A 576,716-nucleotide genomic window follows, 5' to 3' on the forward strand; every position below is an offset into this window, starting at 1 on the left:
TATTGTTTTCCTCTATTTCTTTGCATTGATCGCTGAGGAAGGCTTTCTTATTTCTCCTTACTATTCTTTGGAACTTTGCATTCAGATGGGTATATCTTTCCTTTTCTCCTTTGCTTTTCACTTCTCTTCTTTTCACAGCTATTTGTAAGGCCTCCTCAGACAGCCATTTTGCTTTTTTGCATTACTTTTTCTTGGGGATCATCTTGATCCCTGTCTCCTGTACAATGTCAAACCCCCATCCATAGTTCATCGGGCACTCTGTCTATCAGATCTAGTCCCTTAAAACTATTTCTCACTTCCACTGTATAATCATAAGGGATTTGATTTATGTCATACCTGAATGGTCTAGTGATTTTCCCCACTTTCTTCAATTTCAGTCTGAATTTGGCAATAAGGAGTTCATGATCTGAGCCACAGTCAGCTCTGACAAAATGTGGTCCAGTGCAGAAGGGAACAGCAAACCACTTCAGTATTCTTGCCTTGAGAACCCCATGAACAGTATGAAAAGACAAAAAGATAGGACACTGAAAGATCAACTCCCCAGGTCAGTATAAGCTCAATATGCTACTGGAGATCAATGGAGAAATAACTCCAGAAAGAATGAAGGGATGGAGCCAAAGCAAAAACAACACCCAGTTGTGGATGGGACTGGTGATAGAAGCAAGGCCTAATGCTGTGAAGAGCATATAGCGTAGGAACCTGGAATGTTAAGTCCATAAATCAAGGCAAATTGGAAGTGGTCAAACAGGAGATGGCAAGAGTGAACATCAACATTCTAGGAATCAGAGAACTAAGATAGACTGGAATGGGTGAATTTAACTCAGATGACCATTGTATCTACCTACTGTGGGCAGGAATCCCTTAGAAGAAACGGAGTAGCCATCATAGTCAACAATAGAGTCCAAAGTGCAGTACTTAGGTACAATCTCAAAAACTACAGAATGATCTCTGTACATTTCCAAGGCAAATCATCCAGTATCATGGTAATCCTAGTCTATGCCCCAACCAGTAACACTGAAGAAGCTGAAGGTGAACGGTTCTATGAAGACCTTCAAGACCTTTTAGAACTAACACCCAAAAAAGATGTCCTTTTCATTATAGGGTAATGAAATGCAAAAGTAGGAAGTCAAGAAATAGCTGGAGTAACAGGCAAATTTGACCTTGGAGTATAGAATGAAGCAGGGCAAAGGCTAATAGAGTTTTGCCATATCTGCATATCTAATCCTTAAAGCAATCTCCTAAAATTCTGCCTCTAAAGCTTCCCTCATTCTTCCAAGCAAGAACTCATCTGCCTTTCTAAAATTATCCATTTATATTTTAAAAAGTTATTTAAGCATATGACTTTTCCACCAGCTCAGACTAATTTCTTTTCAGAATAAACAAATAATTTTGTTTATTTGCTTTGCAAAGAACAAGTAGTCAATTATCAAATGACCATTTAAGTTTTTTCTGTGGCATAGACTGAAGGTTTTGTAACTGTGTGGCCTTTTATGCAGTGTCTTTGAATAAAAAGCTAAAATAAATTTCTTTCCCAATTTCAAGAAAAACAATTTTCCTCAATTCTTTTTTTTTATGTTCACAAATGATTTTATTTCAGAAAGAAATTACACATTAAAAAGAAGACATAGATAAGAGCTTACATTCATGTATGAAAGTGACTCTAAGAAAGCAAACAGTTATTAATGTTAGTATCTTTTCAAAACAGTAGGACTATCATAATGGCTAACAGGCAGTGTGATTCCATAAAGTCTGACTGTGAAAAGGGAAAACTGAATAATTTTAATTTTGAGGCATCTCTGATTATCTTAGAGATGGCTTATTCCAAGCCCTCAATAGCTTCTCTTTTGTCATAACATGAAAGTTTAGTAGAAGACCACTTTTCTCTACAACTTTCCCTCAATGCTTAGCATTTAACAGAATCCCAAGCACAACTTTAATAACTGCATCTTTAATGTCATCATAAATCCTCAGTAGTGCCTCTGGGATGAATTTTTATGAACCATCTTCTTTAATAATGTACCATGTAAAACGTTATGCTCCATAGGTTAGAATAATGCAAATATATTAGGAAGGGAATGGGGAGATGTTAAAAATAGCAGCATCATTGCTTTTACATTAAAAGAAAAAAATAGGCGGTAGCACTTTACTTAGTAAATGAAGTAATTAATGCCACTTCCTTGCCTCTCCTTCTATTATTTCCTTGGAAATTTGGGGCGAGAAATTGTCTCCAAGCTACTTCATCCTGGAACTTTCTGTGTCTTTGAAGTCTCCACCAAGATAAAATTGGGAAAACTTTTACTCACAACATGAGCCAATAACTTTAGGTGAGTCAAATGTACTAAAAGCCTAACAAGGGAGATAAAAAAAATTGACCCTTGGTTGTGAACTTTAACATCATATCACTTGAATGATGAAATGTTACACTGGTTCATCAAAATACTATTTATATATTTAATTTTCTCACACATTTTTGCATTCTACCTTTTGTTTTTCTTTAGAAAAACACTTGGTGTTTGTGCTAGAGTGTGGTGCTCATGACGCAGCATATTGAGCTCTATAGACAACAACACTATATCATGAATTCATCTATACGTAGACTACCACATAGATGGTTGTAGTGGACACATCCTCAGCATTGAACTAACTCTATTCATTGATCAAGTATTTATTAGGAGCCCCCTCTGTACTCTCACCTAGTTTTTAACTAATCATGTGTACACTATTATTTTTAATTATCTGTAACTGCAGTTTTAGGCCGTGCCTGTATGATAGATGGATGGAATGCACTACTGGTCCCAATTTTTCATGCCTTCCTGTATCCATGTCCTTTGGTAGCACCCACTGCACCGTTTCTAGGCTTGGTCAAGTAACTTGCTCTGTCTTTGGGATGGCAGCAAACTTGATGAAGCAAAGGCACATTTTTGTTTCTTCCTTTGGATCTCTGCCACTGCAATGAGAACAAGTACAGGCTCACCTTGCTGGTGGTGGGAAGTGCAGTCATCTCCCCCAGCTTACTAGCCGACAACTGATGGGTGACCAGCCAAGACTCTCCCAAAGCTGTAGAACTACCCAGCAAACCTACAAACTCATCAGAAATAGCATCGGGTTAGCCAAACATTTCATTAGGGTTTTTACCCAATCTAACATGAAAGCAAAAGTTGCTCAGTCGTGTCCGACTCTTTGAGATCACGTAGACTATAGTACACCAGGTTCCCCTGTCCATAGAATTCCTCAGGCAAGAATCCTGGAGTGGGTTGCCATGCCCTTCTCCAGGGATCTTCCCAACCCAGGGATCAAACCCCAGTCTCCCACATTGCAGGCAGACTCTTTACTGTTTGAGCTACTCAGGAATCTGCCTATTCTCACATTAATCACCCAACCTAATAAATGAGTGCTATTTTGAGTCACCAAGTTTTCCGTTGGTTTGTTGTGTGGCAATAGTTGATATGTCCAAGTCTTAAGCGTATGACGATGATAAGTATCATCCCAGGACCCCAGAGACTACACATAAAAAAAAAAAAGAAAATGAAAATAACAGTCACTGGAATCACTGGTGTGAGCTTTCTCTTCCATTGAATGATCCCAACTACTAGGTTGCCATGTTTGCTCTCTCTTGCGTGTCATTGTGTCAGGGTCCACTTTTTTTTTTTTTTTAATCTTCTAAGGGTCTGTTTGCTGATACTTTCATCTTTGTCTTTTGACATACACCTCTTCTTCTTTTACTTCCCCCTTTGTTTTTTCCTGGTGGCTCAGTAGTAAGGAATCCACCTGCCAAGCAGGAGACACATGTTTGATCCTGAGGTCAGGAAGATCCCCTGGAGAAGGAAATGGCAACCCACACCAGCATTGTTGCCTGGGAAATCCCATGGACAGAGGAGCTTGGTGGGCTACAGTCCATGAGGTCACAAAACAGTTGGATACGATTGATAGATCAAAAAAGAACAGCCTTTCTTTTCTCATTTTTTGTTGCTTGTTTTTAAACCTTTTTCTTTCCTTTGGGCTCTTTGGTAAATAAAATTATTTCATGTAACAGCCTTAGCTACTAATATTCATTAGCTGTTTTTAATTACTTTGTTTGAGTTATAGATCCTAAAGTTTCCAGAGAAATGGAAAACATTCAGGTAAATGGGGATTACTTTACTACATCACTTTGTCCAATCATGTAAAATGAAAGAAACAGGCTTTTTCATTTAGTAGTCCAGCAATGCAAGTGTATAGTATTGGAAAGCTACATGGATTTTTAAAGTAACATTTTAAAAAGAAAAATATAGAGGTATGTTGTTGTTCATTCAGTAAGTCCTGTCAGATTCTTTACAACCCCATGGACTGCAGCATGCCAGGAGTCCATGTCCTTCACTGTCTCCCAGAATTTGCTCAGATTTCACATCCATTGAGTCAGTGATACTATCTAACCATCTCATCCTTTGTCTCCCTCTTCTCCTTTTGCCCTCAATCTTTCCCAGCATCCCAGTCTTTTCCTGGGTCTTTTCCAATGATTCAAGTCTTTTATTTTAGTAGGAAATTATATTTTAATAGGAAAAATTAATGTATATTAAATGATATATTCTGAAATAAAATTAAACAAGTAAAAATACTGTATATGACTTGAAAATCTGTTTAGGTAAACATCTGCCTGCTCATCTTATGTTTCAGTGATTCCACTCCAAGAGAAATGAGTACATGTTTTCACTAAAAAATATGTTCTTCACTAAGAGTAGTAAAAACACTAGAAACAGTTCAAATACACAGTGATAGAAAGGATCAATAAAATATGGTGTATCCAATGCTCAATGGAACGTACAAAAGTGCTTACTTTTTGACTCCTTGTATATGAGAGTCAAGAAGAGATAATCCTAATCTTGAAGGTCAGTTCCTTCTATAGGAACCTTCTGGAATGATGGGAATTGTCTCTGGAATTAGTTCTTAAAGTGCACACCAAGGACCTCTTTATGGACCAGTGTGTTCCCAAGAATCTTTCAGAGTGTCTGTCAGATCATCTTGTGTCAAACCCATTTGCTGGAAACCAAACTTTCTTCATATACTTCCATGAAAACAGCAAATCACAATGGACTGATTGAAGAAAAAGATGCCAGAACCCAGATGACTTCTAGGAAACCAGATGCAAATTAGATTTGCAATGTTAAACAATGTCTCTCTTCCCACCTTGATTTAGAAAATATAGTTATTTTTATTAAAATATTATATCTTAATAATATATTAGTTATGTCTTAACATATGATGAGTTTATTATTTTTTAATTTCCTGTTTTCATTTCTAATATTGTAATATTGACATTTAATTCACATATATAAAAGTTCTTTGAATTTCTTAAAAATTTAAGAGTGTAAAGGTGTCTGAGACCAAATGGTAAAGTTGAATCTTACATTTAGCATTTAGATTTAACAATCTTTCTCATAAAATAGTGTTACAGGCAAATCAGGAACATTATCACCATTGTACAGATGGAGAAATTATTGAATCCAGAGTCACAAAGCCACACAATGGAAGATTAAGGAATAAAATACATTTATTTCCCACTTTCCAAATTCCTCTTCCTTACTGAACCACCATCCCATAACAAAGATCACCTTTTACCTGAAATCCATGATCACAATACCACCTGACATTTTACAATTACAATTAACAAAGCACTGTCACAGACATAATGTCATTTAACTGTCATGGCAACCTATTAGTGTGGGTTTTATCATCTTTTTTCTTCAAATGAGAAAATGATTGAGTGAGTCCCACAGCATAGTGCATAGCACAATAGAAAACAAATAATAGGCTTTCTCTTCTGGTGCTACTATAAATTAATTTATATATGCAACCACATGAGGTGTTATGGGAAAAATGCAAAGGATATTATCCCTGCCCTAGAAAGGTATTTTTGTTGATAATATATCAAAACTAAACTTAATAAATCCAATAAACCCAGTGCATTTGTAACATTAATTAAATTTGATTCAAATAATACCAATCAAAAAAGAGTTTAGCTGCATAAAAAACCTAAACAGGATTTTTCTTTTGAAAGTCTAGCCTATAAACCAGAAAACTACACCACAATGGCCAAATGCAGTATGCTCCCTGAAATTGGATATAAAAGCTAAGACTGCTTTTACATTTCTAAGGGATGGGGGGAAGAAATGAAAGAAGATAATTTTTGACTTGTAAAAATTACATGAAAAAATCTCTATGTCCCTGCATAAAGTGGTATTGGAAGCCAGCCATACTTGTCAATTTATGTGTGGCCGCTCTTGAGCTATATGCAACAGCAGTCTAAAACGAAACTGCATACCCCACCAAGTGTACAATAGTCACCATTGTCTCCTTGACAGAGAGAGTTTGCCAGCCCTTGATCTTGCCCTATTAGATCCGAGTAAACCAGGGAAAGGGGATGGAGGTCCCCCAGAGTGGAGGAGCAGAGGGGTAAAAACGAAGCTCTCTAGACTTTGGAGAAGAGAAGAAATAAAGGGCACTTGGAGCCCTTAAAGAACAGGCTTTCAGGAACCCAGGGTCCGTGCAGTAGCAGAACTTCAGGTAAGAGGGCTGCCCGACTGCTTCCCAAGCCTTTGTGGGAAGAAAGGAGCAGCCGCAAGAGAAGACCACCTTGGACCTGGAGCCCGGTCCCCGCTGGCCGAGGCCAGCAGCAGCGGCGGCAGTGAGCTCAGAGAGGAGCAGTGGGCGCCTCTCCTGCCCCCAGCCCTACTTGTGTCTCTGTTTGATCCAAAAGCAGGCCAAGGGCTGTCTTTTCACCTTGCTTATAGTTTCCTTTGTTGTGCAAAAGCTTTTAAGTTTCATTAGGTCCCATTTGTTTATTTTTGCTTTTATTTCTGAAATTCTGGGATGTGGGTCATAGAGGATCCTGCTGTGATTTATGTCGGAGAGTGTTTTGCCTATGTTCTCCTCTAGGAGTCTTATAGTTTCTGGTCTTACATTTAGATCTTTAATCCATTTTGAGTTTATTTTTGTGTATGGTGTTAGAAAGTGTTCTAGTTTCATTCTTTTACAGGTGGGATAACCAGCTCAGGTTGGGGACATGAGACAAGTGCTCGGGCCTGGTGCACTGGGAAGACCCAGAGGGATCGGGTGGAGAGGGAGGTGGGAGGGGGGACTGGGATGGGGAATACATGTAAATCCATGGCTAATTCATATCAATGTATAACAAAAACTACTGTAATGATGTAAAGTAATTAGCCTCCAACTAATAAAAATTTAAAAAATTAAAAAAAAAAAAAAAACAAAAAACAAAAGCAGGCCAAGGTGGCAACTAAGTGGTGCGTGCTTCAAAGAGGAGACCTGGGGCTTCCTTGGTGGTCCAGTGGTTAAGTCTGCCTTGCGATGCAGGGGACGTGGCTTCATCCCTGATCGGGAAACTGAGATCCCACATCCCACGGAGAAACTAAGCCAATGTACCACAAGCACTCAGCCTCCAGGCCCCACAGCTAGAGAGTCTGAACACCACAAGAAAAGATCCCTCATGACCCAACTAAGACCCGAGGCAGCCGATTAAAAAAAAAAAAGCAGAACCTCCAACAAGACTTGGGGTGAAGTATTCTATTTGAGATGTGATCCAGGAAACGTGATGAGAGCTTGGGGCGGGGGTGGCCAGGACAGTAAGGTTGTAATAACGACTCTGTTACTGCTGTGGGCACCTGGAGCTCCAACCAGTCAGGGACTCTGTGACGGGGAGTGCAGCGCTTCCCTCAGAACCGTCCCTGCAACGTGAAGACGAGGGCTAGTCATCCTTCAGCTTGCTGGGTGAGAGCAGTCCTTTTTTTTTTTTTTTGAGTTTTTGCTACCTTTGTTTTTATTTTTTTTAATTTATTTTAATTGGAAGCTAATTACTTTACAATATTGTAGTGGTTTTGCCATACATTGACATGAATCAGCCCCGGGTGCACATGTGTCCCCATCCTGAACCCCCTCCCACCTCCCTCCCCATCCCATCCCTCAGGGTTGTCCCAGTGCACCAGCCCCGAGCATCCTGTCTCATGCATCAAACCTGGAGAGTAGTTCCTAAGTGCAATATTTCCTCACCCTCCCAGCCTGTCCTTTGTAGGCTGAACAAATTCCAAGGGCCAGAGAAAGCCCTCAGGAAAAAGCCACAGATCCTTGAGGCAGGAAGCATGACTACCACGGTGTCCTAAAGCTGCAGGGGATCACAGGAGAATAAATGGGCACCCTTAAACCTTGGTGAGTTTGTAAGATTGGAGGAGGGCATTCGGATTAGACATGTTTTCATTTTAAGAAATGAAGAAATGGTACTTCCAGCTGCCAGAGTGTGCCACATCCCCGTGTATGTGTCTTAACTTCACTTTGAGACAAAAAGTCCTCAACCTCATGCAAAAAGCCTGAGTCTTGACCTTTGCTTAATGGATTAGTGAATCAAGAAAAAACATTAAGGTTTTGCTCCCTCTTTTGTCTTTCACTGCCTGTATTCTGGTATGGAAGTTATTGCTGAGAAATGTAAATGACAATGATAACCACGAAAGGCATGAATAACCTACAACACATTATTCTTGAATGATAAACATTGATCACCAAAACCAAAACTGGTGAAAGCTAATCAGCCCTGGATCTCATCTCGAATATTAAAATAAAAATAGGACAAAAAATATGGCAGGTATACATACAGATGCTATAATAAGCACTGTATTTTGGTAATAAGAAATCTCTACAGAGCTAGGTTGTCGGGGGCGGGGGTTGTTTTGTCTTATGATTTTAAAAGAATACAGAAGATGACAGTGTGAAAGGCTGTAATGGAATCTGGCCGGTCTTCCAGATTTCAAAGGTTTTATAATGGGAGAGACACCCCTTACGTGTGCCAGAAACAGTCTCGTCCATTAATCATCCCAGGTCCACGGCTTGGGCACGCCAGGTGCCGGGAAAGCCACGAGACCGTCTCAAGGACAACGTGCTTTTCTAAATTTACTTTTCAGTGTGAAAGCCTCAAGTTTGGGTTCACTAATATTTTGCATTTGTATGAGAAAGTGGACCCTGCACATAGTGGGGGCAAAGCAACAGAGCCCCCCTCCCCCCACAACTGAAGCAGCAAAAAGAATTCCTAGTAATCAGACTCGAAAATTCACATGCCCAGGAGTGCCTATCGATCCCCACTTAAGGCTGTTATTGGGTATATAACAGGCATTTCAAACTTAGATGCTTAGGAACGGGATGGGGTGTGGAGGAGGTGGGAGGGGGGTTCAGGATGGGGACACTTGTGCACCCATGGCTGATTCATGGCAATGTATGGCAAAACCATCGCAATATTATAAAGTAATTAACCTCCAATTAAAATAAATAAATTAATTTTAAAAAAAACAATTCATTTCTCTTTTTAAACCTGTTCTTTAACATTTCAGTTACTAAAGGTATTTCCATATCTCCAGGCTCAGGTTAAAATTCTAAGAATAATTCATGATTACTCTCTTTTCGCATCACCTTGGTCTAGTCAAAAAGTTAGCATTGGCTCTTTCTCCAAGCTGTTTCTGGAATGAGACTGGCTCAGGAATATCATCCTGGTTGTAGCCACTGCCACCTCTCATTTTGACAACTGTCACAGCCTCCTGGTTTCATTTCCATTCACTCTAGAGGCCCCAAGCCCTTTGTCCACAATTAGCAGAGTGACCCTCTTGAAATCAGATTGTGTAGCTCATCTATGTAAAATCCTCTAATTCTTCCCTCTGCCTTAAAATAAAGAACAACCGTTTTCCTCAAGACTATAAACCTTCCCTGCTACTAACCTACGGTTGCGTAACAAACCATCCCAAAACAATGCTTGAAGCAACAACTGTGTATTATTTCCCATGATTTTTAGTGAACAGCTGGGCAGTTCTTCTGCTCCATTTGGTACTGGCTGGGGTCACTTGTATGGCTACATTTGGTTGGGAAACCAACTAGGGCTGAAACGTCCAGCATGCTTTGTTCACAAGCCTAGGGCCTCAACCAGGATGCCTGCCTCGTCCTCTCCCTCTCCACATGGTCTCTCAACACTAGTGGCCAAGTTCAAACTTCTTTTCTGGCAGCTGAATCTCAGAGAACTTCAAACGAAGCTGCCAGTATTCTTAAAGCCTAAGCCAAAACACACATTATGACTTTCATTACATTCATTGATCAAAGCAAGTCAAAAGGGTATAACAGACTCAGGGGGGAAGAAGACATATCTGCCTCTTGATTGGAAGAAGAATATAAATGTTCGACAATGGGAAGAATTGTTGACAACCATCTTTAGAAATGGTCTTCCCAGTGTCCCTATAGCTCCTCAGTTCAGTTCAGTCACTCAGTCATGTCCAACTCTTTGTGACCCCATGGACTGTAGCACGCCAGGCCTCCCTGTCCATCACCAACTCCTGGAGCTTGCTCAAACTCATGTCCATCGAGTCAGTGATGCCATTCAACCATCTCATCCTCTGTCATCCCCTTCTCCTGCCTTCAATCTTTCTCAGCATCAGGGTCTTTTCAAATGAGTCATTTCTTTGCATCAGGTGGCCAAAGTATTGGAGTTTCAGCTTCAGCATCAGTCCTTCTAGTGAATATTCAGGACTGAGTTCCTTTAGGATGGACTGGTTGGATCTCCTTGCAGTCCAAGGGACTCTCAAGAGTCCTCTCCAGCACCACAGTTCAAAAGCATCAATTCTTCGGCACTCAACTTTCTTTATAGTCCAACTCTCACATCCATGCATAATACTGGAAAAACCATAGCTTTGACTAGATGGACCTTTGTTGGCAAAGTAATGTCTCTGCTTTTTAATATGCTGTCTTGGTTGGTTATAGCTTTTCTTTGAAGGAGCAAGTGTCTTTTAATTTCATGGCTGCAGTCACCATCTGCAGTGATTTTGGAGCCCCCCAAAATAAAGTGTCTCACTGTTTCCATTATTTCCCCATCTATTTGCCATGAAGTGATAGGACCGGATGCCATGAATGTTGAGTTTTAAGCCAACTTTTTCACTCTCCTCTTTCACCTTCATTAAGAGGTTCTTTAGTTCTTCTTCACTTTCTGCCATAAGGGTGGTGTCATCTGCATATCTGAGGTTATTGATATTTCTCCTGGCAATCTTGATTCCAGCTTTTGCTTCATCCAGCCCGGCATTTTGCATGATGTACTCTGCATACAAGTTAAATAAGCACGGTGACAATATACAGCCTTGACATACTCCTTTCCTGATTTGGAACCAGTCTGTTTTTCCATGTCCAGTTCTAACTGCTGATTCTTGACCTGCATACACATTTCTTAGGAAGTAGGTCAGGTGGTCTAGTATTCCCAACTCTTTAAGAACTTTCCACAGTTTATTGTGATCCACACAGTCAAAGGCTTTGGCGTAGTCAATAAAGCAGAAGTAGACATTTTTCTGGAACTCTCTTGCTTTTTCGATGATCCAGCAGACATTGTCAGTTTGATGTCTGGTTCCTCTGCCTTTTCTAAATCCAGCTTGAACATCTGGTAGTTCACAGTTCATGTGCTATTGAAGCCTCACTTGGAGAATTATGAGCATTAATTTGCTAGCATGTGAGATGAGTGCAACTGTGTGGTAGTTTGAACATTCTTTGGCATTGCCTTTCTTTGGGATTGGAATGATAACTGACTCTTTCCAGTCCTGTGGCCACTACTGAGCTTTACAAATTTGCTGGCATATTGAGTGCAGAACTTTCACAGCATCGTCTTTTAGGATTTGAAATAGCTCAATTGGAATTCCATCACCTCCACTAGCTTTGTTCGTTGTGATACTTCTTAAGGCCCACTTGACTTCACATTCCAGGTTGTGTGGCTCTAGGTGAGTGATCACACCATCGTGGTCTGGCTCTGGGTGAGTGACCACACTGTCTCTCCTACTCTACCTTTTCTCAGTACGCCCATGGCACAGTGGGCATCTTTGTAATAGAATCTGAGGCAGAGACTGCCAGCATTCTTTCTAATGATATTCTTCTGCCCATCTTCTTCAGGAATAGAACTTCAGCAGGTGCACAGCTTCCCAGAAGAAATACTGCATTTCCCAGGCTCCCTGGTAGCAAGGCAGGACCACTTCATTACATCTTGGGCAATGAAACTTCAGGGGTCTGGTGGAAGCTTTAGTGAAATTTCTTAAAAGACAACAGTTGTTTCTCCTTTGACCTTGACATTTCTTCCTGTGACTTTTCTCCTTCTTGTAAATTGGACTATGAGGAGTCACTAGAATGAAGGCTGGTAGGTATTTGGAGATGCTTGAGTCTCTGAGACCATGCAACAGCCTACCAGCCCTGGACCCGTGGCCCTTGGACCTTTGTTTGAGAGAAATACACTGGTGTTTTGTTTTTTCCTCCCCACCCCCCCAACCCCCCACCCTTCTTAGATCCTTTCTCTGACCAGATCTACCTGGAAGCCAGTGAGCAAGTATCTAGTGATGCAGGATGTGGAGGTCAGTCTCCTAGGGATGGGAAGGTGGAGAGGTGGAAGAGAGGATCTAGGGACAAACAGAAAATATGGAGGGCAGCTTGTCAGCTAGACGTAGTCCTTCGTCTCCAGTCCTCTCTGGCCGCACTGCACGGCTTGCAGGACCTTAGTGCTCCAGCCAGGAACTGAACCCACGCCCCGAGTCCTAACCACTGGACCACCAGGGAATGTTCATTTTCAGTTTTGTTCATCAGAAAAACAGGGAAACCACTCTATCTACTTTGTTGTGAGAATGGAACTGCATTACTCCTGTGTGTATGTGTGTGTGTGTATATTCACATGATGAATAAGTAGCTAGACATACTGTAGACAGATATGGTCATATTTTTCCAAACATTTTTATCTGTCATCACCTTTTTTATAGCCCACCACCTTTGTTCTCATGTTCAGCATCAGAAGTGGGCTTTATAATTAATAGGATATATATATATATATATATCTGGTGGATATATATATCCAAGATGTAATCAAGTGGTCCTGCCTTGCTACCAGGGAGCCTGGGAAATGCAGTATTTCTTCTGGGAAGCCGTGCCCCTGCTGAAGTTCTATTGCTGAAGAAGATGGGCAGAAGAATAGTATATGTATATATAACATACATATACACATATATATGTGTATGTGAGAGTATATACACACTCACACACACACACCTCCATACCTTTCTAACTATAGGACAGGGTTTTGAGGGAGAAATGGCCTTCTATCTGTCATTGCCTTTTTTATAGCCCACCACATTTGTTTCCATGTTCAGTGCCAGAAGGGGGCTTTATACTTAATAGGGTCTCAAGAAGGGCTGCTAAACAACTTGGAAGTAAGGAATTTACTCTGGTCACTATGATATTTTCTTTCTTGAAAATTAGCAGCTTCATACTCAAAATTCACAAATTCTTCAGGGCTTTTCAAGACCTTTTACCTGTTCTCTTTTGAAGCCACAGTCATTTGGAGTTTTCCACCTTTTGGAGTCAAACTGAGTCCTTACTAATGAGCATTCCTCGCAGAGGTGTCAGCAAGCACTGAGTTTTTGAGACAGGAGCATGCCCAGAATGTAAGCAGGGTGGAAGGGGGTGAGGGCTTGTAGGAGATGCAACAGTGGCCACATCACAGAGAACCATACGGGCCTGGCTTTTTCATCTGAAGGAAACAGGAAACCACCGCAGTTTTCAGGACGGAGTGATGTGTTCCTTCCCACACTGTGCCATCACTCTTGATCCCAGGTGAAGGGAGGGCCAAGGCAGAAACAAAGGACTAACTAGGAAGTGATTAAACTAGATGAGGTAAACAAAGCCAGGGAGGGAGCCGTGAAGATTCAGTGAAGTGGTCACACCATGGATCTGGTTCAAGGGGAGAGACGGCAGGCTTTTCTGATGAATAAGATGTGGGTCAAGAAGGAGGGGGAGGAGCCAGTGGGGCATCCAAAAGCTTTTGGGGTAAACCACTGAAATTGCTGCTAACTGTAAGTGCTGAGAAGAAGCAGGGTTTGGGGAAGCAGAGGCAGGGGAGGAATTAGAATTCTGGTTTAGGACATTGTATTACTCCTCAAGGTTGCCCAATGAGAAACGGAACCAACAGCAAGTATGTGTAGAGGGAGATTTATTTTAAGGAATTGGTGCATGTAATTACAGATGCTGACAAGTCTGCAGAGCAGGCTGGCAGGAGGGGGAGCCAAAGGAGAGCTGATTTTGCTGCTCAGATCTGAAGGCCATCTGGGGGGGCAGAGTCGTCCTTCCTGGGGAACCTCAGTCTTTTCTCTCAAGGGCCTCAACTGATTGGATGAGGACCACCCACATTATGAACGGTGATCTGCTTTATTCAAAGTCTGCTGATGTACATGCTGATCACATTTTAAAAATGCCTCCACAGTGACATCTAACCTGATGTTTGATCAAATATCTGGGCCAATAGCCCAGCCAAGTTGATGCATAACATTAACAATCACAGACATGTTAAGGTGGCAATATTTTTATATTATGTGGTATCTTTATGTTATAAGTGGAGATATTATTTGAGATAAACATTTGGGATAATCAACATATAGATTTGATTTAAGGAAACAAGACTGAATGATTTAACCAGCTGAGTGCAGGAAGAGAAGAGAAGGCATTTGAGGACTGGGCATTCCAACTTTTATGAGTTAGGATACTACTACTCAGACATTAAAAAAAGATAATATCTTGCCATTTATGACAACATGGATGGATCTCGAGGATACTGGACTAAATGAAATAAGTCAGACAAAGAAAGACAAACACCATATAATTTCATGCGTTAAGTGGAAAACATACAAAACACTATTGAACAAACAAACAAAACAAAGTAAATGAACCAACCAAACCAAACAAAAACAAACACACAGATATAGAGAACAGAGCAGTGGTTACCTGGAGAAGGCGATGGCACCCACTCCAGTACTCTCGCCTGGAAAATCCCATGGACGGAGGAGCCTGGTAGGCTGTAGTCCACCGGGTCTCGAAGAGTTGGACACGGCTGAGCGACTTCATTTTCACTTTTCCTTTCATGCATTGGAGAAGAACATGGCAACCCATTCCAGTGTTCTTGCCTGGAGAACCCCAGGCATGGGGGAGCCTGGTGGGCTGCCGTCTATGGGGTCGCATAGAATCGGACATGACTGAAGCGACTTAGCAGCAGCAGCAGTGGTTCCCAGTAAGGGAGAAGGGAAAGTGGGGAAAGGGGAGCAACTGTATGATGCTAGATTGAAACTAGATTTTTAGTGATGAGCAAGTGTGGGCTTCCCAGGTGACTCAGTGATAAAAAATCCACCTGCCAATGCAGGAGACGTGGGTTCAATCCCTGGCTTGAGAAGGTCCCCCAAAGAAGGAAATGGCAACCCACTCCAGTATTCTTGCCTGGGAAATTCCATGGACAGAGGATCCTGGTGGGCTACAATCCACGGGGTTGCAATGAGTCGGACACGACTTAGCAACTAAATATCAACAACAATATATAAAAATATGATGCAGAAATATAATATTGTACACATGAAAGTTATATAATGTTCTAGACCAATGTTACCTAGGTTTAAAATTAAAAAAAAAAGAATAAGGACAGATGAAGAGGAAGCAAAAAATGGAACTGGAAAGTAGCCAGTGATCCATTAGAATCACCAGGAAAGCCAGTGAACAAAGTGCTTCCAAGATGAGGAAAAGATCACTGCGTCAAATTCTGCTGATAGATCAGGTGAGACCTAAGAATTTGCTGTTGGATTTGGCAACTTGGAAATTATGAATAACCCCAAGCATGAGTTAAGTTTCAACCAGAGAAACAAAACTTGTAAGAGATATATATTAAGAGATCTATTGCAAAGAACTGGTTTATGTAATTGTAGCGCTTGGCTAGTCAAGTCCAAGTTGCAAGTCGGTTACCAGTTAGGACAAACTGGAATTCTCAGCCATGCACAGGGGATCCTGGAGAGAAGAATGAACACACCCCTTCCTGAGGTCAGGCAGAACTAGGAAATATTCGCAACAATTTCTTGCTTTTTTACTTTAGCTCCTCACTTTCCCTCTCTTTGTTCTATAAAAGAAACTAGCATCCAAACCCAGATATGATGGTTCTCTGGGATAGTGAAAGAGAAAGTGTTAGTTGATCAGTCATGTCTGACTCTTTGCCACCCCATGGGCTGTACCACACCAGGCTCCTCTGTCTACGAGATTTTCCAGGCAAGAACACTGGAGTGGGTTGCCATTCCCTTCTCCAGGGGAACTTCCCATCCCAAGGATCGAACCTGGGTCTCCCACACTGCAGGCAGACTCTTTGCCCTCTGAGCCCCCAGGGAAGCCCTGTGGCACACTACCACCATATTCTCAGTCTTGGTTTTCCAAATAAAGTTGCTATTCCTTGTCCCAACAAGTCATCTCTCAGATTTACTGGCCTTTCATGAGTGAGTTCAAGCTGGGACTTGGTAACAGTTCCAGGGCTTCGGTTTCACCTTTGTGGATGGGGATATAAACGCTGAAAGCAAGGGAATTTATCCCAGCACTTCATCCCTACGTCCCTGTTTCCTCATAGGAAGGGTAATTTGACTTGAGAAATTCTCCTGTGCAGGTATGTGACCCCGTGATCCTTTTTTTTTTTAATTGGACACTTTACAATACTTCACAATATTGCGGTAGTTTTTGCCGTCCATTGACACGAATCAGCCGTGGGTGTGCACGTGTCCCACCCCCTCCCACCCCACTCAGAGGTTGTCCCGGAGCACCATCGTTGGGTGCCCTGCGTCATGCACTGAGTTTGCACTGGTCGTCTGTCTCACGCATGGCAATATACATGTTTCAGTGCTATTCTCCCATGACCCTGTGATTCTAAATCAGCCTTTAAAACAGTTCCCTAACTTTCATTTGGCATAAACATTTGGTTCTCAGAATATTCACTTTTCAAAACTCCTTGGCCTTTGTCAAAATCACATTTAACCCCTTCTTGGCCTCGTCCTAGGACAAGGCTGAGAGAACAAATCTACTGCATTTCATCTACCCCAGACTCCTCTAAGGAAAGAGAGAGCAGCCTTGGATAAAAAAGACACTTGCTTTCCCCTGTGCTCATGTAGCTATATAAGATTTTATGTCCTATTTCATTCACATCTTAGGAATCTCTGTTCAGGAAATTAAAAGCCCCTCACTCACTCTCCCCACCCTCTAATCACCTCTACGCCTTGTGTCAGCAGAAGTCATCTCTCCAAGACTGAGCATACCACAGCACACAAGCTGAAATGCTGATCCTCTCTCTAACCAGCCAGCTTCATCCACGCCTGCAGCATCGGATCACCTGGGTACCCGGTAGAAAGGCAAATTCTCTTGCTGCCGCCCAGACCGACTGCATGGGAACGCCTGCCCCTTTGCCCAGGTGATCCTGATGCACGCTCGAGAACCCGAGTGTCGAGAATCACAGCTTCAGACCCAACAGACTTTAGCCATAGGGAAAACCCTCCAGTTCTAGTAACTTTTCATAGTCATAACCCTCAGCCCTGATGCTATTCCTTCTGTGTAGAAAACCTCCCCTCACAGTGCCTGCCGCTCATTTCCTTTACACCCTTGCTAGCCATCACCTCCCCTGGGCTGAGAGACACACAAACCCTCAGCTTGCAAAGAAAACCACACTTTAAACATGTAATACAAAAATACAAAATGCACTACTTACACTGAATACAAACTTAGATAGTTTATCTTTATTAGTTACTGACTAAATGCTAAAACATTTGTATGTTGAATATACTCAGTTTAATAAAATATATTATTAAAATTAATTTGACCTACTTCTTTTACTTTTTAAAATGTGTACCAAACTCATTAAAACAGAGAGTAAAGTGGTGTTACCAGAGGCTGGGGGATAGGAAAGTTATTTTTTAAGGGTACAGACTTATAATTGTTAGGTAAATAAATCTTGGAGAGCTAATGGAATATACAGTAAATATAGACAACAAAGAGCTTCCTTGGTGGCTCAGTGATAAAGAATCTGTCTGACAACACAGGAGACATGGGTTGGTTCCCTGGGTCCAGAAGACCCCCTGGAGAAGGAAATGGCAACCCACTTCAGTATTCTTGCCTGGGAAATCCCATGGACAGAAGAATCTGGCGGGCTACAGTCCATGGGGTCACAACAGAGTCGGACATGACTAAGTGACTAAACAACACCAACAATAGAATATAATATTGTACTATAATCATCAAATGCAAAGAAAAATCTTATCTATTCCCACCCACCCCAAAAATAATTATGTGACATGATAGAGGTAACTATCAATACAATAGTAATTACATTACAATATATAAATTATGAAGCTAACTTGCTGTAACTCTTAAATTTGTACCATGTCAAAAACATTTAAATAAAAATAAATATACAAAATAAGTAAAATGTGGCTACCAGGATATTGAAAATTACAGTTGTGATGTGCCTTATATTCCCATCAGACAGTGCTGCAGTTGAGATTTCTACAATGATCTGAAGCCGTTATTGCGACTCTCAAAGCGTGGTCCCCTTTGACCAGAAGCACCCACACGACTGGGGGCAGGTCAGATATATAATTGCTCTGCTGCTTCCCAAGCCTACCGACGCAGCACCTCTGGGCAGGGCCCTTTCTCTCAGGGTATCTGAATCCTGTGATTGTCCTGTTCAGATACAGAGCTTAGAAGCAGACTTCACTGGTGCTTCTAAAGCCAAAGGAATAGCAATAAAATTACTGGAACCAGCAAAATCAATGTCTGCATAGGGTTAGGTTTACTACGTTGTTAAGCAATTCAAAATACAGGTTTTCACGTTGAAAACGTTGAAAATAGATATGAATATTGAAGCAAAATCAAGCCACTGTGCCATAGAAGTGGACTGTTTGTGGCAGGTGGGAAAAGGAGTGAGATAAATGGGCATTCTGCCATTTTGAGTTAAAATGAAATTGAGGGACTTGGCCTTATAAGGGAGCCTCCATTGAGTATGACTCTAAACATGTGATTCTAAAACCACACTACTTCCTTTGTGGTAGACATTTTTAACTCCACTTCACAAGTGAAGAAATTGAGGCACAGTAAGATTAATTAGCTGTCTCAAGGCCACACCTGCCAAAGATAGAGTGAATCAGGACAGAGAGCCCCGGGGCCTTAAACCATTTACTGTCTTGCACAGAGCTCAGACCTACCTTAGCTAGTCTGTTAAACGGGTATTTCCATGATAGTTATTCCTGGTTGCTGTTCACATCATCTGGGGACACTTAAAACCACATTCCTGCCTGGACTCTACCACCTAGAAACTCTAAATTCACTGGTCTGTAGTGGGTGCTTTAAGAGCTCTGCAGGACACCATTTGACAGATGATGGCAACCCGGCTGGGAGACACAAGGTGGAAGGTGTTGGCTGTGGCTAAACTGAGGTTCTTTAAGTTAGGCTTCTCCACCTGAGATGTGTGTAAGGTCCCTGGACCACCCCTTTCAATGCAGCTTCTGATACAGGAGGCCTGGGTGGGGCCTGAAATACTGCAGTAGTGAGGGTGATACTGCAGAGGGGAGGAAATACTACTGGCCCGAGGACCTCACTTTAGTTCCAGGCAGTGCACTGTCTAGCCACCCTGACCTTTGTGAGGCATTCCTGACTCCCTAGAGGGTGTCTACTCCCCCAGCAGACACTGGAGGAGCAGGTGGGTATTTTGCCCAGCTGCACACCAAGGTTGGAGACTCCTTGAGACCCCAGGCTTGATCCCTTTAGGCTTTTCCAAGGTCCAGCCTAGGATGAATGCACGCAAGCAGAGTTGGAGTTCAGGAGACCTGGAGGAAGTTCAGGAGATTCTGGGAAGCTGAAAGGGAATCCACAGTGATGATCTAGAAACAGGAACCCGGGGAGGGATCCTCCTTCAGTTCAGCGGTCTTCTTGCTCCGGCTCCCCCTGGATTTCTCACCTCCTTCCCACTCCATTCTGAATTGAGGGCGAGGGACTAGAACAGGGGCCCGCAGCTTTTTGGCCTTGCTGGAGGGTCCGACCTTCCCAGAAGTGAGCACTGAAGTGCTCGTTTTCCCACCCACCTTTCCACCGAATTCCTTATGCTGCTGCCTGACTCTCAAACCCAGTGTCAGGTCTCCCTCCAAGGCTTCCAGAGAAGCGGAGCTTAGACGCCCGGAACGGAGGCTCCTCCACTCCGGCTACACTGTGGCTTTGACCTGTGCCCCCAGCCAGGGCCCTTGCCGGGTACTTGGAGGCCGAGTCCTGTTCTCTGCATTCTCCCGGACAAGGGTGCTGCCCGCGAGTTGCGGGCGACGCAGAGGCTCCCGGAGAAGGGGCGCCGCCCCGGGCTCCGACAGCCGCCAGCGCTCACCGCCCCGCGGGTCTCGGGATCAGGACCGCGGACCTGTGCGCGAGGCAGAAAACTGGAGGAGACAGAGCTTCGCGTGTGGGAAGGAGAGTATTTGAGACCTTTCTCTAAGATGTGTATCTCACACACACACACACACACACACGCAGATGGGCGCGCCTCTGCGGCCACCCCAGGTTCCGGCCCATCAAGTCGGGAAATGAGCCGATCCATCAGCGGGCTCGGAGGGCGCCGGCCCGAGGCGTGTCCCATCTGTGCATCTCCACAAAGTCACCCGGGGTTAAGCGTGCCATGGCGGTACCCGGGCTCCCAGCCTCGGGGTGACAAGGGTTGAGGCGAGGTGCTCGCAGTGGCTGCGGTGCTCTAGGCTTGAGCGGCCGAAGGCCCGTTTGCCTTGGGATGTTAACTCCAGAGGCTGTGGGCGAGGCAGCGGCTACCAGCTCTGTAAACCCTGATGTTTCGCTGAAAAGGAAAAAAAGGGGAGAGGAGAGAATTAGAAACGCAAAGAACATCTTAGGATGGGGGTTGATCTGGGCCTAGATGGCAAATGCAGGCGCCACTGAGGCTGCCGGGCCGGGACACAGTCCCGGAGACAGACCTACGGACCAGTCAGACAGAGGCCTGGGGAGCCCCAGGCGGGAGGGCTGGGGCGCCCACACGTTTGCTTTCGACTTAAAAAGTAACCATGGAGTCGCCATGGAGAAAAATTCGACTGTTAGTGTTATTTTTAGGGCACTATTCGGGATTTAGTGTTATCTGAATTTTGGATTTAATGTCATTTTTATTTTAAATGGAATCGGGGGAGGGTCCCCATGGTGTTTTTCAGGTGTGGGGGCCCCCAGCGTCCGCATCTGGGCTCGTCACCGGAGAGGAGCAGCGGGCAGGTACCCGGCTCCGCGTCTAAGGGAGCCTCGGAGGAGAGGCGGCGCCCGGTTTGTCCCTGGACTTTCTCCCCCAGTTGAGACCTAGGGTGCTGAATACCCTCCGCTCCCGCCCAGCCTCCCCCACCCCAGGCTGGAAAACAAAACCCTAAGCCTAACCTCACTGGCGGGGCCTCCAGCAGCTCCGGAACGGGTGAGGGAAGGAGGAGACGGGTGTTTCGATCCCACTTCTCCTCCAGGTCCCAAACCTCGCTTCGTGCCCAGGGATCCCAGCGAAGGACCCCGGTCCGTTAGTCACCTTCTCGGGTCCCAAGCCGCCACTCCGCCTCAGAGAAGCCGCTTTCCCCTGGGTGCCTGCTTCTTGAGCTTTTCCAGCCGCCGAGGCCTCTGCCTCCTCTCAGCAGAATCTCAAAACCCCGCGCACTCCCCAGAACGGGCCAAGGACCGACCGATGGCGCGGCGAGGATCGCCCAGCGCCCCTGGCCTCTAGGCGCAGCATCCTCCCGACTTGGCCCTGGAAGCCGGAGCTCTGGGTCGCTCGGGGGCATCGCCCTCCGGTGCGGATGCCATCCTGGAGGATTAGAAAGGGAAAAAATATAAGAGCAAAGAAGAGACGCGAAGCCTCTGAGACCCGGCCTCCTCCCCTCCTCTGTGTAGCATCCCACCCCGCCCCCGAGCCCCCGGTTTTCCACACGAGAGGCGAGCGGCCGCAGAGCGTCGAGGGGTTCGCCGCCCCCCACCCCCGCCCCCTCGGGGTCTGCCTAGGCTCCCCGGGAGGAGACACTCGAGAAGCTGGCTCGGGCGCCGGGGAACCCTCTGCCAGCACCCCCTTCCTCCCTTTCCTAGTCCAACTCCCTGGACCCCGGACACAAAAAAGCCCGGAGCTTCGCTCCTGCAGCCGAGGCCCTCATCTGCTTAAGCCCCTCACCCGCGGGGTTGATCCTTCCTCCCCGGCTTCGGAGAGCTCGTGGACCCCACCTTCGTAAGCTTTCTCCCCCGCGTCTGCACCAGGAGCTGCTGCGCGAACGTCGGTGCAGTCCCGCCCGGGCGCCCGGCGCCGGCGTCTCCCCCGGGCGGAGGTCTCGGCGGACGCGGGTGCGGGCCGCTGGGCGCCGGGCCGCGCGCGGCCGTCCGGTCGCTCGGGCAGAGTCAGCCAGGTCCGGAGTCCGCGGCCCAGCCCCGCCAAGCCCCGGAGCAACCGGGCCCGCGAGCTTCCAGGCCACCCAAAGGTAACGCCGCGGGCCGCAGGCTGAGTCTAGATCCGCGACGGCTTCTTCCCCGTTGGGATAAAAAGCTTTAGTAATGGAATTCCGCAGCGGGTTTTTGTTTTCCTTTCCAAATAAGGTCGCTCATAGCAGTGAGCCATGCAGCCCTGAAAGGATCCTGTAGGAAAGATGTGTTGGAGACAGACAGATGAAGCCATCCCTTCCAGAAAGTGTTGTTAGTGGAGGAATCTAGGCAAGCTAACATTTTGCTGCCGAGATTCCCTTGCCAGTCGCCTTCCAATACATTGAAGACTCTTTCCTCTTTCCCTTTGCTGGCTACCAGAACATCTTGCACGGTTTCAAACCAACAGCCATAGAGACATCCTAAACTTACAGCCTCAGGACACCCTGGGTACTCTGGGCTCCAGCTCTGAATCAGCAAAGCTTCCTTCCCAGTTCAGCTCTCACCTTATTCCACAAGGGCGGTTAATATAAATTTTCCTTCGTTCCAACACATCTTCAAGTGAATCTCAGATAAGGTCAAATAGAGAATTTAAGGAGTAGTTAACTGGGAATAAGAAACTCCTGTGATACATCATAAACTAGATTTTAAAGAATTGCATTATCTCAGAATTCAAACTACTGTAAGCGAGCCAAAGCTTGTCTAACCTTAAGCCTACTGGGATAGCCATCAATATTTCTTGGAGAAAAAAACTTCTGAAAGGATTTTTAACTACTCAGTTGATTCTTGTCTTTCACAGAGAAATCCCAGGCCCCTCTGCCAGGAAAGCAGAGAGGACTGATTGTACTCAGTTGCCTAAAAATGTACATTGAAGCTAGTGGTGGCTTCCTAAACAGTTTTAAAAAACAGTTAAGTAATTACTGGCTCAAAAGATAAAAATCATTTCTTTGCTCTTGAACACTGAACATTTCAGGAATAGTTACCTGGCCTCACCATCTGCTTATTCAGGGTTGTTGTTTTTTTTTTTTTTTTTAAAGAGAGACTTTTGTGGCCTTCATTCGCTCATGTGTGAAGGCATTTATTTTAAATGAACTCATAAAAGAACATTTTCTAAGAACATTCCCAATGAAAAGGCTATTATTCTGGTGCCTTGTCTTCTCCACCAGTTATCCTCATTGCAGAAATAGCTTTGTTTCTTTAAAGTAGCTGCAGGAGAGACCAATGACAGAAAGAATGAGGGAAATTTCACCAAGATCGTGCAAGCTGAGTGCATCCAAGGGTTAAATTTAATTTTCTGATTCTTTCCACATATTCTAGGCTTTGCCAATTTATGCACAAAATATTCTTATGTACACTTATTTTTCACTTCTTATTCCCAAAGGGTTGTTATCCTAGAGAGGGGCTCAAAGGTTTTCTAAGGCAGTAATTAAATTAAATGAAATAGTTGTTCAGTGATAAGTTGAACACAAAAAAGGTCTTGGTAACTAGTAGTTTTGGCTTAACAGCTGTGTGTGTCTTGTCCAGTTTAGTTAAATTACCCCTGATTCTGTTATCCATGTGTGCTTCCTTATCTGCGTGTGTGTGTGTGGTGCGAGGAGAGCATTGGTGGTGGTGGGAATCGCAGAGCCAGAATACACTTTCACACCTCACTATGGAGTAGACGGAAACATCCATAAGCCAAAGCTGCAACAAGGCTTCAGCTTTCCTCTTTGATTCTACAAATACAAGTCAATTTCTTGTGCAACCAAGTACAAAGAGATACACCTAATAATTTGAATATTTAATTTTATTTAGAATGTTTTGCACACTCCAGTCTTTTGCATATGGGTAAATTATCAAATAAAGAAGTTAAATAAGGGTTATGTATCAATGCTCTAAAGCATTGTGGATTGGGGGCCTAATTTCTTCTTTATTGCAAATGATAAACATGGAATACATCTCTGCACTGACTCTCATGCTTAACATATTTTCCTGCCATCTGCATTGCCCCTCTTTATCTTTTACCTTAGATCAATTTGTCCACTTCCTTAAGATCTGCCTTCCTCAAGAGGCCTGCTTTGGTAGAACTGACCACCCTGAGATGGCTGTCTTACTTTTTTTCCTTAAACATCTATGCACACTTCATGCTAGGCAACCATGTATCTTTGTGTTTCTTATTTTCTTGCATCAAAACTAAAAGTTCCATACATGCAGGGGTCTTTTCTTCTACATCTATGAAATAGTAGTCGCTCAATGACATGCATGAGATTCACAAAGACTGAGTCCATAAGTAAATAAGCACACCGAAGAGACTCCTCTCTAGGCCTTGGAGGATCTAGGAGAGGTTTCATAGTCGATGCACCTGGGGGATGTGTGCTGACTGCCAGCAGCACTGATGGAAGCGGGCAGCTGGCATCCACCTGAGTGTGCACGTTTATGCCAGCCTCATCTCCTCTCCCATTCAAGAAAAGAAGAGTGGACTGGATTCTGAAAATCTTTGTTACTGTCTTAAAATATGACTTAAATAGTAAGTCTTTCTTCTTTATTTCCTCTTTGCTGATTTTAAAGAACTAGAGATTTTGAGGATCATTAGAGGTAATTAATGTTGGTGAAAGTTGTAGGTATAATGATCCAACTCCTATTGCAACATAGGACTCACTACAGGTAGATGGATAAGTTAATGGCATTTGTAAAGCTATGTTTAAGATTAAACACCTAAAGGGATTTTGTTTTTTAACTTTTTATCTTGTATTGGGATGTAGCCAATTAACAATGCTGTGATAGTTTCAGGTGCACAGCAAAGGGACTCAGCCATGCATATAATAGTATCCCTTCTCCCCTAAACTCCCCTCCCACCCAGGCTGCCATATAACATTGAGCAGAGTTCCATGTGCTGTACAGTAGGTCCTTGTTGCTCATCCATTTTAAACATAGCACTGTGTACATGTTCGTTCCAAACTCCCCAACTATAAAAGAATTTTAAATGAATTATGTTTTGAAAATGATTCTTCCAAGAAAAGGGATTAAAATTGCTTCCTGTTTTCTTTTAACTCATTCAAATACTGGTGAACAAAGAGATCATTTATGTCAGGTATGGAAAGAAAACATTTTCCAAAGTGACTGCCATTTGACTTGTAAATCAGCTACAGCAACTTAAGATTAATGACCAGTGCTACTTCCCATCTAAGACTGTATTATTAAAGCAGATAATCATCAATTAATTCAGTTGCTCTTTTAACAACTTGTTACTGAAAATATCTGCAATAATGTGCACGAGAGAAAGTATTCTAACTTTTACAGATATCTCTTATACATGTATAATGGTATTTGTTTATCTTTGGGTTTCCAAAGTATCAAGTATGGTGTAAGTAGTGGTACTCAGTTAATGCCTATAATATAAATTAATTTGTCTTTTCTTTTGAATGCTTTTATAATCATTGTTCATTTGGCCTAAATAGACAACCCCTGAGCTATTATCCTAATTTTTTAGATAAGGAACACTAAAATCTCTATAAGGTGATAAAAAATAAATACTGACTCCCGAGTGACTGAAATCTCTTTCTTTCCTCATTTCAGTACTGGAAGGAGAGAGGGAAAGAGAATATATAAATGCTTCATTATGTAAGAGTCTCCTTGCTTTCTAATTTTTGCAGTACTGCAGGAAAAGGTGTTTACTGACAGTTACTAATGTGATCAATCATTAGGCATATATAACTTTTACAACTTCCACTCTCAACTGATAATAATTGACTTTGTATCAATCACAATTTTGCCTCAGTGATATATATATTCACTTATGTAAAGTTCTTGAGAAATATTTGGATGAAATATCAAAATACTGAGATAAAGATGTAAAATATAGTATAAACTTAAACATTACTTCATAATTTGAATTGCTCTTGATCTAATTATCGATATAAGAATAGGTTTGAAACAATAATCATGTAGACAATTTGTAGCAAGCATAATGTCAGAATATTATTATATGTAAAACACCAATCTGTACCTTTCAGGATTATGAGTTAGAGATCTTAGGTTTTAGCTTGTTATTTGGTCATTGAATAAAGATTTTTTAATGTAAATCAACATATTGTATACTTTGGAGTCAAAGTATTATATAAGGAAAAATGAAAATGATCCCTGTGATGTTAAATCATGTGCTTTTCTATTTTAATTTTACTGACTGTATGATACTGAAGAAGGTCATTTAATTTCTCTGAGTCTCAATTGGGGTATGTACAGTCATAATAAGGTGTATCTTCCCTTGCCTACCTTCTAAGGTTGTAGGGAGGATCAAATTTGGCAATGCACATGAAAACACTTTGTGACATGCTCCCCATTAAGACATTGCTATTTTGCTTATTATTTATATAATGAAATAGCGTTTAAGAAATACAATATTTGGACATCACTACAATTAAGACAGTGTATCTATTGCTGAAAGAGCTGATTCTGATTTATAGAGCAAAAATTTAAAATTAAGCAAGCTACTGAAAATGTAAATATAGGAATTAACTCAGTAGTATTTGTTTTTCTGTCCCACTAAAGGCTGGAGAGTAATATCTGTGTGTGTGTGTGTGTTTATGTAACTGTGATTGTCCTAAAAGAACCTAAATAACCCTCACAAACTTCGAGTTCACTTACATTCCTCTTGGCAGAGTAGCCACAATATAATGAGCAAGGATGGCTGACCCCAGCGTTCAAAAGTCTTCATACAATCAGAGAACAGAACTCACAGAAAATAAGCCGGAATAGATACACTGCACTGACAGATCTCCTTTGAGGAGGCGTTAATTTAACTTTAAACCCTGATCTCATTGAAAGCAGGGGAGAAAGGGGATGTCTCCAAAATGCAGGCGCTGTTGCCATAGCATTTTTCTTCTCTCTTCCTGCCTACTCCTCCTCCCCCAAAGCAGCAACAAATGGTGCTCTACCGTTTTCTTTCAGGAACCGGATGCATTTTCAGAAGCCAGGACTCCAGTGGTGTGATGTCTCCACCACCTAATCACTGGTAGGGATATTGAAGAAGTCCGAGGTGCTATTAAGTTTCTCAGGACAGAGTCATCTTTGCGGATGCAAGTGCAGCACAGGAAACAGACTCGGGGAAAACCTGAGCCCTCCCAAGTCTCACTGGACCTCCGCACGAGCCCCGTCACCGTCACTTCTGCAACACAGCCGAATTCTTTCAGCACTCGCAGACGCGTACGGCTCCCTCGCCGCGCGATCCTCCCCTCCGCAGCGAGCGGACTCGCACCAGCCCGCCGGGTACCGTCCGCGCCGCGGCCGCCCGCGCACGGAGCTCTCGCCCGCCTCCTGCCTCCTCTCGCGGCCCCCGCCCCCTCGCTCGCCCGGCTCCCCCCGGCCGCCACTTGGAGGGATTCCCTCTCGGGCGGCCTCTGCACCAGCACCCGCTGGCCTTATTCGCGGCCCCGGGATAATGGATCTCCGCAGAAGAGCCCTTCTCGGCGTGAATGGACTTCGAGTTCTCCTGATGCTGTTCCGTGAGTAGCGTTTTGGGGACGGTCAGAGCAGGGCGCACTCCTTGCGGAGAGCGAAAGGGGCACCGTAGGGCAGGTAGCTTAAGGTCAAAAAGTGGACCTCACGTTTTGCGGGTTGGTTCTCTTTGGGGGGGGGCGGGGGGTTGCGGAGGGCCTCCCCCTCGGTAGCAGGGAATTCCCCAGAGAGCCACACACCAGTATGGTAACCCCAGACACGGTGCTCACATGGGCCTGCTTGGTGGCTTAGAGCATTGGCGAGACACCTTTGTGAGGGGGAATACATGTAAATCCATGGCTGATTCATGTCAATGTATGGCAAAAACCACTACAATATTGTAATTAGCCTCCAACTAATAAAAATAAATGGAAAAAAAATTTTTAGCAAAAACAACAAAAAAAGCCTAAAATGAAGGAAAAAGGCCAATCGGATTACAAGTCATTAAGGCGTTAAATGTTTTCTAATTTAATTTTATTATAAATTAGCAGCAGTCGAATTTGTTGCCGCTGGGGCAGAGAAACGGCCCGCAGAACGCGTGGTGGCCGGCGAGGAACTTTGTCACCCCGAAGCCTGCGGACTGGGATGTCTCTCCACCTTGAGCCCCAGACGCGTGGGCTCGCTGAGCCCCGGACAGATAGGATTTGTTTTTTTCCGCAGATACAGTGGCTCGAATCATGGCAGAACAAGAAGTGGAAAATCTCTCAGGCCTTTCCACTAACCCTGAAAAAGATATATTTGTGGTGCGGGAAAATGGGACGACGTGTCTCATGGCAGAGTTTGCAGCCAAATTTATTGTCCCTTATGATGTGTGGGCCAGCAATTACGTGGATGTAAGGCACTTTTTCCCTCCCGGCTTGTTCCTAGGGCTCCAGGGGCGAAGGGCACCCTCCCTCAAGACCCCGTGAAGACCTGGGTCGCCCGCCTATTCCCCCCTAAGCCCTGCAGGCTGCTCCTGAATGCTGCATGGGGGTTCCGGCTTGTAACGCCTTCTGCTCGCCCCGCCTGCTTGGAAAGTAACCCCCCTCTCTCCGCTCCCCTAACGGCCGCCCGGGTCTGCACGCAGAGCATCTAACCGCATGTTCCCGGACCTGAGAGCGCGCGCGAAGGAGCGCCCAGGCGCGCCAGACCCGGAGTCTGAACCCGCCGCCCTTTACAGCCCCCACGGGGGCCCGCGCGCTGAGGGGTGCGGGGCGTCTGTGTTCCCAGCTGATCACGGAGCAAGCGGATATCTCATTGACGCGGGGAGCCGAGGTGAAGGGCCACTGCGGCCACGACGAGTCGGAGCTGCAAGTGTTCTGGGTGGACCGCGCGTACGCACTCAAAATGCTGTTCGTAAAGGTAACTGCTAGCGAGGCTGGCGGCGCCCATGCAGACTCCGGGTGCGGGTGGGTGGGGGGCGCCCCTCTGCCTCCCGGGCCCACTCTGCGCGGGCGGCTCACACGCACCTCTTCCGCTCGGCAGGAAAGTCACAACACGTCCAAGGGACCGGAGGCAACGTGGAAGCTGAGCAAAGTCCAGTTTGTCTACGACTCCTCAGAGAAGACCCACTTTAAAGACGCCGTCAGTGGTAAGTAGAGGTCAGCAGGTCTGGAGAGGGACCCTGGGGAAAAGCAGACGCTGCTGGGATCACAGGTGTGGAAGCGGAATGCCTTAGGGTTTTGGAAAGGCCCCGGGCTGGCTCTCTGGGATGGAGGAAGATAGCGCGTCTGGGTCCTCTGGCCTTCAGGCCTTGGAGACGCGCAGCAAACTCAGGGCCTGAAGGCCTTCACCATCGCCTGACCCGGGATGAGACTCCTCCTGAGGGCCTGTCTGCCCGTGGCTGCCTCAGGATGGTTTTCTCAAGATTTGTCCTTTAGAGGAACGCGGAGAAGGACAAAGGCTGTATTTTTATTTCCTTCTGCACCCCAGTTTTTTCTTCTTATGCGCTAAAATTCCAAGGGGGCAGTATGACTTTTCATTTTGGGTCAGAATTTGAGGACTTTTCAGATCTTTTGGCCCATGGCTCAGGCCTCACCACATCTTTAGTCGACTGCAGACACCCCAGAGTGGATTCTGAACTGTGTCCTAAATTTATTACGTTTTTCACGCCCATCACTCCATCAGCTCACCCAGATCCTCCAAAAATATTGTGGCAAGGAACATCCAAGCTCCAAATAATAATGTTGGCATCTTCAGGCACCGTCCAAGACCACATTTAAATTTATATATTTATTTTGTAGACTGTCTGATCTACTAATAATGAAGCCATCCATCACCTGAGCACCTGAATTAGGACAAGATTTTTATTGAACATATACAAAAATATATATGTCATCTCATCCATTTCACCCCTTATCATCCAGTAAAAAGGGAAATTTCGTCTCTTTATCAAAGTTTATATTCAAATATTTCCCACAGTTTAATTAGACTGAAAAAAGAAAAATCTTAATCCTGGGAAGGAGAAAAGAGAGGGTGGCAGGCTTCCAGAAATTAGGTGTCTGTACAGGGGTATCAGCCCAGAGCACTAGCAGCCGCTGTGCTTTGCTGAGAAAGATATTTTATTTTTTGCAGAGCAGTGTGAGATGTAGAAAACCAAGTCACTGTTCTTTGCATATTTTTGGAATCTCTGTTAGATCTTATATAGTAAAAAGGATTGGAGGTTTAGGTATCACTCTGCTTCCAAAAAGAATTTCCAGATTACTGTTTAAGGAGCCCATGCTCATGAAAGGACAGAGGCATTGACATTTGCAGAGCCTTAGGCAGACAGAGTAATAGGGCATGCCAGCGAGTGGGCTAAGAGGCAAGAGCCAGCTGTCTGGATCACCATGAAGAGGGTTCTGCTAGCCACAGGAGCCTGACCATTGCTTTGGACCCTTCCTGCAGCTGGGAAGCACACAGCCAACTCGCATCACCTCTCTGCCTTGGTCACCCCAGCCGGGAAGTCCTATGAATGTCAAGCTCAGCAGACCATCTCACTAGCCTCCAGCGACCCACAGAAGACAGTCACCATGATCCTGTCCGCGGTCCACATCCAGCCCTTTGACATCGTCTCTGACTTTGTCTTCAGTGAAGGTAGGTGGGTGGGGAGTCCGAAGGAAGGAAAGAAGCCGAGGTTGACTCAGGCTGGAGACAGAAGGTGACCTGCAGGGCGCCAGGCTGTTTCACTTGGACTGTCTCAGGGTAGCATGGCCCTGCCTCCCTCTGCGACGCATCTTAAAGACTAAAGGAAGCCACCTGAAAAAATGGCTCTTCCTGCCCTTTCTCCTTCATGTCCTTCTCCCTCTGTTCCTTTTTCCTTCCTCCCAATTTCCCTTATTTTTTCCAGTGTTTTCTTTTTCCCCTCCTTTGGCAAAAGAGGAGTCTGGATAGGAAGACAGTCAGCTGGAAAAAAGCCTACAATTTTGATGCAAGTTTCCCAAGGAAAAGGCAGCTGAAAATTCCAAGCAGTTATCTAGAGAGCCGTGGGTTGGAGAAAGGTCTTTGCTTATATGGGTTTCAGTATCTTCATGGTCTCTAGACACGTCCAGCCCTAGGTTCTACCACTGTAAATCTAAGTTTTGTGTGATCAAAAATGCGATAGGGGTGTGTGTGTGTGAGAGAGAGAGAGAGAAAGAGAGAGAGAGAGAGAGAGAGAGAGGCTCATGAAGATGTGCCTCTGTCCAGCACTCATATTTATGGGGAGGGACACCAGAGAGGCCCCAAGGAGGGAAGGGTCCCTGATCTGCTCCCTCTGAGGAGTGCAAAAAGCTGCTTCTCAGTCTGTTCCAGCCCTGAAAGGGGATCAGGCAGGACCTAGCAGAGGCATGTGGAATATCCACATTCTCTTGGTTTTCTGCATTCCAGCAGAGGTAGGGGAGCTCACATTCTGCAATTTGTCCAAACCTAGGAACAGTTTACACTGGACAAGCATAGGGAAAGCAGATTCCTCTAGTCATTTGTTTTCTCTCTCGTGTTGTCTAGAAGGGGCTTCCCAGGTCGGTCAGGGTAAAGAATCCACCTGCCAATGCAGGAGACGGTTGGGAAGATGCCCTGAAGAAGGAAATGGCAACCTCTACCAGTATTGCCTGGGAAATTCCACGGACAGAGGAGCCTGGCAGGCGATAGTCCATGGGGTCACAAAGGAGTTGGACATGACTGAGTGACTAAGCAATGACAATTGTCCAGAGGAGGTGGCTAGAGACAGTTTGAGATTCTATTTATTCTTTGTGGTTAAAAAATGAGATTTTGGTTGCTTTGTGGATGCTCACCTTTGGGCTAGGGATCCCCAGGTGAATGCCACCATTTAAATGTGTAGAATATTAGGGAATCCTGCTCTGGTCACATGTAAATCATTAAAGAATTCCCAAGGTATCCAGCTTTCATCAACTACCCCTCTCGAAGTACACAGATTATTCACACACAAGTACACACAAGTTCACTCAAAGTTCACACAAGTTTGCTCAAAGTACACACAAGATTATTCAGAAGGCCTTTGGGAATTCCTGAGTTAAACTCTCCTTAAGGGAAAGGCCTGCTTTTTTCTCGTCTTCATATTTTTCAGCACTTAATACAGTGCTTGGCACATTTCAGCTGCCCTGTGAACTTTGGCTGAACTGACCTTCCGAAGCTGTGGGCTCAGTTAATGTGTGCATGCGCTGCGCTTAGTTGCTCAGTCCTGGCCGACTCTCTGCGACCCCACGGACTGCAGCCCGCCAGGCTCCTCTGTCCATGGGGATTCCCCAGGCAAGAATACTGGAGTGGGTTGCTATGCCCTCCTCCAGGGGAGCTTTCCAGCCCAGGGATTGAACCTGCGCTAATGTCTCCTGCTTTGGCAGGCAGGTTCTTTAACACCAGTGCCACCTGGGAAGCCTCAGGCTCAACTAATAGAGAGCTACAAATGCTTCAGTGTGAAGCAAATCAGAGTTTAATAAATTTAGAACAGCAGTGCCACACTCACCTGTTATGTGGAGGTGATTCCACATTCACATTGTTATGGGCTGTTATGGGCTATTCCATCTTAATGTGTTTCCTACAAAATTGAAACTAAACGTCAAGATGTTAACACTCAAAAATACTGTTGGTTATGAAGGTATTTATAAAACGGAAATGTCTTTCTTAAACTCAAAATATTAAATATAATTAAAAGTAATTGGACTTAATTAGTGACCAGAAATTCATTTTGAAAGTATTGGATCATGGAGTCCCCAGAGTCTGTACAGTAGACGCTTTTGAGTTTATGTGTGTACTTTCAGCAGTCTCGAATTACTCTTTGTGTTTCCCTGGTCTGCTGTTTTTAGGCACTTCACTTTTTTGTACCACTGGTGCTATAATTGCTGCTTTTACTGTTTCCTTACATCTCACCCCAACCCACTATGGATTATTTCTAAATTGTTGCTTATAGTCATTTATGAATGGAGAAATCAAATCTCACGGATGTTAAATTTGTGTACAAAATAAGAGTAAATGGGTACCAAATAAGGATTGGGGCCACTTTCCTAAAAATCAGTGATTATTTTAGCATAGACTTAATGATCTCTTTGTACAAAAAGCAATTTTAGTCCAGTTCCAGGGTCTAAATGGATTGTCTTAGAGAGTTTGTAAAGACGTGTAACTTCCTAAATGCAGATATATTCAGCACAGGCAAATTGGACTTGTCTCACCAAGGCTTTTCTGGATAATAATTAGGATGTTGCCTCCTGTATGGTGCCCTGGGGCTCACGCCTTGAGGTTCCTGGGAGGAGGCAGGCCTCGTTCAGAGTCACTCATTGGACTGGTGTGCTTTTGTGTGGCCGGGCTTCTTTTGTTGCCGGCTCCTCGTGTCTGTGCCTCTCAGCACCTGCCCCCAGCATGTTTTGTAAGAGGTCATTTTACTTGTTTTAGTGGAATCTGAAAGATTGCTTTTGGAGTGCCTTTTCAGAACCCGGCACTTGGCCTCCACTTCCCAGGACAGAAAGAGGCCCTGGCTGTCTGGGCGATGCCTTGCGGGCGTGAGTGGGGGCTGCCCACGTTGGAGCGGGGTGGTGCTGTCTGGTCACGTGTCTGACACCCCCGGCAGGGCTGTGTACTCGGCTTCTGGCACGTGCACGCAGGATCCTCCGCATGAGGGCGTCAGGTGAGATAGTCTCCCAGCTGCCTGCGTCACAGATCCTGAGAAACGCGAGGCTGGACACGCGCGCCGCACTCACAGAGCCGCTCAAGTGGGGCTGACATCTTGATCACACAGACCCCTTTAGGGCCTTGAACTTGGCTGCTGTCCTCATCCCGGGTGAATCTCGCAGCCCCGCCAGCGCTGTCTGCACCCTGCGCAGCTCTGGCGATCTTTCATCCGCGGTCTGGAGGCGGGGCCCACGACGCCCCGGTGATGCTGGTCCATAGAAAACTGTAGGCACCCGGGGGTGGTGGGGGGCGGTGCTGGGGGACTGAGATTTCCAGCCGATCAAGGAAAATGATGTGACAGTGAGAGGCAGTGACGCGCAAGCTTCCTGGGGGACACGGGCACGGTTGTATGGGGACCTTCCAGAAGAAGGTCTCTGGGGGCCGGTATCCGGGGGATGGGGAGCGGGGTGGGAGGGGCCTTGTGTCTGGGTGATGTCCCCTGACAGCATGGGGAAGGGTCCTGGGGCCCAGAGCTCCGGGGGCCACAGAGCTCAGAGCTTCTCTCTCTTCGGAGGGGAACAGCTGCTGGGTGGGGTTTGTGCCCAAAGCAGGTAGGCCCTAAATGACCAGACCTTCAGGCCATTTTGTTTAGATGTTTTTTTAGATGTTTACATGTTTAGTTGTTTAGATGGTTTTTTAAATAAGTGAATGCGTCAAAATTTGAGTTTGGCACAGGTGGGCTTTTGAGTTAATTGACCTCAGCCTGCAGTGCAAACATAAACCACCAAGGGGCCAATCTGTGTAGGCTGGCTTCTTTCTGTAAAAGATACAGTTGGTGTGGTGACACTCAGTCTGCAGTTCAGGGCAGCTTGCCTGTCCCCACTGTGTGGGGTCCCTTGTCTTTCCCCAGCACGTTCCTGGTGGTGGGGCCCTTTGAGGTTCCGGAGACTTCTGTGATGGGGGTGCTGCCTCCCCGGGAGGGAACAGAGCAGAGTATTTCAGTGGCTTGAGTTAAAGGCAGCTCTCATGTGTAATGACAGAAGAAATGCAATGGAACACAAAGGTGCCTCTGTGTCCTTTGTGAAATGTTCAGGTTTAATGGGTGTTTAAGTCACCACATATACACTGCTAAGTCATGTCTGACTCTTTGCGACCCCATGGAGGTAGCCCACCAGGCTCCTCTGTCCATGGGATTTCCCAGGCAAGAATACTGGAGCGTGTTGCCATTTCTGGAGCCTTCTTAATTCTCAAGGGGAGACACAGACAGAGAGACCTGTGAAGGGGGTGCTGAGACCCCCGTTTAAGTGGAGAAACAGGCTCAGGGAGGTGAAGTGACCAGCCAGGGCTGTGCTCCGGCGGCTGCCAGCACTGTGACCGGAGCCTGTCTTTGGGTCTCAGATCCTGTACTCTTAGCATCTTCAAGTTTCTCAGCTGCTCCCGCTGAGAAACACGTGAAAGCAGGGGCCACCTTCAGAAAGGTGGTCGGGTGCCCTGAATTCCTGAGCTCTTCATTATTGTTGCTGACAGTGGGATTGGGAGATACCACTTGATCGGCACTTTACCCAGAACTCTGAGAAAAACAATCTGTATTCTACTGAAAATGAATGCACACCATCCCCAGCAGAGTGCCCCGAGGCTGGCTGCCATGCTGCAAACCAGGGAACAGTGTGCTGATGCCGATCCAGAGCATTGGATACTCCTGTGGTTTACCTGGAACCTCCCAGCCAGGAAACATACCACCTGGGTAACTCATCCTTCTCAGGGCCTCCTGAGGAAACATCCAGAGAGAGACAGTCTTGTTATTAACACTGCAGAGAGCTGTGTCCAGGGCTGGAACACAGAGACCCAGGGCAGGGCCATATCACCAGCCAGTCACAGAAAACTGCATTCTTGCTACTGTCCTGAAGCCTAGCGTTTTAGGTGGGGTTCCCCAAGCAGCAATCCTCCGTAAGGATGTAAGGGCAGGTAGCTTATTTAGGTGTTTCTAAAAGCACTGCTCGGGGAGTGGGAAAGTGAGGTGGGAAGACTAGCAGGTAGTGCAGATGTGTAAGTGAGCAGGTACCCCGGTGGGCGCTGGGGCTCACCCTGATGGAGACTCTGGGAAAGAGTGTGAGTTACCCCGCCAACGGCCGTCCGCCTCTGATGGCTCTCGGGCTGTCTAAGCTGCCCTGGAGTTAAAGCCCATGGGAATGGGTGGGAATGGTGACTGCCAAGGGCCGAAGGCCCTGTCTGCGTGTGCTGCGCCCCGTTCCAGGGTGTAGGCATCCTCCCCGTCCTGGTGGAGCTCACGGGAAGTGGGAAGGAGTTTATGAGCACTTCCCCTGCACACTCTCTGGTAGAGCAGCTCCCATCAGTTATCGCTTTTCTTTTTTTTTTTTTTTTTAAATTTTTATTAGTTGGAGGCTAATTACTTTACATCATTACAGTAGTTTTTGTTATACATTGATATGAATTAGCCCTGGATTTACATGTATTCCCCATCCCAGTCCCCCCTCCCACCTCCCTCTCCACCCGATCCCTCTGGGTCTTCCCAGTGCACCAGGCCCGAGCACTTGTCTCATGCACCCAACCTGAACTTATTTACTGTTATGCTTACATCTTGCTGAGAGTATCTGCTTATCTCCAACCAAAGATCTCCAAAGCCCACTCGTCTTAGCACTTTCTCAGTACACAAAACACATTTTGCTGAAGTTACAGGAGTCTCGAGCCAGCCCAGAGAAAATAAGAAAAGAGGAGCAAGCCCGTTCCTCTCGCTGCCCCGTCAGACGGAAGGGCATGCACAGCCGGCGTCGTTGCCTGCTTTCTGCAGCCAGAGGGCCGGGCGGCACCGGCAGAGCTGAGCAGTCGGCTTGCCCATCTCCATGCTGCCCGTTTGGAGACAATGAAGCGTTCTTACACGTTTGCTCATCTCAGGGAGTAAGGACAGCTTTAAAATGCTGTGGTCATCAGATGAAACAGAATAAATCTCACATCTGGAAGAACACCCTAAGATGCATCAGGATTGCAATGGTGGCACCAAGGTTGCGGTTGAGGGCACCTGAGGGCGCTGACGGCCGCCGGTGACACCTCCTCTGTCTGATCTGACTACTTGTAGTTCTTTCTGACGACTGCTCTGGTGGTTGCCTTTTTTCCAGTCATAGACCATCCACCCTGGGCCTCTGTTTTGTTTTCTGTAGAACCATGAGTACGGCCACGGCAGAGGCGTGAGGGAGCCCAAAACCTGTGGAGGCGGACAGAGAATCAGGGGTCTCTGGACGCCCAAAGCTGGACGCTGAGCTGGGCTAAGCCGAGGGATGCTTTTCTCCCAGGCAGGGATCGAGGAACCATCCTCTGTGCTTATATAACCTGTGGGTTATCCCATCAGTTTACTGCACAGGATCTTAACCCTGGTGTTCGTAGGGTTTGTGGATAGAGTGTGGGGCGTGGCGGGGGGGTCTGTAAATTTCAAAGGGAAACATTTGCATCTCTATTTTCACTGATTTCTAATTAATATTTAACATTTCCTTCGATTATAAATAAAGGTAACAACCCACAGTAGTATGAGTCATACCCATGACTTTGTCACTAGTAGAAATCACAGACATTTTCTGCTCACATATTGTGCAGATCTTGCAAAGTAACAATTATGCTTCTCACTGCTTTGCAATCAAAGCCAGCCTACATGTGTGCTAATAAATACATATATAACTGTCCCTTGAATTATTTTAAGATATTTTAATAGCTGATTTCAGTGTAGTCCATTTTCTGTGTAATCTTATGTTTTCATTTTGTGCTTTTATAAGCATTTTTCTGAGAAGGGAAGATGGTTTCATTACACTGATACCAAAAAAGAGGATAACTCTGCTTCAGTGGGTCATGACCAGCACTATTCTATTTATTTTTAATCGTACTCACGGCTACTGTTTACCACAATGATGTGGTAAGGATACACAGCTGGATCAGAAGGGAACCCGTGTGCACGTCTCCTTGTGGTGTCTCCTCCCAGGACTGAGCACACCGCACACGCTCTCCCCCCAGCAGGGACAGTGCGGCCACACATGTGTCCCCTTTCTACTCCGAGCAGCCTGCAGAAACTCAGTGCCCACGATCATTATGTGGGGCCAGCACTGTTTTAAATGAAAGAGAATAGAACGGAGGATAACTTATTAGAAGCACAAAGTAAAGATAACCATTGTTTTATGAAACTTTGGTTTTAGTTATGTGTGTATACATATGTTCTGGTTGTACTGTAAAATGTTGCTTTTCCTGGGGACTAAAGGCAAAGTTTGAAAACAGGCTAAAGCCTGAGAGGGGAATACATGCCTTTCTTCTATGGGTTCACAATCTCTCATCTAAAATCCTTGGGGCCAGATGTTTTTCAGAATTGGGAATATTTTGTTTTTGTCTTGTTTTTAATTGGGATATAGTTGCTTTACAATGTTGTGTTGGCTTCTGCTGTGCAAGGAAGAGGGTCAGCTCCGTGCACATATGTAGCCCTCCCCTCTCACCTTCCTGCCCTGTGCCCCGCCGGCTCCGTCACCACGGAGCCCTGAGCTCAGCGACTATGCCGCGCAGCGGCTCCCCACGGCCGTCTGTTTTACACATGGGAGTGTGTGTCTGTCAGGCCCCAGCTCCCAGATCACCCGCCCTCCCCTCGTGTCCGCGTGCCAGTTCTGTACATCTTCATCCCCATTCCAGCCCCACAGATAGGTTCATCTGTACCATGCTTCTAGATTCCATATATATATGCGTTAAAGTCTTTCTCTTTCTGACTTACATGGACTTTAGGAAGATAATACAGTGCATCATCCGTATATTATATAAGATCCAGAAGAGCCATGCAGCCCCTGTAATAAAGTATATTAATGAATCTGTTCCCTTCAATGAAACACACGGATCTTCATGCTAAAGAGAAGAATCAGAGCAGCCTGACATTAGTTCAGGCCGGCTTTTTCTGTCAAATGAATGATATACAGCACTTGTTTCTGGAGCATTGTGGGTTTTGGAATGGTGAGTCAGGGAAAGAGAACTCAGGAATTCCCCTTTATTTGACCACTTAATGATTGAGGGTGGGGGAGGATAGGGATTCAGTGTTTTTCATGATAATTTTTGACATCCCCTTATCTTCCTGTAATTACTTTTGACCTGTCCATAGGTTTTTTTTAAATGACTTTTTGTTTTTGATGTGGGCCATTTTACTGAGTCTGTTACAGTGTTGCTTCTGTTTTGTGGTTTGGGTTGTTTTGGCCATGAGGCATGTGGGGTCTTTGCTCCCTGACCAGGGAAGACAATGTCTTAACCATTGGACCACCAGCCCAGACAAGAAGTCCTAGACTTGTCCATAGTTTAATACTCTCTTTATATCCTTCTTGTTATATGTTTAGTTCGGTTATTTTTTCTAAGGCAGCAAAAAGTTTTTTAAAAAGTGAACTATTTTAACCATAATTTTTTGCCAAAATACGTCATGCTTTTCTCTTGCATCTTCCTTTAAGGATGGTATATTAGACGTTATTCCTCATAAATACACCAAAGTCCTTATCCCCTTAAGGAAAATACCTTTGGCACCATAATTCTAACACCAGTTCTGATGTGTGGGGTTGTGGGGTGTAAATCCACCGAACTCTACACTTTTAAAAGATGGTACTATAATGTACATATATCAAAATGCACAGATCTGAAATAGTAACTCAGTATGTTTTTACCTAGACTTGCAACTACACAACCTGCACCTAAATCAACACTGGAGTATTTCTTTCACGCCTGAAGTTCTCTGGTGTCCTGTTCCCCAGGACACACTGTTCCCCACTTTTCTGACTTCAGTCACCATAGACTTAGTTTTACCCATTCTTGAACTTCATATAAATAGAGTCATACAACATGTACTCCTTCGTGTCTGACAGTTTCACTCAACATCATGGTTTTGAGATTCATCCATTTTGTAGCCATAGTTCATTCCTTTGTATTGTTTACATTCCATTGTATGAATATATACCAGCATTTATTTATCCATGCCACTTTGATAGACATTTAGTTGTTTCTGCTTTTCAGCTATTATGAATAAAACTTCTATGTTCAAGTTTTTTGTGTCTGTGTGTTTCCATAGTTCTTGGGTAAATTCCTAGGAATGGAATGCTGGGGTACAAGGTAGGTGTATACTTAAGTCTATGAAAAACTGCTAAATAGTTTTACAAAGTGGTTGTATCATTTCCCACTGATGGTGGATAAGAGGTCCAATTGCTCTCTACCATTGACAGCACTTGGTATTTTCAGACTTTCTGAAAGATGTCTATTTGTCTGTAATTCTGTGTATATCAATAAAAATTTTTTAGGGTTAAATAAAAACTAAAAATGATGGTTGTTGTGTCTAATGCAAAATCTCTGAAATTTTACATAAATAACCTGGATGTTTAAAAAATTGTTTTACTTTTGGTTGGGCTGGGTCTTTGTTGCTGCACTTAGACTTTCTCTAGCTGCAGTGAGGGGGACTGCTCTTTATTGTGGCAACAGGCTTCTCATGGCGGCGGCTTCTCTCGCTGCGGAGCAGGGGCCCAAGGCGGGGGCTTCAGTGGTTGCAGTGTGCAGACTCTAGGGCGTCCAGACTTCGCTAGTTGTGGCTCACAGGCTTTAGTTGCCAGAGGGATGTGGAATCTTCCCAGAGCAGAGACTGAACCAGTGTTCCTTGCGTTGCAAGGTGGATCCTTATCCACTGTACCACCAGGGAAGTCCTGGATGGTTTATTAACCTAGGCTAGGAATCCAAGAACTTGAATGCTGTCCTATTTAATTGATAAGTTTTTATTTTACACTGTATAGAAATATTAAGGGATTAAGTCTTAGAGTTGGTTGGGAAATATTGTTTCTGAAGAAAAGATCTCCCTGAGGTTTCCTTGAGAAATCTTTTTCTCAAAGTGGGTGGGGGGTGAGTGGGGGGGAGGGAGGGTTGATGGATATAATTGTATTACAATGTTGCATTAGTTTCTGTTATACAGCAGTGTGAATCAGCTATGTGTATATACATATCTCCTCCCTTTTCTTGAGAAATTTTTTCACCTCTATCTGCCTTTTGGTTTTGTTAAGTGGACTTAATTAATCATAATTAATCATAATTCAGAATATTTTGGTAGGAGTTAATCATAATTCAGGATCTTTTGGTAGGAGCTCATTGCCTTTCTTTTTCTTTCACATTTCAGAGCATAAATGCCCAGTGGATGAGCGGGAGCAGTTGGAAGAAACCTTGCCGCTGATTTTGGGGCTCATCCTGGGCCTCGTCATTGTGGTCACGCTGGTGATTTACCACATCCACCACAAGATGACTGCCAACCAGGTCCAGATCCCGAGGGACCGGTCCCAATATAAGCACATGGGCTAGAGGTCGCTGGGCAGACAGCCCGCAGCCGATCCAGCCAGGGAAACAGCGGCACTTCCTGCCTGCACGTGGGATACACCAACATAGCTCCAGGCACACTGACTCGGGTACGCAAGGCTTGCTTGGCCTGCATCCACGCTCACACCTGGGATGGGGGGGTTCTTCTGGATTCATGGGGTGATTGACATAGCCCTTCCATGCTGAGAAGTGGGAAGGGTAGGGTCAGCCAGCTTTCATGCTTGTGGTGGCTTGGCTTTGACTGTCCAAGGAGCAACACATACAACTCAGAGGAATATCTGGCTCTGAAGTGTAAGGACTGGAACCACAGTTCTTTTGGAAAGACACCCCTTAAGGTTCAAGAGGAACATTGGATGCTTTGCTCCCTTGAACACAGATGGCTTATCCTATACTATCGTCAGCACACACAAAATACAGCCTCATGCTCCCTGCAGCAAGATCCCTGAATGTGACCCATGCTTCTGGCTGGCGTTCTGCATGTCTCGTGATTGTCTCGGGAATGTTTCACTGCTCCCTGCACCCAGCGAATTCACAGCACAAGAGCCTGTTTAATGTAACTATGCAGAGTGGTTTGGACTTTGTAGTATGTCAGGTCCGGGTATGGGGGCCTGAAGAATCAATCCATGTGAGCTTGTCTCTCAAAATGAATTAAAATACACTACTGTCTAGTGTCTGGCTGCTGTCTTGAAACAAGACGACAAAACCAAAAATGGCTTGTGTGGCATCTACAGGAGAGAGGGGGATGATGAAGACAGGCTTTTCATTCCTGCAAGAGGGAAAGCCAAGAAAGAGCAGGAAAATAACAGCAGGGATGGGGGAGTTGGCTTTTCCACGTGAAAACCATGGACTTGTTTTGGCAAATATAAGTAGTTTAAATGATGGCGCCTCTTCACTTGATCTTACCTAAAAGGCCGAGAAGTGATGATAATGGCACCTCTTGAATGGTTGGGCTACTATAGTTTCTGATGTTTCTTGATCTTGAGTCTGGCATTTCATTTTGTATTAAAAAGCTGGATTGAACATAGTAGCTTGGACTGAGTTTTGAGATAAAATGTAGCCTACTGAATTCCTTAGAGAAAGGTACATAGTTTGGATTTCATCCACCTCCTAAATAATCATTTTCCAGTTCTGAGCGAGAAGAGGGAGATCCCCTTCTCTGGTGTTAGAGTGGGGATCCCTCAAGCCCCTTAAAAACCACCCTCACACTAGAGGCAGCTCGTGCGTTTTCTCCCCAAGTCTTCACCTGTTGACAGTAGCACATCTTTAGCATTCCATCACCCCAGCAGATCTTGGTAAGTATTGATCAGCTGCTGCCCTCTGACCTGCTCGTTTCCTGCTCTCTCAGCCTCAGTCTTTCCCTGTGTGATCTCTTTTCACTGTCTGCCTGGCACCAGAGGAACTAGCCCTGATTCCTTATAAAAGCTGCATGTTGCACAAAGAAATGGAGAAGCCCCTGGTGCTGGTGGATGCCTGCCCCCCCACCCCCAGTTCACTCCACTCCCTCATCTGTGATGGGGTGGCGCCTGCCCCCCCCAGTTCACTCCACTCCCTCATCTGTGATGGGGTGGACTCCTGCCCCCCAGTTCACTCCACTCCCTCATCTGTGATGGGGTGGCACCTGCCCCCCCAGTTCACTCCACTCCCTCATCTGTGATGGGATGGACTCCTGCCCCCCCAGTTCACTCCACTCCCTCATCTGTGATGGGGTGGCGCCTGTCCCCCCCAGTTCACTCCACTCCCTCATCTGTGATGGGATGGACTCCTGCCCCCCAGTTCACTCATCTGTGATGGGGTGACGCCTGCCCCCCCAGTTGACTCCACTCCCTCATCTGTGATGGGGTGGACACCTGCCCATCCCGGTTCACTCCTTTTTCCATCATTTGTGACTAGCTCACCCTCCATGCCCCAAACATGACAAGCTCTTTTCTTTTCAGCATCTCATGTATTTTTAAGAAATTTCCTTTTTATCTGGAACCATCAAAGGATTTGGGGAAAAACAGGCACTTAAATGTATCCATGAGTGACCTTTTCTTTCTGGAACCTCTTTAGAACACTTTTTAAATCTTTTCAGAGTGGTATTTCTGAAAACTCCATATTTACATAATTTGCTTTAATCCATTTTTACAAAGGTAAAATTGTATTTTTCAAAAAAATTTTACTTTCACAAAACATAGGATTCATTACTAGCTTTGGAATTGTCATTCATTCATTCAGCTAGATGTCCATCAGCAGAGAAATGGATAAGAAAGCTGTGGTACATATCCACAATGGAATATTACTCAACCATTAAAAAGAATACATTTGAATCAGTTCTAATGAGGTGGATGAAACTGGAGCCTATTATACAGAGTGAAGTAAGCCAGAAAGAAAAACGCCAGTACAGTATACTAACACATATATACAGAATTTAGAAAGATGGTAGTGATAACCCTATATGCAAGACAGTAAAAGAGACACAGATGTATAGAACAGTCTTTTGGACTCTGTGGGAGAAGGCAAGGGTGGGATGATCTGAGAGAACAGCATTGAAACATGTATATTATCATATATGAAACAACAAATGTTTTTTGAGCACCTACTGAGTGCAGGCTCAATGCTGGGTATGCAATAGTCAACTTGACAACTGGGAGTCTCTACAGGGGAAGGTTTAACAAGAAAGCATGCATACACACAGATCATTCGAAACAGAACAAGTTACCTTAGCACTTCTCAAAGTGTTGCCACATGGTTACATCCCTATGTCTAAGCTAATTAAATCTTTCTGGAATCCAAATTTCTTAATTTTCAAAATTGAGTGATTTATTTCTACCAGTGATATGTAGTTTGTACAAAAAGCCAGGACCATTACTGTTATTATTAATTGTGGCATCTTTATCTAGCAGTCCTAAAATTAAGTCTCAAGTTCAGCCTAATTTCTTCACCTTATTTTTCTCAGCCCTTTTAAAATCTTCATTATCAGATAAGCAAAATAAAGGAGGGCCCTCCTGATGAGGGCAGGGGTGGTGGTCTCTGGGTGGACAAGGCAAGGTGCCCAGAGATATGACTCACGTCCATTGCCATTGTTCTGCGTTTTGCCAAAGCTCCTGCGGCAGGAACAAGTTAGGGTGGAGGCTTGTCTATCTGCATTGCTTCCTAGGCTCAGAAACAGGAAAGAAAACAACAACTAAACCACAGATGCTCAATTACCCCTTTAACTGTCCTTTTTCTTTTTCACTGGAGTTTTAAACACAAATGCCTCCGGGCACAAAGGGATGCTGTGTCTGGTTGCTGGTCTGTTAGCCTGTAAAAGCCAGGCCATATGAAACATATGCATGTTTCTCAGGAGAAGAGGGAGTTTAATTTCAATTCTGAGCCTGGTTCTTTGCGAGGTTCCACCCTTCTTGGGAAATAGCTCCAAGTGAATCTGCCTCAGGGGCCGGGGAGACTGTTCTCCAGCCTGAGAAATTCCTCTAAATTGTAATCCCTCTCTTCTCGCCAATTCCCCAGTCTTCCCACTAATAAAGACTTGGCAAATCCATATGGATGGGGGAGACACCAGAGCTATGAGGATGGAGAAGTGGAAGGGGCGGTGGCAGGCATGACCTGCAGCGTGTGGTGGAGGCAGCGTGCAGCGGGGTGTTTCATGGGGCAGGGTCATCCAGGGTGGCGTTGGGTACAAGTACCTCCTTGGAACAAACACCCCAGCAACCTGAGCCAGACGGACACGGCTTTCCATCTGTGTCTCAAAGTGCAACTGGCAAGCAGCCTGCAACAGAATCATCCCTGAGGGTGCTGAAAAACGGCAGTTCTAGGGCATCCAACCAGTGACTGAGAATCTCCATGCTGAGACCCTGGAATTGGTAGTTTGAGTATTTTGCTCTCTCCAAGTAATTCGGATGCAGCAGTATGAAAACTTCTGGTTAACAACAACAACAACAGAAACAGTTAGCTACCAGTATACTTGCAACACTAGCCAAATTATCTGGCTTCTCTGTGTTCATTTTCTCATCTGCAAGTGGAGCTCACTGCTCCCTGCTTGCAAAGCTGTTTGAGGGAACACAACAGGACATTTACGTCCTTAGCACAGCGCTCACACTGGAAATGCTCCCCTGGGCTTGCTAGGTGGCTCAGGGGTAAAGAATCCGCCTGCCAATGCAGGACACCCAGGGAAGTTGAGTTTGATCCCTGGATCGGGAATATCCCCTGGGAGAGGAAATGGCAACCCACTCAGTATCCTTGCCTGAAAAATCCTATGGACAGAGTAGCCTGGTGGGCTACAATCCACGGGGTTGCAAAGAGTCAGACACGACTGAGCTAGAATGACATTCTTCTAGCATCCTTCTTAACATGTGTGTACAAATTTTACCAGCTATACACATTCACAAATGACCCCAAAAGACCAATACAGGGTTTTGTTTCTTTAACCTGGCATCCAGTGTTCTATGTCAGTTTATTTTGAATTCAGAGAATGTTCCTATGCAGGGATTCTCTCCACTCCCATCCCAGAGAACTGGTCAGGAGGTTGTCAGTTTGGGGGAGATAGTCGGGGTCCATGCTCTTAGATGAGAAAGAAAATTGCACTTCCAGTTTTACTAGCCTTAAATGAAAGGTAGCATTTCCTTCAATTATGAACATAGGTACCAAATCACCATAATATAAGCATCACCTGATTATGTGTCTTCAGCAGAAATCACCATGTTACACTTATTGGAGATGCATCCAAAAATCATTTATATTTCTTGTTTGAAATGATAGTAGTTATTAGACCCATCACAAATCTTGTTATTTAATACATTATAACCATGACAACAAAAATATGTTTTGATAACTGTGCTTTAATTGATTTGCTTTGTAAGTCTATGCATTTTATTCACTTTAAAACATTTCCTGAGGAGTCCTTAGGCTTCTGACAGCCAAGAAGGTCCAGAGTGCAAAATTAGGCTAAGAAATCCAGGGCTGATGGCTACTTAAGTTGTCATTTCAAAAACAGCGCCTGTAAGTATAAACTGAGTCACTTTGCTGTATAGCAGAGATTGCCACAATGTTGCAAACCAACTATACTTCAGTAAAAATAAATACATAAATAAATAAGGTGACAGAACCTGTCAGGTTGTCTGCTGGGGAAGGAGTCACAAAGGCTCGTGTGACAAATGAAATGACAATTATTGGCACTAGTCCTGTGTTTTGTAGACCCTGACCTGGGTGTTGGGTGTGTGTGGTCTATTCAGGCATCATGATTCATGTACTGTCACCAACCAAGCAACTGGGACTTGGTTGGGCTCCATTAAGGTGACTGTACATGACCTCGCCATCCTTTCTACCTTTAATTTTTTCCACAATGCTGTCAGTGATGATGGGGCATAAATATCAAAGCATTTGCCATGTAGGTAAAACTTTCAGGATAAGGAATCTCTTTGCTTTTAAAACAGTGTATTTTGATCCAGAAATCAGGAACCCTTCAACTTTCTCCAGTCCCCTTTTTGTCCTTCATCACATCTATTTACGTAGATGTTGGCAGGGTTGCACCCACGTTCCCTTGGCCCTTCCTGGAAATGTTTGCTGATAATTTCTTTACATGCCCACAGTTTTCTGTGTCTCCCTCCCTCCTTGTTAGAGGGAACAAGCTTTCTCCATATACAGGGCAAGATGGAAATTCTGGGGGATGATGCCCGAGAAGCAGCTCTCAAGCAGCGAGGGATAGGAAATGGTGGATAAATGCTCCAGCCTCTTCGCCCCTAGAAGGATGATCTTGGAGCATCTCTTCCAGAAGGTCTCTGGCAGGATAGAGCCCCAGGCACCCACAGTGGTGAGCTATCCATTAGTTCACACCTGTTTTTCAAACCTCTGTCCCCTCTTGTTCTCACCTCCACACTCCGCCATATCGAGTGAGCTTCCTGGGGTCATCCCTCAGGAAGTAATTGTATGCGCATCTTTGTCTTGGATTCTCCTTCTGTCAGAATCCAGGCTAAGGTCATCTATTCTCTTGATTCAGAGTACACACGTTTCAAGACTTCTGTTGACAGGTTTGCTGCACAATCTGGACGAATGCTATATTGTCTCCCTTTCACAGAACTGCTCCTGCTAGTACGTTTTGTACCTGCTTCAGAGCAAATCCATCTTCTCTCTGCCTGAAATCTCATTACCGTTTCTTTGATGACCTAGTGATAGTCATTGGATTGATTTGAGCAGAGTCTGAACTCACTGAGTTGATAACTTCATGGAATGATTTTATTTTTCCAGTAATTGCTGCTGAGTGTGTTCTTCCCAGTGGATAAAGGGAACACAACAATAACTCAGCCTGATTCTATCTGTCTAAGCCATTAAAAAAGACAATCTCATGGGAATTCAAAATAACACCCCTTTCCTTTGCTCGGGCTAAGCTTGCAGTGGAGAAAGAGACAGAAGTAGCAATGCATAGGTAGTGGCGGGAAACATGGTGTGCTTTCTTATTCTTTCTTTCTTCTGAGTCTCTCCCCCAAATCAAATCTCTTGCTAACTCACGGCTCAAACTTATGGGGAGACATCAGGCGGGGAGCGTTCGGTAACACAGCTGGCTGCAATCAGCTCCCTCGGAGATGCTGTTGGAGGAAGGTGAGATGCCTGAATCTCATTTGTGTCCGCCTGAAGACAGCCTCTGCTTTTGGAGTGGTCCTGCTGTAGACGACATATGTGGTTTTAGAGTAATATTCAGCTCCTCCCCAGCGCCTGCACACCATAGGGAAGCAGCCACAGACGTCCCTGGTGGTCCAGTGGTTGAGAATCCAATTGCCAGCACAGGGACACAGGTTCAATCCCCAGGCCAGGATGATTCCACATGCCATGGGGCAACTAAGCCCGCGTGCCACAGCTATTCAGGCCATGCTCCAGAGCCTGCAAGCTGCAACTACTCCCGCATGCTGCAACTGCTGAGGCCACCACAAGAAGAAGCCTGCGTCCTGCACCTAAAGAGTAGCCCCGCTAGCCCCAACTAGAGGAAGCCCATGTGTGGCAACAAAGACAACACAGCCACAAACAAAACCGACAAATAAAAAATGGGGAAAAGGAAAAGCAGCCGTATTTTCCTTTGATCCCCGCACGGTGCATGCCTCCAATGCCCTCGCCAAGTTGGGCTCCACCCCATTTCTTAGTTAAGCGCTGGCCATGCGCCCTGCTCCCTCTCCACGCGCCCTCGGAGCCAGAGGAAATGGGTGTCTTCCATGCCCGCCAAGGGCTTCAGGGACCTGCCTGGGGAAGGTTGCTTCCATCTTTCTCTTCCCAGGCACACAATATATACTATCCAGAGGTCTCATCCTGAGTCTCAGGCTACGTATGTCCTGAGGGTTTTCACTTTCTGATTTCCAGATGAGAAATGAACTCTTTATGTATCAGCATCCCTCCCAACTTCATGGGACAAATGCTAACATTTCCCCTGTCATCAAGTGTAGGAGGGGTCCCAACACTCGCTTTCAGTCTCCCGGAGAGCGTCTCTGATCCAGAACAACCTCCTGATTATGTCTTTTGTGGGTAAAAGCATTCAGATCAGTCCAGCATCTTTGGAACAAGAGAGGTAGAGTAGGACTCTTTGGCCATGAATCTAGCTTTCCTTGAAGTTAGCCTTCCAGAATTAAATTTATTTTCTTCATAGCAGTATCTGCATTCTTATCTTACAATGTTTGTAACCTCTGGGGATAGGAATGTTTATCTGTGGTTCATGTCAATGTGATATTACATATAATTTTACAGCAGCTCATTTGCATTCCCCAAGATCATAAAGACATCATTCTTGTCACTCAAGAAACATATTCAGGAAATCACTAGAGTTTACAATGACACAGTGGAAAAAAAGGCAAACATTTATTTTTATTTGCAAGAGCAGTTTCTGCCAATAGTGCTCACAAAACATTTTAAGCTACAGTAACTTTTGGTAAACTCAATGAAGACTTTAGAAAAGACCCAGTAATAAGAAAATTACAGAAAAATCTCCATTACACTGTTGAAAATGTTTGGAATCCAAAATCCACTATTTTCTGCAATGGTTTTTAATATTTGCTCTGGTTAAAAAAAGATTTTCTTTTTGTTTCCTTTCTACTTCTACATAGTCCTGGCTAACTGAATACAATCTCTTCCATATCTGCCATTTTCTGGATTTAGATTATTTTCATTCTTACATCCTTATATTAATATTTTAACATTTTACATAAAACATTGAATGTGTTGTGTTTTATGAAAAAAACTGTAGATCCTATTTATGATGAGGCATTTCCAGTTTAGGGAAAAACTGAAAATCTAAACAGTAGAAAGTCATTTTATGCCTTTTTTTCCTTTTTAGCTATAATAAATAATTAGCAACCTATTAATTACAAACATTCTTAATTAGGCTTAGAGTAACCAGAGCATTTTCAAAATTTTAAATTCATGTTCCTTACAGTATGTGAAGTCATTAAGAAAAGCCTCTGGTTTTCCAGTTTGGTAACAAATGGCTTTCGTTTGATGCAGAATTAATAGAAACTAATGATGACTATGTAGCTTTTCCAGAGTTTTAAAGGCAAATCTATATTGGCCTACAGTTAACATGCAAATTCTTCCAACAAGCAACACAAAATGTATTGTAGTAGTCATTCATGTTTATCAACATTCAAGAAGATCTAGTCAGCAGCACAACTCTCCTATGTCAGAAACACATAACATGGTCACAACTGAATTCAGATCACACCTGGGAAAAACCCCCTTTTCCTAATGCATCCTCTAGAGTGCAGACTTCCAGTATGGTACAGAAACAGTAGGAATGAATACTGCGGTGCGAAGGTAAGCACAGACAAGAGTTTGGTATGCCAGCATACAGAGCTTTAACAACAGCGACAAACAAAACCAAACACCTTGCCCTGTTCTCTCTCTTTCCTTCTGTGAGACTAGAATTCTCAGTCTTCTAGAAACATTCAGTTCAGGGAATGAAGTCCAAACGACCCGAGCACTGCGGCGCTGAATCAAGTTGGCGAAGGGGCGGGACGTGGAGTTCAGCCCCTCCCACAGACACATCAAACCATCCTAGCACTGAAATTGCTCCTCGGAGGGGAAATTTGGCCACAAAGGGACGTCACACTCACTTAAGAGAAGGTCCTAGGGGAAACATACTGCCTGCAAAAGATGGTTTACTGCTACTAAGAGGTTTGAAGGAAAATGTGATTTTCCAAAATATTTAGTTTTCTCCCAAGGAATATTTTTGGCGGTATACCGTGGCTCAAATTTCACTGCATTATTTTTGGTTGGATAAATGAAATGTGCACCCACTCCCATCACCATCACTCTTAAGTCTTCTTCCAACACATAAGACACTTGTTAAGATAAGAAAGATATTCTACTAAAGCTGACGGTGATTGACAGTCATTCAGTACTCAAAGTTCCTAAAGAGTTGTTGGTTCTCTGATAGGGATAAAAAAGTAGGAAAGACTTTTTTCAAACTCTTCCTAGTAAACAGGTATTACTTCAACTGATACAATAGCTACGTGACATCAAAGTACTATAAATTATCAAAACTATTGTACAGAAAAATTACAAATTCATTGCAAAATACATTACACTGCTACCATTAAGAAAAAAGTGCTTTTTGTTTTCCTTTCTTTTTTTTTTTTTTTGCCAGAAAAGTATTCTTTCAATATAGAAAATCCTATGCATTACCCTGCATGTGGCTAGGATATACCATAAGAGAGTTTGTACTGAGTCCTCCTGATTTTCTGGATGAAAGGCTGAAAAATAATGACTTATTAAAGCCATGTCCCAAATGACGGTGCCAGCTGTCGGTGGAGAGATGCCTGTTTCAGACACAAGAGGATGCGCTGGTCTGCCGAGCCCATCAGTCAGCTGGTCTGGGTCCCCAGCTTCCCTTGCGTTCTCCTGAGCAGGTCTCGCAGCCTCGTCTCACTTTCACCCCTGTGACCTTGCGCTCAGTGATGCCGGTACTGCCTCATGAGAGGAACGATGCAGGACGGCGGCCCCGCCAGCTTCAGGAACGGGTGTCTGAGGAGCTCCTGCGCTGTGGCCCTCTGAGAAGGCTCCCGCACCAGCATCAGGTCTAGGAATGCCCGCAGCACTGAGGAGACCTGCGGGGACACAAGACGACCTCCTGAGGACTAACGCCGAGACCCGACCCGGCCCCTAACGGGGCCTCGAGCAAACGCCCAGCAAAGACTTCCTCCGACAACGCCAAAGTCCAGAAAGGCAGCTTGAAGAGAAAGAGGTTACGGGAGCAAAAGCAGGCATTGCCTTTCTTAACACATGCTGTTTTCCTTGTCTTTTTCAAACCTGAAATAATAGGAGTAAGTGAAGGTACAACAAAGATATGTTCTAAATAAGAGACAATAACAGCTTTATGATGCACCCACTATGTTCAGATGCTGGTCACACACATTTGATGAACACTGTTATAAACATGGAGTGAGTTTTATTTTTTTATTTTTCTAACCACGCAACCGTCTAAGCTTTGTGCAATTCCTTTTTTTAAAAAAAGAAGATTTTTTTTTGATGTGGACCACTTTTCAAGTCTTTATTGAATTGGTTACAATATTGCTTCTGCTTTATGCTTTTTTATTTTTCTGGCCTCACGGCATGGAGGATCTTAGCTCCCAGATCAGGGATCAAACCCACAACCCCGGCATTGGGAGGGAAGTCTTAACCACTGGACTGGCAGGGAAGTTCCCGAATTCCTTTCTTGAAGAGAAACAAATTTCCCTAAGGAATCTGACAACAGAGAGCATCTGTCCTTTAGTTTCTTGTAATTTACTTTTTTGCAGTATAGCTTATGTACATTCAAGTACACAAAAAGCATATGTTTTACAGCAGTTCTTTAAAACACACACACACACGCACATATGTATACACCTATATGTTCCATACTCCTACCCAGGTTCCCTGGGTCGAGAAGATCCCCTGGAGGAGGGCATGGCAACCCACTCCAGTATTCTTGCCTGGGAAATCCCATGGACAGAGGAGCCTGGTGGGCTACAGTCCGTGGGGTCGCAAAGAGTCAGACACGACCGAGCACAGCCCATTATTTAAACTGTCCAGTGTCGTAAAATGTTCAGGCTCTTGTTCAATCCAAGCAGCTTCCCCGCTTTGTTGCAGGTCCAGCCAGCCTACATGAGTGATTCTCCGGAGCTCTTGCCTAAGGTGTAGGGATGAGGGAAAAGGAGATGCCACTACAAACAATTCTCTCCCTCTCAGTATCTGGGGGGCAGTGGGATGGTCGGCACTTTCAGTGCTCATCTGTGGAAACAGCTCTCTCAGCAAGCCCTGCCCCACTGGCGGCCACACAGAGGTGGTTCTTCGACTTAGCATCTTCTGAGCTTGGCTCTGCTTGATGATGCCTGGAAACCAGAAAAGACCCTCACTGGTTCCCTCACCATGTTGCTCATTGCCCTGTACTATTGAGCCCCTGTCCACCCTCTGACATGCCTCATCCTTCACCTTGCTCACTTTGCTCTGGCTGAGGGTCTTCAAACTGCTCCTCCCTATACCTGGGATGTTTTTTATCCCAGATCTTTGCATGACTTGCTCCTTTTTGCCAATCAGGCTCCAGTCCCTTGAAAGGACTTCCTTCAACCCTCAGCCAAAACTAACTCCCAACTCCTTTTCTGCCCCCCTCAGTCACATCACAGTGTTTTATTCATTTCCTGGCATGTACTACTCTCTAAAATTATTTTGAGCATCGATTTGTGTTATCTGCTTCCCCAGCTAGAACGAAACTCCTCTGAGAATCAGGAAATGTGGGGCTTTGAGCTGGGATGTCCCGGTCATTAGAACACTCCCCAGCGTGTCTTAAATTCTCAGTGCGGAAGTGCTAAGAGACGCCCACCCATAGGAGAGGAGTTCATGTACCCAGTTTCACAGAGGAGCTTCAGAGAGTGAGGGGCAGACTCACTGACCCAAGGGACTGAACGAGATGGGCAGAGACCTGAACTCAGTAACTAACTCCGTAGCAGACAGCTGGTGAGAAGCTACCACCGCAGAGAGACTGCAGCCTGCTGCCCGGCGACGGCCGAAGGGTGAGTGGGGGTGGCAAGGAGAAGCAAGGGGAAGTGGGCACGTGTACACTTAGAGCTGGTGCGTGATGCTGGACAGCAGAAGCTAACAGAGCACTTCAAAGTGACTGAAAAGCAAATTAAAAAGCAAAACAAGGTCCATGCCCAGAAACCAGGATCTACTCCCAGATGGGATGTGCCAGGCTTTACCACTCCAGACAGAGGGAAAAATCAGAGAGCGACGTGGAGTTTCAGCAACGGATGCTGCTTCTCACCTTGTGCAGGTCCTTCACTCTTGGAGGTAAACTGTCCCGGATCCGCCGCATGGCCTGGAGGGGGGGCTCGTTGAAGTAGGGGGGCTCGCCATCAATCATCTCGATCACCATGATTCCAAGGGACCAGATGTCCACCTGTTAGGCACAGTGATTATCTCAGGCAAAGAGAACTTTCTGAAAGGCTGAGTATGGCCAGGGAACCCAGTAGATTCATACTCATTCATAAATTTATATGGTATTTGTAACTTCTCAAAATCTACAATTCAGATTTATAGGCTGAACAGTTGAGTGACCAAGTGTTTGCTACTGGTCTTCGCCTGCTTTTTAAAGGCAACTTCAGTGAAGATTCTGACTATAAGGTACATGTCTTACCACTCTTAAATTCAGAACCTTAAAAAAAAATCCTGTTAACTTAGGTGGTTCACAGTCTATCAGGTCAGATGAGAAAACCATTCAAAGTTTTATGTTACAAACAGAGAAGAAAATTACATTTAAACCATAAAAAAATAAGAAAAGTTTTTGGCATATTCATAACAAACTCCAAAGAGCTACACTGCACAACACAATATATCCTGATTCTTTTATTAAGTTGATTTTTTAAGTTCTTTGCTGCCGTATTTAGGTTTTTCCCTTTGTGTTTTATCGCTCTGAAGCAGTGTACACAAAACTGTATTCTATAAAACCATTGTCAGGGACTGGAGGAAAGGAAAGAGAGAGATGACAAGCAATCCTTCCCGCTTAAAGAATGGGAAGTCAGGGCAATGAGGTGCCAGAGCTGCTATAAATTCCCAGGCCCTGGCAGCTCCCTCGTCCCTCATTACACCTCTTATCAGTTAGCTGCATTCCTGCCCTTGCCCAGAAGTGACCTCCCCTGAGAGCTGATGCTCTGGGGACCACGGTGAGATAAGCAAGAGGCATACTTATCTGAGGGCGGCGCAGCAGCGAAGGAGGGTCAGCCGCCAGTCCGGCCGCTGTCCTCCGCTCACCGGTCCACGCCCCCTCCCCCGGCTGCCCGCCCAGGACCGCCCCCTGCAGCACAGTGTGTGGACACGCCGTGCGCCCAGGCGAACATGCTGCTTGCCTCCCTGTATGCGCGTCTCAGAGCTTTAGTTACACTGTTCCCGCCCCCGAAGGCGCTCCTCCACTTCTGCCCCTCGTTTTATGCATCCACACCTTGTCCCTTAATAGGTTAGGAGCAGGTGTGGGAGCAACTTAAGTGTCCATCAGCAGATGAATGGATAAAAAAAGACGTGGTATATATACAATGGAGTATTAGCCATTAAAAGGAATGAAATGCTACCATCTGCAATGGCACAGATGGACTTGGAAGGTATTATAAGTGAAGAAGGTCAGACAAAGACAAATATTGTATGGCATCACTTATGCGTGAAATCTAAAAAATGCAACAAACCAGTGAATAAAACAAAAAAGAACCAGACTAATAGAGAACAAACTTGTAGTTATAAGTGGGCAGAGGGAAGGAGGGAAGGGCAATAAGGGGACAGGAGAATTTAAAAAACAGAAGGTCACTATGGGATTATATGGAATCATATGTGTGAAATGCTTTGAAAATTATAAATTATAGAATTTAGAGAATTGTGTAATAAAAAAGACAATTTTTTTTAATTTAAAAAAGTCAGTAACAACAAAAATAGATTGAGAGGTTATTTCCTTTCCAGAAGAAACAGAAATTGTGCTATGTTTTAAAATATATTGCAATATTCATATATGAATTTTTCCTATGGGAAAACATTATTTCTCACCCGAATATTCACCCCGATCTGTGGAGCTTTCTCTGACCCTGCATCCTGTGAACACACCTGCTCAGCTGTGGGTCTCCCGCCACTTTCCGGTTTGCGCTGGCCCTGGGGTCAGATGAGGGCTGGAGTGCCTTTCCCACTGCCCATGTGGGACCTACACACTGCCAGTCAATGCTGTCGTGACACCCCAAGGGTGGACAGACTCTCTTCTGCCACAACTTGCTCTGTGGAAAGCCTGGTGAATGGCGATCGCAAGTGGAGTTAAGTCATCAAGCTGGCTTTCTGGGGTCACTAACGAGCTCAGAACCCTTGCGTCTCAGCCAGGCCCTGCCGACTCCCCAGCCACCACATTGCCTCCTTACCTCTGTCCCATACGGCAGCCTGGAAATCACCTCGGGTGCCATCCAGTAGGGGGTACCAACCAGAGATTTCCTCTTCGGCACCTCTTTGGAAACTTGGGCACAGAAACCAAAGTCAGACAGCTTGATCTGAAAAGGAAAGGAATGCAACAAACTAACCATTTAAAAACACTGGCTTCAACATTTGGGGCAAGATGGAGGGACCTAGAGATTTTCATATAATGAAGTCAGAAAGAGAGAGACAAATATCATATGGTCTCACTTATCCATGGAACCCAGAACAAATGATACATGTGAGCTTATCTCTGAAAAAGAAACAGACTCAGATATAGAGAACAGAGTTGTTGCCAGGCAGGGGGATGGGCAGATGGGGGTTTGGGATCAGCAGAGGCAAAGGGCGTGTGTAAGATGGACAAGCAGCAAGGTCCTGTGGTGGAGCACAGGGGCCTGAACTCAGCATCGTGACAATCCACAATGGAAGAGAATGTGAAAAGGAATACACACACACACACATATACACACATGCAATTGAACCACTTTGCCGAATAACAGAAATTAAGGCAACATTGTAAATCAACTATACTTCAATAAAATAAATCTTAAAAATATACTGGCTCCAAAATGTGGAAATACAACAAAAGTTCAGCTTCAAAGCAAAATCCTCTCATCATCCACAGGCCTTGGATGTATCAGCGGAGGGGCTCTCAGACCCTTTCGTTGGAAAAGCACAACCCATTTTAATGAAAAAAAGCTCTCATGGCTCCACCAGGACTGACTTTCAAATGTTTAACTCCTGCTGCTGATATCTTTTTATAAGATCATGAAATAATATAATATACCCAAAACAAGAAACTCATCAAAATTCAAGGCCAGTACTTCCATTTAATGTAAGAGATGATGCTTTAGTGCAAATAAACTGCTAGTCACAAAGCGAGTTTTGTACAAACTGCTACAGTTAGGTTTTTTCCCACTGAACACGTTTGGATTTCTAAGAACCCTGAGATGATTCCAATAACCACCCTCATTTCTATGTTTGAATTATTGCAAGACCCCACTGGTAAAGGATGCTGGAACACCACTGTAGGCACAGGCTGCCCTTTTCTTTTGGCTTTCCTCCTCTCTCAGGATAACTCAAGTTGCCAAGGGAATTATGAGCATAAAAACTTGGTGTTAACAATTAGTTACTAGGAGTTCAAGGTGTTCAACTTAATTACCCATTGTGCATGCATATATGTTGTTTATTTTAGAGGTCATCCAAAAGGAAAACCCTGAGATTTCTTGCCCAGAGCTTTTAAGAATACTCTTAAGAATGCATTGCATCGTTAGGAACCCCGCCAGGTTATATATATTCCAGGTGACCAGGATTCAGTTTATTTTTGGGAGGCTTGATTCCTGCTCATGATGACCTGATCTGATTGGAGAGGATTGTCACTTAGGATTATTGGTGATAATGGGATGCATTAAAAAAATGCTTCAGGCATTGTTTGGCAATGGTCATTTGAAGTGAAAATTGCCATAAATCAAAGGTATGGTCTCTAAGGCACAGATTCTCCCTTGATTCTCTTATATCTCTGAACTGTTTTCAGATCTCTGAACTGTTTTCAGCCTTTTTTTTCTGGCTGTCTCTGCTGCCCACACCGTAATACTGGGACTTCCTGGAGTTCAGGTCCCAGTGCTCACCTCTTCTCTTTTTATGTGCTCTTGCTAGATACTTTTTTCCTCTCCCAGGCTTAATGAAGATTTCTCTCCTTCATTCTAAACCTACACATCCATCCAGTATATGTCTCTACATGGAGTTAATTCTTGTGAAGGGTGTAAGGTCCACGTCTAGATTTATTTTTTGAGCATGTGGATATCCAGTTGTTCCAGCACCATTTGTTGAAAAGACAGTCTTTGCTCCATTGTGTTGTCTTCAGTCATGTCTGACTCTTTGTGACCCTATGGACTGTGGCCCTGCCAGGCTTCTCTGTCCATGGGATTCTTCAGGAAAGAATACTGGAGTGGGTTGCCACGCCCTTCCCCAGGGGATCTTCCCGACTCAGCGATCACACCCACATCTCAGGCACCACCTGCATTGCCACTAGTGTCGCCCAGGAAGCCCTGTGCCGCTTCACTCCCTTCTCAGAGGTCAGTTGACTCTGCTTATGTGGGTCTGCTCCTGGGCTGTCTATCCTGTTTTATTGGTCTGATGATGGACAGGGAAGCCTGATGTGCCACAGCCCATGGGGTTGCAAAGAGTTGAACATGACTGAGGAACTGAGCTAAACTGATAAATTTTAGAATCAATATGTCAATACTTACAAAACAACTTGCTGAGATTTTGACTGAAGATTATATTGAATTTATGGGTCAGGTTGGAAAGAACATCTTGACAGTACTGAGTCCTTCCTCTCCTGCAACCTTATTATGATCACTTATTGTTCTAGTTTTTCTTGTTGATGCTTTCAGATTTTCTACATACATGATCATGTCATCTATGATCAAAGAGAGTTTTAATTTCTTCTTTCTCAATCTGTGTACCTTTTATTCCTTTTCTTATTTTATTGCATCAGCTAGTGCTTCCAGTATGCTGTTGAAAAAGAATAGTGAAAGGGGACATCTTTGCCTTTTTCCTAAACTTAGTGGGAAAGCATATTCAATACTTAAGCATACCTCAAGGCCCTGATCACGTCTCACTTTCTCTAGAATTTTTCTTAGGAGCCCTTATTGATTTACCTGATCTCCAAATTTGTAAGGATTTAGCAATCATTTAACTTTGAACTGTTTTCCAATGCTGATTTTGTCACTCCAGCTAGGAATGACCTTGCTCGGGGGCAATAGAGCTGTCTTTTAATTGTGAAGCCATACTGTGTTAAGATCTGGGAAAGCAGTAGGTACTCAAAAAATGCATGCTATTAGGTTGACTTTATTTGACATTGACATATATATGGGTTTTTATATACAGAATATGGCTTCCCCAATGGCTGAGTGGGTAAAGAATCTGCCTGCAATGCAGGAGAGAGACACAGGAGACATGGGTTTGATCCCTGGGCTGAGAAGATCCCCTGGAGGAGGAAATGGCAACCAACTTCAGTATTCTTGTCTGAAAATTCCTATGGACAGCAGAGCCTGGAGGGCTACAAAGAGTCGGACACGATTGTGCATATACAATATACACACATACATGAGACAGGAGATCACACAGCAGAGATAACACTGCTTTTCCTTCTAAAATCATCACTGACTTACCAAAGACAACTGCTTCTAGAATCAAAGTTGTAACACAGATGAAATGGAGGTAATGTTTTGGAAATTATTAGTGTTTTTTTTTTTTTCCTTTTTCCATTTCCTTATTCATGATCTTCTCACCAATCAGGCCAAGACTTGTGGGGTGTGGTTTGGGGGTGGGACTCCATCAAATTGGATTGCTCCAGACAGAATGTTAGAGAAAGTTGGTTTAACAGAGAGATGATTTTTCTCCATCGCTTTGGCATATCAAGAATCATACCCAGATGCTTCAGATCATATAATTTCCATGTGGTATAAAGAAGAGTGCCCTTGGAATTCCCTCACAGTCCAGTGGTTAGGACTTGGCACTTTCATCACTCCAGGGTTCAACCCCTCCTCAATGAACTAAGATCCTGCAAGCCACATGGTGTGGCAAAGGCAAACAGAGTGGCCTGTGGCCATGGTAGCTGGCCCATAACTCTTGATGCTTGTAAACGGCATCTACAGTTCTGAGAAGTGAAAGCCCTTTTAGCCCATCACTTTTAGCCTAGGATTATTTGCAGAAGAGGACAAAGAACAGTGACTTATATCAGGCCCCAATTATTTGTTATACATCACTTTTAACTACTCCAAGCTTTAAAAATATCTGAGTAGCATACATCGCCACTCAAACAAGGGAGAGAAGGCATGTGCATCTATGTTCAGAGGTAATATTAAACATATTCAATAACCAGATTCATCTAGACCATTCAGAATCTAAACATTAAGCTGAGCACATTTCTGCAGTTATCTTGAGGGCATTACCATCTTTAATGAGGCAAAAGGAGTCCTGGTACAGGGTTGAGCTCAAGGGGATAATACTCCAGTGAATGGAAACAATGGCTATTAACCAACAAGCATGAGAAAATTGCAACATTTTAACAATGGGTATAGATAAGGGGCTTCCCTGGTATCTCAGCTGGTAAAGAATCCACCTGCAATGCAGGAGACCCTGGTTTGATTCCTGGGTCAGGAAGATCCCCTGGAGAAGGGATAGGTTACTCACTCCAGTATTTTTGGGCTTCCCTTGTGGCTCAGATGGTAAAGAATTTACCTGCAGTGTGGGAGACCTGGGTTCAATCCCTGGGTTGGGAAGATCCCCTGGAGGAGGGCATGGCAACCCATTCCAGTGTTCTTGCCTGGAGAATCCCCACGGACAGAGGAACCTGGTGGGCTACAGGCCATGGAGTCACAAAGAGTCGGAAACAACTGAGCACCTGAGCATGCGTGCATAGATACAGTGGTGAAACTCCATGCACACCAGCCTCGGTGCACCCAACATGGCCTCGATAGAGAGATGGCATGGCAGAGTGAGCGGAAATGAACTTGAGGCAATGCTATTGGCTTCCATCATGGCCTTTGTGTGGTGTGCAGGGGTCCAGAAGCTTCTCTCCTGCAGATCTTAGTGAAGGAACGGGGAAGTGCCCAGCACAAGCCTATGTTGACAGGAGAGCCAGTCCCAAGGATAACTTTCAAGACTTGAGGGAAGAGGGACTTCCCTGGTGATCCAGTGGCTAAGACCACACGCTCTCAATGGAGGGCGCCTGGATTCCACCCCCGGTCAGGGGATGGGACCATACCATCAGGGACCCTACACACCACCACTGAAAATCATCCCATGTGCTACAACTTAAAAGGATACCTCAGGCTGCTGTGAAGACAGAAGATCCCGATTGCTACAACTAAGACCCAGACAAACAAACACACATTAAAAGAAGACTTGAGGAAAGAGGCTGGAGTAAAATATTGCAGGGGAGGCTTCCTGGAAAGTCCAGCAGCTGAGGGGACCAGTTAATGCTCACTGGTCACTGGCCCAGATAGCAGAAGAAGCTGTTAGGATAAGGGAGGGACCATCAAGACACAAGAAGATGGATTGGGCCTCCTTCACCCCAAGGTCCCATAACCCCCATTAGTCTCCATTCTGAGGAGGATGGGGTGGGAGATGGAAAGAAGGAATGCTGCTACTGCTGCTAAGTCACTTCAGTCGTGTCCAACTCTATGTGACCCCATAGACGGCAGCCCACCAGGTTCCACTGTCCCTGGGATTCTCCAGGCAAGAACAATGGAGTGGGTTGCCATTTCCTTCTCCAATGCATGAAAGGAAAAGTGAAAGTGAAGTTGCTCAGTCATGTCCGACTCTTCGCGACCCCATGGACTGCAGCCCACTGGGCTCCTCTGTCCATGGGATTTTCCAGGCAAGAGTACTGAAGTGGGGTGCCATTGCCTTCTCCAGAAAGGAGTAGGTGGTAGCCAGATCTGAAAGACAGGTTTTGAAGGAATCAGTTTAATCTTACTGTGGTTGAACTTGATAGACAATGTTTAAATTGTATAAGCAGACTAAATTTAATAGACTGAATTAAAATAGAGTTTAAAAATTTTCTAGCCACTGGGGCTTTATGAAGAAGTCATGATTAACTTTAAGAAAGAGAGAAGCTATATAATTGTGTGTGTATGTGTGTGTGTCTGTGTCTGTGTGTGTGTATGTGTATCATATTTCCAAAGCTCAAGCATGAGTAAACTTGCAACTCTATTACACAGATAGGAGAGCAGGGACAATTTTGCCAATATATTTTGTTTGCCTGTAAATTTAAGAAACCTGAATGATTAAGGAGGTGAACGTTTCAACATTTTGGTATTGGCAGTTTTAATTTCAGTATCTCTAGTGTGGTTTTCTTTTCACAGACATTAAAAGAAGATACCAAACCTGAGAGACTAATAATTATCTCCCTGACAAAATGTAAGATCAGAAATTGAAACTCAACACTGGGAAGCCAGTTCTGTTCTTCTGTTGTAGGAGTATAAATGCTTTTGCATGATTTTTTTTTTTTTACTCATCCAAGTACATAAAAGAGACAATTTTCTGAAAGGACATAATTGCACACAACATTCATCCAAATAAATCTGCAAGTAGATGATGAAAATTCAAGTAATGAGTATAATAAAGGACTGTAGGCAGTTCTTAAAAGCAAATCACAGAGACTCTAGGCTGAGCCTTAGTTTAGACAGGATTGCACATCATAGGTACTTAGGAAACCACATTTGTCTCATGAGGAGAACTGAAGTGAGCACGTTGCCCGCCCCTGAACAGGAGATGTAGCTGGTTCCACAGGGGCCAGACAAGGAACTGGAGCTTAGAACTCAGACAAAGCTTCTACTTAAACCTGAGCTCTTATCAATATCAAGTGCATTCCGGCTAGGAGTCAGAAAGTGTTAGTTGCTTAGTCATATCTGACTCTTTGGGACCCCATGGACTCTAACCTGCGAGGTTCTTCTGTCCATGGGATTCTCCAGGCAAGAATACTGGAGTAGGTAGCCATTCCCTTCTCCAGGGGATCTTCCTGACCCAGGGATCAAACCCGGGTCTCCTATAATGCAGGCAGATTCTTTATTGTCTGAGACATCAGTCAGAGCCCCACAAAAACTTGCAAGAGGGGGAGAAAAGAGACTCTACTCACAAGATAAGTTTAAAACAGAATGTAAAACCCTTGTTTTGTGAATTGTATGAGCTCTAAAGAACTGCTGCATCTGCTCCAGGTTTTTGCTGAGGCAGAAAGATGAATGCTTTTGTGCCTTTCTTCCTAGGTGCTTCCTACAAGGCAATGGTACTCATATCAGCTGGAGATTTCTCAGAGGTGCACCCAGGCTGACTGAATCAGAATATCTGAGACAAGGGCCCAGGAATTTTTTTGCCAAAGTGTCCAGGGGTTTTAATGGTTACTGAAGTCTGAGAACCTCTGTTTTTAAAAGAGCAATGACCCACGCACAAAGGAACTGAGAGAAGTAACAGAAGGGGCCAGACTGATGATGGCCAGCTGAAGGCCCGCTTTCTCAGCAGCCAAAGCCTAGAGGACAGGGAAGGCATTGCAGCAGCGGAGCTGCAAAGGCCTGGAAGCCCCAGGCAGCCCTTCTGCCTTCCAATGGAGCTCAGAGCGTGGTAGTAACTTGCCCAAACTGTGCAACAGTATTAGAGAAAACTCAACCCTGGGGTCTCCTGACTTTTCATGCTGTACGCCCTGCATTAGAAAGCGGGAGCATTTGGGTCTATCTCAGAGACTATTGGAAAGGAATGAATGTAAGCAAGCTATTTAACATGCCTGAGTCTCTATTTAAGAAGAGCTTTTGGGAGATCATATTCAGGTCTTCTTCTAATGGTAAAATTCTAGCAATTTGAGGATCCAGGAAAATAATACCAAAGAATTAAGTGAGCTGGTGGAGACACTGGAAAATGAGGAGCATACACCCTTGGTGAGGAGACACTGACCTCCAGCTGACGGTCAGGGGCCCCGCAGAGAGGACTTGTGGAACATTCACAGGGTCTGGTTGCCAGTCCAGCCCCCTGAACTTATCCTTTAGCCCTCACTTCAAATCCTACAGAATAAAGGGAACAAACATATTTGCTATTTCTGGCATTATGTTAGCTTGGGCCGCTCCTCCCCCAGAAGCAAATGCTAAGATAAGGATTCACTGTAAGTCATGTATTGGGGAGACCCAGGAATCACTAGCACTGAAATGGAGAAGTAGAACAGGGAAGGAAAGGTAGATATTCAAGGACTAATCAGCAAGCAAGCAAGTTCCACCTTGGGAACAAGAGCTCAGTCCTGCTGGGGATGTCTGAGAGACTGCATATAGTCTGTCCTCAGTACTATTCCATCCAGGGCAAGACAGCTAAGGTATTTATACATCGATTCCCATCACTTTCTCAGGGCTGCCTCTGGGGGGTGTGGAGGTTAATTTCTTTGGAATTTCTAGCCTGCTTTGTATTAGAAGAGCAGACTACAGTGTCCAGAGAAAGTCTCCAAGCAAAGAGATGCGAGTGGTTGCATTTGAAGGTGGAGTTAGTGAGGGCCGACATGGCATCATGTGAGTGGTGCACCAGCAACATTTGTACCATGATGCTATTCACCCCCATCATACCACCTCCATGCCTGCTGTGTGTGAAGTCAGGACAGTGTTTCTAAGTGAGAGAGGAATCTGAAATTTCCTGTGAAATTTCCTAATTCTTAAAGCATGGCAGCCAATTTATATTAAAAAGACTACAAATATCACTTGTAAATGTTTCTTTTTAATAGATGCATTCATTGGGCTTAGGAAGATGTGGGTTTGATTTCCATTTCAGCTAATGAATTTGATAAAAGTTAGTCACTTACTGTCTAGTGGCCCTAAGTATCATCTCTTAAATGCAAATCCCAGGCCAAGGAAAAATCATGGATGAATTTATTCAACTTTTAACTGCAAGGGTTGGGGGCGGGGATTGCCTTCATTTTGGGCATCTACCTTGTACCTGGTTTACCTCTTATGGCTTTATACTAATTACTTTATGTGATTCTTACAACCACTCTATAATATGTTATTTATTTTCCTTTTCAAACCTCAAACATCACTCCTTAAACACCCCTAGATATAATTTCTATCATGGACAAATAGTGAACAATTTATTTTCAGTTGATAACAAATAATTTCCTTGTAGTCTCTGAGGAGGCCAGAAAGGATTTATCCTCTTAAATGTGAACAATTCACTGTTTCTCACTTTCTTTATTGGCGGATAACTGCCTTATAATATTGTGCTGGATTCCGCTGTGCCTCGATATGAATCAGCCACAGGATACGCACGGCCCCTCCCTTCTGCATCTCCCACCCATCTCCGTCCCACCCATCCCTCTGTGTTGTCTCAGAGCACTGGGTTGGGCTCCCTGTGTCACACGGCAAATTCCCACTTGCTTCTGTTTTCTATATGGTCATGTATATGTCTCCATGCTCCCCTCTCAATTTGTCCCACATTTTGAAATATATGTATAGGTTCATAGGAGGTTGCAAAGAAAGGTGCACCCAGCTCTCCCTATATATTAGCATCTTATACACTATGGCAAAATATCAACACCAAGAAATTGATGGACAGTCCATAGAGCTTGCTCAGATTTCATTAGTTATATATGAACTCATGTGTGTATGTTGTGTGTGTGTCTGTGTGTCTGTGTGTGTACTCTGCAATTTTATCACACTGTAGTCTTGCATAACTACTAACACATTGATAACCAATGGTAACATCACTATAAAATGATGATGCTACCCCTTTATAGCACACACTCCTCATCTGTAACTCTGGCAACCACTAATTTGCTGTACGTCTCTATATTTACAAACGTTATATACATGTTATATAAAAGTTATATTCACAAATGTTACATAAATGGAATTATGCATCCTTGAGTTTCACTTTGTTTCACTCAGTATGGGCTTCCTCTTCCAGGACTGCACTCAGTCCTGAGGGCCACAGGCCCCGCCCCCTAGCGTGTCACCACCCCCCTGCAGAGGGGCCTTATCTGACAGCCTCTGCAGACTCTCTGCTGTCCACCCTCCTTACTCGGCTTAAATCCACGACTCATAGAAAACTTAGAATGTATCACCTTGCCTGTCTGGTGGTGATTTTATTTGTATGCTTATGTATCTGTTTATGATCACACCCTGATATCAGGGCTTCCCTGATAGCTCGGTTGGAAAAGAATCTGCCTGCAATGCAAGAGACTCTGGTTCAATTCCTGGGTTGGGCAAATCCCCTGGACAAGGGATAGGCTACCCACTCCGGTCTTCTTGGGCTTCCCTGGTGTCTCAGCTGGTAAAGAATCCGCCTGCAGTGCAGAAGACCTGGGTTCAATCCCTGGGTTGGGAAGATCCCCTGGAGAAGGGAAAGGCTATCCACTCCAGTATTCTGGCCTGGAGAATTCCATGGACTCTATAGTCCATGGGGTCACAGAGAGTCGGACACGACTGAGTGACTTTCAGTTTATGATCACACCCCTACACTTAGAATAAACTGAATGAAATTAGTGATTTTGCTTTACTCATTCTTAGGACCTTGCACAGAGTTGGATATATAAAATACACATATATACATGGAAATATGGAAAATGGGATTATGGGTGATATTTATTTTATCCTTTATACTTTTCTGAATTTGCTGGATTTTCTGCAATAAAATCAACAATTTTTTTTTTTTTTTAAATGAAGAAAAGCCGAAGTGCTTGGGAAGCTTTTGGCTACCCTCTGATCATTCCTGGGCAAATTCTGATGTGACATGAATGTTTTCCATGTGAGTGAGGATGCTGGGTGGTGCATTAAAAGACAGGTGCATTAAAGGGACACTGGCTCCATTCATCCAGGGGCTGTTACATCTGGGGGGAGTTCAGGGAGATTGTTGTTTAGTTGCTAAGTCGTGTCCAAGTCTTTTTGTGACTCCGTGGAAAGGGCCTAAACAGCAAAACTTCAAAACTCTCCTAACTAAGTCTTCCTGAGAACATCAACTCATTCCTTCCATGGCTGTTCTATGTTGTTTTGTACCCTGGTGCGGCTGATGAGTCTCAAGTGAATTCTCTGGGTAGGTTGCAGTGATGGGAAATGCAGAAATCTGAGCCTAGAGATACAGCAGTGTGGTGGACATCTTCCATTCATCCTTCCAGATCTAGGTCCTCCCTCCTCTGAGTCCTGGGAGTTCAACTTGTGTTGACCCACTGATGGCTTCCAGCTGGACTCAGTCAATGCAGGGCTCCCGTGGGAGCCTGGAAGGAAGGAGCAGAGTGAGGCTGGGTTATTTTTGACCCAGCTCTCAACCTGCAGCTTCACTGTGGGTCTGGCTTCCAGTGAAGCTCAGAGCTCCTGCCAGCCAGCCCTCTCTGTGACAATCTCTACTTCCAGATTCCAGTCATGAGTTCTGCACCTTACCTCTTCAGGCATGGGGTAGCAAGATCAGTGTTCCAGCCTAGAGAACTTCCCTGGTCCTCATGACACTTCCTCTTGACTGATCTACATCCGCCAATACCTTTATTAAACTCTCCCAAAGGGCTTCCCAGGTGGCTCACTAGTAAAGAACCCACCTGCCAGTGCAGGAGACATAAGAGACACAGGTTCGAATTCTGGGTCAGGGAGATCCCCTGGAGGAGGGCACAGCTACCCACTCCAGTTTTCTTGCCTGCAGAATCTCATGGACGGAGGAGCCTGGCAGGCTATAGTCCATAGTGTCGCCAAGAGTCAAACATGACTGAAGTGACTTAGCACACCCCCCCCAAAGTACTGGAATTTGTCATCTGCAGGGACTCTTAGTGATACCGCAGACATGAATAGGGTGGACACAGTCCTAGAAAAGTCATTTTTTCCCCACCAACAAAAATAAGCATGTGACAGGAAAATAAAAGACCTTTCCATATTACTTCCCATGCTTATTGTTAAAGTGGAAAATTATCCTTCAAATTCAGTTCACAGATACTTCTAACAGGATGACACAGAGGATGGTGATTTCCTTTCTATAAGCCTTCTGGGAAGTGTCATAGGTGACTTATGGAAAATCAGAATTATGAGAAAGTGCTCTTGGGAAGATAATACCTGTGACAGATGAAGTGACAAAGTAAACTGGGGAGGGGCCAGACATGAAAACCTTACCCGGCCATCGCTTGTCAGCAGGATGGAGTCACTCTTTATGTCCCTGTGGATCACTCCTTGGTTGTGAAGGTAGGAGAGAGCTCTCAGAACTGACAGACAGACAGTGGCTATCTGCTCTTCATTCATTCTAGAAAGGAAATCACATTGAAGGAGCTAGGTCAGGTTTAAGACCATCTTTGAAATGATCAAGAGAGGTAGCTCCCTTGGGTTCCAGTGAACCAGTCCATGCTCCCCAGGCCATGTCTGGAAAACTCACAGGGAAGGAAAAGGAAGTCTTTGGGACCCGACTCCCAGAACCTAAGGCTTAACCCTAATGATGATAGGGGCCATGTATAAACTGAAGGAGAGACCCCAGGGGCTGGTCTTTGGGTCATTAGAGCAAGCGCACTTCCCTGGACTCCTCCAGGTAACTCTCCAGGTTCTGACAAACCACCAGGGCCCTGCAGAGCGGGACACTGAATGGACCCGTAGTTCCAGGAACGGCTCCGAGGTGACCGTGAGGAAGTCCTTTAACTTCCTCGGGTCTCTGTTTCCTCATCTTGGACGTGGGCGTGACCATGTTCTCTTCCTGGGCTTCCCTGGTGGCTCAGCTGGTGGAGGATCCGCCTGCGATGTGGGAGACCTGGGTTCGATCCCTGGGTTGGGAAGAGCCCCTGGAGAAGGGCATGGAAACCCACTCCAGTGTTCTGGCCTGGAGAACTCCACGGACAGAGCAGCCTGGTGACTGCAGTCCACAGGGCTGCAGAGTCCTACATGCCCGAGTGGCCGAGCACACATATGCACACACACACACACACACACACACACACACCATCTACCTGTATCTACATCCATACAGGGCTGCTGAGACCTCAGGCTATACTAACAGGAATCTTCCAGCTGAAATGCTGGTGATAAATGTTCAGTGTCTTCCCCAGCATCATTTTGTTTTCAGGTGGTCTACCACTGACTCTGAGCTGTAGGGGGTCATGACTGAAACACTGCCTCATTATAGTGGAGAAACAGCAGTATCTTGGTTCCCTCACAAGGGTTCCCCAATGCTTTCTTGCCATCTTGCTTCCCCTCTGTTACTGCTCATCTGGATCCACTTATGATTTGGATGCCATTTCAGTGACATCTGTTACAACTCCTTCATGATAATCCTTTCAATTTTTTGGCATTTTATCTACCAGCAAAGCAAACTTAAAGTTTCCTAAATGTACATGATTTTTGTTTTACATATGTGTTCCTTTGAACCTTGCTTTTCCAAGCATGGTCCATGAACTAATAGCATTAGCATTGCCTGGCGGCTCCTTAGAATGCAAAGTATCACTCTCCTCCCTACTGAATCAGGATCTGCATTTTAATAAGATGCATGGGTAATTTGTACGCATATTAAAATTTGAGAAGCACTGCCTTAGCACATACTCTTTCATTTGCTTTCAATGCCCTTTTCTTCCCACTTGCCTTCTTAGTAAACTCCTATGCATCTCTCAAAACCCATCTTGGACATTGCTGTATATCAAAAATATTTCTTGACTCTAATAAAGGTATTCAGGTATTCTTCTATGCTACTCATGTACATCTTTCTAATTTTGCACAGGTGTTATAATTTATTTATTTTGTACCACCAGCATTTAGGAAAGAGTCTGGCACATAAAAAGTGATTAATATACACTTGATGAAATGACTACAACTGGCATTATCAGAGAAGCAAGTAGCTGAGGCAACAGGGGCAATTAACCGTTGTTACTTGCAAGGCGATTTGAAACAGAATTGAAGAATCTCTCTCTCTCTCTTTTATGTAGCTTATTCTTGTTAAAACTACATAAAACTTTGCTGTTTCACCTGCCCCTGCCTTCCCAGATACCCTTGGTAGTATCAACATATAGCAATGGCATAGCAACTCAGGAGAGTGAAACTAAGTTTTAGATATCTTCATAGGGATGGGAAATTCTACTATTTGTCACTTAAACTCAGTTCTCAGCAGCTTGCTGATTTAAAATCAATGAGTATCAGTGAACTCCTAGAGGGCAGGGAGAATGTGAATTAAATGAATGAACTATACATACATGATATTGTAACAGGCATCTGGGAATACAGAAGAAAGGGCAGTCATTCCTCTGCCTTCAAAGTGCTTACAACTTATGAAGAGTTCATTGAGGTAGTTACTGAAGTCTTAACGTGGGGAAGAATAATAAGCATCTTGAATTTTTTGTCTGGATAATAAGAACCTTACCTGGTATGAGTAACGATGTCTGTCAAGGCACCGCCTTCTAGGAATTCCATGACCACCCAGAGCTCATCACTGACAAGGTAGCTATTGTACATGTCAACCACGTTGTCATGGTGATAATCCCGCATTATCACAACCTGGGCAAAATGGAAAGACACCACTTGACTTGGGAAGGTGAAATTAAGCATTTTGTTTTCTTGTGACCACATCTGGGCTGTGGGTTTCATGATGGAGAAGTAATGATGGGGAGGGAGAGAGAGATTCAGAAGTCTATTACAGACGCAGGGCCAGCACTGAGAGTCACTGGTAGGAATAGAGATCACATTAGCGAAGTCAGAGAAAACAGTAGGTCAGTGAGACTTGGCAAGAATCAAGAATAAAGACAGGCAGAACCACAGAAGGGTCTCCATTCACAAGAGTGAGGTTAGTTGACTATTTTGGGGGATGTGATCAGATTTCTCATGGGTTGCTCTTAAAACCCACTGTGCATACTCTGCTGTTGGTTAACTTGGCAAAAGGGTCACCAACGCAAAGTAATTGAGTCTCATAAGTGAATGAAATGAACAGTCATTAGGGTTTGAGCCACAGGAGACCAATTTAACTTCTTGGGAGGTCTGTGTTGAGTCTAAAAGAGTTTGGGCTGAATACAAAGGATAAGTCTTGAAGGTAAAAACATTATGATTTAAGCATAAAAAGGTCAGCTTGTGTCTGCTTGCTAGAGAGAGCATCCAGGAGTTGCTGTCCTGTGGCTGCTTGTGGTGACACGTTCAGAATCAGTATTGAATAATAAATTATACAGTTATTACTTAAGTTCACCTGTCCTGTCTGTTCTGGCATTCCAGAATTTGGGAGCTGTGGGTCAGAAAGAAGCTGAACCCCACTTACCTGGTGCTCTCTGTGAGGTGTGGAGGGTGGAAAAGGAATGAACACCTATGGGAGGTAGAATGCATTGAGGTTCTGGTGGCTTCACATGAACCCCCACAGAAGAAGGTTCAAAATCACAGTTGAGTGCATGGTCACAGCTGCATGAACCTGCTGTCTGACCGGGGTTAGTCACGTAAACTGAGTCCAGGTGTCCTTGCTGCTAAAATGGAGATAACATCTTTCTGTCACCTGACCAATGCTTAGCACAGAGGGTGACCCACAGGAGGAACTTCATAAAGAAGCAGCCACAGAGGCACAGAAAAAGGGATGCTGTTTTCGTATTTACCTTTTCAGCATCCTCTAATGTCATAAAACGTACATGCACTGTTTCTAAAATGGGAAAGAAATGTTGTGGAGGACAGAAAGATTGACCCAAACACCCCGTCTACCTCATTGAAAAGCAGCTCTCGCCTCTGTTGCTTCCGGAGGTCCATTTTCTTCACTGCGACTTGTTTTCCAGTGTGTTTCTCCGTGGCGATGCACACAATGCCGGTCGACCCCTCCCCAATTTTGATAAAGTTGTCCAAGTATTCCCTGGGGTCTCCTGGGCTGACCACCAGCTGCAAGGCAGCCCGGAACTGTTCGTGGGACACCCTGGAGGGTTGCTGGTCTGAGGAGGAGCCCCAGCTGGGTGGGGGGTAGGTGCTAGATGAGATGCTGAGAGAGCTCAGGTAAGAAGCTGTGGAGATGTACTGTGAGCTGGCCTGCAGGGATGGGTGGTGGTACAGGGTGGCTTTGTGGTACCCGGATGGGTACTGGTGGCTGCTTGAGGAATAGCCTGCTTTGCTCTGACTCTGAGGTAGTTTGCTAGGACCCCTGGGGTAGGTGTCGGACCCTGACAGCGGTGGGCTGAGGACCATCTGTGCTCGATCATAGTCCACCTGGAAAGACAGACACAGATGGAGAAACTTACAGGCTCTACCTGAACGTCACAATCAGCACACCGCTGGACCAAATGATGAGCACCACTTCTCACAGCCTGCTTGGGGGAAGGCTTACCTCGCGAAGTCCTGGATGTCTGCTCCCACCCTTATCTGCCCTCCAACTTCCCCATCCAGCCTCTTTCTTCCTCCTTCCCTATTAAAATCCCCAGAAGCAGACTCTGAGACCTGCATTAGGATGCAAGTAGTAGGAGGTGATCCCTGGACTTATGAAGTGGGACAGGAATGGGGAAAAAGTCAATAAAGGGTGAATCATAAAGCATGGTGGTTAGTTTTAGGTGTCAACTTGGCTACACATGGAGCCCCGTTGCTTGCTCAAACACCAGTCTAGATATCACTGTGGAGGCAATTTTCAGATGTGATTAACATTTAAATCAGTAGACTTTGAGTAGAACAGATTACCCTCCAAAATGTGGGTGGGCCATATCGAATCAGTTGAAGGTTTTAAGAGAAAAGATTGAGTTTACCCAAAGAGGAAGGATTTTTGCACCTACACTGTCCTTGGGCTCAAATCTCTATCAATTCTTGCTGGAATTTCTAGCCCCCACAATTGCATCAGTCAGTTCCTTAAAATCTCTCCCTCTCTCTGCATGCATGCGTGCACACACATGCATACACTGTTGGTTCTGTTTCTCTGGTGAACTCTAACATACACAGCAAGATACCATTGATGTAACTGGAACCTAATTCCACTAGCCAAGTCTGAACCCTGGAAGACTATGTAGGACACGCACTTTAAAACTGTCCCATCTCAGAGCAGAGAGTTAAGGTATTCAGGTACCAAATCTGCTTACCATCAGCTCCTTGGGATATGAATTAACCGGCACTTTTGGTTTTCCGTGTCTTGAACTGAGCAGGCTCTGACAGTCAGGGGAAGGTCTAAGACCAGGATTTTTTAGCCTTGGTACCCATGATGTTCTGGGCCAGATAATTCTTTGATGTGGATGGCTGTCCTGCATATTGAAGGATATTTAGCAGCTTCCCTGGATTCTACCCACTAGATGCTGTAGCAGCTTCTCCTCCCATTTATGGCCAACAAAATTTTCGTAAGATGTTGTCAAATGTTCCCAGGATATGGACAAAATAACCCTTGATTAAGGACTACTATTTTAGACAAAGGAAAGCAGTGCTGGGAGATAGAAACAGTCAGTGGTGAAGGGATATGTCTGAGGCACTAACAGTACAAATGTATTGAGAGAAAACATATTTTCAGGGCTGTGTGTGTGTGAAAGAGAAATCTACTCAGCTTTCAGAAGGATTACAGCCAAGAACATTCTACTCTAATTGTGAAGAGTGGAGTGGATGGGGAGGACAGATAGGGCAGGGGTGGGGGAAGCCAGTGAGGGGTTTCTAAGACAGTAGAGGTAGGCTTCAGCAATCACACTCTGGAAAAGACCAAGAAGGAGCTCTGGCCACCCCTGGAATGACTGAGGTCAAGGATGGTGAATATGCCACAGTACACTACCCTCACCTCCTTGCCCAAAGTAGGAAGTGTTAGTAGATCAATGCACTCCTTTGTGCAAGATCCTGATAATAACAGTGTTGGGTAAATAGAAGGTGCTTCAAAAAGATTTGTTGATGGGATCTCAGCCTCTTTCTTAACACAGCATCCCAGGAAGTCTCTACTGCTCTACAAGGATGTACATGGAATGACATCTTCATGCTCAACCTCATCTACCCCGAGGATCTAGATTTGCTCTAAATGATGGTTATTGGCTACCTGTGGCTATCTAATTAAAATCAATAGAAACCAAAGTTAAAAATTTCATTCTTCATTCACATTAGTCATATGTTAGGTATTTAATGAGTTGACATATCAAACAGCACAGATAAGAGAATATTTCCACCATTGCAGAATATTCTACAGGGTTGCATTGCTCTATACGAATTCACTGGTCCTGTGTGGTCCATTCATTCATTCATTTAGTGCTGTGCTTAATCGCTCAGTCATGTCCAACTCTTTGTGACCCCAAGGACTGTAGCCCGTCAAGCTCCTCTGTCCACTGGATTCTCCACACAAGAATACTGGAGTGGGTTGCCATGCCCTCCTCCAGGGGATCTTCCCAACCCAGGGATTGAACCCAGGTCTCTCACACTGCAGGTAAATTCTTTACCATCTGAGCCACCAGGAAAGCCCCATTTATTTAGCACAAAAATTAATATTTGAGCAACTATTAGCTGCTAGGCACCATCTCAGGTTCGGTGGGAAGGTCCAGCAATAATCGCAATGGATGGTATTTCTGTCTTCCTGGAGTTTACTAGAGAAGAAGATGGAAGATAGACAAGAAAACCAATAACTATGCAGTATATGGTCTAGTAGCAATGGGTGATATGAAAAATAAAGCCCTGGAAGGGGGTTGAGAGTAACAAGATGCCGTCTTCGATGGGCTGGCCAAGGAAGGCTTTCTGAGAGGTGCCGCAGGAGCAGAAGCCTGGCTGAAGTGAGGGAGCGAGCCCTGGACTGTGGGGGAGGGGGGCAGCCCAGGCAGGGGCACAGCATGCGCAGAGCTCTGAACACACACAGGCTTGAGGAGCAGGCGCCCGGGGAAGGCGGGCGCAGAAGCAGCGCGCAGGCAGATGGTGCGGACCCCCTGCAAGGACGCCGGAGATGGCTACTCACGGGGGCATGGTGGGGTCCTGACTCTCTCGCCGCTGAAGGAGCAGCTCTGGTGGCAGGGATGCCCGTGAGCTTACTGCAGTCAGTGTGGGCACAGACTAGGGTGGGCTCTCTACATGGCATGAGGAACGTGGGATCCAGGGTCAAGTCTAAAGACAGAGCTGACAGGATTTGCTGACGGATGGGATTAGAATAGGAAGCAGGAGAATCAGAGGTAGTTCCCAGGATTTTGGCTTGAGGAACAAGCCACTTAGTAATACAAGGAGCACAAGGGAAGAAGCAGGATTGTGGGCGGTGAATCAGCGTCCAAGACGGCTCCCAGGGATCCCTGCTTCCCTAAAATCAGGAATGTGCAGTCTTCTCCTCCGCGGTATCTGGTGGATTTGTGTGGGGAAAAGAATATGGTGGCAGTGATAGCAAGTGCCCTCTGAGGTCAGTGTGGACATCATGTCTTCTCCACATTCTCTCCTGTTGCTCTGACTTTCTCTGGTTGCCATCTTGTGGGGACACTCAAAAGCCTAAGGCGAGGTCTTCCTGCCAAGAGCCAGCTGGAAACAGAAGCCTTCCGCCAACAGCCGAGTGTGTCATCTCGGAAGTGATCCCCTGCCCCAGTCAAGCCTTCAGATGGCGGTAGCCCGGGATTCCTTATTACACACGAATAGGTAACTAACACATGGGGCAAACCCAGAGTCCCATCACGGCTGTGTGATGTGTGAGACGGCCATTAATCATCCGCACAGAGATGTCGCTCAGGTGACTTAGGCATGCCTCCAGTGCAGGGCAGAGTGAGGCTGACGACATGACTCTGAGGGCTGTCAATGTTTAGCTGGCATTTAAAGCCATGGCATAGAATGTGTAAGAGGACGTTCAAGGACGCCAGCATGTGGAGTCCAGAAAGAGAAGGAGGAAGCGGCGCAGGAGCTGCGGAGGCGGGGCCAAATGGTCAGGAAAGGCACAGGGGCCTAGGGTGTCCTGAGGCCCGGAAGGACGGTGATTCAGGAAGGAAGGAGTGGCGGGCCGTCGCATGCCACGGAGGCGTGAAGCAGGGCGCAGCGCGGCGCCCGCTGCACCTGGCCACATCAGCGGACACAGGCGCGCTCAGAGGCACCGGCCCGCACACCGCGTGAGCCGGGCCGCCTCCCCGAGTCAGGGAACGCGGTCTGCACACGGGGGGCCCCTGAGGGGTGCCGCCGCGGTCCTACTCTCGGTTATGCACGGCCCTCTGGCTCCAGGCCACACTGCCTGCCTCCTGCCCTGCTGCACTCGGGAGCCTCGCACCAGCGGGGGCTGGGTGCTGTGCAGTCTGAGCCCTGGCCTGCTTGCAGGGCGGAGAGAAAGTGTTTAAGGATGTATTGAAAGCTGAGTTTTGATTCTGGTAACTTGAGTCAAAACACTTAAGTAAAATCAGGATCATCATATCTCTCTCCAAAGGTTTTTATGACGTTTAAGGTAAGCCTAAGGGCCCCCTAGAGCAACCTACTGTTTAAGAAAAGGCTCTGGGTGCAAAGCCTTTTTTTGCCATTTACAAGTTGTGTGACATTGGGCAAGTTATTTAGACTCCTGTGCTTCAGTTTCTCATCTTAAAGATGGGAGTAATAATAATAATACCTACAGAATAATAATGGTACCTGCCTAATAATAATAATACCTACATCCTTTTGTCACTGCAAATGCTAAGGAGTTGAATACAAATTAAAGAATTTGAATGGAGATTATTCCATATAATCTATTAATTCATTCTAGGTAGTGTTATTATATAAAGTGCTTAGCAAAATAGAGGGAATGTAAAAGAAAATAATAAATAGTAACTACAATGATAATAAAACTAGTGAGTATTTATTGAATACTTACAATGTACTTGTATATATACTCCTATCTCACACATCTTCTAAAACAAAGTGGCTTATTATAATATAGCAAACATCATTGAAATCCTATATTTGAGATCAAGTTGGATTTTGTCTAAGGCCCTGGATTTGTGCCATACACAAAACAAAACTGGTATGTGCTAGGGTTAGGGGATGACAAATGTCACTGTAAATTAAATAATGAAATTCTTCCTGCAAATTAAGCTCAGATTAGCAAAGCCCAGGCTAGTTACAAGGCCATCATGTGAGGGGAAGCTGAATCTATGACTTTCACTCTTGAAAGTGTGTCCTGGGAGTGATCACATGCCATTATCTCCTGCTGTCTTTATGACAGTATTTCCTCCTGTACTTTGAAACAGGATTCGTTCTCTGCAAGCAGGTATAACTGATCTCTGAAGAAATGTTGGAAGTGAAAGGTGTCTCTGGTGGGAATCACACTCCTCCACTGTGCTTCCTTATCAGACTCCTTGTCACAACTGTCACGTGACATCAAGAAAACACCACGTGAATCTGAGCTTACATTTAGTTTTGTGGATGGTGTTATGAGAATGCTCTAATTTCATTCTTTACCATGTAGCTGTCCAGTTTTCCCAGCACCACTTATGAAAGAGACTATCTTTTCTCCATTGTATCTTCTTACCTCTTTTGTCTTGCAAATCAACCATACTCCAATATAGAATAAAAATTAAATTTTTAAAAACTAAATAATTAAATACCAAAAAAGAAAAGAAAAGGATGCTTGTCTGCACAGATGGTAGGATTTCCAGTTAGATAGAATGCAGAATTCTTCACACATGTGCTAAAGGTCTTTGAAATTAGGTCTTAGAGATAAAACCATGCCACTGTCTTTCATGGCTGCTAGAAGCAGGTGCAGACTCTTAAAAAAGCAATGGTACAAATGCCATCACAAGAGACAGGTTTTGGTACCAGGCTCAAGGGATATGGGTCAAAGGACAATGGACATTTGGCTACTGGGAGAGAATGCGTGGTCCTCCCTCCATGCTCTGTCCACTCAAAGAGAGGATGGTGGACAAACAGCTGGCTATGTAAAGGAGAAATTCATAAGCAACCTGTTCTATTGACTGTTGCTGAACCATGGTCCCCAGTTGATCTTCATGACCTAAGGGTTCCAGATGGTGACTGTCGCTGGCTCAAACACTGTGGCTAGCCTCATGATTTTTCACTCTAACAGACAAGCAGAAGGTAGTTAATCCCACTGTATGGTTGATAAAACTAAAGCTCTGGGAGGCGAAACTGTCCCCAAGCAATCCAAGTTCAAATGCCCCAAACCGTAATCTACCATCTGATTCTTTGGTTCAGGCCAGGTCACCCCCAGGGGGACAGTGTCCATGTCCCAGCTGATGGGCACACCGGCACCACGGCCTGATTTACTGCCTGCCCTGGCAATGCTTATATTAGTTGTCACCTCTACAAACCAAGGCTTAATGTCCTCTTTTTCATAAAAGTAGGAATGTTTTACTGGGAGCCAAAGTTGGGTCCCTTCCTTTAACCAACTGCTTTGTTAGAAGCCTGTCCTGCAGGAGTAACACACTGATGTTAATTATGATACCTGACATTTGCCGAGTGCTTTCTACGTGCCAGGGGCCATTTTAAGCATTTTTATATATGTGCCTGCATTTAAATCCCAAGTAACACAATGAAATAAAGTCCTGAAACTGTTCCATTTTACAGATAAGGAAGCTGAGACACCATGGGTTTAAGTAGGTCATGGAAAAGTCTCATAGCTCCTAAGGAGTCGAGCTGGGATTCAAATCCAGACAGTATCACCTTAGAATTTGTGATAGCTTCCCAGAGGTATCCTTTAACAATAAAAAGATAGCTAAGGTCAGGACTGAGGTGGACACAGTATAGAGTGATAGCTACAGAGCTGAACCTGGGTCGGTGCTTCACTAGGGGCCCAGATGTCTAAGACGCCTGGGGCAGAATGCAAGAATTCAGCCAGAAAATGATGGATGATAATACCTGGGGGAGGGGGGTGGAAGAAAAATTAACTGTGTGTATTTTAATAGTCTTGGCTTATATAAATCAGCTCAAAATATATTAAAAAGGGATAATCAATAGTCGCAGCAAAATGAGTTGATCATTACAGGAAAATGAGCACATTGCTTTCATTTTTCTGTGGTCATAGCCACAGAAAATTTTGTGTTCAGGTACAAGGCTCAAACTTTCTTCTAGGTGTTTGTCTAAGCTCTCTTCTATAACAAGGTCTCCTGGCCTTTTACATGGCTCTTAAACTGTTACAATGATTTAATTGTCCTACTCTAGATAGTCTTTCCTATAATACCTTATAATCATAAATGGGTAAGACAAAAATGATGAATTTGTCCATATGTGCTGTTTTGTACATACATACACATTTGTGCCTATAAGAAAGACTTTCAAAGGAGTAAAGCTTGAACTGGCAACCTTTTCTAAAACTGACTTAGAAATATATTCTAGGGAAAGAAGGAGTACATTTGGAGTCCATGAGAGCAGGCCTACAGTATCTTGAGATGAATGTAAGATTTTATCATTTAGTAAAACCACAATGGAGTGAAATTAGACTAGGGAAAGGTATAGATATTTAAAAAGAGAATCCAATGTGCTGCTCACCACCCTTGTCTCAAAATATCTATGCATCTAGTGTGTGCTCTAAGACCTTACTGCAGTAAGCCCTTATTTCAAGGGCACAGGGGTGGGAAGGCAGAAGAGAAAGCAGTGAGGAGCCACCAGAAAGCTTGCCCCTGCTTCTCTGAAGAAAACACTCCTGTGACTTTGTGGAGGAGTAGCTTCATACAAATAAGACCATGGTCTACATACACTGAAGGTGGGTTTCCATACGGCAAGGTGTAGCAATAATAGAGAAGACCAGATTGATTTGTAAATTATCACCTAGGCTGATGTCACCAGACTGACCAACTGCTTAGCTGAGGTCACAGGACGACTAACTGTCACTAAAAATCAGATACATTCTGAAAAGGAACCGTCTCCACAGGAATCTTTAAAAATACTGAAAACAAGTATAGAAAATGTCTCAGTTTCCTTCCTTTTTAAAATGGTTAATAACATATTCGTTTTTTAGTTTTCTGATGACTTTCAGAATTCCATATAAATTAAATCTTGCTTTTTCATGTCTTTATTCAAACCCCGTCAAGAATTAAGAAAGGCCACACGCAAAAAAGCAGTATTATATGGGAATAAATAATTCTCAGTTAACAACTCAGCCAGACTGCCCTTGCACAATGAGCGCAACATCTTCAAGGATAGGGGCAGACACAGGCTTGTGATGTATCAAAATTATAAATAATTATAGCAATGAATTCATTTAATCAATCAATTTCACCAGTGGTGTGCCGGGGTGGACAGGACATAAAACTCCACACAGCTATCAACTGCTCTGATTACAGCTGGCTGTCAGCCAGAATTCCTCTGATCCATGTTAGTTAAATGCACATTAATCTGAATTTGGCAGTGTAATCAAGGACCTAACTGAACTGTGAAATTGAATTCTGCAGTGGAACATCATTTGACCATTTTATGCCAAGGCTGGGGAAAAAAGGCTCAGTGGGAGGAGGAAGAGAGAAAGAAAAGAAAGAAAAAACTCCTGCGGCAGCATCTATTTGTCATCGTGGCCTTCCACGCTGGTGACAGGCAGGCTGCGGCTGGATTGTGCTGGATGGGGGGGTGTGTGTGTGTGTGCATGGTATAAGTCTGCACCCACATAATGGGGACTGCAGAAGCTTCCATGAAGGATGGAGTCTCTCTCTTCACGCCCTGCAGTTATAGGGAATGCAGAGACAGCCATTTCCAGTGCCTGAGTGTGATGCTTTAATACACCTTTTCAAAGTACAACAAAGCAAAGAGACTGCTCATGCCTGGAATGAAAAAAGCCGGACTGTGTGCTGCTTCTTCTTCATAAATCAAATGCAGGATAAGAGTGAATCATAGGGCTCCAAGTAAGGAAAGGACATCTTACACTGTCCTTACTTGACTCAAAGGGAAATGTAGCAAGACCAGGCTTGGCCTGGGAAAAGGAAAACATTGGCTCGTCAGGACCTGGGAGAGAATCTGGAGCTGATTTTCTCTGCAGGGACATTTTAGAGATGGATAAGTAGGGGAAGGGGGTTCACTGAATCCTGTGGTCCGCATCCCTTGGTTATGCTATGCAACCCCAGGTCTTCCTGCTGTGGGGCGGAGGTGCTGCTAACGGGGGCTGCTGGGCTCCTGTGTCTCCATCCTTGACTTTCCAGCCTCCGCTTCTCCCACCACGGGGGCTGCTGACACCAGTGCTCTTATTACAGGATGGTGGGGAGTTTTTCCACCTCCAGTGGCATTTTAATAAACAGTAGCTACTGTTCCCACAGCTTGAGGCAGAACCCTGACACATGCTGAGCCACAGTCACTTTCCTCTGAACTACTTATGCTCATTTACAAAGCGGAGTGGCCCTGTTTCAGAGCCTATGACCCTGGCTGGATGATACAGACATACAGCACATACTTTGAGCTGGCATTCAATTTTGGTGAGCTGGCACACACATCACAGCAGGGAGCAGGGGTCATGAGCTGAACCCCCTAGGACCTCAGGGATCAAGGTGTCTCCTTAAGATCCTTGTTCAGGGAACTTGGGGAGTAGGTGAAGTTCTGGACTGTCAGACACTTTCTGGGTTTCCAAACTGCATGTAGCAGAAAGCTGTTCACCATATTTAACTTTTTTTCCAGGAAAATCTCCCATCTGTGATGCTGGATACCCATCTAGGCATGGAGGAACTTACACATTATGACACGAAGTTTGAAGAGTCATGCATTTCCCTGCTTGCCTTTCGCATGCATCCACAAAATGGATGGTAAATACACACCGAGAGTCTGACAAGTGGCTCATGACCTGTACAAAGAGGCAAACCTTGAGTTACATGAAGAAGTGAATCAATCTCTGATCAGCAGGCTGTTCCCCCACCTCGGAGTCAGTATATCCAATTAACCCCCCACAGTTGCTGCTGCAAACTCTGCAGATGCATCCTGTATTCAAGAGAAGATTACCCTGCCTGGGCTCTGTCGCCAGCTGCAGGCATGTTGTGGGGTGGGGGTGGGGGTGGACCTCTGGGGATTAGTTTGCTACTGAAGAACATGGTTCAAAAATGTCAGGGCCTCTGAGAGCACTGGGACAGACAATACCAGGTTAGATATTTCATTTTTAATTTGGTAATGGGAAAACCCACTTATAATGACCAAAATACAATTTACTTTGAACCATAATAACATTCACGGGGAGATGAGTTCATTCATATGCAAAAGACGCCTCAAGTCTCCATCAGAAGGGACAGATGTCAGAGCTATTGCTCTGACTCACCTCTTTGTATGTTTTATGAGCCTTAATGAACAGCCTACAGGAACCCATGTGTAAAGGAAAAAGGTCTGCAGGCAGCACTCTCTGTTATTCTATTAGGCGATTAAGCAGTTCTTTCTTTCTCCCTCTCCCTCCCAGCCATTCCCCTTCTCAGATTGTTGGTGCAGCCTATCAGATTTCACCAGCCTAGTCATTTCATCACCCATAGGGCCCCTAAAGTGTCTCTGAAAAGTATTCTGCTGGGACCCTTAGGAGATCAGGAGCTGCAGTTTTGTTCCTGGAGCCTTGGTTGAATCCGGGTATGCCCAGTACTGGAAAGAATGGTGAGTCATTAAACTTGATTCAGTAAGGCTGAGCACACTGGTTCAACTGCTCTTTCCTTCCAGGGAAAGCAAAGTGATAGCTGACCAATGAACACTGGTGACTCCAGAAGGAGGGTCTGGGGAACCATGCCGCTGTTTTCCTTGCGTCCACTATCTTCACTCAGAACTCCTTACCTCACTGTCTACCTGGAATGACATGGGCCCGGCATGGCTCACTTTGCTGCTGTATGCAGTGGAGATGGAGTGGGTAAGGTGGAAGGGCTGGTTGGCAAGGAGTCATCACAACTATCCATCTACAGTGATGATGGTTCTTGCTTTCATGCTGCTAAATTTTTGGTTCTCTCTTAGCATCTGGCTTTCATAGGAGGTCTGAGCATTTCATTTCCATTCTGGAGACCAGAGAAAGAATTGGGATGGCAGGATTGGGGTCCTCAGGCCAGCTCAGTCATGACCTAGAGCTTTGCATGACCTTGAGGAAGTCACACAACTACTCTGGCCTTCTGTGACCCAGATCTCTAAAGTGAGGACACTTGTAATTATGAGACTGCACAGAGCGACTGTGAGGGCAGAGTCAGATAGAACTTGTTACCATATTTTGAAAATGTGTGAAAGTTTATATTGATAGGATGCTCCTATGACTGGCACAAGAGATATGGTGACATGTTTTCCAACCAGAAACATTCCTGAGTATAAGGTCTGATACTGAGGATGTGCCAAGTGCTAACTCCTTTACATTTATCAACCTTTCTCCAGTCACAGGACAAGCTGGAAGCAGGTACTGAGATGCCCTATTTGCAGATGAAGGGACTGAGGCACAGACAAGATCACATAGCTGGAGAGTGCTCGAATCTTGGGGATCTGACTCTAGAACGTGTGCTCGTCGATGTCTTCTGTAATGGGTGAGAAAATCTGAACTCTCTTCTACAAAATCCAATAAGACCATCACTCAAGGTTGAGGGAGTGCATATGAGAGACTCAGGGATCCCTACTCTTAATGCTTTACCTATAGATCACAGTCTGGTGACGCTAAGGAACCTGTCGAAGGATTCCAGCCTACCAAGAACAGACAGAATAAAGGGCGCTCCCGTGCACCAAATCCGTCTGTGAGTCAGCATCCATTCCTTGTCAGCAAGGTGAGGGCTGCCTGTGATGTGAGCATCTGGGCCTTGAGGGCTTATGTCCATTCCCCAAAGCCTTATGTACCTCATTTTTTTTTTTTCTGTAGAAACAGGAACATCCTGGAATAGATAGACTTTGGAGTCAAATGGACTTAACTTTGGATCTTGACTCAGCTGTTTGTCTCACATCCTTGGACATCTAGAAATATTAAGTCTCTTTGAGTCTCAGCTCCTTCACTGTAAAAAGGGAAATGATCTTGAATTCTTCAGGATTTGTCATGAGGACAAAATCAGGTCATGTTTGCAAAAGGCTTAGCATAGCACCTGGAACACAGTTAACCCAGGCATCACATCACAGCAGTCATCCATCTAGAAGCTATGCACACAGACTGATGTATGCAGAGGACACTTATTAATAATTAGGCTACTGTAAGTATCAACTTATTTAACCTCACTCAACATCATAAGGCATCTTTATGCCTATTTCATAGATAAAGAAGTAAAGGCACAGTTTAGCCTTTACTAAAGTGGTGACATCAAGACTCAAGCCAGGGAGTGTATCTTCCTGACCTACAGCCATGACTGCCGGAAAGCATTTGAGAAGCAACAGTGAGGGGAAAAGAGTTCCCAGCTGGAGCTGTGTCTAGAGCAGCTCCTATGTGACACTGGGCTGTTTCTAGAGATATTTTGGTTGTTATAAGTGAGGGAGGGGTGCTATTGGCCTGTAGTGAGCAGACGACAAGGATGCTGCTAAATATGCTACAGTGCATGGAGGCACCCCCCACAACAGTTACCAGACCCCAAATGTCGACAGTGTCCAGGCTGAGAAATCCTGCTACAGAGTAGAACAGGATGACACAGCCCAACCCCCCACTGCTGCAGGCGTTGGAGGAGATTGTAAGAAGCCAAGTTAAGGCTTGGCACCCACAGAAGCTATTCCTGTGCCACTGGGGATGTGGTCAGTGTCTAGTGAGGGGCTGAGCCCAGAAATCTGGGTCCCAGCTCTCCTATGAGCAGGCTGACCAGGCTATTTACTGAGTCTCTCAAAGCCCTGATGGGCTCATCTGTTCAAATGGGGCAAGAATTTACAGGACATGATGCTCAACAAGGCAACACATGGATCCAACACCCAGACAGTGTCTAGTGAACTGGCAGAGTGAGGATGATACTAGGGGCTTCTCAGCAGCTGGAGCCAGGGCAAGGGGTGGATGTCCCAGGCCAGCAGCAGACACCTGAGCCAGCAGATGCCTGGTCCCTGGAGAGTGTCGGAATAAGTACAGTCAAATGCGTGGCAGGACCTCCAGCCAGCTTCTCTCCCTCTAACGCAGGCTTGTAGGCAGGGCAGTGTGGAAAACAGTCTCTTCCACACTTTGGTAGTTCTGTAAGTCCTGTATGGATTTGGTTTGACCTTATCTTCCTCTTAAGGATTCATCTGCTTAGCCCCAGCAGGAAAACCATTTAGAAGTAGAGAGATGGATGCCAGTATCTACATATTCATAACAACCTTAATTCCTGTCACTCTAATGGGAAAATTAGGTAGGTAGATAACATTGCAGGATTTTTTTTTTCTTTAACTATAGGTTAACATGCGTAATTTTTGTTTTGTTTTTTTTTAAATTTAAGCCAAAGTGTAAAACTGGTCTCTTTCTTTCTCACACACACACACAAACACACACACATATACACACACACCCTCCTCATTTTTGCTGTATCTGGAAACCAAGTTTTATGCTTTCTCTCATTATTGTGAACATTACCTCCCAGTTTCTAGAATTTTCCATGAGGCAAAGTCAAATTATCCGAGTCATGATCACCATGTCTTCTCTCCACAGAAAATCCAAATGTGATAAGTAGATTTTCAAGAGTTTAGCTCTAAGGTCACAAGCACCTAACTATTTTTAGAAAGATGTTTTATATATATATATATATATATATATATATATATATATAAATATAAATATATATTTATATATATATTTTCCATTTATTTTTATTAGTTGGAGGGTAATTACTTTATAATATTGTAGTGGGTTTTGTCATACATTGACATGAATCAGCCATGGATTTACATGTGTTCCCCATCCCGATCCCCCCTCCCACCTCCCTCTCCACCCGTGCACCAGGTCTCATGCATCCAGCCTGGGCTGGTGATCTGTTTCACGCCAGATAATGTACATGTTTCAATGCTCTTCTCTTGAAACATCCCACCCTCGCCTTCTCCCAGAGTCTAAAAGTCTGTTCTGTACATCTGTGTCTCTTTTTCTGTTTTGCATATAGGGTTATCGTTACCATCTTTCTAAATTCCATATATATGTGTTAATATACTGTATTGGTCTTTATAGAAAGATGTTATATTTTTAAGCAAACATTTTAATTACTAACAGGCCTCCCACAAGACCTGCTCATGAATTTCTCACAGGTCTCCTATGAAACATGGAACAGCAGCTTGGAGTTCTGATTATAAGAGATGAAAATGACTTGGTAGGAGTGTTATATGCTTTTTTTCTGAGCCATAATAGTCTCTGCATTGTTTCTGGGTTTGAGAAAACCAGATGTCAGGGCAGCTCTGCTCTGCCTTATGTTTAGGAGTCTGCAAGAAGAGGGCACGGTGAGGATGGGGCAGCTGATGCCCTCCCTGCCTCCTTCTCCCTCCCCGCCTCCTTCTCCCTCCCCGCCTCCTTCTCCCTCCCCGCCTCCTTCTCCCTCCCTGCCTCCTTCTCCCTCCTCACCTCCTCCTCCCTCCCTGCCTCCTCCTCCCTCCCTGCCTCCTTCTCCCTCCCTGCCTTCTTCTCCCTCCCTGCCTCCTTCTCCCTCCCTGCCTTGATCCTTCGCTCCATCCTCTCTCTATTCCCCCAGTTAACCTAACGTTCTGGTGGCCACCAGGACCTCTTGTGGGCTTTACTGGCCAAGCAGTTGAACCCCTAAAATTACATATGCCAATATAATGGGAAGAATGTTGAGTTGGGAGAAACTCCAGGCATGGACTCTTGCTCTTGTTTTGCCACCAGCTGTGAAACCTTAAGTATGCCATGTGACTTTCTGGACCACAGTTTCCCCTTCTGTGAAATGAGTAGGCAGGGGATGTTGGTGGTTATATTAAATCTCAAATGCCTCGAGGGATTAGGCTAGTGGGAAAAATGAGTGAAGTGTGCTAGGCAGAGCCTGTCTTTTCTAATGGGGCAAGCCTTTGCCTCCAGACAGTTCTGTTTCTAATGCTGTGTAGAAACGTGGGCCCAGGGACAACAAATTGGTTCCACTTTTCACAAGAGAAACCTGAGACTCAAAAGCTGAGAATTCCAAGTGAAATATCTTGATTTTTCAGATGTTGAAAATGACTGCTAGATGACTAAACATGTTAATGGGCCAAATACAGCTCCATGACTGAAAGGTTAAAGTCTCGGAACACAGTTTTCTCAATGACAATGACCTAAAACAACTCTCAACACAAGCATTCAAATATACTGCACAGACAAAATCATATTCAACCATGTATTGCCAAAACAATTCTGAGGAAAAAGAATACAACTGGAGGTATCATATTTCCTCATTGCAAACTATATTACAAAGTTATAGTAATCAAAACAGGATGGTTTTTGGCATAAAACATACTTAGATCAGTGGAACAGAATACGCAGCCCAGAAATAAACCCCACAAATGTAGTCAATTATTGAAAAAGGAGCCAAGGACGTCCAATGGGGAAAGGGTAGTCTCCTCAATAAATAGTGTTGGGAAAACTGGACAGCTGTGTGTAAAAGAATGAAACTGGACTCCTATTTTAAACTAATCATACACAAAATTCAGCTCAAATGGATTAAAGACTTGAAACAATAAAGTTTCTAGAAGAAAGCTCTTTGAGATTGTTCTTTGCAATGACTTTTCTAGATGACACTAAAAGTAAAGGCAACAAAAGCAAAAATAAACAAGTAGGACTCAATTAGACTAAAAAATTTCTGCTGAGCAAAGAAGGGCTTCCCTGATAGCTCAGTTGGTAAAGAATCTGCCTGCAATGCAGGAGACCCCAGTTTGATGCCTGGGTTGGGAGAAGGGAAAGGCTACACACTCCAGTATTCTGGCCTGGAGAATTCCATGGAAAGCTGGAATTCTCTGTTCCATTGGTTTAAGATAGGGATCCAGTTTCTTTGTATTCTGTATTCTGTTATTCTGTACCATTGGTTTAAGATAGGAGTCCAGTTTCATTCTTTTACACACAGCTGTCCAGTTTTCCCAACGCTATTTATTGAGGAGACTACCCTTTCCCCATTGTACATCCTTGGCTCCTCTTTCAGTAATTGGCTATATGTGTGTGGGGTTTATCTCTGGGTTGCATATTCTGTTCCACTGGTCTAAGTGTCTTTTATGCCAAAACCATCCTGTTTTGATTACTATAACTTTGTGATGTAGTTTGCAATGAGGAAATGTGATACCTTCACTTGTACAGTAAAAAAACCACCAAAAGAATGAAAAAGTAACCTACAGAACAGGAGAAAATATTTTCAAATCACATATTTGATAAGGAGTTAATATCAAGTATACTTGGAACTCATAGCAAGAAATTCAATAGCAAAAATACCATATTACCATATACCATAATTTTAAAATGGGCAAAGGACTTGAATAGACAGTCTTCTGAAGAAACATGCAAATGGCCAACAGTTATATAAAAAGGTGCTCAACATCACTAATCATCAGGAGAATGCAAATTAAAAGCACAATACGATACTACCTCAACCTGTTAGGATAGCTATTCTTAAAGAGGTGTGTATGCTAAGTCGTTTCAGTCGTGTCCAACTCTTTGTGACCCTATGGACTGTAGCCCCCCAGGCTCCTCTGTCCAAGGGAGTCTCCAGGCAAGAATACTGGAGCGGGTTGCCATTTCCTTCTCCAGGGGATCTTCCCGACCCAGGGATCAAACCTGCCTCTCTTTATGTCACCTGCATTGGCAGGAGAGTTCTTTGCCATTAGCACCACCGACGAGGATGTGGAGAAAGAAGGACTCTTGTGTACTGTTGGTGGACATGTGCACTGGGACAGTCACAATGGAAAACAGTAAGGAAGTGTACAAAAAATTAAAAGTAGAACTACTACGTGATACAGCAATCCTACCTCCAGGTATATATCCAAAGGAAACAAAATCATTATCTGGAAAAGATATCTGTACTCCCATGCCCATTGCCACATTATTAGCATAGACAACAATCTATGTGTCCATCGACAAATGAATGGATCAAGAAAATATGATTCAAAGATATGTATATAAAAAGGAATATTCTTCAGCCTTACAGGAGAAGGCAATCTTGAACCTTGACATCTGCAATAACATGGAAGAAACTGAAGGGCATTATGCTAAGTGGAATAAGCCATACAGAGAATGGCAACCACTGCAAATGTTATCATTTATATGTGGGATTTTAGAAAACAAAGGAAGAAGTCAAACTCATGGAAACAGAGAACAGAAAAGTAGTTGCCAGGGTCTAGAAGGTGGAGAAAAGGAAGTTGGTTAAAGGATACAAACGTTCAGCTCTAAGGTCTGAGGATGGATTGTATCACATGGTGATTCTAGTTGATCATACTATATTGTAGAATTGAAATCTGCTAAAAGAGTAGAAACTAAATTTCTCATACATAAGCAAAAGGTAAATATGTGAGGTGATGAATGTCTTAACTCAGCGAGGGAAATCCCTTCACAGTGTATATGTAAATCAGATCATCATCTTGTACACTTCAAGTATCTTAAAATTTTGTCAATTATAAACTTGGTAAAGCTGAAAGAAATCACATTATGTATTCCTAAAGTAAGCACTGATATTCACAAACTAGAGAATGTAACTGGATTCAGCTACAGAATGTGTTTATTTGCTTAGTTCATTATACAACTGTGATGCTCTACAACCTTGGGCTGGGTGATGTGCACAGGAAACTACATAAATGACCTCATGCATCAAGACACATGCATATGGCTTCCCAGAGCTTTTGCCCTTTGGTTAGTTAGACAGACCTCTTTCCAACCATTGCCCTGGGGAGAACATTGCAAAAGGCAGTCATGATACCTTCATCATGGGAGTTCAAATAAATAACAGTGAGATGGAAAGCATTCTCAATATTTAAATTTTAGTTGACAGTATATATTTCAGGTCTTTATTTCTTTAGGATGTATTTTTAAATATATTGGGAACTAAAGTATTAGTTATTTTGCTTTTTCTAAAGTATGGCTTAAGTCACTCTCAACATGTCCCTAACAGACTTCAACATCTTGGATTATGTTTATGAGAAATAATAAACAAAGAAAAATACTGGGCATTGATAATCAATCAGACGATGCAGGCAGCCCTGCCCTCCAAGATTCACTGTACAGCTCACCACGCTGTTGAAGAGACAGTGTTGGGTTCCAAACGTCCATGATCATGCTTCTAGAAGCCAAGTCTCCCTCACCTGGCCTGAGACCTCTGTAATCTAGAGCTTACAGCCAAATGGCCCATCTTCACTTAGTTGTAGCAGGGAGGTAGCAAAAACATTTCTAAGTTAACTATGGGAAAATAAACTGCTGGCACACTTTCCAAGGTATTTTGCAAAGCCAGTAACTCCTCCAACAGTGGTTCCCAAACTTTGGGATATCATGGCCCAGCCACATTTCAAAGCAAATTTGCAACAGTTAACATTAAGAAAAAAATATTAAAACAGAAATTACAATAATGAAAACAAAATAAAAAGCACACCAAGGAAGGCCAAGCAACCAGATTCCATCTATCATCCTGAAGTTGCACACACACAAACAACGTGTCAACACTAAACTAGTAGAAAGAACATACTCTCAAGATACTGATAATCCCTTGAATTGAATACAATTTTTAATAATTTTAATAAAGTTTTAACTTTATTAAAAACTTACCACATTACCCTGACGTTTTTCCCCTTGTTGGCAGTTCTGGGTAACCTTTACCAGAGTGGAGGAACTACTGTATTATTCCCTCTAACAGTCTATAACTCTATACTCCTTAACACAAGACATAGGGCCGTACAAGCACATGACATTTATCACTCATATATCAAAATATCTTTTGAAAAAAATTTTCTTTTGCCCTTTAACCCAGAAAGCCTGTAGGAACTCCCCAGAGGATTTGATTTTAATGAACAAATGTGCCTTGTCCTAAATTCTCTGCCCTGGGGGGGTGGATGGAAACCAGATGGAGTTTCGATACCGCTTCTCACTTACAGACTAACCAGCGCTCTGGAATCCAGCTAAGAGGGTGGCGGGAGCACACCTTGTTAGGGCCTGCATGCTGTGGAGGGAGGCCGTGAACGTTACCTTTGGAACGCACACTGCAGGCTCAGACAGGCGCGGGTACGTGTAGGAGCTGTAGGAATGTCCTTGGGGGGTTTTAAATGCACTTTCTCCGAAGGGCATCATGGGCTCCTGGAGCCCGGAGCCTGACCGGGACCTCTGCCGCATGGCAGGCTGAGGGCTCGTCTGACACAGGTACGATGACTTTGGCCGCCTGTCATAGTCATCCAGGCTGGGTCCCCATTCACCTTCGCTGTATGCCAGGCTCTCCTTTGAGCACCCACTGGTCCCTGCAGTTCTAGAAGGTGTGAACTGGAACGGATAATCCAGAGGGGAGCTGCCCGAGGCTCTCTGGAAGCCCCACTTGAGGTCACTGTACTCGCTGGGTTTGCTCAGTGAGTCCAAGTGTGCATGATAGTCTGCAGGAAATCTGGCTCTGTCGGACTGCAAAGGCTTCATCTCAGGATAATAGGCCTCCCCATGTTGCATCTTCAATACGTGCCCATTTTGCCTGGCAGGGTGGCTGCCTTTATAAAACGGGTCCAGATCATCTCCATAGAGACTCTTTTCTCTGTACTTGTCAGACGCATAGTCTGCAGTGCTGTCAGATTCGCTGGAATACTGCGAGAAGGTGAGAAAGCCATTTTCTTCCCGATGGCCCGGACCCCGGCTGGAGGCTCCCTGGTCCGGGGTGGGTGGGCTTTCCTTCCTCAGGGAGTTGGAGCGGGTCACGGAGATGTTGTCAAAATCCTCCAGCAGGCCGTTGATGGAGGTCTCCTTGCAGGGCTTGTTTCCTCTAACGATTGTCTGGGAATAACAAAGGGGACACTGTTTAAAGAAAACAATTCACACTTTCAAACTGATGGAAGAATCCTATCCTGAGTCCATCCAGTTTAAACCACAGAGGAAAATAGGCCCCAGGAACACTTCATTAAAAAAGATAAAGGAAAAAAGGCTGTTGGTTGTTTGCTTTCTTGACTGGTGAAATAAATATTAAACAATAGTCTCAAATTGCAAATTCTTCCTTACCTGTCTCAATAGAGATATCAAATATCAAAAAAAAACATTTAGAAGGCTATATATAGGGTATCACTGTTTTATGTGCCAGTTCATTGCTTCTTCACTAAACCCTAGCTATCTAGCAATAAGCTGATGATTATAATTTTAAGTTCATAACTCTATGCTTATACAAGGTATACTTACTAGCTTTTTACATTCATTATCCAGATTACTTCCAAAATTAAAACCATTGTTACTTAAACAGTAACATACTCAGAAAGAGGTGCACTTTTTTTTACCTTTTTATGAAAGACACATAATAATTGAAGCTATCAGATTTCATAGAAGAGCAAATTTTCTAAGCTGTAAATAGGGAGTGGCACGAAGATTACTCGTATGATTTAATTTGTGATCAAATGTGATATAACTGTAATGGTATCTTGACCGTTGGTGTATCATCAGTATCATCACTGCCAAACTTTGGATGGCTTGGTAATGATGTGGTTGTACCTGAACCTTAGTGACAAAGTGCCAAGCCCAAATGTTCCCTTTAATGAACCTAAATAATACCAGAATGAATGCCAGGAGCAGAAACAAATCAGAAACTACTTACAAAACTCGCCAGCTGCACCTTGACAATGACAAGGTTTGCAGTAAAATATGACGGGGGTGGATAAAAGAACAAAGAACAAAGTGTGACTTCAGACTTCCAGGAATGCAAGAGAAAATAGCTTGTGGAGGAAGTAGCAAGGAATTCAAAGCCATCTCAGTTAGTACAAGAGATTTCAAATTGGAAGAAAAAGTCAAAGTCATCCTAGACCTTGTTTTATAGATCAGTGCTTCTGCAACCACCACAGTGAAAGACAAGTCTTTTTTTCCCCCCTCAGTCAGTCCTGGACTAAAGACTTGGTCTTCACCTGTTCTTTTAAATAAATGTTTAAGTCTGGAATACTTTCAGATTAACAGAGAAGCTACAGAGGTCTCATATATGTCTCGCCTAGTCCCAATGTTTTTTATTAATCACATTTTTTAACTTTATTTTTTTTTCCATTTATTTTTATTAGTTGGAGGCTAATTACTTTACATCATTACAGTAGTTTTTGTCATACATTGAAATGAATTAGCCATGGATTTACATGTATTCCCCATCCCGGTCCCCCCTCCCACCTCCCTCTCCACCCGATCCCTCTGGGTCTTCCCAGTGCACCAGGCCCGAGCACTTGTCTCATGCACCCAACCATGTTGGAGTATAGGTGATCAACAATGTTGTGATGGTTTCAGGTGCATAGCCAATTGCCCCAGCCATCCATACAGATGTATCCATTCTCACTGAAACTTCAGGGAAGTTGCTAGTGCCATTGTTAACATCTTGCATTACTATTAACATAAACTGGTTTACCACAGTTTATGAAGATATCATTAGATTTTTTTTCTTAGTGTTTCAGAGTCCTATCCAGTCTACTCACTACCTTTATTCGTCCTGTCTCCTTAGACATGCGGTAATTCTCAGACTTTCCTCGATGACCCTGACAATTTTAATGAGTGCTGGTCAGTTATTGTGCAGAATGTCCCTCAACTGGGCGTATATGGTATTTTTCTCATGTTTAAACTGGGGTTATTGGTTTACGGAAGGAAGATCACAGAGTAATATACCAATTTCATTACATCATATCCAGGATACACACCATCAGCATGGCTGTCGCTGATGACATTGACCTTGATCAGCTGGCCGTGGTAATAGTTGCCAGGTGTTCACGCTGTCAAGTTTTGCTTTCCTCCTTCTCCCACCCTCCACCCCCCCCCCCCCCCCCCCCGCCACTACACTCTTTGGAAGAAAGTCACTAAGTGCAGCCCATACTCAAGGGGTGTCCACTCAAGATCTACCTTCCTGACAGGGTGTATCTACATAAAATACTTGGAATTCTTTTGCATAGGACACTTGCCCACTTTCCCTATTTATTTATTTTCATTTTTATATCATTTATTTGAATCAGTAGGGATAGAATCATGAATATTTACTTGTTTTATACTTTGATAGGAAGTGAAGAGGAACTGAAGAGTTTTTTGACTAGGGTGAAAGAGGAGAGTATAAAAGCTGGCTTAAAACTCAACATTCAAAAAACTAAGATATAGCATCTGGTTCCATCACTTCATGGCAAATAGATGGGGGAAAGGTGGAAACAGTGACAGATTTTATTTTCTTGGGCTCCAAAATCACTGCGGATAGTGACTGCAGCCATGAAATTAAAAGATGCTTGCTCCTTGGAAGGAAAGCTATGACAAACCTAGACAGAGTATTAAAAAGCAGAGACATCATTTTGCCAACAAAGGTCTGTATAGAGTCAGAGCTATGGTTTTTTCAGTAGTCACAAACCAGATGTGAGAGCTGGACCATAAGAAAGGCTGAGTGCCAAAGAATTGATGCTTTTGAACTGTGGTGCTGCAGATGATTCTTGAGAGTCCCTTGGACCTCAAGAGATCAAACCAGTCAATCCTAAAGGAAATTAACCTTGAATACTCATGGGAAAGGCTGTTGTTGAAGATGAAGCTCCAATACTTTTGCCACCTGATGCAAAGAGGCAACACATTGAATAAGACCCTGGTGCTGGGAAAGACTGAAGGCAAAAGGAGAAGGGGGCAGCAGAGGATGAGATGGTTAGATAGTATCATTGACTCAATGGACATGAATTTGAGCAAACTCTGAGATAGTGAAGGACAGAGAAGCCTGGCATGCTGCAGTCCATGGGGTCTTAAAGAGTTGGACACAACTTAGCAACTGAACAATACTTTGGGTTATAATTTAATATAGGCATACTTCATTTTTATTGTGCTTCACTTCATTGTGCTTTGCATATTTCTTTTTGTTTTTTGTTTTTTTTACAAATTGAAGGTTTGTGGCAATCTCCTCAAGCAAGTCTACTGGCACCATTTTTCAAACAACATTTTCTCATTTCTTGCCTTTGTGTTACATTCTGGTAATTCTCGAAATATTTCAAACTATCTACCAGCAATCAAGATTATAATTCACTGATGGCTCAGATGATCGTTAGCATTTTTCACCAATAAAGTATTTTAAAATTAAAATACTTTTAGGCATAATTGTTTTTAGATTTAATGCTATTGTACACTTAATAGACTACAGTATAGCATAAACATCATTTTTATATGCACCGGGAGATCAACAAATGTGTAGGTCTTGATTAACTGCAGTATTTGCTTTATCATCGTGGTCTGGAGTTGAACTTGGAATATCTCTGAAGGTTACCTGTACTTTGTTGCTTTGTTGTTTCATTTCAGCTTTGGTTATTAAGAGTTCTTTGAGACTGGCTGCTGTGTCCCTATGACAAGGCCCAATTGTTTTATTTTTTGATCATTTGCTTACTTTCTGGCACTCTGATAGTGCCAGAAAGTACCTTAAATAACCTAAGCTTGCCTTGTATTTTCTCTGTCCCTGCCCTAAAATCGGCTGTTTCCCCAAGGTGCCCTGGCTCCTGCTATTGGACAGTGTTAGAAGCCAGTGCCTGGCCACTGGTGTGCACACTGCTACCGGCTGTCACTGCCTCCAAGCCCCTTCAGTGAATAGAGCCATGAAACAGTCACATGTAAAGTGACCCATGCACACACACATATCTATAATTCTACCCATTCATCTCCATCTACAGTAAACTTAACACTAATTCAGATGGATGTCTCTAATTCTAATCTAGTACCATGTGGTTCATTCTAGCTTTCCCCCTTACTAGTTACTTCCCTGAGGCCTCTGGAAATGTAGAGGGTGATGGAGGATGTGAGGGATTAAAAAGCAGTTTTAAAACGCACTGATACTGTCATTAAACAGACTGCCTTTGGGTGGACACAAATGTGCAAATAGAAAATGAATTTAGAATGTTTAAATACAACTCATCTGTGAAAGTAAGTTAAAAGGTGAGGGTTATAGAGTAAAGGAAAGATCAGAGAAATCCAACTAAAAATCTTGGAAAGTTTTCAGGAAGAGGAGAATTTATAAGCTAGATCTAGGAGAGAACAACATGTGTAAATTCTCACTTACTGAGTGACTGAGGTACAGAGATGATCAGGAAGTGTTACAATGCCGCCATATTTAAGGCCATCAGGATACAGTATAATCACAGAAGAAATGTCCCCTGCTCAAATTTGCATCACAATCACTTGCCTTTGGAATTTATATCCAGAAAACATGTTGGTTCATTTTCAGCAAATTAATAAATGACTATATTGAGGGCTGGACTTGGAAATTCCCTACCAGGACACAGATATTTAGAAGAAGAAGAAGAAGAAGAAGAAGAAAAGCCTTCTCTGTATGATGTGACTCCTTAGGATCAGAACATTATTGAACTCTTTCTTTGAAATTGCTGGGTCCTCAAATCTCCCTATTTCTCCACCAATACCCTTACAAGTTCACTAATGATTTGAATGGGCAGACTTGAAACTAACTCCAGTTCTGGAGAATACTGAAAGAAAAGAATGTAGTTGACAAAAAGAGCATCTATCTTCTCCATCCATCCAGCCATTCATCCACCTATCCACTCATCCTTCCACCTATCTGGAGAGTGATATCTGTAGATAGATATAATAGATATCTGTAATATCTATATCTATACTATCTGTAAAGATTTTTTTTAAATGACTAAGCAATAACATAATTTGGGATAGATTTTTCTCTCATTAATTGATCTATAAATATTTTACATTTGAAAAAGTAAAACCCAAACAATCAAAAACAACTATTCCACAGTTTTTTTTTTATTGCCTGGTATGTGTGGATTAGATTTCTGTGGGGATTAGAGGGTCACTGTTTCAGCATATAAATTAATCTATGACCTTAGAATTGGGAAGCTCACTGTTTCTGTGCATTTGTCATTGAATAGCCACAGTATGTTCAGTTTACATGGAAAATTATCATCTAAATCCAATAAACAGAATTCTATGCATTTGTTAATATGGAAGAAGAAATATTAATATTGCTATGAGCTGAATGCTATTTAAAAGAAAAAAATAAATACTATTCACTGAGTAAGAAATAGTTTTTTAAAAACCAAGTAGCATGTATTTATTATCTCTGTTTTGAATCTCAGGCTCACAGGACTTCTCAGCCTTGTGATATTGGGCAAATTACTTTACCTTATAACCTTTTAAGTCACAGTCTCTTAATTCGTAAAATGGAAAGAATAAATCCTTGCCTCATAGGGTTAATGTGATGATTTAATGAAATAACATGTGTGGAGCAGTTGGCATGATTCCTGGCATACAGTAAGTACTAGTAAAGGTAGTCACATCACTATTTTATGGGTAGAATTTACTTTTAAGCTAGGTTGATAGTAATTTAGGAAAAAAAGAAGCTGCAAACAACATAAAGAAGAAATAAATCTCAGCTTTGTATACCTGGATAAAAAGGATAATTGATGTAGCAGACTAAAAAACTATTAATTATGAATGTCTTGAATTTAAACAGTTGAACCTCAAATTAATACCAATTGTTATATATGCACTAAATGGCTACTTCCTTTCAAGTCAAGATTAGCACTTGTAGCTTTTTAAAAAATGTAATGGCTAGTTGCAAAAATTAATAAAACGAGATTTTCAATATTTAACTGGGAGCTTAAGGGTGGTTTGTATTTCAGACCAGTGTTTCTCAAACTTGAAGGTGCACTCGAATCACCAAAACCCGCATTAAAGCAAGATGATGACTTAGTAGGTCTGAGGAGGGGTCTGAGACTCTGGATCTCAAACGCGCTTCCAGGGGAGGCCGCTGCTAGCCTGTAGTTCACACTGTGAACTGGTAGTAGGGAAGAGCAAATCTGACTCCTAGCTGGTCTGTTACTTTAAGCCTCTGTGCTCTCTTGCCTGTGCTTAGTCATGCTGGCTCAGCACCTTCTGGAAAAGAATGTTGCCTGTAGCCAGAAATATACAGGATAACCCATTCTGGAGGCTCCGACCTTTAAAAGTATAACACTCTTCTATTTATATAGAGATAAAAAGTTGCAGAACAGAGACTAACATTTGTCTTACTGGAGGCTTATAGGAATATCATGACCTGACCTACCTGGACAGCTGGAAGAACAAAGGATTCTGATACCAAGAAGTTTGCAACAATCAACCACACCCCCTCCCCTTTCAATATAAAAGAAGCCTGAATTCTAATTGGGTAAAATGTTGCTTTGGGACACTATTTCATCATCTTCTCTGCTTGCTGGTTTTCTGAATAAAGTTATTATTCCTCTTCCAAACAACTGGTCTCCTAATTTATTGGCCTGTTGTGTGGTAAGCAGAACTTAGTTTGGACTTGGTGACATACCCATGGTGTTATGTATTTTCCAGATTCTCCTAGAATCAGGGTTACTTTTATAAAAGTAAAAATTATGCTTTTTAGTATAATAGCATTCAGCAATATATATATATATATACACTATTAAATATATAATGAATATTTTATTATTATATATAGCATGGTGTTAAATATATCATATATATTAATACATAAGTAACGGTAACTATGTACATTATTGTGTACATTTTTTGATGTTATGGTTGGTTATTGCTATAGTTGCTCAATATTTTTGCCTTTCCTATGAAGTGAAATATTTATGTTTAACTGAAATGAAGACTTTAATAGATCTTAGCATTTTAGAACATATTCAATAGCATCATTATCTTACCGTAAAGTTCCAAGCCTTGGAGTTATTAAAAGCTGAGTACCACAGAAATGAAGGTGTGGCTGCAAACATTTGGAAATAAGAAAATTTCATCTACAGTGAAAACAAACAAAACTCCAAAAACTGAAAGCATAGTCTACCTGAGGCATTTTCTTGGATCTCCTTTATAGCATTTGAAAATGTTTACTGATGGTATACACAAATCCCTCTTAATTTTCTTTCCTTCAGTGAAAACTATTAAATCAGTGTTAACAAGAAGGGGCTAACAAAATATCAACATTAAAAATAAATTGCTGACTCGTCCTCCAATTTTTTTTTTTAAAAGAAGGGTATAATAACCTTATTTAATCAGAAAAAACCATTTAACCCGAGGCAATCTGCGTTTCCATGACACAGGTTTCACCTTAAAGGACTCCTAAATGGCAAAGGGATGATAATGAAATCCAAACATGCAGAATTTTACAACACAGTTTAACCAGGCTTCAAATGGTAAGAACTACTCTTTATTACTTTCAGCATCTGATGTTTATGAAAGCAAGATTGTGCAGTTTTGCAGAGATCAATAATACAATAACTGCAAGAGTACCAGTAAATCTCACACTGCAGAACAGTCAGGCATTAAAAATCAATGCAACCCAATCTACTTGAGTTTGACGGCATGGTTTTCATTGTCTCTCCTCTGTGCCTGGACCAGCTCGCCGTCAGCTCTGGCTCCCAGTGACAGGGGCCATATTTCATGGTCCTCTTTTCTGAGGCTGCTGGCCAGTGATAAGCTATAATGGATCTGTCCCTAAGAACAGCTGTCTCCCCTTCATCCTGGGAAGAGATGAAAAAGTGCCTCTGCTCTCACAAACTGTATTAACCCTGACAATAATAAAGTGTGTAATTAACAGCTTTGCCCTAATAAGACCTCACATTTCTTTTTCAAAACAATGACTTCTATCCTCCTCAAGAGTGTGTTTCATTGTGTCTTTCTGGTAAACACTTCTCAGGAGGTCAATAAGCCAGACAGTCCCCTGAGTCAAGAAAAAGCTGGGACCTCTTAGAAAATAACTGACTTTCAAACAATCCATTTAAACTCGTACCCTCTTTGCAGAGAACCAACTCCCTTGTTTTCACTAAGGAATATGGCTAGAAACAGCTGGGTACATAATCACAACAAACAAACAGATCTGATATACTTTCATCCTTATAGGGAGAAATGTTGGCTGTTTTTTTAACATCAAAAGAACTCACATCTTCTAACTTCTTTCAGTTTTCTGCACACACTTTTTTTTGGTAACCACAGAGAGTGATGCTAATTAGGTGAGTTAGTTGAGAATCACATAGTCCTGCAAAATATGAGAATTAGGGCAGGGTATTTCAGAGCAGAGGAGGTGATGAGGGTTTCTAACCATTAAAGACATTTTAAATAAATTATGCAATAGTCTTAATCATGAAAAAGCCAAATAAACAAATTCCTTTACTAAAAATATTATGTTCAACGGAGAATATTAAAAAAGTATTAACAGAATGCATCTAAGGTAGGTTCTGTGAATTTTGTAGAGATCAAGATTTTATCATTAGAGTAATTGGATTTTCTCTGCCTTTGAAAGCCCAAAAAAATCTGACACATTTAGTCATCAGTTCATACAAGGATAACCCCCAATGGTGACCTCCTATTTATTGCTAACTTGGTAAAGCAAATGTATAGCTTATAGCCCTAGTTCTTGCTGCTTGCAACATGCAAGGCAGCCAGGCTGAAGTAAACTGAAGTCAGTTTGTCCAGAGTTAATAGTTAGAAGGGTTTTATGTTTGTATTTAAGTCAGTTTGAGACTATGAGTACCATAGTTGAGAACTTAACTGCTATTTGCTAGCCATTTTTTGGTTCTAGTGTCTAGGTAGCAGTTTAGTTTATGGAAGTATCTCTGCCCATTAATTTATTCATTGAATGAAACCAAAAATCATTTCCAGGTGCAGGGAGCACTTGGAGATGAATGAGACAATATTCCACAATATTTCTTGAGCAAGAGATGTGAGAATTGAGTATTATTTTCTTTAAGCTCTCCATGTGCTATATTCTCGTCTTAGCCTGGTTTCCTGAAACGCAGAGCTGAGACAATGACCGGCATGTGAGCCCTTTATTTTGGGAAGTGAGGTCAAGGGTAGATAGCGTGGTGAGTAAACAGGGAAAGGGGTGAGACATGCTTTCACACTGGTTGTCTGTGGACAGTGAGGGCTCAATTCTCAGCAGTAAAAAACCACCAGGTTCGAAAGCAGAGGTAAGTGGTTCAACCGAGGTGGCAGTAGTACGCCTTAGCAATGGCCAGAGGAAGAAGGGTTGGCCTAAAAGCTGTGAGATGGGACATAAGAGGTGTTCAGTACCCGTTTTTAAGAAAAGTATTTCACAATAAAAATTTAAGCACTTCCCTGGTGGTCCAGTGGTTAAGACTCCACGTTGCCACTGAAGGGCACACAGGTTTGATCCCTGGTAGGTGAATTAAGATTTTGCATGCCATGTGGCACAGTCAAAAAAGAAAATTAAAAAAATTTGAAAATAAAAGTTTGAAAATAAATTTCAAATGAAGTAAGGCAGAGTCCCCTTCCCACAAACCAATGAGCTTGGATATTGGTATTCTTGATTAATGTGGTATTAACAGATCTGCTAGGTAACCACCAAAAATATGTGCTCCCTTTCTGCAGGGTAACCTTACTGTTGCAAGGCTGTCCTCAGCCAGGGGCCACATTTCCCTGCACCCTTCGAACCTAAATGGACCATCAGACCAACCGTCACCCAAGGAACATGAGCAGGTTTTGATGTGTGTCCCTCCAAGCCATATTTACAAACAAATATTTTTTCTTCTCTTTATTTTCCTGTCTGTCAGGTGGACAGAGAAGATCTAACAGGATACTCTCAGAAGTTGCCAGGAGATGCCAGAGCCACATGATGGAACCTAAAATGCCCAGTGACCACGTGCATTGTCAGGCTCTGTACAGAAAGTTGCATACTGTATCAGTTCAGTTCAGTTCAGTTGCTCAGTTGTGTCTGACTCTTTGTGACCCCATGGACTGCAGCACACCAGGCTTCCCTGTCCATCTTCAACTCCTGGAGCCTACTTAAATTCATGTCCATCGAGTTGGTGATGCCATCCAACCATCTCATCCTCTGTTGTGCCCTTTTCCTACCTCCTTCAATCTTTCCCAGCATCAGGGTCTTTTCCAATGAGTCAGTTCTTAACATCAGGTGGCCAAAGTGTTGGAGTTTCAGCTTCAGCATCAGTCCTTCCAATGAATATCCAGGACTGATTCCCCTTAGGAAGGACTGGTTAGATCTCCTTGCAGTACAAGGAACTCTCAAGAGTCTTCTCCAACACCACAGCTCAAAAGCATCAATTCTTCAGCGCTCAGATTTCTTTATAGTCCAACTCTCACATGCATACATGACTACGGGAAAAACCATAGCTTTGACTATACGGACATTTGTTGGTAAAGTAATGTCTCTATTTTTAATATGCTGTCTAGGTTGGTCATAGCTTTTCTTCCAAAGAGCAAGCGTCTTTTCATTTCATGGCTGCAGTTACCATCTGCAGTGATTTTGGAGCCCAAGAAAATAAACTCTGTCACTGTTTCCACTGTTTCCCCATCTATTTGCCATGAAGTGATGGGACCCAATGCCATGACATTAGTTTCCTGAATGTTGAGTTTTAAACCAACTTTTTCACCCTCCTCTTTCACTTTCATCAAGAGCTTGCAAAACTGTTAACTTGCTGACTCTAATTCAGCAGTTCTTACATAGGGCACAAAATCCTGACTTTCAAACAAGCTCTTCAGTAAGTCTGATGGTCTGAAAGACAATTTTAAGTTGCAAAGTCCTAAAGAACAGATCAAGTTCCTTAGATGACTGAGCTGAGGTTTGTATATTCTAAGAAAAATGAGATCACCACTATGTCCTAGAGAGAGCGTGGGAGATGAGTTCAGCAACCCGGGTTCTAATCCAAATTCTGTCATGGGGCAATTATGAAGCCTTTGTCAAGCTACTTTACTTTGCTGGGTCTACCGCTCCCTTTGTGCTGAGATTTGCCTGGCTTCCTTCCAGATCAAAAATTCTGTTACTTTGAAGACTCTCTCCACATTCCAGCTGCTCTCAAGAGTTACAGCTAATACAAAGCACCAAGTTTGCAAAGGAATTGTCTTGATTGAAAAATAATCTGACAGATGCTTAATGCCTGGGAGAGAAAATTATGTGTGCTAACGGTAGAGTGTGTATACTTTCCTATACTATTAAATTCCTAGAACAGGCACTGACCCTCTATTTTAAACAACTCCTAGGTTAGATATGTGAGCCCCAAATCATTTGGTGTCCTGACATGTTCTGTACCAACAATGTCAGATTGTGGTAGGTTGGTGCAAAATGATACTAATTCTCCTCTCCTGGCTGTATCCAGGTCCTTTTCAATGTGACTCTGCAGTTCCTCTCATCAGAAGATGGCATCTGTTTCTCAGCCTGTTTGGCTGCATGACTTGCTCTGGCCAAAAGGGTGCAGACAAAGTGATGTTATGCCTATCCAAGCCTACATGTCTAGAGGCTGTGCAGCTTTGGACCCTGTCCACTTAACAAGCCTGAGATAGCCTGGGGAATGAGACTTATGGAGCAAAGATGCGGGATCGCAGCTGAGGACATCCCAGGCCAGCCACCCTACAGCCCGCTCGACTGTATGAGCAGACCCAGATGAGGCCAGAAGCCCTGCCAGCTGAGCAGAGCTCAGACTGCCAACTTGCAGAACTGAGAGGAACAGCAAGTGCTTGCGTTCTCAGCTCTTAAAAAAACTCATAAAATATAAAATTTACCATTGTAACCATGTGCATAATTCAGTGGTATTAGCAAATTCACATTGTTATGCAACCATCACCAGTATGCATTTCCAGAATTTTTTCATCATCCCAAACAGAAACTGTGCCCATTAAAAAATAACTCCCTGTCTGCCTCCCCCCCGTCTCTGGTAACTTCGAATCTACTTTCTGTCTCCAGAAATTCACCTATTCTTTGTCTCTCATATAAGTGGAATCATACAATATTTGTCTTTTTGTGTCTGGCTTATTTCACTTAGCATAATGAGTTCAAGGCTCATGTTGTAGCATGTGCCAGAATTTCATTTTTTAAAGCTGAATAATATCCTATTATATGTATATACCATTTTGCTTATCCATCCACCTATTGATGGATCACCTTTTGGCTTTCAAATAATGCTATTATGAACATCAGTGAACAAATATCTGAGTTCCTACTTTGAATATCTTTGATGGTATATAAAAATAAAAATCTTTAGTCTTTCCATTCTGTTGTATTCGTCTATTTCTTTGCACTGATCACTGAGGAAGGCTTTCTTATCTCTCCTTTCTGTTCCTTGGAACTTTGCATTCAACTGGGTATATCTTTCCTTTTCTCCTTTGCCATTAGCTTCTCTTCTTTTCTCAGCTATTTGTAAGGCCTCATGAGACAGCCATTTTGCCTTTTTGCAAAAGAAAATTTTTAAGAAAATTAGAGATACCAAGGGAACAGTTCATGGAAAAATGAGCACAATAAAGGACAGAAATGGTATGGAGCTAAAAAAAAAAGCAGAAGATATTAAGAAGAGGTGGCAAGAATACACAGAAGAACTATACAAAAAAGATCTTCATGACCCAGATAACCATGATGGTGTAATCACTCACCTAGAGCCAGATGTCATGGAATGCAAAGTCAAATGGGTCTTAGGAAGCATCACTAAGAACAAAGCTAGTGGAGGTGATGGAATTCCAGTTGAACTATTTCAAATCCTAAAAGATGATGCTGTGAAAGTGCTGCACTCAATATGCCAGCAAATCTGGAAAACTCAGCATTGGCCACAGTACTAGAAAAGGTCAGTTTTCATTCCAATCCCAAAGAAATGCAATGGCAAAGAATGTTCAAGGTACCGCACAATTGCACTCATCTCACATGCTAGCAAAGTAATGCTCAAAATTCTCCAAGTCAGGCTTAAACAGTACGTGAACTATGAACTTCCAGATGTTAAAGCTAGATTAGAAAAGGCAGAGGAACCAGATGTTAAATTGCCAACATCTGCTGGATCATTGAAAAATCAAGAGTTCCAGAAAGACATCTACTTTTGCTTTATTGACTACACCAAAGCCTTTGACTGTGTGGACCACAACAAACTGTGGAAAATCCTTAAAAAGATGGGAATGCCAGAGCTCCTAACCTGCCTCCTGAGAAATCTGCATGCAGGACAGGAAGCAACAGTTAGAACCAGACATGGAACAACAGACTGGCTCCAAATCGGGAAAGGAGTATGTCAAGGATGTATATTGTCACCTTGCTTATTTAACTTATATGCAGAGTACATTATGTGAAATGCTGGGCTGGATGAAGCACAAGCTGGAATCAAGATTGCCAGGAGAAATATCAATAACCTCAGATATGCAGATGACACCACCCTTATGGCAGAAAGTGAAGAAGAACTAAAGAGCCTCTTGATAAAAGTGAAAGAGAAGGGTGAAAAAGCTGGCTTAAAACTCAACATTCAAAAAACTAAGATCATTGCCTCCAGTCCCATCACTTCCTGGCAAATAGATGGGGAAACAATGGAAACAGTCACAGACTTTATTTTTTTGGTCTCCAGAATCACTACAGATGGTGACTGCAGTCATGAAATTAAAAGACACTTGCTCCTTAGAAGGAAAGCTATGACCAACCTATACAGCATATTAAAAATAGAGACATTACTTTGGCAACAAAGGTCTGTCTAGTCAAAGCTATGGTTTTTCCAGTAGTCATGTATGGATGTGAGAGTTGGACTACAAAAAAGCTGAGCACCAAAGAATTGATGCTTTTGAACTGTGGTGTTGGAGAAGACTCTTGAGAGTCCCTTGGAATGCAAGGAGATCCAAGCAATCCATCCTAAAGGAGATCAGTCCTGGGTGTTCATTGGAAGGACTGATGCTGAAGCTGAAACTCCAATACTTTGGCCACCTGATGTGAAGAACCAACTCATTGGAGAAGAGCCTGATGCTGGGAAAGACTGAAGGCAGTAGAAGAAGGGGATGACAGAGGATGAGATGGTTGGATGGCATCACCGACAAGATGGATATGAATTTGAGTAGGCTCTGGGAGTTGGTGATGGACAGGGAAGCCTGGTGTGCTGCAGTCCATGGGGTTGCAAGGAGTCAGACATGACTGAGTGACTGAACTGAACTGAACATTAACAATTGCTGTTTCACAGTACTGTAAAGCAATTATCCTTCAATTAAAAATAAAAAGAATTGCTGTTTCACATGGTAAGTCTAGTTTTAACTTTTGAGTAAGCACCAAACTCTTTTCCAGAGCAGCTACATTATTTTACATTCTCATTAGCAATGTATGAGGGTTCCAATTTCTCCACATCCTGGCAAATTTTTGTATTATTTATTTAAAAAATTTTATAATAGTCATCCTAAAGAATATGAAGGGGTATCTCATTGAGATTTTTTAATTTTTTTTTTACACGGACAGATTTTGAAGTCTTTATTGAAAAATATGGTTCTTTTTTTTTTTTTTTTTTAATGTTTTGGCCTTTTGCCTAGGTGGCATGTGGAAGTTAGTTCCCTGACCACGGATTGAACTTGCACCCCGTACATTGGAAGTCAAAGTCTTAACCACTGGACTGCCAGGGAAGTCCCTCATTGTGGTTTTGATTTGCATTTTCCCCAGTGATGACTAGTGATGTTGAACAGGTTTTTGTGAACTCAGCCATTTGTATATCTTCTTTGGAGAATGTCTATTCAAGTCCTTTTGCCCATTTTTTCCCATTCTTTTTTAAAAATTAATTTTATTGGAGTATAGTTGTTTTGCAGTATTGTGTTAGTTTCTGTAAAGTGAAGTGAATCAGCTAGATGTATGTACACATGCATATGTATAATATATGTGTGTATATGTATGTATACATCCCCTTTTGGGGATTTTCTTCCCATTGAGGTCACTATGGAGCACTAGGTAGAGTTTCCTGAAATATACAGTAGATGCTCATTATTTATCTATTTTATACACAGTATCAGTAGTGCGTATATGTCAATCCCAGTCTCCCAATTCGCCCAGTCTCCCTTTCCCATGGTGTCCGTAAGTTTGCTCTCTCTGTGTTTCTACTTCTGTTTTGCAAATAACATTTTCTACATTCAACATATATATGTTAATATATGACATTTGTTTTTTTCTTTCTGACTTGTTTTGCTCTGTATGACAGGATAAAGAAGATGTGGTACATATAAAAAGGAACAAAACGGAGTCATTTGTAGAGACATGGATGGACCTTTGCCCATCTTTATGTTGTTTTGTTGTTGTTTATTTGGAGTTCTTTGTATATTCCAGATATTATTTCCTTAGACAAATGCTTTTCAAATATGTTATCACATTTCTGGCTTGTGTTTTCACTCTATTGGTAGTGTCTTTTGACATACAAGATTTTTATAAATCCAGCTTTTTTTGTTTGTTTGTTTTTGGTACATCTGTTTTTTGTGTTATATCCAAGAAGTCACTGACAAATACAAAGTCATAAAGCTTTTCTGTTATATTTTCTTCTAAGTGTATTATAGTTTTAGCTCTTATGTCTATATCTTTCATTCATTTTGAATTAATTTCTATATATGGTATAAGGTAAACCTCTAAATTCCTTCTTTTGCATGTGGATATCCAGTTTTCTCAGTACCATTTGCTAAAAAATTGTTATCTCCCCATTCAAAGATCTTGACACCCTTATTAAAAATCACTTAACCAAAAATGTGCGGGTTTGTTTCTGGGTTCTATATTCTATTCCATTGGTTTAGATGTCTATGCTGATGCCAGCTCTATACTTTAGCTTTCATTATTGCAATTTTTATTGCTTTGTAAGTTTTGAAATAACTAAGTGTAAATTCCCCAATTTTGTTCAGTTATTTGGAGTGCCTTAAGATTCCATATGAGTTTCAGGATAGGTTTTTCAATTTTTGCAAAAAACACTAGTGAGATTTAGATAGGGACTGCATTGATCTATAGATCACTTTGTGTAGTATGGTCACCTTAACAATACTGAGTCTTCCAGTCCATTAACACAGGATATCTTTCCATTTATTTATGTCTTCTGTAATTTCTTTCAGGAACATGTTGTAGTTTTAGCATGTTTTAAGCTCTTTGGTTTTGGAGTGCTTTGTTACACAATATTATTTGTGATAATAGATGACTACTAAGAAGGCTCCCAGCAAGGGATTAATCTTCCTCATTTGTTAAACAAGTTGTTAGGGAAACTGCTTATCCCCTGTCCTGGTGTTTCCATGATGGGTCTTCCACTGGAACAATACTTTCCTTCTCTTGCTTTTGCTAAGCTCTTGTCTGCATGTGGCAGGGAGCATGGCTTATCTGATTGAGGGTAAAGGAGAAGGGTTAGGGAACATGCATGGCTCGAGGGCCCTTCTCTTTATTGTTCTGTACAATCTTCTGTCTGCATGGCATGGATATTCTTCTGCTTCCATGTGTTAAGAACCCAGAATGTCTTGTCTACAGGTCAGCAGTCCCAATCTGATCAGTGTATGAGGCCTCATTAGTAAATGGGGCTTCACAATCATAAAGCTGATATCTGGATCTCAATCTATCTTTCCCACAGTCGAAATGAAGAGGAAAAGTTAAAATTTTACATAACCTCCTTCTCCTTCTGCCTCTGTAACTCAGCTTGCCCCTTGCAAAGTCTAGATCACGTAGGTCACGTAGTCTCAGAAGTGGGGACTTACAATACTAGGAACTGGAGATTATCTCACTCACCCTTGTCCTGCTCTTTGCAATTGCCCAGCCTCTGCAAACCTGCTTAATCATGCCTGTCCATGTAAAGGTCAGACATCCCCCTCCCCATCTTGACCACTGTTCATGCACACGTGAAACCCCTTAGTTTAAACCAGCCTATTAGCAGCTAGTGTTGCCCACTACAGTCTGTCTATGAAAACTCTGTAACCCCTTTGTTCGGGCTCAGAGTTTGGAGTGTTAACTCCTCTGGGCCCGCCCGTGTAATAAACTTGAGCTCTCCAGCTCTTCCAGTGTGGTGCTTGGTTTCCCGAGTACTGGTTTCTGCAACAGAAACATAAGGGAGAGTCTGCAAAGAAGCTCACATTTCCCTAGCCTCATGCGCAACTGTAATATTTGAATCAGTTCTGGAAATGAGAAGAGGTCAGGCAGGAGAATTCAAGAATTGAAGGAGCGACATGCTGCTGTTGGGATGGTGGAGAAGAGATCAGGAGAGAAAAGCAGTTTAAAGGGAAAGGGCAGATTCCACAACGATCAAGGTCCCTTCATTAATCACTCACTACATGCTATCTTCCACCTACTGCTTCTGTCTTCTCAGCAGCGCTAGGTAGCAAGCACTTGCCTTAAAAATGACAGAAGAGAAATTATCAAGGTTTTGTGCTTGTTAATGGTGGTAATAGATGAAATACTGTTTCAATTCTTCACCCGCCTCCTTGTAATGATTATAAAGTCAACCCTTTGTATATGACTTTTCAGTGTCTATCAGTACAGTATGTGGAAGACATATCCCCAATCCACTGACTTTGAGCTTGGTCATGGGGTTTGCTTTGGCCATCGGAATGTTGCTGAATGCATGCAAGCAGAGGCTTTAACGTGTCTGCTTGACTAATACAGCGGTCAGGTCAGGATTAAATTCCAGGAATGTCTGAATTCAAAGGCTTTGCTCCACAACCCCTTAGTACGAGATCTAGGGAATCTTGCTGCCCTTGGCTAGCCCCATTGTATTCAGGTGGAGCAGAGCCCCAGGTGCCTGGGATGAGCCTGGTACAGACCTCACCTGCCATCTGTATGGATAGAGCTTTATGGATAAAGCTTCAGGTTGACTTGTCAATTAGCTCCTCAGAACCTAAACATTTCTTTTGCAGTTCATTCTAATCGTTTTGCACTGGAGGACTTTTCCATGATAGATTGGTAGCTAGTAAAAAGCTTGGTTTACATCCAACATTTGACAGAGCTGAGATTTCAGAGCAGCTTCAAATCGGTCAAACATGACCACAACATCTGAGCAAAATGCAGAAAAGACCCTCTTTATCAACCAAAGTTTGCTTTCCTTTTGGGGAATAATTTCAACTTAATCCAAGAAATTTCTCATCTTGCCTGAATTGATATGAATTAGAGCTTTTCCAGGCCAAAAAATGGGGGCAGGGGAGAGCTTCCCTGCTAGCTCAGCTAGTGAAGAATTCATCTGCAATGCAGGATACCCGAGTTTGATTCCTGGGTCAGGAAGATCCCCTGGAGAAGGGATAGGCTACCCACTCCAGTATTCTTGGGATTCCCTGGTGGCTTAGCTGATAAAGAATCCACCTGCAATGCGGGAGATGTGGGTTAGATCTCTGGGTTGGGAAGAGCCCCTGGAGAAGGGAACAGCTACCCACTCCAGTATTCTGGCCTGGAGAATTCCATGGACTGTATAGTCCAAGGGGTCACAAAGAGTCAGACGCGACTGAGCGACTTTACTTTCACTTTCACTTTACAAGCTAAAATTAGCATTTACTTAATCTAGTCTTTAACCAGAAAAGAAAACAACAAAACAAAAAAAAAGCAAGCAAGGAAATGAACAAAAGAAAAATAACATGTATGCACTTTATTTCCTATTCCTCTAAGTCACAGATGGTTGAGACAGAGGTGTCTTTGATGGGAAAGCCAAGTTGATTTATTTTACCCTATTTGGTCTTGACATCCAGGAAGCTGGATGGGACCACTTTCAACACAGAAGCATCACAAAGCATAGAAGGCTGGCAGGTATAGTGACCAGGAGAAAAAAATCAGCCACTTCTAGATATTAACACAAAAGTAGCCAAAACCCTGGACAGCTAGCTACCTGGCCAATGACATAATGGCTTTCTGGGTAGATGGAACCCGTAGGGAAGGACCCTCTGTGGCTTCTCGTAGGAGGTGCCTGTGGGTGGGGAGGCCGGGACAGGTGAGCAGCAGCTGGCTTTACCTGCTGGGGAGGAAGTAGCCGTCCATTTTCTTGAGCTGCATTTGCTCCTTCTCCTCTGTTTTTCCTCCCGTTTCTGTGATCCCTTCTTATGCCACCTCATTGCCCAAAGGCTTCAAGTCCTACCCTACTCTAATCAGAGAATCAGCACCTCACAGCTCCTGAGGGTTTGGTCTGCAGTGCACACAGGGCTTCTTCCCAGAGGGAGAGTCGGGCCTGCTTTCCACACCGTTCTCTGTGACTGGCCAGCGTTCCTCCTGCATGTGGTCAGCCCACACCCTCTGGACCCAGACGCCGTGACCATCCCAAGACACTGTCTCCAAGCAGCTTCTGGATTCAGGTTGTTTGTCTAGACTTTCTAGTGCTTTTGACACGTTACACACGGTTTAAGGGTCCCTCTCTGAAGGAAAGCTGCACGGCTCAAAATAGCCTGGAGTTAAAGCTCCCCTCCAGGTCCTCCCCACCATTCTACACAGAATAGAGAACTTTCTCCCCAGAAGAAAGGAATGGACATTAAGATTGATTACGTTCAGCTCCCAGCCGATCCCAGTCTCCGGCCGGTCTCAGGAGTTCCTGGCCCCAGTTGTTGACAGCTAACGAATCAGAAATAATCATGAGGAAGAACAGACCCCCTCAGAGTGCTGTGTCCCCGCACACACATGTTTTCTATGCACACCTGCTCTCGTCTCGACTTGGTGCAGCAGCCCAGTGACCTGACTGCCGCCCCTTGTCCCTCCTTAAAGGTGACCCGCTCCTGTGAAGCGCCGGTCTCGTCTTCTTTATTCTTCTTCCCCATCCTGGCCTTCTCTAACTCCCTTACCTTTCACTCTCCTTCTCTCCACCCTCTCTGTTTCCTTCTGTATTTAATCTTCATAACAACTCTATGATGGCCATACTATTATCCTCCCTATTTTACAGATGTGGAACTGAAGCTTGACCCAGTAAGTAGGAAAACTGTGCATCTGAACCCAGCCATCCAGCCAGCACACCCACATGGTTAAGATTTTTTTTTCCTTTTTAAAAAAATTTTATTTATTTTAATTGGAGGCTAATTACTTTACAATATTGTAGTGGTTTTCAACACACATTGACATGAATCAATCATGTGTTCCCCATCCTGAACCCCCCTCCCACCTCCCTGCCCATCCCATCCCTCTGGGTCATTCCAGTGCACCAGCCCTGAGCACCCTGTCTCATGCATCCAACCTGGACTGGTGATCTATTTCACATATGATAATTTACATGTTTCAATGCCATTCTCTCAGATCATCCCACCCTTGCCTTCCCCCACAGAGTCCAAAAGTCTGTTCTGTACATCTGTGTCTCTTGCTGTCTCACATATAGGGTCATCATTACCATCTTTCTAAATTCCATATATATGCATTAATATACTGTATTATTCTTTTTCTTTCTGATTTACTTCACTCTGTATAATAGGCTCCAGTTTCTTCCATCTCATTAGAACTGATTCAAATGTATTCTTTTTAATGGCTGAGTAATATTCCATTGTGTATATGTACCACGGCTTTCTTATCCATTTGTCTGCTGATGGACATCTAGGTTGCTTCCATGTCCTGGCTATTATAAACAGTGCTGCAATGAACATTGGGGTACACGTGTCTCTTTCAATTCTGGTTTCCTTGCTGTGTATGCCCAGCAGTGGGACTGCTGGGTCATATGGCAGTTTAATTTCCAGTTTTTTAAGGAATCTCCACACTGTTCTCCATAGTGGCTGTACTAGTTTGCATTCCCACCAACAGTGTAAGAGGATTCCTTTATCTTCACATCCTCTCCAGCATTTATTGCTTGTAGACTTTTTGATAGCAGCCATTCTGACCAGCATTAAATGATACCTCATTGTGGTTTTGATTTGCATTTCTCTGATAATGAGTGATGTTGAGCAAGATTTTTTTTTTTTTTTTAAAGATTATCTCCGGGGAGTTGTGTTAAGAGTTTTACCTACATTTTCAAATTTAATCCCCTCAACAACCCTGCAAGATTGGCAGTTATTATCACCCTTTGGCATGGGGAAAGGCATGTATGGAGATTAGCTGACTCAGTCAGGGTCATGGCCAGTTTCAGTGGAGGAGGCAAGGGTTGAAATTAGGTTGCTTTAGATGCAAAGCTTTTGTTTGCAAACAGTTTTAAATCCCTATTCAAAATAGTTTCTTCTAAACTTGGGAAGTTGTGCCCCTTTGTCACCCACACACCAACACCAGCCTTTCTCCTCTCTCCTTGGACACTCTCTGGACAGAAGAGAAAGATGCCTGATTGTCTTGACACAATTTTCTTCCCTCAGAGGTGCCACTGAATGCTGAAACCAGGCATCACGTGGGAGGGAGGGAATAATCCAGGGCTCATACAGCCAGCCATGTGCTGTTATCAGGGATTCTACTCTATTCTGAGGCATTTGATACCCCGTTAGGGAACTGCATTAGAATTGGTGCCCTAATCTGGGTTCTCCTGAAAACGGACCCTGACAGAGGATTTAGTGCAGGTTCTTCATATGGGAGGAGATTCCAGGAAGCCGTGAAGAGACTGAGGAAACTGCAAAGGAAATGAGAGAAATCCAGAGCAGGAGCATGAGTGAGCTGGTTGCCAGCGTGGGCAACCAGGCCCAGTGCTGCAGGGGCCCTTCTAAGGATGCAAGCAGAAGGCACGTCAGAATTATCCCCCAAGTGAAAGGACTGTGGTCAGGGTGTGTCTCTCGGCGCCAGTCTCTTCCTAATGTTCCGGATGTTCTGCAGGTTTTTGTGGAACCCCAATTCTGGGCAGTGGCCTGGGAGGGACAGTAATGACAACTGAATAAGATGGCTCAGATATGAGTGAATCTCATAATGATGAGTGAAAGATGTAAGGCAGATCATCAAGTCTACAAAAACAAATGCTGGAGAAGGCATGGAGAAAAGGAACCCTCCTACACTGTAGGTGGAAATGTAAACTGGTGCAGCCACTATAGAGAAGAGTGTGGAGGTTCCTTAAAAAGTTAAAAACAGAGCTATCATATGATCCAGAAAATCCATTCCTGGGCATGTATCAGGAAAAGAAGAAAACTTTTATAAAAAATTAATTAATTTATTTTAATTGGAGGATAATTTCTTTGCAATATTGTGGTGGTTGTTGCCATACAATGACATGAAGCGCACATGTGTCTCCCCATCCTGAAACCCCACCCATCTCCTTTCCCACCCCATCCCTCTGGGTTGTCCCAGTGTACTGGCTTTGAGTACCCTGCTTCATTCACCAAACTTCCACTGGTGATCTATTTCACATATGGAAATATACATGTTTCAATGCTATTCTATCAAATCATCCCACCCTCCCCTTCTCACACAGAGTCCAAAAGTCTGTTCTTTACATCTGTGTCTCTTTTGCTGCCTTGCATACATGATAGTCACTACTGTCTTTCTAAATTCCATATCTATACATTAATATACTGCATGGGTGTTTCTCTTTCTGACTTATTTCACTCTGTATAATGGGCTCCAGTTTCATCCACCTCATTAGAACTGATTCAATTGAGTTCTTTTTCAAAGCTGAGTAATATTCCATGGTGTATATGTACCACAGCTTCCTCATCCATTCATCTGTTGATGGGCATCTACGTTGCTTCCATGTCTTAGCTATTGTAAACAGTGCTGCAATGAGCATTGGGGTACACGTGTTTCTTCAACTCTAATTTCCTCAGAAAGTACGCCCAGCAGTGGGATTGCTGGGTCATATGGCAGTTCTATTTCCAGTTTTTTTAAGGAATATCCAAACTGTTCTCCATAGCGGTTGTACCAGTTTGCATTCCCACCAGCAGTGTAAGAGGGTTCCCTTTTCTCCACACCCTCTCCAGCATTTATTGTTTACAGATTTTTTGATGGCGACCATTCTGACCGGCATGAGACAATACCTCATTGTGGTTTTGATTTGCATTTCTCTGATAATGAGTGATGTTGAGTATCTTTTCATATGTTTGTTAGCCATCTGTATGTCTTCTTTGGATAAATGTCTGTTTGGTGCTTTGGCCCACTTTTTGATTGGGTTGTTCCTTTTTTCTGGAATTGAGCTGCATGAGCCGCTTGTATGTTTTGGAGATTAATTCTTTGTCAGTTGCTTCTTTGCTATTATTTTCTACCATTCTGAAGGCTGTCTTTTCACCTTGCTTACAGCAAAAGCTTTGCTCCCATTTGTTTATTTTTGTTTTTATTCCCAATATTCTGGGAGGTGGGTTATAGAGGATCCTGCTGTGATTTATGTCAGAGAATGTTATGCCTAGGTTTTCCTCTAAGAGTTTTATAGTTTCTGGTCTTACATTTAGATCTTTAATCCATTTTTTTAAATTTTTATTATTTTTTTTCTTATTTTTTTCCCATTTATTTTTATTAGTTGGAGGCTAATTACTTTACATCATTACAGTAGTTTTTGTCATACATTGAAATGAATTAGCCATGGATTTACATGTATTCCCCATCCCAGTCCCCCCTCCCACCTCCCTCTCCACCCGATCTCTCTGGGTCTTCCCAGTGCACCAGGCCCGAGCACTTGTCTCATGCATCCAACCTGGGCTGGTGATCTGTTTCACCCTAGATAATATACATGTTTCAATGCTGTTCTCTTGAAACATCCCACCCTCGCCTTCTCCCAGAGTCCACAAGTCTGTTCTATACATCTGAGTCTCTTTTTCTGTTTTGCATATAGGGTTATCATTATCATCTTTCTAAAGTCCATATATATGTGTTAGTATACTGTAATGGTCTTTATCTTTCTGGCTTACTTCACTCTGTATAACGGGCTCCAGTTTCATCCATGGTCACCTTATCTTCGACAAAGGAGGCAAGGATATACAATGGAAAAAAGACAACTTCTTTAACAAGTGGTGCTGGGAAAACTGGTCAACCACCTGTAAAAGAATGAAACTAGAACACTTTAATCCATTTTGAGTTTATTTTTGTGTATGGTGTTAGAAAGTGTTTGAGTTTCAACCTTTTACAAGTGGTTGACCAGTTTTTCCATCACTTGTTAAAGAGATTGTCTTTTCTTCATTGTATATTCTTGCCTCCTTTGTCAAAAATAAGGTGTCCAATTTCTCCAAAGAAGACATACAGATGGCTAACAAACATATGAAAAGATGCTCAACATCACTCATCATCAGAGAAATGCAAATCAAAACCACAATGAGGTACCATGACACGCCAGTCAGGATGGCTGCTATCCAAAAGTCTACAAGCAATAAATGCTGGAGAGGGTGTGGAGAAAAGGGACCCCTCTTACACTGCTGGTGGGAATGCAAACTAGTACAGCCGCTATGGAGAACAGTGTGGAGATTTCTTAAAAAACTGGAAATAGAACTGCCATATGACCCAGCAATACCACTTCTGGGCATACACACTGAGGAAACCAGATCTGAAAGAGACACGTGCACCCCATTGCTCATCGCAGCACTGTTTATCATAGGCAGGACATGGAAGCAACCTAGATGCCCATCAGCAGATGAATGGATGAGGAAGCTGTGGTACATATACACCATGGAATATTACTCAGCAATTAAAAAGAATTCATTTGAATCAGTTCTAATGAGATGGATGAAACTGGAGCCCATTACACAGAGTGAAGTAAGCCAGAAAGATAAAGAACATTACAGCATACTAACACATATATATGGGATTTAGAAAGATGGTAATGATAACCCTATATGCAAAACAGACAAAGTGACACAGATGTACAGACAGACTTTTGGACTCTGTGGGAGAAGGCGAGGGTGGGATGTTTCAAGAGAACAGCATCAAAACATGTATATTATCTACCGTGAAACAGATCACCAGCCCAGGTTGGATGCATGAGACAAATGTTCAGGCCTGGTACACTGGGAAGACCCAGAGGGATCGGGTAGAGAGGGAGGTGGGAGGGGGGATCAGGATGGGGAATACATGTAAATCCATGGCTGATTCATGTCAACATATGACAAAACTCACTACAATATTGTAAAGTAATTAGCCTCCAACTAATAAAAATAAATGAATAAAAAAATAAGGTGTCCATAGGTGCTTGGATTTATCTCTGGGCTTTCTGTTTTGTTCCATTGATCTATATTGCTGTCTTTGTGCCAGTACCATACTGTCTTGATGACTGTAGCTTTGTAGTATAGTCTGAAGTCAGGAAGATTGATTCCTCCAGTTCCATTCTTCTTTCTCAAGATTGCCTTGGCTATTCGAGGGTTTTTTTGTGTGTGTGTTTCCATACAAACTGTGAAATTATTTGTTCTAGTTCTCTGAAAAATAACTTTGTTAGATTGATAGGGATTGTGTTGAATCTATAGATTACTTTGCATAGTATACTCATTATCATTATATTGATTCTTCCAACCCACGAACCTGCTATATTTCTCCATCTACTTGTGTCATCTTTGACTTCTTTCATCAGTGCTTTTTAGTTTTTTATATATAGGTCTTTTGCTTCTTTAGGTAAATTTATTCCTAAGTATTTTATTCTTTTCATTGCAATGGTGAATGGGATTGTTTCCTCAATTTCTCTTTCTTTTTTCATTGTTAGTGTATAGGAATGCAAGGGATTTCTGTGTATTAATTTCACATCTTGCAACTTTAATACATTCATTGATTAGCTCTGGTAATTTTCTGGTGGTATCTTTAGGGTTTTCTATGTAGAGATCACGTCATCTAAAAACAGTGAGTGTGTTACTTCTTCTTTTCCAATCTGGATTCCTTTTATTTCCTTTTCTTCTCCGATTGCTATGGCTAGGACTTCCAAAACTATGTTGAATAGTAATGGTGAGAGTGGGTACCCTTGTCTTGTTCCTAATTTCAGAGGAAATGCTTTCAATTTTTTGCCTTGGAGATAATGTTTGCTGTGGATTTGTTGCATATGGCTTTTATTATGTTTAGGTATGTTTCTTCTATGCCTGCTTTCCAGAGAGTTTTTTTTTTTTATCATACATGGATATTAAATTTTTTCAGAGGCTTTCTATACACCTACTGAGATAATCATATGGCTTTCATCTTTCAATTTGTTAATGTATCACATTGATTGATTTGTGAATATTGAAGAACCCTTGCATACCTGGAATAAAGCCTGCTTGGTCATGATGTATGATCTTTTTAATAAGCTGTTGGATTCTGTTTGGTAGTATTTTGTTGAGGATTTTTGCATCTATGTTCATCAGTAATATTGGCCTGTAGTTTTCTTTCTTTGTGGCATAAAATATGAAAACTTTAATTCAAAAAGATACATACACCACAATGTTCATAGCAGCACTATTTATAATAGCCAAGACATAGAAATAACATAAATATCCACTGACAGATGAATGGATACATAAGATGTGGTATATATGTATATTTATATATAAAATGGAATACAACTCAGTCATAAACAAGAATAAAGTAATGCCCTTTATAGCAACATGGATGGATCTAGAGGTTATCATACTAAAGTGAAGTAAGTCAGACAGAGAAAAACAAATATCACATGCTATCAATTATATGTGGCATCTAAAAAATGATACAAAGGAATTTATTTACAAAACAGAAATAGACTCACAGATATAGAAAACAAATTTATGGTTACCAAGGGGTAAGGCCAAGGGAGGGATAAATTGAAATTTTAGGATTAACAGATATATAATTGTGTGTTAGTCGCTCAGTTGTGTCTGAACCTTTGTGACCCCATGGACTGTAGCCTGCCAGGTTCCTCTGTCCATGGAATTCTCCAGGCTGGAACACTGCAGTGGGCTGCATTCCTTTCTCCAGGGGACCTTCCCAGCCCAGGAACTGAACGTGGGTCTCCAGCATGACAGGCAGATTTTTTACCAATTGAGCCACCAGGAAAGCCCCAACAGATTCATACTACTATATATAAACTAAACAAGGATCTACTGTATAGCACAAAGAACCATATTGAAAGTCTTATAATAACCTTCAACAAAAAAGAATTAGAAAGAGAATATATATATATATACACATATATATGTACATATACATATACACATGCATATATAAAACTGAATCACTTTGCTATACATCTGAAACACTGCAGGTCAACTACACTTCAGTTAAAAAAAGTCCCCCCCTGCCAAAGCTAGACACACGATAGCAGATCCTGTATAATTCGATCATAGTCAAATCCTCAAACTGGCAAACTCTATGATGGACAGTGGTTACCTCTGGGTGTGAGTGGGTATGGAAGTGGGCCCAGAGGGGCATCTGCTGGGGCGGGGGCAGGTGTTACAATCAGCTGACTCTAGCTGGCCCATTGTTAGATGTGTTGGGCTGTTCATTTATAATTTGTACACTTTTCTCTGTAAATGTTAAACATCTAGGCTTTTTGAAAAGTGGAAGTGGGGCCATGAAGGCTTGGCTTTTAAACATGTCTAGGGCTTGTGTCCCACCAAATGAGAAACACAGAGACACGCAGAGTTAATTTCCCTCTGTGTGCATTGAAGGAAGTTCTAAAACAACTTCAGAAAGCCAGGGTTTTTAGAAAAGTAACTAACATTTACAGCCAGAAAACCTTTTACCGATGGCTGTTTTAAAATGAAGGATCACATCTCATCTTCTTGTACTACCTCCCCCTCCAATACTTACTATGAATCACAAAGGGGAAAAGAGTAACCTTACAGCGGAAGAAGGCTGGCACACACCATCTTCACTGAGTGAGCCCCAGCAGCAAGGGGACACCTGGAAACTGACCAGATACAAGAGGCAGGCCCCGCACCATTTCTCTGACAGCACTGCAAAGGTGATTCACCTGAACCCCATTACAAGGAAGCGACAGACAGAACCAAACCAAGGAACATTCATGAAGTGAGTGGCCTAGGTCAAGAAGTGCCACTGCCAAGAAAGACAAAGTAAGGCTGAGGGCCTAGTCCAGACTCGATGAGACCAAAGAGACATGACAAGTAAACGCAACATGTGATTTGGTTTCATTCTTTCTCTCGCTCTGTCTCTCTTTTGGCAGTGGGGTGGGGTGGCGTGGGTGACAGTGGTGGTGGGGTTGTACCATGTGGCTTGTGGGATCCTAGTTTTCTGACCAGGGATTGAAACCTGGCCTTGGCAGTGAAAGTGCTGAGTCCTAAACCCTGAACCGCCAGGGGATTCCCCATCCCACAACAAGGAGTTAGTTTTCAGCTGGATCTTTTTGCAGTAACAGCTGTTACTGGGACCCTGGAGAACCATACTGGGGCCTAAGGATGAAATGGCTGTAAAGTCTCACCATTAATGTCCTGTGTAGGTGGTGGCATGTGGCTATTCTGAAGATGTTCTTTTTTAGTAGGAAAAATACACTATGGGATTTGGAGGTGATGGAGCATTGGGTTGACAACTTACTCTCAGGAGATTCAGGACAAAGAGTTCTTTATTCTTTACATGGTGCTTATGACCTTTGCATAAATTTGAGACTATTTGAAATTAAAGTGAAGAGTGAAGCAGTGTCCACAAATGCTTTAACCAAGACTTCTGATCTCAGAGGGCAGCCACACAATTTGAGAACACGAGGTGCAAGGGTTTCTTCCTGGAGTGGACTTAAGCTGATCGGTGAGTTTCAGTTATTCTGGTGCTGGACAAGGTGTTCAGACACCCTTAATCCCGTTCTTTGATTTTTAAGCTTATCTTCTAAGCCAGAGGGACATATTTGAAATATCCAGTATCTTCTCTTCAAAATGTGACAAGATTTTTTTTTTTTAAGGAGAAGTGCCTGTATAATGTACACATATTTTCAAATTAAAACAAAATCAATACAAAGACTCTAAAATGAATTAATTTATTGGAAGCTGCTGGAACACTATAATCATTCAAATTTTTTTTTCCATTTATTTTTATTAGTTGGAGGCTAATACTTTACAACATTGCAGTGGTTTTTGGCATACATTGAAATGAATTATCCATGGATTTACATGTATTCCCCATCCCAGTCCCCCCTCCCACCTCCCTCTCCACCCGATCCCTCTGGGTCTTCCCAGTGCACCAGGCCCGAGCACTTGTCTCATGCACCTAACCTGGGCTGGTGATCTGTTTCACCCTAGATAATATACATGTTTCGATGCTATTCTCTTGAAACATCTCGCCCTCGCCTTCTCCCAGAGTCCACAAGTCTGTTCTATACATCTGAGTCTCTTTTTCTGTTTTTCATATAGGGTTATCCTTATCATCTTTCTAAATTCCATATATATGTGTTAGTATACTGTAATGGTCTTTATCTTTCTGGCTTACTTCACTCTGTATAATGGGCTCCAATTTCATCCATCTCATTAGAACTGATTCAAATGAATTCTTTTTAATGGCTGAGTAATATTCCTTGGTGCATATGTACCACAGCTTCCTCATCCATTCTTCTGCTGATGGGCATCTAGGTTGCTTCCATGTCCTGGCTATTATAAAGAGTGCTGCGATGAACATTGGGGTGCACGTGTCTCTTTCAGATCTGGTTTCCTCGGTGTGTATGCCCAGAAGTGGGATTGCTGGGTCATATGGCAGTTCTATTTCCAGCTTTTTAAGAAATCTCCACACTGTTTTCCATAGTGGCTGTACTAATTTGCATTCCCACCAACAGTGTAAGAGGGTTCCCTTTTCTCCACACCCTCTCCAGCATTTATTGCTTGTAGACTTTTGGATAGCAGCCATCCTGGCTGGCGTATAATGGTACCTCATTGTGGTTTTGATTTGCATTTCTCTGATAATGAGTGATGTTGAGCATCTTTTCATGTGTTTTTTTTGCCATCTGTATGTCTTCCTTGGAGAAATGTCTGTTTAGTTCTTTGACCCATTTTTTGATTGGGTCATTTATTTTTCTGGAGGTGAGCTGGAGGAGTTGCTGAAGAATCAATATTGTCAAAATGGCTATACTACCCAAAGCAATCTATAGATTCAATGCAATCCCTATCAAACTACCAATGGTATTTTCCACAGAACTAGAACAAATAATTTCACAATTTGTATGGAAATACAAAAAACCTCAAATAGCCAAAGTAACCTTGAGAAAGAAGAATGGAACTGGAGGAATCAACCTGCCTGACTTCAGACTATACTACAAAGCCACAGTCATCAAGACAGTATGGTACTGGCACAAAGACAGAAATATAGATCAATGGAACAGAATAGAAAGCCCAGAGATAAATCCACGAACCTATGGTCACCTTATCTTCGACAAAGGAGGCAAGGATATACAATGGAAAAAAGATAACCTCTTTAACAAGTGGTGCTGGGAAAACTGGTCAACCACCTGTAAAAGAATGAAACTAGAACACTTTCTAACACCATACACAAAAATAAACTCAAAATGGATTAAAGATCTAAATGTAAGACCAGAAACTGTAAAACTCCTAGAGGAGAACATAGGCAAAACACTCTCCGACATAAATCACAGCAGGATCCTCTATGACCCACATCCCAGAATTTTAGAAACAAAAGCAAAAATAAACAAATGGGAGCTAATGAAACTTAAAAGCTTTTGCACAACAAAGGAAACTATAAGCAAGGTGAAAAGACAGCCCTCAGATTGGGAGAAAATAATAGCAAACGAAGCAACAGACAAAGGATTAATCATTCAAATTAAATCTGCTTTGCTGGATGAGTCCACTTCTACCGTGCCCTACTATCAGTGGTAGATTGGCCTTGACACCACTAATAAATTAAACTGTCCAGCTGCTGCTCCGTCATCTGATGCCACTGGTCACAGCAACGAGACTGAAAGAGGAGAGAGGCAAATCTCTCTCAAGTACTGGAAGCTATTCAGTGTGATGAAGAAAAGCGCAAAGCATCTCCCGAATGAACAAACTACTGATGCCTCTTCACCAAGTAATACTCCTCATCTGGAAGCTAGGAATTCAACCACCTTCCCAGGGCCAGAGAAGGGCTTCCTTTTACAGCCAGACACCAGGATTTGTGTAACGGGGAATCGGTGGCCCTGTGATGCTGGTGTGTGTGTGTATACACCTGTGTGTGAATATTTATGCAGAGCATCCTCCAGGCCATCTCCTTAGCAATAAAGAGGGACTTTCTTTTGCTTTCGCAGGCCCAGGCTGTGTGGCTCTCACCTACCAACTGGTTAGTTGGTCTTCAGATAGCATCTAAGCTGTGAGCATGAATCACCAGGTCACCTGCCCTTGGAGTCCATGTGTGTTGCCCTAAGCAACCGAGCTAGAACCACCACCTTCTAGATGGATGAGGACCAGACACATCAGTTTTATCCTGCACAGAAGCCCACACAGCCCAGCTGAGGGCAGACACCAACAGCGGCTGAGCAGGCACAGATACAAACCCTTCCCTTCCCTCTGCAAGGCTGGCATTCACAGTGAGGGGTCACACGGGGCACACGAGCCCACGGCTCTCAACTCCGAGGCCAAGCCTCCGCCCCTGGCAGTCAAGGCCACTAGAGGCAGAGACATGGCGGCTTGTGTGCATCTGGTCACTAGGCATGTTTTACTGGGAGATTTTACACTAGCAGAGCAAGAACACACTAAAAATGACTTCTAGTGGGGGCTTCCTTGGTGTTTAGTAGCTGAGAAGCCGCACTCCCCATCCTGGAGGTCTGGATTCGATCCCTGACCAGAGAACCAGATCCTGCATGCTGCACCTGAAGATCCCACATGCCACAGCAAAGACCCAGGGTCCTGGGGGCTGCAACCAAGATCCAGCACAGGCAAAAAAACAAAACAAAACACCAATGATTTTTTAATGACTAATATTGGTAAATTTTCTATTTTAAGGATTTGTAAACTGTGACCCTATATTATCTGTTGGGTCTTTAATACAGATAATATATCCTCCTATGTAAAACTCAAATGTATCCTTAAAAATGGTCCCAAATGGAGTAGAAAAAAAACAGACTGGACAGATGGAGAGCAACACGTTTAAATTTAGTCCACAGAAGGTTTGTAACCAGCCCATGATAGTGAAAGGAGTAAAATGCCGGATGGTAATTTTCCTTGGAGGTAGCCAAGTATATGGGTGGGTTTTGGTTTTTGTTTTATTTTCTTTTAAAAGTACACTCAGCTATTTTTTTTTCAGGACACACATTGAATTTCAGACTCAAGTATGCCCCCTGGTGTTGGAGATAGTAAAAGCAACTGCAGCTACTTCAGTTCTGTTCAGTTCCATTCAGTGGTGTCTGACTCTTTGTGACCCCCATGGGCTGCAGCAGCTACTTGAGGCGCTTAAAAGGCATAATACCTTATATATACATATATATATATAATACCTTATATATATATATAATACCTTATATATATAATATATATAATACCTTATATATAATATATATAATACCTTATATATATAATATATATAATACCTTATATATATAATATATATAATACCTTATATATATAAAATATATATAATACCTTATATATATTTTATATATATATATATATAATACCTTATATATATATGCATAAATAAGTATAATAAAGGATAAGGGTGAAATCACTCTGCTATACAAAAACTGTACTATGTAAGCTGGGCTATCAAAGTCCACAATGGTTTTTACATTGAACATATTCAAAAGCAGACTAGCTACTAAGGAGGATGTCAAAGAATGGAAGAATTTGCCTGTGTCCTCTAGATAGTCAGACTATCACTAAACATCTCCTGATTTGCTGCTCCAGGTGGAGTTTGAATGTGGCTTTGAACATAGGGCTGGTACTATCATCACTCTCTGCTTTCCTTTCCGACTTTCTAAAACAAAATTGCTGGGCACGGGGCCACATTCCCTGACTGGGAGAGGCAGCTTTCACAGTGTGTTTATCACGTCCTTATCCATAATCATATATTTAATAGAGTTGACTGAATCAGATATAGGAGACGTACCTAACATTTGAAATACAAATAGGCAAATATAAGGTGTGGGCATATTTACAAGATCCTCAGCTATTTCCTCTTTCTTCTTGTAATTTCTCTTCTAAGCCTGTTTCCCTGGCCCTCTGACCAGTTTCTCCTGGAATCATGCCCTTTAGAAATCCTTTACACATGAATCTTTGCCTTAAGGAATCCATCCTGAGACAGCTCTGTTCTCCTCTTAAAAAGAATTTTTAAAAATTGAGGTGCTCTAAATTCTTTAGACAGGTATGAACAATGTTATCCTGCTGCATTATGGGAACCCAAGACGCCTGGTCCATTATGGAAAAACGGCACAGTGGTATGTGTCAATCAGACTCTGAGGCAGAACGGCTAGTGAACATCCGGACCCGCAGTGTTCTCCGAGGTGCCACCTCCGGGCCCTCCGGCTCCCTGCCTGCAGGCTGCCGGTCCTCCTGAGCGCCTCGCCGGGACACTCATCGTCAGCCCGCCTTCTCTGCCCGAGAGCGCATCCCCCAGACTGGCTCCCTCGCCCTTTCCCTTCTCCACTGAAACGCCGCCCGCTCTTCCCACACCGCCTGTCTATTCCCCTGCACTTCCTTCCCCCTTTACTTTTCCTCTTGGCACCATTACCACCCGATAGTTATTAGCTTTTCCTTATCCCTCCCTCGTTACAGGATAAGCTCCACAAGACCAGGAACTTCATTACACATGTCACTGGATCCCTATCATCTAGAACACGGATTAGCACAATTTTTCTGCAAACGCCCACAAGGTAAGTGTTTTCAGCTCCGTGGGCGGGTCTTTGTGGCCACTCAACTCTGCGGCTGTAGCCTCGAGCAGCCAGAGACGACACGGAAATGAATGCGTGTGGCTATGTTCTAATAAAGCTCTACTTGTAAGAACCAGACTTCTGGTTTCTAGTCCAGCATGTAAGAAGCTTAGAAGTTGCCCGTCCTAGCAACATGTAACGTGCTAAACAAACTGAAGAAATCCAACAGCTCTTCTTAGCTCTGTCAGAGAAGTGAGGTCACAGGCAAACTTCTGCCCCCTAAATTGGAGAAACAGGTGAATACAGAGAATCACAGCTTATCAGAACAGAAACCTCCATGGGAGCTAGTGCCGCAGTAGGAAGTCTTGGACTGTAACTGACAAACTGCGGGAGGTTCTGAGTCATTACTTACTCACTTTTGTGAGTTTTACCTATTCAACCAGGTTCTCGTAGCAAATGTTGGGGAAAAATCCACTCCTGATGCCCACAGGGGACAAGAAAAGGAACCATTCTGAAAAATGTCAGAGCACTCTGTTTTTCTTAACAAGGTCTGCCCTCAAGGGAAACTATGTTACCAGAGTTAAAGTACTTAAAAAAATTTTTTAAGAGCCTAATATTTAAGGATGAAATTATACCAATTTCCTACAATCTTTTCCAGAGTATAGTGGAAGAGGAGATTCTTCCTAACTCATTCTCTGAGACTGGCATTTGTCTCATACCAAAATCAGACAAAGATACCACAGGTCAACATCCCTCATGAACAGAGATGCAAAAGTCCTCAATATAATATCAATGAGCTGAATCCAGCAAGGTATAAAAAGAATTATACACCATGAACACAGATTTATCCCAGGTCTACAAGGTGGGTTAAACATTCAGAAATAAATTAATGTCATCCATAGGGCTTCCCAGGTGGCACTAGTGGTAAAGAACTCACCTGCCAATGCTGGAGACATAAGAGACGCAGGTTTAATCCCTGGGTCAGGAAGATTCCCCGGAGGAGGGCATGGCAACCCACTCCAGTATTCTTGCCTGGAGAATCCCCTGGACAGAGGAGCCTGGCGGGCTGCAGTCCATGCATGCTTAGTTTCTCAGCCATGTCTGACTCTTTGTGACCCCATGGACTGCCAGCCAGGCTCCTCTGTCTTTGGGGATTCTTCAGGTAAGAATACTGGAGTGGGTTGCCATGCCCTTCTCCAGGTGATCTTCCTGACCCAGGGATTGAATACAGGTCTCATGCACTGCAGGTGGATTCTTTACCAGCTGAGCTACCAGGCTATGGTCCAAGGGGTCGCAAAGAGTCAGACGCAACTGAAGTGCCTTAGCATACAAGCATGCATCACATCAACAGAAGAGAAAAACCACACGATCATATCAATAGATGCAGAAAAAGCATTTGACAAAATCTAATACTTATTCACAATCAAAAATTTTCAGCAAACTAGGATTAGGGAAAACTTCCTTAACTTGACAAGGACATCTATAGGAAACCTAGAGTCAACCTCATAACTTAGTTGTGAGAAACCAGAAGCTTTACTGCTTAGATCAGAAACAATGAAAGGATGTTCCTCCTTTCCACTCCTTTAAGCACAGTACTGTAAGTCTCAGATAATACAGTAAGATAAGAAAAGGAAATAAAAGTTATCCTGATGTGGGAGGAGGGAATTACACCGTTTTCTTGCAGATGACATGACTGTCTATGCAGAAAATCTGAGAGAACTGACAATCTCCTGGAGCTAAGAAGCAATTATAGCCAGGTTATAGGATAAAAAATTAATATAAAATGTCAACCACTTTCCTTTATACCAGTAATGAACAAGTGGAATTTGATATTAAAAACATAATGCTATTTACATTTGTACCCCTTAAAATGAAATACTTAGGATGGATAGGAAGGCTCAATATTGTAAAGATGTCAGTTCTTCTTAACTTGATCTATAAACTCAGTGCAATCCCAATTAAAACTCCATCACATTAGTTTGTAGATATTGACAAACTGATCCTAAAAATTATATGAGAAGCAAAGACCTCAAACAGCCAACCTAATAATGAAGGAGAAGAACCAAGTTAGAAGGCTGACACTATCTGACTTTGCACTGTGCTGTGCTTATTTGCTCAGTTGTGTCTGACTCTTTGCAACACCATGGACTGTAACCTGCCAGGCTCCTTTGTCCATGGGGATTCTCCAGGCAAGAATACTGGAGTGGGTTGCCATGCCCTCCTCCAGGGGATCTTCCCAACTCAGGGCTCGGACCCAGGTCTCCTGCATTGCAAGTAGATTCTTTATGGTCTGAGACACCAGGGAAACCCATCTGACTTTAAGACTTATTATAAAGCTACTATATTAATAATAAGTATAATATAATAAGTATAACAACAATAATAATAAGTATAACATACTTATTATAAAGCTAATATTATTATAAATCAACTCAGTTTGGTATTGGTGAAAGGAGAGAGAAATAGACCAATGGAAGTGAATAGAGTATATAAAAATAGACTTGCATAAATATAGTCATCTGATCTTTGCCTGTTAGAATGGCCAGACTTCAAAATACTGGCAATACCAAATGCTGAAGAGGATGTGGAACAATAGGAACTCTCATTCATTGCTGGTAGGAAGGCGAAGTAATAACAGCCACTTCAATGTATGACAAAAACCACTGCAATGTTGTAAAGTAATTAGTCTTCAACTAATAAAAATAAATGGAAAAAAAATAAAAATAAATAAATAAATAAATAAATAAAGAGAGAGAGAAAGGAGAACAGCAAAAAAAAAAAAAATAATAACAGCCACTTTGCAAGACAGTTTAGTGATTTCTTTAAAACTGAACATATTCCTATTATGTGATCCAGCAATTGTGCTCCTTGGTATTTATGTGAATGAGCTAGTATAACACCAAGAGTGAACCTTCACATAAATTACAGATTTCAGGTGGTAACAATGTGTCAATGCAGGTTCATTCACTGTAACAGATGTACACATTGATATGAGATACTGACAAGGGGAGATGCATACCTGAGGCAATGGGTTAGATGAGAAATCTCCCTCTTTTCTGTTCAGTTGTGCTGTGAGCCTAAAATTGCTCTAAAAAACAGAGTCTGTTAACAACAACAAACAAACCCTCTGAAACAAATGGCAGGTTATATTTGGCCAGTAGATGTAGTTTATTGACTCCTGACTTAGGTTTGTTTTTGAAGAAATAAATGAAACAATCCCAAAACCACGTAATGAATGATCCTCAAACAACTGTTGCTTTGTTCATCATCATGAGGGTCAGGACTCTGGAAGGGTGTTGCTGGGCAGGTGCCTATGAGGTCAGATACTGGCTGGTGCTGCAGGCCTGGGACTGGGCGCCCAGGATGCTCACTCACATGGCAGCTGGGGGCGACTCCGGGCTTGGAGCTCTGATGGGCTCTCTGAGCACCCACACTGTCTCTCCAACATGGTGGTCTCTCACACTTTGCCTGGCTCCTCCCAGAGACAGCATTCTGAGAGAACCAGGTGGGAGCTGCAGGGCCTGTCCTCATCCACCTTGAGAGTCCCAGGGTGGCACTTCCCCCGAATTCTCCTGGGCAGCAGGGAGTAAGAACCCCGCCTGAGTTGAGGGGAGGGAAGGTAGACACAACCTCTGCAGGGAAAGTATCAAAGAACAATGCCATGCTGAAACTACACGCAAGTACATTTTCACCTGGAGCAGGGCTGGGTCGGTGGAGAAAGGAACAGATATTCAAGGCAGACTGTGAGGAAGGTACTGGGTCAGGTGCTTCAGGCACCTTAGCTTGCGACTCTCAAAGCAGGAATCAAAGCCCCCATATAACAGCCAGGAACTGGAGGCAGAGGGTGATGAAGGAGCTGCCCATAACAGTGGCCATCAGTGGTTCTGATGCCAAAGCCACGGCTTCCTGGTGCCCACCCTTCTGGACTAGTTGATGCCCCTGGGAATGCAGCAAAGAGCAGCAGCATGTTGAGAAGTGAATCGGAATTCTCTGGCTAAAACCTCTGTGCTCTCCGGTGCTTCTTAAACTTTATTGTGTGTGTGTATCACCTGGGCATCTTGTTGAAATACAGATTCTGGTTCAGCAGGTCTGAGATAAGCCTGAGATTCTGCATCTAACAAGCTCCCAGGGGACCCGAGGCTGTTTGTCTGTGGTCTCACTCTGGGAAGTAGGGCTTTATGGTACAAAAAGGATTCACTGCCCAGACAAGGCCTGTGACCCAAGAAAAGTAAGTCTTCTCTGATGAGCCTGATAAACTTAGCTTTCTGTGGGCAGTTAGAAACTAAGGATAGAAGTCCAGGGTGGGTGGTAGGTGGTGGTGGAAAGCTGCTGGATTCCTTGGCAGTCTGCTGCTCACCACCAATAGGAATGAGGAGGAGTGAGAAATTACATTTTTCTCTGCAGAAATCTTTCGTTCCTCTACTCTGGTCTTCCAATTGCATGTGCTTGTTCAGTTGCTAAGTTGTGTCCGACTCTTTGTGACCCCATGAACTGCAGCCTGCCAGCTCCTGGGATTTTCTAGGCAAGAATACTGGAATGGGTTGCTATTTCCTACTCCAGAGGATCTTCCTGACCCAGGGATCGAAGCTGCATCTCTTGAGTCTCCTGCATTAGCAGGTGGATAGTTTACCACTGCACCACCTGGGAAGGCCCCCAGAATTGTGTGCAGAAATACAGATATTTGCAAAATGTTGGACCTGTGTCCAACACACACACACGCAACTGTGTATGATTCAGATACAACAAGGTTGAGAGGCATAACAGTTCAGAAAAAAAGCCTAACATAAATCAATGGGGTAGCTGACCAACTATTTCGAGTGAGTTCCAAGATAACACTGACTTATCTTATGACAGCATTGACTTCACTAATTAAATGCAATTTTTTTTTTTTGCATTTTTAACTGGAAACACTGACAAGTTAATGCTTCAGTATATCCGTACTAGATGTAGCAACATGAAATTCCAGGGGCCTCCACTGCTTCATCCCTCAGCTTAACGCTCAGCGTGAGGCTGTACAAATTGTTTGGTACCACTAGATGGTGCCATAGCATCTTTCTTTATAAAACCAGAATTGAAATCTGGGATCAACAGAAAAAATCTGTTAGTTTGGGGTTCTCAAAGAAACTGAATTGAACTCTGGAGACTGGGCCTTGGAAATTAGTATTTTAAGTAACTCTTCTCAGATGATTTTTCTACACTGTTAGTTGGCGTGCTGGCATGAGGTGGCATTAAAGACAGCAAATGATTAAACTCTTTGCTGAAAAATAAGGAAACTGCCGCAGTTCATGGGGTTGCAAGGAGTCAGTCACGACTTGGTGACTGAACGACACGGAGAAGGAACTGAGGCTCTTTGTTCAATTTGCAGGGACCAGACTAGGAGCCAGGAATCCAGCTTGTTTCAATGAGTCCAGGTTGTTTCAATGGTTTTTCTACCAAATCATGGAAAACAAAAAGTGAAAATTTTAAAGAAGTTTTATGGTCAAAGCATCAAAAAGACTGTTAGACCTCTAAACTGGGTCCTGAAATTGAAGACGCACCATGGAAGAAAAGGTCAAGGCTATCGAAAGAAATTATGCAAGTAACCTTCAATTGAGCTTCGTATTAATAATGTAACGGAAAAATAAGCTTTTTGTAAGGATACAAAAGACGGGTGGGCTTGTAATGTGACCCCAGTCCCAGCAGATGGCAGCGTACTCTTAGGAATGCACAGAGCTTGGGCCCATCAAGAGAGAAGCTATGCCTAATGCAGTAAATACAGGTTCAACAGATGAGCTAAATGCCTAACGTGTAAAGTTTAAAGTTACTTCTTGTATATGGGTAAAAAAACATCATGAGTTTCCCAAATGTTATTAGCCTACTACATTATAATCTGATTGAAGAAACAGCTCTACCCCAAGCGGCTGCAGTATTTTCTATAAGAGCCCCTGATCAGGTGTTATTGCTGGGGCATATGTTAATACATATGACAAACTATTATGGGCTGGGGAGGATGAATTCAATCGTTAAATATTTATCGAGCACCTGCCTGGTGACAGGCCCAGTTCTATAAGGAGAATGTTACAAGTAAATTAAAGAAAGTTCAGATGAATGAATATTTCATGACATAGCATATGTTTCAGGACTAAGGTTTCAAAAAGAGGTAAGCAGCTAAACACTATTCTTAATTATTGTTTTACTGTGGGTGGACCAGAGAGGAGAAGGAAAAAAAAGTTGGGAAAAAGAAAGCATGGCTGTACACAACCTTATGAAATTTAGATGTATCCCAGGAATTGTAAGGATATAATTGAAAAGCAATTCCATTCTTTGCTGACTTCTCCTTAAATCGCGGTCATACTTAGACCTCCCGCCCTTCCCTTTCCGCCCTCCCCGCTCTCCCGGTCCCGGGCGTCCTCAGCCTCCGAGACACCAGGTCCCCGCACATCTCTCCTCCGGTCCTCCTGGTTTCACCGCTGCCTCGTCTGCATGCAGGTCCCATCTGTGTGTGTCGTGGGGCCAGCACTTGCGAAGGCAGCTCCGTCCACCGACAGAGAACTGCACCACAGAGGCCTCTCTGCCTGCTCTCCTTAGCTCCTCCCGCATTTCCTTCCTGGGGATTTTAGAGGATCCCAAGTTCTCTTCTTGTGGGGCAGATGCTCGGCAACTGAAGAAAGCCTCCCTGGAGTCTTTGACTGAACATCACCAGTGCTCTCATAAAGTAAAAGTGCTAGTCACTCAGTCATGTCTGACTCTTTGTGACCCCATGGACTGTCGCCCACCAGGCTCCTCTGCCCAGGGGACTCTCCACGCAAGAATCCTGGAGTGGGTTGCCATGTCCTTCTCCAGGGGAATCTTCCTGACCTAGGGATCAATCTCGGGTCTCCTGCATTGCAGACAGATTCTTTACCAAGCAGCTGTCAAACAGCCTCCGTCCTAGACTCTCCATCATCTTGGCCACCTTTGTTCGGATGCACTTGCTAAACTCTGTCCAAGGTGAACTGGAGTGAAACCGACGACGCCTTCAGAGTGAACCTACCAGGGCAGGGTTTGTCCTCACACCGAGGTGGGCGCGGAGAGCACAGACGCGGGAAGGACACACTGGTGCTGGCAGCCCTCCACAGCGCCACCTCTGGACACATCTGCAATTATCGCCCCCTCTGTAAATGTTCCTGGAGGGGCTCACGCCTAAGTTACCCACTGCTGTGTCCCCAGCAAGGCGCACGCAGCTTGGCACGTGGCAGGCATTTGTTGAAACAAAATAACCTGGAATGGAAGAGTGGAGACTTGCGTTCAGGTCTCTCTGGAAGGAAAGAGTGGAGGTGCATGGAGGAGGACTCAGGAAGCATGATGACCCCAACGCTGCTCCCTTCCCCTCCACGTTCAGTTCTAGCCTGTCTACTTCTCTCTAGCAGATGGCTTCTGAGAGTCGTGGGCAGCTGGCCAAGCAACGCTGGGTATTGAGGATGTCTCAGTAGAGAAACTGGTGAGCTGGCTAGTGAGGCAAATCCTTATTGGATGGATAAGGGGGAAGGAGAGGAAGAGGTGGAAGTTTTCTACATGTCCTATGAGAGCACAGTATAGGGAGCAAATACAGCATCTTTGAGAGGACACAGTATATCTTATTGGGGGAATTAGTTGGGATTTGGTTTACACAGTATAGTAAGGAAGGAGGTATCTGATTCCAAGAGCAGAGAAAGGGGAGAATTCTTTTATGGGACTTCAAAAAGCAGTGATGTCAATTAGCCAGAAAATAAGTGAAAGAAAAAACAAGTACATTAAATAAAACACCAATATGGCAGAAATAAAATCAAGCATGTGAGTCATGATGAAAAGTGAAAAAAAGTGAAAGTGTTATTGTTCAGTCATGTCTGACTCTTTGTGACCCCATGGACTATAGCCCACCAAGCTCCTCTGTCCGTGGGATTCTCCAGACAAAAATACCAGAGTGGGCCACCATGCCCTCCTCCAGGGGATCTTCCCAACCCAGGGATCAAACCCATGTCTCTTATGTCTCCTGAATTGGCAGGTGGGTTCTTTACCACTAGGGCCACCAAGGAAGCCCTTACATAAGCTTGTGACCCAGCAATCCCACTCCAGAGTTTGTCCTGTGTGTGTTAGTCACCCAGCCGTGTCCCACTCTTTGTGACCCCATGCACTGTAGCTGTCCAGGCTCCTCTGTCTATGGGATTCTCCAGGCAAGAATACTGGAGTGGGTTGCCACTTCCTTCCCCAATGTCCTGTAGTCAAGAAAAAGGTTAACTCAACTCTGCATCTGAAGTCTAGCATCAGAGAATAAAATGTTACAAGAAAGTATGTTAAAAGTCACAATCCTAGAGAGACACTTAAGTATACCTCTCTTGCGATTTGGCAGAAATAGAGAATTTTTGCTGTAAAAAGAAGTAAGGCATAGGAGAACTATATCAGGAAATTAAACTTTGGTCCAGTTCTATAAAATTTTTAACTTTAGCTAGTTATCCATATCACAGCCATGAATGCACATTTCACATCTCAGCAAGTACCATGCAATGCCCAGCTCGACGAGAAATGAAATGTTGAAAACCTAATAAAGGCATCAATGTAGTGAATAAACCAGAAATCAAGAGAATGTGAACACTCAGAAGGTGCTTACAGGAAGGTTTTTCATACAGTGCCCAGGACTGGGTGGAAATTTTATACAGATAAAGCAAACTGAGTTTCTTCCAACTTATTTGTTTCTTTGATAATTGAAGTCTCTGCTTCTCCACACATCTCTGCCTTGTAATACGCTGTCAATGCAGCTATACCCTCAGCAATTACCATTGTCTTAAACCCAGTTTTCAAGTTCCAGCCCTACCACATGATGATTGTGTGGCTGGTGTGGACTGCTTTGTGCTCTGAGCCCAGATTTCCCATCTGTAAACCAAGATTGACACTCCTGCCCTCACTTAAGAAGGCTCAGATGAGGTCATGGTCTTTTCAAATGTGTTAGTACAGTGAACTCCAGCCCTGATCCCCAGAAGGAGTTCATATCCCACAGAGAAAATCATGCTGAGAATCTGTTAGCAACAGATCTGGAAGCAAGGAACACATGTACCCAATATCCACACTGGTTTGTAGACACTGAACTTTCTAACTGGGCTTAAAATAGTTGTGGGCCTTTTCTATCTATGTGGGGCCTTTCATGAACATTTAAAAAAGTATTACTGGGATTTCCCTGGTGGTCCAGTGGCTAAGACTCCTTGCTCCCAGTGCAGGGGTCTAGTTTGAGCCCTGGTCAGGGAACTGGATCCCACAGGCCGCAACTAAGGCCTGGTGCAGGCAAGTAAATAAAAGTTAAAAAAAAAAAAAAAAAACACAGTCAAAGAATTATTACTACTGTCCTCACCCTTACCCCCCTCCACCAACCACCCCTACAATTATTATCTCAAACATCACCACCTTTTTGCTTTTCTTTCTTCTTTGACTTGACCCACATAATAACTTTAAAAGGCAGAAAGATGTAGTTAGGAGCTTAGGGAATGTTAACCCAGCATAGGGCGGGGATCTATCAACCTGACAATGCGGAGTTCAGACTCCCAACCTGAACTATTGCCTATAAAACTATGCTGAGGAGAGAGGCAGAAAGCTGAGTAGCTCATTAATGTCTTTCTTGCTGACACAAGCTCACCAATGGGGTAGGAGACATTGTGAGCCCAGGTTTTTGCTGTGAAGCTACCAAAAATCAGTTCTTGGAATTTGACCTTTTTTTTTTTTTTAACTTGCCTGCACTATTTTCTGTGTTCTAGGCTAACTTCTCTCCAGTTGTTGCTAACTTACAAAGTCTTGCCAGCTCCTTAGCTTTATTTTTAGTCATCAACTTGGAAACGTGTAGCATGGCTGGGGGTTACAAAATCGCTTCCTGTTTTAGGCTCATTGCTCCTAAAACCAAATCACTGACAAAACCATGGAGATCATAGGATGTGAAGACGGAAAATCATACCATTCAAGACTGCAGGGGCTACCAGTTAATTAGGCTCTGAAACTGCAAGGTGAGGATGTAAACAGGCCAAATAACTCTAGGTATTAACTGTGCACTCAGAAATTTCACTTGTACATTACAGAACTTCCTACCCTTTGAAGATAATGAACTTACCAGTAAGAAAAATAAACTAGCAATCAACATAAATTTCCAACAACAGGAAGATTTTCAAATCTTGCAGTATCTGTCCTAATGTGGCCACTGAAAATAATACTGCAGAAAACGTAACAATGTGTCAGGTTCATGGTTCCCAAACTGTATATCCAAGGTTCTCAGAGACTGTGTGAACTCTCACTAGTGTAGTAAGATATTTTAAAATTTTGAAGGCAACAGCAATGTCTAACATTTTTAAAAAAGATAGTTAACAAGACTTTTCATTATAGTAGTTTTTATTTGTGCATGGTAGTAATAACAAATATATTTTTCACCATTCATCCGAATACTGTATATATGATATGATGCCTTGTAACACTTGATTGGGCTACATGCCTGTTGAAGACATCTGGCAGTGGTCACAACAAAAACAGCAGACTCTGTGTGACCTTAACGTGGAAGAGGAGCTGAGGGCGAGAGACTGAGGGCTGCAGCCTGCTTCCAAGGCTGAAGAAGACGCAGTGCCCAGCAGACCTGCACGTGTGCATCAATGCTTCTTTAGGAATGGCAGAAGGGCTTCCCGGGTGGTCCACTGGTTAAGAATCTGCCTCCAATGAAGGGGACACAGGTTTGATTCCTGGTCTGGGAAGATTCCTGTGCTCTAGAGTCCATGCTCCACAACAAGAGAAGCCCCCACAGTGAGAGACTCATGCCCCACAATTAGAGAGGAGCCCCCACTCACCACAACTAGAGAAAGCCTGCACACTGCAGTGAAGACCAAGCGCAGCCAATAAATTAAGAATGACATAAAGTATGCTGATTTTGTGTACTACTTGTTTTTATCCACATTGCAGGTGGATTCTTTACAGTCTGAGCTGCCAGGGAAGCCCACTATGTGTTAGGACATAAATACTTAAGCTGTTTGGATTGAACTATGTATTTAATAAATAAATGATTAATGATTGCTTTTTGCCTAAGGGGCACTGTGACGAAATTACTGAGACACTAGAGTCACTGGTGCTGTGAACCAAGAAGGTTTGGGAACTGCTGTATTAGTTTAAAAAAGTAAAATAAAGCTGCATAATCACTGCACTCAGTAAAGGGCAGAAATTGTATGGACTTAGCAGAAGCAGAAGATATTAAGAAGAGGTGGCAAGAATACACAGAAGAACTGTACAAAAAAGATTTTCATTACCCAGATAATCACGATGGTATGATCACTCACCTAGAACCAGACATCCTGGAATGTGAAGTCCAGTGGGCCTTAGGAAGCATCACCATGAACAAAGCTAGTAGAGGTGATAGAATTCCAGTTGAGCTATTTCAAATCCTGAAAGATGATGCTGTGAAAGTGTTGCACTCAATATGTCAGCAAATTTGGAAAACTCAGCAGTGGCCACAGGACTGGAAAATGTGTTTTCATTCCAATCCCAAAGAAAGGCAATGCCAAAGAATGCTCAAACTACCACACAGTTGCACTCATTTCACACGCTAGTAAAGTAATGCTCAAAATTCTCCAAGCCAGGCTTCAGCAATACGTGAACCATGAACTTCCAGATGTTCAAGCTGGTTTTAGAAAAGGCACAGGAACCAGAGATCAAACTGTCAACATCTGCTGAATCATCAAAAAAGCAAGAGAGTTCCAGAAAAACATCTCTTTCTGCTTTATTGACTATGCCAAAGCCTTTGTCTGGATCACAATAAACTGTGGAGAATTGTGAAAGAGATGGGAATACCAGATCACCTGATCTACCTCTTGAGAAACCTGTATGCAGGTCAGGAAGAAACAGTTACAACTGGACATGGAACAACAGACTGGTTCCAAAAAGGAAAAGGAGTACGTCAAGGCTGTATATTGTCACCCTGCTTATATAACTTACATGCAGAGTACATCATGAAAAAGGCTGAACTGGAAGAAGCACAAGCTGGAATCAAGATTGCCAGGAGAAATATCAATAGCCTCAGATATACAGATGACACCACCCTTATGGCCGAAAGTGAAGAAGAACTAAAGAGCCTCTTGAGAAAAGTGAAAGAGGAGAGTGAAAAAGTTGGCTTAAAACTCAACATTCAGAAAACTAAGATCATGGCATCCAGTCCCATCACTTCATGGTAAATAGATGGGGAAACAGTGGCTGACTTTATTTTTCTGGGCTCCAAAATCACTGCAGATGGTGATTGCAGCCATGAAATTAAGACACTTACTCCTGGGAAGGAAAGTTATGACCAATCTAGACAGCACATTAAGAAGCAGAGACATTACTTTGTCAACAAAGGTCCGTCTAGTCAAGGCTATGGTTTTTTTCAGTGGTCATGTATGGATGTGAGAGTTGGACTATAACAAAAGCTGAGCACAGAAGAATGGATGCTTTTGAACTGTGCTGTTGGAGAAGACTCTTTAGAGTCTCTTGGACTGCAAGGAGATCCAACCAGACCATCCTAAAGGAGATCAGTCCTGGGTGTTCATTGGAGGGCCTGATGTTGAAGATGAAACTCCAATCTTTTGGCCACCTGATGCAAAGAACTGACTCACTGAAAAGACCATGATGCTGGGAATGATTGGAGGCAGAAGGAGAAGGGGACGACAGAGGATGAGAAGGTTGGATGGCATCACTGACTCAATGGACATGGGTTTGGGTGGACTCCAGGAGTTGGTGATGGACAGAGAGGCCTGGCGTGCTGCAGTCCATGGGGTCGCAAAGAGTCGGACACGACTGAGCGACTAAACTGAACTGAAACACTGCAATCAATCTCGCTTTTCCATGCACATGTGTGTGTTTTAAGATGATGGAAGAAAATTCATCAGAATTCAGCAGTGGAGACATGGTAGGATTTCCTCTCTGTAGTTTGCTTTATTTACTAATCTACTTGTGATGAGTACGGATTAACTCTAACATGCTAAAAACAATGAAAGGTTATTAAAAATTACTTTGCAGGGATCACATTTGCTGTTTTGAATAAAGTAACACCATGGTTTCATTTTTGGAGAAGATTTTATTCCACTCTGTTAACTTCTCCAGCTTCCTGCTCCATACATACAGGATCTGGTTTTAGGACACTGAAGTTTGGAGAAACCTGGTTTTATGTGTCTCTCTTCTTTTGTGCTGATTAAAAGAAAACCCACCCATTTCCCACCTCTGCAGCCCGCAGGAAGTGACTGTAGCTTGCAGTCACCAGCAGATGGGGCCTCTCAGCCTAAAGGTTGACAATCTAGGAAAGATGCTTCAACTGATGGGGAGGCGGGGCTGGCTGACTTTACAGATGCCCTGTGGGGACCGTATCTTCTCCGGCTCCTGCTTCATGTGGAGGGGCCTGCAGCCTCTACAGCTCTTAGATGGAAGATATCGTTAGGAGCCCACCCCAAGGAAATTCACAGGTGAGAGCCCCCCTTGAGTGACAGAGAACTGGGGTGTTTTGCTGTTAAAACTGACCAACTCCTGAAAACTCACAGTTTATAAAGCTCCTGTGTTATCTATACAGTTGAGACATACACATGTCAGTTCAGTTCAGTTGCTCAGTGGTGTCCGACTCTTTGTGACCCCATGAACCGCAGCATGCCAGGCCTCCCTGTCCATCACCAACTCCCGGAGTTTACTCAAACGCATGTCCATCGAGTCGGTGATGCCATCCAGCCATCTCATCCTCTGTCGTCCCCTTCTCCTCCTGCCCTCAGTCTTTCCCAGCATCAGGGTCTTTTCAAATGAGTCAGCTCTTCGCATCAGGTGACCAAAGTATTGGAGTTTCAGCTTCAGCATCAGTCCTTCCAATGAACACCCAGGACTGATCTCCTTTAGGATGGACTGGTTGGATCTCCTTGCAGTCCAAGGGACTCTCAAGAGTCTTCTCCAACACCACAGTTCAAAACCATCACTTCTTCTGTGCTCAGCTTTCTTTATAGTCCAACTCTCACATCCATACATGACCACTGGAAAAAGCACAGCCTTGACTAGATAGACCTTTGTTGACAAAGTAATGTCTCTGCTTTTTAATATGCTGCTTAGGTTGGTCATAACTTTCCTTCCAAGGAGTAAGTGTCTTTTAATTTCATGGCTGCAATCACCATCTGCAGTGATTTTCGAACCCAGAAAAATAAAGTCAGCCACTGTTTCCCCATGTATTTGCCATGAAGTGATGAGACCAGATGCCATGATCTTAGTTTTCTGAATGTTGAGTTTTAAGCCAATTTTTCACTCTCTTTCACTTTCAACACATATAGCCCTTGATTTTTTGATTGTGAGAGAAATCAAACTCAAACTTATTTTCCTTCTACAAACTTTGGTTACTGAAGGGGAAAAGTGGGAGGAGAGGGATAGATTAGGAGTTTGAGATTAGTATTTACACACTACTATGTACAAAATAAGCAATAAGAACCTACTGTACAGCACAGGAAACTCTCCTCAATATTCTGTAGTAATCTATACAGGAAAATAATCTGAAAAAGAATGGATACATGTATATGAAAAACTGAATAACTTTGCTGTACACCCAAAGCTAACAGTACCTTTTACATCAACTATATTCCAATATAAAATAAAAATAAAATAAAAAAAAAGAAAACAATATACAATTTTTTATCCTAAAAAGGCAACTGTCATTATACTTTGTACTTGAGATCATTGAGTTTGCTTTATTTTTAAATTTATTGATCACTAATACTTTATTTTATATAAATTTATTTATTTTAATTGGAGGCTAATTACTTTACAATATTGTAGTGGTCTTGTCATACGTTGACATGAATCTGACACGGGTGTACATGTGTTCCCCATTCTGAACCCCCCTCCCACCTCCCTCCCCATCCCATCCCTCTGGGTCATTCCAGTGCACCAGCCCTGAGCACCCTGTCTCATGCATTGAACCTGGACTGGTGATTCATTTTACATATGATAATATACATGCTTCAATGCCATTTTCCCAAATCATCCCACCCTTGCGCTCTCCACAGAGTCCAAAAGACTGTTCAATACATCTGTGTCTCTTTTGCTGTCTTGCATACAGGGTTATCATTACCATCTTTCTAAATTCCATATATATGCATTATATACTGTATTGGTATTTCTCTTTCTGGCTTACTTCACTCTGTATAATAGGCTCCAGTTTCATCCACCTCATTAGAACTGATTGAAATGCATTCTTTTTAATAGCTGAGTAATATTCCATTGTGTATATGTACCACAGCTTTCTTATCCATTCGTCTGCTGATGGACATCTAGGTTGCTTCCATGTCCTGGCTATTATAAACAGTGCTGCAATGAACATTGGGGTACACGTGTCTTTTTCAATTCTGGTTTCCTCGATGTGTATGCCCAGCAGTGGGATTGCTGGGTCATATGGCAGTTCTATGTCCAGTTTTTTTAAGGAATCTCCACACTGTTCTTCATAGTGGCTGCACTAGTTTGCATTCCCACTAACAGTGTAAGAGGGTTCCCTTTTCTCCACACCCTCTCTGGCATTTATTGCTTGTAGACTTTTGGATAGCAGCCATTCTGACTGGCATGAAATGGTACCTCATTGTGCTTTTGATTTGCATTTCTCTGATAATGAGTGATGATGAGCATCTTTTCATGTGTCTGTTAGCCATCTGTATGTCTTCTTTGGAGAAATGTCTGTTTGGTGCTTTGGCCCACTTTTTGATTGGGTTGTTCCTTTTTTCTGGAATTGAGCTGCCTGAGCCACTTGTATATTTTGGAGATTAATTCGTTGTCAGTTGCTTCGTTTGCTATTATTTTCTCCCATTCTGAAGGCTGTCTTTTCACCTTGCTTATAGTTTCCTTTGTTGTGCAAAAGCTTTTAAGTTTCACTAGGTCCCATTTGTTTATTTTTGCTTTTATTTCCAATATTCTGGGAGGTGGGTCATAGAGGATCCTGTTGTGATTTATGTCGGAGAGTGTTTTACCTATGTTTTCCTCTAGGGGTTTTATAGTTTCTGGTCTTACATTTAGATCTTTAATCCATTTTGAGTTTATTTTTGTGTATGGTGTTAGAAAGTGTTCTAGTTTCATTCTTTTACAAGTGGTTGACCAGTTTTCCCAGCACCACTTGTTAAAGAGATTGTCTTTTCTCCATTGTATATTCTTGCCTCCTTTGTCAATGATAAGGTGTCCATAGGTGCATGGATTTATCTCTGGGCTTTCTATTTTGTTCCATTGATCTATATTTCTGTCTTTGTGCCAGTACCATGCTGTCTTGATGACTGTGGCTTTGTAGTAGGGCCTGAAATCAGGCAGGCTTATTCCTCTAGTTTCATTCTTCTTTCTCAAGATTGCTTTGGCTATTTGAGATTTTTTGTATTTCCATAAAATTGTGAAATTATTTGTTCTAGTTCTCTGAAAAATACCGTTGGTATCTTGATAGGGATTGTATTGAATCTATAGAATGCTTTGGGTAGTATACTCATTTTCACTCTATTGATTCTTCCAATCCATGTACATGGTATATTTCTCCATCTATTTGTGTCCTCTTTGATTTCTTTCATCAGTGTTTTATAGTTTTCTCTATATAGGTCTTTTGTTTTTTAGGTAGATATACTCCTAAGCATCTTATTCTTTTCATTGCAATGGTGAATGGAATTCTTTCCTTAATCTCTCTGTTTTCTCATTGTTAGTGTATAGGAATGCAAGGGATTTTTGTATGTTAATTTTATATCCTGCAACTTTACTATATTCATTGATTAGCTATAGTAATTTTCGGGTAGAGTCTTTAGGGTTTTCTGTATATAGGGTCATGTCATCTGCAAACATTGAGAGTTTTACTTTTTCTTTTCCAATCTGGATTCCTTTTATTTCTTTTTCTGCTCTGATTGCTGTGGCCAAAACTTCCAAATCTATGTTGAATAGTAGTGGTGAGAGTGGGCACGCTTGTCTTGTTCCTGACTTTAGGGGAAATGCTTTCAATTTTTCACCATTGAGGATAATGTTTGCTGTGGGTTTCTCATATATAGCTTTTATTCTGTTGAAGTATGTTCCTTCTATTCCTGCTTTCTGGAGGGTTCTTGTCATAAGTGGATATTGAATTTTGTCCAAGGCTTTCTCTGCATATATTGAGATAATCATATGTGTTTTATCTTTCAATTTGTTAACGTGTTTCACATTGATTGATTTGTGGATATTGAAGAATCCTTGCGTCCCTGGGATAAAGCCCACTTGGTCATGATGTATGATCTTTTTAATATGTTGTTGGATTCTGTTTGCTAGAATTTTGTTGACGATTTTTGCATCTATGTTCACCAGTGATATTGGAATGTAGTTTTCTTTTTTTGTGGCATCTTTGTCTGGTTTTTGAATTAGGGTGATGTATTTGGAAGTTTACCTTCCTCTGGAATTTTCTGGAAGAATTTGAGTAGGATAGGTGTTAGCTCTTCTCTAAATTTTTGGTAGAATTCAGCTGTGAAGCCGTCTGGTCCTGGGCTTTTGTTTGCTGGGAGATTTCTGATTATAGTTTTATTTCCATGCTTGAGATGGGTCTGTTATGATGTTCTATTTCTTCCTGGTTCAGTTTTGGGAAGTTGTACTTTTCTAAGAATTTGTCCATTTCTTCCAAGCTGTCCATTTTGTTGGCATATAGTTGCTGATAGTAGTCTCTTATGATCCTTTGTATTTCTATGTTGTCTGTTGTGATCTCTCCATTTTCATTTCTAATTTTGTTAATTTGGTTCTTCTCCCTTTGTTTCTTAATGAGTCTTGCTAATGGTTTGTCAATTTTATTTACCTTCTCAAAGAACCATCTTTTGGCTCTGTTGATTTTTGCTATGGTCTCTTTTGTTTCTTTTGCATTTATTTCTGCCCTAATTTTTAAGAATTCTTTCCTTCTACTAACCCCGGGGTTCTTCATTTCTTCCTTCTCTAGTTGCTTTAGGTGTAGAGTTAGGTTATTTATTTGACTTTTTTCTTGTTTCTTGAGGTAGGCCTGTAATGCTATGAACCTTCCCCTTAGCACTGCTTTTACAGTGTCCCATAGGTTTTGGGTTGTTGTGTTTTCATTTTCATTCATTTCTATGCATATTTTGATTTCTTTTTTGATTTCTTCTGTGATTTGTTGGTTATTCATCAGCGTGTTGTTCAGCCTCCATATGTTGGAATTTTTAATAGTTTTTCTCTTTTTTTTGAATTTACCAAGGCTAGATTTATGGCCCAGGATGTGATCTATCCTGGAGAAGTTTCCATGTGCACTTGAGAAAAAGGTGAAATTCATTGTTTTGGGGTGAAATGTCCTATAGATATCAATTAGGTCTAACTGGTCTATTGTATCATTTAAAGTTTGTGTTTCCTTGTTAATTTTCTGCTTAGTTGATCTATCCATGGTGTGAGTGGGGTATTAAAGTCTCCCACTATTATTGTGTTATTGTAATTTCCCCTTTCATACTTGTTAGCATTTGCCTTACCTATTGCGGTGCTCCTATGTTGGTGCATATATATTTATAATTGTTATATCTTTTTCTTGGATTGATCCTTTGCTCATTATGTAGCATCCTTCTTTGTCTCTTTTCACAGCCTTTATTTTAAAGGCTATTTTATCTGATATAAGTATTGCTATCCTGCTTTCTTTTGGTTTCTATTTGCATGGAATATCTTTTTCCAGACCTTCACTTTCAGTCTGTATGTGTCCCTTGTTTTGAGGTTGGTCTATTATAGACAACATATATAGGGGTCTTGTTTCTGTATCCATTCAGCCAGTCTTTGTCTTTTGGTTGGGGCATTCAACCCATTTACATTTAAGGTAATAACTGATAAGTATGATACTGTTGCCATTTACTTTGTTGTTTTGGGCTCGAGTTTATACACCCTTTCTGTGTTTCCTGTCTAGAGAAGATCCTTTAGCATTTGTTGAAGAGCTGGTTTGGTGGCGCTGAATTCTCTCAGCTTTTGCTTGTCTGTAAAGCTTTTGATTTCTCCTTCATATTTGAATGAGATCCTTGCTGGGTAGAGTAATCTGGCCTGTAGGTTTTTCTCTTTCATCACTTTAAGTATGACCTGCCATTCCCTTCTGGCCTGAAGAGTTTCTATTAAAAGATCAGCTGTTATCCTTATGGGAATCCCCTTGTGTGTTATTTGTTGTTTTTCCCTTGCTGCTTTTAATATCTGTTCTTTGTGTTTGATCTTTGTTAATTTGACTAATATGTATCTTGGGGTGTTCCTCCTTGGGTTTATCCTGTTTGGGACTCTCTGGGTTTCTTGGACTTGGGTGACTATTTCCTTCCCCATTTTAGGGACGTTTTCAACTATTATCTCCTCGAGTATTTTCTTATGGTCTTTCTTTTTGTCTTCTTATTCTGGGACTCCTATGATTTGAATGTTGGGGTGTTTAACATTGTCCCAGAGGTCTCTGAGGTTGTTCTTATTTCTTTTAGTTCTTTTTTCTTTTTTCCTCTCTGTTTCATTTATTTCTACCATTCTATCTTCTACCTCACTTACCCTATCTTCTGCCTCTGTTATTCTACTGTTGGTTCCCTCCAGAGTGCTTTTTTTTTCCTTTATTTTTATTAGTTGGAGGCTAATTACTTTACAATATTGTAGTGGTTTTTGTCATATATTTACATGAATCAGCCATGGATTTACATGTGTTCCCCATCCTGAACCCCCCCTCCCACCTCTGTCCCCATCCCATCCCTCTAGGTCATCCCAGTGCATCCAACCTCGACTGGTGATCTGTTTCACCCTGATAACATACATGTTTTGATACTGTTCTCTCAGATCATCCCACCCTCACCTTCTCCCATAGAGTCCATAAGTCTGTTCTATACATCTGTGTCTCTTTTTCTGTCTTGCATATAGGGTTATCATTACCATCTTTTTAAATTCCATATATATGCATTAGTATACTGTATTGGTGTTTATCTTTCTGACTTACTTCACTCTGTATAATGGGCTCCAGTTTTACCCACCTCCAGAGTGTTTTTGATCTCATTTATTGCATTATTCATTATATATTGACTCTTTTTTATTTCTTCTAGGTTCTTGTTAAACATTTCTTGCATCTTCTCAATCCTTGTCTCCAGGCTATTTGTCTGTAACTCCATGTTGTTTTCAAGGTTTTGGATCATTTTCACTATCATTATTCTGAATTCTTTATCAGGTAGCTTCCCTATCTCCTTCTCTTTTGTTTGGTTTGGTGGGCATTTATCCTGTTCCTTTGCCTGCTGGGTATTTCTCTGTATTTTCATTATGTTTATATTGCTGTGTTTGGGGTGGCCTTTCCATATTCTGGCAGTTTGTGGTTCCTCTTTATTGTGGAGGATTCCTCACTGTGGGTGGGGTTGGACGGGTGGCTTGTCAAGGTTTGCTGGTTAGGGAAGCTTGCATCAGTGTTCTGGTGGGTGGAGCTGGATTTCTTCTCTCTGGAGTGCAATGAAGTGTACAGTAATGAGCTTTGAGATGTCAGTGGGTTTGGTGTGACTTTGGGCAGCCTGTATATTGAAGCTCAGGGCTATGTTCCTGTGTTGCTGGAGAATTTCTGTGGTTTGTCTTGCTCTGGAACTTGTTGGCCCTTGGGTGGTGCTTGGTTTCAGTGTAGGTGTGGAAGCTTTTGATGAGCTCTTATCGATTAATATTCCCTGGAGTCAGGAGTTCTCTGGTCTCCTCGGGTTTTGGACTTAAGCCTCCTGCCTCTGGTTTTCAGTCTTATTCTTACAGTAGCCTCAAGACTTCTCCATCTCCTTTCAAAGACAATGGGCTGCCTTTCTGGGTGCCTGATGTCCTCTGCAAGCATTCAGAAGTTTTTTTGTGTAATTTGCTCAGCGTTCAAATGTTCTTTCGATGAATTTGTGGGGGAGAAAGTGGTCTCCCCATTCTATTCCTCCACCATCTTAGGACTGCCTACCTGATAACTAATATTTTAAATATATTCAACTCTTCAGCCCTCACACTAATATTTTAAATGCATTCAACCCTTCAGTGTTATGAGGTGGCAGTGTTATATCTACTTTTAACTGAGGTACACAGAGGGCAAGTAACTTGCACAAGGTCAAGCATCTAGAATGGGCAGAACCAAGATCTGGGGTTTATTCTGGAAAGTCTGGCTCCAGAGGGCTCCTCAGCAAGACAATCTCACCGACTGTTTGTAAATTTATGTTTTTGTCTAAGGTGCACCCTTTCATTGTTGTTGTTGTTCAGTTGCTAAGTTGTGTCTGACTCTTTGCAATCCTATGTAGCTGCCAGGCTCTTCTGTCCATGGGATTTCTTAGGCAATAGTGGAGTGGGTTTCCTTTTTCAGGGCATCTTCCCAACCCAGGGGTCAAATCCGTGTCTCCTGCATTGGCAGGAGGATTCTGTACCACTGAGTCACCTGGGAAGCCCATCTCTTCATTTGATGCTGTTGTTGTTCAGTCACTAAGTCATGTCTGACTCTTTGTGACCCCATGGACTTCCAGCATGACTAAAAGATTATACTCTTTCAAAATCCCCAAGTCACACCTTCCTTGCATTTTCTAGGAAGTCATTCCATTCTCAAAGTTTTCATAACGAAGTGTTTACATAATCTATTGTGTTATATATTCCATTAAAAGTTAGATACTCTATTGTAACATTTCTTTTATTTGTATTTATAAATCTATCTCTGACTAGAGTGTGTGCCTGTAGAGATGGGGACCATACATCATCTTTCTCTAGTGTTTCACTGCCAAGAACACAGTAGGTCCACAAAAAACATTTGCTGAGGATGTGAAAGCTGATGTCAGTGCTGACACAGCTTCCGCCTGTGTCGCGCCTTTACAAGGTCCACCTTGGAGGCCCCCTGCAGCCACTGACTGTCCATGCTGAGGGCTGCTCGAGTCTCTACCTGAAGGTGTCTTCTGGCTGCTGGGGAAGGCTTGGTGACACATGGAAGGCTAGATTTTGCCAGGAATTGACTCTTATGAGCCGCTTGCAACCAGGGAATGATGGATTTTGTGGACAGATGGCCCAGCTTCCCTGCACCATGGAGGCACACTTGTAGCTGTGTCCTATGAAGTCACTTCCCTGGCAGGCAGCCCCAGCAGATCTGAACCCCAGCTGCCCACAAGCAACTGGTGTGTTCACTAACACGCCTTCTCTTGGCTTCTCTCTTGTGTTATTGGAAGCTGGAAAGTTTATGATAATTTACTACATAGCAATAGAAGATGAGTACAGATTCTGGCGCCTGGAAGTGGGGTGCTGCTGTAACAAATGCCTAAAACCTGAGTATTTGCTGGGGCTGCCATAATAAAGTACCATAGCCTGGTGGATTAACCAAAAGACATTTATTTCCCACAGTTCTGGAAGCTGGAAGTCTGAGACCCAGGCATCTGTAGGGTTGCTTCTCCTCAGGCTGCTGACCTTGGCTTGCAAACAGACTTTCCTGTGTGCATCTGTGGATCTCTTCCCTCTCTGTGTAAGGACACTAGTCCTCTCGGATTAGGATGCATCCTGACAGCCTCATTTAATCTTAACTACCTCCCTTAAAGATCCTATTACCAAATAAAATCACACTGGGGGTAGGGACTTCAGCATGTGGCTTTTGGAGGGGATTCAACCCATGACAACACAGGGATTTTGCAACCAGTAGTGGATGGAGGCTGGAGGGATGTTGAGGAATATGGTAGAAAATAATCTAACTTCCCATGAATTCTTACTAGAATCTGGACTTGGAAATGTGGACGGTGAGGGCATAGAAACAAATGAGGAACAATTCAGTTCAGTCCCTCAGTTGTGTCCAAATCTTTGCAGCCCCATGGACTGTTGCATGCCAGACTTCCCTGTCTATCACCAACTCCCAGAGCTTGCTCAAACTCAAGTGCGAGTCAGTGATGCCATCCAACCATCTCATCCTCTGCGTCCCCTTTTCCTCCTGCCTTCAACCTTTCCTAGCATCATAGTCTTTTCAAAATGAGTCAGTTTTTTGCATCAGGTGGCCAAAGTATTGGAGCTTCAGCTTCAGCAGCAGTCCTTCCAATGAAAATTCAGGACTGATTTCCTTTAGGACGGACTAGTTGGATCTCCTTGCAGTCCAAGGGACTCTAGAGAATCTTCTTCAACACCACAGTTCAAAAGCATCAATTCTTTGGTGCTCAGCTTTCTTTATGTTCCAGCTCTCACATCCATGCATGACTACTGGAAAAACCATTGCTTTGACTGAACATACATTTGTTGGCAAAGTAATGTCTCTTCTTTTAAATATGCTGTCTAATATTCCATGGTGTATATGTATTACTCAGCCATTAAAAAGAATTCATTTGAATCAGTTCTAATGAGATGGATGAAACTGGAGCCCATTATACAGAGTGGAATAAGCCAGAAAGGTAAAGACCATTACAGTATACTAACACATATATATGGAATTTAGAAAGATGGTAACAAAACCCTATATGCAAAACAGAAAAAGAGACTCAGATGTACAGAACAGACTTTTGGACTCTGTGGGAGAAGGCGAGGGTGGGATGTTTCAAGAGAACAGCATCGAAACATGTATATTATCTATGATGAAGCAGATCACCAGCCCAGGCTGGATGCATGAGACAAGTGCTCAGACCTGGTGCACTGGGAAGACTCAGAGGGATCGGGTGGAGAGGGAGGTGGGAGGGGGGACTGGGATGGGGAATACATGTAAATCCATGGCTAATTCATTTCAGTGTATGCCAAAAACCACTGCAATGTTGTAAAGTAATTAGCCTCCAACTAATAAAAATAAATGAAAAAAAATATGCTGTCTAGGTTGGTCATAGCTTTTCTTCCAAGAAGTAAGTGTCTTTTAATTTCATGGCTGCAATCACCATCTGCAGTGATTTTGGAGTCCAAGAAAATAAAGTCTGTCACTGTTTCCATTGTTTCCCTGTCTATTTGCAATGAAGTGATGGGACAGGATGCTATGATCTTTGTTTTTTGAATGTTGAGTTTTAAACCAACTTTTTCACTCTCTTCTTTCACTTTCATCAAGAGGCTCTTTTAGTTCTTCTTCACTTTCTGCCATAAGGGTGGTGTCATCTGCATACCTGAGGTTATTGATATTTCTCCTGGCAATCTTGATTCCAGCTTGTGCTTCATCCAGCTCAGCGTTTCTCATGATGTACTCTGCACATAAATTAAATAAGCAGGGTGACAATATATAGCCTTGACATACTCCTTTCCTGATTTGGAAATCAGGAAATCAGTCCGTTGTTCCATGTCCTGGTTCTAACTGTTGTTTATTGAGCTGCATACAGATTTCTCAGGAGGCAGGTCAGGTGGTCTGGTATTCCCATCTCTTGAAGAATTTTCCACAATTTGTTGTGGCCACACAGTCAAAGGCTTTGGTGTAGTCAGTAAAACAGAAGTTGATGTTTCTCTGGAACTCTCTTGCGTTTTCAATGATCCAACAGATGTTGGCAATTTGATCTCTGGTTCCTTTCTGCCTTTTCTAAGTCCAGCTTGAACATCTGGAAGTTCATGGTTCACATACTGTTGAAGCCTGGCTTGGAGAATTTTGAGCATTACTTTGCTAGTGTGTGAGTTGAACGCAATTGTGCAGTAGTTTGAATATTCTTGGGCTTTGCCTTTCTTTGGGATTAGAGTGAAAATTGAACTTTTCCAGTCCTGTAGCCACTGCTAAGTTTCCAAATTTGCTGGCATATTGAGTGTGCCACTTTAACAGCATCATCTTTTAGGATTTGAAATAGCTCAGCTGGAATTCCATCACCTCCATAGGAACATGTTATTGGAAATTGGAGGAAGGGGATTCTTTCTGTGTACTGGTGGAAAGTTTGTAAAAATTGTCTTTGGAGTTACGTGGAAAGCAGAAACTATGTGATAAATTTCATGACATATCTACAGAGATTTTTCAAGGAAAGTGTGGTAAGTGCTGCCTGGTTTCTTCTTTCCGCTTATGGTAAAATGCAAGAGGAGAGAGATGCATTGAAGGAAGAACTTTTTTTTTTTAATGGGAAAAAGAATTTCATGACTTAAAAGATTCTGAGCCTCTCCAGATGGCAAAGGTGAGAAAAGTTGTACCACCAACACTTAGTTAAAAATCAGAAAGAGACAGTCACACAAAAGGCCTTCTGAGAAAGTTAAGGGTGTGCCCACAGATCTTCTCGGTCAAACTACAGAATCTCTAGAAAACGTAAAGGCATTGCCCCTCAGTCATCTCAGGGGAGGCTGAGGTATGGGACAGTTTATTGTAACAGTATCTGTGGATATAGCTTTATACATGTGCCTAATGGAGGGAACTGCAGTGACAGCCACACAAGGCCTACGAAGTTTTTCAAAAATTACCTTAATAGAAACACTGCTGGGACTTCCCTGGTGGTCCAGTGATTAAGACTTTGTCTTCCAATGCAGGAGGCAGGGGTTCTATTCCTGGTCTAGGAGCTAAGATCTTGCATGCCTCATGGCCAAAAACCCAAATATAAGACAGAAGCATATTGTAACAAATTCAATCAAGACTATAAAAATGGTCCACATTAAAACACACACACACACACACACACACACACACACACGCACAAAACCCTGGCAGTTTGAACTGCAAGGGACTAAGATATTACGACAGGAGGCTGTCAGAGAAACCTGAATAATCATAACATAACCATTACTTCATGATTGTGTTACGATAAATATATGTGACTCTAAGCAGGTAGCTTGCACTCTCCTGCTGGCGTTGAAGAAGCAAACTGCCAGAGCAGTTTCTCTGAAAGTAGACTTTCAGAGGTCCCAGTAGGAAACAGGCTGATAAAAGTCTCAACTGCAAACACGGGCTACTCTTCATGGGAAAAGAGGGCAGAGTCAAGACTCTGAGAGAGTGGGACCTGAGCCACGGAGGATTATTCCCAAGCTTGAAACCTAATCAAGGAACTCCCACCATCTACCAGGCTGGATTTCTCAGCAGTATTGGACGAGGGACTCCTTTTAACCTTCAGATTCTCCTATTTTGAACGCAAATGTCTATGGCGATTATCCTATGCCCAGTCCACAAGCAAGTGTTGGGAGGGCTGGGGGCACACAGTTTGTCTCTGTAGGTTCACCCCTGTACAGATGGAATGGAACTGTGCCCTTGCAGCTGTGCCTAGTAGATAGGCCCCCAAGAGCTTTACCTACACCTGACCCCCATTTAACTTGAGACGATGCTCTAACAGGATGAGATGGGAGCCCTGGGCTGGAGTAAACACTTTCTGTAGTGGGAGGGACAGTGAGGATCAGCGTGGACAGGCCCTATAGTGGCTCATCAGTGCCTCTGGCCTCCTGGTACTCTTGTCTCTGTGTGGTCCCCTCGCTGTGAGCCTTGGCAGGACCGGTGCCTTGCTTCTAACCAACATAACTTGACAGAGGTGATAGGATGCCGTGTTCACACTTCTGTGTTATGTTATATAGCAAAGGTCATGGGATGTCACCTGTCCCATGGTTATGTTACATGATTTGGCAATCATGATAGGGCATTACTTCATGGCTGAAAGTGAAAGTCAAAGTCACTCTGTCGTGTCTGACTCTTTGCAACCCCATGGTCTATATAGTCCGTGGAATTCTCCAGGCCAGAATACTGAAGTGAGTAGCCTTTCCCTTCTCTAGGGGGTCTTCCCAACCCAGGGGTTGAACCCTTGTCTCCCACATTGCAGGCAGATCCTTTATTAACTGAGCCACAAGGGAAGCCCGAGAATACTGGAGTGGGTAGGCTTTCTCTTCTCCAGCGGATCTTCCTGACCCAGGATTGAACCGGGGTCTCCTGCATTGCAGGCGGATTCTTTACCAGCTGAGTTATCAGGGTCATGTTTATGTAATGCCAAATACAAAAACCCCAAGCACGGAGCTCTCACTCTCTTGCTGGCTATGACGAAGCAAACTGCCACAAGCTCTACAGATTCTGCCCACAACCTAAATGAGCCCGGATGTGGATTCTTTCCCAGTCAAGCTTCCGGATAACCATGAAACCCAATTGATCTCCAACTGTAGTCCTATGAGAGATTGAGCACAGAACACAGATTCCACATTCACAGAAATTGTGAGATAATAAATGTGTGTTCTTCTGAGCCACAGCGTGTGTGGTAACTTATTATTCAGCAACAGAAAACTAATACGAAGATTCTCAACAGGAAATGAATTGTGTGAGTGCCACAAACTCAAACTAGTGCCATCCTGGGTATTGCCTCTGCATCACAATTTTCACCTTAAAGGTAATAATGTGAAAGTGAAAGGCACTCAGTTGTGTCCAGCTCTTTGCAACCCCATGGAATCCATGGAATTCTCTAGGCCAGAATACTGGAGTGGGTAGCCTTTCCCTTCTCCAGGGGGTCCTCCCAACTCAGGAATTGAACCCAGGTGTCCCATATTGCAGGTGGATCCTTTACCAGCTGAACCAGAAGGGAAGACCAAGAATACTGGAGTGAGTAGCCTATCCTATTTCTAGCAGATCTTCTCGACTCAGGAATCGAACTGGAGTCTCCTGCATTGCAGGCAGATTCTTTGCCAACTGAGCTATCAGGGAAGCCCTATAGGTAACAATAGTAGCATCCAATCAGGTGGATGGTGATGTGCAGCTTGGAAATGATCAAACTGATCAACTTCTCTATTCCTATTTAGAGTCAACAATATAATGCTCATATTTAAAATTACATGACAAAATGATAAAGATGATAGGATTTGACAGTGCCCCCCCAAGAAACCTACAGCTGCCATCTTTGTGCCCCAATTCCTGTGAGACACTAAATAAAAGATAAAATTAAATCTTTCAAGTTCTGAGTATGTGTGGGAGTCACATGCTTTTCCCTTTGGATTTAGAAGGACTATTTTCAGTTAGGTTACCCCTGCCAGGAGAGAAGAGTTGGGGCAAACAAGGCATCTCTGAAAACAGCATCTCTGTATTTAGAGTTTTCCAGTTATCAAAGCCCACCCATTCTCCCTTGGTGAGTTCAACTGCCAGGAGTTCAGAGCAGGCCACTCCAGGGGAAGCCACACAAGTCTGGAGGCATGCCTGTGGTCTGAGTGCTCACTGTTTGACCTCAGATGTGATCAGCTCAGGGGGCAGGGAGGCCACGTGGACAGAGGGGGGCAGCAGCCTTTGAAAGCTTACTCACTTGCTCCTTGGTGCTTGATTCTGTCACCATGTGGGATCTGTCCATCTCCTCCTTGGAGTGACAGCTAGGGACAGGGTCGCTGCAGGAATGCTGGGACAGGGATTTTCTCGGAAATAGACCCAACTATCAAGTGGCCGTAAATTACTTCCCAGTACAAATGATGACTGACAATTGCTTTAAAACGGTACATCCTATTTATGTTTACCTTCAGGGTGACTACAGATACCAAACTCTTGAGAGGGAGCATCTGAGAGCATTTGTTCACGAGGCCTTAGTGGTCCAATTTTCACTGGAAGCCTAGGCTCTTCCGTGTTCTAGGACCATGGAACGCGAACGTCCAGCTGTTCTCTATTTGTTCCCTGCGCTGCAGTTGTGAGATCCAGTCATTTGTGATGTAGAAACGCCACGTGGGTGCTCGATGTTGGCCAGTTGGGAGCTCAGAGGTTTTTGTTTAATGTCCAGCTCTCCTCAGAATAAAAGAAGGGGTGAGTACCTGCAGGGCTCACTCTCCTGGGATAACTCCTTCTGCCCTGAAAACATCTGTTTTTACTTTTTTTGAGTAACATCTAAGCCATAGGCACTGAGGCTGCTCCAACTGTGAAAGGAAATGTCAAGGTAGCTCAGGTGAAGCACTGCTCTGAAGGAGGAAAGATGGTGACGATAAGCAGTGGGGGTCAGTTTTTACTTTTTTTGCTTTCAGAGCTGGCTGTGTGGGTGTTGGGAAGTGGAGGTGGGGTGGAAGTGGTGGGTGTGAGGCATGCCAAATACTAATGTCATTTACACAACAGAAAACACTTTTCAGAAGCTTCCAGATTTGGTTGGATAATAGAAACCAAGATGGACAATAAACCTGACTTTGGCCTTAGCCTTACCCACTCCTCTGGGACTGAGCTCACTTGCCCCAATCGCCTGAATTTAGGTAAGGGAGAGAATGGGGCAGGTGTAACATTTTCTTTTCACAGTTTCTGGTGCTGGAAAGGTGGAGAAGGCACAGTGAAGTTGGAAGGAGGTTCCAGAAAGTAATGGGCACCAAGAGAGCTGTGAGATGCCAAATCTGTTGTCCTCACTGGTATTAAAAGTGCAGAAATACTAAAACTTTAGCGAAGGTTAATCACCTGTTCTACCAGTGAAAGCCTGGGTTCTAATCAACCTAATAGACATGCTGTGGGTGTGTGTGTGTGTTTTTTTAAATTGGATTTGTAATTTTTTGTGACTTGTTTTCCTTTTTAAATTCATTTATGTATTTCCTTATCCCTTGGCTGTGTTGAGTCGTGGGTGTAGCATGCGGGATCTTTGCTGCGTCATGCAGAATCTTTTGTTGCAGTTCACGGACTAGCTGTGGTGCGTGGCATCCAGCATGTGTGGGCTTTGGTAGCTGTGGGAGATGGGAGCTTAGTTGCTCCCCAACACATAGGAGCTTAATTCCCTGACCAGGGATCGAACCCGCACCCCCGCACTGTAAGGCAGATTCTTAACCACTCGACCCCTAGGAAAGCCCCTGCTGTAGGTGTTTTTAAGTGATGTTTTTGATGAGAAGTTTTAGCATATAGGCAATCTGACCCCAAAGTTTCATTTATAATTAACTTTTTCTTTAAAAAAAAATTAATGATCACTACAAGCACAGAGTCAGAAGGACTTCCTGAATCTTAACTATTCATATCCATTTAATTAACATGTCCTGAAAATCTGCAGGATTGCATATCAAACCAATATTGCCGGCACAGTATAAAATTGAATCTGACCTTTATATGAATCAATTTATTTTGCAATAGAACAATTTCTTGATCTGAGACCTGTGTCCTTCATGGACAGGGATTTAACCAATGGCCTGACTGTGGCTCACAAAGCCCGCCACCATCCAGTGTCTGAACGGACCTCCCCTCCCCTTCGCTGCCCACTCTTTTCCAGGTCCCCTGACCCCGGGCTACTTCCCCATGCCTGGTCCTGCCCCCAGGGTCTTTGCACATGTTCTTCCTCCCTCCTGAGAATTTCTCCCCCTCCGAGGTCTTCTTCCTGGCTCCCTCATCACCTTCTTGGAAGGCTCTCCTCAAGAGCTCTGAATGGCTTCACCCTCAGATACTCTATATTATGAAGACACTTTCTTTTCTTCATCATATTTATTGCTACATAGCTGTGTTGTCTGTTTATTTGGATGATCATTGTCTGTCTTCCTGTGAGAATCACAGCTCCTCAGGACAGGGACCTAGCACTTATGGACATCCCCCTCACCTAGAGTGAGGCTCCAGCAAACATCTGTTAAATGAATGAGTGAAATTAACATAAAATTTTCTGAATCCTGGGTTTTAATGATACAGATATTGTAAAGCAATTAGCTTCCAACTAATAAAAATAAATGAAAAAAAAAATGATACAGATCTCAGAACTGACTCTGAGGTAACAAACAAGTTTTGACAACCCTGGATAAATAGGAGGACATAAACTCTGAGGCAAATTCTTTATCACCAGAGATGGTATTTTTCAGGTTTGGTAGGACTTTGTAAGCCTAAGAAGGTTTAAAAATAAGTACTGCAGCATGATCCAAAAAATTATAAAATATCTATTGAAATAATGAAGAAAGGAAGAAAAATGAAACTATTAATATTTTTGTAATAACCAAACTATTAATATTTTAGTAAGAGGTTAAGTGTTGGTGAAACAACATATTTTATAGCCATTATGACAATTATGATATTTGATGTGTCTTCACTGTTTTTCTTTGCATACATTTACTTTCCTGTGTTAATGTGTGAACCAGCGAGGAAAACTTAAAATATTTCACCTGTGATGTTCTTGAAATATTTGGGAGCATGTGACTATTTAATACTTAAATGCATAGTTTGATTAATGTTACTAATTTAATAGTAGGTACTGGTATTTTTCTAAAATATTACTTAATAGATCCATAATTTTATCACATTGTTAAACTAACTACAAATAGTAGAAGGTATTCTCCATATACCAAAGCTCCTTAGACAGTTGGGATCTGGCCATTGAAGCGTTGCAAGGGAAATACCAGCACCCTCATTTTATAGACAAGGAAACTCCTGTCTAAAGCAGCAGGTGACTTGTCTAAAGCCACCCAGTTTGTAATTGGCTGACCTTGGACTTACACACCACATGCTCACTCCTTGGATCTCCTCTTCCTATCTCTAAATGCTTTTTAAAATGGCCATTTATTCTTTTTATTTTTTTTTATTGGAGTATAGTTGACTTACAATGTTGTGATATAAAGGTTTTTTAATATTATTCTCTGTGTGCATTAGCATTTTAAAGTGATTTCTAGGCTATTAAAAAGGGTGATCATTAAGTTCAAGCTTCAGTCCACCTAAAAGAGTGGTTCTTAAAGCGTGTCCTCCACCCATCAGTGGCATCAGCAGCATCTGAGTGCTTGCTAGACAGGCAAACCATGGAGGCCACCCTAAACGAGTGAATCAGAATCTCTAGGGTGGGGCCAGGAATCTTGGATTTAATAAGATCCTCAGGAGATTCAGCTGAAAGTCCATTTGAGAACCACTAGGCAAGAAAAACATGACCATTCAACTGACCCTTTATACGAAAGTGTTAGTCACTCAGTTATGTCTGACTCTTAGCGATCCCATGGACTGTAGCCCACCTGGCTCCTCTGCCCATGGAATTCTCCAGGCAAGAATAATGGAGTGGGTTGCCATTTCCTTCTCCAGGGGATCTTCCTGACCTACAGATTGAACCCAGATCTCCTGAACTGCAGGCAGATTCTTTACCATCTGAGCCAGCAGCAAGGCAGATTCCTAACCACAGATCACGAAGGCCCTTTATATAAAAGAATCTAATTCAGCAGGAATTTTGGTAATGTTGTTTATGACATTCTTGTGGACAAAATGATGTCACATACAAAAGGAGTTTCTCAAAGTTATTTCCCAAAAGTTTTATGTTTTAAAGGGTGCTCCCCATCCCCTCTCACATTGCTTACATGCCTTTGGCTTGGGTACCTGAAGTTTAACTTTTGACACAATTCTAAGCTAACCCTTGGCTCTGGGTTTCTGAGATTTTGGAAATGTTGGCCGGTGTAAACTTGCACTGTTACATTATGTGGACAAATTGCTTTTCAATGACCTAAATCAAGGTTCTCAAAGCATGTCCCCAGACCAGTAGCATCAGTGTCACCTGGAATCTTTTCAGAATTGCAAATTCTCAGGCTCCATCACAGCCCTGCTCAATCAGAAACTCTGGGGATAGGCCTGGCAATCTGTGTTTTATCAAGCCATCCAGGTGATTCTGTTGGACTATAGCTTGAGAAACACTGACCTGAAAGAATTGACATAGAAGAGTATGTCCCAGTGATTTTGACATGTGATTTAAATAAGGTTTAGACTGAAGCAGCTGACACAACCAATCAAAGAACAGCGTGTTGGTTGCAATGGTGAATTTACATTCAAAACCAGCCAGCCTGAAGTTTACAATTCTGAAGAAACAGTACTTTGCCACCACCTAAGGAACTGTATACCTCTTCCACTACTGTTTTTATATCACAATCTCTTCTCTCATTTTCCTTTGTCTGTTTTAAAAGGCAATTTGACTCCAAATTAGAACTTCCAGTTCTACTTAAAAAATAAATAAATAAAACATTTTGACAAAATGGGCTTTAAACCTGCACAACTCTACCTATTCATTCCTTTCTATCAATTCATTCATGGCTTCTTATTCCAAAGAATATTCTGACTTCTGCAATATATTCTGCATAGTTTTTAACTAGCCCTTCTCAGGTCATTTGCAAGATTTCCCCAGAGCAGTCTTGTTTAAAGAGTGAGTTCATCCATACTTCGTGGCGTACTCTGGCCCCTTGAACCTATTATTTTCCTAATTCAAGGAGCTGGTACAGTCAGTGGATTCACTATGATACAAAAGTGCTGACAGCACCAACTGTATTCATAGGGTCTGGAGAAGGAGCAGCTCCATCTTAAAGGGTTTGGTGAGAGTATGAAGGATGGACTTCTTGGGTGTCTTTCAGTTAGAAAGCATTTAATTAACTTTGTTCTTTCTGGGGAAAATTCAACCTAGACTTCCAGATGTTCAAGTTGGTTTTAGAAAAGGTAGAGGAACCAGAGTCAAATTGCCAACATCTGCTGGATCATCGAAAAAGCAAGAGCGTTCCAGAGAAACATCTATCTGCTTTATTGACTACGACAAAGGCTTCGACTGTATAGATCACAATAAACTGTGGAAAATTCTGAAAGAGCTGGGAATACCAGAACACCTGACCTGCCTCTTGAGAAACCTGTATGCAGGTCAGGAAGCAATGGTTAGAACTGGACTTGGAACAACAGACTGGTTCCAAATAGGAAAAGGAGTATGTCAAAGCTGTATATTGTCACCCTGCTTATTTAACTTATATGCAGAGTACATCATGAGAAATGCTGGACTGGATGAAGTACAAGCTGGAATCAAGATTGCTGGGAGAAATCAATAACCTCAGAAATGCAGATGATACCACCCTTATGGCAGAAAGTGAAGAAGAACTAAAGAGCCTCTTGATGAAAGTGAAAGAGGAGAGTGAAAAAGTTGGCTTAAAACTCAACATTCAGAAAACTAAGATCATGGCATCCGGTCCCATCACTTCATGGCAAATAGATGGGGAAAGAGTGGAAACAGTGGCTGACTTTATTTTTGGGGGCTCCAAAATCACTGCAGATTGCAGCCATGAAATTAAAAGACGCTTACTCCTTGGAAGAAAAGTTGTGATCAACCTAGACAGCATATTAAAAAGCAGTGACAAAGTCCTTCTAGTCAAAGCTACGGCTTTTTCAGTAATCATGTATGGGTGTGAGAGTTGGACTATAAATAAAGCTGAGTATCAAAGAACTGATGCTTTTGAACTGTGGTGTTGGAGAAGACTCTTGAGAGTCCCTTGAACTGCAAGGAGATCCAACCAGTCTATCTTAAAGGAGATCAGTCCTGGGTGTTCACTGGAAGGACTGATGTTGAAGCTGAAACTCCAATACTTTGGCCACCTGATGAGAAGAGGTGACTCATTTGAAAAGACCCTGATGCTGGGAAAGCTTGAAGGCAGGAGGAGAAGGGGACGACAGAGGATGAGATGGTTGGATGGCATCACCTACTCAATGGACATGAATTTGAGTAAATTCTGGGAGTTGGTGATGGACAAGGAGGCCTGGCATGCTGCATTTCATGGGGTCACAAAGAGTTGGACATGACTGAGTGACTGAACTGAAGTGAAGTGACTCTTCATTCCTTATCTGTATTTTTTTTTTTCCCCACAGGCATTACTGTGCCTGAAATGTGCAGAAATCCAGGACTGGATTCACACTGGAGATGCATTTTCTAGTCATTTGTCTTTTAGCATTTAAAAGCCTATAACAAATATTCCCCCATACAGACTGGATTCTCACACATTTGGCATCAAATTTGGGAAGCCCATTATGTGAGTAAGAGAAACATGGGGCTGTTAGGCAACTTTGCTCCACTTCTTAGTGGGGCTGATAAATTCTGTCCAAGAAGAAAGGTAGCAGCTCACCCAGGAGATGGAAGAAATAAGGTAGAAGATCCTCTTAAGTCCTACAGCCACTGGGCATGATGGGTTATCACTGGTATGGGAGCTTCCTACCTTACTGCCAGCCAGGACCTGCTAAGACTAGCACAAGTGAAGAACAATGGTGCAGTAGATGTCACTCTAACCTCATCCCGTAATAAGCACACTCCACACTCCCTAACAAGAGAGCACATCCTGGCCTTTAACTAAGATGATACACTAAAACAGCTCCCTTCTAGAACATTCCTCATCAAATGGCAATTTCTTAAAGTTAAGAAAATAGCCCTTGTTTCATTTGGACATTCTCCTTTGCCATGATGATCAATAGCAGATAACTTTTTGGAGCACACTGCATCTTCCTTTTCTGGGTTTTATAAAAACTCAGAATATTGCAAAAAATAATGAAACTATAAAGCAAATTCTTTCCAATCTTGATTTCTTTTTAGATAAGTCCCAGCCTATTATTTAGTCATTAGTGAGGCATTTATCTTTTATTCCAGAGAAAATCATCTTCAATAGAAGGATCAGTTCAGTTCAGTTCAGTTGCTCAGTCATGTCCGACCCTTTGTGATCCCATGGACGGCAGCACGCCTGGCCTCCCTGTCTAGGATACTGCCTAATATTAACAAGTAGAGTTGGTTAACTGGTCAGCTTCTATTAAATGTTGATCAATACCTGTTTAAGATGAGAGGTTCCATTTTGTCCCTAAAGATTTATCTTATTGAATATCCACCTCTTTTTTACATTTCACCTGGCCTGAAAAGTTTCAAAATCTTATCAGAACATAAAATTTACAAGATGCAAGATTAAAACACTCTGTGTCAATCTTTGGGCAGGACAGACCCAGATATTCAGTACGAGAATAAATTGGCTCATAAGACCATGAATAAATGACAAAATCACAATTCCAAGTTACTCAGTGCAAGTGATCTCTTACAAGCATTTCTTGTAGTTTATCAGCTAGGTTCCTTCTTTAAATCCTTTAAAAATACACCCACTGCTGTTTTACATATCATTTAAACCCAGTGTATTCAATATGCATGTTAATATAGAATAAGGTATTTACCTAGCTCAGATGCCTACTGATATAAGAAGTAAGGACAGAATTTGACCTATTGGATAACATGACAATAAGCTTCAATGATTAATTCCCACAGGAAGCCTTTGGGCAATATGATGGCCCAGGGAATTCTTATCATCCTGAGGTACAGAAGTAAACTGCAAAGTCCGGGTTTTTGGTAGTCTCTTGACCTATCTGAAATGTTTTGAGTCTGATTTCCACTTTAATGCAATGATCCTGATGAACAGTCCGTTTAAAAATCTACTAGCTATTTGTTTAAGGTAAGTTATATCTTATTCCAGGAATCACATAATTCATTTTTATTTGAAATCTCTCTCTGTTAGACTATGAAGACTATATATGTATAATTTATAGGTATGTATACACTAATAAATATATTTTATTATATACAAAATATATATGCATATGCATGTATGTGAGTATACATACATAAAAATCATTTAGTATAGATAAAACCTGTTTTTACTAAATTTTATATAAAAGTTTAGACATTCTGAGGAAAAATGCATAACAACACAAGGCTGCCTAGTATACTATCTACTCAGAGGTTACTGACAATATCTACCAGAGTAGGTGGATGATGTTTTTTAGTTAAAAGAATGAACACCATTAAAAGTAGAAATAAAAATTTCCTATTTTGTGTTTGCATTGTATGAATCTGAGAAAAAAAGATTCACATCTGAAAGCTGAGGTTGCTTTTCATGTGCTGCAATTTATAAGTGGTAAATGTTATAATCACTGAAGAATAATTGTGGATAATATGTGGATATTTAAAAACAAATACATGATTTAGGCATTTGAGAGCTCACCCTGCGTCAAATGAGATCACGCTTTTCAAGCCAACTTAAAGAGCAAGTCCTGGTCATACCTTCATGGGCGCCAGCTGGATGGGCGTGATGCAGGAAGGGTCCACCATGGGCTTTGGCCTGTTGGCGGTGTCTGCTAGCAGGCTGTGCCACTGCTGTGGGAGGCCAGTAAATTTCTGTTCCTGTGGATCAAACCCAGTGTGAACCCTGTGTTCAAAGTTGGATGGGCCGGATATTTCAATCTTTTTCTTTTTTTTTCCAAACATGATGCAAAATCCTGAGAAATGAAAACAGAAAAGGGAGCGGTTTATTATCTTGCCAGCCAGAAGACCACAGGAAAATTAGTAATTCACTCATCATTCTGTCTTTTCAGCTTTTCCACTATTAGCTGCAGATGATGCAGATTGTACTTTCAGAGTTTGTATGAGGCAACTTCATTTAAAAATTTTGCTTTTTCCTTATACTTGCCATGTGGAGTAGGGTTTCCCAACTCCCTGAGTTTGGTCATGTGACTCACTTTAACTAATGGACTGTGGAGGAAGAAAAAGCCCTTCAGTTCAGGGTGGAGATGTTTTAAGATTTTTTTGATGTGGATGGTTTTTACTCTCTTTACTGGATTTGTTACAATACTGCTTCTGTGTTATGTTCTGCTTTGTTTTCTTGCCTCTAAGGCGTGTGGGATCAAACCTGCACCCCCTGCAGCAGAAGGCAAATCTCATCCACTGGACCACCAGGGACGTCCCCAGGGTGAGGTTTTTGAAGGTATTGTGTTTCCACTTCCCTCTTACACTTCTGTCACTTGGCATGCACATCTCTCTAGTGGACGACAGTCCCTCAGCCAAGATTCTGGAAGGAGAGATGCACAAGGCAGACACAAATCTGACCCCCAGGCTGGAGTCAGACCAACAGCTGACTTGTGAGTATGAAATGTTTGTCATGGAGCCATTAAGACCTCATATTTGGTGTTACCAAAGCAAAAGCTGACTAGCACACAGAGAGAAGCATCTCAAGGTCTGATGTGCACTTAACATCTAAAACAAGTGTATGGAAAAATATGTGTAAACACGAAGAATGGGGTTAATTATATTTGCCACATAAAATTTTATTAGGATTAAACAAGTAAACACTTGTAAGACAAATGTCTGAAAAGCACCTGGCACAAAGTGAGTGCTAAGTGCTCGTATGGAACACACCTCTGGATGAATATACCAGAGATTGACTGGTATTACCTGCAGAGAAGGGAGCCGGGGGGACGCAGGGAACAATATCGATTTTATACGGTATATTTAGAATTTTATGCAATGTATTTTACTTGTTTGAAACAATGCAGTTTACATATTTAAAACCTCCTATGGCTTCCCTGGTGGCTCAGCGATAAAGAACCTGCCTGCCAATACAGGAGGCACAGGTTCAATCCCTGGGTTGGGAAGATCCGTGAAGAAAGAAATGGCAACCCACTCCAGTATCTCGCCTGGGAATTCCATGGGCGGCAGAGCCTGGTGGGCTACAGGCCATGGGTTTCCAAAAGAGTTGGACACGACTTTGTGACTAAACAACAACAAATGACAAAGATACACATAGAAAATATGTAAAATAGTCAGTTTACGCTTTACGTTTATTGAAAACACGTAAGGTACTCTGGACTTGAATGCCACTTAGTGTTCACTGTGATCACAGGTGACTGCTTTTCCCTCTCTGAAGTTATTGTGAACAGACAATCACAATCATTTGGGGAATCCCAACGACCTTGTTGCACCTATTACAAAACATGGTGCTTTGGCTTCAGTGTTTCTCTGTGGGAGAAACTTTCTCCCAGCCCTCGGACTTGAGTAGGTGGGTTATACATACACTCCTACAGTCATGTACATATTTTTCACCACACTTATTCATTGCTGTCAGTCGTGTACAATGGCATGCCTAGGATCTGTCTTCCCTTCTAGAATATAAGATCCGTAAGAGCAGGGATGCTGTCCACTTGTTCATTACTGTTAGCCAATGTCTGGCACATGGTAGGGGTCAAGAAATATTTGCTGAGAGACAAACATCACCCAGAACAGAACATTTAGTGAAGAACACCTAAGATCACAGCTCCACAGATGTTAACATCGTCCTTTTCACTCTCCCTCCCTCCCTTCCCTTCATCCTCCTTTGGAACTTCTTCTTTTTTTGCTTTTCTTTTAACTGTTATCCCTGCTCAGTCAGCAGGGGTTTCCTACTCCCTTCTAGTTTTCTAATGCTTCTATTCCTTCACCACCTGGTGAGAACCTGCTTTCTGGTTGGCTTTCTCTTTGCTGTAACCTCACATGTTGGAGAATCCCAGAGACGGGGGAGCCTGGTGGGCTGCCATCGATGGGGTCACACAGAGTCGGACACGACTGACGTGACTCAGCCGCAGCAGCAGCACCTGTTGGAAGGGACAAAGGAGCTGGCACTGGCCTTTTCTAATAAGGGCACTAATACCATTCATGAGGTTCCGACCGCAAGGGACAATCACCTCCCAAAGGCCCCACTTCCTACTGCCATCACACTGGGGCTCTGGCGGTGGCTCAGCAGTAAAGAATTTACCTGCAAACGCAGGAGATGCAGGTTCAATCCCTGAGATGGGAAGATCCCCTGGAGAAGGAAATGGCAACCCAGTCCAGTATTCCTGCCTGCAAAATCCCATGGACAGAGGAGCCTGGCTACAGTCCATAGAGTCACAAAAGATTTAGATACAATTTAGTGACTAAACAACGCTTGGATTAGAATGTCAACACACAGATTTCGGAGAGACACATTCAGACCACAGCACAGCATATGTAGCCTTGACAGGGACCAGAGTCTTCATAGCATTAACTCCCCAGACTTTATCAAAACCCTTTTTCACATCCATCCTGGTGCTTACTTCAAACTCATTTAGCAAACTCACATAAGCTGACAATGAAAAGCTAATGAAAGATAAAAAGGGCTCAAAAATACCTTGACATGTTGTCTCTCTTACAAAACATAATGACATGTTTTTAAAACTCTTTAAGTACCTTACTATAATTAGGTTAATAAATACAGGTCAGTTGATTTCCAACATTTGAGCACACCTCAGAGAGAGCATGAAGAAGGAAAGGCTGCAGCAGCAGTGGACTGTCGCAGGAATGGCCCTGGTGTCTCCTGCCTGCCAGTGTCCAGCCCTCGGGTGGGTCTCTCCAGCTCTGACTCTGGACCAGGATATGTAATCCACATAAGGACAACAGAAATTATGACCCAAGCCTGGAACGTGCTTGCCCCCTGGGGCTTGGCTCCATGCTGCTCTTGGAACCAGCCAGCATGAGGACGAGGCCAGCCCGTCGAGTTAGGGGGTGACAGGTCATGTAACCCAGTCACTCATCAGCCCAGGCAACGAGTCCTGGAAACTGCTGTCTTGCTGACCGGCAGCTATCCACTTTTGCACCCAGTCAAAACAAGCAGGAAGAAAAAAAACGACAAACAGCTGAGACAGACCTACGGTATCAACCTACAGAATCAGAAAGTAAATAAAATGGCTGTTGCTTTAAGCCATTACATTTTGGAGCAGATCATTGCACAGAAAATGCTAACTGATTATGATCCCATCCCCTGCCTCTTCAGATGCCCATCACTCTTCTCTATTTTAGTTGCTTCACAGTCTCAAGCAACAGTGCCCCATCTGGGTAACCATATTAGCTGTTATATTGTGTCCACTCAGTGGAGTCTTAATTGTGATGCTATCCTCTGGCTTGTCAAGGACCTAGGTTTTCAGTGGCCAAGAAATTATGCCAAATAAGTAAGTGACTCTATATACCATCTCTCAGTATTATTTTATAAAAATAAAAATATATTTGAAATATAATTTGGTTATGCATTGGCTGAATCCACTTGACATTTTAATAAACTTTATGATCACTTTTAGAAACCAGGTGACAATTGTTGTAGAAAAATCATTTGAGGATTTGCATGTATTCATACTTGAACAAGCACTGAGAATGTTAGATCAAACATTTTTAGAACCAGAATAGAAATGTCTTACTATTTCCTTCCCGACTGTGAATTTCTCACTGGTTGCTATGGCATTCAAGTGAGAATATAAAAAAAAGAAAATATTAATGAACTAATACTATTCTTGTAAAATAAGACAGAGGAAACCCACAGCTGAATTAATTTGCCTACATTTCATCATGTGATACTATACAACTGTAATTTAAATGGTAGTAAATATAGCTCTAGGAGTCTAGTAAGTTTGAATTAAAGAAGAAACAACTTAAAAAGAAAGTGAAGCTGTAAATCCTAAAGTCATGTTCCTGTGAAGCTCACACATGACTAAAAGCAGAGAGGGAACATCCAAAGTGTATTGTGACATTCCATGAGTGATGTCCATTCCCCTGATAGCACTGAGGAAACTCACATTCAGGCCAAAGATAGTATGGACCCTCCTCAAATCCACACCTGCTTGGTCAGGACTTCTTCTCTCGGACGAGCACCTGCTTAGTCTGGAAAAGTGCTAACTGTCCAGTGTGTCTGAGCTCACTTAAAACTCAAGACAATCCTCTGGTGGGGGGTCCTCAAGACCACCCCTAGGTTTCATGTATTGGAAGAACTCACAGGACTCAGCACGGAGTGATACTCATGGTGAGGATCTATTGCAGAGAAAGCATACAATGCAGAACCAGCAGAAGAGAAAGGTGCATGGGCGAAGTCTGCAGGCACGAGCCCCCAGTGGTCTCTCCCAGCAGACTGAGGCTGGATGTGACAATTTCTTTAGCGCTGAATTATGACAACACAGGAAATTCTGTCCACACAGGGAAGCTTGGAAAAGACTCAGTGCCTGAGGATTTTACCCGGTACCTGTCACATGGGCACCTCTGCCTGGTCCCTGCCAAAATTCCAAACTCCAGAAGGAAACATGGGTTCAGCAGAGACTAAAATAGTCTGGATAAACAGTTTAGTCACAGTGAGCCATTATTATCAGGGAACAGTGAGAACCCTCCTAAAACCCAAGTTTCCAGATGCCAGTAAAGGGCCAATCCTGCAATTAGGTTACTCAAAGATAGTCTCAGGCCTGCTGTGTGAACTCCTTCTGCACAAGGGGTGTTATCATCATACCTCTATTTTACAGAAGAAAAAAACAGGAGCTAAGAGGTAAGAAACTGACAAAACTGGAGACTCAGAATCTCAAAGCACATTCTTTCGATCAGTTGGCAGATTGTATAATAAAGCTAAATTCTGTTTACCATAGCAGAAAAAATGTATTGAGGTGCCTAAAATTGACATAGTTGCACACATATATTTTTGGTGATATGGAAAAAACTAAAAAAAAATTGTTGAAACCAAAGAAATGCCATGTCATGCATGGTGCCCTTCAGGGAAGCGGAACTTGGAGTTCAGTCAGTTCAGTTCGGTTCAGTTGCTCATTCATGTCTGACTCTTTGAAACCCCATGGACTGTAGCACACCAGGCCTCCCTGTCCATCAACAACACCCAGAGTTTACTCAAACTCATGTCCATTGAGTAGGTGATGCCATCCAACCATCTCATCCTCTGTCATCCCCTTCTCCTCCCGCCTTCAAACTTTCCAAGCATCAGGGTCTTTTCAAATGAGTCAGTTCATCATATCAGGTGGCCAAAGTATTGGAGTTTCAGCTTCAGCATCAGTCCTTCCAATGAATATTCAGGGATGATTTCCTTTAGGATAGACTGGTTGGATCTCCTTGCAGTCCAAGGGACTCTCAAGAGTCTTCTCCAACACCACAGTTCAAAAGCATCAATTCTTTGGCGCTCAGCTTTTTTTATAGTTTAACTCTTACATCCATACATGACTACTGGAAAAACCATAGCTTTGACTAGATGGACCTTTGTTGGCAAAGTAATGTCTCTGCTTTTTAATATGCTGTCTAGGTTGGTCATAACTTTCCTTCCAAGGACCAAGTGTCTTTCAATTTCATGATTGCAATCACCACCTGCAGTTATTTTGGAGCCCCCCAAAATACAGTCTCTCACTGTTTCCCCATCTATTTGCCATGAAGTGATGGGAACAGATGCCATTATCTTAGTTTTCTGAATGCTGAGTTTTAAGCCAACTTTTTCACTCTCCTCTTTCACTTTTATCAAGAGGCTCTTTAGTTATTCTTCACTTTCTACCATGAGGGTGGTGTCATTTGCATATCTGAGGTTATTGATAATTCTCCCAGCAATCTTGATTCCAGCCTGTGCTTCATCCAGTTCAGCATTTCTCAGGATGCACTCTGCATGTAAGTTAAATAATCAGGGTAACAATACACAGCCTTGATATACTCCTTTCCCTATTTGGAACCAGTCTGTTGTTCATGTCCAGCTCTAACTTCCTGACCTGCATACAGATTTCTCAAGAGGCAGGTCAGGTGGTCTGGTATTCCCATCTTTTGAAGAATTTTCCAGAATTTGTTGTGATCCACACAGTCAAAGGCTTTGGCATTGTCAACAAAGCAGACATTGATGTTTTTTCTGGAACTCCCTTGCTTTTTTGATGATCCATTGGATGTGGGCAATTTGATCTCTGGTGTCTCTGCCTTTTCTAAATCCAGCTTGAACATCTGGAAGTTCATGGTTCATGTACTATTGAAGTCTGGCTTGGAGAATTGTGAGCATTACCTCGCTAGCATGTGAGATGAGTGGAATTGTGTGGTAGTTTGAGCATTCTTTGGGATTGCCTTTCTTTGGGATTGGAATGACAACTGACCTTTTCCAGTCAAGTGACCACTGCTGAGTTTTCCAAATTTGCTGGCATATTGAGTGCAGCACTTTCACAGCATCATCTTTCAGGATTTGAAATAGCTCAATTGGAATTCCGTCACCTCCACTAGCTTTGTTCATAGTGATACTTCCTAAGGCCTTCTTAACTTCATATTCCAGGATGTCTGGCTCTAGGTGAGTCATCATAGCATCGTGATTATCTGGGTCATGAAGATCATTTTTGTATAGTTCTTCTGTGTATTCTTGCCATCTCTTTTTAATATCTTCTGCTTCTGTTAGGTCCATACAATTTCTTTCCTTTATTGTACCCATCTTTGCATGAAATGTTCCCTTGGTATCTCTAATTTTCTTTGAAGAGATCTCTAGTCTTTCCTATTCTATTGTTTTCCTCTATTTCTTTGCATTGATCCCTGAGGAAGGCTTTCTTATCTCTCCTTGCTATTCTCTGGAACTCTGCATTCAAATGGGCATATCTTTCCTTTTCTCCTTTGCCTTTTGCTTCTCTTCTTTTCACAGCTATTTGTAAGGCCTCCTCAGACAGCCATTAGCTTTTTGCATTTCTTTTTCTATGAGTCAAGGGAAATTGAAAGTGGTCAAATAGGAGGTGGCAAGAGTGAACGTCAACATTTTAGGAGTCAGTGAACTGAAATGGACTAGAATGGGTGATTTTAACTCAGATGACCATTATATCTACTACTGTGGGCAAGAATCCCTAAGAAGAAATGGAGTAGCCATCACAGTCAACAAAAGAGTACAAAATGCAGTACTTGGATGCAATCTCAAACGTGACAGAATGATCTCTGTTCATTTCCAAGGCAAACCATTCGATATCACAGTAATCCAAGTCTATGCCCCAACAAATAATGGTGAAGAAGCTGAAGTTGAATGGTTCTATGAAGATCTACAAGACCTTCACAGAACTAACACCCCAAAAAGATGTCCTCTTCATTGTAGGGTACTAGAATGCAAAGGTAGGAAGTCAAGAAACACCTAGATTAACAGGTAAATTTGGCCTTGGAGTACAGAACGAAGCAGGGCAAAGGCCTACAGAGTTTTGCCAAGATAATGCACTTGTCATATCAAACACCCTCTTCCAATAACACAAGAGAAGATTCTACACATGGACCTCACTAGATGGTCAACACTGAAATCAGATTGATTATCTTCTTTGCCGCCAAAGATGGTCAAGCGCTATACAGTTAGCAAAAACAAGACCAGGAGCTGACTGTGGCTCAGATCATGAATTCCTTACTGCCAAATTCAGACTTAAATTGAAGAAAGTAGGGAATATCACTAGCCATTCAGGTATGACCTGCATCAAATCCCATACAATTATACAGTGGAAGTGAGAAATATATTCAAGGGATTAGATCTGATAGACAGAGTGCCTGAAGAACTATGGATGGAGGTTTGTGGCATTGTATAGAAGGCAGGGATCAAGACCAACCTCAAGAAAAAAGAACTTGGAGTTATCATAGGGTAAATCAAAGAACCATTGGATTTTTATACTTTTTAGTGTGATAAGGGCTTCCCTGGTGGTTCAGATAGTAAACAATCTGCCTGCAATGCAGGAGATCTGGGTTTGAGCTCTGGGTCAGGAAAATCCCCTGGAGAATGGAATGGCTGCCCACTGCAGTATTCTTGCCTGGATAATTCCATGGACAGAGGAGCCTGGCAGGCTATAGTCCATAGGGTCACAAAGAGTCAGACATGACTGAGTGACTAACACACACACTGTGTAGTATATTTCTTTCCTAAAATACTTTAAAATTAATTCAAAAGAAACACTTGCTATAATTACCATGTATTGTAATATATTGAAATAATACTTTAAAAATTCATCCTTTGGGTTAATGTTCAGAAGAAAAGTTTGATTTACATGAGGAGCAGATTAAAAAAGAGGACTACCAAGACTACACAGTGTTGGAAAGACAGTCTCTTCACAAAATGGTCCTGGGAATATTGGACAGCTACATGTAAAAAAAGTGAAATTAGATCATTCTTTAACTCCATACACAAAAATAAGCTCAAAATAGATTAAATACCTAAATGTGAGACTGAGCACTGTAAAACCCCTGGAAGAAACATAGGCAGAAGAGTCTCTGACATAAATCACAGTACCATTTTTTTGATCCATCTCCCAGAATAAGGGATATAAAACCAAAAATAAACAAATGGGACCTACTTAAAAGCTTTTGCATAAAAAATAAACAACAAAAAAAAAATGAAAAGAAGACCTACAGATTGAGAGAAAATATTTGCAAATGATGTGACTGGTGAGAGGTTAGTCTCCAAAATTTGCAAACAACATCAAAATAAATAACCCATTCAAAAAATGCACAGAAGACCTGAATAGACATTTCTCCTAAGGGGATATACAGATGGCCAATAGGCACATGAAAAGATTTTCAACATCACTAGTTATTAGAGAAACACAAATCAAAACTATAATGAGATATCACCTCACACAGGTCAGAATGGCTATCATCAAAAAAATCCACAAACAGCAGGGGTTTCTGGTTCAAGACGGCGGAGTAGAAGTACGTGTGCTCATCTCCTCCTGTTAGAGCACCAAAACTGCAACCAGCTGTTGAACAATCATTGACAGGAGGATGCTAGAACCCACCAAAAAAAGGTAACCCAAGTCCAAAGACAAAGAAGTCACAGCGAGACAGTAGGAGGGCCACTGTCACAATAAAATCAGATCTCATACCTGCCAAGTGGGTGACCCAGAAACTGGAGAACAAGAATATCAAAGAAGTTCTCCCACTGTTGTGAAGGTTTGAACCCTATGCTAGGCTTCCTAGCCTGGGGATCTGACAAACAGACTGGGAATCCCCAGGGAATCTGACCTTGAAGGCCATCAGGATTTGATTATAGGACTTCCACAGGGCTGGGGTAAATAGAGCCTCCAGTCATGGAGGGCACAAACAGAATCTTGCACATACCAAGACCCAGAAGAAAGGAGCAGCGACCCCACAGAGGACTGAACCAAAACTACCTGCTAGTGTTGGAGGGTCTGCTATGGAAGTGTAGGTTAGCAAGGGCTCACTACAGGGACAGGGCCACTGGCAGCAGAAGTCCGGGAAGGTCCCCCTTGGCATACGTCCTCTTGGAGGTTGCCTTTAACCTTACCATAGAGCCCGAAGACCCCAGGGCTGGGTCATCTCAGGCCAAACAACTACCAGGGAGAGAGTACAACCCCACCCATCAACAGATACTTGGATTAAAGATTTACTGAGCAAAGCCCTACCCACCAGAGCAAGACCCAGTTTTTCCCATTGCTAGTCCCTCTCATCAGAAGCTCATACAAACCTCTTAGCCTCCTCAAGGACAGACAGAAGAAGCAGAACAACCACAATCCCACAGCAGGTAGAACAAAACCACATTACAGAAAGTTAACCAGGATAAAAAAGCAGAAAATTATGTATCAGATGAAAGAACAAGATAGAACCCCAGGAAAACAACTAGTAAAGTGGAGATAGGCCAACCTTTCAGAAAAAGAATTCAGAATAATGATAGTGAAGACGATCCAGGATCTCGAAAAAATAATGGAGAAGATGCAAGAAAAGTTTACCAACAGCCTACAAAACTCAAGAACAAACAAACAGAGATGAATAATACACTAGAAGGAAGCAAGAGCAGGATAACTGAGGCAGAAGCACAGATAAATAGCCTGGAGGAAAGAATGAATCACTGCCACAGAACAGAATATAGAAAAAAGAATGAAAAAATGAAGACAGCCTAAGAGAACTCTGGAACAACATTAAATGCACCAACATTTGCATAATAGGGGTCCCAGAAGGAGAAGAAAGAGAGAAAGGACCTGAGAAAATATTTGAAGAGATAATAACCGGAAACTTCCCTAACATCGGAAAGGAAATAGTCAACCAAATCCAGGAAGCACAGAGAATCCCAGGCTGAATAAACCAAAGGAGGGACACTCCAATACACGTAGTAATCAAACTGACAAAAATTAAAGGCAGAAATAAAATATGAAAAGCAACAAGGGAAGAAGGACAACATACAAACTAACTCCCTTAAGATTATCAGCTGATTTCTCAACAGAAACTCTACAAACCAGAAGAGAATGGCATGATGTATTTAAAGGGATGAAAGGGAAGAAACTACAATGAAGAATACTCTACCCAGCAAGACTCTCCGTCAGATTTGATGGAGAAATCACAAGCTTTCTAGACAAGCAAAAGTAAAAGAATTCAGCACCACCAAAGCAGCTTTATAATAAATGCTAAAAGAACTTCCCTAGGCAGGAAACACAAGAGAAGGAAAAGACTTACAGAAAATAGCCCAAAACAATTAAGACAATGGTAATAGGATCATACATACAACTACCTCAAGTGTAAATGGATTAAATGCACCAACCAAAAGACACAGACCAGCTGGGCAGATGAAAACATGTGCACGTATGCACTGCCACCTACCACATTATCTGCTTGACCCCCATACATAATTATTTTGTATTGTGAGGTTAATCATGTTCCCATTATGGCTTGCAATTGTAATTATATTTTATTTTTTGTCTGGCTATTGATTGTGAAAAACTGGTAAACATCTCTTACTATTGTGATTACTATGTGATTATTATGATTACTATTGTGTTACATAATCACTCACTTAATACCATTGTATCATTATTGGTCAAAAGAAAAATATTGGAATTCTATATCACCAAAACTACCATTTAATAGAAAAACCTGTAATCACTTAAAATCCAGATGCATATTAAAATTATCTTGGAATTTTTTGAAAAATACAAATACCCAGGTATTGCTTTTTTCTCCAAAGCTCTAGATATGTTTCTAATGAATACTCATGTTTAAAAACAACTAGACTATATTATTATCTTTTGCTTTTATCTAGTTTGTTTCATTTTTTTCTATTTCATAGTCAGTGCTCCAATTTCATTTATTTTATGTTTTCCAATTTACCCATCTCTATTTTTTTCTTTATTGATGTTCTTTCTCAAACTTCTATCAAGGGTAGTAGAAAAACTTGTGTACACATAAATAATATGTATAATATACATATTTTAGAAATCTTATGAATTTTTACCTAACTAAAAAATTTATGACATTTGCTTCCTCTTGTTAGACTTAGTATTAATAGAACACTAGATTTCTAATTTAAAAAATAGATATGTAACAAGCAACAAAGGTTTACTGTATGGCACAGGGACATACAGTCAGTGTCTTATAGCAACCTGTGATGGAAAACAATCTGAAGAGTGATGTATGTGTATGTGTGTGGCTGAATCAGCTTGCTGTGAGCCTGAAACATTGTAAGTCAACTATATTTTAATAAAATATATATGTTAAGGTGGGAAAACAACTTAGACATAAAAAAAGCCTCTGCTTTAGATCAATATGAAACAGCCTTTTTATAAAATGAAATTGGAGTATGACTGATTTACAATGTTATGTAATTTTCTGGTGTATGGCAGGGTGATTCAGTTGTATATATATACATATATATATCTACATACATACACAGTTGTATACATCTACACATATACATACATATGTGTGTGTGTGTGTGTGTGTGTGTGTGTATTCTATTTTGGATTCTTTTCCACTGTAGGTTGTTGCAGGATGTTGAATATAATTCACTGTGCTATACATAGGTCCTTCTTGTTTTATACATAGTAGTGTCTGTTAATCCCAAACTCCTAATTTATCCCTCTCTGCCTTTTTCCCCTTTAGTAATCATAAATTTGTTTTCTATGTCTCTGGATTTACTTCTGTTTTATACATAAGTTCATTTGTATCATTTTTTTTTTTAGAATCCACACTTAAGTGATATTTGACATTTGTCTTTGACTTACTTCACTTAGTATGATAATCTCTGTGTGCATGCTAAGTCGCTTTAGTCATGCCTGACTCTCTGTGACCCCATGGACTGTAATCTGCCAGGCTCCTCTCTCCATAGGATTTCCCAGGCAGGAATACTGGAGTGGGTTGCCATTCCCTTCTCCAGGGGATTTTCCTGACCCAGGGACTGAACCCAGGTCTCCTGCACTGTAGGCAGATTCTTCACAGCCTCAGTCACCAAGGAAGAGAATGTCATACTGAGTGACAGAAGTCAGACAGAGAAGGAGAAATATCACCTGACATCCCCTATATGTGGACTCTAAAAGGAAATGATACAAATGAACTTACTTACAAAACAGAAAGAGACTCACAGACTTAGAAAACAAATTTATGGTTGTCATGGAGGAAGCGACAGTTAGAGACTCTGGGAAGTCATGTACACTCTGCTATATTTAAAATGGATAGCCAACAAGGACCTATTATATAGCACATGGAACTCTACTCAACGTTATGTGCCAGCCTGACTGGGAGGGGGCTTTGGGGAGAATAGATACATGTGCATATATGGCTGAGTCCCTTCACTGTTCACCTGAAACCACCACAGCATCATTCATCAGCTATGCCCCAACACAAATAAAAAACTTAAAGTTTGGGGGGGGGGGGGGGCTACCAACCATCATTTTGACATTATACCTAGAGTAGCGATTCACAAGTGAGTCCAGAAGCTGCTCTCCTTTGGAGAAATAACAACACATCAGATCACAACTTAGGCTTCCAGTGGTGCCAGGTGTTTAGATTCTCATCTTGCCTGAGAAGTGGCAGTTCCGATAGAAGGAGTATTCAGCAAGGTGTTTGAATCAGGAGATTTCTAATCTTGGGCCCTTTCACCTTTGTTTCTATTGTTCTATTAATACATTACTTGCTGAAGTTTTTGAATATTGGCAAAAGCTACCTAGTCTGTGGTAGCTGTATACACTGAAAGTGACATGTAGGTTGGGAATGAAATATCTTTTTTGATTGTTGAATTGCACATTTACAACTGGATGAACAGCTGGAGATATTTTAAGAAACCACATATGATAGATAAAACTAATGCCTCCTACTTCTAGCCTCTCTGAATGTCTCTTAGCCCACAGGTTCTTGGCTTATGAAACAAGCACGGAGTTAGCCAAGAGATCTCCTGAGAAACAGAAACAGTAGGGTCTATACAGATGTATATAAGAGGAGATAGCATAGGAATTGGCTAACGTGGCTGTGTTGGCCAAGATACCCCATGATACACCGTCTGCAAGCTGGACAACCAGGAAAACTAGCTGTGCCATTCAGTCCACGTCCACAGCCCCAAGAATCAGGGGCTGGTGGTGTAGGGCCCAGTCTGACTATGAAAACACAAGAACTAGAGGTACCCGTGTCCAAGGGCAGGAGAAGACAGAGTTTTCAGCTCAGGGAAAGAGTGAGCTCACCCTTCCTCAATCTTTTTGTTCCAATGGGCCCTCTGGAAATTCGACAATGCCTACCCACACTGGGGAGGGTCATCTGCATTATTCAGTTCACCAATTCAAATGCTAATCTCTTCCAGAAACATTCCCAGAAATAACATATACCAACTATCTGGACATTCCTTGGCCCAGCCAAGTTGACACATTAACCATCATGAGCATGTAGGGGAAAACATATAAGGACATTCTTCCTGTTTGTGTAGAAAATGAAGTAACCTTGTAGGTAGATTTCAAAACTCTATTTGATGGCAAGCATGCCCACTGGCCTAGAAAACACATGACTACTGGCCATTAACATTTTTTATTCTCCTGAATATTTTTGGTTCAAAAAGTCCATTTCAGGACTATGAATTCTATTTTAATTTTCTTGCTCAAAGTGTAATTTGTTTATATATATATGTGTGTGTGTGTGTGTGTGTGTGTGTGTGTGTGTGTGTATGTGTGTGTGTGTGTGTGTATAAAGTAATTTTATATTTTTTGAAACTTCTGCCATTCTTTATTAATAAGTAGAGTTCAATAATCTGTAAGAGCAGTGCTATACTGATGTAAAACACCTGTAGTTTCCCAAATATTGTCATGCTCATAAGGTGTTCTGAATTGAGTTAGGGCCACAGTATAAAAATTCACAAGGTATTATTTTTCTAGCATTTTCAAAATCATTGAAAAGTATTTGAGACACATGCAACAGTGTGGATAAACCTTGAAGATATTATTTGAGTAGAACAAACCAGACCCAGGAGGCCAAATATTATATGAATCCACATGTATGAGGTACCTAAAGGAGTCAAACTGATAGGAACAGAGAGTATAATGGTGTTGCCAGGGGAAAGATGGGAGAATAGGGACATACTGTTTAATGGGCACAGAATTTGGGTAAATGAAAAGGTTCTGAAGATGGATGGTGGTGATAATTGCATAATGATGTTCATGTCTTTAATGCCAGTGAACTGTACATGCAAAATGAGGTATCATCTCACACCAGTCAAAATGGCCTTCATAAAAAAAAAATCTGCAAACAATAAGTTCTGTGAGGATGTGGAAAAAAAGGAAACTTCTTGCACAGTTGGAGGGAGTGTAAATTGATATAACTATGAGGAACAGAATGGAGATTCCTGAAAAAACTAGGAATAAAGCCACCATATGACCCAGAAATCCCTCTACTGGGCATATGACCCTAGAAAACCATAATTGAAAAAGACACATGTACCCCAGTGTTCACTGAAGCACTATTTACAACAGCTAGGAATTGGAAGCAATCTGGATGTCCACGACAGATGAATGGATAAAGAAGATGTGGCACATATATATAATGGAATATTACCCAGCCATAAAAAATAATGCATTTGAATCAGTTCCAGTGAGGCAGATGAACCTAGAGCCTGTCATACAGAGTGAAGCAAGCCAGAAAGAGAAACAAATATCATATATTAATGCATATATATGGAATATAGAAAAATGGCATTGATGAGCCTGTTTGCAGGGAAGGAACGGAAACTTAGTTATAGAGAATGGACTTACGGACACAGTGGGGGAAGAATGGAGTGGGACGGGTGGAGAAAGTGGCATCAACGTGCACACTGTGTGTGTGTTAGTCGCTCAGTCGTGTCTGACTCTTTGCGACACCGTGGACTGCGGCCCACCAGGCTTCTCCGTCCGTGGGATTCTCCAGGCAAGAATGCTGGAGTGGGTTGCCATGCCCTCCTCCAGGGGAGCTTCCCAACCCAGGGATCGAACCCTGCTCTCCTGCATCGCAGGCAGGTTCTGTTTGAGCCACAGGGAAGTCCTAACATATACACTACCATCTGTAAAACAGATAGCTGGTGAAAAGTTACCGAACAGCACAGGGTGCCCAGCCTGACACTCTGATGACCTCGAGGGGCTGGACTCGGGGAGGTAAGGGAGGCTCCAGCAGGAGGTGGTGTATGTATAATTATGGCTGATTTGTGCTGTTGGACATCAGAAACCAACACAACATTGTAAAGCAATTTCCCCCAAATAAAAACTATAAAAAATAAAAATGAGGCAGAATGAAAAAAGTGGCAAATTTTATGTAATAATGGTATAGATACCCTCCAGGAACTCTGGCCTGCAAGGAAGCAGTTAGCAGAGAGGGGTCACATTGAAAATGGAGTGAAGCAGGGGTCAGAAGGCAGAGCTGAAGCTGACTTACTAGACAAGCTTTTTGTTCTTACCTCTCTCACCATCAAGATGGCATTGGTCTAAGCTTTGGCTCTGAAAACTGCCTAGACTGTGCTTTCAAGCCCTACAGCAGAACTGAGGAGTCAGTGTAATTACTGGACTATTAAGGCTTTCAGCTGGACAGACAGCTGGATGGTTACCGGATGACCACAGAATTAAATGATGGTGACTTTAATGTACATCTCAGAGGTGAGTCTTTGCTCACTGAGCTCCTCGTGAAGAGATTTGTCTTTTCTTAGCCTCAGATCTCATTTGAAGAACTTGGTAATGGATATTTAAGCACTTGTGAATACCAACCTGTGTTCAGGTAATTTAGGTTTAATGACTGGCCTGCCACTGGTAGAAGAAAGATGGCTGTCTGAGAAACGGCACTGCAGGGGGCTGGCACTGACACGCCATCGCCCTGTTGAGATTTCATTGCTCAGACACACATTTGGCACAGCTTAAGATTTAGGAACGACACAGTCACCAGACATTTAGTTAGGTTGCTTTTTGGTAAAATAGAACATGTATATAATTTGCGATTCAGAAGAAATATTAAAAACTTGGGATGGGTTTATAATATCATCTAAAATAAAGCTGTTTCCTAAGAAAAATTATCATATCATATACAAAAAGGGGTAAATGACATGCTTTCCTTTCCTTGGATTCTTTTGATGCAGAATGTCTCCTGAACATCACCCATGGAGCAGCCCACTGTTTTACCGGGTGCTTCCCATTCCAGAAAAGCTGCTTCAAAGCATGTTGTGTCAACAAAGGAATTATTTTTGTACCTGGCTTTCATTTGTACACACAGATACTCATGATCCAGATGCCCCCTCCTGCTCTGTGTACTTCTCTGACTTGCTCCCTAATCCAACAACACCTGCCTTCTCAACCTCCTTAGAAGCATCTGACTTATAATTTTTATCCTTCGAATTTGAACTCAGTCTCCATCTGTAACTCCTTGCTTTTTCTTTGTCCTTCTCTACTGGGTGAATCTTCCCAGCACCTCTTATTGATCAAGTTGTTTGGATCTCACATATCTGCTGGTTCCTTCTCATCTTAGCTTTCTGATTCTGTTCTGATTGCAGGCTGTGACTGAAGTTGGGCTTATCATATCCATTTATCCAACTCCACATTGTCTAGACCATCCACATTGCAAGACCACTCTGATCTAACTCAGTTCTCCATCCTGGCTTCAATTCATCCAACTCATTTTAACTATAATCCAACATCCAGGGCTGACAAAAGGCCTGCTATGAGGAAAACATTTAAATCCTAATCATTTTCACAGTGTCCACAGTGATAGATAGTATTAAAATAGGAGCAAGAAGAAAATTATGCTTTGTAGAATAGCATCAACAGAGTTGTTGTCATTTATTTGCTAAAGTAGACTCTTTTGTGACCCTATGGACTGTAGCCCGTCAAGCTCCTCTGTCCATGCAATTTCCCAGGTAAGAATATTGGAATGGGTTGCCATTTCCTTCTCTGGGGGATCTTCCTGACCCAGGGATTGAACCTGTGTCTCCTGCATTGCAGGTAGATTCTTTACCACTGAGCCATCTGCTGCCTCTGTGATAAAGAATCTGACTGCCAATGTAGGTTTCCGTGGTGGCTCAGACAGTAAAGAATTTGCCTGCAATGCAGGAGACCTGGGTTCGATCCCTGGACTGGGAAGATCCCCTGGAGGAGGGCATGGCAACCCACTGCAGTATTTTTGCCTAGAGAATCCCCATGGACAGAGGAGCCTGGGTCACAAAGAGTTGGACATGACTGAGTGACTAAGCACAGTATAGCCAATGTAGGAGACATGGATCCACAGATTTGATTCCTGGGTCAGGAAGATCCCCTGGAGAAGGAAATGACAACCCACTCCAGTATTCTTGCCTGGAAAATCCCATAGACAGAGGAGCCCATTGGGCTATAGTTTATGGGCTCACAAAGAGTAGGACATGACTTAGTGACTAAACAACAAACAACAATAATCAACAGAGTAGAATTCAAAACAATTACAGGAAAAATGTTTTAGGTATTACAGTCAAAGCTATTACTTCACTATGGCCTCATCCTACACCACATGTTTCTTCTTCTCTATGCCAATAACCATATATATATGACATAGCTAAGCTCTAGATTTATGCATTTAAATCTACTATTGGATTCATCCCACTCTTGACACCCAAACATAAGTGACACTCTTCCTACTTGTTCAACTTGTTCCTTTTCTAGATATATCGCAATCCTAGTATATATACAGTACCATGTTGTGTGGAATTGTTAAAGCCAATTCTGGAAATTCACTTTGACCTTCCCTTCCCTACCATCCTGCACATCCAATCACCACCAATTCCTATCCACTCTGCTCCCCAAATTCGCACTTCATCTGCACATCTCTTGCAATTCCCACTGAATTAGTTTTCTATTGCTGCTGTAATAATTACCTCAAACTTAGGTCAGTTCATCACCTTGCAATTCTGGAGGTCAAAGTCTGAAATGCGTCTCTCGAGGTGAGAACCGAGGTGCCAGCAGAACTGCGTCCTTGCCTGAGGGCTCCAGGAGGGACTCTGTCTCCTTGCCTCTTCCAGCGTCCAGAGTCTGCCTATGTTCGTCGACCTTTAGAACCGCCCTCCAGGTTGAAAGTCAGCAGCAGCACATTTTCCTCTGACTGTCCTTCCATGCACACAGCTCTGCCCAACTGCCCTCTTCTGCCTTGCTTTTCTACCTTTAAGGACACTTGGGATGACATTGGACCCACTTGAGTGATCTCCCCATTTATTTATGTGCTCCCCCCCTTACAAGCAGCCCTCCACCTTGCAGGCAGACCAGTTTTTCTAAAATGTAAATCTGATCGCACCATTCTTTCTCTTTGTATGATTTTTCATTGACTTTAAAATCAATACCAAACTCACCAGGCTCCCTGTGTCTACCCCTTGCATAACTCCCTGGCTGCACACATTCCTCTCCCCTTCATTAAACCTTACGTAGTCATCTCAGTTATCTTAAAGGCCCCATGACACTCCAACCCCAGCCTTCCTGTACCCCAGTCCCTTGCATTACCCTAAGTCTTCCTTCCTGTCCCTGGGAAGCCACTCTTGAAGATCAGAAACCCTCTTCCTTAAGTCCTCTGCAGTTCCTTACATAACTATTGTGCTTACTTCAAACTACAGAAGGAATACGTGAGTAATACACTAGTTGGTGTGGACTAGCTTGTTCAAATAATAAAGCAGTATACAGAATAAAAGCTGAAGGCGAACTGCCATACATGTTCCCATCACAAAATCCAAAACATGGACTTTTTACTGTTTGTTTCTGTTGTCCCTGTATGCAACCTGAAATTTCATGTATCAACATGACCACATTATGCACACTGTGGGGGGATTTGCTTTTTGTGTCATTTTCTTTTATGTTAAAAAAAAAAAGGAAACCTTGACTTTCTTTCCATATCAGTACACATATCAGTACTTGCTTTTTTTTTTATTTTTTTACAGGACATCATAGCATTTTATAAAATGGAATGTACTATAATTCATACATTGATTCCTTGATTGATTAATATTTAAGTGGTTTCTCTCTCTTGCTCTTGTTTTTTTCTTTTGGTTCATAAAAACAACATTCTGGTGAGAATATTGGTGTATGTATCATCCCGTACAAATGTGAGCGGTTCTGTGGCATAGCACATTGGATATAGAAACGATGGGATTTATGGGGCTTCCCTGGTGGCTGAGATGGTAAAGAATCTGCCTGCAATGCAGAAGGAAGACAAGGGTTCAATCCTTGGGTTAGGAAAATCCCCTGGAGAAGGGAATGAGTCAGTTTCCTTGCCTGGAGAATTTCATCAACAGAGGAGCTTGAAGGGGTACCAGTCTGTGGGACACAAACAGTTGGACTTGACTGAGTGACTAACACTTTTACTTTCACTTCCATGGCATATGTGTCAGTTTCCTAGGACTGCCATATCAAGTACCACAAATGGGTGGCTTAAGCAACAGGAATTAGTTTTCTCTCAATTCTGGAGGTTAGAAGTCTGAGATCAAAGTATTTATAGAGTTAGCTTCTTCTGAAGCCTCTCTCTATGGCTTGTAGTAGATCATCTTCTCCTTGTGTCTTCATGAGGTCTTCCCTCTCTACCCATCTGTTTTCTAACTTCCTCTTCTTCTAAGGACACCAGTCACATAGATTAAGGCCCACAGTCAAGATCTCATTTTAACTTAATTACCTGCTTCAGTTCAGTTCAATTCAATTGCTCAGTCGTGTCAGATTCTTTGTGACCCCATGAGCACACCAGGCTTCACTGTCCATCACCAACTCCCTGAGCTTGCTCAAACTCATGTCCATTGAATCCGTGATGCCATCTGACCATCTCATCCTTTGTTGCCCCCTTCTTCTCCTGCCTTCAGTCTTTCCCAGCATCAGGGTCTTTTCCAATGAGTCAGTTCTTTGCATCAGGTGGCCAAAGTATTGGAGTTTCAGCTTCAGCATCAGTCCTTCCAATAAACACCCAGGACTGATCTCCTTTAGGATGGACTGGTTGGATCTCCTTGCAGTCCAAGGGACTCTCAAGAGTCTTCTCCAACACCACAGTTCAAAAGTATCAATTCCAGGGCGCTCAGCTTTCTTTATAGTCCAACTCTCACACCCATACATGACTACTGGAAAAACCATAGCTGTGACTAAATGGACCTTTGTCGGCACAGCTGTCTCTGCTTTTTAATATGCTGTCTAGGTTGGTCACAGCTTTTCTTCCAAGGAGCAAGTGTCTTTCAATTTCATGGCTGCAGTCACCATCTGCAGTGAATTTGGAGTACAAGAAAATAAACTCTGCATGGTTTCCACTGTTTCCCCATCTATTTGCCATGAAGTGATGGGAACAGATGCTATGATCTTAGTTTTCTGAATGTTGAGCTTTAAGCCAACTTTTTCACTCTCCTCTTTCACTTTCATCAAGAGGCTCTTTAGTTCCTCTTTGCTTTCTACTGTAAGGGTTGTATTATCTTCATGTCTGAGGTTACTGATATTTCTCCCAACAATCTTCATTCCAGCTTGTGCTTCATCCAGCCCAGCATTTCACATGATGTACTCTTCATATAAGATAAAAGAAGCAAGGTGACAATATACAACCTTGACGTATTCCTTTCCCAATTTTGAACTAGTCTGTTGTTCCATGTCCGACTTTAACTGTTGCTTCTTGACCTGCATACAGATTTCCTAGCAGGCAGGTTAGGTGGTCTGGTATTTCCATCTCTTTCAGAATTTTCCACAGTTTGTTGTGATCCACATGGTCAAAGGCTTTGGCATAGTCAATAAAGCAGAAGTAGATTTTTTTTCTGGAGCTCTCTTGCTTTTTCTATGATCCAATGGATGTTGGCAATTTGATCTCTGGTTCCTGTATGTTTCCTAAATCCAGCTTGAACATCTGGAAGTTCTCAGTTCACATACTATTGAAGCCTCACTTGGAGAATTTTGAGCACTACTTCACTAGCATGTGAGATGAGTATAATTATTTGGTACTTTGAACACTCTTGCATTGCCTTTCTTTGGGACTGGAATGAAAACTGAGCTTTTCCAGTCCTGTGGCCACTGCCGAGTTTTCCAAATTTGATGGCATATTGATTGCAGCACTTTCACAGCATCATCTTTTAGGATTTGAAATAGCCCAACTGGAATTCCATCACCTCCACTAGCTTTTTCCTTAGTGATGCTTCCTAAGGCCCACTTGACTTCGCATTCCAGGATGTCTGGTTCTAGGTGTGTGATTGCACCATCATGGTTATCTGAGTTCTTAATATCTTTGTTGTATAGTTCTTCTGTGTATTCTTGCCACCCCTTCTTAGTATCTTTTGCTTCTGTTAGGTCCATACTGTTTCTATCCTATGTCCACATCTTTTCATGAAATATTCCCTTGATATCGCTAATTTTCTTGAAGACTTAAATTGAAGAAAGCAGAGAAAACTGCTAGACCATTCATGTAGGACCTAAATCAAATCCCTTATGTTTATACAGTGGAACTGACAAACAGGTTCAAGGGATTAGATCTGATAGACAGAGTGCCTGAAGAACCATGGATGGAGGTTCGTGACATTGTACAGGAGGCAGTGATCAAGACCATCCCCAAGAAAAAGAAATGCAAAAAGGCAAAATGATTGTCTGAGGAGGCTTTACAAATAGCTGAGGAAAGAAGAGAAGCTAAAGGCAAAGGAGAAAAGGAAAGATAAACCCATCTGAATGCAGAGTTCCAAAGAATAGCAAGGAGAGATAAGAAAGCCTTCCTCAATGACCAATACAAAGAAATAGAGAAAAACAATAGAATGGGAAAGACTAGAGATATCTTCAAGAAAATTACCTGTTTAAAGACCCCCATCTTCAAACATAATCACTCAGGTAATGGCAGTTAGAACCTCAAGAAACACATTTGGCATGACAAGTTGGGGGTGAAGGACACAGATAATTCAGTCTAAAACAGCATAGATTTTTGAATCTTCCAATAGGCTGACAAGGAGGCTTTCAGAAAGCATAACTCATTTTCTTCTCCTACTCACACTGTCAGAAAGGAAAGCTGGCCCCAGCCACCCATAAGCCTCATTAGTTGATTGCATCTTATCTGTGCCTGGCACATAGTAGTGTTAGTCACTCAGTCATGTTCAACTCTTTGCAGCCCCCTGGACATGTCTGCCATTGGCAAGCAGATTCTTAAAGAATCCTTATTGGGGCAAATTACTTAAACTCTTCATGCCACAATTTTCTCAAGATGCACCTAGTAATTAATACCTATGTCAAAGGATGGTTGTGAATAAAGAATCCACCTTCCAATGCAGGAAATGCGGGTTTGATTCCTGGATGGGTAAGATCACCTGGAGAAGGTAATGGAAACTCACTCCAGTATTCTTACCTGGAGAATTCCATGGACAGAGGAGTCTGGGATCATGGAGTGACAGAGTCAGACACAACTGAGTGATTAACATGGCACAAAGTAAGTGCTTAACAAATATTTGTTGAATGAGTGGTCACTGGGACAAAATATTTCTGTTGCTGAAGACTGTCTGTGGTCTAATCAAGTTGGTATCCCACAGGGTGAGACTGGTGGTATCTGAAGCCCTGTCTCAGGTTCTGCTTCTAAGGAATCCAACTTAAACATCCAGCTGTCACTGGCAGAATGGGATAGAAAACCCAGGTCTCTCAAACTTTCCTCATAAGTCTTTATTGCCCCTTGAAAAAGATATTTCTAAGCATTTAGTGTGTACCAAGCATTGTAGACAAAGGGCTGAAGGGAGGGGCAAGACCTTATGGAGTAGAGGTGAGAGATTTTTCCAATGGGGGAAAAAGATACAGGTATAGTGACATTTGGAGTAAGTCTTCTGGGTTCAAATCCTAGCTCTGCCATTTACTGAGGAAAATTACTTACTCTCTTTTCTCAGTTATCTCAAATTTCTCAGTTTTCTGAAAATGCACTTAATAATTAAAATCTACGTCAAAGGGTTATTGTGAATATTTAGGGAGCAAATGTCTGTCAAGGACATAAAACACTGCCTGGCACAGAATGGGCACTTAATAACTTGTTAGATATTATTATTACAAGGGAAAGAAATACAACTTGACAGAGTATAAAAATTCTATGAAATTAATGAAATAATATCATGTGATAAAAGTGTGCTATTTGATACAGAAACATATGATGAGAGAGCCCCAGAAATGGGGCTGGTCTAAACTTAAAGTACACAACATACCTTAAATTGTGAAAAATGGGTATAAAAGAATGCAGAATATTTCACGCACAGTCGTATATGTAGGGTGTGTATGTCTGTGTACATTTTACTTAGAGGTATTATAGATTTACAGGAGGTTGCAAAGATAGTCTAGAGGTTCCATGGACCCTTCCTCCAGTTTTCCCCCATACTTCACTTTATACGATTATAGTATAAAATCAAAACCAGGAATTTGACATTGATAAAGTACGTGTACTTTGTACTACATCATTCACGTGTGTAGATTCGTGTAACCACAAGCACAATCAAGACACAAAACTGTCGCATCCACACAAAGATCTCCCTCCTGTCACACCTACCCTCCTCAGCCCTGGCAACTGCTAATCTTGCTTTTTTATTTCCATAAATTTGTAACTTTGATAGTTATATTAAATGGCATCACACAGAGTATGACCATTTGAGATTGGCTTTTTTTTTTTTGTTTGCATGCAGCATAAAGCCCTTGAGATCCACCAAGTTGATTTGTGTTTCAATAGTTTGTTTCTTTCTATTGCAAAGTAATATTCCATGATATGTTGTACCATTATGATCTGTTTAACCATTTACCTATTGAGTGACAGTTTGATTGTCTCCAATTTTTGACTATTATAAATAAAGCTGGTATGAGCATTACTGTACAGGTCTAATATAGTCATGAGACTTACTAATTTTTTATATTATGTATTTAAATAATAATATTTTGAATTAAGGAAAATATATCATTTAAGTTAATTTCACTTCTTGCATTTTAAAATACAGTTGCTAGAATATTTAAAATTAAATATACCTCATTTATTTCTACTGACTATCACTGAGATAGAGTAACTTTTGAAGGAAGTAGTTTTGTGGCTACTTGTAATGTGGATATTGATGAAGAATGTTTAGAGTTCAGCCTTCATAAATGAGAAGGTATAGTTCTTAAAAACTTGAGACAGAAAAGTCCAGAAAGAAAGACTAAAGATAATGGCCCCCAAAGAGAAAAGAACTTGCCATGTTCAAGAAAATGAAATAGCCTGTATGGTGGAAGCAGTATTGATTGAAGGGGTAATGGCATGGCCCACCATCTTGTGGTAGATGATATCTACATAACTCCAGATTCTCTGCTTTCCTTTTTCATTCTACTCCATTGATACTAATGCCCAAATATCCTTGTCTACTTTCTCTGAGGGTAATAGGTAGGAAAATTTAAGACAGAAAATACTTTCAAAGTGATTCTTTAAGAGGAGCAGAAATTCCCAAATAGACATTGAATGATGTGTTAATCCTGGCAATATATCTGTTTGTTTAAAACTTAATGTAAATTACAAAATTAGTGTATCAGTTAGCTTTTGTGCATAACAAATAATCCCAATAATTAGTAACTTAAAATGACAACCACTTATTTGGCTCACAACACTGTGGGCTGGCAATCTGCGCCAAGCTCAGTTAGGTGTTACTTCTGGTCTTGTCCGCACTCGCTGCTATGGTCTGTGGTCAGCTGTGGTTGGCTACACACTGACTGGTCTAGGATGGCTTCATGGACTCTCTTCTTTCAGTAGAATAGCACAGGCTTGCTATGATGATATCAGGGTTCTAGGCGAGTGCAGAAGTGGGGCCTCTTGAGACCTAGGCTAGAAACAGGCACACCGTTGGTTCTGTTATAATCTATAAAAGGTGCAGGTCATAAGTCCAGCCCAGATTCCAGGTGCAGGAGACAGAGACCACCTCCTAAAGAGAAGAGCTGTAAAGTCACACTACAAAGGGTGTGGCTATCAGGACAGGTAGTGAATTAGGACCATGTTTATAATTTATCACAGTTAATAACAGTGGTATACTGGTACATGGTGAATGATTGGCTCTTTCAAGGAGGTTAGAAAGGAGCAAACAGCCCTCATTGTTGTGTTTACCAATTTCCGTGGTGCAAATAGTTTTCATCATGGCTGACTCCAAGCTACCATGTGACCCTGTTGAACAAAGATACACGCAGTGGCTCTCAACAGTCATGTAAGCCAGCTCCAGCATAGCACTGAGTGTGCGCTTAATTGCTCAGTCATGTCCAACCCTTTGTGACCCCATGGACTCTAGCCCACCAGGCTCCTGTTTCCATGGGGATTCTCCAAGCAAGACTACTGGAGTGGGTTGCCATGCCCTCCTCCAGGGGATCTTCTCAAGCCAGGGATTGAACCCAGGTCTCCTGCACTGCAGGCAGATTCGTTACCATCTGAGCCACCAGTGAAGTCCATAGAACTGACAGTGACCTCTAAATATGGAAACTGGCAGTGGAGTGCTCCAATTTCTGGCACTCACCAATGAGGATAGCATACTAAGACCTTTGTTCTCTCTTAAAAAGCCCACTGCAGGGAGCTGCATTCTCCAGCAATATGAACAAAGGCCTCCAAATTCCCATATTAGGTACAAAGATTTTAGAGGTCTTTGCAACAGAAACTATGAAATAAATGGCAGGTATTGTAATCATCTAATTCTCCAACTTCCCAGGTGACTGAAGATAGGATTCTGTGTGTATGGCTGGCAATCAAAACAGATCATAATTGGAAACACTGTCAAGTTCAGCAATATTAGAGACTGCTTTCTTTCCTTCAGTCTCCAAGAAGATAAGAATTGATGTATCAGAATTTCACATAGAGCAAAATAACCTTAAATAGCCTTAATTTTGCCTTATTTAGATTGGTCAGATGTGCTATACAAATACTTGCCTAATTTTGTCCCATCTCATCTGAGGTCAGATGCTAATACCACCTCCAATGAGAACATGGGCTTTTCCTAGGCAGTGGCAATGGTATCTGTCTTATTTTCAAAAATAAGTTATTAGCCTTTCTGCCAAAACTTTGAAAGACCTCATAGAGTTGGGCTTCTGTTGGAGCTTATGGAAAGAAGACTGATTCCAAATAGGAAAAAGAGTATGTCAAGGCTGTACATTGTCACCCTGCTTATTTAACTTATATGCAGAATACATCATGAGAAACGCGGGGCTGGATGAAGCACAAGCTGGAATCAAGATTCCCGGGAGAAATATCAATAACCTCAGATATGCAGATGACACCACCCTTATGGCAGAAAGTGAAGAAGAACTAAAGAGCCTCTTGATGAAAGTGAAAGAGGAGAGTGCAAAAGTTGGCTTAAAGCTCATTCAGAAAATGAAGATCATGGCATCCGGTCCTATCACGTCATGGCAAATAGATGGGGAAACAGTGGAAACTGTGGCAGACTTTATTTTTTGGGGCTCCAAAATCACTGCAGATGGTGACTGCAGCCATGATATTAAAAGATGTTTGCTCCTTGGAAGAAAATTTATGACCAACCTAGACAGCATATTAAAAAGCAGAGACATTACTTTGCCAACAAAGGTCTGTCTAGTCAAGGCTATGGTTTTTCCAGTAGTTATGTATGGATGTGAGGGTTGGACTGTAAAGAAAGCTGAGCACCAAAGAATTGATGCTTTTGAACTGTGGTGTTGGAGAAGACTCTTGAGAGTCCCTTGGACTGCAAGGAGTTCCAACCAGCCCATCCTAAATGAAATCGGTCCTGAATATTCATTGGAAGCACTGACATTGAAGCTGAAACTCCAGTACTTTGGCCACCTGATATGAAGAACTGACTCATTGGAAAAGACCCTGACGCTGGGAAAGATTGAGGGTAGGAGAAGGGGACGACAGAGGATGAGATTGTTGGATGGCATCACCGACTCAATGGACATGAGTTTGAGTAAACTCCAGGAGTTGGTGATGGACAGGGAGGCCTGGCAAGCTGCAGTCCATGGTGTCGCAAAGAGTCGGACACAACTGAGCAACTGAACTGAACTGAACTGAACTGATGGGAAGAAGTTGGCAAGCTGTCCACTTGTGAAGTCTTTGGTCATCTGTAGTTTCACAGAGTATTGGGTGCAAGAAACTCTTCCCTGTTGAAGAATATTGGTCAAAACAGTAAAAAGAGATTTTGCGGCTATGGGTAAAGAAAGGTGTCTCCCTGGTAATTAAATACCCCAAACTTACAGAACAATTTTGGACAAAGAATCACTGAGTTTGTGGGGGTAGGGGGTGGGTCTTGTTTCTTTCTTTCTTGTTTTTTTTTGCTTTAGACCATTGGATTTATCACTGACTTTTGTTATGTCTTCAAACTGTCCAAAATCCTAAATAAACAGGAGCTATAGTCCTACTGATGTGTCATCTTCAAATGGAAGTTTCCATGTGTAGAAACTCCTGCCTTGGGACACAACACTCACCATCTGGCTCTCCTCCTCATGCAGGCTCCTCCATGACAGCAAGCAGACTGAAGGGGAAGGGTCAGGATGGGTTTAGTTTATGCAGCCCAAGTCTGATCAGCCAAGGGGCCTCAGTAATATCACCACCATCAACAATAACCACCTCTGATTCCACAGTTCCCTCCCAACATTAAGGTGCCCACTCCCAGTCGAGACTGTCCAGAGCATCTCATTGAATGACTATCATCCACCCAAGGCCCTCACACCCCAGAAGACCTGAGGATGATGCTGGCAGCAGGGGGATAAAGGTATCCAGTGCACTAAAGGCTTCCAGGAACACACAAGGAATCAGAGGTACTGCAAGCAAACTGGCTATGTTCTTGTGAGATGTGGTGTGATGTGTATTCCAGGTGGACCAAATCTGTAGTTGAATAAGACTGTTTTAACTTGCTTCTCCAGTCTGTCATCCTTCATCCTCCCTCTGTCTTTTCTTCAACAAGTATTTTACTGAGAACCTACAAAATAGCTGGCACTGTTATGGGTGTTGAAGATTAATAGAGAAATAGACAAAGACCCCTGCAACCATTTGGAATTCATTCCAGTCAGCAGGGAAAAACAAAAACAAATTAGTAAGCAAATTACTTAGTGCTTTAGACTATGGTAAGACTTGACAAAAACCTAGACAGTGTATTAAACCTAAAATGTAGAGACATCACTTTGCTGACAAAGGTCTATATAGTCAAAGCTATGGTTTTTCCAGTAGTCATGTATGGGTGTGAGAATTGGACCATAAAGAAAGCTGAGCACTGAAGAATTGATGCTTTGGAGTTGTGGTGCTGGAGAAGACTCTTGAGAGTCCTTTGGACTGCAAGGAGAGCAACCCAGTCAATCCTAAAGGATATCAACCCAGAATATTAATTGGAAGGACTGATGCTGAAGCTGAAGCTCCAAAACTTTGGCCACTTGATGTGAAAAGCTGACTCATTGGAAAAGATCCTGATGCTGGGGAAGGTTGAAGGCAGGAGATGAGGGCAGCAGAGGATGAAATGGTTAGCTAGCATCACTGACTCAATGGATGTGTATTTGAGCAAACTCAGAGAGACAGTGGAGGACAGAGGGGCCTGGTATGCTACAGTCCATGAGGTTGCCAAGAGTCACACACGACTTAGTGACTGAACAACAACAACAATGACAACAAAGGCTTGAGAGTAAATAAAAATGCAGAGAAGCGGGCTAGTGAGTACTGAGTAGGGAAGAAATAGATTAAACTTCAGTTCAGGGAAGAGAAGATGTCTCTAAGAAGATGATACTTGGGCAAAGAGCTGAAGGCAGTAAGGGTGAAAACCATGAGAACATTTGGGCAAAGTGTTCTAGTCTGAGGCAAAGGCATGCGCATGTAGATATGCTTGGTGGACCCATAAAAGGTGGCTCATAAGCTGGAGAAGGGTGAATGGGGACAGACACATGAGGACAGAGAAGAGGAGGGCAGACTTCTTTTTTTTCCCCATTTATTTTTATTAGTTGGAGGCTAATACTTTACAATATTATAGTGGTTTTTGTCATACACTGACATGAATCAGCCATGGATTTACATGTATTCCCCATCCCAATCCCTCCTCCCACCTCCCTCTCCATCCGATTCCTCTGGGTCTTCCCAGTGCACCAGCCCCGATCACTTGTCTCATGCTTCCAGCCTGGGCTTGTGATCTGTTTCACCATAGATAATATACATGTTTCGATGCTGTTCTCTTGAAGCATCCCACCCTCGCCTTCTCCCACAGAGTCCAAAAGTCTGTTCTGTATATCTGTGTCTCTTTTTCCATCTTGCATATAAGGTTATTGTTACCATCTTTCTAAATTCCATATATATGCATTAGTATACTGTATTGGTCTTTATCTTTCTGGCTTACTTCACTCTGTATGATGGGCTCCAGTTTCACCCATCTCATTAGAACTGATTCAAATGAGTTCTTTTTCATGGCTGAGCAATATTCCATGGTGTGTATGTACCACAGCTTCCTTATCCATTCGTCTGCTGATGGGCATCTAGGTTGCTTCCATGAGGACAGACTTCTTGAAGTGTTGTCCCAGAACAGCAGTATCAGCATCATCTTGTTAAAATGCAAATGTGGGATCTTCACCCTTAGCCTATTGAACCAGCAACTCTTAGGGGTGGGACCTAGAAACCTGTGTGTTTTACCGAGTTCTCCACATGATTCAGATTCACACTGTAGTTTGAGAAGCCAAGATTTAGGGCATCAGCTGCTATGGTAGGACTTAAAAAAAGAGTCTGAGTGGAATAAGAGGTGATATGAATGTTTGATGACTTGATCTGAAATTATCTGATTTTGGTAAAGATGTGCTTATCTGGTTGGATGGATGCTAGGTACATTCACTTTCCTGGATCACAGAATAGAATGATAGAGAGATGGTTAAATAGAGTCTTCTTCCTTAGCATGGCCTCCTGGGGGCTCTCTTCAGCCTCTCTGGACAGTGGCTGGTTATGGAAGAAGGGATGCTCGTCTGATATCAACACACTGCAAAGGAAACCTGGATTTAGTTGCAGGTCTCTCTCATCACAACTCTTGAATTTCTGCAACACAGAAATTTTTCTGTATATGAAAGATTGAGCCTAATCTTTAAGATTGAGCCTAATTTGGGGAATCCCCTACTTGATGGGGATCCATCTGTTAACTCAGCAAATGTTGGTAAAGGTGTAAACTCAGCATTGGGTGTTACCAGCAACTATATTTCTTACTGGGATGACTTCTTGGTTATCTTTCCTAAGATAACACAGTGACATTCCATTTGACTATGGGATGCTGGAGCAGAATGGTGATGCTACAGAGAAGAGTGCCTAAAATGTCACTTCACAATACAGTGAAGTGATTCACAATATGTATAGATATCACATGCTCCCCCTCTATAATGTGGAGCTCACCCTAGGGGTGGGTGCCTAGCCTACCAGACTACATTCCCAGTGGCCTTTGTATCCAAATATTGCCATGTTACTTATCCTGGCCAACAGAATGTGTGCAGAAGTGAAGTCAGTCAGTTCCAAATGAGAGTTTTCATTTGGGTTTGATGCAGAGAAAGATGACATGCAAGAAGATGCTAACACTTTAAAGCAGAAGGAGTCTGGGTCTCTGAGCTATTGCCTGGAAGAGACCCACCTGCTGACCAGGGGCACCAGCATTTGACTTTATCCAAGAGAGAAACCAAATTCTATTGGGGAAGAGAATGAAATTCCAAGGGTAACTGTTATAACCATGAGCAATGCCACTTTTCTCTGATATCAACACTATGCTGTTAGCATATAGCTTTAACCTCATATCAAAGAGGAAAAGATTGAGTATTAGAATGAAATCACTTGCGTAAAGTCCTTTGGCTAGCTGGCAGCAGATATAGGACCCATGTCAAACTCTTTTGGCTTTTAATGTATGATTTTTACATTATATTTAATGTGCCAAAGATGACACACAAATATGAAACAGTAACAACATGATTATTTACCACTTGGCAAAATTTCAGCATTTTGAAAGATGAACTGTATTGTAATATATAATAGCAGATACAGTTTTGCTTCTTTAAATACACAGGTCTATAAAGGAAAAACATTACAACAGTAAAATCTGCAGTGGCTGGGGCAATGTTTTGTTTTTTACTAAATCTTGATTTTAGCCTAGAAATTGTATGTTCCTACAAAGCTACCCCACTATGCGGTGAACTGGTCAACACAGTAATACAAACTAGAGAAAGGAAATACTGCCAGTACAGTAATTCTTAATTTCTGCATCTTGAAATGGTGTCTAAAATGTATGGAAATTTCTAGAGAGGGTTATTTAAATAGCATTGTCATTTTCCTTTCTCTGTTATTCATAATGATAATCCTTTGAAATTCAAATCTTTGAAAAACTGTCAAAATGCATTTTCCTCTCCAGTTTATTACTGTGGTTTAATTTGGGTATGTTTGCTGGAGAACAGTGGGATTTCTAACTCTTTTAAAAGGGAAGATGATACTTCTGTTCCCACACTCTGAAACACCAGTTTTATGAAATATACAAACCTTAGGAAAGACTGCCCCTCTCATTGTACATGTAAGGCTGGGTTACACCTTGGAGGTCATATCCAGCAGGCTTGCTCTAAGCTCTCAGGTGAAGACAGGAAATTTATATTACCAATGAGAAGGGCAGTTTTATTTATTTATTTTTTTTCTTTTTTTTTTCCATTTATTTTTATTAGTTGGAGGCTAATTACTTTACATCATTGCAGTGGTTTTTGTCATACATTGAAATGAATTAGCCATGGATTTACATGTATTCCCCATCCTGGTCCCCCCTCCCACCTCCCTCTCCACCCGATCCCTCTGGGGGATCCACCAGGCCCGAGCACTTGTCTCATGCATCCAACCTGGGCTGGTGATCTCTTTCACCCTAGATAATATAAATATATTCCCTCTCAGTAGAAGAGAGAAACTTTGAATGAAAAGAGCATTTAAAACGATTGCCCTCCACATCCACTTTTTTCTGTGCAACTGACTTTTATTGCTTTAGTTGTTCAGGAATCCCAAACTGCCTTTCTCTGTCTGACTTACTTCACTTAGTATGATAATATCTAGGTACATTCATGCTGTAATTTAGTGTGAAATCTAAAAAAAAAAAGATACAAATGAACTTATTTACAGAACCATAACAGACTCAGAAAACAAACTTATGGTTAACAAAGGGGAAAAGTTGAGGAGAAAGGTTAATTAGGAATTTGGGACTAACAGATACATTACTACATACAAATTAATCAACAAGGACATACTGTATAGCACAGGGCACGCTACTCAATACTCTAACCTATAAGGGAAAAGAATCTGAAAAAGAATAGATATATGTGTATGCATAACTGAATCACTTCGCTGTATACCTGAAACTAACAGCACTGTAAATCAACTATACTCTAATTAAAATAAAAACTAAAAAAAAAGACTCTCAAACTGGAAATTACCCACATACCCGCCAGCCAAATGCATAAATAGTGGTGTATTCCTATGATGGAATAGTGATAAAACAATGAGAGAGAACTAAGTGAAAAGTGTCACGAATTCCAGAAACACAACGTTGATGAAAAAAAAGCCAGAAAGCAGATTCATCCTATTAGGTGGTGTTACAAATAGGCATTACAAATAGGTGTTACCAACAGGCAGAGAGGTTTCTTATCAATATATCAAGGTCACACCGCATAACAGAAAGAACCCCAGACCATATGCCAGAACTCGTGGCACAGAGTGAAGGCTCATCTCTGAGACTCAACTATCTCATTTTAGCAAAGCTTGGAAGAGAGAACTTGTGGATCCTAACCACATCTACAAAGTTTAATCTAAACAGAAGGACATGCAGCACTTCCCCTTTTCTTTCCAAACAGTTCAGTGGACTGACATCCTCTTTTGTCCAAGAAAAAAGTGTTCAGAAGAGATTCTTCCACTTCCAATGGATTTCTATAGTAAATCAGGCCTCTAGTAACCCCATACAGCTCTGAAATGCTATGGTTCTTTGAGGCTGTGGGAATTTGGACTTTGAAAATTAACAAGCTGTAGATTTTACATAATTGGAAAATTTCATATCAGAGTATAATCTGTCCAGAAATAAACATTTTGGTCAGACAGAGGAACTTTGTCAGATATCTGTTAAATCTCATGAAATATTTAATTTTTCAAAAGAAACAAGAGTGTATTTGCTGCTTCTGATTTTTAAATGATTTCTTTCACTTTCTTTTGTAGCTTTCATCCTGTATCCTTGGCAGTACCAAAGGCAACCATCATGCATGGATGACAGTTATTGTTTTTTTTTGAAATGGCTCATGGCTGTGAGTTGCATGCTGTGTATCATAGCCTCATAAATACAAAACTAAATGACATTTAAAATCAGAAAAGTATTCACAGAGATACAGTTCTGACCTATAAATGTCAAATTATTTTATTAAAGAAGACCTTCTCAAAAACAGGCGGGGGAGGCATATCTAGGCAATACAACTTGTGGGGTGTGAGTGACAATTCAACAGTTGTCACTGTGAATCAGTTATTCAAAAGTCATCCAAAAGTTGAGTTATTTTATAGAGTAGCAAATGTGGCATATGATGAATTGTGTACACCACACACCTACCCTGGCCGCTGCCTGAACCACCCCTAAACCCCTCCTTCCTGACCACATGAATGCCTGGCTAGAAACTATGATTCCCAGAGTCCCTTACAGGTCCCAGAAGACCATGTGACTCAATACGTGCCATGAAGATAAGTGAAAATTATGTGTGCAACTTCCACATCATCTTAAAGATGGAAAGATTTTTGCCCTGGATTTGTTCCCTATTTTGTCCTGTTGCTTGGAAGCAATGGCAGTTAGAAGGCTGGAAACCACATCTTGAAGATGGTTGAGTCTCTCAGACTGGATCCCTGAATTACGTTGTGGAGCAGAGCTTGCCTCGATGCCCTAGACTATTAAGAAGGAGAAAGAAATAAACATCTATCCTGTGGGACATCTTGTGTACTTGAGACTCTTTGTTACAGTATCTTAACTTTTACCTTAAGAAAGAAAGTAGTTAAGAAAATGTTTTTTGTTTACTTTGAAATGAGCTAAAGAAAAAGAAGGGAAGGAGGAAGACAGTTGAGCATTATTTCTTAGCTTCTTCCTGAGACAGAATCCAATAGAATTTAACCAAGATATTTCTATAAATGTGCCCCTTCAGAGGGAATAACTGGTCATATCACTGAAATCTGCCACTCACTGTACTGAAATGAGTATCATGCAATATCCTTACTATCCACAGGAGCAACTAATGGCAAACAGAAGCCCAGCAAGAGTAACAGGAATAAGAGAATGTGCTTCATTCTTCAATATGATGGGCATTATGAGAAAAACTCTTCAGGAAAAGCAAAATCAAGTCAGAAACAGTAAACTTTGACTAATGGCATTATGTTGCTTGACTGGTGTTACCCATTTTCTTATTTTTCAAGAAAATAAGAATCCTCCTTACTTCTGGTTATAATGCCTTCTTCCCCCTCATAACCTCAGAAGAAATATAAAAAGATATAAACCGCAGTAAAAACTTGTTGAGTACTTTTTGTCTGGGTTCTCCCAAAGATGTTATAGAAAAATGCGAGTGAATTTTTGGCCAATTCAATATATTTGTATCTGTGGGTATGCATAGGCTGTGTTGCTTATCTCATGGACTTACAGTACAACATGAGATATGGTTAAGTATTATCACTTGTTTATTTTTAGAGGAGGAGATGAGAGAGTGAAAGCTTCACATCTAATCAGTTATAGAATGACTCTTCAACAGCATTCTTAATCACTACATCATATCTCTCCCTGTTAGCCAGGGCAAGGAGTGTGATAGATTAAACATGGCTGCAAACTTGGGGTCCCTCTTCCCACTAAGACGTAGAGGAGAGCTTCCTGGTGGCCCAGTGTTTAGGGATCCACATTGCAATGGAGGGCATGGTTTGGATCCCTGATCCAGGAAGATCCCACACGCTGAGAGGCAGCTAACCTTGTATGCCACAACCCCTGAAGCCTGCAGCCCATGCTCCACAACAAGAGAAGCCACCAGAATGAGGATCCCACACTCCTCAGTTAGAGAGGCGCCCCACTTGCCTCAAGTAGAGAAAGGCCTGCGTGCAGCAGTGAAGACCCAGCATAGCCAGAAATAAATAAATAAATAAATAAATAAATAAATAAATCAAATCATTAAAAATATATGTAGAGCAAAACTCTCTCCCCTTAAATCTGGGCTGCTTATAAAGAACTGTGGCACAAGTTATGTGATGCCAGGAGTTCTGGGTTCAGGCCTTAAGAGCCTGGAAGCTTCCATTTCCTGTTTCCTGGAATGCTTGCCTTGGAGTACAAAGTCCAGCTACCCTGAGGCCATCACGCTGGATTGATCCTACTCCACTCAACATGGAGTTGAAGTTGTCTTGGATTCTCCAGATTAGTCCATCCGCTGACTGCACACTACTGAGGAATCATCACCAAAACTATGTGAGATAAAAGACTCACCTAGCCAAGTGTTGAATGAATTTGTGCCTCACAAAATCATGAGATATCATAAATTGCCTTCTTTTAACCACTAACTTTTGGGATAGTTTGTTATAAAGCAATAGATCACCAGAACACAGAATTTCCTAATTTAAAGCTTATGATGTACACATGTAGATTTATAGATATATTAATATATATATATGTCTGTGTATTTTCTTACATTCACACACTTAAAAGTGAATTGCTGTATCCCATTAATATATTTCAAAAATATTTCCTTCTTAATATGTTTGTGTTTTGAATCAAGTAATAGCAGCTTGTCAGTATTCATTTCAGTTCAGTTCAGTCGCTCAGTTGTGTCCAACTCTTTGAACCATATGAAGCGCAGCACGCCAGGCCTCCCTGTCCAATATCAACTCCCAGAGTTTACCCAAACTCATGTCCATTGAGCCAGTGATGCCATCCAACCATCTCATCTTCTGTCATCCCCTTCTACTCCTGCCCTCAATCTTTCCCAGCATCAGGGTCTTTTCAAATGAGTCAGCTCTTCGCATCAGGTAGCCAAAGTACTGGAGTTTCAGCTTCAGCATCAGTCCTTCCAATGAACACCCAGGACTGATCTCCTTTAGGATGGACTGGTTGGAGCTCCTTGCAGTCCAAGGGACTCTCGAGAGTCTTCTCCAACACCACAGTTCAAAAGCATCAATTATTTGGCTTTTAATTATTCAGCTTTCTTTATGTTCCAACTCTCACATCCATACATGACTACTGGAAAAACCATAGCCTTGACTAGATGGACCTTTGTTGGCAAAGTAATGTCTCTGCTTTTTAATATGCTATCTAGGTTGGTCATAACTGTCCTTCCCAGGTGAAAGGATCTTTTAATTTCATGACTGAAATCACCATCTGCAGTGATTTTGGAGCCCCCTAAAATAAAGTCAGCCACTGTTTCCATTGTTTCCCCATCTATTTGCCATGAAGTGATGGGACCAGATGCCATAATCTAATTTTCTGAGTGTTGAGCTTTAAGCCAACTTTTTTGCTCTCCTCTTTTACTTTCATCAAGAGGCTCTTTAGTTCTTCTTCACTTTCTGTCATAAAGGCGGTGTCATCTGCATATCTGAGGTTTTTGATATTTCTCCCGGGAATCTTGATTCCAGCTTGTGCTTCTTGCAGCCCAGCGTTTCTCATGATGTACTCTGCATATAAGTTAAATAAGCAGGGTGACAATATACAGCCTTGACATACTCCTTTTCCTATTTGGAACCATTCTGTTGTTCCATGTCCAGTTGTAACTGTTGCTTCCTGAACATTCAATTTTGAATATATACTTTATAAGTTTATTAAATAGATTAGTAACTAATGGTCATGGAAATTTGAGCAGAATTTTCTTGATCTTTCTTAGTTAATCATCTGAGTCATTATAACCTCCATTCAGGAAGACAGGAAAGAAATGTTTTATTTCAGAACTGTTTTTGTATGCTTTCTGTCCTCTGAAAACAGTTGCCAAGTATTGGCATATCTCTATTAGAATATATATCTCTATTTAAAATACACAGCTCTCGCATACAACTTAAAGAAATTGGACATACACTCCTAAACTCAAACTAAAAGCAAATAAAACCACCCCAAAGGGTGACAGAAATCCAAACATAAAGCAGCATAAAAAACTCTCTATGTCGCTATACATTTCAGAAGAAAATCTTGGATTCTACACTTTCATTTTTCTTCTTCGTGATTAGTTGCTGCACAGTGGATATAAGGCAGTCAATTCCTGCCTAGATTTAAATCTTCCAGGGCTGGAAGGATAACACAGTTTTGCATTCACATACAAAGATGATATCAACATACATTTAACAGAATGGCACGTTGGAAGGGTCATTCATTCTTTCTCCATGGCCCTCCTGCAGATCAGCACGGACTCTTCTAGGGGCCTGCTGAGTACACACTGGCCACAGCATATTCAAGAGAACTCATTTCCTTGAATCCACAGGATCACAAGAGACATTTTCTTAAATGGAAGTATAGTTGCTTTACAATGTTGTGCTAATTTCTGCTGCACAGAATGGAAGTATGTTTTTATATTCTTTTCCTTTATGGTTTATCACAGGATATTGAGAATACAGTATGCTTCTGTTTCTCATCTGTCTGATATATAATAATTTGCACCTCTTAACCCCATATTGGAGAAGGCAATAGCAACCCACTCCAGTACTCTTGCCTGGAGAATCCCAGGGACCCACTCCAGTACTCTTGCCTGGAGAATCTGGCAGTCCATGGGGTCATGAAGAGTCGGACACGACTGAGCAACTTCACTTTCACTTTTCACTTGCACGCATTGGAGAAGGAAATGGCAACCCACTCCAGTGTTCTTGCCTGGAGAATCCCAGGGATGGCGGAGCCTGGTGGGCTGCTGTCTATGGGGTCACATAGAGTCGGACACGACTGAAGCGACTCAGCAGCAGCAGTCCCATACTCCCACTTCATCCTGCCCCACCGCCTTCCCCTTGGCAATGACAAGTGTGCTCTCTATGTCTGTGAGTCTGTTTCACAGATAAGCTCATTTGTGTCATACTTTAGATTCCACATATCAATGATATCATATGGTATTTGTCTTTTAATAAGAGACATTTTTTAATATATCATGGAACACAAAATCTAACCTTGCCCTAATTGCAGAAGTCAGTGAAAATGTGTACAGTAAAACACATTTGACATAAATATGGTTGTAACTGTAACTGCACATATTGTGACAGGCCTTCTAAGACATACACAGCAAATATCAAATGGCTGGCCATACTCACTTTTTAGAGGTAAAAAGTGATCTGATTATTATTTAATATTTAATAAAGTGTATTTATGCTTGTTTCTCCAGAACTCAGATTACTATTACACTGGTTTGGCCAAAAAGTTCATTCAGGTTTTTCTCTAATATGTTATGGGAAAACCTGAACAAACTTTTTGGCCACCATAATATTTACATGCTCTTTTAAATTTCTTATATATTTGTCCATACACATGGCATTGTTAAATAGCTGACTAGTGTCCTTCCAGAAATATCTCAGAGAAACTTCCTTTTAATTTCCATTTTAAGTGGTTACCTTATTTTTAAGTGATTCACATGTCTTTTCTTCTACATTTCAGTGCAATCATAGTAAATGTCCTCCTTCCTCTATTCTCCCGAGACTGTTACACAGCAGAGATTGGCACAACATTATAAATCAACTATACTTCAGCTAAATCTTAATATGCTTTCCTTGTAAGGAAGCATGTAAAAAAAAAATCTTGTTTTTCTCAAAGAAAAGAAGGACCATATACATCATCATTCAAAGAACATTCAAATTGGGACATCTCTGCCATGATGTGGGACAAGAATTGGCCACTTCATGTTGGAGCAGAGAATTGGCTACACAGCTGTTTCCAATTTTGCTTTCTGGTTTACTTGATGAGGAGAAACCTGGGCAAGCATTAGTACTTATAAAAATAGCCTTCAGTTTAAAACAGATCAAGCTCTTATCATAGAACTCCTGAATCTTCCCTGAAAGTCAGACACATCATGCAGAAAGCTAGATTAGAGAGAGCTCTGTTCTTACTCTTCGAGTGTAGAATTTGTTGAAGGAAAGATAAAAAATAGAGGATCAGAGGAGAAAGAAAGACCTATATTTTCTTATAGAAGTAACACTAGCAATGATGGTTCAGTTCAGTTTAATTCAGTTGTGCAGTTGTGTCTGACTCTTTGTGACCTCGTGGACTGAATGCCAGACCTCCCTGTCCATCGCCAACTCCCAGAGTCCACGAAAACTCATGTCCATTGAGTCGGTGATGCCATCCAACGATCTCACCCTCTGTCATTCCCTTCTCCTCCCACCTTCAATCTTTCCCAGCATCAGGGACTTTTCAAATGAGTCAGTTCTTCGCATCAGGTGGCCAAAGTATTGGAGTTTCAGCTTCAGCATCAGTCCTTCCAATGAACAATCCAGGACTGATCTCCTTTAGGATGGACTGGTTGGATCTCCTTGCTGTCCAAGGGACTCTCAAGAGTCTTCTCCAAAACCACAGTTCAAAAGCATCAATTCATCAGCATTCAGCTTTCTTTATAGTCCAAATTCAGCTTGTGAAGGCAGCCTAAGAACTAAAGCATTACTTTAAAAAATGACTTCCACAGACATTTTTCATTCCAAATCATCCTTACTCAATGTCCTTGGAAATGCACCCATTTAGACACATAACATTGATCAAATGCCTGATATGTCAGTGCTTGTAGTTATTGGATTTAATACATGTGAGATACTGGCATATAACAGACACTCAGTAAATTCTAAAAAGCCAAAGTAGAAGTGAGTACCTTCTCAATCCCCCAATTAGAATAGTGAGTTCTCTTTACTTTTAAAGGTTTTTACCAACATATACAGGTAGAGGTAGACCAATACAAACTGATGGCTCTTAACCACAGTCTACATTTGATAACTCTTGAGTAGAAATAACTTCACCCTATAAAGGATGCGGCAAACACAGTCATTGCACTAGATGGGTTTGGTGTATAGAAGGCCATGAGGCCCCTTCTGGCTCTAAGAAGTAGAGATTTGAAACGTAAAACCCGCTTCTTCTTCTTTCTATCTGTTTATCTCTGTGCAAAATCATTCCCCACACAAAAGAAAGAACTACAGGGGCAAAAAAGAAATCTTAACATGGACGGACAGGCATAGAATGTTTCAAGTGTGTTTGATGTCTTATTGTATTTAAAATAACTACACACACACACACACACACACACACACATAACTACAAAATACCAGCCGTCCTTCCTGTGACAACAGATGAGAGGAATCTGGCACCTTGTCCTTAGCATGTTTCCAAGAAACAAATGCAAAATGTTTTTATTATAATATTTATTGGAAAAGAGAAAAATAACTCAAAAGAAATGAATCTCTCAAATCTCTTCCCTTAAATAAAAATAACAACCTTTTTAAAAGGCTGTTCAGCAGAACCTTTTATAATGCTTTATATGTTGAACATGTGAGCTATCAGTGAAGGAGTCATGAGCCATATGTGGCTTTTGAGCACCTGAGATGTGTTAGTGCAAGTAAGGAACTGAATTTTTTATTGTATTTAATTTGAATGAATTTTACTAAATTTCGATAGCCACATGTGGCTTGTGGCTACTACATTGGACATGTCTAAAACCTTGGACTTCACAGGTGACCTGAAGGGAGATCAGTAATACAAGTCATTCCTCTATAACTTATGTGATTGAGCTAATGACACTTTCTCTGACTCGCAAATGTCCAAATATCTGTTCTTAAAATAATCAAATTAAAAACCGCTTTCTACCTCATATTTGTCCACCAGTGTAATGTGACAGGTTTATGAGACATTTCTGCCTGTTAGACGCCCTCTGGGCAATTCGCTCTCACCCACTGTCCTTCCACGAGGGATCCTAAACCCCTGGCACCCCTGGGAGGGTCAGCGACACCAGTGCGGTTGATTTATAAGATAGCCAATTAGTATGTTAAAATCCAGGGAGTCAAGTTAAACTGGGTTAATAGTAAAGATGAATTTGGAATCAGATATACGGAAGATTCTGCTAGTTAGCATGCGGATGGACCAAAGTAATACAGTATGATTTGCTGTGCTAGAGGGGAATCCACACAGTATAATGGCCTTGTGTAACCTGGAAAGGGAAGACAAGCTCCCAGGAAGCCAGGAAGTCCAGCAACAGAAATAGGAGAACAGTACAGCTTTGCTGAAGGAAGTACATAATTGCATTTATTCCTGACTAGCAAGACTGATTCTGAAATCTATTTATTCACTATGATAATTATATTTTAAATATTCCTCAGATCCTCCTCACCTTTTTTCCTGAGCTAACCTGAACCTACAAAAGTCTCTGTTACTAAGATATGTAGATTTAATACATATATATGGAACTAAATTCTCCCTCATCATCAAAGGAAAAAAACCAAAAACACTTGATATCCCATGGATCCTAAAGCTGAATGAACCTGGGGATCCATAATAAAGGAAGAAGGTATGTGATTTATAGAGTGGATTGCTTTTCTTACAGGTCTTTGTTTGAGGTTTTCCCTTACTAGGTATTACTGCTGAGAAATCTTTGTCATTGAAATCTTTCTTGAAATATTGGAAATAAAAATAGCTTTTGGTTAGTCCCTTCATGTTTTGCATTTCCATGGAAATGGATTCTTATCAAGTCCATCTTAGGTTATATGGTCTGCAGGCAGATGCTCCATTTACTTCAAGAGGTGCAAAACAGCTGGAGCCAGTATGACAGCTAAATGATCAGAAACAAAGCTGAACACATGGACTATGAAAACCATAGAGGATCTAAAATATTTTTAAAGACCCGTTTGCCACTGGTATCTTTTTTAAATTTTTAAATTAATTAATTAATTTTAATTGGAGGCTAATTACTTTACAATATTGTAGTGGTTTTTGCCATACATTGACATGAATCAGCCGTGGGTGTACATGTGTCCCCATCCTGAACACCCCTCCCATCTCCCTCCCCATCCCATCCCTCAGGGTGCTCAGGGCTGGTGCACTGCGATGCCATTGGCATCTTTACTGACTCTGTGATTTGAATATCAGGAAGGTCACATGGAAAAGGCTAGGACTTCCTAATCTGGCAGATAGAGGGAGATAAAACTTGGCCTGATTCTTACTGCCTTAGGTTTGTCTGCAGCAGAGCCTCAAGCAGGCATTTGGATGCAGAGGACTTACTGAGGGCATGCTCTCACGGGAGCAGGGTAGGTAGGGTGAGGAGCTGAGCGAGGGTGTGGTCTCAGATGGATTTTGACCTCAGCCTGACCTCAGAGGGGGCTCTGGAATATTAGCTGCCTCATAGGCAAGGAGATCAACATTCCATCCTCTTGTGTCAATCACTGCCTGTGAGTGTAGCATCTTGGATGTTGATTCTTCCATTGGCTGAGGGCGACTCTCCAGGGAAGGGACCAGCTGTGAATATTGGCAGCCAGCACTTTCTGCAGCTTGGGGGTGGTACCCAGACTCATTAATGGGGTCTGAGAAACTGGGTGGGGCACCTACAACATCTACCAGACACCTCTTCCTAAACAGGAGCTCCAGTCCCCAGGAAAAAACAGTGTTTTTAAAAGTTGTAAGTACTGAATTGAGCAAATGGGATTCCTCAGACTAAGGATAGAGATCCTGGGAACCTTTTAAGGAGACAGAACTGAATACAGGTGACAATCAATGATATACAGTGAAGGCAGAGGTCAAACAGTCCAACTGATCACCCCTGGAAACACAGAGGACACTGTTCAGTAATTAACTAAGCATTCTCAGCCTTCATTTCTTCCCATTTTGTTTACACTGTTCAGTTCACATTTTTCTAAATCAAAATTTACCAGAGGAAAGAATGCTCTTAAAGAAGAAAAGCAAGCTATACTGCCATCCAAAATATTTCTGGAAAATAAACAAATTAGTTCAACATGTGTCTTACTGCTTATTTGGTAGTCACAAGGCTGTTGGGTAACAACTTGGTATGAGCAATGTTTAATTTCCAGTTCTGTAACACTTGCTTGCAAGATAGTAAAGCAAGACAGTGAAACAACTACTCTAAGCAATATATAAACTATTGCAATTGGATCCATCCAAATCTTTTATGTGAATATATAAAATATGACACATGATAATTTTAAAATTTCATAACTTGTTATTTTTGAAGAATCCAATAATCTATGATTATTGTCTCCCCAGAAAGGAAAATAGGAGAGTATTCAATGAACATTATTGATGCCACTTTTTTTTTTTTAACAAACAAGAAAGAAGAGCAGAGTGGCTTCCATTTTAGCTTTGCTGGAAAACATAGTGGGGAAGGAGAGGTAGAGATAGAAAAGGACTTTTTCTGAAATCTTACTTTTCATTTCAATGAAAATTATTTCAAAAACAACAAATCAATGAAAGTTTAGGACAATACTGAAAGGGTATATCAGTATAACCACAGACATATAAATACATATGTATGTATGAAATACAAACTTTCTTTGATATAAAATCATCCTGACTGTGATAATTCATTTCTCAGGGAGCAAAAAAACTACCCATCAACTCTCATAAATTTGCACAGTTTTGTATATTGAGTGAGATTCCAAATGTTTACAATAATCTACTATCTGCAGGAGATTTATTCTAGGACTCTTTGCAAACAGCAAAACCCACAGATGTTCAAGTCCTTTATGACAAAGTATTTGTATACAACCTATGCATGTCCTCCCATATATTTTATATCATCTTTAGATTACCTACAATACCAATATACTATAAATTCTATGTAAATAGTTGCTGGTATACAATGAATTCAAGTTTTGTGTTTTGGAAGTGTCTAGAATTTTTTAAAGTGTATTTTTAATCTGTGGTTGGTTGAATTTACAGATGCAGAACCCAAGGAAATGGAGAGCCAGCTGTATATATTATATAATTTTTATCATTTATTTGCTACATTTGTATTTACTTCAGGTGTTGAATTTTATGTATTAAGTGCATATCTGATATTCTAACAATAAAATAGTGGTTTTATTTTGTATAAGCACCTACTTTATTTATAAGTACTTATAAAAATAGAGACTATTTATATTTGTTTATCTAGTTACAATAAAATAGTGGGTCCAAATGTTTGGTTAGTGTCAGGGATTCTTGATACTTGACCACTGAAGAATATCTAAAGACAGAGGAAAACAGACTTTCCTAAAGGAACTGAGAGCCATGCTGTTAGGGGCACACCAGGGATTCTGTGTATGTATGTGTGTATGTGTGGGGCGGGGGGGAGGGCACCTTCTCTTTTATCTTAAAGGAAAACTCTTATCTTTCACTTTTTTTTTTTATCTTTCACTTTGTAATATGAAGCTGTGTTAATAGGAAGCTCAAGCTTGCCTCCTCACTTGAATTCTCTCCCCAGACATGTCTAAAGTTCTTTGGCATTCTAATAAGATGCATACCCTGGTTTCCGCACTCCAGGCTCAGCTCAGTGCTCCATACATGCTGGAAGGAGTAGAAAAGTGTCAGGGCTGAGAGGCTCAGGCTGTTAGAGGCCAGTGATGTCTATCTCTTATTCCGAGCTTCAGTCTGAATGTTTGGGAGGTTGGGCTGCACCCAGGTTGTGGCATGTAGCCTTAGACACCAGTGTATCCAGCCACACTTATGCTTCTGAAACATTTTGATCACTGCAATCTCACCCTTCACAGTATTCACTGGCTCCCATCTGCTTCTAGAGAAAATGTCTAAACTCTTTTGAACACTGAACACTAGCCAATTTCTTATCTGTGAGTTCTTTACCTAATCCTGAAGGGCTGGGGTTTGCACGGGCAAAATAAAAAATTTATCTTGCATTTCCCTGGTGGTGCAGTGGTTAAGAATCTGCCTGCCAACACAGGGGACATGGGTTTAAGCCCTGGCCCAGAAACTAAGATCCCACATTCTGTAAGGCAACCAAGCCCATGTGCCACAACAACTGAGCCCATGCACCCTTGAGCCTGTGCTCAGAAACAAGAGGAGCCACTGCAATGAGAAGCCCCCGCATCACAACTAGAGAAAGCCAGTATGCAGTAATGATTTCTCAGCACAGCCAAAAATAAATAAAAACATTATCTTATTAACCGTCAAGAGAAATGGACTTTTCCTTAAATGAAGCACGGAACAACAGACCATAAAAATAGTAGTCACTTGTGATGCTTTCACTCATGTAAGTCACAGATACTTTCATATTAAATATCAAAAGCTTTTTCACTGTTCTGGTAACTGCAGTTCAATAAAATTGAAGCTACTCTGAGATGGGCTTGCAGGATTCACCAGACTGCCATCCATAGCATAAATCAAGGTGAAAACCCTGTTCCAGCCTCAGTGTCTACCAACTCCCTCTACCTACGTCATGATTCTGCTATACCTAGGAGATGTCCCTCCCAAAACATCCTGTGATCTTTCATGACCTCACGTCTTGATCTCATATCTCTTTTCAGGGGATCTTCATCCCTGTTGGAAAATGTGCCCTTTACAAATTTTCTTGGAAGAAAAGCTTGATGAGGTTTTTCTTGATGTTACCAGGCAGAATTTGAATATATCTCCTTTGTGCTTTGGAAACTGGTGGTACATTCTTCATCTTCAGTCTTTAGCACATTGTATTTTGAGTCTGTTTGTCTGTACCATGACACATATGTCTCTAGAGGATAAAGACCATTTTTTTTTTTTTTTGTATCTCCCAACTTCTGGTAGAGTAATTTTCACATTGCAGACACTCAAAAAATGCTTATGAAATAAAGGAACGGTTATTTTCCTGGAAATGGCAACCCACCCCAGTATTCCTGCCTGGAGAATCCCATGGACAGAGAAGCCTGGCAGGCTACAGTCCATAGAGGTGTAAAGAGTCAGACATGACTGGAGCAACTTAGCATGCAATTGATTAAAAATATTCTCAACAGTCAGGACACAATAGCAGAGTGAAGTGGCAGGAACCACTTGCTTTCAGTGACAATTTCTAAGTATGGGAGTGGGCTCTCATTTCCAAATAGAGTTTCCTTAAAATCAAATTACTGATTGATCACAAATAAAATCCCAAATCAACACAGCATCACATCACATGATAAGCAAGACTAGAGCTCCAGGCAATATGTGATAGCAAAACCTGTTTCAGGAGTCCTGACATTCCCTCTCAAGAGCCTTGCCCTCCTTTCAGGAAAGACCCGTGTGTATCTCCCAGGTAGGCCCTGAGGGCTCTTTCGATATCCTAGCAGCTCTAGCGATACTTCCTGTAGCATGTAATCCAGGCTTGTCCTTCTAGTTCACACTTGTCTCCAGCCTGTCTTTAAAAAATCCTTCCTGTGTTCTGTTCAGGCAGCCCTGTCCTGAGAGCTGATGATGGCTTTCAAAACAAGCTTCATTCACTGATTCGACAGCTGCTACTGGGTACTCACTGCACACTTCTTAGGTGCCAGGTACCATGATCTAGGATGCAGAAATAAAAGCAGAGTCTGTACCTTCCAAGAGTTCCATATTAGGTGGCATTGGTCAGTTGTAACTTACTTGGTTAAAGCTCTGTTAGGGAGCACAGCCAGGGGCACCGTTTTAGTTTGGTTCTTGGAAGCAAACCAGCCTATGCTAAAGGAAATCAACCCTGAATATTCATTGGAAGGACTGATGCTGAAGCTGAAGTTCCAATACTTTGGCCATCTGATGGGAAGAGCCAACTCAATGGAAAAGAGTTTTCCATGATAGAAGATAGAAGGCAGGAAGAGAAGGGGATGACAGAGGACAAGATGGTTGGATGCCATCACTGACTCAATGGACATGAGTTTGAGCAAACTCCAGGCATTGGTGATGGACAGGGAGGCCTGGTGTGCTGCAGTCCATGGGGTCAGAGTCAGACAGGACTGAGCAACTGAACAGCAGCAGCTTGGAAGCAGAACCATGCACAGGAGTTTCAGTATGAGCCTTTCATTTGGGAGGTGATCTCAGGAGGTATGGGGAGAGTAAGAGCAAGTGAGACAGGAAGGAAAAGGCATCCAAAGCAGGGAAGGTTTTCAAGCCGGTCATGCCAACTGGGATTCAATCCTGATAAAGACCTCTGGGTGATGCAGAATGTACTCCAGAGTTGTCCTACCTGTGAGGCCACAATTTATTCAGCAATTCCCATTGTCCAGTGGTTAGAAACTCTACCTGGCCTGTTAACTCTGGAATTTCCAGTTTGAAATATATGTGCCTGAGTAAGTTTCTATGAGGAGTGAAAAATCTTTAGCAGGGCATTCCAGTTGCAGAAAGAAGTTGTAGGTGTATGGGAAAATGCTGAGTGTTAAGGAGCACCGACAGCATCTGCTCCAGACCAGAGGTGTGTGTGTGTGTGTGTGTGTGGGGGTGCTCCCAAGGAAGGTTTTCCAGGGGACAGAATACCTGAGAGTGCTTTGAAGGAGAAGGACTTCTGATCTAGCATGTGATCATTTTGTGTCCACTTACAACAGATATGTGCTCCTCAATTGCTAAGTGTGGTGTTTTATATGTTGATTAGTTCAAGTTTACAGCTTATTTTGTTTAAATCTATAACTTATTCTTTTTTATCAAGAGTTACTAAGATGTGTGGATTTGTCTGTTTCTGTTGTTAGTTTTACCAATTTTTGCTTATACAAAGGTGACCTTGAACAACACAGGTTTGAACTCTGTGGGTCCACTTCTATGCAGGTAATTTTGAACATTAAAATACTACAGTACTACATGGTCTGTAGTTGGGTGAATCTGCAGATGTGGAGGAACCATGACATGGACAGTCAACTGTAAGTTATATGTGAATTCATCCCCAAGTTGTTCAAGGGTCAATTGTGTGTGTGTGTGTGTGTGTGTGTGTGTGTGTGTGTGTGAGAGAGAGAGAGAGAGAGAGAGAGAGAGAGAGACAGACAGAGAGACAGAGAGAGAGAGAGACAGAGAGAGAGACAGACAGAGAGAGAGAGAGAGCGAGCAAGAGAGTGCAAGACTATTATCTGGCACACAAACATTAAGAATTGTTGTATCTTTCTGATGGAATCACCCTCTACTTTTACAAAGTATGATATGTTTTTCTCTCTAAAAATGCTTCTTGTCTTAAAATTCACTTTAGTTTCTTATACACATATCTTATCTGTTTTTTATTTTTAATTTTGCATGATCTATGTTACTTGTATTATTCCTTCAATGCTTGTATAACATTATATGTAAGGCACTTCTCTTATAAGCAGCATATGATTCTAATTTCTCTTTTATTTAATACAATCTTAAAGATTTTTAATTGAAGTATTTAGTCCTCTTACATTTAATATAACATAGCTGGGTTTAAATCAATGATCTTACTTTAAAAAAAAATTTCCTGTGGGAGAAGGCGAGGGTGGGATGTTTCAAGAGAAGAGCATCGAAACATGTATATCTAGGGTGAAACAGATCACCAGCCCAGGTTGGATGCATGAGACAAGTGCTTAGGCCTGGTGCACTGGGAAGACCCAGAGGGATTGGGTGGAGAGGGAGGTGGGAGGGGGGACCGGGATGGGGAATACATGTAAATCCATGGCTAATTCATTTCAATGTATGACAAAAACCACTGCAATGTTGTAAAGTAATTAGCCTCCAACTAATAAAAATAAATGGAAAAAAAAATTTCCACGACTAGTCCTATATTCCTTTTTCTCTGCTTTAGGGGCTTCTTTTGGATTAATCAAGTATTCATCATTCATTCTCCCACATGCCATTAGCTGATTAATTGTACATTGTTTTCTCTTCAGGAATTCTGTACAAATTAAAAAAATCCTTTGAGACATCATTATTATTTTATATAGTCAATATTCACTTATGTTTACTCTTTATCTTGTTCTTCCTTCCTTTCTGCATGTCTGTTTCTCTTTTAGGTCATTTCCACTCCACAAGGATTCTCCTTTTAGTGCAGGTCTACAGGTTAAAAAAAGTTTTTCTAGGGCTCCCACGTTGCTCAGTGGTAAAGAGCCTGCCTGTCAGTGTGGGAGACATGGGTTGGATGTCTGGTCTGTGAGGGTCCTGTGTGCCTCGAAGCAGCTGGGCCCACCCATCACAACTGCTGGCCTTGTGCTCTGAGCCTGAGAGCCGCACGCACTGCAAGGCCCCAGACCCTGGGCTCCATGATGGCAAACGCCAGCGCAGGAAGCTCGCACACCACAGCAGGACTGCACACTGCCAGGGGGAGAGGCTCTGCTCACCACAACGAGAGAAAAACGCCCACCCAGCAGCATGGACCAGCAAAGCCAAATAGAATTAATCAAAAATATTTTCTTTCAGTTTTACTATTTTGTAAACGTATTTATCTTGCCTTAATATTTGAAGGTTTCTTCACCAAAGAGCTAATCTAAGTTTCATTTCAGAACTATTATAAAGATCTCATTCTATTTATTGTTTTTCACCATTTCTGTCAAAAATTCAGTTACAAGTATTATTGAGGTTCTTTTGAAAGTAATATGTCTTTTTCTTTGACTGCTAGGATGTCCCTATATTCTTTAGTTTTAAACAGTTTTATTATAATGTGACTCCATGTAGATTTTTAAAAAAATTATCTTGCTTGGGAATCTTAAATTCCCATAAATAAATAAATCTGTGAATTTTCACCTTTTCAAACAATTTTGACTATTATTTAAGCTACTACTTCTGTATTATTTCTTCTCTCTTTCAGACTTCAATTATGTTAAACTTTCCAGGGGCTATTCTTTTCTATATGCTTCAATTGTTTTCCTCTCTGCTTCAGTCTGGATATGTTCTAGTTCACTAGTTTTATCATGGATTCAATATGCTTTATATCTATTTATTGAGTTGTTTATTGAATGGAAGGTAACAGAGGAAGGGAAAGATATAACCAAGTGAATGCAGAGTTCCAGAGAATCAGTTCAGTTCAGTCGCTCAGTCCTGTCTGACTCGTTGGGACCCCATGGACTGCAGAACACCAGGCCTCCTTGTCCATCACCAACTCCTGGAGTCTACTCAAACTCATGTCCATTGAGTTGGTGATGCCATCCAAATATCTCATCCTCTGTCACCCCCTTCTCCTCCCACCCTCAATCTTTCCTAGCACCAGGGTCTTTCAAATGGTGTCAGTTCTTCACATCAGGTGGCCAAAGTACTGGAGTTTCAGCTTCAACATCAGTTCTTCCCATGAATATTCAGGACTGATTTCCTTTACAATGGACTGGTTGGATCTCCTTGCTATCCAAGGGACTCTCAAGAATCTTCTCCAACACCACACTTCAAAAGCATCAATTCTTTGGTGCTCAGCTTTCTTTATAGTCCAACATCCATACATGACTCCTGGAAAAACCATAGACTTGACTAGATGGACCTTTGTTGGCAAAGTAATGTTTCTGCTTTTTAATATGCTATCTAGGTTGGTCATAACTTTCCTTCCAAGGAGCAAGCATCTTTTAATTTCATGGCTTCAAGGCACCATCTGCAGTGATTTTGGAGCCCAAAAAAGTAAAGTAAGCCATTGTTTCCACTGTTTCCCCATCTATTTGCCATGAAGTGATGGGACTGGATGCCGTGATCTTAGTTTTCTGAATGTTGAGCTTTAAGCCAACTTTTGCATTCTCCTCTTTCACCTACATTAAGAGGCTCTTTAGTTCTTCTTCACTTTCTTCCATAAGGGTGGTGTCATCTCCATATCTGAGGTTTTGATATTTCTCCCGGGAATCTTGATTCTAGCTTGGGCTTCACCCAGCCCAGCATTTCTCATGATGTACTCTGCATATAAGTTAAATAAGCAAGGTGACAATATACAGCCTTGACATACTCCTTTTCCTATTTGGAAACAGTCTGTTGTTCCATGTCCAGTTCTAACTGTTGCTGCTTCCTGACCTGCATACAGGTTTCTCAAGAGGCAGGTCAGGTGGTCTGGTATTCCCAGCTCTTTCAGAATTTTCCACAGTTTGTGGTGATCCACACAGTCAAAGTCTTTGGCACAGTCAATAAAGCAGAAGTAGATGTTTTTTCAGGAGCTCTCTTGCTTTTTTGATGATCCAACGAATGTTGGCAATTTGCTCTCTGGTTCCTCTGCCTTTTCTAAAACCAGCTTGAACATCTGGAAGTTCACGGTTCACAAACTGTTGAAGTCTGGCTTGGTGACTTTTGAACAACACTTTACTAGCATGTGAGATAAGTGCAATTGTGCAGTAGTTTGAGCATTCTTTGGCATTGCCTTTCTTTAGGATTGGAATGAATATTGACAGTCATTTTCCAGTCCTGTACCCACTGCTGCATTTTCCAAATTTGCTGAAGATATTAAGAAGAGGTGGCAAGAATACCCAGAAGAACTATACAAGAAAGATCTTCACGATCCAGATAATCTAGTGTGATCACTCACCTAGAACTAGACATCCTAGAATGTGAAGTCAAGTGGGCCTTAGGAAGCATCACTACCAACAAAGCTAGTGGTGGTGATGGAATTTCAGTTGAACTATTTCAAATCCAGAGAATAGCAAGGAGAAATAAGAAGGCCTTCTTAAATGAACAATGCAAAGAAACAGAAGGAGACAATAGAATGGGTAGGACTAGAGATCTTTCCAAGAACATTGGAGCCATCAAGGGAACAATTCATGCAAGGATGGGTACAATAAAGGACAGAAACAGTAAGGACCTAACAGAAGCAAAAGAGATTAAGAGGAAGTGGTAGGAGTACACAGGAGAACTATACAAAAAAAGGTCTTAATGACCCAGACAACCACGGTGGTGTAGTCACTCACCTAGAGCCAGACATCCTGGAGTGTGAAGTCAAAGTGGGCCCTAGGAAGCATCACTACAAACAGACCTAGTAGGGGTGAAGGAATTCCAGCTGAGATATTTCAAACCCTAAAAGATGATGCTGTGAAAGTGCTGCACTCAATATATCAACAAACTTGGAAAACTCAGCATGGCCACAAGACTAGAAAAGGTCAGTTTTCATTCCAATTCCAAAGAAGGGCAATGCCAAAGAGTGTTTAAACTACCATACAGTTGCACTCATTTCACATGCTAGCAAGGTTATGCTCAAAACTTTTCATGCTAGGCCTCAGCAATATGTGAACTGAGAACTTCTGGGTGTACAAGCTGGGTTTCTAAGAGTCAGTGGAATGAGAGATCAAATAGTGTACATCCATTAGATCATAAATAAATCAAGGGGACTCCAGTAAAAACATTTATTTCTGCTTTATTTACTACACTAAAGACTTTGACTATGTGGATCACAACAAACTGTGGAAAATTCTTAAAGAGAGGGGAGTACCAGACCACCTTACCAGGTCAAGAAGCAACAGTTAGACCTGGATGTGGAACAACAGACAGGTTCAAAATTGGTAAAGGAGTATGACAAATTGGTAAAGGAGTATTGTCACCCTGCTTATTTAACTTATATGTAGAGTACATCATGCAAAATGCCGGGCTGCATGAATCAACACTGGAATCAAGACTGCTGGGAGAAATATCAGCAACCTCAGATATGCAGATATCCCCCAATATTGAAGGGGACATCACAACCCACTCCAGTATTCTTGTCTGGAGAATCCCATGGACAGAGGACCTTGGTGGGCTACAAGAGTCCATAGGGTCTCAAAGGGTTGAAAATGACTGAAGCAACTTAGCACTCATGTACCACTCTAATGGCAGAAAGAGAAGAGTAACAAAAGAGCCTCTTGATGAGAGTGAAAGAGGAGAGTGAAAAAGCTGGCTTGAAACCCAACATTCAAAAAACTAAGATCATGGCATCTGGTCCCATCACTTCACTGCAAATAGGAGAAAAAGTGGAAGCAGTGACATATTTTCCTCTTTTGGGCTCCAAAATCACTGCAGATGGTGACTGCAGCCATGAAATTAAAAGATGCTTACTCATTGGAAGGAAAGCTATGACAAACCTAGACAGCAATATGCTGTCTAGCAGAGACATCATTTTGCGACAAAGGTCCATCTAGTCAAAGCTTTGGCTTTTCCACTGGTCATGTGTGGATGTGAAACCTGGCACGTAAAGAAGGCTAAGCCTGGAAGAATAGATACTTTAGAACTGTGGTTCTGGAGAAGACTCTTGAAAGTCCCTTGAACAGCAAGGAGATCAAAGCAGTCAGTGCTAAAGGAAATCAACCCTGAATACTCATTGTAAGGACTGATGCTGAAGCTCCATTACTTTGGTCACCTGATAAGAAGAGCCAACTCCTTGAAAAAGACTGAAGGTCTTTGTGGGAAAAATTGAAGGTAAAAGGAGAAGAGCTGGCAGAGGATGAGATGGTTAGAAAGCATCACCGACTCAATGGATATGAATTTCAGCAAGCTCTGGAAGATACTGGAGGACAGAGGAGACGGGTGCTACAATCCCTGAGATGGCAGAGTCCTTGAGGAGAGGACTTAGTATCTGAATAACAACAACTGAGTTGTTCATTTCTGTAATTGTATTTTCAGTTGTAAAATTTCCAGTTGAATCTTAAAACTGATTTCAGGTTTCTAAAAAATTCACCAGCTTGTTATCTATATTCTCAAACATACTAAGCACAACTATGTAAAATGCCATATAAAATAGCACTAATAAATGTGGGTATGTTTCTGTTATCTGTTTTGTTTCTGTTGCATTTTAATCATTTGATCCCACTTTCAGTATTTATGGTAACTTTTTATTAAATACTTGACAGTGCATAAGAAAAATTGTGATAGCTGAAGCCTGGCTGACATTATCTTCTTAAACTGAAGTACAGCTGTCTATTGAACATGAGGTTAGGGTTGCCAACCTCCATGTAGCCAAAAATCCATGTATAAGTTTACAGCTGGTCCTCAGTGTCCATGGTTCAGCATCTGTGGATTCAACAAACATGGACTGTGTAGAACTGTGGTATGCATGTATGTATGTATTTATTTAAATAAACAATGTATAAGGGGACCTGGACAGTTCAAACCCATAATGTTCAAGGGTCAACAATATTACTTTTTAAATGGTTGGTAGTTATAATAGAGGCGTATAAACTTAATTATGTCTGGCATCGAGGTTAATCTAAGCTAGTTTCGATGTGTACATGCATGTTTGATGGCTAGTCTATAACTAGTATACCTTTTTCTTAGGCTTGAGTTCTGCTGTTTACAGAGCCCCTTCTTCATGATTTACCCTGAACTCCTATTTGCACCTGTCAGCCTCCAAGAAACTGAGCCTGCTGAAAGCTTCTGTTGGTTTTCTAACCTCTTAAATGATGTTTTCCACTTGACTTCGTAGCTTCTCAGCCCTAAGCCACTACTGTAACTGCTCTAAGAGAGAAAAGTCAGAAGGGGAAAATGAACATAACATTGGTTGTACAAATACAATGATCTAGGCACATTTTATAATTAAATTATTTGAGCCTCGTGCATATCCTATGGCATACATAACATTATTCCTATGTTTCAGATGAAAAGTCCAAAGCACAGAGAAATGATGTAACAGGACAAGTTATACAGCTGGTAAATTATACTTAGAAATGACAGACTTAAAAATTAACAAAATTTCCATGATCAAAGAAAGTTGGTGGTGTTTAATTTTAATAATCAATACCCACATTGTATTTTGTCAGGAATACTAATGGCAGTTAGCAAGTAATTTAAAATAAATCACACAGCATCTCACATGGCTGGTTTATAGTTTATTACTTGCATTTATTTTAAGGGTACACAAGCATAATCAAGTCAGGATTTCTGGGTAGATAAATAGAATTACTCATCACTGTCAGGGTGTGATTTCAAAATTTCAAATACATTTCCTTTATCATAAGCATTTTTATCACTAAATTTTTCCTCTGGTTAGAATGCTAAAGCCATACACCTCAAATGGGACTTGGATTCAGGTACCAAGAATAGAACCCAACGTTAAACCCAGACAGGCCAGGACTTGAACTCAGCTAAAACCCACTGTCTTTTAATTGAGATCACACGTCTGGTTTCAGGGCTTAATGAAACTCAGGTTCTTTATGTCTCATCGAAGAAAGAATTCAGCCACAAAGTGATAAGTAAGAAGGAAGTCTTTTTTAGACAGAAGCACATTCCACAGACAGAGTGTGGGTAATCTCAGGAGAGTGGCCTCAAAATATAGGGTGGCTAGCTTTTATGGGTGGGGTAATTTCATAGGCTAATGTGTGGGGGAGTTATTCCAACTAGTTTGAAGAAGGGGCAGACATTTTTAGGAATTGGGCCACCACCCACTTTTATTTTACTTTTGTTAAATGGTTGGCCTCAGAACTGTCATAGAGCTAGTGGGTGTGTTACTAAGCATGCTAATATATTACAGTGAGCATATAATGAGGTTCAAGGCTTACTGTAAGTCAAATCCTCTGCCATCCTATATCTAGTTGATTCTAATTAGTTTTTGTCATGTCCTATGGCTAGACCATTCTTTTAAAGGTTGTGCCCTGCCCCCTTCCCTCCTGTTTCAATTTCACTCTCCAAATATATGCCTCTTTTTAAAAAGTTGTTCATGTATGGAAAGGGTAAAGTGCAAAAATTTCCACTTAAAACAATTAGCAAAGCTTGACAGTTTACTTTGAAATCATGTTCATAGGCAATGAAAGGCTACTAAGGCAGTCAGAACTTGACCAGAATGTTAGAGAGAAGAGAAGCACATGAGGTGAGAGTCTGGGTTTCCTTTCAAGGCATTTAGTAACTCAGGAGAACTCCATATCCAGAAACTCAAAAGCCATGTACAAGTAGTGGCCAAAAGGGAGAGATTTCGGCAGCCTAATTAGCCTGGAGAGTTAAAATGTTAATATCAGAGCTGCAAGAAGAAATGGGAAACACGCTGAGGTGAGACTAATAATCTTTGTCACATGATGTCCTCAAGGGTCTTTATATTCTTAGACAAACCTAAGGAAGGATGGCCATCCCTACCTACATCATCCCTACATGAACTGATCACATACTCCACAACTCCCCTCTCTCACTTTACCTTTATTTATTTATTTTTGAGATTTATTTATTTTTAAATTTTTATTTTATTTTTTCCATTTATTTTTATTAATTGGAGGCTAATTACTTTACAATATTTTAGCAGTTTTTGCCATACATTGACATGAATTTAAAAATGCTTTCCTGAGGTACGTGGATTTATCTCTGGGCTTTCTATTTTGTTTCATTGATCTATATTTCTATATTTGCCAGTACCATACTGTGTTGATGACTGTAGCTTTGTAGTATAGTCTGAAATCAGGCAGGTTGATTCCTCCAGTTCCATTCTTCTTTCTCAAGATTGCTTTGGCTATTTGAGTTTTTTTTTGTATTTCCATACATTGTGAAATCATTTGTTTTAGTTCTTTGAAAAATACCATTGCTAGCTTGCTACAGATTGCATTGAATCTATAGATTGCTTTTGGTAGTATACTCATTTTCACTATATTGATTCTTCTGATCCATGAACATGGTATATTTCTCCATCTATGTATGTAATCTTTGATTTCTTTCATCAGTGTTTTATAGTTTTCTATACATAGGTCTTTTGTTTCTTTAGGTAGATTTACTCCTAAGTATTTTATTTTTTTGTTGTAATGGTGAATGGAATGGTGTCCTTAATTCCTCTGTTTTCTAACTCTTAGTGTATAGGAATGCAAGGGATTTCTGTGTGTTAATTTTATATTCTGAAACTACTATATTCATTGATTAGTTCTAGTAACCTTATCTGTGACAAAGGAGGCAAGAATATACAATGAAGAAAAGACAATCTCTTTAACGAGTGGTGCTGGGAAAACTGGTCAATCACTTGTAAAAGGATGAAACTCGAACACTTTCTAACACCATACACAAAAATAAACTCAAAATGAATTAAAAATCTAAATGTAAGACCAGAAACTATAAAATTCCTATAGGAAAACATAGGCAAAACACTCTCTGACATAATCACAGCAGGATCCTCTATGACCCACCTCCCAGAGTAATGGAAATAAAAACAAACAAAAAAAAAATGAACCTAATTAAATTCTAAAGCTTTTGCACAACAAAGGAAACTACAAGCAAGGTGAAAAGACAGCCTTCAGAATGAGAGAAAATAATAGCAAACAAAGCAACTGACAAATAATTAATTTCAAAAATACACAAGCAACTCCCGTAGTTCAATCAAAACTACCCAATCAAAAAATGGGCCAAAGAACTAAACAGACATTTCTCCAAAGAAGACATACAGGTGGCTAACAAACACATGAAAAGATGCTCAACATCACTCATTATCAGAGAAATGCAAACCAAAACCACAATGAGGTACCATCTCACACTGGTCAGAATGGCCGCTATTCAAAAGTCTACAAACAAACAAATGCTGGAGAGGGTGTGGAGAAAAGGGAATCCTCTTACTCTGTTGGTGGGAATGCAAACTAGTACAGCCACTATGGAGAACAGTGTGGAGATTCCTTAAAAAACTGGAAATAGAACTGCCATATGACCCAGCAATCCCACTGCTGGGCATAAACACTGAGGAAACCAGAATTGAAAGAGACATATGTACCCCAATGTTCATCGCAGCAATGTTTACAATACCTAGGACATGGAAGCAACCTAGATGTCCATCAGCAGATGAATGGATAAGAAAGCCATGGTTCATATACACAATGGAATATTACTCAGCTATTAAGAAGAATTCATTTGAATCAGTTCTAAAGAGATGGATGAAACTGGAGCCCATTATACAGAGTGAAGTAAGCCAGAAAGATAAACACCAATACAGTATACTAACGCATATATATGGAATTTAGAAGGATGGGATGATCTGAGAGAACAGCATCAAAACATGTATATTATCAAGTGTGAAACAGATCGCCAGTCCAGGTTGGATGCATGAGACAAGTGCTCAGGGCTGGTGCACTGTGACGACCCAGAGGGATGGGATAGGGAGGGAGGTGGGAGGGGGGTTCAGGATGGGGAACACATGTAAATCCATGGCTGATTCATGTCAATGTATGGCAAAGACCACTACAATATTGTAAAGTAATTAGCCTCCAACTAATAAAAATAAATGAGAAAAAAAAAGAAAGAAACTGGAGCCTGTTATACAGAGTGAAGTAAGTCAGAAAGAAAAAGAACAATGCAGTATATTAATGCATATATATGGAATTTAGAAAGATGGTAATGATGACCCTGTATGCGAGACAGCAAAAGAGACACATATATAAAGAACAGACTTTTGGACTCTGTGGGAGAAGGCAAGGGTGGGGTGATTTGAGAGACAGCATTGAAACATGCATATTACCATATGTGAAATAGATTGCCAGTCCAGGTTTGATGCATGAGACAGGGCACTCAGGGCTGGTGCACTGGGATGACCCTGAGGGATGGGATGGGGAGGGAGGTGGGAGGGGGGTTCAGGATGGGGACACATGTACATCCATGGCTGATTCATGTCAATGTATGGCAAAAACCACTACAATATTGTAAAGTAATAAGCTTCCAATTAAAAAAAAAACTAATAAAAAAAAAAAAAAAAAACTTTCCTGAAATGCATCCAGGGGTTTAGGTATTTTGATCACTAGCTGCCTAGATTCCTTGCTTGGTGCCTGCAAGAAATGCCATACTTTCCTTCTTCACAACCTGGTATCAGTAGACTGGCTTTACAGTGCATGGGTAAGCAACCCAAGTTTGGTTCTGTAACACTACACTGTCCATTAGAAGCCTCCAGGGGAATTCTGTTCAAATATTCACATACTCTCTCAAACATATATTTCACAAAATATATCTCATGCTGCAATTAATTAAGGCTCCCGCCTCTGGTTCTGTTCTCAGAAGGAATGGAAAAATACATGTCCTACACTCTGTGAATAATTATATTTTTACAGAGAGTGAGACCTCATTAGCCATTATCTTGGGAATTAAGTTCCTATAAATGAAGTCATTCATGTTGAAGATAATTTGTATTTCTCAGAAATTTCAGAAAGCAAAGTACATATTTCTTCTAATGTAGGACCAAATGAAGATAAATAAGATTCCTTAGAAAATATTGTGAAATCTGGGGGAATTTAATTTTGCTTCTTTCCCTTTCTTCTTTTTTTCCCACTTGGATTGATCTGAGATGTCAAACTGTCCAGAAACCATTTCCCTTATTCTCTGTTAGATTACACATTCCAGCCATGCTTATGGTTAGGTATAGTCACATGGTTAAGTTTGGACACATGAAATAAGGATGATAGTTGATTTATCCCACTTCCAGGCATGGCCCTTACAATTTCTGAGTGATCGATCCCCAGTTTTTTTCCCTCATATGCCAGTTAATAATGAGCAGAGAGTGGAAGCTTAAGTCTGAAGCAGCCTGGGACCCTGACAGAGCACATGGAGGACTGCCAACAAGAACCACTCACATTAGACCGTGAAATGAATGAGATACACCTTTATTTTGCCAGGCCATCGGGAATTTGGGTTTTATTACAGAAATAAACCACTTATCATTATAAAGAGACTGGAACCAGGACCCACAGATTGTTAAGTGCCCATTTAACCCTTTAGAAATACACTGCCCAGGTTCAGATCATGGTTACTAGTTACAAAACTCTGGGAAACTCCCTGAGGATTCTGGTTCCTGAAAGAAGGCTGTTGCACAGGAACTCCGATCCTGAACTGGGAAATGAAAGAGAAATAAAATTGTGTCAAGCCACTGAGAGTTCTGAAGTGGTTTACTACACAGATTTGCCTACTCGGACTAAATCAAAGGGCACTGAAGATGGGAAAGTGATCAAGACATGGAAGGCCTCAAGAAATGGCAGCATTCAAAGCTTGGAAGTATGCACAGAGGAAGCTATCGATAATTTGCCAGTTTCCTTTATCATGAATAACTGGTGCATATTGGTTTGCTAAAGTGACACTCTGACCCTCTTTTCTCTGCTCTTTTTCCTTCTGCCAGGGATGTTCAGAATGGCCTCTATTGCTTTTCAAAAAATGCATCTCTGTTCTCCAACCCCATCTAAAAACTAATGACCAAACTGATTGAACTCATTCATGTGGGTGTTTCTTCTTTTATAATTTTTATTTATTTAATGTTTTGGCTGTGCTGGGTCTTTGTTGTTGTGTGGGCTTTTCTTTAGCTGCAGTGAGAGGGGGCTACTCTTCGTTGCAGTGTGAGGACTTCTCATTATGGTGGCTTCTTTTGCTGGAAAGATTGGGCTCTAGGTTGTGTGGGTTTTATGAATTCTGGCATGTGGGCTCTAGTGTTGTGTTTTCCAGGCTCTGGAGCACAGGCTAAATAGATGTGGTGCACAGGCTTACTTGCTCCACGGCATGCGGGATCTTCCAGAACCAGGGACTGAAACAGTGTCTTCTGCATTGCAAGGCGGATTCTTTACCACTGAGTCATCCAGTAAGCTCTGTGGGGTGCTTCTGCACTCAGGTATTAGCATTTTTAAGCCTTGTGGCATGTGGGCTCCCACCCATTTCCAGTAGAGATGGAAGTTTGTCTTATAACTAAAAGCTGCCTGAAAAGCAGAACTGATGGCAATTTGGGGAGCTTTGGGATGGGGGTGGGAAGCATGCCTGCCATGCAGATGCCCCTTACTCCCAGGACCTGCTGTCTAGGTGAGGGGCTCTACCTGTTCCTTTCCTTCTCCTAGAACTCCTGGCAGCCCCAACCTCTCAGGGCCTACAGACACTTTCCTTTCAGCCCTTCATTTAATCTCTTTCCTCCTTGGGTACAGCTTGGTCCTGATATCTCTCTTAATCCAATTTTGTCCTCTCCTTTCCATAGCACCTCCCCCAGTCTTTTGACAAAAGTTGTTTTTGAGCACACTGAATACATTTTAAAGCATTTTCTAGTTGGCCAAACTTTACATTGCTTAAACATAAAGTTTAAGCAATCTGTTTTCTCATCTGACAATTGTGTTATGGGTTGAACTGTGTGTCCCCCACCAGTATCCCTACCCTCACCAAACTCATCGGTTGAAATCTTAACCCTCAATGTGGAAATGTGTGATCTTATTTGAAAATAAGGTAATTAGAGATGACCTTATAATTAGCTATAATGGGATCATTAGAGTGGGTTTTAATCCAATATGACTTGTATCTTTGTAGAAAGGGAGGGTCTGAACACACACACACACACACACACACAAGTGCACTCCCCCCCCCCATCATGTGAAAATGAAGGTAGAGACCTAACAAGCCAAGGAGTGCTGAGGATTGCCAGCAGACCACCAGAGCAAGGAGAAAATCGTTGAATAGCTTTTTCTCTCACAGCTCTCAGAAGAAACCAACACTGCTGACATCTTGACCTTGGATACTTCCAGATTCCAGAAATTCAAGTCAGTAAATTTCTGTTTAAGCCAGCAAACTTGTGGTACTTTGTTACGGAAGCCTGAACAAACAGACTCAAAGGTAGACAGCAATGTCTATGTAATTGGGCTGTTTGGAGGATTTCAAGAGGTGATACTTATGGGATGCCAGGACTTGATAAATGTCTGCTGCTGATGCTCTTTCTGTTTCTACTTGTTTACGGAACATTTCATCTGTCAATTGCACCACCTATGTTCTGAAGGGAAGCTCCATGCTGCCTGCATTATTCCTGTCTTTGGCCTCAAAGTTTACGATAAAAAATATTTATTACATTTGAATCCATTTTCTCGATTTAGCAAAGTACTGCTACATGGAATGAACAATTTTAGTTGATCCTTCAGAATTCCTTTCTTTGAACTAAATGAGCCTTGATTATTTTCCTTAATAGGTTTTCCTTAGTGCCTTAATGTTTTTAATCATCTCTATAGTGGCTAAGAAAGACTCTTAGCTCTTTAGTAACAGAATCTGGAATCTGACGCGGTATCAGCAGGAGCTAAGGCTCCACTGTGCTAAGCAGGGACACCATGTGGGCTGCTTCTTCTGTGACTGCTTTGCCAGATCCAGGATCTCCCTGTCGCTGTGTCCACAGAGGGTGATGCATAGAGTCCATCTGGCCCAGACTTCCGTGGTGACTGGTGTCTGGATGGGTGCAGCCACTGGGGGAGGCACTGGCAGATGTCATGCTGGCAGGAGGAGACACCAGGCAGGGTATTTCTCTCCTTCTCTCTTCCTGCCTGGGCAATGTCTCTGGGGCTAGCTGCATTCCTCCATGACCACAGTGCCTGGGAAACACCTGTGCACCTTGACCCTTAGTCCCAGAGACAGGACAAGCTCCTGCTATCCCCAGTCCCTGGGGCGTTGCCACCTTTCCTCACTTCCTGACTCCTGCCCACACCTCCACAGGCCTCCCTTCCATTGATTCTATTTGTCTGAACTACCTGGGCCGGTTATCTGTACCCTGACTGATGCATTCTTGAAGTCAGGTTGCCCCTGAAAAGATCCTGAGGCAAAGACTGAGTGCAAGTTGATTTGGGAACTATACTGGTAGGAAGTAGTGGACAGATATGAGAGGGAAAGACATCTCATTAAGGGTAAGCTAGGGGCTTCCCCAGGCTTCCCAGATGGCACTGGTGGTAAAGAACCTGCCTGACAAGGCAGAAGCAAGAGAGATGAGTTCAACCCCTGGGTCAGGAAGATCCCTAGGAGGAGGGCATGGCAACCCACTCCAGTACTCTTGCCTGGAGAATGCCATGGACAGAGGAGCCTGGCGGGCTGCAGTCCATGGGATCGCAAAAGGTCAGACACAACTGAGTGAAGTAGCACATATGCAGGGGTCTCCCTGGGGGCCCAGGGATTAAGATTACACTTTCCAAGTCTTGGTTGGGGAATTAAGATCCCACATGCCTCATATTGCACGAACCTGGAATGTTAGGTCCATGAATCAAGGCAAATTGGAAGTGGTCAAACGGGAGATGGCAAGAGTGAACGTTGACACTCTATGAATCAGCGAACTAAGATGGACTGGAATGTGTGAATTTAACTCAGATGACCATTATATCTAACACTGTGAGCAGGAATCCCTTAGAAAAAATGGAGTAGCCATCATTGTCAACAAAACAGTCCCATATGCAAGTACTTGGATGCGATCTCAAAAACGACAGAATGATCTCTGTTCATTTCCAAGGCAAACAGTTCAATATCACAGTATTCCAAGTCTGTGCTCCAACCAGTAATGCTGAAGAAGCTGAAGTTGAACGGTTCTATGAAGACCTACAAGACCTTTTAGAACTAACACCCCCTAAAAGATGTCCATTTAATTATAGGGGACTGGAATGCAAAAGTAGGATGTGAAGAAATGCCTGGAGTAACAGGCAAATTTGACCTTGGAGTACAGAATGAAGCAGGCCAAAGGCTAATAGAATTTTGCCAAGAGAATGCACTGGTCATCGCAAACACCCTCTTCCAACAACACAAGAGAAGACTCTACACATGGACATCACCAGATGGCCAACACCAAAATCAGATTGATTATATTCTTTGCAACAAGCTCTATACAGTCAGCAAAAACAAGACTGGGAGTTGACTGTGGCTCAGATCATGAACTCCTTATTGCCAAATTCAGACTCAAACTGAAGAAAGTGGGGAAAACCACTAGACCATTCAGGTATGACCTAAATCAATCCCTTATGATTATACAGTAGAAATGAGAAATATATTTAATGGACTAGATCTGATAGAGTGCCTGATGAACTATGGATGGAGGTTCATGACATTGCACAGGAGACAGGGATCAAGACCATTCCTAAGAAAAATAAATGCAAAAAAGCAAAATGGCTGTCTGAGGAGGCCTTACAAATAGCTATGAAAAGAAGTGAAGCAAAAAGCAAAGGAGAAAAGGAAGGATATACCCATTTGAATGCAGAGTTCCAAGGAATAGCAAGGAGAGATAAGAAAGCCTTCCTCAGCGATCAATGCAAAGAAATAGAGGAAAACAGTAGAATGGGAAAGACTAAAAATCTCTTCAAGAAAATTAAAGATGCCAAGGGATTATTTCATGCAAAGATGGGCTCAATAAAGGACAGAAATGGTAAGGATCTAACAGAAGCAGAAGATATTAAGAAGAGGTGGCAAGAATACACAGAAGAACTGTACAAAAAAGATCTTCACAATGCATATAATCCCAATGGTGTGATGACTCACCTAGAGCCAGACATCCTGGAATGTGAAGTCAAGTGGGCCTTAGGAAGCATCACTACAAACAAAGCTAGTGGAGGTGATGGAATTCTAGTTGAGCTATTTCAAATTCTAAAAGATGATGCTGTGAAAGTGCTGCACTCAATATGCCAGCAAATTTGGAAAACTCAGCAGTGGCCACAGGGCTGGAGAAGGTCAATTTTCATTTCAATTCCAAAGAAAGGCAATGCCAAAGAATGTTCAAACTACCACACAATTGCACTCATCTCACATGCTAGTAAAGTAATGCTCAAAATTCTCCAAGCCAGGCTTCAGCAATACGTGAACAGTGAACTTCCGGATGTTCAAGCTGGTTTTAGAAAAGGCACAGGAACCAGAGATTAAATTGCCCACATCCGCTGGATCATCAAAAAAGCAAGAGAGTTCCAGAAAACCATTTATTTATGCTTTATAGACTATGCCAAAGCCATTGACTGTGTGGATCACAATAAACTGGGAAATTCTAAAAGAGGTGGGAATACCAGACCACCTGACCTGTCTCTTAAGAAACCTGTATGCAGGTCAGGGTGCAACAGTTAGAACTGGACATAGACCAACAGACTGGTTCCAAATAGGAAAAGGAGTATGTCAAGGCTGTATATTGTCACCCTGCTTATTTAACTTATATGCAGAGTACATCATGAGACATGCTGGACTGGATGGAGCACAAGCTGGAATCAAGATTGCTGGGAGAAATATCAATAACCTCAGATATACAGATGACACCACCCTTAAGGCAAAAAGTGAAGAAGAACTAAAGAGCCTCTTGATGAAAGTAAAAGAGGAGAGTGCAAAAGTTGGCTTAAAGCTCAACATTCAAAAAACTAAGATCATAGTATCTGGTCCCATCACTTCATGGGAAATAGATGGGGAAAGAGTGGAAACAGTGGCTGACTTTATTTTTTTGGGCTCCAAAATCACTGCAGATGGTGATTGCAGCCATGAAATTAAAAGACGCTTACTCCTTGGAAGGAAAGTTATGACCAAGCTAGATAGCCTATTAAAAAGCAGAGACATTACTTTGTCAACAAAGGTCCATCTAATCAAGGCTATCGTTTTTCCAGTAGTCATGTATGGATGTGAAAGTTGGACTATAGAGAAAGCTGAGTGCGAGGAACTGATGCTTTTAAACTGTGGTGTTGGAGAAGACTCTTGAGAGTCCCTTGGACTTCAAGGAGATCCAACCAGTCCATCCTAAAGGAAATCACTCGTGGGTGTTCATTGGAAGGACTGATGTTGAAGGTGAAACTCCAATACTTTGGCCATCTGATGTGAAGAGCTGACTCATTTGAAAAGACTCTGATGCTGGGAGGGATTGGGGGCAGGAGGAGAAGGGGATGACAGAGGATGAGATGGCTGGATGGCATCACCGACTTGATGGATGTGGGTTTGGGTAAACTCCAGGAGTTGGTGATGGACAGGGAAGCCTGGTGTGCTGTGGTCCATGGGGTTGCAAAGACTCGGACATGACTGAGCGACTAGAGTGAACTGATGTCTCATGGTGCTGCCAAAAAATAAACAAACACACAGAAATGTTCCTTTTTTTTTTTCAATTGTTTTAAAAAAATAAAAGGCACTTTTCAAAAAAAGGTAAGCTAGTCTGTCAGTTACAAGAGACTGTGACTGAGCCTCAATCCTGCTGGGAACCCTGGGGTGTAAAACATGTATTTCAAAATTACTTCCCCTGGGGAGGGTAGGGGCTGAGCTCAGGAGATGGAGGGCTACTCCAGGGGATGCTCTTCACTGGAGCTGCCAGCCTACCTTATCACCAGGCTGAACTGCTCTGCGTAGCAAAAAGGGCCTCTGGCCCCAGAGCTGCACGAATAGGCAGCTGGGAGAAAAGGGTAAAGCTTGGTGTTCATGGGCCGTGTCTGGAGACTGGCTCCAGCACATCACATCCCCACACCTCCCCTCTGAAGCATGCTGCCTAGAGTCTCCTTTTAGGGAAGCTTCAGTCATGTCACCCCTTCTGGCTATTATCCAATGAGAGGTTTGCCTGAAATACGCCATTTTCCACCTCACTTGTAAACTGCTTCTCCTCCTTTATCAGGGTCTCTTGGGCTTCTCTTCACTGGACTTTATTTATCTACCAGGGTCTACTCTGGATAAGAATCAGGACAGGGCTTCCCCACGTTTCATGTTTTCAAAGTCACAGGGCTAGACGTATAAATATAAGGTGATTCTTTTCAAATGCTGCAAATAGTGGATCCAAATGTGGCCAAATACTTAATTAGAGTCCCTAAGGTAGGTCACTTTTCCATTCAGTGATGCTATGTCTGCCACGAATGGGACACTGAGAATATACTGACACATATAAAAGCATCTTTGTTTTCATGAGCAGTCAGACAAATAGATAGTTGAAACATACACAGATATGACAAGTGCTTGCATGAAGAGAAGCCTAGACAGAGGGCTCTGTGTGTGTATGAGAGAGAGATTACTCATTTCAGAGCTGAAGGTGGCATCAACAATGTCTCTAGGATGGTGGGAGGTAGGGACTGGGATAAGAATGTTCCAAATATTTAAACTGACACTGGTGAGAGAGAAGTTCATGCCTTTGGGAGAGGTTCGGTTCAGTTCAGTTGCTCAGTAGTGTTCAACTTTTTGCAACTCCATGAACCGCAGCACGTTAGGCCTCCCTGTCCATCACCAACTCCCGGAGTTTACTCAAACTCATGTCCATTGAGTCGGTGATGCAATCCAGCTACCTCATCCTCTAATCCCCTTCTCCTCCTGAATTCAGTCTTTCCCAGCATCAGGGTCTTTTCAAATGAGTCAGTTCATCTCATCAGGTGGCCAAAGTACTGGAGTTTCAGCTTCAGCAGTCCTTCCAATGAATAGTCAAGACTGATGACCTTTAGGATGGACTGGTTGGACCTCCTGGCAATCCAAGGGACTCTTAAGAGTCTTCTCCAACATCTTACTTCAAAAGCATCAATTCTTTGGTGCTCAACTTTCTTTATAGTCCAATACTATAAAGAAAGTTTACCCATACATGATCACTGGAAAAACCATAGCTCTGACTAGATGCACAGGAGTCCCTTGGACTGCAAGGAGATCCAACCAGTCTGTTCTAAAGGAGATCAGTCCTGGGTGTTCATTGGAAGGACTAATGTTGAAGCTGAAACTCCAATACTTTGGCCACCTGATGTGAAGAGCTGACTCATTTGAAAAGACCCTGATGCTGAGAAAGAATGAAGGTGGGAGGTGAAGGGGACGACAGAGGATGAGGTGGTTGGATGGCATCGCCGGATCAATGGCCATGAGTTTGGGTAAGCTCCAGGAATTGGTGATGGGCAGGGAGGCCTGGCGTGCTGTGGTCCACAAAGAGTCGGACACGACTGAGTGACTGAACTGAACTGACTAGATGGACCTTTGTTGGCAAAGTAATGTTTCTGCTTTTTAATATGCTGTCTAGGTTGGTCATAACATTTCTTTCAAGGAGTAAGCGTCTTTTAATTTCATGGATGAAGGCACCGTCTAAAGTGATTTTGGAGCCCCAAAAAGTCTGTCACTGTTTCCACTGTTTCTCCATCTATTTGCCATGAAGTGATGGGACCAGAAGCCATGATCTTTTCTGAATGTTGAGTTTTAAGGCAACTTTTTCATTTTCATCTTTCAGGTTCATCAAGAGGCTCTTTAGTTCTTCTTTGCTTTCTGCCATAACGGTGGTATCATCTGCATATCTGAGGTTATTGATATTTCTCCCAGTAATCTTGATTCCAGCCTGTGCTTCATTTAGTCCAGCCTTTTTCATGATGTACTCTGCATATAAGTTAAATAAGTAGGGTGACAATATACAGCCTTTATGTACTCCTTTCCTGATTTGGAATCAGTCTGTTGTTCCACATCCAGTTCTAACTGTTGCTTCCTGACCTACCTAGAGATTTCTTGAGAGGCAGGTCAGGTGGCCTGGTATTCCCATCTCTTTCAGAATTTTCCATAGTTTATTTTTTTTTTTTTGCCCATTTATTTTTATTAGTTGGAAGCTAATTACTTTACAATATTGTAGTGGCTTTTGCCATACATTGACATGAATCAGCCATAGATTTACATGTATTCTCCATCCCGATCCCCCTTCCACCTCTCTCCCCACCCCATCCCTCTGGGTCATGAGACAAGTGCTCAGGGCTGGTGCACTGGGAAGACTCAGAGAATTTTCTACAGTTTATTGTGAACCACATAGTCAAAGGCTTTGGCATAGTCAATAAAGCAGAAGTAGATGTTTTTCTGGAACTCTCTTGCTTTTTTGATGATCCAGCGGATGTTGCAAATTTGATCTCTGGTTCCTCTGCCTTTTCTAAAACCAGCTTGAACATCTGGAATTTCACGGTTCATGAACTGTTGAAGTCTGGCTTGGTGACTTTTGAACAATATTTTACTAGCATGTGAGAGGAGTGCAATTGTGTGGTAGTTTGAACATTCTTTGGCATTGCCTTTCTTTGGGATTGGAATGAAACCTGACCTTTTCCAGTCTTGTGGCCACTGCTGAGTTTTCCAAATTTGCTGGCATCTTGAGTGCAGCACTTTCACAGCATCATCTTTTAGGATTTGCAATAGCTCAACTGGAATTCCATCACCTCTACTAACTTTGTTCATAGTCATGCTTCCTGAGGCCCACTTGACTTCACATTCCAGGATGTCTGGTTTTGTGAGTGATTATACCATTGTGATTATCTGTGTTATTTCTCCCAGAGTTATGAAGATCTTTTTTGTACAGTTCTTCTGTGTATTCTTGCCACCTCTTCTTAATATCTTCTACTTCTGTTAGGTCCACGTCATTTCTGTCCTTTATTGTGCCCACCTTTGCATGAAATGTTCCCTTGGTATCTCTAATCTTCTTGAAGAGATTTTTAGTTTTTCCCATTCTATTGTTTCCCTCTATTTCTTTGCACTCATCACTGAGAAAGGCTTTCTTATCTCTCCTTGCTATTCTTTGGAACTCTGCATTCAAATGGAAATATCTTTCCTTTTGTCCTTTGCTTTTCACTTGTTTTCTTTTCAGTTATTTGTAAGGTCTCCTCAGACAGCCATTTTGCTTTTTTGCATTTCTTTTTCTTGGGCATGGTCTTGATCACTGCCTCTTGTATAATGTCATGAACCTCCATTATAGTTATACAGGCACTCTGTCTGTCAGATCTAATCCCTTGAGTCTATTTGTCACTTCCACTGTATAATCATAAGGGATTTGATTTAGTCCTACCTGAATAATCTAGTGGTTTTCCCTACTTTCTTCAATTTAAGTCTGAATTTCGCTACAAGGAGTTCATGATCTGAGCTAAAGTCATCTCCCAGTCTCATTTTTGCTGACTGTATCAAGCTTCTCCATCTTTGGCTGCAAAGAATATAATCATTCTGATTTCAGTATTGAGCATCTGGTGATGTCCATGTGTAGAGTGTTTTCTTTTGTTGTTGGAAGAGGGTGTTTGCTGTTTACCAGTGCGTTCTCTTGGCAAAACTTGATTAGCCTTTGGCCTGCTTCATTCTGTACTCCAAGGCCAAATTTGCCTGTTACTCCAGGTATTTCTTGACTTCCTACCTTTGCATTCTAGTCCCCTACAACGAAAAGGACATCCTTTTTGCATGTTAGTTCTAGAAGGTCTTGTAGATCTTCACAGAACCATTCAATTTCAGCTTCTTCAGCATTACTGGTCAGGGCATAGACTTGGATTACTCTGATATTGAATGGTTTGCCTTGGAAATGAACAGAGATCATTCTGTCATTTTTGAGATTACATCCAAGTACTGCATTTCGGACTCTTTTGTTGACCATGATGGCTACTCTATTTTTTCTTAGGGATTCTGCCCACAGTAGTAGATATAATGGTCATCTGAGTTAAATTCACCCATGCCAGTCCATTTTAGTTCGCTGATGCCTAAAGTGTTGACATTCACTCTTGCCATGTCCTGTTTGACCACTTCTAATTGGCCTTGATTCATGGACCTAACATTCCAGGTTCCTATGCAATATTGCTTTACAGCATCAGTTTGCTTCTATCACCAGTCACATCCACAACTGGGTGTTGTTTTTGCTTTGGCTCCATCCCTTCATTCTTTCTGCAGTTATTTCTCCACTGACCTCCAGTAGCATATTGGGCACCTACAAACCTGAGGAGTTCATCTTTCAGTGTCCTATCTTTTTGCTCTTCATACTCTTTGTGGGGTTCTCAAGGCAAGAATAGAGAGGGGAGGTAGGCTGAGTCTAAAACTGCTGGGAGCAAAACCTTAGCAGAAACCAAGGGCAAGTGGTGATTTGAGACATAGAGCAGCAGTGGGCAGACTTGACTGCTTTCCTTCTTCCAAAGATGCCTTCCTCCCAGAGTCACAGGAAGAGCCAGAATAAAATGTCTTGCTTCACACAAATTCTGTTTTTCTCCCATGTGCACCTTGTATCTGAGAGATGATGAGCATTGCCCTGAACTTAAACATCTTCTTCAAAGGTAAGATGAGACTATTCTAAGGTCTTTAGGAACAAGGGGAGATGCCTGTGCCTTCACTTGGTTTGTAATGAACCCTGACTTGCACATCCCTGCTTCTGCCATCTGATCTTGTTTTTCTTTAAAGGTTTTTCATTTTTATTTTTCTGTGGACCATTTTAAAAGTCTTTATTGAATTTGTTACACAGCTTCTGTTTTATATTTCAGTTTATGTCCAGTAGGCATGTGGGACCTTAGCTTCCCTACCAGGCATCATGCCCATATCCCCTGCATTGGAAGCAAAGCCTTAACCACTGGACTGCCAAGGAAGTCCTGGCCTTTCCATTGTGTGTGCCCATGGGGCTCTGCGGGTTGGGGCCTCTACCCTGGCTGACAGCACTCTCATCTGCCCAGTGATGGCTCCTTCCTCATTCTCCTGCATAGCCAGGTACAGACAGAATTTGGGAAAGCTTGGTATATAATCCCTTTCAGCAGCTTATGCACAGGCTAGGAATGAACCATGAGTCAAGGAAGCTTGAAATATTTCAGCAAGGGAACTCTTGTACACTGCTGGTGGGAATGTAAACCAGTGCTGTCACTGTGGACAACAGTATAGAGCTTTCTCAAAAAATAAAAAAATTGAACCATCATATGACCCAGCAATTCTATTCCTAGGTATATATAAAAAACAAAAATACTATTCAAAAAGATGATAGATGCACCCCAGTGTTCAGAGGAGCATTATTTACAATAGCCAAGATATGGAAAAAAATCTAAGCCCAACAACAAATGAATGGATAAAGAAGATGTGGTATACATATATAATGAAATATTAGTCAACCATTAAAGAGGACATTTTGCCATTTGCAGCAACATGGATGGACTTGGAGAGCATTATGCTAAAGTGAGATGAGTAAGGCAGACAGCGACACATACTGTGTGATACCACTTATAGGTGGGGTCTGAAAAACACAACAGACTAGTGAAGTTAACAAAAAAGAAGCAGACCCACAGACACAGAGAACAACCCAGTGGTTACCAGTGAGGATGGGGAGGAGGGGTGGGACAGGATAGGTGTAGGGGACTAAGAGATGCTAACTGCTGGGTACACAGGAAGCTACAAGGATATATTGTACAGCATGGGGACTATAGCCAATATTCTATAACAACTATAAATAGAGTATGGCCTTTAAAATGTGTGACTCACTAGATTGTATACCTCCAATGTATATAATATTGTACATCAACTATATGTCAATTAAAAAAAAATTCAACCATGGATCTCCTTGCCTCAGTGCCTCCATCAGCACAAAACCACCCAGGGTTGTTGTTAAATTTGTGTTATCATTTGGAAACAATCTGCCTGGCAAAAATGACTGCTTTTGAATTTAAACTAGTCATTTTTCTAGCCAGTCCTACAAGACAATGTTACCCAAGTGATAAGAGGCTTGGTTGGGGATAAAGCACAGCTGCAGACATGGCCCCACCCTTGGGGTGCAGGGACAACTCAGATTCAGTTCCATCCTTGTAGATGTGAGCTTGGAATCATTGGAAAATGGTTCCCTCAGACCAAGAACTGCATTTGCATTGAAGTGATGTTTCAAACTGTTCTCAGAGAACCATGAACCTTCATTGCCTTTGTTTCTTATAATTAAGGTCTGCAGTAGAATATTTCTCTCCTCAGGTACTGCTGCATTTGTTTTCTGAGTCAGGAGGTGTCACTGCTCTGTAAACAGTCCCCCTCTGTACAAGCCGTGGGAGGTTCTGCCTGTCACATCTCAGTCCTCACACTGGGCTTCAGAAGGGAGAAAATAACGATGCAGGATACATTAGCTTCCTTTCATCCTGTGGCCAGCCTAATTATCTACTCAGCCAAATACCAATTACCTGTAATCAGAATTACAATGAAGTTCAATACCAGATGGACACTCAATTGATCCCAAACAGACTCTTAATTGTTTCTCCTCCTTTCCCCCTCTTCTGCCTTTGTGTCCATATCCCGCACTTCTAACTCACTCTTGGGTTCCCTAGCCTCCCAGCAACTTCATCAAATCAACAATCACTCCTCCTTCCAGCCTTCACACTCAAGAGTTTAATGAGTTGGAACCTAGAGACGAAACTTCCATTAAGCAAGAGACATCCAGCAAACTGGCATGGAGAAAGCTATCTCTGGCAACCTGAACTAGATAAATGGACTATTTAGATTCTAAGTCTTTATCAAAAATGACTTTTTTATCCCCTGTATCCCATAATTGTTACTGTAAGGTTGGAAGTACACTGGAATGTACAGTGAGAATACTCTCTTGGGTGTCTCTGTGGACTCACATGTAGACACATTATGTACATATTTACAGTCATGTATAACCGAACACATCTGACCTTCTAAGCCAGTTTTATAGTTACATGATTAACACACTGACCTGTGTGCAGTAGGAAATTATCGGAGACTCACAGAGGACCTTAATAGGCAGATGCCCACAGATGAAATTCTTGTTTGAATACAAGTTGCTGTACTATAGATCTTTGAGAAAGAACACCCAACTCCACCCTCAAAATACAGTCCTCTTTGTTCAGTGAGTAAACCAAAAGTGTGATATAAATAAGTGGATGCTTTCAAATAACTCACTGAGATCAGTTGATAGAAAAACTGTCGGTAGTTCTGGCCCTGGCCAGAAAACCAAAGAAATCAAGATGGCAGCCAGAATCTAGTGGAGAGCGGACTACAAAAGACGCAACATCTGAGACACCCTGTTGGGAGTTTGAGGTGGCAGCTCAATACTATGGATGACTAACTTCCAAAGAGCTGCCTTCTGATCAAACACCATGTTAGTGTGGCCTTTCATATTTTTAAAAGAAATATGTTGTCCCCAAGAGGCAGATTCTAGGACAAGGATCTGAGTGCAAATAGTTTATCTGCAAAGTTGTCTTGGGAAGCAGTGGTGAGAAGTAGGGCAATGATCCAGGGAAAGGAAGGTTGCCAATGGAAGCTGAGTTAATGAACAAGTTACTGCTGTGTCTCAATCTTGTGGGGGGTGGGGGATCTTGTAGAAGACAGCATAAAAGTGCTTCAGAGATGTCACTGACTTGGTCTGCTAGATCCCACCTGGAAGCTAGGAAGCTACAGCATTTATATATGAGCTACTAACCCTCATCAGCTCAGAGATGCTCCAAGGGGTATTGGTTCTTAACTACTTCTGTCTGCACCCCCACAGAGAGGCTGGGAACCCTGAGAAAGCTAACGGAGACAGGTAGGGCAGTAACAGCATCTGTCTGTCTTACAGCTGCCTCACAGAAATGTATGCTCAGACATTCCTGGAAGGAGATGCCCTTGGACATATTTTAAGTGGAGGGGTCCCTGAGGACCAAGAAAAAACCCAGACTTGCAGTAAACTGAGTAACATCTCTGCCAAAAGACAAATGCTCTTGGTTACTGTCAAAATTTGGAAAGGAGTACGTCAAAGCTGTATATCATCACCCTGGTTATTTAATTTATATGCAGAGTACATCATGAGAAGTGCTGGGCTGGATGAAGCACAAGCTGGAATCAAGATTGCTGGGAGAAATATCAATAAATAACCTCAGATATGCAGATGACACCACTCTAATGGTAGAAAGCAAAGAGGAACTAAAGAAACCTCTTGATGAGGGTGAAAGAGGACAGTGAAAAAGCTAGCTTAAAAAAACTCAACATTCAAAAAACTAAGATCATGGCATCTGACTCCATCACTTTATGGCAAATAGAAGGGGAAAAGGTGGAAGCAGTGAGAGATTTCTTCTTCGTGGGCTCCAGAATCACCGAGGATGGTGACTGCAGCCATGAAATCAGAAGACGATTGCTTCTTCGCAGAAAACCGATGATAGCTCTAGAGAGCATATCAAAAAGCAGAGACATTACTCTGCTGACAAAGGTCTGTACAGTCAAGGCTATGGTCTTCCTGGTGGTCACATACGGTTGCGAGAGCTGGACCATAAAGAAGGCAGAGCACCATAGATGATGCCTTTGAACTGCTGCTGGAGAAGACTACTGAAAGTCCTTTGGACTGCAAAGAGATCAAACCAGCCAATCTTAAGGGAGATCAACCCTGAATATTCACCGGAAGGACTGATGCTGAAGCGGAAACTCCAGTATTCTGTTCATCTGATGCGAACAGATGACTCATTGGAAAAGTCCCTTATGCTGGGAAAGATTGAGGGCAGGAGGAGAAGAGAGTGTCAGAGGATGAGATGGGCTAAACAACATCACTGATGCAATGAACATGAACTTGGGCAAATTCCGGGAGATGGTGAGGGATAGGGAGGCCCGGTATGCTGCGGTCCAAGGCGTCAGAAAGAGTGGACACGACTGGGTGACTGAACAACAACAACTGAGAAGACGGTGGGAAATGGTGGTGGGAGAGGGTGAGGGGGTGAGAGACAGTGGGGGCGGGGGCAGTCATTGTGAAAGAAGAAACACTTCCTAGAGCTAAAGGCATCCTCATGGCCTTAGGCAACTCTGCTGCCAAAATCACTGCCTCCATGGAAAGAAAAGGACCCGTGATCATTTTCTCAAACACCAGTCCCATCAGTAACATGCTGACTGAATGTCCCAAGTTCTGGAGGGTTTAAATAAAAAAACACATTAATTTCTTCTATCCTTTTCATGGCTCTCCTCTTATTCTGAACAAAAAAAAAAAAAAAAAAAAAAATGGGGAAGATACCATAGAATACTGGTCACTCGCAGTGACAAGAATCATCTAATTTTAATAAAGAAGATTCATAAATTATGTCACAAATCTTATTATTTACAAGGAAAAGAAAATGAAATTACAAGTTTATGACTGTAATGAACCTCATTATATCCTTCACATTCAACAAATAGTGTCAGCACCTCATTACAGAACAAAGTATTTCCTCATGAGAATACTCATATTCAGCGTGCAATTTAAGATACTTTACTTTTACAAACACTTTTATTTGGGGTCATTTGATTTGACCTTTGATTTACCAACAATGATTTGTTTTTAGAACATTTGACAGCTGATCATAAATCTCAGCTGTGCCTTACCTTGAAATGGGGCTGTGTTCCCTCCATCTAAAAGCCTAACAGGATTGCTAAGTGTACCTTATGATGCAGAACTGAGTTTAAATCCATGTGCAAAGAGATCACTGAACCTGCCCAGGTTCACACATCACTTATTCAAACTTTGCTTATCACGCATTCTCCCCTCCAAAGAATGAACATTTAGTGATTACTCATTCTAAAAGAATTCCTGAGATTTAAAAACTGTTTTCATGTAAAATAAAACAGTATCAGGACCTGTTTCATCTGTATTGCTTCTAACTTGACCTTCGTGTCAAGAAATTCTAAAGTCATATTCATTACGTGAGAGCAACAAGAAGATTAAAGATCATTGATGCATTCCCCCCTTTTAAATGACTAGTTTGTGGACGTCCCTGTTAGCGCAGATGGTAAAGAATCTGCTTGCAATGCAGGAGACTGGGATTCGATCCCTGGGTGGGGATGATTCCCTGGAAGAGGAAATGGCAACCGACTCCAGTATTCTTGCCTGGAGAATCCCATGCACAGAGGACACTGGCAAGTAGGGTCGCAAACAGTTGGACATGACTGAGTGACTAACACACACACTAAAACTTCTAAAAAGATGTTAAATTTTAATAAGTGCAAATTAGATACATAGATAAATAGCTGGTTTAAAACATCTTCCATATTACAATGCAAATGAACTCCTGGAACAGGATTCAGGCCTATTAAGTACCCATCTTTGCCACTGTATGTGTAGGGCTTTATCTGTGGAAGCTGGAAGGGTCAATCATAATTTTATTTCTATTGGCAGTTAGGCTATGTTTTATTTCATGGATAAGCTTCCATATAAAACGATTTAAATTGCGGTATTTGATACTCAGGAAATTTCGACTCAGTGATTTTTTTAAATAGCTGATTCAACTTCATTCAGTTGTTTAAGGAAAAGAAAAGGCACTGGGAAGTAATCATAATCAGTTCTTATGCATTCATGATGCCTTTTTACACAGTTGCAAAATATACCTTAACACTGTGGAAAAGTGTAATTACAGCATTTTAAAAAGTTCAGGTGGGGTCATGACAAAACTCTAAACTGAAGGTTGAGCGTTACCTTGGAAAGAGCATGAGTTTTACATGGATCTATACCATCTTAGCCAGAGAAGGCAATGGCACCCCACTCCAGTACTCTTGCCTGGAAAATCCCATGGATGGAGGAGCCTGGTGGGCTGCAGTCCATGGGGTCGCTAAGAATCGCACACGACTGAAGTGACTTAGCAGCATACCATCTTAGCAGCTGTCTTAACTGGCAGACAAGTACTGGGTTAGTTCTTTATTAAAAAATAAACAAACAAACAAAAACCCACAAAGAAACAAACAAAAGTTTCTGCTCCCTCTCTTTCAACAAAGCCATAAAAGTCCATCTCATAGGTTTATTTACTAAGAGAAGCAATACTAGTTCCTCTCTTAACAGCAAATCATGGTTCAGTATTATAACATATCTCCATCTTATTCTATGAATCATGTAATTTGAGTGAATTAACGTCTGGTCCCACGAATGACAAATAAGTTCTTTATGATGAGGGAATGTAATTGACCACTTGTGAGGGTAACTGATATTCCTTTTTCAGAAAAGCAATAAAAGCCTCTTTGTAAATCTGACATTATTCTTGAAAATCTAAGAATGGGAAAAGACCTTCACTTAAAGTGATGTTCTGAAATGGTATGGCAAAGAGAAATTGATCTGATGCTTTAATTCCACCAAGTGAAAGTCAATGAAGAAATGAGAGGCTGATTAATGATAGCATGTGTTTCTCTTTCTCTTCACCTCCATTCTCTCGCTTTCCATTTTTCCTTTAACCTTCTGTTTCTATCTTCCCTCCCTCCCCTCCCTGTCTGTGTCTCTCTCTCATGTATATCCCCCCAAGTATGCAATATTAGTAAAGCCAAAGAACAGTAATGATAGTTACTTCTAACTCAAAAAGGTATATAACACGGTAGATTAGTTGGAAATGTGTCAGTAATGTGGCATTTCAAAGTAGCCATGCATAGATATTCTATGTGACTAGACTGCAATCATACCCTTAGGTACTAAAACCAAGTTTGATGAAATGTGTTTTGAGTCATATAATTTTTAGTTCATTAATGCTTTAGAAAAATATGCATTAAGACCAGCTTCCTATTGGCAAAGAATATATCAGACATTCATAAATGTTTTTTAATAAGTTATGTTGAACAAATTATGTTTTCTAAAATAATGACTATGTAATTTATCATTTCAATCTAATGTAAACAATTGGATGACGGTCGTATAAATTTATGTCTGTCAAAAATCTTTTGAATCATGTAGTATGTAGTGTTAGTCACTCAGTTATGTCCGACTCTCCATGACCCCATGGACTGAAGCCTGCCAGGAATCCTGTCCATGGAATCCTTCAGGCAAGATTACTGGAGTGGGTTGCCATTTCCTTCTCAAATCGCATGATTTATACAGAATATGCCTACCATCAAGGTCCTATAATTTTTTAGGTTTTAGAGGACAGTTTGAATAATGTAAAATCTCTATTAGCTGCATGATATCTAAGTGAATATGGAATCTACTAAAGTTCTATAATTCAATGGTTATTAATTTTTTATTTTCACTGATATGTGTTTAGTAAGGAACTTAAGATAATTAAACTCATAAGTCCAAAATCCTTATTATGTTAAACAATTTGAAAAAGTCAATTGCAACCTATAGTTTTATTTAGTTTTAATTATTTTTGCAACATATAGTTATAAGTTGTGAGATACAGCTATTGTTTGTGTGTGTGGGTGTGTGTGAGTGTGTGTGTATTTTAAGGAACTAAGTTACATTTGGGGGCAGTCATGAAGGTTCAAATTGTTTCCTGCTTTTTGTCAAGTAAACATTTTATTGAAGTCTAATACATAGATAGAAAATCACACATATCTTAAGGGTACAGTTAATGAATTTTCACAAGGGGACCATATTCCTGAAACCACAGTAAAAATTAAAGAGAGAAAAGTTCCAGAAGCACCTCTCACACTGTGCCATAATCATCATCTTCACCAAAGATAAGCCATCATTCTGATTTCTCCCACCACAGATTGGTTTTGCTTGATCTTGAACTTCATATGCATAGAATCTCAAAACACATATTCTTTTAGGTCAAATGTATGTGATTTATCAGTTTCTGAGATTTATCCATGTTTCTAAATGACACACCCCTTCTCCTTACTGTCTCATGTTCCATTGCAATGATGATACCACAATTTATAAGTTCACTCACAGATTGATGGAAATATTGGGTGGTTTATAGTATGGGACTATCAGAAATAACACTGCCATGAATGTTCTAGTACACGCCTTTAGGTGATCACAATGCATGGTGGGTATATACATACCTAGGAGTGGAATTGTTGGGCCAAGCTATGTGTATATTTGGCTCCGGTAGATAGTTCCAGTCAGCTTTCCAAGGTGGTTACACAATTTGCACTCCAACCAGCAGCTTATGAGTTGCTTCCATCCTCATCTGCACTTTCTATTGTCAATCTTTTCATTGTAACTATTCTGGTGGGTGTGCAATGGCATTGTATTGTGGTTTTGTTTTGTATTTCCCTAGTGATGAATGAGTCTGAGCATTGTGCATACCCATTGGCCACGTGGGATATTCTTTTCTACGAACTATCTGTTCAAGTCTTTTGATATTTTCCCTTTTCTTACCCAGTTGAGTAGGAAACAGGTTATTTCCTTTTCTCTCACTCAGTTGATGAAGTTCTTTATAAATTCTGGATGAAATTCCTTTGTTGAACATATATATATATATTTTTTTTTTCTCACAGTCTATAATTGGGTTTCACTCTCTTAATAATGCTTTAAAATTTTAAGTATAGTTGCTGTACAATATTATATAAGTTACAGGTGTATGTACACAGGTGTACTTATAGTGATTCCTCTGAAAGCATTTTCTCAAAGATCAGGAATAAGACAAGGATTCCCACTTTCACCATTTTTATTCAACATAGTTTTGGAAGTCCTAGCCACATCAACCAGAGAAGGAAAAGAAATAAAAAGAATCCAAATTGGAAAGGAACAAGTAAAACTGTCACTGTTTGCAGATGACATGATACTATAGAAAGAAAATCCTAAAGATACCACAGAAAACTACTAAAGCTCATCAATGAATTCAGTAAAGTAGTAGGATACAAAATAAATATACAAAAACTGGTTGTATTTCTATACACTAACAATAAACTATCAGAAAGAAAAATTAAGGAAACAATCCCATTTACTATCACATCAAAAAGAATAAACTACCTAGGAATAAACCTACCTGAAGAGTTAAAAGGCCAGTATTTGGAAAATTATAAGACAATGATGAAAGAAAGGCAACACAAGCAATTGGAAAGACATACCATGTCTTGGGTTGGAAGAATTAATATTATTAAAATAGCCATATTATCCAAGGAAGTCCACTCTCTTAATACTCTCTTAAAAATGCTTTTGACAAACACACATAATTTTAATCAGTCCAATTTAGATATTTTTTCTTTGTATCTATAATATTCCATGTCCTGTTTTAAAAGCCTTTGTTTCCACCAAGATCATGAATATAGTCTCCTAAACTTAGGCTTATGATCCACCTGGGACTGATTTATGTGTATTGAACAAGGGGTCCAAATAGATTCAAAGAAGGGAATTTCAGTGGCCTTTACAGGGTTTGCTTCCGAAGAAGAGCAATGCTTAGTAACTTCAAGGAATAAAAACAACTCAGGAGAAACTGACCCAGTAGCTACAGTAAATGAGGCAGGTCCTGCATCTACTGAAAAAAACCTGGTGAATATTAATCTTGTTAATTGTTATTCAAAACAAAATGACTATAAAGGACATTGCTAAGACCAACATCATTTATCTATTGATACAAAAAAAAGCATAATACCTTCTTTTCCTCTTCTAGTAACTCTTTTAAGTTCTGAAAAAATTACAAATCCTAAAAAAAATTCCAAGTCTTCAGCATACACACTTAGAAAAGCTTTACAGATCAGTTTTGTCCAGGAGAAATAGAATGAAAGCTACAAGTCTTAATTTAAAATTCCTTTTAGCCACATTAAAAATTTAAAAATCAGGTCAAATTATTTTTAATAATATATTTTACTTAATATCAGAGATCTAAAATATTTTCATTTCAATGTATGTCAACAGCCACACTTCAAGAGCTCAACAGGTATAACTGCCTAGTCCTTATGATACTGGGTAACCCAGCCAGTTACAAGAATACATGAAAAGATGCTCAAAATCAATCATTACCAGAGAAATGCACATCAAAAGCAAAATGAGGTACCATCTCACGCTAGTCAGAATGGCCACCATCAAAAAGTCTACAAACAAACAAATGCTGGAGAGGGTGTGGAGAAAAGGGAACCCTCCTACACTGCTGGTGGGAATGCAAACTAGTACAGCCACTATGGAGAACAGTGTGGAGATTCCTTAAAAAACTGGAAATAGAACTGCCATATGACCCAGCAATCCTACTCCTGGGCATAAACACTGAGGAAACCAGAATTGAAAGAGACACATGTACCCCAATGTTCATCGCAGCACTGTGTATAATAGCCAGGACATGGAAGCAACCTAGATGCCCATCAGCAGACGAATGGATAAGAAAGCTGTGGTACATATACACCATGGAATATTACTCAGCCATTAAAAAGAATGCATTTGAATTAGTTCTAATGAGGTGGATGAAACTGGAGCCTGTTATACAGAGTGAAGTAAGTCAGAATGAAAAACACCAGTACAGTATACTAACACATATATATGGAATTTAGAAAGATGGTAATGATGACCCTATATGCGAGACAGCAAAAGAGACACAGATATAAAGAACAGACTTTTGGACTCAGCGGGAGAAGGTGAGGGTGGGATGATTTGAGAGAATATCATTGAAAGATGTATATTGCTATATGTGAAATAGATCGCCAGTTCAGGTTTGATGCATGAGACAGGGTGCTCAGGGCTGGTGCGCTGGGACAACCCAGAGGGATGGGATGGGGAGGGAGGTTGAGGGGGGGATGGTTCTGGATGGGGACACATGTACACCCGTGGCTGATTCATGTCAATGTATGGCAAAAACCACCACAATACTGTAAAGTAATTAGACTCCAATTAAAATTAATAAATTAAAAAAAAGAATACAATGGCCTCCTTCACATTACAGTTTATATACCTACAGACCAACCAATTTTATATGCTTATTGCAACCACATATTTATATTAGAACAAGGTGGTCCTCAACATGTAGTCTCTGAATGATCAGTGCAGGCATCACCAGAGACTATTAGAAATGCAAACTCTCAGCCCTCATCCAGACTTTCTGAGTAAGAATCTTTAAGGGTAAGCCAACCAGTCTGGCAAAGCTATGGTTTTTACAGTAGTCATGTACAGATGTGAGAGTTGGTCCATAAAGAAGGCTGAGCACCAGAGAAATGATGCCTTCAAACTATGATGCTAGAGAAGACTCTTGAGAGTCCCTTGGACAGCAAAGGAGATCAAACCAGTCAATCCTAAAGGAAATTAACCTTGAATATTCATTGGAAGTACTAATGCTGATGCTGAAGCTGAAGCTCCAATACTTTGGCCTGATGCAAAGAGTGGATTCATTGGTAAAGATCCTGATGCTGGGAAAGACTGAAGGCAAAAGGAAAAAGGGGGCAGAAGAGGATGAGATGGTTAGACAGCATCATTGGCTCACTGGACATGAGTGTGAGCAAACACCAGGAGACAGTGGAGGACAGAGGAGCCTTGTGTGCTACAGCCCTCAAAGTTGCACGCTACAGGCTGCAAAGAGTCAGACAAGACTCAGCGCCTGAACAGCAACAACAAGAACAACCGATCTGTGTTTCTCTGACTCTGATGTGTATTCCAGAACTGTGGGAGTGACAGGGTTATTTCTGTTTTATACAATGATATCAATTCTGTATTACAACATTATAAATATATTGTCTTATCTGAAGCAGAACTTCCTGGGGAGGGAGGCAACCTCAAAGTCAGGTTACCATCTCACACAGTCCAAACAAGACCTCTTATATGAGGGAGGAGCCAAGATGGCGGAGGAATAGGACGGGGAGACCACTTTCTCCCCTACAAATTCATCGAAAGAACATTTGAACACTGAGCAAATTTCACAAAACAACTTCTGATCGCTAGCAGAGGACATCAGGCGCCCAGAAAAGCAGCCCATTGTCGTCAAAGGGAGGTAAGACAAAATATAAAAGATAAAAAGGGAGTCAAAAGAGCTATGGACGGAGACCGGTCCCGGGAAGGGAGTCTTAATACAGGACGTTTCCAATCACCAGGAAACCCTCGCACTGGCGGGACTGGAGGAAGTTTTCGGCAATCTGACTGGGAGGAAAAATTAAACAAGGCCCACAGATTACGTGCCTAAAAGCAACTCCCAGCAGAAAAGTACCCCAGACGCCTGTACCCGCCAGCAACAAGCGGGGGCGGAACGCAGAGGAGCGGGCGGCATTGCTTAGGGTAAGGACCGGCCCGAAGACCCTGAGAGCAATCGGAGGGAGCTTTTTTAAACTGTGGGATAGCAAGGGTCAAAATTAACCTGCCCGAACACACTGCCGGCGGTTCGCAAAACAAAGGGACTGAGAAACTCCAGAGAAGAGCCGGCCCATCCCCGCTGGAGGTAGGAGGCAGGGGGGAGGGGAAAAGGGCAAACTCAGCCCCTGAGAAGCCACCCCCTCCCACACTGCAAACAGGCCTCCGGGTTCTAGCTAAAGACTTCCTGAGACCCGACTGGCGGTGCGCGCTGGGGCCGCGGAGGGAAAAAGCGCGCCGTACCCGGGGAGAGAGGGCGCCCAAGCCTCTGGCTGCCTGAACCGCTCACCGCGGAGGGAAAAGGCGTGCTGCACCCGGGAGAGTACGCCCAAGCCTCTGGCTGCCTGGGCCGCTCGCCGCGGAGGGATAAGGCGCGCCGCACCCGGGAGAGTACGCCCAAGCCTCTGGCTGCCTGGGCCGCTCAGGCCGGGGAAGGCACAAAACGCAGGCGCAACCGAATCCGAGCTTTTGTGGAGTACCCGAAAACTGGAACCGCACTCAACGCAGGGCCCGCTCCATATAGAGCAGCCGGGAGCCTGAGCAGTGTAGACGGGGAAAGCACAGACACCCGTGAGCGGGGCAAACCTAGTGTGGCCGGAACACGGTGAGCGCTAGCCACACGGAGCGGTGTCTGTCTGCAGCGCCCCGCCCTCCCTGTAGCAGGACTGAACTGAACTAGCGAACCTAAATAAGAGATCACCTCCGCCCGCCTGTGTCAGGGCGGAAATTAGACACCGAAGAGACGGCAAACAGAAGCCAAATAAACAAAGGGAACCGCTTCAGAAAGGACCGGTGCAACAGATTAAAATCCCTGAAGGTAACACGGACTACATCGGAAGGGGCCTACAGATATCGAGAAGTGTAAGCTGGAAAGAGGAGCTATCTGAAATTGAACTGAACCCATGCTGACTGCAACAACTCCAGAGAAATTCCTAGATATATATGTATATATATTTTTTTAATTAAAAAAATTTTTTTTCTTTCCTTTTTTTAAATTTTTCATTTTTTCTCTTAAAATTCCCTATTATTCCCCCATTACTCCTCAACTTTCATTTTCACATATTTTTACGATTTTTTTAATTAGGGAAAAAATTTTTTTTTTCTTTTTTTTCTTTTTCTTGTTTTTCTCTCTTATTTCCTTTTAAAGTCCTCTAATACTCCTCCATTATTCCTTAATTTTCATTTTCATTTCACTATAACCTTGCCAAAAAAAAAAAAGAGAGAGAAACCCTATTTTTAAGCCAAACTTAATATACATTTCTAAATTTTTTTTGTGTTTTTGTTTTTAAATATTGTATTTCAAAGAGTCTAACCTCTACACTAGATTTTTAATCTTTGTTTTTCAGTAGTATGTGATATAAATTTTGGACATTTAAGAATCCAATATTCAGTTCCCATTTCTATTCAGGAGTGTGGTGATTACTCTCCCACTTTTGACTCTCTGTTTTCTACCTCAGAACACCTCTATTTCCTCCTTTCCCCTTCTCTTCCCAATCCAACTCTGTGAATCTTTGTGGGTGTCTGGGCTACGGAGAACACTTTGGGAACAGATAACTGCGTAGATCTCTCTCTCTCCTCTTGAGTCCCCTTTTTATCCTCCGCTCACCTCTATCTCCTTCCTCCCTCTCCTATTCTTCAGGTAACTTTGTGAACCTCTCTGGTTGTCTCTCACGGTGGAGAATCTTTTCACCATTAACCTAGAAGTTTTATTATCAGTGCTGAATAGATGGAGAAGCCTTGAGACTATTGGAAGAATAAAACTGAAATCCAGAGGCAGGAGACTTAAGCCCAAATCCTCATAAAACCAGAAAACTCCTGACTACATGGAACATTAAGGAATAAGAGACCATCCAAAAGCCTCCACACCTACACCGAAACCAACCACCACCCAAGAGCCAATAAGCTCCAGTACAAGACATACCACACAAATTCTTTAGCAATGCAGGAACATAGACCTGAATGTCAACATACAGGCTGTCCGAAGTCACACCTAACACATAGACCCATTGCAAAACTCATTACTGGACACTCCATTGCTCTCCAGAGAGAAGAAATCCAATTCCACTCACCAGAACGCTGACACAAGCTTCCCTAGCCAGGAAACCTTGACAAACCAATTGTCCAACCCCACCCACTGGGTGAAACCTCCACAATAAAAAGGAACCTCAGAACACAAGAATACAGAAAGCCCACTCCAGACATAGCAATCTAAACAAGATGAAAAGGCAGAGAAATACCCAACAGCTAAAGGAACATGAAAAAAGCCCACCAAGTCAAACAAAAGAGGAGGAAATAGGGAATCTACCTGAAAAAGAATTTAGAATAATGATAATAAAAATGATCCAAAATCTTGAAAACAAAATGGAGTTACAAATAAATAGCCTGGAGACAAAGATTGAGAAGATGCAAGAAATGTTTAACAAGCACCTAGAAGAAATTTTAAAAAGTCAATTAAAAATTAATAATGAAATAAATGAGATAAAAAACACTCTGGAGGGAACTATGAGTAGAATAGCAGAGACAGAAGATAGGATAAGTGAGTTAGAAGATAAAATGGTGGAAATAAATGAAGCAGAGAGGAAAAAAGAAAAAAGAATCAAAAGAAATGAGGACAACCTCAGGGACCTCTGGGACAATGTGAAACGCCCCAACATTCGAATCATAGGAGTTCCAGAAGAAGAAGACAAAAAGAAAGGCCATGAGAAGATACTCGAGGAGATAATAGCTGAAAACTTCCCTAAAATGGGGAAGGAAATAGCCACCCAAGTCCAAGAAACCCAGAGAGTCCCAAACAGGATAAACCCAAGGTGAAACACCCCAAGACACATATTAATCAAATTAACAAAGATCAAACACAAAGAACAAATATTAAAAGCAGCAAGGGAGAAACAACAAATAACACACAAAGGGATTCCCATAAGGATAACAGCTGATCTATCAATAGAAACCCTTCAGGCCAGAAGGGAATGGCAGGACATACTTAGAGTAATGAAAGAGAATAACCTACAACCTTGATTACTCTACCCAGCAAGGATCTCATTCAGATATGAAGGAGAACTCAAAAGCTTTACAGACAAGCAAAAGCTGAGAGAATTCAGCACCACCAAACCAGCTCTTCAACAAATACTAAAGGATCTTCTCTAGACAGGAAACACAGAAAGGTGGTATAAACGTGAACCCCAAACAACAAAATAAATGGCACCGGGACCATACCTATCAATAATTACCTTAAATGTAAATGGGTTGAATGCCCCAACCAAAAGACAAAGGCTGGCTGAATGGATACAAAAGCAAGACCCCTATATATGCTGTCTACAAGAGACCCACCTCAAAGCAAGGGACACATACAGACTAAAAGTGAAGGGCTGGAAAAAACTATTCCACGCAAACGGAGACCAAAAGAAAGCAGGAGTCGCAATACTCATATCAGATAAAATAGACTTTCAAATAAAGGCTGTGAAAAGAGACAAAGATGGACACTACATAATGATCAAAGGATCAATCCAAGAAGAAGATATAACAATTATAAATATATATGCACCCAACATAGGAGCACCGCAATATGTAAGGCAAATGCTAACGAGTATGAAAGAGGAAATTAATAGTAACACAATAATAGTAGGAGACTTTAATACCCCACTCACAACTATGGATAGATTAACTAAACAGAAAATGAACAACGAAACACAAACTTTAAAGGACACAATGGACCAGATAGACCTAATTGACATCTATAGGACGTTTCACCCAAAAATAATCAACTTCACCTTTTTCTCAAGTGCACACGGAACCTTCTCCAGAATAGATCACATCCTGGGCCATAAATCTAGTCTTGGTAAATTCAAAAAGATTGAAATCATTCCAGTCATCTTTTCTGACCACAGTGCAGTAAGATTAGATCTGAATTACAGGAAAAAAATTGTTAAAAATTCAAACATATGGAGGCTAAACAACACGCTTCTGAATAACCAACAAATCATAGAAGAAATCAAAAAAGAAATCAAAATATGCATAGAAATGAATGAAAATGAAAACACAACAACCCAAAAGCTATGGGACACTGTAAAAGCAGTGCTAAGGGGAAGATTCATAGCATTACAGGCCTACCTCAAGAAACAAGAAAAAAGTCAAATAAATAACCTAACTCCACACCTAAAGCAACTAGAGGAGGAAGAAATGAAGAACCCCAGGGTTAGTAGAAGCAAAGAAATCTTAAAAATTAGGGAAGAAATAAATGCAAAAGAAACTAAAGAGACCATAGCAAAAATCAACAAAGCTAAAAGCTGGTTTTTTGAAAAAATGACCAAAATTGACAAACCATTAGCAAGACTCATAAGAAACAAAGGGAGAAGAACCAAATTAACAAAATTAGAAACGAAAATAGAGAGATCACAACAGACAACACTGAAATACAAAGGATCATAAGAGACTACTACCAGCAGCTCTATGCCAATAAAATGGACAACTTGGAAGAAATGGACAAGTTCTTAGAGAAGTATAACTTTCCACAACTGAACCAGGAGGAAATAGAAGATCTTAATAAACCCATCACAAGCAAGGAAATCGAAACTGTAATCAGAAATCTTCCAGCAAACAAAAGCCCAGGACCAGATGGCTTCACAGCTGAATTCTACCAAAAATTTAGAGAAGAGCTAACACCTATCTTACACAAACTCTTCCAGAAAATTGCAGAAGAAGGTAAACTTCCAAACTCATTCTATGAGGCCTCCATCACCCTAATTCCAAAACCAGACAAAGATGCCACAAAAAAAGAAAACTACAGGCCAATATCACTGATGAACATAGATGCAAAAATCCTTAACAAAATTCTCGCAAACAGAATCCAACAACATATTAATAAAATCATACACCATGACCAAGTGGGCTTTATCCCAGGAATGCAAGGATTCTTTAATATCCGCAAGTCAATCAATGTAATACACCACATTAACAAATTGAAAGATAAAAACCATATGATTATCTCAATAGATGCAGAAAAAGCCTTTGACAAAATTCAACATCCATTTATGATGAAAACTCTCCAGAAAGCAGGAATAGAAGGAACATACCTCAACACAATAAAAGCTGTATATGACAAACCCACAGCAAGCATCACCCTCAATGGTGAAAAATTGAAAGCATTTCCCCTGAAATCAGGAACAAGACAAGGGTGCCCACTCTCACCACTACTATTCAACATAGTTTTGGAAGTTTTGGCCACAGCAATCAGGGCAGAAAAAGAAGGAAAAAGAATCCAGATTGGAAAAGAAGTGAAACTCTGTTTGCAGATGACATGATCCTCTACATAGAAAACCCTAAAGACTCTACCAGAAAATTACTAGAGCTAATCAACGAATATAGTAAAGTTGCAGGATATAAAATTAACACACAGAAATCTCTTGCATTCCTATACACTAACAATGAGAAAACAGAAAGTGAAATTAAGGAAACTATATCATTCACCATTGCAACAAAAAGAATAAAATACTTAGGAGTATATTTACCTAAAGAAACAAAAGACCTATACATAGAAAACTATAAAACACTGATGAAAGAAATCAAAGAGGACACAAACAGATGGAGAAATTTTGTTCATGGATTGGAAGAATCAATATTGTCAAAATGGCTATGCTACCCAAAGCAATCTATAGATTCAATGCAATCCCTATCAAACTACCAACGGTATTTTTCACAGAACTAGAACAAATAATTTCTCAATTTGAATGGAAATACAAAAAATCTCGAATAGCCAAAGTAATCTTGAGAAAGAAGAATGGAACTGGAGGAATCAACCTGCCTGACTTCAGACTATACTACAAAGCCACAGTCATCAAGACAGTATGGTACTGGCACAAAGACAGAAATATAGATCAATGGAACAGAATAGAAAGCCCAGAGATAAATCCACGAACCTATGGTCACCTTATCTTCGACAAAGGAGGCAAGGATATACAATGGAAAAAAGACAACCTCTTTAACAAGTGGTGCTGGGAAAACTGGTCAACCACCTGTAAAAGAATGAAACTAGAACACTTTCTAACACCATACACAAAAATAAACTCAAAATGGATTAAAGATCTAAATGTATGACCAGAAACTATAAAACTCCTAGAGGAGAACATAGGCAAAACACTCTCTGACATAAATTACAGCAGGATCCTCTATGACCCACATCCCAGAATATTAGAAACAAAAGCAAAAATAAACAAATGGGACCTAATGAAACTTAAAAGCTTTTGCACAACAAAGGAAACTATAAGCAAGGTGAAAAGATAGCCCTCAGATTGGGAGAAAATAATAGCAAACGAAGCAACAGACAAAGGATTAATCTCAAAAATATACAAGCAACTCCTCCAGCTCAACTCCAGAAAAATAAATGACCCAATCAAAAAATGGGCCAAAGAACTCAACAGACATTTCTCCAAGGAAGACATACAGATGGCTAACAAACACATGAAAAGATGCTCAACATCACTCATTATCAGAGAAATGCAAATCAAAACCACAATGAGGTACCATTATACGCCAGCCAGGATGGCTGCTATTCAAAAGTCTACAAGCAATAAATGCTGGAGAGGGTGTGGAGAAAAGGGAACCCTCTTACACTGTTGGTGGGAATGCAAATTAGTACAGCCACTATGGAAAACAGTGTGGAGATTTCTTAAAAAGCTGGAAATAGAACTGCCATATGACCCAGCAATCCCACTTCTGGGCATACACACCAAGGAAACCAGATCTGAAAGAGACACGTGCACCCCAATGGTCATCGCAGCACTGTTTATAATAGCCAGGACATGGAAGCAACCTAGATGCCCATCAGCAGACGAATGGATGAGGAAGCTGTGGTACATATACACCATGGAATATTACTCAGCCATTAAAAAGGATTCATTTGAATCAGTTCTAATGAGATGGATGAAACTGGAGCCCATTATACAGAGCGAAGTAAGCCAGAAAGATAAAGACCATTACAGTATACTAACACATATATATGGACTTTAGAAAGATGGTAAGGATAACCCTATATGCAAAACAGAAAAAGAGACTCAGATGTATAGAACAGACTTGTGGACTCTGGGAGAAGGCGAGGGTGGGATGTTTCAAGAGAACAGCATCGAAACATGTATATTATCTAGGGTGAAACAGATCACCAGCCCAGGTTGGGTGCATGAGACAAGTGCTCGGGCCTGGTGCACTGGGAAGACCCAGAGGGATCGGGTTGAGAGGGAGGTGGGAGGGGGGACCGGGATGGGGAATCCATGTAAATCCATGGCTAATTCATTTCAATGTATGACAAAAACCACTGCAATGATGTAAAGTAATTAGCCTCCAACTAATAAAAATAAATGGAAAAAAAAAAAAAAGACCTCTCATAACATGACCAATGGTCCATTACTCTCTGCAACTGACATGTGGGAGAAAGTTTCTTTTTTGCTGGCAAGTGATTTCCAATTGCCATAGGCATCTATTAAATTCACAGAAGTGAAGACTGGGGGCCATGCAGTAATAATCAGAGCAAAGAAACTGTATTATAGAAAAAAGTGGATAACTATATTCTCCTTATTAGCTCTGTATAAGTAAAGTGAATATATATAAAGAAATATCTGAAGAACTTTTAGTTTTTTAAAAAATGTTCATCTCTTTGGCTTGGGATATATGATCTTGAGGGGCTTCCTGGGTGGAACTGGTGGTAAAGAACCTGCCTGCCAATTCAGGAGACATAAGAAACGTGGGTTCAATCCCTGGGTCGAGAAGATCCCCTGGAGAAGGGCATGGCAACCCACTTCAATATTCTTGCCTGGAGAATCCCACAGACAGATGAGGCTGGTGGCCTATAGTCCATAGGGTCACAAAGAGCTAGACACAACTTAAGTGACTTAGCACGCCTATGATCTTGAAAGATTCAATCTTAGTAAATTAATGCCTCTTCAAAGGCAGGGAGGTTTCCCCAGGGTTCTCATTAGTGTGCTCTTAGCCCATGGCCCAGCTCCAGGTACCTAGAGGGGTCTCAGTGAGTGAATGAATGGATGGAAGCTTGATAAAAGACCCTCCATGTCTCAAATTCTGGCTTAGGATGATCAATTAGCTCAGATACTGGGGCTCTCTTATTAACACAAAATAATAATAAGCTGAATATTTTTAATGCATAAAAAAACAATAAGTTGAATCATTTTGTGTTCTTCTTTCCCAGTAGCATTCTCCTTCTTCTCTAAATACTTCTTGTCACCTAAAAGTTGGAGGAATATAATGGAAATTTTAAGGAAAGTTTTTAAAATAGATTCAAATGTAAATTTCATAATAAGGATTTTGTTGTTCACTGTTATATCCATGGCCTTTGGAAATCAGTGCTCAATAAACATTTGTTGAAAGACTAAATTTTATCCTTTTAAAACTCCATTAGCGCCGTCTCTCTCCTTTTCACACTCAGCAGGGGAAGCCCACCCATTTTTGTGCTGATCCACAGGGCTCGACTTCCCTAGAACACCTCTGCTCTAATTTCGCCACATCTGCTGAAATGCCAACTTGTCTTTTTACCCCAGTTAAAGTTTCCCCTCCTAGAAAGGCTCATCAGAAATTCAAGGTTGTCTAAGTGTCCAAACTTCTACTCTACTCAATCCTACACTGGCTAACATGATAACTGTCAATTATTCTTTTTGCCTCATTGCTTCTCATAAGCTGCCTCTTGCCACATAGATCCTAGTTTCTGGAAGGCTAGAACCATGGCACACACTTAAAAAGACTGTTTTTCAATCTTTCCCACATCTAACTCGGTGCCTTCTCCTGTACCAATTTCTCTTGCTCATGCTTAGTTGAATCCAACTCTTTTGTGACCCGTGGACTGCAGCCTGCCAGGCTCCTCTCTGCATGGGATTCTCCAGGCAAGAATACTGGAGTGGGTTGCCATTTCCTCCTCCAGGAGACATTCCTGACCCAGGGATTGAAGCCGCGTCTCCTGCACTGGCAGGTGAATTCTTTAGCACTGAGCCACCTGGGCTTCCAGGCATAGAACATATTCAACAAAACAATGACTTGATTTAAAAGGGAAGTTTGCAAACAATGTTCTTTCTGACCCAGAACAGTCCTAATTTACTCCTGCTGTCCTAGTATCCTTAAGAGCTTTCCTTTTTGCTCTCAAATCAGTCTGCATTTAGACAATGAATTATTATGTTTTCCCAACGTATGGCCGATGCTGACACAAGTAAACACTGGTCACAAAGTGCCTCCAATTCCTTCCCCATGACATGAGAATAGTTTGACCATCATGATGAATCTGACACAAGTAATCCCTTTGGTACTGTATTTTTTGGGATTTTTAAGAGATGAGAACATTCAGAGTGTGGCAAGTGGGATAGAGAGCTTGATTAATCTTCTCAGAACCCTCAAAACCTTGGTAGAAAACCTTCCTGAGAAAGAGGACAGAAAAGTACAAACCCTCAACTGTACACTCTCTTCTTTTGTATTTTTGAATCATTTTTGCACTTATGATGTTTTTGACAGTTACAACACTCTCCTTAAGTAGATCAGGGTGGTAGATTCTGGTATTCCTACTTTAGAAATTAAAAAAAAAAAAAACCACTCCATGGAGTTAATAGCATTTGGCTAGCCAGAAAGATACAGGAGCTAGAATAAAACCCAGGTCTTTTCTTCATTTTTGTTTTATTGTATTTCATTTTTTTTTAAACTGGAGTACAGTAGCTTTATGCTGCTGTGCCAGTTTCTGCTGTACAAAATGAACCAGTCATACACATAAACATATTCCCTCTTTTTTGGATTTCCTTCCCATATAGCTCTCAACAGAGTACCAAGTAGAGTTCCCTGTGGTATACAGCAGGTTCTTATTAATTATCCATTTTATACATAGTACTGTATATATGCGAAGCCCAAGCTCCCAATACATTCCAGCCCTTCTTCCCCCTTGGTATCCATATGTATGTTCCCTATATCTTTGTCTCTATTTCTGCTTTGCAAATAAGATCATCTATACCATTTCTAGATTCCACATATACAATTAATTACAATATTTTATACATTATTGTATACATATTATACATTATCACACAGTATTATATATAATAATGTATTTTATACATTATTGTGTACATTTTTATACATTGTATACATTTTATACATTGTATACATATTATATACATTAACATACAATATTTGTAAAACAATCTTTTCTATTATAAGTCTACATCTCCTTATCCTCCTACCCCAAAGATACTTTCCTTTTAAATGAAAACAAATCATCACTTTATTCAAGGGATATACACAGACATGACATCTGGTACACTTTCTAAGCCATAGGGGTAGTAATGATCACCCCTTCCACCCACCTCACATTTTATACACTTTCCTAGGTGCCTTTAATTTTCTTTCACATCAGAGAACAAATAGACTGTTTCACTTTGCTTCCCTCGGTGCTGAGAGGTTAAGAAGTGAGCTCAAGACTGCACTGCAGCCTGTAAGGGCTGTAGTCCACACAGACTGAGGGTATCTGGCTTCCAGATCAGGTACCTTTGGTTTCGCCAAATGAAAATTCCATGGAACAAGATGCCATATTTCCCATGAAGCTTACTGTAATGAGATTTAACTTACCTTTTAGCAAGTAACAATAATTATTAGAAGTTGAAGTAAGACCACTTTCCAATTTTTCCTATCTTTCTTACAGATGAACAAGTTAAGCACTGTATGGAGATGCTGAGCTGTCTGGAGCATCGTGTGTGGAAACAGCTGAAACTTCCAGTGAGACACAAGGCCCTGAGGGATGCAGGGAGGACGTCAGCTGTAGGCTGTGCTCACACGGCGTCCTTGACGGCATCCTCTGAGGTCCCACCGACCTCACACGGCGTCCTTGACGGCATCCTCTGAGGTCCCACCGACCTCACACGGCGTCCTTGACGGCATCCTCTGCCGACCTCACACGGTGTCCTTGACGGCATCCTCTGAAGTCCCACCGACCTCACACGGCGTCCTTGACGGCATCCTCTGAGGTCCCACCGACCTCACACGGCGTCCTTGACGGCATCCTCTGAGGTCCCACCGACCTCACACGGCGTCCTTGACGGCATCCTCTGAGGTCCCACCGACCTCACACGGCGTCCTTGACGGCATCCTCTGAGGTCCCACCGACCTCACACGGCGTCCTTGACGGCATCCTCTGAGGTCCCACCGACCTCACACGGCGTCCTTGACGGCATCCTCTGAAGTCCCACCGACCTCACACGGCGTCCTTGATGGCATCCTCTGAGGTCCCACCGACCTCACACGGCGTCCTTGATGGCATCCTCTGAGGTCCCACCGACCTCACACGGCGTCCTTGATGGCATCCTCTGAGGTCCCACCGACCTCAACCTCCTTCCTGCACTGCATGCCATGTAAGCAATGAGCTGCAATAGACACACACCATCGACGTGTGTCTGGAATCCACAGCCTTCTGTGGTATCAGAATCCCCTCTTGGCTAAGGATTCAGTGAGTGCTCCCTCTTTGCAGTTATTTCTTTTGTGTCTACTGCAGACCCTTTCTCCTTGGCCCATTTTCTGCCTTAAGGAACAAATGCCAAATAAAACATAGCTTACAATAGCTTCTTGTCGGGGCCTCACTTGCCAGTCCCTGGGACAGGAGAGGCAATCTGCACTGTGACTCAAGTTCTCAGTAGCAGAGAAGTAGGCTGGGGTGCATATTTCCCTCTCCCGAGTCTATTCCTCAGGCCACTTTACAGAAATACTAGGCTTGTGAGTGAAGGGAGATTACTCTCTTTTTTTTTTTTTAATGTGCAGAGGCTAGGGTACTGCAGGGTCAGAGAAAGGATCAGTGTCCCCAAGGAATGCCTGCCAAAGTGCCACTTCCAAGCTTGGCAGGTTTACAGGAAAGGCTGAATGTCTATAATTGGCTAAAGGAAGTTGTATTTCATAGGCAGAGGACCTGGAGGACTTGGAAAAACTGGACTATCATGTGACACGGGGATGCAGATGGCCTTCAGCTCTAGACACGTGTGCTTGTCAGGATAACATCACAAGTGGGATGACAGAAGAATTAGCTTTCCAGTTTCAGCCCTCTCACACCTGTGAAAATGGGAATCCTTGAAAAGCTCCTTCAAATTACTCAGAGGTTATCCCTGAGCTCCAAAACCATAGCGTTAATTCAATCACCAGCCACTGCTGCTGTTTAGTTACTGATTTACTTTTCATTGCACATAGGATGCAGAAATCTTAACTGTTAACAGCTACACAACCACCCTCTGGGTCAGAGGACAAACCATGACCAACATCCTAGAACGCTCCTGTGTGTCCCCCAAAGTTCTATCTCATGCATTGATCAGTTTTGTCTGTTCTTGCAGTCCCTGTAAATACAATTGCACATACATCCCTTGCTGCGTCTGGTTCCTTTTGTTTCACATATTGTCTGTGAGATTCATCCATGTTATTATGTGGATCAACAGTGTGGTCTTTGTATGGCTGCACAGTAATCTATTGTGTGAAGAAACCAATATACTTTTATTTCTTTTTTTAAAATTATCATTCTCTCATTGAACATTTGGCTTATTTAGAGTCAGCGTAGCTTTGCTGAGATTCTAAATTGTTTCCATGTTTCTCCTCTTTCTGCCCTTCTCATCTTAAACACAAACATTCTCACACACAGGATCTTTGCATGTGTGGTGCTCTAATTGATAGAGGATCCACTAGGCTTTTAAGTTTTACTAGGGAAAAAAAAATCCCCAAACAGAAAAACAAGTAAGCAAAAGCAAAAATAAATAAGACATAAAGTTATTTTCCTTGATACAAAGTAATCAAATTGCCATGCAGATAGGATTTACATTTTGAAAGTGATCTCAGACTACACGCTATCAATTTGAACTTGTCAGCAGGAGAAACTCGGTTTGTCAGTTGCCTACAAATGTGTTTTGTTTCCCTGAACAGTCAGGTTGTTTATGAGTAGCATATTCATTTTTGTTTTTAGTGTTCAAAAATTGGGAGGGCTCGTGTCAGAAAACTCCAGTTTTCAGACAACTCAAAAAGTTAAGGCATCTGGTAGACCTGAGCCCCATTCCCACAGGGCGACGACAGACCGGAGCCGAGTGTGAGCCGCTGGGCCCAGTCAGCGCGTGCGCGCTGTCTGCACAGGGCTCACCTCTGCCTGCTGCCCACACCGCCCGGCCTGCGCACGCACGGGCACCCTGCTCCACCGCGCAGAGTCGGTCAGATTCAGATCAGTTTGTGTCGGTCAAATTCATCCACGCTTCTCTCACTTAGAATACAAGAATTTGGCAATTCCCTGTTGATGAGAGTGTTTTAGACAACTATAAATCTGTTGCTTTTTTTTTTTAATGTGTCCAAAAATCTTTCTAAAAGTATTACATAGAAACCTGATTCCAAAAAAAGGCTAAAATAAGAGGGACAGTTCAGAATACATTAAATCTCTGTGTTAAATGCAGGCAAGAGAATGTGTAGAGAGAAGAGCCAGCTGACCTTTCTTCTTCTGCCCAGAGAAACTTCACTCAAAATGTCCACCCACAGGCCAGTCTTCTGATCAACATCTATTAGCCAGGTGGGAGGATATTTGACAATGGATGAGAAAAACAGCCCCTCTGACTCACTTGATTAAGTACTTCCTGGACCAAACCCAATTCCATCATGATCCGTGGGCTGGGAGGTTACTAACTGCATTTAGTCATTTTCATGGTGCCAGTGATGTCAGAGAAGAGACAAGGTGATTTCCGTCTAGATAATCTGAAGTGTCCTTATGCAAAAACACAGATGTCTCCTGGATACATTTAAAAAATGACAAAACGCTGCTAGGCTCACTAGGTAGTAAAGGGAATATATGAGCACCCCCACCCACTCTACAAATAAGCAACATAAACTAGAGAATCTCTACAGAGAATAAGCTAATGAAAAAGACAGGATAGCCCTGGGGAACATGGCAACACCACCACCGATCTGGAGACCAAGCCTTAGGCCCTCTGAATAGCAAAGGCAGGGCGTTTAAGCTTGTGAGAAAGAACCTAGAATGGAGCTTTGGAAGAAGGCCAAAGTTGTTACTGCCTTAGAGGAAGCAAAGTAACACTCTCCCTAGGAAAACACCATTGATTTAGGCCCTGAGGTTTCCTACATATGAACACTGATGGTGGCTTAAATGGTAAAGAATCTACCTGCAATGTGGGAGACCTGAGTTCGATCCCTGGGTTGGGAAGATCCCCTGGAGAAGGAAACGGCACTCAACCCAGTATTCTTGCCTGGAGAACGCCAATGAACAGAAGAACCTGGTGGGCTACAGTCCATGGGGTTGCCAAGAGTTGGACATGACTGAGTGACTAACACACACACAATCAACTGTTAGCACAGAATAAGAAACACCACCAAAAATAAGTTGACAAAATGACAAGCTGGCTTATTCACCCAGTAGGATTAGCAGATACATACAAAACAGTCATATGTAAAATGTAAAAACAATTAAAAATAGAATAAAGATGAGTATGAATTGACCATCAAAAATTTTTTTGTCAATCTGTGAACTGATTTAGAGGTGGAAAATTGGTAAGGGACCATGATATTCCATGGGTCATATTTTCTGGAAAATTTTCCTGATTTTCCAAATTGTGCATCACCCCAATCAGCTCTCCAGATTACGTTGTCCCAAAGATTTACAGTCTCTTACAACCACTGTCAGATCTCTGTGTTTCAAGGCACCCTGACAAGAACTTTAATTTTTCTGTCCATCATGGTAGTTGTCTACTTTGCCACTTACAATAAGTAGTGCTTACACTCTCTGTTATTCTGGGTCCCATTATATAAGTGATATTAAGAAGCTTAATATGTGCAGCTTCTCTGCACATCAATCCAGCCGATAGATGACAGCCTCCACAGAGCACCCTTCTGCAGAGAATATTTATTGTCTTTCCACAAGGAGTATCCTCTGGGCTCGCTTAGTTAGAAACATAGTCAAGTGACAGGTCCTCAGATAGTACCTAAAACTGTCTTCACATTCATTTTAACTTCCTTCTTCTGTGAGCTATCTGACCCTTTATCAAGATATGGTAAAACTGCCATATGATCCAGCAGTCTCACTCCTGGGCATGTATCTGGAGAAAATCATAACTCATAAAGACACGTGAACCCCAGTGCTCACTGCAGCACTGTTTATAAGAGCCGAGACTTGGAGACAACCTAAACGTCCATCAACATATGGATGGATGAAAGATACACAGTGCATACACCGTGGATTATTGTTCAGCCACAAAATAATGGGGAAGACCAGAGATCGCTTCAGGAAAGCTGGAGACACCAATGGAACACTTCATGCAAAGATGGGCACAATGAAGGACAGAAAAGGCAAGAATGTAACAGAAGCAGAAGATACTAAGAAGAGGTGGAAAGAATACACAGAAGAGCTATACAGGAAAGGTCTTAATGAACTGGATAACTATGATGGTGTGGTCACTCACCTAGAGCCAGATACCTTGGAGTGTAAAGTCAAGTGGGCCTTAGGAAGCATCACTACAAATAAAGCTAGTGGAGGTGATGAAATTCCAGTTGAGCTATTTCAAATCCTAAAAGATGATGCTGTTGTCAGGAAGCATTTAACAGGAGGCTTCCTGTGTGCTGTTATGGATCTGTCAGGAAACCTTTGGCCCTTATTAATTCCTGAATATTCAGGAATTAAGAGGAGAGGCATGCCTTTCCTGGGGCTGAGGAATCCAGGCATTTCCTTTGGTAGTTTCTCATTATGGTGATAAGTACTCTCTTCTCTCTTTAATAGGAATCGCCTTGTGTTTTCTAAGTCTGGAATTTTAATCTTTACCTTTGCTGAGAATAACTACAGTATATATGCCCACGCCATGCTGTTTAAAACACCTTTGCTCCATCAGAGCTTTGGTCTCCATGTCTTTCTTTCTTTCTTTTTCTCTCTCTCTATTTCTCTCTATCTATTTCTGGCTGATTCCCTGGAGCGCGGAAGCTGGCTGAGTAACCCAGGGAATATTAGCCTCTTTACGTCTTTCACTCTCTCATCGTCGACTCCAGACCACCAGGTTCCGGTCCATTAAAGGGCCAACAGCTGTTAAAGTGTTGCAGTCAATATGCCAACAAATTTGGAAAACTCAGCAGTGGCCGCAGGACTGGGAAAAGTCAGATTTCATTCCAATTCCAAATAAGGGCAATGCCAAAGAATGTTCAAACTACAGTACAACCGTGTTCATTTCACGTGCTAGCAAGGTAATGCTCAAAATCCTTCAAGCTAGGTTTCAGTACATGAACCAAGAACTTCCAGATGTACAGGCTGGATCTAGAAAAGGCAGAGAAACCAGAAATCAAATTACCAACATCTGTTGGATCATAGAGAAAGCAAGGGAATTCCAGAAAAACATCTACTTCTGTTTCATTTTCCTGGAAGAGAGAAAGGCTACCCACTCCACTATTCTGGCCTAGAGAATTCCATGGACTATAAAGTCCATGGGATTGCAAAGAGTTGGACATGATTGAATGACTTTCATTTCACTTCCCTTATGTTTCATTGACTACACTAAAGCCTTTGACTGTGTGGATCACAACAAACTGTGAAAAATTCTTAAAGAGATGGGAATACCAGACCTCCTTATCTGCCTCCTGTGAAACCTGTATGCAGGTCAAGAAGCAGTAGTTAAAACGAGACATGGAACAACAGACTGGTTCCAAATTGGGAAAGGAGTATGTCAAGGCTATATACTGTCACTCTGCAATAACTTACATAGAGGGCACACCATGTGAAATGCCAGGCTAGATGAATCACAAGCTGGAATCAAGATTGCTGGGAGAAATATCAGCAACCTCAGATATGCAGATGATACCACTCTAATGGCAGAAAGTGAAGAAGAACTAAAGAGTCTCTTGATGAAAGTGAAAGGGAGAGTGAAAAAAGCTGGCTTTAAACTCAAAATTCAAAAAACTAAAGTCATGGCATACAGTCCCATCACTTCTTGGTAAATAGATGGGGAAAAAAGCAGGAACAGTGGCAGATGTTAATTTATTTTATTTTCCTGCCCTCCAAAATTACTGTGGATGGATGAAATAAAAAATAAAATGTTGAGGGAAAAAAAAGATGAGGTCAAAGAAGCTATGGAGTTTTCTCCTCATTTACTATAGGCCATCAGAGCATACAAGTGTCAAAGAACCATCCTAGGAACCATAGGGAATAGCTTCAAGAGTCCTTTGCAAAAATACTGAATCTTGAGTTACTGAGTGCTCCTAATTCAAATAAATCCTCACTGTTTCAGCTCCATGTGGGTTCCATCCTCCCCACTATAAACTCAAAGTTTGCTTTAATGTTGGTTTCCTTGGCTTTGAGGGCATAAATTGGCTAGGCACTTCAATTTATCAATGGGTATGCCAACTCTTCCCAGGGAAAGGCTAGTATTTTTCTATTGACACTATTCTCTAGTTATCAGCTTGGAGGCAATAAGGAGTAGCAGAGAAAGATCTTAAGTTGAATGAGAATTACCATAGGAGGTTTCAGATGAGGTCCTTGTATAGCCATTGGGTAAGGAAGGTTGCTGTTCTCTGTCAAGGGAGAAGGGATTGTTCCTGTATTCCAAGATCAGTCCAGTTCAGCTCAGTCATCTCTGACTCTTTGCGACCCCATGGACTTCAACATACCAGGCTTCCCTGTCCATCACGAACTCCCAGAGCCTACTCAAACTCATGTCCATCGTGCTGGTGATGCCATCCAACCATTTCATCCTCTGTTTTCCCTTTCTCCTCCTGCATTCAATCTTTCCCAGCATCAGGGTCTTTTCCAGTGAGTCAGTTCTTTGCATCAGATGGTCAAAGTGTTGGAGTTTCAGCTTCAGCATCAGTCCTTCCAATGAATATTGAGGACTGATTTCCTTTAGGATTGACAGGTTGGATCTCCTTGCAGCCCAAGGGACTCTCAAGAGTCTCCTCCAAAAACCACAGTTCAATGCATCAATTCTATGGTGCTCAGCTTTCTTCATGGTCCAACTCTTACATCCATACATGACTACTGGAAAAATCATAGCCTTCACTAGATGAACCTTTGCTGGTAAAGTAATGTCTCTGCTTTTTAATATGCTGCCTAGTTTGGTCATAGCTTTTCTTCCAAGGAGCAAGCTCTTCTAATTTCATGGCTGCACTTACCATCTGCAGTGATTCTGGAGCCGCCCCAAAATAAAGTCTCTCACTGTTTCCATTGGTTCCCCATCTATTTGCCATAAAGTGATGGGACTGGATGTCATGACCTTAGCTTTCTGAATGTTGAGTTCTAAGCCAGCCTTTTTACTCTCCTCTTTTACTTTCATCAAGAGGCTTTTTAGTTCCTTTTTGTTTTCTGCCATAAGGGGTGGTGTCATCTGTATATCTGAGGTTATTGCTATTTCTCCCAGAAATCTTGATTCCAGCTTGTGCTTCATCTAGCCCAGCATTTCTTATAATGTACTCTGCATATAAGTTAAATAAGCAGGGTGACAACATACAGCCTTGATGTACTCCTTTTCCTATTTGGAACCAGCCTGTTGTTCCATGTCCAGTTCTAACTGTTGCTTCTTGATCTGCATACAGAATTCTCAGACTTCTTTTTTTTTTTTTATAATAACTAAAGAGCCTCTTGATGAAAGTGAAAGAGGAGACTGAAAAAGCTGGCTTAAAACTCAGCATTCAGAAAACTAAGATCATGGCATCTGGTCCCATCACTTTGTGGCAAACAGATGGGGAAACAGTGGAAACAGTGATAGACTTTATTCTGGGGGGGCTCCAAAATTATCACAGATGGTGACTGCAGCCATGAAATTAAAAGACACTTGCTCCTTGGAAGAAAAGTCATGACCAATCTAGACAGCTTATTAAAAAGCAGAGACATTGCTTTGCCAAATAAGGTCCATCTAGTCAAAGTTATGGTTCATTTCCAAGGCAAACCATTGAATATCACAGTAATCCAACTCTATACCCCAACCAGTAATGCTGAAGAAGCTGAATGGTTCTATGAAGACCTTCAAGACCCTTTAGAACTAACACCCAAAAAAGATGTCCTTTTCATTATAGGGGACTGGAAAGCAAAAGTAGGAAGTCAAGAAATACCAGGAGTAACAGGCAAATTTGACCTTGGAGTACAGAATGAAGCAGGGCAAAGGCTAATAGAGTTCTGCCAAGAGAACGCACTGGTCATAGCAAACACCCTCTTCCAACAACACAAGAAAAGACTCTACACATGGACATCACCAGATGGTCAACACTGAAATCAGATTGATTATATTCTTTGCAGCCAAAGATGGAGAAGTTCTATACAGTCAGCAAAAACAAGACTAGGAGATGACTGTGGCTCAGATCATGAACTCCTTATTGCTAAATTCACACTTAAATTGAAGAAAGTAGGGAAAACCACTAGACCATTCAGGTATGACCTAAATAAAATCTTTTATGACTATACAGTGGAGTGACAAATAGATTCAAGGGATTAGATTTGATAGACAGTGTGCCTGAAGAACTATTGATGGAGGTTTGTGACACTGTACAGGAGGCAGTGATCAAAACCATCCCCAAGAAAAAGAAATGCAAAAAGTCAAAATGGTTGTCTGAGGAGGCCTTAAAAACAGCTATGAGAAGAACAGAAGTTAAAGGCAAAGTAGAAAAGGAAAGATATACCCATTTGAATGCAGAGTGCCAAAGAATAGCAAGGAGAGATAAGAGAGCCTTCCTCAGTGATCAGTGCAAAGAAATAGAAGAAAACAATAGAATGGGAAAGACTAGAGAGCTTTTCAAGAAAATCAGAGATACCAAGGAAACATTTCATGCAAAGATGGGCTCAATAAAGGACAGAAATGGTATGGACCTAACAGAAGCAGAAGATAATAAAGAAGAGGTGACAAGAATACACAGAAGAACTATACAAAAAAGGTCTTCATGACTCAGGTAATCATGATGGTGTGATTATTCACCTAGAGCCAGACATCCTGGAATTCAAAGTCAAATGGACCTTAGGAAGCATCACTACAAACAAAGCTAGTGGAGATGATGGCATTCCAGTTGAGCTATTTCAAATCCTGAAAGATGATGCTGTGAAAGTGCTGCATTCAATATGCCAGCAAATTTGGAAATCTCAGCAGTGGCCAGGACTGGAAAAGGTCAGCTTTCATTCCAATCCCAAAGAAACACAATGCCAAAGAATGCTTAAGCTACCGCACAATTGCACTCATCTCACATGCTATCAAAGTAATGTTCAAAATTCTCCAAGTCAGGCTTCAACAGCTCATGAACAATGAATTTTCAGATGTTAAAGCTGGATTTAGAAAAACCAGAGGAACCAGAGATGAAATTGCGAACATTCTGTTGGATCATTGAAAAAGCAAGAGAGTTTCAGAAAAGCATGTACTTCTGCTTTATTGACTAGGCCAAAGCCTTTGACTGTGTGGATCACAACAAACTGTGGGAAATTCTGAAAGAGATGGGAATACAAGACCACCTGACCTGCCTCCTTGGGCCACGTTCAGTAAATCTTTAGTCCAATTTTCTGTTGATGGGCAGGGCTATTGCTTGACCTGAGGCCAAGCTATGGTGGATGCAATGATGATAATGGTGACCTCCTTCACAATGTCCCAGGCATGCAGTGTGTCTGACCCAAAGCAGGCCACCACTGGCTCATGCTCTGTCGGCGACTCCTGGACACTCATGCACATGTCTGGGTCAGTTTCTTCCAAGATGGCCTAGGGAAATTCAGGAGTCAAGGTTCTCAAGTTCATCCACTCAAATGAACTCATCCCAGATCTCAGCATCCCTATCCAGGCCCTGAATCTTACAAAGTTGTGTATTGAGTCTCAATGTTCTATATATTCAAAGTTATGGTTTTTCCAATAGATGTGAGAATTGGAACATAAGGAAGGCTAAGCACCAAAGAACTGATGCTTTTGAACTATGGTGCTGGAGAAGACTCTTGAGAGTCTCTTGGACCACGAAGAGATCAAACCAGTCAATCCTAAATGAAATCAACCCTGAATATTTACTGGAAGGACTGATACTGAAGCTGAAGCTCCAATACTTTGGGGGCCTGATGCGAAGAGTCACCTAATTGGGTAAGATCCTGATCTGGGAAAATTAAGGGCAGGAGAAGAAGAGGGCAACAGAGGATGAGATGGTTGGGTGGCATCATTGACTCGATGGACATGAGTTTGAACAACTCCGGGAGATAGTAAAGGACAGGGAAGCCTGGAGTGCCAAAGTCCATTGGGTCACAAAGAGTCAGGCACGACTGAGTAACTGAACAACATAAAAAATGTGGTCATCTTATGCTACAATCTGTATAATTATCAGTGTATGTTACAGCTATTAGATATCCCAGCACTGAACTACTTAGTCTCATCTCGATTTACTGCAGGTGGGTGCTTAAATAAATGTGATGATACTATATACCAGGATTAATTTTCACTCCAGTTACCACACCAAAAAATTTGTGGTCCCTGATGCTTTCAGACCAATTCCCAAATCGAATTCCAATTCCTAAATCCTATCCACAGTGTATCTTTCTACAACCACTTTTTTTAGCTCAGTTTCCTAGGGACAAGCACTAACAACTAATGCCTTAACTGGAACATGCAATCCCAAGGTAGGAGAAAACAAATGAAGCAAGGAAGAATAAGAAGCAAGAAAAAGTTCTATGTTGCTATCCTAGACACTGCATTATGATGAACCAGAAAGAAACGTAGCCAGGATTTCAGCAAATGCATCTGCTAAATGACATGGGAAACCTCTAAACATGCTGTTCAAGGACACATGCCAAGGAACAGGGCACCAGAGAGACTCATGGAGAGGGACTTTGCCTGCCTTGCTCCTTCTCTCTCCCAGCAGAGCAAGCTGCTCAGGGTCAGTGTTTTACAGTCAGGTACAATTTTATCCCCCAGGGTGACACAAATAGAGGTATTTTATATCTAGAGATACTATTCTTATTGTCACAACTGGGAGAAGCTACGGGCATCTCGTGAGCAGAGGCCAAGAATAACTTTAAACATACTACAATGCACAGGACAGTCTCCCACAATAAGAATTATTCAGCCCAAAACATCATTAATGCTACTGGGACAAAACCTGTTCCAGATAATGGTAAAGCAGAAAGAAAATGAAGAGTTAACCAAGGTGTGTCTAACAAGACAACCAACAGGAAAAAGACAGATGTGGAAGACATTTCACAGAAAAGAAACACAAATGGAGAACAAAACACGAAAAAACTGGGACCTTGTTAGTAAACAGGGAGCTCAGATCATGGTAAGGCACCATTTCACACTCAACTGAGTGGCAAAAATTAAGATCTTGAGAACACAGAGCATGGGGAGACTGGGTCTCTGGAGGAATTCTCATTTTCCTGTTGTCCTGGTCAGGAGTGGGAATTGCTACTGTCTCTTCGGGAAAGAGTTTAGTATCATGTTGTACAGTTGAACAAGTGCATATTTAAGGTGAACACTCATACCAGTTTTCCTGAGACTGTCCTAGTTTTAAGTCTGGAAATCCTGTATCTTAGAAAATTCTGAAGTTCCAAGTAAACTGGAATGCTTGGCCACCTGTATATCCTAGCAATCTGTTCCTATATATATAACCCTAAACAACTCTTGCACAAGGACCAGGAGATATATAAAAAATAATTATAATATCATTTTCTTAACAGCAGAAAATAGACATAATGGTAAAGTCCATCTACAAGAGAATAAATGGTGAGATGTACAGGCAATGTAATATTTTCTAGCTGTGAAAATGAACTACAGTTACCTGTAAAAATATGGATGAATCTTAGAAACAACCATTTGATAAAATGAGTAAACCTGTTGACTCTGAGTATGAGATAATTATGAAACTCAAAAGGAAGCAAAAACAGGGCTTCCCTGGTGATTCAGTGATAAAGAACTTGCCTGCCAACGCAGGAGACACAGTTGCATCCTGGTTTGGGAAGACCCCACATGTTGCCGAGGAACTAAGCCCAGGCTCCACAACCGAGCCTGCGCTCCAGAGTCCGGGGACCGGGACTGCTGAGCCCGCGGCCCACGGCTGCTGGAGCCTGCACGCCCTAGGGCCCGGGATCCACAAGAGAAGACACCGCAATGAGAAGCCATGTACTGCAGTCACAGAGGAGCCCCACTCACAGTAACCAGAGAAAAGCTCGAGCAGCAACGAAGACCCAGCACCACCAACGGTAGATGAATATTTTTTCAGAAAAATGAAACTATAATCAAAAATTTCATAAAGATATATTCATGTTTGGTCCAATTTCTTTTTAAGCAAGAACATGGTAAATGGTAGACAAATTTAAGATAGTATCTCTGGGGGTGGGGAGGGGAAAGGAGGAAATGGAATGGAAGGCTCCCTTCTCACCAAAGAAAAATTAATTAAACTAATCAATTATTATATCCCCAGAAAGTATTCACTGGATTTTGTATCTTTGCTGTCAACTTTAATGGTGTTATTTCTTTTTTGGCTATGCTATTTTCTGTTTATTTTACCTCTTTTTGTTTTTTTAAATCCTTCTTTATCTCACTTTTTAGAAATAGATTGGGAAAGAAGAATGAATGTAATACAGCCCCCGAGCCAGCGAGGGTGGGTGGGTATTTTGGCCTGGCTTGCCATTCATGGGTCTTGCCAGCATGTATTTCCAGTCAAGTTCTCATTCTGTTTCCAAGGAGCTGGGGATCCTAATGTCAGCCTGTTAAGTCTCACGCTAGAATTGGCTGCATCTGGTCACTTGGGAAGAACCACACTTAAAACACAGGCCCCAGAGAGTAGTAAAAGCTCAGGAAAACTGCAGAATAGGGCTGCTGTTTAATTTACAGTTCAGTCTCAGAGTGAAGAACCCCATGAACTGAAAATTACTATTTCACACGCACATCCCAATGGAAACACACAGGCACAGCTATCCCTATAAATATGTTCCTAGCCTGCCCCAGAAACTTGACCTTGGAGGGTCCAGAGCCTCGGAAGTTTGAGACTGGGACCATGATCCAAAAATTCTTTGTTTCTACAAAAACCCATTCAATGTGCTTAGCACACTTACAGGAGTTGTATCACAGAAAGAGAGTCTATCACGTTAGTCTGCATCATTGCATTACCTCCCTGAAACACACACTGAATATTTCTTACATTCAGGCCCACTCCAAACCTCACCTTTTTCTCCAAGTAACCATCACAGTATTTACTTCCTTCTTTCCTCCCTCCCTTCCTCTTTCTCGCTTTGAAATAAATACAAATAAACTATTATTCTGCCTGCAAGTTAACTTTTGTCTTCTTGAATTCTGGTACTTTTTTTGTGTTTCTAGTCTTTAATCTTGCTCCCTGTGGCGCACGATGCTCAGCCCTTCCCTTCCCCGCACCCCTGATGCCTTCACTTCCAAATCATCTGACAGCATCATGGGACACCTTTTTTGTGTGTCTCTGGACACATTCTACTGTCCTTGCCTTAAACATGCTTCTTTATTTTTGCTGAGGAACAACTACTCACCTTGTACAATTTTTTTTATTATTTTATTTTTATTTTTGGCTGAATGACTTGTGGGAACCCAGTTCCCCACCCAGGGATCAAATCCACACCCCCACACATTGGAAGTGTGGAGTCTTAACCACTGGACCACCAGAGAAGCCCCACCTTGTACATTTTAATCAAGATGTTTCTCTTCTTGGTAAATTGCAATCTCTCTTCCTATATATGTCTTTGAAGCTCTTCTTACCAAAATCCCTCAAGTTTGGACTATTTCCACAGCCCTCACATTTGGACTGGCCATGTGATTTGCTTTGGCCTACACAGCAGAGGTGACATCTGAGCCTCGGCCTCAAAAAACCATTCACTCTTTTAAATCTTCCCCAGCCCATGAGGGTGGGCCTGGACTAGTCTGTTGGAGAGCTCAGTTTCCCAATCAATCACCAGATATGCACCTCAGACTATCTGAAAGGCACCTGAAGCCACCTCAGACTATCAAAATCCCAGTCCACCTGTCAGCTGATTGCAGACAAACCAATAAGCCAAGCCCAGATCAGAACTCAGGTCACAGAGACTTATGAGCAATAATACATGCTTATTGTCTCAAGCTACTAAGTTATGGGCTTATTCGTTATGCAGCAATGATGGATGTTCTTTCCTGATCCGATTTAATAGCTGCAACATACGTCTAACATAGCTCCTTATATCACTACATAGCTTCTTGTGTTTCTCTTCCAGAAATGTTCAAGCTATTTGAAAACAGGGGAAATTTTTTATTTTGTACCAGCACCTGCCAATTTTTCAATAAATGAGTGTCAGAAAAATATCAATGATAACTAGTTAAGTAAGGATTATAATGATGGCCAAAGGATGATTTTGGAGGTAGACAAACCAGAATTTGAATCCTAATTCAGTTTTCTATATGTGTTACTCCACAGATTTTGGCTGACTTCAGACAACTTTATCTTTCCATGTATAAAGTGAAACTAGAATAATATATATGCTGTAGGATTGTGGTTATAAGGTATATATTCCCTTTGCCTCCAACCTGAGACAGAGCATTGTTGTTGTTCAGTCGCTCAGGTGTGTCCGACTCCTTGTGACCCCACGGACTGCAGCATACCAGGCTTCCCTGTCCTTAACTATCTCCTGGAGTTTACTCAAACTCATGTCCATCAAGTCAGTGATGCCATCCAACCATCTCATCCTCTGTCCTTCTCCTCCTGCCCTCAATCTTTCCCAGCATCAGGGTCTTATCCAATGAGTCGGTTCTTGGCATCAGGTGGCCAAAGTATTGTAGCTTCAGCTTCACCATTAGTCCTTCCAGTGAATATTCAGGGTTGATTTCCTTTAGGTTTGATCTCTTTGCTGTCCAAGGGACTCTCAAGAATCTTCAGCAGCACAGTTCAAAAGCATCAGTTTTTCAGTGCTCAGACTTTTTTTTACAGTCCAATGCTCAAAACCATACATGACTACTGGAAAAACCATAGCTTTAACTATATGGACTTTCATTAGCAAAGTGATGTCTCTTTTTAATACACTGTCTAGGTTTCTCATAGCTTTTCTTCCAAGGAGAAAGCATCTTTTAATTTCATGGCTACAGTCACCATCTGTAGTAATTTTGGAGCCCAGAAAATAAAGCCTGTCACTGTTTGCACTTTTTCCCCATCTGTGTGCCATGAAGTGATGGGACTGGATGCCATGATCTTACTTTGGCATGGACTGGGTGAGTGGTCAACAAATGAGAATAAAAGCGTAAAATGAGTGTAAAGGATTTCACTGGTGGTCCAGTGATTACGACTCTGCCTGCCAACGCAGGGGACACAGGCTTGATCTCTAGTACTGTAAGATTCCACATTACGTGGGGCAACGAAGTCCGTGCATCGCAACCGCTGAGCCCACAAGCCTCAAGCCTGTGCTGGGCAATAAGAGAAGCCACTGTAATGAGAGGCCCACAGTGAAGAGCAACTCCAGCTCACCACAACTAGAGAAAGCTTGCATGAAGGAATGAGGACCGAGCATAGCCAAGTAAATTTTTTAAATGTATGAAAAATAATAAAAAATTAAAATGTACAAAAAGCACTTAGTATAGTACACAGCTTAGAGATAATAAAAAATACAATTAATTAATATGACCTATGCTCTATTAATGTGATCATGATCATCATCGTTGCTGTCACTTCTTACAGGAGGAACTGCAGGTGCCCCATCCATAATTCCTTGGCATGGTCACCTCTGTACATGCTGACCCGATGGTAGCTTCCAATGGCAAACACCTGGGACTCTCTCACTCCCTCATGTAACACCCCTCACTCCCACCCAGAGGAGAAGCTCTCAACCAAGGCAGATGGGAGAATGTGGCTGTGTCCCCCAATTTCCCTTCCCTTGGTTAGGATAAATCCAAGGTATGTTTTATACTGTATCTAGAATTGCTGAATGAGACAGTGCACCTTGTCACAGCAGTGATAAAATACATTTCCTCTCTTTGTCCTCTTCCCTATCTCATATCCCTACTCTACTACAAAGATATAAACTAGCATCATCCCAACATATACACCAGTAGCTAAATTTAGAATCACCATCTGATTCTAGGGAAATCAACCTAAAATAATACTATTCTTAGGCTTATTTTACCCTTGTTGCTTCAGAATCTAATTACTTCTCACAGTAATTCTGACTTCCATTTAAGGCCTAGCCTTTTAATGATCTCTCCAGCTAATCAAAGAGTTGTATCCAGCCCAGTGATGACAAAACCAAGCACAGAATGTGGTGTGCCATCTTTTGTCTTCTTGGATGTTTTCATCAGAGCTCAATTCTCACTTTGAGGACAAAGTGAAATTGTAGTTGATCTTGGGTAGCTCTGTGCTCCTCTTGATGGGCATCTGAAACCCTGGTATTGACTCTTGGCCAAGACAGAGGTGAAACGTACTAGCTAGTGATTTATACTATGCTATTAAGAGTAAAAACCTACCCCAGGTACCCTGGACCAGCTTGTCTATGCTGTTCACTAAGATGTATGAATGTGAAAGTGAAAGTCACACAGTCACATCCGACCCTTTGCAACCCCACAGACTATGCAGTCCATGGCATTCTCTGTGCCAGAAAACTGGAGTGGGTAGCCTTTCCCTTCTCCAGGGGATCTTCCCAACCCAGAGATTGAACCTGGGATCAACCCAGAGATTAACCCACATTGCAGGTGGTTTCTTTACCAGCTGAGCCAAAAGAGAAGTCCAAGAATAGTGGAGTGAGTAGCTTATCCCTTCTCCAGCAGATCTTCCCAACCCAGGAATTGAACCGGGGTCTCCTGCATTGCAGGTAGATTCATTACCAACTGAGCTACCAGGGAAAGACAAAAATGTATGGATTGATGGTTTGTACTTGTTTAGCTGTTTGCAAAGCTGCTTTTGTGGAATATAAAATACCCCTCAGTAAGTTTGAGCTTTGGCTCCTCTGAGACACATGTATTTTGGTGGTTCATGATCAGAAGACAAAGTATATCCTGTATGGTGGAATGGGGGCTATACCTGGAAGTCTCAGTCCTCTGAGATGTTTTCTGAGCTTGCATTCACCTGCTGGACCCTATCCTGTGCCTTTGTGTGTGTACTCTGAGGCATCTTTACAATTATCTGACACTACATATAACTATATCTGACGTTATATAACTGCTGCACTGAGGCCCTTTTATGACAATTGAAGCCTTTTGATAGTGGTCTGGTATGGAGGAAGGGTCTATAGCAACCAAATTTAGAACCATTTCAGAAAGATATGACTCTTAGAAAGCAGGGCCCAGTATTTTGCTGAGTTTTGTTGTTCAGCTGAGTTTTTAATGAAAACCCCTCCTAACAGACTTGAGGTTGGTCCATGCTCCAACAGTGGCTGTGGGCTTCTTGAAATCTTGGACCCCCTGCCAAGGTCACTGCATCATTCTTTGTCTTCCCACCACCACCTGTGAGCTCTGCCCAATGGAAACATACTCCAATATAGAAACCCTGTCTTTGGAAAGCATCAGTTTCTCTGGTAAGCATTGGTTGAATCCACATACTGCTGTCTTTTTTTTTTTAATTGAAGTACAGTTAATTTACAACATTTCAGGTATAAAGCAAAATGATTTAGTTATACACACATACATATATAAGCATATATGAGTGTGAAAGTGTTAGTCACTCAGTTGTATCCAACTCTTTGCAACCCCATGGACTGTAGCTTGCCAGGCTCCTTTACTAAGCCACCAGGAAAGTGCATACGTACATATTTTGAAAGTGCCTATGTATATATTCTTTTTCAAATTCTTCTCCATTATAGGTTACTACAATATAGTGAATACAGTTTCCTGTGCTATATAGTAGCTCTCGCTGTTTACCTACTTTATATATAGTATTTTATCTGTTAATCTCAAGCTCCTAATTTATCCCTTTCCTTCTGTCTTCTACCTTTGCTAATCTTAAATTTGTTTCTGTCTGTGAGTTTGATTCTGTTTTGTAAAAAAGTTCACTTTTATCATATTTTGACATTCCATATATAAGTGATATCATATGATATTTCCTGTCTGACTTACTTTTTATGGATAACTAATATTCTGCTGTATGTATGGACTACACATACAGTTCTCTGTGCAGGGACCTTGCGGTTTATCCCTTCTGTTTATGATAGCTTCTACCTGCTACCCCCAACCGCCCACTCTGTCCCTCCCCAACTCGCTCCCCCTTGGCAGTCACCAGTCTGTTCTGTGTCTGTGATTCTGTTCCTGTTTCACAGATAGGTTCATTTGTCTCATATTTTAGATTCCACATGTAAGTAATATCACATGATATTTGCCTTTCTCTGTCTGACTTACTTCACTTAGTATGATCATCTCTAGGTGCATCCATGTAGTTGTAAATGGTATAATTTCATTCTCTTTTAAGGCTGAATAATATACCATTGGCTTCCCTGGTGGCTCAGAGCTTAAAGCATCTGCCTGCAATGCGGGAGAGCTGGGATCAATCCCTGGGTTGGGAAGATCCCCTGGAGAAGGAAATGGCAACCCACTCCAGTATTCTTGCCTGGAGAATCCCATGCACAGAGGAGCCTGGCAGGCTACAGTCCATGGGGTCAGAAAGAGTCGGACATGACTGAGCAACTTCACTTTCACTTTCAATATACCATTGATAATACATATATATAAATGATATAGTCCATTGATATATATATTTGATATTTATGAAATATCTATCAGTGAAATTCCACTATATATTTGTATACATACATATATATATGATATTGAATTATAAGAGCTGTTCATATATTTTGGAAACAATTCCTTATATATCCCCATCTTTTTAAAACACCAATTTTAAGTAGTATTTTCACTTTCTCTTTAACGCTCCACCTAGGAATAATACATAGGAAAGTTTTAGTCTTTAAGTTATGCTTCACTAAGCTAAGCCATTGGTCCTTTAGAAAACTCATTTCTTATCCAGAAATGTACCCTTAATATGAACTATCTCTCTGTGACTCAAGTAACACTGTTCTCAGAAGTTAGGAACCACGCAGGAACGAAGGGAGTTATTACAAAAGCATCTGGAAGGCTCAAGTCTCCAAGTGTTGCCTTGAACATGAGATTTCAGGGCAGAATTTTATGTCTTCTCACAGTGTGATATCAACCTCCTTTAAATTTCAGAAGCCACAAATATATACATCATAGACTGAAGCAGCAAAATAAATCACCATTTATGTTATGGTAACCACCATAAACCAGCAAAATGACCACCATTATATACCAATGGTTATAAATTACCACACTCAAGGGACTCTTGAGAGTCCCTTGGACAGAAAGAAGATCAAACCAGTCCATCCGAAAGGAAATCTGTCCTGAATATTCACTGGAAGGACTGATGCTGAAGCTGAAACTCCATTACTTTGGCCCCCTGATGCAAAGAACTGACTCATTAGAAATTAGAAAAGACCCTGATGCTGGGAAAAATTGAAGGCAGGGGGAGAAGGGAGCGACAGAGGATGAGATGGTTGGATGGCATCACACAATGGACATGAGTTTGAGCAAGCTCTGGGAGCTGGTGATGGACAGGGAGGCCTGACGTGCTGCAGCCCATGAGGTGGCCAAGAGTCAAACATGACTGAAAGACTGAACTGAACTGAACTGACTGTACATTAAAACACAAATAGCAGCATACCTTACATATGACAATTAGAATTATGTCTGGGAATTCATAAAGGACATTGCGGATCACCTAGTTTAAACCAGCAGAAGGACATCCAAAACGTATTTTAAATCCATCTATTCTCAGTGCCAGGTCTCGAAGCCAACTCATCATGCTCACTTGCCTAGGGGACAGTGTCCTATTTTCCACAATGACTGAGCCCCTGCCCCTACCTAAATAACAGTCTTTTACAAATATAAACTCACTTCTTTATTATTAACCCTCCAAAGGCTTTTGTCTTTGTTGGAGCAAAGTCAAGACAATTGTCCATGTCTAAAGACTGCAACTTCCTCTCTATATCATGCTTCTCCAAATACCCTCTTGAACATCTGGATTCTGGTTCATAGCACAGGTAAGATCCTATCTTCAAGCTTTTACACTGTGGGCTCTTTTCCATCACTCAGCTCAGAATTCTCTGAGTGGTCTTCTCTTTATATTAAAACAGAAGTTGCCCTTTTTTTATTCTTTACCTCATTAACCTGTTTATCATGTTCATAAACATTGTAAATGGCTGCCAGCCTCTTTTGCATTTATTGACAATCACTTCTTGGTATCTGGGGACAATTGGTTTTAGGACCCTTGTGGATACCAAAACCCACAGCTGCTCAAGTCTCTTGCATAAAATGACATAGGAAAGTCAGCCCTCCATATTCATGGGTCCCCCATCCAAGAGTTTAACAAGGATGCTGAACGTGAGGATAGGGAGGTCCAACCCCACTTACTTACCTCCTCCCACTAGAATGTCAGCTCTTTCAAAGCTGTCCCCCTGCCTTTTTTGTGTACCATCATATCCCTAAGTGCCTAGAACAATGTGCAGACATGTAGAAGTCACTCAGTAAATATATACCGAATAAAAGAGGTACCTTTTTGTTTTCTTACCACTACATGATTTAAAATTTTAAAAGGAAAAAAACGGTAACATAATTTATTCCCCTACCTTTTTTATGATGGCTGTGGATGAATCAGACTCCAGAGGAGCGTGGCTATTTCTGTTCTGCAACTTTTTGTTGGTGCTCTTCACTGCTCTTCATTTTTCTTCAGTGTTCATTTTGGTAAGAGGTGGGAACATTTTGCCATAGTGTGTTTCTGCAACAACATGGCACCAACATGAGTCAGAACCCCACCGACATTATGCTTTGTTTAAAAATAAACATAAAACCTCATTTACTTCATGCTGTCCTCCATGCTGCACATCCCCTCTTTACGGTTTGGACACTTTCCCTCAATGTGCAGCTATAGACCTGCATGTTACTACCTGGACACCCCCAGGCAAGGTCAGGCTCCCTTAGCACTGCCTGCATCGGTCACGGCACTTCCTCTAATCATTCCACTGTGAGTCCATCTCTCCCACTGATGGTGAGCCCCCTCTGGGGACAGGAACTACACCCTTGGCCCATGAATCCTTAGTCTCACTCACTCTCTAGTAGTTATACAAGTTGAATACAGCTGCTTCTCATTATTTGTAGTAGTTATGTTCTATAGAGTTGCCTGCGATACTGAATGAGTGATGCTGAACCATTGGACTGAGAAGAAATACAGGATTAGGTTTATGGTCACCTTTTCCCTCAACACTTGTACCACTCACTCAATACACAACCTTATTGAATGGTTTTATGTAAATTTCCACATAAAGGCACCTATTTGATTGCTGTTGTTGTTCAGGTGCTCAGTCATATCTGAGTCTTTGAGACCGCGTGAACTGCAGCACTCCAGACTTCCCTGTCCTTCACTATCTTCCAGAGTTTGCTCAACTGATGTTCATTGAGTTTGTGATGCCATCCAACCATCTCATCCTCTGTTGCCCTCTTCTCTCCCTGCCTTCAAACTTTCCAGCATCAAGGTCTACTTCAATAACTTGGCTCTTTGCATCAGGTGACCAAAGTATTGGAGCTGCAGACTCAGTCCTTCCAGTGAATATTTAGGATCAATTTCCTTTAGCATTGACAGGTTTGATCCCCTTTGCAGTCAAAGGGACTCTCAAGAGTCTTCTCCAGCAGCACAATTGGAAAGTAGCAATTCCTCAGCATTCAGCCTTCTTTACAGTCCAACACTCATATCCATACATCATGGCTATTGGAAAAACCATAGCCTTGACTATACAAACTTTTGTCAGCAAAGTGATGTTTCTGCTTTTTAATACACTCTCTAGGTTTGTCATAGCTTTTCTTCCAAGGGGCAAGAGTCTTGTTATTTCAAGGCTGCAGTCACTGTCTGCATTGATTTTGGAGCCCAAGAATATAAAGTCCGTCACTGTTGACATTGTTACTCCACATATTTGCCATGAAGGGATGGGACCAGATACAATGATCTTAGTTTTCTGAATGTTGAGTTTTAAGCCAGATTTTTCACTCTCCTCTTTCACTTTCATCAAGAGGCTCTTTAGTTTCTCTTTACTTTCTGCAATAAAGGGTGGTGTCATCTGCATATCTGAGGTTGTTGATGTTTCTTCTGGCAGTATTGATTCCAGCTTGTGTTTCATCCAGCCCAACATTTCACATGATGTACTCTGCATATAAGTTAAATAAGCAGGGTGACAATATTCAGCCTTGATGTACTCCTTTTCCAATTCTGAACCAGTCTGCTGTTACATATATGATTCTAACTGTTGCTTCTTGACCTGCATACAGGTTTCTCAAGAAGCAGGTAAGGTAGTCTGTTTTTCCCATTTCTTTAAGAAGTTCCCACGGTTTGTTGTGATCCACACAGTCAAAAGTTTTAGTGTAGTTAATGAAGCAGAAGTAGATGTTTTTCTGGACTCTCTTGCTTTTTCTATGATCCAATGGATATTAGCAATTTGATCTCCTGTTCCTCTCCCTTTTCTAAATCCAGCTTGTACATATGGAAATTCTTGGTTCACATACCACTGAAGTCTAGTTTGGAGAACTTTGAGCATTACTTTGCTAGCATGTAAAATGAGTGCAATTGTCTGGTAGTTTGAACATTCTTTGGCATTGCCTTTCTTTGGGATTGGAATGAAAACTGACCTTTTCCAGTCCTGTGACCACTGCTGAGCTTTCCAAATTTGCTGGCATATTGACTGCAGCATTTTTACAGCATCATCTTTTAGGATCTGAAATAGTTCAGCTGGAACTCCATCACATCCACTAGCTTTGTTTGTAACGATGCTTCCTAAAGTCCACTTGACTTTGGATTCCAGGATATCTGCCTCTAGAGTGTTCACACTATCGTGGTTATCTAGGTCATTAAGACCTTTTCTGTATAGTTCTTCTGTGTATTCTTGCCACCTCTTTTTAATATCTTCTGCTTCTGTTAGGTCCATACTATTTCTGTCCTTTATTGTGCCCATCTTTGCATGAAATGTTCCCTTTGTATCTCTAATTTTCTTGAGAGCTCTCTAGTCTCTCCCAATCTATTGCCTTCCTCTATTTCTTTGCACTGATCACTTAGGAAGGCTTTCTTATCTGTCCTTGCTATTCTTTGGAACTGTGCATTCAAATGGGTATATCTTTCCTTTTCTCCTTTGCCTTTGACTTCTCTTCTTTTCTCAGCTATTCCTCCTCAGACAACCATTTTGCCATTTCTTTTTCTTGGGGATGTTTTGATTATTGCCTCCTGTACAACGTCAGACACCTCCATCCATATTTCTTCAGGCACTCTGTCTATCAAATCTAATCCCTTGAATTTATTTGTCACTTCCATTGTATAATCATAAAGGATTTGGTTTAGGTCATACCTGAATGGCCTAGTGATTTTCTGTACTTTGTTCAGTGGAAGTCTGAATTTGGCAATAAGGAGTTCATGATCTGAGCCACAGGCAGCTCCTGGTCTTGTTTTTGCTGACTGTATAGAGCCATTCCATCTTCGGCTGTGGAGAAGATAATCTGATTTGAGTACTGACCATCTGGTGTTGTCCATGAGTAGAGTCATCTTTTGTGTTGTTGTAACAGGGTGAATGCTATGACCAGTGCATTCTCTTGGCAAAACTCTGTTAGTCTTTGCTCTGCTTCATTTTGCACTCCAAGGCCAAACTTGCCTGTTACTCCAGGTATATTTTGCCTTCCTACTTTTGCATTCCATTCCCTTATAATGAAAAGGACATCTTTTTTTTTGGTGTTAGTTCTAGAAGGTCTTGTAGGTGTAGAGATCAAGACCTTGTAGACCTACAAGACCTTATTTAATATCTGTTTATTCATTAAAATTCAACCCACAGCCAAGTGTACTATAACTCATGTCTGAACCAAGCTTATCCAAGACATGTACATACTCGATAAGGTACATCACAGCCTTCCAGCATTTAGGAACACTAGACAACACTTTAGCACTATGCTTTGGCAGATGGTTGGTTGACATTTCCAACAGCAAAATCACCAAGAAAAAGCACAGAAATACAAAAAACATAAGAAGGTGGCTTGAAAATACAAAATCCATCAATAATGAGGATTGGATGAATACATACTGGTGAATTATATGGACTGCCATTGAAATAAGCAAAAAATAAATACTACTGTTAGTATATAAAGAGACTAATAAAGATTTCATATACTTCATGAACAATTCAGGAACTGAAGGCTGTTATTCTCGCCTATCCTAACAAAAGGACAAATTCCAGATCTCACCCAATTTCAGACAAGCCCAAAGAAAACTTCTTTGAAAATAATTATAGGTTGAGAGTCTACCTTATCAGTTAGGCATAACCCAAAGTGCTCCCCAAAAGATGGCTCCATTTTTCTACTGAGATTATAAGAAATACCTGCTGTTATTTTATTATATGCATCAGTTAACTGTAGGTACACAAAGTGATATTTCCCAGACATTTTTTTTTATAACAATGCCAATACTTTGTGACATAAACAGCAAAGATTTTATACTTCCAGTATCTACTTTCTAATGCATTTGAAGGACATTTAAGACTTCCTTAAGAATACAGACTTATGCTGTATTTATGCTGCTGCAAAATTTTTCCAATTAAATTTACTTCTCAAATTTTTAAACTGGTTAACTTTAACAGTGATTTAACTGTAGTACATAGGAAGTAATTTCTTAGTAAAACCGCCATTGCAAAAGCATGCCCTATCTTTTAAACTACCATTCCTTTGATCAGTAGGATTTGCAGAAGGTGATGTTTTGTGTAGGTAACAAGAAACAGAAGGATGATTCTGAAAGCTCAGTTCCAATGTGTTCAAAATCCAATAAAATAGAGGTAGACACAGTTTCCTCTTAAAGTCTTGTGAGACTCTCTTCACATATTTCTGAGTATCAGAAGATAAGTCATCTTGTCAGGAAATGTAATTTCAGGATTGATAAAACCATATGGGGGGAGAGAGCATGATGGCAGAGGAGTAGATGGATGCAGAGTACATCTCTCTCCATAGATACATCAAGAATACACCTTCAGACACAGAAATGCTTGCAGAACACCAGCTGAGACCTGACAGGAGTACGTGACCAGTGGGAAGGAATATATAGAACCACAAAATTTGTTAGGATGAAAGAACTAGGGGGAAAAACAGGAGTGTTAATAGGCCTGGACCTTTACCTTGGGGGGTAGCGGAACTGAAGCAGGGGTCTGATCTCCACACTGGGGCAACTGTTTGAGTCAGAGGAGAAACATTTAAGGCTGAGAGTGAAACAGCTGATCTGTGGCAGCCTAAAAGGAATGAGAATCAGACAGTCCTTGCCGCAGCCAAACATACCCCGGACAGGGACACAGGTCCCCTGGAAGGTGCAGTGGCTGAGAGCTGGAGTTTGGGGAGCAATCCCAGGGTGAGGGCTGCTGTTGACTGTGCAGAGACGGATTGAGGGGATGTGAGGGAGGAGACTGTGGTGGGAAATGCCTGTGGAGGAAAGCCAGGCAGCCATGGAAGCAAGGCGATACTGCTGAGTCATGCATAGGGGGTGGAGCCATCACCATAGCCTCTCTCTCTCCCCACACGCCAGCATCAGTTAGCTGAACAATAGAGGATGGTCCGTCAAATGCCTGATGTACTCAACTACAGACTAGGACCCCACCCAGGGTTCTCCTTTAAGAGACTGATGCACCAAAATACAGAGTAGGACCCCACCCAGGGTGCCCCTTTAAGTGCGAGACATGCTGAATAACACAGAAGGACCCCAGGCAAGGGAGCCCTCTAAGTGCCAGACTGGGCAGAGCTATAGAGAAAGACTGACCAAGGAGGCCTTCTGGTCGCCAGCTACAAGAGGCTCGAAAAAAGACCCTGATAGGGCCACAACTCCAGCAACAGAGGCAGTCCGTGTCCCTGCACACTTGGAGCCGCCAGGGTCCCCACAAGTCTAGCAGCTGCACCACCTTCGTGCTCAACCCTCACTGGGGCAGAGCTGCCACAGGCAAAAAAAGTCTTGCATCTATGCCTGCAGGGTCACTTCAGTCGTGTCCAACTCTTTGCGACCCTGCGGACTGTGGCCTGCCAGGGTTCTCTGTCGAGGGGGTTCTCCAGGCAAGAATAATGGAGTGTATTGCCCAGTACTGATTGCCATGCCATTCTAGAGCATTATATCTTCTGCTTCCCTAGTCCCCAACTCCCCCGAGTACCTGCACCCCAAGCAGCTGCCACACCCCCACACCAGGCCCTCACTGGGGCAAACCCGAGTCCTCCAGGGCAGCCTCAGGAGCAAACCCCAGAGGACGACCCCCGTGCAGAGGTGGAAATAAAACCACAGTTGAAACCCAGGGGCAGTGTGGCTAAGGAAGAAGACCCAAAACCTTCCCACCAGCTGTACAAGCTGCAGATTAAATCCACATGATCAACGAGGCAGGCTCTGTGTCAAGGGAATATATAAAAGGACACTGAGAGCTCCCACAAGAGAAAACTCACTAGTTCTGACAGCTGTGGACATTGGAGGCCGGAACACAGAGGAGTAGGACCAGATTAGAATCTGAGCTGCCCCCAGAGCAGGTCCAGAGACCAGCACAGTGTCGGAGGGCATGCTAGGGAGGGGAGGTGGACTGTGGCTCCCAGCGCGGGCAAGGACTCTGACGGCAGCGACTCCAGAAGAACATTTACTATTCTTACGTTTTGACTTGTTCTGTAGATTCCTTTGGGTTTCCCCCCCTCTTCCTCCCCAACCATTGTAGTTACCTATTTTATTGGCACTATGAAATCTATCTAAGTTTTTGAGATTTTTTTTTCTCAAAGTCACATTTTTTTTTTTTTTAAATTGTTGTTATATATAGAGGTTGTCAAGCCTCTGCCTCTATGTTGGGATTCTGCAGTTCTGTGGAGTTTTCCTTCTTTTTTATCTTTCTCTTTTTAAATCTTTAATTTTAAAACCTATTTTTCTACATTTATTCCTTTGTTCGCTTGTCTTACTGTTCTTTTCCCCTTGCAGTTAATCTTGTATATAGATCTCCTTTATCTACCTCTATTTAACTTTCATATCTACTCTTTCTTTCTTTTCCTTCTCTCCTTTCCTCTCAACATATTTGTTAGTTTTGTCTTTGTTTCTTTATTCCCCACTTGGCACATTGCTTTGGTTTTGTTTTCCAGTTTGTGCTTTAGTTACCTTTGTTCTTAACTGGTAGAGACAATTTTTTATTTCCTTTGTTTTCCAGGTCAATCTATTGTACTTTATTCTTGCTGGACTGTTTTGATTTTGCTTATGGATGTATATGCATATGTGTATATTCCATTATTTTAATTATTATTTGCCTGATTTGGTAACTGCCATTTGTCTGGGGTTCATCTTTGGTTTCTCATTTTTGGGTATTTGTTTTAATCTCAATGCCATAACAAACCACTTGTAGAATCTTTGTTTCTGACCAGAGATCAAGCACTGAACGTTTGGAATGAGAGCACTGACTCCAAGATCCTAGACTACCAGAGATCTAACCCCAGGGAGTATCAAAAAGTGAGAACTCACAGAAAGGAAGCCACTTGAATACAAGACCTGTCATCACCCAACCACCAGTAGCACCCTGTGCAGGATGCTTCATCTAAAGAACAAACAAAACAAAAATACAAACCCAGTCATCAGCAGACAGGATTACCACCTCACTCAGCCTTGCCCATCAGAGGAAAATAAACAAAAACTCAGCACAAACCTCACCCTATATGAAGCTTTCACAAACCACTGGACCAACCTTAGGAGGGCAGAAACCAAAAGGAAGAAAGAATTCAAACTTGAATGCTGGGTAAAGGAGACCTCAAACACAATAAGTTAAAAAAATAATGAAAAGGCACAGAAATACTACACAAATGAAGGAACAAACTGGAACACAGAAGTCCAAATAAATGAAGAGGAAACAGGAAAACTAGCTGAAAAAGAATTCAGAATAATGATAGTAAAGATGATCAAAAGCTTTGAAAAAAAATGGAGAAAATGCAAGAATCAATTAACACAGATCTAGATGAATTAAAGAATAAACACACAAACAGCACAATCATTGAAATTAAAAATACTCTAGAAGGAATCAATAGCAGAATATCTGAAGCAGAAGAACAAATCAGTGAGCTGGAAGATAAAATGGTGGAAATAACTTTTGAAGAGCAGAATAAAGTAAAAAGAATGAAAACAACTGAGGGTAGTCTCAGAAACCTCTGGGACAATATCAAACGCACCAACACTCGAATTATAGGGGTCCCAGAAGAAGAACAGAAAAAGAAAGGGTATGAGAAAATTTTTGAAGAGATGATAGTTGAAAATTTTCCCAACATGGAAAAGGAAATAGTCAATCAAGTTCAAGAGGCACAAAGAGTCCCATATATCTCCTTGGGATAACCCAAGGAGAAACACCCCAAGACACATACTAATCAAACTAAAAAAGACTAAACACAAAGGAAGACTGTTAAAAGCAGCAAGGGAAAAGCAACAAGTTACATACAAGGGAAACTCCATACGTTTAACAGCTGATCTTTCAGCAGAAATTCTGCAGGCCAGAAGAGAATGGCAGGATATATTTAAAGTACTGAAAAGGAAAAATCTACAAAAATGATTACTGTACCCAGCAAGGATGTCATTCATAATTTGATAAAAAAATAAAAAGCTTTTCAGACAAGCAAAAGTTATGAGAATTTAGTACCACCCAACCAGCTTTACAGCAAATGTTAAAGGGACTTAATATAGTCAAGAAATACATTGGGTGGAGAAGGAGGTGGGAGGGGGGATCGGGATGGGGAATACATGTAAATCCATGGCTGATTCGTGTCAATGTATGACAAAAACCACTACAGTATTGTAAGGTAATTAGCCTCCAACTAATAAAAATAAGTGGGAAAAAAAAGAGAATAAAAAGATCTAAAAAATCAACCCCAAACAGTTAAGAAAATGGCAATAGGAACACATATGTCAATAATTACTTTAAATGTAAATGGATTTAAATGCTCCAACTGAAAGACACAGACTGGTTGAATGGATGCAACAAGACCCATAGATACTCTGTCTACAATAAATCCACTTCAGACCTAAAGACACATATAGACTGAAAGTGAGAGTGTGGAAAAATAAATTCCATGCAAATAGCAAGCAAAAGAAAGCTGGAGGAGCAATCTTCATTGGACAAAATAGACCTTAAAATAAAGAATGTTACAAGAGATAAGGAAGGACACTACATAATGATCAAGGGGTCAATCCAAGAGGAAGATATAACAATTGTAAATATCTATGCACCCAACATAGGAGACCTCAATACATAAGACAAACACTAACAGACATAAAAGGAGAAATTGACAGTAACACAATAATAGTAAAAGACTTTAACACCCCACTCATACCAATGGACTTCAGAGAAGGCAATGGCAGCCCACTACAGTACTCTTGCCTGGAAAATCCCATGGACAGAGGAGCCTGGTAGGCTGCAGTCCATGGGGTAGCGAAGAGTTGGACACGACTGAGAGACTTCACTTTCACTTTTCACTTTCATGCATTGGAGAAGGAAATGGCAATCCACTCCAGTGTTCTTGCCTGGAGAATCCCAGGGACGGGGGAGCCTGGTAGGCTGCCATCTATAGGATCTCACAGAGTCGGACACAACTGAAGCGACTTATCAGCTGCAGCATACCAATGGACAGATCATCAAAACAGAAAATTAATAAGGAAACACAAGTATTAAATGATACATTAGATGAGGTGTATCTCACTGATATTTTCAGGACATTCCATCCAAATGCAGAAGAATATACCTTCTTCTCAAGTTCACATGGAACATTCTCCAGGATAAATCACATCTTGGGTCACAAATCAAACCTCAGTAAATTTAAGAAAATTGAAGTCATATCAAGCATTGTCTCTGAATACACACTATGAGACTAGATATCAATTACAAGAAAAAAAAAACAATGGTAGGAAACATGGAGATTAAACAATACATTTCTAAATAATCAACAGGTTACTAAAGAAATCAAAAGGGAAATTAAAAAAATTCTAGAAACAAATGACAATGAAAACACAACTCAAAACCTATGGGATGCAGCAAAAACAGTTCTAAGAGAGAAGTTTAAAGCAATATAATCCTACCTCAAGAAACAAGAAAAACATCAAATAGACAACCTAACTTTACACATAAAACAACTGGAAAAAGAAGAACAACAACAACAACAAAAAAACACCTCTCAAAATTGGAACAAAAGAAATCATAAACATCAGAGAAGAAATAAGTGAAAAAGAAATGAAAGAAACAATAGTAAAGATTAATAAAACTAAAAGCTGGTTCTTCGAAGGATAAATAAAATTGACAAATCTTTCACCTGACTCATCAAGAAAAAAAGAGAGAAGAATCAAATCAACAAAATTAGAAATGAAAAAGGAGAGGTTACAACAGACAATGCAGAAATACAAAGGATTAAAAGAGACTATTATGAACAAATATATGGCAGTAAAATGGATAACCTGGAAGAAATGGACAGATTCTTAGAAAAGTTCAATCTTCCAAGACTGAACCAAAAAGAAATAAAAATTATGAACAACCCCATTACAAGCACTGAAATCGAAGCTGTGATAAAAATCTCCCAAAAAACGAAAGCCCAGGATCAAATGGCTTCACAGGAGAATTCTATCAAACATTTAGAGAAAAGCTAGTGCCTATCCTTCTAAAACTCTTCAAAAAATTGAAGAGGAAGGAACACTTCCAAACTCATTCTATGAGGCCACCATCACCCTGATACCAAAACCAGACAAAGACAACACACAAAAAGAAAACTACAGGTCAATATCACTGATGAACATGGATGCAAAAATCCTCAACAAAATTTTAGCAAACAGAATTCAGGAACACATCAAAAAGCTGTGGTCAATAAACCCACTGTGATCAAGTTGGGTTTATTCCAGAGAGGCAAGGATTCATCAATACACACGAATCAATCAATGTGATACACCACATTAACAAACTGAAAGACAAAAACCATATGATAATCTCACTGGACGCAGAAAAAGCCTTTGACAAAATTCAGTACCCATTTATGATTAAAACTTTTCAGAAAATGGGCATAGAAGGAACGTACTTCAACATAGTAAAGGCCATATATGATAAGCCTACAGCAAACATTATTCTCAATGGTGAAAAACTGAAAGAATTCCCCTTAAGACCAGGAACAAGACAAGGGTGTCCACTCTCACCACTATTATTCAACATAGTTCTGGAAGTACTAGCTACATCAATCAGAGAAGAAAAAGAAATAAAAGGAATCCAGATCGGAAAAGAAGTAAAGCTCTCACTGTTTGCAGATGACATGATATTGTACATAGAAAACCCTAAAGATAGTATCAGAAAATTACTAGAGCTAATTAGTGAATTCAGCAAAGTTGCAGGATACAAAATCAATACAGAGAAATCACTTGCATTTCTACATACTAACAATGAAAAATCAGAAAGAGGAATTAAGGAATCAATCCCTTTACCATTGCAAGAAAAAGAATTAAATATTGAGAAATAAATTTACCTAAGGAGGCAAAAGAAATGTATGCAGAAAATTATAAGACACTAATGAAAGAAATAAAAGACAACATAAACAGATGGAAATTTATTCCATGTTTCTGGGTAGGAAGAATCAGTATTGTGAAAGTAACTATACTACCAAATGCAATCTACAGATTCAATGTGATCCCTATCAAATTACCAATGGCAATTTTTCACAGAACTAGAACAAAAAGTTTCACAATTCATATGGAAACACAAAAGACCCCGTATAGCCAAAGCAGCCTTGAGAAAGAAGAATGAAGCTGGAGGAATCAACCTTCCTGACTTCAGATTATACTACAAAGCTACAGTCATCAAGACAGTATGATACTGGCACAAAAACAGAAATATAGACGAATGGAATAAGATAAAAAGCCCAGAAATAAACAGATGCACCTGTGGGTACCTTATTTTTGACAAAGGAGGCAAGAATATACAATGGGGCAGAGACAGCCTCTTCAGTAAGTGGTGCTGGGAAAACTGGACAGCTACATGTAGAAGAATGAAATTAGAACACTTCCTAACACCATACACAAAGATAAACTCAAAATGGATTAAAGACCTAAATATAAGACCAGAAACTATAAAACTCATAGAAGAAAACATAGGCAGAACACTCAATGACATAAATCCAAGCAAGATCCTCTATGACCCACCTCCTACAATAATGGAAATAAAAGAAACAAGTGGAACCTGATTAAACTTAAAAGCTTTTGCACAGCAAAGGAAACTATAAGCAAGGTTAAAAGAGAACCCTCAGCATGGGAGAAAATAACAACAAATGAAATTACTGACAAAGGATTAATTTTCAAAATATACAAGCAGCTCATACAACTCAATGCCAGAAAAACAAACAACCCAATCAAAATATGGGAAAAAGACCTAACAGACATTTCTCCAAAGAAGACATACAGATGGCTAACAAACACATGAAATGATGCTTAACACTGCTCATTATTAGAAAAATGCAAATCAAAAGTACAATGAGATATCACCTCACACCAGTCAGAATGGCCTTCATCAAAAAGTCTACAAACAGTAAATGCTGGAGAGGGTGTGGAGAAAAGGGAACCCTCTTGCACTGTTGGTGGGAATGTAAACTGATACAGCCACTATGGAAGACAGTATGGAGATTCCTTGAAAAGCTAGAAATAAAACCACCATATGACCCAGCAATCCCATTCCTTGGCATATAACCCAAGGAAATCAAAATTGAAAAAGACACATGTATCCCATTGTTCATTGCAGCACTATTTACAACAGCTAGAACATGGAAGCAACCTAGATGTCCATCAACAGATGAATGGATAAATAAATTGTGGTACGTATACACAATGGAATATTACTCAGCCATAAAAAGGAACACATTTGAGTCAGTTCCAATGAAGTGGATATACCTAGAACCTAATATACAGAGTGAAGTAAGTCAGAAAGAGAAAGATAAATATCATATTCTAACTCATATATACGGAATCTAGAAAAATATTACTGAAGAATTTATTTACTGGGCAGCAATGGAAAAACAGACAGAGAGAGTTACGGACATGGGGAGAGGGGAGGGGAGGGTGAGATGTATGCAAAGAGTAACATGGAGACTTACATCACCTTGTGTAAACTAGACAATCAACAGGAATTTGTTGTATGGCTGCTGCTGCTGCTAAGTCACTTCAGTCATGTCTGTCCCTGGGATTCTCCAGGCAAGAACACTGGAGTGGGTTGCCATTTCCTTCTCCAATGCATAAAAGTGAAAAGTGAAAGTGAAGTCGCTCAGTCGTGTCTGACTCTTCACGACCCCATGGACTGCAGCCCACAGGCTCCTCCGTCCATGGGATTTTCCAGGCAAGAGTACCGGAGTGGGGTGCCATTGCCTTCTCCGTGTTGTGTGGCTAAGGAAACTCAAACAGGGACTCTGTATCAACCTAGAGGGGTGGAATGGGGAGGAAGATGGGAGGGAGGTCCAAAAGGAAGGGGACACATGTATACCTACGGCTGATTCATGTTGAGGTTTGACAGAAAACAACAAAATTCTGTAAAGCAATTATCCTTCAATTAATAAAACAGTGGAAAAAAACACATATGGGTCTACTGCATAATAATAAAATATTTTACAAAAGTAATATGATTCAGGAAAATAAAATGAATTAAATGCATCTAACGTTATACTTTATTAGAACCAGTATATTACATTTTCCATATAATTAACCAATATTTGCCTTGGTTTATTTTGTAAAATTTACCATTATTTTTTTATTTTCTATGAAAAAAACTAAATTAAAAAAAAAACAGATGCCATTAACTTACTTTATATGTGCCTGTCTGTGCCTGTGTGCTAAGTCACTGGCCAACTCTTTGCAACCCTATGGACTGTAGCCTGCCAGGCTCCTCTGTGCATGCAATTCTCCACGCCAGAATACTGGAATGGGTAGCCTTTCCCTTCTTTAGGGGATCTTCCCAACCCAGGGATCAAACTCAGGTCTCCTGCATTGCAGGTGGATTCTTTACCAGCTGAGCCATAACAGAAGCCTAAGAATACTGGAGTGGGTAGCCTATCCCTTCTCCAGCAAATCTTTCCCGTCCCGGAATCAAACAGGGGTCTCCTGCGTTGCAGGTGGATTCTTTACCAACTGAGCTACCAGAGAAGCCCCCTCCTGCGGTGGAGGAGATGTGAGAGACTTGGGTGGATCCCTGAGTGAGGAAGATATCCTGGAGGAGGGCATGGCAACCCACTCCAGTATTCTGGCCTGGAGAATGCCATGGACTGTACAGTCCATGGGGTCACAAAGAGTCAGACACGACTGAGTCACTTTCACTTTCATTGTCTTCACCACTAGCACCCCCCTGGAAAGCTCCAACATGTTCCTAGATCATCACTAAAGCTGTCAAATTTCTTTTTCTTTACACATCCTACTAAGAAACTTTTACTCATATTCCTCTGATAAAGCCATAATGCCATTATTGACCTAAAAAAGAATGACCTGAATGCTCAGGTAACAGCTATCCCATTGTGAATCTGTTAATAATGCACACCTTAATATAAGGTACTGTTGCCAATTAAATTTCATATTTTCATTTCAGGCTTTAAGAGGAAGGGTTGGTCCTATAACTGACAGTTGTGACTCTCCCCACCTTGCACTATCTGCATGATTTGGACCAGTTCATTATTCCCCATATTTATTTATTCATTTGAAAACAGGAGCTGGACATCATTTTCTATAACCTAGAGTGGTCCTCATGATAAAGTGAAAATGATCTATATAAAGTACCTGGCTAATAGTGAATAGTAAAAAATATCAGTTCTCGTTTTTGCTCAGTACAAGACCAGCCCAAGCACTGCAGAAAATTGAATTTAGCTCTTAAAGCCAAGATATAGTGAACTATCACCTGTGGGTAATTTGAAAAAAAAAAAAGTTATAGTCCCCCCACATTTAGCATCTCTATGACCTTGATATCCGTGTGTTATAATATATAACTCAAAATCAGAGTCTGTGTTATGTAAAACAGAACAAAGATTGACAATCAGTTATATTAAAACTAAATTTTCTTGGGCTCCAAAATCACTGCTGATGGTGACTGCAGCCATGAAATTAAAACATGCTTACTCCTTGGAAGAAAAACTATGACAAATTTAGACAGCATAATAAAAAGCAGAGACATCACTTTACCAACAAAGGTCCATCTAGTCAAAGCTATGGTTTTTCCAGTAATCACGTATGGATGTGAGAGTTGGACCATAGAGAAGTCCAAGCACAGAAGAATTGATGCTTTTGAACTGTGGTGTTGGAGAAGACTCTTGAGAGTCCCTTGGACTGCAAGGAGATTCAACCAGTCCATCCTAAAGGAGATCAATCCTGGGTGTTCATTGGAGAGACTGATGCTGAAGCTGAAACTCCAATACTTTGGCCACGTGAGGTGAAGGACTGACTCATTTGAAAAGACTGATGCTGTGGAAGATTGAAGGCATGAGGAGAAGGGGATGACAGAGGATGAGATGATTGGATGGCATCACCAATTCAATGGAAATGAGTTTGAGCAAGCTCCAGGAGATGTTGATGGACAGGGAGGCCTGATGTGCTGTAGTCCATGGGGTGACAAAGGGTCAGATACAAGTGAGCGACTGAACAGCAACGACATATTAGAACAAACAGTGTGTCCCTGCACAAGTTTTTCTCTTCTCATTCAAAGATGAAAGCACTTATGCACATGCATTTTAAGGTGGTTTACACTCAAAATGAAATGGGCCCCAGAAGCTCTGCCATCTTAGAATATTTGTTGCATCATTCATCCTTTCATCCACTTTCTCTAGTAACAAGAAAAGCAAATTCACGAATGGCAGCTTTAATATGTGGTTTATGCTATTGTGTTAGAAATACAGGACTTTTTTTCCCCCCTAGAGTGTAGGCTATGACCTTGGCCTCATTAACACTACATTTTAGCCAAGGAAACTTCAGTGGGTTATGAAGTCATGAAAGCTACTATATATTACTAGGCTGAATCTTTCAACAATTCCAAGACACTGGGCAGAAAGGAGAAAGAAATGGGCTGTATAAGAAAATTAAGTCACAATTATTTTTTAACTTCTTTTTCAAAACTAGGATAGAACCTTTCCACAAGGAATTAATATGGATCATCCTTCTTGAAAATATTATCTTTACCACTGCACCATTTAAAAATAGCTTTTTCTTTATGTATACTTTATAATTTTTCATTATGCTTTTAATTGAGTACAATTGATTTGCAATGTTGTATTAACTTCAGGTATACAGCAAAGTGATTCAGTTTTCAGTAGGTCCTTATTGGTTATCTATTTTATTCGGTTAGCCAAAAAGTTCACTTGAGTTTTTCCATAACACAGAATGAGGCTTCCCAGGTAGTGCTAATGATAAGAATCCACCTGCTAATGCAGGAGACACAACAGATGTGGGTTCAATCCCTGGGTTTGGAAGATGCCCCTGGAGGAGGAAATGGCAACCCACTCCAATATTTTTGCCTGGAAAATTCCACGGATCGAGGCACCTGGCAGGCTATAGTCCATGGCATAGCAAACAGTTGGACATGACTGAGCGCGCGCGCGCGCGCACACACACACACACACACACACACACACTCACATAACATGGAAGTGAAGCAATTCTATACTTTAGAATGGAGATATTATAACTCTATACTTTCAGTTAGGTGCTGTGCTCTTTATCTAATAAGTAATCTTTAGGTGCACAAAGGGTTTCATTAACAGGCTTAAAAGCATAAAAGCCAAGCAGAAAACAAACTCTCAGAGATAGTTTAATATAAGTCTCCTCCGAGGAGTTGAAAACATCATCACATTTGTTTCCTGCTATTCATGTGCCCCTCTGTGATCTTTGTCTCCCTATAATAAAATATTTATAGCCAGAACCCAGCATCCTTTCCTCTTTCCTCACTGTTGAAATAAGGAGTGTTCTGTTTCCATGGGAGAAAATAGCAACATAATAGGAACACTAAAACTGAATACATAACTTTGGGGAGTAGTATTGTGTTGGCCAGAAAATTTGTTAGGGTTTTTCCATATCATCTTATGAAAATCCTGAGTGAACTTTCTGACCAATGCAATCAGAAACTTACTGCACTCAAGAAGGGATTTTCTTTCTTTCAAAGCAAGGTAAATGTGACATATGGGACTGAAAGCTTGCAATAATGATTAATATTCATACCCTGTTTGACTGCACTGAGCTCTCTCAAGGGAATCTTCTTGGGAACCTACAGAATTACTTCCTGTCTTTGGAGGTCCTCAAATATAGACTGAGCACTATTTTGTTTTTCTTTTCAGGTAACAACGAAACTCGATAAAAAAAAACAACAACTCACCTTTCTCTATAGGAAAATATCCTGTTTGAATAGCCTCTATTTCTGAGACACTTGCCCTAAGCCAATGTAGGAACTGAGTTTTTCAGGACTATGAACTATAGGTAATATTCACATGCTAGGGATCATTTCAAATGGAAGAGCAGCTTGGAATATACTGGCTTTCATCTTAGAGTCACTGTTCTTTGCACAGAAAAACCAAGTGAACCATTAAATTTAGTATGTTGCTTTCCTGGTCCAGTAGAAAAAGCACTTGACGTTTTTAACTGCTAGATACCCAAAGTTGTAAGCACAGTGGCACATATTTGCTTTTTGAAGTTAATTAAATCATTTTGTGTCTGGGCCTCCTTGTCTTCGATTCATGGTAATGACAGCTTGGAGACATACTCACAATTTTCAGAGGATTAAATGAGATGATGTGACACGAAACACTATGCAACATTAGATTTAGAAATGTTACTTAAATTCCGAATTATTTGCATTACACAGAAATTAACTTAAACTTAATCAAATATAGAAAACAAAGATAACAGCCCAAAACCTAGCAATAATGTCCCTGCAATATAAAGACTGTCTAGTCTCCACTTCAATGGATGTGCACCTGTCCAAGATGAGCCTGATGAAGTTATGTTTCCAAAGATGAAGACTTGATGGAGGGATGGTGGGGACAAAAGTGGGAAAAGAGAGTTGTTCTTTTAGTCGCTAAGTTGTGTCTAAGTCTTTTGCAACCCCATGTATTGTAACCCACCAGGCTCCTCTGTTCATATGATTTCCCAGGCAAGAATACTGGAGTGGGTTGCTGTGCTTTCCCTTCCAGGGGACTGTCCTGACTCTGAGATCAAATCTGTGTCTTTTCCACTGGCAGGCAGATTCTTTACCACTGAGCTACTAGGGAAGCCCAGAAAAATGGAGAGCCCCCACCCGCCCCAGTGAAAAAGCTAACTAACAGGAAGCTCATTCTTATAACCACTCTCCTCTTTAAAGCAGGAGTTCTTGACTAGGGGTTTTAACTTCAAGTCTCTGGGCTCATTTAGATAGATTCATGAGTTCTATGAATTTGAGTGGGAAAGAAATTATATCTTTATTTTCATTAGCCTTTAACAGACAATAAATATTGTAAAGACAAGTGATCAAGAAAACACAAACCTTTTTACATGATATTATAACTACTGCAGATACTTTAAAATATCATTTGCACTCATCACCACTTTGACTATAAGGCAGTTATTAGATCTGCCATTAGATCTTATACTTCAAAATCAAGAAACACATTTTACCATAGCACAAATTTATTTAATGTTTTAATAACTCAGTGTCCATAAACTTGGCTTCCTTTATAACCCTAAGCACTTTATGTTATGCATTTTAAAACATTATTTTGACACTGTGGTTACCCAAAAATTCCACTCCTAGGTATATACCCCAAAAAACTGAAAATAGGAACTCAAACAAATATTGGGCCTTCTCAGGTGGCACTAGTGGTAAAGAACCCCCCTGCCAATGCAGAAAGTATAAGAGACATAGGTTTGATCCCTGGGTTGGAAAGATCCCCTGGAGGAGGGCATGGCAACCCACTCAAGTATTCTTGCCTGGAGAATCCCATGGACAGAGGAGCCTAATGGGCTACAGTCCATAGAGATGCTAGGAGGTGGACATGACTGAAGCAACAGAGCATGCATGCAAACAAATATTTGGTACAAGGGAGTAGCAGTATTATTCACAGTAGCCAAAAAAAAAAAAAAAGAAGAAGAAGAAAGAAAGAAAAGAAAAAAACAACCCTAATGTCTACCAACCAGATGGATGAAGGTGGTATATTTATACAATGGAATATTATTCAGGCATAAAAGAGGATGAATAATGATACATGCTACAGTACGGATGAACCTCAGAAATATGCTAAATGGCTGAAGGCAGACACCAGAGGTCACATATTGCATGATTCCACTTATACAAAATATCTACAATAGGAAAACCCATAGAAAGAGAAAGCACAGTAGGGGGCCCACAGGCTTGGAGGACAGGGAAATAAATAGAACTGCATAAGACAATAAACTGTGGAAAATTCTGAAAGAGATGGGAATACCAGACCCCCTACCTGCCTCTTGAGAAACCTGTTTGCAGGTCAGGAAGAAACGGATAGAACTGGACATGGAACAACAGACTGGTTCCAAATAGGAAACGGAGTACGTCAAGACTGTATTTTGTCACCCTGCTTGTTTAACTTATATGCAGAATACATCATGAGAAATGCTGGGCTGGATGAAGCACAAGCTGAAATCAAGATTCCCGGGAGAAATATCAATAACCTCAGATATGCAGATGACACCACCCTTATGGCAGAAAGTGAAGAAGAACTAAAGAGCCTCTTGATGAAAATGAAAGAGTGAAAAAGTTGGCTCAGCATTCAGAAAATTAAGATCATGGCATCCAGTCCCATCACTTCAGGCAAATAGATGGGGAAACAGTGAATACAGTGACTGATTTTATTTTTCTGGGGCCCAAAATCACTACAGATGGTGATTACATCCATGAAATTAAAAGACGCTTACTCCTTGGAAGGAAAGTTATGAGTATCCTAGACAGTATATTAAAAAGCAGAGACATCACTTTGTCAACAAATGTCTGTCTAGTCAAGGCTATGGTTTTTCCAGTGGTCATGTATGGATGTGAGAGTTGGAGACTATAAAGAAAGCTGAGCACAGAAGAATTGATGCTTTTGAGCTGTGGTGTTGGAGAAGACTGTTGAGAGTCCCTTTGACTCCAAGGACATCCAACCAGTTCATCCTAAAGGAAATCAGTCCTGAATATTCATTGGAAGGACTGAGGCTGAAGTTCCAATACTTTGGCCACCTGATGCAAAGAGCTGACTCATTTGAAAAGACTCTGATGCTGGGAAAGATTGAAGGTGAGAGGAGAAGGGGACGACAGAGGATGAGATGGTTGGATGGCATCACCTACTCGATGGACATGAGTTTGAGTGGACTCCAGGAGTTGGTGATGGACAGGGAGGCCTGGCATGTTGCGGTTCATGGGGTCACAAACAGTTGGACACAACTGAGTGAGTGAACTGAACTGAACTGAATATTCCATTTATATATGTACCAAAATTTGTGTATCCATTTATCTGTCAATAGACACTTAGGTTGCTTCCATATCCTAGCTATTGTAAAATGTGCTGCAAAGAACACTAGGGTACATGTGTCTTTTTCAGTTACGGTTTTCCCAGGGTATATGCCCAGTAGTGGGATTGTTGGGTCATATGGCAGTTTTATTCCTAGTTTTCTAAGGAATCTCCATACAGTTCTCCATAATGACTGTATCAATTTACATTCCCACCAACAGTATAACATGGTTCTCATTTTTCCACATCCTCTCCAGCACTTATTGTTTGTAGATTTTTATATGATGGTCTTTCTGACCAGTGTGAGGTGATACCTCATGGTAGTTTTTACTTCCATTTCTCTAAACGATGATGAGAATCATTTCACATGTTTGTTGGCCATCTGTATGTCTTTTTTGGAGAAATATCTATTCAGGTGTTCCACCCAGCTTTTGATTGGGTTGTTTTTCTTCCTTGTTTTGAGCAGCATGAGCTACTTGCATATTTTGGAGATTATTTCTTTGCCAGTTGTTTCATTTGCAATTATTTTCTCTCATTTTGAGGGTTGTCTTTTAATCTTATTTATTGTTTCCTTTGTTATGCAAAAACTTTAATTAGGTCACATTTGTTTATTTTTTTCTTTAATTAATTTATTTATTTTACTTTGCAATTTTGTATTGGTTTTGCCACACATTGACTTGACTTCTGTTTTCATTTCCATTTCTCTAGTAGGTGGGTCAGAGAGGATCTTGTTATGATGTAGGGTCAAAGAGTATTCTGTTTATATTTTCCTCTAAGAGAGTTTACAGTTTCTGACCTTACATTTGAATCTTTGCTATTGCACATTTAATACAGTCTGTATAGTATAAACATAGCTTTTACATGTGCTGGGAACCCAGAAGTTTCCTGTGACTTTCTTCATTGTGACACTTTTTTACTGCAATGTCTAGAACTGAACACACAATATCCCTGAGGTATGCCTGTAATATCCAGGAGAAACACATACTATGAAGAAAAATAAAGTTGGGCAAGCATGAGAGTGAAAGGAAGCTACTGGAAAAAGAGCTCAAGAAAGACTCCTAAGAGACAGCATTTGAGGAGAAACTTGAATGAAGAAAATGAGCATTACAGACAGTAGGAGCAACAGTATCGCAGGATATGAAGATGGCATCTGCAGATGTCCTGAGGTCATGATGGTTTTTAGAGTGCTGAAGGGCCCGTGACCATAATGGAGTCCAAAGAAAAGAACGGTATAAATATAAGATAGTGCAAGCAGCTCGTGATCAGACTGTGGATGGCCTAATGGTATGGTAAAGATTTGGGGTTTTATTATAAATCTGATGGGGAAGCCCCTGGAGAGCTTCAAGTAGAAGGTGGCATTTTGATTTTCACTTTACAACTCTTCCTAGGTTTGGGGAAACATTATAGGAAAGCAGGAATATTAGTTAAGGGGCTGGTTAGGTAGCACAGGTAAAGATGACAGCAGCTTGCACTTACGCTGGCAGTGGTATGGGCAGTGAGAAGTGGTCTGACTCTAGATATACTTTCAAAGTATTGATGACAATTTGATGGGTTGGCTGCGGTGCAAGAGAAGCAGGGTGGGTAGCAGTCAAGCAGGGTGGGCAGCAGTCTACCTGGGGAACAGCTGGAGAGGAGCATATTACATGGTGCCTTTGTCCTGGCAACCCACTCCAGCACTCTAGCCTGGAAAATCTCATGGACGGAGGAGCAAGGTCCATGGGGTCGCAAAGAGTCGGACACGACTGAGCAGCTTCACTTTGTCCCTTTGGGTTGCAATAACAAAGTGTCACAAACTGGGCAGCTTATAAGCAGCAGAAATTTACTTCTCACAGTTCTGGAGGCTGGAAGTCTGAGAACGGGAGGGCAGCAGTGTAACTGGTGAAGGCTCTCCTCTAGGCTGTATCCTCATGTGGTGGAGGGGCTAGGGAGCTCAGTGGGATCTCTCCTAAGTACACTAACTCCATTCTTGAGGCTTCCAACCATATGACCTAAACACTACCTCAAGACCCCACCCACTAACACCATCATCTTTGGAGGTTATAATGTCAACACAGCCATTTTGTAGAAGATATCGACACTCAGATAATAGCAAGTATGTTGGTCAAGAAAATCAAGGGTTCAGTTTTGGACACTGGGATAAACTGATTAAAAAGAATTGTGCAAATTCCTCATTTTTCACTGTACCCACATTTTTCACCAAGTAACTTCTTAGGTCACTCCCTCTCTGATTCTAGGTTTGGTTATGTGGCGTGATTTAGAGAGGGCATGACTGTTCATAGAACGCTAAAGCGACACAGCAGTTTCCCTATATTTTCAAGTGCTTGTGCTTTTTTGATTTTTAATATCTGTCATTACCAAGAAAACAGGTCTAGCCTAGCTGAAGCAGAAGAGAGACACTGGAGACAAACAGCATGGTCCTGGTAGTAGGAAATTCATAAAGAAACTGAAGCATCAATAAAGGAATGGACCACAAAACCCAGTCTCCTCTTGGACAATTTCAAGAAGAGTTCAGCCTGGTTAACTGTGGAAAAAATTATCTCTAATTTATAGTTTAAGAAAGCTTATTGAAGCTTTTAGTGTCAGGGAATTCTATTTTTACAGATTATTAACATAATTTGAGAAACTTGTCTTAAGTATAAGATTTCAGGGCATTTCCGGATTCTTTGAATTAACAGCACATACTCAGCTACTAGTTCATCATCAATGTCTTCATGGTCTTTGCTTCTGATACTTCCCTGCAGAATAAAGAACAGAGATAAATGTACCATGAAGCCAATAAAGCTAAAGGCTCAAGGTCATTCATTTGTTCACAGACATCAAGGCCTCGGCCTGGGAAGGACCCTAGCAATATGTTCACATGGTCATATATTTTTGAAGATTATACAAAAGGAAGATCTTTTAACAGCAACTGGTTAAGAGAACTGTCTCTTTGTATTCCAACTTCCTACATTACACTTCACTATATGTTGCATGGAGTTGGGGTGGCTGTAGTTATTTGGGGGCTCCAGCTGAGGAGGTACTTGAGTTAGAGATTAATTTTGGTAGTTAACAGTGGGATATATTTATGTGTTTTGCAGTCAATTTCCGTTACAGTTCAGCTTTTGCTAGTTATTCCAACTGCAGCAATGCCATCAAGGAAATCCCCAACACCTCCACATACTGACTAACCCAGCATCACAGCATAAAGATGCAGGGCCTGAAAGCAAATTGCAATATAAGTGTGCCCTGCAGCTCTGGGTATGTGTGTAAGGGGGAATGCTGCCTTTTGTAAAGCTCCTTAAGCCTTGTCACATGGGCACCACAGCACAAGAAGTATGCAGAAATGTATTTTCAAAGATTCACAGAACTTTTGTTTCATAAGTTGATGTAGTTTGAGCATATCATTTAACAGTACATGGAAAGTTGTTTTGAAGGTATCATTAAAACAAGTGAGAAACTAAACCTCTTTGCTTTGATCATATAAGAAAGGTACTTTTTATATCTTTATTTAAGAATGGAAGACCTTAAAAATTAAATATGAAATGAACATTAAATCAATATAAATTATTCTGATGTACTTTTGTACTAAAATAATTTTCAGACCACATCCAAAGCATTCACCAGGAGGAAAATGGTGGATAGAAGTAACAGACTGGTTCTTATTTGATAATTCAATTAATAAAAAAGAGTGAATCTTACAAACACTTGGCATATTTCCATTTTTTAATTTGACACAAATAAAGATTATGAAGATAAAATTCATCATAGAACAAACAATTACAAGTCACTGGTGATGTGGTTCATCAATTTAAAGAGTATTAAGATTATTCATTGTACAAGCAAATTTCAAATGTCATGAAACCTTATGGTTCATGCATTCAAGAAATATGGTAGAGGTGTTTCAAAATTTGATAATTCTAAAAAAGTTTACATACCACTACTGATAACAAGATGAGATGCCCAAATAAGCTTTTCTAGATGTCAGTAAAAAATAAATGTCAGTCAGACATCTTAAAGAAAAAGCTGTATTATGATTCTATTTTCTCCGCAGAAGGATGTTTCAAAATAATTTTTATATTTAAAGGTAAAGAGATAATCAAAGCATTTTGTGCCAACATATACAGTGACCAAGATATTAGAGAGATGGCATGGCATTCTATTAATAAAAATATACTGCTTTTCTGATTTTGTGATGTTTGCATTGTTAGCTTATTAACTTCATAATTTGTTATGAATTATCACCTCATTCTAAATATTCACATTCCTACCTAATTTTGTATTCACAGGCACATGTCTTTAAGTCATGGATCTTTAGGTTTATGAATCTTGTATGCTGTGCCATTGGTTACTTTCCCCTGATATGACTGCTCAGAAGTTTACCTTTAAAAAATCAACTAAAATGTATACATGAAGGACAATGGCAGTTCAACCAAAGCAGAAATGTCAGGGTGAAAATGCAGCTGCCTCAGCAACCGTCTGTCTCCGTGATGGCTACACTGCAATTTCACTGCTGGTATGCACCTTCTACGGGGTGGTTTGTTTCAGTAAACTGAAGTTCCTGATAAGGGTAAGTGATTCCAAGTGAAAGCGATGTTAACCAAATGCATGACAAAATGGAGCACAAGAATTAAACTAAGCAAAGAAATATAAATAGAACTTTGATTATATGGCTGCAAGAAAGAAAGCAGGTGGCTTTTTATCAAGTATTTATAAAGTGTCAGTGCCCACAGCACAACAATCAGCTATATGCGCTATCAATAGAAACTAAAGAAATATGCCCTTGAAGGTGTTTAATTAATTCAATAGAACACAAAAAGTGTAAGTTGTGAATTCTGAATAACTGATTCAAAGATTTAACCATTTAAGAGTCTTCTTAAATTTTTTAACTATCTAGTGTAGTTACTGAAGATATATGGCCTTTGTCTTCTTTCTAGAAATTCTACCAACTCTAGGATTTGAATCCAGAGAATAACAAACCCAGGAACACTTCATTTAGCCTATAGTAACTGAGTCATACTTCAACTTTTTTGAATTAAGAAGGAAATACCGTGTTTTCTTAAGAGGCAAGAAAATTCAATTTATTAAAAAAAAATTTTTTTTAAGCTTTGGCAAATCAAGTATTGTCAGGGGTACACTCCATGGTAGACACTGCAAACTGAGATGTAAATGCAAAATCTCATTATTTAACCAAACTGATGTTTAAAATATTTGAAACAGGGGTACATAATATTATGTCTTATTACTGGTGATGTTAACCTTGATCATTAGGTTAAGGTATATCTGCCTCTTAGTGAAATATAACTATTCCCTACTCCTTTGTAATTCATAAATATCTTAGGAGTTAAACCTTGAGATTATGCAAATATCCTATCCTCCACCAGCTTTAGTTTTTGTATCTATAAGTGGATTGTGTCTGCAACAATTATCACTGTGGTATCTGCCTAAGGGTAATTTTCTCTTTCATTCTTCCACTAGAATGTAATCAATGCTATTTATTAATTAGAATTCTTTCATAAAAGAGAGTATCCCATCACCTCATTTATTTATGTAGTTATTTATATCACCAAGGAGTCAGGAATACTTATTTCATTTCACAAGTTATAATCCAAAACTTTAATTATATATCATGTTGCTCACAAAGTCCCAGTTTTGGCCCTTTGGAACTCCTCCTTGTTCATATGTCCTTTTGACATGCTCTTATTCTTTTTCTAGAAACACACACATTCCAGACAATTTTCATATTTTCCCCACCCCAGCCACAGAACCAACTACTTCTCCAAAGAGCTCAGGATCCTTTTATTGGAAAATGGCTTTTTGTTTAAAAATCAAGGATCTGAGTGCTGTGTATGCTTTTTGCTATTTGAGGACCACTGAACTTAGACATTCTCAGTGGACAGAGTCAAGAAACATATGTATGTATAGTAACCCATGCCCATACTCATATCTGTAATCACACATAATCTCAGCCTAATGTCAAGAAGCCATCAGACAATTGCGAGCCGTTCTACCAAATGACTGACTAGCATACTTCAAAGTGTCAGGTCCATGAAAGAGAAGAAAAGAATGAGTAACTGTTAGACTGGAGGGGATTGCAGAGACAACTAAATATGATTTGGGAGCTTGTGTTGAACAAAGAAAAACATTAATGAGAAAACTGATGAAATCAAATAGGGTCTGTACATTGGTTTATGGCAGGTGTTGGCACATTGCACAACCCATGGACCTAATCTTGTCTGCCACCTGTTTCTGAAATAAAGTTTGGACACACTCTCATTTTCCACATATGGTCTACGACTATTTTTGTGCTACAATGACAGAGCTACACAGTACTGGCAGACACCTCAGAGAGTTACTCTCTAGTCTTTAACAGAAAAAGCTTGCCAGCTCCTGGTTTATAGTCTTGTACCTAATTTTGTATCCACAGACACACCTCCTTAAACCATTTTTAAATCCTGTATTTGGCAACTGTATTATGGTTAAATAAAATGTTAACATTAGGGATGAATAGTGTACAGAAACTCTTTGTACTATTTCTGCAATTACTCCATAGCCCAAAACTACTTCAAAATAAAAAAACTTTAAATTGAATTAGGTGCCAACATAAAAAAAAAACTAAAGAAAATTTACATAAAATTTCTGTACTTGTGGGTTTTTTCCTTCAAGTCAGGATGCCTGATAATACTGCCCAATAATCAAAAGAAAATGAAAGTTGTGATTTATGGATAACATGTCTGATACTGCTGTTATTGACTTGACATTGACTTTGATAGCATCAGAACCCTGACTTTTTTTTGGCATGAATATTAGTGAAAACATCACATTTCCTACTCTTTATTTTAGCCATGTATAGTTAATGCTTGGTGAGAAAAGGAAAGCTCATTAAAAAGGGTCAGAAGTATAATGGGGTGGATGAAACTGGAGCCCATTATACAGAGTGAAGTAAGTCAGAAAGAAAAACACCAATACAGTATACTAATGCATATATATGGAATTTAGAAAGATGGTAACGATAACCCTATATGCAAGACAGAAAAAGAGACACAGATGTATACAACAGACTTTTGGACTCTATGGGAGAAGGTGAGGGTGGGATGATCTGAGAGAACAGCATCAAAACATGTATGTTATCAAGTGTGAAACAGATCACCAGTCCAGGTTGGATGCATGAGACAAGTGCTCAGGGCTGGTGCACTGGGATGACCCAGAGGGATGGGATGGGGAGGGAGGCGGGAGGGGGGTTCAGGATGGGGAACACATGTAAATCCATGGCTGATTCATGTTAACGTGTGGCAAAAACCACTACAATATTGTAAAGTAATTAGCCTCCAACTAATAAAAATAATTGGAAAATAAATAAATAAAAAAGAAAACAGGGAGAAAATATTTTTTTTCTTATAATACTAACTTTTTGTCTTTACATAGTTCAATGTGTGGGAAAAACCACCACAATATTGTAAAGTAATTAGCCACCAATTAAAATAAATAAATTAATTTTTTAAAAAGAGAAAAAAAAGGGTCAGAAGTCTGACGTGAGTCCTATTTATCCTTTTCTACTGCTCCTTGCCCAAACAATCAACATGACGGTTAGAGGTCCAGTGGACACTGACATCATGGCAGCTTGGGTGAATACTACTAGCCAAATCTCAATGTTGTTTACAAAAACTGGGGACTTCATTCACCAAAATATTTTTGGTAGAACATGTGTCCTTGGTGGGAGAAGGCAATGGCAACCCACTCCAGTACTCTCGCCTGGAAAATCCCATGGTTGGAGGAGCCTGGTAGGCTGCATGGGGTCGCTAAGAGTCAGACTCAACTGAGCGACTTCACTCTCACTTTTCCTTTCATGCATTGGAGAAGGAAATGGCAACCCACTCCAGTGTTCTTGCCTGGAGAATCCCAGGAATGGGGGAGCCTGCTGGGCTGCCGTCTATGCGGTCGCATAGAGTCGGACACGACTTAAGCAACTTGGCAGCAGCAGCAGTGTCCTTGGTGAAGAAGCAAGCACTAAAGTAGCACTGCCCAAGAGAAATACAATATTCAGCACAAATGTGACTCACAAATGCAATTTTAAATTTTCTATTAGCCACATTGGGCTTCCTAGGTGGCAGAGCAGTAAAGAATCTGCCTGCCAATGCAAGAGACACAAGAGACAGGTTTGATACCTGGGTGGGGAAGATCCCCTGGAGGAGGAAATGGCAACCAACTCTAATATTCTTGCCTGGGTAATCCTGTGGACAGAGGAGTCTGGTGGGCTACAGTCCACGGGGTCACAAAGAGTCAGACATGACAAAACGACTAAGAATATACACACACAATAACTGCATTAAAAAGGTAAAAGAAACAGGCAAAGTTTTAATAATGCATTTTATACCAACACAATCAAAATATTATTTCAACAGTTGCCAATGAGATATTTTCATTTATGTTTTCATAATAAACTTTGAAATCCATTGTATATTTTATACTTAAGGCACATCTCAATTGGGAGCAGCCACATTTCAAGCTTTCAACAACCACAGGTGATTAGTGGTTTCCATACTGGGCATTACATGGAAGTGAAAGTTGCTTAGTCATGTCTGACTCTTTGCGACCCCATGGACTAGACAGTCCATGGAATTCTCTCGGGCAGAATACTGGAGTGGGTAGCCTTTCCCTTCTCTAGGGGATCTTCCCAAACCCAGGGATTGAACCCAGACCTCCTGCATTGCAGGCAGATTCTTTACCAGCTGGAAGCCACAAGGGATGCCCAAGAACACTGTAGTGGGTAATCTATCCCTTCTCCAGCAAATCTTCCTGACCCAGGAATTGAACCAGGGTCTCTGGCATTGCTGGCAATTCTTTACCAACTGAACTATCAGGGAAGCTCCAAGAGTCTATAATACTCTATGACTTACTGTGATGTTTTAAAGATCTTAGGAGTGATTGTAACCAGAGAAGAAAAAGGATGAAATTATAACTATAATGGATTAATGAATTTTCCAATAAGAATCTGATAGAAACTGTATTAGCAATACAAAAGTGAAAAGCGAAAGTGAAAGCCCCTCAGTCGAGTTCAGACTCTTTGCGACCTTATGGACTACATAGTCCATGGAATTCTCCAGGCTGGAATACTGGAGTGGATAGCCTTTTTCTTCTCCAGGGGGTCTTTCCAACCCAGGGATAGAACCCAGGTCTCCTGCATTGCAGGCAGATTTTTTTTTTTTTTACCAACTGAGCTATCAGGAAAGCCCAGCAATACAAAAGTTCATACCAACTAGTTGGATTTTTTTAGTTTTTTAATATGGCAGTGTTAAAGCATATGCAGATAACACCACCTTTATGGCAGAAAGTGAAGAGGAACTAAAAAGCCTCTTGATGAAAGTGAAAGAGGAGAGTGAAAAAATTGGCTTAAAGCTCAACATTCAGAAAACTAAGATCATGGCATCTGGTCCCATCACTTCATGGGAAATAGATGGAGAAACAGTGGAAACAGTGTCAGACTTTATTTTTTTGGTCTCCAAAATCACTGCAGATGGTGACTGCAGCCATGAAATTAAAAGACGCTTACTCCTTGGAAGGAAAGTTATGACCAATCTAGATAGTATATTAAAAAGCAGAGACATTACTTTGCCAACAAAAGTCCATCTACTCAAGGCTATGGTTTTTACAGTGGTCATGTATGGATGTGAGAGTTGGACTGTGAAGAAAGCTGAGTGCTGAAGAATTGATGCTTTTGAACTGTGGTGTTGGAGAAGACTCTTGAGAGTCCCTTGGACTGCAAGGAGATCCAACCAGTCCATCCTAAAGATCAGTCCTGGGTGCTCACTGGAAGGACTGATGCTGAGGCTGAAACTTCAATCCTTTGGCCACCTCATGTGAAGAGTTGACTCATTTGAAAAGACCCTGATGCTGGGAGGGATTGCGGGCAGGAGGAGAAGGGGACGACAGGGGATGAGATGGCTGGATGGCATCACCGACTCGATGAACATGTGTTTGAGTAAACTCCGTGAGTTGGTGATGGACAGGGAGGCCGGCATGCTGCGATTCATGGGGTCGCAAAGAGTCGGACACGACTGAGTGACTGAACTGAACTGAAAGCACATACTCTGCAGTATGTGTATGCTAAGTAGCTTCAGTTGTGTCTGACTCTCTGCGACCCCATGGACTATAGCCCTCCAGGCTCCTCTGTCCATGGGATTCTCTAGGCAAGAATACTAGAGTGGGTTGCCATTTTCACCTCCAGGGGATCTTCCCAACCCAGAGACTGAACCCATGTCTCTTATGTTTCCTGCATTGGCAGGCAGGTTCTTTATCACTAGTGCTACCTGGGAAGCAATATAGAAGTATATCATTAGAAATTGGGGCTTCTCTGGTGACTCAGCTGGTTAAAAACCCGCCTTGAATGCCAGAGACACGAGAGAGGTGAGTTTGATCACTAGGTGGGGAAGCTCCTCTGGAGAAGGAAATGGCAATCCACTTCTGTATTCTAGCCTGGAAAATTCCATCTACAGAGGAGCCTGGTGTGCTACAGTCCATAGGGTCACAAAAAGTCGGACACCACTGAGCACACACACACACACACACACACACATCATTGGAAACTGTCTCACTTATAACTCAAATATTTTGTAGATAAAGGAATTATTGGGATATTAAGTTGTGCCAAATAAAACCTATTAAACTTTATTAAACATCCCAAACATATAATGAAACATTTATTTACATCCTGCAACACTGGATAATAAAACATAATATAGGAATTCTGCAGTGAATATAAATGTCAAAATTAATAGTATAATTTTTAAACAGCTTCCAAAGTAATGATTAGACTTTAGGGCAGGATTCATTTACATTAAAAATTAGCATACAAGGATTTTCTCCAGAGTCAAATGAGGTCATTAAAGAAAAATCTATAAATTAGGTCAAATAGAAGGTATAGAGATCAGGTTGCATGTTAACAAGCCATAAAACAGTTAGGCAAAAATTAAAGCTGTGAAGAAAATTAAATATTTTTTCTGAAACTATTTGAAGAAAAATATTCTTAAACAGCTATGTACTTTAACATTAATAAAACAATTTGAAGCCTTAAGGCTGTCAAATACCTGATAATTCAGTAACACCTAGAGTATGTGCTTTTTGTGGTAGACTTTCATTTGCATTCCTTGAGATTGTAAGACAAGTAATCTTCACCAAATGTAAATGGCAAAAGTTGCACATTTAAAAAAACTGATTATATATTGTTCTGGCGTTCTCTGTAGAAGAAATGGGATAAACATAAGAGTACAAAGTACAAAAGAAAAAAATAACTGAGAATCCCAGGACCCAAGATATTGTTGACATTTTGGTCTACCTCCTTCCACACTAATACTAGCATAATTACTGCTGACAGATCTTATTGATATGATAAACACAGGGGGTCTTCCTGTAGGTCAGATTCTGCCAACAGATCTGCTAAACACTCTTGGAAAATGCTTCCCTCTCCTACACAGCCAGCTTTCTGAAGGCTGCAGAGAGTTCTTTTAATCTGGAGTTGATCTGTTGGTATCTTCTCTCATGTGCTCTTTCCCCTACACCATCCCTCCTCAATCAAAATTCAACACCTGTATAATAAGACCTCTGTCTAAACACACTTTCTTTCAGTTAGCTCAAAGCTTTGTAATGCTCCTATTTAAGAATAAAAAAAAAATATTTTCTTGCATAAAGACATGGATCACCAGCTTTGCTTATTTACAACTTTAGAACAGTAGAAATATCTGGAAGAAACATCATCTTTTACCTCATACTAATAACATTGGTACTGGCTATAAATACAACCCTTTGGTTCTATTTTACTGGGCTTTACTTTGTGCCTGGAAGAATCTATTTTCTCAGAAACAGATTCAACAATAAATATTTACCAAGGTCTTAACAGGGCAGACTTTGGGTTCAGGGCAGGATAGTGAATTGTGCATGAATCAGATATGTTCCTTTAGTTTCACAAAAGTAATAGTTTAATAGGGAAGATGGTCATTAATAAACTAAGCAAATGAATACATATTTATATACTGGCATCAATGTACTAAAGGCAATAGACAACTGATGCTGAGGTGGAGAACACAAGATAGCCAATCTTAGTTATTGACCAGAAATCAGGAAGAATTGACAAGAATTCAGGAAGTTTCCCACTTTCTACATCAACACTGAGCCTCCACTCAGAAGCATGCCACTGTGGCAAAGGAGGCCAGCACAGGATTTGCACTAAGAGTTCCTACATTGCTTTTATTTTTTGTTTTGTTTTTTAATAGAAATATAGTTGGTTTACAAAGTTGTGTCAGTTTCTGGTATACAGCAAAGAATAACAGATTTTTTCAGATTCTTTTCTATTATACTTCATTACAAAATATTGAATATGATTCCCTGTGTAGTGGGACCTTATTGTTTATCTGTTTTAAATACAGCAGTTTGTATCCCAAATTCCTAATTCATCTCTCCCTCACATGCTTTTCCCTCTGGTAACCATATGTTTATATGCTATGTCTGTGAGTTTGTTTCTGTTTTGTAATAAGTTCACTGGTATTACCTACACTGGTTTTAACAAATAAATTCTGAATGATCTACTAAGGTAGTTATTTACGTGGAGATGGTTCTCTTTTTGGGCCTCCTTGGTGGTTCAGATGATGAAGAATCTGCCTGCAATGCAGGTATGGAAATCCCCCCAACAACCACCATGGAGGGGAAAAAAAAAGTGTCCTAAGGAAGCTTTTATTAGATTTCCTATTGTTATAAGGGTATGTCTCCTTCAAGGCTACTGTATGCACCCTACCTTTGAAGCTGATCTCAGATATAATAAAAGAAAAGCTAACTGCAAAGTTTATGACAAAATTCAACACCCATTTATGATAAAAAACTCTCCAGAAAATGGGCATAAAGGAACCTATCTCAACATAATAATGGTCAAATATGGCAAGCTCACAGCAAACTTTATTTTCAGTGGTGAAAAACTGAAAGATAAGGAAAAAGACAAGGATGCCCACTATCACAACTATTATTCAATATAGTTTTGGAAGTCATAGCCACAGCAATTAGGAAAGAAAAGAAATAAAAGGGATCCAGATTGGAAAAGAAGACATAAACTCTCACTGTTTGCAGATGACATGATATTATACATACAAAACCCTAATGGTGCTACCAGAAAATTACTAGAACTAGTCAATGAATTTAATAAATGCAGGATATAAAATTAACATACAGAAATCCCTTTCATTCTTATACACTAACAATGAAAAATCAGAAAGAGAAATCAAGGAAACAATTCCATTCATCATTGCAACAAAAAGAATAAAATACCAAGGGATCAACCTACCTAAGGAGACAAGAAAACATATATACAGAAAACTATGAGACACTGATGAAAGAAATCAAAGAAGACACAAACAGATGGAGAGATACTTGGAAGAATCAATATTGTGAAAATAACTATATTACCTAAGGCAATCTACACATTCAATGAAATCCCTATCAAATTGCCAACAGCATTTTTCATAGAACTAGGACAATTTCACAATTTGTATGGAAACACAAAAGACCTTGAATAGCCAAAGCAATCTTGAGAAAGAAGAATGGATCTGGAGGAATCAACCTTTCTGACCAGAGTACACTACAAAGTTACAGTCATCAAGACAGTATGGTACTGGAACAAAAACAGAAATAGAGATCAATGGAACAAGATAGAAAGCCCAGAGATAAACCTATGCACCTATGGGCACCTTATGTTTGATGAAGAAGGCAAGAACATACAATAGAGAAAAGACAGCCTTATCAGTAAATTGTGCTGGGAAAATTGGACAGCTACATGTAAAATAATGAAATTAGAACACTTCCTAACACTGTACACAAAAATAAACTCAGAGACTTTCCAGGTGGTTCAATGGCTAGGACTCCATGCTCCCAACACAGGGGGCTCTGGTTCGATCCTTGTCAGGGAAATAGATCACACATCCTGAAACTAAGAGTTTGCATGCCACAGCTTACGATTCTGCATGCCACCACTAGAAGAATCAACATGCTGCAATGAAGATTAAGGATCCAGTGTGCTGCAATTAAGATCCAGCAAGGCCAAATAAATAAATAAAAACAAATGAATATTTAAATAAATAGATACTCTCAAAATGGATTAAAGACCAGAAGCTGTAAAAATCTTAGAGGAAAATATAGGCAAAACATTCTTTGACATAAATCACAGCAATATACTTGTTGACCCACCTCCTAGAGTAATGGAAATAAAAACAAAAATAAACAAATGGGACCTGATTAAACTTAAAAGCTTTAGCACAGCAAAGGAAACTATAAATAAGATAAAAAGACAACTCTTAGAATGGGAGAAAATAATTTCAAATGAAACAACTGACAAGAGATTAATCTCTAAAATATCCAAAAGCAGCTCATGCAGCTCCGTACCAGAAAAACAAACAACCCAATTAAAAAGTGGGCAGAAGACCTAAACAGACATTTCTCCAAAGACATACAGATGGCCAACAAACACATGAAAAGATGCTCAACATCACTCACAGACATGCAAATCAATACTGCAATGAGGTGTCACCTCACACTGGTCAGAATGTCCATCATCAAAAAAATCTACAAACACTAAATGCAAGAGAGGGTGTGGAGAAATGGAACACTCTTGTACTGTTGGTGGCAATGTAAATTGATACAGCCACTATGAAGAACAAAATGGAGATTCCTTTAAAAACTAGGAATAAAACTACCATATAACCTAGCAATCCCACTACTTGGCATATACCCTGAGAAAACCACACTTTAAAAAGACACATGTAATCCAGTGTTTATTGCAGCACTATTTACAACAACTTGGACATGGAATCAACCTAGATGTCCACTGACAGATGAATGGATAAAAAACTGTGGTACATATGCACAATGGAGTATTACTCAGCTGTAAAAAGGAATGCATTTGAGTCAGTTCTAGACTGAGGTGGATAAACCTAGAGCCTGTTATGCAAAGTGAAGTAAGGCAGAAAGAAAAAAACAAATGCTGTATATTAACGCATATATATGGAACCTAGAAAAATGGTACTGATGAACTTATGTGCAGGGCAAGAATAGAGACACAGACATAAAGAACAGGCTTTGGACACAAGTGAGGGAAGGAGAGAGTGTGACAAATTGAGAGAATAACTTTGAAACATATATATTACCATATTTAAAATAGACAGCTAACAGAAGTTGCTATATAACATAGGGAACTCAGTGAGGTGCTCTGTGAAGACCCAGAATGATGGGATGGGGTGAGGGGAGGGAGGGAGGTTCAAGAAGGAGGGGACATATGTATACTTATGGCTGATTCACATTGTTGGATGGCAGAAACCAAGCCAACACAATATATTGTAAAGCAATTATTCTCTGCTTAAAAATGAATTTTAAAAAAAAGAGAAAGAAGAAAAGAAATCAATAACAAAAATCTCTGTAAAGTTCCTAAGTATTTGATGACTAAATAATATACTTCTAAAAATCCATGAGTTAAAGGAGAAATCAAAAGCAAAATTAGAAGTATTCAGAAGTAAACAAACATTTTTTATAAACCACATAAAAATTTGTGGGATGGAAAAACAATAGAACCTGTGGGACTTTTTTTTAATAGCTATATTATTAATAAAAGAACATAAGAAAAGTCTCAAAGCAATGACCTCGCCTTTTGCCTTAACAAAGCTAGGATAAAAAGAGCAATAAAAATCAAATTAGAAGAAAGTAAATAAATATCACTAAGAAGTCAATACATTAAAAATGATGGAGAAAAATGAATAAAATAAAAGTCTGGTTCTTGATACGATTGATGCAATTGATAACAGCAAGAATGATTAGGACAAAAAGATATGACACAATTTACCATTCATGATTTTTGATTTACCAATATTATAACTGATAGAGGAGGCATCACTACAAGTTTTAAAAATATAAAAATATAAAAGGACAATTAAAAATGTTGTGACAATGAACTTGTGAACTTGGATGAAATGGTAAAGTCTTTGAAAGACACGAACAACCAAAGCCCACTCAGTAAGAGCATCATATCTCTTAAAGAACTTGAGTTTGCAATTTAAAGTAATTAGCCTCCAAATATACAAATAAATGAAAAAAAAAAAACTTTTCAACAAAGAAAACTAAGTGTAGATAACTTTCCTGGTCAACTTTTTCAACTAATTAAAGAATAAACAATATCAATTCTATACAACTTGTCCAGAAAAATGGAAATAAAGGAATCCTTTCCAACTCATTGTATTAAGCAAGCATCACTATTACCAAAACCCAGTAGAGTAGACAATAATCACCATGATATAGATGTACAGATTTTAATGAAAATTCTACCAAATGAATCCAACAGTATAATATTAAAAGGGTAATACGTCATGGCCAAATAGGGTTTATTTCAGAAAAGCAAGTTTGGTTTACATTTGAAAAAAATCAATGTAATTCACTGTATTAATAAGCCAAAAATTATATTCTCAATAGATGCATAAATAGCATTATCAAACTCTGACATGTATCCCTAATGAAAAATCTCAGCAAACTTGGAATGGAAGGGAACTATCTAACTTGATGAAGTGTACTTATAAAAAATATAGCGCTAACATAATATTTAATAGTAAAGGAACTGATTGTTTCCCCCCTCCTAGAAATGAAAAACAAGACAAAGATGTCCGCTCTCACCACATCTATTCAACATCGTTCTAGAGAATCTAGTTAGAGCAAGGAGGCAAGAAGAAACAAAGATGATTAATCTCATCAGTTCTTGTTAAGTATGTGGAAGGACTGGGGTTCTCATATACTTCTAGGGGAAAGTAAAATAGTTTAAGTGTTTTGGAAAACAGTCTGGCAGTTTCTTAAAATGTTAAGCATATGCCTGCTATATGACCTAATCATTTCATAAAGTACTAACTCAAGAGAAATGAAAGCATATGCCCAACTGAGCCTTGTGCATGCCATACCCAGCTTCACTGGTAATAGAAAAACTGGGAACAACCCTAATGTCCATCAATAGGTAAATGTAAAAACCACCTGTTTTGTATGTGAACTACAGACTACTGCTTAGCAATAAAATGGGATGGGCTATTGATGTGTGCTCAACTTAGAGGAACCTAAGTAATGATGCAGACCAACAAAGTATGCATACTGCTATGACTTTATTTACATAGAGCTCTAGGTAATACGACTAATACACAGTGACAGAAATAAGATCAGAGGTTTCCTGGGGACAGAGGTAGGGGTGGAAAGAGAGGGAAATAAGAGAGAGATTTTAAAAGGTCACATGAAAAATTTTTGATGATGGAAACATTCACTGCCTTGATTGATATTGATGATTTCATAGTTATACACATATGTCAACATGTATCAAATTGTACACTTTACATATGGGCAATTTTTATATGTCTCTTACACCTCAATAAAGATTTTAGTTTTTTTTTTTTAAGTGTATTCATTTCCTCATCTGTACTAGCTACATAGGGAAGCTCAATAACCTTATAGAGTTAATGCATTGTCAAACCAGATATAAAACATCCCCCATCAAAGCAGAAAGCTCTATTAGACAGTAGTGCTCTAACTCCTATAACTGCAATTAAGAAGTGAATGATAACTTTTAAACAGCATTGAGGGATTACTCTTCCCTCTCACAAATGGTTCATGTACTTTTAACTATTACTTGCAATACGCTGTAATGTACGCAAAGTTCCTCAAATATCACGACACCATATCTCACCAAAAGATTCTTTCTGCAGTTGGATATACACAAGCTCTTTTTCGTTTGTTTGTTTTTGTCTTTTAATCACAACTTGCAAACATTTTCTAAGTACTCAATGCCTTCTCTTACCTAGAATCATACAAAGAACCAAATATTCAAGCTGGGTAAAATGGTCACCAATTTGACCTTTACTGAAATACAGTGGTAAAAGGAAACATGTACACATTTGGGGCACAATTTATGTTTGTGAAATGCAGAGTGAAGTTGTAATTGCTAAAACTTCTAACGTGTCCTTTGGCCTGTTTTATGGAAGTTGAGTTTAAAATTGCCACAAATTCAGAAACATTGAACTAAATTACTTGCCCAAGAGAGTGCTATTTTAATTTATCCTACTCTTTCACTTGACTTTTAAACAGTCTTTTCCCAAAAGTTAACTGAACCTATGTCTCAACTTGTTAGCAGTGTTTTGATTAATGACCATTGAGATTGAGACTGAATAATCAATATTTTATGAATACAGGAAAACATCATTTTCTTGTGCTTTATTTTATTGCATTTTTCAGATAAATTGCTTTTTTTTTTTTAAAACAAATCGAAGGCTTGTGGCAACGCTGTGCTGTCAGCACTATTTTTCAAAAAAGTATTATTTTCTAAAGGTATATACATTGTTATTATATACACAGTGTTATTATACACTTAACTGACTATACTTAAGCATAAATATAACTTTTATATACACAGGAAGCCATAAAATTCATGTGATCTGCTTACTGCAGTAGCTTGAAACCACACCCACAGTACTCTGAGGTACAACTGGAATCAGTAATTTTTCAAGCCTGAGTTAAGAGAACCCCAAATTGAGTGACTGGTAGAAGGGGAGGATGTTTTGTCTTCAGATTAGAAGAAAATACTCAAGAGAGAAGCAGATCTTGTCACCACAACTCCCATCCTGGAATCAGTGAAGGTAGAAATAAGAATCATTAAGGCTTGTCCATCCTTGGGCATTTATGACTGAAAACATGGGTCCAAAGTAGGTGAAGCAGTGATGGTCTTTACTGTTGTATGAAAAGGCTGTATATTGTCACTCTGCTTATTTAAGTTAAGCACAGACTACATCATGCAAAATGCTGGGCTGGATGAAGCACAAGCTGGAATCAAGATTGCCAGGAGAAATATCAATAACCTCAGATATGCAGATGACACCCTTCTGGCAGAAAGCGAAGAGGAACTAAAGAGCCTCTAGATGAAAGTGAAAGAGGAGCGTGAAAAAGCTGGCTTAAAACTCAACATTCAAAAAACAAAGATCATGGCATCCAGTCCCACCACTTCATGGCAAATAGATATGGAAAAAGTGGAAACTGACAGATTTTCTTTTTTTGGGCTCCAAAATCACTGTGGATGGTGACTGCAGCCATGAAACTAAAGGATGCTTGCTCCTTGGAGGAAAAGATATGACAAACTTAGACAGTGTATTAAAATGCAGAGACATCACTTTGTTGACAAAGGTCCATATAGTCAAAGTTATGATTTTTTCCAGTGTCATGTATAGTTGTGAGAGTCAGACCATAAAGAAGGCTGAGTGCCAAACAATTGATGCTTTTGAATTGTCGTGTTGAAGAAGACATTTGAGAGTCCCTTGGACTGCAAGGAGATCAAACCAGTTAATCCTAAAGGAGATCAACTCTAAATATTCATCAGAAGGACTGTTGCTGAAGCCAAAGCTCTAGTACTTTGGCCACCTGAAGCCAAGAGCTGACTCACTGGAAAAGACCCTTATGCTGGGAAAGAGTGAGGGCAAGAGAAGGGGGTGACAGAGGACGAGATGTTTGGATGGCATCATGGACTCGATGGACATGAGTTGGAGACAACCCCGGGAGACATTGAAGAATAGGGGGACCTGGCATGAAGCAGTCCACAGGGTTGCCAAGAGTTGGACGTGACTTAGCAACTGAACATCAACAACAACCTTTTGCTCAGTTCAGTATCTCATGCCAACCAGAAGTTCCATTTGGCAGTTGTACATGTTTCAAATTCTTAAAAATTCCAAAAAACATTTTGAAATATGGAAACTACATGGAAAAGAAATTATAACTGTTCTTTCTTTGGTAGTAAAAATGCTAGAACTACTACTGGACTTAATCTGCAAGCACCTTAATTAAGAGTTGATACTGTGGCAAGGATTAGGAGACTGTTGGAGGAGAAGGCCCCAGAACAACTGTAGGATCAGAAGGAAACCTGGGATCAAACTGAAGGCTCTAAATTCATGGGGTTTATTGGGGGGAGGGGTACATTTAAGACAAATTGAAATTCCCTGGAAATGATGTGAAAGGTATTAGTGTGGGAGTGGGGCATGAGACCTGGCTCACCCTATCTTATTTTTATTCCTAATCTTAGGCAACTGTGACTGATAAATTAGTAATACTGCCGTTATTTAGTAAATGCCTCCTCTTATCCAGACCTTTTGCCATGTGACTTCAAATTTTCTTCCTAAAGTGAGGTATATTTCTCTACACCAGGTACCTTGCTCTGTCCAACAGAATAACAGTTAACTTAACAAAGGTGAGGTGTTGAGAAACTGTCTGAGAACCCATGGGCTTTTTACTATGGCCCTCACCTTGGGAACATGCTCGAGCTAGCCTGCTGGAAGATGAAGCAAGTGGAGCAGGGCTGAGCTGCTCACTCTCCCAGCAGAGATCAGCCAACAGTGAGCCAAGATAACTGGCACTGTAGAGAGCTATAGAGCTGACCCCAGGCTGACCCAAGATCCATGAGCAGTAAACTTTTATTGCAACCTGCCCCTGAGGTTCTGTGTGTTTGCTACAAAGTACTGTGGCAGTAGGTAACTGCTAGAACCCATACTCTGAAATGCTTGAAAATGAATATTCCATGGGAATTTAAACAGATGGTCTCAGATCCCATACAGCTCAGTCTCTGCAACTGAATCAATAAGAGGTCTTGGGCTGACCCATCAAAATCTTTTCCGTTATTTAGAACATTTCTCTCACAGGCTACATTGCCAAAAAAGTACCACCAATCAGCCTCTAGTTAACCTTGTTCACACAAGATCTGCTGCTGGATAAACATCATTTTCCAAGCTTTATGCATTTCAAACCATCTGTAAAGTCAAAAGACAGGCGTGACAGTGTACGGCTATGTGAGACCCAGTGCGGCTCCAGTGCTGCTGACAGACAGAGGGAGGGACAAGGAAAGAAGGGGGAGACAGGTGAAACAGCACCCCGGAGAACTGTGCACCCACAGCTAGAACACCCTTGAGCCACCAGTCTCCCTCCACCCCACCACACGTCACTCAACTGTGCTACCCACAACATCTCTGGGAGGGTTTCCCATGCCTGTAACGGTTAACACAGGTACCCCACCCCCCTGTTTTTTTTCAAGTTTGTTTTACAGCATTTTGCTTTAAGATCTCCATCAGTACGTGTTCTCACTAGCCAAAAGAAATCCAAAGAGAATTTTCACTTCTACAGTTAAAAAAAAAAAAGGGCAAAAGGTGAAATAGGATTCAGAATCTGTTTCTTAGAGGAGCTGCTATGGAAGCAGATGTGCACCCTTGTGAGAGGGGCACTGCCCACTTCTTCTTTGGGAACTGCACCCAGCATCTCAGCATCCAGCCACCAGAGAGTTGAGCTCAGTCTATGAGCATCTGTGTTTTATCTTGATTTATTTTGTGCATCTGTCAGCAAATGTGTCCTAGGGCAGCTGTTTCTTTGACGTACATCATTTTGATTTATGGAAAGTTTCACAGGAAAGTTCTACTGTTGCATAGTGGGGGAGACATGTAAGACTTGTACTGAGGTGCTGGAGGAGTGAGCAATCTCCTCTCTGTCAACCAAGAATGGATAAAAAAAGATGTGGTACATGTACAATGGAATACTACTCAGCCATATAAAATGAAATGTTGCCATTTGCAACAACACAGATGTACTTGGAGGGTCTTCTCATGCTAAGTGAAATGTCAGACAGAAAGAAAAATACTGTATGATATCACTTACAAGTGGAATCTAGAAAATACAACAAATCAGTGAGCATAACAAAAAGAAACTGACTCACAGATACAGGGAACAAACGAGTGATTACCAACGGAGAGAGCTAAAGAAGGAGGGGCAAGATAGGGGTAGGTGATTAAGAGGTACAAACCGTCATGTATAAGATAAGCTACAAGTATGGAGATTCCTTTAAAAACTAGGAATAAAACTACCATATGACCCAGAAATCCCTGGGCTAGGTATATACCCTGAGGAAACCAAAATTGAAAAAGACACACATACCCCCAATGTTCACTGCAGCACTATTTACAATAGCTAGGACACGGAAGCAACCTAGATGTCCATCAACAGATGAATGGGCAAAGAAGTTGTGGTACATATATACAATGGAGTATTACTTAGCCATAAAAAGGAGCACATTTGAGTCAGTTCTAATGAGGTAGATGAACCTAGAGCCTATTATGCAGAGTGAAGTAAGTCAGAAAGAAAAACAAATGTCATATATTAATGCATATTTATGGAATCTAGAAAGATGATACTGGTGAACCTATTTGCAGGGCAGCAATGGAGACAAAGAAACGACTTGAGAACGCGAGCAAGGGGGAGGAAGGAGAGGGTGAGATGTATGGAGAGAGTAACATGGAAACATGTACACTACCATATGTAAAATAGAGAGCCAATGGGAATTTGCCATATGACTCAGGGAACTCAAACCAGGGCTCTGTAACAATCTGTAGGGGTGGGATGGGGAGGGGGGTTTAACAGGGAGGGGACTTATGTATACCTATGGCTGATTCATGTTGATATTTGACATAAACCAATACACTACTATAATGCAATTATCCTTCAATTAAAATAATAACAATAATAAAAGATATAAGCTACAAGAGCTGCAGCAAAGAAAGTGGGACTCAAGAGAATAGTCACACCCCAGGTCAGGTCTGAGGCCCTTCAATGGTTGCTAAGTGTGGGCTATTGGCTTTGCACAGCAAAGAATTCAAGAGAAAGCCATATTAAAGTAAAAAAGGGTATATTTATGGAGAAAACAAACTCCATAGACAGAGTGTGAGCCATCTCAGAAGGCAAGAGAGGTGCCAGGGTATGGGATGGGTAATTTACAGAGGTGGGTAATTACATAGGCTACTGAGTATGGGGAATATTCCAGTTGTTTGGGGGAAGGGGTGGGGATTTCCAGGAATTGGGCCACCACCCACTTTTTGACTTTTTGGGGTCATCCTTGGAACCATCATGGTACTTGGGGTGTCTCACAATGAGCGTATCCTGAGGCTCAAGGTCAAGTGGAAGTTGAGTCTACTATCTTGGACCAAGTTGGTTCTAATGAGTTTATGTCACGTCCTTGGGACATGTCATTCTTTAAAAGGTTGTGCCCTGCCCTCTTCCTGTCTCGTAAAGACATATTGTACAACATGATAAATATAGTCAATATTTTGAAATAATTATAATGGAGTATAACTTGTAAAAATTGTGGATTACAGACTTCCCTGGTGGTCCAGAGGTTAAGAATCTGCCAGCCGTGCTGGGGACACAGGTTGGATCCCTGGTCCAGGAAGATTACAATGCCATGGGGCAACTAAGCCCAAGCACTGCAACTACTGAGCCTGCATTCTAGAGCCTGTGTTCTGCAACAAGAAAGTCACCACGATGAGAAGCCTGTACACTGGAACTAGAGAGTAGCCCCCATTCACCATAATGGGAGAGAGTCCAAGCACAGTAACAAAGACTGATAAATAAATACAGCCAATAAATAAATACAGCTGGATCACTAGACTGTACACCTGTAACTTGTATAATATTGTACACAGCTATACTTCAATTAAAAACTTTTAAAATATCTGTAACCAAAGGGGGAAAAAAAGAATGACATGACTCTGGGCAAGTTGCCTGATTTCTTTTAGCTTCAATTTTCTCATCTACAAATTGAAGATTAATACCTGTCCAGATGACTTCAGAAGATTATTCCAAAAGAAAATGTGACAACACCTATATGATTACCTTTAAAACTCAAAGGTGCTCTACAAAATGCCAGGCTCTATCATAAGCACAGTTGCTATGGGCAAAAGTCTTTGTTGGGGAGGGGAGCTGACAAGGCAACCACTTAAGACCTGGGGTTCTCTGGAGGTCTTGCATGGCATCTTTGTTATGCCCACTTCTTAAAGCAGCACTAAGTAGGATCTCAAATATCCAACAGAGAAAAAAAAAAAAAAAAAAACAACTCCCTCTCTCTTTTCCTAAAAGCAGTGCTTACAAAAATGTCCAGGCAACACTGGAAGTAGCTACTCAGATCCTGCCCTTTTGTCCTTACAGTAAATCCTACCTTAAAAGATATAAAGCCAAGTTGGAGGCTAGCAGTGGTCTTATGATGCACAAGTCTCCTTAAGGCATAGAGCAAGGAGAGCTGAATAAAGCAATGTGCTAGCCAACCCTTACTGCCCCAAGGCATTCAGATGCCACACAGAGTTGACCTTCTTAGAAAAGATTCTAATAATGATTTCCTCCCCACATACCCACACGTTACCGTGAATCTGCTCACAGCAAGAAAACCAACAGACAGATGGCAAATATCAGGTGCCAAGTATACAGTTTCTTCCATGCAAAAGCCAAATAGTGAAAGAGAACCATCTTACTTGTATTATTATTTCTAAAACAAAGGTTAATTGTGAAACTAAAGCAGATCTGCCATAAATAAAAATAGGAGTCCCACTATTTGATCCAAGTCATTCTCTCATTCATCAGATGGAAGTAGGTTTTTGTTTTTAATCTTAGGCCATAAAGGCATCTAAATATCTCATAAATAAATTACACACACTGATGATCATTCTCTTAGTTGAGGTCCCTGAGGCATCTTTAGTATAAGCAAATAAACTATGTTCTGTTCAAATAGCAGATGCTATGCCCACAACCCTTGCTCTTATGGGGTTCTCTTGCATTTCTGCTGTTTGCTCCACACTCTTATTAGAGAAAACACAAACACACCATCAATTGTTTCAGGATTGTCTCATCAATTGCTTCGATTGTAATTTTCACATTACAATAATAATCTGGTTCTTTGATTTATTTACATATTTGGTCTCCAAATGATAAGGTCTCAAAAGTGAATACTCTCTAAACCTAAAACAGAATCCACGTGTGGGAAAGACAGAATTAACAGTGGGTCTATCACTTCTAGCTTCCTCCCTCCTTAGGACTTCCAGAGGAAGTGCTGGCCTTCACAAGACCAGAGCTTATTATAAATACTGTGATGGGATTTGCTAGCAGGATGATAACCCAAGAACTCACCTAAGATTTTAGCAGATTACTCCCGGTCTGCCATAAGTGCTTCAAACAATAACCTGGAATTTATGGACAGATGGAATACAGCCTGCTGGAGAACACATATTAGTCATGCAGGCTCTCTACCTCTGTAACTAATCTAGGATAAAAAAAACTGAGACACCTTAAATCTAAATGGCTTCACCTGAACTAACTTTTATCACACTTTCAGGTAGCATTTGTCAGCTACTCCTAGCCCAAAATGTGGAGTTATAGGAAGCGGAACCTGAGGTTCAAGGCCCTTTCAGGGAGATACAGAAATGCTGAGAATGTATTTTGGTTTTGCTCACAATCATCACTAATTATTAGCAATGCATTATGTTTGGTGAGGTCCATGATCCTTTGAGGAAAAACAATATGCTAGACACAACACCTATTCTTCAAGAATAAACAGTTTAAAGGGAAATGCTCTAATACTTGGAGTCATCAGGAGGTTAAGAAATGACCCATCAAAAAAGATATCCACTTCCTAACTCCTGGTATGTGTGAACACCACCTGACATGGCAAAGGCTTTGTAGATGTGCTTAAGTTAAGGATATTGAGAGGTAAAGATTATCCTGTTTCAGCCAGACGGGCTTTTAAATACCATCACACGTGTCCTTAGAGCAAGGCAATGGGAGATGAGACCACAGAAGAGAAGGCAATGTGGAGGGATTTGAAGATGCTGGCCTTGAAGACTAGAGTGATGCAGACACAAGTAAAGGAGTGCTGGCAGTGACCAGAAGCTGGAAAAGGCAGGGAACAAATCCTCCTCTAAAAGCTCAGGAGGGTGCATGTCCCTGCTAAGATATTAACTTCAGTCCACGGATACTGATTTTCAGACTTCTGGCCTTCAGAATGCGGGAGAACAGAATTCTGCTGCTATTAGCCCAGTTTGTGATAACTGGCTAAAGCAATCACAGCAAATTAATACTTAAGGCCCCCTGAAACAGTTCACTACCAAGAAACAAAAGCCCAAGAAAGAAATATGGATTCTTTTTTTTTTTCTACTTTATTAGGCCTGATTTTAATGTATTTCAGCTAATAGAACCATACTGAAATAGAAAAATGAATTCAAGGAATCATGGTGAAAATTCTGGGCACTATTTTCATAAATGACTATAATATATACTGATACATAATAATTATAACATTAAAATGTAATATACATATATAACACATACTATAAAATATTATTGTTCATTGTTCAGTCACTAAGTCATGTCTGACTCTTTACACCCTGCAGCACACCAGACTTCTCTATCCTTCTCTATCTCCCGGAGTTTGCTTAAACTCATGTCCATTGAATCGGTGATGACATCCAACCATTTCATCCTCCGTTGCCCTCTTCTCCACCTGCCCTCAATCTTTCCCAGCATCAGGGTCTTTTCCAATGAGTTGGCTCTTCATATCAGGCAGCCAAAGTATTTGAGCTTCAGCTTCAGTCCTTCCAATGAGTATTCAGGGTTGATTTCCTTTAGGATTGATTGACTGGTTTGATCTCTTTGCTGTCCAAGGGGCTCTCAAGGGTCTTCTTCAGCACCACAGTTTGAAAGCATTAATTCTTGGGCATCCAACCTTCTTTATGGTCCAACTCTCCTCTTACATTAAGAGCACAGAATCCATATTCTTTAGAATACTTTATGCTATTAGCTCACTCAACTGGCAAAACTGGCCTGTGCTCTTAATGTAAGAGTTAGACTATGTAAGTTTATTAAAAGCAAGAACTCTGATTACATGAGCATCTCCAGTATACAGTTCTTCATGGACATTAACCCATGCCCAATGACTGGATACAAGTAAAATATTAACAAACTAAGAATTTGGGGGAAACAAAGTCACAGGTTTTTGCTGGGTGATTAAATGGACAGACTGGTGGATTATGGATTGAACAGATGACTGGCAAACCATTCTGACTACCTCTGTGATGACAAGCAGCATCACAGAAGAACTCTTGAACACTTGTGAGGTGTGTGTGATGGAGCGGCCCTCTTGAATCATATTCCACATAAGCTCAATGTTATCTACCTGGCCTGTCTAATCTTGCCCTTGGGTTTAACCATAGGCATCTGTGTGGCCCTCAGCATTGGTTTTTGTTTTGTTTCCATGTTGCTTTCAATAACAAATTTTGCTTTCCAGGCTTCTATGATTTGGGCAAAGTGAACTCATTCTGGCCATGCTTAGGGGCCTCTTGGGGAATGGAAAATGTATTTGCCTGTGACATGAGCTGAAAAAGTTCCAACAGCAGGCAAATGGGAAGAGAAGAAACTGGACAGGCCCTTGTTTCTTCCAAATCTGGTTTTCTGAGTATGTCTCCAGTATTTGATTTGAAATGAAATCATCTCCAGTCAAAAGTAAGTAGAACATACATTAAAAAGCTAACTATAAGTAATATTAATCATCTGACATTTAGGGTTTTTCATTCTTCTTCTTCCTCCAATTTCAGAGATGAATTGAAAGCTGTTAGTACCAAGTTATTTCTTATTAAACCGTCATCACTTAGTCAAAGGATAATGGTGCACTTACCCTTTTATAGGTTATTTTTCACTCTGAATGATGCTATATCATTAAGCAATTTTCACATTTAATATATAAAATACATCTGGTCTCTCACATGCCTGTTATAAGAAGATGGACTACAACATTGGTGACTCAGTTTCTCTACAAAATGAAAAATCCTATAAGAAGGAAACAACCCTCTACAGCTGTTATATTTAACAGACAAGAGATGGTCACCTTAGTATCTAAAACGCATCTTGGCTGTTGCTGCTGCTAAGTCGCCTCAGTCGTGTCCAACTCTGTATGACCCCACAGGCGGCAGCCCACCAGGCTCCCCCGTCCCTGGGATTCTCCAGGCAAGAACACTGGAGTGGGTTGCCATTTCCTTCTCCAATGCATGAAAGTGAAAAGTGAAAGTGAAGTAGCTCAGTCGTGTCCGACTCTTAGCGACCCCATGGACTGCAACCTACCAGGCTCCTCCATCCATGGGATTTTCCATGCAAGAGTACTGGAGTGGGTTGCCATTGCCTTCTCCAGCATCTTGGCTAATTGGCTGCAAATGATCAAGCTAATTTATGAATGCAGTTATGCAATATTCTGGGTGAGATTACATATATATAATCTCAGCTAGGATACATATATTGGCTGCATCATGCAGCTTGTGAGATCTTAGTTCCTCAACTAGCAATTGAACTGAGGTCACGGCAGTGTAAGTACTGAGTCCTAACCACTGGACTTTCAGGAAATTCTTTCTGATGCTTTATATTATTTTCATGTATGAATTTTAGGTTCTGACACTGGTGATTCTCTAGCTGCAATATGCACAGGAATTTCCTCTTGAAGTGCAAGTTCTGGCTCTGTAGTTCTGGGGTGGGGCCTGTAACCTGCATTTTAACAAGCTCCAGGTAACAGCTACATTGCAGCTCCTTGGACCACATTTTATGTAGTAAGACCTTGAATGAATGAAGAACAGACAAGTGAGTCAATTTTGCTGAAATCCTCAAAACATGAAAAGAAAAATAAGGGGAAAAAAAAGAAACATGTAATGTCAATGTCAAAACCAAAAGAAGAAATTGTGAATCTAGTTCAGGAGACTATGTTGTTTTCTCACCAGCTTTTGACCCGGCTTCCCCACCCCTAGACATCAGTGATGAAAACAGCATCTGTGTCAAGCTGAAGCAAAGTTCTAAAATGACCAAGAGCAAGCTCAATGTTAAAAAGTTTCTAAAACTTTCTGATCTCCCATTTGAGACCAAGGTCTTTTCTCCTCTGATAATAACATTTCAAACATTGAGATCATTCTTACGTTTGGTGTCCCAGACACTCCTCTTTTGTCTGGTGGACCTGAGGTTACCCCTGCCCATACTTCCCACACACACCTCCGAAACCTTCCCCATGGAGGGCCACTTCCACTGGGGCAGTGCAGGTCACAGGAATGTATCTTCTTTACAACAACTAGCTCCTACCCAGGCTTCCCAGCATCCAGGAATGGCAGCAATGTCCCTTGAGCTAAGCAGAAAAGCCAACAGAGCCAAATCTATCATTTTTTATATACCTTTCAAATTGATGAATAGCTTACAACAATAAAGTGCACAAATCTTTTAAACTGAAGTAACAGATGATTTATAGCATTGTGCTAATTACTGCTGTACAGAAAAGCAATTCAGTTATATATATATGTGTACATTTAAAAATATTCTTTTCTGTTATGGTTATTATAGAATATTGAATATATTTCTCTCTGCTATACAGTGAGAGAATTATGCACTATATGCAGTCTTGATGTACTCCTTTCCCCATTTGGAGTATATTGTGTATACTGTCACCCTTCTTATTTAAATTGTATGCAGAATACATCATGCGAGATGCCAGGCTGGATGAACAACAAGATGAAATCAAGACTGCCAGGAGAAATATCGATAACCTCAGATATGCAGATGACACCACCCTTCTGGCAGAAAGAGAAGAGGAACTAAAAAGCCTCTTGATGAAGGTGAAAGAGGAGAGTGAAAAAGCTGGCTTCAAACTCAACATTCAAAAAACAAAGATCATGGCATCTGGTCCCATCACTTTATGGTAAATAGATGGGGAAACAGTGACAGACTTTATTTTCATAGGCTCCAAAATCACTGCAGATGGCGATTTCAGCCATGAAATTAAAAGATGCTTACTTCTTGGAAGAAAAGCTATAAACAACCCAGACAGCATACTAAAAAGCAGAGACATTACTTTGCTGACAAAGGCCTGTCTAGTCAAAGCTATGGTTTTTTCAGTGGTCACATATGGATGTGAGAGTTGGACCATAAAGAAGGTTGAGTGCCAAAGAATTGATGCTTTTGAACTGTGGTGTTGGAGAAGATTCTTGAGAGTCCCTTGGACTGCAAGGAGATCCAGCCAGTCCATCCTAAAGAAGATCAGTCCTTAATATTCATTAGAAGGACTGATGCTGAAGCTGAAGCTCCAATACTTTGGCCACCTGATGTGAAGAACTGATTCATTAGAAAAGACCCTGATGCTGGGAAACATTGAAGGCAGGAGGAGAAGCAGACAACAGAGGATGAGATGGTTGGACGACATCACTGACTTGGTGGACATGAGGTTTGAGCAAGCACCAGGAGTTGGCGATGGACAAGGAAGCCTGGTGTGCTGCAGTCCATGCAGTTACAAAGAGTCAGACATGACTGAGTGACTGAACTGAACTGTGCTATACAGTAGGGTTTTATTGTTTATCAGTTCTATATATAATAGCTTCTATCTGCTAACCCCAACCTCCCACTCCATCCCTCCCCAACTTCTTCCCCCTTGGCAACCACCAGTTTTATTTCTATGACTGTGGTTCTGTCTCTGTTTCATAGATAGTTTCATTTGTGTCATATTTTAAATTCCACATATAAATGATATCATATGGTATTTACCTCTCTCTTTCTGACTCACTTTACTTAGTATGAGTATCTCTAGTTGCATTCATGTTGCTGCAAATGGCAACATTTCATTCATTTTTATGGCTGAGTAATATTCCATTGTATATATACACCACAGCTTATTAATCCATTCATCTACTGATGGACATTTAGGTTGTTTTCATGTCTTGGCTGTAGTGAGCAGTGCTGCTAGGCATGCATGCATCTTTTCAATGTATAGGTTTGTCTGGATATATGATCAGGAGTGGGACTGCTGGTTATATGATAATTCTAATTTTAGTTTCCTGAGGACCCCCCATACTGTTTTCCATAGTGACTGCACCAGTTTACATTCCAACCAACAGTGTAGGAGGGTCCCCTTTTCTCCACAACCTCTCCAGCATTTGTTATTTGTAAACTTTTTAATTATGGCCACTCTGGTATGAGTTGATACCTCAATGTAGTTTTGATTTGTATTTCTGTAATAATTAGAAATGTTGAGCATCTTTGTGTGTGAAATGAACAAATATTAAGTGTACAGCTCAATGACTACTGACATACCTGTGTATCAAAGCAAGAAGCCAGATCAAGACTGAACACAGCACTATACAGCAGGACTTTATGCAACGGTGGACAGTTTCTGTGAGAAAATACACTGATGAATTTATTAGCCACAGTACCACTGAGCACTTTCAAATGGGGCTAGTACAACCAAGGAACTTAATTTTTAACTGTAGTTATTTTCATTAATTTACATTTAAGTAGCCATAGTGGTTAGTGGCTGCCATAATGGACGGCACAGGCCTAGAACATTTTCAGCACCTTCCAGGAAGTTTCCCTCATGCTTCTTCCTGCCAATATCCTCCAAACATAAGCCCTCTTCAGGCTTCCAGTATCACAGGTTAGTTCTTGCTGTCTCTAGTTTAACTGTGATCAAGAACATATTTTCAGTTTTTAGACTGTGCTTTATTTGAATCAATGATGGGAAAGTATTCAGAAATAACCCCCTGACTATGCACAAAACAGTCAATGTCAACTTTTTTATTAATTACCTTTATTATTAAATTATTTTTGTTTACTAACACTCCTCAGTACTATCTTCATAAGGGGAAAATAGTCTAAAAATATACTGAGAGTTATTAACTCTCCTGTACAAAACTAAGAAAAACTAACAGTCAACTTATCCAATATGGACAGAGCTTTAAAAATTACTATAATTCTCATTAAAAATATCCCACACCATTCACCATATGTGGTATTTGAATACATCTGTTTTTATGTTATTTTCCCACTTATAAGATTTAAAAATCTTGATGTTCATGGTTATATTGGATATTTTTGTAAATCTGACAAAATACAGAATAGTATCTTGTACGTGGCACCTGCCTAAGGTTCATGCATAGAAAGAAGAAGATGAGAGTCCTATAATAAGTACTAATTTAAATGTTTGTTTTGAAATGAAAGTTAATATGAGGTTCATATTTTGCTATTCCATACATTGATGTAATCACTTGTAATTTCCTGCCTTTTATTAATATTTATGATCCATTAAATTACTGCTTCATTCTTTCTGGAGTTATTTCTCCACTGATCTCCAGTAGCATATTGGGCACCTACCAACCTGGCGAGTTTCTCTTTCAGTATTCTATCATTTTGCCTTTTCATACTGTTCATGGGGCTCTCATGGCAAGAATACTAAAGTAGCTTGCCATTCCCTTCTCCAGTGGACCACATTCTGTCAGACCTCTCCACCATGACCCATCTGTCTTGGGTGGCCCCACAGGCATGGCTTAGTTTCATTGAGTTAGACACGACTGTGGTCCACGTGATCAGATTGGCTGGTTTCCTGTGATTATGGTTTTAGTGTGTCTGCCCTCTGATGCCCTCTTGCAACCTACTGTCTTACTTGGGTTTCTCTTACCTTGGACGTGGGGTATCTCTTCATGGCCACCCCTCCTGACCTTGAACATGGAGGTCCCAATATACTACTGGAGATCAGCAGAGAAATAACTCCAGAAAGAATGAAGGGATGAAGCCAAAACAAAAACAATACCCAGTTGCGGATGTGACTGGTGATAGAAGAAAGATCAGATGCTGTAAAGAGCAATATCGTATAGGAATCTGGAATGTTAGGTCCATGAATCAAGGCAAATTGGAAGTGGTCAAACAGGAGATGGCAAGAGTGAATGATGACATTCTAGGAATCAGCAAACTAAAATGGACTGGAATGGGTAAATTAAACTCAGATGACCATTATATCTACTACTGTGGGCAGGAATCCCTAAGAAGAAATGGAGCAGCCATTATGGTCAACAAAAGAGTCCAAAATGCAGTACTTGGATGCAATCTGAAAAATGACAGAATGATCTCTATTCATTTCCAAGGCAAACCATTCAATATCACAGTAATCCAAACTTATGCCCCTAATGCTGAAGAAGCTGAAGTTGAATGGTTCTATGAAGACCTACAAGACCTTCAGAACTAACGCCCAAAAAAGATGTCCTTTTCATTATAGGGACTGGAATGCAAAAGTAGGAAGTCATGAAACACCTGGAATAATAGGCAAATTTGGCCTTGGAGTACAGAATGAAGCAGGGCAAAGGCTAACAGAGTTTTGCCAAGAGAATGCACTGGTCATAACAAACACCCTCTTCTAACAACACAAGAGAAGACTCTACACATGGATATCAACAGATGGTGAACACTGAAATCAGATTGATTATATTCTTTGCAGCAAAAGATGGAGAAGCTCTATACAGTCAGCAAAAACAAGACCAGGAGTGGACTGTGGCTCAGATCATGAACTCCTTATTGCCAAATTCAGACTAAACTGAAGAAAGTAGGGAAAACCACTAGACCATTCAGGTATGACCTAAATCAAATCCCTTATGATTATACAGTGGAAGTGAGAAATAGATTTAAGGGACTAGATCTTATAGACAGAGTGCCTGATGAACTATGGATGGAGATTAGTGACATTGTACAGGAGACAGGGATCAGGACCATCCCCATGGAAAAGAAATGTAAAAAGGCAAAATGGTTGTCTGAGGAGGCCTTACAAATAGCTGAGAAAAGAAGATAAGTGAAAAGCAAAGGAGAAAGGGAAAGATATTCCCATTTGAATGCAGAGTTCCAAAGAATAGCAAGGAGAGATAAGAACGCCTTCCTCATAGATCAATGCAAAGTAATAGAAGAAAACAACAGAATGGGAAAGACTGGAGATCTTTTCAAGAAAATTAGAGATACTAAGGGAACATTTCATGCAAAGATGAGTTCGAAAAAGGACAGAAATGGTATGAACCTAACAGAAGCAGAAGATATTAAGAAGAAGTGGCAAGAATACATAGAACTGTACAAAAAAGATCTTCATGACTGATAATCATGATGGTGTGATCTCTCACCTAGAGCCAGACATCCTGGAATGTGAAGTCAAGTGGGCCTTAGAAACCATCACTGTGAACAAAGCTAGTGGAGGTGATGGAATTCCAGGTGAACTATTTCAAATACTGAAAGATGATGCTGTGAAAGTGCTGCACTCAATATGCCAGCAAATTTGGAAAACTCAGCCATGGCCACAGGACTGGAAAAGGTCAATTTTCATTCCAATTCCAAAGAATGCTCAAACTACTGCACAATTGCACTCATCTCACACGCTAGTAAAGTAATGCTTAAAATTCTCCAAGCCAGGCTTCAGCAATACGTGAACTGTGAACTTCCAGATGTTCAAAAGGGTTTTAGAAAAGGCAGAGGAACCAGAGATCCAATTGCCAGCATCTGCTGGATCATCAAAAATGCAAGAGAGTTCCAGAAAAGCTCTATTTCAGCTTTATTGACTATGCCAAAGCCTTTGACTGTGTGGATCACAATAAACGGGAAAATTCTGAAAGAGATGGGCATACCAGACCACCTGACCTGCCTCTTGAGAAAACTATATACAGGTCAGGAAGCAACAGTTAAAACTGGACATGGAACAACAGACTGGCTCCAAATTGGAAAAGGAGTACATCAAGGCTGTATATTGTCACCCTACTTATTTAACTTATATGCAGAGTACATCATGAGAAATGCTGGGCTGGAGGAAGCACAAGCTGGAATCAAGAATGCCGGGAGAAATATCAATAATCTCAGATATGCAGATGACACCACCCTTATGGCAGAAATTGAAGAGAAACTAAAATGCCTCTTGATGAAAGTGAAAGAGGAGAGTGAAAAAGTTGGCTTAAAGCTCAACATTCAGAAAACTAAGATCATGGTATCTGGTCCCATCACTTCACAGGAAGTAGATGGAGAAACAGTGGTAATAGTGTCAGACTTTACTTTTTTGGGCTTCAAAATCACTGCAGATGGCGATTTCAGTCATGAAAATAAAAGACGCTTACTCCTTAGAAGGAAAGTTATGACCAACCTCGACAGCATATTATAAAGCAGAGACATTACTTTGCCAACAAAGGTCCATCTAGTCAAGTCCATGGTTTTTCCAGTTGTCATTTATGGATGTGAGAGTTGGACTGTGAAGAAAGCTGAGCGCCAAAAAATTGATGCTTTTGAACTGTGGTGTTGGAGAAGACTCTTGAGAGTCCCTTGGATTTCAAGGAGATCCAACCAGTCCATCCTAAAGGAGATCAGTCCTGGGTGTTCACTGGAAGGACCGATGCTGAGGCTGAAACTCCAATCCTTTGGCTGACTAATTGGAAAAGACACTGATGCTAGGAAAGATTGAGGGCAGGAGGAGAAGGGGATATCAGAGGATGAGATGGTCAGATGGCATCACCGACTCGATGGACATAAGTTTGGGTGAACTCTGGGAGTTGGTGATGGACAGGGAAGCCTGGCGTGCTGGGATTCATGGGGTCGCAAAGAGTTGGACACGACTAGAGTGACTGAACTGAACTGAAAAATTTGGTGACATTGATTTCCCAGTTCTTTTTTTTTAATTTTAATTTTTTAATTTTTTCTAATAAAAATATTATGACTGCAATAAAAAAAATTAGAACCTCTTACTCAATGTTATGCTTCACACTATTTAAAAAGATGTGGCTTTTTTCTTAGAGTTTCCATAAATAGATTTAGTCTGTTTAACAGTTTTCTGTTGGGCCTGATCATTCTTATTGTATATTTTAGGAGGTACCTATGAGGCAAATGTTTACTGCCTCCACTCAGAAAGTAGTTCCCTCTGGATCTATGAATGGAGATCATTCTTTTGTTTTTGAGAATGCATCTAAGTACTGCATTTCAGACTCTTTTGTTGACTATGATGGCTACTCCATTTCTTCTAAGGGATTCTTGCCCACAGTAGTAGATATAGTGGTCATCTGAGTTAAGTTCAACCATTCCAGTCCATTTTAGTTCTCTGGAGTGGCAACTGCACAGCATTGGAAGGACTTTGAGGAGATACCCCACATCCAAGGGCAGAGAAGCCCCAGCAGACGGTAGGAGGGGAAAATTTGCATTTAGAATCAAACCCTATTCCCACCAGAGATGCTCAGAGGGCTCAAACAAACCTTGTGCACACCAGAACCCAGAGACCCTGCAGAGACTGAGACAGAACTGAGTTTGAGTGTCTCCTGCGGAGGTCCGGGTCAGCAGTGGACTGCCGCAGGGGCAGGGGCTCCGGGTGCAGCAGACATGGGTATGGCATAAACTCTCTAGGAGGAGGTCACCATTAACTACACCATAGAGCTGCCAGAACTTACACAGGACTGGGAAACAGACACTTGAAGGGCACAAACAGAACCTTGTGGGCACCAGGACCCAGGAGAAAGGAGCAGTGACCCCCCAAGAGACTGAACCAGACTTGGCCGTGAGTATCCAAGAGTCTCCAGCAGAGGCTTGGGTTGGTGGTGGCCTCTGCAGGGCTGGGGGCACTGAGTGTAGCGGTGCATGCATGGCCCTTTTGAAGGAGGTTGCCATTATCTTTATTACCTCCACCATAGTTTGGCCCCAGGTAAATAACAGGGAGGGAACACAGCTCTACCCATCCATAGAAAATTGGATTAAAGTTTTACTGAACATGGCCGGCCCATCACAACAAGACCCATTTCCCCCTCAGTCAGTCTCTCCCATCAGGAAAATTCCATAAGCCTCTTATCCTTCTTCATCAGAGGGCAGGTGGACTGAAAACCACAATCACAGAAAACTAACCAACCTGATCACGTGGACCACAGCCTTGTCTAGCTCACTGAAACTAAGAACCATGCTACGTAGGTCCATTCAGGATAGATGGATCATGGTGGAGAGTTCTGACAAAATGTGGTCCACTGGAGAAAGGAATGGCAAACCACTTTAGCATGCTTGCCTTGAGAACTCCAGGAACAGTATGAAAAGGCAAAAAGATAGGACACTGAAAGATGAACTCCCCAGGTTGATAGGTGCCCAACATGCTACTGGAGATCAGTGGAGAAATAACTCCAGAAAGAATGAAGAGATGGAGCCAAAGCAGAAACACCACCCAGCTGTGGATGTGACTGGTAATAGAAGCAAAGTCCAATGCTGTAAAGAGCAATATTCTATAGGAACCTCTTGTGTGGTTAATATCTTTTATTGGAATGAACTAGTTGCTTATCTGTAAGCAACAAAAAGTGACCCTGCTTTATTAAAATGTAAAAAAAAAAAAAAAATCTATTGAAATGATAATAGGCAGCATTATCAGCACTGCTGAGCAGCCTGAAGAGTTAGGGAGTAGCAAAGCAGGCTAAGATGGACTATCACTAAAATCCCACCCAAGGTGCCCAGTGAAGACATACATAGAGCTTGCAATGCCACCACCATCTGCACTAGTTCCTACTTGCCCTGTGGCCCCAACTGTCACTAGTTCTACCAATAAAATGGATTCTCTCCTGCTCCACCTCTTACATCATATAGTTTAGGGTTTATTTATCTAATGGCCCATGCCCAGGTCACATGCCTGTGACCTGGCTGCAAAGGAGTCTGGGAGACTGATTTCTCCGGCTTCTGCTGACTCACAAAGGAGGAATTCTTCTAGGTAGAAAAAAGAGGCAGCTATCTGGCAGCCCTCCCAAGTTACAGATGTACATTGCAATGCCTTTCTATTCATTTTAAGAGATGACAAACAATTGCTAATGTATAGAAACAAATCATTGCTAATATATAGAGGATCTATAAGCAAAAAGGTCCTCTAGCATCTTCAAAATGCCAAATGTCTCTTGTTCAAAATGTAATTCTTATGACTCAAAGCACCTTAGCATAACACATTTAGATGTTATCCACCCAGGGAGAAGCTTTACAATATATGACTTCTTCCTCCATTTCTCCTTCTCACAGTGTATTTCCCAAGGCCATCATCTAATTAACAACCACAAAGCTTCCTACAATACAAATGCCTATGATATGGCTGGCTTCTTCATTAGCTTGTTTCTCTCTCCTCATCTCTTTCAATTAGCAGCTGATAAAAGGAAATCAAAAGCACCTGATACCCATTTTTCATGACGGAGAGGTTTCATGTCTCTCTGAAGCATGAATAAAATTCAATTTCAGAGCGCTCTCCCCTCCATTTGGAAAATGACACTCTGAATATCACAGCCTTTATCTGGTAAAGACCCCTTTCTGAAAATGTTTACTTGTATTGTATTAAGCAAGGCACTAATACATGGCTTTTGTAAATGTCATCTCTATATGTAGGGCATCAGACGAATAAACTTCTAATTCTTTGGACCATCCCAATTCCATTTCCATAATAAAAGATCATTTGTCATGATCAATATTTATGATGTGCCACTAAGTATATGCCATGAAACTATGGAAAAAATTTTTTAAAGAAAAGCTACAAATACTCCTCAGTTTTGTTATTCAGTAAAAATTTTATGTAAGAGTTTGCTCTGTACATCAACATTCATTAAGCAACTAGTACATGCAATGATGTGAATAATCAGATACTGTCTTTGACTTTCAAGCACACATTTTGGTGGAAGAAATAGGCAATAAGCATGTAAACTGAGAAACCAAACAGTATTAAGGAAGTATACAAAGCAATAAAATGTAAGTTGATCAGCGGAGTCCTACTTGACATGGGTGGTTAAGAAAGCACCCAGGAGATGTGGTTATATGAGAAGAAGTAAATCCCATGAAAAGTTGGAAAAGGAACATACCAGGAAGAGGGTCTAGCAATTTCAAAATCTCTGAGATAGAATGTGCTTGATATGCTCCAGGGCTTCCTAAGAGGCAGGTCAGGCAGTAGCTTGTTAGAAGTCAGATCACCATGGAACATTTTGGGCCACGTAAACGAGTATAGATTTATTTTAAGACTGAGAAGAGACAAGAATTAATTTATATTTTTAAAAGATCATCATGCCCATGTGGAAAATGGGCATTAGAAATGGCCAAAAGTGGAAAGAAGGAGATAAATTAGGAAGTGGTCCACCAGGTGAGATGGTGGCTTGAATTAGTGGTGGTGAGAGAGCTGAATTTTACTATTTTAACAGCAAAACAGATAGGAATTACTCACTGATTCAACATGGGGAATCAGAATAGGCAGAGTGCAAAAATGACCCCCAGGTCTCTATCCATCCCTGCATCGAAGTCCATTATACAGTTACCTTCCAGCTCCTCCCATCAGGAGGTGGAGTCTGTTTTTCCATTCCTTGTATTTGGGCTTGGATATGTAACTTGCTTTGACCAAGTGAATGAGGTATTAGTAGATGCAACACCAGAACAGTCCTAAGTTATTGTTCAGTCACTCAGTCATGTCTGAGTCATTGTGACTCCACGGACTGCAACACGCCAGACTTCCCTGTTCTTCACTATCTCCCAGAGTTTGCTCACATTCATGTCCATTGAGTCAGTGATGCCATCCAACCATCTCATCCTCTGCCCTCCCCTTATCCTTCTGCCTCCAATTTTTCCCAGCATTGGGGTCTTTTCCAATGAGTCAGCAGCTCTTTGCATCAGGTGGCTGAAGTATTAGAGTTCAGCTTCAGCATCAGTCCTTTAAATAACTATTCAGTGGCACTGGCAGCAGTCCTGGGAGGTGAGGTGTGCTGGCCTAACTCCTCTTGGAGGAGGTTGCCCTTACCCCTGAAGTTCCAAGGCTGGGCTTCAAAGAGCTTTGTAGCTTTCACTCTCTCAGAGAAAATGGTGAAACTAGCCTTCTGATACATGGAGACAAATGGGAAAAGAATCCAGGCATCCCAGGAGACAGCATCCTAGACCAGCCAAACCCAAGCTGATCGCCACCTGCCCTCACACTCATGTGAGCCAATCAGCTGAAAACAACTAAGACCAGCCTGGATCTGCACAACCACCCGGATGACCTGCAGCTCAATCAGCTAAATAATGCTTGTTGTTTTAAATCACTAAATTTTGAGGTACAGTGTGTTGCACAGCAATAACCTACTATTACAATGGAAAAGAAAAGAATTAAGTGCAACATTTACATTATATAACTTATAAAAGTACAATACTTACTAAAGAAAGTTTATTTTCTTATTCTATGGGCAGCCCTAAAGTAATATTTATTATAATCAGAGATAGGTTGTTTTAGCCAACTATATAGTATAAGGTATCAGTGGAGGGTGGGTCTATATTAAATATGACAGACCAGAAAATATATGATAAATTCATGTTCTTTAAATTTCACCTTGGGACTTCCCTGGTGGTCCACTGGTTAAGAATCCTTCTGTTAATTCAGGGTTCATGGGTTCTATCCCTGGTCCAGGAAGATTCCACATGCTGCAGGCAACTAGGCCCATGTGCCACAACTAGAGAGCCTGCATGTGCCCACTACTGAAATCCACATGCCCCAGAGCCCACGCTCTGCAAGAGAAGCCACTGCAATGAAAAGCTTGTGCACTGCAATAAAAACTGAGTGTGGCCAATAACAGTAAACATAATAAACTGCTCTCTAATATGTAGTTTCAAGTTATTAAAAAAATTCACCTTAAATAATAATGCTGAGTAAGAATGTAAGAAGTTGCATGTTATCTAGGTTTACAGAAAAGTATTTTTTAAAACTTATATGTATCTTTTGGGTAGCAGCCATCCTGACTGGCATGTAATGGTACCTCATTGTGGTTTTGATTTGCATTTCTCTGATAATGAGTGACATTGAGCATCTTTTCATGTGTTTGTTAACCATCTGTATGTCTTCTTTGGAGAAATGTCTGTTTAGTTCTTTGGCCCATTTTTTGATTGGGTCATTTACTTTTCTGGAGTTGAGCTGGAGGAGTTGCTTGTATATTTTTGAGATTAATCCTTTGTCTGTTGCTTCGTTTGCTATTATTTTCTCCCAATCTGAGGGCTGTCTTTTCACCTTGCTTATAGTTTCCTTTGTTGTGCAAAAGCTTTTAAGTTTCATTAGGTCCCATTTGTTTATTTTTGCTTTTATTTCCATTGCTCTGGGAGGTGGGTCATAGAGGATCCTGCTGTGATTTATGTCAGAGAGTGTTTTGTCTATGTTCTCCTCTAGGAGTTTTATAGTTTCTGGTCTTACATTTAGATCTTTAATCCATTTTGAGTTTATTTTTGTGTATGGTGTTAGAAAGTGTTCTAGTTTCATTCTTTTACAAGTGGTTGACCAGTTTTCCAGCACCACTTGTTAAAGAGGTTGTCTTTTTTCCATTGTATATCCTTGCCTCCTTTGTCAAAGATAAGGTGTCCATAGGTTCGTGGATTTATCTCTGGGCTTTCTATTCTGTTCCATTGATCTATATTTCTGTCTTTGTGCCAGTACCATACTGTCTTGATAACTGTGTAGTATAGTCTGAAGTCAGGCAGATTGATTCCTCCAGTTCTTCTTTCTTAAGATTACTTTGGGGGCTCCTCCCAGTCCGCCCAGCGAACCAGCGCTGCGTGTGGTGCGCCAGCTCCTCCTCCGAAGCCCGCCAGTGGGGCTGGTCTGTTTCGTACGCCTCTGGCCCGTGCCCAGGCCCGCCATGGAAGGGAATGCCCCCGTCGCCGCAGCAGCCCAGTATCAGCCGGCCAGCCCCCCGCGGGACGCCTGTGTCTACTACAGCTGCTACTGTGAAGAAAATATTTGGAAGCTCTGTGAATACATCAAAAACCACAACCAGTATCCTTTAGAAGAGTGTTACGCTGTCTTCATATCTAATGAGAGGAAGATGATACCTATCTGGAAGCAGTAGGCAAGACCCGGAGATGGACCTGTCATCTGGGATTACCATGTTGTCTTGCTTCATGTTTCAAGCGGAGGACAGAGCTTCATTTATGACCTTGACACTGTCCTGCCATTCCCCTGCCCCTTTGACACATACGTGGAAGATGCCTTTAAGTCTGACGAGGACATCCATCCACAGTTCAGAAGGAAATTTAGAGTGATCCGTGCAGACTCGTATCTGAAGAACTTTGCTTCTGACCGATCTCACATGAAAGACTCCAGTGGGAACTGGAGAGAGCCTCCCCCGTCGTATCCCTGCATCGAGACTGGAGATTCCAAGATGAACCTGAATGATTTTATCAGCATGGATCCTGAGGTCGGATGGGGAGCCGTCTACTCGCTGTCTGAGTTTGTACATCGGTTTAGCAGCCAGAACTACTGAACTTGACCTCGGGATGTGGTGCTGCAGAGAAACACTAGAATCTGAACCATCCACCCCTTCATCTGAGACAGCAAACATTATGGTACATTTGGCTTGGAATTATGCTTTCCCCTTTTAATTCAGTTGAGTTGAAAAAAAAAAATAGAAACCATTTTTTCGATATGTCAGGTTGAAACTTGATGTAGTTGCTCAGATATTCCTACTGTTCATTTGTTAAAACCTGTGAAGACTTATGCCAGTAATTGCTTTTGTTTTGATATTGATACATGGACTTCGTGCCTCTCTTGGATGTATCATGTCTCTCTAGCTCCACGGTAAGCTCCTGGAGGGCAGGACCATGGCCCATTGCTTTGTGAACCTCTGATGCCCATAAAGTGTTTGCTTGTAACTGTGCTGCTTCTCAAGAGGGCTGCCATTGTGAGCTGAATCAGCGATAAATGTTAGTCTTTTGGGTCCATTATGTTCTTAGGAAAGTTTTCAGCCCTCTCAGGCTTAAGTGTTCTTTGGCCTATTTATATGATTTTAAATAAAATTGATGTAAATTAATTTTGTTTTAAAAAAAAAAAAGATTACTTTGGCTATTTGAGGTTTTTTGTATTTCCATACAAATTGTGAAAGTATTTGTTCTAGTTCTGTGAAAATACCGTTGGTAGCTTGATAGGGATTGCATTGAATCTATAGATTGCTTTGGGTAGTATAGCCATTTTGACAATATTGATTCTTCCAATCCATGAACACGGTATGTTTCTCCATCTGTTTGTGTCCTCTTTGATTTATTTCATCAGTGTTTTATAGTTTTCTATGTATAACTCTTTTGTCTCTTTAGGTATACTCCTAAGTATTTTATTCTTTTTGTTGCAATGGTGAATGGTATTGTTTCCTTAATTTCTCTTTCTGTTTTCTCATTGTTAGTGTTTAGGAATACAAGGGATTTCTGAGTGTTAATTTTATATCCTGCAACTTTATTATACTCATTGATTAGCTCTAGTAATTTTCTGGTAGAGTCTTTAGGGTTTTCTATGTAGAGGATCATGTCATCTGCAAACAGTGGGAGTTTCACTTCTTCTTTTCCTATCTGGATTCCTTTTATTTCTTTCTCTGCTCTGATTGCTGTGGCCAAAACTTCCAAAACTATGTTGAATAGTAGTGGTGAGAGTGGGCACCCTTGTCTTGTTCCTGATTTCAGGGAAAATGCTTTCAATTGTTCACCATTGAGGTAATGCTTGCTGTGGGTTTGTCATATATAGCTTTTATTATGTTGAGGTATGTTCCTTCTATTCCTGCTTTCTGGAGAGTTTTAATCATAAATGGACGCTGAATTTTGTCAAAGGCTTTTTCTGCATCTATTGAGATAATTATATGGCTTTTATCTTTCAATTTATTAATGTGGTGTATTACATTGATTGATTTGTGGATATTAAAGAATCCTTGCATTCCTGGGATAAAGCCCACTTGGTCACGATGTATGATTTTTTTAATATGTTGTTGGTTCGTTTGCTAGAATTTTGTTAAGGATTTTTGCATCTATGTTCATCAGTGGCCTGTAGTTTTCTTTTTTTGTGGCATCTTTGTCTAGTTTTGGAATTAGGGTGATGGTGACCTCATAGAATGAGTTTGGAAGTTTACCTTCTTCTGCAATTTTCTGGAAGAGTTTGAGTAAGATAGGTGTTAACTCTTCTCTAAATTTTTGGTAGAATTCAGCTGTGAAGCCATCTGGTCCTGGGCTACAAGCAATAAATGCTGGAGAGTGTGTGGAGAAAAGGGAACCCTCTTACACTGTTGGTGGGAACTAGTACAGCAAACTAGTACAGCTGCTATGGAGAACAGTGTGGAGATTTCTTGAAAAACTGGAAATAGAACTGCCATATGACCCAGCAATCCCACTTCTGGGCATACACACCAAGGAAACCAGATCTGAAAGAGACACGTGCACCCCAATCTTCATCACATCAGTGTTTCTAATAGCCAGGACATGTAGGCAACCTAGATGTCCAACAGCAGATGAATGGATAAGGAAGCTGTGGTACATATACACCATGGAATATTACTTAGTCATTAAAAAGAATACATTTGAATCAGTTCTAATGAGATGGATGAAACTGGAGCCCATTGTACAGAGTGAAGTAAGCCAGAAAGATAAAGACCATTACAGTATACTAACACATATATATGGAATTTAGAAAGATGGTAACAATAACCCTATATGCAAAACAGAAAAAGAGACATAGATGTATAGAACAGAATTTTGGACTCTGTGGGAGAAGGCGAGAGTGGGATGTTTCAAGAGAACAGCATTGAAACATGTATATTATCAAGGGTGAAACAGATCACCAGCCCAGGTTGGATGCATGAGACAAGGGCTCATGGCTGGTGCACTGGGAAGACCCAGAGGGATCAGGTGGAGTGGGAGGTGGGAGGGGGGATCGGGATGTGGAATACATGTAAATCCATGGCTGACTCATGTCAATGTATGGCAAAAACCACTACAATATTGTAAAGTAATTAGCCTCCAACTAATAAAAATGGAAAAATATATGTATCAATTAACAGGGTTATACACTTCTTGTTTTATCAAGTAAGGGTAATTTACATACACACATACTCATCTGCTTTTTCTAATGCTGTCATGTCATGAAAGGTGATGCTTTCATGATGTAATACTACTCAGTTTCCTAGGATCCCCCATCACGGTCCAACCTAGTATCATGCCTAGAAAACGGATATGCTCACAGTCCTGGGTCTTTTCTATCCATCAACAATTCACGGAGGATGCTACATAAAGCCACTAAGGAAAATGTCAAAGGTTAAATCTCAAGAGTCTCAGAATACTGTCTTAGCAGTCCCACCATAGAGTCAAGTAACGCAAACAGGAAAGGACTGAGGAAAAGTTAGGTACTTAGTAACTTTTCTGAAAGAAGAAAAAATGGATGTGATGAAAAAGGAGCTATGTAGTAATCTAAAGGTGTGCAGGGTGGGAGGAGGGCACTGAACTATCACCTGTAAGGGAAGTGAGCACATAACAATTTCATCATCCTATGAACACTTTTCTCTGTGGGACTCAAATTCCAGCTGAAGATGTTTCAATCACATGCTTTGCAATGCCTTCTCTAATGTCTTCATTTTTGTTTTAACAACTGCCATAGCACCAATATGTTATCTTAAGAGTCTTTTTTTTTTTTTAATACCACATTTTGTATGTGTTCAGGGAGAGTACCTGCTGCCCTGGTCCCCACCTATGTAATCTGAACCACCAGAGAAAAGGACAGAGAACATCTCTAGTCTGTAATGAAGACCTTTTGTTGTTGTTGTTCAGTTGCCCAGTCATGTCTGACTCTTTTTGACCCCATGGACAGCAGCACACCAGGCCTCCATGTCCCTCAGCATTTCGTGGAGTTTGGCCAACTCCATGTCTGTTGCATCAGTGATGCCATCAGCCATCTCATCTTCTGATGCCCTCTTCTCCTTCTGCCCTCAATCTTTCCCAGCATCAGGGACTTTTCCATTGAGTCATCTGTTCATATCAGATGACCAAAATACTGGAGACCTAACCAAGAACAAAAATCAGTGATGGGAGGGCAGTAGTTATGGAACTAGTGTTCAGGTACAGGGAAGTTTCATATGGCTAACATGATTGACTACTGTGACATTCTACTGAGTAATGAATATTGATTTTTCTTTAAACATGAGAGTTTCCCCAGCAAGTACCTCATTTTAACAATGAATTCTGAGAAGTACTGAACACGCAAAGCCTTTTCTCACTAAAACCTGAAACCCTCCTCCATGAATTACCTGTATCCTGTCTGGATCAGAGCTGATTTGAGCCAAATTGGAAATGGCCGTGCAAACTCTTATCTAGGGCTCTTCCAGTGGAATTTCATATACATGGGTTGTTGCTCAGAACTGCTTTTTTCCCTAAAGAGGTATGATACTCACATTCAGCCTGATAGTTCTACAAGAGTGATTTCTGGAATAACTCAGGTGTCACTGTATGGAATAAAGGGACAGAGCACAGAAAAGAACTGACCAAGGTCTGTTTCACACACAACACGATAGATGGTGAGTGTTATTAATAGATAAAAAAGTAGTCTTTAATGGAGTAAGAGCTAAACCCCTGACATCAAACTGAAAACTCTGAACTCTGGTCATTCCTCAGTCGAGGTGCTTACTGATTTTTGCCTCTGTTTCTGCATGTGTGAAATGAAAATAAGAATATATTCCTCATAGGATACTGTGAAATAAATAACATAAAATAAAGGTAACAAGTAACTGAACTCCCAAATAAGCAAATAGTAGTAATGAAAGAATTGAAAGTCAAATGCGATTATGACATCAAAAATAGGTAGTTTCAGTACAAGGTCAGGGTTGCAAGCCAGCTTTTCTGTGGTTTTCTTGGCTTTCCTCTCCTTACCACAAAATGGCGACCACAGCTCCAAATGTCACGTGCTTGCCTGACTTCATTCAAAGCAGGAATAAAAGGTTATGGGGTTTCCCTTTATGCTCATCTCTTTCTTTGTAAGAGAGGTACCTCAGGCCCACTGGTCATAACTGGGTCATGTGCCCATGTCTTATGTGCAAAGGATGCTGGCGAAGTCAACATCTAGCATTTTTTAGCCTCTTTAATGGTAGCAGGATTCTGCCATCAAGGAGGAAGTTTGGGGCAAAAAGGCTAGTGAGGAGGCAACAATTTCTGCCACAATATATGCAGCAACAAAAAATAGTTGTTGGCAAACAGGTATTGGCTTTAAGTAAAAAATGAAAAATATTAGGTCCTTTTGTTATAATTCTGTCAAACTCTACTCCACATGTGGTGAATTTTCATGACAGATGCTACATAGCCTCCACTTACTATCAATAAGAGTTTGGGGAAGCACCAGTGTCTCCTAATTTTGAATGGTCTTGGAGGGAATCAGTGGTTCTCTTCTGCTACTGAAGCACAGTGGACTAAACCTTTTCTCATACTTTCCTGGTACAGCCAGAGGAACCACATACCTTAGGTGGGAACAATTTACGTTTTGGTCAAGGACTCTGCATTTCGAGCACAGGCAATGGCAATTGGGATAACTAAAGAAGCGGGTGCAGCAGTAGGAACCAGCCTGCAGAGCTGACCTTTCTCCTCCTGCCGCGTGATGCTCATCAGTTCCTTGTATTACGTCAGCGTCTGTAAGAGGTGTCCCAGATCGCTCATGGGCAGGGACACCTCTCCCCAGCTGCTGTGAGTGTTGGCTGCTAACAGTTTACAGTTGCCCTGTTCCCCGAAGAACTGCACTCCACAGACAGGAACGCCACCTCTGTCTGCTCACCCCTGGTCCAGGAGATGCCTGAAGACAGTGAGTCCCTGGACCCCGATCATACTGGCTCCCAAGAGCTTCATGTGCCTGCCTCCCCCCACACCCCAGCTCTACCCAGGTGGTGCAATGGTTAAGAATCCACCTGCCAATGCAAGAGGTGCAAGAGATGCAATCTCTGGGTTGGGAAGATCCCCTGGAGGAGAAAAAGGCAACCCAATCCAGTATTCTTGCCTGGACAATTCCATGGACAGAGGAGTCTGGTGGTCTACAGTCCATGGGGTCACAGAGTTGGACACAACTGATTGACTGAGTGCACACACACACACACACACACACACACACAAACTTCACCTTGGTAGCTTGAAAGAGGTCATGGGGCAGTATTTACACTATGGAAACTGGCAAACGCTGTAAATCTGGTTCCCCACGGCCCCAGAGGTCCCCTTTACCTGGACACTGCTGCCTGGAAGGCTATGCTCCAACCAGAGGTAAAAGCAGCTCTTCTGCCCCTTTCCTTTCTGCCCATTTCTGCTCCCCTCTAACCTTAAAAGAACTGAATTACAGGAATGAGATCACTGGGCAATTTCACCTAACTTCTGACTTCTGCTCTCCAGAACGCACACCATGTCTTGCCCAACCTGTTGCTTCTTTTCCTAGATAAAAAGAACTAAGAATGAAAAATTAAGTAATTAAAGAATGATTAGTTCTCTACTCCCAATGCCCCTCTAAGGAAGCCTGCAGGCAGACCATGTGGGCAATGTCAGTAGAAAGGAAAGGTACTTTAATCAGAAAAGCTGGCAATCTGGGGAGATGATGGACTCACATCCAGAGACTAATTTATTGGCTTTTGAGTGGTGAGCAGCCACACTTGACTCTGGTAACAGAAAGAGTCCACTGCCACTGGCTGACTAGCACAGGAACACAACAGCCTGGCCCTTTGTCTGGAGGTGGAACAATTCTCTGATGGTGTTTAAGCATCGGAGCCCACTGAAATCAGCCTGCTGCTAGGCTTCACCTGAACCCGCGCTTGTTGCTTAAATCCTTCTCCTGCCCTATCCCATTTCCCTCGCCAGCTTCCAGCTTTCTCTGGATAACATTCCCTCAGTAAGTCACTGGCACACGAACCCCCCCACTCAGTCTCTGCTTCTCAGGATCCCAGCTTAAGCTCCCCTGAGTATACCCTTAGCTCCTGCTTACAAAGCCCAAGGCTAAAGACTTCTGTCAATTCTTAGTCCCACTGTCTTTCCAAGGAGTTTCTTTTTGCTTACAATAGCCAGCATAAAATTAAGCCTCTATTTTGCTTGCAACCATCAAAATATTAGGAAGTAAGACATATAGAAAGGAACATAATAGCCACCTTTGTCAACTGCTTTTAAGTTTTAGGATGCAATCTAGCCCAGAAAATTAAATCGGTGAAAATGAAACAAGATCTTAAGTATTGAATCAACTGATGCAATCTGATGTGTTAAAGATGCTTAAAAAGTAAATCTACTCTTTTCCATTACAGTTACATTAAAATTATTCCAATAGCCACATGAAATACGCAGACCCATTAGAAGAAATTATTATGTAATAAAACACTATTATCATCAGTCAGTTAAAACTGAAAGGTTTTGCAGCCTAATATAACTCTAGAAATATCCTGCATATGTAATCACTGCAGTAAGATCTTTGCAAGTGCCACTGCTTCAAGTTAACATTTTTATTTTCTTTAGTGTCCCAACCCTCAAAAGTCAATTATGCTTTGAAAACACCATGTCTTTAAATAATTAAATGCGTTCACATTTCACCCAATGAATAAAACAACCTTAATTAATAGAGAAATCATAGCCTTGTTCACACTCATAGCTCAAATAAATACCTCCTAGGGTTCAACTGAAAACATGGAAATGGGAAGTCGGACCTGCCCTGCTGACTGCTATTCTTCAAAGATCTATAAACTTTACGCCAGAAAGATGGCACAAGCAGTGACTCAGCTATGCATCTGACAGCCCGTGCAGAAGCAGGATGTTTGAACTGCTCAAAAGCTAGGCACCCAAGGATGCAAAATACTGTCATGTACGTATCCTCCTAGGCAGACTTTACACAACTTATTTTACAGTATAGGTAAATCCCTAGAGGGATTTAATCCCTGTAAACTAGTTCAAAGAATCTAAATCAAGTCTCCCTCTAATTAAAGGAACCATGAGGTAAAAAGTTCTGAAAAATGCAAAATCCTTTTTTAAGAGGATTTTAAATAACCACTACCCAACTTATTACACATGGCATCTGATTAAAGTAAGAGAAAGCCTAGCAAGCTGCCAAAAACAGTTGCTAAGAACCTGTTCTTCCCAGGAGACTATGGGTTTTGGGGGACTGTGATGTGTCAATGCAGGCTCATCAGCTGTAACCGAGGTAGCACCGTGGTGGGGATCTTGGTGACGGGGAGACTGCGTGTATGCGGGACAGCTTACGTGGGGAATCTCATACCTTCCTATTAACTGCGAACCTAAAACTGCTCTAGAAAAAATAAAGTTTTATTGTTTTAAAGAACCTGTTCTAGCATTGAAACATGTATATTATCTAGGGTGAAACAGATCACCAGCCCAGGTTGGATGCATGAGACAAGTGCTCGGGCCTGGTGCACTGGGAAGACCCAGAGGGATCGGGTGGAGAGGGAGGTGGGAGGGGGGACCGGGACGGGGAATACATGTAAATCCATGGCTAATTCATCTCAATGTATGACAAAAACTACTGTAATGATGTAAAGTAATTAGCCTCCAACTAATAAAAAATTTAAAAAATGAGACAAGTGCTCGGGCCTGGTGCACTGGGAAGACCCAGAGGGATCGGGTGGAGAGGGAGGTGGGAGGGGGGACTGGGATGGGGAATACATGTAAATCCAGGGCTAATTCATATCAATGTATAACAAAAACTACTGTAATGATGTAAAGTAATTAGCCTCCAACTAATAAAAATTAAAAAAAAAAAAAAAAAAGAACCTGTTCTTTGTTTGTCTGCCTTCAGCAGCAAAATATAAGCCAAGACTTTGTCTCTTCACTGAAGGGTCCCAGGGCCTATAACTATGCCTGGTCCAAAAAAAAAGTGTTTAATAAAGATTTTGTGCGTGGAGGGAAAAAACAAGATAAACAAGTATCTATTTTTTACTAGTAAAACCTTATACTGATCTATTAACAAAAACAGAAGAAACTAACATAACAATGTAAAGCAACTGTAATAAAAATTAAAACAACAGTAACAAAAAACCAATAGCAATGCATTTGCAAAGACATTAAAAATGCTGAAGTTTTAAAAAATCTCAATAATGAAAATCATTCTGTAGAATAAGCAGAAGGCAGTATTTCCCAGCTTTTCTATCTCGAGAAATCAGAGGAACATAATGTAATAGAGACAGTGAAGCACCAATTGGACCCAATATTGAAAGTATATGTTTGGTTCCTTTTCTTACTGGCTGGAATTGATTTGAGGCATTGCCCAGAGCAATTGACATGCTCCCAGCATGGCCAGATACAGTAGCCACCAGCCCCATGTGACTATTGAGCCCTTGCAAAGTGGCCAGTTTGAACTGAGATGAGAGATGTGCCATTAAAAGTAAAATGTACACCAAAGATTTGGGCAAATAGGATTCAATAATGTTTATACTATATACATGTTGCCATGAGAATATCTTGCATATACCTTAAAAACAGGTATTAATATATCTTAAAAGCAACAGTATTAAGATCAATTTTCATATTCAGATTAATTTACTAAGATTATCTTACCTATGTCTTTTTACTTCTTAACATGACTCCTGGAAAGTGTTAAATGACATATGTAGCTCACATGGGTGGCTCAGAATAAACTCTTTGGACATCGTAGCATTAAACAATGTCCTGATTACAGAGTGAAGCTCCTTACTGCAAACACCTATACTTTCTGCCTGGAGAGCTCCTATCAGGCTACAGGAACTCACTGATCCTTTTGTAAGACAAGGTGGTCTTATCAGATAGTTAATGACCCTGGAAGCGCCTTGAGCCAGTGGCTGGAAGTGAGCTGAATAAGTTTACCAGTTGTCTTGACTTTCACTGGGGACAGTTCAGAGGTGCATGTTATCATGTTTCATGGAGTTCCCCAGCAGAGCTGAGCACCAGTCATCCACAAGGCCAACTCCCTTGATAACATTCCTCATTGAGCTCTTTCCCTTCCCCATTTCACCTCCACTCACCCAAGTGTTTCCTGGATTTATTTTCCCAAGAAATTATGCTTGCATCAGAATCTTCTCTCAAGGTCTGCATCTGGCAGAACCGAAATGAAGATAACAGGGAAGACAAAATAAAACAGAACAAAACCTACCAGACACATTCCATACCTGTCAAGGAGTTTTATTTCAACCCTTCATAAACTTAACAACCCCTTCAAGTTAAGTACAGTAAGAGCCTTTGTGACTATCACAACCAGAGATACTGCTTTATCAAAGTCAGGATAAAAATAAAACATGAGAATATGAAAAGAAACCATATGTTCAATTGCACCAAATCTAAATGTAGGGTGTTTTTCCCTCTTGGATCTTTTATTAGATTGCACTCAACTTGGTGTTTTAGAAGATTTTCATAGCTCTATTCTTTTCTCTGATTCTACTTGGGAAATTGTGACTTTTTAAAGGAAATACTGGAATTCAGAGACCCTGAGATGGAATGGAGGGTTTTGTCGTCCTTAACATGGATCTGAATCCTTAGGCCATGTCCCTCGTAAAATGGCCTGATTTTGAGAACAGTGTAAATTAATAAAAACAAACCTTCCACATTCTCTGTCTTCCAAGAGCATCTTCATGCAGTCTGTTTTTAAGCTTTTATTTGAATTCCTTTCCTCTTCTCTCCAAATATCTTGGTAGTAATAAATAAGTCAGTTCCCCACATAAAATATACCTCCATTTTATTACCTTATAGGGCATAATGCTCTCACCACAGTCTTTTAGGCTCTAAGCCCAATGGCGACAAGAATAATCAAGCACTGAGCTCAGGTGCTAACTAGAGTAAATATGGATATTGGCTGCACTTGGTCTATAAATAACAAGATTATTTGAAGATGAGGAGTTTGCTTCCAAAGTTCTGCTGCTCTGAGAGCTTCTTCACAGTCTTACTAGGATGCAGCCTCTTTTATACTTTCATAAGAGAGCAAATGCAGGCAATAGCTTTCTGGGACAAGGAAGTGCATGCGTGCATGCATGCCTCTGGCTCTGGGGGCAGCCTTAGGTAGGGGAAAAGGGTGTTGCTGAGTCATTTATCCAACAGCCTGAGATGTGACATCCTTCCTAGCCCCATGCTTTGTGGTGAACTCATCACGCTGTTAATGGCAGCATAGAATCTAGCATTTTATAGCTTGCCAACACTGGAGTCAGCACAGCATTGAAAGGCAGAGGCTATTTTCTCATCTCCTGAAGACCACTAGATCTATCTTCTTCCCCGCATGCCAAGCCTGGGCATCTGCGATTCCCACCTTCTGTCCATGTCCGCCGAGGGCAAGGTCAGTCCCTCTCTCCTGCAGCCTCAGGGAGCGCTGGGAAGGGAGCCTTGGAGCAGGGCTGTGTTGAGGCCAGCTGGCACGAAGACAGTGACAGCCTGTGGTCCCAGCTCCGCTCCGGTGACACCACCCTCTGCCAGTTGGAAATCGGCCCCTTGGTGAGAGTATGTATATCATAAAAATCAGCTTAAATTACAATTCAGGGTCTCCTTGTCAGGAGAGTAGCTTGCTACACATTTTCCAACACACCTCTGAATTTGGGGGAACTGAAAGAAACATAGTTTATCAAAATCAAATGTTCTCTATCCACACAGAATGAAACCATGCCCTAATAAGGACAAGACATGCCCGGGGTCAGGTTCACAGGCTCCCTTCTCTATGAAATGTTTTGTCTTTTGCCTGGAGACCACATCTAAGGAAAAGAAAGGCAGCATTTTCCAACCAAGAAACAGGTCCCAGTAGTCACAGAATTTAGTCTAGGCCTGCTTTCCACAGGGGCCAAACCTTTTGTGACTCCAGTCACAATACAGTCCCTTGAGGAGCTACACACATGTCATCTTTGTTGAGTGCCTAAGAACTCTTAAGGAGAAAGCAGGCAAGCATCCATTGTAGGAAAAAAAAATCAAATGGGGAAGATTGCACTTAATACTGCATCCTACAATATAACTGGGAAATCCAGGAGGCTGGGGGTGGGAGTTACACAAGATGCTGCAGAATCTAGCTCTGCTTTTTTGTTTTACTGTCATTTCACTGCTAAACATCTGATAACACTGTGTTTCAAGGAAATTACTCTGTAGCACATTTAGGTTTGTAAGAACTGATTTCTAATCACAGCTTACAGATAAATATTCAGCCATTTGCATTTCAGGAAACAACTTCTACTCCTGGATGAACAGATTATCATGCTTATCTTTGGAGAAGCAGGCAGCTATGAGGTTGACTCTTGCCTCATACCTATAGGAAATCTAAGGTTGCTAGACTTCACAGAATTACTGGGAGAGCTTGTTAAAACACATTCCCTAGCCCTACCCCCTGGGATTCTGAATCAGTAAGTGGGGCCAATGAATTAGCATCTTGAACAACCTCCCAGGACTTCCCTCATAGCTCAGTAAGTAAAGAATCTACTTGCAATGCTGGAGACCTGGGTTCAATCCCTGGGTCAGGAAGATCCCCTGGAGAAGGAGATGACAACCCACGCCAGTATTCTTGCCTGGAGAATCCCATGGACAGAGGAGCCTGGCGGGCTATAGTCCATGGGGTCGCAAGAGTCAGACACGACTTAGTGACTCAACCACCACCACCATAACCTCCCAGGTGATGGCAATGCAACTGGAACATGGACCTCACTTTGAGAAAACCTGCTGTAACCCACTACCCTTTAAAGAAGGGTAGATGGTGATCGTGGCACAAAGTCCAGAAGGAAGTGCTCCTGGTCCCATTAAAGGGTCTTCTGTTAAGTCTCTAAGTAGTGCTGTTACAATGTTTACCCAAACACAGTTAAGAGTGACTCTCTGGAGGCAAGAAGACTAGTTGCCTGGTGATAGAATGCAGGGTCAGAGACAATGACCTTTTTGTAAAAACTAATTTTTATTGGAGTATAGTTGCTTTACAATGCTGAGTTAGTTTTCACTATTCAGCAAAATGAATCAGCCACATACATACACATCCCTTCCCATTTGGACTTCCTCCCCATTCAGCTAACAACAACAAAAAGAGACGTATTTCTATAAAAATTATTTGTTTCCATTATAGTCTTTTCTTCCCCCAAACATAAAACTTTTTATTTTGTGTTGGGGTATAGCTGATTAACAATGTTGTGATAGTTTCAGGTGAATAGCGAAGGGACTCAGCCATGGGGTCAGTCCATGGGGTCACAGAGTCAGACATAACTGAGCAACTGAACAACAATGAAATTCTCTCCCAAAGCCCCCTTCCATCCTGGCTGCCATAACACTGAACAGAGTTCCATGTGCTATGCTATAGGTCCTTGTTGGTTATCCATTTTATACATAGCACTGTGTACATGACCTTCCCAAAGTCCCTGGCAAACAAGTTCATTTTCTGAGTCTCTTTCTGTTTTGTAAGTTCATTTGAATCATTTCTTTTTTAGATTCCACATATAAGGGATGTCATATTATATTTCTCCTTCTCTGTTGACTTTCTTCACTCAGTATGACACTAAGTCCATCCATATTGCTGCAAATGGCATTATTTCATTCTTTTCAATGGCTGAGTAACACTCCTTTAGGACACCAGGAGACTCTTTTAAGTTCTACATCCAAGGTTACATTCAGATCATAATATATAATAACTATTTCATTCTCAGTTCATCTGCCTATGAACCATCTTGTTGCCATTCAGTCGCTAAGTTGTGTCCGACTCTTTGTGACCCTGTGGACTGCAGCACTCCAGGCTTCTCTCTCCTTCACCATCTCCTAGAGTTTGCTCAAACTCATGTCCACTGAGTCAGTGATGTTATCTAATGATCTCAACCTCTGCCACCCCCTTTTGCCTTCTTTTGCATTCAATCTTTCCCAGCATCAGGGTCTTTTCCAATGAGTCAGCTCTTCACATCAGGTGGCCAAAGTATTGGAGTTTCAGCTTCAGCATCAGTCCTTCCAATGAATGTTCAGGGTTGATTTCTTTTAGGAGTGATGAACCATTTAGTCAAGTAAAAACTTTTAGGTAAGTATACAGCTTTATATAATGATAAGTTGCTACCCTACTGGAAAGTGTCCCTTTGTCTTCACTTTGCCCCCAGGACTTACACTGAAGGGTATTTAAATATCTGTAATTAAACCAGTGTAGTTGCCCTTTCCATATGGTTTTATGGACTATCTGTGGCAGTCAGAGTGTGCCAGGCATATAAGGCATATTTACCACAAATAATGATTTTTTTTTTTTTTTGTATTTCAAAAAGTAGAATGCTCTTTCCAGAAAAAAAGAAAAGAAATAGAGAAAAAAGAGAAGTTTTTTTGAAAAGCTCATTCTAGACTTTTAGGGCAATGACAACATAATGAAAACATCTTAAAACATTATCATTTATTTATCCATGCTATACACAATATTGAAGGTTGAATGATTAGTTTGATTGACAAAACATTCCGGGAATAACCAAAGAAAATGGCCCTTGTTTTCAATCCTGAGCAATACTATCCCACATGGATCTGTTATTCTCCTATTCAAATTTAGACTCATACAAGGCATGCAAAGTGTCAATACTACTTCTAAAATCCATCAAACTATTCTGATGGAATGGCCAGAAAGTGTTCCAGAATTCAAGTTTCTGATGGTTTAGAGAAAATGCATATTTATCTGAGTTCAGCTTCTTTTTGAAGTTCATCATCTGTATCAACTGATCTGGCACTGATACTCTTTCCACAAAATTACAGGGCCTGTTCTAAAAAGACAGCTCATTCATTTAGCACTGCAGATTATGTTCAGTAGTTTTCCTTACTGCTGTAAGCATATGAAGCATATGAAGTATCACTGGCGTCACTGAAGAATTAGACAAAGACTTTCTCCCCAATTTTGGGTAATAACACAGGCTGTTCTAAACTAACAGAAATGATAAAGAGGGAAGTTAGCTTTACCCTTCCTGATGTCACTGCTTATCACAGGAAAGACAGGATCACCTGCCAGGCATGAAGCCATGTTAATCCAAACACATACAAGGCCTTCTCCACCTCTATGCAGCTCTGCCCCTTGCTCCAGGTATCTCACCACCAGGGCAGGGTGGTGATTACTAAGAACCCTTCTTGAACCTCAATTCCTACCTGATTACTATACAAATATAGATTAAATAGTACAGTGAAGTTGATTCCAAGAAGACTGACATTTTGCCAAAATTTTACAGAATAAATGGAGTTGTGAAACTACAGAGAAATGGGATGAATGGTATTATCCCAACTTTTAAATTCTGAAACATTTCAAAACCATAGAAAGGTTGCCAGTGTAGAAGATCCATGCCCATAAAATCTTCACATGCCTTTGAAGCTTAACATTGTTCCGCATTTGCTTTCTTTGACTCTTTCTGATTTCTTTTCTCTTTTTCCTGGCCACATAGCACGGCATGTGGATCTTAGTTCCCTGACCAGGGATTGAATTCATACCCTCAGCAGTGGAAGCACAGAATCCTAACCACTGATCCATGAGGGAATTCCTATCTCTGCCTCTTTCTGTGTGTATTCTCTATGTACACATAATTACATACACACATACTTACATGCACATACACATTTAAATATATGCACTTTTGTGCATGTATACATATAAACATATGCATATACATTTTGGAGAACATTTGAAAGTTACTTGCAGATATGACACTTCACTCACAAGTATTCAGCAGATTTTTCATAGTGCCAAAGTCAGTCTCCCACATGACCATAACATATTGACTGCATTTGAGAAACAACATTAATACAATATTATCTAATATATAGTCTATTGTCAAAGTCTCCAAATTCTCCCAATAATATCCTTTACAGCTTCATTTTCCCAGGATCCAGTCTAGTACCACAGACTACATTTAGTCATCAGGAGTTGAGATTTCTTTAATCTGGGGCAATATACTGTCTTTCGTGACATTGATATTTTAAGAGTAAAACAGACATTTTCCCAAAGAAGATATACAGACGGTTAAGAAGCATTACAAGAAGAAGCTCAACATTGCTGATTATTAGAAAAATGCAAGTTAAATCTACAAAGAGGTATCATGCTACACCAGTCAGAATGGCCATCATCAAAAAGTTTACAAACAATAAGTGCTGGAGAAGGTGTGGAGAAAAGGAAACCTTCCTACACTGTTGCTGGGAATGTAAATTGGTGCAGCCTCTATGGAAAACTGTATGGCACTTCATTAAAATATTAAAAACAGAACTACCATATAATCTAGCAATCACATTGTTGGCATATACCCAGGAAAGGCCATAATTTAAAAAGATCCATGCACCCCAATGTTCACTGAAGCACTAGTGACAATAGCCAAGAGATGGAAGCAACCTAAATGTCCATCAACAGAGGAATGGGTAAAAAAGTTGTGGTACATATATACAATGGAATATTGCTCAGCCATAAAAAACAATGAAACAATGCCCTTTGCAGTAACACAAATAGACTTAGGGATTATCATATTAAGTGAACAAAGTCAGAGAAAGACAAATATCATATGCTATCACTTATCATCTTTATTTATTTTTTGGGGCTCCAAAATCACTGCAGATGGTGACTGCAGCTATAAAATTAAAAGACTCTTGCTCTTTGGAAGAAAAAGCTATGACAAACATAGACAGCACATTAAAAAGCAGAGACGTTACTTTGCCAACAAAAGTCTGTCTAGTCAAAGCTATAGTTTGTCTGGTAGTCAGGTATGGATGTGAGAGTTGGACCATAAAGGAAGCTGAGCAATGAAGAATTGATGCTTTTGAGCTGTGGTGTTGGAGAAGACTCTTGAGAGTCCTTTAGACTGCAAGGAGATCAAACCAGTCAATCCTAAAGGAAATCAGCCTTTGAATATTCATTGGAAGGACTGATGCTAAAGCTGAAGTTCCAATACTTTGGCCACCTGATGCAAAGAAATGACTCATTGGAAAATACCTTGATGGTAGGCAAGATTGAAGGCAGGAGAAGAGGACGACAGAGGATGAGGTGGTTGGATGGCATGACCGACTTGATGGACATGAGTTTGATTAAGCTCCAGGAGCTGGTGATGGACAGGGAGGCCTGGCATGCTGCAGCCCATGGGGTCACAAAGAGTCGGACATGACTGAGTGACTGAACTGAACTGATCATTTATATGTGGAATCTAAAAAGATGATACAAATGAACTTATAACATATATGGGGAAAGAATCTGAAAAAGAATAGATATATGTATAACTGAATCACTTTGCTATACATCTAAAACTAATGTAATATTGTAAATCAACTATAACCCAATGTAAAATAAAAATTAAACTTAAAAATATTCTGTACAGTCAAGATTTCTCAAGGACAGTCTTCAGTTTAGTTTTCCCAATTCTTTTCCTCATGATTGGTGGTGGTGGCTCAGTCATCTCTGACTCTTTGAGACCCCATGGACTATAGCCCACCAGGCTCCTCTGTTCAAGGGATTCTCCAGGCAAGAATACTAGAGTGGGTTGCCATTTCCTACTCCAGGGGATCTTCGTGACCCAGGGATGGAACCTGAGTCTCTTGTGTCTCCTGCATTGGCAGATGGATTCTTTACCACTGAGCCACCTGGGAAATACTGCCTAGATATCCTTCCCTAATGCATATTCAGGGGCACTGTGGTTTCAGTCCATCTCATTATTGGCAATAACAAATTTGATCAGTTGGAAAAGGTAGTTTCTGCCAAATCTCTCCATTTGTATGGTATCTTAGACAGCATATTAAAAAGCAGAGACATTACTTTATGTCTAGTAAAGGCTATGGTTTTTCCAGTGGTCTTGTATGGATATGAGAATTGGATTATGAAGAAAGCTGAGTGCTGAGAAATTGATGCTTTTGAACTATGGTGTCGGAGAGTCCCTTGGACTGCAAGGAAATCCAACCAGTCCATCCTAAAGGAGATCAGTCCTGGGTGTTCATTGGAAGGATTGATGTTGAAGCTGAAACTCCAATACTCTGGCCACCTGATGAGAAGAGCTGACTCATTTGAAAAGACCCTGATGCTGGGAAAGATTGAAGGCGAGAGGAGAGGGAACGACAGAGGATGAGATGGTTGGATGGCATCACCGACTCAATGGACATAGGTTTGGGTGGACTCCGGGAGTTACTGATGGACAGGGAGGCCTGGTGTGCTGTGGTTCATGGGGTCGCAAAGAGTTGGACACGACTGAGCAACTGAAATGAATTGAACTGAACTGAACTCCGCTTTGTGACACTTTGAAGACTATGTGAATAGTCCCCTGCTTAACAACCTTTAACCTTGTGGCTAGCATCCACTGCTGACTCTTGCCTAAATCAATTATTTCTACGGTGTTTGCAAAATAAGCATTATATATACTGGAGATAGAGTCCAACACAAAAGCCCATTAACTCATATAGAGAAAATAGTCTTCATTGGAATTGATCCTGTTAGAGTTTGATAGTTTCCTCTTTAGTTTATGAGAAAATACAATATTGGTGGATAATTCTTTGGGTACAACCATTAGCTTTTTCTAGGATAATTCAGATATATGAAAGGATGAAAATGCACAGGCATGAATTCAAATAAACCCTTTAAAAACAACAAAGCCTGCACATGGCAACAAAGAGAAAGTCTACACACAGCAACAGAGACCCAGCACAGTCACAAATAATGCATTTTAAAAATTATAGTTTTCTTTGGCCTAGAGTAGTCATGTAATCACGGAGAAGGCAATGGCACCCCACTCCAGTACTCTTGCCTGGAGAATCCCATGGATGGAGGAGCCTGGTAGGCTACAGTCCATGGGGTGGCTAAGAGTCGGACACGACTGAGCGACTTTACTTTCACTTTTCACTTTCATGCATTGGAGAAGGAAATGGCAACCCACCCCAGTGTTCTTGCCTGGAGAATCCCAGGTTCAGGGGAGCCTGGCGGGCTCCCATCTATGGGGTTGCATAGAGTCAGACACGACTGATGCGACTTAGCAGCAGCAGCAGCAATCATGTCATCAAAATTATTTATTCTGAGGACTTCCCTGGTAGTTCAGTAGCTGAGACTCCATGCTTCCAATGTAGGGGGCCTGGGTTTGATCCCTGGTCAGGGAACTATATCCCATATGCCACAACTAAGAGTACACATACCACAGCAAAGAAAGATCAAAGATTCCACATGCTGCAGCTAAGAACTGGCCTAGCCAAATAAATAAACTTCTTTTATTTTTTTTAATTATTATGATTTTAGATGGAGACAGCCTTTGGTATTAAATGAAGAAAAAAATTGCATGTCAGCATTGCAAAGCAGAATGCAGAATGATTAACCTATGCAGTAGTTTTCAATACTGCATCAGATAACTGACTTGGTTATTTTAGTCTGTTGGAACTGCTATAACAGAACACCACATACTGGGTGGCTTACCTACAACAGAGATTTGTTGATCACAGTTCTGGAGGTTGGGAAGCCCAAGATCAAGGTGCCATTCTGGGTGACGTTCTTGTGAGAACCCTCTTCCAGTTCAGAAGCCAGTGTCTCAGTGTCCTCACATGGAGAAGAGGTTAGGGATCTCTCTTGAGGTGCTCTTATAAAGCCATCAATTCTGTTCAGGAGGGTTCCACCTTCAAGATTAAAGGCCCCATCACTTCCCAAAGGCCCCACCTCCTAATGGCATCACCTTAGGGGCTTAGGATTTCAACATGTGAAGTTTGGGGGGATACAGACATTCAGACCATAGCAAAGGTTATCCTGGTCATTCTATTTATCAAATTAGGTCCCCCAAGGACTCACCTGCCTGCTCAAATGTCACCTCTTCAATAACAAAAGAATATCTATGTACCTTTATCATGTATATATGAACATGATTTCTAATCATTCTGTAATAACATTTCCTCACTCCTGTCACCTATTTCCTTCCTATTGCCCTCCTTCATTGTCATGAACACAGCTATATTTCTGGAATTATCTCATTTGTCTCTATGTTTCTCTTCTAGGAGATGAGCTCTACATTAAAATGAAGGGTAGAGGAGCAGAGAGGCCTTCCCCACCTTGTTCAGTGTGACCTCTCTAGTGCCTAAAATTGAACCTGGCAGAGTGTGGACAATCAATACATGTTTGGGTTTTTTTTTTAATTATGTATTTAGTTATCTCTGGCTGTGCTGGGTCTTCATTACTGCACATGGGCTCTTTCTAGTTTCAGCGAGTGGGGTCTACTCTTCATTGTGGTGCACAGGTTTCTTCTCACTGCAGTACCTTCTCTTGTTGAGAAACACGGGCTCTAGGTCACGCTGGCTCAGGAACAGGGGCATGTGGGCTTACAGCTCAGGCTCCGTGGTTGTGGCACAAAGGCTCAGTCATTCTTTTTTTTTTTTATTTTTTATTAGTTGGAGGCTAATTACTTTACAATATTGTAGTGGTTTTTGTCATACATTGACATGAATCAGCCATGGATATACATGTATTCCCCATCCCAATCCCCACTCCCACCTCCCACTCCACCCGATCCCTCTGGGTCTTCCCAGTGCACCAGCCCTGAGCACTTGTCTCATGCATCCAACCTGGGCTGGTGATCTGTTTCACCCTAGATAATATACATGTTTCGATGCTGTTCTCTTGAAACATCCCACCCTCGCCTTCTCCCACAGAGTCCAAAATTCTGTTCTATACATCTGAGTCTCTTTTTCTGTTTTGCATATAGGGTTATCGTTACCATCTTTCTAAATTCCATATATATGTGTTAGTATACTGTAATGGTCTTTATCTTTCTGGCTTACTTCACTCTGTATAATGGGCTCCAGTTTCATCCATCTCATTAGAACAGATTCAAATGAATTCTTTTTAATGGCTGAGTAATATTCCATGGTGTATATGTACCACAGCTTCCTTATCCATTCGTCTGCTGATGGGCATCTAGGTTGCTTCCATGTCCTTGCTATGATAAACAGTGCTGCGATGAACATTGGGGTGCACGTGTCTCTTTCAGATCTAGTTTCCTCAGTGTGTATGCCCAGAAATGGTATTGCTGGGTCATATGGCAGTTCTATTTCCAGCTTTTTAAGGAATCTCCACACTGTTTTCCATAGCGGCTGTACTAGTTTGCATTCCCACCAACAGTGTAAGAGGGCTCCCTTTTCTTCACACCCTCTCCAGCATTTATTGCTTGTAGACTTCAGTCATTCTGCAGCATGCTGGGATCCTCCTGGACCAGGGATTGATCCTGTGGCCCTTGCATTGCAAGGCGAACTCCCAACCATTGGACCACAAGGGAAGCCCAATAGATTTTTTAATAATAAATGAATAAAGGAACACACACCACCAGGGAATTCATGAAGTCCCCTACGAACAAACGAGTTCCATTCTAAGAGAGCATTCATTAAGTAAAATCTGTTCATAAGTCCAACAAAGTTACCCTGGGTACCCAACTAACACAATCAGCTATATAGGACTGTACTGTGATAGGTTTACAATACTTTCCATACAAATAATACATTAAAAAAATAAGACATTTTTAATCTTACAGTGCCAGCTGCATCACCCTGCCTTTCTACTTGCTTCTGGACATCCCAGGATTGAAATAAAGATCCTATGCTACTGTACTCTATGCAGCCTGTATGGTAAAGTACACAAAAGCACAACCAGCTGCAGCAGACACACACATGTGACCATGTGTGCCAGACACGTGAACTGACTTATGTAATTGGACATGCAGACGTAAAGCTCACAACTCGAAGGCTCATAAAGGAGACTTTTCATGTAGGAAGCACTGTTGTTAAGCTTTCCACTGAGTACCTATTGACTCATTTGAGGCTTCCCTGTTCTCCTTCATGTGCAGCAGTCATGCCACGGTATCCCTCTTTCTGCCAGACGTGGGTACCTGGCAGGTCTGGCTGCACTGGTAGGTCCTACTTGCACCGGGATTCACGTCTGTCACCTAGCTGTAGTCTAAACATAGTCTGTGGGTTTTCAGTCTTGCTACCTCACTGTCCCCTTTTTATAAGAAGATTTTAAAAATATGATAAATGACACATCCCCAAACTGCTAACACCTTTCCAGAAATCCCTCTGTAATTTATCAACATTTTCAAAAATAACCCAATGACAAGCCACCCTGACAACACAGCAAGAAAACAGACCTACAGCTCATTAGGCCTGAACTTCTGACTAGTCAGAAGCATAGCAGGGCGAATATAGCACAATTAACTTTTCTTAGATAAGTAAAAATTTAGGCACCCAGGGCATGACTTGACCCATGGCAGAGATGAACGGGCACTGAAGCAGTACAGACTTCTAAAGGTGTGGAGATGAAGCTTTCTTTCATCATCAGGAGAGTGAATATTTTCCACAAAGTCTGCTCATGGAATAAAACATGCCATCAAAATACAAGGCAGAGGCTGTGTGACATCCCTGCCAGGCTGCATAAGCACGCAGGTGCCCCATGACAGGCGCTACCCCTCAGCCATCGGGACTAAAAATAGTTCTTTGCTGTCACTGCTACAGGGTAAAGACTTTGACATAATTTACCAGATTTGACTAGAGCTTCCCCCTGCCTTTTTTCTTTTTTTTAACTTTCAATGAGGCTCTGAACTCTTCCCCTCAAAATTGAATCTGACAATTGCAAACCAAGGAGATTTAAAAGAACAAACAGGCTCCAAGTTTTCTTCAAGCCTGGTTAGATAGACTTCATGTGCCTTGAGCTTAGCCGTGGGCCAGAGAGAGCTCATCCAAGCACTTCCTCAAAGGTGACAGAATGGGATGGCTTCATCTTTTCTCTAAATATTTGGCCATGTTTCCTCTTCTTTTCATCTATTTTAAACTCTCCAGCAGCCACTCCCCATGCGATGTGACCTCTGGTATTGAGATGAAATTAGTTCAAGAGGAAACAGCTCTTTAAAAACTAAATATGGAACAAAGAAGCCAGAAGTAACTGGTGGAGACTGGAATGATGGGACCTACAGAAACGTGTGAATCGTTATATTGAGTTTTGCTTTAAATGGGAGGGGAAATTGGGGTGACAAGCTGGAAGGACCCAAAATCAAGAGAATTCCATTTTTAAAGGGACAAAAATAAGAGCACATGGATATGATACAGAAAGGCAAATTCAGGGCAGAGGGAGGAGTTTCCAGAGCAGGCAAGACAGGATGATGCTCCATTTCAGAAGGGGCGGTGGGGGGGGGGGGGGGTGTTTCACAGTTTCCTTCTGAGCAAAAGGAATGAGGCAGAGACCATGTGGATAGATGCAAGGTCAGTAATGTGATGTGGAAGGCATGGGGATGTTCTATTCTGATGGCTTCTCTATACTTCATGAAACAAGAAGCAAGAATATCAGCTCCAAGTGGGAATGAGGAAGAAAGGAGGAGAAGGTCTGAAATAGTTATTAAGAAAACAGGAGAGCAAAAGAATTTGGGAAAACCATCCAACTCCCCAGCAGCTCAAAGGACTCATGAGTGCTTCCTGGTTTATAAAGTCAAGGAAAATCAGCCACCATGATGAGTTTTCTCCAGCCGTGTTTAACTGGACAAGTGCAGGCAACATGTGAGAAAGGGGTGAATGTAATAAGCATTAGATTTTTGCCAAGTGAATAAAAACAAAGGAGAAAGGAGAAATGTGCAAAGTATAGGCAAGAGAGAAATTATGTCAGTTAGACTCTGAGCTGGCATGGGGCAAGGAGAGAGGAAGGGGACAAGGGCTGGTCAAGAAGGTGATGGATTTCAGATCATAGTGGGACTGATGAATTGTTGAAGCTGAAGTATAACAGGGCACAAGGGTCCTCGAGAAGTTATCCTCACTGTCATACAGGGCTCCAACAGTAGGGTAAACGAAGGAGCAAGATGTCAAGGAAAGATAAACAGAAGAGATAGTCCCCATATTGTTTAAGGCTGCCATGGGAACAGACAACTCAGACTAGAGCTCTCTTAAGGGAAAGATAAAGCTGTCTAGTAAGGAAGAAATTAAAAAGGATTACCAGAGAATGGAGGAGAGCCTGTATGTATAAATGTAGACCTAGGGACAACCCTTCCTTTATGAGATTGTATATATAAGAAAACAAGGTAATCAGCAAGAAGGAAAAACAACCTTGAAACAAATTTCTGGTGGCAGCCCCAGCAGTGACCTGGAGCCTTCCTGCAGCCTTTAAGATTCATAAAACCAAAGACTCATTGTTCGATTTCTAGCCAAACCCATTTTCCAGATAAGTAGCCAAACTCAAAGAAGTGGAAGAATTTACTAAAAGCTATACAGCTACAATGCTGACATCTTGAATTACTTTTTAAAAGGGGACAATGACTGTCTTCATGTCAGTCAAACCACATGAAATGAATATTTTATAGGTCAAAAGTGGTTGAATATTGTCACTTTCATGCTGATAACCTAACACATGCTGGCATTCTTTCCAAGAATGAGTAATGAATTTTTTTTTTTTTTTAATAAAGTGGTATTCAGTTGGTTCCTTACAAAACCCTACAAATTTTATCAGGAAAATTCCACTAAGCTCTGTGGAGTTAACTGTAAATAATCTCCTAAAACTGAGGTCAAACTTAACCTCCAGTAAGAAGAAGAGGAAGAATCCAAAAGTAATGGATCAGAGCAGCCATCTGGGGCTGTGACCAAGAGATTACTGGTGACCTTCAAATCTAAATTAAGGTGACCTGAGACAAGTGTAATTGGATTATGACTATAAATATAATGCTTAAGGCTAAGGAATTACATTGTATATTAGGAAAAGGAGAATGGTCACCAAGATGTCTATAAAAGGAAACACAGAGTCAAACCCAAGGAGTGTTGTCTCCACCCATCTCCATGGAGGGATATACAATCTTGGGAATGGATGCCGTTGGTCTACAAAGCTCAATGATCCCAGCAAAGAAGCTCAAGTCATCCCCTCTGAAAGCCACAATCTCTGTGAAGCTTCCCCCTGGGACATGACCACAAAGAGAGACTGCCATGTCAAATCACACAGAGGCTAGAATTTCTGGTGGTTATATTTCTCATCAAATATTCATCAATCAGCTTTATTTTTCACACATTAGCCTCTGTACTTGGGGACTGTGGTTAATGTGCATTAGTGTTTGAGACATAATGAAGCTGGGCTTCCTTGGTGGTGCAGTGGATAAGAATCCACCTGCCAATGCCTGGAACACAAGTTCTATCCCTGGTCTGAGAAGATTCCACATGCTACAGAATGACTAAGCCTGTGTGCCACAACTACTGAAGCCTGCACACTCCAGGGCCCACGAGCCATGACTAGTGAGCCCCTGCACACAACCACGGAAGCCCACGTGGCCTAGAGCCAGCGAGTCACAGCTGCTGTGGCCGCGTGCTGCCTCTACCGAGGCCCACGTGCTAGAGCCTGTGCTCTGCAGCAAGACAGTGGCCCCTGCTCTCTGCAGCTAGAGAAAGCCATGCGTAGCAGTGAAGAGGCTGCACGGCCAAACATAAATAGATAAACATAGCCGTGTGTGGTGGTGGTGGTTTTAGTCACTAAGTCCTGTCTGACTCTTGCAACCCCACAGACTGTAGCCCACCAGGCTCCTCTGTCCATGGGATTCTCTAGGCAAGAATACTGGAGTGGAATAGCAGTGTGTACATGTCAAAAATACATATAAATAAACAGATAAATATAGCAGCATGTGCAAAAAAGAAATAAAAACAAAAATGATAAAAAATGATAATAAAAATGATTTTTTAAAAAGACATAATAAAGAAGATGCAAATCCCTGGAATCACCAGCAGACTTTCCTCACACCAGTACTGCTGCTCCTCTTGGCCCAAGCGTGGATCAAAAAGAGGTGGCTCAGCCTCTGTGCAAGGTCAGTGAGACAGGACAGGCAGGTAACACTTTCAACTGAGAGAGACTCTCAGCCATGCAAATGTTGGTGGATAAATATCCTGACTTCCTCACTCCTCAGTGGGAAAACAGACATATCCTGTACTGTCTCCCCAAGGGTCTTCCAGACACTAAATCAGAAGCTGAGAAATCAGATTCTTCACCCTTCAAAATCAAATGAGGGTTCTGGAGAATTCAACAATGTACAGAAGGCCACCCAGGAGCATCTGTTCAGTCTTTTCCCATTTGACAGGACTTCGTGAGTGCTCACTCAACCGTGCCCTACTCTTTGTGACCTCACAGACTGTAGTCTGAGCTTTTCCTAACAAGAATACTGTAAGCAGGTTACCATTTCCTCCAGGGGATCTTCTTGACCCAGGGATCAAATCTGAATATCCTGCCTCACCTGTTTTGCAGGCAGATTCTTTTAATACTGAGCCACCAGGGAAGCCCATTTGATAGGAGGTCACACTTTTTATTTACATGGTAAAGAATCCAACTGCAATGCAGGAGATGTGGGTTCGATCCCCAGCCTGGAAGATCCCCTTGAGAAGGAAACGGCAACCCATTCCAGTGTTCTTACTTGAACAATTCCATGGACAGAGGAACCTGGTGGGCTACAGTCCATGGGGTCACAAAAGAGCTGGATATGACTGAGCTACTAAACAACAAGACACTTTTATAAACTGGTTCCATAAGTGAGAAGGAGAAGCCCAAAGTCTGAGTTACATGTTGACTTGATGTGGCTACAAGTATATGAAAAAGAACATAGAATAACAAGAGCAAAGATAAAAGCAGATAGTAAGCAAGGGCAGAGAGTGGTAAACAGCCAAGTTAGCACACACTGGAAGTGACAAGAAACAGTATTCTAGCAGCTATCATATTACTCATAGACTGCAGAGTTGAGCCCTGAGCTATCTGTGGCTGAGCACTTTGCATATTTTATCCTCACAATAACACTTTTTATTATTTTATTCTTACATTAACACTCCAGGTAGTTACTATTATCAGATGTTCCACTTTGCAGATGACAAAAACAAGGCTTGATGTTAAATCCAAAGTAAACAACTGGTAAGCAGCAGAGTTAGGATGTATGCCCAGGGGTCAGTTCAAAGACCACACTCTGCAACTAATCTGTTCTATTGCTCTTTTCTCTGTGCTGGACAAAGGTAGGGAGAGTTATGTCTCAGAAGGCTGTATTTTGAGAATGGAAGTGAGCATAAGGAGGGGATGGTGGTGGTAGTGGTGGTTTAGTCTCTAAATCGTGTCTGACTCTTGTGATCCATGGACTGTAGCCCACCAGGCTCCTCTGTCCATGAGATTCTCCAGGTAAGAATATTGGAGTGGGTTGCCATTTCCTCCTCCAGGGAATCTTCCCGAACCCAAGGATGGAACCTGAGTCTTCTGCATTGGCAGGCATTCTCCTGCATTTCAGACAGAAGATTCTTTACCTCTGAGCCACAGGAGAAGTCCAAGGAGGGGATGGGAGTTCCACAAAGAAACAGGATTCAGGGTCCGATCTGCCTACTCTGGCAAATGCTGAGGCCATTCAGTACAAGGAAAGTATAGTCTGGAAGTATGCAGCCACTGGAGACTGGCCATCATTCAGCACAATAGCTCATCCTCCAGCAGGAATGCTCCCTACTAGAAGAGATTGGGATGAGGGGAAGGGGGACTAGAGGCAGTTCAACATTTCTCTTCTGAAACTAAAGCAAAAGTTGTGATTAGAGAAAACAGCAGCATACACATAACTTGAGTAGGGGAAATTGTAGACGCCACATCACACCAACTCAAAGTGAAACGACAATGTCAAATGTTAGGGAGGATATGGAGCAACTGAACATCTCCTATATTGCTGGTGGGGTTATAAAATGGTACAACCACTTTTAAGAAAGGCCTGGCCATCCCTTGTAAGATTACATGCCAGCCTTATTACCCAGAAATTATATTCCTCAGTACTTACCCACCAAAGAAACAAAAGATGTGCAAAACGGTTCATAGTTTTATTCACAATAGCCCAAAATCAGAAACAACTCAAATGTTCAACTCGATAAATGGGTAAATGAATTGTGGTATGTACATACAACGCATATAACACAAAGAGGAAAGGAAGGAATTATTGACAATATACAACAGTAGACCTCAGAGGCATAGTGATAGGCATGGCAGCACACACTTTCTAGAACAGCTACAGTAGTGATGATGGAAATCACATCAGTGGTTACTTTGGTTGGGGGAGGGGGCTGCTGAATGAAGGCTGCTGCTGAGTCACTTCAGTCTTGTCCGACTCTGTGCGACCCCATAGACGGCAGCCCACCAGGCTCCCCCGTCCCTGGGATTCTCCAGGAAATGGAGTGGGCTGCCATTTCCTTCTCCAGCACGTGGAAGTGAAAAGTGAAAGTGAAGTCGCTCAGTCGTGTCCGACTCTTAGTGACCCCATGGACTGCAGCCCACCAGGCTCCTCCGTCCATGGGATTTTCCAGGCAAGAGTACTGGGGTGGGGTGCCGTTGCCTTCTCTGCTAAATGACTAGAAAGGGGCATAAAGACTATTTTCAGGTGATACAAAAATTCTATCTTGATTAGGGTGTGGGTTTTTTATATGTGTATATATATATATATACACACACATTTGTGAAAACTCATAGAACTATAAAGTTTAGATATGTGCTTTTCCTTAATGGAAATTACACTTATTTTTTTTTTTTTTTTTTTAGGGAAAAAAAAAAGAACTACATCAGTAGACTTATTCATACGTTATCAAGTTTCAGGACAGCTGGGGAAGTTTTTGTTGCAGTCCATGAGTCAATGAATTATCATTTCCCACAGGAATAAATGTCATAACTACAGAGGAATCCTTTGTTTTTCCCTCAAGTACAACATATTATCACATTCATTTCTTTTAGACAAAATATTGGGTCTAAATTGCAGTGGGAGGCCCTACAGTAACAAATTGTTTTCCATCTGGCACATTTGTTATTTTCCCTTTCTATGCACATTAGAATTTTCTTGGGAGGATTTATTTTTTTGTTTTTGTTGTTTTATTCCATTATACCTTCAGAGAGCTTTTATCTCTATATGGTAACTACAGATTTCTATATATTAATTTTGTATCTCATCTAATATACTGAAATCACTCCTTACTTTTATTATTTTTTTATTTTTTTATTTTATTTTTTTTCCATTTATTTTTATTAGTTGGAGGCTAATTACTTTACAACATTGCAGTGGTTTTTGTCATACATTGAAATGAATTAGCCATGGATTTACATGTATTCCCCATCCTGGTCCCCCCTCCCACCTCCCTCTCCGCCCTATCCCTCTGGGTCTTCCCAGTGCACCAGGCCCGAGCACTTGTCTCATGCATCCAACCTGGGCTGGTGATCTGTTTCACCCTAGATAATATATATGTTTCAATGCTGTTCTCTTGAAACATCCCACCCTCGCCTTCTCCCAGAGTCCACAAGTCTGTTCTATACATCTGAGTCTCTTTTTCTTTTTTTGCATATAGGGTTATTGTTACCATCTTTATAAATTCCATATATATGTGTTAGTATACTGTAATGTTCTTTATCTTTCTGGCTTACTTCGCTCTGTATAATGGGCTCCAGTTTCATCCATCTCATTAGAACTGATTCAAATGAATTCTTTTTAATGGCTGAGTAATATTCCATGGTGTATATGTACCACAGCTTCCTCATCCATTCATCTGCTGATGGGCATCTAGGTTGCTTCCATGTCCTGGCTATGAGAAACAGTGCTGCGATGAACATTGGGGTGCATGTGTCTCTTTCGGATCTGGTTTCCTCAGTGTGTATGCCTAGAAGTGGTATTGCTGGGTCATATGGCAGTTCTATTTCCAGCTTTTTAAGGAATCTCCACACTGTTTTCCATAGTGGCTGTACTAATTTGCATTCCCACCAACAGTGTAAGAGGGTTCCCTTTTCTCCACACCCTCTCCAGCATTTATTGCTTGTAGACTTTTGGATAGCAGCCATCCTGACTGGCGTGTAATGGTACCTCATTGTGGTTTTGATTTGCATTTCTCTGATAATGAATGATGTTGAGCATCTTTTCATGTGTTTTTTTGCCATCCGTATGTCTTCCTTGGAGAAATGTCTGTTTAGCTCTTTGGTCCATTTTTTGATTGGGTCATTTATTTTTCTGGAATTGAGCTGCTGGAGTTGCTTGTATATTTTTGAGATTAATCCTTTGTCTGTTGCTTCATTTGCTATTATTTTCTCCCAATCTGAGGGCTGTCTTTTCACCTTGCTTATAGTTTCCTTTGTTGTGCAAAAGCTTTTAAGTTTCATTAGGTCCCATTTGTTTATTTTTGCTTTTGTTTCTAAAATTCTGGGATGTGGGTCATAGAGGATCCTGCTGTGATTTATGTCAGAGAGTGTTTTGCCTATGTTCTCCTCTAGGAGTTTTATAGTTTCTGGTCTTACATTTTGATCTTTAATCCATTTTGAGTTTATTTTTGTGTATGGTGTTAGAAAGTGTTCTAGTTTCATTCTTTTACAGGTGGTTGACCAGTTTTCCCAGCACCACTTTTTAAAGAGGTTGTCTTTTTTCCATTGTATATCCTTGCCTCCTTTGTCTCTTGGGAGGATTTAATAAGCAGATATTATGCATTTGTGTCAAAGTTCCTCCAATCTGATGTACATTGATTTTTCTTCAAAAATTAAGCAAGTAGTTCATCATAAGAAAAAGTTAAATTTTTGACATCACACAGTGAGGAAATGATCTTTGAAGGTGTTGAGAAAAGTAGAAAGAAGGGGGGAAAATCAGGTACACTAAAATTCAAATGCTCACCTTGTGACCAACACTGGAGAAAGTGCTTTTCATGTGCAATCTCATTAATCCTCAGAGCATCCCTGCCAAGCAGGTGTTATGTACGTGACATGAGGAAACAGGCTCCTAGAAATTAATGTGCCCACAGTTCAGAGCTAGTGAAAGATGGAGCCAGACTTCACTCCAGGTTTACATAACTCCATGGCCTCCATTTTTGTTGCCCTGGGACATCCATCCATTTCCTCACCCAATAGATGTTTATCAAAGTGCCTACTGCTTTAAGCATTAAGGGCCTAGCTGTGAGTAGCAACCCATCACCTGCACTGCTGGAGCTTATATTCTATTTGGAAATTGGTGGTGTTAAATTATGCCAACAGATTCTCTGAAAATCTTTTCAACAATTGGAACTTAATGTCCCTTCCCCTGGGTGTAGACTAGACTTAGTGACTGACTTGTAACAAATAGCCTAAGTGGTGTGTCACTCTTGAAACTAGGTCATAACACACTGTGGCTGCCTCTTCTGGATCATTTGCTCTGAGGGAAATCAGTGGTCCGTGGTGAGAAGGCTCAAACAGCCGTGTGAAGAGGCCCATGTGGTGCAAGCCTGAGGCCACCTGCCAACAGCCATGGGAGTGAACTTGAAAGCAGACACCCTAACCTCAGTCAAAATCTCCAGAAGAGATTGCAGCCCTGGTTAATACCCTGGCTATAACCTCATGAGACAACTTGAGCCAGAGGCATCCACAAGTTACTCCTGAATTCCTGATCCACAGAAACTACGAGTTAAATATTTACTGTTTTAAGCCAGTGATCATGGCTAACTTGTCACCTGGTAATAGAGTGTATGAAGATGTGCCAGGAAGGAAACAAAGGACTGAAAGAAATGGAAAAGTGCTGGTGTTGTTTTAGGTAAAGTGGACATGGATGGCATCTCTGAGCATTTACTATTTTACATGAGACATGAAGGTGGAGAACAGAGAAGTGTCTGTTGGATTCTGGGGCATGTAGGTAGCTGCTTCCTTGACAAGATCAGCTACTGCGAATGGTGGAAATTGAGACCGATGAGAATACCATGGGGAATAAATGGAAAGAAAGAGGTAGAAGTATTATCTGTATATGTCTTCCTAAGACCTTAACTAGAGGAACAGAAATGGAGAGTGCCACCGATGGTGGTGGCATTTTGCTGTTCTTGCTACCTTTCTGAAATGACAGATATTTTTGTTTGCACATGTGTTGAGAAAAAAAATGAAAAAGGAGGACATGCTCAAAGAGGGAAAAAAGATGCACAATCTCAGCACAAACACAGGGACCAGACAGGAATGATATTTCCTACATCATGACCAGAACTGTCTGCCTACGGTAGACAGAGTTGGAGGGTAGGTTTTTGTGAAGCTCTGTGGTTATGAAGATGAGGGAATTTATGGCAAGTTTTATTAGGGTAAAATTTCTTTTAAAACACACATCAATTTTTAATTATATAATTATCTAAAATACTGCCCAAAAGAACCCTAGATGTGTTTTTATCTTGAATAAACTGCTTTGGGGTTTTGTGTCTTAACATCTCCTATGCCTCATGCTTATAATCATGGTGAGTTATGTGCAAGTTTTCCAATGTTATATTTTCACACCTTTATATTTTCGCTTGTTACACTTAGTTTATTAACCTGACTTTTATTTTAATGTACATAACGAAGCATGGATAATCTTCTCCATGGATATTCAGTCTTTCCACTTACTGGACTGTTCACTCTCTACACTAATTAGAAATGATACCTCCACTAAATTCTCATATAATCATGAGTCTATTTCTGGACTAACAATTCTTTCTGCTGATATACTGGCCTATGCCTATATCTAGACCTTACTCTTTTTCTATTGCAAAATATCAAATACACACAAAAGGATACTGAATACAAATATACTGCAGCTTAATGAATTGTACAAATTGTCTGGAATCTGAGTTGATAGTTCACACAAATACACTAGCATTTTGGCTGGCATTACATAAAACTAGTAGATTATAATTCTTATTATCAGTTCTATGAACTTGACATTAGTGAAGGGAGGCATTTGAAAAGTCCCTAATTTATATATATTCCCATATTATATGTTTTCCTTACATGTTTATACATCCGCTTATGCATATTTTCTTTTAATTACATTTATACCTTATTTAACTTATATGCAGAGTACATCATGAGAAACACTGGGCTGGAAGAAGCACAAGCTGGAATCAAGAATACCAGGAGAAATATTAATAACCTCAGATATGCAGATGACACCATCCTTATGGCAGAAAGTGAAGAGGAACTAAAAAGCCTCTTGATGAAAGTGAAAGAGGAGAGTGAAAAGGTTGGTTTAAAGTTCAACGTTCAGAAAACTAAGATCATGGCATCTGGTCCCATCACTTCATGGCAAATAGATGGGGAAACAGTGGAAAGAGTGGCTGACTTTATTTTTTTGGGCTCCAAAACCACTGCAGTTGATGATTAAAAGATACTGACTCCTTGGAAGGAAAGTTATGACCAACCTAGATAGCATATTAAAAAGCAGAGACATTACTTTGCCAACAAAGGTCCATCTAGTCAATGCTATGGTTTTTCCAGTAGTCATGTATGGATGTGAGAGTTGGACTATAAAGAAAGCTGAGCACCGAAGAATTGATGCCTTTGAACTGTGGTGTTGGAGAAGACTCTTGAGAGTCCCTTGGACTGCAAGGAGATCCAACCAGTCCATCCTAAAGGAGATCAGTCCTGGGTATTCATTGGAAGGATGTTGAAGCTGAAGCTCCAATACTTTGGCCACGTAATGCGAAGAGCTGACTCAGTTGAAAAGACCCTGATGCTGGAAAAGATTTAGGGCAGGGGAGAAGGGGATGACAGAGGATGAGATGGTTGGATGGCATCACTGACTCAATGGACAGGAGCTTGAGTAGGCTCCAGGAGTTGGTGATAGACAGGGTGGTTTGGGGTGTTGTGATTCATGGGATCGCAAAGAGTCAGACATGACTGAGCAACTGAACTGAACTGATACCATATTTAATACTGCAGGTAAAATTAATAATTGTCTCTTAAAACCATTTCATTATTACAACTTAATATTATCTACACTTAATATTAATACACTTAATATTACCTACTAAAGGCCTCTCTTTCCAATTACCAGCACAGGGCAACTGTATCCATACATTTCTACCAAAAATAATTACTATAGTTATCATAAGCTCATTATTAACAACTCAAAGTACAATAAAATCCATGTTATGTTCAGTTCAGTTGCTCAGTTGTGTCCGACTCTTTGTGATCCCATGGACTGCAGCATGCCAGTCTTCCCTGTCCATCACCAACTCCTGGAGCTTGCTCAAAGTCATGTCTGTAGAGTCGTTGATAATATCCAACCATCTAATCTTCTGTCGTCCCCTTCTCCCCGTGCCTTCAATCTTTCCCAGCATCAGGGTCTTTTCCAATGAGTCAGTTCTTCACATCAGGTGGCCAAAGTATTGGAGCTTCAGCTTCAGCCTAAGTCCTTACAATGAATATTCAGGACTGATTTCCTTTTGGATTGACTAGTTGGATCTCCTTGCAGTACAAGGGACTCTCAAGAATCTTCTTCAACAACATTTCAAAAGCATCAGTGCTTCAGCGCTCAGCTTTCTTTATAGTCCAACTCTCACACCCATACATGACTACTGGGAAAACCATAGCTTTGACTAGATGGACCTTTGTCAGCAAACTAATGTGTCTACTATTCAATTTGATGACTAAGTTGGAAGAACTGATGTTTACACTGAAGCTCCAATACTTTGACTACCTGATGCGAAGAACTGACTCATTGGAAAAGACCCTGATGCTGGGAAAGATTGAAGGCAGGAGAAGAAGGGTACAACAAATGATGAAATGGTTGGATGGCATCACTGACTCAAATGACATGAGTTTGAGCAAGCCCAGGGAGTTAGTGATGGACAAAGAAGCCTAGTGTCCGTGGGATCGCAAAGAGTCAGACATGACTGAGTGTCTGAACTGAACTGACTGCAGCACTTCACAGCATCACCTTTTAGGATTTGAAATAGCTCAACTGGAATTCCATCACCTCCACTAGCTTTATTTGTAGTGATGCTTCGTAAGGCCCACTAAACTTTGCATTCCAGGATGTCTGGCTCTAGGTGAGTGATCACAACATCATGGTTATCTGGGCCATTAAGATCTTTTTTGTATAGTTTATCTGTGTATTCTTGCCACCTCTTCTTAATCTCTTCTGCTTCTGTTAGGTCCATACCATTTCTGTCCTTTATTGTGCCCATCTTTGCATGAAATATTCCCCTGGTGTCTCTAATTTTCTTGAAGAGATCTCTAGTGTCCCATTCTACTGTTTTCCTCTATTTCTTTGCATTGATCACTGAGGAAGGCTTTCTTATCTCTCCTTGCTATTCTTTGGAACTCTGCATTCAGATGGGCATATCTTTTCTTTTCTGCTTTGCCCTTCACTTCTCTTCTTTTCTCAGCTATTTGTAAGACCTTCTCAGGCAATCATTTTGCCTTTTTTCATTTCTTTTTCTTGGGGATGGTCTTGATAACTGCCTCCTGTGCAACATCAGGAACCTCTGTTCATTGTTCTGCAGGCTCTCTCTCAGATCTAATTCCCTTGAATCTGTTAGTCACTTTCACTGTATAATCATAAGGGATTTGATTTAGGTCATACCTGAATGGCCTAGTGCTTTTCCCTACTTTCTTCAATTTAAGTCTGGATTTTGCAATAAAGAGTTCATAATCTGAGTCACAGTCATCTCCCAGTCTTGTTTTTGCTGACTGTATAGAGCTTTTCCATCTTTGGTTGCAAAGAATATAATCAATCTGATTTTGGTAAGGACCATTTGGTAAAGTCCATTGTAGAGTTGTCTGTTGGAATAGGGTGTTTGCTATGACTAGTGCATTGTCTTGCATTTATTTTTTATGGAAAGGCGAAAGAAAAAAAAAAGAAAACAAGCCATTAAATCTGAATATGTAAGAATCTGACCCTGATATCCATTCCAATGATATATATTCTACAGTAAAATGTATGTTTCCACATATCAAACTAGACGTTAAACTCTCAACACATGTAAGAAAATTTCTCATGAGGCTACTGCTATAACCAGGCACATTTTCTGCCTGGTCTGGAGATCAAATTATAGAAATACTAACGGTGACTTTTCTGGACTGTGGGGAATAGGTAGGTCCTAGTGAGTTTCACTTTCCACTTTCATGCATTGGAGAAGGAAATGGCAACCCATTCCAGTGTTCTTGCCTGGAGAATCCCAGGGATGGAGGAGCCTGATGGGCTTCCATCTATGGGGTCGCACAGAGTCAGACACGACTGAAGCAACTTAGCAGCAGCAGCAGCAGTGAATTTCTATTATTATGGGGGTGAAATCAAATTTTAAAAAAATCTCTTCTAGAACCCTTTTCACCTCTGGTTCATTTTCCCCAAACACTAAATCAGATCAGGAAAATTATACCAGAGAGAAACAGGACACAGGGTACAATTTAGAAAGGCCAACATTTACTCAAGAAAATCACTAACCTTATCCTTCTTCAGCTGTGATATGGAAAGTAAGGCATATTCATTCTGCCGCTAACTTTACATTCAATTTGAATTGAAAATGATAATCAAAGGCAAAATGTCATCCAGATCCCGGGAGAGGCTGAGATGTCCATGCCATGTGTATGCCCAGTCGTGTCTGACTCTTTGCGACCCCGTGGACTGTAGTCTGCCAGGCCCCTCTGTCCTTGGGCTTTCCTAGAAAAGGAAACTGGAGTAGGTAGCCATTTCCTACTCCAGGGCATCTTCCCAACTTAGGGATTGAACACACGTCTCCGGCACTGGCAAGTGGATTCTTTACCACTGAACCACCTGGTAACCCCAGGTGTACATGTTTATGCCATACACCATGTCAAATAAATTAGTCATATATCATTAACACATATACATTTGTTTAAAGATGAATACTTGTATTAGCACTAATCTGCCTGTTTAAATTTAGAAAAACTAATTTCTGTATATAGGTAAAAAATACATGTACAATTATACACCTTGGTTATTTTCTTCCCAAACCCATTATATTATTTAGTTTAAACATACCCCTTTGGAGACTGCTAGGAATCCCTGGTGGCTCAGAGGTTAAAGCATCTGCCTGCAATGCAGGAGACCTGGGTTCAATCCCTGGGTCGGGAAGTTCCCCTGGAGAAGGAAATGGCAACCCACTCCAGTATTCTTACCTGGAGAAACCCATGGACGGAGGAGCCTGGTGGGCTACAGTCCATGGGGTCGCAAAGAGTCGGACACGACTGAGCGACTTCACTTTCACTCTCAATCTTAACCATACAAACATTGAATATTAGCTTTCTCTGAACAAGCCTTTCTATATGCCATAATCATCTGAATGTTAAGCAGATAGAGATTTAACATCTCTGGGTGCATTCCATCCATAAATCGTGTACTTCAAAGGTTTTAACAGCAATGTACGTTATGACGTGGTCTTTTCATACACCATCCAAACCTTAATGCATCTGTTCCTTCACTCATCTGGGTAGTATGATGATGATTTTTCCTTTATTGACACAGGTCTCAATCTTTACATCTTTTCTCATGAAACGTACCGTGCCTAACAGAGCATCCTCAGGAAGAAAGGTAAGAATTGAAAGGGATGATGTAAATTTTTATTTTAAATGGGCAGCCATCACTGATACTTACAAATACAGCTGCACAGGATTGAAAGTGAAAGTGTTAGTTGCTCAGTTGTGTCTGACTCTTAGCGACCCTGGGGACTGTAGCCCACCAGCTCCTCTGTCCATGGAATTCTCCAGGCTGGAGTGGGTTGCCGTTCCCTTTCCAGGGGATCTTGCTGACCCCGGGATTGAACCTGGTCTCCTATATTCCCGGAGGACTCTTTACCATCTGAGCCACCAGGGAAGCCTGTATAGCATTGGGCAAATGAAATCCTTTCTTTCCAGATTATTAAATCTTCATAGACTGCATTTCTAAACAGATTCTATCACTGTCTCAATTCTGGATTTCAGGAACAGAATTGGGTGAGTCTGGGAGAAAGATGCACATCATCCTTCATGAATTTATCAGTGATAGAAAGGACAACTGTCTAAAAATAAGGTGTAAAAAATGGAGAAATTTTAGAAAAGCTCATCTGGGTCAGGTCCCCAAAAGAAGGTTCTCCTAGGAGTGGGCATTAAGAGGATGCTGTCTTGTTTCAAAGATTGAAGAAGCAAGTAAGTTACAGCAAGTATCACAGATACCATATATTACATTACCTTAAATCAGGATGCTATAGTTGAGTAGTATTATTAGATAGACCTCTCTCTCGACACCAAGAATCTCATGCCCAACAGCCTCATCAACATCATTCTGATCATCTGCCGTCAGCTATCTAATAGACAATGCAAAGTCAACATGTCCCAATCTTGGCCTGATCTTCATTAGACATCCAGATTCCAGCTACCTCTCACTTCCCCCATTATGTCCTGAGCCACCCTCCCCTCTCTCCCCAAATCAATGTAAAATTCTGGAACAGGTGCCTTAGTTTCTTCCTTTCTTCCTATATAGTCTGTTCTCAGTCAACAGTTAAAATTAAGAACAAAAATGAAAAATCAAGTCACGTCAGATTTCTGCTCAGACCTGCATGGTCCCCATATATCACTCAGAGCAAGAGTCTTAAATCTTTACCATGACTTTCAGAACCTTACATGATCTACTTGCCCTAAACCCCCATTCTCTCTGAGATCATCTCCTACCATTCTCCCTCGTGCTCAGCTGCAGTTCATTCATGATGGGTTCTATAGATGTCAAATGCACTCATGCTTTTGTAATGTCTATTCCTCCTTCTGGAAAATTCTCCCTCCAGACATTGCCCTCCTGACCTCCTTCTAGTCTTTCTTAGACCCCATCTTCTCAATGACGCCCACACTTACCATCCTAATACTGCAGCTCTCCCTCCCCCATTCCTACTCTAACCCACCTAATGCCTCTCATCCTGTTCTCCTTTGAATAGCTCTGTTCACCTTCCACTTCACTAAATTTCAGACACCATCAGTTGTGAGTCATCCCATCATCCTGCTGTGACACACCAAAGTATGATATGCCATTGCTTATAAGATACATCTTGATTTCAAGGATGTTAAAATGTGAAACTATATGTACCTTAGAATCAATGACATATGGATGACAGTACTTTGAGAGCATCCTTCCTTATCTCTCAGGCAAAACTTAAATAGGATAACAGAAGGGGAACCACTGTGGAGTCTAAATTTTGATTCATATTCTCATTCATTCATTAATAAAGTCATTCCTGGGAACTCTCTATCAGGCACTGTGGATTCAGTAATAAATAGCATCTGCTCTCAAAAACAACTTTCAGTCCAGTAGGAAGCCTGACTATAAATCAGAAACTGAATTACAGTGTGCTAACTCCTATGATGACTACACAGTCTCAGAGAAGGTCCTCAGTAATCAAACGCAAAGCTAAAGAGAGTAGGCATGGTTGCAGTCAGAGATATTGATACTGAAATTCCTTGTTTGTAACTAGAAAATAAACTCGTGAGAACTTTTTAAAGAAAGAGAGAGAGTAGGTATAGCTTTCTTAGTTGTCTGCTTTTTCCTTTTTGCTGAACTGTGAAAATGGGACAAATAATAGTACTGATATAGCAGGCATCAAGCAATATACCCAACTAAAGTATCATTTTATATATGACAACCTAAATCAAGCCTAAATTTATTAACTCTGGGACTCAGTTTTTAATTTAAAATACAATTTTATAACTCTCTGTAAGAAAGAAGAGTTAGAAGCATTCTGTCAATTGAGTCTTATTTAACATGAGGCTCTCAAAGATCTTGAAGGCCAAAACAGCTCTTTCCTCTCCTTATTTAATAGACTTACTCAAGCTAAGAACTTTTCATCTATAAAAATCTTCTAACTATGCCAATTGTCATTCAAAGCATGAATCAAATCATGATGTAAAATTTTGGCAAGTATGAAGTCTATCAATCAATAGCAATTCTACAATGAAATCATAATTTAAATCCCACAAAAAGGTAAAAATAGTTAAACAGTAGATGCCAGTGTCCTCTCAATAATCTACAATGACACAACCAACTATAAGAATCTCAGACTGGACCAAAAATATAGACAACATAGGTTTTCACAGGTTTAAACTTTAATTTAAAGGGCTATTCCTGATAGTCCTGTTGTGTAGTTCTACATTACGATATGGAAGCTTATTTAATTCTTTGTATTGGGGCTGTCACTGCTGAGACTGAGGATTGCAGAGCAGTTTCCAAAATAAGAGGCAGGTGGAAAATAAATCCAGTTTGGGGTATATTTTTAAGCTATAGCTTTGATGCTCAAGGGAGAGGCTGGAAACATAGATTTGGTGACCAACCTTGTAGAGAGCACCATGAGAGTCATTAGGCTATATACAATCACAGAGGGAGAGAATACCCCATCCAAAAGAGAGTGAAGAGAACCACAAGGGGATAGTCAGGGGCGATCTGAAAAGGAAAACAGTGACGGACAATCTTGAGAGGTCAGGTGGACTGCAGATTTCAATGATTTGGTTGGATGTTTAGGCTATTTTTTCACAGTTGCTAACAACTGTCAATGGTGGGCTTAAAATGGAGTTCTGGAAGGGAGAATGAGAAAGACTTGTCCTGGGCTAGACAGAAAATGGGAAAAAACAAGAGCATTTTAAGATATTTGGAAGAAAAGAGGGCAGTAGCTGGAAGGGAAAGGCAAGTAGTGGGGAGACTTGATAGTCTTTGTGGGTTGAGGCAAGCAGGTAAGAAAGAAAAACAGTGAATACACAAGTAAAACATAGGGCATATCTGGAGCTGCCAAGACCTAGATCAGGTGGAATATATGACATCAAAGGCTGATGGTTTTCAGGAGCTTGGTGTATTAATATATGAGCAGAGAAGTCAGTAACAGATGGGCTGCATTCTCTCTGAGTGGGAGGCAGGACCATATGCAAGAAGCAAGAAGGAAGCTAAAAGACGTGTAGCCACAACCACTTGGAAGTTTCCCAGTCCTTCTTACCTAAACTCTCTTACACTTACAGTTGAATAAAGGAATAAATTGAACAAATGCATGTCAAACTGAACTAAATGCAGTTTAGCTTCAAATGAACATTTTCTTTAATTTCAGTGTCTTCACATTATGCTAGATTCATTTCTGCTTTCATGGCATCTTCTGGCTTTCAAAACACAAAAGTTACAGCTTCAATTAATTGTATTAGTCTCTAAATACCATAACACTTAGATATTTTTCTGGTCTGTATTCTACAGTCATTATGAGAAATCCTGACATTAATAAATTATTCTAGGAAAGGTTGTAAAAAATTTTCCCATAATTAAACAGACAATCCATTTTTCTACTCCAAGTTGGCAAATGAACATATAACCATATTTATATTATTTAAATTATCACTGTGCCCTAGTATACTCACATATGATTTCTATGATTACAACAATAAATGTGAACAAACAAAAAGTTTGGTGATGAATGACAGTGAGTAAAGAATTTCAATGTTACAGCTTCAAAATGGCTGTTGTAAAATGTGCTTGCTCAGCTTAATCCAGCATCTATTTTGCCAACTTCTCAAGTTTATCAAGTTCTCTTCCAGTCTCTCCATTCCCCTCTGAGTACAGCTCCTTGGAAAAGTATCAAGTCTCTGAGTAAAAAAGATGATTCTCTCCAGATATGGAAATGTTGAAAATGTTTTGTTTTATAAAGAATTGCTCCAACACTAGGATGACATAAAATTAATATCCTAACAGAGAAAAAAAAAAGTCCAGAGAGTAGCAGAGAAAAGTGTTTGAAATAGCAAAACCTTTCTGAAAATAAGTTTGAAAACATTGGCTTTCAACAAAACTTTGGTTAATACAATCATGTGTTGTTGCTTGCAAGAGTATGCCCATTATGGCAAAACACCACCAAAATAATTGTTGGAAAAAGTAGCATATCCGTAGATCATGTCAAAACTTCCAAAGGGCAGCTCGAGGGGCAGCCTACGGGTCAGAAAGAACTGTGTCCTAAAATGGACTGACCTACCCAATCTGCCTCTCAGTCACAGAGGTCCAGAGAACTTTACTCCACCCATCTGTCCATCCTCCATTCTTTGTACATAGCCCTTTATCACGATGCTGTCATGTTATGACTGAAAGATTGCTGATTTGCTCACAGGGACCATGCAGCATTCCAGCAGGATAAAGAAAAGAGAAAGCAAAATACAGAAAGATTATGGGGTATGCCCAATGAGTCTACTAGTTTAAAATTGTCTTTTCCAGGAGCCCATTCAACAAACAGATGCCCATGTCCAACAGGAAAGAAAGCTAAAAAGTTGGATCTTTCCAACTTTGATGGAAAAGAAAGGCAAGGAAGAAGTAGACTGGGAATGCTTTAGAGAGAATAGCAACCTACTCAAGTGTGCCTGCCTGGAACATCCCATGGACAGAGGAGCCTGGCAGGCTACAGTCCACAGGGTCACAAAAGGTCAGAATCAACTGAGTGACTGAGCACACACAGAGCCCAGAGTTGCTGCCCCCTGGGACACAGCAAACACTCAGTGAATGCTTACTGTCATGCAAAACCCCATCCCCTCCACATGACACACACATGCTACGTCTGTCCTAACTCTAGCCTCATCTCATTTTGTGTCTTGCTTCCGTGGTCCAATGGAGCACACACTGTCCCCTCGGTTGAGACCTTACTCCTCTTTAAGAAAAATCTTAAAATTGTAGTTTCACCCACATATAGCCCCATGCTTAGTCATGTCCAACTCTTTGCAACTCCATGGACTGTAGCTCACTGGGCTTCTCTGTCTATGGAATTCTCCAGGAAAGAATACTGGAGAGGGTTGCCATTCCCTTCTCCAGGGTATCTTCCCGACCCAGGGATCAAACATAGGTCTCCTGCATTGCAGGCAGATTCTTTACCATCTGAGCAACCAGGCAAGCCCAATACTTTAATGTTACACCTTTAACTATACTCCAAGATATGCCTATATAATTGAACTGGGGATAAGAGGACTTAGTAACCTATTTTATGAGTAATAAATGTCTGGTTAAAAATTAGATAAATTTTTTAACCTGGATTTTTAAATTACAGAATATGTTTCATTATTTTTTTGTGTCTTGTAGGATCCATATTGGCCATTTGGAAAGTGTCACAGAAAAGTGTCCTATTGGGTCCACCATACTGCCAATAAGATAACTAAAGACAGATGCTAACAATCCCAGGTGAATTTAGGCTTCAATGCACTGTGAATCTTATACAGGTTTAAATATGAGTGTATTTAAGTGTTTCCAAACTATTCATGGTACAGCTGCTAAAAATGGCAAGAAATAATTATTCTTCCATAGAATTATATATATTTAAGTCAAAAGAAAAGAGTACTGATGGACCCACAGTGTTGGCTTAACTTTATTAACAGTGAGCGAATTCACATGTATCACCATCCTTCACTCTTACCTTAAATGTGATGTAACCTCTTCTACAGATCAGAAAAATGAGACAGAGAGAAAAATTACTTGCCTTGGTTTCATAAAGGTAGTGAGTGATCTAGTCCTTCTTCCAGAACCTCTTCAAGTTTTCCCCCTCCCTCTTTCATCAGCCCCAAGAGTACCCTTGCTGCCCCAGAAACAGCAAGCATGAGCTCACTTGCGCTGGTTGTACCCTCTGCACGGAACTCTGGAAAAAAGTGGAAGTGTTAGCCACTGAATCCTGTCCTACTCTTTGCGACCCCATGGACTGTAGCCTGCCAGGTTCCTCTGTCCATGGAATTCCCCAGCAAGAATATTGGAGGGTAGCCATTCCCTTCTCCAGGGGATCTTCCGGACCCAGGGATCGAACCCACGTCTCTCACTTGGCAGGCAGATTCTTTACTGCTGAGCCACCAGGGAAGCCTTTCCCTTGGCTTACTTATTTTCAATTTTGGGGAGTTAGGAGAACTGAAGAATGAGAATGGTCCCTTGAGCAAGTGACTGAAACTCTCTAAGTCTCAGTTTCTTATTTATAAAATAGAAGAACTGATTCCTGCTGTGCATGGTTATGGAAAGCATCTGGATATATACGAAAAAGAAAGAGTGTGTTTGTGTGTGTACATTTATAGTGGTATGCTGGTAAATATTTAACTGACTCTCAAAAAAAAAAAAAGTTCCTGAAGTTTGGATGGGCAGTAACACACACGTATACAGCATTTCCCCAGTGCAAACAATAGACATGACTACCGCAAGAGCATAGGTAATAGTAAATGTAGTAAAGTGATGGGTAAGTGGTGAGTTTTGAGTGTTTATTACTTTTTCAAATAAGTTTTGTTTAATTATGTATTTACATAATTTAAGTTTTAATAATGGCTGAAAGTGAGTTGACTCTAACACACTGGTCGTGGGTGGGGGGAGGGGAGGAGTAATGCAAAAACCAAAGCCAGTGCTATTTACAGGAAAGAAAAATAAATTAAAGGAAGCACTGACTTTATCAAATGTGATCTTATATCACTGATGCCTTATGGCAGCAGCTTCCACGCTAATGCACAGATACTCTGAGCCATACTAAATGGAGAACTGCAAAGGAACTTCCACCAAGGAACCACAGAAAATGTGTCTCCAACAAAAAGGCAGGGATCTATTACTGATAAGCATTTTGTCACAATAGATACTCAGTCTCTTGACGGAAACCTTCCCCTGACAGGTTTCTGAAGAGCTTGTCAGGGCATGTTCTCAAGAGATTACAGACCCAGACAAGCTTTAAATCAAGGTCAGGGAGAAATCCCTCCATACCACTACCCAGATATCCGGATTCTAAACTGCCAATCTGCTTCAGCAGTGTTAAGGTCCCAGTGGGGGAATGTGGTCAAAGCAGGCGAGAGAAGTACTGTAGTACTTCTATAAGAGAATTAAAAGAAAGAGAATGTTCTTCTTTAAAAACTACCTGCTGGGTAGACGCAGTGCAGAGATAAACCTGGTTCCCACTCTGCAAAAAGACAAAAAAAAAAAGGAATCATAGGAAGTGCCTTGTCCTTTCCTGTTCTCTGTTCCTATCCAAGCCGCTAGTATGCTTTCCCCTTTGCTGAAATTAGATAACCAGCCTTCCATGTCTGTGGTTCTGTATCTGCGAATTCAACCAACCATGGATCAAAAATATTGATAAAAAAATTCCAGAAAGTTCCAAAAAACAAAACTTGTATTTGCTGCATGCTGGAAACTATTTACATAGCATCTACAGTGTGTTAGGTACTATAACTATCTAAAGATGATTTTAGGTAAGCAGGAGGATGTGTGCAGACTATATACAAACAGTACACTGTTATGAGACTTAAGCATCCTTAGAAGTCTTGGATCCAATAACCCATGGATACTGAAGGATGACTATATTTGGGCCAATCTATGCCTGACCCCATCCACCACTGAAAGTCCCTCTTCTAATTCCTGATATTAAAGAGGCTTCAAGATTCAGCTTAGTTGCAGCATTATGCTATCATCACAAAGCAGAGAGAAGACAGTTAAACCCAAGGGGTAAAACTTACCCTGAGCCAGGTAGCAAAGGAACACACAAAACCATGCAGGTAAAACCCAGGTCTTAGAACTTCCGACAACCAATCACAAAGCATGGATGTAGAAGGATACACAGGTGAATAAAGGCCATGCCCTTATATCTCTGTCTGCTCACCACTATGCCCGTATTAGAACGTGGCCTCTGGAACTGAACTTCCAGAATGAGACCACTGCAAAGGCCTCAAGAGCATCCCTAGTTGCGCTGCAGTAGAGTTGACAATAGGCAATTTGGACCGAATGAACCGATTATTTGTAGAAGTATGTTCCAGCTTGCCTGCAGTCAACCCTTGGGTTACTAAAGTACCTCTGATTATTTCTATAAGATGTCTTCTGCTGTCTGCTTCACAGAATACTCTATGTGACAGAATTTATGCCTATTTCACAAGTCTTAGTTCAAGCAGGTGTTATTTTTGCTTCATCTTTCTGCCAGGTTGTATTTCTTGGGGACAGATGGCTATCAAATTGCTTTTGCATTTGGAATCCACACCAGATGCCCTCATAAATCAAAGAGCGATACTAGGCTCTTCAAGGTGTGAGCACTTACACTCTAAATTTAAGTCTCACTTAACTTCCAAGTCTTCATTGCAGCAGGAAGGAAAAAGTTTCCACTAAGCCACTCCTTTGTTTTTCCTAAAACCTGGCTTATATGAAGTTTTTACTTTTGCCATCCTTAGGAGGTAGGGTTAAAGATGACTTCAAAATCACCACAAGCTAGATTCTGTACAGACTATGAAGGGTTTTTGGAAGAAAAGCAATGACAAACCTAGACAGCATATTAAAAAGCAGAGACATTACTTTGCTTGTAAAGGTGCATATAGTCAAAGCCATGGTTTTTCCAGTAGTCATGTATGGATGTGAGAGTGGACCATAAGAAGCCTGAGTGTGAAATAATTGATGTTTTCAAACCATGGTGCTGGAGAAACTCTTTAGAGTCCCTTGGACAACAAGGAAATCAAACCAGTCAATTCTAAAGGAAATCAATCCTGAATAATTGCTGGAAGGACTGATGCTGACACTCCAATACTCTGGCCACCTGATGCAAACAGCTGACTCATTGGAAAAGACCCTGAGGCTGGGACTGTTGAAGGCAGGAGGAGAAGGGAGTGAGAGTATGAGAAGGCTGGATGGCATCACCGACTCAATGGACAAGAGCTGAAGTAAACTCTGGGAGATGATGAAGGACAGGGAAGCCTGGCAAGCTATAATCCATGGGATCACAAAGAGTCAGATATGACTGAGTGACTGAACAAGTGACAGGTTCATTGCATAGTAGATGCTGCTGGCACTGTGCCTAATTCTACCTTTCCTGGGACTATATACAGAGATGTGGTGAATATTGGAAAGACGAGGATTTCTTAGGGAAAGACAAGCAACTCTCTTCTGCATTCCTTACTGAGGCTTCAGGAGAGACTGAAATAAAGCATCCCTTTTCCCTTAATTTCCAGAGACTGTTCCAAAGTCACTTCTGAGGACCTTAGGGGCTAGTGAAAGTCGCTCAGTCATGTCCAACTGTTTTCAACCCCATGGACTGTAGCCTGCCAGGCTCCTCTGTCCATGGGATACTCCAGGCAAGAATACTAGAGCGGGTAGCCGTTCCCTTCTCCAGGGGATCTTCCCAAATCAGGGATTGAACCTAGGTCTCCCACATGGCAGGCTGATTCTTTACCTTCTGAAGGGCTTACCCAGGGAAGCCCCTAGGGGCTAGCATGAACCCAAAACTGCCTCAGGAAAAATACCAGTAAGACTGAATGGCTCATTTCCACCCCCCATTAATTTGCAAAATAGATGATGATACAATTCAGGAGGGGCGTGGGGCAGGGGTCTCTCCACGCTCAGGATACAAACAAACTACCAATCATCAGTTTGAAGAAGTTAAGGAAGGAGCTGTCAGGGAATTTAGCTAAGGAGCTTCTTTCCGCAGCACAGCTCTCTACTCCAGCTTCCCAACAGCCCACCCACAACAGCTAAAGCCTCTTGCTAAGGTACAAAGAAAACTGTACCCCAGAACTTCCTCCACTGCTTCTGCTGTTGGGTTTAAAATTCCTGAAACCTTGGCTCAAGACTTTGAGGACTAAGATGATGATACAAATCACCTCATGCCATTATTAAGCTCTGGCATCTTACACAGAACCAATACGCCTGTTATCACAGAGGAAATAGTGCAAAAGGGGCCCTGGGTAAGAGAAATTTTTATTTTGAGGTGAAGCGTGGGCAGAGGAAGAAAGGGGAGAGACAAACCTATTCCGAGGCATGAACAGTGGGAGACAGAAGGTTCAGGGTGGGAGTGCATATAAAGGGAGGATGGCCACTAAAATAAGCCACTTTTGAAGACTTCTATTATTTTATAGTCTGCTCTTGGATCAAAGATGAGGAAAGGGGAAAAGAGTATGTCTGAAAATAAACCTCCTTGAATTTAGAGTTTGTCTCAGGTCCAATCAAAGCAAGGGGAAAAACTTATAGTAAATGCTTCAAGAAGAATAGGGAAACCATCTATGACTGCTGAGAAGCAGGTTCTGACTGCATGTGCCATGCTGCAGACGGGAAGTGATGAGCCAGAGGCACTAGCACGCTCCATTTCCTTTTACGCTATAACTGAGTTCCCAGTTTGCTCCAAAACCCCATCTGGTCATCTCTCTACTTGTCCTCCCCTCTGTCATCAAACTCCACAGAAGCACGGTTTTCTCTGGGGACACCTCATTCTGTATCATCTACTCTCATGATCCTTAGATACTTTTCTTCTCGTAGAGGTGATTTTGATTCCCTATTTACCAAAAGCAGTGGGACCTGGTCCTCACCTTTCCTGGCACCTCAGCATCACTGGGAGCAGATGGGGTGCATTTGGTGTCTCCCACATCTCACTTTCTCCTGTTTTTGCTCCTCCTTCAGAGACATCAATCTCAGACCCATTTTATTTGCCTTTCCCTTCCACAACAGTGGAGTTCAACATTCAGCATCACTCTCCCTACTTTTTCTCACTGCATTGTGTCTATCTTGCTGCTGTTAGCCATGACTCCTTTCAAGCTGACTTTAAAACTTTTAACTCTTGTTCCAGACCTCACCTCTAAGTCCTGGACAGATAGCCTAAATTCCCTGTTTCCATAGCTGCCTGAACCATGAGAGCAGCAACGCATTCAGGGAGTGGTCTGAGCAGGCATAAACCACCCACTGATCCTTCTAAAAAAGTATTTGAAAAAGTACAGCATCAACAAGTCTTTTGGTGCTAAACCAAAAAGACTTATAATCACTTTGCATAAACCATCTTTCTATTTAAAGTCTGTGGGCTGGTGATAAAGCAAAGGCAAATTCTTAAAAAGGCATTTGGTGGGTGAGCCATGGGCTTCATTAAAGCAATTTTCTTGGAGACCCCTCCCTCCTGACTTGTTGTCTTTGCTCAAGCTGCTGGCTCCACCTGGTCTGTCTCTGTCTGAACCACTCCCCTGCCCCGGTCTTTGGAAGGTTTTTTCCTGATCCAAGTGAAACCCTCTTTATGAAGCTTCTGAATGCACATCCCTCACAGTGAAGAAAGCCAGGAACATTCTGGAGGGATGTCCTGGAGTCTGTTCTAACTCAGGACCTCTACTGTATTACTTTCTGTTGTGGGTGTTTCCAGTGGGTCAGCTCTTCACACCAGGTGGCCAAAGTGTTGGAGCTTCAGCTTCAGCATAAGGCCTTCCAATGACTATTCAGGGTTGATTTCCATTAAGATTGACTGGATTGATCTCCATGCTGTCCAAGGAACTCTCAAGAGTCTTCTCCAGTTCACCCTTATTTATTCATCAGCCCATCTCCCTTGCTAGACTAGAAGCACCCCAGGTAACAGGAATGGGCTTGATAACCACTTTGGATTATCCCATTGTACACTGTACCTGTTATACTTGTTTATTAGACAAAGAAATAAATGAATGAATGGTTTTTGAAAAAAATATTTCTGACAGCTTTACACTGGCAGGGAAAATAAATGAGCATGCGTTGAGTATTTAAAAGATCCATCCCAAGTAACAAAGAAGTCACAGAATTCAACACACCATGTCTATAGGGGAGAAGAAGCTTGGTAATTATGGTGAACAAACAATATCTTGTGTCAAGAAGTCACAACAGTCCTATAACCGAGCCATGGACCAAGTGATTTTCAGCAGTGCTGGGGGTATGAACTATATTGCAGGAATTGTACTCGTTAGCCCATGTTCAGTGCAGGGAGTTATTTTTGTCTGAAGATGTTTCCAAGAATTGCCAGGCATTTTTTAAGTGGGATGGTAATTTATGGCAGACACATCTCTGAGCAAATCTCCAATTTAATTTTCAGGAAACGTAAGTGGAGGCAATTCTTCTGAGAATAACAGACCTCAAAGAAACAAGCCCAAAGAAATGAATTTGAATAGAAAGCTGGAGAATATATTACCATTTCAGAGATGACTGACAACTCATTTATATTTTACTACATGTTCTATTAGGAATCCCAGCAATGAAATATTTTCAGAAAGCAAGACTAGGTGAGAGATTCTAAACTCCAAGAGATATTATTAACCTCAGATCAAGTGGAAGCTGGCACCTGAAATCCTTCTAGGAATCAAGCAGGGTATGACACAATCAATCAAGTAAGTACCCTGGGAGAAAGCTAATAGGCAGGTAACTGAGCATCTACGACGCTTGCTTAGAGAAAGGGACTAAATCAAGCTTGCTCTATTGTATCACCAGAGTGCCTTGAAAATGCAGTGGGGAAGGACTTCCCTGGTGGTCCAGTGGTTAAGAATCCACTTTCCAATACAGGGGATGCAAGAGGTTTGGTTGTATGGATGTATGCAACTGGGGTGCTGAAAGTGGTGATGTTTCCGCTCAGGACAGGACCCATAGAGTGACCTTGGGAGACTGTGGTTAAAGCCAAGTGCACAAAAAGTTCACTGAAAATGAGAAATGCAAAGAACTCAAGAAAAAAACAAAAAACAAACAAACAAAAAAAAACATGGATATAGTGTGCTTCCCAATGATTTTGGAAGGTTGGTCACAAATATATTTGTGGAACTTCAGCACTTTGTCTTTCCTTAAAGCAACAGCTCCCAGATCTCCTATGGTTCTTTGTATTTCTGTGATGTCAGCTATAATCTCTAATTTTTCCATTTCTAATTTTATTGATTTGGGTACTCTCCCTTTTTATCTTGATGAGTCTCACTCCCTAGAGTTTTATCAATTTTATCTTTTCAAAGAAACAGTTTTTAGCTCCTTGAGCTATTCTATTGTTTTCCTAGTCTTTGTTCCATTTATTTCTGCTCTGATCCTTATGATTTCTTTCTTCTATTAACTTCGGGTTTGGTTGCTCTTCTTCCTCTAGTTGAACAGCTCCCAAATCCGACAGTTGTCTTTGTTTCCTCTTCCAACTTTCACTAATAAACTCTCAATAAAAGAAGAATCACAACTTCAGTATATGAGGTTCCCTGGATGGCGTTTCCTCTCCCTCCCACTCTTTCGGGTTTTCCCTTTCTTAATGCACACTTTTACCTTCTTTCCTCACAAGACTATGACATTCCTTCTGCCTCCCAGAGGCCCAATGGACATGAAACGGGAAGGAAGAGGGCAGGGCACAAATTTTAAAAGAATGACATAGCCTGAGGATGCAACTGATTAGAACCAAACAGGCCCATGAAGACTAGGCCTTGAGCCTCGGTACACGCTCACTGTAACACGCCAGCAAGCTAACGGGCATGCCCAGCAGTACCACCAGAGCTCTGAGGCCAACCGTCAGGGTCACAAAGCGTGCAGGGGCCCCAGTCCTGGGAACCTCTGCTCCTTCCCCCCAGAAGAGCTGGAATACTCCTCCCACTCTTCATCCTATGAGACGGCACAACTCATAAATGCTACCCACAGCACACTTCATGGTCACACTCGCCTTCTGTTGTGGCCCACACTCTTGTCTGTGGAGTATGGTCCCTGGGCTGCTCCTGCCTTCTGAGAGGGCCCTGTCTGTGCAGTGATTTCTCTCTAAATAAATCCACTTCTTACCCATCACTTTTTCTCTCACTGAATTCTTTCTGCGATGAGACATCAAGAACCTGGGCTTCATTAAGTCCTGAAAGCAGGTGTGTGATCTCAGTTGGAAGACCATGTGTACCAATCTGGATTTTGGCAGGATTCAAGTCCCAATCTGAGTTACATGGTTTCAGACACACTTCACTTAGAACTCAGCTTCTATCACCTCGAGAGTTTTGCCATTTTGGATTCAAAATGATTTTTGTTAGGAGAGTGTGTAATTTTCTCGCTTCTGTCTCACTGCAACAAAGATTTTAAATGGTGGACCAGTGTTACAACTGAGTTACAGTTCAGAATTTTATTCAATAAAGAAACGATGGTACACCCTGAAGGTGTGAGGGCAGGCCAACCCCAAAGGAGAGACCTCCACCAGTCTTGGCTGCCTCTTTTCATATGTTTTGTCTTCTCTCCTCTGAGCCTGCCCTGTGCAAATTAGGGTTAGCCAGGAAGGGAGCATGTTTGTTTCACCTGATGTTCTCACTCCAGTGCATGGATTTTTCCTTTGTTCCCTTTTTGCAGGCTTTTCCCTTTCTTTGCCTTTTAGCCACTGCCACTTTGGACTCCTTTTTCCTATTCTAACTACCTACAGTTTCCATAAATACCCTGAGATGTGTTACAAATATTAATTAATTAACAAGAGACCTTGAATCTCATTGGGCACTTATTTTTCAAGATGAGCATGTCACTAAAGCCATGTTAAAGGAGTTCAGTCTCTAGGCAAAGAAAAATAAGATTGAGTTTTGAGTTTCCTACAGGGAACTGTTGCATAGTTATAAAGTTGTAAGCACTACACATTTGTATAACTTCCTCTATACCAAAGGTATTTACACAAATAATGACTTTAAGTGAAAAGTATGCCCCTTGCCAAGTAAAGGGGTCTAAAACAATTAATGAGTACTTTTGCCATAGAAGTATTTAAATATCTTTTTAAATAACTTAATTACAACATTGATCATATTTACCATCAAAAGGCTGGAAATAAGAAAGCACGATGAAATCCAACCATCATCCTACCACTCTTGCTCTCTGAGGAAAACCCTAGTAATATTTACCTTTTTTTCTTTTTTCTTTTTTTAGATACTCAGTTATGGGGAACAGATGGATCCTGCTGTATATGAAGCCTCTATCAGCAGCTGGTACATGGATGATAAATATTTGTAGGCAATGAATATAGTGTACATATTATTTTGTAGTCCAACTCAAAATGTCTTTGTTTTCAAACTAAGATGTTATAAAAGGATAATTAGCAAATTATAAAAAATTTTAAATCCCATAGTTTAGAAAGGGATGAGATAAATTATTTTCACTCCATATTGCCATTCCCTGGGAGAAATCTGTAGAAATCCTAGATGTTGACATAGAGAGAAAGAGAGACTATAAATATGAAAATGCACTTAAGAAAAATTGGAACTAGTATCAGGTTTAGCAATGACTTTTACCATTTAACTATTTAGTAAATATGTTGCCCATATCAGCATATATAATTTTATTTCTCTCTTTACAAAGGCTTCATGTGGATTGTCCTATACTCAATCATTAAATTAATTGACCTTTACATTGTGGCCAGCTTTTTTGCTGCTAAAAGCAATGCTCCAAAAAAAATTATTCAGTCTCTCATCAAATAGTTTTTGAGCACCCATGTGCCATACAGTGAGCTGGATTCTGGGGATCGTGATGTTAACACCACGGGTAAGATCTCCGGCCTCACATAGTTCATGAACTAATAGAGGAGATTATAACAAGAAAACAAAAATGAACATACCCTTTCAAATTTTAATTTGTATTATGAGGGAGAAGGAGGAGCAGGAAGTGACTTACATCGAATGGGCAGGAAGATCTCCCTGCGGACATCGGTAATCACTTCCATAGGACAGGGTAAGATAGTTGTAAAGTACACAGGCTGTTGTAGAAGTCCCAGCAGGGGACTGTAGAGTGGGTAACTTAGGAAACTGTGGGGTGGGAGGCCACTGTAAATTAACAGTCACTCAAGAAAACTATAGGAATGTTCTGGGACAAAGCAGGCTTGCTTAACTATAAAGCTATAAATAAAAGAACCACGCCATTAAGTGAAAGAAGAATGTCACCATCCTTCTACTGATGTGAGTAAGTGCTATGATGATCCTAGTTTGACCTCACAGGGTCAGATACTCTACTGCCCAATATGAAGGAGGAGCTAGTGATATTAGTCTCACATCTACTTGAAGAGGGTGGTCTTTTCCCCCTCTCTAACTTTCCTTTGATTGTAAAACTGTAGTCCACTTAATCCTTGGGGCTGAGCCCCTTCACTTGCCTACTTGCATCTCTCACAAGCATCTTACATTAATAAAACTACTTCTTGCCTATCACTTTGCCTCTGAATGAATTCCTTCTATGCTGAGACACAAAGAATCTGAGCCTCAGTAAGTCCAGACACCAGGTGAGTGACTGTAATTAAAAGAACATGGGTTCAAATCCCAATCTGAGGTGCAGAGTTTCAAGCTGGCACCTAAAGCATGACAAGCAGGCAGGTTGCAAAGATTTGGGAAACATCTAAGCAGAGGCGACAGCTAAGGGAAAGGTACCAGTGAGAGCTTGTTTTTAGGAAACCGAACGACAGAGAACGTACAAAGGACATTCACCAGGCCAGGTTGAAGGGGAAGAAATGCATGGATCTTGTAGGGCACTAGATGAATACTTTAAACTTTATTCCAAATGTAGTAGGAAACTACTGAAAAGTGATAAGTAAGGGAGTGACATGATCTGATTTGCATTTTTCAAAGATCCCTCTAACCAGGAGAAACAGACTAGAGAGAGGCAAACCCAGGAGATTTGCTGTGGAGTAAAGTCAAAATTGATGCTTTTGAGCTGTGGTGTTGGAGAAGACTCTTGAGAGTCCCTTGGACTGCAAGGAGATCAAACCAGTCCATCCTAAAGGAAATCAGTCCTGAATATTCATGGGAAGGACTGATGCTGAAGCTGAAACTTCAATACTTTGGTCACCTGATGTGAAGAACTGACTCACTGGAAAAGACCCTGATGCTGGGAAAGATTGAAGGCAGGAGGAGAAGGGTATGACAGAGGATGAGGTGGTTGGATGGCATGAGTGACTCCATGGATATGAGTTTGAGCAGTCTCTGGGAGTTGGTGATGGACAGGGAAGCCTGGCGTGCTGCAGTCCATGAGGTCGCCAAGAGTCGGACACGACTGGATGACTGAACTGAACTGAAAGTCAAAATCTGGTAACAGATTGGCTATGCCAGATAAGATGGTGAATTGTCAAAGGACTTCTGCTGAACTGTGAACAACTGGGAATACCTTTCTCTGAAATAGGGAGGAAATGGAAGAATTGGGTTGGGGGAAAAAATCTAGACTTCCACTTTGAATATATCAATTTGCACTGCTATTGACAACCAGGTGGAGATGCCAATTAAGAAAGTGTGAATGTGACAGTCCGGATTTCAGCATAAAAGTCTGTACTACATATAAAATAAAAGCTTTGTCAACTTATGGATGTCTGGATACATCCAAGGAGAGATGAGTAATGTTGCTTAGCTCACATTCAGCTGCTCACCGATCAAAAGCCAATACTCAAAGAGACAAGTGCTAGCAGGCATGGAAAGGTTGCTCAACCAAAACCAACTCCAAAGATTCCACTCTACCATGAGAGTTTTAAAAGGGAGAATCATTTGGGGAGGGAGGTCAGAGTCTTCCTTATCTCCCACTGTGTGCAAACACTCTTCTGGTGTTGATATAATAGCGAGGGGCTCCAGAAATTCTGCTCAGCCTGAAGACATGCCTGGCTGGGTGAAGCTTAAACTGGAATTAAGATTGCCAGGAGAAATATCAATAACCTCAGATATGCAGATGACACCACCCTTATGGCAGAAAGTGAAAAGGAACTAAAAGCCTCTTGATGAAAGTGAAAGAGGAGAGTGGAAAAGCTGGCTTAAAACTCAACTTTCAGAAAACTAAGATCATGTCATCCGGTCCCATCACTTCATGGCAAATAGATATGGAAACAGTGTCAGACTTTATTTTCTTGGGCTCCAAACTCACTGCAAGATGATGACTACAGCCATGAAATTAAAAGACACTTGCTCCTTGGAGGAAAAGCTATGGCAAACCTAGACAGTGTATTAAAAAGCAAAGATATCATTTTGTTGGCAAAGGTTCATATAGTCAAAGCTATGGTTTTTCCAGTAGTTATGTATGGATGTGAAAGTTGAACCATGAAGAAGGCTGAGCACCAAAGAATTGATGATTTCGAACTGTGGTGCTAGAGAAGACTCTTGACAGTCCCTTGGACTGCAAGGAGTTCAAACCAGAAAATCAACCATGATTATTCACTGGAAGGACTGATGCTGAAGGTGAAGCAATTATATTATATATATTTTATATATATATATATATATAAAATTCATTTTTAGAGTCTTCTTCTCCTTTATAGTTTAATACAAGATATTAAGTATAGCTCCCTCTGCTATACAGTAGGTCCTTGTTGATATATTTTATATATAGTAGTGTGTGTATGTTAATCCCAAATTCCTAAATTATCTCCCCAAACCCATCCCCTTTGCTAGCTATAAACTTGTTTCCTATTTCTATGAGTCTATTTCGGTTTTGTAAATAAGTTCGTGATATAAAATTTTCAGATTCCACATGCTCCTCCTTTTGTTTCTGCATCCCCTCTCTTTCCTGATTAGCAAATGTTTGAATCTACCCTTTGGAACTCAGGGAAGGTCTAGGAGGCTGTTGTTGCTTAGTTGCTAAGTCATGTCCAACTCTTCTACAACCCCAAGGACTGTACCCTGCCAGGCTCCTTTGTCCATGGGATTCCCCAGGCAAGAATACCAGAGTGAGTTGCTACTTCCTTCTCCAGGGGATCTTCCCGACGCAGGGATCAAAGCTGCGATCCCATGTCTCCTGTGTCTCCTACATTACCAGGTGGATTCTTTACCACTGACCCACTTGCAAATTTCCTATCAACAAGGAACGGGGAGCAAGGAAAGGATCTGTACCCAGAAGGGCTTCCCACTGCATCCCCCACCCCTGGATCCTGCTCCGTTCCACTAAGACATCATAGGAAAAGGAGTGTGAGTGAAGAGAAGAACACAAGCTCTAGAGAAGGTTATTCCAGCACACAAGTCAGTGGGGGAGAAAACTGAAGCAAATGTTACAAGAAGAGGATTAACAACTGAGAGATCTGGAGGAGATGGGGAAATCCACATCAGGGGCATTTGAGAGGCAAAACCAGGTGGGAATGTGCTAACCAATTATTGGAAAGTAGGAGGAAGTATAACCCAGACAACTCTTTATAGAAGTTTCATTTTAAAAGTCTACAAAATAAGAAAAGTAAATGGGAACACATGTAAATCCATGGCTGATTCATGTCAATGTATGGCAGAAACCACTACAATATTGTAAAGTAATTAGCCTCCAACTAATAAAAATAAATGCAAAAAAAAAAAAAAGCTCTACTGTAAAATTAAAAAAAAAAAGAAAGAAAAGTAGAGTAACTATAGGAGTCCTAGGGTCAAAACAATTCATGTTTGTTACTATAATTATAATGACAATCCCAGTGGAGTTCTGCATATTAACAGGAATGATCCAATTAAGTGAGAGGGAATAACCAAGCAAACAAATCAATTTGGAGGTTAAGAAGAATGGGATTCAAGGTACAGTTTGTTTTTTACTCCCTTCAGGAAATAGGAAAGATGAAAGAGAAACAGGACTCAGACACCAGCTGGTTTGGAGATTTGTGATAAAATGTCAGGAATCTTCCTGGTGGTGTTTTCTCTCCTCTCAAGAAAGCATGAGACAAGTTATCAGCATCAAGTGTTTGCACTTTTGTGCCTCTGAGAAGAAGAGATAAGTTTGAAGGGGAATAGCTAGAAGTCAAATTATTTGCAGACAATGGAAAGAGAAGCTTGGTAGAATTGCCTGGCAGTGTTTTACTTGGCATACAGAGAAAATTTCAAAAGATACATGCACTCTAATGTCCACAGCAGCACTGTTTACAATGACCAAAACATGGGCGTGACCTAAGTGCACATTTACAGATGAATAAATAAAGATGTGGTGTACATAAATAATGGAATATTACTCAACCATAAAAATCAACAAAATAATGCCATTTGCAGGAACATGGATGGACCTAGAGATTATCATACTAAAAGAAGTCAAACAGACAAAATTCATGTATCACTCATATGTGGAATCTAAAAAAATGATAGAAATGAATTTACAAAATAGAAATAGACTCATAGACATAGAAAACACACTATGGCTACCAAAGGAAAAGGTGGGGGCAGGGCAGTGAAACAGGAGGGGAGAGGGTAAAGCACATCCTTTAAAAGAATGACATAGCCATGCTGCTAAGTCACTTCAGTCGTGTCCGACTCTATGAGACTCCATAGACGGCAACCCACCAGGCTCCGCCATCCCTGGGATTCTCCAGGCAAGAACACTGGAGTGGGCTGCCATTTCCTTCTCCAATGAGTGAAAGTGAAAAGTGAAAGTGAAGTCGCTCAGTCGTGTCCGACTCTTCGTGACCCCATGGACTGCAGCCTACCAGGCTCCTCCATCCATGGGATTTTCCAGGCAAGAGTACTGGAGTGGGGTGCCACTGCCTTCTCCGACGTAGCCATAGGACATGATAAAAGTTGGTTAGGATCAACTAGGTCCAAGATGGTGGAAGATTTGATTTCCAGTGAACCTTGAGCCTCACTACACACTAGCATGCTAAATAACACACCCACCAATGCCATGATAGTTCTGATAGCAAAACTGTTAGTCACTCAGTTGTGTCCAACTCTTCGTGACCCCATGGACTGTAGCCTGCCAGGCTCCTCTGTCCATGAAATTCTCCAGGCAAGAATACTGGAATGGGCAGCCATTCCCTTCTTCAGAGGATCTTCCCAACCCAGATTCAAACCTGGGTCACCAGCACTGCAGGCAGGAAAGCCACCAAGGAAGGCCAGCCTAACCATAAAAGGCCAAAAAGCGGGCAGTGGCTCAGTTCTGGAAATCCTTGCCCCTTCCCTGAAGTAGTTGGAATAATCTGGTAGTTGGAAACTACCCAACCCATAAAAACAAACCATGCCATGTTCCAGAGTTTCTCACCTTCTAAGATAGATTCTGTGGACTGTGCTTCTGTCTAAATAAATTCACTTACCTATCACTTTGTCTCTCACTGAATTCTTTCTGCGATGAGATTATGTCCGAGCTTCATTAAGTCCTGAGACCAGGTGTGTGATAACAATTAAAAGACAGTGGGTTCTGGCTCAGTTGGAGCCCCAGCCCATGAATTGAGTTCCAGTCTGAGTTGCATGGTTTCAGCATGAATAAATAGGAGTTGAGGATTAACAGATGCACTACTAGATGTAAAATGGATAAACATCAAGGACCTGTGTGTAGCACAGGTGACTATATTTAATACCTTACAATAATCTATGATGTGAAATAATCTTTAAAAGAATATATACATAACTGAATCACTTTGCTGTTCACCTGAAACTAAAGCTACACTGTAAACCAACTATACTTCAATTTTAAAATAAGTTGGGGTTCATAAATTTGTAGTGACACCAACCTGCCAGCCATGATTCTCTCAAGTAACACTCATGAAGAGCTGGGTTCATCCAGGGCAGTGTTTCTCAAAGTGTGCTGCCCAGACCAGTACCATCAACCTCACCAGATAACTTATTAAAATACAAATGATCAGGTTCCACCCTAGACAAAGGTCCGTCTAGTCAAAGCTATGGTTTTTCCAGTAGTCATGTATGGATGTGAGAGTTGGACTATAAAGAAAGCTGAGTGCCGAAGAATTGATGCTTTTGCACTGTGGTGTTGGAGAAGACTTGATAGTCCTTTGGATTGCAAGGAGATCAAACTAGTCCATCCTAAAGGAAATCAGTCCTGAATTTTCATTGGAAGGACTGATGCTGAAGCTGAAGCTCCAATACTTTGGCCACCTGATGCAAACAACTGACTCATCAGAAAAGACCCTGATGCTGGGAAAGATTGAAGGCAGGAGGAGAAGGGGACAACAGAGGGTGAGATGGTTGGATGGCATCACTGACTCAAAGGGCATGAGTTTGAGCAAATTCTGGGAGACAGTGAAGGACAGGGGGACCTGGCATGTTGCAGTCCTTGGGGTTGCAAAGAGTCAGACATGACTAACTGACTAAACAACAACAATCCTAGAATTACATATCGTATCTCACAGTGCCTGGCGTAAGGCCCATCAGTTGTCTCACTTGCCCTCCAGGTGATTCTGATACACTGGAAAGTCTGAGAACCACTAAACTAGGGAGAGCTTGTTTTGCCTTGCAAATACAAAGGAGGGAGGGGGAAAAAAAAAAGCGTATCTGCAAGAGTGATTATACTGAGGATCCAAGCAATAAAAACTGGATAAGCAGCAAAGACATACTTTATAGACACCCTTGCCCCATTTTATTTATTTTATTTTTTTTTCATTTATTTTTATTAGTTGGAGGCTAATTACTTTACAATATTATAGTGGTTTTTGTCATACATTGACATGAATCAGCCATGGATTTACATGTATTCCCCATCCCAATCACCCCTCCCACTTCCCTCTCCACCCGATTCCTCTGCGTCTTCCCAGTGCACCAGGCCTGGTCACTTGTCTCATGCATCCAGCCTGGGCTGGTGATCTGTTTCACCCTAGATAATATACATGTTTCAATGCTGTTCTTTCGAAACACCCCACCCTCGCTTTCTCCCACAGAGTCCAAAATTCTGTTGTGTACATCAGTGTCTCTTTTTCTGTTTTGCATATAGGGTTATCGTTACCATCTTTCTAAATTCCATATATATGTGTTAGTATACTGTATTGGTGTTTATCTTTATGACTTACTTCACTCTGTATAATGGGCTCCAGTTTCATCCATCTCATTAGAACTGATTCAAATGAATTCTTTTTAATGGCTGAGTAATATTCCATGGTGTATATGTACCACAGCTTCCTTATCCATTTGTCTGCTGATAGGCATCTAGGTTGCTTCCATGCCCTGGCTATTATAACAGTGCTGCAATGAACATTGGGGTGCATGTGTCTCTTTCAGATCTGGTTTCCTCAGTGTGTATGCCCAGGAGTGGGATTGCTGCCTTTGCCCCATTTTAAAAAGTATTATATACACATTGTTGTACAGCAGAAATTAACACAGCATTGTAAAGCAATTATATTTCAATAAAAAGGTATTGTTCTTGAAGGAAAAGTTTCTATGTTTTAAATTGTGATACACGTGCACAATGGCCCTCTAAAAACTTCACCTATCCATTCACAGGTCCACAGAGAGAAACCCCACAGCATCATGTGGTTGCCCCAAAACTTGCTCCATTGTTGTGCATCTGCATTTTCTTTGATAGTTGCTTTTATGTTTGTTCTATGTTGTGCCTACATATCTTTTATTGCACTTATGTTCCCTAAGATAAACTGAGAACAGTGTGGGGGTACCTCACAACAATGTAGGACAGAGGATGAGAGGAGTTTTAATTGGAACATGCAATAAATTCAGAGTATTCCATGGCTCTATCATTAATAATAAGACTGTGTCTCCTGTTCTACTGCAGTGATGTCCCCATTCAGTTCCATTCTGGGAAGATTTGCATGGGTCTTCTATTAAGTCCCAGAGAATACACTTTAAGAAAGAGATTTATAATCTAGAATACAAATGTAATGATAACGTGCCTTCCTGGGATCAAATATGAATGTTTGGGACTATCTGGGCTCAAAAGGAGACTTCTATGAAGAGAAGAGAGTCTAGGAAAGTGACTAGCATGACATTCATAAAGAAACATGTGAATAATTGACAAGTAGACAGTGTAGACTTCATCACCACAAATCTTTAAAAAATATTCAAGGGTAGAATTCCTAAGGAGACAACATCTACAAGAATACATCTTAATAAAACAGAACTTTCTTCTCCAGTGTTCTAGGATTTCAAAGCCAAAGTTGTATGGCATTAGCTAAAGGCTAGAACAAGAATCTTTACCTTCTTCTCTATCTTTGAGATTCAGGATGCTCTGAGGGTTCCAAATGCCATTTCCCTAGAGATAAACTCACTGTTTCTATTATTCACATGTCTAAAATAGCCTGGTTTCCAACCAAAGGATTTTAGTTTCTCATTTAGCATAAAGTTAAAGGTCATTTTTGTTTTTCCAACTTAGAGTGTAATATACAACTACTAAAATATATATATATATGTATATATATATATATGTTATATATATGTGTGTGTGTATATATATATATATGTATATATATATGTTATATATGTGTGTGTGTGTATATATATATATATATATATATATATATAAATTCACAACTACTTATCCTATCATTTAACATCTACTTGAACTTTGTGTCTATGGCATAACAATTTGAAAAATGTACCCAGTGACCCAGAAGCAAAAGGCATTTCAGACACTAAAGAGTGAAATAAGATATATAAAAATATAAGAATATAAGATAAATTCTGAAAATTCAGACTGGAGAGTGTGAAAAGTCTTCTAACAGTGGTACAGTTAGGTAAAGGGTGATATCTAATCATCGGGTTTCCTCTTGTAAACTTCTTTTTTCTGTAAGGTAGGGAATTAGCAGAGTAAAAGGGTAGAGGTTTCAACATTACCATCGACTCTATGTGAAGACACATCATAAGAACCTTATATATAACCTTTTTGAAGAAGGCTTTCAGGTCACGGCTGAGAATAACTTGGTGGGTCACTGTTTCCTCCGTGGTCACCTACAAGGAGGAAAAGGAGACTAGGTAGAAACGCTGACTCCCCATGTGGGACAGCACAGCATACCAGCTAATCCCTGTTCTCTCCTTGTCCATGAAAAGTCTCAGATTTTCAAACTCAGTCAAGTGTACACGCTAATGTCAATTTCAATCCAAATGATGTGAAAAAAATAATGAGCTAGTATATCCTACATGCCTCACAACAATGTCCTTTCGTGTTTTAAACAAAGGTTTTCCTATCCTGTCCTAAGTAGCAAAAACTTTAGCAAAGGTTTTTTGTTTTAATTTTAATTGGAGAATAGTTGATTTACAACGCTATGTTAGTTTCAGGCTTACAGCAAAGTTAATAAGTTATACGTACATAAATACTCCATTCTTTTTTAGATTCTTTTCTCTTCCAGGTCATTACAGAGTATTGAGTAGAGTTCCCTGTGCTATGCAGTAAGTCTTTATCAGTTATCTATTATATATATATAGTGGCGTGTACATGCCAATCCCAATCTCCCGATCTATCCCTCCTTCCTCCCCTACCTTCCACGGTAATCATGTTTGTTTTCTATATCTGTGACTCTATAAGTTTATTTGTACCATTTTTTAGATTCCACATATAGGCGATATCACGTGCTATTTATCTTTCTCTGGAAAAGATTTTAAGAGTTTCTTAATCACTTAAAAATTCTCTCTGAAACTCAGCTGCCTAAGAACAGAAGATCAATCTTTTAAAAGTGTGCAGGTATGTATATGTGCAAGAGAAACATAACCAGGTAAACTCTGTCTGCCAGCTAGAAAAAAAATAACATTTCTTCTCTTCATTCCCACGATGATTTCAGATGAATTTTAATTAAGTGTGATATGGGCAAGCTTTGTATTTCAACATTTGAGAATATTAAAATGTTATTAATTCAGACTGGTGGTAGAAAATGCCAGCATGAATTAAAGTATTTCAATTCTGAATAGCCTAAGATACGTTAATTAATGCCACCTTTAAAAGTACCACCAACAGAAGGCCACCAAAACACCACAGAGAAGGAGGGTGCGAGGTCAAGGTTTGTGCGCTGGGCTTCGCTGGGCAGCGCGATCTCAGGAAGCCGAAAGGCAACGATAGCCCGTCAGCACCGCTCTACGGCGCCAGCCACCACTAAGGGCGCTGGGCTTCTCCTGACTTTGTGGGGCCGTCCTCTGCGCAGCCATGATGCTTCTCACAGTCTGTCTGGGGGAAGAATTCAGCTGCCTCATATTTCTTATCGGTCAAAGATTAGCCCCATGGGGCATTCATTTCCCCTATTTCTTGGTGTTCATTTGTGTGCAGTAAGTGGGATCTCACAGAATCCCTTGCTTTGGACAAAAATGAGACTTGAACATAACTTGAGAGGAAGCCTGGCTGCATTTGTGAGATGGTGGTTGGCGGCCATAAGAAGCTGGTGGCGATGAGGTGACCGGAAGAGACAAGTGGGGCCAGGAGGACCTGCATACAAACAAGGCTCCACGTGCACACCATCACATGCGGGAGAAGGAGATGGCATGTGCACGTATCTGCTTTCACAGGCTTTAAGACACCTGGAAGGGAATCCCAAAAATTATTGCTGGGAGGGGGATAATTTTTTAAGGTGGAGGGAAGGAACCTTAAGAGCAGATATTTTTACATTTTGATCTTTGAACTGTATATAGGTTTGCCCTTGTGGCCCCCTGGGTTGGGAAGATCCCCTGACGGAGGGAAAGGCTACCCACTCCAGTATTCTGGCCTGGAGAATTCCATGGACTACAGTCCATGGGGTCACAAAGAGTCAGAGACGACAGAGCGACTTTCACTTTTTCCTATTCCAAAAGTCACATAATTTTGAAAAACTTAACCCTGAAAAGGAAATAGGATTCAAGCATTTATTCTAAAATCATCAAGGAAACATAAATTTTGGAAGTGGAGAAACGGAATTGGTGGGGATGCAAAAGTTAGGAGATAATATGCCAGCCTCTCAGTCGTGTCCGACTCTTTGCAACCCCATGGACTATAGCCGGCCAGGCTCCTCTGTCCATGGAATATAACTGCTTGAAATTTCACATTTTTTCAGAATAGAGACTGAAGAGATTCTGCATAAATCAAGAAACAAGTATCAAAATATCCAAAATACCACTTATAGTGGTGACTGGTGCTGAAGACTCTTGACAGTTCTTTGGACAACAAGGAGATAAAACCAGTCAATCCTAAAGGAGATCAACCCTAACTATTCATTGCAAGGACTGATGCTAAAGTTGAAGCTCCAATACTTTGGCCATCTGATGTAAAGAGGCAACTTATTGGAAAAGACCCTGATGCTGGGAAAGATTGAGGGCAGGAGAAGAAGGGGGCAGCAGAGGATGAGATGGTTGGATGGCATCATCGACTTAGTGGACATGTGTTTGAGCAAACTCTGGGAGATAGTGAAGGAAAGGGAAGCCTGGTGTGCTGCAGTCCATGGGGTCACAAAAGAGCTGGACACAATTTAGTGACTGAACAACAACAACAGAAGGGTTGGTGCTGGAAACTGGGGGATAATTTTCATTTTATCCCCTCCTGTATCATTTGATATTTTAAACATGTGTGTGCAGAGACTTCCCAGTAGTCCAATGGTTAATTCTCTGTGTTCCCAATTCAGGGGGCATGGGTTCCAGCCCTGGTCTGGTAGGGAAACTAAGATCCCACATGCGGCAGGGTGTGGCCAGAAAAAGTCATAAACGTGCACACGCAACACTCATACATTAAAAATATTACTTAGTAAAATTAAAGAAAATAGAAGCTCCAATTCGCACTTCAACCACCTGCTAAATAAAGAGCTGCTAAGATATTGTACCAAAAAGACTTCAAATCAGAAAATCACCACTAACCCTAAGTCACTGCTAGCTGAAGAGCACCAAAACCTCACGAAACATTTAGAAAATGATGAAGGACAGACAAAAAAATCAAGGGCTCCTAAGTCAGAACATTGCTGTTGTTAAAAAAGCAAACACTGCACAAGAGCTCATTTTAAAAATGTGGGTTTACTAGAAATTGGTATCCAGAATTTACAGCTGCAATTGCCTGAAACTATAAAACCCCTTTACCAGGAAATCAATGACCACTCACTACACCAAGTCCAGAGCCCAGACAGCATGAATAGTATGCAAGGGCAAAGCCTGAGCACACATTTGAGACTACTAAGTACAAGCCTCTCCAAAGTGCTTGAGAAATAACAGTTTTCCTGTGAGGGGAAAGAGACAAATGGTCCTTATGTGAAAATGGAGACATTCCACATCCAAACAATTAGTATGACTTACTAAAGGCAAACATAAAAAAAAAAAAGGAAGAGTCTAAGGAAAACATATCAACTTCAAAAACAGACCATTTCTGAAATACAGACAGATCAAGTAGACATTGAAAAAGGTGCTATTTCTAACACTTGTGATTTATCTAAACCCATTTTTCAGGCTAACATGATGCAATTATATGTGCATTAAAGTATCAACTGTGAAAGAAAAACAACCTGCCAATAGACACTTTCTGGGAAAAAGTAGAATTAAAATAAATGGGAATATTATAATCAACAGTTTTTCAGAAGCCAAGAAATCCCTTTCTCAATTAGGCATTCCTAATTGCACAAGCCTTTTCCTGTAAACCCAGAAACAAAATCCTGAAACCTTTTCAAAAACTACTCCAAAATCTGACATGGAAGGCATCACATTTCAGCTGGAGAAGTGCATTATCTCAGTTGTATTAAAGGCAAAGAATAATATGGGGGGAAAATGTTGTATATACAACTAAGCCTAACCGTGCCTCCAGAGACCCATCTGGAAGGCCTGGAGCAGAGCTGTTGGAGGAGACCTATCAGGCACCAGCCTCGAACAGTGTCTGTGCACCCAGAGGCCCATCTGGAAGGCCTGGAGCATAGCTGTTGCAGGAGACCTATCAGGCACCAGCCGCGAACAGTGTCTGTGCACCAGTAGCCACTTCACCACCTGGGAACTTGGTAAAAATGTAGAATCTCAGACCCAGTCCAGACTTACTGAGTCAGAATCTGCATTTAACAAGAGCCTTAGTGAGTCACTCGTTCATTAAAGTCTGAGAGCACAATAATGGTTTCTTAATCCTCATCCCAGTGTCACCTGGAGGTGCTTATATAAAACGCAGATTTCTAAGCACCTTCTCAGACTTACCGAATCTCTAGGATTAGTCATGCTAATGTGTTCAGAAAGCACTTCCCTAATCTTTCAAATCAGCCAGCGAGGACAGACACAGGCAGTTGGCCCTCCTTATCTGCAGATCCCACCAACGGAGGATGAAAATATTTGGGAAAAAATATTCCAGAAAGTTCTAAAAACCAAAACTTAAAGTTGTCATTCACTAGGTAGCAAAAGAGACAAAGATGTAAAGAACACACTTTTGGACTATGTGGTGTGGGAGAAGGCGAGGGTCGGGTGATAGGAGAGAATAGCACTGAAACACGTATTTACCATATGTAAAATAGATGGCCAGTGCAAGTTTGATGCATGAAGCAGGGCACTCAAAGCTGGTGCTCTGGGACAGCCCAGAGGGGTGGGGTGGGGTGGGAGGGGGGAGAGGGGTTCAGGATGGGGGACACATGTGCACCCGTGGCTGATTCAGGTCGATGATTGGCAAAAAGCACCACAATATTGTAAAGTAATTAGCCTTCAATTAAAATTAATTAATTTAAAAACTTTTTAAATTTGAAAAAACTCTACACTAGATTTTTAATCTTTGTTTTTCAGTAGTATGTGATATAAATTTTGGTCATTTAAGAATCCAATATTCAGTTCCCATTTCTATTCAGGAGTGTGGTGATTACACTCTCCCACTTTTGAATCTCTGTTTTCTACCTCAGAATACCTCTATTTCTTCCTTTCCCCTTCTCTTCCCAATCCAATTCTGTGAATCTTTGTGGGTGTCTGGGCTACGGAGAACACTTTGGGAACAGATAACTACGTAGATTTGTCTCTCTCCTCTTGAGTCCCCTTTTTCTCCTCCTGCTCACCTCCATCTCCTTCCTCCCTCTCCTATTCTTCATGTAACTCTGTGAACCTCTCTGGTTGTCTCTCACGGGGGAGAATCTTTTCACCATTAACCTAGAAGCTTTATTATCAGTGCTGTATAGTTGGAGAAGTCTTGAGACTATTGGAAGAATAAAACTGAAATCCAGAGGCAGGAGACTTAAGCCTAAATCCTGAGAAAACCAGAAAACTCCTGACTACACGGAACATTAAGGAATAAAAGACCATCCAAAAGCCTCCATACCTACACCAAAACCAACCACAACCCAAGAGCCAATAAGCTCCAGTACAAGACATACCATGCAAATTCTTTAGCAACGCAGGAACATAGACCTGAGTGTCAACATACAGGCTCTCCAAAGTCACACCTAACACAGAGACCCATCGCAAAACTCATTACTGGACACTCCATTGCACTCCAGAGAGAAGAAATCCAATTCCACGCACCAGAACGCTGACACAAGCTTCCCTAACCAGGAAACCTTGACAAACCAATTGTCCAACCCCACCCACTGGGTGAAACCTCCACAATAAAAAGGAACCACAGACCACCAGAATACAGAAAGCCCACTCCAGACACAGCAATCTAAACAAGATGAAAAGGCAGAGAAATACCCAACAGGTAAAGGAACATGAAAAAAGCCCACCAAGTCAAACAAAAGAGGAGGAAATAGGGAATCTACCTGAAAAAGAATTTAGAATAATGATAATAAAAATGATCCAAAATCTTGAAAACAAAATGGAGTTACAAATAAATAGCCTGGAGAAAAAGATTGAGAAGATGCAAGAAATGTTTAACAAGGACCTAGAAGAAATTTTTAAAAGTCAATTAAAAATTAATAATGAAATAAATGAGATCAAAAACACTCAGGAGGGAACCATGAGTAGAATAACAGAGACAGAAGATAGGATAAGTGAGTTAGAAGATAAAATGGTGGAAATAAATGAAGCAGAGAGGAGAAAAGAAAAAAGAATTAAAAGAATTGAAGACAACCTCAGGGACCTCTGGGACAATGTGAAATGCCCCAATATTCTAATCATAGGAGTCCCAGAAGAAGAAGACAAAAAGAAAGGCCATGAGAAGATACTCGAGGAGATGATAGCTGAAAACTTCCCTAAAATGGGGAAGGAAATAGCCACCCAAGTCCAAGAAACCCAGAGAGTCCCAAACAGGATAAACCCAAGGCGAAACACCCCAAGACACATATTAATCAAATTAACAAAGATCAAACACAAAGAACAAATATTAAAAGCAGCAAGGGAGAAACAATAAATAACACACAAAGGGATTCCCATAAGGATAACAGCTGATCTATCAATAGAAACCCTTCAGGCCAGAAGGGAATGGCAGGACATACTTAGAGTAATGAAAGAGAATAACCTACAACCTAGATTACTCTACCCAGCAAGGATCTCATTCAGATATGAAGGAGAACTCAAAAGCTTTACAGACAAGCAAAAGCTGAGAGAATTCAGCACCACCAAACCAGCTCTTCAACAAATACTAAAGGATCTTCTCTAGATAGGAAACACAGAAAGGTGGTATAAACGTGAACCCCAAACAACAAAATAAATGGCAACGGGACCATACCTATCAATAATTACCTTAAGTGTAACTGGGTTGAATGCCCCAACCAAAAGACAAAGGCTGGCTGAATGGATACAAAAGCAAGACCCCTATATATGCTATTTACAAGAGACCCACCTCAAAGCAAGGGACACATACAGACTAAAAGTGAAGGGCTGGAAAAAAATATTCCACGCAAACGGAGACCAAAAGAAAGCAGGAGTCGCAATACTCATATCAGATAAAATAGACTTTCAAATAAAGGCTGTGAAAAGAGACAAAGAAGGACACTACATAATGATCAAAGGATCAATCCAAGAAGAAGATATAACAATTATAAATATATATGCACCCAACATAGGAGCACCACAATATGTAAGGCAAACACTAACAAGTATGAAAGAGGAAATTAATAATAACACAATAATAGTAGGAGACTTTAATACCCCACTCACAACTATGGATAGATCAACTAAACAGAAAATGAACAAGGAAGCACAAACTTTAAAGGACACAATGGACCAGCTAGACCTAATTGACATCTATAGGACGTTTCACCCCAAAACAATCAACTTCACCTTTTTCTCAAGTGCACACGGAACCTTCTCCAGAATAGATCACATCATAGGCCATAAATCTAGTCTTGGTAAATTCAAAAAGATTGAAATCATTCCAGTCATCTTTTCTGACCACACTGCAGTAAGATTAGATCTCAATTACAGGAAAAAAATTATTAAAAATTCAAACATATGGAGGCTAAACAGCACGCTTCTGAATAACCAACAAATCATAGAAGAAATCAAAAAAGAAATCAAAATATGCATAGAAATGAATGAAAATGAAAACACAACAACCCAAAACCTATGGGACACTGTAAAAGCAGTGCTAAGGGGAAGATTCATAGCATTACAGGCCTACCTCAAGAAACAAGAAAAAAGTCAAATAAATAACCTAACTCCACACCTAAAGCAACTAGAGGAGGAAGAAATGAAGAACCCCAGGGTTAGTAGAAGGAAAGAAATCTTAAAAATTAGGACAGAAATAAATGCAAAAGAAACTAAAGAGATCATAGCAAAAATCAACAAAGCTAAAAGCTGGTTTTTTGAAAAAATAAACAAAATTGACAAACCATTAGCAAGACTCATTAAGAAACAAAGGGAGAAGAACCAAATTAACAAAATTAGAAACGAAAATGGAGAGATCACAACAGACAACACTGAAATACAAAGGATCATAAGAGACTACTACCAGCAGCTCTATGCCAATAAAATGGACAACTTGGAAGAAATGGACAAGTTCTTAGAGAAGTATAACTTTCCAAAACTGAACCAGGAAGAAATAGAAGATCTTAACAAAACCATCACAAGCAAGGAAATCGAAACTGTAATCAGAAATCTTCCAGCAAACAAAAGCCCAGGACCAGATGGCTTCACAGCTGAATTCTACCAAAAATTTACAGAAGAGCTAACACCTATCTTACTCAAACTCTTCCAGAAAATTGCAGAAGAAGGTAAACTTCCAAACTCATTCTATGAGGCCACCATCACCCTAATTCCAAAACCAGACAAAGATGCCACCAAAAAAGAGAACTACAGGCCAATATCACTGATGAACATAGATGCAAAAATCCTTAACAAAATTCTAGCAAACAGAATCCAACAACATATTAAAAAAATCATACACCATGACCAAGTGGGCTTTATCCCAGGAATGCAAGGATTCTTTAATATCCACAAATCAATCAATGTGATACACCACATTAACAAATTGAAAGATAAAAACCATATGATTATCTCAATAGATGCAGAAAAAGCCTTTGACAAAATTCAACATCCATTTATGATTAAAACTCTCCAGAAAGCAGGAATAGAAGGAATATACCTCAACATAATATAAGCTATATATGACAAACCCACAGCAAGCATCACCCTCAATGGTGAAAAATTGAAAGCATTTCCCTTGAAATCAGGAACAAGACAAGGGTGCCCACTCTCACCACTACTATTCAACATAGTTTTGGAAGTGTTGGCCACAGCAATCAGGGCAGAAAAAGAAGTAAAAGGAATCCAGATAGGAAAAGAAGAAGAGAAACTCTCTCTGTTTGCAGATGACATGATCCTCTACATAGAAAACTCTAAAGACTCTACCAGAAAATTACTAGGGCTAATCAACGAATACAGTAAAGTTGCAGGATATAAAATTAACACACAGAAATCTCTTGCATTCCTATACACTAACAATGAGAAAACAGAAAGAGAAATTAAGGAAACAATACCATTCACCATTGCAACAAAAAGAATAAAATACTTAGGAGTATATCTACCTAAAGAAACAAAAGACCTATACATAGAAAACTATAAAACACTGATGAAAGAAATCAAAGAGGACACAAACAGATGGAGAAACATACTGTGTTCATGGATTGGAAGAATCAATATTGTCAAAATGGCTATACTACCCAAAGCAATCTATAGATTCAATGCAATCCCTATCAAGCTACCAACGGTATTTTTCACAGAACTGGAACAAATAATTTCACAATTTGTGTGGAAATACAAAAAACCTCGAATAGCCAAAGTAACCTTGAGAAAGAAGAATGGAACTGGAGGAATCAACCTGCCTGACTTCAGACTATACTACAAAGCCACAGTCATCAAGACAGTATGGTACTGGCAGAAAGACAGAAATATAGATCAATGGAACAGAATAGAAAGCCCAGAGATAAACCCACGAACCTATGGTCACCTTATCTTCGACAAAGGAGGCAAGGATATACAATGGAAAAAAGACAACCTCTTTAACAAGTGGTGCTGGGAAAACTGATCAACCACCTGTAAAAGAATGAAACTAAAACACTTTCTAACACCGTACACAAAAATAAACTCAAAATGGATTAAAGATCTAAATGTAAGACCAGAAACTATCAAACTCCTAGAGGAGAACATAGGCAAAACACTCTCCGACATAAATCACAGCAGGATCCTCTATGACCCACATCCCAGAATTTTAGAAATAAAAGCAAAAATAAACAAATGGGACCTAATGAAACTTAAAAGCTTTTGCACAACAAAGGAAACTATAAGCAAGGTGAAAAGACAGCCCTCAGATTGGGAGAAAATAATAGCAAACGAAGCAACAAAGGATTAATATCAAAAATATACAAGCAACTCCTCCAGCTCAACTCCAGAAAAATAAATGACCCAATCAAAAAATGGGCCAAAGAAATAAACAGACATTTCTCCAAAGAAGACATACAGATGGCTAATAAACACATGAAGAGATGTTCAACATCACTCATTATCACAGAAATGCAAATCAAAACCACAATGAGGTACCATTATATGCCAGTCAGGATGGCTGCTATCCAAAAGTCTACAAGCAATAAATGCTGGAGAGGGTGTGGAGAAAAGGGAACCCTCTTACACTGTTGGTGGGAATGCAAATTAGTACAGCCACTATGGAAAACAGTGTGGAGATTTCTTAAAAAGCTGGAAATAGAACTGCCATATGACCCAGCAATCCCACTTCTGGGCATACACACCAAGGAAACCAGATCTGAAAGAGACACGTGCACCCCAATGTTCATCGCAGCACTGTTTATAATAGCCAGGACATGGAAGAACCTAGATGCCCATCAGCTGACAAATGGATGAGGAAGCTGTGGTACATATACACCATGGAATATTACTCAGCCATTAAAAAGAATTCATTTGAATCAGTTCTAATGAGATGGATGAAACTGGAGCCCATTATACAGAGTGAAGTAAGCCAGAAAGCTAAAGACCATTACCGTATACTAACACATATATATGGAATTTAGAAAGATGGTAACAATAACCCTATAGGCAAAACAGAAAAAGAGACTCAGATGTATAGAACAGACTTGTGGACTCTGGGAGAAGGCGAGGGTGGGATGTTTCAAGAGAACAGCATTGGAACATGTATATTATCTAGGGTGAAACAGATCACCAGCCCAGGTTGGGTGCATGAGTGCTCGGGCCTGGTGCGCTGGGAAGACCCAGAGGGATCAGGTGGAGAGGGAGGTGGGAAGGGGGACCGGGATGGGGAATACATGTAAATCCATGGCTAATTCATTTCAATGTATGACAAAAACCACTGCAATGATGTAAAGTAATTAGCCTCCAACTAATAAAAATAAATGGAAAAAAAAATAATAAAAAATGAACTGAAAAAAAAAAACTGTACAATACAGTAGTGTTAACTATATGTACTATGTCATAGATTCCTAGGACTTATCTTGCATAGATGAAACCATGTACCCTTTGACCAAAACCTCCCTGAGCCCCCACTCCCCCTAGCCCCTGGTAACTCCTTACTCTATGCTCTACCTCAAATTTGACAACTTTACATTTCTGATATAAGTGGGATCAGGTAGTATTTGCTCTTCTATGTCTGGGTTACTTTACTTAGCATAATATCTTCCAAGTTTATTTATGCTGTAACAAAAGACAGAATTTTCTCCTTTCCAAGGTGGAATAAAGCTTCTTTATCCATTCCTCTGTCGATGGATGTTTAGGTTGTTTCTATGTTTTGGCTATTGTAAATAATGCTACAGTGAGCACTGGGGAGCAGCTATCTCTTTGAGATCCTGATTTCAATTCTTGGGTATATACTCAGCAAAGTGCCAAGGCAGTTCAAGTGGGGAAAGAATAATATTTTCAACAAATGGTGTTGGGACAAGTAGATATCCACACACAAAAGAATGAACTTCACACTCACCACTTCACAGCCTATCCAAAATTTAACAGAAAAAGGACCAAAGACCTACTGTAAAACTTTAAATGGATCAAATGCCTACTATAAAACTCCTAGAAGAAAAATACAGAGTAAATCTTCATGACTTAAGATCTGACAATGGTTTCTTAGCACCGGAAACACAAGCAATCAAAGGAAAAATAGATAAATCTGATTTTATAAAAAAACTTCAAAGGACACTATCAAGAGAGTGAAAAAAATGATCCACAGAATGAAATAAAATATTTGCAAATCATATATGTGATAATGATATATTGATCTAGTATCCAGAGTATAAAAAGCACTCTTACAACTCAAAAAATATGGAGGTGGAAGAGTTCCTAAATAATCCAATTTAAAAGTGAGCAGACATTTTGCCAAAGACAATATATAAATTGCCAATAAGCATGTAAAAAGATGCTCCATATCACTAATCATCAGTGAAATGAAAATCAAAAACACAATGAGCTTCCACTGTATATGCACTAGGATGGCTAGAATTAAACAGTAGGATCATAACAAGATGTGATGAGGATATAGAGAAACTAGAACTCCATTAGGAACGTAAAACGGTGCAGCAACACTGGAAAACAGTTTGGGAATTCTTCAAAAAGTAAAACATGGAGTAACCATATGACCCAGCAATCCCAGTCCTAGATATATACCCAAGGGAATTGAAAAGATACGTCCACACAAAATCTGTACTAGTATTCACAAAAGTAGTAGTATTCATGGCCGCCAAAAAAGCGGAAAGAGCACACATGTCAACCAAATGATGAGTGGATAAACAAAATGTGGTATATCCACACAATAAATTATTTTTCAGTCATTTACTGATAATATAACATGGATGCACCATAAAAACATTATGCTAAGTGAAAAAAAAAAAAAAAACCATATACAAAGGACCACAAATTATAAACTTCATACAAACAGACAAGGCAACCCACTCCAGTGCTCTTGCCTGGAAAATCCAATGGATGGAGGAGCCTGGTAGGCTGCAGTCCATGGGCTCGCTAAGAGTTGGACATGACTGAGTGACTTCACTTTCACTTTTCACTTTCATGCACTGGAGAAGGAAATGGCAACCCACTCCAGTGTTCTTGCCTGGAGAACAGGGATGGTGAAGCCTGGTGGGCTGCAGTCTAGGGGGTTGCACAGAGTTGGACACAACTGAAGCAACTTAGCAGCCGCAGCAGCATACAAACAGAATCAACACAAAACAGGTAAATCCACGGAGATATAAAGTTGACTGATGGTTGCCTAGTGCTGAGTCTCGTGGGGTGATGGGAAAGGAGAATGAATGCTAGCAACATCTACGTGTCTTTCTGGAGTGATGAGAATGTTTTAAAACTGATTATAGTGATGATTGCATAACTTGATATTAAACTGAATAATTCAATTGCATAGAATATTGACTATATCTCAATAAAGCTTCTATTAAAATTTACATGAGTGATTACTTCTGTGGGGAAAAAAGGCAATGCAATTTGGGGACAAGTATATAGAAGGACTTCAACTATTTAGTGACACATTATTTCTTAAGCTGGGTGGTAGGTATGTGGATGCTCATTATATTGTTCTTTCTACCTTGCAAGTGATCCTAGAAGGAAGATCTGTGCCTTGACCAGGGAGAGAAACCTCATCACCATCACCTCCAAGTTCTCAACCAACATTAGAAGGATATATACCAGATATACCTATGTTGCTTACATAACAGTACAGCCTCACACCAGATCTCCCAAATCAGAGACTCTGGGAAGTTAAACTGACTATGAAAAATAGATCATTTTGCTGAGCAACCCAGTCAGAGAACAGCTGATGCTATTTTTCTGCTGAGGCAATCCAAAACTGTGTTATGTTTTCTGGCAGCCTCATAATGATGATGACTCAAGATTCAGGGTTTGGGGGATAACTGTATTTAAAGAAATAAAAAAAAGAAGAAGAAGAACATAAAATGGGTTCAAAATATCTGCTTTTAGAAAGTTAAGTGACAGCCCAGGCAACTGAAGGGCAGAAAACTTCATTTTTCCCTCCCATCAGGAATTTAATTGGATGTATAGTTGGATCTTACCTTTTGTCTAATCTAAATTGGGCTTTAATTTGGATCCAGTTCATTCCACTTGCTAGAAAAATCAGACTTGAACAGTTTTGATTTGAATGGCTTTGATTTCTCCTATTTACCAACTGCCTCTTCAGAAATAGGCTCATCCCTTCCCTCCTTTTTCTTCTGAGAATGTCATTTCTTTGAGCTTTATCACTGTCATCTTCATATTTCTGAAAACCAGTTTTTAAAAAAACTGTTCATGAAGGTCCATGGCATGATTCTGTCATTGTTTCCTGGTCCCTCCACGTTGGTAAGCAACATTCCTTCAAAGCTGTAGTTTTTCCAGTAGTCCAGTAAAGCTGTGAAAGTTGGACCATGAAGAAGGCTGAGAGCCAAAGACTTGATGATTTCAAACTGTGATGATGGAGAACTCTTGAGCGTTCCCCTGGATAGCAAGGAGATTAAACCAGTCAATCCTAAAGGGAACCAACCCTGAATATTCACCGGAAGTACTGATGCTGAAGCTGAAACTCCAACATTTTGGCCATCTGATGCAAAGAGCTGACTCATTAAAAAAGACCCTAAAGCTGGGAAAGACTGAGGGCAGGAGAAGTGGGCAACAGAGGATGAGTTGGTAAATGGCATCACCGAGTCAATGGGCATGCATTTAAGTAAACTCTGGGAGATACTGAAGGACAGGGAAGCCTGGTGTGCTGCAGTTCATGGGGCTGCAAAGAGTTGGACACAACTTAGCGACTGAACAACAATTCCTTGAAAACTCTGAGCTCTGGAACTCTTTATGATGTCATTTTATTCTTTTAAGATTCATTGTCTTTACTGGCTCAATATTTCTCACATTTAAAAAAAGTTTTTATAACCCAGGCCCCCTGCATTGGGAGCACAGGCTCTGGGAGTCCAGACTGTTACCACTGGACTACCAGAGAAGTCCCCTATATTTTTAAATTGATTCAGAGCTCATCTTCCTTATATTTTTGTCCTAGAGCATCTGTATATTTATTTATAATGCTATTTAAGCCAATTAAAATTTTTCTCGCTTTTAAATTGCAAATAGATTCATGAAATCACAAATTTAATGTGCCTCTTATAGGGTTAGTGCATAAATGCATAGTTGTTAATGATTTTGAAAAGTTTGGCTATGGAACTACCTAACATCTTCATCCATAACACACAAGGTAGGAGAAACACCTTTGGAGAACTCTCCTTGAAAGGTCACAAACTCGGAATTTTATTCTGAAGAAGCCTCCTGAGTTAGCCAACTTTAGGAAGCCCTTGACCACAGAATCCTATTTATTTCCTGATTTTCCATTCTGTAAGCATTTTTCTTCATGGATCTCTGCCTTTTCATGGCAAAGGGGTTTGCATAACTCAGTGAAGCTATGAGCCATGCCCTGCAGGGCTACCTAAGATGGACAAGTCATAGTGAAGAGTTCTCAGAAAACTCAATATTTAACAACAACAAAAAAAACTAAGATCATGACATCTGGTCCCATCACTTCATGGCAAATAGAAGGGGAAATGATGGAAGCAGTGACCAATTTCTTCTTCTTGGGCTCTAAAATCACTGTGGATGGTGACTGTAGCCACAAAATTAGAAGACAACTGCTTCTTGAAAGGAAGGCTATGACAAACCTAGACAGGGTATTAAAAAGCAAAGACATCACTTTGCTGACAAAGATCCGTATAGTCAAGATTATAGTCTTTCCAGTAGTCATACAGATGTGAAAGTTGGACCATAAAGAAGGCTGAGCACCGAAGAATTGATGCTTTCAAACTATGGTGCCAGAGAAGACTCGAGAGTTCCTTGAACCTCAAGGAGATTAAACCAGTCAGTTTAAAGGAAATCCACCCTGAATACTCACTGGAAGGACTGGTGTTGAAGCTGAGGCTCCAATACTTTGGTCACCTGAAGTGAACAGTCAACTCACTGGAAAAGACCCTGATACTGAGAAAGACTGAAGGCAGAAGAGGGTGACAGAGAATGAGATGGCTGAACGGCATCACTGATTCAGTGAACATAAACTTGGGCAAACTCTGGGAGATGGTGAGGAACAGGGAGGCCTGATGTGCTGCAGTCCATGGGGTCGCAAAAAGTCAGACATGACTTGGCAACTGAACAACAACAAGCATTTTCGTAACACTGAAGATCTAACTTATAACACTCAAATGACAGCCGCTTTCTCCCAAGATTCATGAGCATATTTCCCCAGCTACCCTTGCTGCTCAAAGTCTTTGGTCACAGATGCCCCTCACTGCTTCCTCTTCCTTTTGGACAGTGGCTCTGGGCCTTCTTTGCACCTGGAGGTCTTTCACAAATCATGATGTTTTAACACCTCAGATCAATTCAACCAGAATCGCCGGGAATGGGGTTCAGATATCAGTATTTTTTATTTACTTTTTTGAAGTATACTTGATTACAATTTTGTGTTCAAGTGTACAGCAAAATGATTCAAAAATATATATACATATATATATTCAAATATTCAATATATATATATTCAAAATATATATATACATATATTTTTTTCAGATTCTTTTCCTTTATAGGTTATTTCAAAACACTGAATGCAATTCCCTGTGCTATACAGTAGGCCCTTGTTTGTTTTCCATACAGTAGTGTGTATATGTTAATCCCAACCTCCACCTCCTAATTTATCCCCCCCCTTTCCTTTTTGATAACCATACATTTGTTTTCTATGTCTATAAGGCTATGAAGCTTCCCTGGCGACTCAACATGTAGCCAAAGTTGACAGCTACTCCTTCAGAAAGACACAAATATCAGCAAGACAAACCAAGAGTGTATCAAAGACAGCATTTACTAGATTTAATTTTCCAGATATTTGCTTTTTTGACATCTCCAGACACTACAATTTATAATTCCATCTCTTTATACCAAATTTGAAATAATATTTTGACCTGTTAAAATTATCTCCTTGCAAAATGCACTCTATCTGCTAATACCCCAATAGAAAATTAGTTTAATATGGATTAACAAAAATTTATAAAGTCAGGTTCTGCATTTCTTGACATAGATGAATCAAAGATCTACAAAGTTAAGTTACACTATAAATACACCCACATATATATACACCCACATATATATACACCCACATATATATACACATACACACACACAAATACACAGAGCTGGAGATATTCAGGGAGTAAGTCTACAAATAACTCTAGTGATTGGGAAACACTACCAAGAGCAGCTCACAGAAGAGACATCTGGTCGCCACATCAGCAGTGGAAGCAGTACAAGGGTTTACAGGGCTGCATGCCTTGCTGCATATTTTCATACATTCTGTGCTGCCTAAGCACTACTTAATGACTGTGGAATATTTAAATTGAGTAAGATGAGCACCAGACTGTTGTTAATAAAGTGCTGGCCAATGATTCCCTCCTTACAATTTTTTCTGCCCCCAAATCTGATCAAATTTGATTTCTTGAAAAGTACTTATCCAGTTTTTGATAAGACTTACCAAAGACCACCCACTAACTCTTAAAAGCTACTAAAATTCCCATACATCCTCTGTCTCCCACCTACTCTAAAAGTAATGTATTTCCAAAATTTAGAGAAAAGAGGAGAGAGAGATAGATGACAGAGGAGCTTTTCATTTGTTTCATTAATAAAGAATGGTCTAGTAAAATAGCACGCTGAAAGCTATTTGATCATCAGGTCTAACAACATGGAGAGAAGAAAAGGGGGAGGAAGCACTCTGACCAGAGGCTGGCTCCGTCCACCCCGGCGTGGGGCACATGACCCCTGTGAAGCCGAACGGCCCATGGAACCCAATGACCATAGCTGCAGTCAACCAAGCTGGTCTCTGCAACTAGAAACTCAGCCAATCCTGTAGCTACATGTCTGTCTATGTCTTTAAAGTATGCAGCCCAAAACCGAAATGCATGTATTTCTTTTAAAAACGTTATCTTTGAATACTCTTCAAAAACGTTGAGGTATCATAAGCTCACACAGCCAGTGGAGCAATACAAAGCTGGGTGGTGGGAAAAGCCACTGTGCTCCCTGAAGCTCTCCGCACACCTCCTTCACACCCTACCTCCATCGCCTGTGGAGTCAGAATGTCTTGTTTAAACACTTGCTGCATCAGTTTCCCTCTTAGTGACCTGGAACAAGGTAACTTCATATCCATCAGCACCACTGTCCTTATTTTTATAAAGGGGCAAATTTTAGCAATTACAGCACCTATCTCACATATAAGTGCGTATGCTTCATTGCTCAGTCATGTCTGACTCTTTGCGATGCTATGGACTGTAGCCTGCCAGGCTCCTCTGTCCATGGGATTCTCCAAGCAAAAAATGCTGGAGCGGGTTGACCTTTCCTACTCTAGGGAATCTTCCTGACCCAGGGATCAAACCCTCATCTCTTACAACTCCTGCATTGGTACGAGGATTCTTTACCACTGAGCCACCTAGATAGCCCAGTAAGCAGTAAACCAGGAGATAATTTATACCAAAAACTCCAAAGTACTAATCTACTAAGCAGCTTCCCTTGAGGGAGAGAAAGAAATGGAAAAAAAGGACATATTTCTTTTAAAAATCAGATTAAAATGTTCATTGTGATTTCTTGATAACAAATGTACTCAGGCCTTTGTCTCATTATCTAACTGTATTATTAATAAATAGTACTTTTATGCCTAAAACTTTAAGTAAAGTGTTAGTCACTCAGTCGTGCCCAACTCTTTGCGACCCCATAGACTGCAGCCCACCAGGCTCCTCTGTCCATGAGATTTTCCAAGCAAGGATACTGGAGTGGGTTGCCAATTCCATCTCCAGGGGATCTTCCCAACCCAAGGATCGAACCTGGGTCTCCTGCACTGCAGGCAGATTCTTTACTGACTACACTAGGAGCTAAAGTAGGAGAGTATAAATGTCATAAAGTTAATGTCTATATGCTACTTATTCTTTCCAACCCATTCTTTCAATGCAGGGATTGAACCCAGGTCTCCTGCATTGCAGGTGGATTCTGTACCAGCTGAGCCACCAGGGAAGCCCAGAAATACTGGAGTGGGTAGCCTATCCCTTCGCCAGTGGATCTTCCCAACCCAGAAATTGAATCGGGGTCTCCTGCATTGCAGGCGTATTCTTTACCAGCTGAGCCACAAGGGAAGCCCATATACTACTTATTTTCTAAAATTAACTTTCCAATCCCACCTATGAGTTGTTGGAAAATCGATACTATCGATAAGATGTTTTCAGTCATTACTTTGTACCAGACCTTGGTCTAAACCCTTTTTGTTCCTTAAAATACATATATAGTCTCACATGTAGGTACTATATATGTATTTTAAGGAATAAGAAGCTATATATACATATATATATATATATATATATATATAGTCTCACATATATATATATATATATATGTATTTTTTTTTAAAGAACAAAAAGTGCCTAGACCAAGGTCTGGCACAAAGCAACAACTCAAAATGTTAACTATTATTTCTCTTTTACATACAAAATTCCTAGAAGTAAATATATATTACTTCATTATAATATACTTCATTATAGTATACATGCCTATATATAATAATGTATTGATTAAGATGAAAGGTTCTGGGGTTGGTCAAGCCTGGTTTGGAACTGAAGCTATTTGCTAGGGGCTTTTCATTAAATCTGCTTTTCAAGAAACAATTTTAAGTGCCAACATGTGCTAAACGCTGCTCTAGTTCCTGGTGATAGAATATTAAGACAAAATACACTGTTATGAGACTAAAAGGTCAGGCTACAATCTAGGAGAAAATATTTGTAAAATATAGATGTAACAAAGGACTTTTATTTGGAACATATTTTTAAAACCTCATAATCAACAAGAAAAACAGCCCAATTTTTTAAATGAACAAAGTGTTTAGACAGATACTTCACTAAAGAAGATGTACAGATGTCAAGTAACACATTACAAACACTCAACATCATCAGCCATTAGGGAAATATGAATTAAAACCATGAGATGCCACCACTCCCACTAGATGAGATAAAATGAAAAAAAAATTGTTCAAAGTGCTGAGAAGGATATGGACAACTGGAATTCTTACACAGAAAACAGGCTGACAGTTTCTTATGGAGTTAAGTTGACCTATCATATGACCTAGCAATTCCACACTTAGATACAATACACAGGGGAAGTGAAAGCACATGCATGAAAGTTTTATATGTCAACATTTCTAGCAGCATATTTATAATGGACAAAAACTGGAATCAAGTCAAACGTCCATCAATAGATGAATGGATAAACTGTAGTATATTTATACAGTAAAATACTACTCATCAACAACAGGAAATAAACTGTTGATATATGCAACAACATGACTTTCAAAGTAACTATGCTAAGTGGAAAGAAAAGAAATATATTATTTACTATCCAATTTACATAAAATTCTAAATAATGCAACCTAATGTATAAGTGACAGAAAGCAAATTCGCAGTTGCCTGGGATGGGAAATGCAGGGAGAAGAAGGAGAGAGCAATTATAAGGAGCAAGAGCAGACTTTTGGGGGTGACTGTGTCACTATCTTGGTTGTGGTAATGGTTTTATGGGTGTATACCTCTATCAAAACTCAGTGTAAAAATATATATGGATTATTTTATAACAATTATGCTGGAAATAAAGCTAAAAGAGAAACATAAGCAAGACAAAAATGTAAAACAAGGTCTTTACCTGTATAAGACTAGATTTTAATGGGAGTGGAGTTAGAAAATGTTTAAATGAATACATACCATGTAGTTTATACCATGTAGTTTCAGAATTAAAATCAATTCCCACAGTGCTCACCAAAATATATATATTCAAGAATGTCATCACAGCATTGTTTGTAATAGCCCCAAGCTGAAAATGAGTAAATGCCCATCAACAGCAGAACAGATGAAATAAATTAGGTATATGCACAGTGAAGCAAAGTCATTCAATCATGTCTGACTCTTTGTGACCCTGTGGACTGTAGCCTGCCAGGCTCCTCCGTCCATGGGATTTTCCAGGCAAGCGTACTGGAGTGGGTTGCCATTTCCTTCTCCAGGGGATCTTCCTGACCCAGGGATCGAACCCAGGTCTCCCACATGGTAGGCAGATGCTTTACCATCTGAGCCACCAGGGAAGTCCAAATATATATATATATGTACTTTTATATGCAGAACTAATTTATTCATTCTCAGTTCTGTATAGAATGCTATATAGAACTATATAGAACACTATACAGAACTGAGAATGAATAAATTAGTTCTACATATAAAAACATAGGAGACTATCAGAAATGAAACACTGAAGGAACAAATCCAGGTCCAAATAAGGACTTCCTCTGAGATTCAAACTGCAGTCACTGGTAATAGAGATCAGGACAGCGGTTACCCTGAGCTCATGACAACTCCAAGGGAACACCAGGAGGGCTTTTGGGGGCTGATGACATTCTCCATCTTAAGATCCCTGTACTTTTTGTATATATGTTAATCTTCAATAAAATTATTTTTTCAATTTTATTGAAGTATAGTTGATTTACAATGTTAAATATGTATATATATATTACATATCTATGTATAATACCTATATACACATATATTCTTCTCCATTGTGGTTCATCACAGGATATTGAATATAGTTCCCGGCTACTACAGCAGAACCTTGTTGATTACCCATGACACATACAGTAGTTTGCAGCTGCTGATCCCCAAACTCCCGCTCTCTCCCAGCCGCTCTCTCCCTTGGCAACCACAAATCTGTTCTCTGTCTGTGACTCTGTCTCTGTTTGTAGACAGGTTCACTTGTGCTGTAGTTTAGATTCCATATATAAGTGATACCATATGGTATTTGTCTTCTCTTTCTGACATACTTCATTTAGTATGATCATCTCTAGGCCTATCCATATTACTGAAAATGACATTGTTTCATACTTAATAAAAATATTTTCAATAAAATTAATATGAGGTCACATGATACGATAGGGATTGCCTGGTTATTTGAGGCTGGACATCCTGCTCTTTGAGCAGGAAGCACTGAATTTGAAGCCCTCAGCAATGAGAATGAATAAGGTGAGGGCAGACATAACCAGACTCCAGTACTGGAATCTTCCCTGCAGGGTCACAGCTGACCCTTTGTCATCATAAAATCATAAAAATCATAAAATCATCAGCTACCTTTGTCATACAAAATTCAGCTGGCATTTTCAAACAAATATTCAGCTCTGTTGTGAAAATTAAAGAAGGCTGAGCTTCTTTTGAAAAGGAAAACAGAGAAAAATGTAAATTCAGAAAGAACACCCCCTTCAAATATATTTTTGCTCACTGTTCTTTATGCCTTTTGGTCGAAGAAAATAATCTCAGAAAAAAAACTTTATTTTCTGGAAAGAAAGGAGAACTTAAATCTTCTCTTTTCTGTAGAAGAAAGTGGAGAAATATATGTATTTTTCAAGAAGATAATCCAAAAGGAGGTAAAAGGGAGAGAAAGGGGGTAATCTGAACTGTCAATCCATCAACATGGGACCACCAGTTCACAGGGCCAAGTTTTATAGAAGACTAAGGATGTGCAAGAACCAACAATGCACACCATGTTAGGGAAAGCAAATACACATGAACAGATGCACACAAACCCTGATGTCCCTCAGGCCACTAATATTTAATCTCTGAATGGACAGATGGAATCATCATAAAACATTTATCTGATAAAATCCCATGAAAAAAGACTGGAAACATTATGGTTTCAAAGAGGCTGGAATGAGACAGAATTCCAAGTCTGCCACTTTCTCAAGATGAAGCAATAGGATAGCAAGATAAGGGCCAGATCAGAACCCAGCAGGCACCAAAGACTCCCAGGTTGGTCGAGCTTATTCAGGTGAATACCCCACAGGAGAGTTTGCTATAGAAATGCTGGCATGGTTTCCCACCACATTGCTGGCACAGTAATTGAGTCTGGCAGCCAGAACTAGTGTAGGCAGTGTGGCCAGCAAACTGCGAAGGATGATGAAGATGGCCGCACTGATGACAAATGGTACTGTGATGACGGATGGCTAGTGCAGTGGGAGGCAGACGGCCACATAGCAGTCCTAAGCCGTGACCACAAAGGCGGAGGATTCCACCAGAAGGAATGTATTTATGATGAACATCTGCAGGAAGCAGCCCATAGAGGTGATGGGCTTCATGTCGAACCAGAAGATGAGCAGGACCTGCAGGAATTATTATCTTCAAGAGCTGTGCATTCACTCCCACCCTAGGGTACATAACCCTAGGATAATCCTTAGATAACTTCAACCACTCATATCTCTAGACCACAGTCCCATAATCCTAGCTGGAACAGTGTCCTAATTTCAGATACCTTCTATGTGCATCCCAACCTCCAGAGCCTGATTTATACACTTTTCAACTATAGATCACACCCTTTTGTTTAAAAACATTTATTTATAGGCTGTCTTCTTTTGATCTCTAGAGTTCTTACCCTAACTTCAGATGGACACATCTGCTCATCTAAATGTATCACAAGGACATCAAATCCAGTAAGTCCAATACTTAGATTTGGACACCCTCCAACCTCTCCTTATACATAAGAAACATCTTCCAATTATTCCTACCTCAGTATATGACATAAATATAAATCTAGTTACATTTTTAAAGTTTTTTTTAAATGTTGACCAGTTTTAAAGGCTTTAATAAACAATAAATATTGTTACAATAAAAAAAAAAGAATGCATGAACATCCCAAACCAAACAAAATGTTAGGTGTACAATGTTGAAGTAGAACCTAAGCTGGCAAACAGGGCTGTAGTAATAACACAAACAAGTGACTGGACATCATTTCAACTAAATAATAATAGCCAAAATAACAGTAGTTACCAAAGTACTTTCCAATTGATCTCATTCAAGAGATGAACCTAATAAAACATGAAGCTAAAAGGACAACACAATAGCAAATCACAGAGAGGAAAATATATTCTGTGTTAGAAAGTCAAAAAAAGAAATCATCAGAAGTTGAGGGCTTGGATGTATACACTTCATGTTACTTCCATGCAACAGTCAATATGCTCCTACTAACCCACTTAATTTCCCTGAGAAACAGTTAGGTTGCAATTATCACTGATTTTCCTCTCATTAAGAGAGTTTTTGAATATGCAAATGACTTTCATTATAATTTCATACTAAATCAGTATATCCACAAAAATCTATTTCTTACCAAAGTCCCAAAATAGAAAAGCAGATGTACAATGGCAAAATTAGGACACCAAGATGAAAAGGGAAGATCATAAGAGGATGAGGGAAAAGAATCTATGTGGAGTGTCTTTGGAAGCTGCTATTTCTAGGAAAAATAGATATTTTCAAATATAATGAATCCAATCAATTAACTCTGCCCAAAATATGTGGCCAGGGAAAATGCACTGGGTCAGAAAACTTTGTAAGGAATATAATTACATTGGGCAATTTGACTTTTATCCACTCTAAGGAAAAAAAAAACTGTTTTCAAGATCACATCCACTGTTCCTGCTTCTGATAATGGCATCCTGATAATCATTATGGGCTTCCCTGGTGGCTCAGAGGGTAAAGTGTTATGGGTCTTCTCTCTTCCCACTCTCTATCCAGATGGTTTGGGGAAAAGTCATTCTACTCTGACTTCTGACTCCAGGGACGAGTTTGGACTCCCTCCCAAGGAGTCAATGAAAAACAAACATTCCCTCAGGAGACATGAATTAGATGAGGAATGGACACTCATCTGACCTACAAAAGTACTACTGGGATTCAAACCTGAGACCTGGAATCTAATCCTAGAGCACTGGGAATGGGTGTGGGGAAGGAGGTTATCTTGCCAACAAAATGGGAGACCCTGCCAGAGAATGAAGCCCACAAAGAAACAAACAGAGCTGAGAGACGGGGAAGAAAGGACAACGTGATAATAGTTTTGTGCTCTTGATCCAGCTGTACCTCTGGACTTTTCAGATATACAGATGAATAAATTCCTGGTTTGCGTGGTACCCTTTGGCCTGGATTTTCGAGTTGAGTCTCTTTCAAACAAGAGAATCCTATTGAAGACATTCATTCTCTACTTCCCATAGCATCTGGCTGCAAATATAACTTTAGCCTGAATCAAGAGATAAAGATCAGGAAAAGAAAAGCTTATTTTCTTTAAAAGTATTTGATAAAATTCAAACCTCACCTTGGTGCAGAAGACTTCTCTTAATTAAACTGGCCTAAACTTATGTTTTAGGACTTCCCAGGTGGAGGTAAGAACCTGCTTGCCAATACAGGAGATGTTTAAGAGACACAGGTTCAATCCCTGGGTAGGGAAGATCCCCTGGAGAAGGGCATGGCATCCCACTCCAGTATTTTTACCCAGAAAATCCCCCATGGACAGAGGAGCCTGACAGGCTACAGTCCATAGGGTCACAAGAAGTTAGACATGACTGAAGCAACTTAACATGCAAACTTCTATTTTCTGGTAGATACAAAGCAAATGCATACTTACAATTTTAATTTGCAGTTTAATCTCTTAAATGTAAGAGTTTCATTCATACAAATTGATGGAAGTACCTAAAAATGTTAGGATCTCTGAATAGACTGCCTCAGACTCTGTATTTCTACACAAACCATTTCACATCCTCTCCAGTCTCCTTAAGATTACTATCACCGTAAATGTGACCACCACAGCCTTCTTCCTCAAACTGAGTAATAACTTTCTCTCCTTCAAAGATTTTTTTTAAAGACTTCAGACAGAAACTTTGAGCTTCCCACCCACCAAGTTTCACTGAATCTATCTCATCTGCTCCTCCATTCCTGCATCAGGAGAATAAGTGTCCTGTCTATTCCTCCTTGTGCCTGTACTCTGAGTTCATCTCCAAGCATCAATTATCAGGTCTCTCAACTATACAAGTCCACCTCTAATTCACAGTTGAATACATCCTATCAACATTTAAACATGCTCATCTCATCAATTTTTATAGAAAATGCTCTCCCTCAATCCAACATCCTATTTCAGTTATACCTTCCAAAACTGTCTTCACTCCCTGTCTCCTTATATATTAATAGCTGCTCACCATCGAAGCATCCTCAAAGGAGAAATGAAGGCAATGTGCATCCCCATGGGGATCACTGTTTGGGATAAGGGACAATAACAGGTTAAATATTTAGTCAAGTCTCAACAAGTCACAACATCACTCTTCATTCATGTACAGCTGGCCCTTGAACAACATAAGTTACTTACAGGCTGGTTTTCTCAACAGCAAATACTACAGTTCTAACATGAGTTGGTTGAACCCAGGGATGCAGAACTTAGGATACAAAGGATTCATATAAAAAGGGCTGACAAAGGAATTCTCTGCTGGTCCAGTGGTTAGGACTCTGTGCTTTCACTGCCAAGAGCACGGGTTCAATCCCTGGTCGACGAACTAAGATCCCATAAGTTAAGGCAGTTTAAAAAAAAAGGCTGACTATAAATTATACATAGGTTTTTGACTGGACGGAGGGTCTCAAATCCCTGTGTTGCTCAAAGGTCAACTTTATTTAGGAAAGATTTATTGAGCAACTCTGTGTGAAGGGTGTCATGTGAGAGGCTTTATTATTAATATAAACACATAAAATCTAACTTCTTCCCTGAAGCGTCTCACAGTCCAGAGTGAGATAAAGAGGACAGAAAATACTTTCACATGGTATGCTGAGCCATCAGAGTCTGGATGAAATCAATGGCAAGGCAAGCGGAAACTCAGCAGAAGGCCAAGCAGGCTGTGGACTACAGCACTCCAGGAGGCCCTGTTCCCATGGACCAGATGGTGATGATGCTCCCTTAGCTTTATGACATGGACGTCATGCATGTAAAGGAACTGGATAGTGAACCTGGAAGTTCTGTCTGAAGTGAAGAGAAGTAAAAGTCACTCAGTCGTGTCCAACTCTTTGGAAATCCGTGGAATCTCCAGGTTGGAATACTGGAGTGGATAGCCATTCCCTTCTCCAAGGGATCATCCCAACCCAGGGATTGAACCCTGTGTCTCCTGCATTGCGGGCAGATTCTTTACCATCTGAGACACCAGGGAAGCCCAAGAATACTGGAGTGGGTAGCCTATCCCTTCTCCAGCGGATCTTCCCAACCCAGGACTCAAACAGGGGTCTCCTGCATTGCAGGCAGATTCTTTACCAGCTGAGCTACCAGGGAAGCCCATCTAGAAAGGGCAACACTTAGGTTCAAGGATTCGAGCCACCAGCGATGTTAAAGGACTCAATGCTGATGCTCCAAAGCCTATCAGGACTACTCTTCCACTGACTCTGACAGCTCTCCCCAAATTTCTCCTCTTTATTCCTTTAGGAACACCAGAAATTGTGAAAGGGTGCTCTACAGGTTAATCTGCCACAGATGGGAAAACTCCAGCAGCTATGGTGCTGTCTGATGTGAGAAAAACCTAGAAGGCTCCATGCCATACCAGTGAGGATGAGTTTTTTAAAAACCATACCTCAAATCCAAGGCTTAACAGCTATTATCTTAAGAAGACAAAGATCTGGGGTCTGTTAAGCCTGAATACCCTACTGGCAATCACTGGTAAGATTTCATCAACTTTGAATACCCTTATTGCCCCACAATTGTTTGAAGCTGATGGACACTTTTAAAATACTTTCCCGACCATCCTAAACTACCCCAACTGCTACATTCTCATCAAGGGAATCTTTCTGGGTTATTTTTTAATATTGCCCAGCTGGCTAACTGCTTGCCCAATATCCATTCCTCAGTTCTAACTGATCAAGTACATTTCAATGTGCAATTAAAATTCACCAACATTGGGATTTTCCTGGCAGTTCAGTGGTTAAGACTCCACATTCCCAATGTAGGGGGCATGGGTTTGATCCCTGGTTGGGGAAGATCTGGCATACTGCATGGCATGGCCAAAAAAGAAAAAAAAAAAAAAAAACAACCCCACCAACACTTATTGTATACCCACATATAAAAATGACCAAGACTTGTTCCTCTGCCCTTAGCATACCTGTTACAAACTCTTTTTTCTCCATGCAAAACTGTTTTTAGTCTGGGGTTTCTAGCAAGGACTAGACTCAAAATCATGTTTATTATCCATGGCAATATATACAACTTTTATTTTTTTTTTCCTCCAACTTTCTCTACTTTGATGATATCTGTTCCCTCCCTTAAAAATGACCATGGCATGAGCCACATTATTTGAGACACAAAGTTCCATTAATGCCTTGGAGGATATGGCTGACCGAATGGTCCACTACTGCCCTAAAAGAATGCAATTGCATTACATGGGTAAATGATTTACTCCTGGGGAATATATCATTCTTCCTGATGCATCACAAGGTCAATTGTAGCCTTACTCCTGTCCCATTTTTCAGCATTAGATGCATTTAACAGTTGCATGGTTAATTATCTAAGACTCCATTTCAGCATGTATATTATCTCATCCATTTGGAAATGACTTTGAGTGCACCTTACTCGGACTCAGTGCCCTATTACCCAATGTACACATGATGTCCTCATCTACAACAACAGATGGTCCAACCAGTACACTCACATTTGGCCAGCAAAGGATGGAGCCTTTGACAGCTTCTGAAAGATCTGTGAAATTTTTCAGGAACAGGCTAGTGGATAACAAGGATGGATGTATGAGCCCTTTAAGTCCACATGCCTAGGACTCCCGACAGCTGGTACCCAGACAGCCAACACTGCCATCCCAGTGGGGTGTCTAATATTCAAAACTGAACTTCTGATTTCTCCCCCAGGAACGTACTTCTCCCAGTTTTCCCTTGCTTAGCTGAAGACAATCCATTGTTGGAGTTGCTCAGGCCAAAAAAACCTTAGCATCATTCCCAACTCCTGTCTGTCTCCTAACTCAGATCAAATCCTGAGGAAACACCACCTTCAAGATATATGCAAAATTAACACGGCTACATTGAGAACACAGGTTTTGCTTCCATCACTGTAATTTTATTGCAGTGGTGACAATGAGACCTTTAACTTTTTTTTTTTTTTTTTGCAAGGCAGGAGGCCTGCGTTTGATCCCTGGGTCAGGAAGATCCCCTGGAGAAGGGAATGGCTACCCACTCCTGTATTCTTGTCTGAGAAATCTATGGACAGGGGAGGCTGGAAGTTTATAGTCCATGCGGTCACAGTCAGACACGACTGAGTGATTAAAACTTTCTTTTCAATTTCATGAGTAAAAATTGGATATAACAAGGCTTTTCAACATTAGAAAAGATGAAGTAATGAACAGCAATGTACTTGCTATATTTAACTCCTAGCATCCTAAAGTAAATTGCTTGAGGAAACTGGATCCCAAAGATTATGGGTAAGGAATTTTGAAGTGTGTCTGTATCCCATCAAAGCCCAACTAAAAGAATTATGGACTGACAGCTGTTGACTGAGCAAAACTCCTTTTTGAAAGGGCTATGGGAAGCTTGGAATGCTGTAGTTCATGGGGTTGCAGAGTTGGAAATAATTTGGCAACTGAACAACAATAATCTTATTTTGAAGATCATGATTTTGGAGGAACTAAGGTGATTGGCAGTGGACAGAATCAGAATATGTGAAATTCCTTAAAAACTTGTTGACTCAAACAGTTTTCCTAGCTTTTAGTTTTGCTGAGTTTTTGCTATAGTCTCCTTTGTTTCTCTTTCATTTATTTCTGCCCTAAACCCACAGCAAACATTATCCTCAGTGGTGAAAAATTAAAAGTATTTCCCCTAAAGTCAGGAACAAGACAATGGTGCCTACTCTCACCACTACTATTCAACACAGTTTTGGAAGTTTTAGCCACAGCAATCAGAGAAGAAAAAGGAATAAAAGGAATCCAGATTGGAAAAGAAGAAGGAAAACTCTCACTGTTTGCAGATGACATGATCCTCTACATAGAAAACCCTAAAGACACCACCAGAAAACTACTAGAGCTAATCAATGAGTATAGTAAAGTTGCAGGATATAAAATTAACACGCAGAAATCTCTTGCATTCCTATACACTAACAATGAGAAAACAGAAGAGAAACTAAGGAAACAATTCCATTCACCATGAATGAAAAGAATAAAATACTTGGGAATAAATCTACCCAAGGAAACAAAAGACCTATATATAGAAAACTATAAAACACTGATGAAAGAAATCAAAGAGGACACAAATAGATGGAGAAATATACCGTGTTCATGGAGTGGAAGAATCAATATAGTGAAAATGAGTATAATATCCAAAGCAATCTATAGATTCAGTGCAATCCCTAGCAAGCTACCAATGGTATTTTTTACAGAACTAGAACAAATAATTCCACAATTTGTAAGGAAATACAAAAATCCTCGAATTAGCCAAAGCAAACTTGAGAAAGAAGAGTGGAACTGGAGGAATCAATCTGCCTGGCTTCAGGGTATACTACAAAGCTACAGTCATCAAAACAATATGGTACTGGCACAAAGGCAGAAATATAGATCAATGGAACAAAATAGAAAGCCCAGAGATAAATCCACGCACCTATGGACAGCTTATCTTTGACACAGGAGGCAAGAATATACAATGGAGAAAAGACAATCTCTTTAACAAGTGGTGCTGGGAAAACTGGTCAATCACTTGTAAAAGAATGAAACTAGAACACTTTCTAACACCATACACAAAAATAAACTCAAAATGGATTAAAGATCTAAATGTAAGACCAGAAACTATAAAACTCCTAGAGGAAAATATAGGCAAAACACTCTGATGTAAATCACAGCAGGATCCTCTATGACCCACTTCCCAGAGCAATGGAAATAAAAGCAAAAATAAACAAATGGGACCTAACTAAACTTAAAAGTTTTTGCACAATGAAGAAAACTATAAGCAAGGTAAAAAGACAGCCTTCAGAATGGGAGAAAGTAATAGCAAACAAAGCAACTGACAAAGAATAAATCTCAAAAATACACAAGCAGCTCATGCAGCTTGATTCCAAAAAAATAACAACCCAATCAAAAAATGGGCTAAAGAACTAAACAGGCATTTCTCCAAAGAAGACATATAGATGGCTAACAAACACACGAAAAAATGCTCAACATCACTCATTGTCAGAGAAACGCAAATCAAAACCACAATGAGGTACCATCTCATGCTGGTCAAAATGGCTGCTATCAAAAAGTCTACAAACAATAAATGCTGGAGAGGGTGCAGAGAAAAGGGAACCCTCTTACACTGTTGGTGGGAATGCAAACTAGTACAGTCACTATGGAGAACAGTGTAGAGATTCCTGAAAAAAAATGGAACTAGAACTACCATGCACCCAGCAATCCCACTGCTGGGCATACACACCGAGGAAACCAGATCTGAAAGAGACACGTGCACCCCAATGTTCATCGCAGCACTATTTACAATAGCTAGGACATGGAAGCAACCTAGATGTCCATCAGCAGATGAATGGATAAGAAAGCTGTGGTACATATACACAATGGAATATTACTCAGCTAAAAGAATGCATTTGAATCAGTTCTAATGAGGTGGATGAAACTGGAGCCTATTATACAGAGTGAAGTAAGTCAGAAAGAAAAACACCAATACAGTATAATAATGCAAATATATGGAATTTAGAAAGATGGTAACAAAGACCCTATATGTGAGACAGCAACAGAGACACAGATGTAAAGAACAGACTTTTGGACTCTGTGAGAGACGGCAAGGGTGGAATGATTGAGAGAATAGCATTGAAACATGTATATTATCATATGTGAAACAGATCACTAATCCAGGTTCAATGCATGACACAGGGTGCTCAGGGCTGGTGCACTGGGATGACCCTGAGGGATGGGGGACACATGTACACTCATGGCTGATTCATGTCAATGTATGGCAAAAACCACACAATATTATAAAGTAATTAGCCTCCAATTAAAATAAATTAATTAATTTACAAAAAAATAAGTAAACCATTTTGCCTATATTACATGCAATTTAAAAAAAAATCTTTACACTTTGCGCAGAAAAAAAAAAGATAAATGAGTATCGGGTCACTCCTCACAACTGTCACTGCTACAAGCCTAGTCAAGTCATCATCATCTCTTGTTTGAAACCTATCACGTCTGCCAGACTTCATCCTCTATCCCTCTCATGAGAGGCCAAAGTGACTCATCTAAACTGTGTCAGCTCCTGAACTCTGCTCAGATTTCTCCAGTGACTGCTCTCCTCCCTGACTCCATCTCCTTCTGCTCCTGCCCTCATTCACTCTGTTCCAGCCACACTGGCCTCTCTGCACTTCCTCAACCAGCCGGGCATCCCATCCTTTGCATGGGGCTCCCTCTGCCAGTGATGCTTTTCCATATGAAACAAGGGTAGTTTACACAGGTACTTCACTTTCCACCTTCAAGTGCCACCTTCTCAATGTGGACTATCTCGACTCTCCATTTAATACTGCACCCCTTCCTGCCAGCATCTCAGCACTTCTGAGCCCTCTTAATTACTCTATTTTTTCAAAGCACAAATCCCCTTCTTACATTCTATGCACTTCCTTATGATGTTTATTGTCTACTGTCTGTCTATTCCTACTCAGGAGGAATTTTCACCTCTGTTCATTGATGTGTCCCCATCTGCTTAAGGTCCACCCAAAGTAAACACAGTGGTGCACAATAAATGCCTACTAAATGGATGAATGCTTAGCTGGGGACAGTAACTGTAATATATTTCCTATTTTTCCTCTAATCTATCAAAGGACAAAGCAGAAGCAAGCAGACACCACCCTAACAGGGAGATCCCATTAGCCTCTTCATTTTAATCCTAGCTGTTAAGTGATTAACTTAGACCGAAGGTTTTTCTGTTTTCTGGTGACACCTACAGCCATTGCATACCCTGTAGAAAATTCCCTTCGATGTGCTCTGTATTTAAAACAAAATTGAGGTCTGGGGAAAAAAAGGGAGCGGGACCACTTTCTGAAGTCTTCTCTCACTCCTCTAGCTCAAGCAAATAAAACCTCTGGGGATAGCTCTGGACTTTTCTATTTCATTTGTTTTTCATTACTTTTTTTAATATTATTACTTTTTAGTAAGGCACACGGATATCATTATTCTCTGTCACCCTAGGGGATTCCAATATTGATTTTGAGATTTTTTTAGCCATTCTATAGAATGCATATCATTTATAAGGTTCTACTTTACTTTTGTGGGCATGTCTGCATTCTGAATGTTTTAGATTTTCCATATTATAATGTCTTATGAAATATGATAACATCCTTTTGATATTCTCATTGTTGTTCAGTTGCTAAGTCATGTCTGACTCCTTGCAACCCCATAGAAAGCAGCATGCCAGGCTTCCTTGTCCTTCACTATCTCTTGAAGTTTGTTCAAGCTCATGTCCATTAAGTCAGCGATGCCATCTAACCATCTCGAGACTATATGATTTCTTTTTCCATTTTGGTTTAATTCAAATGAAACAGGATTTTTTTTTTTCACAATCATCCAAAGTTGAAAAAATATTGAAAAACTTAGTTGCTGAAGCCTACGTAACTATGCAAATATTCCCATCAAATATCCACAAATTCTATCCTTTCAAATTTCATACCATCACAGAATACTTAACTCAAGACATTTTTTCTAGGATGGAATTTTTTAAATGCATCTTTCTAAAATGTCATTCACCTTACAGTTAAATAAACTGGCTCATTTCAGGAAATGGCATGAAGAAGGAACAATACACAAGGATAAGAGAATCCCAAAACGTAGAGCAATCTTCTCTGATTCAAAGATTATAAATTCAAAAGATGTTAAGGACTAAAAAGGGTAATTATACAAGTAAAATGGCCAGATAGCACACATTAGGGAGCAGTGGGGACTGCAGCAAAGTGAATACGTCATTATCTTATCTACGGTGGAGGCAGCTGCTACTGAGCTCCTCAGCCACAGGGGATGGTTGCCATGAGGAAACATGGTCGATGTTGCCAAATTTTGTATTTGTGTTTATATGATTTGTTTTTTAAAGAATCCTCAACTCTGAATTTTTAGGAGAAATGTCATACTACGTGTGCCAATCACAACACATCTAGGGTATAAGACTAGAAACTGCTCTAAATTGGCATTGTCAAATGTTTAGTACCTAACAGAATTCACAGTGCTCTCCTTCACCTTCCAGCTTTAAAAGGACAGCTCAGCTATATTTCATGGATAGTAAAAGTCTGCCATTGCTGTTCTCTGGTTTGCAGCTCCCTGATTCCCAGTTGCTAGTGGGCTCTTGGCGGTGAGTGTTTCTATCAGCCAGTGTAGACGTATCAGTTTTATATGCCAACACAGGCACTGCAGCAGGGGTCCCTGTGAGAGTAAACACACACTGCTACCATGGAGACTATCTATATGCTGCCTTTAAAGGCCCTGTGGTTATCACCCAAGAATCTTCTACTTCTGAGAATCTTTCCTCAAAAACACGTGATCATATTTTTGACACGAGACCCTGGATCCCAAACTGGGGAAACCTTTGGTAGACCACTGACTTTCATTCATTTCCATCCCAAGCTTCCTGGTTTTTCTCACTTCATAGCACATCTGTTACTAAGGAAACAAGTACCAAAGGTTAGGGCAGAACTGAATAAAACCCCAGATTTCAGTATAAAAATCAATAAATGCTTAATCAGAAGTCACATCACCAACCAAGAATATTCATACCAGGTTTGGGACAAAAGAACAGTAGGTGTAAGTTGCATCCAGAAATCAAATAATTATTCTTAATGTTTTTCAAAAAATTGGGTCTATTTATGCTATTATTTGAAAAGAAGAGAAGCAAAAGGTAAAGGAGAAAATGAATGATATACCTATCTGAATGCAGAGTTCCACAAAACAGCAAGGAAATATAAGACAGATGTCCTAAGTGATAAGTGCAAAAAAATAGAGGAAAACAATAAAGTGGGAAAGCCTAAAGATCTCTTCAAGAAAATTAGAGATACCAAGGGAATATTTCATGCAAAGACGGGCATGACAAAGGACAGAAACTGCATGGAACTAACAGAAGCAGAAGATATTAAAAAGAGGTGGCAAGAACACACAAAAGAACCATACATAACAAAAACGATCTTAATGACCCAGACAACCATGGTGGTGTGATCACTCACCTAGAGCCAGACATGCCAGAGTGTGAAGTCAAGTGGGCCTTAGGAAGCATCACTATGAACAAAGCTAGTGGAGGTGATGGAATTCCAGCTGAGCTATTTCAAATCCTAAAAGATGATGCTGTTAGAGTGCTGCACTCAATATGCCAGCAAATTTGGAAAACTCAACAGTGGCCACAGGACTGGAAAAGGTCAGTTTTCATCCCAATCCCAAAGAAAGACAATGCTAAAGAATGTTCAAACTACCGCACAATTGCATCCATTCTACACACTAGCAAAGTAATGCTCAAAATTCTCCAAGTTAGGCTTCAACAGTACATGAACTGAGAACTTCCAGATGTTCAAGCTGGATTTAGAAAAGGCAGAGGAACCAGAGATCCAATTGCCAACATTCGCTGGATCACAGAAAAAGCAAGAGAATTCCAGAAAATATCTACTTCTGCTTCATTGACTACACTAAACCCTTTGCCTCTGTGGATCAAAACAATGGGAATACCAGATCACCTGTCCTGTCTCCTGAGAAATCTATATGCAGGTGAAGAAGTGATTTAGAACCAGACATAGAACAACGGACTGGCTCAAAATTGGGAAAGGAATGCATCAAGGCTGTATATTGTCACCCTGCTTATTTAACTAATATGCAGAGCACAGTGTATGAAATGCTGGGCTGGATGAAGCAGAAGCTGGAATCAAGCTTGCCAGGAGAAATATCAGTAACCTCAGGTATGCAGATGACACAAACCTTATGGCAGAAAGTGAAAAACTAAAGAGCCTCCTGATGAAAGTGAAAGAGAAGAGTGAAAAAGCTGGCTTAAAACTCAACATTCAAAAAATGAAGATTATGGCATCAGGTCCCATCACTTCATGGCAAACAGATGGGGAAACAATGGAAACAGTGTCAGACTTTATTTTCTTGGGCTCCAAAATCACTGCAGATGGTGACTCCAACTGTGAAATTAAAGGACACTTGCTTCTTGGAAGAAAAACTATGACCAACCTAGACAGCATATTAAAAAGCAGAGACATTATTTTGCCAACAAAAGTCCATCTTGTCAAAGCTATGGTTTTTCCAAAGTCATGTATGGATGTGAGATTAGGACCATAAAGAAAGCTGAGCACTGAAGAATTGATGCTTTTGAACTGTGATGTTGGAGAAGACTCTTGAGAGGCCCTTCGACAGCAAGGAGATGAAACCAGTCAATCCTAAAGGAAATCAGTCCTGAATATTCACTGGAAGGACTGATGCTGAAGCTGAAGCTCCAGTACTCTGGCCACCTGATGTGAAGAACTGACTCATTGGAAAAGACCCTGATGCCGGGAAAGATTGAAGGTAAGAGGCGAAGGGGACGACAGAGGATGAGATGGTTGGATGGCATCACTGACTCAGCAGACATGAGTTTAAGCAAGCTCCAGGAGTTGGTGATGGACAGGCTGGTGTCCTGCAGACTGGCGTGCTGCAGTCTGTGGGTTCACAAAGAGTTGGACATGACTAACCGATTGAACTTAACTGACTGTTGGAAAGGTAGCTTTTAACTAACAGTTTGCTTCATTATTTTAGAGTATGTATAGAATGTTTACTTTATATCCATATCCAATATTAGAATCTGCCTCTAACTAGAAACAGAGAATTAATCTTTCCTTCCATGCATCTTTCTTTTATCAAAAGTAGAAAATTATTTTAAAGTAAATGACTTGGATCACATTATTGTGAGGTTCCATTTCAGAATTTTAAATCATGGCATTACTCTTCTTCATTTGTACTCATTTTTTAGCCGAGGTAACATCCATTCATCCACAAACTCTATTAAAAATGAAGAACTTAAGTATGGATGCATAAAGCAAGGTGCTAGGGGACTCAAAGATGATGAAACCAGGTACCTTCCTTAGGAATTATCAGTGTAGTACAAGAAGGGAGTCAAGGAAGAAAGCAGCTGCAAAAACACTGTCATGAGTGCCTTGAGAGGTCTCCCAATGAAGGAGTCCTCGGGCGTAGAAAAGAAGATAAAGACCTCAAAGGCCTCGGGCCTGGACAAAGAAGATAACAGCCTCAAGGGCCCTTGCTGAACCACCTGACTTCAGGGATGACAAAACTGAACTTTAAGTCCCACCCCGATACTCTGGGCAGATTGCATCAGCCCAGGATCCCCCGCCCCTGTTCATCCGCAAACTGCCATCTCAGCTAAAGATTACCCAGAACGCCCTGCCTGACTAAACCTCCCCTTAAATACAAAGGCTTCCTGATCCTGTGCGCTCAGCCTGGTCCTTAGACCGGCTGTTGCCCCTCCTTGCCTGAATAAAGGCAGCCTGTCTCCATTGAGGTCGCCTTCCTTTCTTCACTGCCTTGTCTGAAACTCCACCTTACACCAGAACCACGTGCAAGAATGTGGAGGACGTGGACAGCTCCACAGTCCCAGGCAGACTCCACAGTGGTTCAGTGGTAAAGAATCCTCTGCCAATGCAGGGGACGCCCTGAGACTTGGGTTCGCTCCCTGGGTGGGGAAGATCCACTAGGAAGGAAACGGCAACCTACTCAAGGATTCTTGCTTGGAAAATCCTAGCCACAGCGGAGCCTGGAGGGTGATAGCCCGTGTGGCCACAAAGAGTCAGGCACAACTGAGGCAGCTGGTAGGAAATTCTCAGTAAGAAGGTGATCACCAGATGATAAGATGCTCATTTTGGGGAGGCAGTGATGGCAAAGCAGAGACGGGAAGCTTATACAAGGTCTAAGTGAGAGGTAACATGGGGAGATGCAGTGGGCCAGGGAAGGGCTGTTCAAGAAAGTTAAGCTGATGAGACTCAGGGACTCCTTAGCTGTGAGAAGGGAGAGTGCACTCTTGCCTGGAGCAGTAAGACAGGACCCAGCTTGGAGCTTCTTGTTCAGTCACTGAGTTGTGTCCGATTCTCATGCAACACTCTATAGCCCACCAGGCTCCTCTCTCCTGGGATTTCCCAGGCAAGAATACTGGAGTGGGTTAACATTTCCTACTCCAGGAGATCTTCCCAACCCAGGGATGGTACCTGAGTTTCCTGCATAGGCAGGTGGATTCTTTACCACTGAGCCACTGTTGCAGAGAAGAAGCCAGTTCTGACTGCATGTTGGAAGTGTTTCTTTGACTTGCTTTTGTTGTCACCATATAGAATGGCCTGCCTCAGAGGATCCTGCTCCGCTGCCTGACGGTTAAACTAAAGTGCCTTTGTTCAGAACCTGTCCACCTATAGATGGTAGGAAGCAAGAAATTAACACATCCACTGCCTGAGGCTTGACTTTCTAGGAGATGTTTGCAAGTTGAGTGACCTTTTTACTTTGCTTCCTTACATCCCCCCAATGTCTGATCTACAAAAGAACCTGGCATTCAGACCCTAATGAGATGGTTCATCAGAGGCACTAGACTGCCATCTTCTCAGTTATCTGGCTCCACAGTTAGTCCCTTCCTTGCTCAGCCTTTGTCTCAGATTCATTGGCCCATCATGCAGCAAGCAGAGGGAGCTTGGACTCAGTAATACCACCAGGGAAGCCCAACTTAGAAGTAGCTAATAACTTAAAAACTTTCATAACAGGCAAAACAAACTACTGTTTAATTCAAGTTATGAATAACTGTTATTTCAATATTATTGGAAAAGTTCTTTTTTGTTTTCATGTCTCAAAAAGCTAGAGGAGAATGAACAATGTACTGAACACCATACTTTCCTTTCCAGAGGAGGAAAGCTCTACATTCCATTTCTGTAAGACTTTCTTCTTTAACTCCCTCCTCCATCACTGTTTTTGTTTTTCGAAGGTAAATTATACTCACAGAGCAACTGCTCCTACTTTGGAGGAAGATGCTTCCTTTGAAACACATGAAGTACAAGTTTTCTCCACTTCACTTGCAGGAAGCACTCTTCCTAGGTCAGCAAACAGCACTGGAGCTAAATTAGGCAAGGAGGCAACTCACTTAATAGAGATTAGCTGGGAAATCCATTTGCATGACACAAAGAACATCCTTAGATGCAAAGGGATAGAGTTCCGCCTAGAAAATAGCTAAGGAGTTTTCTTAAATAGAATGCCAACCTTGACTGTGAATTGAGAAGTGATGCTAACAAAGAATGATGAGATCGCAGATCTTCTACTTGCCACTGAAGGTGTGAACAACTGAGCTTGCCCCCCATCCTCCCCCATCTGTAATTTATTAAAGAGTGATGGAACCAATAATGTTGCGAAAAGCCACCTCAATCCAGTTGGATGGGGGTGCAACAAAGGCTTAGGGATATCAACTGTGCTCTATAGGAAAGACAAAGGGGCTCTTCTCTGCCCGTTCACCTTCATCAGCAAGGACACAAGTGGCAACTTCCTTGAAGACTGAAAGAATCCCAGAGCTGACATCTGTTTTAAATTGTAAATTAAATTTGTTTTTTTTATACGCACAACCACATATTGATTCCTGGTTTTGATCATTCCCTTAATCATAATACTGAACAAAGCAAGGCAATGAAAGACATTCCTTGCCCTTTACCTGAGGATATCTGCATGAACCGAAATGCAAAATCAGAGGATTTAAGAGTCAAAGCGGGTTGATTAATCCAGTGATTCTTGAATTACTGAAGATTTAAGGATGCCAAACAAAACTTTTAATCTACTGAGTTGCTTGCTGTATGCAACAGGCTATGTGGACACTGGATCCAGATGAGGAAGGGTTTGACTCTTCTGCATGACTGTTTGCCTTGAGTAACCTACATTATAGAGTTCTCGTGATGATTAAGATTCACAGGTAAAATACTGGGATGAGGGTTTAACATATCTTCTTCAACATGTTAACTACAACCACAGGAGTGCAAGCTACTTTCCTTATAATCTACATTGCTGCTGCAGGAGTAGCAAATTGTGTGTATGTGTATATGAGTGCATAACTCAGCGTGGCCTTCCTAAAACAGTTACCTGAGCAGGTGCAATCCTGACACTGGAGAGGATGACAGCACCAACGGAGTCTCCGTGACTACATATCTAAATATTCAAATATGATATTCTTGCTGTTCAGTCACCCAGTGATGTGATACTCTTTGCGACCCCATGGATTGTAGCACGCTAGGCCTTAAATATGATAGGCCAGGCTAAAATTTGTTAAGTGGGTTCTATAAGCCTAGCCAGACAAATATGCCTTCAAAACAATGTAGAAACTCAGGCTTCAACTCAGAATCCTGGGATCCCAGACGCGGCAAGTAAGGGGTCCCAGTCTCTTGTCCCATCGCCTCGTTCCTTTTGCCCCAGGCTTCAGGTTCTGTATGTGGACTACAAACTCCATCCACACCTCTCACTAATAAACAATCCTTCCTTGGCCTGCCTGGGGCCCCAGAGCCTCCCAAGAGGGGAAGTCCGAGGTCCCAGGAATGCAAAGCAGGGTCCAGTGGGGGTCAACCTGGGCTCTGAGTGCAGGGGGCTTGGCTGCACAGGTGCCAAGAGGTGGGAGAACACAGCAGGTAAACTCTTTACTATACAGTATCCAGGGACTCCCTTTGTAATTTAAGATTTCCTGTTTTTAGTGCAATTAAAGAATAATTACCTTTTTTTTTGCATCCCATTTGCAGGTATCCTCTCCTCAGGGCAAAGGTTATAAAAAGCCATAAAAGCGACATGAACCTGAGCATTAAATTACCTGGACAGCCACAGCCATGTCCTGTGTATGATGAGAACTGCAAGGAGAATGCAGATTGATTTATGGGTGATTTTTTAGTATTACATACCAAAAGTTGCTTCCCTGGTGGCTCAGAGGGTAAAGCATCTGCCTATAATTCGGAAGACCTAGGTTGGATCCCTGGGTCAGGAAGATGCCCTGGAGGAGGAAATGGCACCCCACTCCGGTACTCTTGCCTGGAAAATCCCACGGACAGAGGAGCCTAGTAGGCTACAGTCCATGGGGTCACAAAGAGTTGGACACGACTGAGCGACTTCACTTTCACTTTCTTTCACCAAAAGTTAGGGGGCTCCCTGTTGGCTCAGCAGTAAAGAATTTGCCTGCAACGCAGGAGACACCGGAGACACAGGTTCGATCCCTGGGTTGGGAAGATCCCCTAGAGGAGGGCATGGCAATCCACTCCAGTATTCTTGCCTGGAGAATCCCATGGACTGAGCAGCCTGGCAGGCTACAATCCACAGGGTCGCAAGGAGTTGGACATAACTGAAGTGACTTAGCACACACACAAGAACCAAAAGTTATCTGAGCTCAGAACCCATCATTCATAGTGGACTAAACTCAAACATATAAACAAATAAACAAATGGATGAAAAGAACTGACTCATTTGAAAAGACTCTAATGCTGGGAAAGATTGAAGGCGGGAGGAGGAGGGGATGACAGAAGATGGTTGAATAGTATTACTGACTCAATGGACATGAGTTTGAGCAAGCTCTGGGAGTTGGTGATGGACAGGGAGGCCTGGCATGCTGTAGTCCATGGGACTGCAGAGTCAGACACGACTGAGCAACTGAACTGACTGACTAGAACTCAAACATGACTAAAAGACTTGCTCAGAGTTAAGATAATTCAAGCTAAAAAGAAGCCTAGACTCGGGCTGGTGTTCCATCTATTTTCAAACTATACCTCTTGCTTCTGCTAAACTGTTCTTTGGAGCATCTTTTCACTGGCTCTGGTCTCACTTGAGAATAGTATCTTCCCTTCAAAATACCTGTCCAGGGATTTCCCTGGTGGTCCAGTGGCTAAGACTCAGCTCCCAGTTCAGGGAGGCTGGGTTCGATTCCTGGTCAGGGAACTAGACCCCACATGCTGCAGCTAAGAGTTCCCAGGCCATAACTAAAGATCCTGCCTGCCGCAACCGAGACCCTGAGCAGCCAAATAAATAAATATTGTTCAAAAACAAAAACCTGCCCATACATGAAGATAAATCTGGAAAGCCAGCTTCTTCAGGACAGGTCCTGCTGACTCCAGGAGAAAATCCCATCTTTTATGTGGGTCACCACCATGGACACAGTACCATAAACCTTGGACTCCATGTGCATCTCCATCTCAGCAGCTGTTCCCTCTGTGGGGGAGGTGTGGAGGCCTTCAATTCATCCCTGTTGGCCTCCAAGTCCTGGGCTAATGGGCATTTTTATTCTTTCTGCTTGGTTTGGTTTGGGTCATTGACCTCTCAGCCCATCTTTTTTGGTTCTCTTATCAGAAAGAGGGCCACAGGACTGCCAGTCAAGGTGCCTTCCCCTCTGTGATGCCAAGTGAATTGTGACCTGGGGAGAGGGGCCACGCCCTAAGCACAAAAACCAGTGGTCTGGGGCCCAGCCCAGGCAAACCCCTCATGCATGGGCCTCTTTCTCTAGTCCATGATATCTAGACTCTAAAGCTGGCTAGGTTCTGGTTTGCTTGCAAGCCTGTTTTTTGGAGGTGGTGGTGGTTATTTTGAGGGGACACTCCCATTCCTAGCAAGTCTTTTAGCTATCTGAGAGCCTTCTAGTAAATTCTTTCTTTACTAGAGTTTCTTTCATCTGCATGCAAACTAAGAGTCATTGCCAATACACTTGGCAGAGCCCCTGACATAAGAATTAATCAATGAGTGTCACATACTGAGTCATTATAACCTAAATATGTATCATCATCATATTTGTAAAACAGTGAATTTTTTTTTCTAACTCATAAAACAACATTATCATTGAATGAATTTTGAAAAATTCAGGAAGGTATGAAAAATATAAGCCATACATATTTTTACTGCCCAAACACTGCCTAATTTTGTTTTTGTTCCAGTTTGCATACATCTATATGGGATATTCCTGAAATACATATCATTGTAATACAGCAGTACATTTGGTTATTTCTAGTTAAAACTGTTGTGAAGGCTGTTCCTTGTTATTACATAACTTTTGAAATGACCCCTTTTAATACATGTCATAGTCTATCATTTGGGGGACTTCATTTTATTTTGGTTTTCACATGACTAAATTTATTCTTTTAAAACCTTACTAGATTTTGTTCCTCTTGTTTTTCCCAGGTTTTTTTTTTTTTTTTTTTTTTTTTTTTGGCATGGTGGGAAAAATTAAAAGAGCTTTACTTTTGATGCAGTGATGAGAAAGTTGATGACTACTTTCTGGCTTTTATTTTCTTAACATGGTTTAAAATATTAACACTTTGCAAAGTAGGTTACCCTATGCTGTCTCCCACATTTGGGGGCACTGTTTGTAAAACAGTGAAACCCTGCCACTTGGGGGCTGCTGTGTCTTTCTTCTATGTCAAGGGGAACTTTAAAATAGCTTTAACCCACCTCCGACTTTTATATAGATTATTTTCATTGTTTTTATTATTTCAGAATATTATAACAATCCTTAAGGTAAGTTTTTGTCTGCATAGTGATGGACAGGGAGGCCTGGCATGCTGCAATTCATGGGGTCGCAAAGAGTCAGACATGACTGAGCGACTGAACTGAACTGACTGACTTATTTAGCAAACACTAACATAAGAAGCCAGAGAAACAATGTGTCAAATAATCTGAACTTTCAAAAGATTTTGACATATTTTCAAATTGTTCTCCAGGGAGGTTGTATTGTATAATTCTGCCAGTAGTAACGCAAATGTCCTTCTCTCTGCATCCTTGCCAGTACTATTTTATCTATATATACATATATACATTTTGCTGGTTTAATCCATGAAACATAGCATGTCACTTTTGTTTTAATTTTCATTTCTGATTAATAGTAAGAATATTAAATATGTATGTTAGCCTTTTCATTTCTTCCTTTTGAATTATTCAGGTATTTGGACAATTCTGTTGGCATGTTATTTTCTACTTACTGATATCTAAGAGCTCCTTGATATGATTATTACAGTAACTGTTCTGTTATGCTTGGTGTCCATGTTTTTCTTCATAATTACTTTTTGCTTTACACTGTATTTTTTGCATGCAAATGTTTAAAATATATTCAAATCTATATTTTGCTTTGTGATTCTTTCCATTAATTTTATATTAAAAAGTCATTTCCCTAAAAGTATTAAATATTTTCTTCTGGCTTTCTCATCTGGCAGATGAACTTTCCAATTTGGAATTTAGTCTCGTGAGTCATGTAAACAGAGGTTCTTAGTTGAATGTTTTCTGTATACTAAGCCAATTTGCTTGATTCTTTGGTCAAATATTCCTGTTTCAAAATGCTTTCTCCATCACAGTTCTGTTGCCAAAAACTACCTGAGTCTCTTTGCAATCTATTCTATTCCATTGAGCTAACTATTGATTTTTACACCAGTACTACTCTGTTATAATGATTGTAGTTCAATGACTGTATTTATTTTTGTTTCTGGAAGGGCAACCCACCCCAACCCCCATAGAAATTATTCTGCAAATTTTTCTTGACTATTGTCATACAGTTATTCTTCCAAGTGAATATTAGAATCATTTTGACAAGCTTTTCCAAATCGCAATACAAGAAAACTATATAATTGATCATGGAAAAATAACCATATCAAATACCTATCTTTCTAAGACTAAGGCAAGTTTTCATCTGTTTCTGATTTTATGTGTTTAAGTAAAATTGTATAGCTTTCCTACATAAGCCCTTAGATACCTTTTTCCTCCAAGTATTGGTATTTTATATACATTTCCAATTTTCCTAGATAATATGTATTTGTATAGATTCATAAACAGAATCATTTTCTACTGTATTCTTTTTGCCGGTAAGTACTAGCATTTGAGGTAATCCTTGATTTCTGAACATGTATATTATAAACCAACCACTTTACTGAACCCTCTTATTGGTTTCTTAGGTTTCAGTTGAGTCAACTGTGTATCCAACACTTTTAAATAAAATTAAGATACAATGTCTGATTTTTTCTTGCTTAGATAAAAAGTAATACTTAAGCATATGCATTAAATGATACTTTCATTTATTTTAAAAATAACCTTTTTCCAACTACTAAAATGACATAAAATTGAGGCCAAACTAGAAATGCAAAATATAACCCATGTTCCCGTATTGGACCACCTTCATTTCCCTTGGGTACTCAGTCTCGCTATTCAAAACTACCAAAAAGTCCTCTAAATGAAAGAGATTAAGTCACTTCTCACTTGGATTAAACAGGACAGACCAAACAATCCAGCTGGTGATTAAGAATTTTGACAACTGTGGAAGACAAAGAAATACACCAGGAACCTATCCTCAGGTAGACAGCAATCTGTCTTATTTTAACCCCAGAGACAATAGGTAGGATAGTTTTTAAAGTAGAACAGAGTCCAAACCTAGATATTTTCAGAAAGCAATTGCATGCACTTCTGTATATGCACTCTGAGCAGAGTCTGTTTTCCTCAGATAAACCTAAGTTTCCTATTTTGAAAGATCAGGATAATAGCATCTAATTATTAATTCATCAAGTACTTGTTGTACATCTAATCTGGATTCTGTATTATTGGGAAAGACTGGAGAGCCATCTGTAATAATAAGAGTAAGGAAGGAAGAGAACTTGAAAAGGGAAAGTGTTAGTTGCTTGGTCCTGTCCAACTCTTTGGGACCCCATGGACTGTAGCCCGCCAGACTCCTCTATCCATGGGATTTCCCAGGCAAAAATACTGGTGTGGGTTGCCATTTCCTCCTCCAGGGGGTCTTCCAAACCGAGGAATCGAACCCAGGTCTCCTGCATTCCAGGCAGATTCTTTACCAGCTGAGCCAGCAGGGAAGCCCCTGAGAACCTAGCACATAACAAATGCTCAATAAACAATATTATCATTACCTATTAGGGTTATTTACTGTTAATCTCTAGAAGGCTAAAAGTCTAGTTCACCACTATCTTCCTAGGGCCCAGCATGGAAAATGTTAATGTCCAACGGATATTTTGCTGAAATACTTGAATATTTGTTGACTGACATTTTTACAAAACTCTCAGTTGTCAAAAATTATTTTGACTTCATTCTTAACTGCTCACTGGAAATCAGTTCTTCGAAGATGCATTTGTTAAAGCCAAGAGTACTCCTCTTAAAGTCAGAATGAGTTCTAAATTGCTCTTTTTATATAGGTAGTAAAGAAAATAGTTTCTAAAATATCATATCTTTAAGTTGGCACAGAAAAATTCTATGAGGAAGAGCACTCATTCCTTCACTTATTGACCATTTATTTAGCATCTTCTACATGAAAGACACCAAACAAATGGCCATCACAGAGTTTACAGAAATTAAATGAATAGCCAAACAAATAAACAGGAAACTGCACATTTTCAGTGCCATAGAAGAAAAGTAGAAAGGTGATGAGAGATCTGGGCTCATGAGGAAAAGAGATCAAGGAGACCCACGTGAGTACAGCTTGAGCTGGCAAAGCATAGAGGACGATCAAGAAACAGATCAGTATGACAGCAGCAAGAAGAGATGCCCAGGAGGAGGCCAGCAAGAATCTCTGGAAACTGTGCCAGGTACATGATGCATCTTCTGCAGGGGACTGACATGATTCTACCTGTTCTGGATGAAGGATGGGAGAGGCCAAGCTGGGAACCAGGAGTCTTGTTAGGAAGCTCCATTAGTGGACCAAACGAAAGATAGTAACAACTTGAAGCTTGATGGAGTGAGGATGTAAACAAGAATTTATCAAGAGTTTATAGGTAGATATAGAAGGCAGAACTTGCAAAAATTGGTGATAGTTTTTGGTATGGAGGGCAAAGAGAACAGAGGCATCAGAGATGATTTCTGAGCTTCTGGCAACTCCCTGGACAGTGGTGCCATTTACCAGGATAAAAAATATTAGAAAGGTGTTAAGATTGGGGTATTTTTGTGACTGTTATTTTTGTTGTTTAATATGGTTTTCTGCTGTTTGTTTGCATTGTGTTGGTGGGGTAGCAAAAAGGGAGGGAGGCAAACATTAACAAATCCATCTGGGCTAGGGTATATCAGCTATGTTACTTATTTAAGACTGAAACCCTAGATTACTTTGGTTTCTAGACAAGTGACATTTGTATAAATGAGGTATCTCTGAACACTGTTTTTCTCTACCATGTTTGGGTATATAAAAATTCAAATATATTGGCTGGACTAAATAAGCTTTAAAGTCTTCTCAATATTCATACTATTTTATCTTTACATCCTACTGATACTAACATAATACTAATACTGTCATTAAATACAGATCATAGGGTATACATGGCTGAACAGAGTTCCCTCCAAATTCAGGCCTAACCAGAACCTAAAAACATGACCTGATTACAAAACAGAGTCTTTGCAGACATAATCAAGTTAAGTTGAGGTCAAAATGAATTAGGATGGGTCCTAAAGCCAATATGAATAGTGTCCTTATTTATAAATGGGGGAACTTCACAATGTGAAGAATAAGGCAGAAATTAGTCATGTTGTCCCAAAACAAGGAATACCTGGGTCTACCAGAAACTGGGAGAAGCCAGAAAGGATCCTCCTCTTGAGGCTTAAGAATGGCTTGGACTAAACCTTGATTTTGAACTTCTAATCTCCAGAACTGAGAAAGAATATATTTCTGCCATTTTAAGCCATCTGTTTGTTGTTCAGTCACTAAGTCCCGTTAGACTCTTCATGACTGACGGGCTCTATTTGGGAAGATTAAATGAGATCAGACATTTGAACTTATCTAGCTTAATACAGGGCATATAGTATATGTTAAATAAACATCCATTTTCCTTCCTCTGATAATTATCACCACCACTGGTTGTGGCTTATGAGTAAACCATACCTCTACCCAATTTAGGTTGTCTTAGCTCTAGGCTTGTTTTACAGCTGAGGAAAGCGAGGCTTGGGAAAGTTAAATAGCTTGCTCAAGATCACAAAGCTAAAGAGAGAAGAGTCACAGCTCAAACTCAACCATCTCACCACCAAGATGAGATCCTAGAATACTTGCCTCTCACACCTGCAACATTTTAGCAAAATGACAGAAGGGAGGCTCAAAGTGTTTTCAATGCCTGCAGTTCTCTCTCACGTTTATTAACAAGTTTAGGGATTTAGTACAATTCAACTCTACCCATTCACAGAGAAGCACAAAAATATCACCCCAGTGCTATCAGCGAACTTCATTTTCTACTGCTCCCATCAGCAGTGCTTCTGCTTTGCACATATGCATTCGAAATCAAGGCATTATCACCAGATTGGACATTTATGGTTTTAATTTAATTAAATGCATTTTTCTCAAGTTTCTCCCATTTCATTTTGATGATACTGACTCATTCTTGCCACCTAAAGAGACGATAAAAATAAATACTGTAAGCACGGAAGGAAGTGTGTCTAAACTTCATAGTCACAGATGTCCATCCTTTACAAATCAAAAAATAAAAGCACATTCTAAATTTACCTTTCCTCCTTAACTAAGGGAGTTGTAGGTCTGAATAAATCAGACATACAAATGTAAGGTGCAAAGCTGTTATTATGCGGTTTCAATTTCATAGAATTCTAGTGTAGGAGGGACTTCTAAAAAGTGATGTGGTCCATCTGGACTCAACTAAGACAGTTATTTACCTACCACCAAACCACAGAAAGGAAAAGGATGCTCTGAGAGGTTTTGAGAGTTACCCAAGACCCTATATCTATTTTTTGGTGCAAACCTTTGGAACACCCAGTTTCCTGATTTCCCCCAAAGTATATTTATCCTTCTAAAGCTGTCATTAACTATTAACGACGACACTGTCCTCTGGCTTTGTGCCAACTTTTGTTTTTCTTTATTAATTTGGCCTTTAAAAAAGAAGAAGAAGAAGACCACTATAAAAAAACATCCCAATGCTTCAAATTCCCTTAATTGACATTTAATGTGGAATTACCTTGCGTCCCAGGTTTAATGCTCCAGATACGCGCACATAGGTTCAAGAAAGGCGAACACGCTTCTCCTTCAAACTGGGCACTGATAATCTCTGGACTTTTCAAGTTTATCCTCCAGGAGGTTAACATCGCAGGCAATTTTGACAAGAGTTTGGAACCGAGATTCTCTTCCACGCTCTGTCCACACCCGTGCCCACGAACAGAAGTTCTCTCCATTACAACCCACCACGCGCGCGCGCGCGCACACACACACGCACACTCCAAGGCAAGTAACAAAGGAAAACAGCCCCATAAAAGCTCAGCTATTGCATTCTCCAATCTACACCTGTCAAGAGACAAAAACCAAACGGGAATCCTGCCCTGGCAGTATGTCCAACAGTCCTCAGAGAAGCAGGCACCGCGGCAACCCCCTGCATGCGGGGCTGTATACACAAAGAACCGGTGCTGGGTTTGCCCGCGGTCCGGGGGACCAGCGCATTCCCAGGACTGGTATCCTGGTATCTCCCCCATGCCCTCCCGCTCAGCAGAAAAGAACTACCCTTTATTTGACCCGCAGAGAGCCCAGGCTGGATGGCAGTGCATGGGCGTGGGGGGCGGGGGGCGGTTCCCGAATCCATCCCCTTCAGCCAGTCGGTCCCCAGCCTTCGGCATCTCCTAGGAGATGCACAATCGCGCGCTGTCACAGATGTCCGCTTCTCATCCTCTCCCGGCAAAGCCAGGTGCCCGGGTCCCCGCCGTGCGCATCCCCGCAAGCGCCCCTCCCCGCGCCCGTACCCACCCGGGCAGCCCCGCCGGGCGCGCCTGCCTACCTGGTGGCTTGGCTGTCAGCACGGCGGCGGAGCCTCGTCCCCCTCTCCTGCTCCGAGGCTACATCGCTCGGAGCGCCATGTTCCCGGTCTCCCCGGGCGCACGCCGGGCAACTACTACGGGCTGGGTAGGGGCAAAGGGGGCGGGGGCCGGCGGGAGGGGCGGGAGGCTGAGCCACAGCTTCCCACTCTCCACCCAGGCCTCCCCCAGCTACTGAGCATGCCCAGCTGCCCGGCTTCGCCCTGGGAGGACTTTCCAGGAGCGCGCGCAGCTGCTCCGGGTTTTCGTGGCGGCCGGAGGGAGGCTGGCAGTAGCAGCTGCGGGGGGCGGGGGTGGAGAGGTTGCGGGCGGGGGGCGGGGGGAGTGTCTCACGCCGTGGGATCTGAGCTGGAAAAAGCCCTTCTCGCTGATCTGATCCCACTTTCCCTCTGCCCTCCACGGGCAGCTCCTGCACGCCCCCTCCTCATAGGCACTGTGCAGAAATTCTGTGCAGGGCCGAAGCTGGGCTGAGCTCGTCTTAAGGGGAGAGCAAAGGGCGAGGGGGCGGGGCCGAGAGGCAGGTCCTTCCGCTAGTCTCGGTGCTACCACCTGGAACCTTGCTGCTTCAACTTCAAGGTGCCTAGCAATTAAAATGCAGATTTGGAGTCGCTTGGTCTGGACTGGGGTCTGAGATCTACAAGCTGAACAATCTCCCAGGGGATGCTGATGTCACTGGTCCTCCGACCACGAGCAGCCGAGATCTAGAGAATTCCTCTCCTGTGACCTTTGGGTGGTCCTCCTGCAAGCAGCCAGCCCAGAAAATTTCTCCCCTCGGGATGTTGTGCCCAACCCTGGAAGGAATCTCAGTACCATTGGACTCTGAGCACCCACACAAACTGGCTACTTTCTGACTTAGAATTTGAGCCTTAGGGAAAGCTGGACCTTTTCATGCTCTCTTTGCTAGTTGGGTAGCACACTCGTTGCCAGTTGAGCCTCTACTCAAGTCTGAACCACCCTGCCTTGACTGTCCCCAGCCTTTCCTGATATGGGACAAAAACTCGGTCTGGGCATCAAAATGTCAATTTATTGGGCATCTAATAGTAAGGCTGGGCTTGCCAGTTAAGAAGACTGACAGACCATGATACGAGAATAGGGTGTTTATGTACCAAAAGATGACGGGGCTTTCAGATGAGTGATGTTTGTGTTGAAGCATGCAAAGGTATCTTGTAATTCATCTTAAACCCCTGGGTTGCCCACTCCCTTCCCAACCCCTGACGGCTCCAGCACTGTCAAAACCAGTCAGTGCCTGGGGACAGAGCAGGGAAGAGAGGGTGGGACAAACTGAGAAAGAAGCAGTGAAACATGCACATCGCCATATGTAGAACAGATCGCTAGTGGGAAGGAGCTCAACCTGGCGCACTTGACAACCTAGGGGGTGGGATGGGGTGGGAGGCGGAAGGGAGGTTCAAGCAGGAGGGGCCAAGTGTGTACCTATAGCTGATTCATGCTGTTGAATGGCAGAAACCAACATAATATTGTCAAGCAATTATCCTCTACTTAAAAACGAATTTAAAAAATATTCACTGTCAAGGCTGTAGTGAGAGAGATTCACAAAAGCATTCATGATTTTTCAACCTTGGAAACGAAGATGTCACACACATCTGCCTTAGCTGCCCCAAAAATACCCTCGGGAATTAGTGATATGGTATGTGATATCAGATTAAAAATAAAGGTTTTTATCTATTGGTACCCTATTACACTTAAAAACTCTCAGTAGTTTTCTAACTAATGCTACAATATTTATCTTGTTTTCCATTAACAATATTTGCTTGTTTTCCATTTGCTCAGTACCCTCAACGTAGTAGCTTCCATATCAAAACAGGAACCTTATGGTAAATGGATGATTCCTTTTCTCCCTCAATATTCCTATATATAGCAACTTTGCTGGTGGTATAGTGGTTAAGAATCTGCCTGCCAATGAAAGGGACATGGGTTCGCTTCCTGGGATCTTCCTGGGAAGATTCCACGTGCCACAGGCAATTAAAGCCCACATGCCACAACTACTGAGCCCAAGCTCTCCAGAGCCCAGGAGCCACAACTAATGAGCCCCTCCGCTCAACTGCTGAAGCCCGTGCACTTATAGGCTGTGCTCACACAAATGGAGCCACCACGCTGAGAAGCTTGCACACCACAGTGAAGGCAGCACCTGTGCACTACAGCTAGAAAAGTCCCACCTGGGGCAGAGAAAATCCAGCGGGACCTAAAGTAAATTAATCAAATAAAAATTATTTGTATATGGCAAATAAATGGAGAAAAAAATGGAAACAGTGACAGACTTTATTCTCTTGGATTCCAAAATCACTGCAGATGGTGACTGCAGTCATGAAATTAAGATGCTTGCTCCTTGGAAGAAAAGTTATGACAAACCTAGACAGCATATTAAAAGACAGAGACATCATTTTGCTGACAGAGGCATGTATAGTCAAAGCTGTGGTTTTTCCAGTGGTCATGTATGGATTCATGTATGGATGTGAGAGCTGCACCATAAAGAATGCTGAGTGCCGGAAAATTGACGCTTTCCAACTGTGGTGCTGGAGAAGACTCTTGAGAGTCACTTGGATGGCAAGGAGAGCAAACTAGTCAATCCTAAAGAAAATAAACCCTGACTATTCATTGTAAGGACTGATGCTGAAGCTCTAGTACTTTGGCCACCTGATACAAAGGGCCAACTCATTGGAAAAGACCCTGATGCTGGGAAAGATTGAAGGCAAGGGGGGAAGGGGACAACAGAGGATGAGATGGTTGGATGGCATCACCGACGCAATGGAAATGAGTTTGAGCAAACTCTGGGAGATAGTGAAGGACAGGGAAGCCTGGCGTGCTGCAGTCCATGGGGTTGCAAAGAGTTGGACATGACTTAGCGACTGAACAACAGCCATGTATAAAGGAGAAATATGTCCTGGTATATTATACCCTGCTTTTCTGTTTAAAACAATGTGCATGTATGGTAAGTTGTTTCAGACATGTCCAAGTCTTTGCAACCCCATGGCCTGTAGCCCAGCAGTTTACTCTGTCCATGGGATTCTCCAGGCAAGAAAACTGGGATGGGTTGCCATACGCTCCTCCAGGGATCTTCCCAACCCAGGGGTCGAACCCGCAGCTCTCTGTCTCCTGTGTTGGCGGGCAGGTTCTTTACCCCTTTACCTGGGATAGGCATCTCTAAATCAGTTCCTTGATTTTCTAGGTCACACACATAACCTTAACTGCCCACCTACCACCCCCAACACCCTCCCGTCATTATTTGCATAAATATTTCCTATTCTTGACTTTCTTGTCTGGGTTCTCATACAGAAGCAAAAGTCAGAAATTACTCTTATAGAGGTGTTTAGTTTGTGATTGATTGGCATCAATTAAAATTTTGTTTTGAAATACTGAACATTAATCATTTCCTGTCCTATATAAAGCTTGTCTTTGTGTGGCTATGTCTACTGGTTAAATACTATAATTATTATTAGTTGCCTCAAATATTTTTAGGAGTTATGCAAGGTAAACTGTTATAAATGAATAATAACACTATTTCTATAAATACTGCATTGCATAAGAGTTTACATCTTATACATACAATATCATTTCCTTAGAGTCTAGCAGTCAGGATATTAATTAAGCACCAACGTCTGTGAGTGGGAGATATAGTGGGCAGCGCTGGGTAGCGGTAGAAGTCAAGCTGTGATGCTGGCCAGTGACAGTCTCGGGCCCTCATGGGAGTTCTGCAGCTAGGATTACCCTTTAGAGTTATCCTGAGTTGGTTTGAGCGGTCCAGTCCTTTATGTGTGCTCAGTCACTCAGTTGTGTCTGACTCTCTGTGACCCCATGGACTGCAGCCCACCGGGCTCCTCTGTCCATGGAATTTCCCAGGCAAGATACTGAAGTGGGTTGCCATTTCTTCTCCAGGGATCTTCCCAACCCAGAGATCAAACTTGAGACTCTTGTGTCTCCTACATTAGCAGGTGAATTCTTTACCACTAACCCCACCTGGGAAGCCCCAGTCCTTTACATACTAACATTAATTACTGTGGAGCCTGAACTTGAGACAAGGCAGTTTCCTGAAACTGAGGCAATCAATGAAGCAGACAACAGCAGGAGGCCTTCTTCTAGCACTAATTCTGTAGCTGGGGTAACAGGTCCTTCATTTAAGAGGAATCTGGGTAATACATTACCTTTTCCACTGTGCTAATTCATTTATTGAATATATAAATTTTGAATACACAATCTAGGACTGCACTGACTTCTCAGAGGAATCAAAAACTGTTTTTTAAAAAGGTAATAGACTTTCTCTATGGCTCAGTTTTAAAAGCTGGAAAACAACCTGTAATCAGCAACTGGGAGTCATTGGAGGTAGTAACTGAAAAGAAACGCCCTCCGGTTGACCCGTAACCTGGGCCATCAGAGGATCCTTACCCCTCCCTTGTATTTGAAATGCACTCCTTGCCTGCTGTTTCCACACTGGGAGCTAGTTCCAGGGACACAGGAGAGAGATTGTATTGTTGGGACCGTCTGAATGATATACATGACTCAATCCGAAACCACACCTCATAAGGGACTCGCACTCACAATTTTCCAACTGAAACTACGCAACTCTTCTCAGCTCTTACTGAAGTTCAGGTTTTTTATGTCTTGGCGGAGAAAGAATTCAGCAAGAGACAAAGAAATAGGTAAGAAGTGGATTTATTTAGAGGACACATGTATGTATTCACCAAGTCAATTTTTGGCCTTTTATGGTTGGACTGACCTGGCCCCTCTGGGTGTGTCTTTTATTAACAGATAACAATGAATCACAATGAATGTATAATGAAGCTCAAGGCCTACTGGAAGTCAATATTCTGCTGCCTTGAGCCTAACTGGTTCTAACTAGTTTATATCATGTCCCCGATGGCTATGTCATTCTTTTAAAGGTTGTGCCCTGCCCCCTCCTCTCCTGTCTCAAACCCAGATAAGGCCTCTATGTAAACTTTTAATTCCGGTGGTCTACTGCAGATTTCTGCTCACCTTGTGGTGTCCAAGATAAGCCTTTTATGTAAATTCCCTTGGTTTTGAAATCTGCCACCTATCAATCTGAACAATCTGGACTGGTCTGCCCCTTTCTTCAGCCTCTCCTCGCCCTTGGGGGTGGGAGGTCATTTTCAGATTTTACCCAGGAAGCTCCTGAGTTTGTGAACCAACAGAAGTACATTGTCTTAAGTATCTGACTCTATATACTTTTTGTATGTGAAATGATTAATTATGATCTCTAGAGCTGGCATGAACTCATTCTCTGACACTTAAGACATAATTTCATCTACTATCGAAATCTGTATTTGTAATTTTAGAGGGGAAAACAACTGTTAAATAATAACTAAGAGTGCCTACCTAGTGCTCCAGTGGTTAAGGCTCCTTGCTTCTACTGCAGGGGGTGTGTATTTGATTCCTGGCTTGGAAACTAAGATCCCATGTGCCACATGGCCAAAAAGTAAAAATTAAAATAATAATAATAATTAGAAATGTGTGTTTTCAGTATAGTAAAGCTAAATATCAGTGAATGTTTCATGAGAAATGAACCTCAACCAACTTGATTAACATCAAAAACCATGAAAAGATGTGTCTGAGGGTTAACGAAGATAGTCAGTTGGTTGAGAAGATTAAGACTGCATTCTGAAATCAAGGTTGACTGCCCCAGCTCACTCCTTCCATTATGTATTTAGCAACAGATAGCTAGAATCCTTCAAAGATGAATCACAATTATAAAGAAATCAGCATGGACTTCAGAAAGGAACCAGACATGTGCTTAGATAATGAGGTGGTGGAGTGGGAGGCAGGGGGCATGCCAGAAAGAATAGGGAACAGGAATAAATGTTTCAAGGAACATAAATAAGAAGAATATTATGTATCTGAAGAAGAGTTACTCCCAAGGAAATAGACAAAAGTTCGACAAACATTTCCCCAAAGTTCTAAAGAAAAGAAAGATAATATGATCTAACAAAAAAAATTTTTTTTTTAATGCAAAGGTTTGAAGAAGAGACATATGACCAAAATGAAAGGAAACCGGCCGAGTTCAGAAGGAAATAAAAAGGAAATTATTAAACTGTCCAAAAGATTTTAAAAAAAAGAAATAAGACTAAACACAGCTGAACTTCAGTGATAGGTGAACAGTTCTTAACTGCAAAAAGGAGTATAAAGTCAGATGTAGGAAACTTATATAGAAGTCAAGCAAAGGAGATCCAATATAACAAAGAAGAGTTGATTAGATATACCTATTCCTAACTTCATTTTCAATGACATCACATTGGTAGTTTAAAATTGATGATTGTGAGACTTAGAGGACAAACTGTGGTTGCCTGGGAGAAGGGTGAGAGAAAGGGATAGTTAGGGAGTTTGGGATGGACATGTGCATACCGCTATATTTAAAATGATAACCAGCAATGACCTACTGAAACTCTGCTGAATGTTATGGGGCAACTCCGAAGGGAGGGGATTTGGGGCAAGAATGGATACATGTATATGTATGACTGAATCCCTTCACTGTTCACCTAAAACTGTCACAACATTGTTTAATTGGCTATATTCCAATACAAAACAAAAAAATTAAAAGTAATAACACTGTAGGAGTATTCACACCACATAAATTGCAGGCATTACACATTAGAGGGTTTTGTTTATTTTCATTTACCAGGGCACCAATTTGTACAAATTTTGCTGAAAACAAAACAAACAATAACAAACACAGAATAAAGTGGAATACAAAAATTAGTAAAAATTTTGTTTGACTAATTTTTGTTTTGATTTCTGTAGTACAAGATAATTTCCTGAAATAAAAGGTATTAAATCTGCTGAACAGAAGAACACAGTCGAAATATACTCTAGTGAAGTTATAGAATTTCACAAGCAAATCATCTTTGCTCCATCCAGGCAGTAAAGGTAATTTACATACAAGAAGAGGAAAATCAAGCTGCCTTAGATTGCTTCACAGCATCATATAATGCCTGAGGGAATGTGCTCTGGGAAGAAACAGTGACCCAGGAAGGTAAGCTTTGCCTAGTCAGGCTGTTCTTCAGGCTTTCAAGGCAACAGTCATTCCCAAACATACAACATATTAGGATATATAGCAGATATGAACCTTAAACAAAGAAATTAAAAAACTAGTTTATCATGAAATGCAGCCAACAAAAAAGAAAGTGAAAGTCACCCAGTTGTGTCCGACTCTTTGCGACCTCATGGACTATACAGTTCATGGCATCCTCCAGGGCAGAATACTTGAGTGGTTAGCCTTTCCCTTCTCCAAGGGATTTTTACAACCCAGGGATCAAACCCAGGTCTCCTACATTGCAGGCTGATTCTTCACCAACTGAGCCACCAGGGAAGCCTTACCCAACAGAGGTATATTTAAAAAGCAAATCTCAAAAATAGTGAAGCCATGATCAAATGGAAGAGTGATAATCATTAGTTCAGTTCAGTCGCTCAGTCGTGTCTGACTTTGTGACCCCATGAACTGAGGCATACCGCTTTTCCCTGTCCATCACCAACTCCCAAAGCTTGTTCAAACTCATCTTCATCTAGTCAGTGATGCCATCCAACCATCCTCTGTCATCCCCTTCTCCACCCTCCTTCAATCTTTCCCAGCATCAGGGTCTTTCCCTAAGAGTCTTCACATTAGGTGGCCAAAGTATTACAGTTTCAGCTTTAGCATCAGTCCTTCCAATGAATGTTCAGGACTGATTTCCTTTAGGACTGACTGGTTGGATCTCCTTGTAGTCCGAGGGACTCTCAAGAGTCTTCTCCAACACCACAGTTCAAAAGCATCAGTTCTTCAGTCCTCAGCTTTCTTTATAGTCCAGCTCTCACATCTGTACATGACTACTGAAAAAACCATAGTTTTGACTAGACAGAACTTTGTTGGCAAAGCAGTGTCTCTGCTTTTTAATATGCTGTCCAGCTTAGTCATAGCTTTTCTTCCAAGGAGCAAGCATCTTTTAATTTCATGGCTTCAGTCACCATCTGCAGTGATTTTGGAGCCCCCCAAAATAAAGTCTTTCACTGTTTCCATTGTTTCCCCATCTATTTGCCATGCAGTGATGGGGCCAGATACCATGATCTTAATTTTCTGAATGTTGAGTTTTAAGCCAAATTTTTCACTTTCCTCTTTCATTTTCATCAAGAGCCTCTTTAGTTCTTCTTCACTTTCTACCATAAGGGTGTTGTCACCTGCATATCTGAGGTTATTGATATTTCTTCCAGCAATCTTGATTCCAGCTTGTGCTTCAGCCAGCCCAGTATTTTGCATGATGCATTCTGCATGCAGCTTAAATAAACTGGGTGACAATATACAGCCTTGATGGACTCCTTCCCATATTTGGAACTAGTCTGTTTTTCCATGTCCAGTTTGAAATGTTGCTTCTTGGCCTGCATACACATTTCTCAGAAGGCAAGTAAGGTAGTCTGGTACACCCATATCTTGAAGAATGTTCCACACGTTGTTTTGATCCACACAGTCAAAGGCTTCAACAGTCAATAAATCAGAAGTAGATGTTTTTCTAGAACTCTCTTGCTTGTTCAATGATCCAAGAGATGTTGGCAATTTGATCTCTGGTTCCTCTGCCTTTTCTAAATCCAGTTTGAACATCTGTTAAGTTCATGGTTCATGTATTGCTGAAGCCTGACTTGGAGACTTTTGAGCATTACTTTGCTAGCATGTGAGATGAGGGTAATTTTGCAGTAGTGTGAGCATTCTTTGGCACTGCCTTTCTTTGGGATTGGAATGAAAACTGACCTTTTCCAGTCCTGTGGCCACTGAGTTTTCCAAATTTACTGGCATATTGAGTGCAGCACTTTCACAGCATCATCTTTTAGAGTTTGAAATAGCTCAACTGGAATTCCAACACCTTCACATGCTTTGTTCATAGTGATGCTTCTTAAGACCCACTTGACTTTGCATTCCAGGATGTTTGGCTCTAGGTGAGTGATCAAACCATCATGGTTATCTGGGCCATGAAGATCTTTTTTGTATAGTTCTTCTGTGTATTCTTTCCACCTCTTCTTAATATCTTCTGCTTCTGTTAGGTTCATACCGTTTCTGTCCTTTATTGTGCCCGTCTTTGCATGAAATATTCCCTTAGTATCTCTAATTTTCTTGAAGAAATCTCTGTTCTTTTCCATTCCATTGTTTTCCTCTATTTCTTTGTGTTGGTCACTGAGGAAGGATTTCTTATCTCCCCTTGCTATTCTTTGGAGTTCTTTATTCAAGTGAGTATATCTTTCCTTTTCTCCTTTGCCTTTCACTTCCTTTCTTTTCTCAGCTATTTGTAAGGCCTCCTCAGACAAACTTTTTGCACTTCTTTTTCTTGGGGATGGTGTTGATCACTGCCTCCTGTACAGTGTCACAAACCTCTGTCCATAGTTCATCAGGCACTGTGTCTATCAGATCTAATCCCTTAAATCTATTTGTCACTTCCACTGTATAATCATAAGGGATTTGATTTAGGTCATACCTGAATGGTCTAGTGGTTTTCCCTACTTTCTTCAGTTTACATCTGAATTTGGCAATAAGGAGTTCATGATCTGAGCCACAGTCATCTCCTGGTCTTGTTTTTGCTGACTGTATAGAGCTTCTCCATCTTCAGCTGCAAAGAATATAATCAGTCTGATCTTCAGTGTTGACCATCTGGTGATGTCCATGTGTACAGTCTTATGTTGATGGAAGAGGTTGTTTCCTATGACCAGTGCATTCTCTTTGCAAAATTCTGTTAGCCTTTGCCCCGCTTCATTTTGTATTCCACGGCCAAATTTGCATGTTACTCCAGGTGTCTCTTGATTTCTTACTTTTGCGTTCCAGTCCCCTGTGATGAAAAGGACATCTTTTTTGGGTGCTGGTTTCATATCAAGATGGCGGAGTAGAGGGACACGTGTTCATCTTCTCCTGTGAGAACACCAAAACTACAACTGCTGCTGAACTGCCATCATCAGGAGAATGTTGGATCCCACCAAAAAAAAAGATACCCCACGTCCAAGGGCAAAGAAGAAGCCCGAGCAAGATGACAGAAATGGTGAAATCACATTTAGAACCAAACCCCAGACTTCCCAGACACACTCGGAGGCCTCAAACAAAACCTGTGTGCACCAGAAGACCCCACAGAGACTGAGCCAGACCTGCCTCAGTGTTTGAGTGTCTCCTGTTGAGGTACAGGTCAGCAGTGCCCTGACACAGGGGCTCTGGGTGCAGCAGTCCTGGGTGTGGCATAAGCCCTCTTGGAGGAGGTCACCATTAACCCCACCAGAGAGCTGCTGAGCAGAAGACCCATAAGCTGCAGAACAGTTATACCAAATAAATCCTCACACTGTTAAGAAAGTTCTAGGACCCACAACAGATTTCCCAACCTGGGGATCTGGCAAAGGGACTGAGAGCCCCCAGTGAATTTGACTTTGGAGGCCAGTGGGATCTGATTACAGAACTTCCACAGGCCTGGGGAAACAGACTCTTGGAGGGCACAAACAAAACCTTGTGTGCACCAGGACCCAGGAGAAAGGAGCAGTGACCCCACAAGAGGCTGACCCCGACTTTCTGTGACTGTCCAGGATTCTCCGGTGGAGGCATGGGTCAGCAGTGGCCTGCTGCAGGGTCGGGGGCACCGAGTGCAGCAGTGTGTGCATGGGACCTTTAGAAGGAGGTCACCCTTATCTTCATTATCTCCACCATAGTTTGGTCTCAGATAGAACAACAGGGAGGGAACAGAGCCCCACCCATCAACAAAAAATTGGATTAAAGATGTACTGAGCATGGCCAGCCCATCAGAATAGGACCCAGTTACCCCCTCAGTCAGTTTCTCCCATCAGAAAGCTTCCATAAGCCTCTTAACCTTATCCTTCAGAGGATAGACAGAATGCAAACCACAGTCACAGAAAACTAGTCAAACTGATCACATAGACCACAGCCTCGTCTAACTCAATGAAACTATGAGCCATGACATTTAGGGCCACCCAAGATGGATGGGTCGTGGTGGAGAGTTCTGCCAAAATGTGGCCCACTGGAGAAGGGAATGGCAAAGCACTTCAGTATTCTTGCCTTGAGAACCCCATGAACATATGAAAAGGCAAAAAGATAGAACACTGAAAGATGAACTCCCCTGGTCCATAGGTGCCCAATATGGTACTAGAGAATAGTGGAGAAATAGCTCCAGAAAGAATGAAGAGACAGAGCTAAAGCAGAAATAATGCCAGTTGTGGATGTGACTGGTGGTGGAAGTAAAGTCTAATGTTGTAAAGAGCAGTATTGCATAGGAACCTGGAATGTTAAATCCATGAATCAAGGTAAACTGGAAGTGGTAAAACAGGAGATGGCAAGGGTGAACATTGACATTTTAGGAATCAGCAAATTAAAATGGACTGGAATGGGTGAATTTAACTCCGATAACCATTATATCTACTACTGTGGGCAAGAATCCCTTACAAGAAATGGAGTAGCCATCACAGTCAACAAGAGTCCCAATGCAGTACTTGGATGCAGTCTCAAAAATGACAGACTGACCTCTGTTTGTTTCCAAGGCAAACCATTCAATATCACAGTAATCCAACTCTATGCCCTGACCAGTAATGCTGAAGAAGCTGAAGTTAAACGGTTCTATGAAGACCTACAAGACCATCTAGAACTAATACTTCCCCCCGAAAAGGATGATAATCATATCTATTTTAAAATAAATCTAAGACTGAAAATTATGTGTCTTCATTTTCCTCAGCAAGAAGTCAATGGGTACTATTAATGTTGAAGCAGATATATGTGCTTCATGTATACCTGGTATAGGAGATGTGCATATATATCATATACCAAAGACACCCTCTAATTTTATCATGACTTTTCAGTCTGTTTTTCTTATCTTTAGGGAAACAGTTTACAAGCTTATCTCTTGCCAAAAAAAACAAAACAAAACAAAACCAAAAACCCACTTTCTGAAGTTCAGATAATAATACAGGAACACTTCAGTTTCTTTTCCTTTTTTAAAAAATTCAATATTAATAAGATTAAATATAATTTAATTTTAAAGTAACATAGGTGGTACCATCCATATATAAGAAAATTTCAGTTTGTCTTATTATAACCTTATATTTTTATCACTCTCTATGAATAGATTTGTGGAATATTATATACCAAGGGATATTTCTGATGGAAAGATTTTCATTGTTTATATACTTTCTTATTTATGTATTTTCAGAAATTTGTAAGTTTTAATAATGAATGCATACACTTTTAAAATGTCATTATTCTCAAAAAAACTCAAGGTATATTTATTTTTGTGACTTTAAAATGCTGTTGAATGTAAAAATGGAATGAGACAGATAATTAAAATTCATGTTAAGATTTGACAGAAAACAGCAAAGTTCTGTAAAGCAATTATCCTTCAATAAAAAATAAATTAATTTAAAAAATCAGTCTAGATTAAAATATTTTATTTAGACAAAAATAAAGATAAAACACAAATCACCAATATCAGGAAAGAATTAAGGTATACAGCTACAGACTCTGCAGCCATAAAAAGAAAAATAAACAAAAGTTTTGAACAACTTCGTGCTTATAAATTCACCAATTTACAAGAAATAGACAACTCTTCAAAACCACACCAAAAAATCTCAACCAAGGCAAAATATATACTCAAAATAGTTCTTAAGAATTAATATTTTATTAATATAATCATTAACAAAAATTGAATTCATACTTCAAAATATCTCTAAAATGGAATCTCTAGGCCCAGATGGTTTCATTGGAGAAAGCCCTACCAAACATGATGAATTAACACCTCTTTACACAATCTCCTCTAGAAAATACAATAGAAGAGAGCACACCCCAGCTTATTTTATAAGGCCAGTATTGAAAAAAAAATAGTGAAAATTTCAGCTGCTCAGTGGTGTCTAATTCTTTGTGATCCCATGTACTATAGCCCAACAGGGCCCTCTGTCCATGGAATTCTCCAGGCAAGAATACTGGAGTGGGTAGCCATTCCCTTCTCCTGGGAAGGCCAGTATTACCCTGATACTAAAGCTAAAGAAACAGAGTAGGGGGAAAAAAACAAACAAAAAGAAAAAACTATAGGCAAATATGTCTTATGAACTCAGCCAAGAAATCCTCAAAAAAAAATTTACCAAGCCAAATCTTACAATGTATAAAAATGATTATACATGATGATCAAGTGAAATTTACCCAAGGAATGTAGGGCTGGTTTAACATTAAAAAATAATTAGTCCACTACACTAACATCCTTAAAAATAAAAACAATGTTAGGGGAAGCACACTGATTGAAACCGCCCACCCTGGCCAGACTCTCTAGTAACTATTCACATGAGTTGTTTACGACAGGAGGTCCTGGGAGGGAATATGGAGCTAATAAGCCACCACCAACTGGAAGAGTTCAGGAAAGGTCAAAAGGAGACACCGAGTGTCTGTCCACTTCCCAGAATCCCTCTCGCTAGCATCCATCTTGGCTGAGTGATGAGTGCATCACCAGGAAGGAATCTGAGTCAGAATGACTGGCCAAAGACAACCCAGAAACTAATCCCATCACCATGAAACCACTGCGAGCCATGCAGCAAAGCAGTTCTCCTAGGTTCCCTCACCCTCCTGTTCTCCATCCGGGCGCCTTCTTCCAATAGTCTCTTGCTTTGTCAGCACGTGTCTCCTCGGACAATTCTTTTCTGAGTGTTAGACAAGAGCACACTCTTGGGGCCCTGGAGGGGGCCCCCCTTCCTACAACAATAATATGATTTTATCAATCAATGCAGGAAAAATTACTACAAATCTGGCACACATTCATGATTAAAAACTCAGCAAGTTAAGCATGAGTTGGATGGGATTACCTCAACTTCGTTTGACAAAGATCACCAAGAAAATCCCTCCAGCTAACATCAAACTTAATGGAGAAATACTGAATGTGTTCCCTCCAAACTGTGGAACAAGGCTAGCAGCCTCTTTACACCAATTTTACTCAACATACTACCAGAAATTCCAGTCACACAATGAGGCATGCAAAATGAAAAACAATGGATAGCAAAGAAATAAATAAAACTGTCTCTATTAGCAGATGACATAATTGTCTACATAGAAAATGCTAAAGACTCTACAAAAGTAACTCCTAGAACTAATAAACAGATTCAGCAAGATTGCAGGGTACAAAATCTACATACAAAAGTCAGTTCCATTTCTGTTTACATGCAGAAAATGAAATTTTAAACACAACACCATTTACAACTTCTCCAAAGAAAAGGAAATACTTAGGTATATGCTTAACAAAGCACATAAAGGATCTGTACCCTGAAAATTACAACATACAAATTAAACAAAGAAAACTTGAATAAATGTAGATACACTCTGTGTTCATGGATTAGAAGATGTAGAATACTAAAGATATCAATTTTCCCCAAGTTAAAATTATTATAAATATTCCAGTATGATTTTATAGACATAGTCAAATTTGTTCTAGAATTTATATGGGGGTTGCAAAGAGTTGGACACGACTGAGAAACTGAACTGAGCTAAACTGAATGGGCCCTAGAATAGCTAAATTGTCACAGAGGTCATGAGGAAATGCTTGCAAAATGAAACATCCCTTTCTCTTTGGCCATGCACCAGGCATGCTGGGTCTTCCTAGACCAGGGAACCAACCTGCATCCCCTGCAGTGAAGTGTGGAGTCTTAACCACTGGACCACCCAAGAAGTCCCTGAAATAAGCCTTAAAATGAATCTTAAGAGCAATTAAAGTAGGCCAGGTGAGATAAGGCAGGATCTGGGGAAGAGAAATACTGTCCCAGGAAGAAGTAGGATTTATGAGGCTCACTGACTCAAAAAGACATTCAGGAAAGGAAAGTGTTTGATAAGCTCAGGCAGGGTTAATGTGACTGTAGAGAGAGGTAAGGGCTGGTTGGTAAAGAATCTCAGATGCCATGCCTGGACACTTGAATTTCATCGTGAAGATCATGGAGATACACTGAGGTAGTCTAAGGATGGCCTAATTAGGTTTGCATCTTTAACACACCAGTATCCCAGCAATGCATTGCAGTAGAGCAAGACTTTAGGTAAGTGGCTGCAGCCTCTGAAAATAGTCAAAGGCTCAAATATGGCAGTGGGAATAGGGCAGGAAAGAAGGGACAAGATTCAATAGACATTTTAAAAGTGGAATCAGGAGAGTATTGTGTCCAAATGGATGTGTTAAAGGTAACAAACCAGTAGTGGAGATGGTTTCCAGACAATTGACTGGAATAACTTCATGAATGATAGTGCTATTGGCAGATAAAGTAACTAAGAAAGATTGGGTTGGAATAGAAGAGGTATATCTCAACTTTGTTAATGTCTTGGCACTGAAGGACCTGAGAAACCCCCAGAACTCAGAGATGTCAAGTAGTCATTTAGAATAAAAAATGTGAGGCTCAACAAGGAGGTGTGAAAGGAAGGCAAACCAGTTTGGGTGTCAGCTGATACCTATGTTTATATATATGCAGTGAAAATGGAACTAAGACAAACACCAATATAAAAGGAGTGAATTGGGACTTTCCTGGTGGTCTAGTGGCTGCACCTCTATACTTCCAATGCAGGGAGCCTGGGTTCAATCCCTGGCCAAGCAACGAGAACCCACATGAGCAAATAAGAGCCTGTGGTTACAAAGGAAAAAAAAAAAAAGTGGTTAGAGAGAAGACAGAAGGAAAAACAGGAGCATGCTGGAGGGGAAAAACAGAGTGACAACTTCTGCAAAGATGGAGTCTACCTTGAGAGTTACTCATAGAGGCCTTTTCATTGTTGTTGTTCCTAGTCTTAAAGAAATTGAAATTAAAACATTTTTTATTGACTCATGAAATAGACATCAAAAGAGCAGAAGAGTACAAAAGTAAGCCCAAATCTATGTGGAAATTTTGTTTATAAAAATGGTGACACTTTAAACCAGTAGAGAAAAGACGGATTTCTATTGGTGAAAGAGTATAGCTGACATTCTGTATGTAGAATTGAGCTCTAAGTGCCAGCGGCCTTAAGCAATAGCAAATTACTTCATCCAATTTAGTGAGCTCTATCCATGTACCTTTAAGGCTATGGATTTCAGTGAAATTCGTATGAAATCTCCTTGAATGATTTAGGTTGAATTTCACTCCAGAATAAGCTTAAGAATTCAGAATGAGATGCTAGATTTTGGAAAATTAAAATGTTCACTGCTTATATATGATAGGGACTCAGAATGTACAAGGCCTGCCAGCTAAGCAATTAAGGCCTAAGTCACTCATACACGTGTGTATAATTGCTCCCATCCTGCTGAAATCCCAGCATGCTGATGAATATCAATGATAGATTTTTTTCTTTGAGAAGAAAAACACTATCATCAACACCACTATGTAAAGGCTATCCCTCAATGAATTTCAAGACATTGTTTAATATTGAGGTTGCAGGATGGAAAACAAAGTATAACCCCATTTACCAGTGGCATCTAATGAGACTTAGTCATGGTCCCCCTCTCCTTCTGTTTTTAAATAATTGTGTTTATTTATTGGCTGTGTTAGGTCTTTGTTGATGTTAGAACTTTCCTCTAGTTGTGGTGAGCAGGGATTACTCTCTAGTTGGTATGAGCAGGCCTCTCATTGAGGTGGCTTCTTTTGTTGCAAAACACAGGCTCTAGGCTGTGCGGGCTTCAGTAGTTGCCCCACGCAGGTTCAATAATATTGGCACATGGTCTCTAGATATGTGCTCAATAGTTACGGCACATGGGCTTAGTTGCTCTGTGGTGTGTGGGATTTTCCTGGATCAGGAGTTGAGCCTGTGTCTCCTGCAGTGTCAGGCATTCGTTACCACTGAGCCACTAGGGAAACCCAGTGGCTTTATTTTTAATGGCATTATACCATGACATTTTCTATCTGAAATTTACCAACAAAACCCAAAAGTTTGCATGACCCTTTATAATTGTATTGAATGAATGACTAAGATTGTATGTGGCCCTTTCAGTCAGCATAGAAAGGACATTTCAAAAGAAAAGCTGAGTGTTTGGTGAACTGAGTGGGGCCCTGAACTTGAAATGCATTCCTTAGGGGAGTGGGAAAGACAGTGGATAACAAAGTTCTTTCCTAAGTCTTAGAGGGAACTGGGTCACAGACCTAGGAAAAACGATAGTAGGTGACCTATTTGCTCAGTAGATAATGTAAGGTAAAGATGTGAGTCAAGGAAATATGATCATTGCAACAAATATTAAAGATAAGGAATATGAAAATTGATGATAATGAAATTAAGTAAAGGAAAAATATTAACTAAGTTTTGAAGACTGCTGTACATATAGATCTGGGGTCTATGACAATGAGGATTTGGGGAAGGACCTAATTGTGGATAGGTGAAACCAACTATCTTTACATTTAACATATGAGAACTGAGACTTCTCTGGTGGTCCAGTGTTTAAGAATCTTCCCCTCAATGCAGGGGACTTGGGTTCAATTCTTGGTAGGGGAACTAAGATTCCATATGCTATAGGGCAACTAAGCCTGTGCACTGAAATGAAGACCCAGTATAGCCAGATATATACATATATGATAACTGATGTATTATATAACTGAGAAAGTTCACTTGCTTTATTTGGTATAATTTACTTAAGGAAGTAAATTACATGAAGAAAGTTGAGCAATGAAGAATTGACACTTTTCAACTGTGGTGTTGGAGAAGACTCTGGAAAGTCCCTTGGACTGCAAGAAGATCCAACCAGCCCATCCTAAAGGAAATCAGTCCTGAATATTCATTGGAAGAACTGATGCTGAAGCTGAAGCTCCAATACTCTGGCCACCTGATGCAAAGAACTGACTCATTGGAAAAGACCTTGATGCTGGGAAAGATTGAAGGCAGGAGGAGAAGGGTATGACAGAGGATGAGATGGTTGGATGGCATCACCAACTCGATGGACATGAGTTTGAGCAAGCTCCAGGAGATGGGAAGGACAGGGAAGCCTGGAGTGGTACAGTCCATGGGGTAGTCCAAAGAGTCAGACATGACTGAGCGACTGAACAAGAACTTAAGAAAAATTATTGCTGCTGACAATTTTCAAGGTGCCAACAAATGAGCCTTTACTGAATTTCTCCAGAACCTTTCCAGATGCAAAGTTTTACTGGCTGGTCTTTCCTTAGTCTACAAATTAAAGAAAGAAAGAATGTACTGAAAGTATTTAAGAAAGTTTCTCTCCAAGTTTGGAGAATGCAGTCATAACAAATCTGGAGATATGGTTATAAGAAATCTTATGGTTATAAGAAAAGAAAAAAGAGCCTTCAGATCTCCAGTACTGTTATTCTTACAAAGAATACCATTGGTGGCCTGGGAGAGAGGGGAGAGCTCATTGCCACGTGGTGTAACTCCATCTGCTATCCTTTAGCAAACGTCCAGATGGATTCCATTTCTGGTCTCCCAGAAGATGAAGCCAGTCAATATGAAAAAGCTTGTCTCTGATTATCCATCACAATACCCCCAGGAGAATCACAGTTTTTTGTTTTCTAAACATAATTTTTGTCAAGGGGCTCGTTGTCTTATTAACTTATGAGCAATAATAATACCAATGGTCTATTTTTCTTGTGTTTATTTCTTGTGGTGATACAAGAGTAAAGTCTCACTTGAAAAATGCTTTTCTTATTCTTTTTCAATATCTTTCACTCAGTTTTCTGAGGACTGTTTATTCTTCCAGAATTGTGGGACTTTAAATCCCTGTACTGCCATTACAGCCTGAAGAGTACCTTAGATTTAGAAGTAAAATAAATGGCTTGAATTGGAATACCACTCTGATGAGAAATGAGACCTATAAAAAATTCATATTTGAGGATTTTCCCCTATTTCTTCTGAGTACTAATGTCACCTCTTTCTCACACTGGTTAAATCTGCATGATCATCTCTTTAACAATGCTGGTATCAGAAAGGATCCCCTGTGGGATCCTAATTTATACATCATACCAGATTCACACACACACATACATACACATTCCTTAGATTAGGTCTATACTGTTTGCCTACTGTATTTTGATTTAACATATGTATTTAAGCTGAAAGTTTTCCAACTAGTATGAATTTTGGAGGTTTCTAAGGAAATCACTGGTTTTCTCTTAGGTCCAAATACTCACCAGTTAAAGCTAAAGCTATCTTCTGGAAGGAAGTGAAAGTGCTCAGTCATGTCTGACTCTTTGCGACCCCATGGACTATACAGTCCATGGAATTCTCTAGGCCAGAATACTGGAGTGGGTAGCCTTTCCCTTCTCCAGGGCATCTTCCCAACCCAAGGATTGAATCCTGGTCTCCCACATTGCAGGCGGATTCTTTACTACTGGGTCACAAGGGAAGCCCATATCTTCTGGAAGTTACTTACAATTTAAATTTTAAAACATCACAGTTCATATTTTTGAATTTGTAAGGCAGAGAGTGATGGCTTTCTCAACTATCTCTTTATCCATTTCTTCAGTAGTAAAGCTACCATTTTAGGTGGGCATGTGACCACTTGTAATAAAGATCCTTTTTCCAGCTGTCCTTGCAACTAGATGTGGTCACATAGCCAAGTTCTTGGCAATGGGATATAAATAGAAGTAGGGTGTGCAACTTCTGAGAAGTACAGGGCACCCCTTCTTTGATCTTCCTTCTTCCTTTAGGCAGCAGAGAGAGACTGGAATGCCTGGAGCTCCCATAGCCATTGTGGACAATAGGAAAACTTTGTGAATAGAAGCCACATCCAATAGAACAACGTTTTAAACCTGAGTTGACTTTAAACCTGACTTCTTGGATCAGACATTTTGAATGTGAGAGCAAATACATTTTTATTTTAAAGCCTTATTATTTTGGGATTTTCTATCACTCATAGCTTATTATACATATATACTATTTTATATATTATATATATATTTTTTTTTTTAATTGGTTAGTACCATACGAATAGGGCTTCCCAGGTGGTGCTAGTGGTAAAGAATCTGGCTGCCAATGCAGGAGACAAGACGTAAGAGACAGGAGTTTGATCCCTTGGTTGGGAGGATCCCCTGGAGAAGGGGCGATCCTTTGGAGAAGGGAATGGCACCACTCCAGTACTCTGGCCTGGAAAACCCCACAGGCAGAGGACCTGGAGGACTATAGCCCACGGGGCCTCGGAGTCCAACACAACTGAGGGCTGAGCACAGCACAGCACACCCTGCTAATAACAAAGATTCTAGCAGATGCCACTTCCTAAGATCCAAGTATCCTATGTAAAACTGCAATGAAATTTTTAAGAAAAAATTATTAGGCAGTCAAGATCTTTTTACATGAAGAAAGACCAAAAGAAAATGAAGTTTTGTGCATAGTTATTTTAATCCTGTAAGATATATTTTCTTTTGCAAGTTCTTTAGTATTCCATATAATAAAACTGAACTTATGTAACTCAGCATCTGACTTCTAACTGTGATTTTTCTTTTTTTGCTGAGCACTTATCTGGCAACAGAACTTGCTCTTCCTGAGGATAAGACAGCCTAGAGGTGTTGGGGAATTAACACACATCCTTCAACTTGGGAACAGCCCTGAGACAGAGACAGAAAGGAGACCATTTATAAATAGCCCAGGTGATTTGCCCTAATAAGCTGGATTAACTCAGAGACATTTGTTTCACACTGGTTCCCAGAGTTCTTCACCAAGGTTAAGATCCAGTTATCCAAGTAGTAGCTGGATTGAAAACATACTCTTCATTGGCTGCCTGCTTTTCCTCTCCTCACTTCTCCACTCTTCTACTCAGTGCTTTCTGAGTTTGCAGCCTCAATAAATTACTGCACATGAATCTTTATCTCAAGGTTTGCTTCTGGGGCATTGGAACTAAGACATAATATTTACATATTGTGTGAGTGGCAGCAAAATCATTTATGGCCAAGAGAATGATAGTAAACAATGACATGGCATGATTGCAAAATAAAGCAAGAGTGTCTTTCCTCTCTCTTTTGCTTTCAGTCCTCGATGGTAGAACAGAACAAGGCTTTAAAACAGCCCTTGTAAAAACTGGTTAGTAAATAATGTGCTTGAAAAATATAGTCTTAGACACTGGGAAGAGTATGTTCCCACATTCTTTCGATAATTAAGATGAATTGGCTCCAGGTGAAAGCAAGCTACATTAATTTCCTCAGGAAGAGTATAAACAGAAATCATTGGGCTTATTATTTTCCCCCAATATCTACAAAGTGCCCAGATATAGAGCAGTTAATTAAAAAAACATTTGTCAAGTGAAAAAGTACAGCTGAAAGAAAATTGGTGTAGTTAGCTGATCAGCTGATCAAAGCCACTATTAGGAATGGAAAGGCAAACTATAGAATTAGAGATGATATTAGCAATACATATCCAATAAAGGACTCCAATCCAGACATTCAGACTATGAAAAGAATTATAAGTAAATTACAAAAGTTCAAGCCCATAGGAAAAAAATGGTCAAAACTACTTTACATGATTATACCCAAATGACCAATAAACATGAGGCAATGTGCTCAGTCTCATTAGTTATCAGAGTAATGCAAGTTAAAACCACAATGCAGTACCATATCTTCCAACCAGGTTGGTTTAAAAATAAAAGAGACAATGCCCACTCTTGGCAAAGATGTGAAGCAGTTGGGACTCTCATAGGTTGCAGCTGGATGGATAAATTGGTACAACCATTTTGGAAAATTTTCATCCATTTTGAAAAAAAATTGGCAGTATTTACTAAAGCTCAACATATACATTACCTATGAGGCAATAACTCCACTCCTGGTATATATGTGAAGTGTGTACACACATTCATGAGAAGACATGATCAAAATATGCACAGCAACCACACTGATAATCATCCAAAACTTGGAACAACCCAGATGCTTCACACGTCATCTACAGAAGCATGAAAACATAAATTGTAGTTTAGTCAATGAAAATACTCAATTCAGCAATGAAATTGAATGAACAACTACACACTAAAATATATGACTCCCACAAAAATGTTTGAGTGAAAGAAGCCAGGTACAAAGGAGCACAGACTGTATGATTTCAAATACATGTTGTTCAAAGATAAGTGAAACTATGCTCTTAGAAGTCAAGACAGTAATTATTCTTGGGAGACCTGCTGATTTTAAGAGAGCAAGAAGGGAGCTGATGAGGTACTAGTTGTCTCAGCCATCCCATCGTGATCCGCTAGCTTGGGGATTCGCTGGAAGGACAAACACATCCCAACATAAAGTTTTAGTTCACAGCTAGGATTTATCACTGAAGAGGATACAGGGCAGGAATAACAGAGAAGAGATATATGTAAGCAGCGGTAGAGAGGTATACAAAGGCTAGAGAGATGAAAGCAGATTTTCTCATCTTCCGTATGGAGAGAGTGTACGGATGCGTCTCCTCCAGTTGGGAAGTAGCAGAATATGTGTGAGATGAGCATGCTTAAGGAAAGTTGGCTTAAGTCTTAGGGTCCAAAGTTCCTAAATGGAATTGGTCACATTCTAGTTTGGGGTGTGAACCCCAAACCAGACCCTGGGTACATACCTTAAACTTGATGTTTAACATGCTACCAACGTGGATCATCTTGACTCTCTACTTTGGGCATATAGACTAGTATCTTTGGCCAGGCTCTATGTGAACATTCCAGGAGTTGAGTTCTCAGAGTTGACCAAGGGTTATCATGATGACTACAAATTTAAACAAAAACTTAGTAAAACAGACCTGCTTCATTAACTCCCTCTGCTCACTAGTTTTGCTATTGCTCTTGCTCTGGGGACTATTTAGAAGGGTAGGTTTCATTTGTGTTTATGCATGCATACTAAACTTCAAATATTAAAAAAATTTAGTCTGGTAGCAATCCAGACCGATCAATTAGAGTCCCATGACCTTGCAAGATACTGAAACCCTAAGAAGTTATCAAAATAACATTAGGAAACCATTAGGGAATATGAAAAGCAGAGGTAACTCTAAACTCTAAGTAGATGTCAAGAGAATGAGAAAATGAATTGCATTTATGATCATGAGTTTCAGAACATGTTAAGTAGACAGGTAGCAACAATTTTGTTAAAACATTGCATTTGGATGTTTTGCCTTTCTTTAATGTGTCTGATATGATCAAATAACCAAATTAGGAGCAAATTTGTAATTTAGATATAATTTTATATGAATTTAATTGATTGCAAATCTATGTTAAAAGTTACCAAAAACAATTTTGCAAATGTTCATTATGTTTTTAAGGTTACATATGTGCAGTAAAGAGTCAGTAGATCTGAGTTATCATTCCATTTACTATTTATTAATTATATAACTTCAGGCAAGCCCTTTAACCTTTAGCTTTCTTATCTATACAACACAAAAGGGGCAATAGTTTTGACAACATAGTCCATGGTCACTTTTTAATCACAAGCTTATGTTTTAGTAAATTACTGTTCAGTACTAAACAGTGACTAATTCAAAAAATGCTTTATGAACTAGGCACCAGGCTAGGTAATGTGGGCAAGTGAAATGCTAGAAAATACAGGACTACTGTCTTCAAGGAGCTCGGTTTGATGAGCAGGGACACAAATAATACAACTCATAACAAGAAAATATGGTCAGAGAGAGAGAGAGAGAGTGGGGAATCAAAGTAGCCCCTGAAAAAGAATATTTGTGAACCGATAGGATTCCAACAGGAAAAGGAAGAGTAAGTTAATGTCAAGTGAACACTCAAGCAGAGACTTCCATCATGAAAATGCTCATTTCAACAGAAAACTGCATACCCTTGCTGGTCTGAAGTTTTAGAAATGAATGTGGAGACAGGTGGCAGGAAAGAAAGATTGGTGCTCAATCATGAGGGGCCTTAACTTCCATAAAATGAAATGTATAGGCAATGAGGACTCGAAAAGGCTTTTAAGATGAACACAGCTCTGGCTTCAGATTCACGGCTCCCAAATGTCACAGGTTGGGTTCCCCAGAAGCAGGCTCTGAGAGAGACATTGGTGTTTGGGACCTGTATTAACGAGTGGACTTTTCCAGTGACTCATTTGGTAAAGAACCCTTTGCAATGCAGGAGACCCAGGTTTGATCCTTAGTAGTCAGGACGATCCCCTGGAGGAGGGCATGGCAACCGACTCTAGTATTCTTGCCTGGAGAATCCCATGGACAGAGGAGCCTGGTGGGCCACAGTCCATAGGATTGCAAGGAGACTGAAGCTACTGAGCACGCATGCTTGGGGAACAATCCCTATGGACAGAGGGGAGGGAAGCAGGATGGGCAATGGGAGAAGATAAGAGCAATGCAGACCCAACCACAGTCTCAGCCAATCCCACGGGGAGCTCTGGATCCAGTGGCCCTTCAGAGTTGCACCAAATGGGACTGCAGTGTCTGGGCCCTGCACAGAAGTTTGATAATTACTTTCAGATATTCATTCAAGTGTGAGGGTGCTCAGTTGCTTCCGTCATGTCCAACTCTTTGTAACCCTATAGACAGCAGCCCACCAGACTCCTCAGTCCATGAGATTCTCCAGGCAAGAATACTGTAGTGGGTTGCCATGCCCTTCTTCAGAGGATCTTCCTGACTCAGGGATCAAACCCACATCTGCATTGCAAGCAGATTCTTTACCAACTGAGCCACCAGGGAAGCCCATTCATTCAAGATGCTTGAGGAAATACTCTGAGCTAAGCCTATGCCCTTTGCTTGTAGAACATTCTTATGGCTTCCAAGTTCCTTCCTGTGATATAAGAACTTCATGGAAAAAAACAGAGCTGACATTTATATTTTGCAGATGAGAAAACTAGCTTAGAAAGCACATTACATGCCCAAGGTCATAGAGCTGCTAAATATTACTCATGCTCAAACTTGCCTAACCCTGCTCCAAGTTTCTTTCTATCTCTTCCTCTCAGTTTCCCTCTTTTGCTCTCCCTCTCTTATACACTTAAAATTTATAACTTTAAAAGTCATTGTTCTTAAAATAAATGCCCTTATCATCCTTAGAAACTTCTCTAGTGGCCTTTCTTATAAAAATAAAAGTTTGACCCTGTCAGGATGATAATAGATTTCCTACTATATTCTGGCTAGCATAGGTGGTCACATAGTCCTGGCAATAGCTTTGCTTTAACTCAAAATACCAGATACTGAAAAGAAACTGAAACGCTCTCTCATGCTTTTTCACTAAATAAATCCCTCCTAGATCTTTACAAGAACAGATGGGGTTTCCAGGAAAAGGAGAGTCTATTAAATTCCCTTGCAAGAGGCAACTGAGGTTTTAGATGGCAACAGAATGTATTTTAAATGAAAAAGCAAGTTAAAATGAGGATTGGGTGGGTTTAATGGGCAAAGAACTGTTTTTGTTTTTGTTTGGTATCATGTGTGGTACCTTCTTCAAATCTCTGATCAGTAATCCGATTCTGTCTAAACCAGTAGTTCTGTGCAAAGCAAAGAGAAGTGACCAGAAATCCCTCCCAAAGAAGCCATACTACTTTCCATGCTGACAGCTTTACTAAGTGACAAGTGAGTCATAATCTTTCATCATGGGAGTTAGTGATGGACAAGGAAGCCTGGCGTGCCACAGTCCATGGGGTCGCAAAGAGTCAGACACAACTGAGTGACTGAACTGAACTGAAAAACAAAACAAAGCCACAATCAGATGATTACAAATAAAAGCAGAGCAATTAGCCTCCAATTAAAATAAATTAATTAACTTACAGAAAAAAAAAAAAAAGCAGAGGCTGGAGCTTAGTGAAAACAGCTGTCTTTTTCTCATCAGTCCCTGCAGGGTAGGTGGTCTCCCTCATTCATCCTTCTTTCCCTGCACCCCCCTCCCCCCCAGATCACTTACCAGCAGGTTCTCACTACTCCATCAACAGCTTCTCTCTGGTCCTCCATCCACACTAGAGAGATGAAGAATCTTCAGCAGGTCATTAAGATACTGTGGAGCCTCTGGAGATGGCTTCAGGTCCTCTAGCCTCTCAGAAAAAATGGTCCAAGTTCAATAAAATGTTCTTTTGTGAATAAACCATCTCTTAGAATGTTGATTAGAGACAATTTTATGCTAAGGAAAGATCTCTTCACAAGAAGGGGCAAAGAGAAAACAAGACATCTTGAGGATGCTTCAGCAATCAATACAAGAATAATCATCTACATTCTACACATCCTCAGGCTTCTAATTTGCTATATTCTCTATCCTCAGCACTAGCTAATCTGTTTTATTTTTTACCCTGTTTCTGTTCTATAAGACAATACTTCCCTACATGGAAGCTTATACACAATTCCTTCTTCAAAAAAAAAAAAAAAATCTTTTCAGGACTTCCTTGGTGGTACAATGGACAAGAATCTGCCTGACGATGCAGGGGACACAGGTTCGATCCATAGTCTGGGAATATTCCAGGTGCTGAGGAGCAACTAATGGGCATGCACCACATCGACTGAGCCTGTAGTCTAGAGCCTGTGCCCCACAAGAGACGCCGCCGCGGTGAAAAGCTGGTACACCGCAATGGAGAGCAGCCCCACACAGCAGCAAAGACCCGGTGCAACCAAAAATAAACACATAAATAAAGTTTAAAGATTTCTCTCCAATTTTATTGAAATAATGGACATGCATCACTATATAAGTTTAAGGCATACAGCATGATGGGTGATTTATATACATTGTGAAATGATTATCACAAGAAGTTGACATCTATCATCTCATATAAATACAATAATAAGAAAGAAAACAGTTTCTTCTTGTGATGAGAACTCTTATGATCTACTCTTCTTAACAACTTTCCTATATAACATTACAGCAATGTTAATAGAATATTACTCAGCCATTAAAAAGAATGTATTTGAATCAGTTCTAATGAGGTGGATGAAACTGGAGCCTATTATACAGAGTGAAGTAAGTCAGAAAGAAAAACACCAATACAGTGTATTAACGCATATATATGGAATTTAGAAAGATGGTAATGATGACCCTATATGTGAGATAGCAAAAGAGACACAGATATAAAGAACAGACTTTTGGACTCTGTGGGAGAAGGTGAGGGTGGGATGATTTGAGAGAATAGCACTGAAACATGTTTATTACCATATGTGAAATAGATCACCAGCCTAGGTTGGACGCATGAGATGGGTGCTCAGGGCTGGTGCACTGGGATGACCCAGAGGGATGGGATGCGGAGGGAGGTGGGAGGGGGGTTCAGGATGGGGACACATGTACACCCATGGCTGATTCATGTCAATGCATGGCAAAAATCACTACAATATTGTAAAGTAATTAGTCTCCAATTAAAATAAATAAATTAATTTTTAAAAATTACAGCAGTGTTAACTTTATTCACATACATTACATCCTTATAATAAACATATGCCTCTGCTTCATTGACTACACTAAAGCTTTGACTGTGTGGATCAACACACTGTGGAAAATTCTGAAAGAGATGACCACGTTACTGTCTCCTGAGAAACCTGTATGCAGGTCAAGAAGCAACAGTTAGAACCAGACATGGAACAATGGGTTGGTTCCAAACTGGGAAAAGAGTATGTCAAGGCTGTACATTGTCACCCTGCTTATTTAACTTATATGCAGAGTACATCATGCAAAATGCTGGGCCAGATGAAACTCAAGCTGAAATCAAGATTGCTGGGAGAAATATCTACAACCTCAGATATGCCAATGACACCACTCTAAAAGCAGAAAGAAGAGGAATTAAACTGCCTCTTGATGAAGGTGACAGAGGAAAGTGAAAAAGCTGATTTAACAGTCACCATTCAAAAATACTAAGATCATGGCATCCAGTCCTACCACTCTGTGGCAAATAGATGGGGGAAAAAAGGGAAACAGTGAGAGACTTTATTTTGGGGGGGCTCCAAAATTACTGCAGATGGAGATTGCAGCCATGAAATAAAAAGATGCTTCCTCCTTGAAAGAAAAGCTATGACAAATCTAGACAGCATATTAAAAAGCAGAGACATCACTTTGCCAACAGAAGTCCATATAGTCAAAGCTATGGTTTTTCCAGGAGTCATGTATGGATGTGAGAGTTGGACTGTTAAGAAGGCTGAGCACCAAAAAACTGACACTTTGGAACTGTGGTGCTGGAGAAGGCTCTTGAGAGTCCCTTGGACAATAAGGAGATCAAGCTAGTCAATCCTAAAGGAAATCAGTCCTGAATATTCTTTTGAAGGACTGATGCTGAAGCTGAAACTCCAATACTTTGGCCATCTGACGTGAAGAGTTGACTATTGGAAAAGACCCTGATGCTGGGAAAGATTAAAGGCAGGCAGAGAAGGGGACGACAGAGGATAAGATGGTTGGATGGCATCACGGCCTTGATGGACATGAGTTTGAGCAAACTCAGGAAGATAGTGAAAGACAGGGAAGTCTGTTGTGCTGCAGTCCATGGGGTCACAAAGAGTCAGACAAGACTGAGCAACTAAACAGCAACAACATCCTTATAACTGGAAGTTTGTGTCTTTTGATCACTTTTCTCCAATTCCTTCTTCCCCCTCCCACCACAGCTCCCCTCTGCTAACCACAAATCTGATCTCTTCTCTCTATGTGTTTGATGAGGGTTTTGTTTGTTTTTTTTAGATTCCTCATATAAGTGACACCATATAGTGTTAGTCTTTCTCTGACAGTTCTTTCTTTTGTGCCTTTTTCTGCTTCCACCAAAGCTGTGTTTCTTTTTCTCACAAAAACATTTTATCTACAGGGATAAATGCAAAGCCATCACACATGTATTCACTGGCTTATCTCTTCTTTCACTCACTCAGCAAATTAAACAGTTATTGGATACAAATTATTATACTAGGAACTAGAAATTAAAACTGATCAGAAAAAAAAAGTCTTTGGTATTATAGGAGATACAGCGTAGACAAGACCAACTTTAATGAAATCACCAGTGATATAAATGTAAAAATTATAGTAGTGAAAAGTGAACATACAGTTATGTAGTTCTACAACAGCCTATAATAGATTTAACCTAATCAGTCATGTTAGGGAACTTTTCAAAGAAAGTGCCTCTGGACCTGAGATCTGAAGAAGAGGCAATAACCACGAAAGGGGTTAGGTGAGGGGAAGATTGCAGAAAAGGGTTTTTCTCATGGCCATTGCAAAAATAATGATGGTGCAATGGAACATGAAATTTGAAGGAATTAAATGATGACAGGCTTCATGGCTGGAATGTTGAAAGCAAGGGTTTAAGTTGAAATCAGAGATGTAGGGGGTGGGAGAGAGTCCAGATTAAGCAAAATCTTGCAGGCTGTGTTAAGAAGTGCTGGCTGTAATGTAAGTGAGGTGGAAAGCCCTCGTCTTAGTAAGCTCAGATACTATAACAAAATCCCATAAACTGGTTTTATGCTAAGAACAAAATAAATTTATTTCTCACAGCTTTAGAGACTAGCAAGTCCAAAATGAAGGCAGATTCAGTGTCTGGTGAGATTCCAATTTCTAGTAGAAAGAGACAGCCATCTATGTCCTAACATGGTGAAAGGGATGAGGGAGCCCTCTAGGGTCTCTTATAGAAGAGCACTAATCCCATTAGTGAGAGTTCCATCCTCATGACCTAACCTACCGTCACACTGGGCATTAGGATTGGAGACAAGAATTTGGTTGGAGGCACAGACATTCAGTCTATGATAGCCATTGAAGTGTTTTAAGCAATATGTGGGGTATAAAACAAATCAGAGCTTGCTTTGAGAAGTTCACCTGTGGGTGCTGAATGAAAATGAATTGGACCAAAACCAGAATGAATGCAGAAGACCAGATAGGACTCTGGGACAAGAGTCTGTGTGGGAGGTGAGGCAGCCTGGTCTTGGGTTATGCAGACAGAGATGCAGGGAAGTAATTTGAGAGATATTTAGGAGATAAACCTACAGAACTTGTTGGTCACATCAATATAAAATGTGAGAAAGAGAAAATCATTAAAGATAATTTTAGCTTCATATTTTGGGGTATCTGATAGATGGATGTGGACTAGGTTATAAAAATGTAGTCAGTGGTGATGGATGCTATTTTCTCTTCTGCTGAAGAGATTTGATTTCACTCTCTGTGTTAGGCTCAATTTCACTGGAGACAAGGATTTGAATGCAAGTCCTTGCATTTGGGGTAAGGAAATGTGGAAAATGAGTAAGGAAGAGGGAAGTAAGAAAGGGAAGGAAAGCAATCCATTACCCTTCCATAAACAGGTTACCACTGTGGGCAACTGAGACTCATCCTGCTGGCGTCTTCTGGGAGATGGGTAGAACATGCCTCTGAACTGCCTCATCTGGGGGATGAGGAATACAATTTCATGTCAGATTCTTTATATTATTGGTTGAAGGACCATTCCAGAGACATTAATTCATGGCCAATTTTACTTGTCCTGCACTCTAGCTAATAATGCTCAGGAAGCCAGAGGATGCCTCAAGCTTTCTCAATAAGACAGCAGAGTGCATTTGAAAGGAGAATGATGAAGGACTGTTAGTGGATCATGGACAGTGTCTATAGTCCTTGAATTCCCTCCTTCAATATAACAGATTTCACCATTTCTCCAAGTGTATTTATCCATCTTGTGCTTTTGTCTTTTTCAATTCCTGGCCCATTTCTCAGCTTTCTTTCACTGCTGCATTTTGAGGGCATCACTGATCCACAGATTCATTGAACTTCAAATTAAAATAGTACTTTCTGTAACACTCTACATCCATAACTTAATATCTTTTTTATGAGACAGTAATTTATTAAGTATGAAGCCATGCATTATTCTGTGAAAGTTGTGATGAAAAGCTAAGAAGATGAACTCATAGCCAGGCATGCAAAATACAGGTTACAATGAGTAGTGCTATACATAATGCTGACTTAAATTGCCCAGATGTAGCTGTCAGTGCTTTGATTTTACACTGAAAAGAGAAAGCAAGTTGGGTGCCTTAAGAGACTAAATCCAAAATCACTCTTTATTTTTATTAGTGACCTCTATGATGGAGTGCAAAGTACATTTTACAACATTTGCTGATATCACCAAGTTGGCAGCAACCACCAGCACTTTGGAAAGTAAAAGTATATCTAATAGACCATTGGACATGGACTTGATGTTCTGTAAATGCTTTGTGATTGATGGATTAGAATCTAGTACAACCTTTATAGACATTCCTCACAGATTTTGTGCCAAAGCTTTTCACTCTCTTGGGCTCCCATCCTCACCCACTTCTTCTTTGAAGATGACATGATGTTCAACTTTATTAAGTTCAAAGTCATCTGATTTTGGCTCCCCCCACTTTCACTCTCTACCAAAGGAACTTCTTGGTTAACCCACCATCCTTTTTAAGTCTCATCCTCCTTCTAGTATCCCTTCTTCCCCCTCTACCAGATGTTTTCTCCTGTCCGCACCCTGCTCATTATGCTTTTTCTCTTCTTTCTCTTGACTGGAAGCCTGCTCAGCTGTACCCTAGGTTGAAAACCCCTCTGCTCCCCATTATGTTGCTTTTCTGAGTCTCTAAGTGTGTCTTTGGAGAGAACTAACCCCCATCCACACCTCCACTTCCTCCTTGTCATTTATTTGTTAATTGTCCGACCTTCTCTGGTTTGAAACCTTTTATGCCCAGGTCACAGCACAGCTCCAGTCCCCTCACTGATGATGACCGATCGCTTATTGAGGGCATGTCGGTCAGCACTTGGCAGTTTATCTTCTTCACACCCCGTGTTTCCTGCTACCTCCTTTAACCTTCTTCCTTACACTGGTGCAGAGACGTTCATCTTCAGGTCTTTTTTCTAATTCATTTAGAGTTCCTCCCCAAGTCTTCTTTTGTCTTCGGCCCTTTTCCTTCTTCCCCTAAATTCTCTCCTTTGAGTTCTGCTCCGGTTGGTTGACCATCACTCTGGACTCCCTCCAGTCTCGGCCCCCTGGGAATTCTTCCTCTCCCCAGGATCTCTCTCACCTTTTTCTCTTAGTGCCACCTCGTGCAGCTTCCACTCTCTTGAAGATTTAACAACTTGCTGTTTCTCTAGCACATCTTGAACTTTGTTACCTCCATACCTTTGCTGACGCAGGTTCTACCACCTCTGGCACCTTTTTTGCCCCTTTCTCTAATACCCACATTCCCAATCCCAGGCATTCAGGAAAACTCAACATCACAGTTACCTCTTCCATAAAATCATTCCCGCTGTCATTCAGTCAGAGACATTTATCCCTCATACTACATTATGTAAACTCCCCCACAGTATTTATTATATTTCCCTGGTGCAAGCGATGTCTTTCCATACTCAGCTTGCTCTAGACCCTTCAAGTGATCCCAGATCCACTGTACACACAAGGAGATGGGAAAATGCATCCCACATTTAGGGGTTTATTTCTGAAATCACAACAGAGCCACCAACCTCTTCCCCCACATTCCTGTTCTCCCACCTCCTGCTTTCTAATCCCCACTTGTTTCAGTATATGTGCTCTTGACACTCTACTCACTGCTGACCCTCTGCTTTCAGTCTAGTTGGACACACTATAAATCATTTGGTTATGATTTATATCACTTATCAAAATAATGGGCCAAAGACACTTCAAACCCCACCCCAAGACTTTGTAATATTCTGGATTCCACTGCAGAGTAGCATCACCAGATGATCAAGAGACCAAAATCCCCTTGAAATCAAGTGCCAAATCCTGTATATTTCTACTATACCCATCACAGTTAATACTAATCTTTTAATGCAGAGACTGCTCAACAATAAAATTTTAATTAATGTTAGTTTCTTTGCATGGTAAATATCTAAGAAATGGAATTTAGAATAGCATAGTATGTATGAAAGACATAAGAGGAGGAAAAACTATGTTTGGTGAGTCATCTGAGATAACAGATGTAGAAGGTTCTGCCCAGCTAAGGAACCTAGATAACTAGAATGTACTAGGAAGTCATATAACAGTGATTAGGTATGAATGTCTTCAGTTTAAATCTTGATTCCATTGTCAACTAAGGATCTGTAATTTAACCTCTCTGGGTTTCATTTCCTCAACTGCAAAATGAGATTAATAGCAGATCATACTGCAAAAAGTTCATAGAGAGGTTAAACAAGGTAATAGCTATAATTAATAAAGAAATTAGTATAATGTCTCTTAAATATTAAGTACTCAATAAATGTTAATTATTATCACCAGAGGTAGGAGGATGTTAAAAGAGAAACAAAGAATCAGAGAAAAAAGTTTGCATTCTTCATGATTTCATCTAGAAGTGAATTTGTGTGGGATCTTCTTTGTGGCCATAATAAAGTAATGGCATTATTTAAAACAGACTCGACAGCCGGAAGGGATCTAAGTTCTTTCCATTGTTTCCATGTTTGTCTCCCATTCAGATCTTGAAGTCCACTTGTTCTGTCAATGGATGGGAAAAGTGGGATGACTATCAAGAGTCCCACTTTTTTAATGGGTCAAGACTAAATGTGCCTCTTGTCACCTCTACTCACATGCCATTGGGTTGAACTCATCACATCACTGCAACCTGAGGAAAGGAAGGCAGAGAGATGTAAAGTGAGCTAAGAGAAAAAAAGGAGAGAGCACTGGGGTTTTGGCCACCAATGCATTATGTTTACACCTGTCCTTGAGAATTAGGGGACTATTTCCAGACCGTGATTATCATAGGAATTAGCAAACTCATATGGGCTTCTCTGGTAACTCAGCCGGTAAAGAATCCACCTGCAATGCAGGAGATCCCAGTTCAATTCCTGGGTTGGGAAGATCCCCTGGAGAAGGGATAGTCTACCCACTTTAGTATTCATGAGTTTTCCTGGTGGCTCAGATGGTAAAGAATCCACCTGCAATGTAGGAGACCTGGGTTCAATCCCTAGGTTGGGAAGATCCCCTGGAGAATGGCATGGCAACCCACTCCAGTATTCTTGCCTGGAGAATCCCATGGACAGAGAAGCCTGATGGGCTACAAGTCCATGGGGTGACAAAGAGTTGGACACGACCAAGCGACCAAGCGCAGCACAGCACAGCAAGCTCTTGTGCAAGGTGAGGGCTCTGGCAGCATTCTCCCTCCCCACCCCTTCTACTCTGGCCTAGTCACTTTGGGCTCAAAAGTACTGTGGATCAGGGAGCATAGAAACAGGCATGACAGGGGAAGTAGGGTTTTTCTTTCTTCTCTTCAACTGGTGAACTGATGATTATAGGATGCCCTTTATATGCATGCACTACACCAAGAAATACCAGGAAGAATACCCTTGCATGCTAAATCGCTTCAGTCCTGTCTCTTTGCAACCTGATGGACTTTAACCCTCCAGGCTTCTCTGTTCATGGGATTCTCTAGGCAAGAATGCTGGAGTGGATTGCCAAGCCCTTCTCTAGGGGATGTTCACAACCCTGGGATCAAACCTGGGTATCTAACGTCCCCTAATATTGGCAGACAGGTTCTTTACCACTAGTGCCATCTTGGAAACCAAAAAATAGCAAGATCCTCCTACACCAATGACTTTTGATCACAAAGCTGAGCATTTACTTTAGTAACAAGTGTCCAGGAGAATGAAGTAAAACAATAAAAGTGGGCTTTCTTTTTCTTGTTTAACATTTTTGTACAGAGCTCCCAGCCAACAGTCTTTAGCTACTTTAAACTTTCCCTGCTAACATTTTTAGACATATCATTTTATTTAAAGTGATGAAAAAATATTTGACAAAAATGTAAGCCAAATAATTATATTGGAATGTCAGCATGTTTTTTAAACAGGAGAAAATCAAATGAAAGTTTAGTAATGTGTATACTTGGGTTTACACATTACTGTGAATCTGTGGTGCTAGAGGAGACTCTTGAGAGGCCCTTAGACTGCAAGGAGATCCAACCAGTCCATCCTGAAGGAAATCAGACCCAAATATTCATTGGAAGGACTGATGCTGAAGCTGAAACTCCAATACTTCGGCCACTTGATGCAAAGAGCTGACTCATTGGAGAAGACCCTGATGCTAAGAAAGATTGAAGGTGGGAGGAGAAGGGGATGACAGAGGATGAGATGGTTGGATGGCATCACCAGCTCAATGGACATGAGTCTGAGCAAGCTCCAGGAGTTGGTGAAGGACAGGGAAGCCTGATGTGCTGCAGTCCGTGGAGTCATAAAGAGTCAGACATGACTGAGTGGCTGAACTGAACTGATACTTGGGTCTGCCAGGTTGTGCCAGTGGTAAAGAATCTGCCTGCCATTGCAGGAGGCGCAAGAGATACAGCTTCTGAAGGTCCCCTGGAGAAGAGAATGGTGACTCACTCTAGTATTCTTGCCTGGAGAATTCCATGGACAGAGGAGCCTGGCGGGCTACTTACAGTCCATGGGGTTGTAAAGAGTTGGACATGACTGAGCATCCATACACATACTTGGGAGCGACCCAGGAAAACTGAGTAACTCCTGCTTGTCAGTATATTTAATGCTAAATTTCAAACACTAATCTATGATCCACTTGGCTTGCTTTTTAAATCGTGACATCAAAGAAAACATTCATTTTATTTCCATATACAGAATCCCAAACATAAATAGCACTCATTATGGTCCAGACACTGTTATAAATACTATACACATATTGTCACACTTCACTTTCACCATTGCCCTGTGAGGTAGATATTATTACCTCCATTTTAGACATGATGAAACAATCCCTTGGAGATGTTAAGTCATTTGCCTGAGATCACAAAGTCAGTAATAGGCAGAGTAGTTACTCAATTCATCTCGTTCCAAAGGCTGTTCTCGTAATAAGTTCAAACATTAGATCTCTTCTCTACTCCCATCAAGATTTGAAATTAATTAAGCACAATAGAGAAGTTTTGGCTAAATGGAGATACTTTACACATTTCCTTTTACTTAAAAAATAATCCTATAAAGTTACAATATTTGAATAGACATAAAATGTATTAGGTAAACTACTCATTTAAAAATAAAACACAACTGTTTGGACTGATTAAATGTTCACATCATCCATATGGCAGACTGTATGGAAAAATATACTTAGAATTTTACTTTATTGGTGATAAACAAATTAACATCTGTTATCTCAATTTGGCAAGTTTAGCCAGCCAAGACGCTTCTCAACAAATATGTTTTGGAAAATTTTTTAAATTTATTTGTTTTGGAGGTTTCAGAGAACTGGAGTAAGAAGCTAGCAGCACCCAACAAGGCTCCTCTTCTCCCTCTTGACTCCCTTCAAAATATTCTCTTTCAAAAGATCATTCAGTTGAATCAAAAAGGAATATATTAAAATATGGAAAAATCAGAGGAGAAAAGGTTTTTGGGGAGAGGGAAATTTCCCCCTTTAGCCCTCTTGAGTTCCTGTGGCTGGACTCATAATAAACTTAACCCAAGACAAACTAATAGGAGAAAAAGAAACAAGTTTAATCTGTGGGCCTGGAGGTTCCATAGAAAGGGAGAAAATAATAGCAAATGAAGCAACAGACAAAGGATTAATCTCAAAAATATACAAGCAACGCCTGCAGCTCAATTCCAGAAAAATAAATGACCCAATCAAAAAATGGGCCAAAGAACTAAACAGACATTTCTCCAAGGAAGACATACGGATGGCAAAAAAACACATGAAAAGATGCTCAACATCACTCATTATCAGAGAAATGCAAATCAAAACCACAATGAGGTACCATTACACGCCAGTCAGGATGGCTGCTATCCAGAGTCTACAAGCAATAAATGCTGGAGAGGGTGTGGAGAAAAGGGAACCCTCTTACACTGTTGGTGGGAATGCAAATTAGTACAGCCACTATGGAAAACAGTGTGGAGACTCCTTAAAAAGCTGGAAATAGATCTGCCATATGACCCAGCAATACCACTTCTAGGCATACACACTGAGGAAACCAGATCTGAAAGAGACACGTGCACCCCAATGTTCATCGTAGCACTGTTTCTCATAGCCAGAACATGGAAGCAACCTAGATGCCCATCAGCAGATGAATAGATGAGGAAGCTGTGGTACATATACACCATGGAATATTACTCAGTCATTACAAAGAATTCATTTGAATCAGTTCTAATGAGATGGATGAAACTGGAGCCCACTATACAGAGCGAAGTAAGCCAGAAAGATAAAGACCATTACATTATACTAACACATATATATGGAATTTAGAAAGATGGTAATGATAACCCTATATGCAAAAAAAGAAAAAGAGACTCAGATGTATAGAACAGACTTGTGGACTCTGTGGGAGAAGGCGAGGGTGGGATGTTTCAAGAGAACAGCATCGAAACATATATATCTAGGGTGAAACATATCACCAGCCCAGGTTGGATGCATGAGACAAGTGCTCAGGCCTGGTGCACTGGGAAGACCCAGAGGGAAGGGGTGGAGAGGGAGGTGGGAGGGGGGACCGGGATGGGGAATGCATGTAAATCCATGGCTAATTCATTTCAATGTATGACAAAAACCACTGCAATGTTGTAAAGTAATTAGCCTCCAACTAATAAAAATAAATGGGAAAAAAAAAAGAAGTGGTGAAAGCAAATGCAAGTAGCTTTTATACTTTTTAGTTGTTGTTCAGTTGCTCAGTCTTGTCTTGACTCTTTGCGACCCCATGAATTGCAACACTGACAAAACGTGGTCCACTGGAGAAGGGAATGGCAAACCACTTCAGTATTCTTCTTTGAGAGAAAAGGCAAAAAGATAGGACACTGAAAGATGAACTCCCCAGGCTGGTAGGTGCGCAATATGATACTGCAGATGAGTGGGGAAATAACTCCAGAAAGAATGAAGAGACGGAGCCAAGGCAGAAACAACACCCAGCTGTGGATGTGACTGGTAATGGAAGTAAAGTCCGACGCTATAAAGAGCAATATTGCATAGGAACCTGGAATGTTAGGTCCATGAATCAAGGCAAATTGGAAGTGGTCAAACAAGAGATGGCAAGAGTGAACATCAACATTTTAGGAGTCAGTGAGCTAAAATGAACTGGAATGGGTGAATTTAACTCAGTTCAGTTCAGTTCAGTTGCTCAGTTGTGTCCAACTCTTGACCCCATGGACCACAGCAGGCCAGGCCTCCCTGTCCATTATGAACTCCCAAAGCTTACCCAAACTCATGTCCATTGAGTAGGTGATGCCATCCAACCATCTCATCCTCTGATGTCCCCTTCTCCTCCTGCCCTCAATCTTTCCCAACATCAGGGTCTTTTCAAATGAGTCAACACTTTGCATCAGGTGGCCAAAGTACTGGAGTTTCAGCTTCAACATCTGTCCTTCCAATCAACACCCAGGACTGATCTCTTTTAGGATGGACTGGTTGGATCTCCTTGCAGTCCAAGAGACTCTCAAGAGTCTTCTCCAACACCACAGTTCAAAAGCATCAATTTTTTTGCACCCAACTTTCTTTACAGTCCAACTCTCATATCCGTGCATGTCTACTGGAAAAATCATAGCCTTGACTAGATGGACAGTTGTTGGCAAAGTAACGTCTCTGCTTTTTAATATGCTGTCTAGATTGGTCATAACTTTCCTTCCAAGGAGCAAGTATCTTTTAATTTCATGGCTGCAATCACCATCTGCAGTGAGTTTGGAGCCCAAGAAAATAAAGTCAGCCACTCTTTTCACTGTTTCCCCATCTACCATGAAGTGATGGGGCCCTAGGCCATGATCTTAGTTTTCTGAATGTTGAGCTTTAAGCCAACTTTTTCACTCTCCTCTTTCACTTTCATCAAGAGGCTCTTTAGTTCTTCTTCACTTTCTGCCATAAGAGTGTTGTCATCTGCATATCTGAGGTTACTGATATTTCTCCAAGCAATCTTGATTCAAGCTTGTGCTTCCTCCAGCCCAGCGTTTCTCATGATGTACTCTGCATATAAGATAAATATGCAGGGTGACAATATACAGCCTTGATGTACTCCTTTTTTCTACCTGGAACCACTCTGTTGATTCATGTCCAGTTCTAACTGTTGCTTCCTAACCTGCATACAGATTTCTCAAGAGGCAGGTCAGGTGGTCTGGTATTCCCATCTCTGTCAGAATTTTTCAGTTTATTGTGATCCACACAAAGGCTTTATTAATGCAGATGACATTATATCTACTTCTGTGGGCAAGAATCCCTAAGAAGAAATGGAGTAGCCATCATAGTCAACAAAAGAGTCCAAAATGCAGTACTTGGGTGCAATCTCAAAAATGACAGAAAGATCTCTGTTCTTTTCCAAGGCAAACCATTCAATATCACAGTAATTCAAGTCTATGCCCTGACCAGTAATGCTGAAGAAGCTGAAGTTGAACAGTTGTATGAAGACCTACAAGACCTTCCAGAAAGAAAGTGAAACTAAAGTCACTCAGTTGTGTCCAACTCTTTGCAACTGCATGGATTGTAACTTACCAGGCTCCTTCGTCCATGGGATTTTTCAGGCAAGGGTACTGGAGTGGTTCACCATTTCCTTCTCCAGAGAATGTTCCCAACCCAGGGATGGAACCTGGTTCTCCTGCATTCTAGGCATAAGCTTTACCATCTGAGCCACCAGACCTTCCACAACATCAAAAAAATATGTCCTTTTCATTATAGAAGAAAGGAATGCAAAAGTAGGAAGTCAAGAGATACCTGGTGTAACAGACAAATTTGGCCTTGGAGTACAAAATGAAGCAGGTCAAAGGTTAACAGAGTTTTGCCAAGAGAGCACACTGTTCATAGCAAACAACCTCTTCCAACAGCACAAGCAAAGACTCTACACATGGACATCACCAGATGGTCAATTGATTTTATTCTTTGCAGCCAAAGATGGAGAACTGCTATACATTCAGCAAAAACAAAACCAGGAGCTGACTGTGGCTCAGATCATGAACTTCTTGCCAAATTCAGACATAAATTGAAGAAAGTAGGAAAAACCACTAGACCATTCAGTTAGGATCTGCATCATATCCCTTATGAATATACAGTGGAAGTGACAAATAGATTCAAAGGATTAGATCTGATAGACAGAGTGCCTGAAGAACTATGGATGGAGGTTCATGACATTGTACAGGAGGCAGTGATCAAGACCATCCTGAAGAAAAAGTAATGCAAAATGGCAAAATGGTTCTCTGAGGCTGCCTTACAAATAACTGAGAAAAGAAAGACATGAAAGGCAAAGGAGAAAAAGAAAGATATACTCATATGAATGCAGAGATCCAAAGAATAGCAAGGGGAGATAAAGCCTTCCTCAGTGATCCATACAAAGAAATGGAGGAAAACAATAGAATGGGAAAGACTGGAGATCTCTTCAAGAAAATTAGAGATACCAAGGAAACATTTCAGGCAAAGATAGGCTCAATAAAGGACAGAAATGATATGGACCTAAGAGAAGCAGATGATATTAAGAAGAGGTGGCAAGAATACACAAAAGAACTGTACAAAAAAAAGATCTTCATGACCCAGATAATCATGATAGTATGATCACTGACCTAGAGCCAGGCATCATGGAATGTGAAGTCAAGAGGGCCTTAGGAAACATCACTACAAACAAAGCTAGCGAAGGTGACAGATTCCCGTGGAATGATCACAAGTCCTAAAAGACGAGGCTGTGACAGTGCTGCACTCAACATGCCTGCAAATTTAGAAAACTCAGCAGTGTCCACAGGACTGGAAAAGATCAGTTTTCATTTCAATCCCAAAGAAAGGCAACCCCAAAGAATGTTCAAACTACTGCAAAATTGTACTCATCTCACATGCTAACAAAGTAATGCTCAAAATTCTCCAAGCTAGACTTCAATAGTACATGAACCGTGAACTTCCTGATGTTCAATTTGGATTTAGAGAATGCAGAGGAACCAGAAATCAAATTGCCAACATCTGTTGCATCATTGAAAAAGCAAGAGAATTCCAGAAAAACTTCTACTTCTGCTTTATTGACTCTGCCAAAGCCTTTGACTGTGTGGATCACAACAAACTGTGGAACATTCTTCAAGAGATGGGAATGCCAGACCACCTGACCTGCCTCCTGAGAAATCTGTATGCAGTTCAAGAAGCAACAGTTAGAACCAGGCATGGAAAAACAGACTGGTTCCAACTTGGGAAAGGAGTATGTCAAGGCTGTATATAGTCACCCTGCTTATTTAGCTTATATGCAGAGTATATCATGAGAAATGCTGGGCTGGATGAAGCAGAAGCTTGAATCAAGATTGCCAGGAGAAATATCAATAACCTCAGATATCCAGATGATACCACCTTTATGGCAGAAAGTGAAAAACTAAAGAGCCTCTTGATAATAGTGAAAGAGGAGAGTGAAAATTTGGCTTAAAAATCAACATTCAGTAAACTAATATCATGGCATCTGGTCCCATCACTTCATGGCAAATACATGTAGAAACAAGGGCAACAGTGATAGTCTTTATTTTGGGGGGCTCCAAAATCATTGCAGATGGTTACTACAGGCATGAAATTAAAAGACGCTTGCTCCGTGGAAGAGAAACTATGACAAACCTAGCCAGTGTATTAAACAGGAGAGACATTACTTTATTGACAAAGGTCCATCTAGTCAAAGCTATGGTTTTTCCAGTATTCATGTATGGATGTGAGAGTTGGACTGTAAAGAAAGCTGAGCGCCAAAGAATTGATGCTTTTGAACTGTGGGTGTTGGAGAAGACTCTTGAGAGTCCCTTGAACTGCAAGAAGATCCAACCAGTCAATCCTAAAGGAAATCAGTCCTGAATATTGATTGGAAGGACTGATGCTGAAGTTGAAACTCCAATACTTTGGCCACCTGATGCGAAGTGCTGACTCATTTGAAAAGCCCCTGATGCTGGGAAAGATTGAAGGCAGGAGGAGAAGGGGACAACAGAGGACGAGATGGTTGGATGGCATCACCGACTCAATGGACATGAGTTTGAGTAAACTCCGGGAGTTGGTGATGGACAGGGAGGACTGGCGTGCTTCAGTCCATGGGGTTGCAAAGATTTGGACATGACTGAGTGCGACTGAACTGAACTGAACTGAGGTTTCCCAGTCCTTCACCTTCTCCCTGAGCTTGCACATACTCATGTTCATTCAGTCAGTGATTCCATCCAACTATCTCATCCTCTGCTGTCCCCTTCTCTTCTTGCCTTCATTCTTTCCCAGCTTCAGGGTCCTTTCTAATGATCTGGCTCTTCACATCAGGTGGCCAAATTGCTTCAGCTTCATCATCATACTTTTTAGACAAAAAATAAATGAAGAAATAAATAAATTTAAGAGGAATTGACAAGACAAAGAAACTTAGGCTTTAACAGCTTAGTTAGTGAAGAAGCTAAACAGAATATGAGTTTGAGGCAGTAAATTTTAAAAGTAACAAGGTTGGTTTATATAGGCTTTTGGCCCTCAAGTTCCCTATCTCTGGAGTTAAGGATTTTTAAAAAATCTCTTGGTACAGGAAGGGCACCTTTCATGTGAGATATTTATTTCCTGTTTTCAGGGAGACAGAAGTGTCAAAGTGTCTAGCCTACCTTAGCCATTTCTTTAGTAACATTAATTCAAAGTAATATTCCATCGAAGCCCATTTGGAATGACCTGCCCTGGGCTCCAGTAGATAGCAATTAGTAAGATCACATGTGTGAGATTTGGTTTATGAGAACTGAGTTGAACAGTTCCTTTATTTTACCCAGTGCTAGATGAGGTCATTGGGAGCTATATCCTGAATCCTCAAGAAGAGTTATTGGACTAAGAGGATAAAACAATATATTAATATTAGTATACTAATACTAATAAACAATTATACTAATATTAGAGGATGAAACAACAATACTAATATGCTAAAGGGCCTGGTATATCTCTGGGTAAGTTTTTCTTAGATCTATGTAGTATTATGGTCAACAAACACTAGATCTGCTGAATGAGGGCAGGGTTATGGTTTGGGGAAGGAACAGAAGCAAACACAAAAGGCACCAGGAAATATTTGAGGGCAAAGGATACGCTAACTGTCTTGACTCTGGTGACTGTCTCGTCGCACGTATAACAAAGCACCATATTATATACTTTAAATGTGGACCATTTTCTGTATGTCACTTACTATTATTATTTTATTGAGGTTAATCTTGGTGATTCCTAAGCAACATTCCAGCAGGAATGATATATGATTTCGGCAAACTTGGGCTTTCCCACTGAGTCATGGGGTGAACCCTCTCTATGCCAGCGTCAGAAGAGAAAGCAGCCTTTCTTCCATTTGTATCTAATAAATGCTAGGTATGGTCCCAGGCATTGACAATAAAAAGAAATTTTTTAAAATGAAAGATCATGTGTTAGGATCAAGAAACAAAATCCAATATCAACAGAATACACAAGACTGATATGAAAACAGAATAACAAAAAAAATGGACAAAAGAGTAAGAACGTTAATGCAAATCTAAGGTTGAAAACAGAGGCACAGTCTTTAACATTAGACAAAGATGAAGATATAGATACAAGTAGTAGATGATAGGGAAATCATTCTGCAGTATGCAATGTGAGGAGCTGAGGGTCTCTGAATCTGTTCCCCAGGGAAATTGGTAAAAATGATATGTCTCTAGAAATAGCAAGGTTGTACAGCAAGCGTAGAAATATCTGTTTAAGAAAATCTAACAAAATTCAGTAAGAACAGTGAAAATCTGTAGTGTTTGGACAAAGACCACTCTCTCTCTTTACTTTCTAGTTCAGTGAGACAAAAACCGCATTCCAGCCTTGTGCAGCCACAAATGCAAGACTTCCTCTACACCCCCACTTTCCATTTTTGAGGACTGTCTTACTGTGAGTCAGGATTTCAATATTTCTCATCCTACCCCCACCACCCCGCTACCAGCTGCCCTTTGCTAGGATCAAGTTCTGGGAAAATTCACACAAGAGGTGGAGGTCCTTCCTTCTGCCTGCCCCTGTTTGTGAGAAGGAGGTCCACCTGGAGCATTGCACCGCTGAGAACATTTGGGTCTCTTGGTTCAGCTTGCAAACCTTGATTCCATGCCAAAGGAAGCCAATGGAGATGGTCAGAGATTGTCGCAGGAAAAGGAGGGAGTGAGACAATGGTCATGTCCCAGGTCCCCAGCGAGTTCTTGGGATGGGCTGGCCAAGTAAGAGCCCTTGGCTTCGTGAAGGAAAAAATTCGAACGCAAGCCACAGTAAAATGACAGCAGGTTTATTAACAAAAAGGCACATCCCATAGACAGGATGCAACCATCTCAGAAGGTGAGAGTAGCCCTGGATGTGAATTTGCTATTTAATAGTTTTTATGAGCTGGATAATTTCATACCTAACAATTGGAAGAATTATTTCAATTATTTTGGAGATGGGGTGGGAATTTCCAGGAATTGGGCCACACACACTTTTTGGGCTTTTATTGTCATGACAGCCTCCTGACTGTCATGGGGCCTGCAGGTGTCTTATTTAGAATATGCTAAAGTACTACAATAAGCATATAATGAGGCTTAAGGTTTGGTGGTGGTGGTGGTGATTGTGGTTTAGTCACTAAGTCATGTCTGACTTAACCGTACTGTCTATAGCCCACCAGGCTCCTCTGTCCATGGGATTTCCCAAACAAGAATACTGAAGTGGGTTGCCATTTCCTTCTCCATGAGATCTTCACTACCCATGGATTGAACTCATATTTCTTGCACTGCAGGCAGATTCTTTATCACTGAGCCATCAGGGAAGCCCTCACACAAAGATATAGGCTCCCAAGGCTATCATAGTCTTCAGAGCTGCCTGGACACGATGCTGCCAAGATCCTTCCAGCAACTTCTATCAAAGTCCACTATCTAATTTAGGGACTTCTAGGCATTGACAATGAACATTCATGGGAAAGACTGATGCTGAAGCTGAACCTCCAAATACTGATGCAAAGAGCCAACACATTGGAAAAGACCCTGATACTGGGAAAGATTGAAGGTGAAAGGATAGGGGGGTGACAGAGGATGAGGTGGTTATATAGCATCACCAACTCAACAGACATGAGTTTGAGCAAACTCGGGCAGATTGTGAAGGACAGGGAAGCCTGGTGAGCTGCAGTCCATGGGGTCGCAAAGAGTTGGAAGGACTTAGTGGCTGAACAGCAATGACAAAAACAACAACAAATGTATTACAATGAGCATATAATGAGGCTCAAGGTCTACAGGAAGTCAAACCTTCAGCCATCTTGGACCTAGTAGGTTCTAACGAGTTTTTATCCCATCCTCAACAGCTGTATCATATATCAGTTGTGATCTTCCTCCTTCCTTTCTCAAGACTGCTCCCTCTCCCTAATACCTAGTGCCCAGTTTCTAAAGCAGAGGGGTCGCTCAGAGAGAGTTGCACAATTGTCTCCACCCTTGTTGCAGGAAGTGGGAGTCTTTCCAGGGCCTGAGGATGGGATTTTGCCTAGCACTTGGGAATCAATTGTCCAAAGAGACACTCATGCTGACAAAGCAAGAGATTATGTTGGGAAGGGGTGCACGGGCAGGGAACAGGGTAAGGGAGCCCAGCAGAACCACGCCCCCATGTATTTTGCACTCTCAGGGTTTATGGGTTAGTTTTCAAGTTGTCTCTGGCCAATCATTTTTACTAAGGGTCCTTCCTGGTGGTGTGCACATCACTCAACAAAGAAAGATTCTAGTGAGAAGGATTCGGGCAAGTTGGCAGGAAATAGGGAGAGGTACCTCCTCTCTCATTTTGACCTCTCCCAAATTCTTCTAGTTGTCGGAAGCTTGTTAGTTTCAAGTCCCTTACCAGGACTTCCTGTTGTAAGAAAACTGATGTAAGTGGCTACTGTCTTGCCTGGCAAGGGTGGACAGTTTCAGTTTTTCCCCTCACACCCTCCAGCTTTCCAGGTGGTACTAGTGTACCTGCCAATGCAAGAGACATAAGAGATGCAGGATCGATCCTTGGATCAGGAAGATTCCCTGGAGGCGGACACATCAACCCAGTCCAGTATTCTTGCCTAGAGAATCCTATGGACAGAGGAGCCTGGTGGGTTACAGTCCATAGAGGCACAAAGAGTTGGACTTGACTGAAATGATTTAGCAGGACTGGAAAAGGTCCATTTTCATTCCAGTCCCTAAGAAAGGCAATCCCAAAGAATGCTCAAACTACCGCACAATTGCACTCATCTCACACGCTAGTAAAGTAATGCTCAAAATTCTCCCAGCCAGGCTTCAGCAATACATGAACTGAGAACTTCCAGATGTTCAAGCTGGTTTTAGAAAAGGCAGAGGAACCAGAGATCAAATTGCCAATATCCGCTGGATCATCGAAAAAGCAAGACAGTTCCAGAAAAACATCTATTTCTGCTTTATTGACTACGCCAAGGCCTTCGACTGTGTGGATCACAATAAACTGTGGAAAATTCTGAAAGAGATGGGAATACCAGACCACCTGACCTGCCTCTTGAGAAACCTGCATGCAGGTCAGGAAGCAACAGTTAGAACTGGACATGGAACAACAGACTGGTTCCAAATAGGAAAAGGAGTATGTCAAGGCTGTATATTGTCACCCTGCTTATTTAACTTCTATGCAGAGTACATCATGAGAACCACTGGGCTGGAAGAAGCACAAGATGGGGTCAAGATTGCTGGGAGAAATATCAATAACCTCAGATATGCAGATGACATCACCCTTATGGCAGAGAGTGAAGAGGAACTGAAAAGCCTCTTGATAAAAGTGAAACAGGAGAGTGAAAAGGTTGGCTTAAAGCTTAACATTCAGAAAACTAAGATCATGGCATCTGGTCCCATCACCTCATGGGAAATAGAAGGGGAGACAGTGAAAACAGTGTCAGACTTTATTTTTTTGGGCTCCAAAATCACTGCGGATGGTGACTGCAGCCATGAAATTAAAAGACGCTTACTCCTTGGAAGGAAGGTTATGACCAACCTAGATAGCATATTAAAAAGCAGAGACATTACTTTGCCAAGGAAAATTGATGCTTTTGAGCTGTGGCGTTGGAGAAGACTCTTTAGAGTCCCTTGGACTGCAAGGAGATCCAACCAGTCCATCCTAAAGGAGATCAGTCCTGGGTGTTCATTGGAAGGACTGATGCTGAAGCTGAAACTCCAATACTTTGGCCACATGCGAAGAGTTGACTCATTGGAAAAGACCCTGATGCTGGGAGGGATTGGGGGCAGGAGGAGAAGGGGGCCACAGAGGATGAGATGGTTGGATGGTATCACCGACTCGAGGGGCATGAGTTTGAATAAACTCCGGGAGTTGGTAATCGACAGGGAGGCCTGGCCTGCTGCAATTCATGGGTTCTCAAAGAGTAGGACACAACTGAGCGACTGAACTGAACTGACTGAATTGAACACCCTCAGCTCCAGAGTCTTGGCTCCAGAGGTATTGCCTGGGGGACAAAGCAGGCCTTAAAACAGCTCTTAATCTCTTCATCAGGGAACTGAGTATGTTTGCCAGAGTACAGAAGAGGTTAAACCTTCAGTTCAGTTCAGTTAGTTCAGTCGTTCAGTCGTGTCCAAATCTTTGTGACCCCATGAATCACAGCACACCAGGCCTCCGTGTCCATCATCAACTCCCAGAGTTTACTCAAACTCATGCCGATTGAGTCGGTGATGCCATCCAGCCATCTCATCCTCTGTCGTCCCCTTCTCCTCCTGCCCCCAATCCCTCCCAGCACCAGGGTCTTTTCCAGTGAGTCAACTCTTCGCGTGAGGTGGCCAAAGTATTGGAGTTTCAGCTTCAGCATCAGTCCTTCCAATGAACACCCAGGACTGATCTCTTTTAGGATGGACTGGTTGGATCTCCCTGCAGTCCAAGGGACTCTAAAGAGTCTTCTCCAATGCCACAGTTCAAAAGCATCAATTTTTCGGGGCTCAGCTTTCTTCACAGTCCAACTCTCACATCCATACATGACCACTGGAAAAACCATAGCCTCGACCAGACAGACCTTTGCCAACAAGGCAAAGTAATGTCTCTGCTTTTTTAATATGCTATCTAGGTTGGTCATAACCTTCCTTCCAAGGAGTAAGCATCTTTTAATTTCATGGCTGCAGTCACCATCCGCAGTGATTTTGGAGCCCAAAAAAATAAAGTCTGACACTGTTTTCACTGTCTCCCCTTCTATTTCTCATGAGGTGATGGGACCAGATGCCATGATCTTAGTTTTCTGAATGTTAAGTTTTAAGCCAACCTTTTCACTCTCCTGTTTCACTTTTATCAAGAGGCTCTTCAGTTCCTCTTCACTCTCTGCCATAAGGGTGATGTCATCTGCATATCTGAAGTTATTGATATTTCTCCCAGCAATCTTGATCCCATCTTGTGCTTCTTCCAGCTCAGTGGTTCTCATGATGTACTCTGCATATAAGTTAAATAAGCAGGGTGACAATATACAGCCTTGACACACTCCTTTTCCTATTTGGAACCAGTCTGTTGTTCCATGTCCAGTTCTAACTGTTGCTTCCTGACCTGCATACAGGTTTCTCAAGAGGCAGGTCAGGTGGTCTGGTATTCCCGCCTCTTTCAGAATTTTCCACAGTTTATTGTGATCCACACAGTCGAAGGCCTTGGTGTAGTCAATGAAGCAGAAATAGATGTTTTTCTGGAACTGTCTTGCTTTTTTGATGATCCAGCGGACATTGGCAATTTGATCTCTGGTTCCTCTGCCTTTTCTAAAACCAGCTTGAACATCTGGAAGTTCTCGGTTCATGTATTGCTGAAGCCTGGCTGGGAGAATTTTGAGCATTACTTTACTAGCGTGTGAGATGAGTGCAATTGTGCGGTAGCTTGAGCATTCTTTGGGATTGCCTTTCTTAGGGCCTGGAATGAAAACGGATCTTTTCCAGTTCTGTGGCCACTGCTGAGTTTTCCAAATTTGCTGGCATAGCGAGTGCAGCACTTTCACAGGATCATCTTTCAGGATTTGAAATAGCTCAACTGGAATTCCATCACACCCACCAGCTTTGTTAGTAGTGATGATTTCTAAGGCCCACTTGACTTCACATTCCAGGATATCTGGCCCTGGGTGAGTGATCACACCATTGTGATTATCTGCCTAGTGAACATCTTTTTTGTACAGTTCTTCTGTGTTTTCTTGCCACCTCTTCTTAATATCTTCTGCTTCTGTTAAATCCATAGCATTTCTGTCCTTTATTGAACCCATCTTCACATGGAATGTTCCCTTGGTATTTCTAATTTTCTTGAAGAGATCTCTAGTCTTTCCCATTCTGTTGTTTTCCTCTAATTTTTTGCATTGATTGTTTTTTTTTTAAACTTTTTTTTTTAATTTAGTTTTTTCCATTTATTTTTATTAGTTGGAGGCTAATTACTTTACATCATTACAGTAGTTTTTGTCATACATTGAAATGAATTAGCCATGGATTTACATGTATTCCCCATCCCAGTCCCCCCTCCCACCTCCCTCTCCACTTGATCCCTCTGGGTCTTCCCAGTGCACCAGCCCTGAGCACTTGTCTCATGTATCCAACCTGGGCTGGTGATCTGTTTCACCCTAGATAATATACATGTTTCAATGCTGTTCTCTTGAAACATCCCACCCTCACCTTCTCCCAGAGTCCACAAGTCTGTTTTATACATCTGAGTCTCTTTTTCTGTTTTGCATATAGGATTATCGTTACCATCTTTCTAAAGTCCATATATATGTGTTAGTATACTGTAATGGTCTTTATCTTTCTGGCTTACTTCACTCTGTATAATGGGCTCCAGTTTCATCCATCTCATTAGAACTGATTCAAATGAATTTTTTTAATGGCTGAGTAATATTCCATGGTGTATATGTACCACAGCTTCCTCATCCATTCGTCTGCTGATGGGCATCTGGGTTGCTTCCATGTCCTGGCTATTATAAACAGTGCTGCGATGAACATTGGGGTGCACGTGTCTCTTTCAGATCTGGTTTCCTTGGTGTGTATGCCCAGAAGTGGGATTGCTGGGTCATATGGCAGTTCTATTTCCAGCTTTTTAGGAAATCTCCACACTGTTTTCCATAGTGGCTGTACTAATTTGCATTCCCACCAACAGTGTAAGAGGGTTCCCTTTTCTCCACACCCTCTCCAGCATTTATTGCTTGTAGACTTTTGGATAGTAGCCATCCTGACTGGCGTATAATGGTACCTCATTGTGGTTTTGATTTGCATTTCTCTGATAATGAGTGATGTTGAGCACCTTTTCATGTGTTTGTTAGCCATCTGTATGTCTTCCTTGGAGAAATGTCTGTTGAGTTCTTTGGCCCATTTTTTGATTGGGTCATTTATTTTTCTGGAGTTGAGCTGGAGGAGTTGCTTGTATATTTTTGAGATTAATCCTTTGTCTGTTGCTTCGTTTGCTATTATTTTCTCCCAATCTGAGGGCTGTCTTTTCACCTTGCTTATAGTTTCCTTTGTTGTGCAAAAGCTTTTAAGTTTCATTAGGTCCAATTTGTTTATTTTTGCTTTTGTTTCTAAAATTCTGGGATGTGGGTCATAGAGGATCCTGCTGTGATTTATGTCGGAGAATGTTTTGCCTATATTCTCCTCTAGGAGTTTGATAGTTTCTGGTCTTACATTTAGATCTTTAATCCATTTTGAGTTTATTTTTGTGTATGGTGTTAGAAAGTGTTCTAGTTTCATTCTTTTACAGGTGGTTGACCAGTTTTCCCAGCACCACTTGTTAAAGAGGTTATCTTTTTTCCATTGTATATCCTTGCCTCCTTTGTCGAAGATAAGGTGACCATAGGTTCATGGATTTATCTCTGGGCTTTCTATTCTGTTCCATTGATCTATATTTCTCTCTTTGTGCCAGTACCATACTGTCCTGATGACTGTGGCTTTGTAGTAGAGTCTGAAGTCAGGCAGATTGATTCCTCCAGTTCCATTCTTCTTTCTCAGGATTACTTTGGCTATTCGAGGTTTTTTGTATTTCCATACAAATTGTGAAATTATTTGTTCTAGTTCTGTGAAAAATACCGTTGGTAGTTTGATAGGGATTGCATTGAATCTATAGATTGCTTTGGGTAGGATAGCCATTTTGACAATATTGATTCTTCCAATCCATGAACACGGTATATTTCTCCATCTGTTTGTGTCCTCTTTGATTTCTTTCATCAGTGTTTTATAGTTTTCTATGTATAGGTCTTTTGTTTCTTTAGGTAGATATACTCCTAAGTATTTTATTCTTTTTGTTGCAATGGTGAATGGTATTGTTTCCTTAATTTCTCTTTCTGTTTTCTCACTGTTAGTGTATAGGAATGCAAGAGATTTCTGTGTGTTAATTTTATATCCTGCAACTTTACTGTATTCATTGATTAGCTCTAGTAATTTTCTGGTAGAGTCTTTAGGGTTTTCTATGTAGAGGATCATGTCATCTGCAAACAGAGAGAGTTTCACTTCTTCTTTTCCTCTCTGGATTCCGTTTACTTCTTTTTCTGCCCTGATTGCTGTGGCCAAAACTTCCAAAATTATGTTGAATAGTAGTGGTGAGAGTGGGCACCCTTGTCTTGTTCCTGATTTCAGGGGAAATGCTTTCAATTTTTCACCATTGAGGGTGATGCTTGCTGTGGGTTTGTCATATATAGCTTTTATTATGTTGAGGTATGTTCCTTCTATTCCTGCTTTCTAGAGAGTTTTAATCATAAATGGATGTTGAATTTTGTCAAAGGCTTTTTCTGCATCTATTGAGATAATCATATGGTTTTTATCTTTCAATTTGTTAATGTGGTGTATTACATTGATTGACTTGTGGATATTAAAGAATCCTTGCATTCCTGGGATAAAGCCCACTTGGTCATGATGAATGATTTTTTTAATATGTTGTTGGATTCTGTTTGCGAGAATTTTGTTAAGGATTTTTGCATCTATGTTCATCAGTGATATTGGCCTGTAGTTTTCTTTTTTTGTGGCATCTTTGTCTGGTTTTGGAATGAGGGTGATGGTGGCCTCATAGAATGAGTTTGGAAGTTTACCTCCTTCTGCAATTTTCTGGAAGAGTTTGAGTAAGATAGATGTTAGCTCTTCTCTAAATTTTTGGTAGAATTCAGCTGTGAAGCCATCTGGTCCTGGGCTTTTGTTTGTTGGAAGATTTCTGATTACAGTTTCGATTTCCTTGCTTGTGATCGTTTTGTTAAGATCTTCTATTTCTTCCTGGTTCAGTTTTGGAAAGTTATACTTCTCTAAGAACTTGTCCATTTCTTCCAAGTTGTCCATTTTATTGGCATAGAGCTGCTGGTAGTAGTCTCTTATGATCCTTTGTATTTCAGTGTTGTCTGTTGTGATCTCTCCATTTTCATTTCTAATTTTGTTAATTTGGTTCTTCTCCCTTTGTTTCTTAATGAGTCTTGCTAATGGTTTGTCAATTTTGTTTATTTTTTCAAAAAAAACCAGCTTTTAGCTTTGTTAATTTTTGCTATGATCTCTTTAGTTTCTTTTGTATTTATTTCTGCCCTAATTTTTAAGATTTCTTTCCTTCTACTAACCCTGGGGTTCTTCATTTCTTCCTCCTCTAGTTGCTTTAGGTGTAGAGTTAGGTTATTTATTTGACTTTTTTCTTGTTTCTTGAGGTAGGCCTGTAATGCTATGAATCTTCCCCTTAGCACTGCTTTTACAGTGTCCCATAGGTTTTGGGTTGTTGTGTTTTCATTTTCATTCATTTCTATGCATATTTTTATTTCTTTTTTGATTTCTTCTATGATTTGTTGGTTATTCAGAAGTGTGTTGTTTAGCCTCCATATGTTTGAATTTTTAATAATTTTTTTCCTGTAATTGAGATCTAATCTTACTGCACTGTGGTCAGAAAAGATGACTGGAATGATTTCAATCTTTTTGAATTTACCAAGACTAGATTTACGGCCCAGGATGTGATCTATTCTGGAGAAGGTTCCGTGTGCACTTGAGAAAAAGGTGAAGTTGATTGTTTTGGGGTGAAACGTCCTATAGATGTCAATTAGGTCTAGCTGGTCCATTGTGTCCATTAAAGTTTGTGTTTTCTTGTTCATTTTCTGTTTAGTTGATCTATCCATAGTTGTGAGTGGGGTATTAAAGTCTCCTACTATTATTGTGTTACTATTAATTTCCTCTTTCATACTCGTTAGCGTTTGCCTTACATATTGCGGTGCTCCTATGTTGGGTGCATATATATTTATAATTGTTATATCTTCTTCTTGGATTGATCCTTTGATCATTATGTAGTGTCCATCTTTGTCTCTTTTCACAGACTTAATTTGAAAGTCTATTTTATCTGATATGAGTATTGCGACTCCTGCTTTCTTTTGGTCTCCGTTTGCGTGGAATATTTTTTTCCAGCCCTTCACTTTTAGTCTGTATGTGTCCCTTGCTTTGAGGTGGGTCTCTTGTAGACAGCATATATAGGGGTCTTGCTTTTGTATCCATTCAGCCAGCCTTTGTCTTTTGGTTGGGGCATTCAACCCATTTACATTTAAGGTAATTATTGATAGGTATGGTCCTGTTGCCATTTATTTTGTTGTTTGGGGTTCACGTTTATACCACCTTTCTGTGTTTCCTGTCTAGAGAAGATCCTTTAGTATTTGTTGAAGAGCTGGTTTGGTGGTGGTGAATTCTCTCAGCTTTTGCTTGTCTGTAAAGCTTTTGAGTTCTCCTTCATATCTGAATGAGATCCTTGCTGGGTAGAGTAATCTAGGTTGTAGGTTATTCTCTTTCATTACTTTAAGTATGTGCTGCCATTCCCTTCTGGCCTGAAGGGTTTCTATTGATAGACCAGCTGTTATCCTTATGGGAATCCCTTTGTGTGTTATTTGTTGTTTCTCCCTTGCTGCTTTTAATATTTGTTCTTTGTGTTTGATCTTTGTTAATTTGATTAATATGTGTCTTGGGGTGTTTCGCCTTGGGTTTATCCTGTTTGGGACTCTCTGGGTTTCTTGGACTTGGTTGGCTATTTCCTTCCCCATTTTAGGGAAGTTTTCAGCTATTATCTCCTCGAGTATCTTCTCATGGCCTTTCTTTTTGTCTTCTTCTTCTGGGATTCCTATGATTCGAATGTTGGGGCATTTCACATTGTCCCAGAGGTCCCTGAGGTTGTCCTCATTTTTTTTAATTCTTCTTTCTTTTTTCCTCTCTGCTTCATTTATTTCCACCATTTTATCTTCTAACTCACTAATCCTATCTTCTGTCTCTGTTATTCTACTCATGGTTCCCTCCAGAGTGTTTTTGATCTCATTTATTTCATTATTAATTTTTAATTGATTTTTTTTTAATTTCTTCTAGGCTATTTATTTGTAACTCCATTTTGTTTTCAAGATTTTGGATCATTTTTATTATCATTATTCTAAATTCTTTTTCAGGTAGATTCCCTATTTCCTCCTCTTTTGTTTGACTTGGTGGGCTTTTTTCATGTTCCTTTAGCTGTTGGCTATTTCTCTGCCTTTTCATCTTGTTTAGATTGCTGTGTCTGGAGTGGGCTTTCTGTATTCTTGTGGTCTGTGATTCCTTTTTATTGTGGAGGTTTCACCCAGTGGGTGGGGTTGGACGATTGGTTTGTCAAGGTTTCCTGGTTAGGGAAGCTTCTGTCAGCGTTCTGGTGTGTGGAATTGGATTTCTTCTCTCTGGAGTGCAATGGAGTGTCCAGTAATGAGTTTTGCGATGGGTCTCTGTGTTAGGTGTGACTTTGGAGAGCCTGTATGTTGACACTCGGGTCTCTGTTCCTGCGTTGCTAAAGAATTTGCGTGGTATGTCTTGTACTGGAGCTTATTGGCTCTTGGGTGGTGGTTGGTTTTGGTGTAGGTATGGAAGCTTTTGGATGGTCTCTTATTCCTTAATGTTCCGTGTAGTCAGGAGTTTTCTGGTTTTCTCAGGATTTGGGCTCAAGTCTCCTGCCTCTGGATTTCAGTTTTATTCTTCCAATAGTCTCAAGGCTTCTCCAACTATACAGCACTGATAATACAACTTCTAGATTAATGGTGAAAAGATTCTCCACCGTGAGAGACAACCAGAGAGGTTCACAGAGTTACATGAAGAATAGGAGAGGGAGGAAGGAGATAGAGGTGAGCAGGAGGAGAAAAAGGGGACTCAAGAGGAGAGAGACAGATCTACGCAGTTATCTGTTCCCAGAGTGTTCTCTGTAGCCCAGACACCCACAAAGATTCACAGAGTTGGATTGGGGATAGAAGGGGAAAGGAGGAAATAGAGGTGTTCTGAGGTAGAAAACAGAGAGTCAAAAGTGGGAGAGTATCACCACACTCCTGAATAGAAATGGGAACTGAATATTGGATTCTTAAATGACCAAAATTTATATCACATACTACTGAAAAACAAAGATTGAAAATTTAGTGTAGAGGTTAGACTCTTTGAAATACAATATTTAAAAACAAAAACAAAAACACACAAAAAAATTTAGAACTGTATATGAAGTTCGGTTTAAAAATAGGGTTTCTCTCTTTTTTTTTTTTTGGCAAGGTAATAGTGAAATGAAAATGAAAGTTAAGTAATAATAGAGGAGTATTAGACGACTCTAAAAGGAAATAGGAGAGAAAAACAAGAAAAAGAAAAAAAAAAGAAAAAAAATTTTTTTCCCCTAATTAAAAAAATCGTAAAAATATATGAAAATGAAAGTTGAGGAGTAATGGGGGAGTAATAGGGAATTATGAAAGAAAATAAAAGAGAAAAAATAAAAAATAAAAAAAAGGAAAGAAAAAAATTTTATTAAAAAGGAAAGAAAAAATTTTTATTTTTTTTTAAATTAAAAAAAAATATGTACATATATATCTAGGAATTTCTCTGGGGTTGTTGCGGTCAGCGTAGGTTCAGTTCAATTTCAGATAGCTCCTCTTTCCAGCTTACACTTCTCGATATCTGTAGGCCCCTTCCTGTGTAGTCGGTGTTACCTTCAGGGATTTTAATCTGTTGCACTGGTCCTTTGTGAAGCGGTTCCCTTTGTTTATTTGGCTTCTGTTTGCCGTCTCTTTGGTATCTAATTTCCGCCCTGACACAGGCGGGCGGAGGTGATCTCTTATTTAGGTTCTCTAGTTCAGTTCAGTTCTGCTACGGGGAGGGCGGGGCGCTGCAGACAGATACCGCTCTGTGTGGGTAGCGCTCACCGTGTTCCGGCCACACTGGGTTTGCCCCGCTCACGGGTGTCTGTGCTTTCGCCGTCTACACTGCTCAGGCTCCCGGCTGCTCTATATGGAGCGGGCCCTGCGTTGAGTGCGGTTCCAGTTTTCGGGTACTCCACAAAAGCGCAGATTCGGTTGCTCCTGCGTTTTGTGCCTTTCCCGGCCTGAGCGGTTCAGGCAGCCAGAGGCTTGGGCGCACTCTCCCCGGTGCAGCGCACCTTTTCCCTCCGCCTCGAGCGGCCCAGGCAGCCAGAGGCTTGGGCGCAATCTCCCCGGATATGGCGCGCTTTTTCCCTCCGCGGCCCCAGCGCGCGCCGCCAGTCGGGTCTCAGGAAGTCTTTAGCTAGAACCCGGAGGCCTGTTTGCAGTGTGGGAGGGGGTGGCTTCTCAGGGGCTGAGTTTGCCCTTTTCCCCTCCCCCCTGCCTCCTACCTCCAGCGGGGATGGGCCGGCTCTTCTCTGGAGATTCTCAGTCCCTTTGTTTTGCGAACCGCCGGCAGTGTGTTCGGCAGGTTAATTTTGTCCCTTGCTATCCCACAGTTTAAAAAAGCTCCCTCCGATTGCTCTCAGGGTCTTCGGGCCGGTCCTTACCCTAAGCAATGCCGCCCGCTCCTCTCCATTCCGCCCCGCTTGTTGCTGGCGGGTACGGGCGTCTGGGGTACTTTTCTGCTGGGAGTTGCTTTTAGGCACGTACTCTGTGGGCCTTGTTTAATTTTTCCTCCCAGTTAGAATGCCGAAAACTTCCCCCAGTCCCGCCAGTGTGAGGGTTTCCTGGTGATTGGAAACGTCCTCTATTAAGACTCCCTTCCCGGGACGGGTCTCCGTCCGTAGCTCTTTTGACTCACTTATTATCATTTATATTTTGTCCTACCTCCCTTCGAAGACAGTGGGCTGCTTTTCTGGGCGCCTGATGTCCTCTGCTAGCGATCAGAAGTTGTTTTGTGAAATTTGCTCAGCATTCAAATGTTCTTTCGATGAATTTGTAGAAGAGAAAGTGGTCTCTCCGTCCTATTCCTCCGCCATCTTGGCTCCTCCCCCCACACTGATTGTTGAGGAAGGCTTTCTTATCTCTCCGGGCTATTCTTTGGAACTCTGCATTCAAATGGGAATATCTTTCCTTTTCTCCTTTGTTTTTCACTTCTCTTCATTTCACAGCTATTTGTAAGGCCCCCTCAGACAACCATTTTGCCTTTTTGCATTTCTTTTCCATGGGTCTGGTCTTGATCCCTGTCTCCTGTACAATGTCACGAATCTCCATCCATAGTTCACCAGGCTCTCTGTCTATCAGATCTAGTCCCTTAAATCTCACTTCCACTGTATAATCATAAGGGATTTGATTTAGGTCATACATGAATGGTCTAGTGGTTTTCCCTACTTTCTTCAGTTTAAGTCTGAATTTGTCAATAAGGAGTTCATGATCTGAGCCACAATCAGCTCCTGGTCTTGTTTTTGCTGACTGAATAGAGCTTCTCCATCTTTGGCTGGAAAGAATATAATCAATCTGATTTCGGTGTTTACTATCTGGTGATGTCCACGTGTAGAGTCTTCTCTTGTGTTGTTGGAAGAGGGTGTTTACTACAACCAGTGCATTCTCTTGGCAAAACTCTATTAGCCTTTGCCCTGCTTCATTCCGTACTCCAAGGCCAAATTTGCCTGTTACTCCAGGTGTTTCTTGACTTCCTACTTTCGCATTCCAGTCCCCTATAATGAAAAGGACATCTTTTTTTGGGTGTTAGTTGTAAAAGGTCTTGTAGGTCTTCATAGAGCTGTTCAACTTCAGTGTTACTAGTTGGGGCATAGGCTTGGATTACCGTGATATTGAATGGTTTGCCTTGGAAACGAACAGAGATCATTCTGTCATTTTTGAGAATGCATCCAGTACTGCATTTCAGACTATTTTGTTGACCATGATGGCTACTCCATTTCTTCTAAGGGATTTCTGCCCACAGTAGTAGATATAATGGTCATCTGAGTTAAACTCACCCATTCCCGTCCATTTTAGTTTGCTGATTCCTAGAATGTCGACATTCACTCTTGCCATCTCCTGTTTGATCACTTCCAATTTGCCTTGATTCATGGACCTAACATTCCAGGTTCCTATGCAATATTGCCCTTTACAGCATCGGACCTTGCTTCTATCACCAGTCCCATTCACAACTGGGTATTGTTTTTGCTTTGGCTCCATCCCTTCATTCTTTCTGGAGTTATTTCTCCACTGATCTCCAGTAGCATATTGGGCACCTACCAACCTGGGGAGTTGCTCTTTCAGTATCCTATCATTTACACGGCATGGCTTAGTTTCATTGAGTTAGACACGACTGTGGTCCGTGTGATCAGATTGGCTAGTTTTCTGTGATTATGGTTTTAGTGCGTGTGCCCTCTGATGCCCTCTCGCAACACCTACCGTCTTACTTGGGTTTCTCTTACCTCAGACGTGGGGTATCTCTTCATGGCTGCTCCAGCAAAGCGCAGCGGCTGCTCCTTACCTTGGAGGATGGGTATCTTCTCATCACTGCCCCTCCTGACCTTGAACGTGGAGTAGCTCCTCTCAGCCCTCCTGTGCCCGCAGAGCAGCCCCTCCTTGGAGGTGGGGTAGTTCCTCTCGGCCGCCGCCCCTGACCTCAGAGGTGGGGTAGCTCCTCTCGGCCGCCGCCCCTGACCTCGGACGTGGGGAAGCTCCTCTCGGACCCTGCTCCTGCGCTGTCACAGCCTGGCGCTCTCTGTCGCTACCCCTGACCTTGGGCGTGGCTCCTCACCGCCTCGCTTCTGCGCAGTCCATCGCAGCCGGCTCAGAAACAGTAGAGGTATTCAACTCATTTACATTTAAGGTAATTATTGTGTGGAGATTTCTTAAAAAGCTGGAAATAGAACTGCCATATGACCCAGCAATCCCACTTCTGGGCATACACACCAAGGAAACCAGATCTGAAAGAGACACGTGCACCCCAATGTTCATCGCAGCACTGTTTATAATAGCCAGGACATGGAAGCAACCCAGATGCCCATCAGCAGACGAATGGATGAGGAAGCTGTGGTACATATACACCATGGAATATTACTCAGCCATTAAAAAGAATTCATTTGAATCAGTTCTAATGAGATGGATGAAACTGGAGCCCATTTTACAGAGCGAAGTAAGCCAGAAAGATAAGGACCATTACAGTATACTAACACATATATATGGACTTTAGAAAGATGGTAATGATAACCCTATATGCAAAACAGAAAAAGAGACTCAGATGTATAGAACAGACTTGTGGACTCTGGGAGAAGGTGAGGATGGGATGTTTCAAGAGAACAGCATTGAAACATGTATATTATCTAGGGTGAAACAGATCACCAGCCCATATTGGGTGCATGAGACAGGTGCTGGGGCCTGGTGCACTGGGAAGACCCAGAGGGATCGGGTGGAGAGGGTGGTGGGTGGGGGGACTGGGATGGGGAATACATGTAAATCCATGGCTGATTCATTTCAATGTATGACAAAAACTACTGTAATGATCTGAAGTAATTAGCCTATTAAAAAAAAAAAAAGAAACAGTAGAGGTTATGATGAGGTAACTGGGAAGATATTGGTAGATTCACTGGGGACAGAGGTCAAACTGTGGAAGAGGTAGTTTGTCAGAGAACTAGGAAAGAGATAACAGAGGATTTCTTGGGTCAGAACAAATCTAACACATTGATTTTATTAACTATCCTTTCAAAGGAGTCTGAACTTTATGGTATTAATTTGTAGAGCCATTTATGCCATAGGACATTGTTGAAAAAAATAGAGCAGTTAGCCAACAATCAGTGGCTCTTAACAGCTGGGCATTGTCAGGAAAAACTACAAAACTCTGCTAAAATTCTTCTTCCCTCTGGGGAACCACGTTGTTTAGTTGCTAAGTTCTACCCAACTCTTTTGTGATCCCATGGACTTTATCCCACCAGGCTCCTCTGTCCATGGGATTTTCCAGGACTGGAGTGGGTTGTCATTTCCTTCTCCGGGTTATCTTCCCAACCCAGGGACTGAATTCATGTCTCCTGCATTGCAGGCAGATTCTTTGCCACTGAGCCACCTGGGAAGTTCCTGGGTGACCATAGACTCATCCCAAATTGCATCTCCTCCTGAAACCAGGAGCATCATCAGAGACTTTACACTGTGTGGGGAAATATACTCCACTGAAATAACCCATCTGGGCACTAAACAAATAAGCAAGCAAATAACAATGACAAACCCTGGAATAGGGGTGCATGGAGGGGAATAGTACCCACAGTGACTGCGTTATCTAAAATATCCATCTTCCAACAACATATCACAAGACTTGCAAAGAAACAGGAATGTATGACCTGTAGGTTGAAAAAACAGCAAGTAACTAAAAGTACTTTTGAGAGCAACCAGACATTGGATTCAACAACAACTTCAAAATAGCCATCATAAATATGTTAAAAGAACTATTGTAAACTGATTAGAGAGTAAAAGAAAGTAAAATTATAGCATTAATCAGAGAGAAAAATATCAACAAAGAGACAGAAATCATCAAAAAGAAGCAAATGGAAACTTTGGAGTTTAAAAATACAGTAGCAGAATCCCAGATGGTAGGCACATGTTGTGCCTGTCCTGTCTTTGTTACTGCCTGAAGGACTTTTCCAGCACTTTCTTAAACAAGCAATTTAAATACTTTTTCAGTAACTAGTCCTACTGAGATTTTTTTTCAATCTAAATAATCATTAAAAAATATTGGCAGGTGATGCATTAAATTAATTTGAATTAAAGCTACTTAAGAAACAACCAGTGCAAGAAGGATGTGCTGACCCTCGTTTGTTCCCCTGAAATCAGGAAGTAAATATCCCACGTGAAAGGTACTCTTTTCTGTAACAGGAAGCAGGGAGACACCTTTTTACCAAGGACTGGGAAATCAGGGCAGATGAGGCTTTTTCAACAAACCTTATTTTTCCTCGCAAATAACTACTCGAAGCTTAAACTCTTTCATCTTGCCAATTCTTCACAAGTTTATTGCTTCTTTGTTTAAAAAGCATAAAAGCCATCTGCTTTGGTCTTTTTTGGTTCCTGTATCTTTGAGGTCCCCGTACATACAAAGTTAAATTAAAATTGCTTTTCTCCTGTTAATCTCTCTTGTATTACAGGGGATGTCTTAGCCAAGAACTTGGAATGGTAGAGATGGAACTTTTCTGGCAGTCTAGTAGTTAAGACTGCATGCTTCCACTGCAGGGGGAACTGGTTCCATCCCTGGTTGGGGAACTAAGATCCTACATGCTGTGTGGCATGGCTCAAAAGAGGAAAAGGAAAAAAGAAAAAAAACAACAAGTAAAGAAAAAATTCTTTCCCTCCCCTAGCTAATAGCCGCAAAAAAATAGTCGTTATGATGGTAGACTAATTGCATTGAATGTGTAGGTGACTTGAGTTCTGGTGCTGAATTCTAAGGAGACTATTTCTGTACTGTCTTTTACATGTTCTTTCTATTTCCATGGTACAATCTGTCCCTTCATTATTTCTGTTCTAGGAAGTTGCAGTGACCTATTATTGGTTCCTACTCCTCTCTCTACCAAATCATGATCCCATCCCTCCAATTTGCCCTCTCATAACTGCTAGGCCAAACTTCTTGAATATAAGCAAAAGCCATATAATTTCTTCCATCAGAAAAACTTCAATGTTATCCTTCATTATGGAATAAAGCCAAAATTTCTTAGGGTGGAATTCAAATATCTTTGTGACATGTGCCAGTTTGCCTTGCCAATGTTTTCATACCCTCTAGTCCACACAGAGAGCTTAGATGCCAGTCAAAGAAGACACTGAAGGTAACTAGAGCACACTCATAGCTTCAGACATTCCTCCCACATATTTACTGTGCACCTACGAGCAGGTAACCCTGAATAGCAACCAGTTCTTTGTGCCTCAGATGCACCATTCGAACTATTTAAACCTGGAATGGACATAAAGCAAATAGAATAACCAAGCAATTAGGTCTGAATTGGCTGTAATTCCCTGGAGAAGGAAATAGCAGCCCATTCCAGTATTCTTGCCCGGAGAATCCCATGGACAGAGGAGCCTGGCAAGCTGTAGTCCATAGGGTCACAAAGAATCAGACATGACTGAAGCCAGTTAGAACATTGGCTGTAAACAAGCTACCAGTTTGCATCAAAATGTCTGCCCTGTAATAACTGCTTCTGGAACAATATTGAACACCCACCCTGGCAATCTTCACTCACTTTTTAAGGTCTAGACCCAATACCATCCAAACTCTAAAAGAACTTATGACCTTCTTGCTTTTGAGTAAGGCTTCCTTCTTCCCCTCTTCTTAGCTTGTGTCAATCTATGGCTCTGACACATAGCACATCCTGTCTGTAATTTATCCTACAAGCTGAGCCTTTTCCTCTCACTAGATTTGAAGCTCCTTGAAAAGAGGAATCTCATCTTGTCCACCTTTACTGTTCCTCAGTGTGTAGCCCAAGACCTTTCACATGGTGAATACTTGTGAAACTGGTTACAAGTAGAAGGCAGACTTGAACTATTTCAGCACAAACTTGTCACTAGCACTTGAGCATGTGGTGTATTGATAATATGTTATTGTTTTGTTCCATGTTACAGGGTTACTGAAGAATATAATTTGTAGAAAATCACAACTGCTAACATTTAATTTAGCAATTAATAAACTATAAGATCCTATTCAAGACCTTTAAAAATTCAATGAAAATGTCAATATACATAGACCAAAGCCTACTAATGGTAGAAAGAGAATTTTTTCTTTTGCTCGAGCTTACTAAAAGGTAATAATTGTGGCACAATTCATGATAGCTTTATAGTTTTTTTTTTTTCATAACACAAGTGTCAGACTTAAGCTTTGATTGCTGAGGCATCCAATTCAGAGAGGCACTCAGGTAAAAGATGGCTATTGTGAATACACACATTGCCAGCAACATGACTAGATGAAGAGCCAGACCATCTCCCCCCACTGTCTCTCTTTTTTTCAGTAATTTTGGTAACTGGTCATTTGGGCTCCTTTTTCTTCCCCTAGCGTTTTATTTTTATTAGAATATAGCTGAAGTTTCAGGCGAACAGCAAAGGAATTCAGCTACACATATGCATGCATCCATTCTCCCCCAGCTTCCCTCCCATCCAGCCTGCCACGAAGCATTGAGCAGAGTTCCCTGTGCAACTACACGGTATGTCCTTGTTGGATATCCATTTTAAATACAGTGGTGTGCACGTGCCCATTTTTTTCTCTTTTCATGTTTTAAGTTCCTGCTCTTATGTTTTAAATTTACCAAAAATTGTGAACCCATGAAACCCTAGGCCATCCCCAATCCCAATTCCAATAAAAACAGAACCCCAGGTCAGCTCTCTTTCTATCTGCAACCTCACTGTGGGGCCCCAGGTATGTGGTGTAGTTTGCAGATCTTGTAATAAACTTTTTTTTTTCTTTTCTTTTCCAGAGTTTCCTGATGATTATTGCTGAAAGATGTCTTGCAATCATAATAAGAACCCCAAAGGCTAGTCCAGCTATAACATTAGTTATTGATAGACTGAGACTGGCACAAAACAGTCATAATGGCTAATAATAGCAATTTATTATGCATACATCCTGAACCCCCCTCCCACCAAATAAAAACTCAGAGGAATGAAGTGATTTTCCTGAGGCCAGTTTAGCTAGTAATTGGGTAGGCTAGAATTAGATGCCAGATGTGCCCAAATTTGTCTCATATAGAGACTGTCCTAGAGTGTTTATAAGGGAAAATTCTTACTTGATTTAGCTGAAAGACAATACATTTAGTACTGACTTAGATGGAATTTTTCTTCCTTTTTTCTTCTTTATTTTTTCCATGTAGGGCAAATCATAGCAAAACTTTTAATACTTCTGAGTGGCATTTGTAGTTGTCCCAATTTGAATAGGATAGGATTTAACATTGATATAAACAATGACAAGTTAAAAGTAACAAGGTAAAGGGCTAGGAAGCCTTGGGCATCTTTGGGAGAGTACGGTTGAAGGTTGATTGATGCTCACAAAATTGGCTGCCTGATGGCCTTCAAAAGGTGCTGTGACTTATGGCTGGAAGTAGCCTTTGGAGTTAGAGCCAGGATTTGGGGTCAAAGACTCACAGATACAGAGAACAAACGAGTGGTTACGAGTGAGGAGAGGCAAGGGAGAAAGGAAGAGGGGAGCGGCAGCGTAGGGGAGCATGGAGTCTTTTTTAAGCTTATTTATTTTTAACTGGAGGATGATTGTTTTACCACGTGTGTTGTTTTCTGCCATGCATCAACATGAGTCAGCCATAGTTATTTCCCAGGTGGCTCAGTGGTAAAGAATTCACCTGCCAATGCAGGAGACACAGGTTCGATCCCTGGGTCAAGAACGGTCCCAGGAGGAGGAAATGGCAACCTACTCCATTATTCCTGCTGGGATAATCCCATGGACAAAGAAGCCTAGTGGCCTACAGTCCATGGAGTCACAAAGAGCTGGACCTGCATGCACAAACGAGCACATTGGTTTCTGCCATGCAGCAGTTTGGATCAGTCATAGCCATGCATATGCTCCCCCCCTCTTGAGCCCCGCACCCCCCGTCCCATCCCACCTCTCTAGGTTGTCACAGAACATTGAGCTGCGCCCCCTGAAACATACAGCAAGTTCTCATTGGCTATCTCTTTCACATGTGGTAATGCATATGTTTCAGTGCTGCTCTCTCAATCCGTCCCACCTTCTCCTTAGGTCCCATTTGCTTATTTTTGTTTTTATTTCCATTACTCTAGGAAGTGGGTCATAGAGGATCGTGCTGTAACTTATGCCAAAGAGTGTTCTGCCTATACTTTCCTCTAAGTTTTCTAGTCTTACATTTAGGTCTTTTATCCATTTTGAGTTTATCCTTGTGTATAGTGTTAGGAAGTGTTCTAATTTCATTCTTTTGTATGTAGCTGTCCAATTTTCCCAACACCACTTACTGAAGAGTTTATCTTTTCTCCATTGTATATTTTTGCCTCCTTTGTCAAAGGTAAGGTACCCATAGGTATGTGCATTTATTTCTGGACTTTCTCAAAACTTATGGGATGCAGCAAAAGCAGTTCAAAGAGAGAAATTTATAGCAATTCAATCCTACCTTCAGAGACAAGAAAAATGTCAAATAGAAAATGTAACCTTATACATAGAGCAGCTGGAAAAAGGAAACAAACAAACAAACAAAAACAAAGTTAGTAAAAGGAAAGGAATAAATAAGACAACAGAAATAAATGAAAAAGAAATGAAGGGGAAAATAACAAAGATCAATGAAACAAAAACTGGTTCTTTGAGAAAATAAGTAAAATTGACAAACCATTAGCCAGACTTATCAAAAGAAAAAGAGAGAAGACTCCAGTCAACAAAATTAGAAATGAAAAAGATGTTACAGCAGACAACCCAGAAATACAAAAGATCACAAGAGACTATGAGCAACTATATGCCAATAAAAGGTACAACCTAGAAGAAATGAACAGATACTTGAAAAGTTCAATCTCCCAAGACTGAACCAGGGAGAAACAGAAATTATGACTAAGCCAATCACAAGCACTTAAATCAAAGCTGGATCAAAAATCTCCCCCAAAACAAAAGCCCAGGGCCAGATGACTTCACAGGTGAATCCTATCAAACATTTAGAGAAGAGCTAACCCTATCCTTCTCAAACTCTTCCCAAACGTTGCAGAGGAAGGAACACTTCCAAGCTCATTCTACAAGGTCATCATTACCGTGATACCAAAACCAAACAAAGACATCACAAAAAAGAAAATTACAGGCAAATATCACTGATGAAATAGATGCAAAAATCCTCAACAAAATCCTAGCAAACAGAATTTATCAACATATTAACAGGATCACACCCCATAATCAAGTTGGGTTTATTCACAAGATGCAAGGATTCTTCAATATACCCAAGTCAATCAATGTGATACATCATATTAACAAAGTAAAAGATAAAAATCATATGATAGTCTCACTAGATTCAGAAAATGATTTTGACAAGATACAGTACCCATTTATGATAAAAGCTCTTCAGAAAATTAACATAATAGGCACCTACCTCAATGTACTAAAGGCCATATATGACAAACTGACAACAAACATTATTCTCTCAATGGTGAAGAACTGAAAACAGTTCCACTAAGATGAGGAACAAGTCAAGGGTGGCCAATCTTGCCACTATTATTCAGCATAGTTTTGGAAGTCCTAGCCACAGCAATCAAAGAAGAAAAATAAATAAAAGAAATCAAGATTGGAAAAAAAGTAAAACTCTCACTGTTTGCAGATGACATGATACTATACATAGAAAACCCTAAAGATGCGACCAGAAAATTGCCAAAGCTAATCAGTGAATTTAGTAAATTCATAAAAATTAATATGCATAGGATGCAAAATCAATACACAGAAATCTCTTGTATTACTATGTATTAACAGTGAAAAATCAGAAAAAGAGAAATTAAGAAATCAATCCCACTTACAACTGCAACAAAAAGAATAAAATACCTAGGAAGAAATCTATCCAAGGAGACAGAAGCATGGAGTCAAAACCACTGGACCAAAAAGGAAGTCCCTGTATTTTATGTTTTATACACAATAGTTGCTGCTTCTTGATCTCCTACCCCCGATATAGCCCTCCCCACCTTCCCTCTCCCTACTGGTAACCACTAGTTTAAATTTTGACTCTACCACTTGTATTTAGATACTTTTGGACAGTTTACTTAGCTTTTAATATGTTTTTACTTTTGTTTCTACAAAGGGGAATAATATTCAGTGTGATTGTGAGGATTATAAATGCCAAATGTAAAGTGCTCAGATCATGATTCATAGGATATACTTTTCATGGAGACCATGTGCAAAGCTAATTGGCTTTCTATCAGGGGTGTACTGTGCTATCATTTCCCTTGGTTTTATCGGTTGTCTTTCTCCTTAACACAAAGTCCAAAGCAGCGCTTGCTGCTCTACAATAACAGTGATGGAGAGATGAGCTTTTCATGTCCTGCCCGCTGCTCCCCTTCACCCCCAGGATTCAAACTTTCCTCCTGGAGTGGGGTGCGATGCTCTCAGTAGACCCTGAGCTTGGTTCAGTGCTCATGCCTACAACATACAGAGTCTACATAGTGAGCACACCACAAGTTTTACGTTAGGGTTGCTCCTGATTTTTGTGTAACTTGAAAAAAAATCTAAATATTAAAATGAAGTACTCATTTACTGAAATAAAATTTTCTGAATGAAATTTTCTATGGGAACAACTTGGACAAGAAACCAATTTAAACTATTAAGTCTGGGATGTGAGAAGTAAAAACGTCATATGGGACAGAGATGTCAACTGAAAGCCTTGGAATTCATTATTATATTTTTTTAAGGACTGGAAATTAGCTATTTTTAAAAACTGCTGAAACATAATTGATTTATAAGACCTTCTAGAACTAAAAAGACCTTCTGGAACTAACATCAAAAAAGATGTCCTTTTCATCATAGGTGACTGGAATGCAAAAGCAGGAAGTCAAGAGATCCCTGGAGTAACAGGCAAGTTTGGCCTTGGAGTACAAATGAAGCAAGGCAAAGGCCAAAAGAATTTTGTAAAGAGAACACACTGGTCATGGCAAACACCCTCTTCCAACAACACAAGAGAAGGTTCTACACATGGACGTCATCAGATGGTCAACACTGAAATCAGACTGATTATATTCTTTGCAGCCAAAGATGGAGAAGCTCTGTACAGTCAGCAAAAACAAGACCAGAGCTGACTGTGGCTAAGATCATGAACTTCTTATTGCAAAATTCAGGTTTAAATTGAAGAAAGTAGGGAAAACCACTAGACCATTCAAGTATGACCTAAATCAAATCCCTTATGATTTTACAGTGGGCGTGACACATAGATTCAAGGGATTAGATCTGATAGACAGAGTGCTTGAAGAAATATGGAAGGAGGTTGGTAGTGTTTTATAGGAGGCAGTAATCAAAACCATCCCCAAGAAGAAGAAATGCAAAAAAAGCAAAATGGTTGTCTGAGGAGGCCTTACAAATAGCTGAGAAAACGAGAGAAGTGAAAAGCAAAGGAGAAAAGGAAAGATAAATTCATCTGAATCAGAGTTCCAAAGAATAGCAAGGAGAGATAAGAAAACCTTCCTCAGTGATCAATACAAAGAAATAGAGGAAAACAGTAGAATGGGAAAGACTAGAGATCTCTTCAAGAAAATTAGAGCTACCACGGGAACATTTCATGCAAAAATGGGCACGATGAAGGACAGAAACAGTATGGACCTAACAGAAGCAGAAGAAATTAAGAAGAGGTGTCAAGAATACACAGAGCTATACAAAAAACATCTTCATGGCCCAGATAACCACGATGGTGTGATCATTCATCTAGAGCCAGATATTCTGGAGTGCAAAGCCAAGTGGGCCTTAGGAAGCATCACTATGAACAAAGCTAGTGGAGGTGATGAAATTCTAGTTGAACTATTTCAAATCCTAAAAGATGATGCTGTAAAAGTGCTGCACTCAGTATACCAGCAAATTTGGAAAACTCAGCAGTGGCCACAGGACTGGAAAAAGTTAGCTTTCATTTAAATCCCAAAGAAAGGTAATGTCAAAGAATGTTCAAACTACCACACAACTGCACTCATCTCACATGCTAGCAAAAGTAATGCTCAAAATTCTCCAAGCTAGACTTCAATAGTACATGAACCAAGCACTTCCAGATACTCAGGCTGGATTTAGAAAAGGGAGAGGAACCAAATATCTAATTGCCAACATCCATTGAATCATAGAAAAAGAAAGAGAACTCCAGAAAAACATCTACTTCTGTTTCATTGACTTCGTGTGGATAACAACATACTGGAAAATTCTCAAGAGATGGGAATACCAGACCACCTTATCTGTGTCCTGAGAAATCTGTATGTAGGTTAAGAAGCAACAGTTAGGACTGGACATGGAACAATGGACTGGTTCCATATTGGAAAAGGAGTATGTCAAGAATGTATATTGTTACCTTGCTCGTTTAACTTATATGCAGAGTGTATCGTGAGAAATGCTGGACTGGATGAAGCACAAGCTGGATTCAAGATTGCCAGGAGAAATATCAATAACCTCAGACATGCAGATGACATCACCCTTATGGCAGAAAGCAAAGAAGAACTAAAGAACCTCTTGATGAAAGTAAAAGAGGAGAGTGAAAAGGCTGGCTTAAAACTCAACATGCAAAAAACAAAGACCAGGGCATCCAGTCCCAGCAGATCATGCCAAATATATGAGGAAGCAATGGCTACAGTGATAGACTTTATTTTCTTGGGCTTCAAAATCACCGCAGATAGTGACTGCAGTCATGAAATTAAAAAATGCTTGCTCCTTGGAAGAAAAACCATGACAAACCTAGACAGTGTATTAAACGGCAGAGGCTTTACTTTACTGACAGATGTCCATCTAGTCAAAGCTATGGTTTTTCCTATAGTCATGTATGGATGTGAAAGTTGGACTATAAAGAAAGCTGAGTGCTGAAGAATTGATGCTTTTGAACTGTGGGTGTTGGAGAAGACTCTTGAGAGTCCCTTGGACTGCAAAGAGATCCAATCAGTCCACCCTAAAGGAAATCATCCCTGAATATTCATTGGAAGGACTGATGTTGAAGCTGAAGCTCCAATACTTTGACCACCTGATGCAAAGAACTGACTCATTGGAAAAGATCCTGATGCTCGGAGAGATTGAAGGTAGGAGGAGTAGGGGATAATAGAGGATGAGATGGTTGGATGGCATCTCTGACTCGATGGACATGAATTTGAGCAAGCTCCAGGAGTTGGTAATGGACAGGGAAGTCCATGGGGTTGCAAAGAGTCGGAGATGACTGAGTGACTGAACAGATCTGATAATTGTGTTGGTTTCAGGTATACAGAAAAGTGATTCATAAAGATGTATTATTTTTCAAATTATTTTCCATTAGAGGTTATTATAAGATATTGAATATAGTTCCCTGTTCGTCATAATAGGTGTTTGTCGGTTATCTGTTTTGTATATGCTAGTGTGCATCTGTTAATCCCAAACTCCTAATTTATCTCTCCCACTGCTTTCCTCTTTCATAACCATGAGTTTGTTTTCTAAGTCTGTGAGACTGTTCCTGTTTTGTAAATAGGTTCATTTGCATCATTTTTTTTAGCTTACACACGTAAGTGATATCATGTGATATTTGTCTTTCCCTTTCTGACTTACTTCTCTTAGTATGATAATCTCTAGGTCCATCCATGTTGCTGCAAATAGCAAGGTTTTATTTTCTGTGGCTGAACAACACTGCATTGTATGGAACTGAGGGTTTTGGAGGTCTAGTAACTATTTCAAAGGTTCCTCTAAGAGGTGCTCAGTCTCTGACTCAAAGCCAGCAGTCATTTGAAAGTAGCAGATGATTTAGATTGGCAATGCCATAATAATGACCTGGAACTTAGGCTGTGTGATTAGTCTTATTTTCCTTAAACATTAAGTTGGAATGATCTCTCTACAAGTCTTGAGGGTTCTTACATTTTGAGAGCAAGATTCTAGCACTCCATGTCCTCAAGAAATAAAACTTATCTTTGGACACTTAGGACCATAGTCATCAGTGTCTTCTGCCTGACTCAGGAGAGGAAATTAACGTGTGTCACACTTTGCTTCACTGATGAAGGTGAGAAAGTTGATAGACCTGGTCAGAGGAGAAATACAGAGAAGGTGAGATGGAGAGAGCTATGAAGGGAGTGAAACATCTATGTCACAGCCCTTGAGTAACCCCACCTCCAATTTCACCAGCACTCATCCTGTGGTGGCCCAGCCACAGGACTAGTTGGGCCGAATAGTCAGGTCACACTGCTCGTGGTTTTTGGCAAAGAGCAGCTTATAATTCCTTCTATCTTATTTCCCCAGACCCCACCTAGTTTATTTGTGTTCTGCACAGCCCCCTCCTTCAGTCCCAGACTGAAGTCTCTTGGCAGTGTCCTTGCTCTTGAATAGCATCTGGCTATGAAAGGCCTGATCCTAGAGCCAGAGGCTCTCTCTGCTCTGCAGACCATGCACGGTGCTCTTTGCTGAATGACTCACAATGCAATGCCTCACCTGCCTTCTTGAAGTTCCCCAAGTGGAAACAGTGGCTTGAAATATGCTTGAATCTGGTGATGCTTGAATTCCCACTTCTTTCTTCCCTCTTTTGTCATTGTGCTGCCAAAATGCCTTGGTTCCTCAACACGTGCTGCGACTATGAATTTTAATTTTATAATTAATGAATATATGTACAAATGGGTGTAAAATATAAATATGACTTGTGATGCACAGATATATACAATTATACCTTATGTGGAACTTTATTAGCCCCTGGAGAAGCATGATCACACTCTTCTTTTCCCTCCTTGGGGCAATAAGCCTCACTTGTCTCAAAGTCTCTTCCGTTGTTCAGTCACTCAGTCGTGTCCAACTCTGCAACCCCATGAAAAGCAGCATGCCGGGCTTCCCTGTCCTTCACAAACTCCCAGAGTCTGCTCAAACTCATTTCTGCTGAGTCAGTGATGCCATCCAGCCATCTCATCTTCTGTTGCCCCCTTCACCCCTGCCCTTAATCTTTCCCAGCATCAGGGTCTTTTCCAATGTCTCTTCTAATATTGGGTTTTTTTTAAGTCCACGACTTCTGATTTTAACATTATCACATGCATTTCTCTCCTCTATTTCCTGAAGCTTCACTAGGATAAAGTGCAGGTATTTTTCAGAAACCCTAAACCCACAAGATGGAGAGATCAAGAAAAGGCATGTTCTCAGTGAGCAATCTCAGCTGCTGCTTGGAAGCCAGAGGGTCAGTGGAGCAGTGGCCACTGACTCAGCTCTGCAGAACAGAGCAAGGGAAGGAGGCTGATTCACTCTGAAACCCTGGAAAGTTTAGGATTTGGAGGCAGCAGCTATGTCAGAAGAGGCGAAGAACTGGGCTTGAAAAACAGAGCAACTTATTTAGACTTGTGTACGGGGCATTTCTGAAACCTCACTCACACACTACTTCTTTAAACCTCTCTCTTTAATAAAAATATTTTATTTTTATTCAGAGAAACACTATAATAGGAATGAAAGAGAATTTTAAAAAAAGTTGAACAGACAGATGGAAAAGAAGCACTAGAGGAGAGAGAGAGTGAGGGAATAGAAAAAAAGCTTTAAAAATGATAATATCCTCATAAAGAATGAAACTAGCAGGTGTGAAGAGAGGAGGCAGAGAGAAGAGGGAGAACCGTTTGCATACTCACCTATACATTTTAGGGGGAGGAGAGTCTTCAGAACTTTCTTGTTGCTTCATCTAATAGTGATATTTAAATGCAATCAACTCTTCATGAACAAGAATGCAGAAATCATTCTAAAAATTTCAGCAGTCATGCATTGTGTCTAAATAACCTATTCTGCTTCCTTTGAGCATAGGCAAGTGATTATCCTTCATCACCTGGAGAACCAGCCAGACTTGGTCAATAATGGCACATGTTCTTTGTAAGCTGATGAAATAGCTATGCTTTGTTTAATAAATCAAAAGTCTAACTCAGCTTTTAATGAATCAACTTGGTGATTCTTGGTGATTGTGAGCAAGTGGTGTATGTGTGTTAAGTCACTTCAGTCATTGTCAACTCTTTTTGACTCCATGGGCTATAACCTGCCAGGCTTTTCTGTCCATGGGTTTCCCCAGGCAAGAATACTGGAGTGGGTTGCCATGCCCTCCTCCAGAGGATCTTCCAGCCACAGGGATCAGACTCGAGTTTCTTATGTCTTTTGTCTTGACAGATAGGTTCTTTACCCCTAGTATCACCTGGGAACATGTGATCTACCTCCACAATAGTATAGACTGTGTGTGTCAGCTAGCTTAGTTTCACTGCCAAATCTCTCGCCCTCCTCCCTGAATCCCTCTAGAATTAGTCCCGAGGCTAAGACCAACAGAGGTAAGTGATGCCCCAGTGGTGTACAATTTAGATATTCACTGTTACGGTCTGAGACTTTTATTTTTAGGACTGAAATTCCTGAGCCACTATATCTTTGTCAGGTTTCAAAGAAAAAAAGATCTGAAAGTGCATGTGGTTTCTGACAGCTCTTTGTTTCTCTAACCACTTTCAAATCTCCAAAGAGTTCTCGAACAAGTAGTTTACCTGACAGACCCTACTTTTCAACCCATGCTTTCATGCATGCCAAGTTGCTTCAGTCGTGTCTGACTCTTTGGCACCCCATGGACTGTAGCCTTCCAGGTTTGTCTGTCCCTGAGATTCTGCAAGCAAGAATACTGGAGTGGCTTGCCATTGCCTACTCCAGGGTTTCAACACATGGTACCTACTATTTCCTGTGTCTGAAGTTTCCTCGTGGCTTAATTTACTCAAAATGATTACCACCTTGCACAGATGAAATGCGTGGGAAGGTTGAAGGCCACACAGTGGCTTTCCCTTCTGATTTTAGACAACTATAACCATTTTAGCACGCCTCTTAACTCAATGCTCAGGGTTAGTCTATCAGGAATGATTAAGAAAGGGTGAGAAGAGAGGCATGTGCTAACAGATTTCAGTAAGCAAGTGTAGTAAGTGTTATTAATGATAATCTTAGGGATATTTTCCCTCTCTGTGTATTCTGGCTTTTTATTTTAATTTGACTTCAATTGTTGAGGATGAGGTTTAGCATAATCCCTGACTCTTGACATACTATCACCCACCTGGACCTAGCCTTCTTTCATTCAGTCATCTGTTCACTATTCGCTTACCTTCAGCTGATGTAATGAACAATCGTGGATACTTCTTTAAACTAGAAATCAACAAGTACTTGTATCTACCTATGTGCTTCTTCCCTCTCCCATCTTCCCTTCTCCCTGAAAGGGACCCCCACCCTCAATTCAGTATTGACAATTTATATACATTTTAAATACATAAATAGATTTCTAAAAATGGATATATATTTACACAACATAATGTTTAGTTTAATTGTTCTTAGACTTCATCAGACGGCTACCATATTCTGAGTGGTTTTCTGAGACTTTTCATTCAGTATTGGATCCCTAAGAGTCATCCAAGAAATTGCTATATAACATTTTTGGATAGTATTTTGGGGTGAATTTATCTCTATTTATGCCTTCTTTGTCTTTGGGTATTGGGGGTTTCTCCTGCACATTTTTATGTTATCACCAAACTTACTATGAACCTTTGTGTACAAGGTGTGTCTGTTCAAATTGTTCTCTACTCTAAAGTTACTGTTTTCCCTTCTTTAAGTAATAACTATTGCAGATGAGATTCCTTGAGAGCATGCAAAAATCCTATTTCTCCTCAAACATTGACCCATTAATTTTAGCATCCTCCTGTAGATTGTGCCTGCAACAATTATTACTATGTTGTTTGCCTGATGACAAGTTTGCAGTTCCTTCACTTCTTCTACATTTGTTAATTATGTTATTGTATTATAATAATATATTTAACAATATATAGTGTTATATATTAATATTATATTAATAAATCAATAACATGAATAATAGCACATTTTAATCATGATTATATTGTAAGGAAGAGCTATTTCTGCTCCTCCATTATAGTATATTTAATTCTTTGTCTTAGCACAGGTTCATGGATATTTATTTTATTTTTTTATTATCTTGTGATATTATCATTCAGCTAGTTCTGGTTTTGGCAAGTGATTGCTCATTCAGGAGTCTTCTGCACCCTTTTAAGTTGACCCATCCTTTTTTAAGCACTTATTTTCTTGCACTACAAGATATTCCAAGGACTGGGACTTGCTCCTTAGGAACCTTGTATTTTCCCTGACTTGGCCCTGGATAAATGACTTTTATAAGGAATAACTGATTACTTTTGTTGAAGAGTGGTGTTTAGAAACCAAGATCTGGGCACTATGTATGCTCAGTGCAACTATTTTGTCACTGCTCCTAGGTCTTTTCAGTGGACAGAATTATGAGATGTATGTGTGTATGAATGGATTCATACACATACATATGTTCCCTTAGCTTTGAATAAATGGAGTGTTTGCCTCATGTCCAAATCTAACCTGTTAAGTCACAATTTAATTTTCCCTTTGTCCCATAAAATCAACCTTGACACCCCAAGCTAGAAGGAACCTTTCACTTTTCTGAAACTGCATAGACCTTCATCTGTATCCTATGTTCTTTTCTTCCCATGTGTGTTAGTCGCTCAGTTGTGTTTGACTCTTGGCAAGCCCACGGACTGTAACCCTCCAGGACCCTCTGTCCATGGAATTCTCCAGGCGAGAATACTGGAGTGGGTAGTCATTCTCTTCTCCAGGGGTCTCCCCAACCCAGGGTTGAAGCCAGGTTTTCTGTATCACAGGCAGATTCCTCACCATCTGAGCTATCAGAGAAGTCGCCCCCTCCACCTTTTGTTAATCTCTTCATTACACTTGATACTAGATTGTAAGTGCTCTAAAAGAAGGATCCTATTTTAATTCTGTTTACATAGGACTTTTTATAGTTCTTTACATACAGAATTAACAATAGAGCCACCTCTTATGGGAAGTTACACATTTTGAAGCAGGCAATTATTTTCTTTGTGAAAATGAATTAATTTCAAAAAGAACTTTAGATCTCATTACAATAAGGCAGTTTAAGAGGAAACAAAATTGATAAAACATGTAGAAGAATGTTTATAACATTTTAGGTGTAAAATATGTGTGAATTCCATCCCTATCCCTTAACAAAACTACTTTCTCACAGAAGATCTTGTAATCTAAGTTAATTAATCCATTCTAAAGAAGCAGCCAACTTCTTATTCCCTTATTATGTCCCAGGAAGTTAAAAAGTCTTTAGAAAAGTATTTAAAAAATTAACTCAGGACAGAATGGGTTAAACATTATAAACTATTCATTTTCTAAATAAGGCTGAATATTTATTTTGTTCATTTAATTATGAGAAATAATCAGCATTGGCATTTTCTTCTTTCCTATTGAGACTTCATTTTTATATTTTTAGAATAATGGTTAAGTCAGACTCTTTAAAGGATGTTTAATAAGCTCTTTTTCTTTTTTCTTTTTGCACAAGCTAGGCAGGAAGCCCAGCTGGCCATATTAACATATTGTCATCTCATCAAAATACTTTTGAGATGTATGAGTTGGTGAGTGTGTGTGGTTGTGAAGTTAAAAATCTTTTATTGTAGGCTCTATTTTTTCTTTATTCTCTATCACTGAATTGGCAAACTATGTCATATAGACCATATTTCATCCCTAGGCATACCAGAGATTCATTCAGCGAAACATCTTTATTACTTTGTGATTCTGATCTTATTTCCTGGTATTAGACCATGTAATTGTTGATGACAAAGTTAAGAAATACACTGGCTTTAACAACTGCCAGAAAAATGATTTGTTTGTCTTTTCTATTTGCCTCCTCTTCTCAGAGATGGGGACGTTTGACTCCACCATCAGCCCTTTAGAATCAATTTTGACCTCAAAGAGAGAGATTTAAAGTGTTTACCACTCAGTGGTGCATGTCTGCATGCTTAGTCCCTTAGTCCGTTAGTCATTGTGTGCATGCTTAGTCCCTTAGTCCGTTAGTCATGTCCTTCTGTGATCCCATGGACTGTGGCCCGCTGGGCTTCTCTGACTAAGGGATTTCCCAGAAAAGGGTACTGGAGTGGGTTGCCATTTCCTTCTTCACCACTCTCTGGTGCTTAGACTCAAATTCTGTCTTCTTGAGCTTTGAATGGTGCTGGGCTTCTGAATTTTTCTCCTGGGGCCAGATTCCCAATTTCCCATCTAGTCATTGCTACTGAACCTCATCTTTTTCCCTGTCCCAGCAAAGAGCCTGATTTCTAACTCTCTCTGAGACCTGGGAATCTGCCCCTCTTAACAGATAACCTCCCAGGGACAGGGGATTGCTCCCCAAGAATCTCCTCAGCTGTTCCTTAGACACCTGGTTGAATTTCTCAGAACTGCTAGAAACACTTTATACCACACAAATGTGTTCAGACTCTAGGAGATGTAATTTTAATCCTGCCCAATTCAGTTCAACTTAACAAAGATTTATTAACCAACTTCAGGGCCTGATCTTATACTAGAGTCTGGGAATATAAAGATAAATGACACATAAGAATGCTCTTAAGGAGTTCCTAGTCTTCTTGAGGACATTGAGGTATAAATATTCTCCAACCATGTATGTTAAGAACTAGATATATATATATACCTAATCAGAGAGAGGATCAGCTCTGTAGTCCACCATCTGTGAGGGAAACATGAAGATAATCAAGCTTTCATGTGTGCTGACTGCATAAGCATCATGCCTGAGTTTTGTCCTTTGACTATTCGAAAATATGGTAGATTGCATTATTGGCTCCATTTTATATCTATATCTGTGTATATATACGTACACTTTTTGACTAGACCGCATGGCGACAGTCACCTGCCACATCCCATTACTTTGGGAAATTAGTGGACATAATACAAGCAGGTGAGTGGGATAGATTTGCACATTGGAGTTTGTGTTTTGTGCTGCTACCGTTGCTAACAAGAGGTGCTCATGGAAGTCTGCCAGTCCGCAGAGGAGACTGAAAGGCACATGAAATAAAGTTGCTCCACGTAAGCTATCTTGGTCAAGCTACCCAAGAGCAGCAACCCCAAATGACATACATATGCACAAGAAAGTCCAGCTGAGATCAGCTCAGCCCTGGCCTCATGATCTATAAAAATTACAGATCATAACTATAAAAATTAAATATCATTGTGCTCAGACCTTAGTTTTGGTGAAGTATTATGCAGGGAGAGTTAGCCACACAGGAATCACTGAAACTGTTGACCAATTTATTAGAGTTATATTTTAGAAAGATCATCATTTTGACAGTAATGTTGACAGGGAAGAGATCAGAAGTAGACTGACAAGGCTAGATCACAATATTTGGATAAGAGGTTGTAACAGTGAAAAACAGAATGGACTCAAGAGTAATGTAAGATGTAGGTCACAGCAATTTATTGATTACAGTTGGAGGAGAGGATGGAGTTGAGAATGCCTTATTGATTTCTGGGTTAGGTTACTGACAAAGTGGATTACAATAAACAGCAGTTCAGAAAGGTTTATTAATGGACATGAAACAACAAGTCAGTAACCCATTCCCTTCTAAGCAGAGATAACTAGAAGTAGTGAATTCAGTCAAGTCTTGATGTAAATGACCTGAGAACAAGACCTGGCAGACATACTAACGGTGATTTTTGGTAGAAGATATCAAGAAATCTAACCTATTTTTCATGGCCTTTCTTGATTATTAACTATACACAAAAATAGAATTTAGAAATTTATAGGTCATGGATGGCTGGAGTGGACAGGCAAGACAAGATGACATTGCACAGGAGTGAGAGATCAAGACCATCCCCAAGAAAAAGAAATGCAAAAAGGGGAAATGGTTGCTTGAGGAGGCCTTACAAATAGCTGTGAAAGAAGAGAAGCAAAAAGCAAAGGAGAAAAGGAAAGATATACCCATTTGAATGCAGATTTCCAAAGAATAGCAAAGAGAGATAAGAAAGCCTTCCTCAGTAATCAGTGCAAAGAAATAGAGGGAAACAATACAATGGGAAAGACTAGAGATTTTTTTAAGAAAATTAGAGCTAACAAGGGAATATTTCATGCAAAGATGGGCTCAATAAAGGAAACTATAAGCAAGGTGAAAAGACAGCCCTCAGAATGGGATAAAATAATAGCAAATGAAGCAACAGACAAGAGATTAATCTCAAAAATATACAAGCAACTCCTGCAGCTCAATTCCAGAAAAATAAATGACCCAATCAAAAAATGGGCCAAAGAACTAAACAGATATTTCTTCAAAGAAGACATACAGATGGCTAACAAACACATGAAAAGATGCTCAACATCACTCATTATCAGAGAAATGCAAATCAAAACCACAATGAGGTACCATTTCATGCCAGTCAGAATGGCTGCTATCCAAAAGTCTACAAGAAATAAATGCTGGAGAGGGTGTGGAGAAAAGGGAATGCTCTTACACTATTGGTGGGAATGCAAACTAGTACAGCCACTATGGAAAACAGTGTGGAGGTTCCTTAAAAAACTGGAAATAGAACTGCTATATGACCCAGCAATCCCACTCCTGGGCATACACACCGAGGAAAGCAGAACTGAAAGAGACACGTGCACCCCAATGTTCATTGCAGCACTGTTTATAGTAGCTAGGACATGGAAGCAACCTAGACGCCCATCAGCAGACGAATGGATAAGAAAGCTGTGGTACATATACCCAATGGAATATTACTCAGCCATTAAAAAGAATACATTTGAATCAGTTAATGAGGTGGATGAAACTGGAGCCCATTATACAGAGTGAAGTAAGCCCAAAAGAAAAACACCAATACAGTATACTAACGCATATATACGGAATTTAGAAAGATGGTAATGATAGCCCTATATGCAAGACCGAAAAAGAGACACAGATGTATAGAACAGACTTTTGGACTCTGTGGGAGAAGGCGAGGGTGGGATGATCTGAGAGAATAGCATTGAAACATGTATATTATCAATTGTGAAACAGATCGCCAGTCTAGGTTTGATGCACGAGACAAGTGCTCAGGGCTGGTGCACTGGGATGACCTAGAGGGATGAGATGGGGAGGGAGGTGGGAGGAGGGATGGGGAACACATGTAAATCCATGGCTGAGTCATGTCAATGTATGGCAAAAACCACTACAATATTGTAATTAGCCTCCAACTAATAGAAATAAATGAAAATAAAATTAAAAAATTAAAAATTAAGAAAAAAATAAAGGACAGAAACAGTATGGACCTAACAGAAACAGAAGAGATTAAGAAGAGGTGGCAAGAGTACACAGAAGAACTATACAAAAAAAAAAAATCTTCATGACCCAGATAATCACGATGATATGACCACTCACCTAAAGCCAGACATCCTGTAATGCAAAGTGAGCCTTAGGAAGCATCATCACAAACAAAGCTAGTGGAGGTGATGGAATTCCAGTTGAGCTATTTCAAATCCTAAAAGATGATGCTGTGGAAGAGTTGCACTCAATATGCCAGCAAATTTGGAAAACTCAGCAGTGGCCACAAGCCTGTAAAAAGTCAGTTTTCATTCCAATCCCAAAGAGAAGCAATGCCAAAGAATGCTCAAACTACTGCACAATTGCACTCATCACACACTCTAGCAAAGTAATGCTCAAAATTCTCCAAGCCAGGCTTCAACAGTAAGTGAACCATGAACTTCCAGATATTCAAGTTGGATTTTGAAAAGGCAGAGGAACCAGAGATCAAATTGCCAACATCCATTAGATCATCAAAAAAGTGAGGTCCAGAAAAACATCTATTTCTGCTTTTTTTTTTACTATGCCAAAGCCTTTGACTGTGTGGATCACAACAAACTGGAAAATTCTTCAAGATATCAGAAAACCAGACCACCTGATCTACCTCTTGAGAAATCTGTATGCAGGTCAGGAATTAACGGTTAGAACTGGACACTGAACAACAGACTGGTTCCGAATTGGGAAAGGAATACATCAAGGCTGTATATTGTCACCCCGATTATTTAACTTATATGCAGAGTACATCATGAGAAACGCTGGACTGGATGAAGCACAAGCTGGAATCAAGATTGCTAGGAGAAATATCAATAACCTCAGATATTCAGATGACACAACCCTTATGGCAGAAAGCAAAGAAGCACAAACGAGCCTCTTGATAAAAGTGAAAGAGGAGAAAAAAAGTGAAAGAGGAGAGTAAAAAAGTTGGCTTAAAACTCAGCATTCAGAAAACTAAGATCACGGCATCTGGTCCCATCACTTCACAGCAAATAGATGGGAAAACAGTGGAAACAGTGACAAACTTTATTTTGGGGGGCTCCAAAATCACTGCAGATGGTGACTGCAGCCATGATATTAAAAGATGCTTCCTCCTTGGAAAAGTTATGACCAACCTAGACAGCATATTAAAAAGCAGAGGCATTACTATGCCAGCAAAGGTCCTTCTAGTCAGAACTATGGTCTTTCCAGTAGTCATGTATGAATGTGAGAGTTGGACTATAAAGAAAGCTGAACGCTGAAGAATTGATGCTTTTGAACTGTGGTGCTGGAGAAGACTCTTGAGAGTCCCTTGGACAGCAAGGAGATCCAACCAGTCCATCCTAAAGGAAATCAGTCCTGAATATTCATTGGAAAGACTGATGCTGAAGCTGAAACTCCAATATTTTGGCCACCTGATGTGAAGAGCTGACTCACTTGAAAAGACCCTGATGCTGGGAAAGATTTAAGGTGGGATCAGAAGGGGATGACAGAGGATGAGATGGTTGATGGTATCACCGACTCAATGAACCTGAGTTTGAGTAAACTCTGGAAGTTGGTGATAGACGAGGAGGCCTGGTGTTCTGCAGCCAACGGCATCACAAAGAGTCAGACACAACTGAGCGACTGAACTGAAATTATGTCTGAAGACTGGAAAGTCATGTCATAGACTATTATTAACATAGTAAGAAATGGGTATTTCTAAAATGGAAATGCATCTCTATGAGTAGTGTCTCTATATACATTGTTCAGGTGGCACTTGTGGTAAAGAGTCCACCTGCCAATACAGGAGACATAAGAGACAAGGGTTTGATCCCTGGATCAGGAAGATACCCTGGAGGAGGGCATGGCAATCCACTCCAGTATTCTAGTCTGGAGAATCCCATGGACAGAGGAGCCTGGTGAGTTACATACAGTCCATATGGTCACAAAGAGTTGGACACAACTCAAGCAATTTAGGATACATGCATACATTGTTCAGAAAAAAATCTTCTCTGTAAAATGTGAAACCAAAATTCGGGTAAATGATGGAGAAAAGTGGTCTTCTGGGTACATGTGTCTCACTGTCTTTGATTCTTCCATGAACATTTCACCTGTGACTGGTGACTTCCTACTTCCTTTGTATTATTAAGTTTTGGTTTGGGGTAAAATATATAATTTTGTGAGTCTTCTTGGACAATTCAATACCTTGTGTTCTCAAAACATGGATGTCAGTGCTGGAGTGTGGCCAGGGAGAGATCCGCAAACTTGACTGAAGATGATGCTAAAAAAGCAAACAGTAGTTTTTGTCATACATTGAAATGAATTAGCCATGAATTTACACGTATTCCCCATCCCAGTCCCCCTTCCCACCTCCCTCTCCATGTAAAGTAATTAGCCTCCAACTAATAAAAATAGATGGGGAAAAAAAAAAAAGCAAACAGAAGCCACCAACCAGGACCTGGTACTTCACCTATTCACAGTTAGTGAATATTCTTTCAAAGACAGGCTCCTCACAGTGGGTGTGAGCTACCTGACTATGTTAATGAACAAGGCTGGGGATTGACTTGTTAAGATAAAGGCTTTCTTTGATTACAATATGAGAACACTGTGGATGGAGTGAGCACTGGAAATTGCCAGAAAGAGATGGTGCAGTTCTCAGAAGAAGTAAGAGATATTAGGCAAACAGATAATAGTTGGTCTTAATGAAACTCTGATTGGCACAAAGTTTCAATGTTCAGATAGGTTTGCTGTCAAGTCTTTTCTTGGTCTAGAATCACTTGAAATGTTGTGTGTTTGCCGCTTTACTCTTTTTAGTGGGCTTATGTTTTATTTCTCCCCAAGATATTATTAACTTCTTAAGAACAGAAGTGTGTTGTACACCAGTGATTCTCAAAGTGAGCTCATACAAATCCCTAATAAAATGCAGATTCTGACCCACCATGTCTGGGTTGGAACCTGAGAATCTGAATTTCCAAACAACATCTCAGGTGTTGTGATGCTGCTGGTCTATGGACCACATTGGGTAACACCAGTCTAGCTCTAGAAAAATCATTTATAACAGTATGAACATCTCGCAGCTGTTTATTATGGGTCCTTAATTATAGGAATTATTCCCATGGCTACCTTCCATAAAGAAATTTCCCATTTGAGAAAAGCTTTCACAGTCTTTTCTTTCTTCCTTCTAGAGAACAGAATAAATCACAGAGAAACTCATGGAGCAAAACCATGCCTTCCTCCCTACTCACCATGAAGTGGCTGCTAGTTGGTTTGAAATGGAAATATGACTTCCTCCAGTGGCAATATGTTAATTAATTGTCCTCAGCAAACTAAACTGCATGCATAAAAGGGCTTTTTTGGAAAAGTACTTTTGAAGAAATTTCAAGGCATCTAATTTGTCTTCCTTTTTCATGTCCCCTATTTCATAGGGCACAGCTAAAATCTCCCCAACCATGGGGTCCTTGTTCATGTAGGTAAGACTCATCTGTCCTGTTGATTTAGAGATGATATCATTTATTGGGTTTCACTATTATTTATTTATTTCCCATGCTTGACTTGTCTCCCCTTGAAAGTGTTAAGCTCTTGGAAGTCATGGGTGGTAATACCAACATTTACATCAATTAAGAATCAAATACTTAACTATGTGTCAGGCATCATCCCATGGATTTTCTGTACAATATTTCACACAGTATTCTCAACACCTCTATTATGCCTATTTCACAGATGAGAAAAGTAGAAGCTTAAAGGGGATAAAAAATATACCTGAGACATGTCATCTGCCACTCAATAAACGTTCTCTGGTGCTTTGCAGGTGGCTCAGTGGGTAAAGAATATGCCTGCAATGCAGGAGACAAGATGCAGGAGATGCGGCTCTGATTCCTGTGTCAGGAAGATTCCCTAGAGGAGGGCATGGCAACCCACTCCAGTATTCTTGCCTGGAGAATCCCATGGACAGAGGAGCCTTTTGGGCTACAGTCCACAGAGTCATGTAGAGTCACATTTGGCTGAAGCAACCGAGGACACATGCACTCATGCTCCTATTCTCCATTTCTTCTCTTGCACAGAATCACAGTTACATTTGGGGCAACAATGTGGTTAACTAAAAGATTCCCTTTCCCAGCCACTCTTGAAGCTAGGTTTGCATGTTTCTATGGCATTGTAAATGTAAGCCCAAGTGTGGTAGAGGACACGAAGATGTGTAAAAGAAGCTGAGATGATGAGGAGAGAAACACTTTTTGAGAAAAGCATTTATCATTCTTCTGACTTCTTTCCTTCTTCAGGCCTTGAGTGAGAGAGTCAAAGTCGCTCAGTCGTGTCCGACTCTTTGTGATCCCATGCACTATATACTCCATGGAATTCTCTAGGCCAGAATACTGGAGTGGGTCGCCTTTCCCTTCTCCAGGGGATCTTCCCAGCCCAGGAGCTGAACCCAGGTCTCCCCCATTGCAGGCAGATTCCTTACCAGCTGAGCCACCGGGGCCTGATCCTTTAATGACTTCAAGCTCTGGCAGATGACCTTGGGATGAAGGCTACCCACTGGTAAGTTGGAGCAAAAAATAGGAAGATCCTGAGTCCTTGGCGATCAGAAAGCTACATTTCTAGTGCAGCACTACTAGCTGCAGACGTCTGTTACATGAGGGAGAAGTTCAGAGATATCACTGAGATTCAGTTCTATATGCATATTTTCTTCCTACTCTAAGTGGCTGGTCCCATGATATGCACATTATATGTACTACTTAACTAGGATGCAAAATGGACTTCTTGTTGAGAAGAAAAAAACCCAGTATATTTTCTGTACTCAAATATCCCTTCCCAGAATTTTCTTGGAAGAAAAGCAATGACAAACTTAGTGTGTTAAAAAGCAGAGACATCACTTGCCAACAAAGGTCCACATAGTCAAAGCTGTGGTTTTTCCAGTAGTCATGTGCAGATGTGAGAACTGGACCATAAAGAAGGCTGAGCACTCAAGAATTGATGTTTTCAAACTGTGGTGCTGGAGAAGAAGACTCTTGAGTGTCCCTTGGACAGCAAGGAGATCAAACCAGTCAATCCTAAAGGAAATCAACCCTGAAAGTTCACTGGAAGGACTGATGGTGAAGCTGCGGCTCCAGTATTTTGGCCGTCTGATGTGAAGGGCTGACTCATGGAAAAAGACCCTGATGCTGGGAAAGATTGAAGGCAGGAGAAAGGGGCGACAGAGGATGAGATGGTTGGATGGCGTCATCGACTCAGTGGATGTGGGTTTGAGCAAGCTCTGGGAGATAGCGAAGGACAGGAAAGCCTGGTGTGCTATAGTTCATGAGGCTGCAGAGTCAGACATGACCTAGTGGCTGAACAAGAGCAACAATACTTTTTGTTGCAGACAACCTGGCCTGGACAACCTGGTAGAGAGGGGACTGGACTGCATCTGCCTCTGGAGATACAGACTGCTTTTTGGGTGATTGTCCCCTCTCTCCTAGTTGTGGTTCAAAGTAGCTGTTTTCAGTGAACCTGAGTGTGCTCTGAACCCTTGCTATGGGTTCTGAGTCCATGGGGTCACAGAGTCAGACATGACTGAGAGACTGAACAACAGAATTTCCTTGCAGATCCAGCAGGTCAAAGCCAGGATACACTGATGCTCCCCTCAAATAATTAGAAAATGTACTAAAGATATTTCTTGAAGTTTGGAAATGCTTCTCAAGATTTGCATTTCATTTATTGGTGTTCCTGCACTCTACATTTTTGTCATTTGCAATCCAGACATCTGAAGTTGCCACTGTCATTTGTACGTTGATTTGGCAAATATTTATAAAGCATCTGTTGTACACCAGGAGCCATTTGGTTGCTGGGGACAGAAGAGTGAACAAAATAGACAACATTCCTCATATTCCTGATAAAATAGACAATATTCCTGTTTGTGTGGGAAGGTGTGGGGAGAGGACAAATAATAAACAGTAAGTCATTTAGTATATTTTTATGGAGAAAATAAAATGGAGTAAGGTGGATAGTGTTGCCAGGATTGGGAAATTTGCCTGAAACAAGTAGGAGAGCAAATTAAGGAATATTTGCTTTCTTCTTTTTTAAACACCTTTTAATTAGTTAGTTTTTGGCTTTCTCTGGTTGTGGTGAGTGAGGGCTATCTTCCAGCTGCAGTTCACGCGAAGCAGAGCAAGACCCCGTGGCCCTTGCCGCCCCACCATGCCCTCTGCCTGCCTCTTCTCTGTGGAAAACTTCAGTCAAAGGATAAGTTTAACCAGAGAAGTGAGAAGTGCAGAAACAAAAAGAACCGTCAAAGGAGACCGAATAATAATAATACAGTCATTAACCATCGTGGAAGACCTTTACGTCTTTCTCAAGGACTCTAGCTAGTATTCTGAGCCAATTCCTGTGAGCTGACTTACAGGAACTGAAACCACAAGTGGAGGAAGTTAACTACAAGGATGACCAGAAGCTACTCATCAGCTGCCACTGTTCTGAGAACTGGCCTCAAAGAAATGGAAACAATCGGGCCCTGCAACTGAGGGTTATCTATACCTAAAACAATCAAGATGACATCAGTCAGACCACCACTGACCACTTTCAAGATGACTGGGAGGGATGACTGTGTTGTTTCTGCATGTGGCCCCCCACTCCCACCCCTAGTTGCCAGCATCTGAAATAAGGCAAACTTTCCCTTCCACTAACCTGGCCTGTTTACTGGCTCTTAAGTGGTGAGCAGCTGGGCCCCCTAGCCCTTAGGCAACACGTGGGCTTCTTGTGGTGGCGGTCTTTCTTGGGATGGCTCTCGGTGCGTGGACTTCAGTGGCTGTGGCACCGAGGCTGGGTTGCTCTGCGGCATGTGAAATCTTCCTGTACCAGGAATTGAACCTATGTCCCCTGCATCGGCAGGCACATTCTTTACCACTGGACCACCAGGGAAATCTTGTTTTCCGTATATAGCTGCCAATATATGTTTTTTAGTTTGAGAATTAACATATATTCTATTGACAGAGATTGATACATTTCTGAAAAGTTTCTGCTTTATTCTTGACAGCTTAAAAAACTTTCTTGAGACCTGCCTGAACATCTGTTGTCCACCAGTCCCAATTGGACAGTAACTGATTTGCTTTTTCTCTTCTTTCTGCTGTGAATGTGAATGTCAGTCCATCAGGAGCTCAAGTACTTCATTCCTCAAGTGAAACTGTACCTTACTAAACCAATCTGGGGGAGAGAATGAGAATCAATGAATAATTGGGTGTGCATGGGTGGGTGTGTGCCTACCTCAGGTGTCTATATATGTCTGAAATGAGAACTGCAGATCAATCCTGATATTTATTTGGTCAAAAGGTTTATGTTACTAAATGTCCAACCCCAATTCCTCTCAGTCCTCTTAAAGTGTAAACTTGGGCCCAATAACCTGTGGTCTGTGACGCTAACGGAGATGGAAAGAGAAGCAGGATGGAATCTGAAAGTAATGGAAGGAAAGGTAGTGAGGCGGCTGCTAAATGTTAGATGTAAAGATAGATAGTGCAGCCCCTTCCATTTTGATTTCATTTTCTTCATCTAATGATCAAGTGAGAGTCCAGATGATCTGTAGGTCAAGTATTTCCTAGAAATAAGAAATCCAGGGCTAATAGTCCTTCTTTTTGCCCTAGGACTAAACCCATCTGCCTAGCACAAACCAACAGAAACCAACTTTTCTGTCATTATCTTAAGCCTCTTAGAATCTTATGGTGATTGGTAATATTTATCATTGGAATTAAAGCTAACAACTTCTTATCACTAATCTGGAAATATAGGTACTTCTAGGACCATATACTGAAGAGGACTGCAAGTGGAATTTTGAATCTGTGATATATAAATCACTATATATACCATTGCTATATCATTATGCCCTGATCTGGTTTCTCAACATCTAATTGTACCCTAAGATCTGATAGTTTGCTACTTCCTGTTAATGAGACAATTATTAATAAATATTTTTATTAGTCTTAGTGTTTTATGTTGGGCAGAATTCCCTAGAAGCAGAGACTGAAATAGTGATTCAGGAGTAGATGATTAATTGAAGAAGAGTTCTCAGGAGAAAAGGGATGAGGAAACCACATTAGAACAGGGCAAATAAAGTAAGCAGGGACATGGTCTCTGCTGGAATCTGGTCTTCCTTGATCATGCAGGGAGCTCTGGAGCATGAGGTGTAACATTCTCCCCCAGTCTTTTGTATCCCACCGCTGTGTTCATCAGTTGCTGACTGTGGTGGGTCCTTCTTCCGTGCTGACTGTGGTGGGTCCTTCTTCCGTGGGTTTATAACCTCCCACAGAAGATAGCTCCCATTGACTGAGGGCAACTCTATCCTGCTGGGAGCCACTGGCAACCAGTATTTAAAGAAGTTGTACCCCAGTGTCCATTGCAGCACTGTTTATACTAGCCAGGACATGGAAGCAACCTAGATGCCCATCAGCAGATGAATGGATAAGAAAGCTGTGGTAAATATACACAATGGAATATTACTCAGCCATTAAAAAGAATTCATTTGAATCAGTTCTAATGAGATGGATGAAACTGGAGCCCATTATACAGAGTGATGTAAGTCAGAAAGAAAAACACCAATACTGTATACTAACGCATATATATGGAATTTAGAAAGATAGTAGTGATAACCCTGTATGCGAGACAGCAAAAGAGACACAGATGTATAGAACAGTCTTTTGGACTCTGTGGGAGAGGGCGAGGGTGGGATGATACGGGAGAATGGTATTGCAACATATAAATTATCATATATGAAATGATTTGCCAGTCCAGGTTTGATGCATGATACAGGGTGCTCAGGGCTGGTGCACCGGGATGACCCAGAGGGATGGGATGGAGAGGGAGGTGGGAGGGGGTTTCAGGATGGGGGACACATGTACACCCATGGTGGATTCATGTCAATGTATGGCAAAACCAATGCATTATTGTAAAGTAAAAAAAAGAAAAGATAAAAAAATAAAGAAGTTGGTACATGGGAGCACCAGCCCATAGGAGCCCCAGCCTGATGGTAGGATCAGAAAACATCCACCACATTCCCTTTTCTCTTTTCCATCTGGGAAACCTTCCTGCTTGCCTTCTTCTATAGTATTCTTTCACATTGCCTTTCATTTTTTGTTAATACTCATGCTCTTCTTTGTTCCACTCCTAAAAGTTATGAACGACTGCATTATTCCTTGAATAACAGACCCAACCTGTGAAGGAGTAATGGCATCAGGAGAGAATAGAATTCTGAGTTTTTTTATCAAAGCACAATAAAATTTACAGTGTCCTGGGACCCTTTTGGTGTTGTGCAACTGACAACAGTATTCTAAGTCTACCTTTTTCAGCTTCTATTGGCTGTGCTATAAATAGTTTGGAATAAGAACTGTCATGTTTGTCTTTCTTACTTCCAGCTTCTAGCATGGTTCCTAGCACAGAGAAGACATTCATTGAAAGCTAATGTGTAACTGAATGAATGGTGGAGGTGAGTTTTGAGATATGAGCCTTCACTGTGTGGATCCTAAGATTCAAAAAGACTTAAAAGTGTTTGAAGGTCAGGCCAGTAATGCAAATGAGTGACGGAGTGGTTGGAGAGCCCATCCTATGTGGCAACAACTAATCAAATAGCGGGAGCTGGTTGGGAATGCTGGCCTAGATGTTTTGATATTTTTTGTCAAAAAAAAATCTAGAAATGTCTTTATTTTTAAATGTTATCAAGTAACTTAAAAGCAAATAACTCCATATTGGTGAGAATGGCCATCATCAAGAAGCCTACAAATAATAAATGCTGGAGAGGATGTGGAGAAAAGGGAATCCTTTTATTGTTGGCGGGAATGTAAATAGGTACAGCCACTGTGAGGAACAGCAACTGTGAAAGTTCTTTAAAAAAAACTAAAACTAGAGCTCCCCTTTATCCAACAATCCTAGACCTGGACATATATCATATATCCAGAGAAAACTATACTTCAAAAAGATACATTCATGCTAATATTGATAGCAGCACTATTTAAAATAGCCAAGACACAATTTAGGAAACAACCTGGATATCCATCAGCAGAGGAATGGATGAAGAAGACGTGGTGAATACGTACAATGGAACATCACTCAGCCATAAGAAGAACACTGTTGTTTGATCACTCAGTCTAGTCTGACTCTTTTGTGACCCTATGGACTGTAGCCTGACAGGCTCCTCTGTCCATGAGATTTCCCAGGCATGCATACTGAACTGGGTTGCCATTTCCTTCTCCATGAGATCCTCCCAAGCCATGGATCAAACCTGCATCTCCTGTGTCACAGGTGGATCGTTTACCACTGAGCCACCTGGGAAACCACTATAAAAAGAACAAAATATTGTCATTTGCAGAGATTATCATACTAAGTGAAGTAACTCAGAGGAAGAGAAATATCACATAATATCACTGATATATGGAACTTCTAAAAACTGATACAAATGAAGTTATTTACAAAACAGAAACAGATCTATAGACATGGAAAACAGAGGTACAGTTACCAAAGTGGGAAAGCAGGGTGGACAAATTAAGAGTTGGGACTAACATTTACACACTACTGTATATAAAAAGGTAACCAACAAGAATCTACTGTATAACACGGGGCGCTGTCCTCAATATCTGTGATAACCAAATGAGAAAAGAATCTAAAGAAGAATGAGTATATGTATAACTGAATCCTTTTTGCTATACAACTGAAACTAACATATTGTAACACTGTAAATCAACTACACTTCAGTAAGGAAAAAAAAAGAAAATCAAACAACTAACACTGTTAGGACCAAGCAATGCATTTATTAACTGAACTTCACATGAAAACTTTCAGCTTTGTCCTCTTCCATGGAGTATGTTCTGACTGATGATTACCATTTTGTTTTTCCTGTTTGGTTAATAACAAAAAATGAAAAAATAGACAGCAATATTCTCTATCATCTTCTACTAATCAAAAGTAGCTCAACCAAAAGCACCTCCCCCCCCCCCCAATGAAACTCACTTTTGAGTCCTTTTCTGTACCAGTGACACCTTATCTTCCTTTCTTTACTCCTGTCTATACTTACATGTTATTGTTCTTAAGGCTTCAACTCCTCAGCCATGTTGTGATCTCTTCTAGAAACCTTGAGATGGTCTATGATTATACCTCAAAAGGGGTCTGAGAATACCTATAAATTCCTTTGCAAAATTGTGTGTATGTATTTATGTTCACCTTAATGAGGAAGAATTTATAATTTCTATTAGATTCTAAAAGTTGTAGCCCTTGTCCTGGGTTATTTCATTCACTGTTGAAGCCTCATCTACATTTGGCTCTATCTTACAGTTGCATCATAATATGTTCCCTTCCCTTCATCTAAAAATATTTTAGTAGAATCTCACTGCCCTCAAAATCAAATGCAGATTTGTTGGTTAGCTTACAAGATCCATTATCATCATTTTTGGTATTTGCACCCTCTGTTTCACCAACTATAACTACTCACCGTCTCAAGTTCCTCCTGCTCCTGTGTGTGCACACATCTCCCTGCCCTTCTCACGCTCCTCACCCACAAGCACACCAGTCAGTCCAGTCGCTCAGTCGTGTCCGACTCTGTGCAACCCCATGGACTGCAGCACGCCAGGTTTCCCCGTCCATCACCAGCTCCCGGAGCCTACTCAGACTCATGTCCATAGAGTCAGTGAGGCCACTCAACCATCTCATCCTTTGTCGCTCTTTTCTCCTGCCTTCAATCTTTCTCAGCATCAGGGTCTTTTCAAATGAGTCAGTTCTTCGCACCAGGTGGCCAAAGTATTGGAGTTTCGGCTTCAGCATCAGTTCTCCCAATGAATATTCAAGACTGATTTCCTTTAGGATGGACTGGTTGGATCTCCTTGCTGTCCAGGGGGCTCTCAAGAGTCTTCTCCAACACCACAGTTCAAAAGCATCAATTCTTTGGCACTCAGCTTTCTTTATAGTCGAGTTCTCACAACCATACATAACTACTGGGAAAACCATAGCTTTGACTAGACAGACAGTTTTCGGCAAAGTAATGTCTCTGCTTTTTAATATGCTGTTGAGGTTGGTCATGGCTTTTCTTCCAAGGAGCAAGTGTATTAATTTCATGGCTGCAGTCACCACCTGCAGTGATTTTGAAGAAAATAAAGCCTGTCACTGTTGCTATTGTTTCCTTATCTATTTGCTATGAAGTGGTGGGACTAGATGCCATGATCTTAGTTTTTTGAATGTTGAATTTTAAGCGAACTTTTTCACTCTCCTTTTTCACTTCATTAAAAGTTTCTTTAGTTCTTCACTTTCTACCATAAGGGTGGTTTCATCTGTGCATCTGAGGTTATTGGTATTTCTCTTGGCAATCTTGATTACAGCTTGTGCTTCATCCAGACCAGTATTTTTCAAGATGCATTCTGCATATAAGGTACCAAGCAAGGTGACAATATGCAGGCTTGATGTACTCCTTTCCTGATTTGGAACCAGTCTGTTTTTCCATGTCCAGTTCTACCTGTTGCTTCTTGACCTGTGTGCAGATTTCTCAGGAGGTAGGTCAGGTGGTCTGGTATTCACACCTCTTTCAGACTTTTCCACAATTTTTTGTGATCCACACGGTCAAAGGCTTTGGCATAGTCAATAAAGCAGAAGTAGATGTTTTTCTGGAACTCTCTTGCTTTTTCAATGATACAGCAGATGTTGGCAATTTGATCTCTGGTTCCTCTGCCTTTTCTAAATCTATCTTGAACATCTGGAAGTTCATGTACTATTGAAGCCTGGCTTGGAGAATTTTGAGCATTACTTTACTAGCGTGTGAGATGAATGCAATTGTTCAGTAGTTTGAACATTCTTTGGCATTGCCTTTCTTTGGGATTGGAATGAGAACTGATCTTTTCCAGTCCTGTGGCCACTGCTGAGTTTTCCAAATTTGCTGGCATATTGATTGCAGCACTTTCATCATTTAGGATCTGAAATAGCTCAACTGGAATCCCATCACCTCCACTAGCTCTGTTCATAGTGATGCTTCCTCAGGCCCACTTGGCTTCACAGTCCAGGATGTCTGGCTCTAAGTGAGTGATCACACCATCATGGTTTTCTGGGTCATGAACATCTTTTTTGTATAGTCATTCTGTGTATTCTTACAACCTCTTCTTAATATCTTCTGATTCTGTTAGGTCCATACTGTTTCTGTCCTTTATTGCACCCATCTTTGCACGGAATGTTCCCTTGGTATCTCAAATTTTCTTGAAGAGATCTCTAGTTTTGCACATTCTGTTGTTTTCCTCTATTTCTTTGCATTGAACACTGAAGAAGGCTTTCTTATCTCTCCTTGCTATTCTTTGGAACTCTGCATTCAAATGAGTATGTTTCCTTTTCTCCTTTGCCTTTAGCTTCTCTTCTTTTCTCAGTTATTTGTAAGGCCTCCTCAGACAATCATTTTGCCTTTTTGCATTTCTTTTTCTTCAGAATGGTCTTGATCACTGCCTCCTGTACAATGTCATGAACCTCCATCCATAGTTCTCCATCAGATCTAATCCCTTGAATCTATTTGTCACTTTCACTGTATATAATCATAAGGGATTTGATTTAGGTCATACCTGAATGGCCTAGTGGTTTTCCCTACTTTCTTCAATTTCAGTCTGAATTTGGTAATAAGGAGTTCATGATCTGAGCCACAGTCAGCTACTGAGTCTTGTTTTTGCTGACTGTATAGAGTTTCTCCATCTTCAGCTGCAAAGAATGTAATCAATCTGATTTCAGTATTAATCATCTAGTGATGTCCATGTGTAGAGTCTTCTCTTGTGTTGTTGGAAGAGGGTGTTTGCTATGACCAGTGCATTCTCTTGGCAAAATTCTGTTAGCCTTTGCCCCGCTTCATTTTGTACTTCAAGGACAAATTTGACTCTTACTTCAGTCCTTTGAAGTAACTTTTGACTTCCTTCTTTTGCATTCCAGCCCTTCCAGTCCCGTATAATGAGGAGGACATCATTTTTTGGTGTTAGTTCTAGAAGGTCTTATAGGTCTTCATAGAACCATTCAACTTCAGCTTCTTTGGCATTAGTGGTTGGGGCATAGAATTGGATTACTGTGATATTGAATGGTTTGCCTTGGAAAAGAACAGAGAACATTTTGTCATTTTTGAGACTGCATCCAAATACTGCATTTCGGACTCCATTGTTGACTATGAGGGCTACTCCATTTCTTCTAAGGGATTCTTGCCCACAGTAGAAGATATAATGGTCCTCTGAGTTAAATTCCCCCGTTCCAGTCCATTTTAGTTCACTGATTATGAAAATGTTGATGTCATCAACCCATATGCACATAGATGGCTCATATTCATCCTTGGGGAGAGTTTGATCTAGGAGCAGATTCTAAGACAAGGACTTGACTGTTAGAGCTTTATTTGGGAGTTAATGCCAGAAAGCACAAGTAAAAAGCCAGGATGGAAGAAATTTTGTGAAAGGTGTATTATCAAGCCTTTTGCCACTGTGGGCAATTAGAGAAACTCTGTCCCACTGATGAGCTCTAAGAGGCAACATAGAACAACTCCAGAGTTAGATGTGAAGCATGAAAGGTAAGGTTTTTATGCAGCAGCTCCTGGAAGTCACTGATCTTGGGGGGACTTCCTTCAGCCACTGGGTGTGTCCCATGGCTGAGGAAAAAAAGCCCTCAATTGTTGTGTCTTAGGTTTTCCCGCTAAATGCGTGTAGCATAGAAAGGAATGCTGAGGGTACCTGGACAGGGTAATGTCAGTTTCATTATACACTCTGAAATGTACAGACTCCCCTGTAAACATACCCAATCAAAGTAAACTAAGCCAAGAGACATTCTCAAAATATCTTTCTCCCTCACTTGAGTTATGTAACTCTTTGTTTGCCCTCTTAGTGACCTCTGACAACTTCTGTAAATATATTAGCCACATAATTGAGAAAATATTTGTTAATTTGATGCCCCAGACTGGGTATTGTGCTAGGCAATTAGGACATGGCAGTGAGCATGGCAGGCATCCGACCATCAGTTACAGAAGTGATGACTGTCACACAACTGTAACTAGCTGACCATTTGTCTGCATCCAAGATGAAACAGTATCTTCATGCATTAATTCTCGGGCCTTACTCATTATCTGGCACAGAGCGTACAGTCAATAAACGCTGACCAGGGATGAGTGAGTAAATGAAGTACATTCTTCAGACTTATCTGAAGACTTTTATTTGGAAATTGTGAGCATGTGGAACAATTCCAAGTCGAGTTGGGCATTGAAATTCTACCAATAAGTGCAGATCTGGGATCACTGCCTTATTTGGGACATGCCATCTTGACTGGAGGCTTAATGTAATGTAGTAATCCATACCTAGCTGTAACCCAGAAGGAACATTCCACACAATTACAAATAGCATGTTTTTTTTTTTTTTTTTCAGTAAACTCAAAGCAAGCCAACTTTGCAGCCAGAATCACTGCAATTGATCAGCTATAATTAAATCCAGGCCTAAGAGACAGACTTTTAATCTTTAAAGTAATTCTCAATGTGAACCTGTAAAGGTATCTACCCTGGTAACCCAACTCCAGTATCTTCCTGGAGAATCCCATTAACAGAGGAGCTTAGCAGTCCACAGGCCATGGGGTCACAAAGGGTCAGACACAACCGCAGCGACTTAGCACACACACATGCAAACCAGAGCAGAGAGAATCACTTTCTGACCTTCTGGTGAAGGGAAGTGCAACATAATATGTGGAGAACTTTCTTGATTATTTTATCTTGACATAAGAACTTTCTTGATTATTTTATCTTGACATAAGAACTTTCTTGATTATTTTATATTGACATAATTGATTTTTTTTAAGAAAAAATTCAGTCTAACATAAAAAGTCCAAAGAAATATTTTCAGACAAGAATGGAAGTTCCATCGGAATCACACAATCAAAGACAGTAAAGAAGAAAAGGCATTTGAATTATTCTACAAATATAACTGCACTCTATTTCCACTTACTACTATTTTTCTGGAGATGTCTTGATACGCAAATGAACTCATTTTACTAAAGTGTTGTGATCGAGTGAGCCACCTGTTGGTCATTGTTGACAACTGAACCATAATTGAGTTACAATTTTGTTTTCCACATGACTTGCTGCTGGAATACACTGCAGAGCACTGGTTATTGAACTTTGATGTGTCTCAGGATCACCTGAAGAACTAATAAAGAATACACATGACTGTGTTTCTTGCAGCAGGACAAGGCCTGGCCCTTTGTCTCTTTACCAAGTTCTCACACCCACTGAAGTTTGGGAAACATTGCTATTCATTGTTTATTCCCTAAGTTATGTCAGATTTTTGTGACCCCATGGACACAAAAGGATCCTCTGTCTATGGGATTTCCCAGGCGAGAATACTGCAGTGGGTTGTCATTTCCTTCTCCAGGGGCTCTTCCCAATCCAAGGGTCGAACCCATGTCTCTTGCATTGGCAGGTGGATTCTTTACCACTGAGCCACTTGGGAAGCCCTAATGACTGCTATGGATTTTCTCAAATATTTTGAGCAATTATTTTATGCAGAGCACCTATGAAAAAGTTTTAAAAATTGGATCTTCCCAGATGGTGCAGTGGTAAGGGTTCACCTGCAGGAGACACAAGAGGCATAGGTTCAATCCCTGAGTCAGTATATCACTCAAAAAAAAAAAAAAAAAAAAAGATTATCAAAGAAAATCAAAAGTGTATTTTGCAAAAACAAGTGGAAACAATTCAAGTATCAGTCTAATGAAGAAGTAGCATTTCCTTTTGTTTTAATGCAGAAGAAACTATAGTTGAATTGTGTACTAAATGCTCATGGGAAACCTGCAAATTATTCTCAAAATAGTGGCTTATTAAATACTGGTCTAGGCTACAATCTTCCTTTATTTTTAGCCTTCCTCTGCTTTCTTGCTTAAATTCTAACTTTAAATCAGTGCCATGAACATTCAATATTCCAGACTTCTTTTCCAATCCATAGTTCTTTTTCTGATAATTTAAATTATTTTTTTATCTAAAAGCCATTTATTTAATTATTTTTATTTCATTAAAAATAAAATAGGTCATATTACGGATGGAGACTTAGCTCAAAAAATGATTTCTGTCTGTAGAAAACTTTTAAAAAGTACAAACCTCAGCATTAAATCAGTTCAGTTTAGCCGCTCAGTCGTGTCCGACTCTTTGCAACCCCATGAATTGCAGCACGCCAGGCCTCCCTGTCCATCACCAACTCCTGGAGTTTACTCAAACTCATGTCCATCGAGTCAGTGATGCCATCCAACCATCTCATCCTCTGTTGTCCCCTTCTCCTCCTGCTCCCAATCCCTCCCAGCATCAGGGTCTTTTCCAATGAGCAAGCTCTTCGCATCAGGTGGCCAAAATATTGGAGTTTCAGCTTCAGCATCAGTCCTTCCAATGAACACCCAGGACTGATCTTTAGGATGGACTGGTTGGATCTCCTTGAAGTCCAAGGGACTCTCAAGAGTCTTCTCCAACACCACAGTTCAAGAACATCAATTTTTCAATGCTCAGCTTTCTTCACAGTCCAACTCTCACATCCATACATGACCACTGGAAAAAACCATAGCCTTAACTAGACGGACATTGTTGGCAAAGTAATGTCTCTGCTTTTTAATATACTGTCTAGGTTGGTCATAACTTTCCTTCCAAGGAGTAAGTGTCTTTTAATTTCATGGCTGCGGTCACCATCTGCAGTGATTTTGGAGTCCCAAAAAATAAAGTCTGACATTGTTTCCACAGCATTAAATAACGTGGTTCAAATATGGAAAATTTTAGTTCAGCGTACATTGAAAAAGTTCTACAAAAATTGTAAACCTTACCACTTCAAACTCACTAAAATGGTTAAAAAAAGGAAAATAAAAAGATTGGTCACACCAAATATTGATGAGGATGTAGAACTACTGGAACTGTTTGGAATGTAAAATGGTATGACAAACTTGGGAAAAAGTCTTTTATAAAGTTAAAACATTGATGGTTATGATACAGTAAGTGCCCTCATGGGAGAAAGTGCATGTAAGAGAAATGAAACACATGTCCAGAAAAAGACATGTAAAGCATCTTCATAAAACTTTATTAATAACAGCCCAAACCTGAAAATAACTCAAATACTCATCAACTTGAAATGGATAAAGTAACTATGTTGTCTTCAAATAGTGTAATGCTATTCAGCAACACATAAGGATAAATTTCTAAGACACAATGGTGTAGATGAATCTCACAGTCATTATGCAGAGCAAAAGGAGATATAGCTGAGGAGATGATGTGTAATTTTATTTATAGGAAGTTTTAAAAGAGGCAAAAGTAATATACAGTGATAGAGATCAAATCAGAGGTTGCTCATTGGATTGATTAATTGGAGGCATGTGATATTGTGATTTATAATAAGAAATATGCTTGGTCTTTTTCCCTTTGGAATTTCCTAAGTGAATGCTAATGAGGTAACTTTTGGACTTCACCTAAGAATGGGGGGCTGGTTGTCAACTGATGTTCCAAGAATTGCTTGGTGATATATAGGAACTTTGCTCTGTCCCCCAACCCACATACATTGGAATTGAGTTCAGGAACTTAAATTAAGGCATTAAGGAACTTTCTAAGATGATTCAAATGTTCTCTTTGGAAGATACTATATTTTCAAATTGCATTGAATTTTATATTTAAGAGCTGTGCATTATACTGTATATAAGTTTTTAACCTCAATGAAAGTGAAAAATGTAGAATTTTGAATCTAGTGAAGTGTTTAAGCAGTTCACCATCTTAGACTAAAAGCCTGAGAGAAGCCTATGAATTGTCCTTTGCATTGCTGTGACCAATGGACATGTGTGTGTTCTCACATGCATGTATGGTGGGGACACTAATAAACCTTACAAAAGATATTTCAAAAGCTAGAGGTGAAGAGGCACTTGGATTTGATTTGGGGATAGAAGTAAAGATATTGATCTGAGGCCAGATTAAATGCTCTTTCTTCAACCAAGAGAGTTTGAATATTTAAAAAGTTGGATGTCCATGCCTATCCTCACAGGATCACAAGGGGTGTTGCTGATTCCAAGTGAAAACAAAGGTAGTTTACTTAGATTTGGAAAGGAATACACAGCAAAAACCAGAGGTAAAGGGAAAAGTGAAAGCAGATGAGCTTCCCAGGCTTTAGGTAAAGGTCCAAATGGACCTGAAAGAGGTGGGCATCCTCCTGTTGGTGAGATCATGCTAGGAATGCCTGGGAGACATTTAGAAAGGGAGGTGGCATGAGAATTAAACCCATCCCCTATCATCAGAGTTGCTCCTTGGATTTTTCAATGAAGCTTCATCAAACACAAGCAGAGGCAGGACTCCCTAACACTAAGTCTCTATCCATTGGACTTGTATAGTTATGGACAAATTTCTTCTGTTAAGAGAAAAGAATATGTCCCATCACAAACATATACATTACCATATTTAAAATAGGCGGCCAGTGAGAATTTGCTGTTTGAAACAGGGAGCTCAAATCAGGCGCTCTGTGACACCTTGAAATGGGATGGGGTGGGAGGTAGGAAAGAGGTTCAGTGGGGGGTGGGGGGAACATATGTATACCTGTGGCTGATTCATGTTAATATATAGCAGAGACCAACACAATATTGCGGAGCAATTATCCTCCAGTTAAAAGCAAATAAATGTTTTAAAAAGTGAATATATCATAGGTAGGAATGAGAAGCAATATGTCACCAATTTCAATGAAATGGTTGGAAGAACCAGTTTCAGTAGCTTCAGTGGTTCTCAACCCTGGTTGTCAAAATTATTTGAGATGCTTCAAAAAATACCAGTGCCTGAGGCCCGCCGCCCCCCCACCCCCTCCACCACACACACACAGATACTGATTGAATAGGTCTATAAGGGTCTCAGGCAATCCTAAAAATCAACTGGGGTTAGTTTAGAGCAGTAGTTCTCACAGTGTGATCTTCAGACCAGCAGCAGCATCATAACCAGAGAACTTGTTAAAATTAAGGTTTTCAGGCCTCACCTAAATCTACGGAATCAGATTCAGGGATGGTGCCCAGCCGTCTTCATTTCAACAAGCCCCCGAGGTGATTCTAATGTACTGCCTAGTTTGCCCACTGATGAGAAAATTTCTCTGGGGCTGTTTCAGAATCAATCCTTTCTGGATTTGGTTTTAGAGTCTCTGGCTTTCTGAAGCATTCCTCCTTTTATATCATGGTATTAATTTCAATATTAAGCCATTTTTGTATGAACTGCATATGGATATTTCTATTTTCTGCAATTCCCCCTCCATTTCTTAAATTCTTTGCCCATAAGTTTTCATCTCCCCTGCAGCTGATTGCTTTTGCCCTTTCTTTTCCTACTTCTTCTCTTCCTGAATCAGCTTCTTTTTACAAAGTCGCATCTTTATCTGCTTTCGGGATATCCACCTTGCACTGCAAGGTTTTGCATTCATTTTCCAGTCGAGCTTTGCTAAATGCAGAGAACAAATCTCACGTTCTTTATTTTCTCTTCCAGCTCATGCCTGGCTGACACCTCATCACTCAGTTTGGATGGGAAATGGCCCCAGTCTTTTCCAGCTATTGTTAACAAAGATTATATCCAGGAGATATATATCATCTGTCATCTCTGATTTATTTTGGCTCCTCACTCTGGTGACTTACCAGTTATTTCAGCTGCCCAGTGCAATTATTCAAAACTTCAAATTCGTTTTCTTTGTAAACAAGAGTTTCCTCGAGGTTTTTCTGAATTTTATAGTAAAGTGTAATTTTATTGGTTTTCTCAGCTAAGTGTTCCCTTCATTCTGGTTGGCTGCTTCCTACAGGAATTGCTCCATGCTCTCCTTAGGTCTTGATTTTTTTCTATCAAATCTGCCAGACATCAAACTTCATCTTCTCTTTGCCAAGTTTTGCTGCATTAGAACTTTTTTTCCACTTTCAACATTTTATAGGATTCCTTGAAAATATCTGTAATATTTCCATAGACTTCTTGCCTTCCAATATCTTATTCTACTTGTTTGATTTTGTTTCATCTATTTTGTGTTTTATACTTTTTGTGTGGTTTGTACTTCTTTTGTTGTTGCTGAGTTGCTCAGTCTTGTCCAACGCTTTCGTGATGCCATGGACTGTAGCCCACCAGGCTCCTCCTGTCCATGGGATTCTCCAGGCAAGAGTACTGGAGTGGGGTGCCATCTCCTTCTCCAGGGGATCTTCCTGACCCAGGGATGGAACCCCCGTCTCCTGCTTGGCAGGCAGATTCTTTACCAGTGAGTCACCTGGGAAACCCTTCATACTTCCTGCTGCTGCTGCTGCTGCTGCTAGGTTGCGTCAGTCGTGTCCGACTCTGTGCGACCCCACAGACGGCAGCCCACCAGGCTCCCCTGTCCCTGGGATTCTCCAGGCAAGAACACTGGAGTGGGTTGCCATGTCCTTCTCCAAAGCATGAAAGTGAAAAGAGAAAGTGAAGTCGTTCAGTCCTGTCTGACTCTTCGCGACCCCATGGACTGCAGCCCACCAGGCTCCTCCTTCCAGGGGATTTTCCAGGCAAGAGTGCTGGAGTGGGGTGCCATTGCCTTCTCCATTGTACTTCCTAAATTTCCCCAAACAAATATGCTTTCTACCAGCATTTCTTTTACCATTTGATTCATTTTTTAAAGATGCTGGTTAGAATCTTTATGGAGTCTCTTCCTCAGAGAGATGTTTATTTTTTATCTTGATTTTCAACCCCCCACCCCACAAAGTCTTTGCTGCTTTAATTTTCTGTTCCTATTTGACAATCTTTGTTTATTTCAAGACAAATTTTTATAAACCAGTTGTGTTGTCATTTATCTTCATTGTGGAAAGGAATAATCCCTGAAAGATGGTTACCTCAAGGACCTCATCTTTGGGAACTTAACAAGTTTGTTGAGTTTCAACTGTGGGCTTTTCTTAAAGGGTTTTCATTGAGAAATGGTTCATTTTCTCTCTTTCTCATGTGAATCCTATTTCCTCCCCCAAAGTATCAAACTCCATTTCCTCTATGAAAACAAACACAGTCTTTACCTGTTGGCCATGCTGGCAGTGAATCTCTCCTCCTCTCCCTCTCTCCCACGTGTTCTCCCTCTGTCTTGTACTTGATATATAGTTGGATTAAACCATTCAGGAATTACCTACCATCAAACAACCCAAAGCTCCCACTAACTTGTAACACACAAGCAGTTCCTTCATTTTGTTGTGTTTCTTGTAGTATTGCAACTGGAAATATTTTTTATTTCTTGAGTTTTATATTCTTCCAAGTTTATTGAGATATCATTGACATACAACAGTGAATAAGTTTCAGATGTGCTGTATAATTATTCTACTTACATATATAAACAATTATCACAATAAGCTTGGTGAACACAAATAATCACATACTGATATAAAAATAAATGGAAAAAAATTTTCCTTGTGATAAGATTCTCAATATTTACTCTCTTAACAAGTTTCATATATAGCATACAAAAATGTTCATGATATTTATCATGTTGTACATTACACTCAGTTATTTTATCTTTGTACTGCTGATCCTGTTCATGATGCCAACTGTCTCTCTGTATCTCACTGTGCACACTGTTCACTTAATCCATGGTAGGCAAGGTGCAAGCTAAGAGGCTGAAAGGAAATACCAGGAGTCATAAGAACTGTAGATGCATCTATTCTCTCCTGGCTGGCACAGCAGCCATAGCAGCAGATACAACATAAAATAATTGTGCACAACCCTCCAGGGCTTTTCCAAGTGAACTTATCTACTCACAGAAGAAAAGTAGCCTGAGTCCAAGTGACTACATTCTGATGTGCTGCACAGTGCTATGAATGATCTTAGCTGTTACCTAATCCTTATTTACAAACCGTGGGGCAAGAGTGAGAGGCCCTGGGGTGCGAGAGAGCCTGACCATGCCATCTTCTCTAATTTACTCTTTCCCTACAATCTTGTAACTGGATGTTTGTACCTTTTGACTGCCTTCATTCAATTCTCCCTTGCTTCCTCTAGTAACCACAAATCTGATCTCTTTTTCTATGAGTGTCTTTGTTTTTAAAATATAATTGACTTACAACACTATGTTAGCTCCTGCTATAAAACACAGTGACTTGGCATTTCTATACATTTCAAAATGATCATGAAAAATCTAGTTATGATGTGTCACTATGCAAAGGTATGACATAGTAATTGACGACATTCCCCACACCATACATTTTGTAACCGTGACTCATTTATCTTGTAGCTGGAAGCTTGCACCTCTTAATCTTCCTTGCCTATTTCTCTCCTCCTTGCACTCTCTCCCCTCTGGCAATCACCTGTTTGTTTGTTGCTTCTGTTTATTATGTTTGTTCATTTGTTTTGCTTTTTAAATTACACATATGAGTGAAATAACTTAGCATAATACCCTCTAGGTCCATCCATGTTGTCACAAATGGCAAGATAACATTCTTTTTTATGGCTGAGTAATATTCCATCACACACATATATCACATCTACTTTGTCTATTCATCTATTGACGGGCACTTAGGTTGCTTCCATACCCTGGCTATTATAAATAATGCTGCAGTCAACATTGGACTGCATATCATTTCTAGTTAGTGTTTTCATTTCCTTTGTATAAATATCCAGGAGTGTAACAAAATTGATGGATTATATGGTAGCTCTAGTTTTAATTTTTTTGAGGAAGCTCCATACTGTTTTTCATAGTAGCTGCACCAGATTACATTCCCACCAACAGTTCATGAGTGTTTCCTTTTCTCCACATCCTTGCCAACATTTACTGCTTGTTGTCTTTTTGGTAATAGCCATTCTGACAGGTATGGGGTGGTGTTGTAACATTTTTTGGCTGCAGGAAGCAGCATGCAGGATCTTATTTCCTTGACCACGGATTGAATCCATGCCCCCTGCAGTGGGAGTACACACTCTTAACCACTGAACTGCCAGTGAAATCCTTCACTGTGGGCTTGATTTGCATTTCCCTGATGATTAGTGATGTTGAGCATCTTTTCATGTGCCTGTTACCCATTTATATGTCTTCTCTGAAAAAAATGTCTATTTATAAAGTCATTTGGCTTATTGTTGAGTTGTATAGTTCTTTGTATATTTTGGATATTAATCCTTTGTCAGATACATTGTTGGCAAATATCTTCTCCCATTTAATAGGTGGTCTTTTCATTTTCTTGATAGTTTCCTTTGCCATACAAAAACATTTTAGTTTGATATAGTCCCATTTGTTCATTTATTGTTTTTGTTTTCCTTGCTTTAGGAAACATATTCAAGTAAATATTTCTAAGACTAATGTCAAAGAGGGCACTGCCTGTGTTTTCTTCTAAAAGTTATATGGTTTCAGATCTTATGCTTAAGTCTTTAATCCATGTTGAATTTATTTTTATATGTGGTGTGAGAAAGTAAATTAGTTTGAATCTTTTGCATGTAGCTGTTCAGTTTTTCCAACACCGTTTATTAAAGAAATTGTCTTTTCCTCTATTGTATATTCTTGCTCTGTTTGTCATAGATAGTTGCCTTTGCAAATATGATTATTTCCAGACTCTGTCTTCTGTTCCATTGATCTATGTGGATATTTTTGTGCCAGTACCACACTGTTTTTATTACTCTAGCTTGCAGTACAGTTTGGAATTAGGGAGTGTGATATTAATGCCTCCAAATTTATTCTTCTTTCTCAAGATAATATCGGCTATTTGTGGGTTTTTGTGTTTTTCCAAAGCAACTTTAGAATAATTTGTCCTACTTCTGTGAAAAATGCCGTTGGTATTTTGTTAGAGATTACACTGAATCTGTATATTGCCTCAGGTAATGTGGTTGTTTTAGCAATATTAATTCTTCCAATCCATGAGCCCAGTCTATCTTTCCATCTATTTGTGTCATCTTCACTTTCTTTCATCAGAGTTCTATAGTTTTCCAAGAACAAGTCTTTTACCTCCTTTGTTAAGCTTATTGCTGTTATTTTATTCTTTTTGATGCAGTGATATGTGGGATATTTTGTCTTTCTCTTTTTGTTATTATTTGAATGGGGTTGTTTTCTTAACTTCTTGTTTTGATTGTTCAGTATTAGTTATAGAACCACAATAAATTTCTATATATTAATTTTGCATCCCGCAACTTTACCAAACTCCTTGATGAATTCAGGTATGCTGTAGGTGGCATCTGAAGGATTTTCTATATATAGAGTCATGATATCTATAAACATCTATAAACAACTATAAACAGTGACAGTTTAAATCTTCCTTTCCAGTTTGAATTTCTCTTATTTAATTTTTTTCTTGTCTGATTTCTATGGTTGGGACTTCCAATACTGTGTTCCAAAATCCATTCTGACTCTGAAATCCATATTATTTCCCTCTACCAAATACAAACAGGAACTGGGTTCCAAACCAAGCTAAATAATTAGAGGCTGCTTATGAATCAAATCCAGGAGCATAATCTGAGGACTACATGGGCTGAGTAAATAGTAAATGAAGTCAGATGGGAAACAACTTCAGAGTGTAATTTTAAAAACTTCAAAAGCACTGCTTTCTCTCAAATATATAGGGAATTTGTGTCCATTAATAGCAGAAACTCATTAATAGCTTAATCAGTAAGATGGTAAAGTTGGGGCAAAGGAGAGAAGCACATATTATCTATGAAAGGAAAAAAAATGTTAAAATAAGATTGTTAATTAAATGCAAAACTGTTAATGTACTACAAAAAAAATTAAGTTGTTTTATTGCCCTGTAGTACAGAATAGAAATTATTTTCAAATTATCAGACTTCTATTAATAGAAGTTAACATTTAATTTTGCAGAGTCTGGGCTATAATCAAAGAAACATTGTGCTTCAGACCTCCCTGGTGATCCAGTGGTTAAGAACTTGCCTTCTAATGCGGGGGATGTGAGTTTGATTCCTGGGAGGGGAAATAAGATCCTTACATGTTGTGCGGAAACTAAGCCCACTCACCATTACTACTGAGCTCCTGCAGTCTAGAACCTGTGCTCTGCAACAGGAGAAGCCTGCTCACTACAACTAGAGAAGCCCCACGTGCCACTGGAGAGCTTATGTGCTGCCCAATCTCAGTTCCCAGACCAGGAATCAAACCCATACCCCCTGCAGGGAAAGTGCAATCTTAGCTGTTGGATCACAAGGGAAGTCCCTAAAGTAATTTGCTTTATATTTAAAAGCTTTCATTGAACATTCTACATTCTTCATTGCACCAAAAATATGTATAATAAATTGATATACAATTTTATTGCTGATGACCATAAAGGCAGTCATGTTTTAAAATGTATTGTAAAATTACTGCAATTATTGGTAATTCATAATTGGTAAAAACATTATAAATCTACTGCAAATTTTTATTAATAAGTATTCAAGAAAAGCAAAAATTTTTTGCACATGCCTCTCTTAATGAAATAAGTGAGACTTTTCCTCAATTTACACACTGTGGATATTTATAAAGGAGATAAATATATCCTTATTGCTAAAAGGACATGGGTCTGATCATGGATTCTATTTCTGTTATTCTTTTTGTATATATAAACACTATGAAGATTTGTTCTCATAAACAGAACAGGATTAGAAGAAGTTTTGCAATAACAATGGCATTTTATTATTTGAATTTTCAAAATACATGCCCAAATCACATTGTGATTGGTTTATCAGAATAATCTTTCAATGATTCTATCAATTACGAATTGATTCTATCAATTTGTATTCTATACATATCAATTCTATCAATACGTATTCTATCAAATATGAGCTTGACAAACTCCTCCTTCAGTTTTGCTGAAAACTCATGATTGGAAAACCTCAGACTTGCAAAAGGTTTTCTATCCCAATCACTAGATCTGTTTAGTATCTCAGTTTCTAGGAAAAATAGCAAAAAGGCTTTATCAAGAATAATCAAATGTTATTAACTAGACTTATTAGTCTTTCAACTAGATATATACTCTGAAAAGTTTTGGAAAATCGAAATGTTACTAATTTTTATATACTTTTGAAAATGAAATATTTTTAATAAAATGTCTTGAAGTGTTAGATGCCTTAAATGCCCATACTTTCATCTTTTTAGTGATAATTTACAGACTGATCTACAGATTAATTCATGGAAAATTTCCCTGAATAACCTAATTGACAAACTTGGCCTCATTTTTAAACCTCACGAGCCAAATTCGTCTTATCTTTCAGAAAAAGTGGGATATCACTGTTCTATACAAATATATATGCTATGTTGCATATTGCAGCATCCATCTTACAGAATGCATCTTGTAATTCATGTTACTGAAAACATGATAAAATGTATTAACTTTACATTATTTAAAATAATATCTTGCTTCTCATTATTTAATTTGTAATTATTCAATATATCTAAAATAGAAATTATTTGTAAAGCAAGGAGTATGATAGTATAGTATTTCTTTGAAATATTAGCATATATTTGTATATATATATGTATATGTGTGTGTGTGTGAGCCTTGTGCCTGCTTTTGAGAATAATGATATAATACTCAGCTCAGTTCAGTTCAATTCAGTTGCTCAATTGCGTCTGACTCTGCAACCCCATGAACTGCAGCAGGCCAGGCTTCCTGGTCTATCACCAACTCCCGGAACTTGCTCAAACATATTTCCATCAAGTCAGTGATGCCATCCAACCATCTAACCTTCTGTTGTCCTCTTCTCCTCCTGCTTTCAATCTTTCCCAGCATCAGGGTCTTTTCCAATGAGTCAGTTCTTCGCATCAGGTGGCCAAAGTACTGATATTATATAATATGATATAATATTAGCATTATATACTCATAATTAGTAATCAGTAACACTAATCATACTTAGAATTAGTAAGACTTTCTTCAGTTTCATGAGATATCATGATCAAACAATATGTATTTAATTAAAAAAATCATAAATTGCTAAAAACTAATTGATCTGACAACCAGTACATAATTTAATTTTTTAACTGCAGGAAAAACAATGTGACATTTATAAAATGAGACTCAATAAGGTTAGGGAATCAAGATAAATAGCTAATAATATCATTTGATAAAATAGGTTTTAACCATTTTATTTAATAATAACAAATGTGAAAGAAGTCTCTTAAAATTTTATCTCTGATTGGTATCCAGAAGAAGATGATACTCCCATAAAACAGCTTAAATGAATTAGAGTCACTAACTTGTCATCTTTCATTCATTCAGAGGTTCTTTTCTTCCCTTATCTGGGGATGAGGATTAAAAATAATAGACACTGCTTATGTTTAAACACATGAAAGAAATTGATATTTTAGCTTTCAGTGTTTTTATGGTCTCTTTGCTTTGTTCTAATGGAATCTACCTCAAGAGAGATTCCTCCTTTGACAGTATTCAGGAATTTAAGAGGTTAGATCTTACATACTCATCTCTTTACTCTACACCTGAATTAAGAAACATTAGAAATGAATAGTCATGAAACACCTGTGACATAAAAAGAACTATATTCAGTCTTTGACCCCATTTCCTGGCACACAGCTCCTAAAACCCTTGGAATTGTTGAGTATGCTACTGAGATGACTAGTGGCTATGGCTCTTAATAATCTCAGAATGGGGACTGGTTGCTAAAGGAACCAGTCATGTGATTAGAGGGTTGTAATTTTCAGCCCCACTTGGGACTGTAAGTTAATTACCTATGGCTGATGATTTAATCAGTCGTGCCTGTGTCGTGGGGGCTTCCCAGGTGGCATTAATGGCAAAGAACCTGCTTGCCAATGTCAATGCAAGAGACATAAGAGAAGCCTGAGAGAGAGAGAGTGTGTGTGTGTGTGTGTGTGTGTGTGTGTGTGTGTGTGTGTGTGTTATGGGTGTGCTCAGTTGCTCAGCTGTGCCTGACTCTGCAGCACCATGGACTGCAGCCCACCAGAATCCTTTGTCCTCCCAGACAAGAATACTGGAGTGGGTGGCCATTTCCTTCTCCGGGGAATTTTTCTGACCCAGGGATCACACCTGCCTCTCTTGCATCTCCGGCATTTCAGATAGGTTCTTTATCACTAGCACAACCCAGGACACCTGAATATGTATATGTGTTAGTCACTCAGTCATGTCTGACTCTTTGAAACCCCATGGACTGTAGCCCCCAGGTTTCTTTCCATGGGACTCTCCAGGTAAGAACACTGGAGTGGATGGCCAGTATTTTGGAGTGGGTAGCCAGATCGCCAAGGGATCTTCCCAACCTAGGAATCGAACCTGGGTCTTCTCCATTGTAGGCAGCTTCTCTACCATCTGAGCCACCAGGGAAGCCTGAATAAAAACCTAAATGAGGGAGCTGGGAGAGCTTCTGGGTCGATGAGCACCTTGAGGTGCTGGGAGAGAGGGATGCACAGAGAGCATGGAAACTTTGCATACCTTCCTTCATACCTCGGCCTTTGCATCTCCTCCATCTGGTTGTTCCTGAGTTGTATTCTTTAGTAAGAAAGGAATAATAGTAAGTAAGGTGCTTTTTTGAGCACCTCAAAATTTTGAGCCATTTAAGCACATTATCAAACATGAAAAGGGAGTTGTGGAAACCTCAGATTTACAGCCAATTTGTTGAAAGTACAAAAAGCATGGACTTGTTATTGGCGTCTGAAGTGGGGGCAGTCTTGTAGAACTTAGCCCTTAAACTGTGTGACCTTTAGCTAACCTTAGGTAGAAAATGTCCTAACTGAATTGAGTTGAGGATCCCCAGCTTGGTGTCAGAGACAATTCATTGATGTTGGAAGAAACTTACACTTTTGTCATGAGAAGTGTGTGAAATAGAGAAATGGAGTTTTTTTTTTTTCTTTTTATAAAACATGTCAAATTTGAAAATAAGCACTTAAAAGAAATTAATTAGCTTTCATAAATACAAGAAGAAACCAAAAATGGTAAAACAAATAAGCTAAGTATGCAAACAAATATTATGAAAAATAACAGAAGAATAAATCCAACAAACCAAAGATAAAAGAAATATATTAGAATAATGGTAGAAATCTGTGAAAGCTTGAATAGAAATAGTAACAAATAGTTTTAGTAAAGTAAAACAAAACACTTGTTCTTTGAAAACTTAACAAGAAAGATTTCTGACAAGACTGAATGGGGAGGGGAAATGGAATTTGCAAATAGATAAATGCATAAAGCAACTAGAAAGGCTATATATATTCCTCAAAATGTAAAATAAAAGCAGAATCTTATAACCAACCTAGACAGCATATTAAAAAGCAGAGACATTACTTTGCCAACAAAGTTCTATCTAGTCAAAGCTATGGTTTTTCCAGTAGTCATGTATGGATGTGAGAGTTGGACTATGAAGAAAGCTGAACACCGAAAAACTGATGCTTTTGAACTATCAAAGGTGGTGTTGGAAAAGACTCTTGAGAGTCCCTTGGACTGCAAGATATCAAACCAATCCATCCTAAAGGAAATCAGTCCAGAATATTCATTGGAAGGACTGATGCTGAAGCTGAAACTCCAATACTTTGGCCATGAAGAACTGACTCATTGGAAAAGACTCCTGATGCTGGGAAAGATTGGAGGCAGGAGGAGAAGGGGATGACAGTGGGTAAGATGGTTGGATGGCCAACTCAGTGGACATGAGTTTGAGTACACTCTGGGAGTTGGTGATGGATAGGAAGGCCTGGCATGCTGCAGTCCGTGGGGAACTCAAAGAGTCAGACAAGACTGAGTGAATGAACTGAACTGAACTGAATGAATTACTCTATTCTATTAATTTGAATACCTAGATAGAATGAATAAATTCTTAGAAAAATAACTGAAAACATTATCAAAGTGGAGAAAATTGAAGGGAACCAGTAAAAATTGAAGAAATTTAGTAGTCAAAGACCTCCTTTTCTCAATTACCCAATGTCTGGTTTCGTAAGTATTACCTCCGAAATATTTAAGAATGGTTAAGTCCTATTTTTTACTCCAGAAACTAGCAAAAGAGAAAAGTCTACCTCTGTGTAACTGATAAAGTAAGACAGAATTTTAAGTGACCAGTATAATCAAGCATCATTAAAGATTTAAAAAGGGGGGTGATGTGATCATATATACAATCACAGATCCCTCTTCAAGGGATCCCTTCAAGAAGATCCCTCTGTTGCATAAGACATGGGGTGGGATGAAATTTAAATTGAGGGAGGAGAGGTCAAGTTAGAACAATTCTGCAAAAGGCAAGATGAAAAGATAAGAACATGAACTAAGAAAACAACAATCATGGTGGAAGAGATGGATTATAGAGCTTTGAAGAAATAGAATTGACTTTAATAACTTATTAGCCCTGAGAAGGTCTCTGAGGTGATAGCCAAACTTCTGACTCAGAAGAACAAGGGAGTCAGTTCCATTAACCAGGCTGAGGGTGAAGGTGGTTGCCAAAAGGAAAAGGTATATAATTAACCAAGAGGAGGAGGAATATTTTGAAGATTTTTAGATGCCACAAGCTCTAGTGAGCAGATGAATATAAAGATGTAGATCACAGGAGGAAACTCTGAGTCAAAGGTTTGGGAGATTTCAGCATGCAGAAGATAGTGAAAGACTGGTTGGTGAGATGCATCAGCTGAAAAATGTGTAGAGTGAGAGGGACAAGGAAGGGAAGAAGACATAAACAAGTATCTGCAGTGTCTCTCAAATCTCCTCTGCCAGCACTGCATCCTCTAGCTAAGGGCATTCTGTCTGCGGAACATGGCTCCCCAGGCAGTGAGTGGCTGGAGACACCATGGTGTTAACCCCTAGGAAGAGCCCTCAGCCAGGAGGATGTGGAGTTGTTGGTAGAGATGCCCCAGTCTCCTCCCAAATGGTTGGGGCAGAGCTCTGAGCTGTGTCCTGCACTGTCGCTCAGAGCCCCTGGTGAGACTGATCTCCACCTGCCCGTAATGGTGATGCATTTCTACTGATACGGTAACTTTTGTCAGCTCCTGTCTGCCCTGTCTCAATTCCCCACTTCATACCATGGTTTCCTACAACCTACTAGCAAAGTCTTGGCTCAGGAAACCCAAACTATCACAAGGAAGGGAAGTGCCAGAGAAGGAAGGTGAACTTTGAAAAGAGAGAGTAGAAGAAGCTGAGGAAAACCATCTGATATTGTAAAAGGCAAAGGAGAAAGTGATTTTAAAAAGAGGATACAAATACTGTAAGACTCCACTTATAAGGGGTATCTAGAGTAGTCAAATTCATAGAAACAGAAAGTAGGATGGTGGTTGCCAAGGGCTGGTGGAAGGGGAGATAGACTGCTGTTGAATGGATACCAAGTTTCAGTTTTGCAGGATGAAAAATTTTGGAGATTGGTTGTACAACATTGTGAATATATTTAACCTGACTGAGTGGTACACTTAAAAATGATAAAGATGGTAAATTTTATGTTGTGTTTATTTTGCCACAATTAAATTTTTAAGTGAAAAAAAGGGAAATGGTAACAAATGGTATCAAATCCTGAGAAAGCTGTTAAAAGATAAGAAATGACAAAGATGTACAGGCATATCAAAATTGGGGTTCTGAAGAATTTAGAAGAGAGATTTCATTGTAACAAGGGTGGTTCAAGCTGGAAAGCTGTGACTTGAGATGTACTTGGGTGAGATTAGCAAACACTGAATATTTATAGCAAATCCTAGAAACCAGTGGAACAGGTGAAAATCTGAGTAATCTGCTTCTTGCATAGTCTTGTAACTCCATGAGAAAACATAAAATGAATTATTTCTCCACTTAGAGACCACTTATGATTGAGAACCAGCTGTATTGATCTCTGTGGCATTCTGTCATTTATTCATCCATTCTATAATATAGTTGGAGAGAGAGAGAGAGAGAGTAAAAAAGAGAAATAACAGTGAACGAAATCAGGCATAGTTCCTGCATCTATGACCTTATGAGTGGAGTGATCCAGTGAGAGGAATGGAGAGCAATCAAATACTCATACAAATTAATAGTACAGCCACTCCTACAAACAGTACCTATCATTAACATTTAGAAACAGAGCTGCACAGTGCTATGATGACATTAGAATTGCTACTGGATCCAGCCAGGAAGGCAGTCAGTCATGCTGGTGCAGGATGAGGGGTTGCATTACTGGAAGCAGGGGAGTTGAGGAGGAGAGACAGAGAGAATAGTATGTGCAAAGGGCCTGGGAGGAGAGGACGAAATGGCAAGACAAGAGCTTAAAAGAAGGCTCTGGGGCTGGAACAAAAAGAACCCAGTTCAAGAGCGAGAGAGAAAGGGAGAGGGTCAAAAGAGGCAGGCTTTGCTGGCCATCTTAGAGAGAGATGACTTCCGCTGTAGAGCAAGAAGAAGTCTGAGAAATGCTTTAAATGGAGTGGGGATGGGTGGCAGTGTGACATGATCTCTCTGGTGCCAAAGCGGTAAATGAATGGAAGAGGGCAATAGTGAACAGGGTGAGCTCCATCAGGAGAGCAATAGCAGTCCTCGCAAGAGAGAACAGTACCTGAGACTGGCTGGTGGCCATGGCGATGGAAAGCCTGGAAGAAATCAAGACATAGCTAAGATCACTGGGTCTTGAGTTTCCCATGGAGATGTGAATTTAAAGAGACCCCATAGAACAAGAAGGAAATTAGGCAGAACCCAGAAGTTTTCCAGGCTACAGAGGCCAAATGAGCAGAATATACATCATAACACATCACAGTGTTAGGATGCAGTGAGAGAGTAGCTGCAGGTAGTTGAGTCATACCAGTTATGGTGCCCAGATCTTGTAGGGTCAAATTCTGGGCCAAAGAGGTCACTATAATTGTAGACATGGAGGACTGCGTTGGGGCAAGTCAAGGCCAATTTTAGTGTAGTAGGAGGAGTATAATAGATGGGGATTCTCAACATCACAAGATTATTAGAGCCTTCAGAAAATCAGGGGTTGGGAAGCCTGCAATTTAGACCCATTTTCTACCTACTGACCATGTGACATTTATTCATTTGCTCATTTACTTGTCCATTAATGTATGAATTCATTCACTTATTCAACAAATATTTATTGAGTGCTATATGCAAAGGCTGTGTGCTGGAAGCTCAGGACATAAGGCAAAAGACAGATAAGCTACTGCTTTCAAAGAAAGTATGACCAGAACATGCTGATAAGTGTTTAGCATCTCCTTCTCCCTGTTCTCTTCTCCTCAGTTCAGACCTGCTTTGTACTTCATTACACTTTTGAATTGAAATGATATCATCGAAAGAGTTGGACAGAGCTGAACAACTGAACTGAACTAATCATTGCATTCAAATTACCAACGTGATATCAACTGACTCACGAAATTCCTGGAAATGTAACAGTTGGCTCTTATGAGATGGGATAAGCCAGTCCAGAATCACTGGAATGGACGTTCTAGTGGGAAAGCCAGGAAAAGTCAACAGTTAAGGAGGAAAAGACATAATCTTTACATGGGAGCAAAAATAATTGTGAAAAAAAGTGCAGTTTTGCATTGTTGAACTTTGGCATTTGATATTGGAATACATTCTTAAATAAATGTGGTTATGTTATACATCATTTTAATGTACATTTCTCACTTTATTTTTTTTTTTGCTAATGATATTACTTGCTGCTTATTTTATATTTATTTTAAACTCTAGAAATGGTTTTAGACAAAAAGCAAGCTCGAGTGATTTTTCTTTTTTTTTGAGTTCAAAATGGGTCATAAAGCAGCAGAGATAACTCTCAACATCAGCAATGTGCTTGGCCCAGTAACTGCTAATGAACATACAGTGCAATGGTGGTTCAAGAAGTTTTGTAGAGGAAAATGAGAGCCTTGAAGATGAGGAGTGTAGTGGCCCACCATCCATCAGAAGTTGACAACGACCAGTTGAGAACCATCATTGAAGCTGATCCTCTTACAACTACATGAGATGCTGCCAAAGAATTAAACAGCAACCATTATATGGCCTTTGGCATTTGACATAAATTGGAGAGGTGAAAAATCTTGATAAGTGGGTACCTCATGAACCGACCAAATATCAAAAAAAATGTTTGGAAGTGTCATCTTCTCTTGCTGTACTCAAAAACAACAAACCATTTCTCAATCAGATTGTGACATGCGATGAAAAGTGGATTTTATATGACAACCAGTGATGAACAGCTCAGTGGTTGGACTGAAGAAGCTCCAAAGCACTTTGCAAAGCCAAGTTTGCACCAAAAAAGGTCATGGTCACTGTCTGGTGGTCTGCTGCCCATCTGGGCTACTATGGATTTCTGAATTCCAATGAAACAAGTACAATTTAGAAGTATGCTTGGTAAATTGATGAGGTGCACTGAAAACCACAATGCCTGCAACCAGTATTAGTCAACAGAATGAGCACAATTCTTCTCCATCGCAACATGTTCAATGCTTCACACAACTAATGCTTCAAAAATTGAATGAATTGGGCTACGAAGTTTTGCCTCATGCACCATATTCACCTGACTTCTCACCAGCGACCACTTCTTCAGGCATCTCAGCAACTTTTTGCAGGAAAAACACTTCCACAACCAGCAGGAGGCAGAGAATGCTTCCAAGAGTTCATCAAATCCTGAAGTCTGGATTTTTACACTATAGAAATAAACTTATTTGTAACCTCATACAGTCAAAAATGTGTTGACTGTAATAGTTCCTATTTTGATTAATAAAGGTGTTTGAGCCTAGTTACAATGATTTAAAATTCACCATCTGAAACTGCAACTACTTTTGTATCAACCTAATATTATATATTACTACTTTGTTATTGATAGTTACTGCTAAGTAAAAAGTCATAAGGGGAAAGGAGTGTCTTAGTTAGGGTAGTACGCCAAGACCTCTTCAAGGAAGGTCATTTAAATTGAGACTGAATGAATGAAAAAGATCAAACAAAAGCATTTTAGACTAAAGGAAATACTAAGCAAAGCTTTTAGAGTTTGGGGTGTTTATTTCTCTGTCTTGCTCTCTGGGAATTTTTTGCGGCTGCCTGAGTGAGTCCACTGAAGTTCTCAGGTCCCTTTCTTACTCTCTCCTGCATCCCTCCACCTTGGCATGCCTTTCCATGCTGACCCTAGGCTTGGGCATGTGACTTGTTTTGGTCACTGGGACATTGACAAATACAGAGCAAGTGGAGGCTGAGAAAGGATTCGTGTGTTTCCACTTTCACTTTGGGTGCCCTGCACTCACTGACAACGAACCCATGCCAGTATGCTAGAGGATGAGAGATACAGGGAGCAGAGCTGGGTTCCAAATAACCAAGGTTACAACCAAGTATAACATGAGGCAGGGTCCAACCAAGATCATAAAAAACCTCCAGATGACCAACTCCAGATCACAGACACACAGGTCAGTTCTGCTGAGCCTCGTTCTTAGCAGAAGAACCGCCCAGCTACATGTAAACTCCTGACAAATAAGAAATAATTGTTATTTCAAGCAACTAGGTTCTAAGATGATTGGTTGGCAATAGCTAACGCAATTAACTTTGTATATTTCTATCAATAGATGGATAGACAGACAGACTGTGAGAGACAAGATATGAGATTAAGAATTTGTTTGTGGGAAGGACAGTATTTTTCTGCTAAGAGAAGCCCTCAGATGTTTAGAAATCTAGTGCTGAAGTTTGACAGAAAAGAGCAAAATTTTGTAAAGCAATTATCCTTCAATAAAAAATAATTTAAAAAATAATAAAATGAAATAGCATCTCTTAAGTTTATAGTTAATAATTCAATGAATTAAATGTATGTTCTCAGGGCAAGATGAAAATAGAACTTGGACTATGCAAACAAAGATGTGTGTTTCAGCCCTAGTTAGTTTTACAAAATGTTTCTTATGGTCTTATTTTCTGTGTATTGAAATTAGTCATATGTACCTCTACTGGTTTCTCCATTGTATATGAGGGAGAGAAAGTTTTAGAAAATAATTTATTCTGATTTCATCCAACTTGCAAAAGGTATGCTATCTCTCTAGCAGAATTTGGTTTCTCCTCTTCTCCAGGAATCTTCATGCAGTGTTATGCTCAAAGAAAGACAGGGCGTCCTTTTTATACATACACAAACTGTGTTTAACTTACCCAGATTCCTTGGAAAACTAAACAAGCAGGGATTTTTAAAGCTGGGAGCATATACAAATTTCTCTTGGACTTCTGCTTTCTGTTCAATTACTCTGATAAGATCTGAGTTGTTGAGCAAAGGAAAAATATAGAACTAAAGAAAAATGACATGTGATAAATTTGCTGTTTTTCCAGGTGGTGCTAGAGGTAAAGAACCTCCCTCCCAATGCAGGAGATGCGAGGTGTGTGTTTGATCTCTAGGTTGGGAAAATCCCCTGGAGTAGGGTATGGAAACCCATTCCAGTACACTTGCTGAGAGAATCCCAGGGGCAGGGGAGACTGGTGGGCTACAGTCCATGGGGTCACAAAGAGTCGGACACAACTGAAGCAACTTAGCATGCATGCATGCATGAATGTGGGATCTTAGTTCCCTGACCAGTGATCAAAATCACGTCCCTGCATTGGAAGGTGGATTCTTAATCACTGGAACACCAAGGAAGTTTCAGTTATCATATGCTAAATGTAAATGCACTTGGCTTCACCTATTTGCAATTATCTCCTTCTCCAAATCTTCGCTGTCATCGACCCCAGATCTATATGTATAACAGCTTTCATAACTTAGTTAACATTTTGGGTTTCTTTGGTGGCGCTAGTGGTAAGGAACCCACCTGCCAATGCAGACACCTGCCAATGCAATATGAGACGTGGGTTTGATCCCTGGGTTGGGAAAATCCCCTGGAGAAGGGCATGGAGATCCATTCCAGTATTCTGGCCTGGAGAATCCCATGGACAGAGATGCCTGGCAGTCTACAGTCCATAGGAACAAAGTTGGACACGACTGAAGCGACTTAGCAGCACTCATGCAATAGAATTTATAGATATATGTCATTAACTATGACTTATTGATCTTTAAGGATTTGTAGAGCTTTGGGCCTGGAAGATATTAGGTAATCAAAATATGTTTGTTGGTCCATGGCTAATTCATTTCAATGTATGACAAAAACCACTGCAATGTTGTATAATAATTAGCCTCCAACTAATAAAAATAAATGGAAAAAAAAATAAATAAAAAGAAAGTGTGAGAGTAAGTGATTACTTTATAAGTCTAGAGTTTGGGAAAGAGGTCAGGGCTGGAATTTTTAAAAAAAAGTGTTTGTTGGGCAACTGATAAGTACCAGAGGCCAGTTTAAATATGTGGGCACTGCCAACATTAGTGTTTAGATTACATATTTATCCCCCAAGTAACACTTAGATTACTGTTACAAACCTATGTGGTTTTATCACATTTTATCACTAAGAAATTTATAGCAGTTCCAAGTGATATGTTAAAGTAATTTCACCCCCAAAGTTCAAGGAGGTAGACTTTTTCTCATCATGTACATCCTTTGATGAAGCCCACATCATTCTTGTCATGCAAAAGAGAAATGCTTTTGAAGAATGACTACTGTGAATTTGACTCTTTTCTTTGATGTGGGTTAGTTTTACAGCCTAATTGCCTTAAGAGCTGATGATCATGTTAGCAGTGGAAAATTGCTAAGCATGGGTATTATGTCTGTATTTTTTAAATCATGGTTTTGAAATGCTTTTGGATAACAAAGACAACTTAACAAGCAAAGACCTTCTCTCAGATTAAATTCAAATGAGTGTGTATCATATGAAGACCATATCTGAATGAAATTTATTTAAAAAAAAAATTAAAAAAGAAAATTATTCAAAAAATACACTTTGGTAAAGATTTTATATTTTTTAAGTGCATCCTATATACACACAAATCACAGTGTGAAGAGAATCTTTCAAGAATGTATGGAGCCGAGGAGGAGCCAAGATGGCGGAGGAATAGGACGGGGAGACCACTTTCTCCCCTACAGATTCATCGAAAGAACAATTGAACGCTGAGTAAATTTCACAAAACAACTTCTGATCGCTAGCAGAGGACATCAGGCACCCAGAAAAGCAGCCCATTGTCTTTGAAAGGAGGTAGGACAAAATATAAAAGATAAAAAGAGAGACAAAAGAGCTAGGGATGGAGACCCGTCCCGGGAAGGGAGTCTTAATAGAGGAAGTTTCCAATCAGCAGGAAACCCTCGCACTGGCGGGACTGGGGGAAGTTTTCGGCAATCTAACTGGGAGGAAAAATTAAATAAGGCCCACAGATTACCTGCCTAAAAGCAACTCCCAGCAGAAAAGTACCCCAGACGCCCGCACCCACCACCACCAAGTAGGGACAGAACGGAGAGGAGCGGACGGCATTGCTTAGGGTAAGGACCGAGCCTGAGTGCCCTGAGAGCAATCGGAGGGAGCTCTTTTAAACTGTGGGATAGCAAGGGACAAAATTAACCAGCCCGAACACAGTGCCAGCCGTTCGCAAAACAAAGGGACTGAGAAACTCCAGAGAAGAGCCAGCCCATCTCCGCTGGAGGTAGGAGGCAGGGGGGAGGGGAAAGGGGCAAACTCAGCCCCTGAGAAGCCACCCCTTCCCACATGGCAAACAGGCCCCCGGTTCCTATCTAAGGACTTCCTGAGACCCGACTGGCTGCGCGCCGTACCCGGGGAGAGTGCGCCCAAGCCTCTGGCTGCCTGAACCGCTCAGGCCGGGGAAGGCACAAAATGCAGGTGCAACCGAATCCGCGCTTTTGTGGAGTACCCGAAAACTGGAACAGCACTCAACACAGGGCCCGCTCCATATAGAGCAGCCGGGAGTCTGAGCAGTGTAGATGGGGAAAGCACAGACATCCGTGAGCGGGGCAAACCCAGTGTGGCTGGAACACGGTGAGCGCTATCCACACGGAGCGGTATCTGTCTGCAGCGCCCCACCCTCCCCGTAGCAGGACTGAACTGAACTAGCGAACCTAAATAAGAGATCACCTCCGCCCGCCTGTGTCAGGGCGGAAATTAGTCACCGAAGAGACGGCAAACAGAAGCCAAATAAACAAAGGGAACCGCTTCAGAAAGGACCGGTGCAACAGATTAAAATCCCTGAAGGTAACACCGACTACACGGGAAGGGGCCTACAGATATCGAGAAGTGTAAGCTGGAAAGAGGAGCTATCTGAAATTGAACTGAACCTACGCTGACCACAACAACTCCAGAGAAATTCCTAGATATATATGTATATATATATTTTTTTAATTAAAAAAATTTTTTTCCCTTTTTTTAAATTTTTTAATAACTTTTTTATTTTTTCTCTTTTATTTTCTTTTAAAATTCCCTATTACTCCCTCATTACTCCTCAACTTTCATTTTCATATATTTTTATGATTTTTTTAATTAGGAGGAAAAATTTTTTCTTTTTTTCTTTTTCTATTTTTTTCTTTTTCTTGTTTTTCTCTCCTATTTCCTTTTAAAGTCCTCTAATACTCCTCTATTATTCCTTAATTTCCATTTTCATTTCACTATAACCTTGCAAAAAAAAAAGAGAGAGAACCCTTATTTTTAAACTGAACTTCATATATATTTCTAAATTTTGTGTGTGTTTTTGTTTTTGATTTTAAATATTGTATTTCAAACAGTCTAACCTCTATGCCAGATTTTTAATCTTTGTCTTTCAATATGTGATATAAATTTTGGACATTTAAGAATCCAATATTCAGTTCCCATTTCTATTCAGGAGTGTGGTGATTACTCTCTCCCACTTTTGACTCTGTTTTCTACCTCAGAACACCTCTATTTCCTCCTTTCCCCTTCTCTTCCCAATCCAATTCTGTGAATCTTTGTGGGTGTCTGGGCTACAGAGAACACTTTGGGAACAGATAACTGTGTATATCTGTCTCTCTCCTCTTGAGTCCCCCTTTCTCTCCTCCTGCTCACCTCTATCTCCTTCCTCCCTCTCCTCTTCTTCATGTAACTCTGTGAACCTCTCTGGGTGTCCCTCACGGTGGAGAATCTTTTCACCATTAACCTAGAAGTTTTATTATCAGTGCTGTATAGTTGGAGAAGTCTTGAGACTATTGGAAGAATAAAACTGAAATCCAGAGGCAGGAGACTTAAGCCCAAAACCTGAGAAAACCAGAAAACTCCTGACTACACGGAACATTAAGGAATAAGAGACCATCCAAGAGCCTCCATACCTACACCAAAACCAACCACCACCCAAGAGCCAATAAGCTCCAGAACAAGACATACCATGCAAATTCTTTAGCAACGCAGGAACATAGACCTGAGTGTCAACATACAGGCTGTCCAAAGTCACATCTAACACATAGACCCATTGCAAAACTCATTACTGGACACTCCACTGCACTCTAGAGAGAAGAAATCCATTTCCATGCATCAGAACACTGACACAAGCTTCCCTAACCAGGAAACCTTGACAAGCCAATCGTCCAACCCCACCCACTGGGTAAAACATCCACAATAAAAAGGAACCACAGACCACCAGAATACAGAAAGCCCACTCCAGACACAGCAATCTGAATAAGATGAAAAGGCAGAGAAATACCCAATAGGTAAAGGAACATGAAAAATGCCCACCAAGTCAAACAAAAGAGGAGGAGATAGGGAATCTACCTGAAAAAGAATTTAGAATAATGATAATAAAAATGATCCAAAATCTTGAAAACAAAATGGAGTTACAAATAAATAGACTGGAGACAAAGATTGAGAAGATGCAAGAAATGTTTAACAAGGACCTAGAAGAAATAAAAAAGAGTCAATTAAAAATGAATAATGCAATAAATGAGATCAAAAACACTCTGGAGGGAACCAACAGTAGAATAATGGAGACAGAAGATAGGATAAGTGAGGTAGAAGATAAAATGGTGGAAATAAATGAAGCAGAGAGGAAAAAAGAAAAAAGAATCAAAGAAATGAGGACAACCTCAGGGACCTCTGGGACAATGTGAAACACCCCAACATTCGAATCATAGGAGTCCCAGAAGAATAAAACAAAAAGAAAGGCCATGAGAAAATACTCGAGGAGATAATAGCTGAAAACTTCCTATGGGGAAAGAAATAGCCACCCAAGTCCAAGAAATCCAGAGTCCCAAACAGGATAAACCCAAGGCGAAACACCCCAAGACACATCTTCTCTAGACAGGAAATGCAGAAAGGTTGTATAAACGTGAACCCAAAACAACAAAGTAAATGGCAATGGGACCATACCTATCAATAATTACCTTAAATGTAAACGGGTTGAATGCCCCAACCAAAAGACAAAGGCTGGCTGAATGGATACAAAAACAAGACCCCTATATATGCTGTCTACAAGGGACCCACCTCAAAACAAGGGACACATACAGACTAAAAGTGAAGGGCTGGAAAAAAATATTTCACGCAAACAGAGACCAAAAGAAAGCAGGAGTTGCAATACTCATATCAGATAAAATAGACTTTCAAATAAAGGATGTGAAAAGAGACAAAGAAGGACACTACATAATGATCAAAGGATCAATCCAAGAAGAAGATATAACAATTATAAATATATATGCACCCAACATAGGAGCATTGCAATATGTAAGGCAAACACTAATGAGTATGAAAGAGGAAATTAATAGTAACACAATAATAGTGGAAGACTTTAATACCCCACTCACAACTATGGATAGATCAACTAAACAGAAAATTAACAAGGGAACACAAATTTTAAAGGACACATGGACCAGCTAGACCTTATTGACATCTATAGGACGTTTCACCACAAAACAATCAACTTCACCTTTTTCTCAAGTGCACGTGGAACCTTCTCCAGAATAGATCACATCCTGGGCCATAAATCTAGTCTTAGTAAATTCAAAAAGATTGAAATCATTCCAGTCATCTTTTCTGACCACAGTGCAGTAAGATTAGATCTCAATTACAGGAAAAAAATTATTAAAAATTCAAACATATGGAGGCTAAACAACACGCTTCTCAATAACCAACAAATCATAGAAGAAATCAAAAAAGAAATCAAAATATACATAGAAATGAATGAAAATGAAAACACAACAACCCAAAACCTATGGGACACTGTAAAAGCAGTGCTAAGGGGAAGGTTCATAGCATTACAGGCTTACCTCAAGAAACAAGAAAAAAGTCAAATAAATAACCTAACTCTACACCTAAAACAACTAGAGAAGGAAGAAATGAAGAACCCCAGGGTTAGTAGAAGGAAAGAAATCTTAAAAATTAGGGCAGAAATAAATGCAAAAGAAACTAAAGAGACCATAGCAAAAATCAACAAAGCTAAAAGCTGGTTTTTTGAAAAAATAAACAAAATTGACAAACCATTAGCAAGACTCATTAAGAAACAGAGAAGAACCAAATTAACAAAATTAGAAATGAAAATGGAGAGATCACAACAGACAACACTGAAATACAAAGCATCATAAGAGACTACTACCAGCAACTCTACGCCAATAAAATGGACAACTTGGAAGAAATGGACAAGTTCTTTGAAAAGTATAACTTTCTAAAACTGAATCAGGAAGAAATAGAAGATCTTAACAAACCCATCACAAGCAAGGAAATCGAAACTGTAATCAGAAATCTTCCAGCAAACAAAAGCCCAGGACCAGATGGCTTCACAGCTGAATTCTACCAAAAATTTAGAGAAGAGCTAACACCTATCTTACTCAAACTCTTCCAGAAAATTGAAGAAGAAGGTAAACTTCCAAACTCATTCTATGAGGCCACCATCACCCTAATTCCAAAACCAGACAAAGATGCCACAAAAAAAGAAAACTACAGGTCAATATCACTGATGAACATAGATGCAAAAATCCTTAACAAAATTCTAGCAAACAGAATCCAACAACATATTAAAAAAATCATACACCATGACCAAGTGGGCTTTATCCCAGGAATGCAAGGATTCTTTAATATCTGCAAACCAATCAATGTAATACACCACATTAACAAATTGAAAGATAAAAACCATATGATTATCTCAATAGATGCAGAAAAAGCCTTTGACAAAATTCAACATCCATTTATGATTAAAACTCTCCAGAAAGCAGGAATAGAAGGAACATACCTCAACATAATAAAAGCTATATATGACAAACCCACAGCAAGCATCACCCTCAATGGTGAAAAATTGAAAGCATTTCCCCTGAAATCAGGAACAAGACAAGGGTGCCCACTCTCATCACTACTATTCAACATAGTTTTGGAAGTTTTGGCCACAGCAATCAGGGCAGAAAAAGAAGTAAACAGAATCCAGATAGGAAAAGAAGTGAAACTCTCTCTGTTTGCAGATGACATGATCCTCTACATAGAAAACCCTAAAGACTCTACCAGAAAATTACTAGAGCTAATCAACAAATACAGTAAAGTTGCAGGATATAAAATTAACACACAGAAATCTCTTGCATTCCTATACACTAACAATGAGAAAACAGAAAGTGAAATTAAGAAAACAATACCATTCACCATTGCAACAAAAGGAATAAAATACTTAGGAGTATATCTACCTAAAGAAACAAAAGACTTATACATAGAAAACTATAAATCACTGATGAAAGAAATCAAAGAGGACACAAACAGATGGAGAAATATACCGTGTTCATGGATTGGAAGAATCAATATTGTCAAAATGGCTATACTACCCAAAGCAATCTATAGATTCAATGCAATCCCTATCAAGCTACCAACGGTATTTTTCACAGAACTAGAACAAATAATTTCACAATTTGTATGGAAATACAAAAAACCACGAATAGCCAAAGTAATCTTGAGAAAGAAGAATGGAACTGGAGGAATCAACCTGCTTGACTTCAGACTCTACTACAAAGCCACAGTCATCAGGACAGTATGGTACTGGCACAAAGACAGAAATATAGATCAATGAAACAGAATAAAAAGCCCAGAGATAAATCCACAAACCTATGGTCACGTTATCTTTGACAAAGGAGGCAAGGATATAGAATGGAAAAAAGACAACCTCTTTAACAAGTGGTGCTGCGAAAACTGGTCAACTACCTGTAAAAGAATGAAACTAGAACACTTTCTAACACCATACACAAAAATAAACCCCAAATGGATTAAAGATGTAAACGTAAGACCAGAAACTATAAAACTCCTAGAGGAGAACATAGGCAAAACACTCTCTGACATAAATCACAGCAGGATCCTCTATGACCCACATCCCAGAATATTAGAAACAAAGCAAAAGTAAACAAATGGGACCTAATGAAACTTAAAAGCTTTTGCACAACAAAGGAAACTATAAGCAAGGTGAAAAGACAGCCCTCAGATTGGGAGAAAATAATAGCAAACGAAGCAACAGACAAAGGATTAATCTCAAAAATATACAAGCAACTCCTCCAGCTCAACTCCAGAAAAATAAATGACCCAATCAAAAAATGGGCCAAAGAACTAAACAGACATTTCTCCAAGGAAGACATACAGATGGCTAACAAACACATGAAAAGATGCTCAACATCATTCATTATCAGAGAAATGCAAATCAAAACCACAATGAGGTACCATTACATGCCAGTCAGGATGGCTGCTATCCAAAAGTCTACAAGCAATAAATGCTGGAGAGAGTGTGGAGAAAAGGGAACCCTCTTACACTATTGGTGGGAATGCAAACTAGTACAGCCGCTATGGAAAACAATGTGGAGATTTCTTAAAAAGCTGCAAATAGAACTGCCATATGACCCAGCAATCCCACTTCTGGGCATACACACCAAGGAAACCAGATCTGAAAGAGACACGTGCACCCCAATGTTCATCACAGCACTGTTTGTAATAGCCAGGACATGGAAGAAACCTAGATGCCCATCAGCAGACGAATGGATGAGGAAGCTGTGGTACATATACACCATGGAATATTACTCAGCCATTAAAAAGAATTCATTTGAATCAGTTCTAATGAGATGGATGAAACTGGAGCCCATTATACAGAGTGAAGTAAGCCAGAAAGATAAAGACCATTACAGTATACTAACATATACATATGGAATTTAGAAAGATGGTAACGATAACCCTATATGCAAAACAGAAAAAGAGACTCAGATGTATAGAACAGAATTTTGGACTCTGTGGGAGAAGGCGAGGGTGGGATATTTCAAGAGAACAGCATCGCAACATGTATATTATCTAGGGTGAAACAGATCACCAGCCCAGATTGGATAAATGAGACAAGTGCTCGGACCTGGTGCACTGGGAAGACCCAGAGGGATTGGGTGGAGAGGGAGGTGGGAGGGGGGACCGGGATCGGGAATACATGTAAATCCATGGCTGATTCTTGTCAATGTATGACAAAAACCACTGCAATGTTTTAAAGTAATTAGCCTCCAACTAATAATAAAAAAAAAAAGAATGTATGGAGCCTTTAAATACTACTCAGTAATGAAAAGGACATGTTACAACTAAAGACTGAAGATCTTACATGCAGCACCTAAGATCTCATGCAGCCAAATAAATAATTTTTTTTTTAAAAGAACCAATTACCAATTACAAAACAGCATGGATAAATTTTATAGACATTGCAACAAGGGGGAAAATGAACCCCAAAGTACATATATATACTGTATGAATTCATTTATATAAAGTGCAGAAAAATCAGAACTAATTTTCAGTAGCTGAATTCAGAAAGGGGTTGTTCCTGAGGAAGAATTTAACTAGAAAGAAGCACAGGAGGGCTTTCTGGGGTGATGGCATTGTTCTATGTCTTGTTTTGGGTGGCAATTACATGGCTACACGGTCCTAGTCAACTGTCAAAACTAATCAAGCTGAACATTTTAGCCTATGTTTCATTCTATGTAAATTATACCCCAATAAAAAAATCAGGCACTCAAGATGAGTTTTTGTGCTTTATTATAAAGATGAATGTTTGATGTTATAACCCAAACGAATGGTGTCAACTAGGAGTCAGATATTATCAAAATACTGACAGCACTAAGTAGGTGGTGTATTCCACTGGGAATACTGCTCAATTTTGTACTGTGTAGCAAAATAGGAAAATTCACAGAAAAGTAATTGTGAAACCTAATAGAAAATCAAATAGGCATGTAGAGAGTATGGGTATGCAATTCTAGCAGAGCAGACTGGCTCATTCTGTATGGAAAACCCTAAAATGATTGTAGCCATTGTATGGATGCACACATGATCATATCAGTTCAGTGCAGTTCGGTCGTTCAGTGGTGTGCAACTCTTTGAGACCCCAAGGACTGCAGTACACCAGGCCTCCCTGTCTAGCACCAACACCTGGAGTTTACTCAAACTCATGTCCATTGAGTCGGTGATGCCATCCAACCATCTCATCCTCTTTCATCCCCTTCTCCTCTCACCTTCAATCTTTCCCAGCATCAGGGTCTTTTCAAATGAGGCATTTCTTCGCATCAGGTGGCCAGAGTATTGGAGTTTCAGCTTCAGCATCAGTCCTTCCAATGAACACTCAGGACTGATCTCCTTTAGGATGGACTAGTTGGGTCTCCTTGCAGTCCAAGGGACTCTCAAGAGTCTTCTACAACACCACAGTTCAAAAGCATCAATTCTTCGGTGCTCAGCTTTCTTTATAGTCCAACTCTCACATCTATACATGACTACTGGAAAAACCATAGCCTTGACTAGACAGACCTTTGTTGGTCTGTCTCTGGTTTTTAATATGCTATCTAGGTTGGTCATAGCTTTTCTTCCAAGGAGCAAGTGTCTTTTAATTTCATGGCTGCAATCACCATCTGCAGTGATTTTGGAGCCCAAAAAAATAAAGTCTGACACTGTTTGCACTGTTTCCCCATCTATTTCCCATAAAGTAATGGAACCAGATGCCGTGATCTTAGTTTTCTGAATGTAGTATTTTAAGCCAACTTTTTCATTCTCCTCTTTCACTTCCATCAAGAGGTTCTTCAATTCTTCGCTTTCTGCCATAAGGGTGGTGCCATCTGCATATCTGAGGTTATTGCTATTTCTCCCAGCAATCTTGATTCCAGCTTGTGCTTCATCCAGCCCAGTGTATCTCATGATGTACTCTGCATATAAGTTAAATAAGCAATATACAGCCTTGATGTACTCCCTTCCCAATTTGTAACCAGTCTGTTGTTCCATGTCTGGTTCTAACTGTTGTTTCTTGACCTGCATGCAGATTTCTCAGGAGGCAGGTCAGGTGGTCTGGTACTCCCATCTCTTGAAGAATTTTCCAGTTTGTTATGACCCACGTAGTCAAAGGCTTTGGCATAGTCAATAAAGCAGAAATAGATGTTTTTCTGGAACTCTCTGGTTTTTTCAATGATCCAACAAATGTTGACAATTTGATCTCTGGTTCTCTGCATTTTCTAAATCCATCTTCAACATCTGGAAGTTCATACTTCACGTACTGTTGAAGCCTGGCTTGGAGAATTTTGAGCATTACTTTACTAGTGTGTGAGATAAGTGCAATTTGGAGTAGTTTGAACATTGTTTGGCGTTGCCTTTCTTTGGGATTGGAATGAAAATTGAGCTCTTCAAGTCCTGAGGCCACTGCTGAGTTTGCCAAATTTACTGGCACATTGAGTGCAGCACTTTCACATCATCTTTTAGGATTTGAAATAGCTCAACTGGAATTCCATCACCTCCACTAGCTTTGTTCATAGTAATGCTTCCTAAGGACCACCTGACTTCCTAAGGCCCACTTGACTTCACATTCCATGATGTCTGGCTCTAGGTCAGTAATCATACAATCATGATTATCTGGGTCATGAAGATCTTTTTTTGTACAGTTCTTTTGTGTATTCTTGCCACCTCTTCTTAATATCCTCTGCTTCTGTTAGGTCCATACCATTTCTGTCCTTTATTGAGCCTATCTTTGCCTGAAATGTTCCCTTGGTAACTCTAATTTTCTTTAAGAGATTTCTATTCTTTTCCATTCTATTGCTTTCCTCTATTTCTTTGCACTGATCACTGAGGAAGGCTTTCTTATCTCTCCTTGCTATTCTTTGGAACTCTGCATTCAAATGGGTATATTTTTCCTTTTCTCCTTTGCTTTTCACTTCTCTTCTTTTCACAGCTATTTGTAAGGCCTCCTCAGACAACCATTTTGCCTTTTTTGCATTTGTTTTTCTCAGGGATGGTATTGGTCCCTGTCTCCTGTACAATGTCATGAACCTCTGTCCATAGTTCTTTGGGCACTCTGTCTATCAGATCTAATCCCTTGAATCTATTTCTCACTTCCACTGTATAATCGTAAGGGGTTTGATTTCGGTCTTACCTGAATGGTCTAGTGGTTTCCCCTACTTTCTTCAGTTTGAGTCTGAATTTGGCAATAAGGAGCTCATGATCTGAGCCACAGTCAGCTACTGAGTCTTGTTTTTGCTGACTGTATAGAGCTTCTCCATCTTTGGCTACAAAGAATATAATCAGTATGATTTTTGTATTGGCCATCTGGTGATGTCCATGTGTACAGTCTTCTCTTGTGCTGTTGGAAGAGGGTGTTTGGTATGACCAGTGCATTCTCTTGGCAGAAGTCTGTTTTGA

General features: G+C 41.0%; 3 protein-coding genes, 1 non-coding gene and 1 pseudogene across 10 annotated transcripts; 3 read left to right on the forward strand and 2 right to left on the reverse strand.

The window, feature by feature from the left end:
- Positions 1 to 20,307: 20,307 nt before the first annotated feature.
- LOC139036533 (uncharacterized) lies at positions 20,308 to 23,280 on the reverse strand. The gene is made up of 4 exons (XM_070471861.1): positions 23,268 to 23,280; positions 22,046 to 22,465; positions 21,416 to 21,688; positions 20,308 to 20,698 (listed from the first exon to the last, which is right to left on the reverse strand). Exons 1-4 carry the CDS (start codon positions 23,278 to 23,280, stop codon positions 20,670 to 20,672), a joined length of 735 nt encoding a protein of 244 aa, XP_070327962.1. The 3' UTR covers positions 20,308 to 20,669.
- Positions 22,256 to 41,846, forward strand: LAMP5 (lysosomal associated membrane protein family member 5). Of its 3 annotated transcripts, XM_070471881.1 has the most exons (7): positions 22,256 to 22,346; positions 27,211 to 27,764; positions 28,417 to 28,589; positions 28,966 to 29,097; positions 29,221 to 29,326; positions 30,622 to 30,810; positions 40,982 to 41,846. In XM_070471881.1, exons 2-7 carry the CDS (start codon positions 27,701 to 27,703, stop codon positions 41,158 to 41,160), a joined length of 843 nt encoding a protein of 280 aa, XP_070327982.1. In that variant the 5' UTR covers positions 22,256 to 22,346; positions 27,211 to 27,700; the 3' UTR covers positions 41,161 to 41,846. The 3 variants fall into 3 exon arrangements, with proteins under 3 accessions (XP_070327982.1, XP_020765149.2, XP_020765147.2); XM_020909490.2 differs by lacking the exon at positions 22,256 to 22,346 and having other exon boundaries at positions 27,106 to 27,764; positions 30,673 to 30,810; XM_020909488.2 differs by lacking the exon at positions 22,256 to 22,346 and having other exon boundaries at positions 27,113 to 27,764.
- Positions 41,847 to 48,965: 7,119 nt separating this feature from the next.
- On the reverse strand, positions 48,966 to 448,263 carry PAK5 (p21 (RAC1) activated kinase 5). 5 transcript variants are annotated; one of them, XM_070471882.1, is made up of 10 exons: positions 447,958 to 448,263; positions 275,825 to 275,973; positions 160,592 to 160,806; positions 89,872 to 90,654; positions 70,746 to 71,237; positions 69,436 to 69,569; positions 67,218 to 67,344; positions 55,545 to 55,670; positions 53,423 to 53,557; positions 48,966 to 51,230 (listed from the first exon to the last, which is right to left on the reverse strand). In XM_070471882.1, the coding sequence occupies exons 3-10, from the start codon at positions 160,793 to 160,795 to the stop codon at positions 51,075 to 51,077; spliced, it is 2,157 nt and encodes a 718-aa protein (XP_070327983.1). In that variant the 5' UTR covers positions 160,796 to 160,806; positions 275,825 to 275,973; positions 447,958 to 448,263; the 3' UTR covers positions 48,966 to 51,074. The 5 variants fall into 5 exon arrangements, with proteins under 5 accessions (XP_070327983.1, XP_070327985.1, XP_070327984.1 ...); XM_070471884.1 differs by lacking the exon at positions 447,958 to 448,263 and adding an exon at positions 447,687 to 447,858; XM_070471883.1 differs by lacking the exon at positions 447,958 to 448,263 and adding an exon at positions 447,151 to 447,671.
- On the forward strand, positions 336,917 to 338,165 carry LOC139036465 (protein N-terminal glutamine amidohydrolase pseudogene; annotated as a pseudogene).
- LOC139036850 (small nucleolar RNA SNORA1) lies at positions 427,256 to 427,364 on the forward strand. The gene has a single exon (XR_011489712.1). It is a non-coding gene; the product is annotated as a small nucleolar RNA SNORA1 (small nucleolar RNA).
- Positions 448,264 to 576,716: the final 128,453 nt, after the last annotated feature.

The sequence above is a fragment of the Odocoileus virginianus genome, chromosome 9 (assembly GCF_023699985.2).
Source record: "Odocoileus virginianus isolate 20LAN1187 ecotype Illinois chromosome 9, Ovbor_1.2, whole genome shotgun sequence".
NCBI classification, from domain to species: domain Eukaryota; kingdom Metazoa; phylum Chordata; class Mammalia; order Artiodactyla; family Cervidae; genus Odocoileus; species Odocoileus virginianus.

Bases quoted from the DNA above. Each gene is read 5' to 3' on its own strand.
- LAMP5 (XM_070471881.1), top strand. From the start codon at position 27,701: ATGGATCTCCGCAGAAGAGCCCTTCTCGGCGTGAATGGACTTCGAGTT. The intron at 27,765-28,416 runs GTGAGTAGCGTT...TTTTTTCCGCAG, and splicing joins AGTTCTCCTGATGCTGTTCC to ATACAGTGGCTCGAATCATG. The intron at 29,098-29,220 runs GTAACTGCTAGC...TCCGCTCGGCAG, and splicing joins TCAAAATGCTGTTCGTAAAG to GAAAGTCACAACACGTCCAA.
- LOC139036533 (XM_070471861.1), bottom strand. The intron at 21,689-22,045 runs GTGAGGGGCTTA...CTAATCCTCCAG, and splicing joins AGGAAGGATCAACCCCGCGG to GATGGCATCCGCACCGGAGG. The intron at 20,699-21,415 runs GTGACTAACGGA...TTTCCTTTTCAG, and splicing joins GCGGCTTGGGACCCGAGAAG to CGAAACATCAGGGTTTACAG.
- PAK5 (XM_070471882.1), bottom strand. From the start codon at position 160,795: ATGTTTGGAAAAAAAAAGAAAAAGATTGAAATATCCGGCCCATCCAAC. The intron at 90,655-160,591 runs GTATGACCAGGA...TGTTATTCCCAG, and splicing joins TCCAGCTGGCGCCCATGAAG to ACAATCGTTAGAGGAAACAA. The intron at 51,231-53,422 runs GTGAGAAGCAGC...GTGTCCCCGCAG, and splicing joins GAGTGAAGGACCTGCACAAG to GTCTCCTCAGTGCTGCGGGC.